Source organism: Aristolochia californica, unplaced genomic scaffold (assembly GCF_029961685.1).
Source record: "Aristolochia californica isolate CCGP_79_NKW_82.1479 unplaced genomic scaffold, dmAriCali1.0.hap1 SCAF_14, whole genome shotgun sequence".
Taxonomy (NCBI): domain Eukaryota; kingdom Viridiplantae; phylum Streptophyta; class Magnoliopsida; order Piperales; family Aristolochiaceae; genus Aristolochia; species Aristolochia californica.
The window spans coordinates 7,581,419-8,144,113 of NW_027181815.1; the positions used below are offsets into that span (position 1 = coordinate 7,581,419).

Consider the following 562,695-nt stretch of genomic DNA (forward strand, 5'->3'; position numbering starts at 1 on the left):
ATACCCAAGAGGCCAATGGCGGGTGTGTAATATTATATTTTTTTAATTCAACTAAATTCAAAGATATTAAAAGTTAGTGAGCTATGTTTAATTTAGATATTAAATAACCAAATATTAATTCATATATTAAATCTATAGTTTTTTTATTAAATAAAACACATGATGGTCTAAATTATAGATTAAATATTTATAAATTTATACACTAATTTATAAAAATACAACAACAAAAGTTGTACATGCGTGGAACTATTAGAAATTAAGTCCATAATTATGTTGTTTATATAAAATAATTTAAATACATTAGTTTAATATAAAATCTTTAACATAAATTTTTAAAAATTATAGAAACTTATATAATATATAAAAATATATAAAATATATAAGAAATGAAATAGTAAAATATTAGGCTTGAACAAAACCTAAAATAATCTGATCTCATAATTAATTTTTTTTCCAAAATACCCTTATTCAAGTGAATAATATTTTTTAATATATATATATATATATTTTAAAAATAATAATAATAATAATAAAAGGTAATTTTTTAATAATAATGGGTCCAATTGGAGAAACTTGCATAAGTGGTGGATTTTTTCGCTCACCCCTTCCCGCCACCCATAGAATGAGACATCAACCTCATTTCCTCCAAAATTAGGTTTAAGTTGGATTCTCTAGTGATCTCTACTTGTGCCCACTCCTAGATCAAGTCATTTTGGAAAATACCTAACACTCCTAACATCTTTTTATGTGTGTCGGTTATCTACATAAATGCTACCCAAAGAACACTTTTATCATGCTAGACAAGAGAACTCATGAAATGAAGAGTGCTTTGTGAGTTGGTCATGAACTCAATGGTCACATGGAGGTTTATCATATGAGGCATTGGGTTCAAGTCTCACTAGGGGTAAGGGTGTGTGTTTGGTGTCAACATCTTTAAAGTGAAATGAAGAGTGCCTTTGAGCATCAACATAATCCCTTATTCTAAGATGACATATATGAACCCTCAAAGAGGGGTTGTTAGTGTGACCACATTTTTTAGATGAATATGAAACAATAAATTTCCTTAAGTTTATATGAATTTTAAAATATATTATTAGTGAGAATATGATACGAGTTTACAAAAAAAACAATTAAAAAAATTTTCCTCTTCTTCTCTCCTTTATATATTTCCACTCCTTTCTCTCTATAAGAGAGGGCAAAAAGTGGGATGAAGGATGCAAGTGGAGGTTCTCCCATTTGTTGTGTATCCTTCCCTTATTGATTTGTGTTAAGATATTTATATCGGGTCAGTCATTGTTTAAGATCCGTGCGGTTGCTTTCATAAAAGGTTTAAGCCTTTTAGTGCACTGGTTTCAACATGGTATCAGAGCAAGTTGGTCCCGAGTTCGAATCCCGTTCCGCTGCATTTCCACGGTTGTCCCCGTGCGCTTTCTACGGGCCCCAAATTTCCATGGGTTTCCTCGTGCGGGAGAGTGTTGAGATATTTATATCGGGCCAATCCTTGTTTAAGATCCGTGCGGTTGCTTTCCTACAAGGTTCGAGCCTTTTAGCCCACTGGTTTCAACAATTTGAAAAAAAGGAGAGAGGGACAACCGGGGGGAGCTTCTCCTCTCTCTTACTCTCTAGTGTGAAGAAGAAGGCTCCACCTCTGTATAAAAATCAAAGCAAGAAACTTGAACTTGAATCTACATGGGTTATTGATGTTTAACCTTTCAAAGGTTAAAGCTCGTATTTAGCCAATTCCTTACATAAAATAATTGTCTAGGTTTTTAATTTTAAGTTAATTTTTATCATTATTAATCTTCAAGTTATTCGAATTTAATTGAAACCCCTGAATTTAAGAAAAAAAATTGTTTCATTTTCACCTATCTTCCAAGAATGAACATGTGTCCAGTTATCAACTTTTCACGTTCAACTAAATAGGAAAAAAATAGTAATTGGATATTGACATTGAAGGTGATAAAAAGGATATCTTATAAATGTGCACCTATTTTCATTGTTGGAAGACTCCAAAATTCATTAGATTATTAAGTTTTCTCATTATTTTGAATACTAGTTTTTAAGTTTCATTATTTAACTTATTTAAGCAAGTCATGTTTAATTTCAAGGAAAAGAGAAGGAAAATACCCTAATACGAAATGCAGTACCAAGACAAGTGGATGTAGTTCTAGTGAGAAATGGTCACGTTTCAATAATTTTTTTTGGAGATAAATTCATTCATTTAAATAGCAAAAAGATGAGAGTTCAAAGCATAATATTGTTGCAACCTATCAGTTTTAAGGATACATTAGCTTTGAATTTACTAATTTAAAGGCACAACTAGGGATAACATTCGACCAAAATTTACCCTCGAAATTTCTTGGGTTAACTTTAAATATTGTGTGAAATTAGTTATCTCCACATATTTGTTTTCTTAAAAAGAACATTTTTTGCAGTCTTCAATATGCTTGTGATACCATGGCTCCACAAATTTCTCATTCAAGCAGTTAATAATAAGATGAGTACAATGGTAGAACATGAATTTTCACCTATTCTAAACCAAGTAACAAATACAATCATCACCTTTTGCTACCTGTTATAAACCAAGTAACAAATACATTTAGTACTTATTGCCTCAATTTTATTATTAGATACTCTTTTTAATGAAACCAAAAAGCATGCAATTATACTCCCATTACTATCATATGATATGCATCTTTTAGCTCCACCAAAAGGAATAAAGCTTGTGCAAATCATGTTTTCAAAAGCAATCTCATACTATTGTTGGTCTGGGTGTTTCCAAACCATGTTTCTTTTATTACTTGGTGGTTCAATTTTTGTTGCTATTACCAAATTTTGCAAGTACATAGCCTTGCTTTTGATACCATTATTTTCTTATTTGCGGTAGTGGACTCTTTTTGAAGTTATAAATTTTAATGAAGGATGAACCTATTATTGTTTGTTTTGTAGAAGTTTAGTTAGCTTTGAGTCCTTAAAGATTTGGAAAGGGGTTCCTACTTTCTTTAATCACTCTGATCTTGTCCCAACCTAGGGTCATGATAGAGGACTTGCTTTACTGTAGTTTAGTTTGTTAGTCTCAACATCCCCAATGAGATAATTTTTATGATAACAAACACATAAGTTACTAATGATATATATATTAAGTATACTTTGCAACTCTAAAAAGGCTCAAAAGAATTTATAATAGTATACCATTTGAGTGGCCAAGAACCAACCAAATGACCTGTTAAAAAAATATACATAGTAGCTTATGCTAGAAAATACATCATTATATGGCCTAACAACACCGTTTGACTGATTAAGAGAGCTCAACAGAGTAGGCAAAGAAAGCCCATGTGACCAAATTAATCAAAGTCACTTGTTTGATTGATAAAAGAGAGAAAACTTTTTGTTGAGAATCATTCACCACAACATTTGAATGACTAGCCTAATGAGGCAAAAAGTGAAGGAGATGAAGACACAACCAAGATCTAAAGGCCATCTGATTGACTATTAGTCAATCGAATGATTGTAAAGAGAAAAACTTGGTCCAGAACTATTCACCCAAACGACCACACAAACAAGTGAATGAAGGCTTGCAGTGAAGAAGAAAGTCATGAAGGTCGAGCAACTAATCGTATTGGTTGATACGAGAGAGGAGAATTATTGGAAGCTTTCATTCAAATGACAAGGGTAAAGAAGTCATACACATAGAAGAAGATGAAGAGGCATTCGATAAAGATCTCTTAGAATGGCCCCTTCCTGGAAAATTATGATAAGAGAAAGAAGAGTTCAATTCAAGCAATATAAATCTTCAAATTTCTAAACCCTAAACCCTAAAGCAATATAATTAACAATTCATCATGAAAATTTTAAAATTTTTATTGAATTCCTCAAGTAGACAAAATGCTAGTCTCAAGATCCCCATTAAGGTAATTTTGATGATATACATGATTTACTATGATGTGGATTAAGTATGTTGTGTAGTAAAAAAAAATCTAAGGAAAATTTTCTAATAGCATGTTTTTTTCTAGTAGCCTATATGGCTAGGGTGGAAGGCAATTAAGCCTAGTTTGCTACTGTGAGCCATGCGACCTTGTGAAGGTAGACAATACTGCAAATCCCTTTGTTCTATGCTAGTATACCTAGTGAGTTTCTATAAAATCCATGTGTGGGTCTAGGCAAGAGTGTCTAGTTAGTTATTGAAAAATCTTCTGACGTTTGGATAACCTAACTATTGTTGTAATTCATATGTGATGGTGAGCTATTGAAAATTAGTTATTGTGATCCATAAAGTAGTCTTAGCTCCTGGGAGGGTAACATTATAATTAGCCTAAGAGGCAATTTGTTGTATGTATCATTTGACAACATGCACATAGTGAATTAACTTTGAGGTGTAAATACCTTAGGAGTGGGGTAAATATATGTTGAGAAGATTATGAACCATTATAAATCTTGCGTGTATTGCATGCTTGATTGCTTTCATTCTTATTTTAATTTATTGTGCTTAAACTCTGATTATAACATTCAAACTACACACCAAATTAAATGAATGAGTGAAGATACTTAAAACTAAGTTATAGAAATTCAAAACAGAGTGAATGCTAGTAGTAATGTTAACATGGTTCATTATCCATTTCTATAGTTAGAACTCCCTTTCATGTATCAATGCACTGGTCTCTCAACTGGATTAAAGGGAATGGGTATTGAATTATATCTATCTTAATCCTCATTGGAATTTTTAGGAAGTCAAATCTAATGGAGCTAGAGAGTATGACTAAGCAAATTCCCATCTCATGGGTAGTGATTGGTGACTTTAATTCAATATTGGAACCTAGTGAGTAGGGAAAAAGAGGTACAAACCTCAAGCGAATGTATGATCTTAAGTCACTTGCCTTTAGAAATAAACTTTGTGACATTGGATTCAAGGTCCAAAGTTCACCTGGTTGAATAGAGGAGAGGGGGTAGATAAAGGAACAATCAAACTATGCTTAAGTTCCTTGGGATGAAGGGAATGCATTCGGCAGGTAGAGTTATTATGTCTCTCATGATTTGGGTATGATCATTGCCCCCTTGCTTCTAAAGGGCAATAGATTTCAATGATGTGAATCGGGCACGAGAAATTTGATATCTTAGTTCAATTAACTTGGAAAGCCCTTGCTCACCCGCAATACAAGTTTTGTGTTTGCTACGATATTTTAGGAAAAACTCTTAAAAGTCTGCCTAGTTTTCCATAAGTGAAATAGAGAGGAATTTACACACGTTCAAAATTATATTAAAAAATAAAAGCCAAAATTCCAAATTCTTACCAACCTAGGAGATGCCAACTTAAGGCATATGGAGGAGAAAATCACAATTGATTTAAGCAAACTCTTTGAGAAAAAAAGAAATTTTTGGATTCAAAAGGCCTGAGTTAAATACCTCAAAGTTGGAGATACGAACACCAAGTTTTTCCATCGAATGGCTATAAGAAGATGAGAATTATTCTGAATACAAAGTTTAACCATTAAAGGAAAAACTTGTGACATTGAAGAGCTTATAAGAGGGTAAGTGATACACGGGTGCGTGGTCCATACACGCACAGTCCACGGGCCTATCCAGATGGTTGGCTGATGGGTTCAAAATTCAAAAATGAAGTTGGGGAGCCTATCTAGACGGATTTGGATAGGATTGTTGAGGTATTTTAGGCATGTGAGTAATGACTTGTTTGAATTTGAATAAATTTGAGATGTGTTTTATTTAGGTGATTATTTCTCATTGGTTAGAGTTTGAATGAGGGATAAGGGGGTTTATCCCTCATTAGTCTATAAATAGGATATTGTAAATCACTTATAAACATCTTCAAATTGGTGATTAGACTTTCTCATTTTTGTGAAATGTTCATTTCTCTTCATTTTGGCTTAGTTTCTTCTTAAAAGATAGACTAATTAGCTTACTTTTCACCCTAGTAAGTTAGGCCGCATGTTGAGGGATTAAGAGTTTTTTCTTGCTTAATCTAGCGGTATGACAGTAAGTTAATAACTTCTTTGAATCCTATATGAGTGACCATAGCTGGGTTGACTTGCAAAAATAGAATTTAACGCAAAGTATAACTTCAAAAATGACTTACGAAAAGATGAAAAATTAGGCAAATTGCAAAAGAAGAAGTCTAACATGCTCTAAAAGAAACGGACCCATATAGGCTCAATCTTCTACGAAAAATTATGGGAAGTGAAAGAAGCCGACTTCATTCAAGTTGTCTAGAGTTTTTAGTTACGGAGAATTTGATTCCGAAATGACCAAGACATATTATTTTCATTCGTATGTTTGAGGATTCACAAACAATTCAGGACTTTAGGCCAATTAGTTTTTGTAATGTAAGCTATCAATCTTTGCAAAAGTCCCGATTAATCGAGATTAATAAGAAATGAACAAGGATCCTTCATCCAAATTTTTTTTTGTGAAAATTTACCTCTTTATAATGGTTACATAAGGTTGTGGCCTTGTGACATTTTCCACCCTTTAGGCCCTTTATATTTTATTTAAAAAAACAGAAAAAAGAAAAAGAAAAAGTAAAAGGGCGTGCCCGAAACAAAAGCCATTGCCCGAGGAAACAAGTGGCCTCGCCAGGTGGAGGATGTCGGGCAATGTAGAAATAACTTTGTGGATGAAACCACACAGGTGTCGAAGATATTTTCGGGAGGAGAGTGGAGCAGGCGGTTAGGACTCCTATGATGTGACGTTTCCACCAATCAAGATTCAGCTCCGGATCTGTGCCGCTGGATCTCGCCAACGGCAACGTGGCTCGCCTTCCTGCGAGGAATATATCTCGTTCTGATCTTCTCACGTGGGTCCTAATCTCCAAAACGCGTATACCCATCCATTATGTTTCATGACAATGGCATGCATGGTATGTGATGTGCATAATGAAAATGAAGTCATCTTCAAGTAGTGGTCGGTGGCCCCGCAGCCGCACTTATGGCATCATGGGCGGTGTTTTGGCTCCTAGTGCTTTTACCTAGTGTCAACGCTGAATATAATAAACAATTATAATTACGAATCTAGCCTCCAGAAGACAAGGCACGAGTTTCGAGGTTACGAGGTGATAAGTCTCTAAGCGACTAATCTGGACCATTAATCAATGGGCCCACAGTTTTTGGCTGGTTATTTGGTCCAGTAAGATTTGCATAAGAGAGATAAGAAGGAATTAGTGGGAGTGGGTAACGAATGTCGGCTGCCACTTAGATTAATTAAACGCTTGAAATGCTTAGTTTAAGTTGGTAAAACGGTCGTGGATAGCAACGAGTTATGTGGCAGTCCATCAATGCAAAAGGAGAAGAAGACAGCGTGGGTCCGCATTTGTTTGTGCCTCGCGTCACGCCGTGGGAGAAGAGAATTAAACAAACCTTCGGCTCTATAAACTTTGCTGGCCTAACCATCGCGTCTTTTTCAGTTATTTGTTGTCCAAGTCTCATTGGTTGGAAGACTTTGATCACGTAATGTTGTACCTAGTGTTATGAAGACTTTTTTCATGCATTATTGCATTAGATTAACCTATGAAGTCCCTTGTATTATTCCATCTTTTATTGTGTGTGTGTGTGTGTGTGTGTGTGTGTGTGTGTGTGAAGCTCGACCCAGAAGCCCAATTTAAGCATTAAAGGTCTAGAAATGACTAGTAGCTCTTCTCAAGCTTTTGCGATCGGTACGTAAGTAAAAATAACATCCCCTATTTGATGGAACCAACTATTCTCATTGGAAATATAAAATAAAACACTTTTTCCTAGGTTATGAGTTTGCTATATGGGAGATCCCTACTCAAAGATCCTACATTCTCATGAAATGGGAAGGTGACAAAGAAATAAAAAAATTTACCAAGGGAACACACTATTGAGGAGAAAAAATGAGTGTCACTGAATTACAATGCCTTAAACTTGTTTTTGTGGTCTTTATGTGTCATGGAGCACTCTAGAGTTATTGGTGCAAATAGAGCCAAGGAACTTTGGAACAAACTCGAAGTAACCCATGAGGGTACTAATCAAGTTAAGGAAGCAAAAATAAACATTCTCATGAATGAGCATGAGAAGTTTAGAATGAAACGAAGTGAATCCATTAAAAATATGAGTAAAATATTAAATGAAATCCTTAGAAAATTAGTTGTTCTTGACACAACTTTTCACTACTTCTATTGACAAATATAAGGTAGACAAAATTCTAAGAAGCCTACCCAAGGAATGGATACCTAAAGTTATAACCATAAATGAAACTAGAGCAATAAAAGTTGTAACTATTGATGTGTTATTGGAAATCTTCACACATATGAAGTGAACCTTAAACGATTTAAGAAAAAATTAATAAGCAAAAGAAAATCAGTAAAGTATCATTGGTAAATGATGATGACTCTGATAATGAAACTGAATTGGATGATGAGGTTATTGCTCTTTTTGTTAGAAAGTTCAAAAGATTTTTGAAGTTCATAAAAAAAATGATAGCAAAAGAACAGTGGAGAAACAAGTCAAAAAGATAAGAGCAAATGCTTTAGATGTGATAGTAATGACTATTTTATTGTTGAAAGAAGGCCTTGCGACTTGAAACATAGGATGAAACTCTTTCATGCTGAAAAAATGAAAGAAAAGATCTAGAAGAAATTTTACTAACATAGCCCTTGACCTCTAAAGATGAGGAGTTCGATGAAAAAAATTATTGAAAATGTGAATATCTCTTAAAAAAAAAAAAGAGGTTGATCAAACTCCTCAATCTAGAAAAATTGGAAAAAGAAAAATTGAATGCAATTCACATTGAGGTTGTGTCTAAATGCCTTAAGTGAAGAACATGAGACCGCGGTTAAGTTGCATTATGAATGTGTAAGAAAAATGATCGACTTAATGAACATAATGGCTATGTAAAGTTTAGATGAATATGAGGCCTTGAAAGCCATGTATGTCTCTCTAGAGAATGAAAGAGATTGTCCTCTTAAATTCTCCTTGAGTCATAAGAGATAAAATAAATTTAGGCTATTATGAAAATGCTCATCTTGAAAACTTTGTAAGACCTAACACTACTGAAGTTTTTAACATTTGTGGGACCCAAATGAGGAATCTTGCACCGCAAAAAGTCAACAAAAAAGAGATTGCATACTTTCATCCAATCACAAAAAGTTGCCTAAAATAAAATAGGTTTAGGCTATTATGAAAATGTTCATCTTGAAAACTTGAATGATTACTTTGTAAGTCCTAACACTATTGAAGTTTTAGCATTGTGGGGGCCCAAATGAGGAATCTAGCACTGTAAAAAGTCAACAAAAAAATCAAAAGGCTATTAGGTGTCTTATGATCCTCAAGTTTCTGAAGACCTAGCAACTCCTCTCTAAGAATCCTAAAATGAACCTTGAAGGCCCTGAAGTTCAGTCCAAGGGTGATAAATCCACAAAGAACAAATCAATTATATGTTTTTATTGCAGAAAATATGACATGCCAACATAGATTATTGGTATATAAAAAACAGGAGCAAAATTAGCGCTCATAGAAAAAATGAAGTGCTCTATTGACCCACTCAAAGGGTACCACGCCAACCTAGATTTTTTGTAAATGCAGGACAAGAGGAAGAAATGTGTCTCAAAGGCCATTAAGAAAAGTGGAATATGGTTTCTAGACAGTGGATGTTTAAGACATGTGACCAGAGACAAGAGTCTATTCAACCACCTAGACCTCAAGAAAGGTGGAACAATCAAGTTTGGAACCGGGGAAGGCCATATCAAAGGTACAGGAACTGTAGGTGTGCTCCCCCTCTCTATTATACATTATGTTTTTTTTTTTTTTTTTTTGAAGGACTCAACGACAATTTTTTGAGCAAAAATCAATTATGTGACAAGAGATTCAAAGTTGAGTTTGGGCTGAATGGATGTAAAATAATTTCAGATTCCTCTTTGATATTTGAACCCAAAAGAAAAGGAAATATGTAAGTTCTTAAAATAGATGATTTGCTTAAAGAAAATATATCATTTATCATGGCTAGAAATGAAAACATATCCTTATGGCATAGAAGATTAGATCATGTTGGCATGAAATCCTTAAAGAAATTCTCAACAAAAAACATTGTTCAAGGTCTTCCAAAACTAAGTTTTGGAAACCAACTCTTATGTGATGCATGTATAAAATAAAAACATTTGAAAAATTTATCCAAACCCAAAAAATTATTTTTTCACCACAATGCGTCTACAACTTTTTCATATAGATTTGTAGGGGGGCATTGGAGTAATTAGTCTTAGTGGAAAACATTTTGAATTTCTGATAGTTGATAATTTTTCTCATTATACTTCATTGTTTCTTGCTAAAAAAAATGATGTGTTTAGAGAATTTGTGAAATGGTCTACTATGGTTGAGAAAGAGAAAAACAACAAAATTATTAGAATTAGAAGTGTTATAGGAGGTGAATTTATGGGAGACTTTGATAGATTTTGTTAAGAAAAAGGGTTATAAACATGAATATTTGGTTCCTAAAACACCTCAACAAAATGGGTAGCTAAAAGGAAAAGTAGGTCACTTCAAATAGAACTATGCTAAATTTACCCAAATACCTTTGGCTTGAAGCTATTAGATCAAGTTGCTACATTCTAAATAGAGTATACTTGAGTCCCAATTGGGGAAAAACACCTTACGAGCTTTGGAGTGGTAGAACACCCAATATTAGGTACTTGAAGGTGTTTGGATGTAGATGTTACATTCTACAAACCAAAGATCATTTAGACAAACTAGATTCAAAATCTTGTGAAGGAATTTTTCTAGGTTACTAAACCAAAAGCAAAGCCTATTGAGTATTCAATAAGAGAACTTTAGTTGTAGAAGAATTAGTTCATGTAAGATTTGATGAAAGTGAACCAAGAAAAATCTATCCCTATTCAAGAAAACAGTGAAGGAAACAAGTGAGATTCAAGAAAACTTCAAGAGGTTGATCTTGACAAAACCCTCAAATTTTGCAAATTCAAATGAAGGAACTAATTTAGAACTGCCAGGACCAAGAATTTGGATAGCTCTCTCTAAAAATTGTCCTTGATTTCGACAAAACCCTTAAGCAACCTAAAAAATTGTCAATTCAAATGAAAGAACTAATTTAGAACTGTCATGACCAAGAATTTGGATAGATCTCTCTAAAAATTTTCCTCAGCCAAACACAAGAGAAAAAGTGCATTAGTAGCCAAAGGCTTGGAAATATAAACTTGGTCCTCTCAATGAGCACATAATAGGTGAACTTAATGACCTAGACTCACTAGAAACCAACTTTAAAAAAAAAAAAAAGTGAATCAAGCATTTATTTCTCAAATGGAGCCTAACGATTTTACAAAAGCACTTAGAGATCTCCATTGGGTTGAAGCCATGCAACAAGAATTGAATCAATTCACTAGAAGTCAAGTATGGGACTTAGTCCCTTTACCAAATGATCAAAATATCATAGGGACTAAGTGGGTGTTTAGGGACAAATTTGATGAGTCAGGAAAGATAGTAAGAAACAAACCTGGATTAGTGGCACATGGATAATCTTAAGAAAAAATTAATTATGATGAGACTACTTTTGCTCCTGTTGTTAGGCTTGAAGACACTAGGCTCATATTAGCTTTCTCTTGCTATAAAAATATTAGACTCTACCAAATAGATGTGAAATCAACCTTCCTAAATGGTCTCATAGAAGAAGAAGTGTATGTAATCGAACCACCATGCTTTGAATAAGCACCAAGGGCTTGGTATGAGAGGTTGAGTCTATTCCAAATTGAGAATGACTTCACTAGGGAAAAGGTTGATATCACATTATGCATTAAAAATAGTAATGCAAGGAAAATTTGAAATGAACATGATGGGAGAGTTAAACTTTTTTTTTAGGACTACAAATAAAAAAAAAGGAAGATGAAATTTACATCTCTCAAAAAAAATACATTAGGGACTTTTTAAGAAATGCAAGATAAGGCTAGAAATAATCTCATGTGGCTGGAAAGAGTGTAGATCAAACTAAGTTTAGAGGTATGAGTAGAAGTTCTCTCTATTTAATTGCAAGTAGACCTAACATTCAATATGCAGTTTGTCTATGTGCTTGATTTCAATCAGATCCCAAAAAATATTATGTATTTTTTAACATTGGGAAACATGTAATAAATATATATGAAATTTGAACCAAACTTCAAGATTAACTTGCTCACACGAATTTCAAAGCTCCCAAGTGATTTCTCAAAGTGTTAGTGCCATCAAAAGCTAAGAAAAGGTGTTCTAAGAGATGTTTGTCATTGAGAATTCAATATTTATGTGCATTGAGTTTCATATATATATTAAATACTTGTTCTTTGACTTGAGGAAGGTGATTTTATTATAGATCTTGAATTTCATATCATTTGACCTGATTCTAAAAATACTTCCACATTACTGACCTTTTTAAAGAACTCAAGAGCATTAATTTTTAAAGAACTTATATTGTTGCTGAAATTGTTGGTGGATTCACCATAGGAGTGGTTTGATCAAAATTTACTCTATTTTTTATCTGCCTTACAAGAGGTATATCAATACATTGAAAGCAGGTAGCCCTTACAGAACCTTTAATTTCAATTGAGTAGTGTAAAATCCCTTAATTGGGGCCTAGGTGCTTGTACCTTGGAGTAGTTGACCACAAGTCCCAAGGTGTTTGGATTGTTATTGTAATTGAGCCTCCTAATACTCTAAGTTGTAGACAATGTTTGACCAATCTTAGTGGAATTGTCAACTCCAAAGGGCAAGAGCTCCCTAGGAATAGAGTAGCAATCTGGAATATTGATTATGAACTATTATAAAGTCCTTAGTGCCATGGTTGTTTTTGATTGCTACCAGTGCAAGTAATTTTTAAATTAGACATAAAATTTGATAAACCTATTCACACTCCCCCTCTGGGTTTATCCTAGTAGAACCTAACAGAGGAGCCCCATCTGCATAGTGGAAGAGGGGGAGAGGAGACAGATCCAATTGAAACTGGTTTTGTGTGGTTTGCCAATTGAAACAACAAAGATTGGTCATGTTGGCCATTAATTTTTACCTCTCGTATGGATTTCGAATTACCAGACTTGAACAAGGAGTCAAGTTTGATTAAATTGGATTCAAGTAGCATATTTGGTCCAGATTTTATAATATTTATCAAAATGCAAGCTTTGGAATCCCAATCAACCCTTTTTCTATTAAGATCCTAGAACAAGATCTATTGCAAACCCTAGATGGTAACCATATTAATTGTTTTCTTTTACGAGTCAAAACCTTTAAATTTTTGTAACTAAAGTTAGGCCTATCAAATCTAATAAGATGTTGCAATAGACGATTTCATTGTAATGTAGTTATGTTAATATCCTATCAAAATGTACATATTTAATTCATGTTGGTCCTGATTGATTTAAGATATCATCTATTGGATGTTACCCTCATAACTATTAATTATCCAACAAATAAAAATCATCCCCTTAACTCTCAAATTCACCTAGAGTTTCTATCTTTCTAATGACCAAGATGTCATGTAGACTTATGAGGCATATAACATCTTTGTTAGTCTGATGGGTGTAGTGGATTGTTTATAAATAGTAACCATCCATTTCTTTCCAAATTTTTTTGGGACTTCCTGAGTTCATTCTTCTAATTCATAGAGAGTTAGTTTAAATGTCAATTCTAAATTCTTCATATAGAAGTGTTGAATTATAGGGCCCACATAAATAATAACTATTTTAAACTAAGAACTATTAATAATGTTACTTCTTTTAGTCATTAAGACTCTCAATATAATTCCATGTTTCTTTCCTAAATGCCATATAAATTTATTGGTTCACTTGAAGACAAGACCCAATATTAAACCACTTAACATTAACCCTAACATTGTGTATCTCATCCTTATTTATCTACATCGATTTTTAATATGACTCAAAATTAATTGGCTCATATACATTAATTCCATTGATTCAAAGGGTAAGATCTTTGGCTGTTGTTTTCTCCTTGTGCTTTGCTTGTTCTTGGTGTTTGACTCATCTTGCAACTCGTTACACATCAAGAAGGTTCATTTTTTTAGCTCGGGTGACATTACTTGAGGTTTGATTTCTATAAAAGGCTATCCTAGAGATTAGAATCAAATGCTTCTTTAGGTATGAGGAGTAATTGAATAAAATTCTTATTAAAGAGTAGAGATCTTATGTTGGCTCACACTTGTGTTTCTTGAAAATAAACTTTTGAAACATATGCTAGGGGTCTACCAATTGGACTTCACTCTAGAAGAAATAAATTCCTTTTATAACATAATACAATCATATATTACACTTGATGTACATCACAAGATCTTAATAAAAATATACACAATGTATATTACACTATATAACGTATTGGTACCTGCAAAATCCAAAACGTATCGAAAGATACACAAGAAGATATATCACCAACATATGACCCTAGAGTGAGAAAGACCTATCCTAAAATTAAACATTTTCTCTAATCAGATGTGACTGTATAGAAGTTACGTCTAAGCGACTTACACCTACAAGCCTAACTGACCACATTTATACTACATGTTATTGATTTCATCAATGGGCATATAGTTGTCATTAACAAACTATTTGTGCCACCAATATACAAAATGATGGAAAGATTATTTTCTATTTGACTAATTTTCTCATTGAAAATTCTTTTATAAGAAAAATCTCATTTGATCTGTAATTCATCTTTTTGCCACCATAAAAAATAACGAGAAAATTTCTTATGGTGTTTCATGTGTTTATGCTAGAAATTAAATCATTTTTATAAATTATAAAAAAATCTAAATTAAGAAGTGATCTAGAACCATTTTAGTGCTTTTTAATTTATTTTCCATAGTTTCCTATAGAAGGAATAGGAAATTTATTTTTTATTTTTTAGTATTTTTTATGGCCAGACAAATTAAGAGGAATCAAGTGAATATTTTTCTCATTCCCAAGAATAACACAAATGCCAATGCTTCCTCCAATATGGTTAGTAATTTCAACCCTAAAAACAGTTTTTTCATATCTCTAAGCATTTCGTCCAATATGCCCTAAAAAAAGGGCCAGGTAACGTTCATTCATGCACATCCTTGAGGTGAAAATTGGTAATATTTCATGCAGGATCAAAGTGATAGAGATAAAGGATAATTTCAAATTGTACTTCGTATCCATACGACACTTAGCTGAAGTCAAATAAGAATTGTAAACTTCATGTGCTACATCGTTTTCTCTAAAACTAGAAATAACTTCATAACTCATCAATGACGTACGAACAGTGAAAATTATTTTCTTCTTTACTCTGAATTTCTATTTGGTATCAGAAATGCTGAGAGAGAGAGAGAGAGATAGCAAATATCGAAGATGAAAAGAAATTTCTTAAAACAATAGCAGTTACAGCTTCATTAGCAGCTCCTTTTACAGTTTTCAATATCACAAGTTACATCAGGACTTTGAACTTGAAATCACAGTGCATTCTTCAATACCACACCGTCTCCGACAAAACCGACATGAAGGAAGGCGGTAGCATCGTTCGTTTTCGTCTCTCTTGGTTTCCAATCCAACACTACCACACCAGAGAGTGACATATAGATATATACAAAGTAGAGAAGAAAAAGCCCGAATCGAAGCAACTCGGCCATTTCATGGCCGACTTTTTCAGGTTTTTATTAGTTTCGGAAGGGGACGAGAGAAGCTAAAGGAGTGAGGAGGCTGCACGCAGCGCGTCGGATTACCAGAAGAAGTTGATATGGAAGCCTGCTTGAGGGCTATCCAGATCGTCGCGTGAGGGCGAATGGACGTGCCTTCCTTCGTAGCTGGTGATCACCATGCGGGGGTCCTCCGCCAGCCGCTCCACCCTCTTCTTCACCCGGCAGTTGTCCTGCGTGCAACGATAGTAACTCCTGCAACCCCCAACAACTCACCGTCTTTTAAAAGAAATTTCATGTGTAGGATGCGATTGAACTGAAAAAGGGTTACACTCATTTTCGGCATCCAAACATTGGGCCTAAATTGACCTGGGTTTTCCCCATCTTTTTGAACTTCCCAGAACGCATCTCAAACGAAATCAGGATCATTCTTTTCTGTTTCATTCCGAGTTGTCGTTAAGATAATCCCCAGTTTAAGGAATTTAAGATCAACAGTTAAGAACTTACTTCATCATCATTTGCTTTTTGCATGTTAGTGTGATCCATAGGGTACCCTATGCATGAACTGTTTTCAAGAGTTTCCACTTTCTAGTTAAACCTTAATATGGCTACTTTATCATACAGCTTATAATTGCAGAAAGTTGATAGGCTTTTAGAGGTGTGAGAATCTCAATCATGGTAGTTTTTATGAAATGGGAAAACGGAAAAACAAAAGTGCTGTAAGCGTTAACTTTTCATGAGGACCAAAAAAAAATTCTTCAAATTCTTCAAATTGTTGGGAGACAAAAGGCATTGGAAATCTTCTCAGGCAGCCAAGCTTTGCTTAAAATATGACAAACGAGATAAAAATGGATGCTCAAATAAAGCAGATGGTAGCAAAAGCAACACAACGCGCACTGATCTAAATGATGGTTACTGATCGCTAAATGAACGAAAGAAAAGTACTTTTTTTAACTCAAGTAATTTTATGATCTTCAGCTGTCTTAGACATTGAATCTCTCAAGCTTAGGAAGAATGGTGGTTCTCCACTGTAGAATGCCTTGGAAAACACTGGTCCATTTGGCTTTTCCATGTAGTTTTATAGTTTTTTATTAGGGTTTAAAGCATTTATAGTAACTTGCTGTCTTGGTAAATCCTAGCCAGTTGGCGAAAACCCCATAAACCACTTTCGTTTTATTTCTTTGCTAACATTTTCACCTCTTGAATTCTATAAATTGGCTTATTTTCTTCACAGAGATGACTCATAATGTCCTTAGACATCTCACAATTGTCTATGCTATAAAGATCTTTCAGAGTTAGATTATTAAACTGCGTTGGTTTAGTATCTTAGTTCTGCTAGAAACAAACTAGTAAGATCGAACTGGCTGAACTAAATTTAAAAAAGAAAGAAATTGAAGCAGAAATGTCAGAATGGATCAGTCGGGATAAGTATTGTTGCTACCTTGGATGCTGTGTATTCTTCACCACCTTCTGACCGTACTTCCTCCACTTGTAACCATCATCCAGAACATCCACATCGCTCATGGTCTTAAAGCAGAATCTCGGCTCCCGCACCTTCCTCCTACCTTTCACCTTCTTCATCTTCACCGCAGCAATTGACAGATGATCTTCTGCGCTGCTTCTCTTTCTGCCCACTTCCGCCCACGGCCTGATTCATCCGTCAGAAAGGAACACAAACCCGTAAGGAAAACATACAAACAGAAAGATCGTTAGACTGGAGATATGATGGATGTATTTATATATACCATTGGAATGAAGATGCACCAAATTCGGCCATACCACCAGCAGCAACAGCGTCTGACCTGTGCTTCAGGACGAGAGAAGTAAGGGTTTCAGCCAACTGTGAAGTTGTATCTCCCGTTACCGACGACAAGCTTTGCAATGTTCTCAACTGCTGAAACCCTAATGGAGGGATATTGGTCCAGCTGGGAGGAGGGTAGGCGTCGAGGCTGTGGAAACCACCCACGTTAGATGATACCATGCTCTGGCTGACATGATCCACCATCAACCCCTGATTAAGCATTTCTTCTGAAGACGGCATTTCTTCTCTGTGTCGTCTGTTTCCCTTGCTCACCCTCACCCTTCCTCTCATAAATACAGATGGTTTCCGCCTTTCTGCAACCGGTAGCCTCTCCTAGATCACGAAAAAGAAAGACTATTTTATTCCGGGTCTTTTCATTATCAATTTATTTCATAAAGGAACTCAACCTGGAAGTCCAACCTCCCTCTCCAACTACTTGCCTTATTGGCTGTAGGCTTACTTAACCGGAGGCTAGAGGGATGGCAATACAAGCTAAAAATAGCGTTGGAAAGTGCCTTTCACCGCGTGACACATATATACATAAGTTAACCATAAAGATACTTTGCTTCTGAACCTTAGAGAAGAAGGCTCTGGGTGGCTTTTAAAATTAAATATATATATATATATATGGAAATGGCTTCCTGCATCATTCTTTTGGCTGTTTCATGAGGATGTATTCACTGTTAAAAAAGAAGCCTATCCCACTACTACAGCAGAGAGTCTTCTGTTACTAGTAAGTTGTTTAAGGACTTAGCAAAATCTTTCTGTTCTGTGTATCCTCTGAACCTCTTATTTGTCAAGTGCCTTCGTGTAAAAGAGTATCATTTGAAGAGACTCTAGTCTCTGTAGCAGTTGACGTGAGAGGAGGAGAGAAGTTGCATTGTCTGTGTAAACTGTAAAATAAAGCTACCCAGAATTTTGCTAGGAGAAAGGAAAAGAAAGAGAGAGAGAGAGGAGAAAAGAGAAGGTCATGAATGGTGGATTTCAGATGAGTACATAATAATGGACGAGACATACAAGGTGGTGTAGGGTTTCTTTTGCACAGCCTAAATATCACGGCAATGATGATGAATCTTGGGGGCAATCTCGCCCTCCTCTTCGGCGGTGAAGATATTATGATTCGATGAGAGCGCCTGTTTGACTTTGCTAAAGCCCCCAAAAAGACTATCGCCTTTTATTACTTATCTTTCCATCAACTTTTTTTTCCCTTCTTTTTCATCGATTTACTACTCCCTAATCAGTAATCACCCTCCGGATTATAATTTGTCTGGTACTAAGCTTAGATTTTCACGTAGACCCTCTTTTCAACATTCATATCGACTGCTGAACCAGCATCAGCCAATTATTTCAAACATCACTTCCTCTTTATATAAACGTCTGCAATCTTTCTAGTCATCATCTCTGGTTATACTTTTACTGCCTTCCTTGATTTATGGCCGAGCTAAGTCCTGAGCAGAAAACGATTAAGTCTTCTTTTTATGAGCAGAAGAGAGAGGTCTGTACTGGATATGGGTGAGTACTATTTCCTGCTGATCATGGAAGAAGAAGACTAGCTCACGATTTGTCGGCAACCATCACTTTTATGTATTTCATTAAACTAAATATAATTAATCGGCCATTTGCATATGCTTTAATATAGAGCCAACAGTACTGCTGCACACTACTGAAAGATCAAAGTAGCCAACAATAAGGGACATCAAACTACAGAAAACAAGCCCCCCCCCCCCCCCCCCCCCCCCCCCCCCCCCCCCCCCCCCTCCAAAGAAAACAGAAGAAGAAGAAAAAAACAGTTAAACTGGTTGTTCTAACGTTTCTGCTGATGCAGCTAAGCTGACACAGAGGCGTACTATTTTCAGCTCCTGTTTCCAGCTAGTTAGGCCAACAAGTTTTTCCAGTTAGAGCTAGTAGATGCTGCAACAAGAACAATAAAAATGTGTCTATATGTTAGAGTCGTAGAGTCTGAGCTCCCATTTATGGAGCAAAGCAAGTGGTGGGGTTCTCAGCATAATATCACCGGGTCCCTGTTTGCTATGCCACTGGCACAGACAAGGAAAAATGGGATTGCCAGGTTCATCTCAGGACACGACATATCATGTTCCTTCCTCAAAGCCCTGTTAAACCCAGAAGCAGAAAAACCAAAAAGATCAAGTTCAATCGAAAAAGATTACATATTACAGAAAGGAGAAACAAGAAAGAAAAAGAGCTTGATCGTTATGTACTTCTGGGTCCATCTTCTGCCTCTACAGTCCTCCCACTACACCCTTAGCCATCCCTGACATCCAAAGAAAAAAGAATTACAGAACAGAGAGAGAAAGAGAAAGGAGGAAACGTGAAATCCCGTTTCTTTTCTTTCAATCCAGAATTGCGTCAGAATAGCGTGGGTATGACATCGTGCGGCCTACGTACGGGAGAATAAGATTTTACATCAGCTACAGGGCAGCGCGGGGTTCATTCTAGTTTTGAATTGTTTATTTCATTTTTCTTTGGGAAAGTGAAGGTTGATAAGAACATGGATTGAGAAGAACAAGAGGTGGCAAACTGCATCATTTCTTTTTGTCTCTGCTTATTGATGCCTTCTGACCATTGTCAAGGAGACTAAAACTTTCCTTTTGTTCTTCATTCTTTTCTTTATAAAAACTTCTTTCTTTCATTTTTTACCAAGTTTACCGACACGCCTCTCCTCATTCATGCAAACATGAGAATTAGAATCCCTCACTGAAGGTTTTTATTTGAGTGAGAAAAAAACACTGTTTTGATAGATTGTCAATTCCCCTAAAGAAAACATTTTCAGCTTGAGTGCTCTTTTTACAGTTTCATGTCTTATTAACAGCTGGAAAAATGTCATAAACCCTAATTGAGGTTATTTTGGTGGGATCTTATCTTCATGATTAAAGACATTAAAAGGTGAATTAGCTGCGCATGAACTTGCTTTTTTTCATGGAAAATTGCATTATGATCAGCGCATGAAAAGATCCATGATCAAATTTGTCCCCCTTGTGTATACTTTTAAATGAAATTTACCCCTTCACCTTGTAATTACAGAGGAATCATCCCTTCAAAATTTTGTTGCTCACGAAAAGGGCAACATGGGTTTTGATGGGTGATAATCACTTTATCATGTTATGCTCCTCATTAAATGAAGCGCATAGGAGAGTACTTGCAGAGTTATTGAGGGCTGTTAACTCATTATTCTTTTTTCTTGTTTTTTAGGTGAGAATGAGAATTTAGAAGCAGTTAACATGGATTTGAACTTTGAAAGACTTTCCAGAGCATCGATCATCCCCAGTCCTTTGAATGATTACTCCACAGTCCACACCATCTTCCTCTCTCTCCTCTCTCTCTGTCAAAAACCATCTGCCGCGCGCTCAGACGTGCCATCTCCCTTCTGCTCTTGACAGAGTTCACTTCCTTTCTTATTTCTCTGTCAGCCACTCCATTCGTTCTCTCTCTTTTTCTCTCTCTCTCTCTCTCTCTCTCTCTCTTTCACGAGGTAGTTGAATGTACATATAATGATAAAGAATTTCACCAAATCATTAGTTGTTATATTCCATTTTTATTCTGTCTGCACTTGCAGACTCCAACTCGTGATTATTCTCCCTACACCTTTGATCCTTCTTTTTGTTTCAAATACCCTTTCCCCACCCTAACCAAGGAAAACAAGAGAGAGAGAGAGAGAGAGAGAGAGAGAGAGACTACAGGAAGTGGAAACTAAGATCTTCCATGGCGGCTGCGAGATCCTCCACACACAGTATCTCAATTCTTTTGAGAAGCACTGGGCGCTTAGAGACAGCTCCTATAATTGGAATGATCAAAACCATTTGTTTACACTTTGATTTGGGAAGAGAGATAACATAGTTTGTAAATTTTCTTTGGGGTTCAACTACAGTTTATGATGAAAGTTTTGATATGTGGGGTCTTAATGACACTTACCAAAACCCATTAATGTCAGGGTTATTATTACCATGTTTCGCCATTACTTATTGCAGTTTTTCACTTTAGTGAGAGAGCCATCAGTGGTTTCCTATAGTCTGCACTTTTCTCTATTATATTTGGTTAGTTTTTAAAGAAAAAACCCACCCTTCTTCTCCACATCCTTTTTGAGATTTGCACAAGTACCGAATACGACATTGAAGACCCACGCAGTCTCTCTGGATTCCTTCATTTTTTAAGCTTGTTTTTAACCCCACTGAGATGGGCTGAAACGCCGACAATATGTTTTTAAAATCTCATACACTGATTTATGGCTGATCGAGACCCATTCATTCTTAAGTCGTTTGGAGGACACTTGTATGCGGTAGTGTTACAGTCTTGATCATAAATGCTGGGTGGAAATATTTTGTTTCTGTAGCCGAAACAAAAAGGAAGAAAATCTTCCCAGAAAAAAAGTGACAGGGGCCATCGTTACATTCTATGATTTGTGATATGAACTCCAAAACAAAATGATTCCACCAACACATCTCATAATTATGATCTAAAACCGTCGTAGGTGTACAATTATTTTCGATGGGAATGGCAGCCTAATGTAAGAATTTTCCGTGCCAATTACCAATAATTTTGCTTTCTCTTTTAGGGGTGATAAATGCTCGTACTGACTTTGCATATGTTGATGATGATGGATTCCTGTAATTGTTAAAGGTGATGCAGTGGAAGCACTGCAGCTTAATGCAGAAGGATCAAACAAGGCTAAACATTGTTGCAGATCTGAGCATGGTTTTGCACCTTGAGCACAGGAGCATGGTTTACGATTTTCTTAATATTAAATCTTGTAAGACTATTTTAGTTCTTTCTCACGTTTTTGAAAGGAAGAAAAGAAAGAAAGTTTTTCGAAGCTTCTCCAAAGTCGTTTTTCTTTCATCCTTATTTTGGTGAAATCTCCATATCCGGTGATCTCTAACCTCTATTTATTTGGTTATCTCTAAATTAGTGTGAATGAGTTTGAATTAGAAACTTGTTTTCTCTCATGATATTTGTAAACCTCAAGTTTGGGCAAACTTGAGAGAAATTAATATTGTAAGCCCATATTTAATAGTGGAAGATTATTCGGATTTGCCCCATGGTTTTGTCCCTTCACACTGAAGGGTTTTTCCACGTAAATCTTGTGTTGTGGTTGTATGATTGAGTTTGGTTGTTAGAGCTTCCATTAAGAGCATTTGGTAGTTTGAGAATTTGCTTTGTGGTGCTTCCCATAACAAGTGGTATCAGAGCTTTTGGTTATTTGGGGTTTTTTTTATCCAATGGAGAGTTTAAATGCAGCTAATAGAATGGTTGGTTTGAATGGAGAAAATTGGATAATATGGAAAACAAAGATGAAAGACTATTTGTATTGCAAAGACTTGTATGCACCCATTGAAGGGGAAAAACCTGAAAATATTTCAGATGAAGAATGGAAGAAACTTGATAGAAAAGCAGTTGGACATATCCGACAGTGGGTGGATGATAGTATTTTTCACCATGTCTCAAGTGAAACTTCAGCCAAATCATTATGGAAAAAATTAGAGGATTTATATGAGAGAAAGACAGCTGGAAATAAAGCTTTCCTCATAAGGAAGCTTGTGAATTTGAAGTACAATGACAATAGTTCCATTGCACAACATCTCAATGAGATAAAGAGCATTGTAAATTAATTGACAGCCATGAAGATGGTTCTTGATGATGAGCTCCAAGCCCTTCTATTATTGAGTTCTCTACCAGATAGTTGGGAAACCTTAGTGGTGTCTTTGAGCAACTCCGCTCCGGATGGAATTGTGAGTATGAGTCTTGTCACTAGCAGCTTGTTGAATGAAGAGACAAGAAGAAAATCACTAGGTTATTCCCACTCTCAAGCATTGGTGTTTGAAAAGAGAGGTAGAAGCAAAAGTAGAAAACCTCAAGAGAGAGGAAAATCTAGAGGAAAGTCAAAGTCAAGAAGGGATCTTGAGTGCTACTATTGCCATAAGAAGGGACATATCAAGAGTGAGTGTCGGTTTCTCAAGAAAGCACAAAAGGAAGGAAAATATAGTGCCAAAGAAAAAGAGAATGAAAAAGATGAAAACACAATAGTGTTGGATAATGAAGTTGCCATTATGACTTGTGATGTAGATTCTCTTTTAGCAAGTGATTTTGAAACAAGTTGGATTGTTGATAGTGGTGCTTCCTTCCATGCTACTCCTCATGCAGAGTATTTTTCTATGTTTCAGTCAGGTGATTATGGAACAGTGAAAATGGGAAACACAGGTTTTTCGAAAGTTAAAGGAAAGGGGGACATAGTCATCAAAACTAACCTCGGGTGCAAGATGATTCTTCGAGATGTAAGGTATGTCCCAGATCTTCGCTTTAACATAATCTCTGCAAGCATATTAGATGAAGAGGGATTTGAGAGTCGTTTTGTTAATGGCAAGTGGAAGCTTTGCAAGGGATCACTTATACTAGCAAAAGGAATCAAGTCATGTACTCTTTACAAAACTGAAGTAGAAGTCATTAATGAAGGCTTGACTGCAACCCTAGAAGCAAACTCATCAAATTTATGGCATAAGAGACTTGGACATATGAGTGAGAAAGGGTTAGAGATTCTAGCAAAGAATGACCTTTTACCTAAAGGTATGAAAATTTCTCCTTGTGATGATTGTTTATTTGGTAAACAACATAGACTTACCTTTGCTAGAAATGCTCACAAGAAAGATACAAAGATTCTTGATCTTGTCTATTCTGATGTATGCTCCATGGATGTTAAGTCTCTTGGTGGTGCAGAGTATTTTGTTACTTTTATAGATGATGCTTCCAGGAAGGTTTGGGTCTACACTATGAAATTCAAATGGGAAGTTTTTGATATATTTCAAAGGTTTCATGCCATGGTTGAAAGGGAGACAGGTAAACAACTTAAATGCTTACGTAGTGATAATGGAGGTGAATATACTTCTAGAGCATTTAAAGATTATTGTTCAAAACATGGAATTAGGCATGAGTTGACAGTTCCAATGACCGCTCAACACAATGGTGTAGCTGAAATGATGAATCGCACCATTGTGGAAAGAGTAAGGTGTATGCTTTTTACAACTAAATTACCTAAATCCTATTGGGGGGAAGCTGTGAGGACTGCAGTTTATTTGATAAATTTGTCACCCTCTTACCCTTTGGGAGAGGATATTCCTCAGAGAGTATGGAAAGGAAAAGACATCTCTTATTCCCATTTGCATGTATTTGGTTGTAAAGCTTTTATGCATGTACCCAAAGAAAACAGGTCAAAGCTTGATGTGAAATCTATTCCATGTGTATTTGTTGGATATGGAGATGATGAATTCAGATACAGATTATGGGATCCTAAGAATAGGAAGTTGTATAGAAGTAGAGATGTGGTCTTTCATGAAGACAAAACCATTGAAGACCTTGAAAAAGTTGAGAAAAGTCAAAGTACTCCAGATATTACCTCATTTTTGCCTCCTATGTCCCTTCCTACACCAGTTATTGAAGAAAGTGTAGAATCTCATGAAGAGGATGATGTTATCCATGAAGATGTGACTCTTAATGATGCTGAATTGGGGGAGCAACTAAATGAACCCTCTCAAGAAGTTGAAGAAGAAGAAACTCCTATTGAACAACCGGTGGCTGAACTTGAATTAAGATGATCTCAAAGAGGTAGAATTCCTTCTCAGAAATATCCTTCTAATGAGTTTATTACTCTTACTGATGCAGGTGAACCTGAAAATTTCAAGAAGCTCTGAAAGATAAGAACAAGAATATGTGGTTGAAAGCTATGAAAGAGGAGATAAACTCTTTGCATAAGAACCACACCTTTGAGTTGGTGACACTGCCGAAGGGTAAGAAGACCTTGAAAAACAAATGGGTTTACAAACTGAAACAAGAAGGGAATAATCAAGTCAAGTACAAAGCAAGATTGGTTGTAAAAGGTTTTAGCCAAAAGAAAGGAGTTGATTTTGAAGAAATTTTTTCTCCTGTAGTGAAGATGCCATCAATTAGACTGATTCTTAGTCTAGCTGCTAGCCTAGACTTAGAGATTCAACAAATGGATGTCAAAACAGTATTTCTCCATGGTGACTTAGAAGAGGAGATATATATGGAACAACCAGAAGGGTTCAAAGAAAAAGGGAAAGAACATATGGTTTGTAAGTTGAAAAAGAGTCTCTATGGGTTGAAACAAGCCCCAAGACAGTGGTATAAAAAGTTTGACTCCTTTATGATGGGTCAAAGCTATAAGAGGACATCTACAGATCATTGTGTTTACTGTAAAAGGTTCCCAAATGGTTGTTTTATAATTCTTTTGTTGTATGTTGATGATATGCTAATTGTTGGGCAAGATATGAATTCAATTGACAGGTTGAAAAAGGATCTCAGCAAGTCCTTTGATATGAAGGACTTAGGTGTAGCCAAACAAATTTTGGGCATGAGGATTTCTCATGATAGAAAGAAGAAGAAAATTTGGTTGTCACAACATAAGTACATTGAGAAGATTCTTGAGAGGTTCAACATGAAAGATGCAAAACCGGTAAGTACACCACTTGCAAATCATTTCAAATTAAACTCCCAACAGTGTACTTCAAATGAGAAAGAAAAGGAAGTCATGGAGAAGATTCCCTACTCCTCAGCAGTAGGAAGTTTAATGTATGCTATGGTATGTACTAGACCAGACATTGCTTTTGCAGTTGGTGTTGTGAGTAGATTTCTTGCAAATCCAGGGAAAGAACATTGGGCTGCTGTTAAGTGGATTCTCAGGTACCTCAAAGGGTCTAGCAAATTGTGTTTGTGTTTTGGTGGTTCAAAACCTATATTAGAAGGTTTTACAGATGCAGATTGGGCAGGTGACATAGATGGGAGAAAGTCTACGTCAGGTTACTTGTTTACTTTTGCAGGGGGAGCCATCTCTTGGCAATCTAAACTTCAAAAATGCATTGCTCTCTCTACAACAGAGGCTGAATACATTGCAGCAACTGAAGCTAGTAAGGAAATGTTGTGGTTGAAGAGGTTGATGGGTGAGATAGGCTTCAAACAAAAGAGGTATGCAATTCATTGTGATAGTCAAAGTGCTTTGGACTTGAGTAAGAATGCTACTTTTCATAGTAGGACAAAACACATTGATTTGAGGTATCACTGGATTAGAGATGTGTTGGAAAATGATATGTTATCACTTGTGAAGATCTATACTGATAAAAACCCATCAGATATGATGACAAAAGTGGTGACCAAGGAAAAACATGAGTTGTGCACTAGTCTAGCCGGTATGGAAGATTGTGGTGAGCCCTCCTCATGGTCTGGAGGGGGAGATTGTTGTTTTTAGTGGGTGGGGTCCAGCCCATGAGTGGGCCCCACCACTAATCTCTTTCATGTGAAAGAGATAAAGTAAAAGAAAGAAAAAGGGGGTTTTTGGCCGAGCGATAGAAACAGAGAGCGAAGAAAAAAAAAAGAACCAGCGCAAGAGAGAAACAGTGCGCGAGAGAAACAGAAAGGGTTTTTCGCCGTGAGCGAAAAACAGTGCTGTCAGCGAGAAGAGAAAGGGGCTCGACCGAGAGGAGAAAGATAAGAGAAAGAAGAAGAGAGGAGAAAATAAAGGAAGAAAAGAAAGAAAGTTTTTTTGAAGCTTCTCCAAAGTCGTTTTTCTTTCATCCTTATTTTGGTGAAATCTCCATATCCGGTGATCTCTAACCTCTATTTATTTGGTTCTCTCTAAATTAGTGTGAATGAGTTTGAATTAGAAACTTGTTTTCTCTCATGATATTTGTAAACCTCAAGTTTGGGCAAACTTGAGAGAAATTGATATTGTAAGCCCATATTTAATAGTGGAAGATTATTCGGATTTGCCCCGTGGTTTTTTCCCTTCACACTGAAGGGTTTTTCCACGTAAATCTTGTGTTGTGGTTGTATGATTGAGCTTGGTTGTTAGAGCTTCCATTAAGAGCATTTGGTAGTTTGAGAATTTGCTTTGTGGTGCTTCCCATAACAGGTTTTGCACCTTGAGCACAGGAGCATGGTTTACGATTTTCTTAATATTAAATCTTGTAAGACTATTTTAGTTCTCTCTCACGTTTTTGGGTGGAATTTATATATACGAGAATTCAATTTAATACTATAATAAATTTAAACCTACTTGCTTGTTGCATAGCAAGGGAAAGGGTACATCAATGTCATCCATCTTCACCTATTGATCAATTGGGTGATATCATAAATATCGAAATTCAATAGATGAAGCTAGAAGATAGAAGAGTTATCGACATTTCAAATTTGAGGAAGTGATTGAAATTGGCTGTGAGGAAGAAACCGGTAACTCTGGGAAGGATGCCCCAACCAATTGTACCATGGAAGAACATGTTTTGATGAAGCATGCATTACTGAAATCAGGGCTAAATCGAAGAAATAAAGACCTCCTTTTTATTATCACCACCAATCAACCGTTTGGTCTACCTATCTTGGAAAACACAATAAGAAGTGTAAAAAAGTGACAAAATAATTTCATTTCTTGGTAGTTTGACTCACAAACATGAGTATCAATGAAAATTAAGACACAAATAAAACATCTGACAAAGGCAAATTTGGTGAAAGAGAGGAATAATCAATCCCTTAATTTTTATCTATGAACATCCACAATAGACACAAATTGGTGAGTAGTACATGGAGACAAAGAAAATAGATTACTTTACTTCCTAGTGAGATGTTCTGAAGCACCCAAATTAGTAATCCAAGAAAAAAAGTGGGAGTATGAAAAAAAAAACATATATACATGTATAAGTAGTGGCAATAGTGGATGGAGGGGGTATTAGAAGAGGCCAACATAATGTTGATTTTTTTAAGAGCTTCATAATTTTACTCAATAAAGGGCTTATAATTTGCAGGTGGGAAAAGGGCTAGTTTCTTTTTTTTTTGGAATGCCAACCACTTGACTCATTTGTGATTGTTTACCATGTAGCTTTAGATATCTCTTAACCCAATGATTGTTCGACTCACAGTAAGAACAAATTCGAGGAGTAGAAGGGTCTCTAGGGTTTGAAGAATCCCTTGAGGACTCGCCAAACCCTCTACCTCTACCTTTGCCTTTTCCAAAACCTCTGCATTATGCCCTTCCTTGACTTTGATTACCATGGCTGATGTCTTAGAAAGTTCAAATCTTCACTCAATCTACTTGACTAGAATCCAAAACATTGTAGCACAGATGTCATCCAATGGGGGCTTTGTAGATGAACTTAGATTTTGGGTTTTGGCAACATCCCGGTATAGTTGTAAATTATCAAGGCATATTGCTTCGACTAATTTCTTTCCTAATTTCTTTCCTTATCGTTCTTGAACAACAATGTCAATAGAGTAATGCTAGGTAAGCTTCTACTCTTGCAAGAATCCTCTAAAATAGGTAAAGTACTCATTGAGATTTTCTAATTGCTTCATATTAATCATGGCCTGAAAAAATATCATAGAGCCTTTCAAGGCTATCAGTACTAGAAAAAAGGTTGAAGCATGTATCCCATATATTTTTGGTTATTTTAAGGTAGACCATATTTTTAGCCACTTACTCTTTTTCATACTATTAATAAGCCAATTAATCACCATAGTGTCCTGTTTAAATCATTTTCTAACTAAAATCTTCTTCATTCGATGTATGAGGTGGCTTTGTGCGGTGCTAATCTAAGTACAAGTGATGGGAAATCTCTTGACGGATTGAAACTAGGTCAAATAACTTGAGACATATTTTAAAGGAATTGTAGGGATTCTTAAGAAATCAGATATCTCAAATTCATGTGAAGAGGATCAATATTCAACCATGAGTAATGTAACACTCAGAATTTTAAAAACTTCCAAGAACTCTATTCAATGCTAGAAGGTTAAGGTATCATAAGAGGGGCCTATTGCTAGAAAAAATAAACCGATACTTCATAAAATTCTTAGGTTTTCCCACGCTGCAAAGTAAATAATCTCATGTACGTTTTGGGATGGGGTGGAAAGACAAGTAGAACAACTGATGTCTATAGATCAAATGGCTTAGATATGTTTCTTGTTATTCCATTAAGTTGAAGTTTCAAGGAAACTGATTTTGCCAACTACCTCAAGGCTCAAACCTCCTTCTAAGACCATTGAGAGTTGCCCCTTTGTATTATGTATTCTATAGTATGCATCAAAGGGATCAACATGATATTTATATCATGTTATAATATTTTTTACTATAGGGGTTCACCCTTAGACCTATATGGGCATTTCATGTAAAATTTTAAGAGTCTTGATACAATACCCAATATCGACGACGATAGACGACTTTACTCAAACAATGACCATACATATCACAATGGACTAAATGGTGTGCATTACCTTGAGGCAGGAATTTGAATAAAGTTTAGCTTTGCTCAGGTCTAAAGCATATAAAAAAATGAGACTTGAGTGAATGACAAATCTCATCTTTAAGAATTGAAAGATAGACTAAGCTCTCCAACAGACATTTTAATTAGTTCCATATAAAAGTTCATTATTTACAAGTATGCCATTTATTTCTTTATATTTACACTAATACCATTATCTCCATTTTATTGTCAAAGATTGATAAAAACAAGAAAAATCTAAAAAAAAATCAACTTGAATGCATAAGATAAGAAATAAATAAAAATAGGAAGAAAACAATTTTGAAAAGTCATGGAATTCAATTTTGATAATAAAAAGGAAAATTTGGTGCACCTAAGCTTATACGGGTTTAGGTCCATACTCCTTTTTACCTAAAGTCATTACATGTTTGAAAATGTTTAGCCATGAAAAACATTTTTTCAGCCTTAGCATAGTAGAATTATGCTCAGTCAATTGTATAAATGAGAGAAATAAATGGTAGCTAGCCTTTTCGAGACCAATGACAGTTCAAGAACATGAATTTTTTTACCTAATTTGATTCATAGTTTGAAAATTTTCAGTTTAAAATAATTCTTTAATTAAATTTTATACTTTATTGCTTTGTATTTATACTACTGTAAGATACCTCTCCTACTGTATTCGATTTGTGTCGTAGACAATATAACACTTCGTATGATACATCAAGAGATAGCATCATTTTTTTTTTTGGAGATTTTCTAATTAATTATCATGTTTCATAAATTAAATGCTTAATAAATTATTTATGTGTTTTAAAAAAAATTAATGGTTACTTTAGGGCTTTTTTTATGATTAATGTATCTAATCCTTAATTGGTAGTTAAGTAATAAAAAAATTAGTATACTAGTAATAGGGCTAATAGATGATGAATGAAACAAGTCTCATTCACTCTCTCTTATGGGATTAGAAAGGATCAGCCCAATGCTAGTAAATACTTACTTAGGAGATAAAGCCTCAATGAGCTTTTATACCCTGACATTAATTCAAATATAATAACAGAGAAAATATGAAGAGAATAAAAACACAAAATGTCATCAAATAATAAAGATCAAGAAAACAATTACTTTTCATTTATACTACAGAAAATTATTTTGTTTTTGTTCACATCTTCTAGTACAAGATCGTCTTCATGTTCAGTATGTTGATCTAGAACCCAGAGCACCGATGACCTTTCCATCAAAGCTTGACAAACTGGAAGTGCTCTTAGAAGAGTTTACTCTGTATGATGAGGGATCAGAGGTGTCTGCGTAAGAATCCGAAAACTCGGCCATCATGTTGAAATTCTCCAGATGAATCTCTGGTGGAAGGGGTGGAAGAGTAGCATCACCCAAAAGAAACTGCACCACTCTTCTCATGCTAGGCCGATGATTGGGAAGAGGGTGTGAGCAGAGCAAGCCAAGATGCATCGTCAACTCCATTTCATCTGGGTCGTACTGATCCAGCCTTGGGTCTACTGCCTTCATGACCTCTCCTCTGCTGTACAACTCTTTCACCCAGTCAAGCAATACCAGCTCGAATGCGTTATTCTGGGGATCGATGGGTCTCCTCCCGCAGGCCATTTCCAGCGCCAGCGTTCCGTAACTGAAGACATCTGTGCTCGTGGTGGCTTTTCCAGTTCTTGTGAGCTCTGGTGCAAGATAGCCGAGTGTACCCACAATATGCGTTGTTTGAGGATGAATATCATGCTCGTAGATCCTGGCAAGCCCGAAGTCCCCAAGTTTTGCGTTGAAGTCTGCGTCTATGAGGATGTTGCTTGCCTTGATGTCTCTGTGTAACACTCTTTGGTCGCATTCTTCGTGGAGATACAGCAACGCCTGCGCGACCCCTTTCAGGATCTTGAATCTTTCGTCCCAGGCCAGCGGCTTTTTTGGGTTAAACAGGAGCTTGTCGAGGCTCCCATTTGGGACATAGTCGTAGACGAGAAGTAATTCGTCTTTTCTTCTACACCATCCATGTAACTGAACCAGGTTGCGATGCCTTAGTCTTCCCACACTGGTAATCTCGGCGACAAACTCCTTCATTCCCTGCCTCGAGTCGTGGGCAATCCTCTTGATTGCTACTTCGATTCTCGTGCTTGGGATCACTCCCTTGTAGACACTCCCGAATCCCCCAGAACCAATTAGATTTTTATCTCCAAATCCCCTTGTTGCAGCAGAGAGCTCAGAGTAGTCGTATCTGCGAGATCCATATTCAATTTCCCAGTCTTCTAACTCTTCGTCGCCGCTCTTCAGTCTTCGCACCATCTGATAGGACGCGAAAATTCCCAAGAAAACGAGGGTAGTACAGGCCAAAGCAATTCCTACGGCAAAACCCTTGCTGTTCACCACTTTGTGTGGTGGTGACAGGTTTGGCAGCTCTGAAGGATCTAAATCTTGGGCAGGCCCATCAGTCCTGAGGCTCCAGCCTAGTAAATTATGTTCAGCCGTCAGAAGACCTGTGGAAGCAGAAAACCCCACATACATATACTCCTCAAAGATTGTTGCGAGATTCACAGGGAATGATATCAAAGGCAAAGATGGCCTTGGTTCTCTCAGTGGAGATATAGTGACATTCAGTAACTTCTCCCTGCTGCTATACTCAACCCATGCTTGAACAGAAACTCCAGATTTCATGTCTATGACGTGTTTGTTATTGGGTCTGTTGCCAGTAAGATAAGCTGCTGTTTGAGAGACGATAGAGATTATAGAATCTATATCTATCCCAACATGGTTATCGTTTATGTCACCTAGCTCGAGATTCTGGACTATATCAAATTCAACAGCCAAAAAATGGTTAAGAAGGTTGCCGTTACTCGTTGTGTTTGGAAGGCCGAGATACTGATTTATCAGAGCTCCTTTTAGATCTGTGGAGGAAGAGAAGAGAAAAGCAAGGCCATGACCTCCAAGGTTAGGGTACTTGGGACTAAGGGAGAAGACAAAGTTGGTACTGAAAGAGAAAACATCTGCAGTTCTTGTGGAGTTATCTTTGAACTGTAGAGGTGAAGGGTAGAATGCATGACCCAGGATTCTGCTAGTATAGTTTGTGACTGCTAAGACGCCGTTAGCTTTGATGTAGGATCCACCGGAGAGGCTTAAGTCCGCATTGCGGAAGCCATTGAAGAGGAAGGAGCTGTCCTTAGCTGATATTGCAAAGTTGAAGAAGAGAAGATGTAGAAGGATTCGAAGTGGCATCATTCTGGAACTCGAAGGTGATCTTCAACTTAAAAGAGTTGCTTCTTCCACTTCCTGGTAGTAGTAGCAATCGGAAGGCAGAACTTCATGATACAAATGGTGTTGCATAATTCAGCTCTCTGTTTGACAGTTAATTACGCAGCGATGGAAGTAAAAACTTACCGGATAAGTGTAGCAGCGCAGACCTAGCTTGGTGACGGAAACGGAAAACCTGCTAGCAGTGGCTTCTGAGTTGTGAGTTTGAGAAGCAGCAGAAGCATCAAATTAAACTGTCAAAGAAAGAGAAGAGCAGGCAGTTTAATGAGTTAGTAAAAGGGAAATTTTCTAGAGAGATGTAACGGTCCGGCAAGGATCCAAGAGCTTGTTCGTGTGTAGGATCACAACAGGGATGCTCATTTTCAGGGATGCTAGCAAGATAATACTAACCATGCATCAGAATCAAAGACAGAGCTCATTTGATCGACTCATTTGGGCTATGCCTCCTCTCCCCAGGTTCCGCTCCGGCTGCTACTCTTCATGTACATGGAAATGGGGGGCAAGGAGCTGGAAGTGTCGAGATCTCTGCATTCCAGCCACAGTTTCTGATACAGATAATGACACTTTCCTAATCGAGAAATGGGAAATGTCGAGGCCTTGAGGTTAGTGGTTAGCTCACATTTACGAGGTAAAATCTGCTCTTAACCGCTGCAATGGCGAATATTTTTGACAATCGGGACCTTCTTTGCCGTCTATGAAAAGGTGAAACTTTGGTAATTGAATTAACTTTTATAGAGATTATCCCATTAATTTTCATGTGGTCGGCCAACTTGCCCACCTAAACAAAATAAAATTGTGAGGTTATAGCCGAATTCATCTGTTTATAACCCAAAAATCAATTAGAAATCTTTTATCTCACTAATATATGTGGGACTATGGCCCTCACGTGTGGTACGTAGATAATTTAAGTAGAATGCCCACATAATGAGTGATTGCTTTGATACCATGTTAAATTAGGTCCAAGTCTCATCCTTAAATGACTAGCCACTTAGGAAACCTCTTCTGCCATCTACTAAACTCAAGATCTTTTATCTCACTAATCCATGTGGGACTATTCCTTAACATTGTACAAAGAAAATTAAACTTTTATGTTTTCAAACTTTAGAGTTTACACTTAAAAAAAAAATTATGACTCATAGGTAGGGCTACAAATAGTGAAGGTTAGATCGACATGTGTAGGATCCACATGCAAAGATTATCAAAATTGTATTGGGTCAGGTGAACGAACTATTATTCAATATGTCAAATGGGTGTAGATTGGATCGTATCATTTCTAAAGCTTGGTCGATCTATAAGAACCACATTTGTACTCCAAAAATGGACATTATTGACAATGCCCCTATATATTCTATGTATTAAAAAATTATATTTGAATAAAGGGTTTATTTGTCTACAATACCCTTTGGTTTCTTTCTCATTTTTCACATATTTTAATCTTTCTAAAGATAAAGATTTCTCACTAAAAGAGTCCCTTTGTAAGTGAAAATGGTTATGACTAATCCATGTCATTATGATAATAGTAACCATGTAGACATCCATTTATCAATCAACATATTTGATGATATTTTAAATTTTAATTTCTCTATTTTAATTTATAATTTTATTTTTTGTAACACAAAAATATAAACTTATAATATTTATAGTAAATAAAACTTAATCTTATATTAATTAATTTAGTTTTGTGCATCAGAATCCAATCAGTTTGCCGCCCCACTAACCGGATAGACCAACTTCAAGTGTGGGCGCCTGACCCGCTTTTTCTGGTCCGGTTCGACCTAGTGCGAACTTGTTAGGTGCTTAGTGCATCGAGGAGAGTCGTTCTTCTCTTGTTTCCGACTTCCCGGCAGTAGGCGTTGAACTCCATAGTGGAGCGGGGGAGGGTCCTGTTCTCCGACAAACTTTGAAAAAATATTTCTTCTCTATTGGAGATGGAGCTTTTCTCAGTTCCACTTCTCCTTCTTGTCTTCTCCTTCTCCTCTTTCCCGATCTCTACGTACGCCAGAGGCGGAGAACAGCTCGCGACGCGCACAGGTTTTTTTCTTCAAACTTCGTCATGTCAATACGTTTCGTTTATTTTTCAATATATTCAGTGTGATCTTACTTTTCTTCTGTGACTGTACAAGGATCCGCTATTTACGAATTGAAGTTATATGCATCTGTTTTTTTCTTTTTTTTTGTTTCTCTTGAAGTGTTGGAATTTTCTCTGAGACATTTAATGGGATTGGTGTCTAGTTTCCGCCTCTATGAATTATGAACTATTATTGTGGTAACTAATGAAGTTGTAACGATTTATTTGGTGATTACTGGTTTGTGCTGACTTCCTCATTGATGCGTACTTGCAATTACTTAGGACTTGATTGTTCCAAATTCAAACTCAAACTTAACACTTTAGTTATTTATCTAATAATTTTAGGAATGTGACTCCGTCCTTCTAAGGTTGTAATCGCATTCTAGTCAAAAAAATGTTATAATGCATTTCAATAATATTTCTAGTAAGTTTATTGCTTCTCTCTTTTTCCTTTTCTTGGTATTTCGTGCACCATGGATTGACCTTTTGATATTCTAATGATTTTGTTCAAGTTTACAACGGTAATTCCAAGTTAATATTAAGTTTTGCTGCTATAGTTATTGCATTGGATGCTTTCTATGTTTTTTGTTTAATTTCTTTACTTTGAAAGTTTTTTTTTATTATTTAGATCAGTTTGTGGGAATTCCTACATGAGAATGCTTTATTACTCACTACTAAAATCCTGTTCATTGAGCAGGTTTTGCTGGTTACACTAGTAATGGATTTTTTTCACGTCATCTACTTGATGAAAACCAATTGAAGACAAAGTATGTGAGAAGCTTCTGCTTCAGATGTTTAGTATTATCATCACTATCATTTTTATTGTTGTTACCAAATCAGTAATGATAATAGCGATAATTTTTATTTGTGTTATTATTACTACTATACTATCATTGTTATGATAATCATCATCATCTACTTTTACACTGCTCGGGCGATTTATAAAAAAATATTGTCCTAAACTTTTGCTCCTTTGGTGGTCCCCCAGAAGAGTTGAGGTGGATGGCTACATGACTAATTCCGAATTGGAGAAGGCTGTCAAAGAATTTGGTCGCAGATGCCATAAAATTTCTAAAATATACAGGTGATTTTTTGTAAATAATGGAGACTGAGTTGTAAATTTTTAAGGATATATAGGTGTTATTTTCCTCCTTTTAAACATGCTGATAGAAAAGAATTTTTTTCTCCATTATCGACAATAGAAAAGGAAGAATAGCATGACAGAATTCACGTAAATTGCTATGCTGTGATGGAGGTGTAGCTATGTTCTTCTCATTTGGCCATTGAACATCATTGAATGTATTGTCCATGATCCATATGATGGAACATATTACTAGTTGATGTATCAAATTTGTTGGATTGAGCCCGGCTCCATCTCAAATTGACTAGTGACTTAGAAGACCTATGCTCAACCTTATGAACCAATAACACTTCTTAGCACCTGTCAATATGGGACTATTCCCACTCAACATGAATCATAGATATGTTTGTTACACCATGTTTCACTAGAGGGAGCAACAACATCTGATGAACTTATAAAATTTACTCTAAAATTTAAACTCCTACATAAAAGGGTTTTGTGCATGTCTACACATATTGATATGTGAGTCATAGTCATTGTTCTTTCCAAGTGTTTCAGATTTAGAAAGAGTTTCTAGGACCAAATAACTGGCTATAATCTGCTTATAATGGACAATCCGGTGTCCAGCCTATGGTTCCGTGTTAATATCTGCACAATGAAAATGCACATTCATTTGGTTGGTGATGATCGCTAGCCTTTATTTTTTCATTTTTATTTGTTTGTATGATAATGATTATGCTGATTTATATTTTGTTCTCTCTGAGGGATTCTTGAAATTCATAACCAGTATTGGCAAGAGCGTGAACCACATACCTTTGGTAACTGCCTTTCCCTGTCTTAATGCTATTTTCTGCCCTTTACTGTCTTAATCTTTTGCTAAACAACAAATTTGTGGCTTTACATGGGCTGCTGTCGTTCTCTACCTCGTAATTGTTTATATTTTTTTCTCTTTTAGTAACATCTGCTCAACTCCAAAATAAAAATAAAAAAATGAGGCTGCAGTTGGGTAGATTGATTCTTTTCATTTGATTAAAGAATTTTGTCATTTTGTCCTTATAGTGGGTGATAGAGATTGCAGACAAGGCAGGTCAAGAAGAAGCTGAACCTGCATTCAAGGTGATAATTATATGGTTTTTCAGGACGAAAGTCCTCTGTTTTCTTCTGTTTCTTAGATCCATTTTGGCCATCAATTCAAACTGTTGGGAAAATTCTCTCTCTCTGTCTCTCTCTCTGGTGTCTAACATAGAAGTGATTAATAACATTGTGTTTACAAGAGTGTTTCTTTATACTGTTCTTGACAGATATACATGTTTCATGTATGTAGTTTGTTGGTAATGTGCATGGAGATGAACCTGTTGGTCGTGAACTACTCATGCTTCTAGCAAATTGGCTGTGTGATAACTATAAAACGGATCCGCTGGTATTTACTTCATATTTTTTTGTTTTGCACAATTTTATTTTATTTATGCCTTTCCATTTACTTGTGATTTGGATATGTTTTACTTTGTTTTATTTTTCCCTGAGAAGTGGATATGCTTTATTTGTTACTGTCATGTTATTTCGGTAGAGCTATTTTGGTTGTTGAATTCTCCTGAAATGTTCATTTAATCTGATTTAGGTATGCTAGTGTTCTAGAATGTTCTTTAGGCGGCTAGAGCAGTTTGCTTGTGTAGATTCCTTTTTATTTGGTGGATGTCTCTCCCCTTCATGAACCTTTGTTTTCTAACTATGTTGGAACTGTGTGTTTAGATATTCTCTTCTACTTCAGGGGCTGAATATTTCAAATTGCTCTGCCATCTTTACAGGCTACACTGATAGTAAAAGGTGTCCACCTTCACATACTTCCTACAATGAATCCTGATGGTTTTTCTCTTAGACAACGTGGTAATGCTAACAATATTGATCTAAATCGTGATTTTCCTGACCAAGTGAGTCTATTCATATCTTTTTCTTTTCCTTTCTTTAATGTGAGGGTTCCCTTCTCATTTCTGCTAAGTTATTGTGAGAACAATTTTCAGCTAAATCCATTTTGTTTACCTTTGATTGTTCTTCTAAAATTGCATCAATGGTGCATATCAACTAACCTATGGTTTAACGTAGTTTTTTCCTAATAATGATGATGTGGACTTCCGACAACCTGAAACAAAAGCAATTATGAATTGGCTTAAAGAGCGTCATTTCACAGCATCTGCCAGCTTGCATGGGGTAATATTAACTAATTCCATCTCATTCCAATCATGTTTATATTTGATATTGACAATTTAAATCTGCAGGGTGCACTTGTTGCAAATTATCCTTGGGATGGTTCTCCAAATAGAAGGTACTTTCTACTTGTGATGTGTACAAATTCAAGCTGTTGTGTGATCATTTGGAAATTCTAATTCTTAAATTGATGGAGGTGATAATCTCACTCTCAATTATGCCATTCATATGCAGTTAGCCTTTTTTTTTCCTTGTGGGCTTGTCCCAACTGTAATGGGCTTGCATTTTCCAGTGAATTATGGGCATGCAGTTAGTCGAAGTGTTTTTCGTATCTTTTTTATTCCTTGATATTTTAATCTCTTTATTAGATCTGTGTTGTTTTATGAGATTTTTTTCTCTCCTCTAAGTAGGTTTGTTAAAATGTCAACCCAATGGATATTTGGGTAATTTCATATAGTATGTTTTTATCTTATATGATGTTTGTTAGGTAGGCAATGTCTTCATATGTCTATGGTTCAATTATAATTAATTTTAGATATGTATTTTAGGAGATATGTATGTTTATGTTTTGAGGGATATTTTTGTCTTTTATGTAAAAATCACTTAAAACCCTGATTAAAAGAAAAGGGGGCGTGCTTTTGAGGCACACGCTCCAAGGCAGCAGCTGCTACTCCTCTCCAACCTCTTCTTCTCTTATTTCTCCTCTTTTTCACCCAAATATCGGATTTTTCAAGGTTCATTCTTTCCATTCAACCTTGCAATATAGCTCTTTAACCCCATATTTTTATTAAAATGTAGTGCTGCACATTTTTAAAAGTTCTGTCTACAAATGAAAATCTGATAGATTTCTTATGCTATTAAAGTTTTATTTCAGTTTTCACTCAAAATTGGCTTTAGTTGCTTGATAATCATGCCTATCATCCTCATGTTTCTGTATCTGCTGTTGGTTCACCTCCCTCCAGACCTGTGAAGCCTACCATCATAAAATTTCTGTTAATTAACATACAACTTGTATAGCCGTTTAATTTCTTCTTGATTGATGTAGGAGGAGAACGTATGATGTAATTTGATACTTTTCCATTCATGTCTGATGGATAAATCTCCATATCATTTTGGAAATGCAGGAAGCAGTATTATGCATGTCCTGATGACAAAACATTTCAGTACATCGCAAGTGTGTATAGCAGCTCACACTATAACATGTCTCAAAGTGAGGAGTTTGATGGAGGGATTACTAATGGTGCCCTTTGGTATGATATTCATGTGAAATATTACTCAATTCTGAAATATAAAGAAAGTTTCTGTATGCTTTTTGAAATGTGGGTTAACTACACGCAAAGGCCTAATAAAATAAATGGAAACCTTCTGTTTCTTCACAATGTATCAAATTCTTCTATATTAGCTTATTGTTTGCTGAGGGTAGCCTTCTCTGTTTGTATTGATCTATGCTGATGTCAGCCATGTGACACATTGTGGAAATAGATGAAGAAAATTTTATCCTCAGTTTTAGCTTCTTTTAGAATTTGTGTTTTACGCAATTGTAATTGTGTAATTTTAAAGTTGGGTCCAAAGCCCATCCCAAAATGACTAGCCAACTTAAGAAGCCTTTTTCCCAACTAATAAACTCAAGATCTTTGTACTGACTAATCCATGTGGAACTATTCCTTAACAATTTCCCTCACGTGTAGGCCCTCTTTTGTGGCTCTACAAGTGGATAGTTTTAGTTGTAGGCCCTCCTTTGTGGCTTTACAAGTGGATAATTTAGGTGTAGGTCCACATATGAATACCTGCTCTGATACCACGTGAAGTTAGATCCAAGGCTCATTCCACTGCTTTGATACCATGTTAAGTTGGGTCCAAGGCCCATCCCAAAGTGACTAGCCAACTTAGGAAACCTCTTTCCTAACTAATAAACTCAAGATTTTTGTACTCACTAATCCATGTGGGACTATTCCTTAATTATAATTATTATATAATTATGCGCCAATCACTCATTTTTGTAGGTCATTCCTAGACTTAATCCATCTCCTACCCTAGTTTTATGAATTTGATTTTGATTCTTCCAGCTATCTATCTTTTCTATCTATTTAAATAGCAACTAGGCCCTGCATCTACAATTTATAACTGTTTTCTTCACTGAAGGCTCTTTGTCATTTTAATAAAGCTGCCATTCCATCATCCCTTTCTAGTTATAAATCTTGTGTGCAGGGCCTAGTTGTGTGACCAGGCCCAGGTTTCACAACTTAAAATTGGTGAGGACTTCTAAATGGCAATCCCTGTAGATATAAATAAACCCTGAAGTGAATGAATCGAACCAGGATCTGATTGTAAGACCAGGCCTGCACCTATGATTTCTAACTGGGACAAACAGTAGAATAATAGTCTTCTAAATATGAGGAATTGTTGCATGAATCTGTTATAAATCATAGGTCAAGGCATGCCTCTCTCTCCTCCTCCATATATATATTTATGTATGTATTTGTGTATGAAGGTATGTATATATTTAAGTTACATATGCACAAACACACTTGAGTCCTAGGATTTGGTAATGTGCTAACAGAAAGAACTGAATTAACTTGTACCTAGTTGAAACACATTATTAAATCATTTTCTATGATCTGCAACTTATTGATGCAAATGGAGAGGTTTAGGTACCCCATATATGGTGGCATGCAAGATTGGAACTACATACACAGAGGTTGTTTTGAATTGACTCTGGAAATTAGTGACAACAAGTGGCCTAATGCTGATGAGGTTGGTCTTTCCGTTGTTCTCTCATGCTTTCTTTGCAGGCTGACTTCATAAATTTTGTCGGCATAAAGTCACTAGTTGAGATTTCCAAATCTTTCTTAAATATGCAGCTTCCTATCCTTTGGGAGTACAACAAAATGAGTATGTTGAATCTTGTAGCAAGCCTTGTGAGGGTATGTTTCCATTCTGGAATCACAATGTGATGTTAGTCCTTGCAACATTGAAGAGTTGTCTTGTTGCTTCAATAGCTTTACTGACACTGATAAGTAAATAAAAATGCAGTTAATTTTTATGAGCTTTACTGAGCAGGGTGTCATCCAAAAAAAAGGTTTTACTGAGCATGGTTTGCCCAAGTCTTATTTCCATGACTATGCCAAGTAATTTATTTCGAGTAATGAACATTGCTTATTGGGGGGTTTCAAGTGTGAGGTTTTGGGTTTGCTTCACTAGGGCAATAGAGTTCAACATTATAAAAAAAACGAAAAAATGTTAATGACTTAGCTTTAACTTTTTATGTTATTTAATTAAATTTATGACAGTCAGACTTCAAGAAATCTAATATCTCTTTAGCTTCTCTTTATTGAAGTTCTCTTCATTCTAAAAAAATATAATAATAATAATAATAATAAATAAATAATAAAATACTAATATCTTTGTATTGCTGTCTCCTAATTTTTTTTATTAAATTGCTTCCTTTACTTTTATCATTTTTTGTCTTGTTTTTCTTGGGTTCATTGTTTTCATTTGCAAATTTATTTCTGTGCCAAAAGAATGTATTATGTATATGAGGCGAAGTTTTCTAGCACTTCTTGAGAAACATAAATGATTAGCAATTTAGGAGTTTATAAGCACATTTACTGACTAAATAGAATGATAGCAGTTTGGCATCTTTTAAAAATATACCAATAGTCAATGGAGAATTATTGTGCTTTTACATATAAAAAAAAGAATTATAGTTCTTTTGTGGACATTGGAAATCTTCATTTTCAGTAAACAGTACCTGAGGAAACTGAGGCTTCTGGTACTGAAAGGTTCTGAAGATTACATGTTTGTTTCTTTGTATCTGCTATATACACTTGAAAGTTTTCATATGCTTTCCAGGGAATATAGTTATTTTGCTTATTTGTATGTTTCTACCAACATCACTCTATTTTCTTTCAGTTTAGAACCTTCATCTCAATCCTTCTAATTTTTAGACAGGAGTGCATGGAAGAATTATGTCATCTCGCAGTGGTCGACCTTTGCCTGCCTCTGTCATGATCAAAGAAATCAATTATACAGTATGCTACCACTTATATTTCTTCAGTTTTGTGAGAAGTGTTTTATTTGCTTTCTACCAGGAACACGATATTGGGTAATTACCATTGTGCATTACAGGTAAGAGCTGGCAGTTTATTTGGTGACTACCATCGCGTGCTCGCTCCTGATGACAGCTATGAAGGTTATATCTAACCTATATTGGCTACTTTCTTTATCCAAAAGTTTTCTCTATCTTTTTAATGTTATAATAGCCCCACATAGATCCGGGACTAAAAGAATGCTATAATTATTACTTGGGAAGGGGCCTAGTAGCTTTGGTTAGTTATTTGAGATGGACTTGGACCAACTTTAACTAGGTATTAGCATGGGGACTGTACATGAATCTCCACAAAAAATTATTCTTGTGTATGAGATATAAACATGATGGGGAGGTTTAGTCTAGTGTCACATAAATTTTAGAATTGAAAGATCATTTGCTTATTACTTTGGAATGGACTAAGACCCAACTTTAACATGGTGTCTGAATTGGTACCTGGAGGTAGGCCTCTACCCAAAATTGTTTACTTATAGGGTCATTAAGAGGGCTCATTCGTGAGGAGTGTTAAAATAATTCCACATAGTTTGGTTATCAAAACGATTGTGTATTTATTTCTTAGGAAGCCTTCTAATTTTGGATAGTCATTTTAAGAATGGACCTTGACCCCCAACTTTAATATTACAATTTTACCTACTTACTATTCACTCGAAAGCCTTTTTCTCTGTTTTGTCTTATTAAAATTTTCTAACTCTTTTTCTCCTTTGAAGTTCTAATCTCCTTGTTGGCACTGTTTATTTGATATTTGATTTGGTTCACATAAAGAAAGGTTTCATTTTCTTAGACTTCTCACCACATTCTCAAAAAAGACTGCATGGACAAGTAATGATGCTGTGCCCTATTACTATGATTCGGAAAGTTAAATTACTTCCATCTTAGGATTTCCTAAGTATTTCTAATTATATTTGCTTAAATTACAAAAGGGGGAAGCTGCTGCGCCTTGTGCTTTGCTTAGAATTTGAATTTGTTCTGTGGCATGAGATGGGGCACAGATTGGATTAGAAAGGATCCACATGGGTCACTGAAATGAAACTATCTAATACTTTGTCGTAAGTATCCTCAATAGCTAAGGATACCTTTTATGGATAGCTTCATCCAGTTTGCTTGAAGTTACTGAGGAGGATCTGTGCACTTGTTGCAGTTGTGGCTACCATGCCTGGATATCGATCAAAATCCACACGTATTTTGTTGGGAGGTGACGCTATGACTGTAGACTTTGTTTTGGATCCAGAAGAAGATCAGCATCGACAGCTTAGTAGTATCTGTAAATGCGACTGTGAAAATGAGGACAAGCTTGAAATGATGGAATATCTACTAGGGAGCCACTTGGAGTTCTCTTTCCTGTGTCTTTCTATGCTTGGAGTTATATTGTTACTAGTGTTTTTCCTTTGGAAAAGGAAAATGACGTCAAGACAGATAATTAGGGTTAGGACATAAAAGGGTAAACGTAGGCCACTGCTTCGTATAAATATCTAATTCCAGTGGTGTTAGTTATTGGACAATGCCTGTTAGAGGTGTTATGTTCCTGTTCATTTATTTTTTTAAATCATAGTCCATGTAAAATAATAATAATAATACTATTACGTTTCCGGAATTCTAATATTCTATTTCTAAATGTAAGATGTCCTAATTCCAAAAATGGCGAAATTTCAAATACAGTCAAGGGGTAATTTTTTTTTATAAATATAAATAATATTTTAAAATGTTATAAAAAACCATAATGTGCCCACTTTAAAAGGGGAAAAGCACACGAACAGGAGACTTCTCCTTCATTGTGGTTCTGAATATTTCTCAATGGGCTGCTTGATGGTAAATACAAGATGGTATTACTTAAAATCTTGAAATCCCTGCAAAGAAATTGATTTTCATTTATTGAAGAGCAATAGGTCATTCTATTCTTTTGAGAACAAATCATGCATTGGGCACTACTTCGACCAGAGCTCTCTTGTTGTTTTTTGTTAAAACAGTAAGATGTCTAAAGTTTTATCGGTGTTGATGAGTTTGCACCATTGTTAGTTTGAGTAACGTTTTGTTATAATTTTAGATTGGGGTAATCAAGTCAAGAAGTATTTTTCAAATCAGGGATTAGTGTAGAAAGTGAAAATGAATTTTTTTTTGTGTTAGTGTACGCAATTAAAAGTGCACTGTAAAATATGTTTTTTTCTTTATGCACAATGAAAAGTATGGTGTAAAGTGCAGATAAAATTTTTATTAATAAAATATTCTGATTGTAAAATATGTTTTTTTCTTTATACACAATGAAAAGTATGGTGTAAAGTATATAAAATTTTTTTATTAATAAAATATTCTGATAGAAAGCCAAAAGATAGATTTTAACTTGCGATAAATTAATAAAAAAATTAAAATAAATTAAGATTAATTAATAAATTAAATATATAAGAATAAAATAATTAAACTAATGCTTAATTTTATAATATCAAAATATTTAATCAAATTGTTGTTTTCAATATCTAAATCCTCACTCCTAAACTAGTACTTAAATATAATATTAACCATCATTAATTCATATAAATATCATATTTTATTTTATAAAGTTAGTCTATTAACTCTTAATATGGTTGTACTTAGTTTTTTTTATTAATAAACTAAAATAGATTTTAACTTGTGATAAATTATAAATAATTAAAAAATAAATTAAGATAATTTAATTAAATAAATATATAAAAATAAAATAATTAAACAAATGCTTACTTTATAATTTCAAAATAGTTAATCAAAGGTTTATTAGTGGCTTCAAAATTTTAGAAATTTTAGTATATATGACATGTACAAACGACTATGAGATTTCTTCTACTTCTCATGTACCTCCTTCATCTTGATGTCATCAACAACATCAATCTGAACAACATCATATAAGATTTTATTATATTGGTTAAATTATTTAAAATGCACAAAACTCTGACAATTACACAACTACTATAAACTTGGTAACCATAGCTGTCAAACTATGGCTTCAACTAAATAGAAAAACTTCTCTTACAACAAACATAAGTAACAAGTTGTTCATATTTCTTGCATCATCTAATATTACATCGGCTAAATCTTAGAAAAAAAAAGTATCACAATTCATTAAGGTATTGAATGATGATCAAACAACTCTTGCCAAAAATTTATTCATTTTCCTGGTATGAAATCTTATAGATAAGTTTACTGAATTTCAATTAGTAAACAACAATGATTTCCCATTTTTGTCCTCCACTTCACTACCAGCTCTAACCAGCTTCCCCTAGTCCTGCAAAACTTATAATATTTCTCCATCTAGGCTATACTTTAGGATTCTTACATGGGGCCAGCCTTCTATATTGAGCAGATATTGCAGATTGAGCAAAAACTTCCTTAATTTTAGATAAACCACAAATGTACGTGTATATGTTGCGCCAAAAATGGATTACAACCCAGAAATCACACTTTTCATTGGTTCTAACATTGTTTGGGAACTCATGCAGGATGGCAAATGTCTCTAAGGTCCCGACCTTTTCTCCTTTTAATTAGTATCTGGTTAGCCTATGATTTAGAGGAAAATTAGTGTAGAAAATATTTCGATATTTGGTTTAATATAATTGTATGTCATTGTAGTTTAAGTACCATGGTAGAATTCCAAGCAGGGACAAAGTCGGATCATCTATTAACAAAACTATAGCCACCGAGTGCCATACTCTTAGTTCATTGTAGTTGAAGTTCATACAGAAATTTGATCACATTTACACAAATACAAGGGAGAACAACTATAAACAGTCCAATGAATAGGGAATAATAACAAAACAAAAAAAAAACTACTCTGATATGAGATTAAGATTTTCTATGATTTCAACTTTTTTTTGAACACTTAGAATTTATCACAGCAAGAGTTTCCCTTAGCATAGATGGCATAATTATTTAAGAAAGAATAGGAGTAGAGGGCATAAGGAAAGATATTCATAGCAAAGGGAACCTTCACAAAAGAGGACTTACAACCTAGTTGAAGTTTGAGACATTTTCAAAGTAGAGAGAAAACTTACAACAAAACAATGGTGTAGACAAGCATTATCTTTGCAACAGAGATCTTTTTTGACCAATCAAAAGCTTTAATGCATACATATGGCATAAGTACAAATTGTCACTACTCATCGAACAACTAGGAACAACAAAAGGAGTGCAACAGTCCAAAAATTCCGACAAGGAGGGCAAACTTCACTATCTTATTGATTCAACATATGCTATATTTTTTTAAACAATAAATATTGCCAAGATATTAAATCAGCACCTTACAGGTATTTTTTTTACTCTAAAATTACTAGAGTTTATTTTATGTATTAACTTAACAGTATTCAAGCTTCTAGGTAATAAATCATTTAGGTCATGAGTAAAGTCAACAAAGACAATTTTTTCTTCTTTCTTGCAAGGCCTACATGTTCTTTTTTTTTTCTTGGTTTGATGCTTTTACTTTCCAAAAATACATACTCATATACTCCAAAAACTAGATCGCCAAAATTTTATGAAAAAGTAGAATATTTGGAACTCATGTCATGCATGTCGTGCAAAGACATACAATAATACTCATCCATAAGGTCTGAAAAAGATGGAACATGGTCCAAACATAAAACCGATAATGGACAAAAATAGCTATTAGATTTATTTCTCAGTTTTAGTGTGTGAAGTTTGCAAAATACCAAAAGCGATTAGTTTGCATGATTTGCATAAACGATAGATTGAGCAGGCTGCAACAAAATGCTTTCAAACTTGCAAGCATACAACCTTGACAGTTGTCTATTATGGTATGAATAGACACAACACAACAACTCTTATGACTATTGGAACACATAAATACATATATATTATTGAAATAGGTTCACTGTGACACTAGAGAACCAAACAGTGAAAACATGAAAATCTTGCTTTACGAGGGAATCTATAAACCTTATATTTTTTCTGTAGTTAAGGTATCTATTGTCAGAGTGGTTTTGTCCACTGTTGTAGGCGGTAGCTTTCCGCACATAACAGACCGGTTTGTTGAGTTGTATTGGCTAGGCGTTTGACTCAAACCTCTGAAGTTAAGCAAGTTTGGGGAAGAGTAGTACTAGGATGGGTAACCTCTTGGGAAGTCCTATTGGCTAGGCGTTTGACATGGTATCAGAGTTAGGCACGCCACATCCCGCGTTCGAATCCCGTGAGAGGCAGCTCTAGAATGGGCGGGGTGGGTGTCAGAGTGGTTCCGTCCACTCTTGTAAGCGGTAGTTTTCTGCACCTGACAGGTCGGCCTTTTGGGTGTATTGGCTAAGTGTTTGACATGGTATCAGTGCTAGGCATACCACGTTCCGCCTTTTAGGTTGTATTGGCCATCCTTTTGACATTTATTGGACTATTAGCTCAAATTGTAGTAGAAGTTTACAATTTTTATTTTTATTTTTAAAAGTAGAGTTTACAAATTTATCATCAAAATGAAATAAGTTGTTGAAAGAAAACTCACCTCCTATGGTAGATTGTGTACTGCTAATCTGCTATCAATAAAATAGATATTCCCTACATTGTCTAAAGTCCATATCATTTGTGAACCATAGTGGGACACTTTTTGCTTTAGTGGTCAGTGATGTTGCAAACCCACGTTCTGGCCCTACCTTCATCAACCCAAAATATGTATCAGCAATATACAAGTCTCTTGTTTTCTTGTCAAAATGAAGACCCAGTGGACGCCCACATATATGCTCATTCTTCAAGTAGCTCAAAGGTGATGGTTTTGGATCACAAATCTTTGACCTAATCAGCAAACACATACCTTAGTCTAGACATGCATGCTATCAAAACCAATCAAGTGAATGCATGAGTTGGAGAGAGACATTAAACAGGATATCATGGATTTTTCAACTACAATAAATAAATACGTAAGAAGAAAGAAGCTCAATAGATGCATTTCCTGAGAATATCATAGCAAATATTAGCAATTGATAGACATTTGCAGACAATTTATTTCTTCAAGAAAACTAGAGGAACACACAAGAGTCTTTTTATTCCTTTTCTTTTGGGACTTCATGGCCCTCTTTGTCCTTTATATTTTGAAATTTGATATACAAACATCTTTAAGATTCTTACTACTGCAACTATGGGCTGTCAACCTGGACAGGAATCAAGTTAGCTCTTCAAGTTAGAAACTACTCACAAAAGAAGAAAACAGTAGCAGGATTGCAATAGCTTAGAACCATTGGTTCTGGGGGGAAGACCAACAACCCATGGATATCCAGACCATGTCAGTCCAGCTTTCAAAAGGAGAGAATTATATCCCTAGACCATTCTTTTTTTTACTAAGAATGGAATATGAAGCATATACTGGTATGGATATACTTGGCAGGATACAGAGAGAAGCTTGTGAATTTACTTTGGGTTTTTTATTTCATCTAAATCACAGGAAGTGGGAAATGACAGTTTAACTGACATAGTTATACAAAAGAAAGTGTTAAGTGATGTAACAAAGTCCAATTATTCTAGATGAAAAGGAAGAAAGGTCTCAAGGCAAGGACTCATTGTTGTTTTTCTCTCAATTTTTCAACACATGCCTGAGCAATCAACATACACAACAGCTTCGGCCTCCCAAGCGAGCCTTTCCATCCATTTGAGATCCCCATCCATTTGAACGGAGAGGAAGAAGCTACCCCAGCTTGTCTATCTTCTCCGCGACTCCACCTACTATAATGCCTTTCAATTCGCATAATCCCATTTCATCCTATACATACTTTAACATGAACAAGCAATAGGTCTCATTCAAATGGTTTGAATATTGATTGCTCCTTTCACTTTTAAAAATGGTAGGACTTAGAACCCAAAAACCTCCATGATAGACTTCTCGCCCTCCTTCCTTCCTTCCTCTTACCATGGTGTGATCAGATCATTCAACTTATATGGAATTTCAACCGATGTTAACTGTTAACCTCTAAAAAACGATCACCTCAAGCTTTAGTATTGACTTGATTACATTAGTCTTTATGGGTTATTGGGCACTACCTTTTTTTGTATGAAAATTTTCTAATTTGTTATCAGAATAAATCGGAGAAGAAAGCAATATCTTCGTCTCTCAAGGCTTCAATCAAGACCCACGGAAATGCAGAGGCAATATAGAGGCGGCGAAGCAGTAGGCAAGCGTTGTCTCCCCCTACCCAAAAACCAACATAGTAGAGGCTGGGAAATCGATGGGAAGCTATTTTTTCTCTGTGGCGTTGACATTCAAAGAAAATAAAAGGAAAATTCAAAATTCTCTTGCTCGTTTTCTCTTCTTTTTGTTTGTTTGGTCGATTTTTTCCACTTTTGACAGAAGCGGCTTTCATGAGTTCATTAGAATTTTACCCAGTTTATGGCTTTTTGGCATGGTAATCGTTCAAGGAGAAGGTAAACTATAGAGAAACAATATTTTCTTAAGGGATTTTACCCGCTTCTAATTACTTCTTAAGCTGCAATCCTTACAGACGGTCAGCCCTTGAAAAGGACTTTGGATTTGCAGTTTTTGTAGTTAATCACTCGCATGAAATTGATAAAAACAAACATCAGATACTTGCGGCTCCCTCTTCTTCTGCAACTAGTCCTTTGATCCTTTCTAACATCAGTTCAAAGTCTTCTTGACTTTTAGTGAGGCTTAGGCGGGCATACCTCCTGTCTGCTCCAAAGAAGCTACCCTTGTTCCCGAAGACACCAGCCGCTTTTAGGACCTCTTGACAGTCCGTCTCTTCTTCCCGCTCGCATTTGATCCACGCATACCCTGCCAGAGGGGCGAACAGGGAGATTCAGAAGAAACAGAGTCGAGATCCAACTATCATTATTTCTAATGCTAGCTTACACGAAGAAATCTAAATTAAAAAATATAAGAAAAATCACCTGGAGAAGGTTGTCTCATGGTGCGGAAATAAGTGCAATACTGAGGAGAGAGCTTCTGAAGCGAGAAGCGTTTTGATTGTGAAACTACTTCATTCAACCTCTGCCACTTATGCTGTAAAGTGGTGTGTCCAAACTGGAACAAATCTCTGCCACTTTTGCCTAAGATTGATTTGACAAGGATGAGAGCTCTCAGTTGGGTATCGTGGGAGATGCCGATCACATTCATCTCCACCTGATCCTTGAGTCTCCGGTATACAGCTTCGTCTTTCACAAGCGCCCAACTGTTAAATTCACAGAATTGCAGAAACACATAAGCCAGAGGTCTAGGCCAATTTGTCAAGGCAAATAATTAAGGTGAAAAGATGTCAAAGGAGCTGAAGATGGAATGTACCCGAATCTACTGCCGGCATGGCCAGTAACTTTCCCGAGAGAGAAGATCATCACGTCATCATCTGCGGGAGCTGGGATTGCTGTAAAATGAGGCCAGTAGTAGACGCGGTCATGAACAACTTTGGTATTGGGGCCTTTAAGAAGTGGCTCTCTTAGATGCCCATCTGGGTTGTTGGGAGATGTTACGAACTCGATGAATTTGGTTGAAGGATCACTGCAATTTTCCCACTGAGATGCATCTCCATGCCACTCAAAATCCCTTCCGTTGAAACTGTTCGCTTGAAGTCTGTAAGCCTGCCAAAATTTTCTTCTCAGTTTCAACCGAGTTTTCCTTTAGATCCAATCTTCAATGAAAGAAATCAAGTTCGGGAGAGGACTAACCGGATAATAAGGAACGTTGGATACAACTTTTGCCGGAGATCCAGCAGCATTGGAACCTGCAGAAAGGGCATAAACCGAAGAAATGAGTAGCTGCATAGCTCCCACGCCGAAGACTATGTATTTGCCGGTGGCATTTGCATTTCCAACGATGGCATGTAGCAGTCGGAGGTGCCTTTCGAGCTCATCTGAGAACATGTTTTCTCCGATCATGTAATAGCCCATACGGTGCCACCCAGACATCATTACTCCACCAAGTCTCTCGTTCTGCATCCAAAATTTCTCCAAGAAGAGGGGATCTCCGCTGCAACCAAACATTAGGAAGAATTGAAATATCATCAGGATCTCACACTCCATCAAACATATTGTCTCATGCTCAACTTCTGGACGGGAAATAAACCATACCTATCGACATGTACAGTGCAACCATCGGGCTGAAAATCGGAGCAATCAGCTCCTCTGTAGCATCCATAGCATTCGCAGACAGGTTGACCGTTATTGCGGAAGCCATCCAAGAAGGCACGGCCATGGCCTGAGCAGTTGACGGAGGCAACATTTTCCGCCTCCAAAGCGGGCCTTCTCGTCCATGTGAGATCACCGTCTGACCTCTCTAAGAAGAAGTAAAGGAGGAAGAGGTTGAGAAGAACCGAAAACGTGTAAAAAAGATACTTAAGACAATCTCCAGTTTTCTGCATGGCTTCTCGGAGCAGAGATAGACGGAGAAGGAGAAGCAGCCCCTGCCCATCTGTTTATAAGAGAAATTCATGCCGTAATGCCAAATAGATCCCGTGTTAGATTAAAATTATTGACATTTGATGCGCGTCAATACCGAAATCAACCCAACAAGAGAGGCTCCCAAATGGATAATATCAAATTTATTTATTTTTTGTTTCGTTCTAACATGATCACGTGAAGGCTACAGCAGCAGACAAATGGCATCGGGACTCACCCCTTTCTGGCTGGCGGAAGGAAGCTTCCTCTCCCCCTTCTACCTACATCAAAAATCAATTTCAAATTTTTTAAATTTCTTATTTTTTAATACTATATTTTGTTAGGGTATTTACATTATTAGACTAATCGTAATCTCTTATTATAAACTTAATTAAGAAGTGGGGCAAGGATTAAGCAACTTGACCTAGTTTTGATATTTTGGTCCCCCGCACGAGATCCACCTATAAATAAAAAAATCAATTACCCCAATTCGATCTAATATACAATTAGTGTGTGCACCAAATTTGAAATAGATCACATGTGGATTTTGTTCACTTTTGACTAACTAGATCGGCACTAACTATGTGATGCATAGGATGGGCTCACAAAAGACACGAAGGAAAAGGACTTAAATAAACTATAAAGCAACATAAAAAATAATTGAAGATAACGCCTGTGCTTCACGTGGGTTGCTTAACATAAACAAATGAAACATTAAAAATTTTAAAGCATTGCAGTGTTGCATGCTGAAGTCATTTAAGTTCATTTGTTCCTAAAATGATGCAAGAGGGAAATAATTGCCGGAAGATCGTATTTATAGAGACCATAAGGTATTTTTACTACTCTTTAGCAACAGTGATTGCAACATATCGATATTATGAGCAAATCACAGTTTGAGTTGTTGTTATTGATCAACAATATCACAAAAAAGTGAATTAATTGATTTAATATTATAAATTACAAAAGTATCTATGGGGTTGTTAGAGTGAATTTGATTATATTATGACTTGACTTAGTCCGCGCACCGGGTACCAGTTCAAGTGGATGAATAGGTTCATCCACTTGAACTCACCCATGACTAAAGTGGGTGAATTAGGATTCCCACCGAAATCCTGGTTCATCCACTTAAACTCCCTCTCCCATCTCGCTTTCGGCCCACAACAGCTTTGCGTCTCCCCCTCTGACCTTCTCCTTCGACTTTCCTGTGTTAGACCGAGGAAGAGGCTGACCTGTGGAATTTTGGCGACACTCGCACTGAGTTCAAAAAGTCGTTACCCAATTCATCAGTCCAGTTACTGCCATCCAATTTATGAATCTGCAACTTCTTCTTTGATTGTTTCATTTTATTTTATTTTGTTGAGGACATTTGATTTTGATTCGTATGATTACTCTTCTAAGTGCGGAAGTTTGTCTTTTGGCCGGTTCTGCCAGGAATGCTTACCACACCCAGTTCGGCATCCAACACTTATCATGAACAGAGCTCCGGAAAGTGTTGTTCGTCGCTAGGGCGGCACTCATCTTGCTCTCCATGGTCTTCTCCCTCTTGTTTCATTGCTCCCACACCAAGGCCAACACCTGCAAAAGCACATTTACAAGGGCGTCTCCATGAACCCTTACCCCTAGCCTGGTGAGTTTGGCAACGAAAATGCCCCAATCACCGATGTATTCTCCCTTCTTTACTTGTCTACCGCTTCGACCTTATGGAGCATACTAGCGAGAATTGTCTCTGTATAGAAATTACTTTAGTCCCAACATTAGACGATGCTTATATATCAATCTACTAGTTTTATGTGTCTACTGTGATGTGGAAGAAAATTTCCAATTTATTGGGTGAAGGAGAGGATTATAGCAATTATAACACGGTGAAAAATTCCTCAAAACAGTAAGCGCCCCAATTGTTCTTCAGTTGGTGGACTTCGCTCTGAATTCACTGACTCATTTGAGCAAACATTCTAGCCAAATCAGTAAGTTGAACAGAAATATAGCATTTCTGCCTTTTTCCTAATTTTGTTCTCAACTAGAACATATTATTTCTCAAAAATCAATCCAAAAATGAAAAGAAACGAACAATTTTTATAATTTTTGAATGGTTCATCCTAAAGAGCATTTTGTATTGATCGTATTATCTGTAGCCTACGTGAAACTAGAGATTGAAGTGGCTGGCATAAAATGAAAAATTGCAAAAGCCAATGATTAAAAGATGCTATTTTGAGTTGAATCGAACTTTCAAACTTTCGATTGCCAATTGCCAATTGCCTCGACGTTCTAACCAACCAATTTTGGTTCTTCTCTAGTTAACACAATTTTCATTTTGGGCATTAACACAAGAAAATGTTTTCCAGCGTACTTTACGTCTACCACACTAACACCAACAAGTGATTCACTTTCAGGTAAAGTGCACTAACCCCTTCCCTCATGTAAGGAAATTCTGATTTAGGATTAGATTCAAAATGTGTGTTTCTTCTTTGGTTATGAAAAATCCTTGCAGCATATGAACAATTTGAGTTGGAGTCTTCTCGAACTCAATCAACCATATCCTCCCCCAAATTTTTTTCTCTCGCTCTCTTCTTCCTCTCGTCTTCGCACTCCCTCTCCCTTCTCCCTCTTTCTTCTTCCTCTCGGCCTCCGTCGTAGAGCCGCCATCACCGAGCATCCGTCGTGGAGATCCAGTCTAAATGTCTCTATTGCAGGGCCTTCGACGTACTGTTATGGTCCTGGGGTTAAGTGTTTCATTTTCCGCTATGTACCAGGCTTATCTTTTGGGTAGTATTGCTTAGGTGCTTAACATTTGGTATCGGAGTTATACCGTAGTTGTGAGTTTGAATCCCAGAGTGGGTGACCTCGAGACCTGTGTAGTGCGAAAAGGGGGTCCGGGTCGCTAGAGTGGGTTGCCGTGGACGTCGGCTCATAACGGTGGGAATATTACTATGGTCCTGGAGTTAAGTGTTTACCTTTTCGCTACCTACCAGGTCGATCTTTTGGGTAGTATTGGCTAGGTGCTTAACATTTGGTATCAGAGTTATACCGCAGTTGTGAGTTCGAATCCCGGAGGGGTTGACTTAGAGACCTGTGTAGCGCAAAAAGGCAATTCGGGTCGCTAGACTGGGCTGCCGTGGACGTTGGCTCATAACGATGAGAGTATTGTTATGATCTTAGGGTTAAGTACTTAGTTTTCCGTTACCTACCAAGTCGGTCTTTTGGGTAGTATTAGCTAGGGGCTTAACATTTGGTATCAGAGTTATACCGGTGTTGCGAGTTCGAATCCGGGAGGGGGCGACCTAGAGGCCTGTGTCACTCAAAAAGGCAGTCCGGGTCGCTGGAGTGGACCGTCGTGGACTTCGGCTCATAAGAGTGGGAGTATTGTTATGATCCTAGGGTTAAATACTTGGTTTTTCGCTACCTACCAAGTCGATCTTTTGGATAGTATTGGCTATGTATTTAACATTTGGTATCAAGGCTATACCACAATTGCGAGTTCGAATCCTGAAGGCGGTCTGGGTCGCTAGAGTGGGTCACCATGGACGTCAACTCATAACGGTGGGAGTATTGTTATGGTCTTAGGTTAAGTGTTTGGTTTTTCGCTACATACCAAGCTGGTCTCCTTGCCATTATCGACGTTTGTCTCCTTGCTATTATCGGCATCGTGAGGGACGACGTTGTTGATTTAAAATTTAACTAGCGTTATTTATTCATTATATATATTTATTTTATATATATATAAATATATTTTACTATATTATATTAGTGATTTAATAGTGATTCTTTTGTTTACATCATATTTTTCATTTTAGGTACTTAAATTAAATTATTACCTTTAACTTTAAAATCTAACTTCAACTAAAACTTCCGTTTCTCATCTACAGCCTAAGTGACTCTACGATTAAGAATCCACACTCCCACTTACTTTTTATCGCGAAGCTTTTTCTTTTCTCGTGTTTTAAACTTCTATTCCATGAAAAGCATTGTCGAAAGATTCTTCTGTCTGTTTTCTTTTTCTTTTCCAAGTGTTGTCTCGACTAGTCCAAAACAATGGAGAGTGACTGGAGGGCCACTGCAATGGATTGCTTCTGCAGTTCTGCTTTACGCTTTCAAAAAACACATTTGAACGCCATCTGCCTCGAGCGTCTCGTGTTCACAAATCGTCAAGTCGCGTGGGCCGTATTACAAAATCGAAAATAAATGCTACCAAACAGATTCTGATTCATAAATGGAGATAACCTGACAGAAGATAAGTCTGGAATTTGAGATCACTTTAAATGTCCAGCACGGACAACTCTGACGCGGAATTGCACTTCACCAAAACTGCATTTTCTTCTTTGGGTTTTAAATATTTCGAGTGGTAACCCCAGATGAATCCTTCAGTGCTCCAAATTTGAACTTGTGATGATTTTCTTCTGGGTTTTCTTGGAACGCTTTGCATTATTTGTAGTGTTGAAGAATATATCCTCTCAGTCTTTAATATTGATAAGATATTTTTCGTATCTGATTTCTTTAGAAGATCGATATTCTCCAGGTGGACGGAGACCGGTCGGAGAAAAAAACCGTTGGTTTTCTCTCGGAGACGGGTTTTAGTAAATTTTAGTAGAACCCGACTCATCAATGAAACAGAGATATCAAAAAATAAGGTTGAGACAGATTTACGGCAATGGAGTAGGGAAAGGTTGAGACAGATTTACCGGAATCGAGTAGGGATGGGTGAGGTTTAAATTAGATTTATAGGAATGGGTCCAGGACGGGGTTACAGCCTACAGGGACAGTAATCAGATCGGGACGGCTTTGATAATTCGGGTTTCAAGGTCGGAGATAACGATGGGATTCCATTTTCAGGTTTTTGGAAACCCAACCCTTGCCTTTATCTATCTCTATTTTATTTTTAATGCCAAAGAGCTGCAGTTTGCTCGTGGCTGGAACAGAAAATAGAATATATGTGGGGGTTCTCATCGGATCAAATTCGGAACGATTAGAAAACGCAAGTACAAACGAGTTGCTTTGTATGAACCGAGTCAGGAACTGAAACGACAAAGAATCAGAGTCGGCTGCTTTGAGTCTCTAATGGTTTTCTTGCCTGGAGTTATCCCTATAATTTAGTTTTTTAGAAATTAACTAATATGGAATGGAAAAATGATTATGACAATGGTGGAAACGGAGGGGCTAAAGAGAAATCATATTGCACTCTCAAGCTGGATTATAAAGATCAAATGCTCTCCACTTAGTTAATAAATAAACAAAATCATTTTTATTCAAAGATTTCGTAAAAATTTCGCCAAGTTGCTCCAAAAACTTCATATATGGCGTAAATATCTTCCTATTTAACACGATTTATTTCAATATGTTCGTTCTTTTATGAAAATTGGATTGTTCACAAAAGAATAGCTACTTGAGTGTCACACCTCATCTGCATAAAAACTATAATTAATGAATAAAACTCTTTCATTAACAATTTTTTCACATAAATTTGTATGGTATGTTAGTCATCACCCTATATTCCACTTTTGTACTAGACCTTGCTACTAATAAGGTATACCCAATGCAACTGCTCTTCTGAGCCACTACCAATGTCACTGCTCTTCTCAGTCGCTACCGGTGTTGCTACTCTTTTGAGCCACTACCAGTGCCACTGCTCTTCCCAGCCGCTACCAGTGTCTCTGCACTTCTACATCTCTTCGTCGGATGATGCGTTCTCTTCAATTCCGTCTGTCCCAGCCACTATCAGTGTCACTGCTCTTCTACAACTCTTCACCAGATGATGCGATTCTGTCTGCCCCAACCGCCACCAGTGTCACTGCTCTTCCACATCTCTTCACCAAACGATACGATTTTGTCCTCCCCAGTCGTTGCTCTTCTACATCTCTTCACCAGATGATGCGATTTCGTCCCATCCCAACGCTACTAGTGTCGCTGCTCTTCCACATATCTCCATCAAACGATGCGATTTCGTTTGCCCCAACCGCTACCAGTATTGCTGCTCTTCTACATCTCTTCACCGAACGATGCAATTCCGTCTACCCCATCCGCTAGCAGTGCCACTGCTCTTCCACATCTCTTTACCGGATGATGTGTTATCTTCGATTTCGTCCGCCTCAACTGCTACTAGTGTCGTTGCTCTTCTACGTTTTTTTACGAGACGATGCAATTCCATCCATCCCACCCGCTACTAGTGTTGTTGCTCTTCCCGTCATTTTGCTTCCAAGAACCCTCAAAACAAATCTCATTACATAGCCAGTGCCAAGTTCACAGTTTCAGTTGCTACGAGACAAGATTGACCTCTTTAACAAGTGGCCTATCTTGAGGGAGTATGATAAGGGATAAAGCATAATCCCTTCAATTATTGGATAAGATCCCATTGGATTTATCCCTTCTCTTCAATATCTAACAACTACTAAAGTCTACTTTTTACTCATGTATGTTATCAAATTTCCTCTAACAAATATATAGAAACTACTAGTAGAAAGTTTGTCTACCTAAGACCTTGCATAGTTTGCTTCTGAAAACCATTTAACCGCAAGGTTTCAATGAGGCTTATACATTAATCCCTTCCTTGTGATTATTTCAAGTATCTCAAGAATTTATGGACTGTATCACAATCAAAAACAAAAAGTGACTCCATAAATTGATTATAAATGAAATATCCAATTGAGTTACTATAACATATAACAACTTGCCAACTAGTTTGCAATACTAAGTATTATCTCTCAATAGTAGGCTTGTCTCACAATACAAGTAAATTCTATTTTCCATTGAAATGTATACTCGTTTAGCTCCTAACAACCTAGTTTCCTCCAAGCCATTTCTCACACACTTCCATTGGGACAAAATTACCACATACCGACTCCAAACTACCTTAACACTCCTAGATCCTTCTTTTAAAAATATGTCTATAAACAGTGTTTTACTTCTTTTATACCCTGCATATTACTTCCTAACAAGAACATATCTCATCCACATACGCTAATAATACAACCATACTTGTCTTTTGTTTAAAAAGAACACCATGTGATCATAATGACTTCTTAAACAACCAAACTCCATGATAACCCTACAAAATTTCTCAAACCATGCCCCAAACTCTATTTGAGACCATAAATGGCTTTTTGAAGCTGACAAATCTTCCTTATCTTCCCTTGAGCAATATAGTCAAGTGATTGCTCCATGTTTACCTCTTTATACAAAATCACCATACCAGAATGTGTTTTTTTATATCCAATTGAAACAAGCGTTAATTCTAATCAACAACATAAATTACGATATGAACTGGATTAAGACATTTCATAAGAGAAAATGTTTGTGCATAATTCACATTATGTTTATGTATAACCCTTTGCAAAGAAACTGATAATAGTGCCACAAAATTATACTTTATAGTAAATAATTATCGGTACCTAACCTTTGGGTCACCAACAAACAAATCACACAACTCCCAAGTACCTCAAAAAAGTAATGCATCCGTCTCTTTATCCATTGCATGCTTCCACTCACTACAAATCAATACCTTCAATACAAACTTTGGGAAAGATATAGGAGACAAAGAAGAGGCAAAAACATGAAATTGAGGAGGCAAATGAGAAAAGATAAAAAACTCAGGTAAATGATACCAAGTACTCAACTTTGATCGTGTCAGCTTATACAAGGCAATAGGAGTATCAAAATCATCAAAGACAAGTATAGAACTTGCTGATGCATGTGAGGGTTGAGAGGGAGAGGTGATTGCTCCATGTTTACCTCTTTATACAAAATTATCTCAATGGAGATTTTTAGATGTACAAAATTATAATTTATTTGATCAATCAACCCAAATACTATATTGTATTTGATTGATCAATGAGAAACCGATGCCACTTTGATTGATCAACCAATCTGTGAAAATCTAAAATCTAAATTTAACTTCTTTCAAAATACCGAAATTTCACCTCAAACTTCTCCCTTCAACCTCCAACACAAGACATATCTAGTGTCTCACAAAACACACTTTTGGTGCATAATTTTGACTCAAAAAGCATTTAAGTAAGCTACCTTTAGAAAATAAGATTCTCTAATTTGGACTGAGCAAAACCTCGACCTTTAGAAACCTTCCCTTCCAATAAACTAGAACCATCTTCATATCAGACACACTATGGTACCCTATAGAAATTAAATAAATTGGAATAAAAGAAAGAAATCATTGAGGACCAAAGAGACAATGTCTTGTTAGGTATAAAAATTCTCTAAGTCATGTCACCCTTGAAGTCTTCATATGAGGCATCAACCTAGATGTGGTTGGAGTCATTCACTAAGGTGTTTTTGGCTTTATGATGATGTACTTTCCCCTAGATGTGATAGAAAGTAGCAACAAATATCTAATCATAGGACTCGTTGATTTCATCAATTAAGACAAGCCAAGAGGCGTAAGATTTGTCCAATATCTCTTTTTAAAACCCAAATGAAAGAAACTTGTCAACAGGAGTTTGCATTTTGCAAGATAAATTATACATGATTTTCCCTGTTCAATTTCCCTACAACTCGACGTGTAAGAAAAGGACAAAAAGAAAAAAGGAAAGAGTGTCCTGGAGATGAGAGAGAGAGAGAGAAACGGGATGGAGGATCTTCATTCATTTGTGCGCAAAATGGGATCGACGACCCTGTTCGAATCATTTTTGGCTTCACTTTTGACTGCTAGCCAAGGCAATTTAAATTTACATGATTCATATTCGACATCATAGTGTTTGTCCAGGTCTTAAATTCCAGCTGCTTTCCCATCTTTTCGTGGATCACTCACAGCAGTAAGTATTCCATGGTAGACTCCTCTCTGCCCCTTATTTGCAGCTTTACTCTTCTTTTCTGGCTTCTTCAGGTCATGCACGACAAGCTGGCAGCTGGCCCCGCTTGATAGAGACACCAGATGATGACCCCTTTCTTCCAAGAACAGCCCTGACTCCTGTTGGAGCTCTATATGATCCCCGTTAATGGCGGTGATGTTCTCATAAAACGCCAGGTTTGGTGTCAGCTGCAGTACCACACATAAAAATTTCAGTCAGTTCTTGATCCGAACTCGTGAGCATATATGAGAAAGTCAGGAAGCTTCCGAGATGCATGCCCGTGAACTTACCAGATGATAGACCCTTGGTTTCAGAATAGCATCCAGGGGTTCCATCCCCAGAATAAAATGGTTCAGAAAGACTTGAATCACCGCCGGAGTAATAAAAAGGCCACCACTACCGCCGAGAACTCCAGCCAGTTGATCGTCCTGAAACCCATAACTGAATCTCTTAAACACCACGCATAAACGTACATATACTATTACCAAGAAATGGAACTACGTATCGGCTGGCTCTTTCTCTGGAATTCTATACACCTTGAGGATCACTATGGGAGTCATGGAAGAGAGGGGCCTCTTGTTGGGTTGAATGAAGTTGGAAGGAGGTGGAGGAAGTCCATCCACGGTTTTTTCAGTGGGAATGGAGAAATCATCCATTTCGTTGTTGAGAAGAATCCCTGTGGAAGGTGAAACCATCTCGGCCCCGAAATAAGTATTTACTGTGGACGTCAGTGAGACCGCATTTCGATTACCATCCACGATACTAACATGGCTTGTTCCATGATCCCTTAGCTGACTCCATCTGCAGCCACAGAAGAAGGAAAGCAGGCCAGGAGATGGAATTAGCCGCGCGCCATGAAGAGAATGAAAGAGTAAGAAGATGAACCAGTGTCACTTGCTGGTTTCCCTTACTTGGGTCCATAATATTCGGCCGGGAAAGTTGTGTTATCGACTATCTCTCGCCGGATTTGTTGTGCGAATGAAGAAGAAAGCATGGCCATTACAGTGTCGGTGACATTGACAAAATTGGGATCTCCAAGGTCCATGCGGACGGCGAGCATATGCTTAAGTGATTCAATGAAACGATGAAGACCGAGGGGGCCCTTGATGGCATCTATGGAACCATAACTCTCTATAACCTTCAGGATGAGGGAAACGCCGACGGTTCCTGCGGAAGGAGGAGCCATGCCCACAATGGTGTAGCCCATGACATCCACCCTAATGGCCTCCGTCACTTCCACCTGGTACTGCCTCAAGTCGTCCATCGTCAAGATTCCACCTGCTGCTCGCACGTCGCTCGTCAAATTCTCACCCACGGAGCCGTTGTAGAAAGCACCGGGGCCTTGCTCCGCCACAACCTCTAAGGTGTCAGACAACTTAGTATTGTAACATACATCACCTGCTTCAAGCAGCTCGCCGCCGGGTGCAAACACTCGGCGTAAACCAGGGTCGGCCATGATCGCTTCGTTGCTGGACTTGAGAATACCAGCGAGACAAGGAGCGACGACGAAGCCGTCTCTGGCGAGCTTTATGGATGGTTTGAAGAGGGAACGCCATGGGATTCGACCGTGTTGGAGCCAAGCTGCATGGAGGCCCGCTATCTCACCAGGGACACACAGGGAGAGAGGACCGTGGTGCTTTGCTCGGGGATTCCTCTGGTAGAAATCCAGCGTTGCAGTCAAAGGCGCCGTCTCTCTGAAGTTGTAAGCCTCCGCCCTACCAGTCTGGCCATCGCGGACCACCATAAAGCCACCGCCGCCGATCCCACTCGACATGGAGTTCACAACGCCGAGGCAAAGCACCGTCGCAACTGCAGCATCCACGGCGTGACCACCTTCTTTAAGCACAGACACGCCAATGGCGGAGCACCGACTGTCATCCGCCGCCACCACACCGACCTCCGACTCCACCACATCGCCGGTCTCCGGCGGTTTCTTGCTTGTAATTTCTTCCCAACTGATCTCTCCAGCGAAGCCATGGCCATAGTAAGCGTAGCAGAGTGAGACTGCCGCAACGGCCCCGGCTATCGTCAAAGCTACTACGACGACTTCGAGCCTCGTCTTCCTCTCTGGCCTGTGTGAACCTAACAGAGGGTCTTGCAAATTAATTTGAGCCATGGAAGGGAGACAGAATTATAGAAGGGGAAAGCTTTTGGATTCCAGCAATTGCTTATGGGGATTTTATCGTGCCCATAAAGCAATCATACAATGGGGCCAAGCATTTTCACCCAAATCTCTAAATTCTTCAGTGCACGCCGCCAACTTTTCCCAATTAAATTATACATTTTTTTATTCTGAAACAAAGCAGAGAATTTATAAATGAGAAAAGTATTAATTTATATTAAATTAATAATTTAAACAGGGAAATTATCAATTTTAAAATAAAAAATATTTTTTAATATTTTCTAAGTAAAATTCAATATATATAATAAGAAACTAGCATAAATCTATTTTCTTGTAATGTAAAAATAGAGAATGATGTGCTTCTCGTGGTATGAGTCTCCCTGGACCGAATGGCAAACAAAAATAACCGACCACGTGACTCGTATCGAGTAGCATTTTATTTCGTAATATAAGACGCTCAGGACGCCCATCATCTGATCATCAACTGATTTGGAGTTTTGCTCTTTATTCTTGTCGGCACTCTCTCCGAGCCTTAACCACGGTGAGCATCTTCTTTTTCCTCCGACTATTATCTCTCGCTTCGTGCCTCTCTCGCGTCTGAAAAGAACAAGCTCCACTCCCGTGCATCTCCTGGTCTTCCTCCGAGTAGCGAATGGGAGTATCTCCTGCTCGTAGAATAGGATCCGCTGGGCATGGAGATTCAGCCAATCGCCTAACCTAACCAGGTACGAACGGAATTAAATCTCATCGTCAGTGGAGTCGTTCACTTTTGATCCAACAAATCTGATACTCGATTAAACTCTGATTCACATGGAAAACTAATTTCCACTTGCTTTCCTTGTTTAATTTGTTGGAATAGCGTCTGCAGGTATAACTCATCCACAAACGGCTTTAGGAAATGGAGATTGATTCTTGATTCTCTTCAAGAATCAGTGCTACCAAACACTAGAAAATGACTCTCCTGTTGAAACCATTGGGCTAAAAGGCTCGAACCTTTTAGGAAATCAACCCCACGGATCTTATACAAGGATTGGCCCGGTCGACACAAACATAAATTCCAACACTCCCCCACACGGGAAAACCCGTGGACAAATTCACTGGAAAACCCGGGACAAATTCACCAGAAATACCTGGGACAAATTCACCAGAAATACCTGGGACAAAATTCGGTGGGAGCGGGACTCGAACTCGGGACCAACCTGCTCTGATACCATGTTGAAACCATTGGGCTAAAAGGCTCGAACCTTTTAGGAAAGCAACCCCACGGATCTTATACAAGGACTGGCCCGGTCGACACAAACACAAATTCCAACATCTCCCTCTGTGTTTTATTTTCTTTTTTCTTTTTTATGGTTTTCAAACTTGCCTTCAAATTCTATAGGATATATCGGTCAATACGGTTATGACAGCTATCAGTTGAGTATTTGATAAGCCAAAATTAAATATATGATACATAGAGTTGACACACCCACTCATATGCCCCCAACCTTAGAAATAAAGTAAAATTATTTTCATGTAGGAGATATATAAATCTTTGAATATCTACCAGTTTTTTACTTTCCTAGTAGGAGAATTGAACAAAGAAGTAAAGATGCACAAATAGTCCAACGAACTTGAGCATCATCAATTCGTGATATTAAGATAGTGGGCAGTCTCATCAAAACTTACACCTATAATCATAGTTTGTTCTTGAGTTTCCTTGATTGACTCTGGCAATGCACGTTTCAAACAGGCTCGTTGTTGGACATAATATAACTCACAGCAACACCGAATAACACTTAATCCAAAATAAATTCTGATGTCGTACTTTTTTACCAAACCGCTTCACCAATCACATTAATAAATAAACAGATTAAGTAGTGCCTCGAATAGCTCTAAGACAGCTCCAAGACATGTATTTACTGTCTTCAAAAGATGTTTGCCTCCTAAAGTTTACTAGATGTTGGTAATCCCTCCTCACGATACAATAAACCTTTTTTGCTCTCATAGACATGCATAGAGTACTAAGATGGGTTCACGAACTCTAACTTTTTTTACTACTTGAATTGATAGAATATAGGATTTTTCCTCCTTTTATCTCGAGAACACTTGAGTTTTCCTCAAGAACGCGAAGAATATTTTCCTTCTTTTTATAACACTTTCAAAGTTCAAATATTTTTACTCGTGTCTCTCTCACGTTCTATTGCTCTACTTATAGAGCTTTCTAACCCTTCAAAAAAAAAAAAAATCCACCCCTTTTTTAAACTGTAAATCACACGAACAATCAACATAGACTACGACAAATCAATACAATAATTAATACCTAAATTAAAGTGAGTATAATGAGCATTTGAGTTTATTTAATTTATTTATTGATTAATGTAATTGGTGAGTACAATGGCCATTTATTTATAATATAAAAACACGTAGAATTCGATTACAATTTTAAACTACCCTTGCCCAGTAATACCCTATGTCAAATACTAAAAGACAAATCCTAAAATAATAAAACAACTGAACATAAATAGAATACTAATATAACTAAAACATTTTTAATTGTGCCTCTTTTGTGAAACTTTCTTCCCATGAGATTCCTCTTAATTTCATCATATTAATTCTTATTTTGTGAGGTTCCTTATTGTAACAGTCTCTCATATTCTCCAACATGTTCCTTCTAAATCTTTTGTTTAGGTTTATCAAGGTATTTTTTTGGGGTTTTCTTTGATTCTATCAAACTTGCTTTTCCACTAAATTCTTATGAATTTTCATTGCCTAAATTTTTATGTGTGTTGCTGATATGTTTTTTCTTCAATTTGGATTGAGACCAACACTTTGTCCAATGAAGGAAGATTTTTTTTATGCTTCATCTAAAGTTTGAAATCTGACCATGGTGGTGGAAGTTTTTCTATGAGAACAAATGCTTGAATTTAGTCATCTATAGGAATACCCTTGCCGACAATCTTAACAACAACATTTTGAATCTCGTGTGTTTGATCTAACTGATTTTTCACCATCATATAGGTTAAATACTCTTATATAGAAAAACTTCCATTCAGATACAATTTCTTGCATGTACTTTGTTTTTAAAGTTTTTCACAAACCTCTTGCAATTTTAGTATAAGAGTATATGTTATATAAACTATTGCTCGAAGCACTGAGAAATAACCCATAACACAAATAATTATGCTTATTATATTTGTGTCTAACTCATGATCTCCTTGTTCATGATCGTCAAAGTTACTTACGGGAGGTTCATTTACTATTACATAAAACAACTCTAAGGTTGTTAACTAGTATTTTATTATTTTCTATTATCTAAAAAAATACTTTCCATCAAACAATTCGGGTTTCAATGTTTTATTCAATGAGTTCTTTGACTTCTCATTCTAATATTTCAAAAGTTCAAATCTTTTTCCAAATTGTTGGAAATAATATAACTCACCACACTGAATATTACTTAATAAACTCAAATAAATCCTGATGTCCTTTTTGCTAAACTGCTTCACCAATTACATTAATCAATAAATTAAATAATACCTCAAATAAGTCCTATATGTGTATTTATTGTTTTCGAAAAAGATTCGCCTTCTATAATGCACAGGATGCTGGCGATCCCTCTCTAAGATACAACTGACCTTTTGCCCTATTAGATGTGCAATATATTAAAATGGGTTCATGAACTCCATAAGATTTTTCCTGATTACTTGTACCAGATTGAATGGAGGTTTTTTTTCTCATGTCCTCATGAAATTAAACTTTTCTCAAGAATGCAAATAACATTTTTCTTATTTTCAAAACACTTTCAGAGCTCAAAATTTCTTGTATGTGTCTTTCTCATGCTCTTTAGATCTATTCTTTGTATCTGTTAAAGGAAAATCTACACCTTAATCTCCAAACTGATCTGACTATGTAGATCTGTAACTATTTGATCTAACAGTTTAGATTATTAACCCTAAATAGGATGGTTTAAATATGTCATTGTATGATCTAACTTGTATGATCTAACCATTCAAATATACGACCACTCATTCTAATAGTTCAAATATATAACTTCATGATCTGATTGTTCAAATTTATAAATATCCATCAAATGGTTTGAATCTGCAATTATTTTCCTCCAATAGTTCTGCTCCTCATCCATCCCAAAGGTCTGCTCATTTTGATCCTATAGTAAAAGATCAATCTTTCTTGTCCCCACATATGTCACACATGTGATATGCGAGACCCACATGCATATGCGTGCATATGCCCGTTTGTATGAGCACCCCACACACAAGGGCAAGAGTCTCATATAAGGTCAAATGGAAGGAGGGTTGAGATTGTAAGCCTCAAAGTCCCCATTGCACTCAATAATATGGGACTAAATGACAGGGAAGGAAGGCACACGTGCGTGCGTGCCATTCGAGTAATAAAAATCATCTAATACTCAGGGTTGAGATTGGCTGAAACTTTGTTAATTCATGCTCTTGAACAGGCCTTGGAAGTGGACTCATGGGAACATCTAACACTGAATTATTAAAAGTTATGACTACTCTTGGGAAAAGGCAACCCGTTTGGACTACTCGACTTAGTGTCTGAAGCACTCGGGTTGGCTCATTTAACCCGGTTCAACCCGGTTCATTTCTCCCGCGATTATGTCCTTCGGGCAACTTGAAACCACGAATTATGCCCGGGACATTTTCAAGACATATCACTCGTCCATGTCTTGCGATCGTGATCATTACATGTGGCCCATGTGATCTAGTGGTAGTTTTGGTCTCACGGTGCGGTCGGACAGCTCCCGACGAACATTTGTGCTGCGCGGCGAACGTCCTGCAGTTGCTCCATGTTCGAGAGGATCTGCAACGAACCGAGGGCGATTTATCTCTGAGGGCTGCGAGTCCGTAACTGTTGGCAGGTGAAAGAGACCAATAGGAAGAGGTACTTTTTTTCTGGCGATTTTTTTTTGTTGAGATCGGAATCTCAATTTTCTTTTTTCCTGGGGGTAATTCGTGTATGCAGAGTATGCATCCAATTTCTTTTTCTTTTCCTTCTGTTATATTCATTTTCTTTTTGAGATTTTTTAGCTCGGTATTATTGTCTCGATTTTAGGTTCCTGAATATCCTAAATCCGGTAATCTGCTGAAGTTCCTGTGGCGATCTTTCGGGCTTCTGTTTTTCTTGTTAAGGTAAGGGTAGTTTGTTCTTTTTTGATTTATGTTTTTCTTCTATTAATTGGTTCCACTTGGATTAACTTTCACATCCGAAGTAGTATATGAGAGCTTTGGAAATCATAACTTTTATTTGCTACTCTCTAAATGGACATTACTCAAAGTATGATTTTAAGGTTTACCTCTTCTATTGTTTATTGGCTTGTTTCTGTTTCGTTACTGTATCTATTTCTACCTATTTGCTTTGACCGATTGTTGCTCATACTCTATGCGGCTGAATGTTGGAGATAACTCTACATTCTGAGGAAGTAATTCTGTATACGTAGATCATATTCTCATGGACAACCTACCATTATTTCATACGTTTTATGTTTCTCACTCTTTTCGTTTTTCAGTAATCATTAGGTACATGTCCGATCAATGGTTCTACCTAACAAGGGCGATTCTGGAGTCGGACCTGCTGTGTTACAGCTCCGAAAGTGGGCCCCGGCGTATCTGCATTCTGACATTTCAGAATATCGTGAAGCATTGCTCTCTCCTACGAGAGAGCTCTTGCTACTGCTTTCTCATCAATCTGAAGCCTTGCTGCTCCCTTTAAATGCTGGTGACTATTTCTGACTTCTTTGTACTTGGTGCCATCCTACTTTTCTGTGCTTTCTGTCCCGTTTTATCTCGCTATTCACATTCATTACTTCTCTCTTTTATATCTTTAGGAGAAGTGTTGTCTTCTACCAAGGTAGAAAGAGATGAATCTGATAACTTTCAGTTAGAAGAGTCCCGAAGATTGAATTCATTAGATAGCAGCCCGTCCACTTCTGCACCCAGTATTTTTTTTTCACATGGACCTACTTTCATTGCTGGTGTAAAATCCTTGGCATGGGGCTATGTTGGGGATAAGTGTAATCTGCACAAGGATTCTTCTCCTAAGGAACTTCTCATTTTATCTACTGATCATGGTGTTACAGTTCATTGTTTCCACTCCTTGGACTATAGAATACAGGTGGCCAACTCAGCACAAGAAGGAAGTGGTTTATTGCGAGGTAGGTGGGTGGAATGGGGCCCTACTGATGCTTCTGTTCATAGACAGGCAGATGAGCAGAGTAGTGGAAGAAAGAATATATATGGGCTTTCTTATCGCAGCAGTTGCACTTCAAAGAAATGGTTGAGTACCTTTCTTACTGAAGTTGAAATGATTGAAACCAATGGAGACTTTGTTACCAAGTTCCCCCCAAAGTCATCTTTTCCTGGTGATGCAGAGGTTGTTTCATTCTGCATCTCATTTACTGATTCAATATTTGTGGACTTCCTTTCTCGAGCTAATCTCGATGAGAAGGAAAATCAGATTCAGCAGACTAGAATTGATCCACTAAAGATAAACTCTAAATCTGAGGAAACAGTCCCACTGCTAGTGTGTTCCAGAGTGTTCTCTAGCCTGTCCCACCATATGGTTGGATTTGTTCTCACATTGACAGAACCTGTACTGGACAATACAAGTAAAATGAGGACACAATACTCTGGAAAGACTATAGTTGTTATTGCTATTTTATATTGGTGGGGGTTTCAGTGGGTTTGCTCAGTGATACTTGAGAATTTAGGCCCTAAAATTGAATGGATGGACTTTAACTTCTCGGACAAATTACTTGTTTGTCTTGGCAGTACAGGGTTAGTCTCTCTCTGGGATGCAACAACTGGGCTGTTTGTTGCTCAGCTTTGTGTTTCACACTGTTGTGGGCTAAGTTTGAAGAAACAGTATGTAGTGGAGCAGTCAAAGTTGGGTGTAGTTGCTGAGTTCACCCCTAGGAGTGAAAATTTTGGTCACTCTAACAGAATATTCAAGCGGATATTGGTCACTTTTAATTCCTCAATGTTGGGTATAATTGATGAATATGGAGTAGTTTATGTAATTTGTGCAGATGACTATGTTTCAGAAAGGCATTATTCATTCAGTAAGCTGGTTCCACATTTTCTTCACTGTGGGCTTGGAATATTGGGTGGCTGGGAAGCTGCAGGTTCTGAAATTGGTGATCAGAGGATATTTTCTGATATATCAAATTACAATGGGTTGACAGAAAATGGCAGCACATGCAGAGTTCATAGAGACGATCTTAAGCTCTGGAAAAAGCAGAAGTGGCTTGTCCAGGGCAAAGCAAGTCAGGATTCTAAATTATCTAGTTTTTCCAATCCATCACAGGGTAAAATTTGCAATATTTCTATGTCTGCAGGATCATCAACTCCCATCCGCAGAATATTTCTTCCTACCAATGCATGTGAAGAAGAAGGGTCCATATGTTTTTCTCCACTAGGAGTCACTCGACTGCTTCGTGGGTGCAAAGAAAAGGACAAGAAGGGGTTAAGAATTGTTCATACTTCCTTACATATTGGGTCTGTAATTTGTGATGACAGAGGCTTAGATGCTGGCCTGCAGCCAAGAAGCTACTGGCTCCTGGAGGAGGAGCATGCTTATGCTGGCAAAGCTGTCGGTTGCTCATTCCAGGGGTGTCTATATTTGGTGACCCAAGATGGGCTTTTTGTTGTTCTTCCTTCTGTCTCAGTCTCGTCAGATGGAATACCAGTAGAATCTATTGACAGTTGGCTGCCTGGTGTCAGTATACATGCTGGACATCTAAGGAAAAAGTCATCCACTATAGAGGAGTCAAAAAATTTATCCCAACCTTGGAAGATAGAGGTATTGGACAAAGTATTACTGCTTGAAGGCCCTGCTGAGGCAGATCGTTTGTGCTTACTAAATGGTGAGCTTACTTAATTCTCAAGCATTGTTTTTCTTAGTCAGATTATTTGATTTTCACATCTTTCACTTCATATTATGTGTTTAGTTTTACTCTTCGTTATGAGAAGATGGTTTGCTTTAAATAATGGTTGCTACGTTTCTTTTGGGAAGATGCTTTACCTTCACTAAAGATTTATAGAACGACCATGGATATCTGTTTGTATTCAGTGCTATTTAAAATTTGATAAATTCCTTATACCTTAAAGGCCCTTTACAATATAGAAGCTAAAAGTAGCTAATAGAAAAAAAAGGAAAAAAGTTGAAGTTGGAATAAAACTAGTGTTGAATTTCTGGAAAAGAGAAATAATTCCTGGACTTAATTATAATTGAGTGCAATGAGCCAAAAGTTATAATCGAGGAAACAAGTAGAATTAGATTACAATTAAACTACCCAGTCTCAGTTACACCCAAAGCCAAACACTTAAAGATAAGTCCTAGAATAATTAAATAACTGAACAAGAATAGAAGGTTAACATAACTAAAACACCTTTTAACTGAGACTATTCTGTGAAACTTCCATCGGTGGGACTCTTGTCTATATGTATTGTTGCTCTATGAGACTTCTTGACGTGAGAGTCATGTAAGACTCTTCTATACATGCTCTTCAACATTCCCCTTCAAGCTGGAGTTTATAACTTCAGCTTGTGAGGAAAAAGATTCTTGGTTTTCAATCTTCTTTGGTTGATTTTTTTTTTCATAAATGCAAAATCTTCATTTTTGTTCTCCCCTTTGATTATTCTGGTCACATAAAATAAAATACCTTTTTCTTTATACTTATTTTTCTACTTCTCCTCCTTAAGTTGGAAATAAAAAAGACATAAAATGATAAATTGAAGAAATACTACATGAACACAAGGATAGGCGCACATCATAATTTAGACGGAAGGAGACGACAATGCAACACTCTACTTCCAAAACTGACTCTAGAAACTTTAGATAGAATGAGACATCAATGCAACTCTCTACTTTAAATCGAGTTTCCAAAAAGAATAAGAAGGGCTTGCTTATCAAATTAATAATTAGTGTCTTTCTTTTTTTTTGTTAAAAAATTAGGGGATATTGTAACGATAGAACTGTAAAAATGACAAACAAGTTGGACCGTATATGACCTTAAATAAACTTTTGGGAGGTGAGCATAATTTTTTTGAGATGATGACAGAAGATATGCAACTGATGCGGACAAGCAAACCAACTAGAGAGGAGACCTTGAGCCAAGTCACCTTGTGTGATCTCCTCTCAAAACCAGAAATAATAATTTTATTAGGGATGAGTTTTTCATGACAATACAAGAAATGAACCAATTATGTTGGTCTGAAACAAATAAGTTCGACCCGAAATGGATACAAACAACCAAAGAATGTATATTCACAAGAGAGTGCTTGATTTACCAACAAGTTGCATCAACTTCATGGCAAGTTGAGAAAAGTTTGAACCACTAGTTGCTATATGAAGAAAGATAGTCCCTATTTCGGATTGGTTTGAGCAGGGAAAGAGATTTCTAGATGAGGATAATCATAGTTCTTAGCCTCCTTGTGAACAATATCTAGAGCCGAGTCAATCAGCTCTGGGCCCTCCGTGTAATGCTCCTTCACCCAGTTGTTTCCAGCACTTGGTTGCCCAAAAACGACGTTATCAGGCCTGAAAATCTGTCAATGGTTCCATGCTCCAAATCCATGAGAACAACAACAATTCTACACCAAGGACTCTCAAGAACTTCTTCAGAGACTCTCAGGGAGCCATTTTCTTATCATTCGTTGGCCATCTCGGCCTCGTTGATGCCACTGAGATAGAGCTCTCAGCACTTCTCCAAAGATTCTAGCTTTCACCAGCCACTTTAACGGTCCTCTCATTTTTTTTTATGGAATGTGTGAATATTTATAAAAAAGAAAGAAATACAACCTATAGAGAGGGCCATCCTCCACAATGGGGTTTTGGAGGGATGAACCCCTTTTACCATGGTAATCCAACAAGTGGTTGGCGGATCTGGAGGTGTGGGTCCATAATACAATTCATGAAAGACCAAATGTTAAAAATTTCAAAAAAAGTATCCTAGTGCCTCCAAGGGGGAGACGTTCGCTTAGCCCACCAGTTATGACAACCTTTGAGTCCCCTTCAATGATGAGGGGCCCAGAGAGACGATCTCGGATGATCTTGAGACCTTGGAGCAGCCCAGCATGCCTAGCGGCTATGGACTCGGAGATGCCCGAAGGACCGGCGAAAGAGTAACGAAAGCAACTATTTTCATCATGGATTACTCCACCAAACCCTGCGGGTCCTGGGCAGCCAAATCACTACCATCAAAATTAAGCTTGAAGTGGCTGAGGGGAGGAGACCACATTGTCATGTTCGGGGTGCGAGCGAGCCCGGCCATGGCAGCAGTCAAGTGACAGTTTCCTCGGAAATCCGAGCTACTCAGGTGGAGGAATTCCTTTTTCGTGAGGAGCCAGGGGGAGACCTGGCCATCAATGTTCCTAGCAAACACTTCGATTGGGGAGGATTTGAACTGGAATTTTCGTTTTTTTTTCTCTTTCCAGAGAGTCCAAGGGATGTGTCCCATGCAATTGGAGATGAGCATTTTTCTGAGCTTTGGGAGCCGAGAATTTGTGATGGAGTGGATCATAGATGACAAGTTGTGAGGAACACAATATTGTAGTCCAATTCTATTGAGGAGGTTGGTCCAGATGGCTTGGGCATTTGCAGTGGAGAAGGACATGGGTGGCGGATTCTGGAGAGTTGCTAGAAAGTGGCACATGAGTTCTTCTTCTGATGAGAGCATTCGGATGTGAGAATTTTGTGTTTGCATGGACACCAAAAAGTTGGCACGAGGACGGGCGAGCAGTGACCAGGCTAGGGTAGCAGGGTGGCGAGGCTGAGAGGTGTTGTGGCCATGCAGAAGATTGTAAGTAAAAGCCACAGTGAATGACCCTTTAATACAAGGGGTCGAGATAAGGACGTCCAGAATGTGGTCGTAGATTTTAATATTTGCAAGGCAACGAAGGAGGTTGGAGGCCAGCAAAACTTCAGAATCCGTGAGGGCTCTACGAAGATTTAGGTTCCATTCACCAGAATAGGACCATAGGTCTGCAATGGAAGCATTTGGAAGTCTAGAAAGGCTTGAGATGGAGCCGTAACTTTTATCCAATGGTTCGTCTCCCAACCACCAATTCGTCCAGAATTTAGTTAGGTATTCATTACCTATGTAGCACTTAATAGTCTCCGAGAAATTGGGGAGCAGGAGGGAGATTTTCCTCTAGATAGGAGAACAAATAATGGCGGCCATCGCTTGTTTGCCTTAGCAGCAACTAGAGCTCTCCAAATCAGATCAGGAGACGAGCTGAATCGCCAAATCCATTTGATGACGTACACAAAGTTGGTTTTTGCGATGTCTTTATACCAAGCCCTCCGAGATGCATTGACTGGCACACATTAGACCATTTAACGAGATGGTATTTCCTTTCCCTGTTGGGCTCACCCCGGAGAAAACGCAGCTTGAGGCCTTCTAATCGGTTTCTGACAGAAGCGGGACAGTGAAATAGGGAGAGAAAATAGTTGGGAATACCGTGCAGGCAAGATTTGATAAGGGTGAGTTTTCCAACCTTGGAGAGAAATTTACCTTGCCAGGTGGCCAGGCATCCCTCTAGGTGTTCTGTCACCAGGTGCCAACTATTCTTGGTGGGAGTGCCGTGAGTCAGCGACAGGCCAAGGTAGGTGCAGGGGGTATTAGCAATTTTACATCCTAAATAAACAACCATTTCCTCAAGGGCACTTTGGTTATGTTGAAACCACAAATGGATGCCTTGGCCCAACTCATTTTCTGTCTGGAGGAGAACTCGATTAGGTTAAGGAATGGTTTTAGGTGGGTTACTTGATCCATCATTCCTTTGCCAAAGAGGATAGTGTCATCCGCTTATTGGAGGATGGCAATCTCTTGGTTGGGGTAAGCGGAGATGGAGTTGAGCCACCTAATGCATTTTGCATGCCGGACCATAGCCGAAAGGTATTCAGTGATGAGGGTGAAGAGAAAAGGGAACAATGGGTGATCCTGTCTAATCCCTCGTATTTATTGTTTACTAGAAGGGAGAAGGAAACGCTGGAGATGCAACTGTGCATCCAAAAGTGCTGACGAGTACCAAATCCCAGTTGGCCAAATAGATAGTCAAGCAACTTCTAATTGACACGATCAAACGCCTTTTCAAAATCGAGCTTAATGATACTTCTTGGATGGGTGGCTCGTCTGAAGGAGTCAAGGAGTTTATGCACTGCCATTGCAGAATCCAAAATGTTGCGTCCTTTAGTGAAGGTGCTTTGGCAAGGGTGGATGACTTGCTGCAGGACCGCACAAAGGTGGTTGGCAAGGATTTGAGCGATGATCTTCGTATGAGCTGGTGGTGAGGCTGATTGGCCTGAAGTCGTTAGGGTAAACAATGTTGATCTTCTTGGGTATCAAGGCTATGAAGGAAGCACCAATGACGCGATGCGTGATTCCACAGTAGTGGATGAAGGCATAAACATCCTCTCTGATGGTCTCCCAATGGTGGCGGTAGAACTCCCCATTGAAGCCATCTGGGCCCGGGGCACAGTCCATCGGCATCCCAGGAGCGGCCTAGTCGATTTTTGTGGGTGCCAATGGGAGCTCTAGACGATCAACATTCTTACTAGCAATCCGGCGGTGCTGAAGTTGATGTAGGACAGGCGAGTGGGGCTGTAGATGCCTGTGAGGGCCCAAGAATGTGATTCGTTGGTGCTCCACTGCTGCTGAACCCTCTTGGAGACATTGGGCTCTTTTTCAATCAATTATGGACATTGTATCTTCATTTTATTGCTCTTGATCTCATGAATTTCGCTCAGCCAACTCTTTGGCTAACACTTTAGCTAATAGGGGTGCCTATCTTCAAGTCCTCCTTGTAGAGAGTGTGCCTCCTCCTGTTGTTGTATTGAAGTTTGGTTTTCCCTCTTAACAAATTTCTCATTTCCATAAAAAGGAAAAACAACAACAACAATTCTATACCAAGAGGCTGAGACAAAATTTATACAAACGTGATCAGCCAAATATCCAATTGCCACAGCACATCAGTGAATCACTGAAGAGCACAGAGCTGCTGATAGTCACACTTCCAGCAGTGGATGGTGTTGAAGAATTTGAGAACAGTGGTGATATTGCAGCTCTGTTAGAGTAGACCTCTTTGAAATGGAATCTCTGCTTCTTCTTTGCTTGTCCTCGTCCTCCCAATAACAAGAATCATTCTTTGATGATTTAGGTACTAGTTCCAGACACCAAAAAGATGAACTGTAAATAGCCATTATCGTTCTCTGATATATATGGGCCTGCTTTTAGTTTGGACGATGCAGTGGGTTTTGTTGCTGCCCTTCTTTCGGATGCGCCGCCCGAAGCTGCTTGCTGTTGTGTCCATGATAGATTGGCAGATTTGATGGTGCTACACAAGGGCATGAGACAATGCTTGTGGTCTTAGAAGAAGCTTCTGAATATGGAAGACTCAACAATGATGAAGACCAAGAAGTTTCAATTGTCACTGTTTGTTGGTTCTCTGGCAGATGAGCTGCTAAGGTAGGAAGGTTCCTTCACTGGAATGAGTTGGGACTCCTAAGTAGGCACATAGTGGGCCTGAGAATACGATGTAAGGGATCATCGTCTCATGCTTCTTAAGGAACTGTCTGAGCACCGATGCCAAACTCTTTTTCTTCCATGACAGTACTGTCCAAACTCCTAGCATCTCCTCTTCTTCTAGGAAGCTGTGACTCATTGAGCAATGGAATTGAGTCCTGAATAGGTCTCTGTGAGTCATATGTGCGCATGGCACCTGAAGTCATGGTATCGATCGTCTCACTTCATCATCTCCTTTCATGTGTTCAAAATCTCCTCTAGTTCATTGGTAGGCACAACTGGCTAATTCACTGGCAAGGAAGTTGACAAATTTTTTGGGCTCGATTTGATTTGGGGACAGTCGGATGACTGGTACAAGTTCAATCGGCAAAGACGTCGAGGGACAATGAAAGGAGTTTTTTCTCTATTCACGAATCTCTTGATCACATGTCGTCGCCATTTTCACCTCCATCCATCAAGATAAATAGCTTGCCAACGTGACCTGCTGCAACTGCAGGAATTCCTTTGATGCCATGCTGGAGAGTTTGTCACAGGTGTGTAGACTTCGATGATGCTTTCTGTTGTTCTTTTGCAGCAGCCCTTCCATTGGACTTATCTTTGTACTTCGATCTAGATGCTGGATACACGATGTGAAATTAAGAGTAGCAACAACAGCAATCTCCTTTCAAGTGCATGGCATCTGAAGTGATGCCTCTGCAAGTGCTGCTCAATTGCTTAGTCAGCCACAACAACCTCACTTTTAATTTTTCAGCCAACACTTTCTCCTTTAGTCTTCTGAAAAGTCTGCTATCCGGCGTGCTGCACAATGGTGGAATCAATGCAACTGACTTGATTGTGGAAAAAATGGGATTCGGCCCAAAATGGAGATTTTGGTTTAGGAGTTGTGTCGGTTCGGTTTCCTACTCTTTCATTCTTAATGACTCGCGTATGCGGTTATTTCAAAGGGACAAGAGGGATCAGACAGGGAGACCCGCTCTCTCCACTTCTTTTCAACATTATTGGGGAATTTCTTTCCTCTATGTTTTATTCGACGGTGAATCTCGGGTGGCTCCCCCCAACCAGCACTCAACAGGTTTTCAATATCCCCATTCTTCAATTTGCGGATGATACTATCATTTTTGGGAGCGGAAATATAGACGGCGCTAGAAGGATCAAAGTTGTCTTGGGCCTATTTGAACTTGCCTTGAGGCTCTTGGGGGAAAACTTCCGTTATGGGCTTCAATATCTGCCCTGCGTTACTAGAGGAGCTGGCGAACATCTTTGGTTGTAAAACCTCCACTATCCCATCAACCTACCTTGGTCTTCCTCTCTTCAATGACCGCATAAACCAAAGTCTATGGAATCCTGTGGTGGAAAAATTGGAGACCCGTCTGGCAACTTGGAAGGGCAGATTTCTTGGCAAAGCTGGCAGACTCGTTCTCTTGAAGTCTTGTATCACAGGTATTCCAAATTATGCTTTATCCTTTATGCCCTGTCCAGTTTCGATTTGCAATACCATGGATAGCTAACAAGAAGATTTCTATGGGGAGGATCGAGTGATACTTTTAAGTATCATTTGGTCAAACAGGAGGATGTCTGCATGCAAAAAATATGGGATGTTTAGGGATTCGGAAATCGAAGGAGATGAACCAAGTCATGCTCTTAAAATGGATTTGAAAGTTCAATAATGTTTCTTCTAATCTCTGGAAGGAAATGGTATCAGCGAAGCTTGGCTGTCCTTCTCCTTGGTGGATTTCAGGAGGCAATCAGAGATGTCTTTCTCCAATTTGGAGATCATTATATCTACTTATCCCCAAGTTTTCTTCAGTCGTCAAATTCTATGTTGGTAACGGTAGATCTTTAAAGTTTTGGGAGGACTGGTGGACGGGTCAAGAGCCTTTACAGTCAACTTATAGGAACCTCCTCCTCCTCCTATCTCTGCAAAAGGAAATATCGGTTGCTGATGCTTTTGAAGAGAATGGTTTGAACTTACACCCTAGAAGGGGTCTCTCTGATACCGCTCTGGAGGCAAGTAGGTTGATGGAATCTTTGCAATCCTGCAAACTGAGGCCTTTAACTGCTGACAAGATGATATGGTGGCCTGATCTTTTCACAGTGTCCTTTGCTTACAGCTTCATCAATGGTTGTCATACAAACCAAAGGGATCATGAGGTTCTTTTTTCACGGCGTCTTTACTCCCTACCAAAGATAAAAAAATTCTCATGGTAGACGTGTTCAGAAGAAGAGGACACCCGACAATTGGCCCTCTTTGCTCTCTATGCAACTCTGAGGTCGAATCAGTCAATCACATTTTGCTTCATTGCTCTTTTTCGGGGAAGGTATGGACTTCCATCCTCAATAAGACGGGGTTGCAATTCTGTATGTCAGTGGGTCTGATTTCTTTTAACAAAATGCTCATTGGTACTCCCCTCCCTGGGTTTGAAAAGCTTTTGATATCCGCATGCACCGATTTCATTCCATGGGGGCTTTGGAATGAACATAACCGGAGGCGTTTTGATGCTAGAAGTAATTCTGCGATAAGGGTGGCGGATTGTGTGTCTGGTCAGATCTCTACTTGGCTGCTTACAAAGAAGCTTTTCTCCTCCTTTGTTGGTTCATCTACCCGTGATAATTGGAGCATTATTGCAAAAATGCGGTGCGGAACCAAGACCCCGGTCATGCAAGAATGGACCCCTCCAAAGCTTGGTTTCCTAAAGTTAAATTTTGATGGTTCTTCTTAGGGTAATCCCGGAAAGGCTAGTTTTGGGGGTGTTATCATAGATTCCTCAGGAAATCAGTGTTTGTCATATGCTAGTCCGCTAGGCATTGCTGACTCAACGAAGGTTGAAATTCAAGGTATTCTCAATGGACTTCGCGTTTTCCGAGACCATTATAGTGGTCCTCTTCACATTGAGGGGGACTCGAAGGTGGTAATTGGTTGGTGTGCAAAAGCGTCCTCTCCATGGTGGCATTGGGATTCTTTGCGGAAAATTCCTAAAATTGCTTCTCAACTTGGTGGTAGATGTGCTTGCCAAGTCAGGAGCTTCCTTACAATCTTTTGTTGTTAGGGATTTGCTCCCCGTTTCTTTGTAATTCTTTGTTTTTTTGTTAATATATATATCCTTTTTTTTTTTTTTTAAAAACTGACTTGATTGTCAAAAGTTGTGTTAGATGAAGCAACGTCTACTAGTCATAGTTGACAGATTGCGAGTCTCTGTCATGCAATAGGGGGGCTCTTGGTCATAATATTCTAGAATGGTGGCCCAAGGGATCCCGGTGATTTCACCAACAAAAATGCCGCATCTAGGGACTTCTGCCTCTATTGCATCCAGGCTGAAACAAAATCTGCTATGTCTATCGAACGTCTTATAAAAAAATCGTCAATGTCTTCAATGATCTTCTTCGCTATGGAGGAGGTGGCAACATGAGCAATAGTACTAGTAAGAAAAAAGTTAAAAAATAAAGAATATACTGAGGTAAAGGTAGTGATATTATCCAAAGTAATACTAAGAACTAAAATGCAACTGAAAAATATTGAGTACTAAAAAGAAAGAAGAAAAAAAGGAAACATATATCAAATATAGTAAAACATTGTCTTTGCGGTTGATTGAGTCAACTCACAGAACCTGCTTTGATACCATGTTGAGTTTCTGGAAAAGAGAAATAATTGATTGACTTGATTATAACTGAGTACTATGAGCCTCTATTTATAATAGAGGAAATAAGTAGAATTAGATTACAATTCAACTAACCAAGTATCAGTTACACCCTAAGTCAAACACTTAAAGATAAGTCCTAGAGTAATTAAACAACTGAACAAGAATAAAAGGCTAACATAATTAAAACATCTTTCAATTGAGACTCTTCCATGAGACTTCCTTCGATGAGACTCTGTCAAGACTCCACCACATGAATTGTTGCTCTGTGAGACTTCTTGATGTGAGAGTCATGTAAGATTCTTCCATACTTGCTCTTCAACAAACGGAAAAAACACTTGTTATTTTTTTAATTTTTTGGATCACACTTGATTGATTGAGAGATAATGATGGGGTAAATTTGTTAACTATACCATGCTTTGTTCGATCACTATGACTCTGCCAAAGAAGAGATTTGTGCTCTTCTCCAAGGAGAATACCATCCTCAATTATTTGTCATTGTTTCTCGTTCTTTCGTATTGTTCCTTCTCTCCCTTGGATAGTCTTGTAGCCTTGCAGCATTTGTTTTTGTAACTGAGAATAATCCCACATAGGTTATAGTTAGAAAAAATCCTGTGGTTGCTAGTTGGAAAAAAACTTCCTAACTTTCGCTAGTCATTTTGTGATGGACTTGGATCCAATTTTGACATTTCTTTTTTTCTTAAAAGAATGTCACTTCTCGGTGTTTCAGGAAAGAAAAAGATTTTATTAAGAGCAGGAGAAAAAAAATGCACAAAGTCACAAATAAAGAATAAAGAAACTATAGTGCTTGGTATGATTGAAAAAAAACTATAGCGCTTGGTATGATTGAGATCAATTTAGTGTCTTAGGAGCAGCAAATGCCAAGGAAAGTGCAAAGGATCTGCGTTGTTGTTTTAAGTGTTATAATTCAAGCAAAATTTCTAAAAGCTTGAAAAAGGATGTGTTCTCATAAAATAATAACAAATTTCTAGATGCCGGAACCGTTGTGTTCTGATATGTTTTACTCTTAGTAGAATATGATTGGTGCAATAATGTCTTTATCAGTGGTACCGAATGTGAGCATTAACTTTTTCCTCGAGTGATCTATTATAAGCTATTCAAGTTGCTAAAGACTATAGCAAGCTTGTAAACCAAAAAGATTCTGCATGTAGAAACCTATGAGAAAGACTATATCATTTATGACTAGCGAATAAATGAGTCATAGAAATAGAAGACAAATCATAATATTTTATTTTTTAATTATATTTAACCTTACTTTAATTGGCAATCTGATTGCTTTTGGCTGCTAGATCAATAGGATCATGCATTTCACTAGGGCAACAATTATCTTATTTATTGTAAAAGATATTTATGCTACTTTATTGACATCTTACTGCTGCTTTTCTCGGCCCTCAATAAAATACTCTATTCTGAAAAAAAAATCTCTTCTTCTTTTAGCTGCTGGATTGAGGGGATTATGCATTTCACTAGGGCAAGAATCAATAACCCCACTGTAATTGGAAGCATATTCCTCAATTTGCAAATCATTTGGTAGATGTTTAGCCTAAGATGGGTATTTCACTCCAACACCTTGTTGTGGAGGAAAACCTGCCTTGTTAAGTTTTTGTGCCTAATCAACGCCCTACGTTGAGTTGGTATGCGGATCGATCTATGCGGTAAGGTTACCGTGGGGGTTCCTGCCCCCCCTCTCGGGGGTGTAGGGGCGAAATTCCCTCTCGGTTCACGATATATTAACTGTTGTTTCATTAAGGGTAGTTTGGGAATTTCACTCTTGTATCGTAGTTGTACTAATTTTCTCTTTATAATGTTGTTGTGGTGATGGTGGTGGTGGTGGTGGGGGGGAGGGGACACAACTATTAGGGTTTTATCGCATTAGTTGCGGCTGAGAGAGGTTATAGAAAAACAACACCTGTAAGTGTGTGCGATCTCTCTTGTAAACTATTTCATCTTCATAGTGGACTACAACAGCGGCGGAAGACAAGACGTAGTCTCACCTTGAGGCGAACCTGTATAAATCTTGTTTGTTCTTGTGCTTGCTTTTTCTTTCTTCCACGATTATTACTATTGCTCTTGTTAGTTTGGAATTAGGGCGTCTAATTCCTAACAAGTGGTATCAGAGTTTTGGTTCGTGATTGAGAGCAATGATTGGCGGAAAAGGATTGGCACTTGGAATCAACAAGTTCGATGGTATGAATTTTGCGTTCTGAAGGATGCAGATCGAAAACTTATCTTTACAGTAAAAAACTGGCTCCGTCCACCACTGATAGATTAGGTACTTGGCTTTCCGCACTTAACAGACCGGTCTTTTGGGTTGTATTGGCTAGGCGTTTGACATGGTATCAGAGCTAGGCACCACGTTCTACGTTCGAATCCCGGCGGAAGCGGTTACTATTAGGGTTTTATCATCCTCCAATGAGCATTAGTTGCGGCCGAGAGAGGTTATAGAAAAACAACACCTGTAAGTGTATGTGATCTCTCTTGTAAACTATTTCATCTTCATAGTGGAATACTGCAACGGCGGAAGACAAGACGTAGTCTCACCTTGAGGTGAACCTGTATAAATCTTGTTTGTTCTTGTGCTTGCTTTTTCTTTTTTCCGCGATTATTATTATTGCTCTTGTTAGTTTGGAATTAGGGCGTCTAATTCCTAACAAGTGGTATCAGAGTTTTGGTTCGTGATTGAGAGCAATGATTTGCGGAGAAGGATCGACACTTGGAATCAACAAGTTCGATGGTATGGATTTTGCATTCTGAAGGATGCAGATCGAAGACTATCTTTACAGTAAAAAACTGCATGCACCACTTCTAGATATGAAACCAGAAGCTATGAAAGATGATGAGTGAAATTTCCTTGATCGACTGGTATTGGGAGTAGTCCGGTTAACACTATCGAAGAAGGTTGCTCACAACATGGCGTCAGAGAAAACCATAGCGGGGATGATGAAGATTCTGTTTGACATGTATGAGAAGTCTTCCACAAATAATAAGGTACATCTCATGAAAAATACTCTTCAATTTAAAGATGACAGAAAATACATCAGTGGCATCACATTTGAATGAGTTTTGCACAATTATCAATCAATTGACCTCCGTTCAAATTAAATTTGATGATGAGGTTCGTGTTTTTTTGGCGTTTCTGCCAAATTGTTGGGAGCCTATGAGGGTTGCGTCAGGAACTCTGTAGGCAATGAGAAGTTGATTTTTAATAATGTTCGGGATACCATTCTTGCGGAGGAAGTTCGGAGAAAGGAACCCGGAGCATCGTCAACATCTAATTCTGTCAGAGCTAGGTGGCTCCGTCCACCTGGGTGGTTCCGTCCACCACTGATGGGTTAGGTACTTGGCTTTCCGCACTTAACAGACCGGTCTTTTGGGTTGTAGGCGTTTGACATAGTATCAGAGCTGGGCACCACGTTCTACGTTCGAATCCCGGCGGAAGCGGTAGGGAACAGGAATGGTGGGTGTCAGAGTTAGGTGGTTCCGTCCACCACTGATGGGTTAGGTACTTGGCTTTTCGCACTTAACAGACCGGTCTTTTGGGTTGTATTGGCTAGGCGTTTGACAAATTCTGCCTCAAGTGTCGATACTAGGGACAAGAACTTCGAAAGGAATTCCAACAAGGGCAATGGTAGAGGGAAGTCAAGGAATGGTATAAGCAAGTCCAAATTCGGAAGGAATGTAGAGTGCTGGAATTGTGAGAAGTCTGGTCACATAAAGAAGAACTGTAGAGCACCGAAGAAGGATGAAAAAAAAAGCGATGCTGCAAATTCGGTGATTGAAGAGGTACAATATGTTTTACTCTTGTCGGTTGATAGCCCTATTGACTCTTGGGTGTTAGATTCAGGAGCTTCATTTCATACCACCGCACATCGTGAGATCTTGTCGGTATTGGTAATGTCAATTTGAGGATGTCAAACGGGATAGTGTGGAAAATTTGCAAGGTAAGACATGTACCAAAACTGATGAGTAATCTGATCTCAATAAGGCAACTTAATGATGAAGGTCATAATGTGACTTTTAATGGTGTTGCCTGGAAAGTCACTAAGGGAGCCATGGTTGTTGCATGGGGAGTTAAAACTTGAACTCTTTACATCACTTCAAGTTGCAGAGACACGGTTGCAATTGCTGATGCTGTTATTGATTCTGATTTGTGGTATTATAGACTCGCTCACATGAGTGAGAAGGGAATAAAAGTACTTCAGTCCAACGGGAAGCTACCAGGGTTGAAAACTGTAAACAACAGTGTGTGAAGGCTGTATTTTTGGAAAACATAAAAGGGTTAGCTTTTCTAAGGTTGGAAAGGAGCAAAAGAAAAAAAAATTGGAGTTGGTTCACACAGATGTGTGTGGGCTTTCAATTATTACCTCCCTTGGTGGTTCTAACTACTATGTGACATTTATTGATGATGCAAGCAAAAAGGTATGGGCTTATTTCCTGAAAACGAAATCTGATATGAGGAGCCAGAGAGTTATGAGGAAGAAGTGCAAGCTGATGAATCGACCAAGTGGGATTTGGCCATGCGAGATGAGATGGATTCACCGTTATCCAATTAGACATGGCAGTTGACCGATTTACCAAAAAGAGAAGAAGGCATTGCAGAACAAATAGGTGTGTCGAATGAAAGACGAACATGATGGCAGCAAGAGGTACAAGGCAAGACTGGTGGTAAAGAGCTTTCAACAAAAAGAAGGCATAGACTATAGTGAGATTTTCTCTCTAGTAGTGAAATTGACTACTATTAGAACAATGCTTAGACTAGTGGCCAATGAAGACTTGCACTTAGAGGAGTTGGATATCAAGATAACCTTTCTTCATAGTGATTTGGAAGAAGAAATTTACATGATGCTGCCACAGGATTTCAAAGCAAAAGGCAAGGAAAAAATGGTGTGCAAACTTCAAAAGAGCTTGTATGATCTTAAACAAGCTCCAAGACAATGATATAAGAAGTTTGGCACTTTTATGAGTAGTAATGGTTTATTGAGGTGCCAGGCGGATTATTGTTATTATGTGAAGAAGCTTAATGACTTTTACATCATTCTACTGCCATATGTTGATGACATGTTGATAGTAAGTGCTTGCAAACAGGAAATAAATAAGTTGAAAAGGGAGTTGTCCAAGAAGTATGCAACGAAGGATTTGGGTGTTGCACAACAAATCCTTGGGATGAGGATTACTGGAGATATTGATATCTTGAAACTGTCACAAGAAGAATATGTGAAGAAGGTGCCGAGCAGATTCAACATGAATGATGCAAAACCATTGAGTACTCCTTTGGCTAGTCACTTTAGGTTATCTAAGGAGCAATCATTGCTTCTGCTATTGGCAGTCTCATGTATGCTATGGTGTGCACTAAACCAGACATAGCTCATGCAATGGAAGTTGTGGCAGATATATGAGTAATCCGGGTAAACAATATTGGGAAGCAGTGAAGTGGATTCTTAGGTATTTGAGAGGCACTGCAAACTCAACCTTATGTTTCAAAAAGTCGGACTTGGGATTACAAGGTTATGTAGATGCTGGCATGGCTGGAGACATTAATGGCAAGAAGAGTATCACTGGACATGTACACACATTGGGTGGTACATCAGTTGGTTGGGTCTCTAAGTTACAATAGATTATTGCTCTTTCCACTACTAAGGTAGAATATGTCGCCATGACCGAAGTCAACAAAAGATGGTATGGTTGCAGTCTTTCTGGGAAGAATTACTTCTCAAGCATGAGAATAATGTGTTGTATTGTGACAGTCAGAGTGCTATTCATTTAGCAAAGAATACTATTTATCATGCCAGAACAAAGCACATACAGGTGCGTTATCACTTCATCAGATCAGCTCTGGAGGATAAAGTCTTAGCACTTGAGAAGATTCAAGGAAGTTAGAATCCGACTGATATGTTGATAAAGACTGCTGCGATTTCAGTTGGACTTCTCTCTGAGGATTGAAAAGTTGTTGCCGCTGCAAAGGAGATAGTGATGATGGACTAGTCTCCAAGTGGGAGGTTGTTAAGTTGTGGAGCCTAATCAATGCCCTACGTTGAGTCGGTAGGTGGTAAGGTCGCCGTGAGGGTTGGAAGGGGGGCGGGAAGCCCTCCTCCAGGGGGTGTGGGGGCGGAACCCCCGCCCGGTCCACGATATATTAACTGTTGTTTCATTAAGGCAGTTTGAGAATTTCACTCTTGTATCATGGTTGCCCTAATTTTCTCTTTATATTGTGGGGGGGGGGGTGGGGGGGGGGGGGGGGGGGGGTGCTTGAGCTGGAGCACCAACTGATGACAATTTTGGAATCCCCTTCAATTAGCAGCTTCCTGTGGAGACGGTCATTGAAAATTTGCAGTCCATAGTGGAATGCATTCACTTCTGTAGTGTTGAAGTCAGCAATACCAATCGGCTAAGAGAGAATGATCTCTCCATTGTTGTCCCTGAAGACACCTCCCGCACTCGTCTTCCCGAGACATCCCAAAGCACTTCCGTTGAAGTTTAGCTTGATGCAGTCTCTAGGGGGAGGTTCCCAAACAACCATGGCTGACATTTTTTGGGGACCCGCCATATGAGCTAGCAAACTCCAATTCCTGCGAAGGGATATACCTGCCAGAGAGGCAAATTCCTTCTTGGTGTGCAACCAACTAGAAATCATGCCTACTGCATAAGAGGCGGTGCTATCTGGGGTGTTGGATTTGGAGTTGAATCTCCGGTTGTTGCGCTCTAGCCATATGCACCACGGAATATGAGCAAGGCAAGCTGAGAGGAGCAACTTGCCCATTCTAGGCAGGCGAGTCCCTAGCGCCATCTGGCAAGTGCCGAAAAGGTTCTAATGAAGCCCCACTTGAATACTAACTTTCTGAAAGATCACCATCCAAACTTGCCAAGAGAACCCTCAATGAAGAAGAATATGCTGAACGAACTCCTCACACACACCACATAGAGGGCAGGTGCGGTCAGGAGCTGTGAAACCACTCTTTTGGAGGTTGTCCGAAGTGAGGATATGCTCTCTAATGGCTGTCCATATGAAGAATTTGATCTTGCTAAGCGCAAAGAGCTTCTAGGCAAGGTTTGTGTTATGCTCAGGCAGGCTGGGATCACCTTCTCAGATGTGAGAATAAGCTGAGGTCACAAAGAAGATACCGTTGGTGCTAGTCATATTAGCTTATCTAGCACATGCTCTCAGATAGTGATGCTGTTGAGACTGGATAGAAGAGAGCAAAACTCTAGGGCTTCCTTATCATTCAACTCTCGACGGAATAGAAGACTCCATGACTGATTGCTCCATGTGTTGGCCACCGAGCAAGTAAGGTCCCTAGCGATCCTAGAAAGCCCTGAGTAGTCCTCCGAGAGGGAGCGAATATATCCTTCTTCGGAACTTAGCCTCTTTGATTGTTTTTTGTCTCACATCCCGAGATCAACTAATTTTGTGGCTGATGTTTTGGCTAACCAGGGAGTCTCCTTGCAATCCTCTTGTTGTTAGGGGAAAACTCTCCCCCCCCCCCCTCTCACTCTCTTTTTGTTTCCTTTGGTTCTCTCTCTTAATAAAATCCCCCCCTCCTCTCACTCTCTTTTTGTTTCCTTTGGTTCTCTCTCTTAATAAAATCACCTTTCATTCATTTGAAAATAAAATAAAATCACCTTTCATTCATTTGAAAAAAAAAAAATCACCTTTCATAAAAAAAAAGTTTTTGTTGTTACTTACAAGCATCAATAAGCTCATGAGCCGTCTAAAATCTGCCTATTATGGAGAATCTGTTCTATTTATTTTACAGCTTTTATTAACCATGCAACTTATTGTTAATTGTTATCATTTAGTGCAAACTTGTAGAAGTTTACATCTTCTGGTGAAATTGTTTATTTCACTCTTTCTTTCTTCATATGAAGGTCAATCTTTTTCAATGTTTTGCTGATATACTGCAGAATCATGGCAGATTGGAACTTGAAAGTTGTGCGGATGCGTCGTCTTCAGTTGGCAATGCACTACATGAGATTGGAACAGATAGAAGAGTGAGAACATTTGCTGTGCTTACTTGTTATTATTATTTGTTTATAAAATGTGTTTTAAAATTCACACATTCTGTCATTAAATTGGTAAGGCAACTCATTAGGGTCCTTAGTTGCAGATTTTGCATGTGATTTCTTGGTTAAGCTTTTTGGCTTGGCTTGTTTATATTGTTATGGTCTCTACGTTACTTTTTCAATGTTTGTTGTTGTACTCTTCTAAATACTGGTTTATTTTTTATTTTTAATCTGGAATATGAAATACTGACTTGTGTTACTCAAGCATATAATTTCTACCTTTTTTCTAATGGAATGAGCAGGTCCTTAGAATCACTTGTGGATGTGAATTTAGCTGAAGAAGGTGTCTTCAGGTTACTGTTTGCTGCTGTCTATCAGATATTTTCTGGAGTGGGTAGTGATAATGAGGTTGCACTTGCTTCCAGGTATTCATGTTTTATTATTTTTCTCATTCCAGTTATTTCCTGATGAAAAATACTAGTTTCTGTTCTCAAATATTAACTATTTATGATGTTTAAGCAACACAGCAAATCTTCAAGATATTGAAGCTTTCTGGCTGAAACACTAAAGGGCATGATAAAGAATAAAAATGCTAAAGACCTCTGCTGGAAATTTCTTCTTAATCAATGGAATTCCACATTACAACCGTAAATTGATACTTAAGCCAAAAATTCTTTTTTTTTGTTTGTGTCTTCGCTCTTTGCCTTTCTTTTCTGTTTCTGCCTTGGTCTTTTTTTTTTTTAAATAGTCTGCCTTTGGTCTTTAATAAACTGTGTCCTTTGTCAAAAAATAAATTAAAAAAATGCTTAGAAGGACCAAGAGTTTTCTAATTGCAATATTGTATGAACAGTCAAAGTGCCCAAAACCTATTTCTTAATTTTTTCTGAGAATGAAAGTTCCACTTAAGATGTGAAGAGTATCTAGAGTGCCCCAAGGGGTAACAGACAAAAAGCTATAGAAAATTGAACAAGAAGATAAAAAAAATACAAAGAATATATGAAAAAAAGAAAACGTCAACATACTATCAGAGAGTGTATAAGAATCACTAAACCAAGAATAAATAAAAAAAGGATATCCTAAATGCAATGGGCTTTTGTCTTCACTTCGTGTTCTTCTTCTGGGGTTTGGTTCTGTGAAATTCATAAGTGAGCTTGGGATTCTTTTCTATATCAGTCAATTTAATGAATTATGCACTTATATTTCTTTATTGTTCATACTTGATTGTCTTGATAGAATCCTGTCTTTAGCTACTCGCTTTGCAACCAAAATGGTTCGGAAGTATGGCATGCTAGAGCAGAAAGATAAAATCATGTTTCAGGCCATGGGAGGTTCAAGAATGCTTTATTTAGAATCCATGCCATCTAAAGGAAAGAATGGAATTGGTAATTCTGGAAGGCTTCAAGAGATGGCTCACTTCATGGAAATCATCAGGAATCTTCAGTGTCGCCTTAGTGCTAAGTGTAGAAGACCTCAAGGAGTGGTATGATGTTGTGTTTTTCTTAGAACAATAAATTTAATGAAGATCCTTGTGCAATAAAAACAGCCATTTCGTTGTCCTTTTTTTGCAGGTAGATGATAACACGGATGGATTTGGTTTGTTAGATACAAATGCTCTGCAAGATGACTCTTCTTTTTCTGAACCTAGTGTGGAGACTAATGAAGATGCTTCGGAAGCTCAGAGCCAGAGAAACGTGGCCTTCTCTTCATCTGACTTAGAATTTCCCACCAATGACAAGTTTGCTTTGTCAACTGTTGACTCTTCAGTGGCACCTAGGCCTCCCAACTTGGGAAGTAGCCATATAGTTGTTACCCATGAGTCTAGGGGTGGTATAATCCAGAAAAAGAAAGTACTTCCCTTGGAAAATCCTAAGGATATGATTTCACGTTGGAAGGTTGGTAATTTAGATCTAAAAACTGTAGTGAAAGATGCCTTGCAGTCAGATCGGCTCCCTTTGGCAGTTCTTCAGCTACACCTTCAACGATCAAAAGATTTGGCCTCTGAGAAAGATTATCATGATTCATTCAATGAAGTTCGTGATGTTGGAAGAGCAATTGCTTATGATTTGTTTTTAAAGGTATGACATGAAGGAGTTTAATATTTAGTCAATGAAATTTAAGTGCTAATATTGTGCGTCTGATAGGGTGAAACTGCGCTAGCTGTTACCACATTGCAAAGACTTGGAGAGGATATTGAAGTTAGCCTCAGACAGTTGTTATTTGGTACTGTAAGGAGATCTCTTCGAATTCAAATTGCCCAAGAGATGAAAACATGGGGTTACCTGGGGCTCAATGAGTGGAATGCACTGGAAAGACTCTCCCTTATAGAGGTAGGATTTATTCTGTTGTTTGGTGCACTGTTTTAGTTGTGTATCATGATGAACGACCATTTACCGGAAGGCTACAAAGGAAAAGATTCTATTGTGCTTCCTTGATCTATGCTATAAGACACCAATTGAAATTGAGAATACAAGTCAGGCTGGTGTAAGCCTGTTGCTAAATCTTTATCCTTTACTCTCAATTGACTTGGCTTTTTGTCTGTATGGAAGAGGGTGTATCCCAGCAGCACCTTCTGGGCCACATATCTCAGCAGGCAAAAGCAAACAAGTAAAGTGTCATCTCGTCCTGCAGTGCTTGAAAGAAATAAACTACAGTTTACTTGCTCATGGGCATGTGATGCTGTAATAGAATGTGGTGAGATCGATGGAGTTCTGTTGGGTTCTTGGACAAATCTTGATGAGAGCCATTCTCTTCCAGCACTTGAGGGAGATAATGTTGATGCTGGGTATTGGGCTGCTGCTGCTATCTGGTCTGATGCATGGGACCAGAAAACTGTTGATCGTGTAAGTCCTCTCTCTCTCCTACTCCCTCCCCCTCCCTCTACCATCCATAATGTGATAGAAGAGGGTTCAATACGATAATGTTTCATATAATAAAGTTCCTGTTTTGTTCTTATTCTCACCTCCTACTGTGCAGATTGTGCTTGATCAACCTTTTCTTATGGGAGTTCATGTACTATGGGAATCACAACTTGAATACTACGTATGCCATAATGATTGGGATGAAATCTTGAAACTCCTGAACATGGTTCCAGCAACTTTATTGTCTGATGGAAGCCTCCAAATTAGTTTGGATGAATTAGTCTCTTCTACTGCTGCTGGAGGCCACAAAAAAATTTCTGATCACGTGGACTATTTCTGCCCAATGGAAGAGTTAGATTCTGTGTGTATAAATGTCCCGAATGTTAAGCTTTTCAATTTATCTATTGACAAAATGTGCTCTTTGTGGTTAAGAACACTTATAGAGCAGGAGCTTGCCAAGAACTTTATTTTCATGAAAGATTACTGGGAAGGAACTGAAGAAATTGTAGCACTTTTGGCCCGTTCAGGCTTCATCACTGGAACATATGGTTTAACAGATTGTTCTAAATCTTCTGCCAAAACAACAGATCCACATTCCTCAAAATTGAGTGTATCACTATGCAAAGAGACCATGCAAGCTTTGTATAGGCTCATAATACATCACTGCTCACGATATAACTTGCCCAACCTTCTTGACCTATACCTAGACCATCATGAAATGGTCCTAGATGATTCCCTTGGTTCACTGCTGGACGCTGCTGTAAGTCTACTAACCCATTTATTGCCTGTGTTCTCTATACGAGATATTTGTTAGCTCCTTAGTTTGTATTTATTTAGTTGTTTATTGTTTCAGTAACTATTCCATTACTTATTCCTTGCACTAAAATGAGCTTCATAAGATGTGCTTGGTTCTTTTTTTTCTATTTGTATTTTTTTCCTTCTCTCTTCTATTTGGAAGAAATGCTTAAAATTTCTAGTGTTTGCTTATAATGACTCTCTGAAGACTATTTTTCTTCTTATTTTGTTGGTTTTGAATACTAATGGCACTTTGGTGGCCAGGGAGACTGCGAATGGGCAAGATGGTTACTCTTGTCACGAATAAAAGGACGAGAGTATGATGCTTCCTTTGCTAATGCTCGCTCAATTATATGTCATAACATAGTTCCTGGTAGCAAACTCAGTGTTCCAGAGATTGAGGACATAATTTGTACTGTTGATGACATTGCTGAAAGAGGAGGAGAAATGGCTGCATTGGCAACCCTAATTTATGCTCCAGTTCCTATTCAGAAATGCCTCTGCAGTGGAAGTGTCAATAGGCATTGCAGCTCTTCGGCACAATGCACTTTTGAGAATTTAAGGCCCTGTCTCCAACATTTTCCAACACTATGGCGTGCTTTGGTTTCTGCATGCTTTGGACATGACCCTTCTGAAAGTTCTTTGGGTTTTACTGCCAAAAATGGTTATTTTCTTACCTTACTGAACTTTTCAAGTTCAAATATGGGATTCACCAACTGAATGTGGGTGGGTCCCTCTTCCAGATCTTTTACGTTTTGCTTCCAAAACAAAGGTCTTTGCACAACTGTAACTATAACTTTTTTTTTTCTACAGCATTTGGTAAGTCTATGTTTTCAGGCTATTTGAATTGGCGGGAGAGTGTATTTTTTTCTTCTGGCAGCGACACCTCATTGGTCCAAATGCTTCCATGTTGGTTTTCAAAGTCTATTCGGAGATTAGTTCAAATTTTTGTCCAGGTAATTCCCCTCTTTTGATTTGATTCAATTTTTTCCCCTTCTTTTTTTATTTCGAAACAATATCAATTTTCTCATGCTTAGGTTTTAGTCTGAAAGACAGTCAAATAATGGGAATGAATTTTCTTTTCCCTTGTGTATTAAGAAATTTTTTTTGAAACTGTATTTTATTACTCTTTGATGCTAGGTGTGGGATTTATTTTTTTACTGAAAATTTGAAGGTAAATGAGCAAAGAGATTATTTTGTCGACTTAATAATAAGGGTGGATTATTCCTCTCAAAACTCGGTCTATGTAAGAAGAACAACCTCAAACCTTCCAAACTTGTGATACAATTGAAACTTTTGGAACTTTAGGTCATATTTGCATTTCTACATGTTTTACCAAAGCATATACACATTTCAAATATGTTAGAGTCACTTAGGATTACTTTTATTCATGCTTTAAAAATCAACTTAGTGAATTGACACTGGATTGATTGATCAACATCTGCCAATGATTGATCAACCAAAAGTGCATAGGCCAAAAATATAAAGCATGATCGATCAATTAGGGTCGATCGATTCATCAACCAGGAACGTGGTCAAACTGTGCTGTAAAGCATGATCAATCATTCCTAGTAGACTGATCGATCAATGTTGTCTAGGCTATGTAAAGAAAGCTTTTCCATGGGAAACTAGAGAACATTTCCTAATTGAAAAAAATATGCAAAAGAAAATTTGTGCTCTTTGAACAATGTTCTGGCAAATAGTGGGTACATGAGAACCTTAGTAAAACCCAATTTAGAGTGTTAGCACCCTTACTAGCACTGGACGGAAAGTATGGTAAACAATTAATTCTACGACATACTATAGGCTTTTATTAGCTCCTGAGGGTTTCTTGTCCAGGCTAATGGAGTAAATTTGTTTCCTTACCTGTTTTTATCATGGAATCAGGAAACTGTTTGGTTCTCTCACTCCTGGTTGGAAATCAATGAGATTTTATTTTCTCATTGGAAGTAGGACTACTTCATGAAAAGAACAAATTGAAGGGAAAAATCTGCCGAAACCAACTTCTCCTTTGTTTGGAATGCACTAAAAGTCCCTAACTCATTTTGATATTAAGAAACCTATTGAAGCTTCACTACCAGTACAGCGAGATTCTATTACTTAATTTCGTGTTCCTTTACTCCACGTAGCAGTTATCACCTTTAATATTCAAAAGATTCGATGTAAAAGGGACCAAACTCCAAGTTTAATAGCAGTTATGAAGATAGGGAAAATTTGGCTGAGATAAGCAATGAGAGACTAACCACCCAAGCAACTACTGATCGGTATATTTAACATTATGGTGGCCTGTCAACTGAAAATTTAGTTCATAGTGCACAAGATACCGACAGATGTCTATCTGAGGGCTTGCATACTTCATCAATTTCAAGTGTATCTGCCAGCTGCTGCAACAAAATTCGATGCTTTGAGAATGACTCTGATAGGTTAATGTCTCATCTTCTGTGGATAGTGAATTTCTACCACTGCCAATGGTTGTACAAATACGATTCATTTTGTTGAAGTACAGAGGACAGGTTCTAATTGAAATACATGTCAATCTGTCCTGTTTGTGTCTAGTTCTAATTTCAGTTTGAATAAACGAGCTATGTTGGGCTAGGTTTTATTATTTGCTTTTAGGTGCTGTTATTCCAAGCTTTACATCCATCTGACCTGAAATTTGTCATCTTTTGTGAGTATCTTATGAAGGAGGGGCTATGTAAATCCTTCATTCATCTGAAGGACGGATCTCGACCCAGCCTCTAAGGACGAGTTTGGAGTCCTAAAATTAGCCTTAGTTGTTATTTTATTTTGTTTTTTGCTTGGTAATATTTCTTATATTTTTCCATGCATTCTTTGCTGTTGTTGTGTATGCTTATCTGTCTTTGCCCACTCACTGGATGGATTTTTTTTTCATTTCCTATGAAACTTTTTTTTAATTATTATTTTGAGGATCCATATCATGGAGATGGAAGATCTTTGTCTCTTTAAATTTCCTTGGCCATTGTGAAGCTCTAGGATACATTTGGCTACTAAAAAAACTTTCTTTTACAACATTGAGACTGATTCTATTTCTCACTCTAGGGCCCACTGGGATGGCAATCTCTAACAGGTGGTGGAGAATCATCTGCCCGCAGAGACATCTATTTTGACTTTGCTGGTGATGAAAATACTCATCTCAGTGCCATATCTTGGGAAGCAGCTATTCAGAAGAACATCGAGAAAGAAGTTTATGCTTCCTCTCTAGAGGTAGGATGCTTTTTGTGCTTGGTTAATGGATAGGCTCCTTTCGAGTTCCCTACGGATGGGCTTGATGGAAACTTTATTTAGTTTCTTTTTGTCATGAAAGGCTCTCTCTCCCCCCCCCCCCCCCCCCCCCCCCCCATGACTTTTAAAGAGTTTTTATGTGTTGAAGACACATTGCTCAACCATTTTGATGGTTTCATATGCTTTCAGGCTACTGGATTTGGGATTGAGCACCACTTGCATCGTGGCCGTGCACTGGCAGCGTTCAGCAATATCCTTGGGGCTAGAGCTCAAAAACTAAAAACAACATATTCACTTCAGACTCCACATGGACCTATCATCCAGGGACAAGCTAGTATCCAATCTGATGTGCAAAAATTGCTTGCACCATTGACTCAGGATGAAGAATCTCTCCTGTCATCAGTAAGAATATCTCTTTTCTTTTAGATTTCTGTGATTTGAACTGTTGTTTACAGCTTTCAATAGTTTTTGTGTTAATCTTTGGATGCCATTTAGTCTATAGAAATAGTTACCAAAAAATTACAAAATTAAAAATTTTTGTGTTAATCTTTCCTCCCTTTTCTCACCTTCTACTTCATCAAAAAATAGTTACCACGATTTTACATATATAAAAAAAAAATAGTTACCATGATTTTCATTGGTAAGGGCCGAATGAGGTTTATAGTATGGAGATAAAGTGTGGATAAATTATCACCTCAGAAAACTTTTATAGTGAAAAATTAGGAGAAAGATCTATCATGTTCTTTGCTGGTTTAGAGATAGAATACTGGAAATTATTCAGTGAGTTGTAGAAGAAGGTATATCCAAGTGGATATATTGATATCGTGATGTATGAGTGTGTACAAAATAGTATAAGCATAATGTGCTTTGGGCATTTAACTAAATGGCCACTTGAGACAGAAGGGTGGGGGTGCTTAATTTTTTTTTTTTTTTTAAAGATGTATTTATATAAACAAGAGAAATTACAAAAGAGGGAGCAGATCCCTGACAACCAGCGATTGTAGGGTAGCTCCCTGCTTGGCAAACACATCTGTTGCCGAATTTACAAATCTCAGAATGTGAGACGAAATACAAGATAAAATTGAGGTAATTTCAAGAATCTCCCGAAACATGTCCCAATGGTACCACGGGGGAGGGGATGTATACTCACACCATCCAATGACCACCTTTGAGTCCCCTTCAATATGAAGGGGACCGTTGCACTTATCTCTGAAAACACGGAGCCTAGTGAGGAGGCCATGAAGCTCCGTTGACATAAAATCGGCGATTCCTCAAGGGCCGGCATATGAGAAAAGCTGGTTGCCAGAATGATCCAAAATAACCCCATCGAATCCAAAAATCCCGGGATTACTAAGAGAAGAGCCATCAAAGTTCAACTTAAGGTAACCGGGTTCAGGAGGGATCCATTCTTGCATAATTGGGACCTTTGTCCCAGAGTCCATCATAGCCAAATTTCTCTAGTTTTCATGGATAGGAGTACCCCACAAAGGAGGAGAAAGACTTCTTAGTCAGGAGCCAAGAAGAAATATGTCCCACCACTCAGTCCGCGATACGATCAGTTGCTTCACTTTTGCCATCAAACCTCCTTCGATTGCGTTCATTCCAAAGCCCCCACGGGATGAAACTAGCACAAGCAGAGAACATCACCTTTCCGAGGCCAGGAAGACAAGTACCAAGAAGCGACTTACTAAATGAGAGCATATCAGCCGCCATGCAGAATTGCAACCCCAACATGCTAAGAATCACCTTTAAGCCTTTACCTTTTGATCCATAATCAAGATATAGCTCCACAGAGTTTGTAGTTTGCATATGATATTTTAGTAGCAAAGAGATGGCATTAATAATAAACTAGAAGGACTGAGGTGGGCCCGCCTTCAATCTGAGAGCTTATCAACTGCTCTAAGACAGTATGGTAATGCTATTTTACTGCAACATAAACCAAGATCAAGGGCAAGGCATACTCCAAAATGGGTATCTCCATCTCCTAGGTTTGATTCTTCAAAAGGAAAGGAACACTTGGAGGTTGTGACATAGGATAGATATTTAATGGCTGACATGGAGAATGACAACGGCGGACCAGTACACATTTTTTTAAGACAGTGAAGACAATATTGTACAAATTTTTGGACTGTGACCTTTACAGATTGGAATGCTGAGAAATGAAGCATCCTCATCTACAGAGATAGCTATAGATGAGAATGCTGATGTGGATGTGCAACCAAAGTGGGTAAAACAATTAGAATGAATATTGTTGGTGATATTGGAAAAGGCTCATCATTTTGTAGCCATACATGTGTGCTCAACGGCTTAGGTTAGTTGTCTGAGTGAGAGTTGTTCTGGAATAGTAGTCCCACGTCTGTTTAGTTTTGATTTTCTTTTGTGCTTATTCACTGGGTAAAAGCCTTATAACTTTCACTTATCATTTTGGGGAATTGGTTTAACCTAACAGGCTATCAGAGCAAAGCTTGGGTTGTTTCTGTTATGAGACACAGCAGCCATCTGTATGTATGTTCTTTGTGGCAAGCGGTTATGTTATGGCCTCTATGTGTATATTTCTCCATGTCTTAAGAGTGGGTTTGTCTTTTTAGGCATTGGATGCAAGGGGGACTGTTGGTGAATGAAGGAACTCATGATCTCGTGGCTGTATGTTTGTGCTCCACATCTTAAGCTGGTTGCTTAAAAGGAAGACGTGTTATTGTAGGAGAGTAGTCTTATAATGTTTTTGAGGTGGAAGATCCTGAGCTTCCCAGCAGCTAGTTCTATACTGGCCCTTTAATTTAAATTTATTTTTTGATAAAGCTGGCCCTTTCTTTTGAGAAACGTCATTTCATTAACAGGCCATGAAGCAGGAGGAGAGGAAGGTTGGTCATAACAATGAGAGGTTGGTGATCGACTCCCTCCTTGATGAGACAATTTAACTATAAAATTAGCAGACTATTAACATGAAAACCCATTTAATTACGAAATTACAAGATCAATCACTAATTTCATGAAATGCATTCCAATGCGTCCAAGGTGGTTCTGTTGAGCTACTATACCAACTAATAACAGCTTTAAAATTTTACATCCTTTCATAAAAAAAAAAAAAAAAACAGCTTTAAAATCTCCATCTATAGATATGTGAACAGTGAAGTATGGCATGAAGCTCTGCAGAAACTGAATCAATGTGACATAAGTGACCAGCACAATGGGGAGCTACGAATCCATTTGGTCATTGAAAAGCACCCCCAAAGCCAACTGGTCCTGGGTTGCCCCATGAGGAACCATTTCATTGAACCCTGGTTAGGAGGGGACCAAGAAGAAAACAGCTGTTCTCAGAGGCTTGCAACTAGTTCTGAGCTGCTTCTGATCATCTCACCCAAACAGTTACTGAATTCCTTGAGATTAAGAACCCATGAGATGACATACTGAGAAGTGTTGTTAATGATTCTCTCCACAGAAGATCTGCTGCCGAAATGAGGCTTATTGCTCTCCAGCCAAAGCCTCCAAGGAACATTAGCAAGTAAAGCCTCCTATATCAGTCTATCAAGCTGGGAAAGGCTACTAAAAGCACCCTGGTGGATAAGCTGATTGAGAGATAAAGGGAAATGGCATTGGAGATCAAAACTTGATGGGAATTAGACAAAACCTGATGAGGGAGGCTGCAATGGATAAGGGCATGGTAGTCTCACAGTGAGCACTACAAAAGGTACAAAGGCTTCTAGGAACTGGCCATTGTAGCCAATATTTTAGAGAAATTAGAATCGTGCTGATAGAAGGGAAGTATACTTGTTTGAAATAGTTTGGATATGCTTTAAGGAGATCCGTGGTGCACTGGTTGGAAGGATTTTGTCCAGTTTTCACTGTATCTCTGCTGGCTAGTACCTGGAAATCCAATACCAATTGGATGGTATGGCCAACAAGAGGCTATATTAGCATGCGTGTATAAGTAGATAAAGCCCATACTGCCCTTCACTATATTGGAATGTATACGTCTTCCAAAAAAATCCCTATATTTGGTGTGTTTTAAGTAGACATAACCCATATTACCCCTCTAAGATTTGATATGACGAATGGACAACATGTGTAAGTGCTTCCAAAACATAACAAAAACATTTTATTAAGTAGATATTTTCCACCGATATTCATGTTAGGGTGTGCTTCCCTAGTTTGTTGTTTTTCTTCTTTGGTTAATAAAATTATGACTTTCTAAAAAAAAATAAAAAATTTTGGGATCTATTTGTGTTTTGATCTTAGTTCTTTGCTGAAAGACTCACAATTTTTTTGCGGATTTGTAGAAAACTTGATGCTATTTTTGACAATCTCGTAAAAAAATTGTCCTCGTGTCTTTGGGGACTTTGGAATCATCGAATAATTATATTTTTTATGTTTACTTTTTTTTTTGAAAAGGTTTCTATTTTTACTTGAAATCGTAAATTTTAATTTCTCAAAATTCTAAACTATTTCCAATCTTGTGTCCTTTGTGAAACACTTCAATTTTGTAATGGATAGCTAATAAAAAATAATCACTGAGATGCAAATACTACATATTGCTGTCTGCTTAATTCCTGGATTCATAGAATTAACTGCTTTTGATATAATCCAAGTTTTCATTTTCCTTTTCTGAGTTCAGGTCATGCCACTTGCCATCTTGCATTTTGAGGAGCCTATGTTGGTCGCTTCTTGTGCTTTTCTCTTGGAGCTTTGTGGCTTATCTGCAACTGTGGTTTCTGTTGATGTTGCTGCCTTGAGCCGAATTTCAGCTTACTACAAATCTATTGAGAATATGGAGCAGTACAATCATGTTACACAAAGGAGTTCGGCTTTTCATCCCATGCCCCATGAAGGTGACATTGCTGCTTTGCTTGCTCGGGCATTGGCAGATGATTATCTCCATCCTGTTAATCTTCAAACTATTGGGAAGAAGGATACTTCTCCTAGAGTTGAAGTTGGTCAGCGACCGTCCCAGGCCCTTACTTCAGTTCTACAACATTTGGAGAAAGCTAGTCTGCAATCCATGCCTGAAGGAAGAACTTGTGGATCTTGGCTTTTTAGTGGTGATGGGGATGGAACTGATTTACGATCTCAACAAAAGGCGTCTAGCCAACATTGGAGTCTTGTTACAGTCTTCTGTCAGATCCACCAGCTATCACTAAGCACAAAATATCTTTCAGTTCTTGCGCAAGATAATGATTGGGTACCTATTTTTATTCTTCCTTTGCTTCCACCAGCAATTTGTGCTCATAGCATCTAAGCCTGGAAATAACTTTATACTCTTTTGTTAGGTTGGGTTTCTAACAGAAGCTCAGTGTGGTGGCTTTCCATTTGATGTTGTTGTGAAAGTAGTAAGTGTTGTTTATATCTGCACTTTTTTTTGTTTTTATGGTTCATAATATATAAAAAGGCACTTGTTTGGTATTAAACTTTGTTTGCTTTAAAATTTTTTTCCAGGCATCAGAAGAATTTAGTGATCCACGTCTCAAGATGCACATATTAAATGTTCTAAGAAACATGCAGTCAGCAAGGAGAAAAGCTGGTAGTGCGTCAAGTTCGCTATCTATGGGAAGTAATGTCATTTCTTTGGCTGGCGAAAACTACATTATGTCTCCTACAGAACTATTTGGACTTCTTGCTGAGTGTGAGAAGCAGAAAAATCCTGGTGAGACCCTTCTAATGAGAGCCAGAGATCTGCGCTGGTCACTTTTGGCAATGGTTGCATCTTGCTTTGCTGATGCATCTCCTCTGGCATGCCTCACAGTGTGGCTGGAGATAACTGCAGCAAGGTAGTTAACTGTGTCTGTAGGCCCTCTATTAACTTCTTGCCATATTCCAATTTTTTTTAATTATATGGCTCTAAACTGTGACAGATGTATGGAGATCTTCAGGATTTCTGGATTCTATAGTTGTGCGAGTAGAGGTCTCTGATTTGAGTCTGGGCTTGACGCCTATTTATTTGTAATATTTTTCTCATATTTCTCAAAAACAAATAGTGCTGCTAGAGCCGAGTGAAAACCCCTTTTTATGTTAGTGGGCTTCTTATAGGCATGTTGGTCTGGAGGAGCCAACATCAGCATCATCCTGCTGGCAGAATGTGTAAGAACCCCTATATATCTTAGTATTTTGTAACTTGGGTACATACATGAGACTTGGTAAGAAACCAAAGTGCCTCTTCATTTATCTCAGGCTAATCTGGTCCAGGCTGCTATAAGGTACTATGTTGGCAATGGCCTAAAGATTTCCGGAATCCCTATTGGTTGGGAAATGCCCCTTTTGAAAGACACTTACCCTTCTCTGTTTGGCCTCGCCTTCAATTCTTCCATCTCTACTGCTGATTCTTGGCATGCCAAAGGTAACTGGGACCTTCAATTTCAAAGGGATTAAACGACATTGAAGTGCAAGCTGCTAGCAACCTATTATTGGCTTTGGGAAAGGTCAAGATCAGAGACCATATTCAGGACAGAATCATCTAGATGCATGACAATGAGTGGCTCATTTACTGTCTCTTCGTCTTCTAAGTACTTCAGCAGCTGGGAGTCTCCTTCAGAGCCTCACAGTGCTACCATTTCTTTGCGCCTTTCTGGCCCTCCTAAAGTTCGCTTCTTCTTGTGGAGTGCCCTTCTCAACAAAATCCTCACTGCTGACAATCTTAGAAGAGGAGGCCACTCAGCCCCCATTGCCCACTCTGTGACAGCGTTGGAGAAACAGTTTCACACCTTCTTCTCCAATGCCCTTTTTGCGTGGAGATCTGGTCTCATTTCTTCAACAAGATTGGTCTCCAGATATCCCTCCCTAATCTTAATACTATTACTGAGATGATCAGTGAAACACAAATTCCTGGTTTAGGCAAGGCCCTCCTTTTGGCATGCTTAGCTTTTATTTTTTGGGACTTATGGATTGAGAGAAATAATAGGAGGTTTAACAACAAATTCTTCTGTGGAGCAGGTTTCCATCCGTATCATTGGTGAAATTGCTACCTAGGTTTGGACTGGAAAGGAATTTGGCAGTTTACGTGAGGTTCCAATTCATGAAAACTAGCATATTATTTTGTAGATGTCTATTCGTTCATGCTTTGTCATTATTGCTGAATGAAAACCTCCTCTCCCAATATTGCATTGAAGCTCAATTTGGGTGGTAGTGCTCTTGGTAACCCAGGCAAAACTGGGTTTGGTGGAGTTATAAGAGATAGTGACGGTACAACCTTTATTATCTATTCCAGGCCTTTGGGGATTTCTGACTCCACTGCCAAGCTTCAAGTGCTGCTGCGTGGGCTAATCATCTTTAAGGATCATTTGGATGGTGATCTCCTCATTTAAGGGGATTCTATAGTTGTGATGGATGATGCTCATCACCGTCCACCCCTCCTTGGCGCCATTGGATGTGTATCATGAAATTGTAAAAAATGCTTCTTTGCTGAATTGTTTTTGGTTTCATATTCTTAGGTCTGCTAATTTTGTTGTTGATTCCCTAGCCAAGCAAGGAGCCTCTCTATAATTTCTCAATTGTATCTGGCTTGCTCCGTTGCTGGCTTAGGGATTTGTTTGTGTTTTCTTCTTAGCTTGCCTTATATAAAATTCGTTTTTCTAAAAAAAAAAAATTAGAAAAATATGGTCCGGTCTGCAACTTCTGGAGTTGGGTCGACACTAGGGGACCATTTGTGCTGCCATAGGAAAATTAGATAATGTGAAAATCATTTTTCCTTTAAATAATTTTCTTATTGGAAAAAAATTCCCTTAGACTACAACCCCGACAAGGCCGGGTTTGGTGGTGTCTTTTTTTACTCTGATGGTAACTAGATCATATCCTACTTTGGTCCTATGGGTGTCACTGACTCCACTTCAACGCCTCACAGTCTTTGGAGTTCATCTCTCTTACCAACTCCATATTGAGGGTGACTCTGTAGTGATTATTAGCTGGGTTTCTTCACCTTCCACTCTGCCGTGGTGACACTGGGATATATTTTATGCTATCATGGACATTTTACTCCACATCACTTGTATTTGATCTCATGTACCTAGATCTGCTAATTCTTTTTTTTGTTTTTGAGAAAGTGAGAATTTTATTAACCAAGTGAAGCAAACAACAAACTAGGGAAGCATACCCCTTACAACAAGGGATTGAAGGGAGATTTGGAAACATGGGACCAAATACAAGTAATGTGGGGGAGAAAATCCAAAACAGAGTAGTAAACATTCCAATGCCACCACAACGGGGTGGAGGGCGAAGAGAACCATCAAACAATCACCGCCAAGTCTCCCTCAATGTTGAGAGGGCCGGAGAGATGCTCATGGAAGATGGTGAGATCACTAAGGAGGGCCTAAAGCTCTGCAAAAATGGAATCTGAAATAACCATAGGCCCAAAGTATGACATGAGCTGATTGCCATCAGAATCACAACGACACCACCAAAGCCTGCCATGCCAGGATTGCCGAGGGAGCTACCATCGAAATTCAGTTTAGTGAAGCCCAGTTGAGGAGGCTGCCACTCTTGCATAGTGGGAGGTCTCGTCGGGGAGCCGATTTGAGCAATGGCACTCCAATTGTCCCTGAGCTAGTGACTCGAAAGATAGAAAAACTCCTTGTTAGAGTGAAGTCAAGAGGAGATGAGGCCAATGATGGAGGAGCTGACCCGCTCATGGGAGAGGTATTTTGCATTGAATCACCTATTATTGCGTTCCTTCCTGATGCCCCAGGGAATGAAGACAACACAAGCAAAAATGATCATGTTGCCCAATTTGGGGATAGAAATCCCAAGAACCAAACGACCGACCGAGAGGAGTTCATTAGGCAAACATAATTGAAGGCCAATTTGGCTGAGAGTGTTCATCCAAACCAATCAAGAGAAGGGGCAAGATATGAAAAGATGGTTGATAGTCTTCTCCTCAAGACCACAGGAGAGCAAGAGGCACACACATGGTGGTTACCACAGTGATGTAGGTTGTCAATAGTGAGGATTTTATTGAGCCTGACACTCCATAGGAAGAATTTAACCTTCGGTGTGTGTGTGTGTATCGGGGGGGGGGCAAATAAGAGCCACATCATGATCAAGAGGCTCCGCAGTCCATCCCTTGATGAGGGAGTGAGCAGAAGACATAGAAAAGGCATCACTAGACTTCGACCACTAAATCATTGAGTCAGCCAACGAATCTCTGGCCTAGAGGAGGATATCGCCTCCAAAAGGCAAGAAGCGGGCATCCGAATTGTCAAGACCACGGCAAAGGAGGAGGTCCCAAGTGTCGGATCCCCAAACATCAACAATCAAGAGACAACACTGGGTGGAGGTCTGCCAACTATTTCTAAACGAAGTCCTCAAAGGCCCAAAGTTGACCCACCAATCCTCCCAAAACCGAATCAAGCGACCGTTAACAATGTGGAATCAAATGCCCGAACAGAATAAAGAGACAAGAAGGTAGATAGCTCTTCGTATTGGAGAGAGGACATATCTCCTTCCTTCTGAGGTCCACCAGTGCTCCTGCCAGTTTGGCTTGGAGGTCACCATTGGTCTTCAAAGGTTGTCATCAGCATTGTTGAATTTCCAAATCCACTTGAGGAGAAGGGCCATGTTCATATCTTTGGTAAGCCAAATACCCAAACCTCCTCTAGATTTGGAAGTACATACATCCTTCCAACCCACAAGATGATACTTAAAGTCTGAAGAGGTACCATGCCAAAGAAATATTCTCATCAATCTGTCGATTTGCATGTAAATTGAAGCAGAACAATGCAGAAATGAGAGAAAATAATTGGGGATACCGGCCAAACAGGATTTTAGAAGAATAAGTCTTCCTGTCTTTGAAAGAAAACACCCCCTCCAGGTGGCCAGCCGAGTCTCCAACCTTTCAATAACCGGATTCCAAAGCTCCTTATTGATACGAGAGGTGAAAAGGGGAAGGCCGAGTTATGTGGTCGGTAGCGAGGATAGCGAGCATTCCAATATATCAGCCATGGAACGAAGATTTTCCTGGTTGATATTAGACCCCATCAGAGTGGTCTTCTTCCAATTGACTTTCTGACTCGAAGCAATTTCAAATAATTCCAGCAAAGCCTTGATCTTTATAATATAATCGAAGGATCCAACCCCAAAGATAAGAGTGTCATCTGCGTATTGGAGAAGGGGAACATCAAAAGCAGAAATACTGCTAATCGGCTCCAACTAGCCAACATCCTTAGCCTTGTAGATCATAGATGAGAGGAGCTCAACAACGATATTGAATAAGAGGGGATAACAGAACCCATTGTCTTATTCCCAGGGTCCCGCCACAAACAGTCCCATTAATAAGGAGGGAGGAGACCGAAGAGATGCATCTCCTAATCCATAATCGCCATCGGTCACCAAATCCCATTTGACCCAATAAGTCATCCAGAAGATCCCAATTTACTTTGTCAAAGGCCTTCTCAAGATCTAGCTTCAGAGCAAAGCTAGGGTGTTGGAGAAGTGATCAAATAGCTCATTAGCCGCCATGGAGGAGTTTAAAATATTTCTTTCCCCAAGTAAAGCACCTTGATCATGATGAATGACCAAGGGAAAGAAGGTCTTCAGGCAACGAGCCAGAAGCCGAGCAGTAATCTTGTAAGGGTTAGCGATGAGGCTAATGGGATAGAAGTACCCTGGCTGCTCAACATTAGCCTTCTTCGAAACCACAACTATAAAAGAGGCCCCCATGCTCCGAAATGTAATGCCCTCATGTGAAAGCCCTGAACCATGGCAGTAATGTCCTGCTTAATAATGGGCCTGCCCTACGATAGAAATCACCATTGAAACTATTGGGGCTAGGCGCATGATCCCAAGCCAAACCTAGATCAACCTTCTCAATCTCCATGTTAGAGAAAGGAAGCTCCAAGAAGGATGCTACAATGGTCGCGAAAAATACGGAGCCGTGGAGGAGAGCATGAAGCTCAGCGGTCGTAGAGTCAGTAATCCCCAAGGGGCCAACGAAGGAGATGATTTGGGAGCCAAAAGAGTCACAAAAGACACCACCGAAGCCGGCCTTGTCAGAATTACCAAGAGAACTTCCGTCGAAGTTGAGCTTGTGGAGTCCAGGTTGAGGAGGTTACCATTCTTGAATAGGGGGTCTAGAGGAAAAGTGTAACTGAGCAAGAGCACGCCAATTGTCACGAAGGGAGGATCCTAAAAAAGGGAGAATTCCTTCCTAGTATGCAGCCAGGAGGAAATAAAACTGGTGATAGAGCAAGAGACCCTCTCAATGGACTCGGCCTTTCCGTTAAAGTGTTTGTAGTTTCTTTCCTTCCAGAGGCCCTATGGGATGAATGCAGCCCGTCTTGGGAAAAGTAGTCCCAATGAGCAACTGACTGGCAGAGATGAGATCAACAGGCATGTAGAATTGAAGACCAATGCGGCTAAGGATGGAAGTCCACACCTGCCACGAGAAGGGGCAAAGAAGGAGAAGGTGACTAGCCGTTTCCTCCATAGTGCTGCAAAAAGGGAATAGAATTTCCACGGTGGGATTGCATCTCCTTCTAAGAATATCAGCATTGAGAATTTTGTTAAGGTAGGCACTCCATAGGAAGAATTTGACCTTAGGAGAGGTACAAAGGCACCAAGCGAAGGCTACACGTCATACTCTAAACCGGTGGGATTCCAACCCCGGAGGAAATAATTGGCTGAAAAGACCGAGAAAGAGCCGCTTTTGTCCAGCCACCAAATCAATTTGTCACTGGTCTGAGTACAAATCCTGGCCGTTTGGATGGTCTCCAATAAGCGGGAAGCGTCTAAGGCCTCAAAGTCAACGAGGCCTCAAAGAGCTCCTGCTGACTAGAGTCAACAAATCAATTTGTAGGTGTTCCTTACTACTACTTACTTTGATCCCTTGCATGTTGGTCACCACTTCTGGGGTTGAAGGTCTTGAGATAAGATTCCTTTTGAGATGAGTGCTGGCGGTCAATTCAAAGACCACCTTGTTAATTGACGTGAGAGATCTACTTGCGAAATCTCAAAGTTCTCTTGGATTTAAGCAATTAATGCATATTAAACATGCTCTTCTTGTTAAAGACTCTTAAAGATTTGACACTGGCATATTGCTTTTTTAGGGAACACCATTGTTATGATTTTACCTTAGGACTGTTGGAGCTCTTCTTAACCTTTTATCCCTCCCCGGCCTTATAGTTCCATAAATTAATTTGCAAATTTCTGGTTGTGAATGGCTCTTGTTTTCATTTTATGGATGGGGATTACTCTATTTTTGGCATGACAGATTGTTTGGTAATAGACCTTCTGTTCTTGCTGTTTCTTCTGTCTTAAGGATTACTGCCAACCCTCATATCATTGTTTCTGATGCCTATCTACATTCTAGGGCTAGGTTTGTAGGACCTCAGACTCAGATGAGACCTCTGTGACAAAGAGCTTCTTGAAGTTATTTACTTCTTTTGTATTCTTGATGGCCACTATAGCTGTTCTGAGGATATAATACTCATTTGGAAAGTTAACATCTTGATAATTTCTCAATATAATCTCTCTGTGCAATTCTAAGCAGTCTAGAAGCCTCTAGCTGTCTTCCTCCTTCCTTCTATGGAAATTCCTTGCCATATAAAAAAACGATACATTTCCTTTGGTGTATAATGGAAAGCACTATTGTCACCCTTGACCAACTTTGTATCCATGGGTACCAGATTCAAGCCAAACTTTTCACATTTTTGTCTTGATTATAGTCTATTCATCCACTGCTCTTGGCCTTCGATATTTAGAGAGCCATTTTCAAGATATTTGGCTTCAGCTGCTTTCTTCTGGCATCCTGTGAGATTTGATTCAGTAATTACTGTTTTGGCTTAGAATCAACTCTATGAATATCATTTGGCACCTCACCGTATCAGCTATACTAGGACTTTGGATTAAGTGTTACTGTAGAAGATTTGAGGGGAGAACTCATGCTCTCTGGGTCGCAGTGAAACTGATCTTTCACAATGTTTTTTTGTTGGGCCAGCAAGATCACTGGCATCCAATACCTTTTGATTGGCGTTGTCAAAGCCAATTGGAGGACCACGATTGCTTGCTCAACATTGAGACTTTGGAGTTCCATGAGTAAAATTCTCTTCAGAATGAGTGACTAAAGACCAAATTTTGCTAACAATAGTTCCACATGGATCTAGAATTTTAAAAAAAAAATTCTGTGCTTGTTACTTGGGAAGAAGCCTCTTAACTCATTTTGGAATGAACTTGGGACCTAGTTGTAACATGTCACGAGTGCTTGTATGTGGGCCTTTACTCAAAAGTTGTCCTCATGTAGGAGCCATAAAGAAAACCTAAGGGAATATTAACAATAGTTTCTATAGGAAAATACAGTCTGTGTACAGCTGTGAATACAGCATGTGAGAAAATATAATCTGTGTACAGCTGTGACTATTTGACTTTCTCTGGTGATTATAATTCCTGATTTGTGGGGATTAGATTAGATTTTGATTTCATTCTGATTTGTATTTCCAGGATTAGGTAATTACCTAATATAGTGACACTCTGCTGTACATGTAAATCATTGTAATTCGTTTCTCATTTAGTCTTCAATACAATTAGCAAGTTAGACATATTTTGTCAGTTCCAAATGGATCTAGGATTAGAAAAATCTTGCCTTTGTTACTTCTGACTTCTTAACTTCCACTAGTCATTTTGGGATGGACCTAGACCCAACTTTACAAGTTTGATAGTAGTTCTAGGGGCCCGAGCTTGCAGGAGGAAGTAGTGTCATTTCTGACTTTGTTGGAAGAATCAAATTAGTTTTCTATACCTTCTTTGGGCATTGGAATGTTCGGAGGTTGAGGAACGAGCCTGCTTACATGGATTGAGGCCATTTTCCGATTCCTTCTTAGGTCTGCTAATTGTAGAGGGTCACCCATTGGTGGTTATTTGGTGGGTTTGGAGGCACTTTTCTGCCTCCTCATGATTGCATCCCTATCCAGATTTTGTGAATTTATCTGCTCGGTTCACCATCATGTGGGCCATATCCCAAGGGATGCCAACCAGCCCTATTCTTGGGACTCCCTTTTACTCTTGTCTAGTTTGCCCCTGTTTAAGCTTGTTTTTTCCTTTGTGTTTTAATGGTGTCTTTCTTTTCCTTTTGTTGTCACACAGTTTCTTCCATCTAGAGCACTTCTTGTATCTTTCTTTTTCTGTTAGTGGATTTTCTTACTTGCCATTATTTAAAAAGAAGACATTCATTTTTAGCTATCTGCATTTGTTCTGTATTCTGTGTTCTTAATCTCCCAATCCTTTTGTATGATTGAACCTAGGTAATGGAAATCATCACTTTAGGGTGCCACTGGTCCCACAAAGTATTTGAGTTAGCTTTCTCTTGGATTTGTTGATTAAAGTTGAAGCTTGTGCCATTACCTCTAAGATTGACTAACTTTGGAAAATTAGATTGTAATGCCTGTCATATATCTCTATTCTTATATTCTTTCCATATTTTGCAGTTATATTCTATTGTTGGTTTGAAGTTTCTAAGCTTCTTAGATTCTTTATTTCTGATCGACCTGTGGTGTATTGATGTAATTGTTGATTTTTGCACTCTTTCTCTTTCCATTTTAATGAATTTTTTGATATCAGTGTCTGTTTGACCGAAGAATACCAAATAACTGTCTTTTAAGGGCATTTTATTCATCAATTCTAAGTGTGAGAAGGTGGCTTTGAGACTGGCTCATGCTGTAAGCTCACAAACTTAACAAATATTGTTTTGTGCCCCACCTGTTTTGGCACCATTAGTCTGTCCTCCTAAATATTTTTTGCTGTCCTTGGGGACATGCCATCTTCATAATGTAATCAAATCAACTGTTCAACTACTCCTCATGCACTTTCTCAAATTACTAATAGCTATGAAGTTCTTCTTCCTGCAATGTTCCAGGAGGATATCTATTTACTAGAATTTCTCTAGTGGTTACCTTCTCATTGAGAGAGAAGACTCAGCTTCCATCTTGCTTATAGCAAACAGCACGCTTCTTGGAGACTGTATTTTTTCCTTTTTCTCTTTATGCATTTTCTCTTATTCTTGCTTGCATTTTTTTTGTTAACAACATGTCAAAAGGTGGGGAAAAAGAATGCAATTAAAAGTATTATTGTCATACCCTATTCTATCATTGATCTCTTTTAGGACTTGAGAATACCTTATACGTGGTTGTATGAATTTTGAAATAATTTTAGTGTTAATGTTTTTGTAATTTGTTAGAATCCATAGGTTTGTGTTTCATTTGCCAGAAATCTACTTGAAATCTCAAGCATTAAAAATTTATTCCAGAGAGACCTCATCCATCAAGGTCAATGACATTTTCTCCAAAATTGCACAAAATGCTGGAGCTGCTGTCAAAGCAACAAATGAAGTGCCTGCCAGTGATAGAACTATTGCATTTCGATACAATCGAAGGAACCCAAAGCGGAGATGTCTCATGGAGCCTATGTCAGCAAATCCTTCAGGTGCTGTCCCATTCAAGATTTCCGCTACTTCCAGTGTCATTGACATTTCTGCTGTTCAAGAAATCACTGATGAGGAGTGCAGAAACGACAATCAGGGGCAACTAAAAATTATAAATGATCCTGATGAGACACTTGCCTATCTGTCCAAAATGGTTGCAGTGCTCTGTGAGCAACATCTGTTTCTTCCTTTGCTCAGAGCATTTGAAATGTTTCTTCCATCATGTTCTCTGTTACCGTTCATCCGTTTTCTTCAGGTAAATACCAGCCATGTAGTTTTTCTTTTTCTTTCTTTCCTTTTTTTTTTCTTTTTTAATTTCCTTCTTTCTTTCTTTTTGTATTGCGGACAGGCCTTTTACTATTGGCAGTTCTTACTAAGCTATGTTCGTTCCTATTTTAGATGTAGTTTGCTGGTTTTCTTCTTTCAGAAATAAAGAAAAAGATCTGGTTTTTTAGTTTCTAATCTTTTCTGTGTTTTAGGCATTTTCTCAAATGCGGCTGACAGATGCTGCCAATCACTTAAACCATTTCTCTGGCATATTCAGAGATGAGCGGCCTCACATGCATACAAACCTACACAGAGACTGCCAGATAGGTTCTGCATGGATAGGCTCTACTGCAGTGAAAGCTGCAGAGGCAATCCTGTCTACTTGTCCATCTCCATATGAAAAAAGATGTTTCCTACATCTTCTTTCTTCTGCTGATTTTGGGGATGGGGGTTCTGCTGCTGCTCATTTTCGGCAATTCTATTGGAAGATTAGTATAGCTGAACCTTCTCTTCGGAAAGATGATGGTTTGTATCTGGGTAAGGAAACTCTAGATGATGATGCTTCACTTTTGGCAGCACTAGAAAAGAATGGAGATTGGGAGCAGGCACGTAGTTGGGCAAGACAGTTGGAAGCAAGTGGTGGACAGTGGAAAAATGTTGTTCACCATGTGACTGAGACACAGGTACATTTTTTTTATTCTATGAAACTACTTTCTTTGGCATTTAGAATTACCTTGCAATACCGAGTGAAAGACAATATAGCAAGAGAAGAATTTTGAGGAGAATAAAATTTACATTAATGATTTTTTGCCCTATTTTAGAGCAAAAGTTTGATTAGTAATTCTACCAAGTTTTATCAAACCTGACCAAGTCTTAATTTTTTTTTTAAATAGTGTTGGATTATATTAAAGGCTCAAAAGAGCAAAATTGGCTGACAGCCAATGTCGCCACAGGGAGGAGGCCGTGTTGGAGCACCAACTAATGACAAATTTAGAATCCCCTTCAATAATCAACTTTTCTTGAAGACAGTCCTTGAAAATTTCTAACCCATGGAGAAGGGCAGTCGCTTCTGCAGTGTTATATTTGGCAATACCAACCGGCCCCGCATATGATAGAATAGTCTCTCCTCTGATTTCTGAAGACTAAACCCGCACCAGTTGGTCCTAGGCACCCCAAAAGACTTCCATCAAAATTTAACTTTATGCAAGTGCTAGGGGGAGGCTCCCATTTGGCCATGGCCGACACCTTTTGATGACTCACCATATGAGCCAGAAGACTCCAATTCCAGCGAAGGGGTATTCCCGCTTGAGGGGCAAATTCCTTCCTGGTATGCAACCAGCTGTAGATCATTCCCACTGCGCAAGAGATAGTTCTTTTTCAGGTTTCTAAATTTGAGGTTAAACCTCTGATTATTTCGCTTCAGCCAAAGACACCACGGAATGTGGGCAAGGCATGCAAATAGAAGCAACTTGCCAATTCTTGACAAACGTATCCCCAGTACCATCTGGAAAGTGCTGAAAAGGTCTTAGGCCCACCTGAACACCAATTGTTTTGGAAAATCGCCATCCATACTTGCCATGAGTACCTACAATGAAGGAGAATATGCTGAACACATTCGTCGCAAACACCACAGAGAAGGCAAGTCTAAGTTGACAGCTTAGAAAAGGATCCAACACAATTCAGTCCTGAAAAGTTAAATCCAATCTGCAAAAATTGTGATGCTTATGTTTAGTGCTTTACTATTTCTATTCTAATTACAAAAATATAACTAATAAAATTTTATAATGATGGTATGATGAACCTTTCCAACTTAAGTATGTGTCTTCTACATTTGTCACAATAATCAATTTTTTTTTTTTTTTTGAAATGGTGATGATTTTATTTCAAAAGAGAGCAAGAAAATAAAATAATCTTGTCTTTGATTAAACTTTCTTCTAACGCAATGACCAAGATCATGAGAAATGAATTGGTATTTTTTTTTGTTGAGAAAGTGATAATTTTATTAAGCGAGAGAACAATAAAACAAACTAGAGAGAAGCATATCCCTTACAACAAGGGATTGGAGGGAGACTTTTTTTTTTGGCAAAAGCATCAGTTACAGAATTAGCAGATCTAGGAACATGAGACCAAGTACATGAGATGTGGGAAAGGATGTCTAAAATAGAGTAGTAAGCATCTCAATGCCACCACAACGGGATGGAGGACGAGGAGAACCATCCGATGATCACCGCAGAGTTTCCCTCTGTAGAACTACTCACCACAAATGACTACAAATTCCTTAGAATCATTCATAATTCACACAAATTGTTGTCAACACGTTGATCCCTATGGTTTAGCGTATCAATAGTAAAGATTTTACTTTTAGCGACACACTAAGACAATGGGTAACCTAAAAGAGGGGTAGGTATTTTCCAAACATGCATCGTCCCTGGATGAGAAGAGATAGTAGACCCTAAAAGAGAGAAATAAAAAGAAGCATATATACACCAGATGGACCACATCAATTGGTAAACATCTTAATTACACATATAATGATTTTATAGAAGTGCAAGAAGATCGGTTGCTTCAATTTGAAGGACCAAATAATTATTTTTAAGTGATCGAAGCTAAAATTTATTTAAATACATATTCAATTTGAATACATAACAACTTATGGAGAGATATGGTTAGGTTCTACCTTTAGTTTTCAGGTGCCTGGTGGAGGGATGGTGGCATCACGAGCTTCTTATCCCCGATCTGGAAATCAATTCAAAAGCTCCTCCCAGTATTCAGAGATGCAACTTCTTTTCACACAGGCAATGGTAGGACCCTCCTTTTTTGGTCGGATGAATGGTGCGGCCCCCGCCCCCTCTCAGATGACTTCTCGGGGCTTTCTAGGGCGGTGAGGGACCTCTCTTGCTCAGTGGCTGATTCTTGGAGAGACCGTTCATGGAGTCTCACGTTTCATCGGGGATTAAATGATGAGGAAACTTCGTATTTTTGCTCTCCTCTCCAGACTCAGCAACATTATTATCCGTGAGCATGCAGTTGATAAACTGACATGGAAGCCGAGTATTAATGGTCGATTCACAGTTGCATCTGCCTACTCTCATATTAGAAAACAAGATTCCAGCATGCATGAGCATAAGGCAAACTTGACATGGAAGCTCTCAGCACCAAGTAAAATCAAAATTTTCTTCTGGACGACCATCAGGGAACAGATCCTCACCTTTGACAATCTCCACAATAGAGGCTACACAACCCGTGGTCGTACCTGTCCCATTTGTGGTGTGTGAGATGAGACAGTCTAGCATGTTCTCTTACATTGCGATTTCTCTTGGCAAGTTTGGATGAAGATTCTTCTGAAGATGGGGATCCAACTGGGGCTGCATCAGAGCCACTTTGGCACCTGAGATGATTATGGAGATCCGCCTTCCTAGGTTGGGCAAGTTAATTCTCTTGGCATACCTCGCGCATGTCTTTTGGTGCCTATGGCTAGAGCGAAACAGCCAGAGATTCAATTCCAAAGCTTGCACCCTAGAAAATATGGTTCCTCATGCAGTGGGCCTTATCTCGAGCTGGTTACATACCAGAAAGGAGTTTGCCTCTCTACCGGTGTCTCCCTTCAGGAAAATTGGGATTTGATTGTGCATATGGCGGCCCCTACAGGACTCAGGTTATGGCCACCTGGGATCCTCCCCCTTGTGACTGCATCAGACTCAATTTTGATGGCAATGCTTTAGGTTGTCCTGGGCCGGTTGGAGCAGGTGGTGTTTTCAGCGATAGTAGTGGAGACCCTATTCTATCTTATGCTGGACCGGTGGGCATTGCTGATTCAAATACTACTGAAGTGAGTGCTCTTTTATTTGGACTCTGAATTTTCAAAGAGCGTCTTCATGGCAAGCTACTTATTTAAAGAGACTCAAAGACTGTCATTAGCTGGTGTTCAAAAGATAACTCCCCCCTTGGCGTCACTGGCCTATCATTGATTGTATTGCTGACATTGTATCATCCATTCATTGTAGTTGGAACCTAGTTCCTAGAGCAGCCAATTTTTTGGCTGATAAATTAGCAAAATTCGGAACCTCCCAGCAATCTCTCATTGTTTGGAAAGGCTTCCCCCCCCCCCCCCCCCCCCCCTATAATCAGCTCGTTTGAGCTTTCTCTTATTAAAATCAGCATTATTTAAAAAAAAAATAAAAATTGATGGTGAAATGTTCAGATTTAAGGAAGAAATTGATTTGATCAAGAGATTGTGTGCTTATCAACTATTCAATTTTGCTTGTGATAATTTTACTAATGTAATTGATGAAAGTTATTAGGGATGGAATGAGTGCAGCTTAAATGGGGAATTTGCCTCGACCTTCCCCTGGAGAACACGGATGGTTTTATGCCTGACCACGTGGGCAAGTACAAGTTTTATATGACACCCCATTGTGGAGCCGGGTGGATGGGTTTTGTTACTGTTTTACCTTTTACATTTTACGTAATGACACTTGTTTAAAACACGAGAATCTTTTTTTTAAACAAGGGAGGAAGACTCTTCTGATAAAAATAATTTACTTACCTTTTTTATAGTCAAAATGCTTTATTATATAGAAAAATGAAATGGAAATTTCTTTGTTGTAGGATAAATATAATATCAATCTGCTGGACATATTTTCTATTATTTTTTTGCTTTTTTAGTGTTTCTTAACATGTCATGAAGTATTACCCGCAGCTTTTCCAAGACACTTTTTCTACCTTTCAATGCAAACCATAGTAGACATATGACATGGAGGTGGGGGTCAGCAATATGTGTTCATAAACCAAGCATGGAGAAAGAAGATTCTTATAGAATGATATCAGTAGCTATGATCTATGTTTTATTTAGGCCAATGGGTTGTCTCCATTCCTAGCTTGTTTTATACATTAGGAGTTAAGTCTTTTTTCCTTCTTGAGATGGCTTCAAGACGAAGTGTGCCTATTATTTTGAAAAATGAAAAGAGCTTGCCTATTGCAAATTACATTTGACACATTAGCTATCGTCCAAGGGTGTGCACAAAGCTAAATGTAGGTCTTGGAGCATAGTTTTATAAAGCTGGGTGGAGCTAGTTTTTAACCATGCGTTACTCATCCTCCACATCACAAAACTTCTAGCATATTTGACAACCTGACCACTACGAAAGAGTTGATCTATCCTGAGAATCTTACAGTGGAAATACTTTATCTTGGGTGTGGCTGAGCTGCTTATAAATATTATTTTTGTTAATATAGGTGTAAACAGAAACCCCATAGGCAACTTCTAAGTTTATCTATTTGTTTTTTTTTTAAATTGTTGACTTTATCTATTTTTTTATTTTTTATTTTTTTTATGAAGAGCAAGAAATGAAATTTTTTCCAATTTTGAACTTCCTTGTTTGTTTATTCTCTAGTGATTCCATTTTTTTCGTTCTTTTCATCAGTTTATAGATGGTATATCTTACAGGCTGAAGCCATGGTGGCAGAGTGGAAGGAGTTTTTGTGGGATGTGCCAGAGGAAAGAGCTGCTTTGTGGGGCCATTGTCAGACACTGTTCATCAGACATCACTTCCCTTCACTGCAGGTCTGGTCATGCTACATTAACTACATTTATTGAAACAATACTAATCTTTCTTAAAATATTCACTCACTAATTATATATGTTTTTCGTCAATGGCCTTCTTTATAACTTTCCTACTAGGCTGGACTCTTTTTCCTGAGACATGCAGAAACTGTAGAAAAAGATATTCCTGCAAGAGAGCTGCACGAAATGCTCCTACTAGCCCTTCAGTGGCTTAGCGGAAGTATAAATCAAATCAATCCGTAAGTAACTCTGCCACAAGTGTACATATGCTCAATCGCAGCTTTGATTGGATAACATGCATGAAAAATGCCTAAACCAGCTACCAGAAAGGATCTCAAGATGCTCCCCAGTCAATAGTATGTTTATAGGCATCCAAACCAGCCATAGTGGGAGGACGGGATCATTGTCAGCCATTATCCAAAGTCTCCTCTCTTGGATCTTGTGGCTATCTAATTTGTGCATTAGGGCTAATTGAAAGACTCTTACTTGAAATTTTAGTTGCTAAGGTTGTCCAAGCACTTGAATTTAGACCATGGCCTATCCAAGGCACCTTGAAAGTTGTGATGTTGAATTGCCTGCAAATCTTGCCTTGTAGGTCTCAATTGGACCTTCTATCTGATAAACTCTGCTATCATTTATCAGCTTGTTTGATTTGTTTTTGGTCTCACATCCTGAGATCAGCAAATTCTGTAGCCAATGTTTTGGCCAAGCATGGAGCTTCCTTGCAATCTCTTGTTGTTAGGGGATAGCTCCTCCCTTTTTTGGTTCTCTTAATAAAATCACTATTCATAAAAAAAAAAAAAAAAACTCTGCTATCATTTATACTGCACCCATATCTTCACTCAATGGGTTTTCCTTGTAATACAATTGGTTTAACTTTCTTTTGCAATTCTCAGAGTTTATCCCTTGCATCTTCTGAGGGAGATTGAGACCAGAGTGTGGCTCTTAGCAGTAGAATCAGAGGCTCAGGCAAAGACTGAAGGAGACTTTACTGTACCTGCACATATGCCACATGTAATAGATGGAAATAATGCTAACATTATAGAACAAACTGCAAGTGTCATTGGAAAAATGGATAACCATTTAAATCTGATGAGGGTGCAAGCTACAGAAAGAGGTGATTCAAGTAATGGGACCCATCTTCGCCACTCACTAGCCCCGGATGCTAACTCCCCGTCAACAACAGGGGGTAGCAGTTCAAAGATGAAACGAAGAGCCAAAGGATATCTGACTTCAAGGAGGTCAGTACCAGATACAGAAAGAACTAGTGAGCAAGACTCTATGTCTTCATCTCCCCTGAGTTTCAGAAACAATGATGAACTTCTCAGGAATCAAGAGGAAAATGTTAAAGTTGAAGCGTCAGTTTCTGGATGGGAGGAAAGAGTGGGTCCTGCTGAAATAGAGAGAGCTGTCCTTTCTCTTTTGGAATTTGGACAAGTAACGGCTGCCAAGCAGCTTCATTATAAACTCTCTCCAACTCATGTACCATCAGAGTTTCTACTTGTTGATGCTGCTTTAAAGCTTGCTTCTACTCTGTCTCCACGTAAGATTGGAGAAGTATCTCTTTCGATGTTTGATCTGGAACTCTGTTCTGTCCTTGAGTCGCACGGTATACTGAATGAACATCAGATGCGAGAACCATTACAGGTATCTCTCTTCGAAATATTTTTAATGGAGCACCTGGCATCTTTTCTGAATTGTTAATTGATTCAAAGAATAGCAGGAGAAGTTCTTTAGACATGTTTTTCATAACCATGATCTTATGCTGTTGTTATGATGATTGGTAGTCTTACCATTTGAAGAATGATGACCCATAGTCAATAATTTACAGGTTTTAGAGGCTATTGCAGTTAAGTGCACTGAAGGTTGTGGGCGTGGACTGTGCAAGAGAATTATAGCTGTTGTAAAAGCAGCAAATATGCTGGGTCTTTCTTTTTCTGAGGCATTCGAGAAAAGGCCCATTGAACTTCTACAGTTACTCTCTCTAAAAGCCCAAGAGTCATTTGAGGAAGCAAAAATCCTCGTGGAGACAAATTTCATGCCTCCAGCTAGCATTGCACAAATTCTTGCCGAGTCCTTTCTCAAGGCAAGCCAATTCCTATTACTTGTCTTGTAGGAATGATTCTGTTAAGTAATAGTATTAAATCTTGAGCAATATTCTGTAACAGGGTCTATTAGCTGCACATCGTGGAGGGTATATGGATTCACAAAAGGAGGAAGGCCCAGCTCCGCTACTTTGGAGGTTCTCTGACTTCCTAAAATGGGCAGAGCTATGCCCATCAGAACCAGAAATTGGGCATGCTCTGATGCGTTTAGTTATTACTGGACAAGAAATACCACATGCTTGTGAGGTGCTGTTTTTGCCCTATGATTTTTGTTATTGAGTAGATGGCTTTTGGTTGGACCAAAAAAATTGAGTTAGACTAGGGCCTTTGAGTTGGACTTGGCAATGGAACTTTGGAAGAGTAAAAATCAGTAAGAGATCAACTGTAGTGAAATATAGAAATTTGGCTGTGTATAGTAAGCCCAATATGGATCACAGCTGAGCCCAGGCTTTAACAACTGAGCAGATTAACTGCATTATTTGTGTGTGCAGTTTAATTAGATATTTACAAGCTGTTTTATAATTGTGTTTTTTTCTTCATTTGACACAAATGAAAATGATATTTCAGGTTGAGCTTCTTATTCTGTCACACCACTTCTACAAGTCCTCAGCATGCCTTGATGGAGTAGATGTTCTTGTAGCCCTTGCAGCAACTAGGGTAGAATCTTATGTTTCTGAAGGGGATTTTTCTTGTTTAGCTCGTTTGGTTACTGGAGTTAGCAATTTCCATTCCCTGAATTTCATTCTAGGCATTCTTATAGAGAATGGGCAATTGGAACTTCTGCTTCACAAGTATTCAGCAGCGGACCGGACCCCAGGTAGTGCTGAGGAGGTCAGAGGGTTTCGTATGGCTGTGCTTGCGTCACTCAAGCATTTTAATCCTCATGATCTTGATGCACTAGCAATGGTTTGTAATCTTTTTCACACTAATGCAATTTCTTTTAGTTATATATCTGAATATTTAGTAGTCAAAACAATGATTGGTTGGTCACCTATGGGTGGCATAAGCGGTTAGGTTGAGCTGAGAGATGCTCAATTTTACTAAACTGATCCAGTTGGCTTTTTTTATTTATCTGCAAATCTGTTCTCTACATGGTTGTTTTTTTATGAACTGTATCTTGTTATTATTTGAGATTGAAAGTTGAAAAAGAACTGAATCTTTGGGTTTATGTTGCGTGGAATAGAACCTGAAGTAGGGGAGTCTTAGCATGATTAAGGATATAGGTTTTTTTTTTTGTGATGCTATTATTTCTTTCGTTTAATTGTATTTTTTAATTATTTGACCGTACAACAAGAAGGGGACACTATGAATAAGTGCATGGTTTGTAATACTAATATTTCTTGTGTTTTTTTAACAAATGTACTCTTTATATTTCTTGTGTTCTTTAAAAAAATGTACTTTTTAATTTTTTTGATGGACGAACTAACCAGCTAAGTAGGAAGAAAATTCAAGCTGTGATACACATTGTACTGAATGCTAACTAAACTTCTGCTTGCTTCTCACTGGATAGGTCTATAATCATTTTGACATGAAACATGAGATGGCTTCTCTCTTAGAATTGCGAGCCACTCAATCCACGCAGCAGTGGTTCTTGCATTATGACAGGGATCAGAACGAGGACCTCTTGGACTCTATGCGATACTTCATTGAAGCTGCAGAGGTTCACTCCACCATTGATGCAGGCAACAAAACACACCGGACTTGTGCCCAAGCATCTCTCCTGTCCCTCCAGATCCGCATTCCTGACTTTGACTGGCTTAACCTCTCTGAAACAAATGCACGCCGAGTCCTAGTGGAGCAATCGCGATTCCAAGAAGCCTTGATTGTAGCTGAAGCCTACGGATTGAACCAGCCAAGCGAGTGGGCTCTCGTATTATGGAATCAAATGCTTAAGCCTGATCTGATTGAGCAATTTATTGCAGAGTTTGTGGCTGTTCTTCCTCTACAGCCTTCAATGCTTGCCGAATTGGCAAGGTTTTATAGGGCTGAGGTGGCAGCTAGAGGTGACCAATCCCACTTCTCTGTATGGCTATCACCTGGGGGATTGCCAGCTGAGTGGATTAGACATCTTGGGAAGTCATTCAGGAGCTTGTTGAAGAGAACGAGGGACTTGAGGTTGAGAGTGCAGTTGGCAACAATTGCAACAGGATTTGGCGATGTAATTGATGCGTGCGTAAATACTTTAGATAGGGTCCCAGAGACGGCAGGTCCACTAGTGCTACGGAGGGGGCATGGTGGGACCTACCTACCTCTCATGTGAAGGAGTTGTATTGCTGCTCAGCTGTTCCTGATTATGGTGCCGATATTTATACAGGAAGCTGGGAGCTGGTTTGTAAATTTTTTTCTCGTGTACAATTTTTAGGGTTTAGAAAGCTTCACGAAGAGGTTTGAGCCGAGACAGGCAGGGTTTTTTTTTTTTTTTTTTTTTGTTGAAACCTGTACGTAGTAAGGGCAGTTTTTAAAAGCCTTATTGTTCAGGGTAAATCCATTTTCATGTTGTGAGATTTATCTTTCTTGTTGGGCATTGATCTCTTTATTCTTTTAGTATGTACTGTATAGCTATGTTGATGTATTGAAAATAATGTCTATGAGATGTAGGATCCTTTTACGTAAAGAAGAAAGCATACGAGCAGCTCGAATATACCATTAACGTTTACTTCATCATGTTTCTTTTTGTGTGATTGATTCTCTTGTAGTAAACGTTGTTTTTGTTTGAGACATAGATTTTCTTGGAATTCTACAAAAGTCATACATGAAAATTATCTTTTTTAATTTGATTTTTGGACTGATTTTTTTTTTAAATGGTTAAGAATGGACAAATATATTATATTCATACGACTTACAATTTTAGCAGCTTAAGGTCTATTTGGATTAATGGAAGAGTATGATTTTTTTGGAAAGAATAATAGGAATAAGTGACAACTTTAATTTACAGTAAAATTCTATTACAATACCAGTGAATACTTGAGTAATGTATGTGTAATGTATATTCCTTTAAATATAGGATATTACTGTAATGGAAATTAAATTCAACATTATACTATTATCATTTAAATATAATATTAATATTAACTTTATATTTATTAATTTTTTTGGTTATCAATATTAATCTAAAAATTCTGAAATATAAAAAACTGAACACAAGGTGATACAACAATAACCCAATATGGGAACTAAAGTTTAAACTGGCATACAAGTATACAACGTATCATTGTGACGTATCAACATGCAAAACTTATAAAGTGAATGGCGAAAAAAATAAAGAGTTGCGAGATGATATTAAAAACAGATTTGGACGATTGATCATTTTGAAGAAAAATACAAGTTGAAAAGCTTAATAAAAAATGCTTTACCAGATCAAACTTTCAGTATCTAGTTCTCCTACGTCCAGCATGAACAATGACGAAACCAGAGATCAAAAACTTGAAATCTCTCGAGTAAAAAACCCGTCCAGAAAACCCAAGTTCGGGTTTTCGGTTTCACTCTGCAGGTTAGGCACGGGCTACCCCTAACCCAATCAGTGGGGACTCAACTCAGCCCCAGTAAAATCCAACTTGAGTTGGCTTTATCAGGTCAGGCAGCCAAGCCCAAAAGCAACTCAAAGCGTGTTGGTGAAACTCCCTGAAAGCAAAAAGAGCGAATGGTACCCACTCCCAAATTCGGGTTGAGTTGCCCCAGTTCAGGTGGACTCTAGGCAAATCGGCAGTACTCACACAGAACAAAAGGAGCAGGTCCAACCCACCAATCCCAAATCTGAGTACACCCAACTGTGTAATTGGTCGGTCTAACCATGTCCGGGACATGTTAAAGATGAGAATTTGGGATTCCTCTTCTCTGTATGTGCATCTCATTAAAGCTGGAGGATTGACATTTGAGGCTCGGCCTCATTCTCATCCTATATGGGAGTAGAGGAAGACTGCCTCTACCTATCCAGTTCCCACATCAAGTGTGGATGCTGTATATGAAAGTCGTAAGGCCATAGAATGAAATCCGGAAACAGAATAATTAGGCCATAGAATGAAATATATTAATGAAACATGAAAAGTACAAAAGCCAAGCTTGCTGGAGGAACCACCTAGTTGAAATTAACTTTCTTTTTTAATCTCTATTCCCATTTGCATTTGGCCTCACTCTTGCCTTCGGTGGCAAACGTCTAAAACAAAGCTATTTAATTTGTTGCCAAAGATTTTGGTTGAAAATACCTCGCTAACATGCTGCCGAGCTCTCTTACCCATGGTTTCTGCCATATCTGGGCTGCTTATGAGCTTTGCCATGGCCCCTGAGAATTCCTCAGGGGTGGGGTTGCATAGGAAGCCCGTGACCTCGCTTTTAACTGTTTCCACTGGACCCCCACTGTTGCATGCAATCACTGGCTTCTGAGCTGCCATAGCCTCCAGTGGAACAATGCCAAAGTGTTCATCCTGCAGTAGTGAACCACAACAAACATCTTAATTCCAACCATCTTTAGTTCACTATAGGCACAAAACAAGATTTGAAAAGGTAAAATCTTAAATTGTATCAGCACTATTACCTTAGGTGTATAAATAACACAGAGACATTCTGAAAGCAGCCGGTTCCTCTCAGCAGTTGAGCATGATGGGACAAAAGTAACTCGATCAGACACTCCTTCCCTTTCTGTTAACCTTTTAAGTTCCTCTAGGTACTCCACGTTTTCTTTAAGGCGTTCATCGAATCCACCTGAATAACAAGAGTCAACAGATGCCAAAGTCTAGCAACATAATTTGACATGGATATTTCAGTATGAGATAGACCAAGGTCACTCTTGGACCCAATTTAACAAATGCGAAAGAACATAAATGAGCAACATCAGCAAATATAGAACTGGAATGGAGAATACTTTCAGTTATGATTTCTAAGTCCTGAGATCTAAGATAACAGTAAACTGTTCCTGATGGCAAATACTTGTTTTATGGCTATTCTTAATAGCCATCAGCTGTAGGTGAGCTTCCTCAAACACCTGCTACATGCAGAAAGTGCAGTATATAGAATAACCTCAAATAAAGAAGAATCATCAGTTACCTGCAACAATTAATTCAACCTCTGACAAGTTATAACCTTCAAGTCCAACTCCTTCAAGGGATGAGAGCATTGCAAATGCAGAAATTGCTAAGCCTATATTCTTTTTCTTTTCAAAGCGATTGATGGAGAGAAACTTCAACCTAGATAAAATATGCAGTGCATGTTACAAACCTTAGCTAGAAAAAGTCAATGTAACAAAATACTGGTATATTATCAGCCAGTAAGATGTTTCAGCCCTAATTCAATCAAAATTTATGTTCAAGCATTCCCATTACTTATAAACACACGGCCCATCAAACTGTTCCACATTGACAGCAGGATAAAGAACATCTGGTTGAATATGTCGAGCATTCAGACGCTTAAATGTATTTGCAAAAGTGGCAGCAGTAAATTTGCTGTTAACCAGGACCAAATCTGCCATGCCTGCACATTCCAAGATGAATCCAATAAAAAATCTCAGCCTCTGCAATGGCCAGCATTACTAAATTATGAGAAAGAGCAGTGCACTTCACTATGTAAAAATGAACTATTTCACTCCTTGCCTTCTGCAGCTAACGGGGTGCACAAATGTCATGAGCAATGAGACATTGTGGGCCAAGTAGTAAACAGGGATCTCTGAGCAATTTTCCTCCTAAATGAACAATCTTAACCCACTAAAAAAGCAGGTATGCTTACAGGAGTAAGAAAAAATGCTTTTCACGGTTTCATTTTATCAATGGACCGTATCTCCACTTTGAGTGAGACTAGAGATCACACACTCTATTGCAATTAAAAATATATCTGCTTGCTGACCTTCTGAAGCCACCTCAATTGCAGGCAAAGGGGGATCAAAATATTTATTTGCATGTAGCCAGTTATCCCACCATCCCACCTCAATTGACAGAAAGATGAAAAATAATACTCATGGATGATAAGAGGAAAAGGAAAAATATGAACTATACCAGTAGTCATTTCTTCAATTGCATCAATTGGTCTGCGATATAATCTTCTAAGCATACTTGTGTGTTGTGCCAGTAACAAATCTGGAAAATGGCAATAGAATACTACCTGCAGAAAATAAACTTGCATAGATCAAACTTGCAACTCATTAGGACTCTTAAAACTCAGCTTATGCCGTGTAATAGAAAAAATTACCTTAGATGACTTTTTCATTTTCAACAGAGGAATGATTACCGAGACCTGGTCTGTCAGTACAACATCGAAGGAGGGCCACATGAGTAGCAAGCAAATAGCAACAAAGATGCATCTCAAGTATGCACAAACAGCATGCAAGCGGTAGAAAATGTGGCGAGGTAAGAAGCTACCATACACTGTAACAGGAAAATGACCTGGACAACACATCACAGAGAAATAATGTGAGCATCAATGTATTATGATTTTGGCTGAATTGTTGTCTCAAGTAAACTAAGATTTTTAGTTTAAGGGTGTCTAAGAGCTATGCCTTACAGCCTATGGCAGTGTCCACGACACCTTTGAGGATTTGGGAGTGCCAGATATAGTAAGAGTTACTGCCTTGCTCATAGACAGCTTCCACTAGGGAGATCACGTAAAATCTCATTGCCTTACTTTTAGGTGTGTTTTTAAAAAAAATCAAAAGAAACAAAATAATAAGGAACAATCTTGATCCCCCTAAATCCAGAAAAATGAGATAATAACAACACACCACCAAGGGTCTCCTCAAAGCATCGATTTTTATCATGGTATGCTGTGAAAACATGAACAGTGTGGCCATGGGATGCAAGTCCAACTGCTGCATCAACAATTAACCTTTCAGCTCCACCTGCACACATGGGGGGTTCCATGAAGACAATTAAAAGTCAATCAAAGTGGCTGGAATAATCTCAGAAGATGGTTTTGGTAGAAAACACATAAATAAAATCAAGACTAAATATTTGTCAGTAAAAATTCCCACAATTTTGTGGTTGAGCATGTATCCCGTATCTTCTTTTAGTCATTAAAGAGTAAGAGAAGGCGTTGTTGTTTTCTTGGGGGGACAGCCTCAAATTGGTTGGGTTTGGAAAGATCCTGAGTTAGTAGTTGGAATGAGACCTCATAAACTTTAAACAGACATTTTCAGAGGAACCCACCCAATAACATGTTACAACAGCAAACACAAGCCCCTCACCCCATGTCTAAAACTAGTTGTACGAATGTGAGAGAAGCTGTTAGAGGAAAGTAGTCCTACCTTGGTTTATGCCTGGAGATATCTTGTTTTATCACTTTGGAAAAAGTACCAAACTTCAGCTACTAATTTAGAGATGAACCAGAAAAACTTCAAAAGTACAAGGATCCACTGTAATTTATTATGGAAAAATTATTACCAAGAACAGAGCATACTATGTATACCTATAGTAAGATACGGTTCCAAAACACAAAAGAAACCCAAAAAAAAAAAAAAAAAACTGAAAGTTACACAATTGAACCAATTGATCACATAGCTATGGTAGATCTAGCTCATAACTAGCTCGACAAACACAACCTAAAGAAAAGAAATAAACATAAATAAGGTAAGACATATACCTATCCCAAGATCAGGATGAATGATAGCAATCTTCAACTTCTGGTTCCCCCCCATTCTTCTTTTTTTAGAAGTACTCCCCACTTAGATCTGAAGAATATTCTGCTTCTGTAAGGAGGGGAGGAGAGAGAGGTCAGTTAATGATTTAGAATACCTATTTCTGAACAAAAAGTAATAGACTCTCCAAATAATGATTAGAGGGTAGAAAAAAATAGAGCATCAATTAAAGGGTTAAATCTGGACTCTGGATGCATTTATGAAAAGAAAAATAACATTCAGGATAACATATTTTAAAACCAATAATTTGTGGAAAAGAAACTCTTCATATGCCTACCTAGCAGATAACCCATGCAAAACATGAGAGAAAAAATAAAGAATTGTTCCCACCTTGGTTCTTCGCCTTTAAATTATGTTTAAACTAACATCATAAAAATATGAGATATATCGACATAAAACATTTACAATAATTCATTACATGTGCCCTCGTATTGGTTGGTCATATGATATTTACTACTTTTTTCATGAATATAGTTTGTATTCTCTTTTAATTAGAGATCGTACGGCTGCAAATCTGTTTCATTATAGTTTAAATGTCTTTTTCCTTTTTACTCTTCAGATTTCTCTAGCGTACCTTCTACAACTCAGGTAGTTTTTGTTCAATCCATTTTGCAAAGATCTTTCAAATATTTCAATGAATTTATCCGCCATTACATGTTCACTAGTTTCTATATTATCAATTGGAAAGCCTTCCCACCCAAGCACTAAGAACTCGAAGATAACAAAAGAAAAATCAATATGTCCTGATGGTAGACCAGCAAATAGTTCTTTATTAAACTACTAAGGGCCAGAATCTCCAATTAATGTTTTGAGAATGTACAAAGCATCATTCTTTGTACAAAGCCAAAAAGCATCTTTTTGCAAATAATTTCTTTGTACTTGCTCTCTCAATCTTCTCTCAACCAGTCCAGTTTCTAGACATTTTCTATTGCCTAAAAGGAACTAAATTCTGCTACTAACCAATGTTATAAAAACCGATCCAGTCACCAACCCAGTTGGATGATTAGCTTCGGGTCAACCAGTTCAACCGGGTTGGACCGCTGATTGAACTGGTGCTGATCTCATAAGTGCGTTTTAATTTTTTTAAAATTAAAATATGTAAGAAAAACTTTAAAATACACATAAATTCAAAAAAATTCTAAAATGTTTAAAAAAATAGTTGCACATAAAAGATTTAAACTTGCATATAGAACTGGGTTTCAATTTTTATAATCCAATTTCAACCTAACAATAAAAATTCACAACCAATGCATTCATTCTCCATAACAAAAATTATGAAGTAAAACCCAGCACAAATCAAAGATGAGATAAAAGAAAAGGGAAACTACTACAAAGAGAAGATAAAATCAAAAACTTATGCAAAACAGAAACACAAAATTTACCTACTTGTGTCTATACAATGAACAAAAGTAACCAATCCTTACAAGTACAAAGCCATCCAATGCATGGTTTTTGCTAAATGGAAATTGACAATCAGAAAGATAATGAAGTTATAAGATGCAAAAGCAATATGAACCACCAATCTATTATTCTAGGTAAATGTCATTCATAAACAATGAAAAACAAAAAAGTGTTTGCACATCCAGCCACAGAGAAACACAGGCAGACTAGAGTAGAATAAATTTTTAAGAACAAACAAAAAAGTTTAAATGAAGAAGCACAAATATTTTCTATTCCTGTGGATAGGGGGCAAACTCATTGAATCAAGTTAAGAGTAACTGAGAAGAAGACTACATCAGTAAGTCAAATATCCAAGTGTATCCCATGCATAATTCAGTGCCAGTTTCTCAATTCTAGTCAGAGAATCTTTTTCCTCTTCCAAGTTTAAAAGAAGCGGCATCAAAGCAAACATTGTGGTGATGGTGTACAAGTTGGTATATATTTATTTTGAAGCCAATACTTGAAGCAGTCAGAAATCTAAAATCTTGTTGACAATCCCAACTTAATTCTGCATTTATTGTCAAACACGGAAACAAGATCAATGCAGACCCACAGCCATATGACTTCTGCTTGAGTTGTTTTGAGCATGAGAACTTCGAGATAAACCAGAATAATTTGGGTACAAGATAATATAGACCAGAATAATTTGGGTACAAGATAATAGCTGCCTTGCAGCTTTAGAACCTGAAGGCTACACCTTTCGGATTTCTCGGTTTTCTCCCTTTATAATAGGAGTCAATTAGCAACTCATAATTTAATAATTTCTGCCTGAGCGAGAGAGCGGGAAGTGCTCTACCTCAAAGTTGCATAGAAAAATGTTATCATTTACATGGAACATAGCCAGAGTCTTCCTCTATCCGTTGTTGGGGGTGAAAATCCCCCGCTCTATTCTCTTATTTCTTCTAAATTTCTAATAATAGTGAGATTAAAAAGAAATTAACGAGAAAAAGTGAAGAACTTACGTGAAATTGAACGGAAACTTCTCTGATGGGTCGTCACTCGTCGCAGGAACCACCGTAATCGTCACCGAAGTCCCTGTACTGGCCGACGATTTCAAATCTTGAGGGGTCTCGGTATTTGGATTGCTGACTTCGAGTCAGTAGTGCAAGATACTAGAAACTCATGAGCTGATAATTCAGAGATTTTTATTCCTTCTCCGATACGTAAAGTTTTGATTACCATTTACCATACTAAAGAATTCATGATTTTGTAACTCTTGGTTGGGTCTTTGGAGGAGGGCAGGTCGAGTCTACGGGTGAATCCCCGTGTAAATGGATTGAGTTTCTCTGATTGAATTGGGAGTTGAACTTCCGGAATTGGGAAACACGATCCAAATTAACCCAGATTTGGAGAACCACGAAACAGATGTTTCATATGTTACAATAGCGGTACAGTCTTGAAGACGTTTTTCTTTTCCCAGTTCGACGCTGTCTGCTGCGTCCCGCTGCTCGTCTCGACCTTCTCTCCCTCGGCTCTCTCTGCCCTCGCCGTCTCCCTTCCCCCTCTCGCAGTCTCAGCTCCTCTCTTTCTTCCCTCTCTCGCCTTCTCAACTTTCTCTCTTCCCCCCTCTCGCCGTCCGAACCTCTTCCCTCAATAAAAGTTTTTTTATTTTTTTATTTTTTATAATTAATTAAACTAATACACTAGAATCTATCTTGTGTTAATAAATAATACACTAAAATCTATCTTAATGTTGTAACAAATAATTATTTTATACAATACCATAAATAGATATCTTAATTAATATAAAATACCCTACTTAAGTTAACTACAATCTATCTTAATTTATTAATAAAATATCCTACTTAATTATTTATTATATTAATATATATTCATATATTATTAAATTATTAATTATAAAAGTAACCATGTCTAAGTTTATTATTAGTTTATATATATTAAAAATAACTCATTCTCTTGTTAAAATAAGAATTTGATCAAGTACTTAGACATTATAAAAATATAATTTTTGTTTAAGTATTTTATTTTTTATAAGTAATTAATACACCAATTTATTTTAAAAAGCAATTATTATATTAATTTAGACTAAACTATAATATATCTTAATTTATTAATAAAATATTTTTAAAATAATTATGATATTAATATATTTTAATATTACATATTAAATTATTTATTATAAAAGTAACCATATTTAATTAGAATTATTATCTGTTTAAGTATATTATAAAAAGTAACTTTTTGGAAACAATTTAACCCAATCGCAGGGGTGAAACCACATCCTGAACCCCAATGCCAAACCATCAGAATCGGGTACAGGAAGCAACGCATAGTCAGGTATCATTAACTACAAGGTTTCAGCAACTAATCAAGAACAAAAAAACCAGGAAAAAGAAAAACTAAAATTCCTTTCCGCAAAAGGAGATTAAGACATTTCTTTGATTTTCTCTAGGGTGAAACCTCAATAAGAATTAGCAGGACATTTAACAGTTTTTACTGCTCCACTTATAGTTTCCTATCCGAATCCCCTGTTCATAGCTATCTCCTCCTAACTATTTCACTTTACAGAAAGCAAACTTTTACAGAGTGCCAGATACAGGTTTTTGTTTTTCCATCAGAACAGAACTAATAGATGAGGAATAATGATGGAGGAGAAATTATTGAGAAAGGCAGGGGTCACTTTTGTTTGGATTGATGCAAGTCTTGGGTCATTGGACGCCGCTCCTGAAGAAACTGTTTTGTCCTCTCCAAGACACCAAAAAAAATTGAACCACCAATTCCGATCCATAGAACTCTTGGCCCTATTCCCTGTCAGAAAAGTTAAAAAGATGCATGTTAAATGCTAGGACTGTTCCTCATTTTATTCATAACCAAATATTTTATTCTATTCTCTAAAGATGAACTTAGCTATAAATATTTTTTTTTGCAGAATCTAACGAGTAAAGCTCAACAATGGAGACAGGTTACAACATTATCTAAACATGAAGCTTAGCTGAAAACAGAGCATTCTGTAATCTAAGAGCTATGCAGTTCTGGACCTCTGTTTGACAGTCAAAAGTCATGAACAGAGCAACTTTCTCACAGTCGTAGAGATGGAATCATTCAAAGTATTATTCCACCTAAATATCTAAACTCCAAAATAATAAGAAGATTAGCTTATAGTGACTGTTTTATAATTTATGTAACACCTATTTCTCGCTTTTCCATTAACTTATTCCATTTTTCTATTATTTAAATTCTTAGTTGCTAACCTAGCTAGGATATCACAACAAAAGTTACAGAGAAATTTGGGAAATGTAAGAGCAAAACATAATCCTAAACAGCAATATATTAATTCTATTATGTTACCTAAAGATGAAGCTTAGTTGCAAAGAATATAATCTGCGACCTAGGAGCAAAAATCATGTAGGGCAGTACGCAGGAGGGTGCAGCCATTCAAAGTGAGACATGTTACAAATGACTCCGTCAAGGCGGTAACTAGAATGTAAATAACATAACAGTGCTAACAAAAGTCGGTCTCCCATACTATTGGTTAATTACCTCATATAGAGTGTCTTCTAGTCTATTCAACACTAATGGACACGAAGAGAGTAGAGAGCATGATGGAGTCAAACCTTCAAGAGAGCTGTGGGTCCTTCTTCTCTGACAACATTTTGAACACAATCAAAGATCCCTTTGTACTGGTTTGCTGGGCCCTGTAAAACAGATCAAGGTGAAGGAATCAAGTCAACAACAACCTCAAAAGAACCCCCATTAGAACCCTTACAAGAGTTAGAGGACATTTGTTTCTGTAAGAAAATGACCTTCTCACATTATTAATGTCTTCTCAAGCCTTAGGTAGAGGTTTCTACATGTGAAATGGCATTTGGAAGTAGAACTATTTTTTCACACCAAAATATCCTGACACGAGAGGAAGATGATTCTGTCAAATGTACTTTTTCTTGTCTCTTACACCTTGACCTAGATTGAATTGATGGATCACACACCGCTGAAGAGTTTCCATCCATGTTCCTCACTGTCAAGTAACAAAGAGAACACCTAAAGAAGAGGAAGATCCTCTTCCCACCTCCTCAGCAAGATCTGGAAGTTGCCCATAATTCTCAGAGATAAAGAAGTGAGAACAGAATATGGGGAAGGATGTAGATCTATTTCAGTAGGGAACGGAGAGGAAGATGGAGAATCATGTGGGTGGGTGACATCAGGAAATGAGTGAGCTGAAGGGAGAATTAGCAAAGAATGACCAGATGAAATGGTGAAGAAAACAAGATGGATGAGATGGGATTTAAGGGGAATGCAAATGGGAGAATTAGCAAAAGGATGGCCAAGTGAAATGGAGAAGAAACCAAGATGGATGAGGTGGGATGTAAGGGGAATGCAAACGGAGGATAAGTGGACCTTAAATGGAGGCGAAGGGTCCTGCAGAGACGCTAATAGAACCCTAACTGGATCACCCAAAGCACGAATCTACTGGGAGAGTACCTGAGTCATTAGCCTTGTCTTAATCACATCAAGTGGAGTTGTAATTGCTCCAGTTATCGCACCTTAAAAAATACATTACATATGTAAAACAATGACAAAAAAACAATTCATAGTGGTGAAGCACCGCCTGACAAAATTTAACAAAACAAAGTTCTAGAAGAAAAGATATAAACCATCAAAAGGAAAGGGTGTGTACCAGCAAAGGCTCCAATTATAGCATTCTCAGGATCATTTAAATCTCTTCGTGCCTGAAGAGAAAACCAAGCATAACATATGTTTCTCGTCAAGTAGTTGCACAGCTAGACATCTTGCACATAAAGTAGTGAATAAAAATAAAGGCATTAAACACAAACCCATGGATCCTTTAATAAACCTTTTCTTTTGTACTCATAAAAAAATTGTGAGGAATGCAAATAGTAAATTTTATTCCTGAAAATATAATAAACTATATTCCATCCAAAAATGTATTGCACACTTAATGATAACTGGAAAAGATACATACTTTAGCCATAGACTCTTTTATTCAACATTATAAAGATAAATCTTTCTTTCGTTTCTGTCATTGGTTTCTTTTTAAGGTTTTCTGTGTCCTTATTACACCATTCCCCAATATTACCCACTGGAAAGCTAGAAAATACAAATATCTCTACCAAGTACATAATGGCTTATGTAATAAACTGATGTCACTTATCATAAGGCAAATTTGAGCTTACCGCAAGCTTGTATCCTAATCGAAGCTGCTCATAAATACAGAACTGCATGGCATCAAATGGCAAGTCTCGCAATAAAAAGGACCGATACCCCTAACTCCAAGAAGATAGAAAACAAGAATGAAGATAAGGTGCAGCAATAAGTCACAAGATATAATACCTAACAGCAATTATGTTATATCCAAGCCATAATTCAAATGAAGAAACCTATAGAAGACTAATAAAGAGATAAAACAAAGAGAACTTTGATAATTTAACAGTAAAATAGGTTCATGTCGATAAAACACACCGCATAAAGACCTTTGAAACCCTCTTTAGCAACAATAAGACGAACAGCATTGGGGGCAGAAGTGAACTGCCCAGTCTGCATTCTTTGCTTCACAACCTGAAACATAGACCTGCAGATGATTATCATTATCTGAAGGGAAAGTAATAAGTTCACAGAAATATAGTTTTCTGACCTCTGTAGGGACCCGAACAAGAGAGGAAGCAGCACCTCCAATGGCACCTGCTGTCTGCAGGAAAAATCAGTTTCAGCCAAAAATACAAGTAACTTCCATCTAAAACTAAACAAAAAACACTTAAAAATGCTTTGACTGAACTACCCCGACTTAATAAACAGACAACTTCTAGAATAAAAAGAATGAGGAAGAAGTCCCTTGTTGGGTTATCAAGTTCCACCCTTTGGAGCAGGAGTTAAATTCAATCTTCATGGGACACTGAAGTAACAGAAAAGATTGTACGTCCATTACTACATGGCCTCTTGCTGGTAAAAAATGTGTTCTTGTCTTTTTTTTCTTGTGTTAATTGAAAGAAAAGGTGCTTTTAGGGCCTAACAAGACAGCTGCATCACAATAAAAAGGATCTAAATAGGTAGATAGCTACAACTCCATGATAATAATCAGAAAACATAATAAGAGGTGTGATTAGTGGAACCATATTTTCATTCAACTTCCATAAGACAGATAATGGAAGAATCTTATAACCAATAGCATGAACTCATGATTGATAAACAGTGATTAGCTTATGACCAAAAGCACTATGATTCAACTCACCAGATGAGCGAGAGCACTAAGATTCTCTGGGAACATCTTTAACAGCTTTTGTTTTGTAGGTTCATATATGCCAACAAACAAGGCAGATGCCCTTCGTACATAAGAAAAACAACAGTCAACTGCAAAGGAATTCAGAAGAAGAGAATGATCCTAAGAAGGCTAATACAATCTAAGAAGCAGTAAATGCAAAGTACCTATACAAAATATTTGATCTAGACCACAACATTATTACCAAATTATAAAAGTGAGAACAGAACTATCATATGATCTTACAATACTATGGCATTCACAACATATCACAACTAGAACAAGGTACGCACGGATGCAACTTGGTAAAACAACAGAAGTCAGATACGAGCCTTTGAGCTCAGTGAACCCATGTTTATGAGGTGAGTTTCAGGTACTCACGGTAGAACTCCTACAAGGTTTCCACCCAGTCCAGAATACAAGCCCTTCAATAGTATTTTTCCTCCGCCACGAGCAGCCTGTGCTAATTGATAAAACTCATAAAATTTAGATGAGTGAACAAGAACATTTATCTCGGTATATCTTAAAGCAAATATTATTTGTGCATGCACAGACAGAAACAGAGAACAATGTTCATAAACATGGCCTAGCTGACAAGGATGGATAAACATGGCTTTTAGGCAACCAAGAAACATCATGACTTTCTATTTCTTCACAAGAGCTGTACTGCCAATGGGTAATAAAATGTATCAGTTTCTCTTTTCTTCCCTTTCAAGATATCATAATTTTTATAACCATAAAGCCATTGGACAATCAACCCCTGAAACAGCCCTCCTCCTTTATGTGGGCTCTGGACTAGTGTAAAACCTTCATCCTGGCCCATTTAGCCTAGCACGAAACCTAGGAATATGCTTTACGCAGCAGCACAAGGACAAAGGTTTAGAAGAAGAAGAAACAAATTAGAACAACATTTAAAAAAAGTTCCAATTACTGTAACCCATTGCTTTGCTTGTTTTAAATAATTTTGGCAGCATGTTGAATAAAAAGTCGTGAGCAATGACAATTTTGCCAATTACTTTCTTTACTTTGTTGTTTTCGAGACATTGATGCGGTTTAACTAATGCAAGAGCAGCTAGGATTTTAATCAACAAAACCAGAAACGATAAAGAATACTACTGTAGTAAACCTGCCTGCAACCGAGTCTTTATTGTATCTATGGGGTAGAGAGCTGTTTCAACCACAACACCTGCAGTACCACCAGCTATAACACCCTCTGCAGATCCAAAACAATGCTGTTTAGATATGATACATAAATCTTATAGTCAATTAAATTCAAGATGGCCCATACTGTATCCATTTTGCAGCAAGAATAAAAAGATGAGTCCCAGAAGTACTGACAACCAGCACAAACAATTCCAATTTTAGGTTTGACATAGAAAGCTGCAATGTTTCATGGGTTTTCATCAGGTATATCTATTTTTAGCGATGCAACTATTGAAGACATACCACATAAAACTCGGAAGAAATCAAATGGCTTCTCCTCTTGAACAGTGACCGATGCAAAAGGCATTGTTGCCTCTGTTCCATGGTAACGATGCTTAATTTTGAGAGCTTCTGCAAAAGGAAGTGAAACAGGTGCAATCATAAACAAGTAAATACTTTTCATAACATACTACCTAGCCCTATTTTCTCAGTGAACTTATGCAACTTGTATAAACCACGAACCAAGTCAATATCATGAAACAAAGTCTTCGAATAACCTAGTATTTGAATCATAAAAATAGGATTTTGCAAATTATCTACAAGTTCTGCTAGAGAGTGAAAAGAAGAGACACGCCCCACCAGAATGAGGAAGCAACACAAATTTTGACATTTATAAAGACTAAGCAAGAGTGACATTGCTCAAATATCAAGAGAAAAATATGCTCCACTGAAATGTTCAAAAGTATCCACAACGTAAGACAGCATTTATCATCCAACAAGGAAAATTCTCACTTTACATAAAATACAAGCTTGGTCAACAATAGAATGTCTTTTAAATTGTAGTAAGCAGCATTGGGGGCTAAAATCACAAGTTTAGTTCAGGCACTCCATTAAAAGAATGTACCTGATGACATTGGTAGAGAATTTTTGCCATCCACTGCGATGATTGGATGAACCATGGAGGTCCGATGATCTTCACCAAAGAAAAACAGAAAATTTAGTAAGATAATACCAAGCGGAAAGCGCTCATCACCTCCCGGTACGGGTAGAGATTAAGACATTCAACCCACTCCAGTACTTGAGGACGCGTAAAGCAAAAGAAAATCGCAGTAGAAGAAGAAAGAGAAGAAGACCTTGCGAGTTGTGAAGCCTGCGATGTGGTAGTGAGAAATTTCAGTGAGATGTCAGAGCTGGGGATAGAAAGGCCGGTCCAATGTTTTGTAGTTGCGGGTGACAGAAAGAGAGTTCAACCGTTGTAAGGCATTGGGCACAACATTAGACACGTGGATTTATCTGCCATCCTGGGCCATGACAAGATAGGTGCTTCTTGGTTTTTTGGACTTGTTACTCGTAATCTGTCAGTTACTTACCACGTGGGATACAAATTTGAGGTTTGTTTCGTAATAATTTCTCGACCACATACCTACCAATGATATTTTATTTTCTGTAGCTACTGCCGATACGTACAATGAGGGCACAAAGAGATTTTGGTGTGCGTCAGTAGCAGAGATTAATTACCCTTATTGTTGTACTATTCTTTCCTTAATGCCCTTGATTTAGATAATATATAAAAAACTATTAGAAATTTGATAAAGATATAGGTTAGAAGCTCAAAAATAATTGTAATTAGGATATTATCCGAATGTGATTAGGATTTGGTATATGTTCCAGATTTTGCTGTAAATCTCGTGGACATGGCTATTCGTAGTATCATGGATGTCGATACCACTCACGTTGCTATCAATTTTCATGCCATTCCCTTCTATCGGGACCAAATTAATCATGAGGTTTTCGTCTAATATTCAGCTAAAAAACAGAACAATTAAGAGACTGGTTATTCCATAAAAGCAGTTAATCCCTTTACAAAGGGTAACAATTACTACCAAGTCTCCATTGATTAGGCCTTGGCTTTTGCCACCAGTTCTTGAGCCACAGATTCAGTAGGAAGCGCAGGAATGGCTCCTTTCTGGGTTGTGCAAAGGGCTCCACATGCATTCGCTAGTTTCAAACGTTCTTTCAGTTTGGATTCGTTCTGTCAAATAGAAAATGAAAAAATAATTAAATTAACTCTTTTTATTAAGCACAAAAGTAAGCCAGACAGAAAAGAAATAAAGAAAAATTTCAAAACCTCAAGGATGGAAGAATCCTTAGCTATGGATGAGAGGAGGGACCCGACAAAAGCATCCCCTGCTCCAGTGGTGTCAATAGTCTTCACAGAGAACCCAGGAACGGAACCTTTGAAGCTCTATGCCAATAAAAATAATTGCATCACAAATTACTAATTTACCAGAAAATTTAGAAAGGTTATGATATCAGTGAAGACAAGAACCGAGTGGGTTAAAGACAAGGAGATCAACCTTTGTGAAATATCTACAGCCCTTCTCTCCATCAGTAACAATTAGCATTTTCAGCCCATCATACCAGAGTGACATAACAACCTTCTCCTCCGAAGGATTTCCGTTTGTAAGGAAAGCGACTTCATCATCACTAACCTGTTTATTGATCCAACCAATAAAGATTAAAAACAAAAAACCGATAAATGCAGCGGCAGCAAAGAACCATAGCTAGTTCATTAATTTTGAGTGTCAGATCTTCTCGATGGGTAATCTATCACAAAAAACAAAAAACAAAAAAAAAAAACCTTGATGAAATCTGCATGGTTCCAGATGCTCTTGATCCCTTCACGAGCAGCCTCGGGCGATGGCCACAGCGGCAATCTCACGTTGGGATCGTAGGAGAGGAGGAGACCCGCCTCCTTGGCCGCTTTCATGGCGGCCAAGTGAGCGGATCGAGAGGGCTCGGAGATCAAACTGATAGACCCGTAGTGGAAGATCTTCGCCTCCCGAATCAATTTCAAGTTCAGCTCCGATTCCTTCAACAGCATATCGGCACTAGGGTTGCGATAAAACATGAATTCTCGTTCTCCGTTCTTCTTCAGGGTCACGAATGCCAGAGCTGTTCTTGCATCCTTATCGAAGCACACACCGTCCACGTTCACTGTGTTCTGCTTCAAGATGTTAACCAACATGTGTCCGAACTCGTCGTCCCCGACCTGCTCATCTCACCACAACGTACGTGAAGATTTTGAAATTTCGAACACGAAATGATGATGATTATGATAATAATAATAATAAAGAAAAAAGTGATTGGAGGAGAATGTTGGATACTAAATATCACGCTCAAGCCTCACAGACGGACAAGATCTCACTTTCTCAATTCAAAATATCCCACTTCCATACGTACAAGACATCTGGATCATTCAAAAGAAGCGAAGAAAATGAAAAAATCCTCATGATCAGTCGAATAGAGCAAACTAAGTATCTCTAGCTGATGCTAACATCAACCGTTGGTGTTCGGTCATGCCGATAGCTATGGCCCAAAACAGTTATGAACCATCAGATCGAGTCAAATTTTGCAAGGCTTCTCCGTTGCGTGGATAGCTCAGATCCACCATCGATCTAAAATGTCGAAGGGGAAACTCTGCAAAATTAGATTGATTGCGCCAATCTTAACTCCGGAACCAGTCCTCTCATTGGCTCGGATCACGGTACCTGTCACTCGTGCATGCAGAAGAACAAAAGAATAGCCAAAAGACGGATATTTTTTTACAGTACTAACCTTTCCGATGAAAGCGGACTTCCCGCCGAGTTTGGAGATCGCAACGGCGACGTTGGCAGGAGCACCACCTGGAGCTTTCAGAAACCCCATCGACTCCGCGAGAGAAACGCCAGCAACGTCCGGCACGAAATCGATCAGCATCTCTCCAAAACACACAACTGACGCCATTTCCGGCGATTTGAGAGAAGGAAAAGGAAGCGAAGAGAGAGCTATGGGTGAAAGGAAACGTAAACTGGAAGTACAGAGAAATCAGAGGAAGACGAGTGAAGTATTTATAGGACGAAAAGATCGAGGAAATTCTGAAATCGTAATTAATTTACAGTTAACCAGATTCCAGAGTATTGGCTATCTTCCGGATATTTCGTGCCAAGTGGTCGAGTATCGTTAGAAACGGAATGCCGAGTAAATGAAGATTTGTTGTTCCTGTTACGATATTTTTTCTATTTAAATTCGCTTTGTTTCGGATTTTTTTCATTTCAGCTTAGTCTAATTTATCCACAATTTAAAATTCGAAATACCCTTTATTTTGTCTAGATCTATTTATAGGGGTAGATATGTAATAAACGTAGAAGAGGCAGAATGATTTATAATTATTACAAAATTCGGTGAGAGAAACAATTAGTAAGCATAATGAGCTTCAGCTCCTAACTCGCATTTACTTCAGTTACAAGTCATGACCAATCGAATTGTTTAAGATTAGTAGGTTCATTGCTGGTGGTCAAGGCCATGTAACTACCGGACTTTCATTAGGTCTATTGGCATTTTGCTCCTTCCCATTAAGAGTGGTTATCGGATCGAGTTTCACTAGGAATCCAACTCGATTCGACCCAAAAACATCAGGTTCAAGTTTTACCCCATGGGTCGGGGATGGATTTTTGGTTTGGGTTTAAGCCAAGTTTATGGGGATAAATTGACCTAACAAACACCTAACTTATCTTTAAAATAATTTAGTTGACTTTCACTAACCACCAACATCTATATTGCTTATGATTTTAGAAATCTAGATCTTTAAATCAAATCTCACTTGCTCTCCTCCTTGTTTTACACAAAGTTGCATTTAGTTTAATTTGAAGTTAGCTTTAGTTCACAAAAGAAAATTAATTATTATTTTCTTTACTAGTCCTAAATCACATAAGAAAACTAAGATATAATCTATTATCTTTTTACTTTCTGTTGGAATATGTTTATTTTCTGTTGGAATATGTTGGTGATTTGTGTTAAGTATATTGACTTTTCATACTTACAATTTCTTCTAATCTGTCTTTTTCTCTTTGCAACCAGAGTTTTTGTTACATTCTAAATGATATTTTTCTATTTATTTACTCCGGCTTGTCTTCCCCGTTCGAATATGGAAAACAGAGAGGAAGAGCAGAGACTGTACAAAGGAGAGAATGACCAGACCAACATTATGTTTTTCAACTAAAAAAGACCAGACCAGCTGAGAATTGGACAATACAGACAATTAAGTCCGAATATCGTTGCCCCTTCTTTGTTTTCTTTGATATTTGGGTTTCCTTTTACAGATGCAAGTGCACGATAGCCAAGAGTCTCCTTCTCCCTCCCGAAGCCGACGGCCATTCTTTCCTTCGATTCAACAACGCTCGTCTTTGATAGAGTCCTGCTCTACATGGATCTTGCCTCTTCTCTCATTGTTCCCAAATTCCTTTTGGGTCTGGTGATCCAAGCCTACAGATCTCACCTACAGTTTCGAGAACATCGGAAAAGATAAAGAAAGATAAGCAGAGCAACTTACAGCAGAGTCTAGCCGAGCTCGAGCTCTCTGTGCGAGATCAGAAGGGAAAGGGTGTAGAGATCAAGAACGGAGAATTACGCACCTTACGCAAGCGGGGACCCCGAGAGGACCTCCGGCCGGAGGGAGAAATCCTTCTGTGTCGTCTTCCCAGCTTTTTGTTCTCTTTCGTCTTCTTTGTTTAAGTTTTTAGATATCCATATTTTTTGTTCAATCTCTTGTGTATTGCCTATATTTGTCTCTGTAGACTGTCCCTGAATTTTAAATCATTTCTTAAAATCAGGGGTATCTATATAATTATGTTAAATTTCAGGGGTATGTGGGTAATTAAATCTAGATGTGATTTTCTCTTTCCTCTTTGTCTCCCCTCCCACGAACTCAAAACAGTGTTACAGAAATCATACGCCCTGATTTCCCCCGTTCTTCTCTAATGTTCATTCTTGTTCCTTATCTTGAACCTTATAACTCATTTGAAAAAGAGGATCATTTTGACCTATCCATTCTTTTTTCTTTTTTGATTTTCTTTTCGTCGTCTACTCCGATGCTGCTCGTTTGGTGTCGAGTTCAGCTCAATCAACTAAGAGAAAGGTTAATTCGACAATACTTACATTTTATTTATTATATTCATGCATTCGTTCTTTTCTTTTCTTTTATTTTTGTTTTTGTTTTCCTCCCAACATTTGCCCATTGTTTTAATTAGCATGGGTAGGTAAACGGGTTGGGAGTGAGGCAGGGACGGGTTTGGATTTAGGTTTTGGCTGGATCCATGCTAGTTTTCAGCCTACTTTCTGTCATCACTTAGAAACCTCCTTGCGCCATGTTTTGGCTCTCAAAGATGAAGTTCCCAGTTCTCAAGAACAAGTGTTCATATCTTTCTTAGATTATCTTCAGGTCAACTAGCATAAAACTTATGAAGAAATAAACAAAGTGAATTGTTATTACTTTAAAGTTTATTTTTATTATTCAAGAAACAATGTCCTTTCTCAAAAAAAAAAAAAAAAAAAAGAAAGAAACAATGTCAAAGCTTGTTCCAAGAAGGAATTTTTTTTTTTTAAAGAATGAGTATGTTTACTTCAGTAGCATTAGCGGCTCCATTGCCAAGTGAACCAATTCAGGATTACAGTGCCAGGTTGTCTCAAATGCCAATACCGCAAATACAGCTGGAACCTCATCCATTTTCTTTTCAGAAGATGGTTACAGAAAAACTATAAGAAATCCAAAAATATTAATGGCTTGTTAAAGAGTAAAAAGTGATTTTTTTTGTCAAATGTAAAATAAGAAGAGATCACAGTCTGCTTATCTGCCCTATTAGTGACCATGGTAGAAAGAAAAAGAGTTATGCTATAGATCGCAGGCTACGGATGAAAAGCATTGTTAGGTTGCTGTTCTAGAAACTACACTTCCCTAAGAAGCATAAGGGAGTTCCTGCCAATAGCATAAACTGTTAGTAATTTAGAGCTCATAGCTAGAAAAGGAACTTTTTTTAAACACAATGAAAAACAGGCTCATGCCTTAAATCAAAAGTAGTTCGAAGGATATTTGAAATAAGTGAATGAGTGTCAAAGGAGTACTTTAAGGATAATCAATGGATCACTACCCATTCTGAGGTCCTTTTGGTTGTTGGAACTCAGCAGCTATCTGAGGCTCCCAATTTACTAACCTGAGGATCTTCAAGAATCACTTAGTATCCCCTGGTTATGAAAGCTGGATGCTAATATTATTGAATGAGGAGAAATTGATTGGTAATGGGTGCATGGCTCAAGGGTTTGACAATGAAGTGGATAACTTACACTTGTCTTGTATAAGTAAAAACTAATCATTCTTAAAAAAAGACGGTTAACATGATCTGAAGGCATTAGAGCTGGAAGGCAAACTACAAAGGAAGACAGCTCTGGAACCTCAAAGTCAAATCACAAGTTACAAGTGCTAATTATGGAATAGGTGACCCTTTTCAGCTCTAGCTTAATGTAATGTAGTGGCATGGAGCAAATAAAAATAGTAAAGGTAAGAGAGAGATACAAACAAGGAGGTGTAATTTTCAAAATTATCTCATTGGACATAAAGTTTTATGACTTGTCATAGCCCCTTCTGTACATTTCCAGCATTTTTTAATGTTTGAACGTTGAGTATACACGCAGACTACACCTAATACCCTTAGTGAGACTTGAACCCATGACCTCACGCTAGACCCTACCCCCTTGCATGTGTCCATCAAGCCAAAGGCTCTATCCACTATATTTCCATCCAGATTCAAGTTGTTCAAATAATATTGATAGATAGAAGAATTTATGCTTTTAACAGTGAGGAAGATGTTACTTTGTATTGAGTCTGGTTGACTCTTGTTTTCAGCTAATAAATCCATAAGTAGTTGATTAGAAAAAGTGAGAAACATTGTAATGTAATTTCCTCACACTACACAATTGAAGTAAATAATAGAGATGGTTGAAATTTTACCTTTCCAAGTTGGTTGAGTACAGGAGTCTCTCTATTCTATTTGGCAAGAATAGGTGTGTCTAATCCAAAGTTTCAGTTAATTGGGGATTTGGTCAAATGGATTTCTGTGTACCATTGAAACACATCCACAGTATGGGTATTGAGAAGGAGAAATTTTACATGGGGAAAGGAACATCCCATGAATGAGTTTAATCAGTACATATAATCTAACCTCTAAAAATATCTAATAGATAATCAGTTAAACAAGCACCTGATAGCCACACACCCTCTTGACTAGTCTTTCCTTTGAGTACTTGACTAAAAAAAACTAAAATCATTGTGGAATGAGAAAACAAAACGGCATTGCTTCCAAATGGGCATGTCATGAATTTCTCATGGTTACAACAAATTTTTCCTTCATCCAAATGGTTGGCTAAGAAATTTATAACCTATCAAATATGATAAGTGAGCTGACAAACACCTTGTTTCGAGGAGGCAGAAGTAACGAAGACACAATTTTTTATTTTTTTTGAATATTAAATATTGTATTATTAAGACGGAATAGTTACATGATAATGTTAAACCCCTAGTCAGGGTTAGTATACAATCACCCAATCAACATTGATAAAAAATCCTATTCTGTACATTTTAGGGTTCTAAATTCGGTGGAAGAAATGTCTAGAACATGAAGACGTTGATAATATCTTCTCTCTTTTGCCAGAACATCTGCTACAGAATTTTTAGACTGGGGGACGTAATCCCATTGAATTAATAAATGTTCTGCTACATCCCACAGTTGCATAACTTGCTACTCAAATCTCCAAGGCAGTTGATGCGCATTATTTCCCCACTAGATGAATCTCCTTCAACTAGCATATTCTTTGTATGGAATTAACCCTTGTAACCAAGCAACAACCTCATTTACTCTGGAATCCTTTTCCCAAGTTGGCCCTAAGGATCTTAGAAGCATGGGGCCTTCATAATCCTCACTAAACACCAATTCTGACAGGCCCCGGGTTTCTCTTGGATCTTACATTAAAGCCAAAGATGTAAGCTTAGTCCTCCTGGGGGCCTTTGCATCATCCATGAACTTCCTTTGGGTGAAGATGTCAGAGATATCAAAGTGGTTTTGTGTTAAGCACCTACCCAATACTACCCAAAAGACCGGCCTGTTAGGAGCGTAAGACATAGGTACTTAACCCAGGACCATAACATCACACCCCGCCCACCCGAGCCGACGACCACGGCGGCATTAACACAGCAACGTGACCGGGTCAGGGGTCACGCCAGGGGCTTGCGGTCCACCTGCGCACGCGGCCGCTGGGACTCGAAGTCAGGACGTAGCGCCTGCTCTGATACCAAATGTTAAGCACCTAGCCAATACTACCCAAAAGACCGGCCTATTAGGAGCGTAAGACATAGGTACTTAACCCAGGACCATAACATTTTGATCTTCCATGAGTTACACATTGTAATCCTTCTCTCTCTTTTACTCAGTTTACAGATAACCTAAGAATTCCCATTATAGAAGAAAGAGAAACAGTGAAAGAGATGCAAATAGCATAGAGCCGCCACTGGGGAGTGCAAGAAGCTCAGTGCCGGAAAAGGTTCTTTCACTGTACTGGTTTGACACAATCTAATGCAAGACTGCTCAGCTAATTTTTTACTGGTTTGGGAGAATATCACCTGCTGGATCACCTGCTAAGAATGAAAGACAGTAAGCAAGTGCTAATTGACAAGGGAGAAGTGGAATCTTAATTGACGATTCATCTGCCTTTTATGTTTTGATTTTTTTTTAATGATCAGGAAAGTTCTAAGTGGTAGGTTTCAAATATGGTCCTCTTAGTTAGCGTAAGTCCTTGTCACTGTATTTCCAAATATGACCTGTTATGTTAAGGATGAGAAATTTCATCAATGAAAAAGACAGGCTGAAAGGCCCACAAATATGACCAAATTCTAATTGAAATATTCCAAAATTTAACACAGACTGTTGGGTGGGAACAAATTTGTTATTAGTTAATTTTTAAAACCAATTCGCTTCTTCAAAAAGTCAGACCCACCTCCTTTGAATTGGTACCCTTCTTTGCCATCATCGAGAGAGAATAGGGAGCTGGGCACACGGATGCTTGGATACTGGTATGGGAATGAGGGTCACCTTCTCTTGCCCCCCATCTACCCATTGTGGAAAAAGAGGGAAGGGATCCCATCCGTTCCCCCATATTTACCTGAGGCTAAAGAATCCGACAGAGAAGCATGGGGCATTGGCGGCCCTGTTCTGCCCCCTTCTCCTCAGACAGCTGCACCCTACATCCTATTTCTCCATGCACAAAAAAAAAATCATCCTTCTAATGCGTAAATGTTCCACACACGAAGCAGGGAGAAGGAAGGAGGACAGATAACCCCTTCCACCGCCTAGTTTTTTTTTTTTTTTTAAATTAAATTCTTTTTTGGGGGAATGTTGAAGCCATACTCTTGTGAAATTTGAACCTAAGACACCCCTTCCACCAACACACACACGGTCATTGTGCCAAAAGGCCCAATGAGATTGCTTTTTATGGCTGCTGGTCCACATTGATGTCAAACATGGTTAGCTGATCATATATCAGAAACTGTTTGAGGTTAGTGAGTCTAGTAGCTGTGTCACGTAGGTACATAATCATTCTAATGCAAGTACTAATATTTTGCTAAGAATATAGAGTTACATTAAGTATTTAACAATTTTAGAATTGCAGGTATTTATGAGCATTTAGTACAATGGAAGTAGGTGTGCATGAAGGTAACGAGTTAATGGAACCAGACATTGGGGGGGAAGATGATACTGCAGAAAGCTGTCTAGTTGAGCCTGCAGTGGTTGGCGATTCTATTGCTGTCAATGACAAGGAAATAGAGACAGTTGTACCCAAAGTGGATGTTATGGTTTTAGAACCATATGTGGGTTTAGAATTTGAATCTTTAGAAAGTGCAAGGTCATTCTATAGCTCATATGCCAAGCGTCTTGGTTTCGGAACCCGTGTCAGTTATTCCCATCGCTCAAGGCGTGATAGGAACATTACTGCACAACAATATGTTTGTAGTATGAAAGGATTTTCTCCTTCAAACAATGAAGGTCCAAGCAAGCATACTCAAGCAGGTATTAGTGTAGGTTGCCATGCACTAATGACTGTAAAAAGAGCAGGTCCTACTAAATGGGTGGTAAAGAGTTTTGAGAAATGCCATAACCATGATCTGGCAAATATAAATCAATTACAGATGGTCCAAGTTTTCAAGGATATGGATGGTGTTGGAGGTAATGTGTATGCATCAGTAGTATATGGAGGAGAGGATGAAAGACAGGAAGATGATGCTTGTCTAAGTGGGGACAATGCAGTGGCGGAAGATTTTAAAGGAAGGGACTTATTTGTAACTAAAAGAGATTCCAATTTGGAGCCATATGTTGGCATGGTGTTTGAGTCTGAAGTGGAAGCAAGAGCATACTATAATGCCTATGCTAGACGTGTGGGTTTTGGGATTCGCATTAATTATTCCCATCGATCAAGGAGGGACAGATCTATGATAGCTCAGCAGTATGTTTGTGACAAAGAAGGATTTCGTTTGAACAAGGAAGGCACAAAAAAACGTCACCGAGCTGACACAAGGGTAGGGTGTAAGGCACTGTTAAATGTGAGAAAAGTTGGTCCAGGGATATGGATTGTTAAAACATTTGAAAAGGAACATAATCATCCACTAGTCAGCCTAAGTCAAGTCCAGTTCTTGCGTTCTCACAGAGGCGCTCCTGATATACCTAGAAATCAGATCTCAAGTCTGCACAAAGGAGATACTCAGTCCATCCTTGATTACTTTAAGCACATGCAGAATGAGAATACATCCTTCTTTTATGCGATACAAGTTGGCAATGATAACCGAATGACTAATGCTTTTTGGCTTGATGCTACCTCAAGGATGAATTATAATTACTTTGGTGACATGGTTACCTTTGATACATCATACTTGATTAAAAAATATGGGGTTCCATTTGCTCCATTTATAGGAGTCAATCATCATAACCAGCCAGTCTTGTTTGGTTGTGCGTTACTAACTGACGAGTCTGAAACATCTTTTGTTTGGCTTTTTAAAGTATGGCTTTCTGCAATGTCAGGGAAGGCTCCAACTTCTATAGTTACTGACCAAGATAGGACCATTCAAGCTGCTGTTGCAAAGGTGTTCCCAGAGACCCAACATCGATATTGTATGTGGAATATTGAAAGAAAACTCCCAGAAAAAATTGGTGCCATATATCGTTCTCACAAAAACTTCAAAGAGGAATTTCAGAAATGTATTTATGAAACAGCAACCATCGATGAATTTAAGTCAAAGTGGGAGTCCCTTTTGGAAAAATTTGGTCTTAGAAAGAATGAGTGGCTTCAATTGTTATATGAAGATCGCAAATTTTGGGCACCTGTTTTATTAAAAGGCATGTTTTTTGCTGGAATGCCATCAAACCCTAGTAGTGAATGTATCAGCTCTTTCTTTGACGAGTACATCAGTGCAGGGGCCAGTTTAGAAGAATTTGTGCAGCAGTATGATAATACTCTGCACAATTTGCACCATAAGGAAGTTGAAGCAGATTATGAAACTCAGTACACCACACCAAATTTGAAGACATCATCTCCTATGGAAAAGCAAGCAGCATCTCTTTACACAAGAGAGATGTTTAAGCAATTTCAGGTTGAACTATTCGAATGTTTTGGTTATGTTGCTAAGAAAGTGACAGAAGATGGTGCTATCAAGACATACAAGGTTGCCAAGTTTGGTGAAGATCATAAGCATCACACTGTTGAATTTATTCCTGCTGAAATAAGAGCCACTTGTGATTGCCACATGTTTGAATTCATGGGGATTCTGTGTAGACATGTTTTGAATGTATTTAGGGTCGCCAATGTGTTTATGCTTCCTGATCACTACATCGTGAAAAGATGGACAAAAAATGCCAAGAGTAGGAATTTGTTAGCTGAAGGAAACCTTGAAATAAGAGATTATTGTCAGCAATCTATGATGCTCCGATATAATGATTTGTGTCGACGAGCCATGAAGATTGCAGAGGAAGGATCAAGAACAGCAGAAGGATATAGGATGGCAATGTGGGATCTACATGCTGCGTCAGAGCAGGTTGCTATTGTCAATGATAGTGTTATCGGATTCCCACAGCCAGGCCTTGTTGGTGGTAGTACCTTGTGATAATAGCATGCCTCGAGTCGCCCATAGAATAGTTTCAGTTGTATGGTATGTTGTGCTTCTGGAAAAAATTAAAGTTGTCTCCCTGGTACTTGTAGAAAAATGTCTAAATGGGTCAAATTGATTTTGTTGAAAAACTAAGACCTGATAAAGCAGTCCTCTGGCTTGGGGATCAGCTTTCTGCAGAATCTGACTTTTGATGTGGAGGCCGTTCTTCGGAGGAATTAAGAGTTCAATTGAAGATTTATTCGTGGACTTTTTTTGTACAAAATCAGGGAGATTGTACCGACTTCTATATCACATCGGATCATTCTTCAAATTTGGATCCTATATAATATTAAATTAAATAGTATGATGACATTATTCTACCGTGCAATGTGACTAATTATCTTTCTCAGATACAGACACGATTTCTCATGCACCAGGCTGACGACCATAATTGCTGTAATTTTTTTTTTTTTTGGTATGATTCTCAGTTGTCAAATAACAAAAAATAACTCTCCATTTTTCTTTTCTTTTTTGTGGGTTTCTAACAAGCCCTTAGCTGCAGTTGTGCTGCATTGGGAGGAACTTTTATAGTTGCCAGGGATGTTTGAGTGTAACAGCCCTTGGGAGCACATTTTAAATGGAATATTTACTGCAGTTCTAGTAGACAAAGAAATCGAACAGAAGCTATGAAAACAAAAACCTTCCTACTGGTGTGGTCTTCCCATAGGGAGCAGGGTTCGCTGTCTCCCCGATTAAATTTAAAATTTTAATTTCAAGAGAAAATTAAAGCAGATCAGGTTTGTAAGTCTTTTACAGTTCTTGAACGAAAGAAATAACAACGCAATTGGTCTAATTATTCCATCACTCTCATCCCACCTAATGGTCGGCGTATACACGCTACATTATGCGTAATATTTGATACTTGCTCAATGGTAGTTGTTATGAGCATTACGTAAATTGCAACATGCTACGTGTAATGCATTTGAGAAGCATTACTTATGTTATAATAAGATATTACGTGTATTACGTCTAATACGTAATTGAGTTTTTGGTAACTTAAAAACTTCTATCACATCCTTGTAACCACCCATGGTGCTGCCGTCTCTACAAGTAGAATCGGGTTTTTACAACATTTAATAGAATCGGTACTTTTAACATGTGTTTTTGCTACGAGGCGATGAGCAAGAATCTGATGCACTAAAAACTTTTCAAGGCAGTTGCAAAATGTGACGAAATCGCACTCTTCCTTGAAACTGATAAATATCACAACACGTGGCAGCCGTAGATTCCAACCTCCTCGTGCGTGTCTCCTCCAGAGCGACACCCACTCATCAAATACTTCATTCGAGATTAAGAGATGAGAGCAACGAGCAAAAGCTGATGTCAGCTATCTCTGTCGGTACTGCCCATTTTACAAAGTCGTAGTAGAGTGGGACCCATGTATTCTCAAGTCAAACACCTCTGACACACGCTTTTCTGAGATTGGATGACTCGTTCCTAATTCCTGTAAACTATTAAATATCGCAGATCTCTGCTCCTCGATTCTCCCTTCTTGCTTGGTCGATCGAACAGGAGAAGCGTATCTTTTCGATTGAAGCCGCTGGCATTCATTTTGGTGAGTCCGTGTTTTTTTATTTACTTTAGAGTTATGTTTTCCGATCGTTTGTGTATTTGTTAGGGTTTTGTTTTGTCCTGCCGGTGTTTCATCATGGATCGGAAGAATATTCTTCCGCCTTCGGTGAAGATTTTCTGAAAGTGGCAGGTCTGTCCGTTTATTTTCATTTTTTATATTGTTCTTTCGACTTTAGCCTTTTGCAGACTTGTGAATCCACCGGGGAGATCAAGAGAGGTTTTTCGACCTCGCTTACTTGCAGATGAAATGACCGAGAAGTCTCTCTCTTGTATCCGAATTCGTTCTTTCTGCTGCAGGATTAGACATTTCTTCAAGTCCAATATCTCAAAATAAGTTTATGTCTGATCTCGGAGTTTCTTTTCTTATCCTGATTCTGTTCTGTCCATTGGATTGCGGCTTTGATTTCTTAGGGGAGCCTTCACAGTTTTTTCTTCTTCCTTAAGTTTCGAAATGTTTCGAAAACGTGATGAAAGAACGCTGCCTACGAGCTGATGGTGATCGTAATTTGCATTCGTTTTATCAGATGTTCTTGTGGGTGAATTAGATCTATTGAGGCTCTCAGTCGTCCTCGTGGATATCTCTCTCGATTATGTTCACAGCTGATCACTTCTTTGTATTCTGTAATCAGTACCATTCACCTGAACTTCTCATGACGGCCCTGTTTTATGTCATGGCCGAATTTCCAGAAAATACCTGTCAGATAAGTTTGTTTTGAAGATCACCGAAAATGGGCGGTTAGTATGTCCTGGAAAGAGGGCTCCACTCCTTCAGGTAGCGTGCTGCGTGCAACTATGGCTGGTCAACTTTGAAGATTGATCGGCAGTTCAAGTGCCACGTCATACGCGTTAAACCAGTTGGACCAAACTCGGTCTGCTCTAGTCCACACGCATACGAATATAACACCTGCCGGCAGCTTTCTATTTGTTGCATGATGTTCCGTACTTGCTCGATTTGTTTCCTTATTTTACGGACCTTCATGCCTGCAAGCGAAATTGACGCCTCGCGGCCCAACTACAATCCGCAAGCAATTTCACACGTGGACTTTCCCCTCGGCTCGGCGAGTATTTCTGGATTTCCCACCCTACCGTTATAGTAAAAAAGGAGAGAAGTTTTTTGAGTTGAGAGTTTCCAGTCGTAATTATTCGTCTCTCTTTGTTAGGGTTTCCGAATGAATTTTCCTTTTTGACAAGAACCAAAGAGAAATTTCACCAAACTTCCATTTCTTGTAACTGTCAAATAATTTTATTGATATTGAATCGTTAACCATTTGGGTGCCCTTTTGATCGCAGGCAAAAAAGAAAACTCCTAGGCAACTTCTGAGAGATAGGAATTATCTGATTGACAAATTTATTTCGTCTCTTTGCGGGTAAGTAAAACAGGACTTTCTGGTGCCGTTCCGATTTTAAATCTTTTGTTTTCTCGGTCAATCCTTTGAGAGATCTGGCTTTTGAAAGTTATTCTGGAGGAGCTATTCCTTCGATTATAGTATCACTAATCGTTTGGTCGACCCTTTTGATCGCATGCAAAAAAGAAAAATCCTGGGCAACTTTTGAGACATAGGAGTAGATGGTTGACAAATTTATTTCCGTTCTCCGGATTTTTCTGCTCTTTGCGCTGAATAAACAGGACTTTCTGGTTCAGTGTCCGATTTTGAATCCTTGGTTTCTCGGTCAATCTATTGAGAGATCTGGCTTTTAAAAGGTTATTCTGGAGTATCATTCGATTGAAGTGGATTACATTTCGCCTGGAAAATTTTCTACTTTACTAACTTCTCCGCCATTACACTTCTCTAATCTCTGTTTTTTCTTTTATTTCATTGGAAGCAGTCGGCATATATTCTGAGGAGATTGGTGCATCCGTTTCTGCTTAGCAAAGACTCTTGCACAGCTTTCTGTTTTGCTGGAGGTTTTCATTATGGTTGCTGTTGAGATTGATAAGACTAACAATGATGGTAACAACAATGTCATCGAAAATAGTCAATGTCAGCTTCCAATAGAAGCTAAGAGAATTCTGCATTCTTTGGCATCAAATTGGAACAATGTCATCGATTCGAAGGCTATAGAGGTATTCCAACTGAAAGGTGCAATGACGAATCAGGTCTACCAGATCACTTGGCCAACAGATATAGGATCACAATCAAGGACGGTTCTGGTTAGGATTTATGGTGAGGGAGTGGAGGTTTTCTTTGATCGGGAGGTTGAGATTCGGACTTTTGAGTGCATGTCAAAGCATGGGCAGGGCCCCCGACTTCTGGGTCGTTTCCCAAGTGGGAGGGTTGAGGAGTTTATTCATGCTAGGGTAAGTGTCTTTTATCACTTTCAGTATCACTTGTTGGATATGTGCTTGTATAATATGCCATGTCAGAAGAGCTTTGAATTTATTGACTATTTGTAATTTTTATTCCTTTACAGAAATTGTTGGTATTGTTCTTTAATTGTTTCTCGACTTTATTGATATTGCATAATGCCTTCAAATTAGATTCGTGAGCCTTTCAAACTTTTATTGCTTGGTCTTAAATGTGCCTTGGTATTATGTTTTCTTTTCTAGTTCTCATTAGATGATTTCTGAGTTTGTCAATTTATTTTGTTCATTTGTGGGTTTGTCTATGTTATGGTTGTCAAAGAGTTCGGACTCTAAATTCTCTCCGCCCTCTGAATAATTGATAAATTTATTTCCGATCTGTATGATTTGACTTAAGGCTCCAGATAAAAATTTCAAATATTTGCTATAAAGAGTCAGCAGCATCAAGTTCACTCTGTTTCTTGCATACTTTTGGTTCAAGCATCATATGTATTCAGTGCTTGAAATGAACACCTTTTTTTTTTCTTTATAAAAGAGAAAGCAGTCATTCCATAGGAATACCTGATTTGGCTTCTAAATTTAAACTTCTGCACTACTTATTGATAAACTTTTATCATTTTAGTGGTCAATTGAATAAGTAGATGTCTCATGTATGTGTTTGGGAGGGGGGGTGGGTGTAGTGGAAGAAGAAAAAAGAATAAGTTAGCTCTTGCTTTTGTGATAAAGTATGGAAAACAGAGGACTGTGGACAAGGCTTCAAAGGGTTTGTTCTCAATGTTATACATATGGAAGTACTTTGAAGTTTCTCAAATGAATGAAAGAAGATTATTAAAGAAATTGAAGTTTCCTTCTTCCATTGAAAATTAAAGTTGTTTACTTTCTATCTTAACATGGTTGCAATTTAGACACTTTCGGCAGCTGACCTGCATGACATAGAAATATCTGCTGTTATAGCTGTGAAATTGAGGGAGTTCCATGATCTTGATATGCCTGGCCCAAAAGATGCTCACCTCTGGCAGCGGTTAAGGTATTGTTACTTTTTCATCTCAAGAAGTCTACAGAAAAAAATTCATAATTCTAAAGTTTTTGACAGAAAATTGTCTTGCTGCTCTTCCAGAAGTTGGCTTAAAGTGGCACAACAACTTTGCTCCCTTGAAGAAGCTAAACAGTTTCAATTGGATACCATGGAAGAGGAGATAGATACCCTGGAAAAGGAATTGTCACATGACAACCAGACCATAGGCTTTTGTCACAATGATCTTCAGTATGGAAACATAATGATTGATGAAGAGACCAGAACTGTGACAATAATAGTAAGTATGATTTATTAAGTACTATGTTTCTTATATTTGCTGCATCAAATGTCAAGTACCATCTCTCCTCGTACCTCAAATGTTCCCTAACTGATTGGGTAGATTAAGTTTGAGGGAAAGGAGGCTGGACTTGGCTTCACCCAACTTTTTCTTCTTGATATCAAATGAACATTAATGTGAATGTATGAGATGATAAATCAATATAGAATAAGAAGAAATTAATTTAATTTAATTTTGATGGTTAAATTGAAAATTGGTTGCACCTAAATTTATATGGACTTAGGTCCGTATTCCTTTTTTTGTTAAGTTTATTACATATATAGTTGCATTGATTCACAAATTTACTTCTTATTAGGATTATGAGTATGCTACTTTCAACCCTGTGGCATATGATATTGCAAATCACTTCTGCGAGATGGCTGCTGATTATCATACTGAAACACCTCATATTTTGGATTTCAGCAAATATCCAGGTCAGTGATGATTTTGGAATCAAACTTTCTTTAACTATTTTGTGATAGAAAACACTTAAAATAAAAACTCTTCATAAGTATCTAGTTACTTATTGTTCAATTCAACAACGAGTTAAACTCTATGTGGCTTCTGTCTATGTTTATGGTGATAGATATCGAGAAGCGCAAGCAGTTTGTCCAAAAGTATCTGAGCTCTACAGGTAAAGTTTTTTCACTACAATTTAGCAACTTCAAGCATCCAAAGGTTAAATAATAACTTGGCAAAATCAAAATCAAATAATTCATTCTTACTCTTTAAAGATTTGGGAAGGTAACAGTGAATGCTGTTCTGGTTTGTCTCATATATCAATTCAAGTATCCTTTCCTCTGCTGTAAATTTTACTATGTGTTATGGTTATTCAAGAACTCATGTAGTATGATAATTTAGTAGCTGTAATTTAAAAAGAGAAAAGAGGATCTCCCCATTTATTGTACTCAATTGTTTAGATTGGATTCTTTTAGTATTTGTGAAGGGGATCATTAGATAGAAATATGAAATAATTTATATGAGCTTAAAGAGTAAATAGGCCCATAACCTTTTCTTGATGTTTACTTGTCCTTGATAAAGAATTCCGTTCTCCTGTTGAGCATGCTGCCAGCTTGATAGGCACCTTTATTTTATTGTTTTATTGTTTTTGTCGTTCATTATATTCACTTCTCATAGTGAAAGTGTCTTCATTACCCTATTTCTTCTCTAAACAAAGTGCAGTCATAATTATCCATCAGAGCCTCAGATTATAGTTGGGATCATGCTAGTTTAATTTATATGAACCAAAAATAGGAAATAAGAGTTTTAATTAAATAGACATAAAAAATTTAGCATTGATTTAAATTGTGTTTAATTTCTCCCAGGTAGTGAACCTAGTGGTGACGATGTTGAGCAGCTGCTTCAGGATGTTGAGAAGTACACTCTTGCTACCCATCTAACTTGGTGTTTATGGGGAATAATCTCGGTATGCAACTGCAAGTAATATTTTCTATTTTCCTTTTCTTACTATAGTGATATGAATAGACCATGATGGTATTTTCATTACTTCACCTACAGGAGCATGTGAATGAAATTGACTTTGATTACATGGAGTATGCGAGGCAGAGGTTTCAACAATATTGGTTGAAAAAGCCTGTAATACTTGGTTCATCAGACTAGTAATGGGCAAGATTTTGCTATGAGTGCAATAACGATACCTTGTTATGTTTGGGCAGTTTTTTGTAAATCTTTGTCTACTCTTAAATTCCTTTTTGTTGATATTTTGGTAACTTGTAAATATTTCAAGTGTCTGAGGGAGATTTTCCTATGGGAAGTGTGTTGCAGTTATTTTGGGTTTTTTAGCACAATGATTGGTTAGGGGTAAAAATGTGGGGTTGTTTTTTCATCTTTGTATGATTAGGGTTGTGTGCATATATGTATGTGCTTGATACATTCACAAGACATTGTGTTACTTGCAATTACAATAACAGCTTGAATATCATAACCCAACTTTATCAGTGTATTTGAACTAACAAGTGTTCGTGAACATCGTTTCTTCCAACATAATATCATTCCCATTATTCAGTTTCAGCTTTGAATTGATTAAATTGCAACTTTTTTCTGACTATTGGTCACTACATTTTTCTATAAAGGTGCAGAAACCAAATGTATGACATCGATTAAGTTTGAAACCTAAGAATGCAGTCTAGCCAACTTTACCATGTTATCCGACTCGATTGAGTTTTAACGTTAGAATGGTTAAACCTATAGAGGGATTTTGATAGCAAATTAATCTCGAAATCTACACACAATTGGGATTTTCAACAACCAACTAAACTCAATAGTATAAAACGACGAATGGATTTCAGTAACACCTGCCCACACTTGGGATTTACAGTCAACAACAGCTAGATACTCTTACATAACCCATAAAAGGAATTTTCAGCAACACCATCCCACCCTTAGTTCCACGTCTTCATTGTTAAACAGCTAAAACGTTCATGATAAGCACTGTAAATGAGGTCATCTATAACAGAACGGGATCTTCAAACAACATCTGCAATCACCAGCCATGGATGTACCGCTTCGTTTGCAAATGCATCAGTAGTCAAAAAGTCTAGGATGCCTTAGGGGTAGGACAGGTGTTGTCCTCTACGGACGCAGAAAACAGGAGATTACTCATCAATAAAGTAGAAACATATATAATAGTTTTAAAATTTGAGTCCTAAATGTGCACCAGTGGTCTAGTGGTAGAATAGTACCCTGCCACGGTACAGACCCGGGTTCGATTCCCGGCTGGTGCATAGACTTTTTTTGTTTTTGCCCTTTCCCCCAAGTCCCCGTCCTTTCACCAGACGGCCTCACTCGACCCGGGTTCGGTTCGATTCCCCTGCTATCGCACCTCACACTTGCCCTCCAAATCCGTTCCCCTCTCTGTTCAACCTCTCGCCACCTCCCCTCTCAAAACTTTATGATGCCAGAAAATAACAAAAGGATGAAGGTTGTTTCATTTGCCTTCTTCCCGCCCGATCAATGCTGTTTAAGGAAGAAGATCCAACGTGATTGACGATAGTTACGTTGGCAAAATAGTTTTTTTTATTTTCACTTTTAATATACAAAAATCTTATTCTATTTTTAAATTATTTTGTTTCTTTTAAATTTCTTTACATGATTTTAACTTTAATTATTTACTTTGATAATAACATTTGGATGTTATCTATTTTTTATTTTTAAAATTTCTTATTTATTTATAGTTGTTATATAAATCACTTTTTAAGTTTACTTAAATTTTTTAATGTTCGTGTTTCTTTTAAATTTATTTACATGATTTAACTTTTAATAAAGCTAAATCTATCAATATTTTATTAATAGCTCATTCTCCACTTTCCATTACTTTTTCACCCACATGTGAGGTTTTTTCATATTCAAATATACCCTAACCCAAGTTTTCCTTCAAATCAAACGGCTCAAAATACATTTTGGATTTCCCAGACGCCCACCACTGGAGCCTGGGTGAATATTTAAAACTCGGGTATATTTGTTATTTTCCTAAAACGAAGTTAAGAATTAACTGTGCAGAGGATGAGTTATTTGCACTTTGTCGCGAGTGAAGAGACAGTAGAGACGATACCTATGGCAGCTCGCAGGCCGCCTCGAGCTGTTTTCATGGCGTTCGGGACAAATGGTGACGTTCACCCTCTAGTGGTATGTTCACTCCTGTATCTTCTTCGTTTCTTGCATTCGAATTTCTTCTGCAACTCTTGTAGTTTGGCCTGTTTATGTATGAACCTCAATGGTGGTGTCATTCATCTGTAAACACTGTAATCGGAGATGGTTTTGTTTAATGTTTAATTCCACAACTGGGACACTTTACTGAACATCAGGTTACTTCTTACATAGCCTTGACATCCCAATTCTTCAATTAGTTGATGACACATTGATTTCATCGAGGGCTTTCATGGATTGGATCCTCAACCTCAAGGCCATCCTTGCTATCTTCGAACTTAGCATTGGACAAAAAGTCAATTGGAGCAAGTCAACAATCTATGAGCATAATATAGATCAATCGAAAATTGATTCCATGGCTGATGCGCTTGGTTGCTTTGCCGGTACACTCTTGAATCTTATTGGGCTCCCCATGTTCTCCAAAAGGCCGGATAATGTGATTAAGGGTAGGCAGGGGTCGGGTCTGGAACGGGTTTCCCAAAACCCGAACCTGAACAACCCAATCCTCGAACCGGATCCCCGTCTCCAAAACAAACCTGAACGGGGTTGGGAAACCAACCCTGTTCCTGCCTCGTTCTCCTATAATTCTACCCCGTCCCCATCTCTGCCCCATTCCCCCATCCCCGACCCGTCCCCGACCCATCCCTGATCTGGCCCAAAAATAAGAGCCCAAGGACTTTGTTTTGAAGGCCAAAAGGGAATTTGTCAAACTGAAACATAAAAGAATTAAATAAATCTTACATATGGTTATATGATGATAGAAAGGGAATTTGTCAAATTGAAACATAAAAATATTAAATAAATCTTACATATGAAGGCCGAAAGAGAATTTGTCAAATTGAAACATAAAAAAATTAAATAAATCTTACATGTGAAGGCCGGAGGAAACAAAAAATTGTTTTATCTTATGTTCCAAAGGTCATTTGGAATGAAATAAGCTCGGGTTTTTTGTCGAACATAAAATAATCAAATAAACCATAATTTTTTGGATGCAGCCCAAGCACTAATCGAATAAACTGTAGTTTTATCATATATATCAAACATTCACATACTAACCGAAAAACATAAAAATTTAAAAGATAAAAAAATTGAAGCATACCTCTCGATAGGGGGATTCATCGGTGAAGATTGAAGAACTTGAAGATGAAAAAACGAAGGAGGGAAATGAATGAAGGAAACAAAAATGAATTTGGTTAGGTTATAAAAAAAATCAGAATCTCTTAGAGGAACATGTTTCTTGCCGTTTCTATGGTTGATTGTTGGCCCTGATGATTCGAGTGTTTTGGGAGACGGTGAGTAGACGACGACGATTGGCTTGATTCGAATTTCAGCGACCACGCTCGGGCATGAGATGATGGGAAAGAAGAATGGGAAAGGTTGAAGTCCAAACTAAAAGGGGGATTCAGGGGGGGGGGGGGGAATCGAGCTTTCTAGAAGCCCCATTTTTTGTATTTCATGATTGCCCTAACATAAAATTATTAATCCTTGTAAAGAGAAAGTCAATCAGAGTCTTTACTTTTAAAGTATAGGGTATAAACAACTAATCTGACACTTGGAACAACCAATCTTGGAATCTCCATTTTCGTAGAGGCTTAAATGACGAGGAAGCCGATGCCCTCTGCTTGCTCTTATCCAACCTCAACAACATTGTCTTGCGTGATCATATCCATAATAAGTTGATTTGGAAACCAAATGCCAATGGTCTCTTCTCAGTTGCCACCGCATATTACCACATTAGTGGATGGGAGCCCAACTCCTCGGAACACAATGCCTCTACTGCGTGGAAACTCTCAGCTCCTAACAAAATAAAATTCTTCATATGGACAGCCATTCAGGAGCAAATCCTTACTATTGACAACCTTCACAAGCGTAGAGGGTGGTGAATCCTTTGCGGCATTCGTGAAGAGTCAGTTCAGCACGTTCTTCTCCACTGCAGCTACTCTTGGGGTGTTTGGATGGCCATGTTTCAAAAAATTGGTATCCAGATGGGGCTCCACAAAGAGATCTCTTTGGCACTATCCAAATGGTCTTGGGGACATCTATACCTAAAATTGGCAAACTGCTCCTCTCTGCTTGCCTGGCTCATATTCCTTAATGTCTTTAGCTAGAACGCAACAACTGGTGCTTCGACCTCAAGTTCAGTAGTATTGAGAGCGTTGTTACTTCCATCATGGGCCTCATCTCTAGTTGGCTTCACACCAGAAAAGAATTTGCCCCCTAGGCAAGAATATTGCTTCAATGGAATTGGCGTCTCCTTGCGCATATGTCGGGTCCTCTTAAACCTCCCACCTTGGTTGAGTGGATCCCTCCACCCAATGATTGCATCAAAATGAATTTCGACGACAGTGTCTTGGGGTGCCCAGGCTCGGAGGGAGCCGGGGGTGTCTTATGAAATTGCCGAGACAGTTATTCTCTCCTATGCTGGTCCGGTTGGTGTTGCGGATTCGACCACCGTAGAGGTGACGGCCCTTCATTTTGGTGTTAAAGTTTTCATGGGCCGTCTTCAAGGAAAACTTCTTATTGAAGGTGATTCCAGAGTTGTCATCAGATGGTACTCGGGATCCGCCTCCCCCAATGGAGACATTGGCCCATCCTATCCTCTATCTCAGACATTGTATCTAGCATTTCATGTTCGTGGCATCATGTTTTTAGATCGGCTAACTCTTCAGCCGATTGATTAGCTAAACTTGGGACTTCCCTACAATCTCTCACTGTTTGGGACAGTCCCCCTAATATGTAATTTAGCTTTGTTGTAACTTTCTCTTTTAATAAAATCAGCACTATTTCAAAAAAAAATATATATATATATAGGGTATAAACGTCCAAGGGAAAAGTGTTAGCCTGTTAGGAATTTTCCCCTTAAATACCCCTATTGAAGTTAAAAAGTACTTTACGTTTTTATTAAACTGAATGTCATTTAAATATTTAATGTGGGGTATTACAGGTATAAATCCCCGCGGTCACGTTCGAGGAAATCCGTCCCCAACCCGAAACCCAACGGGGTTTTATTTCCATCTCTATCCCTGCCCCGCAAGGTAGAAATGGAAACCCAACCCAATGGCCCACCCTTAAAGGTGCTCTGAGACCCTGTTATTGAGAGGCTTGTATCTCGTCTCTCAGCATGGAATGGAAGACTATTGCCAAAAGCTAGATGACTCACTCTTATCAACTCGTATATTAGTAGAATTTCTTCCTACTTTCTCTCCTTACTCCATTGCCTTCCCAACATGGCTCAGAGGATTGAAAAGCTGATGAGAACTTTTCTTTTTAGAGGGGCAGAAACTGGGTTCATTCAATTACAATATTGTTAAATGGAATGATGTGTGCAGTTATAAAAAATTAGGTGGTCTTGGAATTAAGTCTATTAGATCTATCATCATGCTCTTCTAGCAAAATGGTGCTGGAAAGTCAACACCCATACAGGTCCATTTTGTTGCTCATAAGGCGAGACTTAGTGAAGTTGGCTGGTGGTTTGGTGAGGATATCTCCACGCTCTCACCCCTCTTATGTATCTATGCTCTTTCAAAAAATTTACTCTGCTATTATTCATACTGCACATTGGAAATACTGCTTCCTTCTGGCATGACTGTGGGCTTGGTAGTGAGCCCTACAACTCCCAATTTCCTGGCCTTTTCACCATTGTGTGCTGGCCTGATGTCCTACTCTCAGATTCAATTGTTTTTGGGGAGGGAAATTCTACTTGCTTGAACCTCAACTTCAGAAGAAATCTCTTTGATTTTGTGGCCATTATTGCCTCTAATATTCTCTAGCAACTAGGCAGCCTCTATCTTTGATATAAAACAGGGTAGGGATAGGTCGGGTTTGCAGGGATGGGAGGGGGGGATGTGTCGGGTTTAAATTGGGTTCATGGGGACGAGGCAAGGACGGTGATCAGGTCGGGTTTGGGTTTGGGTTTCGAGAAACCCGACTCTGACCTGACCCATGTCCACCCCTAAGCAACGATGTTTAGGTATTTGGATAATTAAATAAGTTTAGTTACATAGATTATTTATTGGAGGTAAAAGGTAGAAAATGTTTAATAGTTTTCTGAGATGAAAATTTTACTGATTTGTATTTGAGGTATTTTAGGCAGTTTTATCTTTTTTTTTTAAAGGGAATTTACTGGATTCCATTAAGAAATGGGGCAACAGAAATAGTTTTGTCATCTAGAGGGGCTTGTTGAAAAGAAATTTGGCCAACGAGTTTTTTGGATATAAAAATATTGTAGAAGGGTCTTAATCTTTTAGATGTTTTCACTTTACCCTCTATCCACTTTTAATGTACTTATTGTTATCATTAACAAGGTGAAATAATAATGTGACTCCAAGGCTGGGAACTTTGTTTTCTTATCTTGCCATCTATGGAGGAAAATTAAATTCATTGCATGTGGTCTGCCTGCATTAGTTCTCATTTGTCATTTTTTTTGAAACTGATGAGCTTTATTAAACAAAAGGAGCAAGCTACAAACAATCAGGAATAAGATCCCTTTTCAATGAGAGATTGGAGGGAAACACCATTCTTAGCAAGGCAGTCAGCCAAAGAATTGGCTGATCTTGGAACATGTGTCCATACACAAGAAAGAAAAGAAGATCTGTCCTTGATATTGTAAAAGGTATTCCATTAGTGCCAAGGGGGCTCGGAAAAGGGGCAGGAGTACCAGGAGATCACGACTTTGGAGTCGCCTTCAATGATGAGAGATCTCGCCATATCGTCCCGAAAGAAAATGAGACCCTGGAGAGGGGCTATGAACTCCGTAAAAGTAGAGTTTGATGTTCCCAAAGGTCGTGAAAGGAGAGGAGGTCAGTACCATCAGAATTGTGGATAGCCCCTCCGAAGCCAGCTTGTCCCGGATTGCCAAGAGCATTGCCACTTCCCATTCTTCATCTTTTGAAGCATATTGGTTTTCTTAGTACCTTTGCAATTAACCACAAAATCAGATTAAATTATTTGATCAAGCAATGGTCATTGTTTTTCAGGCTGTTGCAGCTGCTCTTGCCAGTGATCAATGCCAATACCAAGTTGTGATAATTACTCATGCTGCTCATGAGGTTTGAGTTATGTAAACCATTATTTCAGTTTCTTACTTGTGCTGAAATTATAGTTAGTGATATATTATTCTCAATGTTTCCCATGTACTGATGTTTTGCAGAACCTTATTGTGAATTTAGCAACACAAAATGTGTCTCTTATTCCAATTTCTACTCCACCTGTTATTTCAGGCATCAAGGATCATTGGAAATCAGGTTGCATACCCAATATTTGCTTAATTCCAGAGAAAAGAGATTCTTGCTTTTTTTAGTTGTCTTAACATTTTATCCAATTACCATTTATATGGTTTTGGAATACAGAAACTTTCTTTTCTTTTTTGAATGAAAGCTGCATTCTTGAAATACAAAAAACTGATAGTTTTTTTTTTCTTTTTTTCCTTTTCTTCTTTTCTTTTTCTTTTTCCAGGTACGGTTGAGTCTTCATCACGTGAAAACTTCATTGGTAAAGAGCACAGAAAAAAATGCTTAACGGCAATGCAAAAGGTTTTTGGAGATGGCCCAACAACGGATGGTGATTTTGTTGTGATAAACTTTTTTGCATTGGTGCGTGCACAGATATATGTTGATTCAATCAATTTCCGAATTTCTGGGAAAGTATATACATCCTTAGGAATACATTCATTTATATGCTTGGATGCATGGTGAGATCTAGGAAGGCTGGCATCTTGCTGAATTCTTCAGGGTTCGCTGTGTTGTTGCTGCTCCTTATGTCGTTCCGTACAGGTGCTTGGATCTTTCTTATAAGTTCAACATATGTTTTCTTATGTATTTATCTCTCGATTATCTAGTTTGTTTTTCATGTGTTTTGATATTTTATCCATATGGTAGCAATTACTTATACCAGGTTCTTTTGTTTAAACTTGCAAAACCAAATTTGCCTCTACATTTATGTGAAGTCATAAGATGGAGAAACTTGTGAATGCTTGCTTGATTCCACCATTGAGTGCTAAGTTTCCCCAAATCTTTTCTGATCCTACTTAAGATTAAGGCCGATACTTGAAAGAAAACTACAAAGAGTGCAGCAGTTTAACAGTGAAGATGTAAACTTTCTGAAAACTTTTGGTTTGCTGAATGTGATAAGAAAGAAAAGTAGAACCAACAGTGTTTGGACCGCTCAAAAGAAAAAAATAAAAATAAAAAATAGAAGATGCTCTGGGAACACCAAGTTCTTTCTTTTCTTCTCCACTCTAGTATTTGTTTTTTTATTTTTTTGTTTTTCTTAGAGCTGCTTCAGATGCCGATATTGCTGGAATCCACGTCTACTACATTTATTCCTCCTTTTTAATAATTTGTGTTTGCTCCCCTCTTCTATAGAGGTTTTCTTGAGAATTCCTATATTGAAAAGTTTTTCTCTGCGTTCCGAGCACATATCTGGGCTTACCTTTGACTCCGCTCCTGCCTACGAAAAACTTCTAGTTTCTGGTTGTTGAGCGGCTTGAGAAGCGTCTGGCTTCATGGAAAGGGAAATTTTTATCAAACGCTGGAAAATTGGTTCTTATCAAATCTTGCCTTCATGGTATCCCTTCTTATTTTTTATCTTTGTACCATTGTCCAACATCCCCAACGATAGCAAAACCTAATATATAAAAACTAAAAAGAGTTTACAATCACTAAAAATTATAGACACTATTTGGATTAATATCTCTCTACATTTGTGCATTGTGCATTTCCATTTTAGATATATACTTTTTTCTTATATAAAAACTTTGACTTTTCGCTCTCCCTTCATCCTGTAAACAAAAAAGGCAAATAGATCACAACAAAATGAAAATTTTATAGTTTATGTATGGAAAAAATTTAAAACTATAAGAAATATAAGTAAATCAAATTATTCACACACCACAAATAAACACAAAAGTTTTCTTATCCAAGTTTGGAAAATTCCACTAGTTCAACCCTAATAGCTTGGAATTTTATAAGAAAGAGATTTCTCTATTAGGGATAGAATTGAATTTTTGAAAAGAAGATTCCTATGGAATGGGCCAAATGTGGAAAAAAAGTTTAGTCTTGTAAAATGGATAGATGTTTGTAAATCACTTGTAAGGGGGGGCCTCGGAATTCGGGACATTGCTACCACAAACAAGGCTTTGCTCTTAAAGTGGATTTGGAAGTTCAACATGCAACCCAATCTGCTGTGGCGTTGAATGGTTGCAATAAAATCAGGAACAGACAATGGTTGGTGGACGGACAGGGGAAGATTTTACAAGTTATCCCCTATTTGGAAGAAAATTGCCAAACTCTTACCTACCTTCAAATCTGCCGTCAAATGCTACATTGGGAGCAGGATAGATACTCTATTCTGGACGGATTGGTGGATAGGGTCAAGTTGTTTAAAGGAAAGTCATCAACGTTTATATCAACTGTCAAGATCTCGTAGCACTATGGTTTCTGACTATGGGCAGTCTTCGGGCGGCTGAAATCTTCATCTCAGGCGAGCGTTGAATGACTCTGAAGCTGTTGAAGCCACTAGCCTGGTCAACTTGCTCTCTGATCTGACTTTAAAAAGTTTTACCGATACATCATCTGGACGCCGAACAAACAAGGTATGTTCTCTACTGCTTCTGCATACCATCATATGATTTCTTATCCGCCTCCTCACGCAGAACATCCTGCTGCCTTTGCATGGTCGCTCCCGATTCCTCCTTGAGTTAAGTTCTTCATCTGGGCGGTATGTCGTAAGAAAATCTTAACTTCTGACGCTTTGCAAAGACATGGCACTAATATTCCTAATCCAGAATGCCCTTTTTGCAACACATCCCCTGAAACAGCAGATCACACGCTTCTACATTGCGAATATGCTCATAAGATTTGGACCGAATTAATGGACAAAATCAGTTTATTATATTATCCATCTCAAGATTTACATAACACTATCTTAACTTTGGTTAGCTCGCATCTTCCAAAGTTGGGGAAAATTTTGATCTCTTGCTGTGTTGGGCACATTGTGTGGAATTTATGGAAAGAAAGAAACAATCGTAAATTCAATCATAAAGCTCTCCCTCGGAATATTCTTTGTGAGCAGATCATCGGTCAAGTTAGCTCTTGGGTTCTCCTTCGCAAAGAATTCTGTAACTTAAAAGCGGCAAACATGCGTGAAAATTGGCGTAATGTTGCAGGTATGTCTGTTCCATCGAAGGCCCCTGTGATGGTTGAACGGTCCAAACCTCCTCCTGGACATTTTAAACTAAATTTTGATGGAAGTGCTCTCGGGTGCCCGGGGCCAGCTGGGTTTGGCGGAGTAATTCACGATGATCAAGCGAATCTTCTCTTCACATACGCGGGTCCAATTAGAGTATCTGAATCTACTTGCGCGGAATTGCATGGGCTGTTCAACGAACTGAAACTTTTCAAGCAAAAAATGGAGGGTGCTCTTTTGGTTGAAGGGGATTCTGAAGTCATTATTAACTGGTGTTCGAAGCCATCAAAACCTCCTTGGCGTCATTGGGAGCTTTTTGATGAAATTTGTAATTTAATTGCTGTTTTACAATGCACTTGGAAACATGTTCCAAGATCTGCTAATCACTTAGCCGATGCTCAAGCGAAAAAAGGCGTTACCCTCCAACATCTTGTTGTGGAGGAAATGTCTTTTTTAGTTTCAAGGTATGTAATTTTTTCTTTCTTCAGTAATACATTCACACCTCTTCTCAAAAAAAAAAAAAGTTTTTCTCTGGAAAATCCTCTTTAGAAGAGGAATTGTAGTTCAGATACAACTATTCTCAAAGAGCCTAATAGATGCAAAAGCCATGGATTATGTTTCAAAAGCCTCTATAGAAGAGGAAGTGTAGTTTGGTTACAACTATTCTCATGAGTTGGACCTATTAATTTCATTTTTGTGAACCTGTCTTTTCTATACTCGGATAGCTCGTACCACTTGAAAATTTTGTCCATTTCAGGAATCCATGTGGAGAATACCTAGGGGTTTAAGCGACCATCAAATGTAGGGGCCTCGACCTTTATATATTTCAGCATTTTGTCTTCAGGCCCCTCATGGCGAGGGATATAGGGTGTGTGGTTTCTAGAAGGCGAGAATATATGAGGACGCGTACAAGCAAATTCCTCATCTTCAGTGTCATAACCCCTAGGAGACCTAACTTCTACAAGACTTTTCCCTTTTGAGAACCGAATTTCTAGGACATTGAGCCTATCATTTATGGTGCGTAATTGTTCTAGGATTTGCTTGAGTGTATCATCTGTTTTGTCTACAATAGAAGATGAAGCAACACCTGACATGATGCGACCACTATGCAAATGCATGTATCAGTGGATCCTAGCAAGTAAAGCCCAAACAAACTCAATGCACGTTTAGGATAATTATTTATTAGTTTGTTGGTGACTAGTCAAGATTCAAGTCAATGAAATTGCAAATTAAGAGTGCAAACACCACTAAAGTAAAGAAAGACTTAATCCTAAGAATGATGCAAATTGCACTGACGAACTGAGCTCTAAAATTAACACCAAAGATTGACAATACACAAGGTGCTTTAATCACCCAGATGAGTTTTTTTCTTTTCTTTTGGGCACATGTCTTGAGGTCAAATTTGGCTCAAATGGGCTCTAATAATGAAGAAGCTTGCTACCAACACAAAATAGATACTTGATTCAATTTAAGACAAATAGTGGAATACCAAGGAGGGGTAAGCATGGTGTCAACTTGTAAATTGATCTAGAACTGGTTGAGTCGACGTACGTAAAATAGGTAGTGAGTTGGAGCTAAGACAACGAGCAAGTAGTCTTCGAGCGCGAGCACTTTTTTTTCTTTCTGGTACCATTTTTTTGTTTTTTTTGTACCCCTTTTTTTCTTTTTTCTTTGCTTTTTTTTAAAACTTTTTTTTTTTTTTTGCATATGCGAAATTTGCACATGCGTCACTTTCGCTCACACGTGCAAATTTTGCATGTGTGGGTGCCTTCTCCTTTTTCGAGCTTCTGTTTAATTAGAAGCTCGATGGTCGAATGGAGATTGGGCATTGAGGTGAGGGATCCGACGATGATGACACTCGGAGGCTTGGCTTCAGCGACGGCGGCGGTGAGCTCTTCAGCGACTGCTGCAAGCGTCTTCTATTGCGCTACGACGGTTGGATGACGTCGGTGGGCTCTACGTGTTGCAGACTACGGGCTGGACGACAGAGGACTGGTCTTTGACAATGGTTATGGATGTCAACGACGGAAAGGAAGGGAGAAAGAAGAGGTAGGCTTGGCGACGATGTCTTGCGTGCCTAGACTCTCGAGAACGATGTCTTGCATACAAACTCTCGATGACGATGTCTTGTGTACCTAGACTCTCGGCAACTCTACCACAAAAAAGAAAAATACTTCTAGAAGGTTCTGATGGTTTTGTGTATGTGGTCCTTGGTGCTGAGAGTTTTGGTGACCTCACATAGTTCTGACTGAAGTTGCAATAATTGGTATAGTGAATGTTACATCTGTTAGGGAAGATGATCATCTCTGCTTGTGTTGCTTTCATCCCCTGGGGCATTTGGACGGAACACAATAATATGCGCTTCAACTCCAAGCATCTTTCTCGAGACCGAGTCATTTCCTCTATTACTAGCCACATCTCTGCCTGGCTCCACTCCAAGGAGTTTTCCACTCTTTTGGGGCTCTCGCTCAGGGAGAACTGGAGCGCTATTGCTCAAATGGGAGGCCCGTTGAAGTCTCCAGCGATGCAGGTATGGCAGCCCCCTGATCTGGGCTACATCAAGATAAACTTTGATGGCAATTCCCTCGAAAATCCTGGCTTGGCCGGATATGGTGGTGTCTTTCGTGATTCAGATAGAAGCCAACTTTTGTCCTATTCAGAACCTATGGGTATTGCTGACTCCACTGCTGCTAAGCTTCAGGTTCTCCTCAGAGGCCTCATCATCTTTCGTAAGCATTTCTCCGGTCCGCTCCACGTTGAGGGGGACTCTGTGGTGATTGTTGGATGGTTATCCTCCCCCTCTTCCCCATCGTGGCACCACTGGGATGTGTACTATTCCATTATGGATATTCTTCCTCATATTACTTGTATTTGGTCTCATGTCCCTAGATCTGCAAACTCTGTTGTAGACAGGTGTGCTAGCAGGGGGCCCTTCCTCCTTGCTCCTCTTGTTAGGGAGGGGCCTGCCTAATCTTGTTTGTTTGTTTCTGGTTTAATGAATTCATCACTTTATCAAAAAAAATGTTACATTTTATTCCTCAGTGGCAAAGGTCTTTTCTTTGTGCATGGCTGCCCTCTCTTGTTTCTCCATCTTGCTTAATAAAAATCCACCAGTAATTTCTAGAGTGTGTGTTTCTCCTCTCCTTTGGTAGTCGTTATAAGTTGTTTCTCTTTGGGTAAAGTTCCTCCATGGTGATTGTGTAATGTTTATGATGAGATCTTTGACATTTCCAACTCTTTTTAGGTCTGTTAGGTTTATGTTTTGTGGTGCACTAATGGAATGGCAGACTTCTTAGCTCCTTTTGGAGTTGATTTGCAGATTTTGCTCATTGGTGATTCTTTTCCATTTGATGTTACATGATGCTTTTAGTTTTTTTAGTTTTTCCTGATTTTTTCATTGTATTTGGGTATCGCTGGCATCTTATTATGTTGGTTTCTTTTTTTGTAATTCCCTTTTCCTCTCTTAATGAAATTCTCACAATTATCTTTTTTGATAAAGATGTATTATATTAACAAGAGAAAAAATTTACAAAGGAAGAGGGAGCAAATCCCTAACAACAAGAGATTGAAGGGACACTCCTTGCTTGGCAAGCACATCCGCTGCCGAATTTGTAGATCTCGGAATGTGAGACCAAATACAAGAAAGTAATGAGGTAATATCTAAAATCTTCTGAAAGATGTCCCAATGCCTCCACGGCGGAAGGGAAGCACACTGACACCAACCAATGATTACCTTTGTCCCCTTCAATGTGAATTGGACCACTGCAGTTGTTTCTGAACACACGGAACCCATTAAGAAGGCCATATAGAAATTCTCACAATTATCAAAAAATAAAAAGCTACCATTGGCCTCCCTTATGACTGTGCACCTAGACATGATGATTATAATGGAGAGGTTTATCGTTGCTATTGGTCTATCATTCAAGAGGACGTTTTAGCTATGGTTCAAGACTTCTATCACCGAGGAATAACATATCGAAGCATTGGGGTCTCTTTTATTGCCCTCGTCCTCAAGAAAACCAATGTTGAGCAACCCTCAGATTTCCGCCCAATCAATCTCACCACGACCACTTACAAGATCCTCGCCAACCGGTTCAAAGCTGTCCTGCTCTTTGTCATCCATCATGGGCAATGCGGTTTCATTAAAGGCTGAAATATCCTTGATTCTGCAATGTCGAGCCATGAACTTCTTCACTACTTTAAGACGATGAAACTCCCCTGGTTTGTGCTTAAATTGGACTTTGAAAAGCATTCAATAGGGTCAACTAGAAGTTTCTTGATAGCCTCCTCACCAAAATGGGTTATGGCAAAAAATGGTGCTTTTGGATCAAAAACTGCATATCCTTCGCCTCATATTCCCTTCTTATCAACGGTACTGTATGTGGTCTCTTCAAGGGGTCTTGTGGCATTCGGCAGGGCGACCCCCTATTTCCGCTGCTCTTCAATGTCATTGCTGAATACCTCTCTTCTTTGGGATGGCTGTTGCCAATTGCTGATCATGCTGAATTTGACGTCCCGATTCTTTATTTCGCAGATGACATGGTCTGTTTTGATGTTGGTACTATGGACCAGGTCAGAAAACTCCTTGCCCTTCTTGGATTATTTGAGATCTCTTTGGGGCAGCTGATTAACTAGTGGAAAACTACCCTCTTCGGATATGACATTGACTCAGAGACTTTGATGCTTATGGCTGATTTTCTGGGATGTTCGTTAGGCACCACTCCATCGACCTACCTCGGTCTCCCTCTCTTTGACAGCAAACCAAGTGCTAATCTTTACTCACCTCTGATTGAGAAGTTCGATCATCGATTGGCTAACTGGTATGGCAAACTCCTCTCCACCGCAGGCTGACTACTCTCTTGAAATCTTGTCTTGCTGGCCTTCCGAACTACTATCTCTCCTTCATGAGTTGCCCGGCCTCCGTATGCAAAAGAATTGATACCATCAGAAAGCGCTTCCTCTGGCGAGGATTGGAAGACATTCCGATATCATCTTGTCAATTGGAAGGATGTCTGCCTGCCTCGATTGTTGGGTGGACTTGGCGTCTGCCTCTCTAAAGAAATGAATCATGCTCTACTCCTCAAGTGGATATAGAACTTCAATGCCTAGCGTGCTTCTTGCTGGAAACCTATGGTGTCCTTTAAGCTGCAATGTTCAAGTCTTTGGTGGACTGAAAAGGGGAGATGCCGGCACCTATCCACACTTGTTTAAACTTGTTTAATGTTAACAACTGTTGTTATTTTCTGAGTGAATAATCTATTATCGTGTTTTTTTTTTAGGGAAATCTATTATCATGTTAACAACTATTGTTAACAACTAATATTTTCATTTTAATATGCAGTGCGCCTTCATCATTTGAGCATCGATTTGAAACAGAGCTTCCCCTCCTCTATAGTTATCTCCAAGAGGCTCCTGTTGGAAAGGTAAGATATGTCATTAGCCACCAAGGGAACATTTTTCCATGAGAATGAGTAACTTTGGATTATTTTTCTATTGGAAATCCTGTAAAAAACTGAAATAAGCACTGGAAAACTTTTCCAGTGCCTACACTGAATAAACTGATTTTTTTCATATATACAAAGAATCCCATGTTATTATATCTGTTTTTGCCAGTCTGATAATTGATTCTGTAGGTTAATATCATTCTAATAGTTGATCAAACAATAATCCCCAAGTGTTGTTGGATGGACCTCATGGAGTTTGTTTGATGGGTGAATTAGTTCATGTTGCTATTCGGAGGTTAGAGGTGGAAAAAATTATTTTGTTTAGACTTATTAAACTTGGGAAGGTTCCTTCCAAAGTCCGGAGACCTCCTTCCAACTAATAGCTACAGGGTTTTTCCTGACATTAACTTATATTGAATTATTTCTACTACCAATTTCCCTTATATTCAAGCTTAAAGAAACGAGTTACATGCATGAGATGGGGACAACATAAATGGGGCATAAACAAAATGGGGCACTATGTAGACCCAATATAACAAACACCTTACTCTGATGCCATGTAAAGTAAGTTATATCAAAATTGGGCTAGCACAAAAAGGACTAAAGTTAGGAAATCTCTTCTTAACTAATAACCATACGCATTTAAAAAAAAAAACTAATAACCATATGAGTTTTCTTGATATTAACCTATGGGGGACCATTCCCACTAACAAGTCTAATTCTTCTTTTACCCAAAGCTTTGTCTAGTGGAATCCCTACATGTGAAAAAAGTACTATTTTTTTATTTGATTCATTACTGGAGTCACAAATCACTAACAAAAGGTATTAATTCAAAAAATAGCATACTGTGAATTAAAACAACTAGAGGGGTGATTGTTTTAAGCTATAGGGGTAGAACTTGCTTGCCACTTAAACCTGACTTATGTAGTGTCTGAGTCAGTTTTTTTATTTTTTTATTTTTTTTATTTGAATGGTAATGGAATTTAATGAAAAAACCAAAAGGAGAACAAATAGCTAGGATGGGGAGGCAACATTCACAACTAGATGCTGAAGTCTCAATCCCTCATTTTTGAGCTTATAGGCAAGGTCATTGGCCGAATGGTGCACATGAGACCACTCAATACAAAAATAATCTGAAAAATCAAGAATTTGGTTGAATCTCCTCGGAACCCTCTTGGACTTCTTGCTTATCACCAGTGCAAAATCCCCTTCAACAAGCAAGTTACTGGAAGAGAGGTGCTGTGTGAAGTTTCTTAAGCCTGTCAGTAATGATTTGATCTCAGCCTCATGTGAATCTATGATCCTAGGGGCCTGAGTAGGTAGCAAGAATGATGCCATAAAAGTTGCAGAAAACACCCCTGCAACAGGGCAGTCATGGAGCTCTCATCAAAATTGAGCTTGATGAAACTGGGAGGATGGGCCAGGAGGTGACAACCATAGCTTGGAACTTGAGTTAGGGCAGTTTTTGTCACAGTGATTTATTTTTCTTAAGTAAATTAATAAGAGAAGGTTATGGATGAAATTATGACCCTGACCAGATTTACACAAAAGCTTCTCTCTCTGCTCCTCTCAGTTTTCTGATTTCTCTCTTAATTCAACTTTGTCATCATCTTCACCAGTTGTCTTGTTGATAACTGAGAGAAAATAGAGTTAAGGTTTTTTGTCTTCAGAATAAAGGATGGAGGGGGAGGAAAGTGAGGAGGGTTCGAAAATCCAGACCCTTGCTCTCTCCTTAATTAAGAAAAGTCAAATGATCAAACTGTCCTATTTGAGAAGATAAGGTTCCTATCGTGATATCATCCACAAAAAAAACAAAAAGAAAAAAAAAGAAAAAAAAGAAGAAGAAGAAGGGAATCAATGAGGTGAACTTGGTCCACAAAATATGATTGTAACAGATTTTTAGTGTGAAGATTCAATTTAGGAGGGGATCAATGTCTAGAATTGTTTCACTCAATATAGTTTTTTGAATCCTTATCAAAAGAATCCTGTTATTATTATTATTTTTTTTTAAGAATTGAAATTCTATCATTCGAATTAATATTATTAACTCCGGCCAGGTCTCTGAACTGGAAATGAAACCACATTCAGTTGAACCTGGTTCAACCAGGTTTGGCCACCGATTGACCTGCTTCTGATTTCATCAGACATCATAAACATTTTAAATAAAAATTATAAAATAAAATAACTATCTGGGGAGAGGGTGAGTCACCCCTCTGTGTGACTTCCCTGTTCCAAAGAGATCGGGAGAGAGGGATCTCGGCCTCTCCCCTCTTTTTCAGGAGGCAAGGGATGGAGCTCCACCCTCCCCGCCTGCCAAGAAAGGGCTCTTCTTTCCATTTGTCGGGGTGTGGGGGGAGGGATCCTCTTTCTCCCCTTGCTCTGTTGTTTGTTTCTAAGGAAGAGCCTCCCCCTCTCCCTAAACTCTGCTCTCCCTTGACAGTGTTGAAAGTGAGGGAAACTGGGGGCCCTCCCTCTCTTGTTGAGTCTAGCAGCGGATGGCCCACCCTATGCGACCCAGTCACTGCGTTGACCTGGTTGGGTCGGCTTGGTTAGTCGGTAACTAGTCAAAACCCAGTTGGTCAATTGGATTTTGACTTGTTCCATGTTTTTATTTGAGTAGAATTGGTGGTGGGACTGGGTCTAGTTGAACCTAAATCCAGTGGTCAGTCTGGTACTGGTCTGATAACATTGGCTGAAATACAACATTGTCATCTCACTGTTCAGAAAAAAAAAAAAAAACAAGAGAGTGAGATTTTGTTATGAGAAAAGAAATACATGGGGTGGTAGATGGAGATATACATGATGAGGAAAGGTGTAAACCTGAAAGGGAAGTGAGGATTATTTCAGATTAAATTATAATCCCACAAGATGTTGTTGAGAGACTTCAGTCATAGCCAAGGAATCAGCTTTGTGGTTCATGCTTGTAGAAGTGTGCACCGAAGATATGCTCTATGGTCTAGAGATTTGCCATTCTTAGAAGTACTTTGTGTTATAGTATTCTAATCATGTCATGTTAAACCTAGCATTCTCATATCTTTTATGTGTTGGTTCTGGTCTTGTCACTGAAGTCTTTTGTGTTATTCTGTATGATTTCAGTCTTTTGGTTATGCTGGTTACATGATATATATGTAGTAACATATTAAATAGATGTAAAAAGAGGGAATTTCTCACCATCCTCCTTGTTTAGGTTTGCTGGAAGGATGTCATACATTGGATGTGGCCACTTTTCACAGAAGAATGGGGATCCTGGAGAAGCGAATTTTTGAGTCTTAGTCCTTGTCCTTTCACGGTGTGTGGTTGAAAATTAGATGAAACCTGCCAATTTAAAGCCGTGTAAATCCTGGTGAAATTTATTTATTTATATATATATTTCAACTTTCCATGATATTATTTAATTTTAGATGTTCAGTAATAAACTTCAAGCCAGATGCCATTCATTGTTATTTGAGTTGATTGAACTGTTGAAAGCTAACGGGAATATAAGTCCCCGGAAATGACTTTTGCATTTAAGTAACAGAAGATAATTTTGTTTTGTTGATGTTAGCATTATAAGTTGATCAGTACTCAATGCAGGATCCAGTGACTGGTCTTCCAATGTGGCATGATCGGGAACAGTCACCTCTGTTGTTGTAAGATTCAACTGCTCTTACCTTTTTGGACAATATAACTCTGAAAAGTCATAATAATCTTAGGGCAAGAAGTGCGGAAAAAGTGAGGAGATATATAATGTTTTCTCTTTCTCGTTCTTTCTCTCTCTCAATGATGCATTTTGTTACGAAGTGAATGAGAAAGACCAACCAGCATCCCCAAAGGGTGACAGCTGCTAGGAAAGAGAAAACATTGCAAGATTGAGTGGTTTACAACAATGTCAATTGGACTGTACAAAATGCACCTGCTGCCTGATTAGCTAAAGGAGGGACGTGCTGCCAGCTGATTGGGAGACAGTGCTGAATGTTCTCTTTGTTTGGTTCTCTCTAGATGGGTTGGGTACTCCCAAAATAATTAACTAAAGATTAGAGGCCTTTTCTCAATTAGTAAACACCAAATCTTTTGAATCATAGACCAATGTTGGGTTATTTTCCCCTAACTACTCAAATAACTAGCTTGAGATCCCTAACAAGCGATAGCAGGGTTGTTCCCTGCTAGGCAAGGACATCTATTGCGCTGAATTTGCGGATCTCAGAATGAGAAACCAAATACAAGAAAATAAGGAGGCAATTTCTAGAATCTCCTGAAAGATGTCCCAATGGCGCCACGGGGGAGGGGATGCACACTCACACCAACCTATGACCACCTTCGAGTGCACTTGTCTCTGAAAACACAGAGCCCTTTGAGGAGACCATGTAGATCAGCTGACATAGAATCAGAGATGCCTAAAGGATCAGGTCACTCACTGCAGTCTTGCAAAGGTTCTGCTGCAGTAATCTCTGTAGTTATGCATTTTGTTGGCTCTTAAAAAATTTCACCCTACTCTGAAGCCTATTTGTTTTATTGTTTTTTTTCTTCTGCAAAGTGGCTAACATTATCAAAAAGGTAATTGAATGCAGTTGAAGACAAATATGCACATCTTTATGCATGTATGCTACTATTAGCATGCATATATGCTTTGTCCAGTTTTTTTCTCAGGGTGATTAGAAAGTTTAACTGTATCAAATTATCTGATTACACATTCCTAGATCAGTCAATTCCTTGGCTGATAAATTGGCTAAATTCGGAACCTTCCAACAGTCTCTTATTGTTTGGGAAGACTTCACCCCTTGTAATCTTGCTCCTTTGAACTTTTGATTGAATAAAATTCAGCATCATTTAAAAAAAAAAAATTGTCTGATTACACCTGATTGAACTTCTCTCTTTTCCGAAATTGTGTCATGAATAGGAGGCAGTTCCTTTCTCTTATCTTACTTTATTGCTTTATGTCTCAGCCTACCCACATGCATATGTGCATGAATAAAGTACTTTTATTAGTATGTATACAAAATATATTGTTCTTAATCGTTAAGAACTTCATAATTTCAATCTCTTGTTGTTAGGGAATTGCTCCCCGTCCCTCAGTAATTCTTTGTTCTTCTGTTAATATATGCATCTTTTTTCAAAAAAAAAAAAAAAAAACTTCACAATTTCAAGAGATAGCCAATCAGCAGTCACTTCTATTTTGAATTGATCTGGTTCAACTTCTCTTTTGCAAAAGCCTTAACTACTAGACCTGTGTCCATTATGGTTGACCATCTGTTTGTAGCCATGATCTAACTCTTTGTTGTATTTTTTGCAGCATCATAGAAATAGATTAAGCTTGAAGAAAATCTTAAACTGCTCTAACGTATGCTATGCTTGCACTAAATTTGCAAGTAAACTTCTGAAGCGGTTTTTTTCTTTCTTTCTTTTATTTTTTGAATAATAGGTATGGGTTCAGTAAGGAGGTTGTTGAATGTCCAGGTATGAGATTTTTGTTCTTCACATTAAAATATTCTTCAGACCCCATTTTCTCATCATTTACAAAAAATATAAATATACAAAAAAATTTTGTTAGCCCGATTTTTTTTATAGGTTCTCCATCAGAACCTTGTTCCAGCTATCTTCCCTGTAGAGATGTAGATGTCAAAATGTATATTTGAATTAGCCTTCGAAGTTTTATTCCATTCTAACTTTAGTAGAATAACAGCTTATTGGCCCCCCAGTGTTCATGTGTGTGGCTTTTGGTTTCTGCCACTGGAGTGGCAGTTTGAATGTTACAAGTGTAGAGAGCTTTCAGCTGCATATCGTTCAACACAGTTGGATAAAAAGGATGGGTTGTGTGTGGCTCATGCTGGCCTGCAACATTTTCTTGAGATTTCTGGTTCTGATTCATGGTCACCAATATTCATAGGTTTAAGCTCCAGTGGCAGGTAAGCTTCTCTGATGTTTCTTCCGAAATGTTTTTCTATTCTGCCCTTTTATTATGCGTTACTTTTACAGGAAATGCATGATGAAGCACAACAAGTAATCATTTTTTTATTATCCTTAATATGTTTTGGCTAGTATTCAACAACCTGACCCATCAATGTGATGTATGACAGAGCTGGGTGAATTGCCATGGATAAGCCTTGGGTATAACAATTGGTGGTTAAAATATATGTCTTATTTTTCATGATCTCCTTCTCATCCTTTTTTTTTGAAAAAAAACTTAGTTAAACTGGCTGACCAAACTGTAAAAAAATTGAGCATATTACATTGTTGGACATGATACGTTAGGTCTTTGTACTTGAAGATAGACTCAAAGAAGTGGAAATAGAAAGTGGGAGAAGCTCAAGGAAACAAAGCAGGTGGACAATAGTAGAGAAGGTCTGAACTGTTACTTTATGTGTTTATTCCCTTGTCTCACCATGGCCAACAAGACTGGTTTGTCTGTACTTGGACTCATATTCAGTAGCCTACATATATATTTTTTTTGAATGAAGATGTATAAGCTATTAAAAAAGAGTAAAGATTACAATACCTAGCTAAACAGGGCCTTCCTCCACAACAAGGTGTTGGAGCGAAACACCTAATTTAGCCTGAGTGTCAGCTAAATGATTAGCTGACCTAGGAATGTATTTCCAATTACAGTTTAAGACAGAAATTAAATTATATATATCATAAAACATGTCTCAGTGTCGCAATGGAGGAAGGACTAACTTCGCACACCAATTGATGACAATTTTAGAGTTGCCTTCAAGATGACTATTGAAGATCTGAAGCCCATTAAGTAAACCGGAGAGCTCAACTGTGGTTGAATCTGAGATACCAATTGGCCCAGCGAAAGAGAAAAGAAGAGTGCCATTACAATCATGAATAACGCCACCAAAACCCGCAAGGCCTGGGTATGTGCAAGCACTTCCGTCAAAATTCAATTTGTAGTGGCCCACTGTGGGGAGAGACCAAATTTCCATAATTGGGGGACGAGGTGGATATGACATGCCAACTATTACTCCTCGGTTTTCTTGAAAGTTGGATCCTTTTAGATTTCAGAATTTCTTACGCAGAAGGATCCACGTAGAAACTTAGCCAACAATTTTTTCCACTAGTGTATTGCTAGGGATAGATTTTAAATTGAATTTTTGGTTGTTTCTTTCTTTCCATATTGCCCAAATAATATAACCAACACCGCAAGAGATAAGTAATTTCCCGAGTTTTGGGAGGCTAGCGTTAGTAACTGAGAGGATGGTAGATGAGAGATTTTGAGAGGTGCAATACTGGAAACCGATTTTGTTGAGGCTAGTCCATACAAAGTGGGCAAAGTTGCAATGTAAGAGGACATGGGAGGCTGTTTCTGGGGAATTTTGGCAGAAGGGGCATAAGGGGTCTTGGATAGGGGTTCCTCGTCGGATGTGAGGATTTTATTCCTATAGGTGCAGCAGATAAAAAATTTAACATGAGGAGGGGCAAGTAAGGTCCATGCGATGGCAGCAGGATGATTGGTTTGTGAGGGGTTGGGGTAGTTCAAAAAATTATAAGCAGAGGAAGTGGAAAAGGTACCTTGAGTGCAGGGTGTCCAAATGAGAGTATCAGGCATATTTATGAGGCTTACCGAGGATAGATTAGTGATGAAGTTGGCTGCCACCAAAGCCTCTGAGTTCGAAAGCGCTCTCTGGAGATTTAAGTTCCATCCTCTAGAATCAGTTCGCTGGTCAGAGATAGAGGCTTCCATATTTCTGGCCAAATTTGAAACCAATCTAGTGGTCTACATATTAATACCATTCTTATCAAAGGCTTATCTAGATTGAACTTTTTGGTGATCGATCTATGTGATTGATATTCTCCTGCTTAATTTGAAGTCCAATAGAAATTGTCCCTACTCACTCACAACTAAGGTAGGTGATGTTGGTTATATTCTCTACTATCAACTTGATATAAGGTATTTAGTGGGATTTTTTTTCTATAGAGAATATGAGGAATTTGTGTAGCTATTCCATCTCAACACAAAAATTATGAATGAAAGAGGGTTTTTCTTTTTATTTATGAGATTATGAATGAAAGAGGTCGATCCGCGTACCGACTCAGCGTAGGGCGTTGATTAGGCTCCACAACTTAACATAATGCACCCAACACTTTTGTGCGCATGATGACACAGGTGCTTCGACCATTTCTTGGCTAGTTCTTGGTGGTCTATTTTGATGACATCCTCATTTATAGCCAGACCAAAGATCAACACCTAGAACACCTCTGCCTAGTCAGCCACACACTCCGAAAGAAAAGAAAAAATGCTAATCTCCATAAATGCTCCTTCCTGATTGATCAAGTAGTTTTCTTGGGCTTTGTAGTAACTTCTGCAGGCATCTTTGCAAACCCCTAGAAAGTGAAAGCCATCGTTGAGTGGCCGGAGCCATCTACTCTCCACGAGGTTTGTAGTTTCCATGGTCTTGCCACTTTCTATCGACGATTTATTAAGGGATTCGGCACCATCATGTCCCTGATCACGGATTGCATGAAGAAAGGAGAATTTTTGTGATCGAAAGCTGTCTCTCATGCTTTTCAAGAAATCAAGAAGCATATGACCAAGGCACCTGTCATGAGATTACCTCACTTGTTTAAGGTGTTTGAGGTACAATGTGATGTATCGGGCATAGTCATAGGAGGTGTACTTAGTCAGGAGCGACACCCCGTTGCGTATTTCAGTGAAAAACTTAATGTCGCCAAACAAAAGTACTCAACCTACGATAAGGAGTTTCACGCAGTCGTTCAAGCCTTACGTTGCTGGCATCACTACCTGCTTCCACAAGAATTTGTCCTATACTCTGACCACGAGGCCCTTCGCTATCTCAACTCCCAAAATAAACTTAATCATAGGCATGGTCGGATCAAGTACCTACAAGAATACTCTTTTGTTCTGAAGCATAAATCAGGTGGTGAAAATAAGGTCGTTGATGCTCTAAATTGTAGAACAAGCTTGTTGTCTATTATGAACATTCAGGTTATTGGATTTGAGAAGTTCATAGACGAGTATCCTTCATGTTCTGACTTTGAAAGCATTTATATAGACCTATGAGAGGGACCACATCGTACCTTTGGGGATTACCACATCCATGGTGATTATCTATTTCGGCTCAACAAGCTATGCATTCCCCACACGTCTATTCGAGACTTTTTAATTTGGGAAACTCATGCAGGGGGATTGGGGGGACATTTTGGGTGCAATAAGACATCGTGGAAGTCGAATGTCAATTTTACTGGCCTAGTTTAAAAAGGGATGTGGCCAAGCTAGTAAGATAGTGTAGGACATGTCAATTAGCCAAACACACTAAACAAAACACTAGGCTATATACTCCCCTACCAATCCCTACATGTCCTTGGCAAGACCTCGGCATAGACTTCCTTTTAGGCCTCCCGAGTACCTTTTGAAAGCACGACTCCATTTGCGTCGTGGTAGACCGTTTTTCCAAGGTAACACATTTTCTCCCTTGCACTAAAACGTCTGACACCTCGAATATCGCTCGACTTTTCTTTGACGAGATTGTCAAGCTATATGATCTTCCTCAGACCACCGTATTTGATAGGGATGTCCGTTTTATGAGCTATTTTTGGAAAACGCTCTGGCATTTGATGGGTACCAAATTAAAAATTTCCATTGCATACCACCCTCAAACAGATGGTCAAATTGAAATGTTTAATCCAAGCTTGGGAAATCTCCTTCGTAGCCTCGTAGGAGAGCACCACCACACTTGGGATCTAGTTCTCTCAACAACACAGTTTGCTTACAATCATTCACTCAAGAAGTCCATCGACATGAGCACATTCCAGGTTGTCTACGGTTATCAGTCTAGGAAACCTTTAGATCTCATACCTGTGTTACCTCAAGTTAGGGTTTCAAAGTCCGCTATAGAATCTGCATGTAGAATTCAAGACTTGCATGTTGAAATCGCTAAACGACTCCAAGCAAGTAATTCCCAATACAAACTTCAGGCTGATATGCATAAATGTCATAAACAATTTAACGTGGGTGACTATGTCATGATTCGGATTAGGCCTGAGCGGTTTCTTGCTGGACCCGCCTGAAAGTTCCAATCTTGTAGTGACCTTTTAAAATCCTATAAATGGCTGGTAAAAATGCTTATGTTGTGGATTTGCCATCAGACTCGGGCATTAGCTCCACTTTTAACATTGAAAATTTGATGGCATATAGGGGCAACCCCTCCATTCTAGATCACCCTTTTTCCCTACCTTTTGATTCCATCCCATCACTTGACACACTCCCTCCTTCCTCGCCTGATATCCCCTTGGCTCCATTACCCGTAGCACCAACACATAAAGATCATATTGATGCTATTTTAGATGAACAAGTGGTTTGTACCAAGATTGATGCAGTTCAGCGTATGGGATTTATCAGATAGGGGTTTATCCTTTTTTTCCTGATTTTACGAGATTCATTAGATAGGATTTATCTCTTTTATTTGAATTTTGAACTTCTGTTTCGTTTCTTATTTAAAGCGTTGTAATCGGATGAGTGAACGTCATTGAATGAATTGAAATTTCCTGCTCCCACTGCCTTGTTCTTCTTCTCTCTTCCTTTCTTTCTTCTTTTTCTTCTATTTTCGTCAATTTCCTTTCACTGCAACATCTCGATGTGCGTCCTGCACAGAACTTCATTATATTTTTGGTTTTAAATTGACAACCACTTCTATTTTCTTGTTTGAACCTTTTTATTACTTCCTTGGTTCAAATTTTTATTTTTAAAAGTACGATTCTCTTCTTTTTTGGATTTCATTAAATCCCTTATTTTGAGTTCTTGGGGTTGGTTTCTTTTTTATGTCTATGGGGTAGTTATTTATTGCTGGTTTTTAGTGGGATAAAATTACTCCATATTTTGTGCTCAGATTCCTTTATTTAGTTATTTTTTGTAACCATTATTCATTTATTTATTTCAAAATTTACTCTTTTTAGTTCTCCTCCCCTTCTTTTATAATTTATTGTTCTTCGGCATCGTTTAAAAAAATAAAAATTATTGTTCTTTCTACTTAGTGGTTTGCGAGTTCCTCTCTTCATCTTACTTTTTTTTTTAGCCTATTAGAACTTTAAATTGCCATAGGCTTTGTCGATTTGGATTTCTTGAGATGTTGTTGCCATTCAAGGGGAGAGTAAAGAAGTTATATATTCAATAGCAATTTGCAGTTTTGCAAATATGGTTCACTTATAGTTTCTGGTAAGTTGGGACTCCATGTGATGTTCTCTCTAGCTTCTTTTTGAAGATTTTTTTTTATTAGACAAGGTGCAAGGCAAAGTCATATCTATGCAACATGTTTCATCTTAAAATCAGTTTGAATTAACTGTAAATGTATTTAACACAACCTCAACATGATTTGTTAGCAGCTAGTTGGGCATCCAACTATGGCAAGGAGGGCATCTATGATATGTATGCAAGAACTTGAGGGGGAGCGTCAAAGTGTATTATGTATAGAGAGGTTTTCTATTTCAGTTAAAATTGATTCCATTGTAGTTTTTGTGTTTTCGATAGTAGATATTTTTATTTCCTATGTAGATTAGGAAAGTTTTATTCTAAAATTATAAATAAAGTAAGAGGGGTCAAATAGAGTCAGCTCAATCTCCAGTTCCTTTTTTGACTTCTTGTTGCCCTCTTTTTTCTTTGCATTTTTCCCCTTAAAAATTTATCCTTTCATGAAAAATGGGATAATTAGTTGTGAGCATAATTGCTTGATTATCTTGCACCATTTTCATAAAGTAGTACTTTACATAATATGTCTGACACACATTATTCACATGTAATATGAGCCATTCTCAGTATCCTGCCCTTGCTATAGATGTAATAACAACCATGTGTTTATGGGCTATTGTTAATATTCGGCCTTTGCATTTTATTTTTTTTGAAAATGGTGAGCTTTAATAAGCGAGAAAGAGAGGAAACAATCAGCCAAGGAGCATTGTCTTTACAAACTAAAGATTGGAGGGAGACTCCTTGTTTTGCAAGAGAATCAACTACAGAGTTTACCGATCTTAGTACATAAACCAAAAACAAGAAAAAAAGGGCAGGAAATATCCTTGATGTTATGAAAGGTTGGCCAATGGCGCCAAGGGGAGGCTTGGCAAAGGAGGTAGAGCACCTATTTATCACCACTTTGGAGTCGCTTTCAATGATAAGAGACCTAGATAGGTCATCACAAAAAACGATGAGTCCCTGGAGAAGCACCATGAACTCAACACAAGTGGAGTCAAAAGTCCCTGGTGGCCAATAGTATGAACTAAGAATGGAGCCAGCAGAATCTCAGATGACTCCTCCATAGCCGGCAAGTTTGGGTTTGCCAAGAGCGCTTCCGTCAAAATTGAGATTGAGGACACCAGAGGGTGGAGGTTGCCAATCTTGTAAGGTGGGGCCACGAGACGAAAGGAACAAAAATGTCTAGATGCCTTTGCACTTGATCTAGATGCAACATTTTTTTCTTACTCTTCCATGTTGATCAGTTTTCTTTGACAAAGGAACAAAGTCTAGTTGTATACTGTTGATCCACTTGAGACCCAACATAGTGTTAGAATATTCTGTGAATCCAAATGCTCGTGAGTTCTATGGACCAAACTTTTCCTTGTTGCACTTTCCTAATTTTTTGTTATACAACTTTTAATTGTAATGGCCTCAAATTTTCCACTACTATACTTCAACAAGAAATGAAATCTCTAGCCCACCTTTTTATCTAGTCTATGATTTTATTAATCCTTTTATCCAAAATACCTAGTTAGTTCTTTAGCTACCTTCAAAGTATTTCTTGAGTTAGTCTTTGGTTTCTCCAATTTCTGCCAAATCACTATGTGAGATAATAATATCATCTACACACACAGTTAAGACCACAATACTCTTTTCTGTTGAAGTACAAATCTTGAATAAACAAACTTACGCCTTTTAGATTATGTATGGCCTTCATTATTGACTCACTTTGCTTGTTTCCTCTTGAGCAGAAATTGAGCACGTGACTCCATGTAGCTCCTCAATTATATCACATAAATAATGGTGTTTTATACTTTTTAAGTGATAAAGAATTCTTTTTAATAGCTTATACATCTTCATTCAAAAATAAAAAAAGTGATAAAGAATTCTGTTATGAACATTGACCGTAGCCAAACTAAAACAAGCAAATAGGAGAAAAGGCTTAGTATATAGGTCTCATGAGCATTTGGATATCCTGATGTGGACGCTTCTAGATTTAAGTCAGATTGAAGGTCTAAATCAAGTCTTGTGCATTTGTCAGAGGATATCTTGTGACAAGGAAGAGTCAGAAATAAATAGCTTTCGCTAGACCTAGTTTAATGGCAGAATAGCAAGCATTGCCTTATATTGTATTTAGAAAATGATGATGGTCAAGTCTATGGTTACAGAGTTTATTTTCTCAGTTATCCCATATAAATGGTAGTAAAGTTGCGCAGGCTCATCCCAAGGTGGGTAAGTGAGGAGGCTCCTACACTTGGCAATCTTACTAATCAAGGATCCATGTTGGACTATTGTTAAATAATGTTATGTGATATCAAACAACTTTCTTCATTGCAAGTGATTGCCTTTTTTGCTAAAAGGCAAAGCACAATGAAGTGGATTGATATTTTAAGAGATGTATGAGTGGTGAAGTTGGTACTCTGTATATTCGGTTAGAGTATCAGTTAGAAGACATTTCCATTAAGGTGTTTGTGTTGAAGCAGTTTTCTTCAGCTTGTAACTAGCTGTGCATGCTAGATATGTATTATCCAGATTGGGAGGGAGTGCCACAATTGATGTGCTTTTAGAACAGATTTATTAGTGAAGTGCCAATCTGTTAAAAGTTCTATATTTTATGTTTCAATTTTAAGGGCCTCTGTGTAATTATATTGAATCATTTAAGTAGTTGGTGCATTGAAGGGGGAGATGCCTACTGAATTAGGTTCTTATGCTCTCAATAAACAGTGGTCGACCTGTCTCTTTATATTTTCTATTTATCCCTTTCTTTTTTTCCCCATTTTTCTTACATGGTAAGTGATTATTTTATTCAGCATGGGCTTTCTGCAGAACCCTCAAGCATTTCTTCGGGTTATCAGAGGAGTTCTTGAGAATACAGACTACAGAGTTTTGCTTTTTACTGCTAATTATGAACCTTTAATAGACGCCATCCAAGCCATTAATACAGAAACTTTTGGTTTTCAACAAAGCACAAAATCCAGCTGCAATGATGGAACTCTTCTCTTTGGCGGTCGACTCTTCTGTTTTTCTGGGTTAGAATATTTAAATCTGTCAGGAGATTTGGTTGTTACATTGAGAAATGCAATAATCCCTCTTTTATAGCAAGTAACATTTTCTTTTCTTTGTGATTCTATTCATTAGTACCGTACAATATAGATGGCTCTTTCAAAGATGTCAGGTTGTAGTTCATCATGGGGGTAGGTGAGTCTGTTCTTTGAGAAAATCTTCTGTTTACATTTCTTTTTTGCTTCATTTTCTCCATCCTGACAATCTTTGAGTTTGTACTGACTCGTGAGGGCTGATGCACACTTGGCCTTGACATGTAAAAAGTGGATCCACTGCTGCAGCTCTGTATGCTGGAACTCCTCAGGTTATTTTGAAGTTCTTAGTTCTTCAAGTTTTGCATAACTCACTTTTGGTTTTCAGATTCTTTAAAAGGTTTGGAGTGATAACCATGATAAATTCCATAACATATTCATAGTTTTCATTTGTTACCTTCATGTGTCCCTTATGCATGCTAATCAGTAATGTCTCTGAATCTATGTGCACTTGAGAACATAGCTTATAATTTTGACTGGAAGGATGCAGTATTTAGTTGTGATCTTCCTTTTTTGATGCATAGCTGCTTATTACTTCATGAATTTATATAATGATGAATGTTCATCTCTCGTTGGATAGCTTTGATTACTTCAATACTAATATAGGGTATATCTAGAGGCTCATGAGCCAAGGTACTTCTGCATGACCAGTATTGAGGCGGCAATACATCTATTCTCCTGTAACAAAGATACAGAAAACACACCTTGATGCAAAAACAAATAGATGCTGCATTTTCTGTTTTCTCCAGAAACTGTTTCTTTTTTGGTCAATCAATCATCCTTCTTTGGCCAGGAAAGTTAGTTCCAATCATTTAAAAAAAAAAAAAATCATTACAAAGAGATGCATACAGTTAGAATGCATCACTATGTCATATCTGTGATTGGAAACTAGCATGCTGCTTGCACATTAATAATTGTTCTTGATACTCTCTATAGTGATGGGTGTAGCAGTTGCGGATAGTGCTTATAGATCTAATCCAAAAATATTGTCAATGGCATACATATGAATTAAACAATCTTATTTATATCGTGGAGCTAATCGAAAAATGGTTTAGGTGATGGGAATATCAATAGGTTTCTGCTGTGAACAATTGGATATGGTTGACTTTACCATTTCTTAAGTTATCAAATGAAATAACACCTGAAGGAAAAGTCTTAAGAGTGTAACAGTAATTGTCTTAAAAAAACCAGTGGGATAATAACTAACATATCTATTAGTAATGGTTACCCCTTCCCCTTCTGACTCCCACAGGATGCATATAGAGAAAATCCTCTTGACATTTTGAAGAGGTAAAATGAGAAAGTTGCCCTGAAAAAATAAATTGTGGGGATGGTGTTTATCTAATTTTCATGTCATGAACTAAATTTGCTAACTCCACCTTGTGGTATTTTTTTTCCATGAAAGTACATCTAGAAATATCTAGCCTAAATGGAATGAAGGGAACTCTTATGAATGGTGTGCGAATTTTTCACCTATCTTTTATAAATGAACTTCCTAAAATGATAGAAGTTGTCAGAGTCCTATCATGCTAATGTAAGCAACATTGTATAAGAACACATAAAAACGCTCTCTAGCTTTGTTTGTTGACCTTTGTTAAATTTCTAGAAAAGAGAAATAATCCATTGACTTGATTCTAATTGCATACAAAAGCTTCTATTTCTAACAAAAGAAATAAGTATAATCAGATTACAATTAAACAATCCATATCCCAATTACAGTCAAAGTCAAACACTAAAAGACAAGTCCTAAAACAAATGAGCAGCCGAACATAACTAGAAGATTAACATAACCAAAACACCTTTAACTAAGACTCTTTTATGAGACCTCCTTCCCATGAAACTCCTCTTAGACTCCACCATATTAATTTTGGTTCTGTGAGACTTCTTGCTATGAGAGTCATGTAAGACTCTTCCATACCTGTTTCTTCAACACTTCCCTCAACTTGGAGCTTATGACTTCAACTTGTAATGAAAAAGATTCTTGGTCTTCAATCTTATTTGGTTTAAAATTTTTCATAGATGCAAAATCTTCATCTTTTGTTCTCCCCCTTGATTATTTTATATGAAATAAAATACCTTTTTCTTTGTACTTCTTCTACTTCTCCGCCTCAAGCTGGGCTGTATCAACTTGACCCCTGTTTGAAACAAAAAATGTAATAATTATCTCTTCCATCAAGGTTTCCCGATGATAAGTACTCTACTGGACATAGACTCTTAATAAAAAAGGATGGCTGATATATAAAAAAGTCGAAACTAACCTCATAGGATTTTGAACAAAATAGTGATAATAATCACTAAAAAGGGGTAATGCTTGTTACTCAAATGACAACAAAGGGTACCAATAAAAAGTCTCAATAAACTTAAAACTCCCATATATATATATAAAAAGAGGAACCAACTGAAGCAATGCATAAGAGATTGGCTCAAAGAGGTATGCGAGGATAAAAAGATGATGGTAGGAGAAAGGTAACTAAGTAAAAGGGTTATGGGGGGAAGGAAGAGAAAAATAACCACCATGGTAATAGGAGGTAGACTGTAACTGTAGAACTGAAATAACTTAACAAATTTGACCAAAATATAACCTCAAGGGAATTTCTGGAGGTTGACCAAAAATCTTCGAAGATGACGATGTGGAAGATATGCAACCAATGTAGACAAACAAACCAACACTAGAGAAGAGACCTTGAGCCAAATCGCCTCGTGTGATTTCCCTTTGAACCAAAAAATATAATTCTATTAATACTAGAGAAAGAGCATATACCAAGGCTATACAGGCCAAAAGGTTTCCATGCATATCTAGATGAGGAGCTTCTTTATGTACTTGGATAAAATAATTAACTGGCAGTAAGCCACAGCCACCTCCGATAAATCAGGAGAGATTTCAGCAAACCCTTCTTCAGGACTTGCTGTCATGATAATACTTTTTGCACAAGCAATAGATACCCTCGCCGATCTTGCTTCAAATGCCTCCAATATGACTAAACGATTCAACCAAATTGTCTTTGAACAACACTACATCTGACATCAATACAAACTGCTCAAGATAAGGCATTCGAAGAGCCTTAAAATCCAACATGTGCAGGAAACGAACATCAACTCCAAATCAGGTACAAAGTGTTTTAACCTCGGTTAACCTTGAAAGCCTTTTAGAGATTATCAATCCAGCAGCTTATGAATTCAGCTTGGAGATGGCAGCAGTAATAAAGTGTAGGTGTCAAGTTGAAAGCATGAGATGGCAGCTTGGAGGAGCTTGAAGCTAGGTGCTGCTCCACGTGGTGGTAGCCTTCCACAGCATCAAGTGAAGGAGCAGCTTAAATCTGAAGGGAAACTTCTAGCTTGAGCACTTCTCTTGCACCGAAGAAATTTCCTGCTTCCTCTTGCCACTGCATAAACAACCGCTGCTTCTCTGCATAACGACCTTGGATATCCTCCATATCAGTAATCAACAGGCAAAGAGGCTTGGCAATAATATGTTCTGGACTGGACTCCAGAAATCTCAACACTTGACTTTGCTGCCACCAGCAAAACCAGAGATAATCGTCTTCATTCTTCAGCAGAAACTGGGCCCGAGGTTTGATGTTCTTTTGCTGCTAAGTTTCCTCGTCCAACCAGGGAACTCATCACGCTTAATCTCATGAAAAACACCGTGAAAGGAAGAGCAACAACAACACTTTTTTTTTTTATGAAAGAGCAGCAACAACACTTGAATCTACTTATTTTGTTGCACATGGGCCTCACTAACATGCATCTGTTCATCCATTCCGACATGGTGCTTGTGATGAAAAAGATTATGGATTTCTAACATCTTGTATAAACCATCCTTAAAGTGGGTCACCACATGGACCCCACTCTTCTCCATCTTCTTCACCAGCAAGCTGATATAAATCTGCATATGAGAGGATCAGGAACTGCTTCTTGATTGGCTCCAGGAGTGCACCTATCAGTGGATTTCTCACCCACAGCAGCACGTTCTTCTAAGAGAAGCAAATCAGAGGTTGAAGCTGTAAGTTTTGGTTGGTGATGGCATTCTTTGCTGAAGCTCCTCCTGTTGATACGAAGGCCAGGGAAAAGATCCTCAAGACGAAGTACTGCTTGTGTTCCATTTTATCAGATGATCTGTTGGTGTTGCTGTCTTTAGCTCAGAGTCAAAATCTCAACAGGAATATGAGCTTCTTTGTATTGCTAATAAGGACATATCCATCCGCAGCAGCTTCTGTGCGATCTTTAGAAGCAAGATCTTGAGAGTAGGTTGAGTCTTACTCAAAGTAGAAATGCTACTGCAATAGTAATGAGCCGGAAAGGGACTCTTAATGCTGCTTCTCAAACAGCAGCCAACTTCTCACCAAAGTGAATTTGAAAACGGAACCATTGCCGTAAAAAAATGGATTCCAACCAGGAAAGATGGAACCTAGTTGGATTACAACTTCATCTCGGCAAGAATTAGTGGGAGTCTTCCTTAGCAGCTTAGACATGCTCTGGAGATGTTCCAATATGTCGACATTTGCTGTTGTTGTCAAGGAACTGCTGCAATTCTTTAAAACAAACAACTCCCGTATCAGAAGATAATGCAGCCTTTGACATGCAATACTTCTCAGCAGTGCCAGCCATGATCAAAGCAGCCCTGAAGATATGTTCAAAAAGCTGTTGCAAGAGCTTGATCTGAGGATGATGGCATATTCTGCTTCTGTAGTCCTTTGTTCGGCTCTTCAAGTGTATGAGGGGGAGTAGTTTTAACTCGACAAAGATTGTTCGGAGATCCACTCCAATTTCTGCCAACAACGGTGCCAAGAAGGGCCAGACGAAAGGAAACAAATGCCTAGATGATGGGATTTCTGCCTCCTTAGGCTCAGTCCTTTAGTGTTGGAAATTATAGGAAGAAAAAAGTTGGTGAGATTAGGACTGCAGCCCCCTCTTCCCTATTTGTACTCAAATGATATAAAAATTACAGTAATATCTTTGCTCCCTATAAACCCTATGGAACTACATTTTACAAGAAACAACTTTCCTAAAAAGTTAAGTAGCCTAATCAACCTAATTATACTTTCCAACACTCCTCCTCAAGCTAGAGCATATAGCTTCAGCTTGTTCCCCATGTTAAGCATAAAAATAAAATATAAATTTGGTCTTCTACACAAACTTGATCTTAAAAATTTTGCGGCCTATGTGGCTTCTAAAATCTTTAAAAATTTGTTGATTTTAAAATCTTTAAAATCTTTTTGAGCTTGTACTTAGCACTTACACACTTATGTTGCTTTTGAGCTTGCATTTATCACTTACACACTTGTGCTCTTTCTTCCCCTCAAGCTAGGGAGAACATACACATCAATCCCAACTTGAACAGAAGAAACTCAACATATAGTAACAGTCATCCTCTTCTACCTCTCCCTATAGACCATCTCAAGTCATCGAATTGGACAAAACTTAGAACAAAGGAGAGTAAAGACAAGTAGAGGGCAAAACCCAATGAAAGGGTAAAAAAATATTGGTGACATAAATAAGAAAATTCAAAACCATATTGATGATTTCGGACATAAAATGGTGATAACATCACTAAGCAAGAAAAACTGGTCACTAAAGGACGATAATAGAAAACTCACTTAAGGGCAATAACAAGTCACCAAGGACAAAATTACCCATATATACAAAAATAAGAAGATCAACCAAGGAACTTAAACAAAGGGGTTGACTTAATTCCTAAAACATGAATTTTTTTTTCTCAAGACAATTCAAACCCCACAAAGTAGTTAAAACGTCTGAACCAAAAACAAGGAGTTACAAAACAAATATACAGAATTGATGTTATCTCAAAAAAAAAAAAAAAAAAGATTGGGTCTACTTCACAATTTTGAGACGGCATGAGAGATAGTTAGAAGAAAATATTCAAAAAACTAAGGATACTAATGACATAAGCGCTAGATACATCAATAAGGGACTGCAGCGATAGAAATTATCAAAGCGAACCAGAAAATTGGGCAAAAAACCGACCATATATTGACTATCAAATGGACCACACAATTGACCAATAGATTTAAACAGAACAAAAAAAAAAAAGACTCAGGTCAATTAAGAAGAGAGGATTTGACATTTGGTTTTCTTGTTGGATGTGGAGAATAGACCAAGAATCCTCTTGGAGGCAGATGAGTTCAATTGATCAGTAGTAACAACTACATCTCCACTAAACCAGGGAACTTCAACAGCTACAATGGAGCTTCAGAGTGGAACACCCAAACCTTGTGGTAGTGCTTAAAATAGACATTCAAATGGGCAACAGCTATTAATTCAGAGAAAACCATGACTAGCCATGTAACTAGGAAGACCATGACTAACCATGACTAATCATGATTATTAATTCAGAGAAAACCATGATAAGCCATATACCAATCTTGTCAACATTTTTTTTTTTTTTTTTGGAAAAGGATGTATATATATTAACTAGAGAAAAATGACAAAGGAAGAGGGAGCAATTCCCTACTAACAAAAGATTGCAGGGTCGCTCCCTGCTTGGCAAGCACATCTGCTGCCGAATTTGCAGATCTCGGAATGTGAGACCAAATACAAGAAAAGAGTGAGGCAATTTCTAGAATCTCCTGAAAGATGTCCCAATGGCGCCACAGGGGAGGGGATGCACACTCACACCATCCAATGACCACCTTCGAATTCCCTTTAATGTGGAGGGGGCCACTGCAGTTGTCTCTGAAAACACGAATCCCATTGAGGATGCCGTGGAGCTCAGCCGACATTGAATCGGAAATGCCTAATGGGCTAGCATATGAGAAGCACTGATTGCCGGATGGATCCGAAATAACTCCCCCAAAGTTAGTAGTCCCGGGATTGCCGAGAGAAGAGCCATCAAAGTTCAATTTTAGGAAACCAGGTTTAGGAGGACTCTATTCCTGCATGACGTGGACCAATCTGCATCATTGCCAAGTTGCTCCAGTTTTCACGAATAGAGGTACCCACAAAGGATGAAAAGGGCTTCTTAGTCAGAAGCCAATGTCATGGTTAACAATTCAAACCAGAAGGTCTATGTTCTGTCTGTAATTTCACCATTCTGTATGTATTCCAACTGTACAAGTGATGTATGGATGAAACAATAATAGTGCTTCGGAATCATGTCAACCAGACACAAGTCACAATAAGAACAGAAATGACAAGATTCTAACCTGAACCTTAGACAGCGGCGGTCTAGCCCAGAAACTACAGTATTCCCAATCTGATGCGGTAGAAATACAGGCTGTCATGTGTTGCTAAACTTCATTGAAGATATGCTGGGACAAAATCAGGTGAAACTCTCAGCTGATATAGGTCTGCTGCTATTCCAGTAAGTGTTTCCTCTGGCAAGTGTTGCAAATAGGCTAATCATGAGGGCAACAGCTGTAGTTGTCGTCACAGCCAAAGGCAAATTCAAGTGGACAGCAACCCTACGCAAAGGAGGAGCCAGCTGTTGGATAGTATAGTAGCTGAGATCCCTAAAACCTCACCCAGCTTCTGGGTAGTGCCTTTGTCATGTGGATGAATCACACTCACCAACCTTAACCGGTACTTCGAATGAGAAAGCAGTAGCTCAGTTTCTAGTAACGAGAAATCAGCTACTTGGGCAGTGGCAGCAGCAACAGCAAAAGAGGAAATAAAATTCTTGAAGGAGGTGAAAGAAGAAGCTTTGTCTGACAACTGCTCTGTAGAGATGAAAATTGAGATGAAGACAAAAGAACAAAGACGAGGCAGAGACAAACATCTCAGAGAAAGAGGACTTGGTGAAAAGTACAGATGAAGCATAACCTGCCTGAAATAAAACTTATAAGAAAGAGACTTGTCTTCAGTAGAAACTGATCTTCTTTTTGAATTCAGACATAGGAGGCAACAGGTATGCTCATTAACACTTAAGGTGTCGGTTGGAAGTTCTGACCAATTAGCCTTGAGATAACACAGACCTCTTTGGTTAGGAGAAATTAAGGAAAAATACTATGGAGATATTGTTGGGTTCCCCATAAAGTGGTGTGGAGATGCTTTTGAACAGTCTGAAAAATATCAAGGTCCCAAGTAAGGATAAAGGCATAAATTTAAATGTCGAGGTAAGAGTGTTGGAGGTTTAACCATGGAGAGGAGAAGACAAAAAATAAAGACCTCTCAGAGAGCTTCCTGCGATGGATTAACTACTGAAAACATTAGAAACAAAGCAATAACAAGGCAGATTCAAACAATGAAGAACACATTATCTATGAGTTGACAAATCAACTCACATATGCTCCAGGATAACCTGCTTTAATACCATGTTGGAATTTATAGGAAAAAAAGAGATGGAGAGATTAAGGTCTATAGGCCCCCTCTCTCCTATATATACTTAAATAATATAGAATCTTACAGTCATGTCCTTGCTCCCCATATACCCTAGGAAACTAATTATACCTTCTAACACTATATTTGTACATATGTTTATGCATGTAAGTGTATTGTAACGTCTCAATTTGTAATGGCAGATAGTATGCCCCTTCATACTAGACCAATTTTACTGGGCAGAGAAGATGACGTGGCTTGGAGTTGCACCACCACCACTCAAACGGAGTGAGTTGCTTCCTGATGGTGATGATGAAGCGAGCATCCAGAATGCTGCAATTTCCCTATCAAATGCCATAAAAGAAGCTCTATCCCCAGAAGTAAGGGCACGTGCTTTTGAATTGGCTGCAAGAATTTCAGCAGAGGTACAGTGGTTAAGGAAAAAGCAATTGAGTTGGTTCTATCCTTTTTTTTTTTTCAGAAAAATGCACCCAATTTTGTTGTAGGCCTAAGTAATAACTTTTTGTTTGCTCACATAGGTGTGAGAAAGGATGATATTTTCTAACAGAACTACAGTAAAGACTAGAAAATTTTGCCTTCTTACTGGAACTGACAATTACATCCTTGTTTGTTTGTTAAATTCTTGCACCCTAAAAAATGATAACAAGTGTCTCTGTTGACTATGATGTTTATTCGTCCTCTATCTAGGAAATGTAGGAAAAAAACACCTAGGCATATGGTTTGGCAGCTTAATCATAAAACTGATAGAATTTCTTTCATTCTCATACCCCTTGGTCCATGATATCATCAGTCTAAAAATAATTTTCATTTAAGTTTGCTTCTTCCCTATTCAATTCTCTAAGTATGAAGATAGATATTAGGATTATAGTTTTGCATTGATCCATTATTTGCAGTTCAATTACATGTTTTTTAAATGTTGGAAGTATAAATACATAAGACCATTGTAAACTTCAGGATGGAATTGGAGAAGCTCTGAAGGTCCTCAAGCAACATATTATTTTTCAAAGCAAGCATGAAGAGTGAATTTAAAGGGTTGAACGGAAGATTTTCTCAGAGATGATTTCTGTAAGTTAGTTTGCATATGATCTTATTTTGGGATGTATCTGCATTTTAATTCTTATTTTGGACACCTGGATTTTGATTATTATTTTGGGATTATACCCCAACCACTAAAACATTTTTGCAACAAGATCTGAAAGCTTCAACTGGCATAGAGTAAACAAAGAGACTGATTTGCTGAAAGCATGCGAGAGACAATTTGCACAGAGTTAAAAAGAGAGAGAGAGAGAGAGAGCAAGAGGTACCTGTTGGGGAAAAAGGGAGGCTCCTTTGGCACTGCAAAGTGAGGGAGTCAAGCCTGCAAGAGGAAAGTTTCTCTGACTCGTAGGAGGGGGTAGCAGGTAGGGCAAAGTCTGAGAGAAAGAGAGGGGAGCCTAATAAAAATTTCTCCGTCTTTCTCTCTCCTCTTTTCTTTTTGAATTTAATAGTTCGTGAAGAGAAAATCCTACAACTAAGAGAGGAAGTACGTTACTCTCATATTTTCTTTCTATTTAGGATTCTGAATCTTTTCTTTTCTTTTCTTTTCTTTCTATTCTGTTTTTGTGCTGCCTAATACAGCCTTAGGGTCCATAGGCCAGAAAACTGAATCCAAATTGCCATCTCTATCCAGTGAATTTGGGTAGCTTCACCAATCTCCACCTCATTTAGAGCTTGCATCCAGTAATAGAGTGACCTTTTCTGACTAAGAAATCACAGAGGAACCAGAATCACAAGCCACTATGAATAAGTCCTCTACCGACCCTGATATCCTTCCAAAATCTTACTGATTCAAAATTGACATGAATATTTTTTAATGAATATAATCATTATTAGATTATAAGAAGTTCCAAATGAGGAAGTAAATGCCAGCCTTTCCAAACACATTAAACCTCCAAATAAACCCTAAACTCTAAAGCCTAACTGAGAAAATGCTGTTTCTGCTGGCTGTGCAACTGAACTGCCTGGAGAGATTGGTAAATTCCAGCTTTCATTATGCTTTCAGCCCAATAGGATTTTTGGTTTGTTGTCTGTAGCTCAGTATTTATAACTATTCCTTCATGATCTTTGCTCTTGTCAACGACAGAAATTTAACAAAGACAATGTTCATATACTTACTAATGGTATAGAAGATGTAAAGGATGTAACGATGCACCATGGATATAGAGGTTGCAGTACGTGGAACTGATCTCTTATTGAAGTCGATTGTGACTACCTGAGAATGCCTGCAGAGGTGCAACATAACAGGTTCCGTAAGGGGGACAGACCTGATTTTTAATTGACTCCACAGACTCTTCATCATTTACTGAGTGGGAAACACAAATACATGAAAAATTATCAGATATAGATATATACATTCAAATTTACATCTACTAGGAATGAATAAAATTGGTGAACTACTCGGTGGTTGAAGCTCCTGATTTTTAATTGGCCAGTTTGTCTTCCTCGACAGTTCAAGAGAATGCTATCGCTCCCAGTCTGGAAATTCCTGCAAGTGTAATGAACAAAACACGACCGAGGCTTATTTGGCAGCTGAATTTCTAACGAACATATTGCAGTCCAATGCCATAAACGGATATAAGGAATCAAATAGTTAACAAATAAGGTGCGGCACACGGGCTGTTGTAGGACCAACCTCTTCTCTTAAACGCTCCAAGCTAATATCAATACCCATATCTGATATGACGTCGCCATTTTCAATCTCTGCATCTGTAAAAGTGAGAGCTCTTTGAAGCTTTCTAGGAGAAAAGACTTCAACTTCCGCTATGAAAGTGGCGGCTACAGGCCGATGATCCGAAAGCCTCAGCTCTACTCTTCTATATTTTAAAAGCCTCATTCCCTTCCCAAATGAAAGAATTCGATCGCACCTGAATAAACAAATCGTTTGTTAAAACTTTACATGCTGAAAGGCCTCATGCATCCACTAACTACTGCTCCAACATCAATTCTTTCGTGCTTGTGGAGGTTTTGATGTCAGTCCCCCTACAAATCACTTCAATGGACGAATGATTCCTCATATAGGAAGCCCCCATTGTGTTCACACCCAGGTTAAGTGATTGGAAAGGTGTACTTTTCAATGTACTTTTCCATGTTTTATTTTGGTAGGAGTGCAGGTATCAGTCAGTTTTAAACTGAACGATCATTGATAAGTTGACAGTGGAATAAGCAAATTGTGATCAGCAAAGCTCACCATGCAGGTGTGCGTCTCCCAGCCTTTGGATCCTCTCCAAAATACTTCTCTGAATTAAACTCATATTTGTATGTTGGGGGAAAATCCAAAGTACCTTCAGACCACCCATCGAAAGCCCGGTCTTTCTTTAGCTCTCGAATCAGCTGCCACAAAATGCCGTAATATCTTCAGCATATCACAGATTTAGGAATAAATAGAGGATCAAAGGATAGCGATTCATACAAGTGCTAAAACGTCTGGCTTTGATTTCTATTCAAAATTTATGTTGCATGGGCAATGTTACCTGAGGGCCAGTCAAGAAGGCACTTAAAATATTGGTGGGCTTTCAGGAAATGAAACTTGTTCACTGTGAAAACTATATTATAAGAATTAGAAAGAGGTAAGGATAAGATTTTTTTTTTAAAAAAAAAACGAATTTTGCTATGCAAGAAAGTCATGTCCGCTCATACTTAAAACTTATTTTTAAAGATAAAAATTTCACTTTTTATTGGAATAGTTGTGATATTTCATAAGAAACAGAAATAATGAAACAGGACTAGCGAAGGCAACAGCCGAAACCAGCTCAAAAGACCTCCATTCCTCAGCTATTCTATTTTCTGCGTGCAACCAAAATCAATAAAAAAATTTGATCGGGAAAACCTAAAACCTTCGATACAAGTCTCTAGACACCAAACACGTGGAACATTTAACTAAAAATAAAAATAAAAAATATCGTAAGTGGTTCAGTATGAAAAGTGTTCATGCTCACTACAGAACTTAGGTAGTTCAATGAAAGAAATGAGTGACACACAAACTAAAACTTAACTAGGGGAAAATTTCCTGAATACCGGGCATTTAGTCAAGTACCTGATCCTTCTCAGCCAATTTTGACCACTCTCCCCTGGAGATGTATTCTCGGGCTTTTTCATACAATAAGTTGATACGGTAATTCAAATCTCCAAACCAGATAATTCTTCTGAAAAAGTGGGCACAGAATAACTATGATGTTAAATGACTACATTGGCTGAAGGACAATTAAACTCAATGAAAATTGATACTCAATTCACAGTTGTGGCTGGATCTTATACCCACTCACTCACTTTGAGAACTATGGGGTTTATACCCCATAAACTGAGTTTCCCACCTCAATAGAGTCCCGCCATGTAGATGAATTTGAAATTTCGAATAGTTTTGCTTACCCATCAATGATTTAGAAATTCAATAATTTATACTTAAGTCCTTTTATGTGGGCTTAAACATAAGGAGAAGAGGTTATACTTCAGCTACAACAAAAACAAATGTCTATAGAAATAAGAAAAATTGTTTTCTTAAGATTAAAGAAAAATTGTTTTCTTAAGGTTAAAGAAGTTGGGGACTTACTCATGATCACGTATGGATTTAGTGCTGAAGTGTGTTCTGCGATGTATTTCCAGCACATCAGCATTCCGTTTTAGTACATCTCCTTCCTTTTCACCTGATGTGAGGTGGGTGCATATAAAACAGAAAAGTGTTTGATGAATGGACATGCTGACTGATACTGATCCCTGATGTGCATATTAAAGAATGAAAGTCAGTGGATAACTTTGTACGACTCATGTAATATATTAGTGAAACTAATTGCTGAACCTAATAGATGGATTTGCTAAATTCAAACATGGGGTGAACTGACCTTGTTGCCTATGTAACCCATAACACCAACACCAACTGTAGATACCTTCAAATTTTGGATATGCCGGCGTAGGCTTCTCCTTACCCATATTGTCAGGAAAATCCCAACCATTTGCTTACTGACTATCCTTACAAAAGATGAGCTTTTCTTTGTCTTTAGGACTGAATCCAGATCAAGCTCTTCTAATAAAGGCGGACTCTTTAAACCCTTCCAGTCCTCACCTTGTGACAACTTGAATGAATTTGATGCTCTGAAAGACTTGAGAGATCTGAAAGAATTTGGTCTTTCCAACATACGTTGAGGAAGCAAATCCAGTGGCTGCTCAGGCCAGCTCAATCCTAGACGTTCTGAACTGCTTAATGTTTTACTTAGTTTGAAGTAAGAATGTGTAACCATATTCTCTGACTCTGGGTCATCGCCTGTTAACCTTGAGCAGTGTAATCTGTCAAATCTCTTCGGTGAAAGATCTGTTTTGCCGAAATCAGCATCTCCAGAGCTTTGCACTTCTTTTCCAAATCTAGATAGACTTCTCACATTGCAGTCATCTTTCTTAGTATTTAAAGTTAGAGGTTCTTCTTCTAGTGGATACATTTCTCCATCATTCTCACTATCAGTCTCAGATGACAAAGCATCGTCCATAATTGGGTCATCATCAGATGGTTTGAACCTTGAAGGAGAAGAAGGAGCACTGTAGCTTTTAAAGTTGGTCTTTGCAGGCTGAATCCTGTTTAAAGTTTCACGAATGAGATACTCCCACTTTGGAACTGGACGGTTGTCCTCAGCGCCAAAGATATTGCCAGCATTCAACGGAACAACCTCTTGAAGACTTAAGTTTAAAAGAAAAAAGAAAAAAGTTTATCAGTAACTGCTCATCAGAATGACACAAAATGGAGCATGATCAAATGGTAGAATGAAGCACAAGTCAAGCCACACAACCATCATTGCCAAACATCACAACTTTCTTTGTAATCATACGCCTATGCAACATAATAAGATGGTTATGGAGTTGGAATACCAAAGATCTTTAATCAGAAAAAAACTCAAATTTCATTCGGTGAGTGACAGCTAGGTCACAGCTGTTGCTATCATTTCCAGAAGCATAAAATTCACATGCAGAAACACGTATGAAAAATCAATCAGATCCTAAACTATGGCAACATCATAAACGTATATTTGTGAGTAATCTCTAATAGATAGTGACAGCATAAAGAGAACATTCCAAGGCACAAAGCCATATTAGCTGGATAATTTTTTTTTTAAATGGTGATAAGCTTAATTAAATACCAAAGGAAAAGAATGACATGATACAAAGAGTCAGAGACCCAAAATTACAACGGTAGAGAATTTCCCAGAGGAAAGTGCTCACAGGTAACCCCAATTTAGCTAGATGATCAGAAAGATGATTAGCTTCTCTAGGGATGTAACTCAATTGAACAAAAGATTTTATTAAGGAATAATCTCACATGGATTAGTGAAAACAAATATGTTGGGTTTATTAGTTGGGAAAGAAGTTTCTATTCTAAGATGGTTACTCATTTTGGGATAGGTCTTGGACCCAACTTCACATAGTATCAGAGTGGGTACTTTATGTAGGCCTCCACCCAAATTATCCACATGTAGAGCCACAAAAAAAGAGGGCTAATACGTGAGGGGAGTGTTAAGGAATAGTCCCACACGGATTAGTAAGTACAAAGATCTTGAGTTTATTAGTTGGGAAAGAGGTTTCCTAAGTTGGCTTAGTCATTTTGGGATGGGCTTTGGACCCAACTTCACATTTTTTTAGTTAAAACAGATATCACATTCAAAATTCACATAACATCCGACGACTGCCAAACATATTTCCCTTAAAAAAAAAAAAAAAAAAAAAAAAACTAAACCCAATTTGTAGCAGATTAAAAGTATTGGCTATTGAAACATAAATATTCTCAACAAAACTAACTTGCTCGTACACTTTTCGTTCGTAGCTTGTCTGCCCATACCTCTAACAAAACTAGCAGTCATCAATATCACATGAAATTCTCTTCAGTCGCCCTTCTTTCCGAAGGAACATCCCTCGATGAGTCTTGCACGACCCCCAGTTGGCTGACACAAAACTGTCTGGCAATTGCCGCAGACCACAACCATCTGAGAATGGTTGAACACAGTCGTTATGTTGAAGCATCCTTGACATTTCACATCCATGAAAAAGGAGTTCGAACTCTGCATGAGACGCTTTAGCTTATGCCTCTTTTTCTCAAGCTTAGCAGGAGGATTAAGCATATCGATGTCATTGGGATGGGCCTTGGACCCAACTTCACATGGTATCAAAGCAGGTACTTGTATGTGGGCCTTCACCCAAATTATCCACATGTAAGAGCCCAGAGGGCCTACACGTGCGGGGAAGTGTTAAGGAATAGTCCCACATGGATTAGTGAGAACAAGTATGTTGAGTTTATTAGTTAGGAAAGAGGTTTCCTAAGATGACTAGTCATTTTGTGATAGACCTTGAACCCAACTTCACAGATTTCATCAATGATGTACGCTAGCCACCAAGAGGGTCCTGCTTTTCTGGGTAGCCAGGATACAGCATTGGCTGAGTCCCCCTCAATGATCATTTCTGTAGAAAATCTTTGGGAGATAAATCTACCTCAAGAGCTGCTTTTGCTTCGGCTTCAGTTTAATCACAATGACCCCAAGATGCCTAAGAACATAAGGAGAGTGGATCAATTTCGGTTTCTAATACTACTTCCAATCCCCCACAGGTTTGGGATTACCAAAAGAGGAGCCATCAAAATTCAATTTTAGCCATCTAATGGGAGGAGGCTGCCAGCTGATTGTTCTTGGAGGAGAGAAATCTTGAAATGAGATATAATCCACTAATATCATTTGCAGATGATATTAGCCAGATTATATATCTCATCAATCTCTTTAATTACATAATGTAGGTGCTACCTCCCTTGAGAAAGTAAGTAAAAAGCATAGGGTTCCTATTTGAAAAACAAAAAAGAGCTAGATTTGCATTTAAACTCATTCAGATTGAGCTTAAAAAAATTACAGGAAATCAAGTTTCAGAACCAACTCAAGCCCCAGTGCATTATAAAACTTATATGGAAGCTTCTCAAGAAATTCAACAAAATGATTGCTTTCGAGAGTGGCTGTTTTGGACACTTCCGATGATTATTTTAAACATAAATACCTTAGGAATATTTTGCATCCAGTCAGGACAATGCCTCCAAATTGAAGTCCTTGCATAGACAGCATACTAATCTACTAGAAACTATTTCAGACGATAGAACCGAATAAACTGATGTTAAAAGACATGTATGTATCGCAAAAAAGACAATCTATTGAATATGTTCTGTTGAGTAGAGAAAGCATTTACCCCAGCACATAGATATCTGCAGGCTCTTCAATGTCCAACCAATCCTTTATGTCTAGGTCATCTGGTGGTAATTTCCCCCCAAGATTCCATGTCCCAACACAAACCCTGCAGTATAACTCATAGTCACACCTCACAAAGGGGCAAAAAGAATAGAGCAATGCCAAACAATCTACCATGTCAAATGTTGCTCAGCTGCTCTCAAAGAGCAGTGTTCTCCAGTTTACCAAGATTTAAGTTATTTACTTCTTTTATGTTTATTATCCTTTAAAAATTACATAGTTGGACTTTTGAGATCATTTTGTGAGGACATGGTCACTGAAGGTCTCTTGGGATTCTTACAATGAGGTTGTGGGTTGAAGTCTCATTTCACTGGTGTATCAGGTATTGGGATGTGCATATAATCAACATCCAAAATAGATGAATATGACCATGTTTTTTGGGGCTCTACTGCCAAGAAACAATCAGAATAAATTGGTCTATGATACTTCCACCAGAAACAATGTAAAGCAGATATGCTCTTTTTGGGAATGGTGAGAAGAGAGTAAATAAAGAGTATACTAGAGGGGCCTATACAGATTGAACAACTTTCGTATGTGAGGTTTACCCCACCAAAGTTTGAAACATGGGAAAATGGTAAGAGCTTGAACTGACGGTATAAATTAATCATAAGGAGAAAGGAATAGCTTGCCTGAGTTCCTTGGTGTTTATATACTGTGCCCTCAGAGTCTCAGAGTTGCATCTTTTGAGCTTACAAGAAAGAATCTCAGACGGGTTGCCTGCACATCAAGTCCATTATTGGAAAAGCAGCATAACCTTTCATACATTCTGGGATAAGTTCATCAGTATGAAAGTACTCCTAATTTTCCACAAGAGTTCCAAAAATTTAATGCCCAAGAGACAAATTTAATATCTTTCCAAAGGAGTAAATTTCAAGCAACAGATAGCTTCACATTACCAACCAGCCTGACTGGAGGGAAAGTAATCAGATATGAACATGGATTTGATGTAGTATAGATCTACGTCAACTGTTTTACTATTGTTATGTGATCAATAGGTTTCTTAACAGCAGCTATTTTATTTATGCATCTGCCAAACTAACAACCAGCTATACGTGAGATGAAATCGTACTTAAAGGTTCCTAGCAACCTAAGCCGTCCAAGGAAAGCAGTAGTGCAATTTTTTTTCGTACTAAATAGCCTAGAAGACTACCAAGTTGATAAACTAAGATCTAAAACGAATTAATTAGATATTTATTACCATTGTTACCGAACTGATATTCATCTGTATTCTTGCTTTCATTGCGCAATTCACGTTCCCAACCGCACATTTCTGCACAGGGAATAAAAATGAGTAGTGAATAAAAATCAGTAATTAGTTTCGCTGTCCAACACAAATATACAATTGTCCAAAATACTTCAGAAATTTAAAAGAATGGACAAAACAACATAGCATATGTCACCTTCATCATTAATATCGCTGTCGCTGTCTCCTTCATCGGCGCTGAAATCGGATTCTCTTGTTTCTCTGTTGAGCCATTTCCTCAAGACAACTCCTGGCCTGAATAACTGTAGGCATGTGCAACCCAAACAACAGAAATCAACCCAGTCCCACTGCAAATTTCCATTTTCAGAACCAGAAAAAGGGAAGGAAGCAATTCTCTACCAAGATCAAATAAGGTTTCATAGCAAGATTCGAAGGATATTATACCAGGGCTGTAAAGAAGTACCTGTTTGTGGTGAATTGGAGAGTTCTTCATTACGATTCAGTTAAAGAACAGTCGCAGAAGAGTCAACTCTGTCCTTCTCTCCTTCCTTAATTTTCCCCGCTAAACGTGAAAAAGGGAACGGTACCTTCCCGCGATCTAAGAATAACCGCTATGAAGAGAACATTATTATAAGAGGAGACCAGACTTGGAGTTGGGAGCCGTGTTTTGTGTTTGCCACAATTTGGAAAGTGAGCCGTTCATAGTTTCACTAACGCAGAAGCTGGAATGAACGGTTTATTGACAAAAACCCAATAGTGATCTGACTTTTTTCAATTTTCCTTTCGTCAGCGGCCTCTCTCGCCTTCCAGTTCCAGGAACGGGAATGGTCTCTGCTCAGAGCGAATCAGCTGAAGGAATCGATACACTATTCCATTACCATTACATCCAGCCTGGCATGTATCGTCAGTCAAGCCGACATTATGCCATTTCCTCAGTCAATCTTTGTATTCTTCATTATATAACCCAGACTTCCTTGATACTTTACTTTTGCATTATTGTGGTCTCACAATCTAAAGCATTAAGAACACTGAACTGCAGACTCGGCTAAGAGGGGAAAAAACAAACAGTTTTTGTATTTTAGTGAAGATTCAAAAAATCTATTCATTCTTTATCTAGGACACCGTTCTATTCCCGTATGCGCAAGTACTCCAGGTGGCTAGCGATGATTACCTGCAAGTGTCAGTTGGACAACCACTAGTTTCAATTCCCAAGTGGTTGCATTAAAAAGCTATTTCACGTCAAGCAATCAACGCGGAGGAGGCTATGCGATGCCCCTGAACAAATGGAAAACAGCTTTACAGCAGCTTCAAATGACGCATTCGTAACGGATCACCTTTACACCACTTTCAGGTTTACGTCACTATTTGCCCTTCCAGAAGATTCCTTCTCGACCAAACGGTCCTTGGGTACAAGCGGAATCTCGCGTTTTGCAGGCGAAGAGCAACAATTGGAACGAATTGATTCATCACTGTTGAGTCCTTTTGGCAAGATATCAAATGATCTGATGAATAATAGCCTTACCCATCCCTCGAACACGACGAGTCGGTCTTTGAATAGGGTACATGTGACCAGTGACCGAAGCAATGCGAACGCTATCATAGAAGTGCTACAGAGAACCACTTTCCACACTGTTTTGGTCTCATTTTTCGTCCCACATCACATGCTGCATATGTCTTACACATGAACCATCGACTCTTGACGTGCTACCGTATCTTTGGCTGCTCAGAAACTTTTTAGACAATCTGACTCGGAATCCGGAGCTCTAGACTCAGTATATAACCCCTAAAAGGATATGTTTGATCATACTCTCCCTCCACTCATTTTTTTTAATCTAAAAATAGAGGTCAGGCATCAGTGTGTATGAATTGTAGTACTAGATATGTCTGGGCAGGATTAATCTCCTCAATAATAATCAATTTTGTTTTACACTTTCATGTAATTCCATGAGATCAATGCTTCGTTGCTACAGGAAAGGTGATACGACAGTATGGTAGAAAGCATGGATGTGAGAATATCAAAACTATTCAGATATGAAGGGAAAAGAAAATCATCCAAGATTAAATACAGACGAGAAAAAGCAACAATGTGAAAACCCTCCAGATTTTAAGAGATACACAAGCACATATGCAATCAAACAAATAAAAATGACAAGAGAGCCTACCAGTGACTAACAGCAACCCAGAAGGAAGTTGTTTGAGGAAAACAACCTGCTTCCCCATAAATCGTCCACCGAAAGAATCAAAACAATCCCAGGAGTAATGCTTGCCCTAAATCATCAACAATATACAACCAAATAATAACATCAAATAATCATCAATAAAAGAGGAGACAAGGCTAAAACAAAACAAAAAAGGGAATAAAATGCAAAAGTTAAACCACCTGAGCTTGGTGAGCTTGTGCTTCATATTGTTACCTAAAGGCTTCTTCACATCGTCAATCAGGTAATACAGACAAGCCTTTTCCACAGGTTTTGGATCGTGTTTCAAGAAAACGCCGTCGTGTTTAGCCTTAATGGCCCAAAGCCCTCTCTTGTGATACATTTTCGATCTAGAGTACTTGTCGATTCCGCGGATGAGCTCCAGATTCCGACTGCTGACTCTGGGCCTCCGCTCCTTCGGCGCCATGGATTAAACTGCGAGAAAGTACACCCTCCTGGAAGAAGCTACGGAAACGAAGACGTTGAAAAGTGAAGACGCCGAAGAGCGAAGACGAAGATGGCAGAGAAATGGGGACACGGCAAGATCGTTCCGATTTTGTGGTGATTGTTGAGGAAAATCGATTGGGAGAACTCGTGTGGACGCCTCTGCTCTGTGAATGCCCGCCCGAAGAGTCTCGACGAACGCCTCTCTCGACCGGTCCCTACGGATCGCTCGTTTAATTAATCGAGCCGGGTCGCGAGTTTACGTGTCGAACCGCCACTCATTCGAGTTTGACCCATTCAAGGGGATAGTGCACAATGTACGTAGATGGGAGAAGTAGAAAGGAAAGTGAGAGAAAAAGTAAAGTACTTGTTTGTATTAGTATAAGCAATGGAAAGTGCAGTGTAAAGTATTTGTTTATATTAGTGTGAACAATGTAAAATACTTGTTTGTATTACTATAAGCAATGGAAAGTGCAATGTAAAGTACTTGTTTATATTAGTGTGAACAATGTAAAGTACTTGTTTGTGTTAGTGTGCACAATGGAAAATGTGGTGTAAAGTTTAGATAGATTATTTATTAAATAAAATATTTCAATATATCTAACTTTCAGAAAATTAAATTAATATTAGTTAATAAATAAAATATATTAAATATAATAATTAAAAAAATACTTATTTATATTATTAAAATTGTAATCAACTTTTAATTTTGTAATATCTAAATATGAAATAATTATACAAATATCGTACTACATAGTGTACTATACAAACATCGTAATAATAAAAATAAAAATAATACAAATATAACTTAATCACCTTTTTAATATAAAAAATTACATCTGTACATGAAAAAATACAATACAAAAAATATTTAGTGGTATTAAAACATAATAATCAATAATTTCGCCACACTCATTTTCACTGCAAATGAAGTATAAGTACTTATATAGTAAATAGAAGTTACCACAACGAAACTCCTTATTCCCTGTTCAGTCAAGCCAACCATGGACTTACAACCAAGTTATTGCAAATCAGAGACATACCCCCATACATGCTTAACTATGTAAAATATATTGCTTTTATTAAATACTAATAATAATTTTAATAGCTAATGCTCTAAACAAAGACCTACGAGACCAATTAACCATCGATGAATAGGAAGAAATTTTTATCCTACTTTCTTCTGAATCGAGCCGTAGAGGTTACAGAGAGGGAAAGTCGCTGACGGTCGTTAGTACTGGAGACGGCGAGAGGAAGAGAGTCAAGCACCGAGGAGAGGTCGCAGAGGGGGCGATTGAAATTGTTGATGGTCGAGACCCAGGGAGGAGTTGGAGAGGTTGCAGAGAGGGGAGAGATGTCGCTGAAGGTCGTCGGTGCTGGGGACGGCGAGAGGAAGTGAGTCGAGTGCCGGAGACAGGTCACACAAAGGGCGATTGACATCGCCGAAGGTCAGTCACAAGTGAGAGAAATATTTTTTTCTCCAAAACCTTTGTTCGATAGAGCATTCTTTCCCAACAGCCCGAGCCCGATGTAATTGAGGAAGGGAAAGTGAATTCAGAGCTCGCCCCCTCTGAATTCACTTTCCCTCCTATTATTCTTAAAACGGGGGAAAGTGAAATATATTTGTATTTTACTTTCCCCTGTCACTTACTTTGGGCACTAATGGCTTTTGGCTCCTTTTACCCAACGTATTTCACTTACATTGCGCACTAACAGGGCGGTTGTTTCTAATAGCTCAAGTTTGCTCAGTTCAGTTTCAAAATTTCCGATCTCGAGTTAGATGCCACCCTTACCTAGATCTTATTATCTTAGATGGGAGATTAAGTTCAGGGAGAAGTATAACATTACTGGCCAACTAAATCCCAAACCAGAATACCCCGAGGGAGAGTTGGACTTTGACAATATGATAGTTTTCCTGTTCCCAACAGCCTTTTCTGCAATTTCCTGACCCAAAAAAAACAACTTTTAAGCCACCCTTTACTGCCTTTCCCTGTCCTCGACCTCGACAACCTCTCGTGACAATGAGCAGTGCCTACCCTGATACTCTCCGAGAAATATATACATAACCCGCTGATCATCTTCCTAAGCATTTTTCATTAAACATTTTTATTAATTTTGCAGACCCAACGCTGCCACTTGTGTGTACTGATTTCAGAAGCAGAATAGATTGCTTACTGGTTGATTAGATTGGGAATTGGGTGCTGGCTGCTGGTGCGGTGTTTCATAGAGGGAGGGGAAGGAGATTTCTAACTGGTTGATCGGGAATTGGGTGCTGGCCCATGTGTTTTCTTCTTCTTCTCCTTCTTCCTTAAATCTGGGCTTTACAAGCACCTTAACGCTCAGCAATTGATGCAAAGCAAACGCCATTCAAATCAAGCTTTTCATACCCTACAAGAAATTGAATTTTTCATGCTTCATGAATGTAGAGATTGGGGACCATTAATTAGACTTCAAGAAACCAAGTGCCCGTGAAAAGCTGCAGCGTACCATAACAGTGTACGAGTTACATAAACTGCTTTCAATGCGAAATTTGACAAGGAAGAGAGAAAAACTTTTAATTCCATTACCTGCCACGCATAGGGTAGCAACTGCAGCAAGTACTGAGCTTTTCATTTCCACATTTACGTTGGTTTATTGACCTTCAGTTGTTTCCCAGTAAGGCCCCATGTCCACTATAGATTCATGAAACATGAACCAACGTTGTGAAGTCTAGGCAAAGTGGGTGAGGTCCTTTACTTACAAGCCATAATTATGGTCAAATAAATTGGAGAAAAGCATTAGTTTGAGATCACCTTCGTTGTTCTCAATTTTATTTGATGTTAACCTCCCATCAAAGCCACTTCACTAACTTTGGTAAAGAGCTACATCCACCTAAAACAAGGTATAAATGCTTACTTACCTTTGCATTTCATAACCCTAGGAAGTTAATTCCAATTATCTACTTTGAGTACCCAACTACTTGCATTTCAACAATAAGATTATGAGTTCTCTATTCACTGGATGGTCGAACGGGGAGATGTAGAAGACTCATTCGCTTAGGCCGTGTTTGGAACACAAAAAGTGGAGAGAAAAGAAAAAATGTTTTTTTTTTTCTTTGTCTGGAGAAATATAATTTTTTTTTGTTCTTAAGAAAGAAAGAGAAGAAAGTAAAAGTTACCTTCACAAATCACAGAAAACATTTTATTACGTTCACAAATCACAAGAAACATAGCTTCCTTTCCCGAAACAGAAAAGAAAAAATATCCTGTAACGCAGACAAGCTGTAGGACTGTAGGACTATCGGCTCTAAAAAAGACGAAGATAATCGTAAACTCAGTTTTCCATCCCCTCAATCTCTTGCCGATGGAGATGAAATCCTGAAACAAAACCATCAATCATCAAAGTGATCTCATCTTTTCATCTCCTGTTTCAGAGACGAAAAGATCCAAATAAAGATAAAAGAGAGAAGAAGAAAACGGAGATGGTGAATCTGCAATCGGTATTTATTTCTTCACACGCTGTCAAGCTTCTCTCTTTCTATCGTTCTTCGTGAATCCCCCCCGCCCTTTGGGTCTTTAATGTAGAAGGATCGTTTCTTTCTACCACGCTTTCAAAGGGTATCTGTGGATGCAGTCGTTCCAAGGGTTCTCTCCCTCGCTGCGAGAATCCTTCAGTGCCTTCCACACCAGACTACAGACTTTAAAGCCGGTGCCGAAAGCCAGCATCCACATCCTGTCTCCCTTCTCCACGCGCTCTTTTGCCTCAAAGTACGCCAGCTCGTAGAACACCAAGCTGCTCGACGTGTTTCCGAATCGGTGCAGCGTCATCCTAGCTGGTTCCGTCACCTCGTCACTGAGACGCAGAACCTTCCCCACCTGCTCGATCACCGCTTTCCCCCCGGTGTGGACGCACATGTGATCGAATGCCGTGGTGAAGTCGGGTACTTTCGCCTTCGTCTCCCCGCCGGAGATTTTGGAGGAGATTACTGAGTAAGCGTAAGCCAATAGCTGCGAGAGGGGCAGCACTCGTGGTGCCAGGGAGCGAATGTGCGTCCGCAGCCCCTCGGCTGCGACGCGGATGAGATCCTTCGTCAGGGCGACGCCCATGTTACCGTCGGCATCTTCCTCCTGAAAAGCGGCCTTGTAGGAGGCGTCGTTGGCGCCGTGGTGGGTACGTAGGGAGGTCAGGAGCTCCATCTTGGCAGACGAACGCCGGGCTGGATCGTTGGTCATCAAAACGGCAGCGGTTCCCACTCGGAAAATGCAGTTGGTCACGAGCATGGACCGGTTCTCGCCGAAGTACCAGTTCAAGCTGATGCTCTCCGTGATCACCACTAGTGCGTACCGAATTCTCCTGTCCCGACTCAGAAGCTTCGCCGCCAAGTCAATGGACATTACCCCGGAGCTGCAGCCCATTCCACCGAGGTTAAACGTCTGCACATCGGGCTTGAACTTGTAATGGTTAACGATCATGGAAGACAGAGACGGGGCAGGAGAAAACATGCCGCAAGTGGCTATAAGGATATCAATCTGACTTGGGTCAGTCTTGGTTGTCTGCAGAAGGGAGTCGACGGCGGAGAATATCCCTTCTTGGGCTTCCTGAACTGCAGACTTGAGCCTGGCCTCGTAGTCCGTCTGGAAGATGAAAGGGGGAGCGTAGGTCTCGTCCCCCAGCCCAGACTTGAGGTATATCCCCTTCATGAACTCCTCGCTAGCGGTGGTAAACCGGCGGGAGCGGCGGACGAAGTACTGGCCGGCTTCGTAGCTGCATTTGCGATCGAAGTCAGGCTTGAAGCAGGCATAGTCGACAAGGAGAACCGGGTGGCGGCGACGGGACAGGTACAAGAATAGAGAGAGCGCGAGACACCATGCACAAGACAACAGTATAACGGGGTTCTGCGAAACCAGGTGTAAAATGAGATGGTTGAGAGAGGTGTTGGTGGTGGAGAAGAGGAAGCGGAGAAGGATGGTGAGGGCGAACAGGCAGGCGAAGGAAGCCCGAAGGAATTGGATTTGGGTGAGAGACCGCATGGTGCTTGCTGAAAATCACGAGGAGAAAGAAAGGAAGAAAAGAGAAAGAATTATTTGAGTTTTGAAATGAAACAGTCGGGAAAGAAGTAGAATATATAATGCTCCTTCCGCCGGGTTTCGATGGTTTACAGCTTCTCTTCACTACTGTATATGGGAGGCTCAGTGAAAGGGGGGAAATGTTGATTCGGGAATAGAGAAATGAATGAGAGTTGGGAACCGTTGGGAAGTGAGCCATTAAAAGAGAAAAGCAGGCCGAAAGAAAGAAATGAGAATTACTAAACTCCTCGAAGAAGCAACGAGGAATTAACAAGGGAAGGTGGGAAAACAATCTCAAAGAAAATGCACCAGCTGCATCCGTCTGAACATTTCCTCCCAAATCCCAATAGACCATTACACTTTAACTCTCCTCGCACGGATAGTTGGACTCTCGGTCAGCATATTCTGCCTATGGCTAACCTTAGCTGAACCTATGTTCAAGTTGAGCTTGATTTAAATATTACAAACTCGATCTCCAGAGCCCAATAATTTTAACCGAATTCGAGCTAGAGCTTAAACCAAGTTCAAACTCTAACCTACATTTAAATTTTTGTATAAAATACAAGTTAAATAAATTGTATATAAAATTATGTATATATTTTATATAAATTTGGGTATAACCTCTACTTAAAATGAGACATAACCTCTATATATTAACCCTGCATAAAATTATCTATACACTATGTATAAATTTATCAAAAAGCAACAACAAAGGTAGCAGCTACCGAAACGACACCGGGATAAGGGAGTCTGCGACAAAGGCGGCCGATGAGCAGCTATCGACGACGACCATAGCAGCGGACGAGAGGGGCTCGACGACTACAGACGAGGGGAGGAAGAAATCAGAGAAGACAACTCCCAGTCGCGGTCCAGAGCCCTCGTTAAGTTAACGAGCAGGTTCACAATCTTTCGAACTGAACCATGGTTCAGTCAAGATCGGCTCGTTAACTCAAACGAGCCTTATCTGAATCTCGAACTCGATTTGAGATCCAAATAAATCGAATCAAACCGAGACGGAACTGAGCTGAGCTCGAGCCGCTTGCTAACTGGCTCGATTTGATGTCACCCCTACTTCTACCTTAGTTTATACTTTAACTAAACGAGTTTCTATCATACAACATAAAATTCAAACGTTTACCTCCAAACATGGCAATCAAATTCCAAAATTTGAAGAAGAGTATCTTCTATTCAAAAGTTCCTTGATGGAGAAATTACAAACTGACTCTACTAGACCAGATCCGAATTCTTTAAATTCGTCTTTTACCATCAAAAGAGAGAATAGTTCTACCCACTATCCCTACATCTAACGAAATAATTGGTCAATCCTGAAAAGTAGGAAACCGCTAACATAGACGGCTTCAAAGTGGACGGAAGTTTCATATAACATTTTTTTTTTTTTGCTTGTAGTAATTGCACTATAGTTTAATTTGTACTCACGTCAAGGAGAAAATACTAGGTGGGGCTGTGGTTTCTCTTCTCTCCTTGACTCGCAGCAACAATCCCTGCAACACAAATCATCTTCAAATCGATCGAGTTGAACAACTCATAGCATTCGGTTATTCATGCACCCTGATCATATTACAGCAAATTCGAAACTTGTTCGCCCTCTCTCAACCTCTGGACTGATCCCATATTACTTAATAGGATTAGCAAATTCTAGTTCATTTAAAATGGGTTTTACTAGGGAGAGTGAAGGGGACCAGAGTTGCATGTCCTTCACGATTTAAAGAGGTCACTGATATCATCTCATGTAAAAACGCATTGAACAGCTAAACTGTTTAATAGGCCAATTTTGTAGTGCATGATGGGGTGGACGTAGTAAAGAGTGCAACCATATTGGTGAAGAGTTATGATATGCAAAGTCGTCATAGAATTGCAAATCGGTAAGACTTATCATATACATATAATTGGTTCATAATCCAAGCCCCTTGTGTTAATAATTTAGTTATAATCTACCCTCTATATGGCCTGTGCAACCACACATTACCCATCATAGTTAGAGAATGTTCTATCATTTAAAACGAAATTGCTTTCCAACAACCCTTTGGACTTTTTTTCTTTCTTTTTAATTAACTATTGCTAAAATTGGATTTGGATCAATTATAAAATGCTAATGGAAGTTAGAAAAGTAGAATTTTTTTGGCAACTGGTGACTTTAACACATATAGTATTATTCTCATTAACACTCTCCTCGACTTTAGACATAGCACACAAACTATGTACCTTCAATGTGATTGTTTAGAAATAGTCCCTGCAAGCTCACATGTAACTACCATGATTCATAAATGTCCTCACATTTAAAATGGAAATAGCTTTGCAACTACCCATTTGTGCCTTCTTAATTTCTAACTATAATTAAAAATGGGTTTAGATTAATTCCGAAATGGCTAGTCTCTAGGTTAAAAAACGTTCTTTTTTATACTAGCTAATACGTCAGAAGTTGCAATGTTGATACAACACACAAAATTATGCCCTTAACTCATCTTATACTAGGTTAGCCCAACCTAGCATCCATACCCCATTTGGGTCCCATATGACCATAACAATCCACCACACTTTCGTGTCGGTATCCATGAACCCCCGGTCTATGATAGTTTTCACTCCATATTATATAGTTGTTTTTTACCTTTGTGACGGTTTTTACTTTGGCACCAAATAGGCACTTTTCATAAGTCACCCCTAACGTGTATTTTCTATACCAATATTAATCAGGTACAAAACTAATACGATAAAATTTTTAGAGTTGATGAAACACACAAAGCTAGGTCCTTAAACCTTTGTAAAACTAGGTTGGCCTACCTAACCCGATGTCCATACCCCAAGTTGGTCCCAAAATGTTCATAAAATTTTTGTTTACGTAGAATTATTATCACTAACACTCATTTTAGTGTTTAGGTCTAAACATATTGGATGATAAATGTGAGATTCCGAAGGAGAAGAAAGAATCTGTAGAGTTTGTTTGGGCTGTTTCTGCAGTTTACAAACGATGACGTGAAGGAGAAAAGGTCTGGAAATGGCGACCAGGCCGGTGGAGGAACTACCCTTTAATCTAACATCAAGACGATGCCCTGGTTTGGTTCTTAGTTCATGACACCGGCAAACTCAGTAATTCAATGCACCCATCCAAGTTGCTACTTGCATTTACTTTCTGTACTTGAACGCTCGTCAAGGAAGATGACATATTGAAGGAAAAAACTGAGTGAACAGAGGAGACGATGAAACGCAATGAAAGATGAATTGGGTGCATTTACTTCCAAGAGATGCTTTTCCTGTCAATCTAAAAAAAAAAACCATTGGCGTGCCCATAGACACATTAACAACTAATAAGACTTCTTCCCTTGTAACAATTTGCTTTGTTGAATTCCTTATTTGAACTGAACATTCTTTCAAATCTGATGTCGTGAAAGATGGCTCTCCCATATAAGTTTTTAACTTTTGAAATGTTAAGACAGAGTTGACAAATAAATGAAAGAGACAAGTGATGTAGATGAAAGGCCCTACTTGCTCAAGACTGGGAATAAATGAAAGTAAGAGTTGACAAATAATTGTTATTTACTGTCTGTTCTTAAATTTTATCTCACCACGGTTTCGTTTATATCTATAGAGAATTCTCTTCTCTTTTCTTCTACGTTGACATAAACGAGGGCAACTCTAATTTTAAAAAAATGGGAATTACCCATTTGAACCACCATCTACGTCGTCGTCTTTGTTATGACTCTTGGCCATGGCTGAAATAGACTCAGGGCCATCCTGTCATATTAATGAGCGAATCTGACTTGTCGTGGCTATAGGCTGTTCAGTTTTTTCTTGAGAGGACAGGCCAGTCCAGTCTAAATCGCATTTCTGCGAGGGATGAGAATTGAAAAGGTCAGCTTCCCTTGCATGGTTAAGACTTTCAGGCAAACGTCCATGTCCACCGGAGTGAACAGTTTCGTTGAGAGTGAGGCCATGATTTCTTATCGCTTCTTTTGCTCCAATCCTCTTCCGTCAAATCTCTACCAAACTAATCTACTTTACAACCACCGTCTGGGCTCGTTGAGATTTGACTAAACTCAACGAGCGAAGGAGACAAAGCTCTTACGACCAAATTTCAACGTCAAAACGAATTGCTCCTAAAGCCTAATCGTGTTTTTGTTTATTCCGTGCTACCATCTAATCTCAAACCTACGTATGTTAGAGTTTGGTTTAACCTGAATACTTAGAATTTGAACTTAGAGCTCAAAATTTTTAACAGAACTTGAGCTCGAACCATACTCAAATAAAAACTCAACTAAACCGAAGAAGCAACCAAGAGAGCCATGGATTCTCCAAAACCACTCTGTATTTTTCTTCTAATTCATGAGAAGGAGACAATTAATTCTGGGAGGGTCCGTTTGACGAAGGGTTAACATTTGATCGTGCAGAAGAATCCAGGTCTTCGTGTTTGGTACTCAGCGCTCGCGCAATTCAGTGTGGAATTAAAGCGAGGTCTCCTTCCATGGGAGATGTAAGAGAAATATAGCCAAAAGTCAATAGGCGACAGTTGGATCCAGATGGGGATTGGAGTGACGAAGGACTGGTCAAGCAGACAACGACATGGATTTCATCTAAATCTTCATTATCATTTGTACTCTCAGATGACTCAAAATTGGGTTGACTCGATCAGTTTGCACAAGTAGTAGGTCAGTTTCATTCATCCATAATCAAAAGTGATTGATCAGGGGTGGCTGTAACTTGGACCATGCCCACCCGATCCCATTTACACCCGAGTTTGTAATCAATTCTGTAAAAGATATTCTGGCTTTTGTTTTTCAACAACTTTCACTAGTCTTAGTCTGGGTTTTCCCAGAATCTTGATTCCAGTCAATCGATTTGGAAATGTCAAGTTCTTTAACTCGATTACACTCTAATTCTAAAATTAGTTTTTGACAAAGAAGTCCGATTCAATACGAAAAACCATTTGGTGCAAACAGGGTATCTCAACCGTCCGATCAACATCGGACTGCCATAGCTGTTTCACATGTTTCGCACCAAATAAATTTTCATTGTTTGACAAAGAAGATGATTTGCAAGCTTGATTCAAGTAGGAAAAAGTTGCAGCCCAAAATTTTACCCATTTTCACTTGAGATGAATACATTCACTCTGTTTATTTTTCACCTCAGGCCTAAGAGAAGTATTATTTAATTATTCAATTATTTTCTGTTTAATTGGTGAAGAAAAAGACTTAATTTGGATTTATTAAAATATTTGTTAAAGTTCTGTAAATTTGCTTTATATATTATTTTCAACACCATATTCATAGTTTGAATATGAATGTCTTAGTTTCTAACTCGAGCATATATTTTGAAATCACAATTGACAAGTTCATGTTCATCCTCTTCTTTATTTCTTTCATTTTCTATTATGTTTTACCTACTCAATGTTGCTAATTGTCTACTACAATTACTCTGTAAGGTGATTCGCTAAAACAAACCATAGGAGAAGCACTCCAATACAGTATTTGAAGGTGAAGTTTTTATAGGCTAAAATGCAACGTTGTTGTATAAAACTTTTAGGAATTAGTACCAAAGCATTCATTGTAGATGCAACCCAATTGCCCTACAATGTAAATTAGATTTTGTAATTTTTAAGTTTTTTATATCTTTTTCACTGCAATTCCAAACAACATTCCGCTTGCCCTTACATTGATTGATCCATCTACTTGAAAGATACTCTGAATTGCAGATAAATCATTCACAATGATTCGATATAATTTGTTTTAAAATAGAGAGGCAAAAAACACTCTCTGGGCGACAGGGTGCATATACATTCAAATGAAGACAAACAAAAATTCTGAAAGAGAAATTATTCCTGGGCATCACTTGCAGATTTGCGGAAAAAATGATCGATTCGACGAGTACCTGCTGGGAGAGGCTTATCCATAGTCGAAGATTCCGTCTGCGCTGTTGAAGGATGGGAAGATGACTTAGATGGGAGCGGGATGGAGTCGAAGAGAAAATCATTGGTCGGAGGGTGGTTCTTCACGGCGTCCCTGACATGCTCTAGTTTTATAATCTTCCTCTTCTTCTTGACCGCTGCCTCGGCGGATTTTCCGGCAAGGAATTGGAGAAAGAGTTGACTGGAGAGCGTGACAAGGAAAAGCGCTTCGGAGTTCACCTTCCTAATGTCTTTATCGATCTTCACGATTTTCTTTACTCTACCCAGCGGAAATGCGGGAAGGAGAACCTCGACGCTTTCTTCCTCCGTTCCTTTGATGTTCCCTTCCTCCATAGATCCGATGGTCAACAAACAGAAAAGCTCGCTCCTCCTCGAAAGAACTCCGATCAGACGAGAAACGCTTCAAAGAGGAAATGATCGCAGCCTGCGCCGAATCGCGGCTTCTCCCTGTTTCGAAATGTGGATTTCACAGGAGTTCCCGCCAAAACAATCAAAACACCGCAGAGCTCTGTCAGCTTTCCCGCCGAAGTATGGGCCTCAAGGAGTACGAAACCACATCATGGGCTTGGCTATCTTGGGCCTATGAAACAAACTCCCAATGAAGTTATTCAAGTAGCACAAAGTGAAGGAATAAACCGGTAAAAAATTGTTTCATGTTTTAGCTTCCCAAGCCCAACTCCTCTCAGCACCCAAACTCTACAGAAACATGAACAGAGAGAGCCTGCTTCCATAAACTGATAGGAAGAATATTACCTCCATAATAAATTAAAAGCATGATTAGCAATGTAAACCTTCCATTAGAGTAATTTCATCTCCAACAGCTTGGGTGTTTATGCAGTGATTTTAGTTTCTACTCAGCAATAGTAAAGAACTTCATACAAGTATGACTAAAAGGCCAATGCTTTTTAAATCATGTTGTGAGAAATCTGTCCAAGTCAACCTGTTCATATCTGAAATAATGTCTCTCAGGAAGAAGTTGAATCCAGTTATATGGCAAGCAATTCAAAACGCACTGGAGGCATTAAAGATATCTGATTTCAAACTTTGATCTTGTGATGCAAACTTGATCCTTCAGGAATCCCTAAAGATGGGTTAGAGCAACAACTATTGTCAACATCATACAATTCCCACTCCTTAATACCACATTTCTCCAAAGAAGAAATTAACTTTCCTCTTTCTTTCTCAGATGGGTAATTACCAGTTGGACTTACAAGCACTGCCCCAGTATAACTCTGCCCTGCCGCCCGTGCAGCTCCGCTGTAATGAAATAAGCCCCAGCTAAGATCATCACAAACATCAACAATTGTCCAAAACTCCCTCGAAACCACACCATTATCCAATACAGTGAAGTAGAAGGTCCCTGGAATCTTATCTCTCTTGACCCTGTATAGCCTCCTTCTCCATACCATTTTCCCATCAAGTGTTCTAACTTGGAACACTGGCTCATACCAAAAGGAAGCTTTAGCTTTCCCCCTGTAAAACAGTTGGTACTGGCATGGGAACTGATCATATGCAGGGTTTTGGCCTGCAATTACCCGCCAACTCCATTTTAATTTTCCCAACCAACCAACAAAGAGATCCTCAGCAACTTCATGAGTTAAATTCTCTCCTCTGAATAATGACATTGGATGCACATAAGGTTTGGTGGGTATCTCAGCATCCAGTCCAAGACAGTTATTCTTCTGTAATACACACAGAGAAAAGGCCGCTAAATTTGGACTCTCATATGAGGCAATACATCTGTAGTTGCAAACCTGGTCGGTGGGAGCACATTTGTTCAAGCATTGGAGAGCTTTCCTGCAATTAGGATCCAATAGGCAGTTCAGTATCTCTGACCCACAGTTCTTCACCATACAGTTAAGTGTAGAGAATCCTCTAGATCGCAGGTTTTTCAGTATAGGGACAGGTCTTACATAGGCATTGATGATTACCAGCAAACAGAACCTTATATCATCAGAATTATGGCGGTCCCAAGCCTCGGAAACTGTTCGAACCACTTCAGCGGATTCATCTTTTTTATTGCCTTGCAATGTACTAACTAGTTTTCCTACTATGTTTCTCTCTGATCTTGTTTGAAGTGTGGATCCTCCAAGTTTGTTGAGCAGAGTAGTAGATGAATCAAAACACACTACATTAGGGACGTTTTTGCTGTTCATCTCAATCCAATTAATGGAGTCTTGATTACTAACAGCCACAATTACCAGGAGATCCGCACGAACCAATTCTTTTTTGAGATGTTCTACACCAGGTTCGATGGACTGGAGGATCTTATCTCCGAATACATGCATTTCAATTCCTTCATCTACCCATTTGATTCTATTTGCCTGCGGGATGTGAAAGGAAAGAATACTCAGATCACTCAAATGGAATCACAAAGAACAATAAAAATGGAAAATGAAAAAGGTCCCTGAAACCAAACCGCACCAAACCCGAAAAGAAACGCAAAGAACTCAAACATCTCTTTAGTATGATGCACCAGGAAAACTCAAACATAGACAGAACGAAAACGATAACGTTGTAGATGACTAGATGCATGTAGGAATGCCTCAGAGAAAGGAAGAAGACAAGTGTTTCGATTCTAACACAAAATCAAGTGCACCAACATGATCCGACCATCTTCAAACTAAGATAAGAACGCATATTATGCCAAGCCCACATTCATCGTGGATCACTTAAGCTGGAATTAAAACCAAAAAGAGTAAAAAGTCGCTTACAGTGTGAAGCATAACCTCTTCCCACGGCGCTTTCTTTAAAAGGCTCCGACTTCCTTCCCCCACCAGCGCCACAATGTTGACCACAGAAGACACACCTGAGCTCCGTTCTTGCTCTAACACGGCTGATACGTGGTGCAAGCGACGCTCACGGATACCCCTTTTCTGTGAAAGAGACAAAACAGGAAAGTTAACAGTAAAGGTTGCAAGTCGATGACGAAGCCCGCAGACGGAAGTTCCGACAACGCTCCGAAACTGCGGGCTCGGAATTAAGGAGGTTCTTTCCAGAAGTGTGGTTTTGGCAGTCGCCATGACAGGACCTTGAGGAGACGAAGAGGTGAGAAAAATTAAGAATGAAGATATTCCTAGCCGGAGCTTTGAGGCTCTCAATCATATTTTCTCAGCAAACGTCAGCCCATGATTCCGATAACGTCAGCAGGTGTTTCCGGTGTCCTCCACTTTTCTGTACTCCGCGCCACTCAAATCAGGCAATCAACCGTCGCACCGAGTCCACGTTGGCAGCGGGAGGAAAGTAGGACCCACAACTCAATCACGAGAAATCGGGAATCTTCTGATTCAATCCATAAGAAGTCTCGAACTCAAAGAGTCGAAGACTCACCTCCCACCTCCGTGCTCGGCCCTCGGTAAATTAATGAACCGGTTTACAAATTTTCGAACAGAACCATAATTCGATGGCTCTAATTAGCTATGGTCGATGCTAGGGGTGACATCGAGCCGAGTCGAGCCTGAACCTACTTATGTTCAAGTTGAGCTTGATTTAAATATTTTGAGCCGAGCTTCGAGCCGAGCCTTGTCTCGAGCCTAAAATTGTTATTGAGTTCGAGCTCGAGCCTTAACATACATTTAAAACTTTTCAAAAAATATATATCAAATAAAATATATATAAAATTATACATACATTTTACATAAAATTGGGCATGACCTCTACATAAAATTGGGCATAACTTATATATATAATATGTGTATAAGATTGGGCATAACTTCTACTTAAAATTGAGCATAATCTATATATATAATACTTATATAAAATTCGGCATGACCTCTACTTAAAATTGGGCATAATCAATATACATAATACCTGCATAAACACTCCATAAACACTCCATAAAATTGTCTATACATTCCATAAACACTCCATGAAATTGTGTTATACACTCCATAAAATAATCTAAACACTCCATACACTACATAACATTATAAATAAACTCCATACAATAATCAAACACAACAAAATTAAATAAAATATCACTATCAATTTACAATCACCCAAATAAAAACTATAAATTCTTTAAATAAAATCCTATTACTATTACAGACTAACTAGAAAATTACAAGAAATATTTTAATTTTTTCTTAGGAAAGTTAAATGGACCTCTTATTGCCTTTTCTAAGGAAATAAATAAAAATTAATAATTAATCTAATATATTATTATACTTATTGATAAATTTTTAATCACATAAAATGTCAAACACAAATTTGCTATAAAAATTGCCTCATGCTCAAAGAATTATATCATCAACTGTCAAATATTTATTCAAAAATTTTCTATATGGTTTTCTAACCCATCTTGGCAAGAAAATCTTACTTGGAAAATTATATGATTTTTTAAAAAGAATTTATAATTAAAAAAATATTTTGAAAAAATATGAGGCACTAATGGTCCGTATATTTCTATTAAAAATGTCTTTTCAACATTTATTGAAAAAACCACTAATAGTCTCTAGAAACGTATTTCTACTCAAATATCTTTTCAATTTATTTAAGAGCCATGAGGAAGGGACAAATAATTTTTTTTTCCTTGTTTATGATCTCGCACGTAGGGGTGACTTTGAATAAATTATATATAAAATTATGCATATATTTTAAAAAAATATAATGATAGGGGAGGTTCAGGATTGAATTTCAATAATGGATTAAAATGCACCAATATTAATATTTTTTACTCCAATTGTTGTCTAGTTTGTTTTGTAATTTTTGAATCTGGCCATAATTTATTATGGCCTCCTTAGTGCCCCTAGATAAAAATTTATATTATAGGAAAAACTAAAAATATTTTTCCTATGATACATATTCCCAAAAAACCTTTAAATAAAATCTTATTACTATCAGTGACTTATTAGAAAATTACAAGAAATATTTTAAAATTTTCTTAGGAAAGTTAAATGGACCTTTTATTGTCTCTTATAGGGAAATAAATAAAAATTAATAATCAATCTAATATATTATTATAGTTATCGATAAATTTTTAATTAAATAAAATATCAACACAAAATTGCAATGAAAATTGCTTCATGCTAAAAGTATTACAACATCAATTGTTAAATACTTATTCAAACAAAATTTTATACAGTTTTCTACCCCATCTTGGTACGAAAAATCTTACTTAGAAAATTATATGATTTTTAATAAAAAATTTCAATTAGAAAATATTTAAAAAAACACGAGACACTAATAGTTTATAGAAAATTATTTCTATAAAATTTATTTTTAATTTTTTTCAAAGGAAAAAGTTTTTTTATTTTTATTTTATGATCACGTGCGAGATCATCTTCTTGCGAGGAAGGGGGAGATTATTTCTCCCCTGTTCTGGTTTTCCGTCGAGACGACGCGGAGGGAAGGGGATTACGGCGTCGGGGAGGACCTATCGTCGGGGATGACGGCCATGACAGGGTCGGCGGTGACGGAAGTGGCGGCGACGGCGAGGAGAGGAAGAAATCAAACGGACGGCCACAGAGGCGGCCAGCGAGCAGCTGCAACGGCGGTATAGACACCGGCGAACAGCTACGACGGTGGTAGAGGCGGCGACAACGACCGATGGGAGGGGTCGGCGGTGACGAGGGGGGAGGAAAAAAATTTCCCCCCCTCACTCTCGCTCCCGCTCCCGCTCCCGCTCGCTCGCTCGCTCGCGATCCGTTACCGATTCATACCGATCCGACTCATTTCGAGCCGACTCACAAGTCGACAAACCGAACCTAGCTTCGGTAGAACTCGGCTCGTTAAGGTAAACGAGCCGATTTCGGTGCTCGAGCTTGGTTCGAACTTGATAGATGACAAATCAAACCGAACCAAACTGAGTAGGCTCGCGAACCGGCTAGGTCCGAAGCCTCCCCTGGTCGATGCCACCCCGGGCTGGCTGTATATCCCTCTACCCGATGACTCTTGGCGGGCTATCTCGTATAAAACGCGAAATTCTGCCGCGAGTCTGTAGATGATGGATGGCGAGTTGGCGGGGAGTTTCGGTTTTAGCTTTCGTAAACACTAATAACAGGGGCTTATCGGTAATTAGACTAAAAGCCGCCTAAAGGGGGTAGATAAAAGGGCAATAAAGTAATAAGAAAACAAGTTCGATAAGCGGGAGAAAGAAGTTTAAAGGTCCCTGTGGCTTCTTTGCCATCTATCTGACAGGTCATTTCCAATCCTCTGCGGGGTTTTGAATCATTTCTTTCTTCTCTCGCTTCCCTTTCTCCACCAAATCCGAGCAACACTTTCTCCCAACGACGGAATTGGTCCCGAAATTGCAGAATCTGTGATGCAGGCACGTCTTTCAGTTCCTCCATTTTTTTTGTTCATCTTTTAGTTTTTTTTTTTTTTTTTTTTTTTTTTGTCTAGACTTGGTGTTTTAGTGTTTGTCATTAATTTCGTTGTTTTTTGCATTGGCTTCTCTCTCATTTACGCTAGTCTTTTAGCCTTTATATCCTCTTTCAGTGCATGCGCACAATTTTTCTTGGATAACTTGTTCTTTTGTGACCTGTTCTCATTTGCAATTTCCTGTTGCTTTTGATTTACCTGCCCGTTTGGAAATTGCACGTTTCTGTATTTCATATTTTCGTCTCTTCCTTTTTGCAATTTTTTTTATTCCCCTGTCCGTTTCAAGATTGCACGTTTCTGTATTTCATAGTTTCATCTATTCCTTTTTGCAATTTCTGTTCATCGTTCTTTTTAGTTTCTTCCTTTTTTTTTTTATCCGGCTACATTATCCGTGCGGAATTTCTTGTTGGTTTTGATCCCCCTTCCCGTTTCTCTTGGCTTCATTTAATCTTGGTTCGAAGTTGCGCGTTTTTGTATCTCATCTCTTCCTTTTTGCCATTTCATTTTCATCTTTCTTTTTATTTTCTTCCTTTTTTTTTTATCCGGCTACATTATACTTGCAGAATTTCTTGTTGGTTTTGATTCCCCTGCCCGTTTCTTTCTTGGCTTCATTTAATCTTGGTTCGAAGTTGCGCGTTTTTGTATTTCATCTCTTCCTTTTTGCCATTTCATTTTCATCTTTCTTTTGATTTTCTTCCTTTTTTTAATCCGTGCGGAATTTCTTTTTGGTTTTGATTTCCTTGCCCGTTTCTTGGCTTCATTTAATCTTGGTTCGAAGTTGCATGTTGTTGTATTTCATCTCTTCCTTTTTGCCTTTTCATTTTCATCTTTCTTATTTTCTTCATTATAAGCTCGTGCAAGGAATTGTATGAGATGGTTCAGCCACGTCTGATGGAGAATGACCACTGAGAAGGTTCTTTTTTTCCCTCTTTTGAAAAGCATAAGAGAGGACTAGGGACCGCGCTCGACATGTCAGGCTTTTGCAAGGAGTGGTTGATTTTCCCGTTGAAGGTTCTTCGGATCCTTTTATAAGCAAGGGAACGAATTCGACATGTCTGATCTTGGTGCTGGTCTTAGTGCCGAGGACAGGGAAGGACTCGTCAATGCGTTAAAGAATAAGCTACAGCGTCTTGCGGGACAACACTCGGATGTTCTCGAGACCCTAACCCCTAAATTCAGAAAGCGTGTTGAAGTTCTTCGTGACATTCAGAAACAACATGATGAACTTGAGACAAAAATTTTTGAGGAGAGAGCAGCTCTTGAAGCCAAGTACCAGAAACTTTATGAACCATTATATACAAAGAGGTATGAGATTGTAAATGCAGTTGTGGAAATTGAAGAATCTACAGAAGCCACTGAGGAAGCTTCTGGAGAGGAAAATGCAGTTGAAGAGAAAGGTGTTCCAAATTTCTGGCTTACGGCAATGAAAACTAATGAAGTGCTTGCAGAGGAGATTCAAGAACGTGATGAAGGGGCTCTTAAATATTTGAAAGACATCAAGTGGTCGAGGATTGATAATCCCAAGGGCTTCAAGCTGGAGTTCTTTTTTTATCCCAATCCATATTTTACAAACACTGTCTTGGTCAAAACTTATCACATGATTGATGAGGATGAACCTATTTTAGAGAAAGCAACAGGAACAGAGATTCAGTGGGTTCCAGGGAAGAGCTTGAACAAAGAACACCAAACCCATCACGAAAACGGAAAAATGTGAAAGTTTCTTTAATTTCTTTAGTCCTCCACAAATCCCTGATGATGATGATGATATTGATGAAGAGACTGCTGAACAGCTTCAGAATCAAATGGAGCAAGGTTATGATATTGGATCTACCATCAGAGACTGCTGAACAGCTTCAGAATCAAATGGAGCAAGATTATGATATTGGATCTACCATCAGAGACAAAATTATCCCACATGCTGTTTCATGGTTTACGGGAGAGGCTGTACAGAGTGATGAGTTTGATGACATAGAGGGAGATGAGGATGATGACGATGAAGATGTTGATGAAGATGAGGACGAAGATGAGGAGGAGGATGATGATGAAGATGAGGATGAAGAAGAGGATGATGAAGTTGAAGAGGACACTGCTGCCAAGAACAGGCCAAAGAAGGTATCTGCTGGACGAAAGAAGAGCGGAGTACCCCACGGGGAAGGTCAAGAGAGGCCTCCAGAGTGCAAGCAGCAGTAGAGCATTAAAGTGAGACAATGGTCCATGTGGTGGTGAAGAGGGCACGGTGTGGAGGCTTCTGTGTGTGGCCCTGCGTTAGCCCTGTTCGGGGCTCAATTTGAGTATCAACAGGATTGAGGGTGGGACGATTAGAGTTTTTGTGATTTATTTTTTATCCTTAGTAAGTTGTGATGTGGTCCTTTTCATTTCGGTTTTGGTTAGATGGGTGTATGAGGTCGTAGAGATGGTTTCTGGGAGAGTTTTTGAAGGTGGTTTCTCTTTGAAAAGAAAAAGGTCATGAATTCTCTCTCTCGTCTGTCCATGTTTTATATTAAAATTGCTCTCTGCTTTGTCCAGTGTAGTTATCTGATAGTATGTAGCATTATTTATGCGTATATGTAGCTGGGGGAGGTATAAATATACATTATACATATTATTTTCAAGGAATTTCTGTGGCTAATCAGTTTACCAACAATGTGGATTTGTGTGGTTGTTGACCACTGATAACTGACTGAAGGAAAAGAGTGCACATATAAAAAAAAAAAAAATGTTCGAGCCTTTTAGCCTAATGGTTTCAACACCTTTTACTGTGGAAAAGTTAGTGCCTTACCTACATCTTTGCCTTGTGATTCTTCACCATCTTTATTTTTAATAAATGTTCCATTCATTTAAACTCTATAATTCATTCGTTTAAACTCTAAAAATTATATGTTACTTTTTTTCTTTTTATCTGATGAACTGTTTAAAACCATCAAGTGGTCCGAATCATTGAATCGTATTACAACCATCTACCTTCTCTAGTTGGGTTCTTAAAAGAGTTGGGAATTACATGCTCTCGATAAAAATAAATGGACACAACTGAACTACAAACTTGGGAACTCTGGTTCTGGTGCTTGTTTTCCATTGGTTATCAATCTGCTTGGTGATAGATCCTACTCATTCAGAGGTGTTGGTACTAGCAACCAATCCAAACTAAAGATATTACATACACCATTGTTCGGCTGTCCTTAACAAGAAGGTGACATTTAAGAATATTGAGATGGAGACATAGAACATTAGGGGGAACAAAATTGGAGATGGATTGAACATGTTAGAAAACATTTAAGAGTTGTATCAACAAATGAGAAAACATTGTATGTGATAAGACGTGTCTGATGGAGGCCTATTAATATCCTCTTAGAAGTTTTTGTCAACGTGCATTCCTTGGAACTGCAAAAAATAAGGAAGGGTTAAATGACATGGATTACAGTGGATGTGAAAGACTTGAAGAAGGTTTGTTATTTAAATTCAACAGAAGCTGTAGTATCCATTCAAGTTTGTCTCAAGCAGTTAAACTTGGTTGGTAGTCTCTTTAATTGTTTAAATGAATGAGGTAACAAATTCTGTTGGGTTTAGCGAGTCATCTTTAGTTTTCTGTTCGAATTACGCTTTTGGTTAACATTTTTTAATAATGTCCATTTAGTCTTCTAAGTAACGTTCAATGTCTGCTTTGCTTCTCTACTTAGAAAAATTGATAACTGGCGTTGTTGGACTGTAGAAATTGGACTAGTTTCATGAAGAAAAAATATGAATTAGTTGTTCAGATGTTTTCTATATGAGTGAACCTATTTATATAACCACAAGTTACTTGTCCAAGTTAAATGTCAAATAATTTTGCTGTTTCTACCTTCCATAAATCCCAGCTTTATGCTTAGAGACTTGTCATGGACATTATATTGCGGCAGGATATAATTACTTTCTTCTTCTTATGGGTTACATTTACAGGTACCATTATAATTTGAATCTGCAGAGCATTGCTGTAAATGGATAAATATTGCCTATTGATTCAGAAGTTTTCGCAACAAGCAGCAGTCGGGGAGCCATTATTGATTCTGGGCCAACTTTGGCTTACCTTGCAGAAGAAGCTTTTGATCCCTTTGTTACTGCAGTAAGTTACATTGAGACTTTTGATTTCCGGGCTTGAGCGGACTATGATAGATTTATGAGATAGTTGTTTGTTTTCTATTTTGCAGATACTGGCATCTCTTTCCCTTTCTGTTCAACCACTCCCTGTTGCAGATGGCTCGCATGTTGTGGTTTATGTGTGCGAGCCAGAGCCTTATTTACTTTGTCCACGAGAACAAATGAAAGAAGGGTAGGTGGAGGTGTAAAGATATTAGTGCACAGTGTATATGCTATGTCATACTAACATAATTCTTTGCAGTTAGAGAAGCTACCCTTCTTTCATGACAATCCCAGCTTTATGCGTAGAGACTTGTCATGCACATGTGCAGACATTTATACATGAGAATGTCGTGGTTGGTCTTCCAATGTATGATAGGAAGCCTGAAAACCATTATCTTATAACCTGTCAGTGAATTATTTTTGTCTCTATGCTCTTTTAGGCTCGTTCTATGTTAATCAGGTGAGCGTGAGTGGTTCATTGTCATTAAAGGGTGAACATTTTTTTCTTGTTCGTGTACTCTTTATTTGGTATGTCGCATTTGTGAGATTCGTCAAGACATCATATTCTTTGTTCCAGTATGAGAATTTAGACATTCTGATTGATTCCCTGGTGCATATTCTGTTTCGCTGTAAATTTTGTTGTATAAGTGAACGATATGTAATTCTTATAAACTGGAAATTTGTTATATATAGTGAAAGAAACTCAAATTTGGTTTTGAGAAAAGAGCAGGTTGGATTTGGAGTTGGAAAGGTTTTGCTAGGAACAAGAAGAAAACAATTTGTTCGACTGAGTATTTATGAAATTGTTGCTTTGCAGGTCAATTACGGCTGAGCGAGGTTGATGCTGAGTGATCTCCTTTCGTGCCTGCACCGGTCTGGCTTTTATGTGGGTGATTTACTGAGTGATGTTTTCTACAGCCACCTTTTCAAAGCTCCTCCGACTTTTGTACCCTGGACTTTGTCAGAGTCCTAACAAGCAAGCAAGCAAGCAGCAGTTCTCCCCGAAGCTTCTTTGGCATTTCTCCGATCCTAAGTAGGTGATCCAGTGAACTACCGATGGTGCGTCCTGACAAGACAAATTCTGACAGAGTCGATGGTACCGATTTCGGAGAACGCTTAGAAAAGTGGATGTAGAAAATGCCAGGATGTAAATTCCCCACATAACCGGATGTTGGTGTCTGCACTCATGGACTATGAGGGAAGATAAAAAGGATCTACCTATTTTTATTTCCCAAATCTTAGCTTTCCATTTCGTTAGTTGGCTGATGGATTTCATTCGAAAGTCTTGTTTAAACCCTAGAAAAGAAAATAAGAATTTGATTATTATTATTCATAAAAATAAAATAATTATCAAAAGGAGTCTCTCTGGTGGGCGTTTAGTGGGTACCAGAAGAATGCAACCGACTCTTTATTAGACTCACTGCTAGATGAGGTGGTCTGAAAAGGGATGGCTGCACTGCTTCAGTCTTCGACCTTATCCTTCGACTTCTGTCAATCGTCACAAGTTCTTTATGGCTTTTCATCGAATGTCTCAGCTTCGTACTTCCGCAAAAGCTGCCTCTTGTTCTCCGCTCAAGCAACTAGCAAGAGGACCATTGGCCTCTCATCGGTCAGAGACGAAAGCCTCGTTCTATTCTCCTCCTCTATCGGTTACATACGCCAAGAAAAATTTCAAGCCTGTCGCTCAGCAAAGCCCAACGACGAAGTTGAGCTCGAATTGCTTGGAAAACCCTCACCAGTGACACCCCCATCTCCTAGTTCCACTATAGAAAGAGAGGTCACGGAATCTCAGAAGGCACAAGTAGATGTGGTTTTAGCTCCATTTCTGAAGTTTTTCAAAGCTAGAGATTCATTAGAAGCACAAGAGCACAAGGAATTAGAGGTTACTGACGAGAACAAAGAAAAAGAGCCGAAAGCAGTACAAAAATCGAAGTTGAAATACTATGATCCTAAACCTGGTGATTTTGTAATTGGGGTCGTTTTGTCAGGCAATGAGAACAAGTTTGATGTTAATGTTGGAGCCGACTTACTAGGTTCGATGCTCACAAAAGAAGCACTTCCTCTGTACGGCGAGGAGCTTCCATACCTTCAATGCGATTTGGACAAAGATGCCGAGGAGTTTATGATGCCAGGGAAGATTGGGATTGTTAAGGACGAGGAGGCTTTTACAAGAGAATTGGTGCCGGGAAGGCCAGTCGTTGAGGTGGGGACTGTTGTTTTTGCGGAGGTCCTGGGAAGAACGTTGAGTGGGAGACCTTTGTTGTCGACAAGAAGATTATTCCGGAGAGTTGCCTGGCATCGAGTGAGGCAGGTTCTCTTCTCGTCTGCATTAAATAACTTCGCCATGAGTCATTTCACTTCTAGCATGCAATGTTTTGAGGCCTTCCATATTTTCGCTCGAATTTTCTCTTCAATTTAATGTTCATAAAAACTGTTACAATCTGAACTGCCGAGTTACTTCTGCCTATTGATATTTTTATAGACAATCAATTTGATTTGCCGTTGTACATAATTTTTATTCCCAAGTACATGAACTCAGGCAGCGCATTGCTCCTTCATTGCCTGGATTTAGCTCCTTCCTGGGTGAAAACCCTTCTGTTGATCGGCACTAGTGAAACCATTCCCCAAAAGCTAAATACCTGGTTAAGGAGGAGAGAAACAAAGAGTTGAGGTCTGAAAACACGTGGTACTCATTAGCTTGATTTGCTGCAGATGTATCGGTCCTTGATTTTGAAGTGCGGGTTTGAGTAGCACAAGTGGAAGGAGGGAGACTGAGGTTGAGAGAATCATTCTCAATAACAAGTTCTCATTTCATTGCATACACTCATCCTTTAGTCAGAATTTATCCCTTCTCTTTGTGAACTTTACGGCATTAGCAGTTGCATTTCAGTTTTAACATGTTTAATTTTTTGATAAATGGACAAAAAGGAAGTAATCTCAGCATGAGAGGAACAGTAATCTGTCTCTTTGATTCGGTTTACTGTATGAGTTACTCTTGTATAGTGTGTAATGTCAAAGAGGAATGCTGCTGCATTGATAAATGGCTTGAATCAAATGAAGATCTTATTTGTGCATGTGCTTACTTGCAGAGAGTGATATAATATGTATTTTCTGAATATATATTTTATGGCTGTAGATAAAACAACACAATGAGCCTATTGAGGTTAAAATATCTGAGTGGAATACTGGTGGTCTTCTTACACGGATAGAGGTACATTTTTGCATTCCCCTATGGTTACTATCATTGTCACCTTTCTTCTTTCTAAAATGAATATTGGTTTTTACTTTTTTTATTTCTTTTGTATAGAATATTTCACATTTAAACATAGTATTTTTCAGGGTTTGCGAGCATTTCTCCCTAAAGCTGAGTTGGTGAACAGAGTCAACAGCTTTTCAGCATTGAAAGAAAATGTAATCATATCTGTCTGGAGAGTACATTTTATCCTTTCATTTTCACTAACACCAACTCTTTTGAATAGTTTTACTTCGAATTATGTAAACCTTCTTTTAGATTAATTTAAAAATAAATAAAATATGTCTATAAAAAGTTCTAATCTGTTCAGTAATATGGAATCTCATTGGTGTCATTCATTTTGATGCAGGTTGGTCGCAAAATGTTTGTTCTCATTAACAGAATTGATGAAGCTAAGAATGACTTGATAATTAGTGAACGAGAAGCATGGGTCAGTTGCTCAAATTTGATATTACCTAATTCTGCAAAAATGTGTTTTTATAATTTCATCATACACTTCCACAATGGAAGTTGGTAACGAATTCTTCAAAGAATGGTGTCTGCTGACACTGATGTTGCTGATTTGAATGCAGCTTAGGAGGTGCTAACGGTTGTGGAACCAATGGTTCTTCTATAGTTTTACCAACAGCTTTATACATGTATGAAGGGTGTAGCAAGTTTCCTACTGCTTTGTTTTGACTGTGGCTTTGAAGAAAAGTGTCCAGCTCAAAAGCTTAATCTTAAAGTAGAGAGGCCTGACCCTGTTCCTATATTAGGCTGTGGATCAATCTGCATCTGATATTGGACTATTCTTAGCACTTCCCTGGCTCCGATCAGATGGGTCATTCTGTGTGGAGACCAACTACAGATGCAGGCCCAGATACGCGCTCTATTATCTTGATATGTTGGACGCAGGTCCATCCCAAAATCAATAGCCATTAGGAGACTTATTATGTAACGTACGAGTCCTACAGGGTAATCAGGTTCAAGCTACAATAGTTTGACCATACCAATCCCAAAAAGAAACCCATCCATCCATTCCAGCCACCAAAACTTCATTCATCTCTATCTGCCTCCTTGCAACTCCTGGTGAACACTGTCTTCATCAAACCGACCCATGCAGATGGGCCTGCTGCTATCATCTCAGTTGGCACACGTATACTGGCATGATCCTCCAACTCAGAGTCTGTGATGGTGGATTTGGCAGAAGAAAATGACTCGAGTCTTTTGCATGCCTTGTTATGGGTAATTAGGAGTTTCCCTTATCAGCACTGAATCAGCGATTAATAAGATTGGCATACTGCATAATCATGTTCTTCTCCTGTTTTTTGACGGATGATACACTTTTAACGCTTTGAAATATGGTTTGTTGCACTGTCTAGCTTAATGATGAAGAGCTGAAGGAAAAGTTGGAGTGGAGACAAAATTGCTTTATTGTATGTGGAAAGTTGGTATGGAATTCACTTTGCTCAGGGAAAGAAGATCACTTCATTCCTTTACAAAATGATGGAATCTGAAATTCCACCTCTCACAAGTGGTATCCACTTTCCATCAAATGATTTCATATTTCCCCTTACGACGATAGGAGGGTGATGGCTGGGGGAGATCCTCCCCCCACCCCCCCCACCCTCGTCTCGTCTTCTTTGGTCTTTTGAGGGAGAAACCCTCCCTCTATGGAGGCTTCTCCACTTTGTTTTAAATTAATAATTAATCAATATAAAATCGAATTGGTTTAAATTACATATCATCTTTATTAACTTAAAAAATATGTTTGACAACAATAATTTTTAATTTTTAATAATTGAATATTTTAATTTAATTACTTAAACAAGGTAAATGTTGCATGAAATAATAAGATATCTAACTTAATAATTAGGCCATTAATTAATATATTTATTTAAATAATTATTATACATTCAGTTGATGATTATTTATAAAATAATTTTTTATTTTCTGAATTAATTCATTTGGAATATTTAAATGTTTGACACACTAATATAAAAAATTACTTCTTTAAAGTAAATAACCTTGGAATTCATATTCACATTCTCTTTCGCTAGGTGATCTACTTTCCAAGTGTAATAACCCCCCTTAGTTAACTAAAAAGTAGTTTGAAATTTCTTATTTCTCAAAAAAAAAAAAAAAAAACTCTTATAAATCCCACAGGACCGCAATTCTCAAGACAAAACTGATCTTAAACTTTTACACATGGTAACTTGTTTTATGGTTTTGGTTGATTAGTGTAGTCTTGGTTATGTGGAACGAATTTTTTGTTGAGTGTAGGATATTCACTAATACAATAAAATTCCAATGTGTCGGCAATATGTTAGTTTCAATTACTTGTGACATTTTGTTATTTGGAGCACTTAATGTCTTGCTTTCCTTTCATGCAATAAAATTTTTGGAGCTATGTGTGTTAGTAGTATCTTCTTTCTAGCTGTGGCCAATATTGTATATTGTGTTAAAGAACAACATTGGTTCTTCAAACTCTGGAGATTCATGTGTTATATGGCTGGAGTCTGATTCCTGCAATGTTTCTAAGATGCCCAACACAGTGTTACTATTAAAATGTTGGGTTGGAGGATTCTACTTTAAATTTTATACGATAACTATCCAAGGATTCTTATCATTGGGAACTTATTCTACCTAATAAGAGCTTATGGATTTTGGTGCCATAGTACATGTTGTGATCCCTTATATTTTGTTTGTTTGCTCAATATTGCAGGACATGTTGCATTTGCAAGAAGGAACTCTGCTAGATGGAACCATTCGCAACATTTTTCCTTATGGGGCACAAGTGAGGATAGGAGAGACTAACCGAAGGTGAGTTAACTGAGATTAGGTCAAGGTTGCTAACCTTTAATTTATTATAATGTAATTTCACCTGCTTGATGTTTGTGTGCTGATGTATTCTGACCCAAAATATCTTTGGTTGAACATAATGGCTCCATTGCTCAATTTATAGCACATTATATGACTGAAATATTAGATATGCTTTTGTCCAACAGCAATACATTTGATGAGTTCTTTGAGGAGGTAACTGTCTTGAGAAATTTGGATGATTTTGTGTTTTCTTAAGTTTCTGTGTGGAAGAATGGGCAGAAAAAGTGTTAATAATGTGGAAAGTGATGGATAAGTGCATCATCCAAGTTACTGACAACACAGAAGTCTAAATTTGGATTCATAGGACTAAAAGGCAGACAGAATGAGTTAGCATGGTTGATTTCTCAACCTCATGCATTGAGTCTACACTTTACAGTTCTTTAAATGAATACAAGAGAGCAACTAGAATACAAAAATTACTCAAAGCAGCAGGTAGATTGGAAGCAAGTAGATGTTGACTTTAAGTTGTTTGGGGTAAAAAATGCACTTGACTACAGAGGAGAAGGATGATAATAGGTGTACATCGACTTTTGTGGTTGGTGTTCAGATTTCAGACACCATTTCTTCCTCTTTCCAATTAACAAAAGGAAGATGATTATGCATGGCCTGGACTAAGTCGTCAGTGGCAAAATTCATGAGATGCAATTAATCCCTAGGAATGATGCTGAATATATTGTCAAAATGCATCATATGCAGCTAATACCTTTGAAATATTTGACTTTTTCTCGTAAGAGAAAATACAAGCAAATACTGGAAAAGGCTGGGCTATACTAAAGGCTTGAGTATCATTTTGAGCTGTTTGTGCCTTTTCATCCGCTGATTGATTGCATAATTTGTACGAGAAGTTTGCCTGCATGACTTCCTTCTTATCTGCAGACTGAAATGCTTCTATGTTTTGTGCATTGATAGCATGTTATTCCCAAACAATGCTGAAACAGAAATTTTATTTGTACTGCTTTTCGTGCAGTTTGAGAGTTAAACATGCTGTTTATATTTTGCCTTATGTGTGTCGTTGAAGATAAAATATACTATGGTACTTTTTGTGTTAATCATGAAAGAGAAGAGATGTTTATAGTGCTAGATGGGAATGAACAGGGCCTGGGCAGTCTCCCACCTATTTACTGATAGGAAAAAAGGTGTATGGACCTAAGTCCACATAAGCTTAGGTGCAGCCAATTTTAATTTTTACCATCTAATTTGAATTGAATAACTTAAATTGATTTCTTTTTATTCTTCATGTACTTATTGTCCTATGCATTTATGTTGATGTTCTTTTGAGCACATACAATAGTCCTGTAATTACAGCATTAAAAAAATTTGTTACTTCCATATTTATCAGATCTTTTTTATTCCTTTAAATGTTGTTTTTTGATGTTTTAATATCTTTTGGGTAATTTGCAGTGGGTTGTTGCATATCACTAATATAACTCGTGGCCGAATTAAATCTGTAAGTGACTTGTTCTCAGTTGATGAGAAGGTGAAAGTTCTTGTGGTGAAGTCAATGATTCCTGACAAGATATCTCTAAGGTAAGCATGTTATGAATACATTATCTTCTCTCTTTTTATAAGGAAGCAGTTACTTTCCCTTGCCATGTTCTTTATAATCCCTTCTCCTCGTGTAGTCTTTTCTTGTCATACATGAACCTGATGCATCTGCCTTAGAATAGGGCTAGTAAAAGTTTCTTTGAACTCTCTCTCTCTCTCTCTCTCTCTCTCTCAACCCTAAGCTATAAATAGAAGCTGGGGGACGTCCGGGTCACTCATCTCAGTTTCTTTTCTCAATTGCTCTTCTCCACGTTCTCTCCCTTTCATTCTCTCTTCACCCTTTTTTCTTCTTACTTTTTTCAGTATCATTTTTCAGTAAAAAACTGGGGAGAAATTTGAAGAAGAGCTGGTTTGCAACTAGGAAACTGGACCTGCTAGCTAGCTGTATTGCTTCGTTGAAATTGTTTTGCAATCTGATTAAATAATGACCTTGCATAGGTCTCTTGTAATTTGGTTTCAAGAACAAATGCTAAAGCAAAGAAAAAGACGACCAAGTTAATTAGATAGTGCAAGATAATCATGCACTTCTTTTGGATCTCCTAAAACAACAAATGCGAAGGCAAAGAAAGGCTATGCAGTTCAAGTCACTTGGAAAGAAGATTACATTCAGATTAAGGAGCTAGTCAGAACTCCACAAGATAATTGGGAACCTGTTCGCAAAATAGTTTTTAACTAAACAGTGTGCTGGCTGCATGGCCGAATAATTATATGCCTTGTAGTTTGGATCCAACATTGCATAATTGATTGAATTTGTAATTGGAGAAAAGGGATAACTGAATTTGTTTTACAATTTAAAATTAAAGAGTAGTTAAACTATATCAAGAAAATTAGTTAAAGGAGTATCAAAGGAAGCTTTTTGTGAATGCTTTTACGATTGGCTCCTTGGAAGTATCATTTACATCACAAGTACATAAATTTTTATGTTCTTGCCAAGCAGATGTTGAAAGTTCGTTTGCTTTCTATACCTTAACTGTCTTCTTTTTTCGGTTGTACCCTGTTACATTAAAATAATTCATGTGGTTAGACTTGACAAATAGTTTACAGTACACGACTAACGGTCAAACGAAATTTTAAGAAGTGGGCATTTTCTGTTATATTACAAGTGTTGGCTCTGACTGTTTTTTGTGGTATTCAGCATTGCAGATCTGGAGAGTGAGCCCGGCATGCTCATATCAAACAAAGAGGTGAATAAATCTTGCACTCATGTTTATTGTATATCATTTTCTTGCCCAGATCTTTGATCCGATTAAGCACACACATTGATTTCTATGATGAACTAATTTTTGCATTTATCTTCATTTTAGAAAGTGTTTTCTGAGGCTGGAAAAATGGCAAAAAAGTACAGGGAAAAACTGTCCACTCGGCCAGTAACTCGAAAATCTGATCCCATTTCTCTAGAAGTAATTCCGTTTGATGATGAAGCTAGATTGTATGCAAACTGGAGCTGGTTCACGTTTCCAGCAATCTGAAGCTTTTCTGTGATGATCCCAGCTTCATGCGCTGGTAGTATAGAGCCCCTTCCTGACACCCCCTGATTGAAGCACTTACCCATGTGTCTTAACTAATATTTGATCTGTTGTAAATTGCAGTTTTGGGCTCTAAGAAGTATACTATTTGTTGTTCTATTTGGCCATACTTGTGTCCACTCTTCTTTGCAGAGAAAGTTAATGAAAGAACAGGTTTTTTCATCTTTCACTCTAGTCCCCTTGCAAAGCTTAAATTTGCTAGGTGGAAGATAAATTAAAGCCTTACATTCAAGTGCAGAATTATTGTGAACACAATGCTAGTATAAAATAATAACCAACTAGGCATAATTTAAAATGCCAGAATGCCATCTCAATGATCTCCACATGAAATTAATATTTCTAGTAGTGTCTATACCCTAAGGTAGGCTTGCGGCTCCATGTAATAAAATAAATGAGGCCGAGAAAGAGTTCCAGCAGACCCAGAAAAGATGCTTACTGAAGGGAAAAAAAACGCCGTTGCCGGGGATCGAACCCGGGTCACCCGCGTGACAGGCCAGAATACTCACCCCTATACTACAACGACTTATTATTATTTTATAATAATTATTTATTTATTTTATTAATTATTAACTATATTCAAATAATCCTGAGTCCAAAGGTAGTTTGCTCGTGAGAAGTCAAAGCAAGGTTACTCACCACTAATCAAGCAAGAGAGTGGACCAAGAAAGAAGATGCCATGGAGGTCAGTAGCTCCGATTACTTGCCTAAGAGGCAAGATTCAGTGTCAGGTGGCACTGGTAATTCGTTTTAAGTAGTTCATCGATAATTCATTTTAGTGTGTGAGAAAAAGTGTTTTCCAACCTCGTTTGATATCTCTCATGGGATTAAAGCGGGTTTAGAGAAGATAAAAAAAGGTTCTTCCATCTGGATGAAGATAGGAGTCATCTTAAAGGGCTTAAAACCAGGGATGTCAAGTGCATCTATCTCCCTCTTCAGTTTCTATTTGTGTTTGCTGCCTCAGTTCTTGTTGGACTGATGACATCTCCAAACCCAGAAAGGTAGTCTTGATCCCAACCAGAAAGGTAGTCATTTTAGAGAAAGCTTGATCTCCAAAGCTGATCAGCAAAGTGATCATCCGAGGGATCACCAGTTGATACTGGTGCAGGCTCATCTGTAGGTAGATCAGCTGGTGCGGTGTCGGGCTCATCATAGTATGAACAATCATTAGTATTTATTGGCGAGTTTGTCTGTAGTTATGGTGCTGCTCGTGATGTTATAACGGGAGCAAGTCTGTTCCGGCGGCTGTATGGTTGATCAAAGGCTGACCATCGAGAGAAGATTGCGATGGTCCAATGCCCCGTGCTACGTCCGAATCAGTTGTACTCTTTTTCTCTTTCTCGTGATAGTGGATTCTGCATAAAACCCACGAATCAAATTACGCCTGTAACCAATTAATAAAATGATGATGCACCTGTAGCCAATTAATAAAATGATGATTAGTACCTAAGTAACATATAAATACAAAGCCAAATAGGTAACCCAGAATTATACGAAAAAACAAAATCAGTGCCACCTAAAGTTAAAATCCAAAGTTACCTTATTGCGTCCGTCATGAAAATGTTGTTCATCAGATATGTATTCGTGCATGATCCAATTAGTTTTAGTGGCTTTCTGGTGATTAGTCTCCCAGCAGTTGGTGGAAGACCAGCAACCGACTACATGACCCTGGTGAGTGATCTTTCGGCAGGAGCCAGTAGCCAGTAGCCTTCCAGTAACCGTTGTCTGCATTTCGATTTGGTCGGTTTCCATTAGGAGACTTGGCCTCTCTCGGAGTGAAAAAATGCGTAACAGGAGCATATGTTTCTGTCAATTATAACACGAGTTAGGATAAGAAGCATGGAAAACATAGACAAAAAAAATTCATTAGATAGAGATGGCAGGAACTTCGTTATATAGACATGGATGGTAGCTGAAAATAAGCTTGATGGGTTTGAAGAACGCGAGAGTGGTGGGGGTGAATGAGGATGCTTGGTGAGGGCTGGCGGATGAAAGATGGACCCTTAAAATTATAATCGTCCATTGATGGCAACTTGAACAAGCCGCGGTTGCTGAACGTGAGCTTGATAGCTTTGAAGAATCGCAGAGTGGAGGATGCTTGGTGGGGATAGACGGACCCTTGAAAATATAACTTGGATGGGTATCCAAGCATTTTCAGATGGTTCAAAGGCATGGATTAAGCTAGGTTGTGAATGTGGAAGCAATTTTGGAGACTCACGGACCAGTTCCTGCTCTCTTTCAGTTTCGATTCAATAAACTGAGTTTAGGTCAGGTCACGAAAACGGCGATTGCAAAAGTGTATGATTATAAATATGACGGTAGCATTTTACACCAGAATCGAATCGAATTGAAACTTAAAGCTTCTGGGTTGCACTGATCGAGCGTTGCTCATATTGATCAAAACTTAATCAGTGAACATAGACGATCGAATCGATGCATGGAAAGCATAGACGATAGAAATGGATCATTCGCTAATAAAGAATATGAGGAAGAAGAACAAAGCGTAAGAAAATAAGAAGAATGAGACAACACTGGCAGTCGTTTCTTTGTAAGAGAAAAACGAAAAATAGAGTTGAAATTATACCTTTGAGCTTCTGGGGATGGAAAACTTAAACGTTAACGTGGATGAAACCCTGAGGCACATTCTCCCATCGAAGCATCACCGTAACCAACTCGACGTCAGTGGGGTTGAATCTAAACCCCCATTGGCACAGAAAATGTCATCCGCGGCACCTGCAAATTAGTTTCCTCTTTCCATCTTGCAAATTACTTTTTTATCTCAGTTCATCTTCACTTTTATAATTTATTTTCTTACCGTGGTTTTGGATAAGCTAAAACATTTTCTTACCCTAGTTTACGGTATGGATAATATATGGTAAGGATGAAGCTTAGAAAACGTATCATTGGCCTCTCCCTCTACATCCCGTCTTAGCATGAGATATACATTGGGGTGGCTTCGAACCGAGCCGACTCACGAGCGGCTCGAGTTCGACTCGGTACCGGCTCGGCTCGACCAAAGCCAGGTTCGGTTCGTCGGCTCACGAGGTGGTTCGAGGTAAGTCGAATCGGTATCGGGATCGGGAGCGGGCGAGCGGGAGCGGGATCGAGAGCGAGGGGGGAAAAATTTTTCCTCCCCTCGTCACCATCGAGCCCCTCCCGTCGGCTGTTGTCGCCGCCTCTACCGCCATCGCAGTTGTTCGCCGACCGTCTCTACCGTTGTCGCAGCTGCTCGTCGGCCGCCTCTATGGCCGTCGCCTCTGTTTCTGTTGCCGCCGCCGTCGCAGCCATCATCCCCAACGACATGTCCTCCCCGGTGCCGTAACCCCCTTCCCTCCGCGTCATCTCGGCGGAAAACCATAACCGTTCAGGGGAGAAATAATCTCCCCCTCCCCCGCGCCAAGATGATCTTGCACGTGCGAGATCATAAAGTGAAAAAAAAAAAAAAAAACTTTTTCCTCTTGAAAAAATTAAAAATATATTTTATAGAAATAATTTTCTATAAACTATTAGTGTTTCATGTTTTTTTAAACATTTTTATAATTTAAATTTTTTATTAAAAATCATATAATTTTCTAAGTAAAATTTTCGTACCAAGATGGGGTAGAAAACTGTATAAAAAATTTTTGAACAAGTATTTAACAATTGATGCTGTAATACTTTTAGCATGAAGCAATTTTCATTGTAATTTTGTGTTTGATATTTTATTTAATTAAAATTTTATCGATAAGTATAATAATATATTAGATTGATTATTAATTTTTATTTATTTCCCTATAAGAGACAATAAAAGGTCTATTTAACTTTCCTAAGAAAATTTTAAATATTTCTTGTAATTTTATAATAAGTCACTAATAGTAATAAGATTTTATTTAAAGTTTTTTTTGGAATATATATCATAGGAAAAATATTTTTAGTTTTCCCTAGAATATAAATTTTCATCTAAGGGCACTAAGGAGGCCATAATAAATTATGGCCAGATTCAAAAATTACAAAACAAGCTAGACAACAATTGGAGTAAAAAAAAATAATATTGGTGTATTTTAATCCATTAATGAAATTCAATCCTAAACCTCCCCTATCATTATATTTTTTTAAAATATATGCATAATTTTATATATATAATTTATTCAAAGCCACCCCTACAGCCACCCCTACGTGCGAGATCATAAACAAAGGAGAAAAAAAAACTCTTTGTCCCTTCCTCATGGCTCTTAAAGAAATTGAAAAGATATTATAATAGAAATACGCTTCTAGAGACTATTAGTGGTTTTTTCAATAAATGTTTAAAAGACATTTTTAGTAGAAATATAGGGACCATTAGTGCCTCATGTTTTCTCAAAATATTTTTCTAATTATAAATTCTTTTTGAAAAATCATATAACTTTCTAAGTAAGATTTTCTTGCCAAGATGGGTTAAAAAACCATATAGAAAAATTTTGAATAAGTATTTGACAGTTAATGATATAATACTTTGAGCATGAGGCAATTTTCATGGCAATTTTGTGTTTGACATTTTATGTGATTAAAAATTTATTGATAAATATAATAATATATTAGATTAATTATTATTTTTTATTTATTTCATTAGAAAAGGCAATAAGAGGTCCATTTAACTTTCCTAAGAAAAATTTAAAATATTTCTTGTAATTTTCTAGTAAGTCTCTAATAGTAATAGGATTTATAGTTTTTATTTGGGTGATTGTAAATTGATAGTGATATTTCATTTAATTTTGTTGTGTTTGATTATTGTATAGAGTTTATTTATAATGTTATGCAGTGTATGGAGTTTTAGACTATTTTATGGAATGTATAAACAATTTCATGGAGTGTTTATGGAATGTATAGACAATTTTATAAAGTGTTTATGCAGGTATTATGTATATTGATTATGCCCAATTTTAAGTAGAGGTCATGCCGAATTTTATACAAGTATTATATATATATATATATATATATATATATATATATATATTATGCTCAATTTTAAGTAGAGGTTATGCCCAATCTTATACACGTATTATATATATAAATTATGCCCAATTTTATGTAAAATATATGTATAATTTTATATACATTTTATTTGATATATATTTTTTGAAAAATTTTAAATGTATGTTGAAGCTTGAGCTTGACTCGAAGCTGGGCTCGAACTTATTAGACTCGAGCTCGATAACAATTTTAGGCTCGAAGCGAGGCTCGTTTCGAACATAAGCAGGTTTGGGTTCGGGTTCGGCTCAATGCCACCCCTAGATATACATTTCCAAAGAAAGCTTCGATTATAAAAAATACTTATCCATAATAATACAAATTAGCATTTGTTTAAGTCTCGCACGGTGCTCTAAGACTCCGTCCACTGAGACGTAAGGAAGCTTTTCGAAAGGCCTCAAAATGGGCCCAGTCTATTCAAATTCTTTTAAATATTTCAATGAAATTTCTTTAGTTCTCATAGTCTAATCTTATTTATGTCAAAACCAAATTTTATTAATAGCAAAGATGTCACGTAATGCCGTTGATTCAAGGTGTCACGTAATGTGTATTAAGATGGAGTGAATTTCAAAAACCCAGCAAGAAACCCTAATCGTGACTCGAGGCCTCTTCCGTAGCATTTGGTGGGTTTATTATATAAACCAGGAGCTTCGGTTCCCGAAACGATCCCACGATTTCTTCCTCGATAATCACTCGCTTGCGCTTGATTGAAAAAGGAGAAGGCCTTGAAAGGCCCCTTTTTCCCAGAAATTTTTCCAAAACCCGGCATCAGTTGTCACGCCGGGACTCGGGAACCAAATTTTAAAAGAAGTGGTTGCTTACTCCAAGCCTTTTACTTTCACTACCTCCGACGCTGCTTCACTCCTATAGGAAGACACTCGTATATCTTATCATCAAATCTCCACTTCCCAATGCTCACCTCTGTTTCCCGCCGGCGGCTCCCCGGATTCTCACCCCCAATCCCTCTTCTTCCGACCAGAATGCCCTTCTACTTCTAACCGACCATGAAAAGCTATATACGAGAAAATCGACAGGTCCAGCTTAGAAGGGCAAATTTGGACATCAGAGAGCTGGGTCCTGGAGAGCCTAAAACCTACAGCTTCACGGTAAAAGATGAGTAGCGCCATTCATTAAAGCCTGTTCTGTTCTCTTTTAGTGAATGTGGGTGAAGTTCTAAGCATTTTCTGTTTTTCACTGCCTCTGCTGAGCGCTAATCTCTTCTTCTTGGCCAATGCACTTTTCCTCTCTTCTTCCATCATTTCCTTCTCTTTACAGCACGCTTCCTGTAAATTACTAACCCTGTCTCATCTTCGGAGGTAGATGTTCACCCCTAGGAATCCCCAAAATGACCTGGCGCCTATTGGATTTTCAAGTTGAAGATATATACCGCTTCCCACCACAAGAGCAGCGGCGGCGGTGTCTGTAGCAGTAGCGCCACCACCACCCAGTTGCTGAGAAGACGCACGTCCTACTGTCTTCAGCACCTCCATCACCAGTAGCTTTTGTTTCCTCACGTGCATGCATTCATGCTCTAGTGTGTACTTTAAGCATCACTCTCCACCATACTTCTCACATGGACCTTGTCGATTTGACTCCTAACTCGCATGCATCTTCTTTCCGTCGGCAGAACTCTTCGTTCTAAAATTGTTTCTTCAGTCTCAAAACCAGAGTATAGAGAGCGGGCGAGACGGAGAAATCCAGATGAAGAAACCCCATTTCTGTATCATCGAAACCAGTACTTCTCTCTTGTCAGTCTTCTTCTTCTATTTCGTTTTGTTGCAGTCTTCTTCGACTAGTTTGGTCTCTTGCCTTTCGCCAGATGGTCGGGCCCTTCTCTCTCTTCTCACCGAAGCCGACGTCGCATTGCCTTCTTCTTCGCTCCCTTCTTGGGACCCTTCGCATTCCACGCCGTGCCAATGGCAGGGCGTGACATGCTCTCCCCAAAACAGAGTAATCTCCCTCTCGCTCCCGAACACATTCCTTAACCTCTCTTCTCTTCCTCCGAGCCTCTCTTCTCTCACCTACCTGCAACTCCTTAACTTCTCGTCTGCTAATGTCTCCGGTCCAATACCACCGTCACTGGGCCAACTCGCCCAACTTCGCCTGCTCGACCTCTCCTCTAATGGACTCACGGGTTCTATTCCTTCACAACTCGGTGCACTCTCCTCCCTCCAATTTTTACTACTCAACTCAAACCGACTCTCCGGCCAGATCCCCCAACAGCTGGCTAACCTGTCTTCGCTTCAAGTCCTCTGCCTCCAAGACAATCTCTTTAATGGTTCAATCCCTTCACAGTTCGGTTCTTTATTCTCACTCCAACAGCTTCGTATTGGCGGAAACCCTTACATAGCCGGCGAAATTCCACCCCAACTTGGCTTGCTCACCAATCTCACTACTTTTGGCGCCGCAGCGAGTGGCCTCTCTGGTGCAATTCCACCCACATTTGGCAATCTGATAAATCTCCAAACACTGGCTCTCTACGGCACGGATATCTCTGGCCCAATTCCACCGGAGCTGGGTTCCTGCTTCGAGTTGCGAAACTTGTACTTGCATATGAACAAGATCACGGGTCCAATCCCAGCTGAATTGGGCAAGTTGCAGAAGCTGACGAGCTTGCTTCTTTGGGGTAATTCAATCACCGGACCCATCCCACCTGAACTTTCCAACTGTTCTTCTTTGGTCGTTTTTGATGTTTCTGCAAATAAGATTACGGGCGAAATTCCATCCGAGCTGGGGAAGTTAGATGTGCTGGAACAGCTCCATCTCTCGGATAATTCGATCACCGGTACGATTCCTTGGCAGTTGAGCAATTGCACGAGTTTAACTGCTCTTCAGTTAGACAAGAATCAATTATCTGGATCCATTCCTTGGCAGATTGGTGATTTGAAATACTTGCAGAGCTTCTTTCTTTGGGGTAATTCCATATCTGGAACCATACCTGCTGCCTTCGGGAATTGCAGCGAGTTATATGCTCTTGATCTTTCCAAAAACAAGCTTACTGGGTCAATCCCAGAAGAGATTTTTGGACTAAAGAAATTAAGCAAACTTTTGCTTTTGGGAAACTCTCTATCTGGTGGTTTGCCTAGAAGTGTTTCTAATTGCCAGTCTTTGGTGAGACTAAGACTTGGAGAGAATCAGCTCTCGGGTCAGATACCCAAAGACATTGGTCAGTTGCAGAATCTTGTGTTCTTGGACTTGTACACGAACCATTTCTCTGACTCTCTTCCAGCTGAGATAGCCAACATTTCAGTTCTGGAATTATTGGACGTGCACAACAATCACCTTACTGGAGAAGTCCCACCGCAGCTTGGTGAGCTGGTCAACCTAGAGCAGCTTGATCTAAGCCACAACAGCTTTACTGGTGAAATTCCTTCCTGTTTTGGCAATTTTACTTACTTGAACAAACTCATACTTAGTAACAATCTTCTGAGTGGGCCGCTGCCAAATTCTATAAAGTACTTGCAGAAACTGACCCTCCTTGATTTGAGCTATAACAGCTTCTCAGGGCCTATTCCTCTAGAGATAGGTTCAATAACAAGTCTGACAATTAGTCTGGATTTGAGTTGGAATGGGTTCACTGGTGAAATTCCTGAGGCTGTGTCAGGTTTGACGCAGTTGCAGTCATTAGACATTTCACATAATCACTTTTATGGTGGAATTGGAGTTTTAGGTCTTTTATCCAGTCTAACTTCGCTGAATATTTCATTCAATAATTTTTCGGGTCCAATACCTGTGACTCCTTTTTTTAGAACCCTATCAGCAAATTCATTCCTTGAGAACCCAAAACTCTGCCAATCTTTTGATGGGTCAACCTGTTCTTCAGCTTTAGCACACAGAACTGGGCTTAGGTCAGTTAAAGCGGTTGCTTTGATATGTGTCATAGTGGGTGCAATGACTATGCTAGTTTTTGCTGCTTGGATTTGGTTGAGCAGAAATAGAAGGCCTTTCTGTGAGAGATCATCTGATTCTTCATCTACCTCTGCTGGAATTAATGATTTCTCTTATCCTTGGACTTTCATTCCATTTCAAAAACTCAACTTCAACATAGACAATATCTTGGATTGCTTGAAAGATGAAAATGTCCTTGGCAAAGGATGTTCAGGGATTGTCTATAAGGCTGGGATGCCTAATGGAGAGATAATAGCAGTGAAGAAGTTGTGGAAGACGAAGAAGGAAGAAGAACCTGTGGATGCATTTGCTTCTGAAATCCAGATTCTTGGGCACATTCGACATAGGAACATTGTGAGGCTTTTGGGGTATTGCTCCAATAAGTGTGTGAAGCTGCTTCTGTACAACTACATCTCCAATGGTAATCTGCAGCAGCTGTTGCAAGAGAATAGGAACTTAGATTGGGAAACTAGATACAAGATAGCTGTTGGTTGCGCTCAAGGTCTAGCTTATCTCCATCATGATTGTGTCCCAGCAATTCTGCATAGAGATGTTAAGTGTAATAACATATTGTTGGATTCAAGATATGAAGCTTATTTGGCTGATTTTGGGTTAGCAAAGTTGATGAATTCCTCAAATTTCCATCATGCTATGTCCAGAGTTGCAGGCTCATATGGCTATATAGCACCAGGCAAGTATTTTATCAGTCTTTTTATCTACTGGTTCATCTTTTACAGTCTCAATCATATTTTTTCCCTTCTTACTAGTGAATTATAGCAGGTTTTAGGTTGGATTTCTCATGACTCGAAAACTTGTGTTGGCAGAGTACGGGTACACAATGAACATAACAGAGAAGAGTGATGTATACAGCTATGGCGTGGTTCTGCTGGAGGTCCTCAGTGGCCGCAGTGCTGTTGAACCACAGTTTGGTGATGGACTCCACATAGTTGAATGGGTGAGGAAGAAGATGGGAAGTTTTGAACCTGCCATTAATGTGTTGGACACCAAGCTCCAAGGATTGCCAGACCAGATGGTGCAAGAGATGCTTCAGACACTAGGCATTGCAATGTTTTGTGTCAATTCATCCCCAGCAGAGAGACCCACCATGAAAGAGGTGGTGGCATTATTAATGGAAGTAAAGAGCTCACCGGAGGAATGGGGGAAGACTTCCCAACCTCTCATAAAACCTGCAAATCAAACTCGATTTACTCTTTGTGAGTTCTGTAGTCAATAGATAGTCAATATTTTCCTTTGAACCTAAAGAAATGATAGCTAAATTGAGGGAACTGGAGGAAACTTAGGGTGGGTTCTCTGGGAGTTAGCTGGTGTTGGGGTCTGCTGTACAGTTTAGGCTATGTGGGCTGCTCCACGGATTCCTGTCTTTGAGATTGATATTGGTTTATAGCAGAGAATCATTTTAGTTAAATGAAAGCTTTGTTGTATCCTTGACTTCGAATGTTCTATGTTAAAGCATCACAGCTGGTTTGAAGCATTGTAATGAATAAAGCAAGAACTCATACGAGGGAATAACAATTAAGGACTCTCAAAACGGATTGGAGGTACTTTCGGGGACAATAGATAAAAGTCATATACCCCACATTAATTTCAGAAGAATCTGAAGGGAAATTCCTTAAGGTTTCTGATCACAAATGAACGAAGAGAAACAAAAAAATCCATTTCTGAAAAAGGGGCCAAGCTTTACAGTGATGGGGGGACAAATGGTAGCAGCCCCATGTCTTCCTCCCATTCTCCACATGCATGACAGAGGGCGGAGCCGTGCACGTCGTTCTCAGAGCAGAGCACCTGCTTTCGGCCAGGTGAACTTTTCCAGTTCAAATAGTGGAGTGAATCTCCTCCTGTACTTTTCCTCAGGAAAGAGAAGAGAGATCCTCCACATGAAATGTTACTTGCTGCAATCCCAGAAGTGATCTCGCTTTGGCCCGCTATAAATGCTGCCCCATATGTGTTGTCTCAGAGAATTCCAAACACCACAGATTCATCTGTTTTCTATCTGCAGATACTGACATAGCAAATAATTGTGAAAGAAAGCTACGATTCAGAGGACCTTGATCACGTTTGAGATCTTTAGCTTCTAATCCTGTCCCTCTCGGAGCTTCTCCCATCATCTTTACTCTGATTTGTTTCTAAGACGCTGCTCGGCCTCGAGACAATGGCCCCAATCCTTGTCGTTTATCAACAAAGATTATCTCGGACAGCAAAACATATTCGAGTATACGATGGCATACATATTTGTCGGCCTGAATGGTATGATAAATTTATTTTGAAATAATATATTTTAATATATTAAATATATAAAAATAATCTAAACATTATAAAATATAATATTCATGTATATAATATTGTTTAATGTTCATAAGCTACCTTAATTCATCTAACCAATTTAAAATTTTCTTCAATGCAAATGCAATGGGTGGTTTCAATTTAACCCGATTTGTGCAGGTTAATCGGAGGTTGTATGTTGTCTTGTCTACACCTGTTTACTGTCATATTTACTATCTTCTTCCTCGTGAATTTAAGATAGGTTGGAATACAAAGCTACACAAATGACGGGGGATCGTCGTCTCTGTACATCCATTCTGGTCAAATTTATTGCCGTGCGGGAAGCACTCATATTCCATTCACAATGGTGGTGATGGTGTTTCTAAATGAACCCAATTCGAATCTCTAACTTCTGCTGGGATAAGCTGTCCGGTTGTGCACAGACAAACATAAAAAATATCAAAACGGTGATGCCGTTCAATCACGGCCCAGTCGTGGACGCGATCGCCCTCACTGTAGACACAGTTGTTCTGTTAGTGGACGATCTTCTTCCACGAAACAAGGTTGCAGAAAACACAAGGTAGAATTAGGAAAAATTTCTTGTCACCATTAATTTGATGTCCTTGACTACCAGCTTGTTTTGGTTCCTCATCGACACTACTGACAGGACTAAATTGGAAATTGATCACATTTGGATCTTGAATCGAATAAGCGGTACTCGTTCAGCTATAATAAACTGAGAAGGTTCACAACGTCTATGCCAAAACTAATACCAGACAAAACCAGTACAGCACCCCAACGTCCGTGCGTCCACTAATACCAGACAAAACCAGTACTGCATCCCTACTGGCTTATTCTGAATGATTGAACTGTTTGATGATCATCGGGGACGAATTATATGCTTGTTGGGTTTCTCGCAAAGAAACGGGACAATCTATGAGACATATCCCACTGTGATGAATAAGCTTTGATATGCTTAGTTTGATTGCATTGCAAAACTACCAAATTTTTATACTAAAAATTGCAGATTTTGGCGGTGGTAAGTGCAGATATAAGCGAAGGTGAACAAACACAACAGAGGAACGTATCAGTCGAAGTGAAGAGGATTCGGCAGCAATATGAGTAAGAAATTGATTTGATGGCATTGATGTTCGATAGGTTTTTGACACATCAAGCCTAGGCAATGCAAATAATATACTTAGAATTCATCTTTGGCAAAAGCGTGTTCCAACAACGATCCATCTCCTTTAATGGTAAGACTGAAGAAATTCCCTAGGAAATACAAACAAAGGGAAAAAAAAACTAAACCTGACCGACCTCCTTCAATCATCCAATTGTTTGAGCTCTGCTTTCAGTTGCTCAATTTTAAGGCCCATCGATCTCTGCAATGCTGCTTTCTCGTCTTCCGGTAGTTTAGCCAAAAGGCCGTCAAACATATCCAAAACAGTTTTCGCCGCATCCCGAGCGCATTCCGCCTCTTCGTTAAAATAAACAGTTTCTTTTGATTCCAACGCCATCTCAATCTCCTCGCGAGCTTCCGCAAATTTCAGATTGATCTCGTCTATTTCTTTGCCGTGATCACGACCTGCGTCCAACTTGGTACTAAAATACTTAACTGTCGCATGATCCCTGAATTGGGTCAAGAGACTGGAGCCGCTAGAGAACAGAAAAGGACGAATTTTCGAAATGGATAAGGAAGACACGTTGAGGTTTGCGAGTGAAAGAGGTCCTGAAATGGTTCGCTTTTGTTGAAGGACAGGGTTTTCCATAAGAAAGGAAGATACGGGTTTCGAAGGTTGTCGAAAAGGGTAGCTGGAGATAAATTTGCAGAGGAAGCAAGGTCGAGTGGGAGGCATTATTGAGAGTTGATTGGAGAAACGGAAGAGATTTAGGTTTGTATGCTCCTCTTTCTTCTTAGCAATCGAGAGGCCGCCGCCTAGAAGACCGACCTGGCAACTGTGGTGAAAATACTCACAACCTAAACCATGGTTTTTTCAACTCGGACTCCGATCCGATTTGTGCTCCCAAAAATCCAAACCAGACCGAGCGAGTCCGATCAGGCCGCCTGAGTCTGGCATAAGAGACACCAACGAGTAGGCTTTAAAGAAAACATATTCAAGACTATTCTTATTTAGGGTTGTAAGAACACTTGTCTTCACTTATTTTTATTATGTATTATGCCTAGTTACATGTTTCGAGTTGATTTGTTACTATTCAAGAGTAGATGGAGGAAGGTGAAAATTGAAGAATTTAATGTTTTTATTATGTTCAAGCTAGGGATCATTAACATGTACACCCCAAGGGTACAAATTGTGCCGATACTAATGATGTTGAGTCCAAGAGTCAATCCTACACGAGCAAGCTAAAAAATCGACGATTACATAGAAGCCACTAGGAAATATATAACAATCGTTCGACTGGTCGGTTTGGTTCAGGTTTTATAACATTGCTTCTACTATATACAAATCAAAGAAATATAAATAAATAATTTTGTTTGAAGATAAAATTACTACATCACCCTCAACATAAAGGGGTAATCAAGTAATTGGATACAGAATAATGTTTACCTATATTTAAGAGATTTCTTTCCTTAATCAACATGATAATTAAAATGGTAGAAGAAATGGGGTAAAATCGTTAGCTTGCTTTTTAGGGTATGTTTAGAACCCCTAGAAAAGGAAAAAAAAAATTAACCATTATTTTTCCAAAAATAGTTAATAAAAATGAGATAATGATCAAATTCTCTTTTTCACTAACTATTTTTTAGAATAATAATAGTCAAATTCTTATTTTATTTTCTTTTCCATGGGGTTCCAAACAGACCCTCGAAGAAAGGTACAATGTAGTAAGTTGAAACGATTGACATTTGTAAACCAACTGGACAAGAGAGACATTTTAACTTGATATTTGGTGGCATCAAATCCAAGCTTTTAAAATTCATGATCCCGCAGTTAGATGGTTGGTACAAGGCTATCAAACGATGCCTGCAAGTTTCTATGTATTTAAAACCAACAAGGATGGAGTGCCTAAAGGCTGTAGAACTAACCAATGGGGCTCATTTCTACTTTTTGTATGAGAATTCACCATCAAACTCCTCTTGTAGTTGCTCCCTTGATTCAGTTTTTGCAGTCAATATGACATCATCAAGAAATCCTCTCTGTGGAAACTCTTGAGGAACAAAGCTCCTGTAATTCTCAAATTGCTCCTCTGCTTCCTTCTTTTTATCCAGTAAGCTGTAGATTATGCCCTACAATATAACATACAGTAATCATGTACATAATCAACCAAACTATCTCAGTAACATGTTGAAAAAGAGAGTAAGATTTGAGAAAGAAGAAGCAGTGACATTCCTTCTTTTTAAAAATAATAGAATTCTAATTGTTGGCAAAACTAATTTTACAATTATTTGATCGAAGCATCGAGTGAAATAAACATTATCATCTAAGGACCACATATGTCAGAAACTTCATTTAGGTCAATTAAAATCTCAGTACTAACTGAAGCATTGGCTTGGTTCATTCATAAGGAAGTTCCACATGTGGAAGCCATTGATGAAGCAGTTCAAATAAGACCGGTCCACCGGTCCATAATACAAGTAGCATTAGTTTAGCAATTATATGGCATATGTACAATTCAAATTCAAATTCAACTCCAAATCCACAAAGCTGTGCATCCAATGTTTTTTTCAAAATGAACAATCATTTGAACTAACATGAACCAAGCATAATTTATAGCAAATGGAACGACTTAAATCAGGTCCTTTGGTGGAGAGAATTATTGTACCATGAACCAAAACAAAACCAGAATAAATCATGAACTTCGTAACAACAATCGCAACCACAGAAAATAACTTCATTTTCAGGTCAAAAGTAACCTCTCTGCTGGGAACTTTTGTGAGACTTCTTATAGCAGCAAAACCCTGGGTCATGTTTACTTCCTTTCCATGCTTAGGTCCTTTTGTTTCTTTTAACAATAACTGTGTTTTTTCACACCACTTTTTCTCTACTACTCTCCAAAGAGTTGTCATTTTAAGCATTATAAAAGGGCTTAGCTAGAGCAAAATCAAGCATCCATTTTCGAGATTTCCCAGATTTCTGCTGAGCAACTATTGTTTACTCACTTGTCCATGACCACAAAAAAAAAAAACTAAATTTAGTGATCTATTAGAAGAAACAGATACGAAGTGAGAAAACTCATGAAGGATAAAGCTCACACCCAAGAAATTCAAACAGACATAAAGTTCAACATTTGAGATTTCAACTAGTAAAATTAGTGGGCAAGACCTGTATAAACACATTGAGCATTTTTTCCTTTTTGCATTTTCCTATGGATCTCTCTAAGACACCATTTACTTTATTTTCATGAAAGCCACAGAAAATGAAGAAAAGAACAAAACACAACCTTGTAAAAAGGTCTTTAGGGCTTCCTACAAATGGTTACCTGACAAAGATAGGGGCGAAAATCTCGCGGATCCTCATTAACCAAATCCTGGTATCTCTTCAAGCCCTCTTCAAAATCACCCTGCATATTGTGAAAATAATTTTCTTATTCATCTAAATATTTGAGAGCAATTAGTCCATTTTATTTTAGATACACTAATAGAATATAGAAGAATTCAGGGTCTTTCCACTGTGCAGCATAAAAGCTCCCATTTACTACCTTTACAACATGCATTTGTGCTATCAAAATTTTTATGTTACGCTCCTCAGTGACTCTTTTCTTACGACGTGAAAGTTCCAAAGCTTTATTCAGCATCTCAAAAACAGCTGCACCTTCATGATTTTTGTGCATTACCAGAGCCAATCCCTACAAAAAAACATATTGAAATGGCATTAAGTTACAGTAACATACAAGCTAGGAGCATAAAATGGGGAGCCATTTAAACAACAAACTTGGGCAAATTTAGAAAAAAATTGGTAGCAAAACAGAAGAAAGAAGATGTTTACTGACTTTTAAAACGATAGATAGAAGTATTAGAAAAGGCATAGCATTGGAATTAGCTAACCAGGTGAAACAAGGAATCCATAAGCCAACAAGAACCTAAGGATCTACCTAGTTTCTAAAATTAATATCAGACATTGTAGGATACCAATGTCCCCTACCCTATTTTCTGCTGTCAGTCTGTGACCCACTCTTCAATAAGTAGACAAAATTCTCTCCTCGTTTCGTTTCTTTTCTTCACACATAAGAAAAAGCTTTCATAATGTGAGGACCTGAGTTCACTTCTACAAGATGTTGGGGCATTTGGGGGTATGCATGTGTTCAGAATCATTATTCATAACAAAATAATGGTTCTTCTCTTCACTTGGTATATGGTTCTACTCACATCCAACCAATTTCAAGTGCACTGTCCACAGACTGCTAGCGGGCAGAGGATTTGTCTAAGAAACCGAATATTTCTTGAATAACTTGCAATGGATTTTTTGTGCTGTAAAGAAAATGTCAGATCACTCAAAAAGTTCTAAAAACCTTATAATTGTGCTTTACTTCGGTAAACAAGTGTTTACAAAGATCAGATATTTCCAAAAAGAGTCTTGTATCATTGAAGAAGCCTAGATCACTTTTAAGTAAGCTTATTTTTTTTCACTTTTCTGATGTGCTTTGGTACTCTACTGTAGTCAAGCCTGTTCATTCCACAATTAAATGCAGAAAGATATGAACACACGTTGCTAAGGAAAAAGACACCATAATTCAGCTTAAATTGTTCGGTAAGAAACGAAAACTATATTTTAGGAAACATTTTGCAAGGATGTAGGACTATAAGTTACCAAACATCTATAACCAATAATAACAGCATATCTGGAGAGGGAAGACCATACGTGCAACGCTCTCAGCAAGAGAGGCCTCTCCTCCAATACTTCTTTAAACAATCTTTTGGCTTTTGACAATTGTCCCATGAGTTCAAAGGAGAGAGCCTGCAACAGCCGCCACTCTACTTCGTCCGGCTCAATATCAATCAACCTTTCCACGTACTCAACAGCCTCCTTCGTTTTCCCTTTCCTCATTTTCCCGTACAAAACCACTTTCAGAGCCTCAACATCTCTGGGGTTCTTCTCTAATATCCTCAAATACAGGTCCTCATCTTCATCTATACCAATCTGAGTTTCTTCTCTCTTTTCTTCTAAAGGCGATGAAGAGGTGGTTGGGACATTTACAGACGCTAATGCAGGTCTGAATGAAAACCCCCCTAAGAAGAGAAGAGAACAAACCAGCGAGATTGCTAACTCCTCTGCGTGCCTAAGAAAATGATGGGTATCGGTTTGCGACTTTGCTTTAGCAGTTATACAGGTCAAAGAACTGAAAGAGGAAAAACAACGGGGAAGTTGGTGTTGTTGGAAAGACGGGGAAATAAACAATGCGTGTTGGTGCCAGACTTGGAATCTTGGGAACGAAGAACGTTGCGGGGTTCTAGTTAAGTTAGACCTATCTTTGAGAATAATGGAGCCATTGAGCTTGGACTGCTGAGAGCAGAGTACTAACCGAGGTAACAAGGAATCCATTTTTACGACTTCCAGTATGGAGCGCAATTCATTTCAGAATCTGAGACGTCGCGGATGCCGCAAGTGATTCTCGCAAGACGCGCAAAATGGTAAGCCGCTAGAGAGATTTATCAGAAGGGATGGGGAAGGGGCTGGGTGAAGGGAGCCCGACTCAAATATAGCCTTGCCATTTGCTATTAAATAGTTTGTTTTTTTAAAGTCGTATCATGTTATTTGAGTTAGCAATCCTTTTGTTTTTTACATAAATAAACGTTTTGTCATTAACCTTTTGTTCCACTTGGATGTTTTGGACGATCAGGGCATATTAAAAGAATTGTGAAATTTCATGTTAACTTGAAATGGGAGCGAGGTCTGCTACTTGGATCAACTTAAAGATAATCAGGAACTCACTAACAGAAATTCTTCCCTGTTCTGCAGAATTTACTGGATTTCATGTGAAACTAGGCATACGTTCTTAAAGAATCCAACTATGCATCATATGGCTCTTTTTGTAGATGAACTTCGTCCTCGGAACCCCACGACGCTTAACTTAGATCCTGTGGATTTCACAACACCGGGCTTCTTCCTTTCCCCTTTTGTTCTTGGGCTGGTAGGAGAAGAAGTTTTTACTGGCTTTGCAAGAGTTACAGGCTTCTTAGTCAACGATAATCTTCCCCTTTTGTCACCGACTGATTTCTTTTTGCCGTCAACCTTGTCATTTGATCTGGATGAATTTGCAGATGCAGCTGTTCCTTTTCTTTTTTGCTTTAAAGCATTTACCAAGCTCATACTTTTTCTCTTCGGATCACCCTGTCGTGCCTTCACCACATCTCTTTTAACTCTGTCAGCAGTTAGAGACTCTAAGCTTTCGTTCTTCTTTATTGCCTCTTCTATTCGGGTTGCCAACATCAAATCCTTCTTTGCAACTAGACTCGTAATTTTGCCTGTAACAAGAAGCAGGGATGATGTCCATACCTCTAAAAGAATTCATACACAACAATATTTTTCTTTTTGAAAGTTCATTCATGTCAATTTAACATTATGACGAATCAAAAGAACAACCAGCTACGTCCAAAAGTCAAAATTATCAGCAACTACTACCAATTCTACACAGCTTAAAGGCAAATTAGTTTTTTTGTCCAACAACTTGATAGATGAATTTCAAATATACCTTTTGCTCCCATGCGAGCAGTTCGTCCAGTGCGATGAAGATAGTCAATCTAAAAGATCATGACAAATAACAAGATAAAAGCTTTTTCCAAATATAATGGAGGTTGTTGAATCTAAACCAAATAGTTGTTCGGGTGGCAAGCTTACAGAGTTTGAGGGGAAGTCAAACATGATGACATGATCCACATCCAAGTCTAGCCCACGAGCAGCCAAATCAGTGCAAACCAAGGTTGGGCAATCTCCATTGTCACTTTTGAACTTCTTCAGGTTTTCAACTCTGAAAGATTGAATGACTTGAGATATTGCAGAGACAGTATATGAAACGAACTAGTTAGATCTTATTGAAGGAACTTGATAAACATATCTTAGTGTTGTCCATGGACTATAATACTAGTTACAAGTTGAATGGAAACATCAAACAGAAAATAGCAGTAAGTCACACATGGTATGCCACTCGGGACACTTTTGGCGAGGTTTCTAGTGGAGAAGAATCAATTTAATTCATTAGCAAGAAGATATGGTTCTGTTCTCACCTTGATACATGCCTAGTTGACAATCATTGGCGCTACTCAATATTGCATATTACCTATGTGAGTCTCTGATAACTCACCTATCATTTGGAACTAACAGTAGATTGATGGCATTGTAACATTTTAGATTCGAATTGATGCATTGAAAAATCCAAGCTTCATAGAAGGATTAGAGGGTTGGTGCCTTGGTGGAGAGAAGAACTTCAGGACTGCCACAATGGCAATCATGAGCAAGTTAAAATTCCCGAAGAAAATAAAAAGAAGGCTTAGGTAAAGGACAAGGTAGCCCAAAGAGAGGACTTGCCACTCTACTGCAGAATTCAACCAAAAGTAAAAAGAATTATACATCAAGCCGCTGGACCATCTGGAGAAGTCCTGATGCATCAGGTGTCTCTATTCTTATGAAAGTCTGGACAGGTCATATTCTCCACCCAACCCCCAATACACACCCCCACCCTCCACACACACACACACACACACAAAAAGAAAAAGAAAAGAAGTCACAAGCTCACCCCATACTTCCAGGTCATAAAGCACAGGACTCCACCTGCATCTGGTTGAATTATTTTTTTTGAAGGAAGGTGTGTGAATGAATTATGCAAAAGAATTGATTCTTTGTACAGGATTATTTAATTCTTTTCAATCTGGTTGCTTTTCCAAGGATAGATCTGTTAAAGCATGAAGTTGGCCTACATCACCTTCAAAAAATAAAATGTAGAGAGTACCTCAAATAAAAATGCAATGATTTTACATGTTCAAGGAAATCAGTCATATAGAGTCAACCTTCAAACTTTCCCATCCTCCATGTAAGGTCCACTTTAGACCAGCATAATGAGGGGAATTTAGATTCATTACATGGATATGGATATGGATATAAATACGTAATGTTACAACAATTTTTCACATTTGCAGGACCTGATTTTATTAACATATAAAAGGAACTATGAGATCAAATCAAAGAAAATACCAAAGCAGACATAACATAAATAATAAAAGCATATGAATTTAAAGCATACTAAAACATGATAATTTGAATTATAGAAAATAGTTGAATTTGCTACTAGGTCAAACCGAGACAGAGGTCACATTTTATATGACACAGAGTCCACTTCCATGCAGCAAAATAGAGGTAAGTATCTCACCGTTGTTGGGCCGGTACTTCTCCATGGTAATTCACAGTAGATATTTGATTTTCAGATAGAAAATGATCAGCTGCACGACTAGAATTCAATGTATTACAGAAGACCATCACTCGATTACCCTTTGCAAGACTTGGCTCAAGAACCTATCAGGCAAATGAAGCTTGATTATCAAATCCTAAAGCAACAAGCACTCAAAGATAGATCATTTCCAGCAAGAAATAGAAAAGATGCATTGAAAAGGAAACAAAAAAAAAAAATTGGTTATCCTTTCTAAAACCAAATGCAATGATGACCGGATAATTAGGACACCATAAGCATTCAATACACAATACATGACACAATAAACCGTCTGGCAAAGAATGTGAGAACCATAACTGATGTGACATGCATGCCAGATGGTGTGAGTTATAGCAAATGAAGATGGATGATCAGGGTACACCAAGACAACAAGTTTCCTTTAATTCAATGCAATTATGGCTGCACTTGATATCCAAGTTGCTTGTCACAATACAATAGCTTCAACCACCACCCAAGAGAAGCTGTACATCGGACCATCGACAAACCTGACAAGTAGCACATACAAAGAAGCAGAAAGGCTCAAAGAACTGCATGGAGCTAATACAGTGCTTTGAGGTCTCCAGTTCCACATTTGGGATTGCTCTCTGTTTCAATTGACTTCATCCTCTCAATAAAGACATTACTATTTAAAATAGGATCAACATGTGAAAGGAAGAGTGTAAAAGGGATTGGAAACAATGATAACAAAGAACAAACTCATATAGAAGCATTCACCATTTTAGGCTGCAGGAAGACATAATACAACTAATTTAGGAAGGCCACATCAACTAACCGGGATTTAAAACTGCTTACATGTTTCCAAATTCACATAATCTCATGAAACTTAGCTAAATATTTGTCCCACAAATAATTCCATATTCACTATTAGCAATGAAAAATAAAATGAGATAAAGAGATATATTGTTGGTTTAGTTTACATATTGTGCATGATTACTTTTTTTGTGTAACCGGAGACATAACATATATTTCATGGTTAATGAACACAAGAAATGTATGACAGAATCCCTCTAAAGTTAAAAACATTGAATAAGATGCAAGGTAGACCTGTAAGAGAGCTTCCAGCTTGTTCTCTGCACCTGAAAGTTTAATGAAGTCATGCCGAGCAGATGCAATCTTCTTGTGCAACGTTGATGTGCGTAAATGAGTTATCCCTTGAAATTCCTCATCAACCAACTTTTGCACAGCCTGCATAAAGTGGATGAAAAGATGCCAACTTCATAAGCCTATCTAGAATATTAAAAGGTTTAACACTCTTAATCATGTATTTTATGATTATAGTTCCAAAATTATAAACACTTCAATTGCTGGAAAGTCAACTTACCTTAGTCATAGTTGCACTGACCAAAACAGTTTGAAATCCAGGATCATCAGGTTTGGATGCACGATTCTTTAAAGGTCCAAGGAATTTACTGATGTCCGGTCCAAAGCCATGATCAAACATAGTGTCTGCCTCATCCAACACCTGCCACCTCTCAAATAAGATACAGCTTTTGGGTTCATGCATACATAGATACAGTAGTTCTTCGTGCAGAAACTCACCAAATACCTGATGTCACCATAGACCATATTCCCCTCTTCAATGTGCTGAAGCACTCTTCCTGGAGTCCCAACCACCATATCAATTGGAGCATTCAAGGAGTCCTCTTGAGGTCGCAGACGACCACCTCCACTCACCATAGTACAACGGAATCGTGCATGATGACATATAGATTTTGACACACGAAACACCTATGCAGACTTTGTGAAGTTAAATTCATCATTCAGAGAAAGCAACTTAAATTGACTGTAGTGTTTTTTTTTTTTTTTTTTGAGAAGAAGAAGAAGAAGAGATTAGTCAATACCTGCTCACATAGCTCCCTGGTCGGACATAGCACAACTGCTCGTGGACGCCTAGGTTTCATTACCATTCCAGACAAAGCTTCATCACGTCTCAAAAGCTACAGCATAGGTAAGCTTAAGTAAGTTCACTCGGCAAATAGCATGAAGAGTATTAACAGACCATTAAAAACTAATAACTCCACCAGTAAGGCACTAGATGTAGTCAAAATGATGTTACCAAAAAAAGATATAATCAACATAAAATCAGGTCACTAGATGTAACCAACATAAAGTTGCTCACTAACGTCAAACTGCTGTTATTAAAATTTCAAAAAGATGCTCAACAAGCAGCAAGTAAAGAAGCTCATCAAGCTGTAATCAAATGATTTCCAACACGATAAGGTTATAATTTCCAAAACCTGAACCAAAGGTAACATATACGCCAATGTCTTTCCAGAGCCGGTATGCGATCCCAAAACCACACTTTTCCCATCCAATATTGCCGGTACTCCGATACACTGAATCTCCGTCGGCACCGTAATTGCCATCTCATACACAACGCCCATCACCTCCTCTGTCAGACCCAACTCCTCGAAACTCGACGCAGTCTTCTTTGAATTTTTCCTCTTCGCATTTTCATCATTTTCCTTAGCCACAACGCCCTCGGGCTTTATCCTGTTGTTTGGGGTTTTTTTTGCAGCGTCTTTAAGGTGTCTCAATCGAAGCTTTTCTAGTAGCATAGAATGGCGAACTGGCTCCAACTGCGTCTCTGTGTCGACGGCTGTCGTGTCTGTCGATAAACAGCGAATTCTGAAACTCTGGAAATGCCCAAAAGAGGAGACGTTCAGAAGCGGGTAGCCCCTGGATTTACATAACCGAGAGCGTGAAAAGAGATTCGTGGAGAACGACAAGGTCAAGAGTGCTCTTCCCGTTCCTCCACCCATGGCTAGTGTGCGAAAGCTGCCTCAACTTTTCGGGAGAATGAATTTTGAAAAATAAACGCTGAAGTCTGTAAAATACAGTAAAGATAGTGAAGCATCCCTGCCGTCGGGTGGTATCAAGACGAACCGAACCGAACCGACTGTATATGTTCGAGCATAACCTGGTATCCGGCCTAAGATTATTATCCAACTAGAGCTCAAAAATATTTAACCGAGTTCTAACCGAGTTCGACCCGAGCAAGTTTGAGGCAGAGCTGAGCTTCAATATATATTTAAAATTTTTTAAAAAATATATATAAAATAAATTGTATATAAAATTATGTATATATTTTACATGAAATTGGACATAATTTCTACATAAAATTGGGCATAACCTATATATATAATACCAGTATAAATACTCCATAAACACTCCACAAAATTGTCTATACATTCTATAAACACTCTATGAAATTGTTTATACACTCCATACACTCCATAAAATAGTCTAAACACTTCATACACTGCATAACATTATGAATAAACTCTGTACAATAATCAAACGCAACAAAATTAAATGAAATATCAATATCAATTTACAATCACCCAAGTAAAGACTATAAATCCTTTAAATAAAATCTTATTACTATTAGTGACTTGTTAGAAAATTACAAGAAATATTTTAAATTTTTCTTAGGAAAGTTAAATGGACCTCTTATTGCTTATTCTAGGGAAATAAATAAAAATTAATAATCAATCTAATATATTATTATATTTATCGATACATTTTTAATCAAATAAAATGTCAAACACAAAATTGCAATGAAAATTGTTTCATGCTAAAAGTATTACATTATCAACTGTTAAATATTTATTCAAAAATTTTCTATACAGCTTTCTACCCCATCTTGGCAGGAAAATCTTACTTAGAAAATTATATGATCTTTTAATAAGAATTTTCAATTAGAAAAGTATTTACAAAAAACATGAGATAGTTCATCAAAACTTATTTCTATAAAATGTATTTTTAATTTGTTTAAGAGCTATGAGTAAGGAGAGTTTAAGGAGAATTTTTTGTATTTTTTTTACTTTATGATCTCGCTCGTGCGAAATTTTCTTCGCGCGGGGGAGGGGGAGATTATTTCTCCCTTAATTTCTCCGATGAACTTATTGGTTTTGGTTTTCCTCCGAGACAACGCAGAGGGAAGGGGGTTACGGCGCCGGGGAGGACCTATCGTTGAGGATGACGGTTGCGATGGCAACGACGACGGAATCAGCGGTGACGAAAGCAACGGCGGCGGAAATAGAGGTGACGGCAAGGAGAAGAAGAAATTGAATGGACGGCCACAGAGGCAGTCGACAAGCAGATGTCGATGACGATATAGGCGGCGACAACAGCCAACGGGAGGGGCTTGGTGGTGACGAGGGGAGGAAAAATCCCCCCCCCCCCCCCCTCACTTTCGCTCACGCTCCCGCTTCTGCTCTCGATCCCAATCCTGATCCCGATACCGATCCAGACTCACCTCGAGCCGACGAACTGAACCTGGCTTCGGTCGAGCTCGGCTCGTTAATTTAAACAAGCCGATTTCGAAGCTCGAGCTCAAGAGATAACGGTCGAGCTCTGCCTTTTCGGAAACAAAGGCGACGGTAAGGAGAGAAAGAAATTAAACGGACGGCCGGTGAGCAGCTGTCGACAGCAATAGACACAGCAACAACAGCCAACGGGAGGGGTTCAACGGTGACGAGGGGAGGAAAAATCCCCCCCCACCCTTACTCTCGCTCACGCTCCCGATCCCGATCCGACTCACCTCGAGCCGACGAACCAAACCTGGTTTTGGTCGAGCTCGCCTCATTAATTTAAACGAGCCGATTTCAAAGCTCGAGCTCGATAGATAACGAATCGAACTCAAGCTGCTCGCGAGCTGACTCGATTCGAAGCCACCCCTACCTGCCGACTTATTAGCGTAGCGAGTCATCTCGCCGTTGCCGTGGACTTGGTTTTGGAAACAATTTTCTACTTTATCAACTGAGTAGCAATTGAGTTTAGATTGCAAATACTAATGTTTTACTTACAACAAGTGAGTAAAATTTAATGCTAAAATAGTATTTCTACTCTAAGCAACGAGGGACCTTTTCAACTATGATTTAGTTCAATAATAATAATTAAATTATAATTAAATAATAAATAAAAAAATATTTGAAAATTTAGTTAACGAAATATTTGTTATTTGGAGAGTCCGTTACCCATTGCGATACTTATGTGAAACTGGACGTCGTTGAGCTAAGTAGCCCATTAGGCTCTCAAATGGGCCTTGCGCTGGCCGACGTAAAAAACAAAAAAAAAAATCTGGTTGGCGCCTTCGGCCAATTTTTATAGCAGAAATTCAAGTTCTACAACTCTGCGCCAAAATTCCTCGCTCCTGAACCTGGAATAAATCCTTGTGATCAATAGAAGGACTTCAGAAGCGGGCAATGTCAACCATCTTTGTCGCACTGCAATGCTGCCAATGTGCAACGATGCAGGCAATCTCTCTTCTAGCGTTTATTTCATTCTTTCTCTCTCTCCCTTTTCGCCGTGTCTTATATTTCGATCTCTTTGTAGGTGAAGCAGCAGAAGAAGAGCAGCAACAAATGGACGTGCGTCATCTGTAACCAGAAACAATCCGTCTGCAAGGTCTTCGCCCGTGGATTTCTGGCCAAGGACATCCGGAAGTTTGTTCAGGATTTTAACATGTCGCGGCAAATCGCCGATACACAATTGTCTGGCTCGCCTGATTGTGAGGAAACAATGCCCAAAGGACGTGAATCTGTCGAGTATCAGGAGAAGAGGACCGACTGGAAGGAGTATTTGGATGGTCCGGACAAGGAAAATGAAGGTATGTTGATAAAATTTTATCTTTGAAATGTTTCAACTTATTTAGGTTTTTAAATTTCAATGTTTCTTTGTGGAAATAAACTCTTCTTTTTCTTTTTTAATCACAGATCCGAGCTCCGACGGTGAAATCCAGATCGTCACGGAGCCTCCACGAGAGATGTTGAGAAAAGCTCGAGTTAGAGCGAAGTACTCTCCAGATTGCTGCGACACCAAAAGGACAGCTGGAGGAAGCGAAATCTTACAACCTAATTTCATGAAACGGAAGGGGAATAAGAAGTTTATCCAACTGAAAGGTGCACATCATTTTTACATTCTAGTTTCCAAGTTGCGGTTTCTATGTTTAAATTTGCTTGAACATCACATCCCACCTGCCATTTTTTAAAATAAAATAAAATTCAGTGGCCATTTCCATGGTACACACTGGGGATCCGAGAAACTGCTTGGAACCTCATTCTGAACAGTTAACAAACGATCAAGCAATGGGCTTTGCTTTCTGCTCTTGTTCATGTAAAAATTACATAATGAACTTGGTTATTTTTTGGAAATTTACATGGGCATGACCGGTTTCGTGTCTTGTCATACAAAATTTGCTAAAAAAAAAAAAAAGGGTCTGCGCATCTGAAATGCAGAGCCCACGGTTTGGTCTGTGAATGGAAATGGAGGCACGTATTATGTATTCTTTTTCTTTTATTACCAAAAATAAGTCTCGTCAACGTTTAGCATGTAGCACATAACTCACCAGAATGCTCAATTTTGCTGTCTGCCGTGCTTGATTCTTTGGACGGGCTCCTTCTGGTTGCCCAGACAGCGCTGATTCGAAGAAATGCAGACGCGTTACGACACAGGTTAATGCCTCGAAGTGGTGTGACTATTTGAACGAAGAGGAAATGGATATGCTCAGCAAAGATGAAGACTTCCCAAATGATTACATCCCATCGAATGGATTCAGAGACGAAAGAGTGGAGGAAGACGTCCACCCCGATTTCTTGTGATGTTTCTTGAGCAATATTGTATGATTTCCGATGTCGGACAAGTGATATAAATCTCTTTTGTGTTCTTAAAAACACAAAGGAAGGAAATCTTTCTCTTTTGTGTTTAAAAAATAATACTAACGGAAAGAATCTTTGTTCATCCATAATCACTTCAACGGTAGTATCCAATTGATACGCAGGGATGTTAGCGAGCATGGGGGAGGACTTGGAATTGCTAAGTAACTTTTGTACATAGATCGGGAGCCTATCTTTAAGGCTCCCCCATGGTGCATAGATATCACTAATGCCCAACTTGTCAAGATAATTGTTAAAAACTCGGTAGGACAATACCTTGGTTAGTACATCGGCAAGTTGATCTTCAGATTGAACATGAGGGACTTCAATGATTTTTGCTTCTAATTTTTTTTAATAAAGTGTCTATCAATTTCAATATGTTTAATTCTACCATGTTGGATTGGGTTGTGGGTTGCCTTATTGTCACAGTATAATTTCATATGTTTAATTCTATCATGTTAGATTTGGTTGTGGGCTACCTTATTGTCACAGTATAATTTCATAGGACTTGTCTGCTCAATATATAATTCTTGTATCAGATTTTTTATCCATAATAATTCACATATTGCCTTGGTCATTCCCTTGTATTTGGCTTCAACTGACGATCTAGTCATCACCTCTTGTTTCTTACTTCTTCTAGTGACCAAATTTCCACTTACAAATGTAAAGTATCCAGATGTAGACCGTCGATCATCTATTGACCCAGCTAGGGTGGCATCGAGCCGAGCCGAGCCCGAACCTGCTTATGTTCAAGTCGAGCTTGATTTAAATATTTTGAGCTGAGCCTCGAGCCGAGCCTTGTCTCGAGCCTAAATTTGTTATCGAGCTCGAGCCCAACGAGTTCGAGCTGAGCTTCGAGCCGAGCTCGAGCCTCAACATACATTTAAAACTTTTCAAAAAATATATATCGAATAAAATGTATATAAAATTATGCATACATTTTACATAAAATTGGGAATGACCTCTACATAAAATTGGACATAACTTATATATATATAATATGTGTATAAGATTGAGCATAATCTATATATATAATACTTATATAAAATTCGGCATGACCTCTACTTAAAATTGGGCATAATCAATATACATAATACCTGCATAAACACTCTATAAAATTGTCTATACATTCCATAAACACTTCATGAAATTGTTTATACACTCCATAAAATAATCTAAACACTCCATACACTGCATAACATTATAAATAAACTTCATACAATAATCAAACACAACAAAATTAAATAAAATATCACTATCAATTTACAATCACCCAAATAAAAACTATAAATTCTTTAAATAAAATCCTATTACTATTACAGACTTACTAGAAAATTACAAGAAATATTTTAAATTTTTCTTAGGAAAGTTAAATGGACCACTTATTGCCTTTTCTAAGGAAATAAATAAAAATTAATAATTAATCTAATATATTATTATACTTATCGATAAATTTTTAATCACATAAAATGTCAAACACAAAATTGCTATGAAAATTGCCTCATGCTCAAAGTATTATATCATCAACTGTCAAATGCTTATTCAAAATTTTTCTATATGGTTTTCTAACCCATCTTGGCAAGAAAATATTACTTGGAAAATTATATGATTTTTTAAAAAGAATTTATAATTAGAAAAATATTTTGAAAAAATATGAGGCACTAATGGTCCCTATATTTCTATTAAAATGTCTTTTCAATATTTATTTAAAAAACCACTAATAGTCTCTAAAAACGTATTTCTACTAAAATATCTTTCCAATTTATTTAAGAGCCATGAGGAAGGGGCAAAGAGTTTTTTTTCTTTTTTTATGATCTCGCACGTAGGGGTGGCTTTGAATAAATTATATATAAAATTATGCATACATTTTTAAAAAATATAATGATAGGGGAGGTTCAGGATTGAATTTCAATAATGGATTAAAATGCACTAATATTAATATTTTTTACTCCAATTGTTGTCTAGCTTATTTTGTAATTTTTGAATCTGTTATGGCCTCCTTACTGCCCCTAGATAAAAATTTATATTCTAGGAAAAACTAAAAATATTTTTCCTATGATACAATAAAAATTACAGGAAATAAAATCTTATTACTATTAGTGACTTATTAGAAAATTACAGGAAATATTTTAAAATTTTCTTAGGAAAGTTAAATGGACCTTTTATTGACTCTTCTAGGGAAATAAATAAAAATTAATAATCAATCTAATATATTATTATAATTATCGATAAATTTTTAATTAAATAAAATATCAAACACAAAATTGCTTCATGCTAAAAGTATTACAACATCAACTGTTAAATACTTATTCAAAAAAATTTTGTACAGTTTTCTACTCCATTTTGGTACGAATAATCTTACTTAGAAAATTATATGATTTTTAATAAAAAATTTCAATTAGAAAAATGTTTAAAAAAACATGAGACACTAATAGTTTATAGAAATTATTCTTTAAAATTTATTTTTAATTTTTTCCAGAGGAAAAAGTTTTTTTATTTTTTTATTTTATGATCTCACACGTGTGAGATCATCTTCTCGCAAGGAAGGGGGAGATTATTTCTCCCTTGTTCTGGTTTTCCGTCAAGACGACGCGGAGGGAAGGGGGTTACGGCGCCGGGGAGGACCTATCGTCGGGGATGACGGCCACGACGGAGTCGGCGGCGACGGAAACTGAAGCGACGACGAGGAGAGGAAGAAATCGAATGGACGGCCACAGAGGCGGCCGACGAGCAGTTGCGACGGCGGTATAGACGCCGACGAACAGCTACGACGGCGGTAGAGGCGGTGACAACGACCGATGGGAGGGGGGAGGAAAAATTTTTCCCCCCCTCGCTCTCGCTCCCGCTCCCGCTCGCTCACTCGCGATCCGTTACCGATTCATACCGATCCGACTCATTTCGAGCCGGCTCGCGAGCCGACGAACCAAACCTAGCTTCCGTCGAGCCGACGAGCCGATTTCGGTGCTCGAGCTCGATAAATGACGAATCGAACCGAGCCGATACTGAGCCGGCTCGGTTCGAAGCCACCCCTAGACCCAGCCCAATCGGCATCGGTATAACCTTCAATTTTCAAGTCACCTCCCTTTTTAAATAAGATTCCTTTCTTTGGAGATGATTTCAAGTAGCGCAAGATACATTTGACGTCATTCATATGTTCTTCACTTGGAGAGTGCATAAATTGACTAACCACACGTAGTACATAAGCTAAGTCTGGTTTGGTATGTGCAAGATACATTAACCTCCCAACTAGTCTCTGATAACGCTCCTTGTTAGCAGAGACTTGATATGAATGTGTTCCTAGTTTCAAATTTTCTTCCACAAGAGTACTGACTGGACTACATGTTGTCATACTAGTTTCCTTCAATAAATCGAAAACATATTTTCGTTGAGATAGAAAAATTCCTTCCTTGGATCTTAACACTTCAATACCAAGAAAATATTTTAAGTAGCCAAGATCTTTCATTACAAATTCTCTAGCAAGATGATTTTGCAATGATTTCTTTTCGTCTAGATCATTCCCAGTTACTATCATATCATTAACATTATAAGAGTTGTGAGGGCCTCCTTATTATATTTCAAGAAGAGAGTATGATCTGAGTTGTTTTGCTTGTGTCCGATAGATTTCATAAAATTTGTGAACCTTCCAAATCGCTCCCTCGGGGACTGTTTCAAACCATATAGGGATTTCCTCAGTTTACATACTTGTCTGCATCTTTTGTTTTGTATAATACATCAAGGAGGTAATTCCATATGTACTTCTTCTTGGAGATCTCCGCGCAAAAATACATTTTTAACATCAAATTGATATAAGGGCCAGTCAAGATTTATAGCCAAAGATAGTAGAATCTGAAAAGTTTTGATTTTGGCCACTAGTGCAAATGTCTCCAAATAATCGATCCCGTAGGTTTGAGTATATCCTTTGGCGACAAGTCTTGCTTTGAACCTTTCAATGGTGTCATAGATTTATATTTAATGGTAAATACCCACCTGCATCCAACTGGTGTCTTTCCTACAAGTAGGTCAACCACTTCCCATGTTGAATTCTTTTGGAGGGACCTCATTTTTTCATTTATGGCTTCTTTCCACTTAGGATATTTTAAGGCTTCCTACACACTATTAGGAATAGATATAACAGATAATTGATTCACAAATACTTCATTTGCCTTTGACAATCTATGATAAGACACAAAATTATGCATGGGATACTGAGATTTAGACGTGAGAAGAGGTTCATAATTGACTCTAGGTTTTCCTTTTGTGGTTCGATGAAGTAGCACTCTTAGTTGAGTTTCAGAACTTACCTGAGGCTCAGACATGGACTCGGACTCAGAAGGCAATTGATTCATTGGTACATTATGAAGGGGTGAAGATGTTGGTTGAGACTCTGGTTGCATCACTTCTATCTGGTCTTGTCTGTCTCCATCTTGTGAATCATGTTCATTTGTATCATTTTGATGCTCACTGATGTAATCTGAATACTTACGACTTGTAGTATCCAAGATATCCAAAAGATGATTAAGGGTTTGCAATTCAATCTTGTTCTCCCCCTGAATTGAAGATTTGAGAGTAAAATAATATATGTGATCTTCATGAAATACCACATTACGAGTGACATACAATTTGAGAGAGGGAGAATGATAACATCGATAACCTTTCTGATGTTGAGCATAACCAACGAAGACACACTTGAGAGCTCGGGGTTCCAATTTATTTCTCAATGGCTTATGGAGATGAACCAAGGCTACACACCCAAAAACTTTAGGTGGCAGATTCGGCATTGCAGGTGAACTTATAGCTTCATGAAGAACACTCAAGGGAGTCCTAAATTGTAACGCATTCGATAATATTCAGTTATAATTTGTTGTAGTGATGGTTTCACCCCAATAATTAGCCGACATATGAGCTTCAAACAAGGAAGTACGAGCAACCTCAAGAAGTTGGCGGTTCTTTCGCTCTACGACCCCATTTTGCTAAGGGGTGTACGGACAAGTAGTTTGATGACTAATACCATGATCATCTAGATATTCTTTCAAACTTTGATTAACAAATTCTCCACCCTTGTCACTACGGATCGTTTGTATTGTAGAATGGTATAGAGTGGCTATCCTTTTGTGAAATTGTTTGAACAATGAACTAACTTCACTTTTTTATTTCATTAAGCAAATCCAAGTCATCCGGGTGTGATCATTAATAAAGTAAATAAATTACCGTTTATCACTCAGAGAGGCTATATTTACTGGACCCCATACATCAAAGTGGATAATCATAAAAGGTGTTCGACTTCTATTCATGCTTATTTGAAATGGAACGCGATGACTTTTAGCAAATTCATATTCCTCAAACTTAAAATCTAAAGTAAATAATCTAGCAAATAGTTTTGGAAACAATTTCTTTAAATAACCAAAAGATGAGTGACCCAACCTTTTATGCCATAACCAAATTTCATTTTCTACATATTTATTCACGGAGAATGCTTGAGCTAGCTGATGAGAACTCTCAGGCTTCAGATTAAGGTAATAAAGTTTCCCCCTTCTAGTACTAGAACCAATTGTCTTCCGAGTTCGAATGTCTTTAAACACACAATAATTAGGCAAAAAAATCACAACACAATGCAAAGTGCGAGTTATTTTAGCCACTGATAATAAATTATGATTGAGGGTTTGAATAACTAATATAGAATCAAGACTCAGATTTTCAGTGAGTGTATTGGAACCTTCTCCAATAATGTGAGAGGGAGTACCATTTGCTGTAGATACGATATGTTGTTCAGATGGTTTCATACTTTCAACATGATGATTGTCAAAGGTCATATGATCAATAACACCAGAATTAATTATCCATTTACTATTTCTAATAGGAGTGGAAGTATTAAGAACCTTACCGAATGTAGCGGAGGTGGAGGGTTCTGCTACTGCAACGGAAGCATGATTATTTGGTTTAGTATTCCGTTTACGAGGCGCTTTAGTAGGATCCCACCATTCTAAATACCCAATAAGTACATAACATCTTGACTTTGTATGTCGAGTCTCACCATAGTGAGTACAAATACGCTCTGGTTTTGATTCATTCGTCATGATGCAAGAAGATCGGTGATGATCACCCAAAAAATACTGGTCTGGCGGTTCGCTTTCTGTTGGCTAGGTTGACCCGGTTTGGGTCTCTGATTTCGGTCTGATCAAAGAACTGGTCTGGTTCGCTTCTAAATAATTTTTTTTTGTCCGGTCCGAGAACTTGTCCTGTCCGGTCTGCCAATGAGTTGACCCTGGTTGGGTATCAGTTTTTGGTCCGGTCCAACAAATGGTCCAGGTCTCTGTTTCTGGTTCAGTTCAAGAAGTTGTCTGATTTGGTGACCCGCCAGAAAAAATAAAATCGGGAGCTAAGTTAACAGAAGCCAAAAAAAAATTTCCGCACCTTTGTCTTCTTTGTCACAACGTTACGTTTCTTCCTCTTCGTTGGCGCCGATTGGGCTGGCTGTTTGTTCGAGACGGTGCATCTCTTCCTCTTCGCCGGCGCCAATTGGGCTGGCAGTTTGCTAGCGTCGTGGGTGACGTTGAGAAGGTCCATCTTTGTCGAGACGCACGCGGTGAGGTTCGCTTTCTGATGGAAGGCCGAGCGGTGGCTTAGTTGCGGTCATCGGTAGCTGGCAGAACTTCCAAACAGCGTTGTTACAGCTCTGGTTTCTCCAGTGATTGAGATTATGGGACAAAGCTTTTGACTCTGTTCTTCGGTGACAAGAGACTACGGGATAGAGCGAAACAGAGCTTTCGCTCTGTTCTTCGACGACGAGAAGGAGAAGAGAAGGATTCTCCTGCTCTGATACCAAGTCGAAAATAATACTTCAATTTCAATCATGTTTTCTTATTCACATCATCGGCTTAAATAGCCGTTTTACAGAATATACATGGAAGAATTATGAGTGATTAACGGGATTACCCAATCACCGGATTTACAGAATATTTACATGATTTCTCCTTAAGAGAAGAAATATCAGAGTAAATTTTAACACTTTAAGGCTCCCCCATGGTTTTTCAATGGGGCATCTGAATCCAGGTTCACGGGAGGATCCTATTCTGGTATCCTACGAATCTTTCAAACAAATGGTAGGAGAGCCCTTCGCTACCATCTGTGAACTACTAAGAAATTCAATCCTTTTTAATCACACAAAAAGGGAGAGATATGAGTAACCCGAAGAGCATCACTCTGAACTTATTCTCTAATGAAGTGGTAATCCAAAGTTACATGTTTCATGAGCGAGTGAAAGACTGGATTGGAGCACAAATTCATCGCATCGATATTTTCACAATAAAACACCTATTGTGGCGGAAGAACACCAAGTTCTGTGTAAGAAGAGTATATCCAACGGATCTCAGTAGCAGTGGTTGCAACAGGTCGATATTCCACCTCAATAGAAGATTGAGCCATAGTTGATATTTCCCCTCCAAGAGATAAGATTGCAACCTAGGTAAATAAGATAGAAACCAATGGAAGTGAAATCATCATTGTTTCCTGCCCAATCAGTATCAGAGAATGCATGGAGACTTAAAAAAAATTATTGATGTATTATGATACCATGATCCAAAGTCCCACAAAGATTGCTCAACAACTGTTGACAACATCCTAGTGGCCAGTAGTAGGTCAATGCATAAATTGGGATAACTTATTCACCACATAAACAATGTCAAGACGAGTAAGTGACAAATATTCCGGACTACCAACTACAATATGATATTCAAATACATCAAAGAGTGTCGTGCCAAAAGAGGTGTAAATACATGTTTTGCATTTGTTATGTGTGTGCGAGCAAGTAGATTAAAGATACATAGGGCTTGAGACAGAAGTAAACCTTGAGAATGAAAAACAACTTCAATTTTGAGAAAGTAAGTCAAGGAGCCAAGATCCTTAAGTGAAAATCTCCGAGCAAGGTGGATGAACATTGTCATAGCTTGACCATTATTTTTTTAATAATAATGTCATCCACATAGACTAAAATATATAACACAACAATACCTTCGTGAGAGATAAATAGAGAGGAGTCTACATGAGAGATGGTAAAGTCAGAGGTGATGAGATATTGGAGCAACTCATGGTACCCAGCATGAGGAGCTTGCTAGAGATCGTAGATGGCCTTGCGAAATTTGCAAATATGTTGGGAATGATCATGATCAATGAAGCCCAATGGTTGTGCCATAAAGACATCATCAAATAGAGTACCTTAGAGAAAAGCATTATTGACATCAAGTTGTCAAAGCGACCAACCACAACTTACTGCAAGGTTAAGAACAATGTGAATAGTTGTAGGGTTGACAACAAGACTAAAGGATTCATGATAATCAACCCTAGGGGGCTGGTGAAACCCTTTGGAAACTAAACGAGCCTTGTATTTGTCAATAGAGCCCCCAAAGAGATATTTAGTACGAAAAATCCATTAACCAGATTCTGCATGGTATCTGAGGGAACAAGTTCTCATGTCCCATTTTGAACAAGAGCATCGTACTCATCGGACATAGTCTGACACCATTTTGGATCGGTGAGAGCTTGAGTCACGGTTGTTGGATCACGATTATCTCTATCATGTTGTAGATTAAGTTACAATAGTTGTTGTAATCTTATGAATATTGCATACCTGTTCAATGAAAATCATCAAGAAATTATTCATTCATTCCTCTTCTTCTTCTATATGGTATTAGAGCTCTTCATCGGCAATCCCACTTCCCTTAGCTGAAGACCCGATCAAGGCTCTCTCATGCCCGTCGCTGCAGCCTGTCTCTATTCCTGTTCACTCACCTTGGGAAGAATTGCATCTATGATTTTTTTTCGTTGTCCTACTCGGCCCGCAACCCAGAACCCCTTCTTCCTCTTCTACTTCGATCTTCCCTAAGCCATCACCACCGACGCTCTTGTCGTCGCCACCTATAATTGTCTAGCCACTGCCACCGAGAGCCATCAACAGAGCTATGTTGTTGCCACCATCAACAGAGTCGTGTCGCCATCGCCCCACTGCCACCGAGGTACTCTCTGAAAGCCACTGTCGACAGAGTTGCACCACCTCGGGCCGTCCCACCGCTACGGCTATCCCTGTCGGTGCCAGAGTTTTCTCTTCTCTCTTCTTCTTCCTGTTTTTCATATGACCTTTAGTTTAATTCGACGTTTTGATTAAAGAGAGTTCAGGAAGAAAAAGATTGTTGCACAAGTGACTCTCACACGTGCGACAATAAAAAAAATCTAGAAACCCCGATTGATTTTGTATTGATGGCTTCTAAAGAGACTCAAACCATTATTCCCAATTAAACCTCTTACGTGCTCAACATCTACAATTCTATCAGCTCTTATCTTTATCTCTATTACAATAGAGTTTACAATGCTTCAGAGTTAGAGTTTGAGACGATCTCAAATTCTAATAGCTGTTATCTTTATCTCTATCACCATCTTCCTATATATCATTTCAAACTATGACCGTAATAGTAATAAAGACTCTTTGAGCTCTCTCAGTCAACATAGACATGAAGACATGGCAGCAAACTCTACTCTTCGAGATTACCTGATGCGTTACTTCTCTCTTCTATCTCTGCCCTCTTTCATACTAAACTCTTAAATCCTAAAGCCTAAATCCCTTCCCCTTTCACACAAACTAGCAAGATCCACTTGATGTTGAACCCTGCATCTTCTATTCTATAAACATTCCAATATAAAACAGTCAGCTTTCACAAGATACATGAACTTGATTTTCCATGCTCCACTATTCTATATCAGGCTTACCAAGGACTAATGGATGCCTTGAAATCATTTAAAGAAGTGCTGAAACTTAGAGCAGAAGAGAGGGGAGCGTTACCAACACATTCACTGTATTTGATCCATTAATGAACTCGCAAACATAATATAAATACACTCTGCACGAAGAGTACTGTACATGCAAGTAATAAATAGTAACTGATATTCCTATATTTTCTCATAACAAAATTCATATCTGAAGAGAGAAGGAAATCCCAATCGCCAGGGTAACTTTGTAGATTCTTGGATCCTCACAGTCACCTGTAGAACAGTCCCTTCGAAGATTGAACTCATATTTCATCCAGCGTTGAAAGACGGCGGCTCTAACCCATTATAAATGGTGACAAATTCGTCTTTCTCTTATAAAGCTTATACAGACGCGAGCTCATTCTAATCCTTTTTTTTTTTTGGTTTACCAGTACCTGTTCAGAGTGATGCAACTGCTTCAAGAAGAAAGCCAGAGAATGATCTCCCCGACGGCTAACTTGAAGATTTCTTCCACCGATGCTGCCTCGAGCAAGTGATCAGAAACTCCGTTTGCCTGCTCAAAATTGAAGATCGAATTTGAGTATGATCTAAAGGGTTAATGAAATGTTTTTACCACTCTTTATTATTTCATATATTCCTGCACTTTGAAGCAGATAATTTGGACCAACTATGTCGCTCATCCTACCTTGGCAATTAAATTTATGGAAGCCAGATACTGCAGCGTTTTTTCTTAATAAACTCACTTGAGGGAAGAATTGATGGGAGAACCCATCGCACTTACACGAGCATGGATCATATACATGCATCTGAAATAGTCCGACGAGATGTGAGCAGTTATCACTTGCAGCCTATGCTTCTCCAGAATGTAGAAGATGGTGACCAAAAGCCCCGGTTTCCTGGAAGCACAGACACTGATATGTGCATCATCTCCAGTTACACTCAAGATCACATTAGGAGAAGACCACGTCTGGAAGCAATGGGGAAGGCGAGGAATGGAGACGGCGGGGGCTGAGTTCACCATGGCCCAGTTCTTGGACGATCCTTTATCCGCTAGATATGATTCCCTTGACTCGTAAGGGGCGGTTTGTGGGATCACCATTGCAGGCTCGAAGTCCATAGTTGCCCCTTGAATCATCTCGAGCCTTTGTTTTTGCAGTTTCTGAAGGGAATGTTGAAGAGTTTTGATGTAGTTCACTGCTTCGTCAACAATGGTCGACTTGTCAGCCTGCAAAATTATCCAGAAAATATGAATTGAAACACAGAACATCTGGCGTTGGAAACCATGTAGAGTGGAATGCTGGATTTTATTTTATATAAGAGTAGTGCCGAAGTTCTAAGTGCTAATCAAACGATAAGTTCGCAGCGTGGATTCCGAATTAATTCATATTATTTCCAAGTTCCAACTCCTAACTGATTGGTGACAGTTTTTCGATAGAAGCAGTACCCAGTAAATCCCCTTCCAAAACTTCCATCTTCAATAAACGCAAGTTCTCGAGAAGCAAACATGGTTGCTCAGATTGAGAAGTTTTCGCTTGGAAACTAAATATAGAAATTGAGCAAGTCATTAATCATTCATTAAGTAAAAGGAATCTATTGACAATGATCCTCTGCATGGTTCTCGTAAAAAACGAGTTAAATAAAAGTTAAGAACGCCTGTGTTTTAGTCAGAAATAAGGCGAACAGATATCTGTTTCCGCTACCCAAAAGAATGAGCAGAAAGAAGAAGAAGATGAAGAAGAAGAAGAGGAGAAAGGATATAAAAACGTGCATCATTTGAAAAGCCTTTTAGAATTAGATTGAAGATCGAGAGTTCTACATATTTTGGAGAACACAAAATTAAGTAAATTAAACTTCATCACTTTCATGAGAAAATAATTAAAAAGAAAAACTGATCAAACTTAGTTCAGGAGAAAAAGGGAGAAAGAGAAAGGTATGTACATGAGTTCTCTCCCATCGATGTGATATGATGGTATTTATGACTAACCTTGGCAGGCAGCTGAGGGAGCAGGGCATGAAGGCTAGAGAACATGTTTCTCATCTTCTTCCTTCTCTCTCTTTCCGTCCATATATGCATCTCATGATCAGATTCAGTACTCCCTTTGTTCTCCGTGTTCAACTCATCGGCCTTCCCATTCTTGGGCATCCCATTCAGCGACCGCTTGGGAGCGGCCGGGGTGGTCTCCACGGGGCTGCCGGACCTTGAACCAGGCGGTACTTTTTTGGTAAATTTCTGGTCACTGCCTCCAGGGGAGTTGTCGGAATTAGAAAACGCCCAGGAGGCCGTTTCCCAGGGTGGGTTGCTGCCATGGCGAAGGACACCTTGTTCAGACATGGCTATGGCGGGCGGTGGCATGGAGCGAAGAGAGGCGAGAGAGAGAGAGAGAGAGAGAGAGAAAGAGGCTTCGGGGAGACGTTTAAAAAGGTGGCGAAATTTAGGTGTGGAGACGATTCGCCTGCGGGAAAAGACCCAAAATACAATCATAAGCCAATGCCGTTATTGGCGTCGAAACAAAAACGGATACCAACGCGCGTACTACATAGATTTGTGGGACCTAGGACCCACCAAAGCCCAACGCCGTAACTTTCTTCTCCTTGTTCCCCTATTTACGTTACGTGCCACTCACTGTTGCTGGCTTGCTTCAATGGCGGGCTTCCGGCCTTGGATGTTTTCTTCTTTGGGGTGTGTGTGAAGAAGATAAAGCAATTTCAATTTTTTTTTTCTTATGAATATGAAATCGAATATCAAATTAAAAAGTTCGAAGGAATTATATGAAAGTGAAACATCAAGAAAATTCAAGATCATATGTCTGGTTCTTATTTCTGCTACTTAAAGACATGAATTCAAAAACGGTTGCGATCTGGTTGGGAAGAAAATATAAAAAAAAATGGCAAGGGTGGAGTGGAGTGGATGGGTTTGGCAAAACGGAAGTAATGGGGAGAAAAGAAAGAGAGTTTGGGAAGGAGAGAAGGGAATATGATTTGGCCGTTATTTTATCAAGAAATCTGGCACTCAAACTGCAGCAGTGGCCGTCTTGTCCATGCAATTTCTGTTCATCGATATGATAGCCTCCTCCAAACGACAATTCCACTATTTTTTAAATTATTCGTTTTCAGTTTCGGTTTCGGTTTTGGATTCTTAGAGCAGAGAAGGAGAAGCTTTTCTGCTTTATTTCTGCTTTCCCCCTTCCCCCCTCAGTCGTCATTCCCACGCCATACCCGACTCTCCCAGCTGCCAAAAGGCCTCCCTTCCTAATCATCATCGCAAGGCCCCACGGCCGCTTTCAATCCCTCTTCTCTTTCCGTTTCACCCACCTGTGTGTTGTTACTGTTAGGGGTGATGATGAGTGTAACTCTCCTCTCTGTAATAATTTTCTCTCTGCAGATTCCTTTTTCATGGCAGACTCACTCTCTGTTATTATGGTTTTCATCTCTCCAACTTGAAGCCTACTACCTTTCGTAAATCGCTTGGTTCTTACAGGTTTGGTGTTCTTGTCCAAAGAGGCTCCAGATCGAAATGGAAGTTAGAATTAAAGATGCAGAGATTGCCCAAAGTGGAAGTCAATGTTCGTATAAAGCTTCGGTCCTGACAACTCACGTGCGGTTTGATTTTTTGAAATGTGAAGCGATACCCAATAATCCCACATGGACAAAGATAATAATATAATTGTCCTTTATATTGTAGCTCTCCGTGGATGACGTCGCCGAGTTCAGTCACTTGAACTTATAACCCAAGTGGGGGCTATGAGGTGGTGCGGATGGTTGGTTGGGCGGACAGGGTTTGGGTTGGCTTGAACAATGCGACTCGCCCATTCCAAGCCGCGCAGTTAAACCGTGTTTCCCTGACTAAAGTTTGGGTGACTCTGTTATTAGATCGGAGGGCACAGCGTGAGGCTGGTTTCACAGAGCAGCGATAACCTCCATCTGTCGGCAGTGGAAGGATAACGAGTTGATGCGAGTCGGTCCATAATCGCCTTGTTCATCCGACTCACCCAGACCGCCACCTTTTTTGCATAAGTCTCAGTTAAAGCCAAAAGAAACGTGACAGTTGTGTAACATCGGTTATGTTTCGGTTTGGGGTAATGCGATCTTCTGCCATCAAACGATTCAAATTTGAAACCAATACTTTTTCTCGCATAAATAAATCTGGTTTTGAGTGGAATCCGTTCGACCGGTTCGTGACGCTGAGAAAAGCAATAGGTTTCACTAGAACCTGGCTCGAAAACCCCACGTTGGGTTTGGGGTTTCACTAGAACCTGGCTCGAAAACCCCACGTTGGGTTTGGGGTTTCACCCTGGTAGGGATGAGGCAGAAAAAAAAAAACCATTTGATTTGGGGTTGGAGACTGGTTTTCCCCAAACCCTACCCATGGGGTTGGGACGATATTGGATGGGGTTGATTTACGAGGATGGAGCAGAGATGGGTTGGTTTAAGTAAGGTTTATGGAGACAGGGTAGGCATGGGTCAGGTTTATGGGGACGGACGGGTTGCGAGGATGCTGGTCGGGTTTGACATTTCAGAGTTAGAGTCAGATTTTGGAAAACCCAACCCCGATCCGACCTATACCAACCCTTAAAGAAGAAATCGGGATGAAGGGAGTTAAACTTGTGATGAGCTAACAAGGTTTGACACTAAGCAAAATACAAAGCCCTATATCACACTGAAAAAACTACAAAAAGGACATCTCTTACCATATTTAGGGTTGTTTAAATGTTCCCACCAATTATAAGGTGCCACTAGGGCACATATGTTACACATTTTAGTTGGTTACATCAATACAACTCAACCAACTCCATGTCAATGTAATTCTTCCAGCATATCACATGGCTCGGCTCTTGCATGTCTTCCTTGTATACTTCAATATGCCTCATCTTCCTTGGCTTAGCTTGTGCACGTCTCACCAGCAAAATTATATTTATCTTTACATACCCACTCATAATCAACAATAATGGACTAAGTAGGTTGAGGTACAATGTCCCAAGTCTTTAAAATGGATAGATTAGGGTATGTAGATGTTAAGAGTAAATATGGAATGACTCTCATAATAAAAAGTCTTACACTAAGCAAAGTAAAACAAGTAAAGTTATAGTGGGATTCTGAACTAGTTCAATAGGATGAGAAGACAAATAGGGAATTTCAAGGGGTTAAAGAGGGTGTACTTGGCTCGGCTTTATTGGGGACATGTGCACTAGTAGTAGCTAGGGACTATGAGAAAGGAGTTGCATATGGAAATGGGTAGGTGTGTCTTTGGTTTGTGAACCGGGAAATGAATTGTTAAGCAAACTCGTTGTGGGTAGTGCCAGAATAGAGACATGCTAAATCAGTTATGAAGGTGCACATGAACTGGGCAAGGTGTCCTACAAACTATCTAAGGAGATTATACAAAAATTCATCAAATGTAACATGCCAAGATATAAATAATTTACAAAACTATGGATTAAAACATTTGTACCCTTTCTCGTAAAGAGGAATCAATGTGTGAAAGGCAATACAAATGAAACTTCATAAACGATGATAATTGGGCATTTTGTTTTGTACAAGCCCTCAAAGGGCAACTTGTTGCCCAAAGTGGGTGTGGGAAATCCATTTGTGTTGAGTATGATAATTGGGCATATGTTTTTGTACAAGCCCTCAAAGGACAACTTTGTGAAATGCTATAGACTATAAGAATCTATGCAACCAAGTAAAGAACATCATAAATAATATTTTTTTCTTAATAACACTATTTTGCTCACGAGTATAAGCACATAATGTTTGATAGAAAATTCCATTGCCAACCAAGTAAGTGTTAAATTGATTAGAACATATTCAACACAAGCATCACTTTGTTTAATGAAAATTATATTGCAAAATTTTTTTAGAAATATCACACAAAATTGTTGGGAAAAATTGAATACCTTAGACTTGTGATGCATGAAATACATTCATGAATAACATGTAAAGTTATCCATAAAAATGTATTTAACCAAATGAGGTAGTGGGCGATGATCTACAAACATTTGTGTGAATAAACATTTGTGTGAATGAGCTCTAAAGGGCGTGCAACAATCATATTGATAATAGAAAATTGAAACTTAGAATGTTAACCAAGTTAAAGCGAATGATATAGAGAAGGAACCTTGTCTTTATTCATAATAATCAAATTTTTTTGAGAAAGCAAATGCATAGTTTAAACTTAGCAATGTCCTAATCTATGATGCCACACTTCAAGACTTGCATTATGACTCGTATAAAGGAAAATCAACATAGAAAGGAAAATAATGTTGGATGCAACATACTAGTAGGTTGGGATACACACTTCTTAAACTTCTAGTTCCTTCTACATGGCAACGTTGCCTAATTTTATGGCCCCAGCTAGTATGTCGTTGGGTAACACACCCTTCAAGAAAACATGAGAGGATGTAAGAAATTGTTGAGTTCGGTGATTAGATGGCCATGTTTAACATTTGTGCAATGCCCCCAGGAGATGAACTTTCACATGTATGCTTGTAATGGTTATAGTAAGTGACAATAGTATGGCTAGTGTACTCATAAATTTGGCATTGAACTCTAATGGAGGAATTGGTTTTGGCAATGAACCGTCTCACTCAGCCTCACGATCTGTTGCCATGACATTCCCTACTTTCTCTATTTTGGTGCCTCTTGTAGCGGTAGGTTAAGCCAATGACACGTTGGAAGTCAGGTGATATGTAGGCGAACATGGCATAGGCGACACAACTGACACAAACGTCATAGGTGAATTCATATGCTACATAGACAAAAAGGGGTGCACCAATAATGTCACCAAAATGGAGTTTCCAAAGACGTATGATAGCCCCAAGTCATTAAAATGCCTTACTTCTTGTTACAATTGAGTATACATCATTTATCCCATTAATTAAGTACATAACGTTTTCTTTATTGGAAAAAAAATTCACCATGACAACTAGTTTGTCACACAATTGTGTCACATTAGTAAAACATTTCTTGACACTTTTGATTCCTTATTTCTTTGTCTGGAGGGTTTTTTTTTTAAATTTGAATAATTTCAGATTAGTCTTTGGAAATTGTGGCTTTAATCCATTATTAAATTTGAAACTCAACAACATCTCGGTCCTCATACTGTGGATTGACTTTGGTCATTGGAATGGGTGTCCCCTTCTCACTGTGACTGAATAAGTGACCATTTTGTGTGGAACAACCCCTATATCATGGATGTGGTGCATGAGCTTGTAACTCCTAAGTTGGTACTAAAATAAGGTCTACAATATTCATGTTTGTTATGGTGTTGTTGGAGGTACTCAAAGAAGGGTTGCAGTGTTCATGTTTGGTATGGTGTTGTTCGATGCCATGAGATGAAATAGTGTATGATTTATAGATCCCTTTGAATTCAATAATGAACTTTAAACAAGAAGGGGAATAAAATTAAACAAATCAAATGTAACGTCCAATCCTAAATTGAATAGAAACCTCCAAGAGATGTGAACAAAGTGTTGAAGTAACTCTGATCAAATTTCACATTGAATGACTAAGTTTAGCCTCCACTAATGACCGAAAGTTTTGGTCACACTTAGGGTTTTTGTCCAAGAAACATCTTCATTATGCCTTGTCTCAAATGGCAACTTGGATAGTTGATATTGTTAGGGTTCAAGAAAATGTACCCTACCAAATTAAAACCAAACAACCTTCGTTGTTGATCGTCAAGGCCATTTGTGATCCTCTCCTTCTTTCTAGATAAAAATAAAACTACTTCCACAAGAATATCTTATTATTGATGAAATGCTCCATTTTTCAATAGAGGTTTTAACGAGAAAAAGAGAATATATTCGCTATTTTTTTCTCCTTAGTCATTTTAGTAATGAAACATTATTTTGTCACTATAGCATGCTTAGTGACCAAAACGTTCATAACTTGGAAGAGGCAAGCACTTTATGTTAGGTATAAGTGAGCTTGTGACTTGAACCCACTTCAATGTGAATGAGTGACTCATTGGTAAAGCAAGAACCAACTTGTATTGGAAACTTTTGTGTAATTAGAACAATTACAAAATTATGAGATTGTGCCTAATGACTTTATTTGTTAACCTCTGTAATAGAGGAAGTGACTTCATTCGCAACCTGTAAAAAGATAATAAAAATATGTTAGCAAGAGTTGTATCCTGATAAATCAGAGGATTCAGATTTATAGTCTGAGAGAAATCAGAGGAAGATTTCCTCTGATTTATCGTCTGAAAATTATAAGAAAGAATCTTGTAATCTATGGATTCTCTTTTGTTGTATAAATATGTAAATCGAAGAGTGTATTCATTGAATTGAATATACAAAGAGTTTTTATTTACATGGTATCAGAGTTGGATTAACCAGTTCGACGACTACTGTCGGAGGAAAATTCCCATTCAGTGACGATGCAAGGAACTAGGAGGCGAGCGGTTTAAAACCCTCGTCTTCTTACGATGACTGCGGGAGAAGAATTCCCGTTCGGCAATGACACAGGGAACTGGGAGACGAGTGAACTGAAATCCACGTCTTCCTGCACCACAGTTGTAGAAGGCGAAGCAGTCTGAAATCTTTTTCGGCAAACCCACGTGCAGTGCCACTACTGGTGCTTCTATAGACCAAGCGAGAAACCTCAATCCGAGAGGTTTGATCTTTGCTAGTGCTCCGTTCCGGTCTTCCGTGAGGCTCACTCTCTGTCGGTGCTTCGATCCACTCTTCCGAGAGGCTCGCTCTGCCGCCGGTGGTCTTTAGCGACGAACGGTCCATCAAGACCTCCTGTCCTGACATTGAGGCCTCATCGAAGCCTCCTCCATTTTCGAGACCTTTGTTCCACACTGTTCAAAATCCAATGTCGCGGGGACGATGGCCGCGTGATTTAATTTCCTAACTTAGGAAACAACTGTGGCCATGACTAGACTGGACCCAATCGGACTTGCCTCAGATTAAGACTCTACTCAAATAGGACTCGTGTCTTTGTCCATGGCCGATGCAGACTTCTAGTCTAATGAATCTCCATCCTTCTCTACTCTAGTAGAGTTGACCACGAGAATGACTGAAGCTTTGAGCAAAGCTTCAGCTCTAACCCAGACCATCGATATTGCTACACTAATTAAAATCAAGTTGGATGGCACCAACTATGCACTATGGTCCCAGGTTGTTGAGATGTATATCTTAGGCAAAGACAAACTGGGGTATTTGAATAGCAATTTCCCTCGACCTCCTCAGACGGATCCTACGTTTCGACGATGGCGCACAGACAATGCTATTGTTAAATGATGGTTGATTAACTCTTTGGATTCTTCCCTCATCAGCAATTTCATTCGATTTTTGACAACCAAGATGGTTTGGGATGCTATTACTACTACATATTTTGATGGCAATGACACCTCTCAAGTGTATGATCTCCAAAGACATGTGACACATCTCAAATAATTTGGTGGTTCTCTTGAAAGTTTCTACAATAATCTCCAGGGCCTCTTGCGTGAAATAGACTTTCGTCGACCAATCTAATGGATCACTTGAACGGTACAAGGCAAGGCTAGTAGCAAAATGATACACACAAACATATGGCGTAGATAATCAAGAGACATTCTCACTAGTGGCCAAATTAAGTACGGTGAGGGTGTTGTTATCTCTTGCAGCTACCCTTGATTGGCCATTACACCAACTTGATGCTAAAATACTTTTCTCCGTAGAGATCTTAAAGAAGAAATCTACATAGATGTTCATTTGGGATATATGGCAAATTTGAAACCAAGAGTGTTGTGCAAGCTACAACGAACGTTGTATGGCTTGAAGCAATCTCCTATAGCTAGTTTGGGTGATTGAGTTTGACAATGAGGAAATATGGTTTTTGACAAAATAAATTCAGATCATTCGCTATTCTTAAAGCATCAACGGGGTAAGATAACAACTTTAATAGTTTATGTAGACGATAAGATCGTTATAGAAGATGACACAGAAAAAATAACAAGACTTCAAGAGCAACTGGCAACAAAAATTGAGATGAAAAATCTAGGAGGACTCAAATATTTTATGTAAATTGAAGTTACTAGATCTAAGCAAGGGATATTCCATTCACAACGAAAATATATCCTAGATTTATTATCTGAAGTTGGACAACTGGAGTGTAAGTCTGTAGATACCCCATTAATCCAAAATCATAAGCTAGGAGAATACCCAAACCAAGTGTCAACAGATAAAGGAAGGTACCAGACATTAGTTGGGAGACTTATGTATCTCTCCCATACACCACGTGACATCGCCTATGCAATAAGTGTAGTAAGCCAATTCATGCACTGTCCAAGTGAAGATCATATGAATTTGTGAATCAAAGTCTTCAGTACTTAAAGTCCTCCCCTACAAAAGGACTTACGTTCTCAAGAAATAACCACCCAAGGGTTGAAGGTTATACAAATACTGATTAGGCAGGGAATATTTCAGATAGAAGATCTACCTCAGGCTATTTTATTTTTGTTGGAGGGAACCTAGTTAGATGGAGAAGTAAGAAGCAAAAGGTGGTAGCATTATCAAGTGTTAAAGCCGATTTTCATGGGATGATTAAGGGTCTTTGTGAGCTTCTCAGACTTCGAAGACTATTAACCGAAATCGGCTTTGCCCCAAGCCATGAAATGAATTTATTCTATAATAACAAGGCAACTATTGCTATTTTGCATAATCAGGTTCAGCATTACCGGACTAAACACGTGGAAGTAGATCAACACTTTATCAAGCAAAACCTTGAGGCTCAGATAATTCAATTGTCATTTGTTAAATATGAAGACCAATTGGCAGACATACTTACAAAAGCAGTATACAAGAAGAATTTTTACAACTCACTTGGCAAGTTGGATATCGGAGATCTATATACACCAACTTGAGGGGGACTAATAGCAAGAGTTGTATTCCGATTTATCCTCTCCTGGTAAATCAGAGGATTTTGATTTATCGTTCGAGAGATTATAGGAAATAATCCTATAATCGATGGATTCTCTTTTGTTGTTATAAATATGTAAATCAAAGAGTGTATCAATTGAATTGAATATATGAAGAGTTTTTTCTTTATAGATTACATGTAAGCCTTATCATCTTATGAAAAGATAAGAAAACTACAAGTAGTAGCTAGAACTATACTATTATTTTTGAATAATTATGATTTGTGAAATTCATTTTTCTCATTTCCTGGCTTTCTATGTGTAGCATATTAGTTGAACCAGTTGACCTACTTTGCCTTAAGTTCCTTTAATGCACTTATCTTTCTATGGTCTTCTTAAATGAGAAAATTATGATATGAATAGCCTGGTTGGATCGAGTACAATCTAGTATTTTTTAAAAAGAAAAACAGTACAAACTGTACCTAGTACCAACTCCCTTTTTTATATCCAATTCAGTCAAACCTACGGCTATTGCTCGTTGCTTCGTTTGGAATTCTTTTCCAACTCGTCCTGGTCGTTAGAGAACCGAGCAAGACCGAGACGCGTCGCCATTCAAAAGAGCAACCCGCACGTGTACTTTCACCCGCGCATTCGCTTCCCCTGTCGCCACCTCCGCATCCCCTCGTGCCAACCCTGCTTTTTTTAAGCAGTTGCCGTGGCGTTACAGTCTCTTTCAAGAGACTCCTTCTCTCTTCCTTCTCTCCTTCCCCCCGTCCTCTGCAAAACCTAAAAATTAAGAAAAAGTTTATAAAATAAAATAAAAAATATCGACTCTCTACGTCCGTCTACCCCTTTGGATTCGCATTCTCTATCTTTTTTTCCTCTGTTTTATTTTATCTGGTTTCTGTTGATCGATAATGGCTACTCCTCCATCTCCTCCGCCTCAGCCGATCCAACAACAACAGCCGTCGCAGCAAGCGCAGTCTCAGCCGCAGGCGGGGTTTAACAATCCTTCTCTTTATGTTGGAGATCTCGACGCTTCGGTTACGGAGGCGCAGCTTTATGATCTCTTCAGCCAGGTTGCTCCCGTCGTTTCCATTAGGGTTTGCCGGGATCAGATCAGAAGAGTCTCTCTCGGATACGCTTATGTCAACTATAACAACCCGCAGGACGGTAAGACCGAGGAGACAAAACCTGCTTCTGTGTCTAATGTATGGAGTAACTGTTAGGGTTAGGGTTTTGGTGTTGCCTCTGCTCTGCATGTGCATTGTTTACTTTTCAGGTTTAAGTGTCGAGTTGGATGTTATAGATGTCTCGTTAAATTTTGACGCTAGGATTAATTTTTTTACATCTCTGTGTCACTGTGTTAACGATTCAGATGGTATTCGTGCGACTGTTTTAGCGATTTCTGTTTTTTAACGATCTATTATGCATTCACCAATTCCACTACCGGATTCTTTTGGTCCTCAATTGACAATGCAGTGTACCTATTCATGTTTGTCCTGTACGTTTGGTCATTATATCAGTAGTTTGTTTTTCTTTTCTAGTTGAATGTTTTCAGGCCTATATGGAGTTTTTCAGTGCAGTAGTAGTAAGAATACTGACATTTTCATTCATCTGTTTTGTTTTTCATTTAATTTGAAGGAATTATTTTTTCTTGTTGTCAGAGTATTGTCTTATTGTTGGCAGTTACTCCGGCAGTTGCTTACACGATGTGTACTCAGGAATATATTTGCAGCCTTAAGTGATAAATGTCTTTGTACTGTGCTAATTCCCTAGTTTCCACTAAGTCTCAAAAGTTTACCGTGTCTTCATAAACTTTCTCTTTGCATGCTTTGCTGATTGCTTAACAGGTAAATACTTGATGTACCTTTCTTTATTGGTTTTGAAATATACCATGTGATGAAACTTTTGGTCTCTCATGCTTATGTGTCAATAGTGCAATTTTTTTTGGTGACTGTGAATTAGAATTATCCTCTACTTCTGATGACTTGCTTGTTCAGTGTTTCCCTTTAAATCAGGAAATTCTACTCTCCTCATTAGGGATAGTAGGAAAGAGAGGTTTCTTTATCAATATCATTGATTATTTTACATGTCTGAACTGTTACTTGCAGCTGCTAATGCCATGGAGATTTTGAATTTTACTCCTCTTAATGGTAGACCAGTAAGGATCATGTTTTCTCATCGAGATCCTAGTATCAGAAAAAGTGGGTATGCTAATGTGTTTATCAAGAACCTGGACACATCCATAGATAACAAGGCCTTGCATGACACTTTTGCAGCCTTTGGCAGTGTTCTATCTTGCAAAGTGGCCACTGATAACAATGGCCAGTCAAAAGGTTATGGGTTTGTGCAGTTTGATCAGGAAGAGGCAGCACAACATGCCATTAAACAACTCAATGGCATGTTGATAAATGACAAACAAGTCTATGTTGGCCTTTTTGTTCGTCGCCAAGAACGAGAACGTGCAAATGGATCACCAAAGTTTACTAATCTATATGTGAAAAACCTATCCGAATCAACTACTGATGAGGACCTTAAGAAAATTTTTGCTAGTTATGGTCCCATTACAAGTGCAGTTGTTATGCGAGATGCTAATGGAAACTCGCGAGGCTTTGGATTTGTCAACTACCAGAACCCTGAAGATGCAGCTTCTGCAGTTGAGAATCTGAATGGAAACATTTTCAGTGATGATAAAGTTTGGTATGTCGGTAGGGCTCAGCGGAAATCAGAAAGAGAGGCAGAACTGAAAGTAAAATATGAGCAGGAAAGAAATGGCAGATTAGACAAATTACAAGGTGCTAATTTATATCTGAAAAATCTTGATGATTCTATTGATGATGAGAAACTCAAAGAGTTGTTTTCTGATTTTGGAAATATTACTTCCTGTAAGGTATGCAGTATGCTATCTCCGATTCTGAATGCTTTAAAAAACAAAAACCTTTTGGTGTGTATTAATTTAGTAATGGTCTTCTTCTTCTTGTCTTCCTTTTTTTTTCTGTTTTCTTTTCAGGTGATGCTTGATCCAAATGGACAGAGTAAAGGTTCTGGCTTTGTGGCGTTTTCTACTCCAGAGGAAGCTAGCAGAGCTGTAAGTGAAATTTGCTATCATTTGCATGTATCTTTTACTTGCTATTTTGTACCTATTCCTTTTGTTAACATATACCTCATGGATGTTGTCAGGTGAATGAAATGAACGGGAAAATGGTTGGTAGGAAACCTTTATATGTTGCTGTTGCACAACGGAAAGAAGAAAGAAAAGCAAGGCTGCAGGTATGTTATGTGGATCTCGGTCCCCTGCTAATATGAAATTTTCTTTTCTCATATAGTCAAGGTTTATAAATAAGTTGGAAGTTTCTAGAAAGTTAATGTGGCAGTAGTTGTTAGATTTTTTTTTTTTTTTAATTTGTTGAGATCCTACTAAATATAAATGCAATTTTATATTCCATGTCATATGTGCAATGGTGATTGTTACCATTGTGTGGCGTTTCTAATTGAGAAAAACTCATTATTCATGTTGGTATAATTTACATAATGGCTATAAAAGAAGAAACTTATGGGTCAATGCTATTGGCCTAAGCCATTGTAGAAAAGCGTTGGAGATTTATTTCTTGATATTTTTTCAGGCTTCAGTTGATATACTCCTGATTAGTAGAGTTCTCTTTGTAACTAGGGGTGGCACGGGTTGGATTGGTGACAGGTTTCCCAAAACTTGACACCGACTCTGAAACCCGAAGCCCAAAAAACCCTGAACAAACCAACTCTATTCACGGTCTGTTCCCCCTTTCTTCAACTTTGTCCCACCCCATCCCTGGCTCAACCTCGTCCCAACCCTCCTCCTCCCCCCAATACCGTCCTGATCCCGCATTATTGATCAATCCTAGCCCCATCCCCATCCAACCATAAGATAATGGCCCATTAAAAATTTTATAAACTTGTAAATATTATAATTTGTTTTTTTACAAGTCTCACTACACCATAAAAATACTATTACAAGTTTATACTCCTAAGAAACTTATAAAAATTATATGATTGTATCATAAAATATCTCAGTCATATATTTTTAAAAGGCACTACGGGTATAAAAACCCTGCGGGTCAGAGGTTTGGCACAGGTTGAGTTTGGGGAAAACCATCTGCAACCTGAAACCCGACGCCCTTTTTTTCCCTGCCCCCTTCCCGACCCGCTGGGTGAAATCTAAAACCCATCTCTGTGTTTTAGGGTCAGGTTGGGTTCCTTGCAAAACCATACCCGGTGCCCACCCCTATTTGTAACTTTTGTAGGAATAGAGTAGGGCTGCATTTGGCATGGCTCTTTGGAACCCATAAGCAGCCCTTTCAATCAAAGGGTTTCTTGTATTGCTCAAATGTGTGTTTGGCTAACTTCTTTTTTGAAAGAGCTTATCTTTCAAAGATGAAAAAGTCACCTCTTTGGTGAAGCTACAAGAAAAAAATTTAGAAATTTTTTTCTTTTGAAAATAAGAGAGAATAAATATTTGTTTTACAAATATGCCCATATGATTTTATCAAAATTCCATATTAATGGTAGATGTAATAGTAAACTCATCTTTTAACATGGGCCCATATAGTTTATGTGGGACCTTGTGAAACAAATCTTACCCAAAATGGGTTACCTAATGTAGTCTACACATATAAGGTGGGGCCCACTAATCCTTCAAATTGGTGGAACCATTATCTAGCCTTTAAATTGGTTAAGCCATCTGTTATTTGTCATAATAAAACTTTGGGTACAAATAAGGGCATTTTAGTAATTTACCTTTAAAAGTTATGTCGTATCGCCAAACAATACTTCCTTTTTTAAGCGAAGAATGCTTCAATAAAGTCATCTTTGAGCCTCCATAGAAGATGGGGTTCCAAAGGCAGTCTAGATGCTTTAATCAAGGTATCTTAAAAGTACTTACAATGTATTTTATTTTACACTGTGTAGGCTCATTTCGCTCAGATAAGAGCTCCAGCTGCAATGACTCCTGCTATGCCCTCAAGTTTGCCTGGATTCCATCCGGGTGCACCTAGGCTACCACCTCAGCAGTTGTATTTTGGTCAAGGGACACCTGGTCTCATTCCTCCTCAACCTGCTGGATATGGCTTCCAGCAGCAACTTCTACCAGGCATTCGACCTGGTGTACCCCCAAACTTTATAATGCCGTATCATCTCCAGAGGCAAGGACAAGCTGGACAGCGTATGGGTGTAAGACGTGGTGGAACCCCTCAGCAGATGCAGCAACAGCAGGTATATTAGCCCTTCTCTGTTCTCTTGTTAGATTTATCTTTTCCTTCTCAAGGTTGATGTTTATTTTTTGTTGTTTCCTTGAACTTGACCGGTATATAGTCTTTTCTTCCTCTGCAAATGTACTTTGTTGGATGGTTCTTATTTTCCTAGATGGACCAACAGGCTATCTTTGGTGTTATTGTGATATTATTTAATTTGCCATGGAGTAGGTCTTCTAATTATGGCAGATTGTGTCAAATTTCTTCTTCTGTGTTTTAAAGCTCAAAAAGAAACCTCTCTTAATAAAATTCAGCATCATTTCAAAAAAAAAAAAAGCTTAAAAATAAACTTTTTTACATCCTTCATAAAAAACAGAAGAAGCTTAAAACAACTTACCTTGGATGTTGGTTCAACTTCTCTTGGAATAAGCCATAGATGGTACTATTATCATGCGTGTTAAAATAGTTAAGAAATAAATTATTCTAGTTAGTTCCTCTTAACTTTCTCCTATTAATTGTCGATTAGGAGGTGTAATATCTCGTTTGCCTGTAAGATTGTGTTTTTTTTTTTTTTTTTTTTGCATAATCTTTATCGTTGCATTTATTGCAAACCATCTTTTTTTATGTTATCTTCTGATGAGAAGGATGTGGCTTTTGTCTGTACCTCCGAATTGTTAATGGTCATTTTTTTTTCTTTTATTCCTGCTCGATGGTCTTTTACAATTTCCAAATTATCAGTTGGTTCAGCGAAATGCAAATCAAGGTGGATTCAGATACATGCAAAATGCTCGTAACGGGGTTGATCCATCCATGGTGCCTCCTCAGGGTATGATGGGTCCCATGATGCCAATGCCCCTTGATGTTTCTGGAATGCCAGGAGCTCCAATGGACGCACCCAGGCCTGGGCCTATTCCAATAACAGCACTTGCCTCCGCTCTGGCTTCTGCAAGTCCTGACCATCAACGACTGGTATGTTTCTGCAAGGGTATGGTGGTTTTGTTTTTCTACATGATCTCAAGTTGTGTTTAACAGTGAGGCAATTTTCAGATGTTGGGAGAGCAACTGTTTCCTCTGGTGGAGCGTGTAGAGCAAGATCATGCTGGGAAAGTTACTGGAATGCTGTTGGAGATGGACCAAACGGAAGTTCTTCACCTAATAGAATCTCCTGATGCTCTGAAGAAGAAAGTTGCAGAAGCCATGGACGTTCTCCGGTTAGCTCAGGTCACAAGCACCGACTCTGCTGACCAGCTTGGTTCGTTGTCCCTGAACGACTGAGTGGTTTCTTGATACTTCCCTTAGACTGGATGCTGTTTTGGCCATATCGATGTGATAGGGAGCCCATTTTTTCATTCATTTAGCTGTTTGGGCTTGGTGGGTATTAGCTGGAAGAGTGGTGTGTGTCATTTGAGGGAGTCTTATTTTGTTGACTATTTTGCTTTTTCTTTAGATATTTGTTTTTTGGCGGTAGGTTATTTCGTATACCCAGCAGTTACGCTGCTGGAAATTTTTGGGCGTCGGCTTGTTGTGAGTATCTAGTAGAGATACCTTTTTGAAGGTGTTATTTGAACATTCAGGATTTAGATTATTATCTAGTGAGTCTAACGAATTATATTGGTTTTCTTTGCTCTTGTTTTGATGTTTGTCTGCCTCTCGTAAACCTCTCTGTTCTTTGTTCGTTCCAACGTTATGTCTTCGTGGTACTGTGGAAACCACATAGATGTGGGGGTGGTGGGTACACATCAACGATTAGCTTGGGTACCTACCCGATTCTGCTCATGGTCCATCTATTTGCATCTCTTTAGTTTTCTAAGAAATAATGGATGACCACTTTGTTTTTTGTTACGGCTATCTTTGTTCCGGAAATTGAAAACGAACATATTATACCTCCATTATTTAGGCCTTTTGTTTATATTTATCTTAAAAATAGATACTTCCCATAAGCTGATTCAAGTAAAAGGTGATCAAGGAATAATCAACGGATCATCAGGGAATTTTGTTAAAGTACCTATTTAAAAAAAATAACAAAAATAACAAATTTAATATAATATACCCAACTTTGACGGATTAATTGTATAGGTGTACAATCTTACTTAACATGTTAACTTTGACCGTTTATATAGTGCCATGTCACCACCTCAAGGAACCATGTCACTTGCCATTGTTAAGTTGTAGAATCTAATTAACGCCCTACGCTGAGTCGGTATGTAAATCGAACTTGACTATAGGGTCGTATTGGGGGCTGGAAGGGGGGACAGGGAGCCCTCTTCCTAGGTCCACGATATATTAATTGTTATTTCATTAAGGACAGTTTGAGAATTTTACTCTTGTATCACAGTTGCCCTAATTTTATCTTTATATTTGGGGCGCCGTTATTAGGGTTTGATCATCATCATCATGGGGGAGTTTGAGTTGTAGCTCGAAAGTGGTTAGATAAAACACCTGTAAGTGTGCGATTTCTCTTGTAAACTATTTCATCTTCATAGTGGATTACTACAGCGACGGAAGACAGGATGTAGTCTCACCTTGAGGCAAACCTGTATAAATCTTGTTGTTATTTTTCGTTGTTTGTTTTTCCTTCTTCCGTAATTATTATTATTACTCTCGTAAGTTTGGAATTAGGGCGTCTAATTCCTAACAAGTGGTATCAGAGTTTTGGTTCGTGATTGAGAGCAACAGTTGACAAAGAAGGATCGACACTTGGAATCAACAAGTTCGATGGTATAGATTTTGTATTTTGGAGGATGCAGCACACACCACTTCTGGATATGAAACCATAAGGAATGAAAGATGATGAGTGGAATCTCTTCGATAGACAGGTGTTGGGAGTAGTCCGGTTAACACTGTCGAAGAATGTTGCTCACAACGTGGCGTTGGAGAAAATCACAGCGGGGATGATGAAGGTTTTGTCCAACATGTATGAGAAACCTTCTACAAATAATAAGGTACATCTCATGAAAAAACTCTTCAATTTAAAGATGACAGAAAATACATCAGTGACATCGCATTTGAATGAGTTTAACACAATTGCCAATCAATTAACCTCTGTTCAAATTAAATTTGATGACGAGATTGTGTTTTAATTCTTTTGGCGTATTTGTCAAATTGTTGGGAGCCTATGAGGGTTGCGGTCAGCAACTCTGTAGGCAATAGGAAATTGATCTTTAATGATGTCCGGGATACAGTTCTGGCGGAGGAAGTTCGTAGAAAGAACTCCTGATAATCGTTGACATCTAATTCTGCCCTAAATATAGATACTAGGGGCAAGAACTTCGAGAGGAATTCCAATAAGGGCAATGGTAGAGGGAAGTCAATGAATGGTAGAAGTAAATCCAAATTCAGAAGGAATGTGGAATGCTGGAATTGTGGTAAGTCTTGTCACATAAATAAGAACTGCAGAGGACCAAAAAAATATGAAAAGAAAAGAGATGCTACAAATGCAGTGACTGAAGAGGTACAAGATGTTTTACTCTTGTTGGTTGATAGCCCTATTAACACTTGAGTGTTAGATTAAGGAAATGTCACATGAGTGAGAAGAGAATGAAAGTGTTTCACTCTAAAGGGGAGCTACAAGGGTTGAAAACTATAAACAATAGTTTGTGTGAAGGTTGTATTTTCGACAAACAGAGAAGGGTTAACTTCTCTAAGGTTGGAAATGAGCAAAATACAACAAAATTGAAGTTAGTTCACACATATGTGCTAGGGTCTTCAACTGTTACTTTCCTTGGTGGTTTTAATTATTATGTGACATTTATTGATAATGCAAGCGGAAATGTATGAGTTTATTTCCTTAAAAATAAATATGATGTCTTTGATACCTTTAAGAGATGGAGAACAATGGTTGAGAATGAGACAGATTTGAAGGTGAAGTGTCTACAGTCAGATAATAGGGGATAATACATAAATGATGATTTCAAGTGGTATTGTGCTGATAATAGAATCAAGATGAAGAAGACTATTCCTGGAAAACCTCAACAACATGGTGTGGCTGAGAGGATGAATAGAACTTTGAACGAGCGTGCTATGCTAGGAGCATGAGATTACATGCATGATTGCCAAAGATGTTTTGGTTTGAGGCTATTAGCACCGTTGCCTAAAAGGGAAGGGCATAAAATGTGTACCGATAAATAAGATTTTTAAAAACTAAAATATTTTAAAAATTTTAAAAGATCTTAAATTGATAATGGAAGTTTTTAATGACATTAGAAAAAGATTTTTAAATAATTAATATATGAAAATTATATTTTATTACAATAAATAGAGGGTAATGAAGCACGTATCGATAAAAAATACATTTAGAAACTAACATAATATTTTATTAATTATTTTAAATTAAAATATATCTTAAATCAACAATGAAAGGTGTTAAATAGGTTAAAATATGATTTCTAATTAATTAATATACAAAATTTATATTGTGTTATATAAAAAAGGTAATAAAACATGTGCCAACAAAAAAGACTTTTAAAAACGAAAATATTTTATTAAATTATTATATTTTCTTAAATCGATAATGTAAGATATTAATTACATTTTAAAATATATTTAATAATTCATATAAAAAATATTATTTATTATAATAAATAAAAGGTAATGAAATTTGTAAAAATAATTTAAAACCAAAAATTAATATTTTAAAAATACTTGTTAAATTAAAAATAACTTAAACCTATAATAAAAGAAAAAAATGTGAGAAAAAAATGCATGATGTGGCGTGGGTTGACGTACCATGATGACATGGTGATTCAATGGCGCTTGATGACATGGCATAACATAAGCGGTCAAGCTGATGTGTCAAGTTGGATTGTATACCTATGCAATTGATTTAAAGATGGGTATTTTTTAATTAAGTTTTTAAATAGGTAATTTAATAAAATTCCCTATTGAATATGTAGGAAGGATTTAGGAAGGATTTGGGGGTGAGGGAGGATCGGATGGTTGAGAAAACCGTTGATCATGATCGAATAGCTGAGATATTGTTTCACATATTTCATACCAAATGATTTTTTATTGGATAAAATTCACAAGGGTATTTGTGTATATTCACAAGGTAAACTAAACGTTATTTAATAGTAGGGGCATTATCTGAAATTCAGAAAATTTAGGGGTATGTGCATAATTATGCTATATTCTAGGGGTACCAATGCACTTGGCTTTTTTTTTTTTTTTTAATCCATCGAACTGTAAAAAATTATAAGGTAATTTCTAAGTACAACCTTTCTAGATTTTGTAACTTCGTAAGAGGTATTTGAAAATTATCCAACACTCTAAAGAGGATATTTCCGTCTTTTTACTCAAACGTGCCCTAAACCGACCAAGCCATAAGGAGTAAAGAACCGCGCTTTCCCCACTGAACCTCACAAAGAGCAAAGCGGGAGAGTTGCAAAAAGCCGGAAATCAGAAGCAGCAGCAGCAGCCATTGCGTTTTAGTTCCTTCACTCTGTAAGACGAAGCAAGCCACTTCAAAGAGAAAACATGAGGAAAAAGGTTGATGAGAGAATTAGAACTTTGATAGAAAACGGCGTGAAAACGAGACATCGGTCGATGTTCATCATAGTGGGTGATAAGTATCGCGATCAGGTTTGCCTCTGCACTGCTCATTGATGTTTGTATCATCTCTGTTTCAAAGTTCTCCGTTTAATTTATTTATTTTTCTTCTTCTGTAAATTCGAATATTTGCAGATAGTCAACCTATATTATATGCTCAGCAAGGCGGTTGTCAAATCGCGACCCACTGTTTTGTGGTGCTACAAGGACAAGCTCGATATTAGCAGGTACACATATACTACTGGTGTTCTGTTTTATATGAATCGAGAGAAAGCCTGTATTTTATTTCATCAGAAAATAGGTAACGAGGGAGTCTATTTGTGAGTTGTGACGTACTAATTTCGGACAACTTTTTTCTTCTTCTTTTCTTTTCGCTAAATTATTCAAAATGGCTGTTTGGCTGTCAAAGTGTGATCTTTAATGAAGAACAAAGGAGCCTCTCTAGTTTCTGATTATTTCTCTTGGAGCTCGCGACCAACTCAAGGGAGTTGTATCTCTTGTTTGTTTGCGTAAATCCATTTTCTAAAACTTTATTTTCCAAAAAAAAAGAAAATGTTGATCAGCTTGTAAAAACGGAAAACAGAAAGGAAGGAAAGAGTGGGAAGATCTGGTCTGAAGCTTAATCAGTTGAAAGCTGGATTCTGCTTTGTCGGGCTGCTCAACGTGACGTTATTTCCTGGGCACCTGGAGTCTCCTTTATCCTCGCAAGATAATTTTTTTTTTTGATAACAATGAGACTTGGAGAACTGCTTGTTGTTTGGCCAATTTACTCTTCTGATTTCGTTTTACTTTTGTGTGACTATTTAATTACAAGTTATAACCTTAATTTACTCATGAGTGCTTCTTAAACTGTTTAACTTTGCACCAAGAAATAATTTGGAAGTTAATATATTTGTGGGTTCTGATTGATCCAGTCACAAGAAAAAGCGACACAAACAGCTAAAAAAAAACATGATGAATGGAACGATGGATCCTGAGAAAGCAGACGCCTTTTCTCTTTTTCTGGAGAGTGTGGGATTTACATATTGTTTGTACAAAGATTCAGAAAGAATTCTTGGGAATACATTTGGAATGTGCATTTTGCAGGTCTGCTTTATTTCTTCAACTGTTTTAATGAACTGGACTTCATTTGGATCACATGCCTGATATCTGATGCACTAACTTCTCTCTATCTGTAGGATTTTGAGGCTCTGACACCTAATCTCCTTGCAAGAACCACTGAGACTGTAGAAGGTGGTGGATTAGTGTTATTGTTGCTTCGCTCTCTTGCTTCACTAACTAGCCTGTGCACGATGGTCATGGTCTGTATTTGTATTCAGTTGGCAAGAACTTTATTTTATCGTTAGTTTGATGGACGCTTACAATCAGTCACAATTCTGTGTTGATATTTAGCCTTTTACTGTGAAGAACATTTTTTATTTGTTTTTGGGAGCTCAATACCGACAATTTTCCACACCTTTAAACTTTGATTTCCTCTTTCTTTCTGTTTTGCTTTTAAGTTTAGAGCTTCAGGTTAGAAATTTAAGTTGAGAGGAAATGCTATGCCAAACAAATGCCCTTGCCTAAATCTCTAGGTGCTAGTAAGTTTGCCAGAAAATGTTGCGAACTAAATCTAAATCAGCATCTTGTTTGGCAGACAAAGCAGATAAGTCCACCACACTTATATCTTAGAGATACCAAAAGCTTGTTTATATTTTTTTCAGTATTATGCTTTATTTCTCTATTTTGATAAGCTTCTTGTGGAAGAATAGGAACATTAGTAGCTCCAAAGGTTAGCTACAGTTTCAAAGGTTACTTCCTGATATGATTCTCTTTTACATGAGAAGAATCTTTTAAAACATATCTTAGAAAGCATGTGAGCTAGTGTACTTCAGGTACTGATGCTTTTAAACTGGTGCTTTCTCTGCTTCAGTAAATGTATTAGAAACTTTTGGCAGTTTGTGCTCTCCTGCTCTCCATTTATTTTTTAACTTTTTTGTTGATAATATGTTTTCTACATTTTCAGGATGTCCATGAGAGGTTCCGGACTGAGTCCCATTCTGTGGCAACAGCACGGTTTAATGAACGCTTCCTATTATCTCTTGCGTCATGTAAAGCATGTATTGTCATGGATGATGAACTTAACATTTTACCTATTTCATCGCATATGAGGTCTATTCCGGTCAATGTATCTGAGGTAGCTTCTACTTCTGTGCTTGTGTTTTTCCTTTATTTTCTTTCTTTTCCTTTTGTGGGCTAAATGCATTATTTAGCTGAACCTGACATGGTTAGGGCAAAAGCCTGATGTTGACATGATGGAATGGGTTCTCCATCATTGTTTCTTAGATATTTGTCCGTTAAATATGTTATGTTACTTGGATCATGACATAATCTCCAGCCTTGCTACTATGCCATAACTCTGTGTTACTATCTTGTGTTTCTAGATATGTTCAAATTGATATTGTCAATGATTTGGCATTGTCTAGTTCAACAGAGCCATTTTTGTTCTAATCCAACTTAAATACTTATTTTTTGTTTCCCTTCTAATCCAAATTTGGGGAAAAGATCTTCTGCATGGTTTCTTACATAAAGTTTTTAAAGCATTTGAACCACCGAAAGAGTTCAAAGTGCACTTTGCAGTCATTATTTTTTTAAAATGATGCAATGCCTTCTTTATAAACTTGGCCTTTTTCGTTTAAATCCTTCTAGTTTCTTCATTAGATTCTCTTGCTAAAACCCACTGATTCCTTCCCTTTCGAAATTGTACTGGAACTCTTTACCTTGCATATTCTTCCTATATCTCTATGACATATATTCCAAGACTGCCATTTAAAAGAGGACATATAACTCAAAAGCAAAAGACTTATAAAGTTACTTTATACCTGGAACATCTCTTCAAGCTACCTATTTTATGGACATAAGGGTGTCAGAGTGGTTCTGTCCACTCTTGTAGGCGGTAGCTTTCCGCACCTAACAGATCAGTTTGTTGGGTTGTATTGGCTAGCCGTTGTCATGGTATCAAAGCTGGGCACGCCACGTCCCACGTTCGAATCCCTTGAGAGGCGGTAGAGAATGGGCGGGGTGGGTGTCAGAGTGGTTGTCCACTCTTGTAGGCGGTAGCTTTCCGCACCTAACAGATCGGTCTTTTGGGTGTATTGGCTAGCCGCTGTCATAGGGAGGATGATTTTTTTAGCAGTTATAGGCTGTCACACTACAAATTTTTTATCTGACATATGAGAGGATTATTTGAGATTTGAGTTATGATATTGCACTTTTCAGTTATAATGGATAAATCACTTGACCACCAGGTACTCTTTTTAATACTTGTTTAAACTCTTTATGTTAATTCTGAAGGACTCAGAAGGGTTGCCAGAGTCGGAACATGACTTGAAGAATCTAAAGGAGCAACTTCATGATGATTTCCCTGTTGGTCCTTTAATCGAGAAGTGTTGTACATTGGACCAGGTTAGCTGTGTTATGCATGCGAAGGCTTTTTACCATTTTTCCTGCAAAGCAGTTACCAGCCAAGTTATAGGGGTGACATTATGACTCGTTTGATGCTCTTATTCTGTATTGAAAAGGGAAAAGCTGTTATTACATTCCTGGACGCAATTTTAGACAAGTCCTTGAGTAGGACAGTTGCTGTGACCTCTGGTCGTGGACGTGGCAAATCAGCTGCTCTAGGTTTAGCTGTTGCTGGGGCTATTGCTGCAGGGTATTTGATGTTGATTGAACCATGATTTATTCAAGTTGTCGCTTTCTTATTCATTTTCTTTTTCTTCTTTTCTTTTTCTAAATGGAAACTTTGAGGAGAATGCAACTTTAATTCTTTGTACAGGTATTCCAACATTTTTGTCACTGCACCTAGCCCTGAAAATTTGAAGACCCTGTTTGATTTTGTTTGCAGAGGATTTGCTGCACTAAGTTATAAGGTTTGTTTGTTTGATTTTTTTTTTTTTTTTTTTGGGAAATTTGGTGTGTTTGGATAGGATCCATGTCAACTTGAAATGTATTTTGTTTAGTTTATTGGGATGAACATTGGTTGTCTACCTTTTTTACAATTGTGTTACCTCTTCAATTCTTCCTGAACAGTGGCTTCTGTCCACCTGCAATCTTTGACAAATTCACATTATTTTAATTTAAAATATTTGTTATCTTTTTTATTTTAATCTTTAATTCTCAATAATTTTTAGGTTTGCACACTCTGTATGCCCTGTAGCTATTATATGGCCTGTGTTTACTCTATACTTCGTGAACTTGGTTTAAAAAACTTATATGTTGAAGCTGTTAAATGTAGGAGCATACACATTATACTGTGCTTACACGTAACAATCCCGACTTCAAGAAGACAACGATGAGGTTAAATATTTACAAGCAGCACAGGCAAACTATTGAGGTGAACACAAATTAGTTTTTCTTTGATTTATTCTTCCTTTCTCTTTTCCCATATACTCTAGCTGGGCTCAAATGCATTGAAGAATGTTTCATTTATGAACTTTTTTTAATTATCTTAATCTTTTTTAGTTGCTATTCTTGTGGCTCTCATGCAGTTGAATGCAGTTTGTTTTCTTTTTGTCTTCAATGAAAGTTTTTGAGGTTCTAATTGAGGAACGAATTAGGATTTCTACAAGTCTTTTTCCCTGTTATACTTAAACACTACAATGTGGTTTCCCTTTTTATTTCAAGTAATATACTCTAACATCATGCAGTTGAACATTTTTTCTGCTATATTTTACTTCTTTTAATAAAATTTGTCATCACAGAATGAAGGAATGATTCATATGACTGAATCTATGTGTTTAAGACAAGATGATGATGTCACTTGGCCAGACCAATCACAGAACTAATGAAAACTGTGGAAATTTTGTGTGGTGTTTTATCATGATTTTCTTTCATTTATCACCTTTTTCTTGCAGCAATGATTTGGTTTTCTTTTCTTATCTATTTTTTCATATGATTGTGACCTCTTTCGTTTTCTTATGATTATTTTTTCTCTGGCAGTACATACAACCTCACGAGTATGAAAAACTATCACAAGCTGAACTTTTGGTTGTCGATGAGGCTGCAGCAATTCCTTTGCCTGTTGTAAAGTCACTGATTGGTCCTTACTTGGTGTTTTTGTCATCTACTGTTAATGGGTATGCAATCTTTTTTTTTTTTTAAATCATTTTCATACTTCATGTCTTATCTCCCTATGCCATGTATTTTGGTATTTATGTGCTGGTTTGGTCTTAATGTAAGATACCTTTCAAGTTAAATGGTCTCTTTTTATTTTATTTTATTTTATTTTTATTTTTTATGAAGCTATGAAGGCACTGGACGCTCTTTATCCTTGAAGCTTTTCCAACAGTTGGAAGAGCAGAGTCAAAGGACCAGTACAAGTGTGGATGCTGCTGCTTCTGGTACGAAAGTAGATGCTGCTTCCTCTGGTAAGTGTTATGTTTTCTGTTACTTTGATGATTAATGCTACTTGCTGTTCTGTTACTTAGTAATTAATGTAGCTACAGAACCTGTATTATATAGTTTTTTCCTGTTATCCTAACTGCTTTAGAAAGTTATTTGTAAGATCTGTTGGATCAAGGAAGGGACTGAGAAGAAAAAAAAACTCGAGTCACTGTTCTGCAAGGAGGATTTGGCCCCTTGAAGTGCCAAAACTTTCCACTTATTCTTTTCTGTTCATTACAGTTAATCGTGAAGTTTGACTTGATCTTTTCATATTTATCTTATGAAGGTCATGCGATCTTTATGATCTAAAAGCTGGAAATTAGAAATGCTTACACCTTGCAATTTAGTTTTTTATGAAAATTGTTGAGAATCAGGGGTATTCTAGCATTTGTTCTGATGCTGTCTCTGAAGGGTAGTCATTTCATTTTCTATGTAACATGAAATGAATAGCACCAGGTTAAAACTATTATACATATGAATAATATGTAGGTTGAGAAGGAACTAGAATTTCGTCACTGTTAAAGTGGGAGTTTAATCCATCCCAAAATGTCTCTAGCCAATGTAAGTAGGCTTTTCTGCAACTAATTTTAACTTAGGTGTGGATTGGGCTTTCCTCTCAATGGCCACATGAGGGAGTTTCTAGTGTGAGAGGTCTTGGTTTAAGTCTCACCTAGGGTTTTCGGTGTAGTCTACATATGTAATCAACATTAAAAAAGAAAAGAAAAAACCTTATGTAGGTATGGTTCACACTAATACTTCACCTAATATTCAGGCCTAAACAAACAGACGATTGGCCTGAACATGGACAACTTACAGTACATAAACTTGTACCTGACACAAATTAGGCCTTAAAAGAACAGACACCCTACTCTGACACGATGTTGAAGCCAAAATTGTGAGACTTTTTTGCTACTAATGATCATAGGATTTTCCAAACTCTTACCTTTGTGGGATTCTTCCCTCTCCATGTTTGTACTGTATATGCAAAATTTTGATGTTGCTGAACTACTCTGGTTTCTAAGGTTCATGTGCTATGATGAATTGACTTTTGCATACTTTGTTTTATAGGCAGGCGTTTCAAGAAGGTGGAATTAAGTGAATCCATTAGATATGCTTCAGGTGATCCTATCGAGTCCTGGCTTAATGGTTTACTTTGCTTGGATGCTACCAGTTTCATCCCTTATCTTAATGGGTGAGTTTTGAGATGTTTAAAAGACAGTGAGTCCTCTTTTAAACATTACTCTCCTTACTTGATGTATATAAGAATAAGCATGGGTGGACATTTTCTTCACCAGGCAAGGCCTTCAACATCTTTGACAATTATTTTCTTTCTATTTCTTTTACCAGGCTACCTCATCCAAGTGAGTGTGACCTCTATTATGTTAACCGGGACACACTGTTCTCTTATCACAAAGACAGTGAGATATTTTTACAGGTAAGACGGTAAATGCAGTCATGATTTGAACATAAAGAAAGAATTTCTTACGTTTTCTTTAAATCTAAGACTAGCTTTTGTTTGTGCTTTCTTCTCTTTGTAGAGGATGATGGCCCTTTATGTTGCTTCTCATTACAAAAACTCTCCAAATGACTTACAACTAATGGCTGATGCTCCTGCTCACCATTTATTTGTATTGCTTGGTAAAATTTTTTTTCTCAAAATAAAAAAAACTATCCTTTTAGGTGTGGGAAAATTTGGCTGCATTTTGTACCCCTTTGATAGGTATTATAGTCTCACAATTATCCTTGTTTCAGGTCCTGTTGATGAGTCAAAGAATCGGCTTCCAGATATTTTGTGTGCCCTTCAGGTTGGCATTTTTCTTATTTTTTTTTCTTTCCCTCTCCTTACACTCTTTCACAATGTACATGCTTCGCCTACAAAACAGTCACTATTCCTTTGCTCTATCATGTGAGTTCGTGGTTATAATTCTCACTGGTAGGTGGGAATATCATAAGGGTGTCTGTATGCATATATATATATATATAAAAGAAAGTATAATTTTTAGGATACTCCTTAAGTTTTATGCTTTTGCTATTTCATGTTCAGGTCTGCCTTGAAGGACAAATTTCTTGTGAATCTGTATTGAAAAGTTTAAGTGAAGGGCATCAACCTTATGGTGATCAAATACCATGGAAATTTAGTGAACAGTTTCAGGACAGTGTTTTTCCAAGTCTTTCTGGTGCTCGCATTGTTCGTATTGCTGTACATCCAAATGTTATGAAGGTAATTGCCTATAATCTGTGGGAGCACTTTTTTTTTTCATTTGCTTGTAATGAATTTGTACTCATCTTGAATTTTTCAGCTTGGATATGGTTCAGCTGCAGTAGAGCTTCTTAAAAGGTAATGTTTTGGTTCTTACTTTTTTCCTGTCTGTGAAACTTAGAATAATCCTATATATTTTTATGAAAAAATGAATAATTTTTTTATTTGTTTGGTTGGAAGGGGAGATGTTTGATAAGATATTTTTGGTTCTTACTTTTTCCTGTCTGTGAAACTGAGAATAATCCTATATATTTCTATGGAAAAAATGAGTAATTTTCTTTCTTTTGTGTGTGTGTGTGTGCGTGTGTGGGTGGGGTTAGATAAGAGGTGTTTCCCGTGTGCCTGGCCCCTAAAAGCCAGCAAGTGTTGGGGGGATGGATCATGTTATCAGCTAAAGAACACTTTCTGCTGGCTTTTATACAAGCATCAGCTTGTGAAGATGCTATCTGGGGATAGACCCTGTTATCAGCTAGGCTGGTTGGTTATCTTGTCATCAATCCATATAATTTGAAGGTGGAGGCATGCTCTGAGTGCTCTTATGAGGAGTTCAAATATTACACTTCTTGTCGTGACCTTTGGATGCATATGACCTACATAAGCTTCACTTTTTGCCTAAATCATCTGATTCATTTAGAATCTCTTCATCAATCCTAAATCCCTAAAAAGCCTGCGAAAAAGATAAAGAGGAATGTCTCTTTGGCCAAACCCTGAGCCTCTAGGATACACTAGAAACAATCTGCGCTAAGCTTCACCTGAACATGGTTTCGAGGGATACCTCCTGCTGGACATCTTTACTTTATGTCCTAAACTTCCCAGTATTTCTTAGATGTTGAGCACTGACACAATCCTGATCCATCTTTTTGTCAAAACCCATTCTATAGAGAACCTCAGACATTAAGCAATGTTGAATTTCTGAAAAAAAGAAACTTCACTAACTTGCTGTATTTGAATACAATGATCCTCTATTTATAATAGAGGAAACAAGTATAATCCAATTATAATTAAACTACACTTCTCCCAGTTACAACCAAAGTTAAATACTAAAAGATAAGTCTTAGAACAATTGAACAACTAAACATAAATAGAAGACTAATATAACTAAAACACCTTTAACTAAGACTCTTCTATGAAACCTTTTGTGAAACTCTTATAAGACTCCACTATAATAATTCTGGCTCTATGAGATTTCTTGCTGTGAGGGTCATATGAGACTCTTTTAGTGGAAAGTTGTATGTGACATTTTTTTTCTCATATAAAAATCTATCAGTAGCCAATCCAAGTTACTGGATGATTTCAAATTCTCAATCACCTTGGACAATTGCTGTTGAATAATAATGTACACCAAGCATATGGTATTGTAATTTCACATCATGTGTAGTTTTTTAATGCTACATTATATGTAGTTTAGGAATTTTATTTCTCTCATGTCTCCTCTCCTTAGATTAGGTTATTACATCATGAGATACTGAATTATGTACTTAGAAGTGAGTTATTTATGTGACTAGAGAGGGAGAGTTAATTGTGATTTTTCTATTATAATGGCATAAGTGATATTAGGATGAGTTAGGGGATGGCCTGACCCCGAACTTGAATCTCTTTGTTTCTGCAACAATACTTCTCTCTTCTATCTTTCTTTTTAACCTTCAATTTTTCACCATTAGTCATTTGATTTTGATTTTCTATTCTTACCTGGGCATTTATGCCAAATCAATTTTTAGTTGGAGGAACCTTCAGACTCCTGCACCAGTCACTTTAGACCCATCCACTCATACATTTTAGCTTCACTATGAGCTCCACGAGAGGGTTTAGTGTTTCTGAAATTGTATGAATATGACATGAATTCTCTAATCTCACTGTAGTTCTCTATCTTATTTTTCATGGGATACAAAATTCTAGGGTTAGTCTGCTCTTTGGTGCTTCTGTTCTCAGTGGACAATTTTCTTATTGAAATGTCTGCAGTATGTAGTTTTCTTGGATGGGTTACTTTACTTAAAAATTCTGAAATGCAAAATATAGAACAAAAAAGTTGTCACTCAACTCCCTTTCAATCAGCTTCATTTTGATTATTCTTGTCTTTGCGAGTGTGATTTTCTTGTCAAATTTTATACTTGCTTAATTGATCTGCAGATGCTTCACTTGCAGAAAACACTTGCAATTTGGTGTCCTTACTGTTTTAAGACATATATAATTGATTGGTTCTGAACAGCAAATCCAACTAATTGATAACTGCATTAACAGGTACTATGAAGGTCAGTTGACTCATATAACTGAGACAGAACCTGAAGAAACTGAGATTAAGCCACAACTAAAGGTCACAGAAGCTGCTGCTCAGGTTTGTTAGTTTGATTCTGGCTGTTGATTGTTTCCAATAGAGGTTTGCTGTGAATGTTTTGTACAAACTACAGAAGCAATGGGCATATCTCAGTCCTTTAACTGGCTTACTGCCAAGAGTTTATTTCCAAAGTGAATGCTTGCTCTCAATGTGCCACTGTGAGTACATGGAGTTCTGATTTGTGTAGTTTCTGCAGGTTTCTTTGCATGAAGAAACTATAAAGCCAAGAGCTAATCTTCCTCCTCTTCTTGTTCATCTTCGGGAGCGACAACCTGAAAAACTCCACTACATTGGTGTCTCCTTTGGACTAACCCTTGACCTTTTCCGTTTCTGGCGAAAACACAAGTTTGCTCCTTTTTACATTGGCCAGATTCCAGTTATGTCTTATTTTAACCATTTGACTATGTTATAATTTGCCATTTCTTTGATATTGGAGTATTGATTGATATAATCTTATGGTGTATCAGAGTGCTGTTACTGGTGAGCATACTTGCATGGTATTGAAGCCACTGAATAATATCGAAATTGAAGTTGAAGCATCTGGTGAATGGGGTTTCTTTGGTCCATTCTATCAAGGTAAGCCTGCACACCTGTGGGTAACTTAATCAGCACTAAAAATTCTCACCAGTGGCATTTTCTAGCTATCGAATCTGCATTAGGATGAAAACAAATGGGATTTCATCTTGTCTTGCAAAATAATTGATGAAAAATGTTGGTCAGTATTGGTAGGATACTTGGTGATGCTATTACTGTTACTGTTGTATGACTTAAATATTTAGAATTTGAATGATCTATGGACTCGTTAGCTGATCAGGTGGTGCTTCTTATGTGCCTCTCTGAACTTACAGTCCAGCATCATCTTCAGTGCACATGATTGCTCATTGTATGTCTGTCTTTGGGTTTTCCAGATTTTAGGCGAAGGTTTGCTCGCCTTTTAGGTTCTACCTTTCGATGCCTGGATGTTGGTCTGGCAATGAGGTTAGATTTTTGAATCCTTTACATTTTTGAATAAAATTTATGATGCATCTTGCATGCCTTATACTCCTCCATCTGTGCTTGTAGTATTTTGAATCCAAAGATCAACTTCACAGAGGAAGAATCAACTAGTTCCGTTGCAAATAGTACCTTTATGTCTCCAAAGGAAATATTGTCTCCATATGATATGAAACGACTTGAAGCATATACCAACAACCTTGCCGATTATCATATGGTAAGATATTGAAAATGATTTAATCTACATGCTATCTGAATGTGATTTTGTTTGGATGATAAATTATGACTGCTGTTTCTTTCTTCTAAGCATTTCTTTAAACAGCTCGTAGCATTTTGAATTGTCATTTGGTGTGCATGATATCTATGAAAAGGTTTCATTATTGTTATGAATATTCTTAATTTCTTGTGCTATCATTTGAATGATTGGTATTAAATCATGGAAACATTTGAAAAAATATAATAACAAAATATAGAACACAAAAAATTGGTGATAGATCAGTTTGTCTGAATCTGATTGTGTATGTAATGGTTTTGCTTTTCTGTCTTGTTTACTTTTTATGAAGAATTTTGTTCTTTATTCTTGTTTACTTCCCGAGAGACCTGGTAAACTGTTTGCACCTTTTGTAGATCCTTGACATTGCACCAATCCTCGCTCATCAGTATTTTCAAGGGAATATTCCAGTCACACTCACTCCTGTTCAGGCTTCCATTTTACTCTGTTTGGGTTTGCAAAATCAAGATCTCACCTATGTTGAGGTTGGTCTCTTTTTCTTGCAGAAGCGAGGAATGCCTAATCCACACGTATTTGGGAATTAAACATGTACTTTTGGATAATTTTTTCATATTTGAAGTGGACTTATCATAGTTCTTTTGTATCACAGGGGCAGATGAAGAAATTAGACAGGAAGATGATATTATCTGGGTTCATTAAAGTTATGAAGAAGTTCTACAAGTACCTATATAATCTTGCATCCAGTGAGATGGATGCAAGTCTACCTCGGCGTAGAGAAGTATGAGAATGCATAAGAACCTGTGAATTTTACATTTAGCTTTAATTGATTTGCACAAAATGCAAGTTCTGAATAGAGAATCTAGCTATAGCTTGGAACTAGCCCCTTTAGGCAGATGGACATCTTTCTTTTCTAATATGTGCAGTTTTCTGTTTTTTTTTTTTTTTTTTCCAATATTAGGTTGTTGTGGTGCCTCACCATGTATCTGTTGACGATGATCTTAATGAGGCTGCAAGGCAAGTTAAGGTGAGCTACGTAAGATTCCACAGTTTTGAGCTCTCGGGATATTGGAATTTGCTTGATAGTAGGAATGCTCTTTATGTGAAACTCATCTAGCATGTGATACAGGAGAAGATGAAACCAGTGACAGATAGTGTGCTGAATCCAGATATGCTGCAGCAGTACGCGATCGTGGATAGAGAAGCTGGTTTTGAGGAAGCTTTGCAAAATGGGACGGCAAAGGTATCTTCTAGTGGTATTATTAGTGTGAAGTCTACTAAGACGAAGGTGGAAAAACAAGGTAGACACAAGGAAATGCTTAAGAGTAACAAGAAGAGAGGCATTAATGGCCACGGCTCAAAATCAAACAAGAAGTCTAAATCTTGATTATAGTTTGGAAACAATCTTCAGAAATTGATGAGAGTAGTTTACTTAAATACTGTCGAAGTTCAGGATTAACCGCGTACTACCCATGACTGGCTTCTTATTTCACTAGAAGGAAAGCGCGAGCCAGAAGAGTTTTGTTGTATGTGTAATCAGAAGAAATTTTGCAGTTCAGGTATACATCTAGGGTTATTATTCTATCTTATCTTGAAGACGTGATATACCCTCCCTTAAAGGGATTATATGTAATTGCTATGTAATTAGCTTTTTTCTGATTTAATTTATTATTTCCTTTTACTTTGAACTAAGAAAGTGCCTCCCGTATGTGACACTGACTCAATCGTGCATATGGATCTAAAGTAAGAATTATGTTGTCATTTTCTTTTAGTTCTCGCAGAAAAAGGAATGTGAAGCCAGTAAGCTCAATCACTCTGAATTAGATGCCCGACGAGGCTGTGTTTATTAATGCGTTGCAGATTTTTGAAGTTAATCTTGAATCAATTTTTGATCAACTAAATATAATATCGGGAAGTACAGTGAATTTTTAGGCTAGTTATTTAAGGGAGTAGATATACTAGATATAGTATCAATAATATGACGTAGTTTAAGATTGAAAAGATCTTCTTAGTGAAAGTGAATGAATTAGTGTAGGTGAAAGTGAGAGTGAATCACTAGTTAAAAAAGAGGATTTCTAATTGAGATAATAAACGTCCAGCCTTTAACGAACACTTAAGTAACATTTATAAAATTTCTTCCGTTAAAAGAGACAGGAGAGAAATGGGGCTTACCATGCCCCTACGGGTGGCCATTGGATCGGGTTTTGTGAGAATCTGACCAATCATTAAATCCACTAACCTGCCAATCACAATTTTGATTTAATGAATTTTTTCTTTGTAGATGTCAAATTTTCTTTAAGAGTCCATTTTATAATTGATTTCTGTCTCCTGTCCAAAGGAATGGGTTCTGACTTGTATATCTTCAAGCAAGTCAGTAGATTGAATTTCTTGTAGAAGGTGTCCAGCCATTTCGAGAATCAGGGTATGCTATCTCAACCAACACGGAGAGGCAACGATTCTACTAAATTATTTCAAATACTCCACAGAAGACTGACGAGATACAAAATAGCTTTTTCTTGAGAATATATGTCCAATTTACAATCTAAAGACGGGGTTATATGGCCATCTGAACTTTTCTTTTATGTAAACAGTATCTGTTATATTTTTTCTTTTCACATTTCAGCAGTGAAGGATTTACCGCAGCCACAAGTTTGTGTTGCATTAGGATTCTTAAAAGAGAAGCCACCACCAATGAGGGCATCACTGAAATCCAACTGCATCCCGAACAAGAAGAGGAGACTCTTGGGATCACAAACTGCAGACAGAAACAAAAAGAAAACACAAGTTAGGCAGCTGGGCAGAAATCAACTGCAACACATCTCTTTATACAAGTCACAGACCAAGCGGAAATACATCCTTAAAATTGGCATTAAGCATGGATGTTCGTATTAGCTGTTATGGGATTCAAATGATACAACAATTATTTCTACTGCTTCGGATACTGAAGAAAGAAAGACAAGAAACAATGGAGAGATTTACCAATGGTGAATCCTTCATATTCAATGACAGAGTCATCAGGTCTTGAGTTGGAGCGGTCTTCAAAGTCCATTGTGTATGACATACCAGAGCACCCACCTTGTTTCACCCCAATTCTTAAGCATAGATCCTGATTCCTCTCTGACCTCATCCTATTCAAATGCTTAAGTGCATTGTTAGTCAATGAAATCACTGGTGCAATGCTCCCAGATGTAGTAGCTGAAGACAGAGAGGAGAATCATTACATTAAGAAAAGCAACAGAACATGAAAATGCTGCAAACTTCACACTTTATATGGATATCTTTGCTCTCCTGTTCCCAGAGGGAGGAAAACAACCAAAGGAGAAATTAGATTACCATAACTTGGAATCATTACCTTATAAACAATGAACCCATGGGATAGGATACGGGGGGTGGCTTCCATGCTAAGACACTCAATGAAAATTCAGTCAGGTCACTAAAATGACTGGAGTTCATATTTCTCACCAAAACTATTTTTTTGTTTTTTCCATTTCCAACACAAATTTAAAATGATGGGGTTTACACCACAAGGACTATATTTACATTGTAAATCACCAAATCTATACCCTAAAAAGCTTTTGCCATTATATAGATGGGACAAAAAAGAAGTATTATTGAAGCAAGTGCACATATATTTTTATATTTCCTAAGACATTGATGAAGACTTTAGTAGCAAAAGAACACCTTGCAATTTGCATCAAATATGCTATATGGGTAGGAAATCCCAAAGCTCACAAGAAATAACTCAGACGAACAAAGAGAATGATATCATCCACTGGAAGCTAACAATGCCCATATGGCTATATCCTCTTAGACACTCGACTCAAAGAGGAAGCATAAGGATCTTAACAGATCTAGCTCAAAGAGCAAATCTCTCTGAAAAACAAACAACAGTCTCTGAAGAAAATGCAAATCAAGGCTGCCCGCCATTTATCATACTTATATCCAAGTCCTCCCAGAGGATGAAACGTCTAAATAGCAAAGAGAGGCTTCTGTTTATCCATTGAAATAGGAAACCAGTGTCGGCCATTTTAAGACTGACACATAGAAGAACAAGTTTATACGTATTATTCCACTAAAAGCACATATTTCTAGATGGATGAAATTTATCCACACTTATCCTTTCATTCTTAATATTTTTCTAGATCTGTATATAATATGGGAGAAGTTCATGTTGTAGCACAGAAAGGAAACAAGACCACGAACATAGTCTTGAAGTGATTGTTGCCACATCAAGCTAATCCCAAAACTTAACAATTCCCTTAGCTGATTTTGTTCTTGGTTTAGATCTGAAAAGGCTTGCAAACATTAAAATTTTATGATTTTGTACCAGAAAAGTTGTCTTCATGAAAGAAAAGTCACTGGCGATTGGATACTGTTTTTGAAGTCAACAGCCCCAGACAGCAGCGGTAATCTATGCAGATATCAAGGCTAAGAATTTCTTATCCTCCATGGATTTACATGACATATTTGTCTTGACTAAGCATTAGGTGAAATCAAGTCCCTCGAAGGAACAGCGCGTGCTTGTTAAGCAGAAGTGCTCAGGAAGAATTACTCAAATAGCTTGATCAAGCTTCAATTTTGCCTAATTATAAAAAAACAAACCCCCAAGCCTCTGCAAAATGAAAAGCGTACCCAACAAATAATACTATCACAATATAGCCTAGTTTCATCACAACAGTATAAATTTGAGGCGTAATAGAGATCGGTAAACATGAAATGGAAAAATTTACAGAAGCGTTGATTACCAGAAATGGAGCTGGATCGAATTGAGACTAGTTTCCGGCGATTGGCAGTGGTGGGCCACGACCGGAAGGGGATGGAAGACGTGGAGGGGGGCGGAGTAATCGAATGTCTGAGCGATCGGCAAATTGGAAGAACGTGAGAAGATGCAGAGAGAGCCATAAGCGAGGATCAGAGGAAGGGCGGGCGAAACCGATTTTCAAAGAAGAGCTTCGGGTTGTAGACGAATCGCTCGCCAGAAACAATAATTTCGAGAGGTTCTGTCACGAGCTGGCTATTTATCGCCTTTACCCTGTTAATTTATGAAATAATTTTTTTTTATTGTTAGGTTTCTGAAAAATAATCTTAGAAAGGGGGGTGAATAGGTTTATCAACATTTATGATTAATATTGATTTAAATCAATGCAATTAACAAAAAATACACCAACAATTTTTGTAGTGATTCACAATTAATCTTGTCTTGAATTGTTAATTTACTCTTAAGGTGTTTGTTCTTCGAAACTATCTTCCAACTGCTATTCTACTCCCAAGATGTTTGCATGCCATAGTTAATTCACTTTGTTTATTAACCAAATAACCCCTAAATTTTTTTTTCGACAAAGTTACCAATTAACTTATCTAAGTTTTGATTGGTTTATATTATAACAAGAAATATTTATATTCAATTAAACTCAAAACCTCTTAATTCAAACAGATATTACAATAGTAGCAACTTAAAAGAATACGATCACTTCTACATGAATCTGTCACAAAAAATTAGCAGTTCAATTCAATCTCAAACAAATGATTTTAAGATATAAGCAAAGCGAGATTTGAAAAAACTCTTAAACTAGAGTTTGAAAAGTTGTGGTATTTACCTAGGGTGATAGTTTTTGAACAAAGCAAAATGATTCAAAATATGTTCGAGCTACGCTCAACTTAAAAAATACTTAGTATTTGAAGAGAATTTCAAATTATGGGCATAAATACTTATTTCTTGTGATGTACACCTATTTCTTTTGCTCTTTCCAAAATCTTGAATTGTATTAGGATACTGAGAGTGTGAGAGGATTTTGTTTCACTATAGCAATTGATGGTAAGCAATGTGGGACACAAAAGCCTTTTAAATAAACAATGTTAAACACTCCAAAAACTAGTTGTTTGAGAGTTATTTGTCTAGAAAATGACACTTTGTCATTTAGAAAAAGTTAGTGAGATGTAATAAACCTAGAGAAATTATCAAAAACCACGATCTGAGTTGTTAATGATAATGGTACGTTATTTACAAATTTTAGAGACCTATATTGGCCAAATCAAATATCTAAAAATTCTTCTTATGGAATTTTTAAATAAGTGCTTGGAGTACTAAACTCTGGTTGGACAACCTTTAAAAAGTGCTCCATTTTTCTTCAAATCGTTTGGTTGGTGGGGTGCAGGGTCACTTCTAGAAGTTTTTCTCTCACTAGTCTAATTAGACGATATTTGTTCGTTTGTTTGGTGGGGTAACAATTAATTCCATAAGTTTTTATCTCATTAGTCCGATAAAATGGTATTTGTCCAATCAGATAGACTTCTTTCGTTGTCATGGTGTCCTTTCTTTCTCTTTTGTTGTTCATTTGATAAATCAGTCGGATGGATGCTTGTGCGAGTGGATTGCAATGGTGTTTTCTCTCTCATGTCCATTTGGACAATAGAGTTCCAATCAATCTGCCCTAAAATGTGATCCTTCTCTTCTTTTCTTTGTAGTTTTAGCTGCTCGGATGGTTGGAAGAATAATCCTCTACAAGAACCATTTCTCTCCTAGTTGGTTGACTGTCTTTTGGGCGATTAGATAGTCTACGTTAACTTCTTAATAACTCTTCTGACTTTTTACATGGGCAAGTCAATCGCTTTATGATCAGTTGGATGGATAGTTTGCCTCGTTTTTTTTTGCCTTTTTTTATTATTCAAATTTCATAATTAATTCCTATTTATTTCTTATCATCAAAATTAACTTTATAGGGTTCTCCAAACCAACAATCTCCCCCTTTTTTGAAATGGAAAATACCCATGGGCAATTAAGAAATTTGTAATTAATTTGTCTAAAAATGCATAAATAGATGAAAAAACTCCCAAGAGTTTGTCACCTATGTTTTTACTCTACTCTCCCAAAGTGATGCATCATAAAAAAATTGAAGAGCCTTTTGTTCTTAGAGGCTCTATAGTCTAATTTATCTTTTTTCTTTAAAAGATTTTAAGTGCTTATTACCTTGGTGATTGTCTCCCCCTTTTAATATAATCAAATCTAGACCAGATACAAGTAATAAATTGCATACAAAATTGAAATGAGAAGAAATCTTTTTATTTGATTAAAGATTGTGAATTACATTTAAATACAAAAAAGATCAAATAGAAAGGGGTTAATTTCATCTAGGGATGCTAAATTCTTGGTCTTTATAGGCCATGTATCTAAAGAGATTTCATAGTATTGCTTGTACATGATTAAGAAATTAGAGGTCTCCTTGAGGAAAGGCTCATTTGAAGCTTGTGTTTTCTTTCTCTTCCCATTGGAAGTAGACATTTTTGGCGAGTTCACAACAAATTTGGAGGCAAATTCTAACATTTCCTCTTCTTCTCCTGGTAATATTGTAGTGATGATAACTATAGGCCTAAAGGGAATAACAACCTTGATAGGTCATTTGGCTCATGACTAGTTTTTGGTATTTTTTTTCTTCACTTTTCTCTCTTTCCTTTCCCCCTCAAGTATCACCGACTTGAGCTCTTGCCTCTCCCTGGCTATTAAGCTTACCAGGTCCTCACCAGTCAGACCTTACAAAGGCATTCACTACTTCCTCCACCTTTGTTGTTTCACTACCCATTTCATCCACCAACTTATGCTCTTCTCTCATTTTCGGAAGATGGTGGAACCTCTTCTCCTTGAGTCTTCTCCCCAAGTAGATGTTTCTTTCTTACTGCCTCTTTTTCTCCCTTTTAATGCCCATAGAACTACTAATGCCAAGCACTATGGTCCTATACAAACTTGGTCACCTTTTCAATTTCATAGTTGTCAAGTTTGAATCCATTCTTTGATACCAAATTAACAATGAACTGTCCATGAACAAGTTTCAAGTCCTTTTGTCAGTTTTGAAAGATGACATCATTTACATACACCCCCAAATCAAACTCAATTTCCATTTTGAGCATGTAGAGCAACACTTTGTCACTCACTAACATGTGTTTGGTCGTTTTACTACAAATTGAGTACTGAATGATTGACTATAATAACCTATCAATTTCATTTAATTTGGTTATTGGAGAATTTTTCTTCTTGCCACATTGATCCATGTTTAATGATTCCAAGATGAGCTTAAAAGGCTCATGATCCATACTAGTCTCCAAAGTACTATGACCCACCATTAGATCTTCTATATATTGCATTTACATCCTTGCCATCTAATCTTACATATTTTCCTTTATTTTTTAGTGAATAACTCTATTACTTGGTTGGAGTGAATTTTCCACCCACATACATGCATATAAATTTGTAACAACAATTTCACTAACTGAATATTTCTTCATATTATAGATAGAACTTGCTCAATCCTTAGTCATCTAGAGTTTTTTCTATGAGACTCAACAACTAAAGGTTTCTCAAGGGTTTACCAATCCCTACACTTTTTAATTGGATAGAGAAATTAAACACTTCCTTGAAAGGCATCAAGGCATAAGGAGGCTTATAAATAGTCCCTTCTTCTTGCAAAAGTTGGGAATCATGGCAATGATACTTGTCCATTTTTCCCATTTTCTTTTTTTTTGTCTCTTTTTCACAACCCTAGACGAATATTCAGGCTCTTGAGTGACTTACTTATTTGATTTTCCTATTTTAGAGAAATTTGGAAATAAGATTTGGAAGATTTTGAAAGGACTTAGGGTGAACACAGGTGTGTTAGTACCCTAGTCAATCAGATGGGGGGTTTTAAAAATTGTGTGGCACATGTTGACTATTTATAATCGAACACTATTTGATTAACAGGACTTGTCTGTTCATCCTAGTGTTTAAATCATAATTCTTAGTATGTGTTCCTTTGGTCATCCGTGTGAATAGCCTTGTTGACCTGCATATTCTTGAGACCTTTGTCTTACATAGTTTGACACTTTGCTCAAACGAACATATTTAGAATTGAGAGTTTACATGATTGTTTAGACAATTTGTTATAGCAACTTTTTTTTTTTTTTTTTGTCTGGAAATTTTTAAAGTCACTTTAATGGTGTATGAGCGACCAAACATCAATTTCTTGAGCATTTTCAATCTATCCAAATGTCACATCAATCGATCCTAATTGACTTCTAATTTTTTGCTAGTTGTTCATTTGTTGTCACAAATTATACTTTGATTAGACCTTTTTAAACATATTCTCTAAGAAAATGATGTTTAATCTCCATATGTTTTGTTCTATTGTGATGCATAGAGTTAACAAATAAATTAACTGCGAAAGTATTCTCACTTTGTGTATTAGGCTCTAGAACATAGTTATAAATATAACACACCACCTCTTAATGATCAACTAATCAAAGGGATGAATTTCATAGAATCAAATTATTCATGCAATAATTGGTAAGAAAAACGTTTTGAATAGAGAAGGGAAAACCTCCATTCAAACGGTCAGATGGTTGACCGAAGTGGAACGCCTTCAGACTGACCACGTGATTCCCCATGCCTCATTAGATTCCGTTTCAAGCGCTGCACGTGCCACTGTGGTGCGCGCTTTGGCAAGTCCGGACGGCAGAGCTACGCTACGCTGCTATTTACTGATTTTTACCTGGCTGTCGGCCCATCAGTATCTTATTCGTCTTTGGAACCAGGCGAGGGAGAAAGAGGCCAAAGTTCCTTTGAATCATCTTCTTCACTGCAAGTTGCTTTGCTCGGTATGCTGATCTACTCTTGAATGTTTTGTTTTGCTTTCTATTCTTTCCAGTTATTTGACTGTCTACCTCAGATCATGTCCGATCTGCATTTGCCGATCCAGTTTAAGTAGCGTCTTTCAACTTCTAGGGTTATCAATTTGTAGTCTGCTGTAGTTAACTTCGTTTTACCTTTTAGACATTTATAGGAATAATTTTGTGCTCTGGAGATGTCGACAAAAGTCAATAGTTGATTTGGTGCTTTTTTTTTTCATTTATCTGCTTGTGAATTTTGATAGTTCTTGTGAGGCGCTCGGATGAATCGAGTCGTTGAATTTATTTATTCAAAATTTGAACTATTTTCCTCCTGTGTGAGAGATGGTTCTAGAGTTATGCATGGATCTTTCAGTTCAACTACTGCGCTTTGCTTGGTTTGGATTCTATAATAAGGTTTACCTGTACTAAGGTTAAGTGAGCTAGTTAGATTGGAAGGGATGGAAAGTTAATTAAAGCTGTTAGTTTTCTAAATATCCGCTTAGTGTCTTAAAATTCAAATTTTAAATTTTAAAAAATGTCAAGTGACATTGGCTATTAGTCAATGGAAGGTTAGCAAAAGCTGTTAGTCATGCTAAATATCCACTTGGTGACTCAAATTCAAATTTTAAATTTTAAAAACACTTAAGGCATTGATTATTAGTCAACTTATTTTTACAGATAATAAAGAATTTAAATTTCTCTTTCTTGTTATGCGAAAAAAAAAAGGCAAACACCAAGCTTGTCAATTAGTTTCAAGGACTTGAGTGAACATTGACTCAATGCCAGTATAGTTTATATATTCTTTTTTAATATTTTTACATTTATCTAGCCATAGATGATTAACATTTCAGTATGAAGGAATATCTGTAAGCTTCTGTGTGAAGGTCAGGAGTAAAATATACATTTGACCTGCGTAATTTCCTTTATGATATGGGCTCCCTGACTTGAAACTGGGGAACCTGATTAGTACAAATTTTGCAATTTTTCACTCTTGACTTTGTGACGCTTGTAAAAAATTAAAAATAAAAGAAAAAACTTTGTGATGTATACTTCTATGCTAATGACACATAGATTTAAAGTCCATTCTCTTGATCCATATCTTTTGGTCCACTGTTCCATTTCATTTTACCATAGATCCAAACTCGAATAATTCTAGTAAAAAATGGACAAGTAAAAAATTAGTCTTGATAACTTTTAAGAAGTTTTGATAATTTTATATTTTATTTATCTTTCAGTTAAGCTGATGTTTAATTTCAGAGTTTTTCATTACAAGATCTTTCCTCAAGATAGAATTGGCTTTTATTTCTTCCTTTGTTCATTTTTCTATTTTAACTTGCTGTTTTTTTATTTTGTTGTAAATTATTCTGCAAATTTTGCCTAATATGTTTTTCATTACCAGATGTCTTGTAAAAAAAGACTTATATAATATGCTAAAGTCAATCCTTTGTATATAAATGCAAATGATTACGTGATCAATTTGACATCATTTGGGCACATTGAGTATTAAATTTCGTCATGTTTGCTAGGTCTCAGCCATGCACCATTGTGTGATATTGGCTCTTTTTGGATCACCTGTTTGGATGAGTAATAAATCTGTACTTTTTGGACTCAGAATTTTTCATTTGCATCATCTTTCTCTGATGACTTACTTAGATCACACAAATTAGAAAATCATTGGTTACAACCAAGAAGACATGTGGATAAAACACACATTCGGACATAGTAGGAAAAACACTGGGTGTCTGTTTATAGTGGAGGATTATTTTGTGAATGAAAATCAGCAAGAGGGACAAAAAAATGCTTGGACAATGAAGAAGTTTTCCTTGTGTTTACATGTGGAGCCATTTCCCTCCCTTCCTTTCTCTCTCTGTACATATTTGTGCATGTGATTCTTGACTAACTCCTGAACTGACACTTAAATGACTGTCTTAAGATAAAATATTACTTGACTCCCTCTTGCAAATCGATTATTCTATTAGGTCCCAATTGTTGCTCAACATTCAAACTGCCTAACTGATTACTGGCTTCTCTGTTGTATTCTAACTACACAAGTTGTTTAAAGATATCTTGTAATTGTTATATGGTAAGAAATCAAAAGAATAAGCATATCTTCAGAAAAACAAAAAAAAAAAAAACGAAATCAGTTCCTAAATTTCAGAACTCATGGGATTATCTGGTTATTTTGGACTGAAGCTGTATCTAGTTCAAAGTTTTAGACTTTTGTTTTAAGTTGCATACATTTTAGGTTTACAGGGAAAGTTTATAGTTAACAAATTCTTAAACTTTTGTAAATCTTTTCAAGAGTGCGTTGTCAGAATCTTCTGCTAGATTAACGTTATTATGAAGACGTAATATCACTCTTATTCTTTAATATCTGCAGAGGTATTGACCAGTTTTATTTTTTATTTTGAACTGCTATCTGAATGTCGAGTCCAAAATCCTAGTTTTTTTTTTTCCCTAGAAGGATTTGTAGCCTATTATGGTTAGATTTTTCAAGCTACTAACCTTGACCTAACAGTGAAGATCAAGTTTGGGGAAGTTTGTGCAGCAACTGTATAGGTTCTTCTTTCCTTTTTTTGAACGCTTCCTTCTCATCAATCATATTGGGGACTCAGGATTATGAATAATGGAAAGACTTTGATTTTGATGTACAATGTAACCGAAATTATTTTTGGTTTTGGCTGCAGGATTGCAGGTTAGTTTGTCGTCAATATGTCAGGCATAAAGGTTGATGATGACAAAGAGCTGGAACATTTGGAGAATGCCAATGGAGAGGGAGTTGATGAAGATTCACCCATGGAGGACTCAGAACATTCAAACACAAGTGAAGAAAACTCAATGCCGTCACCACAACAGGAGGTATTCTTAATGTTATTCTTATCATCATCATCATCATCATCATCATCATCATCATCTTATTGCTGTTATTGTTATTAGTATGATTCTTATTATTATGATGTCTTCAAGAAAAGAGGAATTGAGACTTTGGCTGCAGCTCAGTGGTCTTGTGGGGGGTTTGCTGTTGCGAGGTTTTGGGTCGGACCACCCTAGGTCTGGAGGGTCTGCAGACAAACCTATTGTAATAGAATGACCAAAAAAAGAAAAGAGGATGTATTATGCATAATCTGCAGTTACTTGATATCTGAGATGGTTGAATGGTCTATGTCCAGACTTGAAAATATAATTGAGTTTTTCTGCAAGGTCATATCTTTGTCACCCAGTTTATTGTCATTGTTAATAACAATTGCTGTCCTGTCTCATGTAGGAGGAAGTGCTAAAGAAAAAGTATGGTGGACTGATACCTAAGAAACCACCACTCATTTCTAAGGTAATAATTTCTCTCTTCATATTGAACTTACTTGTACTATAGACCATGTAACTAAGGGAGCAGTGCTCCTGGGAGGAGTTTATGCATTTGCCTGCTCATTGAGTGAACTTGAGATGTTTAATATGTTATTTTTAATTTTTGAATTTGTTTTCATGGCAGGACCATGAGCGAGCTTTCTTTGATTCTGCAGATTGGGCTCTTGGAAAGGTTTTGAAAATGTTTATGCTTTCTTTATTTTTGAGCATTGTGTGCTGTTTCAGCGTGACTAATAAGCTCTCTCCTGATTCTTTATATCTTTGGCAGCAAGGTGCACCTGTAGGTCATAAGCCCAAAGGACCACTTGAGGCACTTCGGCCAAAACTGCAGGTACCATTGCATGATTTTAAGTAAAGTATGTCTGGTTTCTTTTTCAAGAAAAGAGTTCAGTTTTCTTTTGTCTTTCAGTACATGTGCATTTTGGTGTTGGTTGTTTTTATTTTTATTTTAATTTTATGCAACCATTCCTTTAAAATTTTCAATTAGATTTCCCACTACCATTTACTGTTTTCTATTTGGGTTTGTTTGGAATCCCTACAAAAGAAAATAAGAATTTGACCATTATTATTGGTGAAAAAGAGATAATAATCAAATTCTACTTTTCACTAAATATATTTGGGAATAATAATAGTCAAATTCTTCTTTTCACTAAATATTCAATGGGGTTCCAAACAGACCCTTAAATATTTGTGCAATCAACTCTGTTTAGCACAGTTGTCTTGGTTAAATTAGGGGACTGCGTTAGAACGTGAGATGCATTTTGCTCTTACACATTTGAATTTAACATGGTAAATTTTTGTAAATATAATGCAACAAGTATCCGCTATTATTTTCAGCCTACACCACATCAGCAAGTACGCTCTAGGCGATCAGCGTATGCTCCAGCTGAAGGTGAAGGTATGCCTTCTGCTACTGGCAGCCATAATAATCTATTTCTGTTTTTTTAAGTTTACACAGGATAATATTCACACAAAATTAACCCGTATTATGATCTGTGCGTTATACCCCGTGCATCATAATATTATTATATAAAAATCTCATTTCTTCACCATTCTGTTTCTTCCTCGTTTTGCAGATGGGGTGACTACAACATCTGAGGATCCTGGGAGCAATGAGTAATGCTGGTGATTTTTTTCCTATATCACCAGTAAACCGTGATGATTGTTCTGATACGCGAGGAATGAACCTGATGAGCTGGTCTCTCCTTCCCACCCAATTCATGTACCAATAAGTGATACAGTTGCGTTTATGTACACATGTGAGTGGGAATCAGCTTTCTGCTGTATCATCTCACCGTGCCAAGGTTGCTTCTCTGTGATGCAGAAACTAATGAGTAATGACAGCGTATGAAGTATTCTATGTTACACATTACTTCTGTTAATATGTTCAGTGACGTTCGCATTTAAGGCGTATTAATAGCCTAGAAGAAGGGCATTAATATTATTCAACTGTTAAGATATGAATACCACAGTTACGCCTATTAAGCACCAGAGTTTATGAAAAAAACACTTAGAGGAATAGCTGTTTGAGAGTGTAAATAGCTGTTTATGATAGCGGTTGACAAGGAAAACCTGCATAGCCTTCATTCATTTTAGTGTAAGACAACCTGCCATAAAAAAAATGTTTGATATTGTAAGTCCACATTTTTACCAAAGAATATCATCAACTACAAGAGTAATATGCTCTAATTTGAAAAACTGTGAGTATGCCACAATGGAATTATATTTACACAAGTTATCAATTGCATATCTTATAGAGACTTCACTGGATCTGGGAGTTCCTACCTCCAGGGCCTTCTTCTTCTCCAACTCATGTTATGACTAAACTCAAACAACTTTCATACTTTATAAAATTATGAGTTATCAGGTCTCTGAAATTTTTGTCATTCTATCACAATAATAAATAAATGAGAAATGTAAAGTTTGTTCTCAGAATCAATTGGGAGGTTTTTGGATTGGAGCAATGCCCTCCAAATTTGGTAGAACAAAGGTTGATCAACTCGATGTTTATAAGGGTGAAAAGGATTCAACACTCTCCACATGAAACCAGTTTTTACTTTTTGAAACCACTTAATAGGAAATTTTGGAGTTGGAAGCATTGCAGGAGAAACACCAACGATGAGGCCCCCACTATGCTCCCTGTGAATTTGGGTCCAATGCCCATCCCAAAATGACTAACCAACTTAGGAAACCTCTTTCCCAACTAATAAACTCAAGATCTTTGTACTTCTTAATCCATGTGAGATTATTCCTTAACACTCCCAGCTTAAAGTTTTTGAACTGGTATTTAACATTTGAGAAACTAGTCAATTAATTGCATGACATGGGCTCAACTCATAATATACAACTAATCGTGCATTAAGAAGTATAATGATGCCACCAGTTACTAATGGGTGCATACTTCCATGAACACCCTGTGCAACCTATAAAGATCACATCAAATTCAATCATCATTTTCATCATCAGTGACCCTAATTGGGTGGACAGAACTGTCAATTCAATGGATTCATAAAAATAGAACGTAAATTATAGGTCAACAGACTAATGCACTTATGGTGTTGATTCGTACTTGCCTGCTGCTACCGTTCAACAGGACGTTGTATAATGGCTCTTGTGATGATAATTGAAATAGCTGAATAACAAAATAAGAACATGTGGCAATGCTGCATAGAAAGAAAAAGAACATCACCAAAAACCCTGAGGCAATAATATGTCCCATTTTAAACTAGAGATGAAACACAGTATAGTCTTGAAGGATTGACTACACATTGGTGATAGCATGGTCAAATCTTAACATAATTAATGTTTAAACTGTAAACAGATTGCTAACCTTCCAAAGCATACCAAGAGCACTATCCAAAAGAAAGCACTGATCCAACTTGCTTCCTTGTAAGCGATCCAAACCTTAGAAAGCATACACATGAGTAGCTTGATATATTTTATTTCAAGGGAAAACATCGAAAGGTCTAGCATCTTTTAAAACATCATAGAATACTAAGACAAAAAATTTTAGAAAAAAAAAAAGCAGAATCACTAGGAATAAAGTATCTGATGACAAATAATTTACTTGACCACTCTTAACGGCTTAAATATTATATTCTCATACCGCTATGGCCACAATATTAACATAGAAATCAACTAGAGTTGCTACCAGCCACCTGCAAAAAATTTCATGATATCAGCTGATGTTTATTTGAAAATGTGGATGCAGTCCAGAAAAAAGGAAAAAGGAACCACCAAAGAACTTAATAGACACCACTAAATAATCACAGAAACAAAAGCATAAGAAGAAAACAGAGATGAAATCTAACTCACGGTGTCAAAAGCTCTCTACTGAAAGGAGAACCATCAGTGAGGAGTGTGTAAAGCAAAGTCACCAACATCAAGCAACCCAATGCAGTGAACAGAATCCTAGCCGCAACAACAGAAGAGAAGTTCCACTCTTTTTGACTACCAGTCCTACAGACAATATTTCAACCAATAAGTGATTGGATTCTCAAAGAAAAAGAAAAAAGTAAACAATAGAAAAATTTAGAACTGCCAAGCAAAGAAAATATCAGATTACCAAATACTTGTTTGTTGAAATGTAGAGAAAAGAAATGATTTTGTTTTGGGTAGTAAAATGAAATTATAAATGGAAAAGAGCCATCCAAAAAGTATCTTGAAATAGCAAATAAACCTAGATGGTAAACACTGAGGAATAAAATGCAGCAAACAAGGCACTTCGTCTCTGCTTCGTCTCTGAATGTCGCTTCTTTGAAGGCAGGACTTTTATTGCTTTTCTTTTCAGAGTTGCCATCTTGAAGCAAAGATTCGATTAAATAAACAGAGACTTTTGAAATTCTTTAATACTTTAGCATGAGGATTTTGCTTTTAATATCTATGGAATGATTAACCTGACCGTTGAAATTCTTTAATACTTTAGCATGAGGATTCTTCTTTTAATATCTTTGGAATGATTAACCTGACCATTGCAAATAAGACAGGGGAAGTCGGAAACTATAAACATCAGCTCATGGAGTTTATGAGGGGAAGAGGTCGAATAATAATAAGATCAATATACCCAGTCTTCAAAAAAGACATCTCTCCAAAAGAGAGACCACAGTGAGTGGCATATGAAGTAATGTAACTCAAGCCCAAATAATGAAACATGAATATCAAATACAATTATTATGAGATAGTGGGAATAAGGAAGTAAATGAGTCACAAACAACAGCTCATCTAGGCCCATCGCCTTCTCTAGGAACTTGGATAGCACAGACAAACAAAATTCTAGTCTGTTACAATTGAGGAAATTGTGCAATTGCAGACCAATGTGTCAAGACATCTATTTTTTGTGCAAATTAGATTATAAATTACCTATAATAAATTCTTTGAAAGAAAAAAGAAACACTTGCCTGCTATGGGATCTCAGCAATACATGATAAAAAGGATCTTGCATCTGCTGTGATGAGAGCTTGAAAAGCTGAAAAATAATATAGGTGCATGTAGTAATGCTGAAAATAGAAAAGAAAGCAATTATTACCAATTCATTGAAACAAGTGTATGGGAAAATTGTAAAGATTCGTAAGACTTTCAATATAATAACTGTAAGCCCTTGTGGATTACTATAGTGGTTGGACCTCATCTTGTATCATTTTATGTGTTTCTTTGATAAGGCTCAGATGTATCCAGTCATTTCATCCATACTCATCTTCATAACATCTGCATTTAACCATTTATCAGATATACCAACCATCTAAGTGACTAAAAAATTCATGCAATTGGGTTTTGCATGATCGAGAACGTGATAGATCCTTCACAAACATCCAAAGAGGAACCTAGAATTGAATGAAATATTTCCAGTATATTATAATGAACTGATTTTTACACCTTTCAGCTAACTATTGATTGTTATAAAAGAAAAAAAAACGTATAAACTAAGTTGCTAGATCAGATATAAAAAAGATTGATTTCCTTTTGGAAATGATGGCTTCTGGACAACATATCTTTTGCATTACAAAGTTCTTATGTCTTCAAAAATATAGGTGGAGAAGATGGAAAACCTGTGACCTTGTGGAAGTTCAACTGTATTTCCAGGCTACTTTTGAGGATTATAGTTTTTACTCTCTATTTTCAACTTAGTTGTCTGCAGCTGCTGTTCAAAGATGGAAATAATATATCACAGGGACCAATTTGACATTATTGATAATGCAAGGGCAATTCATCCATTTTCAGCTTATCCCAACAAAACAATGGAATAGCTAAAAACCTAAGATAAGAACAAATGGATCATTTGGAACTTTACCTTCCAAAACATAGTAGAAGAACTATCCAGAATACAGTACTGATCCAGCTTGATTCTTTGTAAACAACCCAAACCTGGTAAACAATTGTGAGGTTACATGCTTTTCAGTTATCATTGAACCCTTCAGAAACTTAATTTCCCAAGGAGCTTTCTGGAATGTTTACTATAAAGCAAAGTTTTAAGAAATCTTGCCATAAAAAATACCGCCAGTAAATCAATTTAGCACTTTGTTACTGGAGATCCAAACCCTATGACTGTGGGTGCTAAAGCTGTGACATACCGCAATAGGAATGATGTCAATATAAAAGTCAACAAGGGTGGCCACCATCCATCTACAAAGAGTTCAAAATTGCTTAGGTTAGATCCTTTCCATAAGGGAGTGTGTAAGTCATTATGCTCCACTGCACTTCTCCAGATGGCAGAAGTAAACCAGTTTAGCTCAAAGATAATCATTTGAAGTTGCATGCATGTTTAGGAATATAATTGCATGCCTGGATGTATGCCTGAAATGTTCAATATTAGGTAGGCCTAGGGGCTGTCACCGCTAATGTCAGGCAAAAATTCAACATACTTTGAATTTAAGTATGAGAAAAGATGTAAAATAAAAGAAGAGTAGAGGAAAAAAGAAGAAAGAGAGCAAGGAGAAATAGAGCAGGTTGAATGGCACTCGATGGGGGTAAAAGTTAGACCCACTTCTCTTTTATTTCTCACTTAAGTGACTTAATATCCATTTACTAAATACCTCTCAAGACTCAAAGCTCTCTATCTCCCTAATTACACATCACAATAACATGTAATCTAGACCACCTATGTCTACCAAGCACCCAATCTCTCTGTCACTTTTACAGATTCATACAAAATATGTAAACTGATCAAAATACCCCTAGATATTTAACACCCCCCTTCAAGTTGGAGCATATATATCTAGAAGTCTCATCTTGTTGCAAAGTATTCCAAACTCGTGCTTACCCAAGGTTTTGGTAAATATGTCACCAAGTTGGTCACCTGACCTAACATAAGGGATAACAATTTCCTTCTTCAACACAACATCTCAAATAAAGTGCCAATTGACTTCTATATGTTTAGTTTACTTATGGAAAATTGGATTGCTTGCAATGAAAATAGCCGCTTCACACTCAACTTCTATATGTTTAGTTCACTTGTAGATGTGGATTGTTTGCAATGAATATAGCCATTTGGCAATCAACCTTTATATGTTTAATTCACTTATAGAAAATTGATTTGTTTGCAATGAAAATAACAATTTGGCAATTAACCTCTATATGTTTAGTTCACTCGTAGAACACTGACCTCTTGCTCTATATTCTGCTTTTGTACTTGAGAGGACCACGACATTTTGCTTCTTACTCTTCTAGCTAATTAAGTTTCCCCTTAAAAATACACAACACCTAGTAGTAGACTTTATATCTAGCTTGAACCCTGCATAATCAGCGTCTGAAAAATCATGTATCTACAAGCATGCTTTCCTAGGCAATCCTTCTAAGTACTTCAAGATTCTTTGAGTAACTTCCAAATGAACTTTATGTGGACAGTCCATGAACTGACTCACCACTCTTATAACAAATTATATATTGGGATGTATAGCTGTAGCATAAATCAACTTTCTAACCAACCTCCAAGACACTGTTTTATCTTTAAGTTGATCGCTGCTCTCCATCACGAAGATCATAACCAGCCTCCATCAATGTCTTTGTAGGTTTAGCTCTTAGCAAACCATACTCCTGTAGCATATTTGTAATATACTTCATTTGGGTTAAGACAACTCCTGCCTTTCAGCAACATCTATCCTAAGAAAGTACTTGAGTGAACCTAGATATTTGGTTTGAAAGTACTACCAAATGCTTCTTGACTTCTTCAATTCCCTTTCTATCATTTTTTGACAAAATAATATCATCTACATGCACAATTAACATTACAACTCTTGATGATCTTTTCATGACAAATAGTGAGTGATCACAATGGCTTCTATAAAAACCAAAGGACATTACTACTTGGTTGAACTTATTAAATCACGCCCTAGGACTACTTGAGTCAATAAGTTGCATGTTTTGATCTACACATTTTTCTGGTCTTCTCTTGAGCAACAAACCTAGGAGGTTGCTCCATATACATTTCTTCTTCTAGGTCACCATACAAAAAGACATTCTTGATGTCCAATTAAAACAAGGGTCATTTTGGATTCATTGCTAAAGATACAAGGATTGTGATTGAGGTCAATCTGGCTACAGGAGAGAAAGTCTCAAAACCTATACTCAAGTATACCCCTTGGCCACCATTCTGGCTTTATACTTGTCAATAAAACCATTTGCTTTATATTTCACAATATATATCTAGTGACACACAAAAACTGCAACATCAGGAGGTGGATTTCATATTTACCCATATACCTTGGTCATGTAGAGCCTCCATCTCAACATCCATAGTTTGCTTCCATTGAGGAGATACCAAGACTTCCTACACTAAAGAAGAAATGTATAGGAGGACAAAGACAACACAAACTTTTTGAATTGACCACAGAGAGAATCAAATGACACAAAATGGGAAAGAGGATGGCTAGTTGACATATGAACTCCTTTTCAAATTGCAATGGGAAGGTCTAAATCATTAACTACCTATAGCTAGTTGAAAAGGATTTTGGAATCGGTGGTGAAGAGAGAAGTTTAGTTGGTGTCATGAAAAACTTCCATCGTGGATAAACTTGTAGTGGCTATGGTGCTGCAATGCTAGGCATGTGGCTAGGAGCATCCTCCATTGGTCTAGGAGAAACAATACTCAACAGATACAAGGGATGGAGTAGACAACTTGTCTGGCCCAAAAACAGAATGGAAATCCTCAAAAAATGGTACATCAACTGATACAAATTGTCTTTCTAGTGGAGGGCAATAACAGGTAATAATAACCGAGAAATACACATTTAACAGCTTGCGAAGACAATTTATCAACAAAAGAACAAAAAATATATACAAAACTCACATCCAAAGGTACGAAGGCAAAGAGAACAGAAGTCAGCTTTAGATTTCAATATTTGGAAAGAAAATTTCCTCCAAGTACAAATGAAAGCCTCCTGTTTATTAAAAAATATGTAGTAAGTATCACATCACCCCAATAAGATTTTGGGAAATTCATATGAAATAGCATAGCACGAGCAACTTCTAGAAGATGGAGATTTTTTTTTTTCTAGCTACTCCATTTTATTGTGAAGTGAACGCACATGAAGATTGGTGAATTATACCATGAGTATGACAAAACGAATCGAATTTTTGATTCATAAATTCTAGCCTATTATTAGTGCAAAAAATACAAAGAAAAACATCAAACTGAGTTTTTATTTTATGATAAAAGTTCAGAAATATATTGAAAACTTCAAATATTTTTAATATAAGATACACTCAAATAAAACAACTGAAATCATCAATAAAGGAAATGAACCACTTATAAGTAAAAACACTAGGAATTGGACATGGTCCCCATACATCTGAATGTATTATCTTAAAAAGAAAACTACTCTTTGTTTTGACTCAATGGAAATGAAGTTGGTTAATGCTTTCAAAGTTGACACAACTCACTTTGAAACGATAAACTGGAGTGTAAATCTGAAAATAATTAAATCAACTTTACATGAGAAAGACACCCTAACCACAGATGCCATTGGAAAGGTGAGCCGCTGCTTATTATACTGAATGAGTGGAGAGTCTTACAAGTGATAAAGTCCTTCTCTCTCATGTCCTAAATCAATCCTCCTCCTAGTCTTTAGATCTTAAAACACACAATGAGTAGGATAAAACGTTATTAAGCAGTTCATAGATTTTGTGAGTTGACTGATTGACCAAAGGTTAATAGGAAATTTTGGAACAAATAGCATCGATTGTAATGACAAGGAGGATGTAGGCTAGATTTTTCCGACTCCATGGACTGGAGAAACAGACCCATTAGCAAGAGTAACTTGTTTAGAAGAAGAGGATGGATTGAAAAGAGAAGATATACTTGACATGTGTGACAAAAGAAACAAGACTAACATATAGGGTAGACATACCTGAGCTGGCAAACGTAGTTATAGGAAGTGTAGGTTGAGCTATAGATGTAGAGGAGGAGGCTAATGAAGTTTAACTATGGAATGCTAGCTAGCTGTTGAAGCTCATTAGGGGCACCAGGTACTATACTAATTGCTGATTGTAAGAGGTCTCAATGTGTCGATGTCACTGCTATCTCAGCAGACATTACATTATTAAATGCTTTAAAAAGTGATGAAACGTCATTTGAGGCAAGTAATTAAGCTTGAACTGCATCAAACTCAGGTCCCAAACCATCTAGGATTTTTGCTACGTGGATCTAACCTTGTTGTTGTCTAAGCTTTTTTTCATCTATGGGGAATGGATAAAAAATGCTAACTCCTACAAAATGCTCTGCAACTAACTATAGAAATCAGTTACAATCATTTCACCTCTCTTAAGGCTAAATAATCTTAAACACAATTCATAGACTCTAGAGAGATTGTTCTCTTGCACATATAAGCTTCAACAAACATCCATATGATCTAACTCCTCAACTTGGAATCCATGCTATTGAGTAACAGGTTCATGACTTAGCTATCCTCTCTTTCCAATTCATCTGTAGTAGATTTCCTTTTAGCCATGAGACAATTATGAACTAACTTTGACTAACTCAACTTATTTTGACTGTTCAGCATTTGATAATAATAATGTTTTTTACCTTTTGAACTAGATATTCTCTTATAGAAGTAATTATCTCACTAGAATCAGCCATATATTATGAAACAATCAACATAAAAATGATAGACAACAATGGCAACCGGATGGCAGCATAGTGTGGGCCCACTTCTACAATTAGGGTTTTCAATAAAAAAACTCTAATCCAAGCACAATCATTCAAATCCAATCTCAATAAGACCAACTAACACCATAAACGAGAGAAATTTCTCAAAAAATTGGCTGACATCAACCTTCCCGTAGATGATGCAGGCACTAGATACAAAATTAAGATCCTGGACACACTCCAACTAGGAAAATCCCAAGGCACAACCCTCTAGGGAGTAAGCATTAAACATATAACTATTCAATTGGAAGTACAAGCTATCAACCTTAGGGTTATGGCAAAAAGTAATTGGAAATTCACCATACAAAATACATGAGATTGCTGTCATACTTTTATTGAGATCCACGTCAACGTACAAAAAAATTTCAGCTCTTCCTGACAAGCTTTATCTGATGAAGTCCAACAGCTTATGTACACTCACCAATAGTCAATACATAAACATGACCTATTCTCAGAATGGCGAAAACGGTTTCTCACAAAATTATCCTATGATCATAAAGTTTTGAAATAAAGATTTAAAGCCTCAGCGGGGTCATCACTCTCAGCAAAAGCTCTACTGATAGTGTCCACGAAAAGCAGTTGGGTGTTTCCGCGCAACCGAAAAAAGTAGGAGCATGTCGGAGGTCACGGAAATGGGAGAGAGCATAGAGGTGTAAGACTTTAGCGGCGGTAATGGGATCGAGGATTCCGCCTGTCTTGATAGTATGAGCATGAATTTGCTGCAACTCTCTTATTTCAATGTAAGTGGAAGAAGAAGAAGGATGGCCAGCTCCTGGAGCCAGAGAGACGACGATGGGAAGTGAAGAATTTGAAAGTAGCATTGCATGGTAGTACCAAGATAAAAACTTAAAAAGGTAAAAATTAGTAAGTGATCCATATCAAAATTAAGTGAAGCTTACGGCGTCAGGAGCTCCTTGCGGAAGGGAAGACCATCAGTGACGAGAGTGTAGACGACAGAGGAGATTATCAAGCAATCCAACAGAATAAAGAGCGTTTTCAATACATCCACAGGTGTAGACGACATGATACGAGTCCCACAGAACAGAGTCACAGAACGAGAATTATACGACTCAGAAAGCAAAAAGGTGTTTAAGGAATCAACCAGAGAGTCCCAAGGAAGCTCTTGGGAGGTCCCGACAAGATGACATACATTTTCTCTTTACCATTTTTTAACATTTTAAAAAGGTTAGAACGAAAAAGATGTCGACTCACTTTTTCTGGCTAAGAAGAATACCTATTGATCTTATGGTTTTCAAGTCTTCACTTACTAGCAACCTTATTATATTTGTAAAAACTCAAAAGTAGATAAAATAATATGGATCATACTAAAGTTCATGAGATTCTTCTCTCACAGGATTACATCCCAAAATATACACAACCACCATTAGTACAAAACGAGCATATATACATAGTAGACCCTGATCGAGGCTGCACCTTATCAACAATAAAACAATTGTAGTTCTGCTCCCTTCAATTTGATTCAGACTTTCGAGTTTCTTCCTATAGAAACATCTGTCTTTCATTCAGCACCCCCAAGAATAAATTTTGTAATGTCCTGGATTGAAGTTAGTATACATGTAGGTGCACTGAAAAAAAATTGGCCACAAGGTGTTGAGAACAAAATGGAAACCCCAAGCATAGATTAGGCACACCGGACAATTCAAAGAACAGTAATTGCATCTGTTGCTTCCCTATAATCACAGAAGCTAGCATCAACAAGCACAACCTCCTCTTTGCTCAGTTTCTGAAATCGATTCTGGAATAGTCTGGAAATAGCTGCACAATGAACGGAAATTTAAGCTACTGCGGCCCAAGGACTACAGAAAGATAAAGATAAGATTTAACGTGGTTTTAAATGTACAAACATCACACGAAGTCATGGAAACAGAAAAGAGCAAATAATAAAAGCCACATCAATAGCAAAGTACAAGCTAATTACAAGAGAGTCTGATAGAGATTTGTATGCATTTACTTGGCTGGCAGAAAACACTCAAAACGCAAGGTGTCTTCGTAGACAACTTGCTAATCTTTACAATTTTTTACTCATGATGAATCAAGGGAGGGTACAAGTAATCAAAAGGTGGCATCAAAACATTCAGCAGCCAATCTTGCATAAACATGCTATAAGTGACACTTTCGTGGCCAAACACTGGGAATTGGATTAAGCAACCAAAAAAAAAAGAAAAAGGACAAAACCTTGCCCCTCAATATATACTTACATATCCTGCTCATATTCATTAGCCAGTGCAGTTTTTGCAACGCATAGAAAGGCAGTATCAACATTGTAATCCTCCTTCGCAGAGGTCTCAAAATAAGGTATATTTCCCCGGGAAGCACACCACTCCTTTGCTTTTTTCTCAGAGACCTGCATACTAGAGGTTAGAGGTAAAAAATGACGCTAACTAAAACAAAAAAATAAAGAACTTGAGGGATCTCTTGACCTTACCACTCTACTGTTCCCCCCATCTATGTCAACTTTGTTTCCAAGTAAGATAAATGGAAATGTCTTTGGATCTGATGGACTTGCCTGGAGTATAATTGAGAATTATATTACAAAAGAAGATTAGCAAAACTATTAACAAAAGAATCATGTATACTGATTATAGTGATACCATAAAAAGGATGAGAATCAACAAGGATCCAGAACAACCACACTACAGAAATTGCATGACTATTTTCTGAAGCAATATATTGAAGGCTAGATCATGTCTTTTCATGCCTAACAAACCAACTAGGATGGCCTTCACAATGTGCTAGCATAAATGATAGGTAATCAGCAGAAGATTTTTCAATGGAGTACATAGCCCAAAACCTTATCTACGTTGCACTGTCTAGATTCAAGTGCATGTAGTTTCCTGGTAGAAAGGTATGTTTAGATTACTCAAAAGCAGAAATATAGGGCCCCAAAGAAATCTCAAGCGAATGAGATTGACCATATCATGCCAAATATAAGAAAGGACATATGTAGGTAAACGATTCTATCATTTCTAGTGCTCAAATTTTTAACGAGTTAAAAAAAGTTTGGGGTGGATTCAAAAAATTCAAGAGAAGAAGCAATAATAAAAAAATATTAAAAAGAAAAAGCTTATAGGAACAAACAAGAAAAGAAAGACTTAAGATGCAGACAGTATATACCTGTTTAAGAAATTCATCATGCCAATTATCAAGGTTATCAAATGATTTTAGCACATTGACATCATATACAAGAACACAACAATCTGCTCCGCGATAAAATGCAACACCAAGACTTTGAAATCTTTCCTGCCCTGCCGTGTCCCAGATCTAGCACCAACACAGATAAATTCATAAAGATGACTAGAAAAAAAAAGAGAGAGAAAAAGAGTAACATATCTCATAAAAGAGAGCTCACTTGCAAAGTGATTAATTTATCATCAATTTGAACTTCCTTTGTAACAAAATCAGCACCGATTGTAGCTTTGTACTGTTGGCTGAACTTATTGTGCACATATCTAAATAAGCAGTTAAGGATAATCACTGCTTCTGCTCAAACAAGAATGCCGTATTGCAAGAAAAAAATAAAATATTAAGTATTGAAATTTCTACCCTAGCAACAACAGACGCTTAAAGCACGAGAAACAATTGTAATAGAAGTACAGCGTTACTTCGTTCCCCTGTCACATCCATGTACAGTATTCTACTTGCCAGCGTTATACTATAGAATCTCCGAACAGGTATTAAACCCCACGTTGTACCACCAACTCGTAAGGAGATGGGACCAGACTGAAAAGTAGATGTTTAAAATACAAGGTCATCGTCCTCATATTCAAAGGAGGATAAACACCCGCATAATCTTCGATTACTCAGGAAGCAACTGGATCCACTGATTACCATATAAGAGAAAAAAAAAATCCAGACACGAAGCCAAGAATTTGGCGAAAACTTAACAATATATATAATGCTTGGAGAACCAATGCCACATTCGACTGTAACAGTCATCAATCACCGCAATCTCGAAGTACGAACCTCACTGAAAACAAACAAATGAACCATTAACCAGCTGCAACAGATCCATTAGTCACACGAAGGATACTGATTCATCAAGGATGTTTTCCCCACCCTGCAAAATCGACAACAAAAAGGAAAACAATCAAACACTTCCAAATGCAGATAACAGAAACCCTACATTTCTACAAAACAAGGAATTAATGACGAGAAAGTCAAACAAAGCACGAGTAAACAAGCGCGAAATCAGAATAAAAAGGAGTAATCCGCGAAAATTAAACAGGAAAACAAAAACTCACCCGCTGTCACCGAGAACGATGATTTTAAGCAAGGTCCGCCTTCGCATTGACATTACGGAGAAGATCGAGGAAAACGAAACTGAAACTCCAAATAGGTCTTCTGTTTTTCCTGGGCTTCCGAGTTGAGCAACGGAAAGTACAAGAAACGAGAAGAAGAAAAAGGAGTCGGAGTTCTCGAAGCTTCGCTTTCTCTCCTGTGTTTCGGGCTTGCAGGCAGCTCAGGGACAGGGACATGCAAGCGAAGCAGGGAAAGCCTCAGGCTGGAACCGCTCGACTCGAAGCGAACGTTGTCGTCGATTGAAACGAACATATTTATTTCAGTAGCGATCAATAGGGACGGAGGGACGAAACAGAAAGACGGGGGTGCCAGCGAGGCCTCGAAAATAAAAACAGGAAGAAGACAGGTCAGGGTCGGACTCAGACAAAGCTCGTGCATTTTCCCGCTTTTTCTTTTTTTCTTTAAAATTCAAGTCATGGAACTCACACGTGCCGGCACGTCTTCTTCGTTTCGTTCTTGCGAGGTACTCTATTATTATTATTAGTATGTATTAGAGATTAGAAGATTGGCGGGTGGTGGTTAGGGTTATCCTTAACTTGAGACTCTGAAGACTCTGAAGACGATGATTGTGAAGAGCCGGTTAGGGTTGTCAATTGATCCATTACATATAATACTTTTATCTTCGGAAGAAAAAGTTACTTAAACCATTACAAAATGAACCCTGCAAAGTTTACAGTAATTGTAAAGAATGGCATCAGGTTTTGTTTCACTAATAAGCAACAATCAATCTACATTCTCAACGTCTGAAAACCAGGTGCATCCTCCAGGTAGATGAATCAGACGTTGATGTCTGCACGTCTTGATTTTGTATTGCCCATCTCCAGACAGGTATTCATGGTGATAAATCTTGGAAGATTACTTGTAGTATGCCCTTCAGATATGGAGGAAGACATGGGCTGTTGAGGGTAAAGAGTTGGAGGCGGAGTGAGATTTCGCTGGGCAGGAAGTGGAGGAAGTGCATTGGACTTGTAAAAATCACTGTTGCTGCTGCCAATATTGGAAAAAAAAAACAGGTTATGACATTGCTTGATAAGCTCACTCCGTTCCCAACTGAAAGGATTTAGTAGACATTTGAGTGGCTCAACGCTACATTTGAGACCTTTCTGAACAGTCCTTCCAATGATAACACAACGCCAGACGTGAAGAAAACTTGGTGCAAAGCTGCCAAAGAATATGGTCAAAGAGGGTATTTGACTGTAGCAGAAAAACTGCATCAGTCTGCTAGTTGTCGGAACTTGGAAGGAGTGGCAATCGAATGACTACCTGGTATATGAACCATAAACATTCTTGCAAAGCAAACAGATCTCTTTCAAATATTGCAGTAGTGGTCAGCATTTGTATAGCAAAGAATGCTTATTCAATAAATTAGGCAGTGAATCCATATTTTCTTTGAATCATTAGATATCACAACAACTCTTAGATGTTGTCCTCTGGTTTAGCCATTGGGACTGCACAGGATATGGGTGGGAGAGAGTAAATGCTACCTGTTAACCTAAGAGGTGTTAGCCTGCATGGAAAGTTTGATGAAATGATATGAGGTGGCATGATGTTATTCTCTATTTACATTAGATAAATATTACCTGTTTCAATTGTGCTTTCTATTCACACATATAGCATAGAAAGAAATGTTTTCTAGAGAAAATAGATGAACATAGATAAAATGAACTCACACTTTCTCTTACCCTCTTACCCTAGTCACTGTACATTCTCTATTCAGTAATTTCCTCTTCGATTACACTGTTATGGAAAAGTGAAAAAGAGAATTTGCATGGAGCATGTTATGAGACAACAACCCAGAACATCATAACTACAGAAACTGGGAACTAATATAAACCTAACTCGTCAGTAGAGGCACGAACCTTTGATTCTTGTGGAACTGATCATCATCATCATCAAGTAAATTGTCTGCTGACCGACGAATGGACCTCTGAATTGGCAGTGCAGACCATGAATTTGATGTTGACAATTCATCAGAGAAATATCTCCTCCTAATTAACTGCAAAACCATATGTTTTTTGTAATACTATATCAAAAACTAATTCATTGCCAATAATAGACAGTAATCAAGCAAGATTACAATAGTAACAAAGACGGACCAGCCTAAAAAATTTGATCATCGCTTCCTTGTCAAACCTGGCTTCTTTGGCAGCCTGTCAATTAATAAACCCAGAAGTAATTAATATTTTAAATAATTTAGATCAGTAAAATCTAAACAGTTCACTTAAAAAATTTTAATGGTTGGTATCCAAAATTTTTTATCATAAGCTTTCTTCCCTTGAAATTTCATGATGGTAGGAAAAAGCAAAGGAGAACGTGGGAGAAGAGAGAGAGAGAGAGAGGCAAAAGACACGGTACACGTTAAATTAAAAGAGGATTCTCCTAGGGCTCCCTCTTCTCTCCTATTTATAACATAAAATAATAATACAAAAGACGCTAACATCCCAACTCCCCTTACACCCTTAGAAATAAGAATTTTATGAGAAAATACTTTCATAGAAACCTAAGTAATTAGAAATTACATCTTCTAAAACTCCTCAAGCTGTAGTTTTATACTAGGGTCTTCAATGTCTTCAGCGAGCTCTCAATCCTCAACTTCAAATTGATCTTGCAATTGACAATTTCACAAAATCTGCATCTTCCATCTCTCCCTTACTTTGAGTATCCTGAAAAAACTTGACAGATCAGAAACTCTAATGGAAACTTCACCACCACTCTTGAAATTTTCACTATAGGTCCTAACCTCTTATCTTGCACTTCTCCCTCTACTTTTGCCCCTCAAACTAGGGATCTATGACACCAAAAGACCTTGCTTGGATACAACCAATATAAGAGATGAACCAATTACCCCTAGTCAAACGACATGACTCATACTCCAATCAAAGTAGAGGATCGATATCTGCCAAGCATTGACACAAGAACTGAAGCCCTAGTAGATTTCCTAACATGCCATTGCCTCTTGTAGTGACAAAAATCCAAGTCAAGGACAAAGTTCATGCACATCAACTCTATGTAGACGTATTCCTTCTAAAACAGTAAATCACACGTGTACACCCTTCAATTCTTCAAATAAGGCATGTTATGAAGTTCTACTATAGGTAATGGGCTTGTAGGCATTGTTCCAAAGTGAAGGGAAAATAAACTGATTGGACAAATACTAGTGGATTTCTGGAAGCCCAACACAAAAATTATGGTTGACCAGGTTGACTAGATTGACCAGCAAAGCAACTAAAATCAGATCATAAAATTACTACTACATATAAGAACAATGAACAATGAGAGAGTCGCTACAGAACATAAGGAAACAATCAAACTGATATTCAATCACCAAAAAACCAGATACGTGCACCAATATCTAAACTTAAGCAACATAAACCACAAAGCAACAGATTTGGAAGGAAGCAACAGAAACAAAAGCAATTAAACAGACGGCAGGTGAGAAGAACAGCACATGCTAAGATAGCTTCAAACAACAATGGTAGCGACAACCCAGATTTCTGTGCCAACTCAACTCCAACTCATCATGGAGAATCAACTCCAATTGATAAATCCAAAATCTTCTCAACTATTGCTGCTTCCATAGATCGGCTCCTCTTCAACTGGTTGCCCCCCTTTAGTCATGCTGAAAACGGAAAGTTGCTGCTGCTGGTTTCTGAGTCAGGTAAGACATGTAGGAGAGACCTAGAGAACTCGAATTGACAAATACTGCTAAAGGTGGCTCTCTCCAATGAGAAGAGATGTATAAAAGTGCAGGAGACAAACATGAAACACATACTTACAGCTGATATATCCAGCACCCAAAAAACCAGCAGAATAAAAGGCAACTTAGACGTAGGACAGAAAATCAAAAGAACTCAACTATCTGCTAGATCTATCACCCAAACAACCAGCAGAATAAAAGGCAACTTAGACATAGGAAAGAAAATCAAAGCAACTCAACTATCTTCCTCTGCAACAAGCCAGACTCCATGTTGCTGTGCTGGAGAAAGAATGGTAGCTCTGAATCGCAGCAGTAATTGGAGAGCTCTGATATTAATCAGATTATTGAAGACTTTAAACCAAGTTTGCTGCTGCGATACTCTCAACAAGACACCTCAGAACCTTGTTCCCCAATTCTTGATATTGACGACTTGGACTTAGTAAGCAACAGCAGCAAGACTTCCACAACTTGTTGAACTACCAAAGGATATTGATCTGGACGAATGGAAAAGGGACATCACTTGCTCGTCTTGTATCCATTCGACAGAAAAACAGAGAATAAACACCAAGTGTTCAAAGATTCAGGATATTGATTTCATGTGAAGATTTTGTGGACACAGAGATGAAATCAATGAAAGTCAACAGCACTTTATACCAAAAGCTGATATGCTAGTAGAGACACTTAACTCAGAAAACAAAGACATGACTCACGAAGGATAAGAAGAAACCAATGAAAAAGAACAATATGAGACACTTCTCCTTCTTCTGCTTCTTCTGCTTCTTCTTCTTCTTCTTCTTCTTCTTCTTGGAGAAGAGAAAGAGCTAAAAATGATACATGTTAAATTAGAAAAGGATTCTCTCTTCTCTCCTATTTATAATATAAAATAATAACAAAAAGGTACTAATATCTCTGCTCCCCTTACACCTTTGCAAATAAGATCCTATAAAAAAATACTTTCCTAGAAACCTAAATAATTATAGTTACAACTTCTAAGATATTACATACATGTCCCACCAGCCCGTAAATCCTAGGAAACTACTTTTTACAGGAAAACATTTTCCTAGAATAAGTAAACCTGATTATACCTTTCATCACTCCTCCTTAAACTGGAGCTTATAACTTCAACTTCTCAGTAAATTTGTCTCACAACCCCCATAAGCACAATATAGAACAAAAACATAACTAAAACACCTTTAACTGAGACTTTTCTATGAAACCTCCTCCTGTGAAACTCCTATAAGACTCCACCATATTAATTTTGGCTCTGTGAGATTTCGTACTGTGAGAGTCATGTAAAGACTCTTCCATATCTACTCTTCAATACTCCCCCTCAAGTTGGAGTTTATAACTTCAGCTTGCAATGAGAAGGATTTTTTATCTTCAATCTTCATTGGCTAAAAAATTTTCATCGATATTAAGTCTTCATCATTTTTTCTCCATTTTTAAATATTTTGGTCACATAAAAATTACCACAACATGTGGTACAAAATACCTCTTTGTTGTAGTATTACTTCTCCCCCTCAACCTGGGGATGAAAATGACATAAAGACCCAACTTGGACAAAACACGATGTAGGAGAAGAAAAACATTCCTAGCCGGATGACAAACCTTTATACACCAGTCAAAATAGTAATAGTCTAAAACACACTCCACTCAATTTTAAAGGCGAAAAATGGCCTAATTTTAGGGCTTAACATAGAGACTACTCACTTTTTAAGGGTAGCTCAAACACAAATCACCTTTTGGGTGAAGAATAAAAGACTTGACTCAAGTTAGATGTTGGACACACTCCTATACTTTTTAGGTAGTGGGTCTAGGCATTGCTCTGAAGTGATGAAAACACAAGAAGATAAACTGAAGAAATACTAGAGGAAAACAACTTTAACCGAAAGGAGGCGACTATGCAACACTCATATTTCCAAAAAAATCTAGAATATGATATTTTTTTAAAAAAAACTAGGGGAGACTATAACGGTAAAATTTAATAAATTTGGCCAAATACAACTTTTTTTTTTTTGGGGGGGGGGGGGGGGGGTGAGCACAATTTTCGGAGTTGACGATAAATAAAATACACAACCAAGTAACAAAAACGCAAAACTTGAAAACAATATCGAAGAGATTTTTGGCAAAACTATCCTTTAGTACTTCTGATATTAATATCTCGCACAAGATAGATCAGAATCACAAATCGTTTGTTTCTTAAGAAAATAGACTCAAAGAGCTTTAATTTGACACTTAATGTGATATAAAAAAAATTCATTCTTTAATCTTTTATGACCGCTTGATTTGCTTCGTTATGTACGTTGACCCCTTTTTTTTATAAAGAATGTAGGTTGACCCTTGCCAACTCTAATATGAATCTCCTTACATATAGATCAGATTGGCAGGAAATTTTCTCCTTCTGAAACTAGACGTTGATAACTTTCATTCAAGTATAATATTTCTTCATAAAATATACTTTTATTGAGAGAAAAAATATGAAAGATTTTAGACTCAGTAATCTAGCTGAACTGAGTACTCTTTCTTCTTTGTCCAGTATGACCATTGACTCTTCCGATATTGATATCTCCCTCTAAAAAATCAAATTGAGAATTGGTTTAATAGGTAAGAAAATAGGTTGACAGATCTATCTTTTGATATAAAATTAATCCATTTAAAGTCTCGTACTTGATGGCATAAAACGACTCAAAAGTTGAAGCTTCCAGCTGCTGCTCGAACCTCTCTTGCAATCTGACCTTTGCTGCTTCAAATATCGATTTCTCTTTGTAGGGAACTTCGATTGCCAAACTTCTTTTTGCATTGGAAAGTAGACTCAAAGATTTTTCAGTCAATATATAATTTACCATATGAAAAGTTCAGTATAGAGGTGTGAATGCCAAAAAAAAGGGGTACTGGGACCGAAAAGAAGAAAAATAAATACGAACCTAAACTACTAGAGATGATAGATCAAAAAAGGATCACATAATCGTTGTAGGTTGACCGAGTCAACTCACATAACTTGCTTTGAGGCCATGTTGAATTTTTGGAATAGAGAAAAACCTCGCTGACTTGTTGTAATTTGAGTACAATGGGTCTTTATTTATAATAGAGGAAACAAGTAGAACCCAATTACAATTAAATTACCCTTATCCTAATAATACTTAAAGTTGAACAGTAAAAGATAAGTCCTATAACAATTGAACAACTGAAGATAATCTTTCTAATCTTAAATCCATGTCAGATTATTCTTTATAGTAAATAAAAGAGTAACATGAATCAGAATATGTAGATTATTTCAAAGGGATATCTGAACACAATTTATATATATATATATATATATATTTATATCAACCAAAAAAGTGCTACTCTGTAAGTCTAGAGGACAACTTCAAACTTTTCAATTAGAACTCATTACAGTAACTAAAATTATGCCTGGACTAGATTTTAATTTCAAAAGAAAAATGCTGGGTAGGAAACAAACAAACTGTCACCAAACATTTTGACATAAAGATAATTATTGTGTGAAACATCCAAACGAAGTGTCAAGTTAAAAGAGGGAGCTTTTACCGCAATAAGTCCTCTACTGCTAGGAAAGGCTTCTGCAAGGGGAATTTCTTCACTAGATGGAAGCAAACCCTGCTTCTCAACCCATTGACGAGCAGCATCAACCAAATTTCCACTGCTTCCTCTAGTTCCTTCCTTGACCACAATATCTGCTTTGTTACCAATCACAATATAAGGAACTGGAAGACCACCAGGCCCACCTGATCCTAGGGGAGCAGAGAATGTTGCAGTCGCTGCAATCTCTGCTGCCCACTTCGACAAGTTTGTTTTTGTCTTCCTTTGAGAAAGGTCATGAACAAAGATTACACCTACACAACGAATACAGGGAAATATAATAGAAAACAAATAACAACTATCAATAAAGGGTATATTTGACAAGATGGTTATGGAACATGACAGGTGTGTAGAAGTACATTTTGATACCATTGATTTGAATGTAAAAAAGAGATCTGCAATCCTTGTACCGCTCGTGCCCAGAAACATCCCAAAGCTCAACAAAGAAGTCCCTTTCAGCATCACCTTTGCTAGTACTTGAAGAACTGCCAGAACTCCCATAAGTGGTATGCTGAACAAGAAGATAAAGAAACGGAGATTTTATTAAAGTTGCTCAAGCTCATCCAAGTGAAACAATTAGCTGGTAGGTAATCACCTTCACACTAACAGTACATCCTATTGTTTGATTAGGACGAGCAATTGCATAACCCTTATCAATAAGATGAACAAGGGATGTCTTCCCCACACCTGCAAATAGACAGAAGAGAATTTGAAGTGATCAAGCTGTATCATAGCAGAAAAATGAAGAAGCGAATTTCCATTAACACTAGCACTGAATATAGACAAATTTCAGATGGCTCAATGCTTGTCTTGTGCAAGATGCATGATTCAGCCCATATATTAGGTAAAAAAAGGGACGGTAAATGTGTGTGTAAGAGAGAGACATATGTGTCATGTTTTATGATATATACAAAATTGGGTTGTAAATGGGAATACATATAGAATGTAATAGTAATGGGAAGGTCTTCTTCATCTATATAAGTAACTAATTAGACAAACATCTAGCTACATTTATATTGATAAAAATCTTTCTCACTTCTGAAAATGATAGGTCAGGTAAATTCTCATCCCTTAATCAGATCCAATGTCAATGAATGCTCATTAGGATTTATTAAACAGTTTGCAGCAGTTTGCAAATATCTCCTCAGTTGTCATTTTCTGAAATTCTATGTCCATTAAGAAGTAAAGCACTCAAGGAAAGCTGCAGCATTATCTCTATTTATGGGCTATGAATCTTCCGCACACCTTCTTTGTCCCTCAATAATTAGAGAAGACAGGCCCTGAAGATCGCCCAATACTACAAGCTATCGTGTGATATGAATCAAATACCTGACAGTTTTGCCAGTCCCACATCCTCAAGAGGAGTGCTTGCTTGTAAAGGAATAGGCCATTCTCAAAACCAGAAAACCATAGACCACCTTATGTTGTTTAAATTCAGTGACCTGACTTAACATTAGAAGCTCAAGAGAGGACTTTATGGTCTGGAAGAGGGACACTTCTGGACTATATTCAGTTAACTCTCAATACCCTCTTCTTTGTGGCTATGACCTTCATTAGAAGATATTCTAAGAGTATCATCTGGAAGGTCTCAGCTCCTCCCAGAGTTAATCACTTTAGATGGTGAGTGACAAAAGGTAGAATTCCCACAGTAGACCAACTCTTCAGAAGGGAAAGTAATATTGAAGATCAAACTTGCAAGCTTTGTGGTATTCATCCTGAAACAGAGGACCACCTATTGCTCCACTGTTCTTTTCCAGGACAAATTTGAAGTGCTATTTTCACCAAGTTGGCCCTTCAATAGTACCTCCCCTCCACTTTCTATTCCCCCCTTGAACAATAGCCTTTCTGCCATGGGGAAAAACTAGGAAGGACCTGTGGCTTCTCTCTTTTGCTGCAACTATTGGAAAAATATGAATAAAGGAAACTGACGGATTTTTAAGGTTAAGCAAAAGTCCATTGGAGGCATCATTGAGGCATCCATTGTGTCCTTTTCTAGGCAAGCACAATAAAAGGTGTGACATCACATCTCCCCCAAGCATCCGCATCAAACAAAACCGGAAGCAGATCATCAATTCCTTGGACTGCACCATCCCAAACCTTGTTACCTGAAACCCTCCTAGGAATACACTAAAGCTTAACTTTGATGGGAGCTCCAGGGGCAACCTGGGTCCAGTTAAAGGGGGTGGCGTGATTAGAAGCTCCTCAAATACTATCCTTCTTGTTTATTTTGTTCCTTTCGGAATTGGAGATGCTAGGCGGAGGTAAGACCATTTTGGTGGGCATTAGAGTCCACATGAGCTCTTTCTCTACCCCCTATTTGTAGAAGGAGACTCTGCAGTGGTCATTAGTTGGGCCTGTAGGAAGAAAACCCCTCCAAGGGCTTCTTGATGTGTATAGATGAAGTAGAAGATTTATGCCACTGGATGTTTCTTGGCAGCATATCAAAAGTACTAATAGCATTGCTAATACCTTGGCTAGAGAAGGGGTTTCTAGATAGCAGCTCGTTGGAAGAAACTCTCTTTCTCTTTGACTTGCTTTTTTGTTTTCTGTTGTTTGAGATGTTTTTATTCCTCTCTCTCTCTCCCTAGGGAGATTTCTTAATGGAATCCTTTTTCTAATTGTTATAAAAAACAAAAAATTAGTTCATTCACAACCCAATTGGCAAAATAAAAAAGATAGCAATATATTTCCTAGGATACCAAGTTCATTAAAAACATCAGTGTCAACCTTTAAAGAGGGAAAATGTGCTGCAAAAGAGTTAAAAAAATGAAAAGAACTTAGACTTAGCTATAAACATTCCATGAAAGTAATACTAGCTCCAAGGTCGCAAAGCAATGTCGTGAACAGAGTGACAAGTTCTTGCTTAATACCACACCGATTTATTACAGATTCAGAGTTGAGGGACTAATAACTGGACAATGTCATAATCATCCGACTTAGTATAGACGAATCATTTGGTATTTAGCTAAGAATTGAGAAGTAATAATATAATATGCGTCTTGGTGTCGTATAATCAAAGTATGTTCTCATAACAAAATACACATATGATACTTATTTGAACTAAATTAAAGCAGCTAATACAAAAGGGAAAACAAAGAAACAGAATAGATTTCGACCGAATTCCAGGCGACTTTATAGCCTTCAAAATCAGTATTCGTTGATATCGTTTAGTTGATTCATGAAAAATGAAAAAAAAAAAAAAAAAAAACTTTATTGTTCGTTCCAGAACAGGGTTAGAAATAAATAATCGAAATCGAAGTACCTGAATCTCCGAGAACAAGGACACGGACCTGTCCGCAGGGAGGGTCGCCACTCTGCTCCTTGATCTCCCTTTCTCTTTCCCGCCAAAACATGATTGTTCAGATTACCACTTCAGTTATAATCACCTCCTAACCGCAAGAAGGTCTCAAGGATAAACCCCCTCAAAATTCCACAAAGAATGTGTCTTAGAGATTCCACTTTCAAATTCGTAACAGCCATCAAAGACCTGAGTACCTCGCCAGATCGAAAAAAATTCCAAGCTCACGGCAAACCTCTGGATGAATTCCGGCCACTAATCAACATTACGTTTGGGCCACTAATCCGTGGAGCTCTCGGACTCGATGTTCGATTCCAATATGCTGAAAGCTAGATCCGAAGAAGGGTGGAGAAGGAAGCCTGAATCGGTGCTATTCTCGACGATGTTTTTTTTTTTTTGGATGCCACAGTTGACGGCCGTCGGCAGCAATGCTGGATTACCGTTCTCGTATTGCTTGTCGCCGGGTTCCCGCAGAGCCGGAAATCAGGTCGGCGGTAACTTCTCAAAGGTACACCTTGGAAAGTAGATCACCCGCGAAATAGAATGTGCTGTTTTGTGTAAGTCTACCCTTATTATTGAAAAATATATAAGGAATTCATTAATAAACTCAATTTTGAATAAAAATTAAGAAAAATGGGTACTTATTATGTTATAAAATATTTTTCAATGAGATAAAATAAATTGAATATTTATATAAATTATCACAAATTTATAAAATTAGATAATTTAAGAAATTTGAATAATTACATAAAATTTAAATCGATAATAAATTTATAAAACAACCTTCTAATTAGATACATCAATTTAAATTTTTACATAATTATGAATTATGTGCCTACTTTTTTTATTTACTTAATTGTTAATGTAATCAACTAGGATAAATAATAATGAATTTCCTAAGTGAACTAATAAAACAATATAAGATTTGTTTTATAAAATATCAGAAAAAAATATATATAATTTATAGTTACTTGAAATAAATAATATATTTAATAAATGAATTTATTGATTTAAGTAATTAACTAGAAACTAATCCGTAAATAAAATAAATTACTAATTTATAAAAAATATTTCTAAGAGATATCATTGGTGTTTTGCACATCCATGCACATGTCACTTGAAAGTGTTCTCACCCTTTAGTTGCTCCCCCTAGCAATATATTAATATGTCATTTTATGCTTAGTGATTTTATTTAATTATTGGGTCTTGCATATTAAAAAATCATTCAAATTCAAATAGCAAACCTAAGAAATGTTTAATACACCAGTATAACGTTGTTTATGATAAGGGATAAATACCACCCTTGATCAATTGCAAAAAGTGTGGTTCAATTCTTCTTAATGTGGTCCAGGTATCCTCTAATGTGGTTCAGTTCAATATCGAACAATATATCAAAGCAGATCGATCTCCTTTGCCTTTCCACCCGTAATTCACTCTCTGCGACACCCTCCCAAGCTGAACAACTGGACGATGCGCTCTCAATTCTGTCTGCCTCTCCCTCTCCTCCTTCTCAACCGATATTAAGGAAAAAAAAAACTTCTCTTCCCATTCTCCGCCTCTCCCTCCCACCAGCTTTGAAACCCTTTGTTGTTCTTCCTTCTATCGAACCACCGAACGCAGCAACATTCTTCTCAGCCTTTCCAACCCTCGCTGGATTCACACCGATTTCGTCCATCTCATCCTTTCTCACCATTGTCCCTGGTCCGATTCCACTCTCGTTGCCCGATGCCACACATTTGTGCCACGTCGGGTAGGACTTTCCCCCAACCGAGCCATAGCATCTGTCACCACCATCACTGTTGACATTGTTGTCAGCCTTCGTTGGTTATCTGCATTGAGTGTCGTCGTTCCGTCTCACTAGCACCAACCCAGAATCCCTTCTTCCTCCTCTATTTTGACCTTCCCCGAGCCATCACTGCCATCTACCTTCGCAGACCCATCCACAACAACCATCATCATTCTTTCTCACCGTCGTCACCCCACGACCCCCCCTCGATGCCCCTGTCTTATGCAACATGCGAATTCCGCACCCGCAAGGAAAAAAAACTCATAGTCAACCACTGCTCTTCCACATCTCTTTCTGTATGCCCCAACCACTACTCTTCCACATTTCTTCATCGGATGATGCGCTCCCTCTGATTTCATCCGCCCTAGCCGCTACTTTTCTAGTCCTTTTGCTTCCAATAACGCTCAAAACAAATCTTCTTACATAGCCAGTGCCAAGTTCACAGTTTCAGTTGCTATGAGACAAGATTGATCTCTCTAACATTGGCCTATCTTGAAGGGGCATGATAAGGAATAAACATAATCCTTTAAGTTATCAGAAAAGATCTCATTGGATTTATCCCATGTTGTAATTATCTTCTCATGTAAAGTTTATTTTTTTCTATTTTAAATTGTATACATACCACTCTTAATCAATTGTAATTGTGTGGTTCAATTCATCCTCTAATGTGGTTCAGTTCAATATCTAACAATTTCCTACACCAACCACCCCAAAGTTATGTTCAATTTACTAATTGTTTTTTTGTCAAACAGAGTAAAGAGTAACCAAAGCAAGGATTCAAAGAATGATTTTTTTTCGATATCTTCTTATCTCAAATGGAAGCTATTTAACATACATTTACAACCTAAAATCACAGAAATGAATCAGGGAAATGTCTTCCCTGATACTGCCTTCATGAGCATATCCGCCAGCTAACTCTCAGATTGAATAAAAGGAAATTGTATAATTTTTGTATCGAGGTTCTCCTTGATGAAATGATGATCAACTTCAACATGTTTAATGCAATCATGTTGAACAGGATTTTGTGTAATTACAATGGCTGCCTTATTATCACAGTGGAGATTCATATGTTTAACATATTCAATCCCTATGTCCCTCAATATATTTCTTATCCATGACATCTTACATATACCATGAGTCATGCCTCTAAATTCAGCTTTAGCTCTTGATCTTGATACTACCTTTTATTTTTTTGCTTTTTCAAGTGACAAGATTTCTTTCCACAAAAGTAAAGTAACCAAACGTAGATCTCCTGGTTGTTTGATCACCTGCCCAATCAAAATCTGTATATCCTTCATTATTAGAAATACTTTTTTTTTAGAATAACAAACATTTTCTTGGAGCACTCTTTAAGTATCTCAAGATTTGATAGACCGCTTCCATATGTTCTTCACTTGGTGCATGCATGAACTGACTCACAACGCTCACTTCATATGCGACATCTGGCCTTGTGTGTGATAGGTAGATTAATCTTCCAATTAATCGCTGATAACAACCTTTTGTCTGCTAGGGTTTGATCTGGGAGAATTCCGAGCTTATGTTCTTTTATTGGTTTACAATCAAGCATTCCGGTTTCGGCAAGAAGATCCAACACATATTTTTGTAGTAAAAGGAAGATTCTATGTTTCGATCTTGCAACCTCAATTCCCAAAAACTATTTGAGTTATCTGAGATCCTTCATTTCGATTTAGTGGCTAAATACTCCTGCAAAGCTTGCATTTCACATGGGTCATCTCCTGTCAAGACCATATCATCAACATACACAATTAAAGTTGTTAATTTTCCTTCTTTGTGTTTTATAAATAAAGTATGATCTGAGTTACTTTAGGGTGACTCAGGACATGATCTTCATGCGCATTACGCAGTTCATATCCTGAGGTCGTTAGGGAACGCCAAAATTCATGTCATGTACATGAACATCCATGACTCAGGAGTTCATGTCCCAAGAGTAAACGGCGGAAAGTGCATTTCGCCCGATTTTGAGAATCATCTACATGACTCACGCGCGGGGCTGTCTCTCGGGGCTCTCTCTGCAGCACACCCTCTCTGCCATTTCATTCCTGCAGCCCTCTCTCGTTCCCACAACCCTCTGTAGGTGTTGCCCACCGCCGTCGTCGTTGCCTACTAGCCCATCCCTGTCGCCATCGTCGTTGCCCTCTGGCTCACAGCTGAGGAAGACGACGATGGTTTAATTTTTCCTAAGTTAGGAAAAATTAAACTATCGTCATAAAAATCATTAATTTATAATTTTTATTTATAAAATAATTATTTTTATTTATAAAATAATTATTTTTATTTGTTTAATATATTTATTTTACAATTACTATATTAAAATAGTGATTTAATAGTCATAATTAAAATATTTTTAAAATAAATATTTGATAAATTATTTTTGGCATAATTATCGGATTGCTATAGTTAATGAAACCAATAGTTTTAAATTTTGTGATAATATATTATTAATTAATAATACATAAAATATATTATGTACAAATATATAGTGTGTTAAAGTTATGATTAGATCAATTTTTTCTCTTAAATTATTCATTTTTAGGTTAAAGTATATCATATGTTATTAATAAATTAATAACTCAACGTATTACTTTCGTTTTTGTTATTTATAATGTTATTTATTTATTATTTGTAATTAATCATGTAGGTATTTCATTGGCTCATGTAATTACCATATTAATGCACAATAAAATATCTAATTCAATTAATAAATATATTAGTATATTTAATTATACATTAAATAAGTTATTCGTGTAGTAATAATGGTTGTTTTACCTAATTTGAGGTTTACGGATTATGTTGTAATTAAGTGCACTGTAAAGGTTTAGAGATTCTCTTATTTTTTATGTTTTTCTCATGTTGGGGCACTAACACTGGAAACTGTTTTCCAGTGCACATGAAGTCGTCAACACTAACACCAAGTGCGAAGATGATCTTCATGTACATGACTGACATGATCTTCATGTTGGACATGAACTTGATCTTCAAGAATCCATTTGGGGCACTAACCCCCCCTTAATGTAGTCGAGAATCTCCCAAACCATGCTCTAGGTGTCTGTTTCAACCCGTACAGTGACTTCTTCAATTTACAGACTTCACCTTGACACAAAGAACTACTTTTTACTCCGGGTGGTAGCTCCATGTAAACTTCTTCTTCTAAGTCTCCATTGAGAAAAATATTTTTAACATCAAATTGTTGCAGAGGCCTGTCTCGATTTGCTGCTATAGATATAAGAATGTGAATTGTATTGATCTTAGCTACTGGTGCAAAAGTATCCTGATAGTCTATCTCATACCTTTGTGTATATCCCTTTGCAACTAGCCGAACTTTATATCTTTCAATACTTCCATCCAATTTGAGTTTCACCGTGAACACCCATCGATATCCAATTGTCTTCACTCCTTTAGGTTGTGGAACAAGTTCCCAAGTGGCATTATTTTGTAGAGCCTCCATATCTTCGTTCATCGCCTTTTTCCATTTTGGATCAGCTAATGCATCCTACACATTACTAGGAATAGAAACCTTGGATAATTGATCAATAGTAAATGCATACGATTTAGTCAACCTATGGGAGGACACATAGTTGTTGATTGAGTATTTGGTCTTGGTTTAAAAATCAGGTTCATACTTTTTCTTTGGAACCCCCTATTAAATCTTTGTGGATATCTAGGAGTTATATTTTTTCTAGGAACACATATTTCATTAGACTCATCAAACACAGGATTCATATTTACTTGAGGAAGAACATTCTGGGTTCTTCAGGAGAAATTAATGATTCACTCTCGGCTTCATGGTTATGATCATAGTCTTTTGCACATGACGACCTGGTTGTTTAAAAAATTCTTTCGCCGCTTCTAATTCAATAAACTCAACCCCTCTGTTATTCTCTTGTTGAACTTTCTCTTCACTTGAGCTCTCCCCCTGAAGAGAATTCCGAAAGACTCCCCCTGAATAATAAGGCATTAATTCATGGGAAGAAGCATCTAGAGTCACATGGAGCTTTCGGGTATGTGGATCATAACACCGATATCCTTTTTGAAAATCAGAATAGCCAAAAAAAATACATCATTTGTCACATGGATCAAGTTTATTTTGCAATACTTTTGGGATATGTACATATACGGTACACCCAAAAGTTTTTGTTGAGGAGTTTGAAAGTCTATAACTCAAGAAGGTGTTCGATTGATAAGGTAGGCAACAAATTTGACAGCTTCGCCCCAATAAAACCGAAACATGCTCATGCCAAAGAGGGAGGCATGCACTACTTCCAAAAGTTATCTATTATTTCTCTTGCCAATCCATTTTGATGGAGAGTATAGATGCATGAGGTTTGATGACGAATTCTATGATTTTTCAGAAAATTATCGAGATAAGCATTAACAAACTTAATACCATTGTCAGATTGCAAAACACGAATCTGCTTTTGGTATTGAGTGTGTACCACGTGGTGAAATTTCTAAAAAACTAGACACACATCACTCTTTTGTCTAAGCAGGGATACCCAAGTCATTCTGGTGCATTCATCAATAAATGTCACAAAGTAACGAGCTCTAGAAATAGAGGGAACCTTTGCAGGACCCTAAACATCCGAATGAATAACCTCAAAAGGTTCGAAACTCTTATTCAAACTCAGTAATTAAGAGATATGGTGGCTCTTCGATAGTTCACAAGTGTCACAATGAAAATCCAAATTATTCAAACCTGAAAAAAGTTGCGGTCACAATTTCTTAAGATATCTAAAGGAAAGATGGACGAGTCTTCGGTGTCATAACCATATAGCTGCTTAAGCTTTGTCTTCACTGGTAGCTTGATTTGCCTGACTGATTTTCAATCCCTCATTCTCTGTCAACTCCAAATAGTAGAATTTACCCCGTCTAACACCATAACCAAGAATCTTCTGGGTTAGAATGTCTTGAAAGACACAAACTGAGGGCTAGAAAGTTACAGTACAAGCAAAAGTTAAATTAATTTGGCTAACAAACAAAAGATTGTATTTAAGAGATAGAACAACGAGGACAGTATCTAATGTAAGGTTATTCGACAAGATAACTGATCATTCCCCAGTAATAGGAGAGGTACTACCATCGGCGGTGGAAATAACGGATTGAGGAGAAAGTAGGACATATTTTAACTGACTGATATCCCTCGTCATGTGATCGGATGCACTTGTATCAATAATCCAAGTTTTATTCTTATAATATGCAGAGAATACTAATGTTTTACCGATAATACCTGGATGGGACACAATTTTTGTAGGCAGCAGATTTTCTTATGTGGATGTCATCATATCTTTCCTAGCAATCTTTTTACGAGTTTTTTTTAGAAGTCCCACCACTTCGGATAGCCAATAGTCTCGTAACAACATTGTTACGAATGATTTTTTCCCTGGTGTGAGTGCATACCTGGTTGTTAACTTTTCCAAAGATTGGACGATAGCTCCCCATTATCTGTCTCTCGATAGACTCGGATATTTTTTTCGGTCTGGTCTGGAAATTTGGTTTGATCCATTGGGTTGACCCGGTTTTGGGTTTGGTCCAGTTTGGCAATCCGGTTCGGTAGTTAGTCCGATTCGGTTTCTACTTACTGACTTGACCCGGTTTGAGCACGTGGTTCGGTCCGAGTCCGGGTCGATAGAATAATCAAATCGACCTAAGTTAAGAGAAATTTTTTTCCTCGCTTACCTCATCGTCTTCGTCTTCAGCGATGGCATGCTTGCTGGTTTTGTCGACGAGGGTATGGTTTACTGGGAGGCGAGTGGTGGCTCGGTCTTCTCTAACGGCAATTTTGTTCACAATGACAGTAAAGGAGGCTCTCCTTCTTCGCCAGGCTGGTGTAGCACTAGAAAGTCGAGTGGTGATTCGGCGGTGGTTCGACAGTGGTTTGGTGAGTTCCAACGGAGTTCGGGTGGCGGATTTCGGTGGTGTTATGGCTACGATAGAGAATCTTTGGCGACGACAGAGCATCTTCAATTTTGAGATGCAGTCGTTGGCGACGTTCGGGCTAGTGGTGCGGTCGTCGGTGTCATCGACGATCGACGAAAAAAAAGAAACGCACACCGTCTTCTACGTTCATGATGACAGTAGAGCAGACTTGGTCTGTTTTATTTTCTCCTCCGACGACGAAGTTGTTGCTCTAGTCTTCGGCTATAGGATAACTTCTTTGTCCACTGCGATGGCAGAAGCCTTCTCCTGTTCTGATACTTTGTCAAACAAAGTAAAGACTAACCAAAGCAAGGATTCAAAGAATGATTTTTTTCTCGATATCTTCTTCTCTCAAACGGAGGCTATTTAACATACATTTACAACCTAAAATCACCGAAGGAATTAGGTAAACAAATTGTTTCCTACAATTACGCTAATTATACAACTCATAATTTGACATTACAGTTTTGCACACAGTTTTCTCACATATCTCCATCAACTTGGATCTCAAACCCTTGCAGATGTTATCAACAACAATCCCACTCATGATAATAATTCTTACATGACAGATCCACTTTGTCACAACAAAGAATTTTTTGTCAAAGCAGAACCATTTCATCAGCTGATTGATCTCTCACAATTCGAAAGTCGTTCACCATTGCCCAATATTTTTTCTACGAAAGGCATGGAGGCTTACCGATGATGCGGCGATTGACATGGTGTAAGACTCTTCAAGTGGTGATGTGGCATGATGATGTGTCACCACGTAAACAGTCAATGCCAACATATCACATTTGATTGTACACATGTGTAATTGATCGGTCAAAATTGGATATTTGTGCAATTAAGTTCAAAAGTTGGTTATTTGGGTTATTATTTTAAAAAAATTGGGTAATATACTAAAATTCCTAAAAATATTTAACGTACCATATCATCGGTTCAATGCAACGTGTCCGTTGACTGATGACTTGTAGCATTGAAAACTTTACTATTGTTAAAATTGTTAATAAAATCAGGTTATTAATCTCATGATAGAGGTGTAAGGTGTAAATATTGTCCCGAAGCTTGTTAAAGCTAATATTTGCTAGCATGGAAAGAGCCCAAAAGTGATTAGTTAGGAAGTAACAATTCTACCTTACAAAGTGATTTCCTCTATTTTTACCAACTACGTAGAGAACCAAGTTAGCATGGCCAAACCCTAAAATCTAGATCCAGGAAGTTTCTTTGGAAACCCCAGTTCGATCATGACAGTAAAAGACTACTTTTTTAGCAAAGAAAATTTCGATTCAAGCAACTTGCGAAGGGGACCGATTTATTTCCTTTCTGTACTGTAAAAAACCAGATACAGCAGCAAAAGAGAACAAAGAAAATGTCAAAAAAAAAACGATAAAACAAGCAAAGCATCCGCTTGTGATGAATGAGACAGTGAACATGACAGTGGCAGCCTTGATGATATTACCCCGACAAATCTTCCTCAGAACAAACAAGAAAGTATCTTAAATTTGAACAGTCTAATATAAAATGGGTATTCACCCGAGTTTCATTCTCGAAAAGCTGATTTCTAGTCCCAAACATCACCAGGCCGTGTGTTTGAACCGATTTTCAAATAGTAGTTCAAATAGTAACCTCCATGAAAGGAATGATACGTAAATAGATGTACCAGGACCTGATTCTAGCTGCAAATGATCAATTCCTATATATAATATCCTTCGATACGTCCAGATGACGGAAGATCGAGCGACAAATTTTCCGAACTTCTGGTTTTCTGAGTAACTGATTTACATCCTATTGTCACCTACCATTTCTGCGTCGTCTTTCTGGGAACTAACTATATATGAGGACGGCTACATCGATCGCCTGCAAATTCCATGGGACCATCATTGGCTTGGTGAGGGGCGGCGGAAGCTCATGAAGGGGCTCTCGTGGTTGTGTACCCCTTCGTACGTAGTGAGGACGTAGCTCGAGTCGTCTCGGTCTCGTTCTACTCTCTTCTTCACTGAACACCCGCCACTGGAACATTTGTAGTAGTTCCTGTGAACAGCCGCACGGCGTGATCTATGTCAGATAAGTCTGTTTCTATAATCACCAGGAAAAAAAATACTAATGCTTCTCCGATCCGTTTTATTCCATTTTTCTATAAACAACTTCGCCTGCAACACAGCGAAAAGGAATTTTTCTGTGAGCAGTGCAGCAGACAATATTTTTCACATTATTCTCATCTTGGTTCATGACTAACAACAGCTGTTCGGCATGTGTGGGCGACATCGACGAAGACTCCAATTTTTTGGGTTTGTCATCTTCGGAAAGCTAGCATTAATAGGACTCAAACGGGAGGGAGAATCGAACTGGACTTTTGATCAGCCGTAGCAGTATCCAACGGCAATATACTTGACAGGTTGATTCACTCGCGCGCAGCCATTTTTACAGTTGCGCAAAATATAAGGGGAGGGTCTCACGAGTTATAAAAATAGCTGCAACAACTAAGCATGATAATCGAAATCGTGTTATTGTTATATGAATCAACTAACCTTGGGTTTGGGTTGTTCTTGACAGTCTTCTTCCCATACTTTCTCCACTTGAATCCATCGTCCAATATCTCGAGTTCAGATTTTGTTCTAAACGTAACTCTAAACCCAACTTCCATGTCAACTCTCCTCACCTGAGTTTCATCATTCCTGATGACATACATACAGGCAAAGCAAACGCCAAAATCAGGGAAAGATCAGGCGAACAAAAGAAAGAAGAGGGAGATTAATTGAACTGACCCATCAATAGAACAAGACGAGGAAAAAGAAAATTTTAAAAACCATAAAAATACACTTACAGGCTACTACTTGCGGAGACAGTCCCGGTACTGATCTGGCCATGATCATCGATATTAATATTATCCATGGAAAACGCCGGACTTTCTGAAAAACCCATCATGGCAGAAGAGAAATCCTCCTCAGAACCCTCCTCCAAGACGAGATCATCGGAACAATCGAGGGTTGGGTACTCCGGATTAGCAACCGGAAAATCACCACAGAAATGGGTACCAAACAACTGCTCTGATGAGTAAGGGAAGCTCGCCATTCCGCTCATATGTTCCTCGCTAGCTAGATTGATAGAGTAAAGCTCAGGAATTCCCCAAGATCGTCACTGCCCAATATCCAGCAAGTCCTAAGGTAGCAGGCGATGAGGTTACCCTCTATATATAAAACCATTTACCCATTCGCGATCGAACTGGGTTAAAAGACTTGGGATAGAGGTTCAGTGCACCTTCGCGGGTACTTTCGCCCAAGGAGAGGATGAAGCCTAATTAGTGCTGGCCGCCTAGTGTTATAAAGTCGTGACGTAACCATGAACGGGTTCTGCGTCAGCAACGTGACGTTGGTCTGTTACCAGTGGGAAGGAGAGAGAGAGAGAGAGAGAGTGATGGGACGACCCACCCATGAGAGGAGATAATGAGGAAGTGGTGCAGAGTCGGGATGACTTGGCAAGTCAACTTTTGTCCGATTGCTTCGTCTCTCTTGCCGCGCACGTGCACTTCATCTTTAGGTTTTTAAAACGTAATAGAGGTGCGATCCACTGAACCAAGTGGATCGATGTAGACCGCCCAGCTTAAACCGGATCTCCCCTTAATCATCGCATTACGCCGGGGAAGGGGCGTTTAGTGCATTTTGAAAATAAAATGGAAAGTGTGAAAATGAAAGTGAAAATAACAATAAATTATTATTTTTATTTTAGTGTGTATAATGAAAAATATAGTGGAAAGTGGAGAAATATTTTATTAATATAATACTCCTATAGATTTTATTTTTATAAGAAAGATATATTTAAATTTTTATTAATAAAATAAGATAGATTTTAGTTATTTCTAACTTAATAAAATAATTTAAATTTAAAATAAAAATATTAACTTATTTAAATATAAAAAATGTTCTTTTAAATGTCCAAATGCTTAATCAAATTTTTATTTTTATAATATTAAATTATCGCTCTTAAATTAGTAATTAAATATAATTTTAAAAAGAGTGAATTTATATAAATAAATAAAGAGGGTATTTTATTATATAAAAATAATTTCATATATTTAAAGTTTATAATATGGTTTTATTTAAATTTTTATTAATAAAAGAGGCTATATTTTAGCTTTGTCTAATCTAGTAAAATAATAAAAAATTTAAAATAAAATATTAGTTTAATTAAATATAAAAATAAATTCATAAACAAAAAAAAATTACTTTTATAATATCCATATGCTTAATCAAATTCTTACAGTTACAATATCTAAGTTATCACTCTTAAATTAGTAATTAGATATAATATTAAAAGTCGTGAATTTAAAATAAATAAAGAGGGTATTTTATTATATAAAAACACTTTGATAGAAGGTATTTTAGGTTAATACTCATAAATTCATGATAAATAATTTATTTGTAAAAATACTTAATCATGAATTGATTAGATTTGTAAAAATGTACAACTCACAATTAATTTACTACCAAAATTAATATTTTTAATTATTTATCTTGTGAACCCAATATAATGTCGGTTTCACTTATTTGAGTGTTGATAAAACTTGACAAAAACTTCATCATTATTTAAAATAATTATCCAATATATTTTTTAAATGGCATAGTAATAAAAAAACATTTAATATAAAAAACATCAAGTTAGTACCTATGAAATACAACCTAAATGTTCATATTTATTAAAATATAAAAATCAACAATTTTACCACATTTGAATTACTAATAAATCTTAAAAATATGATGCTCTGTAGACTTCTCTTGAGTATTTCTTTGTTGGTCTTCATTATTTACAAAATTATCACTATCTTCATCACCAGCCACACCATCACCCTCGTCATCTTCTCCACCAAACTCATTATTTGAATCATCTTTCTTCGTGTTCAAATACATCCATATAACTAATATTAGTTCTTTTCCCCCCTTTTGTAGGGATGTTAATGCTGTGATGTCATTGTTTAGGTCAGTGGGGTTCCTGTGTTTCTGATTTCGGGGTGATTTGAAGTCTCGGTTTATCGTTTTCATCTGACCGAGAGACTTGAGCAGAGACGATGTTTTCATCGACTCTGACCTTTTGGCAGAAGCTAAAATCAAAAGAAAAGACTCAATCACTTCTCTTCGGTCTCTCACATGGGTTTTTATTGAATGAAACCTTTGAATATACTGGTCGTGAGACTCATGACACAAAGGACGAGGGTGGGAATGGAAAGAATATTAAATATGATCATCGTTCTCAGTTCTCAGTTCTCACTTCTCACTTCTGGGGTCAAGATTTTGATTTTGTATTTACAGAAATTTGCCTTATACGAAATCTTCAATACATTATCTTTAAGAGTGAAATTTGTCTGGAAATGAGAGAAAAAAGGCCTGGAGCGGCTTCTTTCAATCTCTCATTCTGTCCAAAAAAATGAGATTTGCTGAAAATTCAAACTGATCTTCGACAAATTGGCCGACTCTGGACTTGTGCGGTCTCCTAATGCTATTCTAGAAGAAGCCAATCCCTCAGCCTCATTTTCTACAGGAGGACCCACGTAAAATAATGGGAGATTGCTCAGCGTTCCTGTCCCTTAGGTTCAATCGAAAGAACAGAAATCTTAATTCATCTTTTACCGAGTCATTTCTTAGGCAGGTTTTCTCGGCTGTTACCTGAAGGAGGTCCGTCCAACGCATCTCTTTTCGCTTGCAGTCTTTCTGAGTGAGATAACAGGGAAATGTTTGGCAACTGGCAAGCACAATTCGAGCAATATCCTGGAAGCCCACCGAGCATGATAAACCATCACGAGTACAGTGATTAGAAACTGCTCGGAAATGTCTTTCCAGTCTAAAAGAGATTTGACTTCAGCGGGGGTCTGAGGCATTGTATCGAACACCTATGTTACATGGAAGGAAGCTTCCTATCCCCAGAAGAAAAATTATAATATTGAAGCTGTATTCATCTCAAACAGAGTCTTTAGTCGTGGATTACGTAATTAAAGGTTGACTTGTAGTGGTTGATGGGAGTAAGCAAAGTCTATTCTTCTTGCCGATAAGTCCAGAGTCCTGATCGAGCTCAAGTCAACCTGGGCACCTTTGTTTTTGCCCAGATCAGAAGCAACTGAGCTGACACAGATTTGCTGCTTCGAGAAACTGTTATTCTCTTTTTTGAGAATATCAAGAAGAAGGGTTCACGCCCGCCACAGGCCTGGGATTTGGATTAAGAATTGATTAATGATTCCGCTCTGTTACTGCAATCAAGACATGAAAAATCAGGTTTACCCTTAAATCAAGCTTCTTTCGTTTGATCAGGTAACACGTCAGTCGTGTCTTTCTCCGATACCTGGCATCACGCCATGACTGTTGGCACAACCTTATCTGAAGTGAATAATTGGAGGTGGAGAACAATTGAAGTATTGACCTTAACCGGTCGTGGAAGTGAAAACGGGTTCACCGAACTGGCTGCCGACTGAGACAGCGAATGTGTCAATTCGAGACCCGCCATGTCTTAGTGAGCATCGCCATCGAAGCTACTTTTGGAATTCACGGTAAGCTCTTTCCTGAAACTTTCTTTTGTGTATTTTCCTGTTGTTTTTGTCAGGGAATAATTTCATGAATACAAAGATCTGTACCCATCTAATTATAGTCTCAGAGCAGTCTGGTGGGAATTAGAGGCCTGGCGCTGAAACTGGGTGTTTGAGCCATTTTTTTGTTTGGATAGCCCAGAAAACAAATCAATCATTAACTAGTTGGCTCATGTAATTAGATTTCTCTTAAGCATCTGTTAAGTAATTTAAGTTGAACCCATTTGATTGGATGGACTGACATGAATCATTAAATGAGGATGCACACCTGTTCCAGTCCCTGAAAACAAATACCATTTGATCCAAGTGGGGTGCAACAAAGAGAAGCATTATCCACTGAAAAAGTCATGACTGCTGGCCTTCCTACCATTGCATCTATCTTTCAAACTTGGCCAATTCAAGCCAGTCCATCATGTGACAGTTCGTGGAGCCCTTGAAACAGAGGCAACTCTGACACTGGCTCCATCAAAATTACACTCAGCCCTACAGGTAATCTTTTGTTTTTTTTCCATCAGTAACAGTCTTTAAAGATTTTGCTTCAAATTTATAATATTTTGGGCTACTTGAGAAGGCTGAGTCCTCAATATATGTGATCAAGACAAATCATTTGTCAGGAGCACAGAATTTTGCTTGCCATTAGATGAAGTTGAAATTGCTGATGTATTTCACTCTGTTGAAATTGCAAAAAGAAAATTTGGTGTACATGCATGGGGTCTTTCTGGTATCAAAATAATTTGTCAAAAATAATTATAGCTTAACAATGAAATTGTTTTACATCACTCACAAATCCCTTGTCATTTGCAATTTTTACAGGTTCAACTTTTATTGCTTAGGGCGTCAAACAGCTCGATCGATTTCTTCTCCTAACAATAAAATGAAAGGTAGAAGTTTATACAGCTATGAAGGATTCCCTGCAAACAAGAGGGATAACTTCAGTGTTTGTGTAATAATCAGTACACTTCAAAGTATTGAAAAGCCACCAACTAGAATTAAACTGAAAAAACTACTTATGATAACCAATCATTGTTTCATGAGCTCCACACCGTATAGATGGTTGTGACATCCATTCACCACCCATACTTTTTCAACAAATCCCTAGTTCTCTTCCTCATACGAGTAAACACTATGACCATACATGCAAGAACCCAAGGAGGGAATGTAACTCCACCTAAGAAATTTGCCTTCTTGAACCATTCAGGAGTTTCCTTTACAAAAATTGCAATTAAAATCACCAAAATTGTTAGACTGAAGATTGCCTTTGTTATCGGTCTGATCAAAGAATCCTGCAAAACAGAATGTGAATATCAGAGTCCTGCAATATAGGGATTCCAGCACTGAGAAGGAAAATGTAAGAGATTTGAAATAAAGTGACACAAAACGGAATTGCAGAGCTCAAACAGAAAATCCGGCAAACTTCTTGCCAAAGATAAAAAACAGTAGTCAAACCAATTATAGATAAAATGAAACATCAGAGACCCCATAAGTTTACCTTTAATGGAAATAACAACACTTTTAATGAAGAAGAAGAAAAGATAAGGATGCAGCCACTTTAACCAAGAGAGTAAGTACCTTGTGGAAGGGATGTTAGGACCCCACAAAAGTCATTTATGATAAAACTACTACCATCTTGGGTATTGTGGATTAAGGTGTGATGCTTTCAAGCATTGCATATAAGAAGAAGGTTTAACGGTGAAGTAGCAACAAGCAAAAGTTCACTTGTATAACCATCTATGAAAAACTATGTACACTCACTGGCCGAGGAACATCATACTCACTTAACCTACTCAAGGTGAAGTGATATTTGCCTAAACCAGAAGCCATATATGTTATGGTCCTAGGGTTAAGTACTTATGTCTTCCGCTCCTAATAGGCCGATCTTTTAAGATGTATTGGTTAGGTGCTTATCATTTGGCACCTAGCTAATACATCCCAAAAGACCGGCCTGTTAGGAGCGGAAGGCATATGTACTTAACCCCAGGACCATAACAGTACACCCACCCTCCCAAGCCGACGCCCACGGCGGCCGGGATTAACACAGGCAGCCGCCGGCCGGGATTAATCACACACAACTATCGGGACGCCCGAGATTAACACACGCAGATGTCCCGCGCGGGAATCGAACTCGGGACGTAGTACCCGCTCTGATACCAAATGATAAGTACCTAGCCAATACATCCCAAAAGACCGGCCTATTAGGAACAAAGGCATAGGTACTTAACCCCAGGCCCATAACAATAAGATATTTTTGCTTGAATAAATAGGTAAAATGCATCAGAAACACGTAAATCTTCTTCCCTCAAACTGTCAGAGTGGTTCCATCCACTCTTGTTAGAGTTTGTGGTCTGAGTTAGGTACTTGGCTTTCCGCACCTTAAATGGCTAGTCTTTTCGGGTTGTATTGGCTAGGTATCTGACTCAGAACTTTGTAGTTAAGCGAGTTTGGGCGAGAGTAATTCTAGGATGGGTGACCTCCTGGGAAGTACTCTTGCCTAGGACTTTGACATGGTATCAGAGCTAGGCACGCCACAGCCCGCATTCGTATCCCGTGAGAAGCGGCTCCAGAATGGGTGGGGTGGGTGTCAGAGTGGTTCCATCCACTCTTGTTAGAGTTTGTGGTCTGAGTTAGGTACTTGGCTTTCCGCACCTTAAATGGCTAGTCTTTTCGGGTTGTATTGGCTAGGTATCTGACTCAGAACTTCGTAGTTAAGCGAGCTTGGGCGAGAGTAATTCTAGGATGGGTGACCTCCTGGGAAGTACTCTTGCACTTTGACACAAACAACTTTCAGAGCAATGTTCAAGCCTCTAAACCATGTAAAAAGTCTTTTCTCTTGAATGAATCCAGTTTCTTCAAGCTTAAAAAGCATATGAATACATACCGAAACAGAACTATATAATCATGCGATCAATCACCTTCTCTCCACAGTGAGTCCACTGAAGCAAGTTAGTCCCTGTCTTTTTTAATATGAAATATGAGGTCATCAGGTGAATGGCAAGCCCAGTGTTTTTCCTAATTTCTAATTTGTCTCATTGCCCTGATCCATGGACACCCTTTTAGCTGCAATACAAAAGGTGTATTTGGGAGGAGATGAATAATTGGGTCTTTAGAAACACTCTTATGTGAGGACTGCCATTTAGAGGAGATATAGGCTGATCATCTTACTGATTACAACTACTAAGATTTCTTCTAGTGAGGACAAATTGCTCCACAGTTGTTTGGTCTTATTTATTTGTTGGGACCTGTCACATCTGAATTTTGATGTGTCCAAGCAGCTGAATATGGATCACCCCAAAATGATCATGGAAGCAATAGCAACCAATGGAGATGGAGGCCAAATTTCGCTCAATTCAAGGTGGACCTCGAATAATCTGAGTCTCTTATGGAGGAATCGAATTCCACAGACTTGAAACAAGTAGTCATTGTAATTTTGAAGTTTTTTACATTTAGAAATAAAATCAATTCAAGGTGGACCAATCTCCAACGCTGTTCAACTATTTGTTAGAAAAATTCTACTGTAATAGTGTCACATATCTCTTCTTCACACTTTTTAAAAGTGAATTTAGTTTTCTTTTCCTTTCAGGAACGAGTTATATGTAGTTTGAAACCTCAGAATGTGCGGTTATGAAGCTTAGATTCTTCAACAATTAGTGTTCAAAGTCCAAACGAGGAAAAAAAAAAAAAAGCTAGAACAACAATCACCTGAGCTGTGTATGCCATATCATCAGGAAATTACTTTAATTATTTTGAAAAATTCATTAGGAAAATATTTCATCTCCAGGATGGTCCAAATATTCAATATCAGAACTTACAAATTCCACCCGAGGTTTTGTTTAATCACTCCATCCAGAAACGAAAACAATCAGGTAACAGAGAGGAACATATCCAACACAAATCCTAAACCATATAAAATCATTAACAAATTGTACCTTTGGCTCTCCGTCAATATAAACAACGGATCCGTCAGCGTAAGTCAGCAACGACCTTCCGTTTTTGGGGTTGAAATGGACGGGAACGCCTCTTCCCGATTGGGTATTGAAGGCATAAAGGCATTTGAAGCCGTACTTGTCGAGAATGTCAAGCACCTCCATTTGATCTCGATCCCAACCTCCCAAAGTCGACTTAAAGACATCGATGGGTCCTTTTCCACGGCGAAAGAGATGAACTTCAATTTCTGGAACTTTGGTTTTTACCGATTTGGCGCACTGGTTAGGCGAAGGCTCCTCGTCTTTGACGAGCTGTATCTCTTCCTCGGCCTTCTCCATCCTGCTGTTGCCGTCTCCTACAGCGCGGAGATTGTTTTTAATCGGAAAGAATAACAAACAAAACGGAATCTGAATAAAAAAGGGCGACCTTGTGTCTTTCTGTAAAGACGGAGGACTATTTCCGTCCATGTTTTCTGACTTTTTCTGCGTGGCCCATTATCCACTAGGCCCATAAAAATTTCCAAAGGGTTGGATTTGAACAAATACCAGGTCCAAGTTCAATTTAAATCAGATTTACATTTTTTACCTTATTTTATTTAAATAATATTTTTAATCCATAAATTTTCTTTACATGAGGATACATAAAACAATATCCAGGAGTATTTTGGTCATTTTATTCTCAAAGGGTATTTTGGTCATTTTCTCCTCCATGGTTTAATTTTTATATATAATCTTGTTCTATGTGTTGATTTGTGTTAGTGGTTAAATTTTCATGTACATATGATACATAATTAGGAAGATATAAGGAGAATAAGCTTTGTTAAGTTTATAGGGGTATTCTTGTAATTCTCATCCTAAACTTATTATTTAAGAGAACTAGGGGTCATGCACGACGCCCAATGAAACTTCTTTGGTTCTTCTCACTTTCTCTCTATTTTCTCCTCTACTACTACCATTGTTGGGAGCATCCTATTGTAGCTTTTCATCAAATTTCGATTACTGATTCATAAAAGTTCAAGTTTTTTCCTCTTTTTTCTCTGTTATAACCTTAGGTTACTGGTTTCTATTAATCATTGAGAGATTCTTTATGATTTGATTGCCCTAATTGGGTTTCTATTCAATTATCTTGGGATGTGCATCGCCCATCCTAGTCCTATGCCTGTGTCATCACAAAATTGCTTATGTCAACCCTAATTGAGGAGTAATTTTCATGATTCTTGTTGAATTTGATTTATTCTACTGATTTTTTACTAGTTGAAGTACGCACATCCTGATTTTTTGCCCTAACCTTAATTCTATGAGTGAGACATACTTTGGTGATAAACTTCAAAATTGTTTGGAAGGATTAATTGGTTATTGTGTGCTTTTATATCACTAATATGGCCGAAATAGGAGAAGTTAACACTTTGTCAAATGAAAATTCTAGATTTGACAAAAAAAATACCTTTATTATGATTACATTTAAGAAATTGACAGGGTTTAATTATCTTAATTGGACTAAATTTTTCAAAATATATGTGAATGACAGAAAGAAATTGAAATTTATTAGAGATGATCCCCTGGTTCCTCCAGATGATGATTGGGAGGCATAAGACAACCAGGTTATGACCTAGATTGTCAATAGTATTGACTTTACATTGAGAAATCAAGCGATGAATTGTGGACAGTAAAGGCTATGTGGTTGTCCCTAGAGTCTTTATATACTTAGGAGAGTAATCTCTCTTAATTTTATGAGTTGTATAAAATTTTATTTGGGTTAAAAAGGGGAAATAAAACTATTACATAATACTACAGTGCATTTCTTGGTATATGGCAAGAGATTAATGTATATCACCCGTTTCCTACAGATGAAAACGATTTGAGGAAACAACAAAATCAATTGTTGGTTGCATAATTTCTTGATGGATTAGGCACTAAATTTGATGTTATTAAAGCCTGATATTAGCCTCATATGAGATTCTTACTCTCTCTACCAGTTTTAACAGTATTATGAGGGCTGAGAAGACTGTTGTACGTGGAGCAGGTAACATAAGATAATGGATGCTATTGCTCTTAATACTCAAATATTTTCAAATACTATATCAACCCCCATAGAATCCTTTAGGGGTAGAGGTAGAGGTTGCCGGTAGAGAGGGCTCATATTGAGGTAGAGGACATGGTGATGGTAAGTGAAAAAGGAAATGTGTTTATTGTGGAAAAAAATAATCATTATTTTGATAGGTGTTGGGTTAAATTTGGGAAACTGACATGGGCTAAACCCACAACTTCTGATAGTGAAAGTGGGAGTTTAGGCTCCTCTATATTTGTTTTACTAGGTGCTCCAGATGAGATACAACAATTGATACAATAGCAATAGTAGATTACCCAGTAGATAACTCGAATCTTTGTTGCCTCACCCTCTACATTTGTAGCTCATGCTTCCATCCCAATTTCTAGTTCTACTAGTATTGACTCAGGTATGCCACCTTATCATGTTCACTCATTACCATCCTGGGTTCTTGACTCAGGAGCCTCCAGGCATATGTCAGGTATGTCGTCATTGTTTTTTTATTTGCAGGAGTCTTGGTACATAAAATATGTTAGTTGATAGTTTTACCTCTTGTGTTCAAGGAGTAGGCATTGTTACTCCAACCGTTGTTTTTTTTTTTTTTTTGTCTCCTCAGTCAACACTCCTTATTCCCAAGTTTCCTTTAAATTTGTTGTTTGTTAGTTTGCTAACCAACTCTATGAATTGCTCCCTCACAATTTATCATACTCATTGCACTTTTTAGGATCTCGCGACGAGGAAGACGATTGGTTCTTCTTGTGAGAGAGATGGATTATATTATTTGGAGAACCATCGATAAAATAATATCCAGGTGTTACATGCCGCATATTCTCCTCTACAATGGCATTTGTGGCTAGGTCATCCATCTGGGTAAGCATCACATAAGTTCTTTTCCAATCTCATCTCACAAATCTAGATGTCTATTTGAGATTGTACACTCCGACATCTGGGATCCTTATCTTGTGACTAGTCAGTTTGGTCATAGGTATTTTATTTCTTTTATCGATGATTTTAGTAGTTGCACTTGGATTTACCTTCTTAAGGAAAAATTCGAGGCCTTTGATGTTCAAACTTTTCTTCAATGAAATAAAAAATCAGTTTGCTACCTCACTTCATATTTTACATACTAACAATAGCCTCAAATTCATGAGTCATAAATTTTAGATTTTTTGTTAGACTCAAGGAATTATTCATCAAACATCATGCGTCTTTTACCCCTCAGCAAAATGATATAGTTAAATGTAAGAATCGTCATTTACTAGAGGTTGTTCAGACAATGATGATACATATGAATATATTCAAGTCTTATTGAGGCGATGTTGTTCTTACTGCTAGTTTCTTGATTAATAGAATGCCTTCATTTGTCTTAGAAGGCAAAATTCCTATGTAGGTCCTTTTACAGTTAGCACCATTATTTCCTATCTCTCCCTGAGTATATGTAGATGTTAGAAAAATATTTGTGTTTGTAGATGTTACTTTCTTTGAGAAACCTCTATAGGTATATAAACACAGAAAGAAGTCTCATCTCAGACTCCAGATTCATCTCTCACACCAAATCATGACTCTAAATCATCTAGGGATCCTAGAGGTAGCGATTTACATTTTCCTATTGCATTCAAAAAATGTACCAAGAAAGGTACGTGGAATCCTTTGTCTCACTTTGTATCTTTAATTCCTTATCTGACACCTATAAAAAGTTTGTTTTGTCCATATCTACCAGCACTATTTCTTTTTCAGTGTAGGAGGTACTTTTATCTCCTCATTAGAAGCAAGCTATGGATGTTGAAATAGAGGTATTGGTACATCGAGGCACTTGGAAGCTATATGATTTACCATTAGGAGCAAGAGTTGCTAGTTGTACATGGGTTTATACCAATAAATATCATACAGACAATTCTATTGAGAGGTATAAAGCTAGGTTGGTTGTCAAAGTGTATACTCAAGCATTTGGCATTGATGTATTTGAAAAAAATTTGCATGTTGCTCGATTATCGTTTGTTTGTGTTTTTATCTTAGTTGCAGTGAATCAAGAGTTGCCCCTACATCAATTAGACATAAAAAATGTCTTCTTATATGGTGATCTAGAGGAAGAGGTGCATATGGAGCAACCTCCGGGGTATGCTGCTCAGGGGGAGACACATAAAATTTGTAAACTCAAGAAGGTGATTTATGGGCTAAAACAGTGTTCGCATGTTTGGTTTGAAAAATTCAGCCAAGCTGTGATATCTATGGGATTCTCGAGGAGTCATTGTGATCACTCATAATTTGAAATGAAGAAGTCCTACGAAATGGTAGTGTTATTGGTTTATGTAGATGACATTATCTTATATGGGAGTAATATTTCTAGTATAGAGGATACTAAGTCTTATTTTTTTGTACATTTTCAAACCAAGGATTTGGGGCCATTGAAATATTTCGTGGACATTGAAGTAGCGTAAAGAAGTTGTGATGACACAATAGAAATATGTAACTAATATGCTTCAGGAGTTTGGTTTGTTGGGAGCTTAACTAGCTGATACTTCAATGAAAGTGGGACATGATCTCCACGATGATTAGAATATTGCATTAAATGACAAAACACAATATTGGAGGTTAGTGGACAAGTTAATTTATGAAACAGTTACTAGACCTGTTATCTGTTTTGCACTAAGTATAGTGAGCCGGTTTATGGAACATCCTCACAAAATACACCTAGAAGTTGCAAAGAATTTTGAGGTATCTGGAATGAGCACCAAGAAAATGTATTTTCTTTATACCCAATAACCAGATGAAGATAAAGGCTTTCACTAATGCTGATTATGTTGGGTCCAAACTGGATAGGAAGTCAACCTTTGGGTATTGTGTCTTCTTAAGAGGCAACTTGGTTAGTTGGAAAAGTAAAAAGCAAAATATTGTGGCCCAATCTAGTGCAGAAGCTGAATATAGGGCAATGACCCATACAATGAGCGAGTTGATGTGGGTTAGATCAGTCTCACAGGAATTGGGTTGCAACCAGGATGGGTCAATGAGTATGTTTTGTGATAATCAGGCCACGATCTTTATTGAAAGTAATATAGTTATTTGAGATGTTGTGATGAAGAAGCAGGTTGTTACTGTATTTGTTCGATATGGAGATCAATTGGGAGATGTCTTCACAAAGGCCCTTGGCAAACAAAAGTTTCTATCATTTTATGACAAGCTGACACTCCTAGATATATATGCTCTAGATTGAGAGGGAGTGTTAGAAAATATAGGGGAATTTTGATCATTTTACCCTCAAAGGGTATTTTGGTCATTTCACCACAAGCCTTCTCTGACTCTTCTCCCTTTATGTCTCTTTTCTTCTCTTTCTTTCCCTTCCTCTTAATTTTCTCCTCTTCCACCACCAAAATCCTTACTTTTTTCATTATCTTTCCTCAAAAAATTTAAATGATTGAACATTGAACATCTTATATCAACAAGACTAAGACCAAATATATAAAGACAAAGATATGTTTCATCTATTATCCATCAACATGTACTTTGCTAAAGAGTAGGTAAGAAAAAGTTTAACTTGACTCTTACAACAAGAAGTTTCACAGAGACAAAATTAATTTAGTAAAGTTTTATAAGAGTCTCACATGAGAGTCTTATTTAAAGGAGTTTTAGTTATATTAGTTTTCTATTTATGTTCAATTGTTTAGTTATGCTATTACGTATTTTTAAGTGTTAGATTTTGGGTGTAATTGGGACATGGGTAGTTTAATTGTAATTGGATTCTACTTGTTTCCTCTATTATAAATAGAGACACCTTGTACTCGAATTACAATAAGTTAGTAAAATATTTCTCTTTTTTAGAAATTCAACATAGTATTAGAGTGGGTTTTGTGTGTTGACTCGGTCAACCCTTAGAGGTAATGTGATCCTTTTTTGGTTTATTATCTCTAGTAGTTTAAGTTTGTATTCTTCTTTTTTCTTTCTTTCCTATCCTAGTACCTGTTATTTCTTTGGCATTTGCACCTCCATACCGAACTTCTCATATTTCAAATTATATATTGACGAAAATATCTTTGAGTATACTTTCCAACTAAAAAAAAAAAAATCATTCATAATTTTTTAATAAGATAAATTTATATTTGAAGCAAAAAAATCAGACAATAAGAGAAGTTTGAGTAGGAGCAGTAAGTTTCAATTTTTTAGGCATTTTATGTGATCAAGAACAAGACTTTATATGGAGAATTATATGTAAAAAAAAAATCTATAAGTCTATTTTTTAACCTATCAAATCAATTCTCAATCTGAGTTTTTTAGAGGGAGATGTCAATATCGAAAGAGTCAATGGTCATGCTGGCCAAAGATAAAAGAGTATTCAATTCGGCCATATTGCAGAGTTCGAAATCTATCAGATTCTTTCTCTCAAAAGAAATATATTTCATGAAGGAATATTATACTTAAATGAAATATATCAAAGTCTAGTTTGAAAAGGAGTAAATTTCATGATAGAATATCTTAAAGAAACCGGCACTAGCGTACATGATAGGATAATCAGGCTTCGTAGCATCGGACACCACAAAAGTCTGTTGGAAAGCTGATAATGCTTCCTTCAGCTCCTTTGAAACTCTGGGAAGCCCTTTATCCTTCCCTGCCTCTGACTCTTCGGAGCTCCTCCCAGAATTACCTGACAGCGATGTGTTCAGAGATCAAACTTTCAAATTTCCTTCTATTAAATGTAAGAAGACCATAGTAACAAGGAAAATAGCACACTGAGAAAACTATTTGATGCACTAGATTCACCAAACTCGGCATTCGAATTGCAAGCTCTCCTTAAGGTTTGTGTGTAATTTGTAAAGGTCTATGTAGCAGAGGTAATGTAATGACCTGAATCTCTCCTTGACGTCCCTCCCTTGTTTGAATCTTCTCCAGACGTCCTCACTCTAACCCCTTGTAACTTTCCAGTCTCTACGTCGGTCTTCAGTACCAGACCCCATTCTGCAGCCCTCTGTGCAGCTTGGCCTACCTCCCCAGTCAACGGAGCTTCTTCTTTCTCGTTCTGTTTAGGAATACTAGGGCTGGCATCGTTCTTCTGGTCTTGGAAAATGGAGATAGTTTCCTTTGAGCGGCCATTCGTATCCTTGATGGCCATCCATGGAGGGATGATCTCCTCCGTCGCTCTCCCGGACTTAGAGAGGTTGGGAGCTTCCTGTGTTTCGGGAGCGCCATGCCCATCTTCCATATGCTGCCGTGTCGGAAACTGAGAGAACCTGGAAGTGGTGCCCGGTTTCGAAGAGAAGGTTGATGGGTTGAAGACCTCCAGTGAGCCACGGGAGTCCCTTGGCATTGGAGGGATGAGAGATGGTTTTGGAGACAAATTCGACGGCTCCATTCCTGCACATATGAGGACACGCAAGTTAATTTCTTTTTCTGAGCACCACTCTCGTAAAAGGAAATTAATATAGTTCAATGTCGGAAACTACCTGAGATTATAACAGTTTAACAGAAGTATTTAACGTGATAACTGGAGAAGAATAAAAGAGTTGGAAAATCCTGTTCAATTACAAAGGAGAAGTTCTTCCTCAGTAGAGCGTTTGCCTGCGTCCAGAAACTCGGTGGTCCATATCTCTCAATTTCTTCTCTCTGCTTTCCGCTACTCGCAGTGGGTTCTTCATTATCAAACATGAGTCTATTTAACAGTGTAACTCCCGCCAGATTCTGCTCATGAAGCGGTTCTCGTCCACGACCGTCGGCCAGTAATTTAAACTTTTACGAGATGTGCATGTGTACTCGACGTTCAAAAAAATAACCATTATTTTATTATAATTATTATCTTCCATTATATAATTAAAAAATAAAATATTTAAATAATTATTATCTTCCAAATAATAGAGGGTGTTTGGCTAAAAATTTGTATCCTAATAAATAAAAATTTAAATATTCAATTAAAAAAATTATTAACATCTAATTAAATTAGTCTACAGTTTTTATAATATGTTTAATAACTATTTACTATAACTCTTGTTTTTTAATATAAGTTAAAAAAATTTAAAAATTAAAATTAAAATAATATATGGTATATACTCTTATTATGATATAAGTATATAAAATATAACATCATATAAAATTTTATTAAATAAAAAAGTATATAATATATATATTTCAAGTTAAAAAAATAAAATACAATTTTTATAAATGTTATATATTTTAAATATATTTTATATTGCATTTCTTAAAAACCCAAAATTTGTTGTGATTGAGAGTGGTTTTCCATGTTGCCAAACCAACCTTGTTAGCCCTTTTTTGGATCAAAGTAGGGGGAAGCAAAGGGAATGAGCCTATAAAAAGAGGGAACAAAATGCTTTTGACTATGGGTCATTATCCTGGCTTTAAAGTCTCAGTTTTGTCAAGGTAGTCACCATTAAATGCATTTATTATACTGGTTTGGACAAAATACAACTAATTCTCTTTTCCAACAAAGCTAACTCAATATTTCAGTGACATTAAATCACTATTCCAAGTCCTTTTTCTTCAGCAAAAAATGACTTGAACTGTTCAAATGTTGTTGAGATGGTAGAGCGATGGTGATTGACTAGCGAACCTGCTTCCCTTCTTCAAGCTTTTTCTCCTCCCCCATCAAAGCTACTGCTAGACGCGACGAACCAAAAAAATCAAATAAACAAGTATGGAATGTGAAATTTGAGTAAGAAACTGGTCAGTTTCCTATACACCTACAACATATGAAAAAATTCTAAATATTTCAAAATACTAAAAGCGGCAATCTAGTAACCAGGGTTTAACATAATCTCAATCATGCAACTAATTTTGGTTTTGAATCTTACAAAATAAATTTAATGATAACCACATAAACACAAGTTAGTTTGTTATGAACAAAAAAATCACTTAATTTTTCTTGTCAACTTGGATCACCTGAGTTTAAATTGAGTTTCTAAAACTAGATGAGTTTGTAAAAGCTCATTTAGACCAGAGTTTTATAAAAAATTACTCAGTTTCTACTGATTCGAGTTGATTCAGGCGACTCAAAGTGACTCAGAAGGGTTTTAAAAATATGTGGGGTTTTCTGGTAAGGACCAAATATTTTTCTAATTCATCAGCACCTCCCCTGTTTCAATGCAACTTCTTGTATTCCCAAAGAATTTAAGGTTGAAACAAGTAGAACAAAACCAAAGCTATAAATGCGATGAATCTGATGAGACAAAGCAGGGAAGTTTAGAAAAAAAATGAGAAGGATTGAAGTCTGCTTGTTTGAAGCAGATTACTAGTATATAAACAACATCAAATAAAAGGGAACTGTAAAATATAATTCAAACTACTCAGATATTCACAATAAAACACCTTACCCTTCTCACGAGGAGTGGTGGGTGTCAATAAATAGACACAAAAAATATGACTACAACAGGGCCGTTTAGCATTGGACTGGTCCAAATATATGTAAAGGTTAGAATTAGAGATTAGAGTGCTTACCTTCATCTCAACGTTTGAGCTAGAAACTATTAGAACAAGAACAAAACCGACTCCTCCCTGAATAATTGCAGAATCCAATATCTTATATGGGTATTGACTCCCAAAATAAACAAATTATATCTCACTGTCAGAACATGGAGTATAACCAGCCCACTTGACATGCAACCCCAAAACCTCAACAGCACTATATATCTCTTCAGATCTCGGATGAGATGTATCCCTTACCAAGAAAGCATGCATCATATTGTCAACCTCTATCCAACTATTTGCAGCCGCTTTTTGCACTTTACGGTTCTTCATCGTGTTCCGTACCTCCAAGGCTTCTTCCCACCTCCCTAAACTAGCATATAGGTTGGAAAGAAGAACATAATTCCCAGAATTTTCTGGCTCTAGTATAATTAGTTTCTTAACTGCAACTACAGCAAGATCCATGTTTGAGTGAGTCCTGCAAGCACTCAACAAGGTGCCCCAGATAACAACATTAGGCTCCACGTCCATCTTGCAAGAAATGAACTCATGAGCCTCTTCCAGTCTCCCAGATCTACACAAAAGGTCCACAATACAGGCACAATGTTCAACCTTAGGGGTGATGTTGAAATCTGATTTCATGCTTTCAAAGAATTCATAACCTAATTGAATAAGTCCGGCATGTGTACAGGCAGTTAGTAGCCCAACGAAGGTGATCTCATTAGGTTTTACATTTGATTCCTTCATCTTAACAAACAGATCAATTGCTTCCTTATGCAACCCATTAAAGGCTAGCCCTCCGATCATTGAATTCCATGAAACAACATCTTTCTCAAGCATCTGATCAAATACTTGACGAGCTTTGCTAATGTTTCCACATTTAGCATACATGTCTAGTGATGCAGAACTCACGTAAACATTTGAAGCCAAGTTCTCACTCTCAATATAACTTCCTACAAGCTCACCAGTTTCTACAGAACCAAGTTGAGAGCAAGCAGACAAAACACTCACCAGGGTGACATCGTTTGGCTTGAAGTTGTCAATTTTCATTTGTTCAAAGAGTTCTAGAGCCTCATCACATCTCCCATTTTGTGCATAGCCAGCAATCATGGCACTCCATGCAACAACATCTCTTTGGAGCATTCTGTCAAACTCTTGACGTGCTTCATCGACTGCACCACATTTCACATACATTTCTAATATTGCAGTGGTGACTATCAAACTTCTGCAGAGGTTATTCTTAGCAATAAGCTGTTTAACTTTCAATCCCATAGCCAAGTCGCCCAGTTTAGCACACATAGAGAGAATTGTCACCAGTGTTATCTCATTAGGCTGAAAATTCTCGGTTTGCATTCTCTCAAATAACCGAAAACCTTCCGTCAGATCTCCTTTATGTGCATAGCACGAAATCATCGAGTTCCAAGAAACAATTGTTCTGTCAGGAATCCTGTCAAACAGCTGACGTGCCTCTAAAACCAAGCCAGCCTTTGAATACCCAGATATTAAACAATTATATGAGATAGTATCTTTAACAGCAATCTCATCGAAAGTACGCCTAGCAGCCCCCAAATCACCGGCCTTTCCATATAAATCAATAAATGCAGTCTGAATAAATAAATTGCTAACCAATCCACACCTTATAACAAGAGAATGCAATTGTTTACCTTCGTTAATTGCCAATAATGAAGCACACGATTTTATAACAGGCGGGAAATTGAAAAAAGCTATAGAATTTTCATTGTGGTGCATCAAAAAGAAGGTTTCTATAGCCTCCTTATGCATACACAATCTCGAGTAACTAGAAATGAGGGCATTATAGAGATTCTGGTCTGGTCGAGGAATTCCATCGAAGACTTTACGAGCATAATCTACGAACGAGAAATTCAATAGACGCTTCAGAAACAATGTGCTGAAGTCGAGATTTCCACAAACGATATGGGCGTGAATCTGCCTAAATTGGTTCAGGTGGAGAGTGGGAGAGAGAAGGAGAGTGATAAGATGTTGTTTCATTTACAAACAACTCCAGACATTGAAAGTAGCTTTTCTTTGGGTTAAGAGGTAGTGACTACTTACTAGCCGTTAGGACCTGATTAATCATTAATTCCTACATATGTTTCGTTAAGGAAGAATCCCGTGGATTAGTGATATAAAAAATTTTGAGTTATATTAATTGGAAAAGAGATTCCTTAACAGAATAAAATATATTGAGTTAATTAATTGGAAAAGAGATTCCTAAGGTGGTTAGTCACTTTTGGATAAGCATTGGACCCAATTTAACATGGTATCAGAGCAACCACTTAGTATATGGGGCATTCCACCCAAATTATCCATGTACATGAGGACCTCCACCCAAATTAACCATGTACCACACGTGAGAGATAAAACTTGAATTTTCAATTAACAAGTTAATGACTAGTTAATTGCTAAGGTCTTGGCCTTTGCACAGAGAGAACATGAACAACCAAGATTAAAAAAACATGGGCTTCCTGAGACTTAATGATAACCACCAATAACTAAGTTGAGGTGAAGTTAATATTTTTTTACGGTTCTATTGATATATGTATGCAAGGAAGACACTCTCTCTCCGATAATCGGTTTCTTCTTGAGTAAGGCTTCTCAAGCAAAAACATTTTTTTCTTACAAGAGAGAACATATTTTTTACCTATTATGTCCTCAAGATGAAACCTGCCAAGAAATGATGACGAACTTGCCATCTTCTCAGCTAAAAACAACAGGTCGTGCCATGTAAAGAGATAAACATCATTTTTTCGTCGTTGAACAATTGCTATGTTCCTTTGATTGTCCTCCTTGTTGAGATTTCTTCCCTTATATTGATTAGATATTCTTTCCTTTATCTAAATATCCTGTAATCTATGTAATCACTCTCAAACCTTCCATGTATAGATTATTACAATCGGTAAAATGGATATTTAAGCCAGATGATGTGAATAGCAATATAACACAAAATTGAAATCTTATTTCTTACTTGGTATCAGAGCTGGAGAATCCTTCTCCTTCTCTTTCTAGTTGATGAAGAACAAAGCAACAGTTCTTTGTTTTCTGCTATGTAACTACACTATTCAGTGCTTCCATATTCATCTCGGTCGTCACCGTGAGAAGCACCGCCGTCACCCTACTCTGGCGGAACTTTCGAAAGACGTCGACGACTGCAGCCAAGCCACCTCTTGGCCTTCCAGCAACCAACATCAACAATCCCGACGAAGAAGTTCTAGTCGCTGAAGAACAGAACAACAACTCCTTGTTTTCTGCTCTATAGTTGTAGTGAACAACACTATTCAGTGTTCCCATATTCATCTCGGTCGTCACCGTGAGAAGCACTGCCGTCACCGTACTCTAATGGAACTTCTAAAAGATGCTGACGACTACAACCAAGCCAACGCTCGGCCTTCTAGCAATTCGTATCAATGGTCACAACAAAGAAGAAGAAGGTATTTTAGTTTTTTTTTTCTTTCCTCTCGGTTGTCACAGTAAACAGAAGAGTCATCATCCGAATTACAGCAAGACTTCAAAAAGTCGCTGACGAACTACAGCCTAGCCACCGCTCGACCTTCCCATGACCTGCATCAGCATCCCAATGGAGAAGAAGAAGGTACACTCGCGATTTTATTTTATTTTTTTGATACCTTAGGTATTGTTTCGCTATTTTTTTGCCCTGCGATCGTAACTTGAACAGGACCAAAATTCAAACCGGGTCAACCGAACAGCAAATCGGACTAGTTCCCGAACAGGAGCAAAATTAGAGACCTAAAATTGGGTCAACCCATCGACAGGAAATAGACCGGACCAGTTCTCAGATCGAACCAAAATCAGAGACCCAAACCGGGTCAACCCAACTGTAGGAAGCAAACCACACCAATTCTTTGGGTGTTTTATTTTATTCTGATCACTGTCAATCTTCTTGCATCATGTCGAAGGAATCAACAAAGATTATTCATGTTCAATCCAAAAACTCGGGTTTTACAACTAGCGTCATTCTTACGGAAGTTAACTACGATGTATGGTCCTAGATCATGGAGATGCAAATTGCAGAATGTGAGAAGTTATGAATATATTATGGGAAAACACCAATCCTACAAGAAACTAATGCTTCTTATACGAAGTGGTAAGCTGAAAATCAAAAGGTTAAGGGGTGGTTGTTAACCTCTATGTCACCAGATATTATGAAGCGATATATTTAACTATGCACCACATGTAAAATCTGGAAGGCTCTAGTCAAAGCTTTCTACAATAGGTCAAATGAAGCACAACTTTTAATCAGAGAGCTTTCTCTACCAAACTGACTGATCGCCCTCTATTAACGTATTATGGTGAGCTTGTGGAAAATTTCCAAGAACTTGATCATCGTGACAGGATTATAATGAAATATCATGATGATGTCATCGCCTATAGAAAATTTGTTGAAAGATTGTGAGTACAACAAAATGTATTGAATGAAGAATTCAAACACATTCGAGGCAAGATTCTCATAAAAGACCCGATATTGGATCTTGAAGAAGCTTATGTTTACGTACGTCATGTCTCTGTTCACATAACTACTTTAAATGGTAAAGTTGATCGTGTTGAGTCATCTACAATGGTGGTACATCGAACTAAGCCTAAAACAGTTCGACCAACTGATCCTACCAGTGATCAAAATCAGGCATTAGGAGCTCAAAATCACAACTATAAGATTGGAGCAGCAAAGTCAGAGTGTATTTGTACTCACTGTGGTAAGACTAGACATACAAAGTTATGTTACTATGAACTTATTGGGTATCCAGAATGGTGGGATCCTACCAAAACACTTCACAAACGGAACTCTAAACCAAATAATCTTGTTTCAGTTGCAATAGCAGAACCCTCCACCTCCAACACGACTGAGGATGCATCAATTTTAATTGTTACATCTGGTAAGGTTCTTAATATTTCTGATCTAGTATAAATAATGAATGGATAATTGATTCTAGTACTACTGATCATATGACCTTTGACAATCATTATGTTCAATTTATAAAACCATCTTAACAGCATATTGTATCCACAACAAATGGTACTTTCTCTCATGTTATTGGAGAAGGTTCTATTACCCTCACTGAAAATTTGAGTATTGGTTCTGTATTAGTTGTTCCAACCCTCAATCATAATTTATTATCAGTGGCTCAAATAACTCTCACTCTGCATTATATTGTGATTTTTTCACTTAACCTGTGTGTGGTTTTAATGACATTTAAATCTGCAAATTTTGAAATTTGGTTTTAGCATAAACGGTTATGTCACTTTCTTTAGTTATTTAAAGAAATTATTTCCAAAACATTTTTCTCTATTATCCTAGAAAACTCATCCACGACTTCTTCCCATTTCTCATCTGTTCTGAAAGGGAGAGAATAGTTATCTCTCATCCAAACGACAGCAAGCTTTCCACGGTTGGCATCAGCGTTGTATCATCTCCTATTGCGACGGCTTTGTCTTCTCCGAAAGAGCGCTGCGATTACTCAATCGAAGAATTCAACGCTTATAATCGACTGGAAATTTCGCAAAATTGGAAGCCAAAACCGCGTCGAAGCGTGCGGCGGAGATTGCAAAATTTCGAGGGAAAGTCAAGCGTACCATAGAAACAACAACAAAAAAAAAAAACTCTGGAGAGTAATGAAACCTGAATATTATAATCGGGGAAACTACTGGGTAAGAGATCGCAATTCAACTCTGCAATTTGTGATTTGTGGAAAGAAGGATGGGGAGCTTCGTCTTTTTGCTCGACCGATCGCAGGTGTTTTTAAATTGCTCAGCCGTTACTTCGGACGTTATTGACTGTGCTTGTCTTTTATAGCAAGTACGTTATCGAGACTGAATGTTGGCACATGAGCTTCACTAAGTGGAGGGAGTAGCCAGTCAGCGTCGGGGTTCCTCGAGGACAGCACCGTCCGGCCGTACTTCTGTAAACCCAATATAGCCGGTTGGCTTAAAACTCCATAAATCCGACCTCGGCGCGAACTGACGCCAGGGAATATAAAACGGGACTTCGAAGACTTCGAACATCCCGAAGCGTTTTCTCTCTCTCTCTCTCTCTCTCTGTGGCTGGAATGGCGAGCTCGGAGTCTCAGTTGCAGACGGGATTACCTCTCTTTCGTCAGCAGTTTGGAGCTCTAACTAAGAAAAATTTTCTCCTCTCATGGCGGCAGAGGAGAACTACCTTTACTCAACTCTTCTCATCGCTTTTCTTCATCTTCCTCATTTTCTGTATCGACAAAGCTGTACAATCTCGTTACTCCACCACTACTTCGTACCAGAATGTCTTCGATCCGGAACCTCTGGTTTCTCCCCCCATACCTCTTTGCGAGGATAAGTTTTTTGTCAAATTGCCATGTTATGATTTTGCTTGGAGCGGTAATAGTAGCCCGAGAATCCAGTCGTTCGTGCGGAGAATTATGGCGAATAATCCTGGAAGAGAGATTCCTGACAGCAAGGTATTACCTTTTGAATTTAGAATTATGAAGTTACGATAAGAAGCTTTGGAAGGACTTGATGAAATTTCCGCTCCTTTGCTGAATGAATCAGTGAACGCGTGTGTTTGAAATTTCGACTTTCCCAAGTCTTTAGAAGAATATCGTTTTCCTGCTTTTATGGGTTTTAGTGAATTTTTTTTATTAGATCATACCTTTTTGTAATATGTATTTTATGTACGCAAGGAATCTGGAAGGTGTTCAGACTACCAAAGTAGAATTGGTTGAAATTTTCTGACAGGGAAAGTGGGTGGTAGGATTCAAATATGTAGACTGAGCTACTTTTTTATCTGTTTTCTGCAATGGGTAACGTTCACTTTCACGCGCACAGGTTATATCCTTTCGGACACCGGCTGAAGTAGATGCTTGGCTTGCAGCGAATCCTATGCACTGCCCAGGAGCCCTGCATTTTGTCGACAGAAACTCAACTGTCATAAGCTATGGGATCCAAACAAACTCAACCCCTGTAGCTAAGCGAGGGCTTTTTGAGGACCCCACCTTCAAGTTTCAAATACCTCTCCAGGTTGCTGCTGAGCGTGAAATTGCCAGGACCCTTATCGGAGGTCGAACAGACTTGTGATTCTCTTTATTTGCGACCATTAGAAATTTATGGGCTATTTTTTTTGTCTTTAATTACTTGTGGTTATGCAGGACATAAGATTGACACTTTCTGCTCCGCTCATTTTGTTCTAGAATTTCATACTTATGTATCCCGATTTCTTTCAATTATGTAGTCGTTTACCTATACTTCTTGTTTTTGTTTTTGTTTTTTATTATTCTAATAATATATTATGCTATTTGTTTTTAGCCGTTTTTCTTTTCCTTCCTGCCACTAACTCACCATAACCTGCTTCTACAGATACAAATTTTAGTTGGGTCGTTGGATTCAAAGAATTTGCACACCCGGCTATAGAAACATTCTCTGCTGTTGGGACTGCAGGACCAACCTTTTTCCTTGCGATTGCCATGTTTAATTTTGTTTTCCAGATTAGCTCTTTGGTTACAGAAAAAGAACTTAAACTTCGTCAGGTACATATTAAATGTCTTAGTTTTGTGTGACAAATTCACATTTTCATCATGGATTTTCCACCCCAGTTCAATCAGGTCTTCCCATATTTGTCTCAAGTGATTTATTCTAGACTCTAGCTGTATGGATGTTGAATGGATTGACTGGGAATTCTTGAATTTGCAGGCAATGTCTATAATGGGTCTCTATGATTCTGCCTACTGGCTATCTTGGCTTACATGGGAAACCTTTTTGGCACTCATATCATCACTGCTGTCTGTACTATTTGGGATGATGTTTCAGTTTGACTTCTTCCTCCATAACAGTTTTGTCATTCTTTTCCTAGTATTTTTCCTCTTCCAGTTCAATATGGTAAGTTTCTGCACTTTTTCTTGAGAGCATGAAATCAATTTGAATCTCATGAAAGTTCATTCTTATTTTCTGCATGACAAGGCTCCTTCTCAACATTTTTGCAGACCGGTTTTGCTTTCATGATTTCAGCTTTCATTAGCAAGTCAGCTTCTGCCACTACTGTTGGATTTTCAATTTTTATTATTGGCTTCTTGACACAGGTAAGTTTCTGCTGTTAATTTCTTCAATTTTTACCAAGGACTCTGAAATTATCTTTCCTCTTTGCAGCTTGTTACAACATTCGGATTTCCCTATCGTAATGATTTCTCAAAGACATATCATGCGATCTGGTCACTTTTTCCTCCTAATCTTCTTTCCAAAGCGCTTAGTTTGCTTGGGGATGCAACATCAACTCCTGAAAACCCAGGGATTAGCTGGACAAGACGGGCAGAATGTCCTTTCAATGATCCCAATTGTGTGCTTACTATTGTATGTTAAAAGAAACTATTGTCTAGACTGTCATTATATTTTCAGTATTGTGCACTACATATGTTATTTTTTGTTTTCAACTCTTTCAAAGAAACCTGAAATGAGTTACTTCAGTACCATTATTGATAGCTAGCCCCTGGTATAGTGATATGTTTTTGTAACAGGATGGTATTTATAGGTGGCTTATTTCAACATTCTTTCTTTGGTTTCTCTTGGCCATCTTCTTTGACAACATACTTCCAAATCCCAATGGTGTCAGAAAATCTTTGTTTTACTTTTTGAAGCCTTCATACTGGACAGGGAAAGGTGGAGACAAGGTTGAAGGTAATTGACTCTGAACTTCAAACTACCTGATAGACATTGTGAGACCTCTACTTGATTAGGGATCACGAGTCTTGTTCTCTTCATTATTTCAGAAGGAGGCCTATGCACTTGCATGAGTTCAATTCCTCCTTTAGATCATACAAGCGTAGATGATGAAGATGTTCTTGAAGAGGAAACAAGAGTAAAACAGCAAGAAACTGAAATTGAACTTGATCCAAATGTTGCTGTGCAAATACGTGGTCTTACAAAGATATATCCTGGCATGATAAAGATTGGCTGCTTTACATGCCATAGGACATCCCCCTACCATGCAATTAAGGTATAAACAACCTGTTCTATTTTTTAATTGCAATTGTTATAGCAGTATTATTTACGTTTTCAAGCTGAAAGTCATCTATCTCTTTCTGACTTTCACGGGGAGGGGAGTGGTACTGCCCTTCCCTTTCCTACCTCCTGATTATGGGGGGGAGGGGAGGAGGTCAACCCACATACTTGGTTTGTTTTCTTTTTGAAAGTTAATAAGATTAAAAAGGGTAAGTATGTCCTTTTTTATAAAAAAAAATTAAGCCAAGGATTTGAATGTAACAATTTTTTACATCCAGAGGAATCAATGTATTTTATGGTTCGTTAGAGGGTGAGAATAATTTTACCATTTCTATAGGTTTGACTGTAATAACCCATTAATGTTTTATTTTTTGATCATTAATTGTACATATCTCTAGGGGATATGGGTAAACTTTGCAAAGGATCAATTATTTTGCCTTCTTGGACCCAATGGAGCTGGAAAGACTACTGTTATTAATTGCTTGACTGGTATAACGCCAGTAACAGGGGGAGATGGTAAGGCTGGTATTCCATGTTCTTCATTTCTGTGATCTCATCTTATGTAAATATTGAGCAACGCTTTCATATCCAGCTTATGTAACACTTTACACTAACAGCATTAATCTATGGGTATTCCATCCGAAGTTCTGTTGGCATGTCAAACATCCGAAGGTTGATAGGAGTTTGCCCTCAGGTGCTCCTTATTATATACTTTTTATTTGGTATTCGTTACCGTATTATATAGACTCAAAATTTCCGGATTTTTTGGAAACTCGAATTTATAGTTGCCTTTTACTTTCTCAGTTTGACATTCTATGGGAAGCCCTATCAGGGCAAGAGCATCTTCATCTCTTTGCAAGTATTAAGGGCCTGCACCCGGTTTCAATCAAAATGGTACAACCTGGTGAACCTAATTGTTTTAGATTGATTCTCAGACTTGTGTTTTGTTGGAATAAGTTAGTCAACTTTTCCCTTAAACTGACTACTTTTGTTAGGCTTTACTTCTGAAAGTTTTTGTGGCTTGCCTTTCTATTTGTCTTTCACTTGAAAAAATATATCTCTTATGATTACAGGTGGCAGAAAAATCTTTAGCGGAAGTAAAACTCAATGATGCAGCCAAACTTCGAGCTGGGAGCTATAGTGGAGGAATGAAACGCCGTCTCAGTGTCGCGATAGCTCTTATTGGGGACCCTAAATTAGTTATTTTGGATGAGCCGGTAGAAAGATCATGGGATCAAGCATCTATCTTCTATCTTCCTTTCATATGTTTACCATTTTTTGAATTGATAAAAACACATTAGTTTGGTCTATTTTGCCCATGAATCTTTATGGCCAAATAATTGGTATTTTTATTCTCTTTCTTGATGTTCCTCTTCAATTTTCAGAAGCATTTAAACCTTTTTTTAATCATCAAAACTAGCTTAAATGAAACTAGTGATAGATATCCATTCAATAAATATTCTTCCCCGATTAGGAATAAACTTTCTTCTGTTTAGGTTTTCATTTCATTTGCTTCTCCAATAACTTCAGCATCTTGAATTTTTCTTTATTTGCAGACTACTGGCATGGATCCAATTACACGGAGACATGTGTGGGACATCATTGAAAATGCCAAAAAAGGGCGAGCCATTATATTGACAACTCATTCAATGGAAGAAGCCGATATACTAAGTGACAGGATAGCTATCATGGCAAAGGGAAGGTTTCGATGCATTGGGAACTCAATCCGATTAAAGTCACGGTTTGGGACTGGTTATATTACTAGCGTGAGTTTCTCTGGCAGTACTCCTGGGCAAACCCCCAGTGCTACTGCTGAAACAGGTGCAAGTGAATATCAACTGGAGTCTGTGAAACAGTTCTTCAAAAATGTATGCAGAAAAATCATATGGTCTTCTAGATCATTTTGCTAAGAATAGTAAAGAACAGGTTGGTGACTAACTTAAGAATTGATTTAATTGACAGCGTTTGGATGTGGTACCCAAAGAGGAAAACAGAAGTTTCTTGACATTTATCATCCCACATAAGAAAGAGGAACTGTTGACTGTAAGTTTTGTTTATGACTTATGACTGCATTTTAAGGACTTAAGTGCTGTGTTAATCCAAAAACATTTTTCTGCTACTTGTGCATTGAGAGGTCGGAAATAATGGTGAAATTGACCATTTCTAGTGCGTAAAGAGGCTGTATTCATTGATGACACCTATCTTTTGGCTGATAATTTCTAGTGATGTCCACCTGTAAACTTTTATTCTTTCTAGTGATCAGCTACATGAACTCTTTCTTCTGTATCATTGGCCTGTTCCATTGTTATATTTTCATTCAATTTCCTCAGAATTACATTCTTTTGCAGAGCTTTTTTGCTGAGCTCCAAGATAGGGAAGGAGAGTTTGGGATCTCGGATATCCAACTTGGTCTCACAACTCTGGAAGAAGTGTTTTTGAATATTGCAAAGAAGGCGGAGCTTGAAGATGCTTTGGCTGAAGGGAGATGGGTGCCTCTGACATTGGATTCTGGCAGGTCACTTGAGGTAAGTTTACTTGACCGTCCTGCTTTTTTTTTTTTTTCTTTTTGGAGGAAATACTTGACCGACTTGTTAATATTTATTTACTGTTAGGCACAGTGGCCTTTCTCATGGAAGACACAATTTCTTGTAAGAACACCTTAGAAGCTCAAATGCAATCATTAGCTAAGAACTTAGCAACTACACTTTCAAATTTTAAAACAATTCAACCTTTCACACAAACAACACTACAACATATCCATATAAGTACTGGATTAATGTTAAAATTCTTGGAGTGAGCTAGTTGTATTGAACTCAGTAGAAAAGACAAGTCTTTTTTTTTTGGACCGGTAACCTCCTGATGACTATTACCATCAGTTGGCATTCTCTAACAGAATGTAGGAGCACAAACTGTGACTCATACCTGTCTGAGGAGTGTTAGACTCAAACACCGTCAGATGTCTTTTACCACTGAACAACAAGAAGTAAATTATGGAGCCATCGTTCTAAGGGTTTGAATTACAAAATGATTTTGCTATGGACAAAATTAATATCTATACCCGGAATAGTTTCTTCTAAGAAAACCAATAATGATCTACTGAAGGACTCAATAAATAGATGTTGATTATACTTACGCCTCCGATAATTGCACAGATACCTAGAGGGGCCAGGTTTATCGGGATTCCAGGAACAGTTACCACAGAGAACCCACAAGGTCTTATGATAGAAGTCTACTGGGAGCATGATGAAGCTGGAGCACTCTGCATTTCAGGTCATTCATCTGAAACCCCTATTCCTCCAACTGTTCAACCGATTGCAGCTTCTTCCACGTCTCAACGTGGTTTCCTTGGTCGATCAAGACCTGTGCGGGGGTTTGTGATTGATCCAGATCAAATTCAAGTTCCTAATAGCAGGTAAGTGTCACGGTTTAAAGAATAGCATGTATGTTCCATCTCATGCCTTTTTGGGGCAAGATCCCAATCCATATTTTACCAAAAAGAATGGAGCAAAACATGCATATCTCTTGTGTAGATATATATGCGCAGAACCTTATTCGCGTCAATGTCGTCATTCTTTGTTTATTCGTGCCAATGCTACTGCCATAATTGTTCGTTTCATGTTCTCAGAATAAGGTGGAAATGAGAGTTTTATTGTTATGTGCTTCAACATAGAGAAAGAGAGAGAGATAAGAGTCATATTTTCAGAGCTAAATCCAGTACTCCGAAACCAATAACCTACTCCCTTCCATGAAAATGAATACGGTGGCAGATGGTGTTTGAGCTCTATTTTGTTTACTGTTTTAAGTAAGATCAATTTTCACATACAGTCAGTTTTTTTTTAAAATATCATTTACATCCTAATCAAACTAATTTGAACAAGTCTCTAAAGTCTATTTCAATCTTTGATATTCAAAATTTGACTTGAGAAAATGTCTGAGACTATATAGGCAGGGGAGGGAAAGGAGAAGAAATAAGATAGACTATTTGATATACCATTTTGGGGCTGAGCATTGCTGCTTGCTCCTCTTCTTCTGCTAAAGTGGGACTTACCTCCCCTTAGTCATGTGGAACTTCCACATGGCAAAGGAAAGACTATCTCTTCCTGTTGAGACTTCACTTTCCTTCTCCATTATGTTTCTAGGATAAGAGAAGGATCCCCACCATTGCATAATGGCAGACACCTTGTTGATATAAGGAAAAAGGAAAAGGGAAAAGGATGGGCAACCCTCTCACATCCTCATTTTCTTTTCCAAACTGGAGGCTAGTATTTCGACATATAAAATGGAGTGTCTATATCTTTTTGGTCTCTTAAGGACTAGCTGATTTGAAGTAGCTCCTTATCTAAAAACTTTACTGTTGTCTCCAGAAATGAAAAGCCTCGAAGGATTTAGCCCGGGTGGGACATGGCCTCTTCGGCTTCATTCCTGTCTACCCCTCCTAATGTCAGATTTTTTTATTTGGTTGTAACCTGTTGCCATTACAAGCAGTGGCCAAGGTTAGGATGGGAATGATTTGGCATCAGCTGATATTTCATGGGAATCAAGCTTTCAGAGAAATATAGGCACTTCAACATCTAATACAACTCAAGAGCAGAAAAAGTGTCATCTGCATAAGAGCAACTGTCGCTCCTTTTTCTCACTAAAACAAATAACGAAACTTTGACAGTGTTCAAAGACAAGAATACACAAGGCTCGAAGAAACAACTGAGTGCATCCACGATATGGCACACATTAAAATATCATAGGCCGCTGTTTCAAGTTTCAACAATTGAGTCAAAATACCATTTGCTGGATCACCCATACTTGATGGGCAGGTCCTCACCACTTGCATTGATCAAAATGAGAGAACAGATTAGATTCAAGCTCAAGCAAAATGAAATCAAACCTCACAACAGATTAAACATCTCTAAACGAGATACCTGAAACTCACAAATCTAGACAAATGAGGTCAATCATCTCGGCACATCACAACCCTGTTTGTTATTCATCAGTCGCACATTTATAGGTTTGACATCAGAATTTTACATTATAAACGAACCTATGCAAACAAAATACTACATACAAATCATAATAATTAACCCTTTAAACAACAGCTTCACCTGGACATCTTCCTTTTGGCTATAATCATCACCTTCTCCACTCTGTTATGATCTTCTCTGCAATTCGACAGTAAGTCAGAATTAGATCAAATCAAAGATTTATATGACACGGAAAAATTTGACAGTTTAATTAAATTGAGAACGCTGGTAAGCAGCTTTCCTGCAAACGAAACAAGCATTTCTTATACAACGGATGATGCTGTAGCTATATATGTAGTCGATAAAAATCATGACACTTGTTATAACCTTGTGTCTTTTTCATCAAATTGCATTTCCTCATCATAATATAGAGAAGAAGAATGTGATAGAAAAGCCAAAGAAGTTCAAGCAAAAACTCTTGCTTTTAAGTACTAAAAATATATATATATATATATATATTCTTAAAAAAAAAAAAGTATTAAAAAACAATAAAAAAAATACATATAAGCAGCCCAAAGCCCCAAATTAGCCTTTAAAATAAATAGCAAGCTTATTCTTTTCCTTTTATTTTTTGTCTCTTCTTTCTCGCCCCAGTAAGATCATCTTTGCCATGCAACTTGTGAAATACACAGAGCTAGAAATAACTACAGGAATATATACTCTTGACTGACACTAGTCAGGCACCCAAACAGCAAAAACCAGAAAGAAACAAGCAACATACCGCTGCCATCTCTAGAAGACAACATTGATCGGTCACTTCTGTTTCCCCCTTTGCCACTTGCTTGAACCAACTTCTGGGACCGCAATGATGGTGAATTCACATTGCCATTTGTAGAAGTTGGCAGAGAATATCTCCTTGTAAAACCATTCTTCTCAGTAGCATCTGAGACAAATCTTGGTGAACCTTGGCCTCGCAGTTTTGCCTTTGCAGATTCTGTTGCTGCCATATAGCTTGGAAGGGTAGGAGTACTTGGCAGACTATTCCCATCTGCCTTGGCAGGCAAAGATACCCTCCTCTTACTTGTTCTAATGCTTACTTGGCCATTTTGGTCCTCCTCTTTGGACTTTAGTTCTCCATTTGTCAAAGGCACACTTGCATCATTTCCTCTGTTTTCTGATGGAGCTAACTGGACTGCTGGTTGATCATCATGTAAAGCTTCCTTTGGCTCATCTTCGTCTGCAGTTGACTTCACGGCAGTACTTTCCACTTCAGGAGGTTTCACCGAAGGTACAGGAAGTTCTTTCTTCATCTTCTCTGCAGAATCTCCTACGGAATGGTCCAGAACATCAGATGGAGAGCTTGATGCCTTTCTCACATTGCGTTTTGGTCTCTCAGGTTCAAGTTCCTGCCTATCAGAAGAAGGTTCTAAGGTGGAAGTAGAAACCTTGCGCAAATTGCGCTTAACCTTTTCAAGCTCATTCTGTGGATTTTCTTGAATGGAATCCACAACAGGCGAACTTGACACTTTTTGCGGGTTGCGTTTTGGTTCAGAGGTCAAATGAGTTGAACCAGAGGAGTCAATGTTAGTTGAAATATTCCTTCGGACATTGCGCTTGGGTCTGCCAGGCTCTCCACCATGCAAGCCTTGTTTATTCTGAAATTTTGAATCCACAGCTACTTTCTTTGGCTGCAAAATTGGTCTCCAGAAACGGACCAAGGTCCAGCGCTCTAACCAATCCCATGCTGAATTTGCTTCTCCTTTAGCATAATGAATTGACAGGGGCAAGGCAGTAGGAGACGAAGGAAGAAGCTAACAGAAAGTACAGAAGAACTGAGAAAACGTGCAGCACGTAATGGAGACAGATGAGGAATAGAAACATTATATGCAATTTCTTAAAGTAAGTAGTGTTGGAGCCTAAGAATAATCATGACATGAATACGTGTGAACTATTGGAGATAACACAAAGAGTATGAGATTAACAGGTGATTACTTACTAATCAAATTTGTCATTCTGTTACCAAACTGAATGTAACTCATGAAGCTAAACTTACTTTACGAATAAATGCATTTGTCGACAACTTTTCCCTCCGAACTGATGCATCCAAAGTCTGGGCCACCTGACAACAAATGAAGCAACTATTCTCACAAAAAAGTAAGACAACCAAACTAACCAATAATCACTGAGAACAATGTTAACACAAGGAGCACAGACTAAGAACCAACAGCTAAAAAATGGTCACAAATTGACATATCTTTATCTTATTATACATACACACAAAATTACCTGAGCTCACCTGTCTAAATTTCTGCCGCATGGCTCCTTTTCCAGTATCAATCTCTTGGTTAAAGGGTTCCTATTTAAAAAAGATTCATCACATGGATCGAAAAGACCCAGGTTATGTGACCCAAATTCAGGACCTGACTTGGACCCCATAAAATACTGGTCCGGGAGCCCAAGTCACATCGATTCTCCCAAATCAAGAAGCCAGAGTCAGAGTGAGTCAGGGTGACTAACACGAGTACATGCGGCAAGACTGACCCCTAGACTCAAACCACACTCCTCCAAAAGCAGGTCCTCCATCAACCTGGCTGATTCACGGGTCCCCCCACCAATTCAGAGAAAAGACAAAGATTGGATGGTTTTGCTCCTTTTATAGCACATATCTCTTTACAACTAAACTCTTTATCAAAACTTGATTTTTACTACTCCTGACACAACTCTGAAATAACTATTTGCGAATGGCTCTCCACAAAGGAGAAATCTGAAAGGGCAGGCGATGAGATTTTGATGAATGGGTTCCTTGCTTGCCTTTTAAATAGATACACGGAACTATATCAATAGAGAACAGGAAAAATGTACTCATCCTTCTATTACTTGCAACAACTTTTTCTTAAGCATCATCTGTTTATTACTTGTGACAACTTTGTTTTAATCACTACAACCACTGGTAGCTCCAAAGGTTATCTCCATTAAGATATAAGCAAGCAGTATATTTTCTTTTATTTTTTGAAACAGAAGCAAGAAGTATAATAAAGATAAAGAACCAGAATGAATGGGGAGAGTGTTACCAAATTCTTTCCTTGATTCTTTTTTCTGTATGCTTCGAGAGTCAGATCAGAATGCCTCACTCTTCGACCTCGAACCAATGCCTGCAGTTTAACAATTCCCTGCACACAATAGAGAGTGGCAATAGCTTGTCTTCTCACCAAGTGACCATGAACTAAGGCTTGCAGCCTTATGATACCTCTTAGTGCCCGAAATGCCCTGCGAGCCTGTAAAATTACTTGCCCGAGTTAGCCTATACCGTAAAATTAGTTTCCAGAGAATGCACCAGCAGCAATAGAGTGGATGAACACACACACACGCACTAAAAAAAAAAAAAAAAAGATATTCAGTCTGTTCCAGATGTATGAAATCTACCAGATAACCTCTGAAAGCTGCCTGTGCTTTTATAGCAGCTTGCTCCTCTCTGAGCCTCTCTGGACCATGAGATACCACTAAACCAACAGGTCCTTGAGTTTCTCCGGCATGATTGACTCCAAGGGTTGGTACTATTAAAGGAACACCTGTTTCTAACTCCAAGATTCCACTTCTGTCAGTGGTTGCAGGAAGTGTATGTGAGATGGAAGGAGACTCTGAACGCACTTCAGCTGCTGGTCCCTTGCTTGAAATCCAAACCTTATTATCATTTCCAGGTTTCTTTACACATGAATAGCAAGATTGATTAGAAAGCCAGCATAGTATTTAATTTATACACAGTGCTCCACAACTCTTTAAGTTTTTATACAACAAGTAACACGTACTTAGACAGCCAAAAGCCAATTCACATGATACAACTTGCAGACAAGCTTTCTGATTCATTACAAGAGGGAACAGAAGAACCCATACATATAGTTGACTAAACAATTGGTTTTTTTTTTTTTTTTTTGTGTTCTTGACACAACAACAAAAAGATGTCATTAAGAATCAAATATAATGTAACCAAATAATCGAGCAGTTGAAACCAGCATATTGTCAGAGATTCAAAGTTGAAGACACACGATACATATACGTACAGATGATAGTTGGGTAAATGGAATAACCGGCAGTCTCACATGCCAATAGATAGATAAATGTAAATAAATGTCTTCAAGTTTTATGGACATTATGGTCAACGATAGCTTAAATTCCTCTTAGCCGAAAAGGTAATGCTTTCATCTTTTTGAGTCACCACTACATCCTGGTGATGGGTATCAAGAGAAGTAACATCCCAACACTATTCCTCACATGCAGCCCATGAGAAAATAGATATGCTATTTTCCTCCCAAGTGAAGGCAAATGAAGACTAACAGGAAATCTTTTATAATATTGTTAATACAAACCTATAAAGGATAAAATGTTAAACCTATAAAGAAGAAAACTAACATTTTCATAAAATTAAGATTTTAATGGATCTAGTTTCATCATTTTACAGTCAATAAATGAGAAAAAGTGTTGATATAGTGAACACGTTTATATCACAACGACAGACCCTAATCTCAGTGACTGTTCAATAGTGATATGTCTTAAAATCTAAAATTTCCAACTCAGACACAATAATCTCTTCCAAAACACACTCGGGTAAGAAATCAATACAAATTTGCTCAGAAACACAAACTCTCCGAAATTTTCACATCAAATATAATTATGCCAAAAACCAAAAGTTCAAAGAAACACAAATCACATGTAAAGGATAAGAAACTTGTTTAAGAATCTTGCTAAAAGACAGTTAATGATGGGTCATGACAAATGTTACTTTAGCAGTCTAAAGAGCACTAAATAATTCAAAAATCTCTATAAGATCAAGTAGAGGCTTTGATACCACATAAGATCAAACAAAAAATTCTTTTATTTACATATTTCACATTATTACAAGATCAAACAGACAATTCAACAATGTACATATCTGAAACTGCAGGTAGATCAATACTCTAAGGAAATCCACTTTTTCCTCAACACCCAATCCATGGTCTACTCCCATTATTGGACAACTGATAGAAACTAGCAAACAAAAACTCGGAATTGACACCATTAACTTCATAGTTAGAACATCAAAAAATGGATAAATTCAAACATGAAAATACAAATGCAATGGCAAATAAATCAAGCCACAAACTTTTCTGCAGTGCCTTAAGATTACAAGTCAGGAAAAAAAAAAAAAAAAGAACTAGAGGGGTTCCTTGCTCACTCTCCAACTATCCAAGTCATGGGACTGTTGGGATGACCAACACCTGTGGTACCATTTTTCCTAAGGATTAAGGTATAGACTACAGGGTTTTGGTTATTTTCCAAAGCAACACTCTGGCATGGTTTTTGCTACATAAAGTACTCAAACAGTTAATAATATCCTTAAAACATAGAAAAAAATAGAAAAATAATAATTAGAAGGAGTGGACTAAGTCAACAATAATCACACTATCCATACTTACACCTTCAAAATCAAACCTCAACTCAAGGCTAAAAACTTACCTGAGCTTCTCTTCCTTTTCCTGCAGTAGCCTTGGATGATTTCTTGCCAAAAAGTAATGTCTTAATCCATTTTCCTGGAGATTTCCCCATTGCAGGAAAAGCAAGACCCTTAAATCTCCAGAATCTAGACTCAAAACCTACAGGCCAGTAGAGATCAAACAAGATGTAAACAAAAAAAAAAAAAAATCCACTCAAAAATACATAGTGGTCAAGAGAAACCATTCACCATTTGAAGGATCTAAGAGAACGACTATTTGGTAATTAACTGGAAAACAACTAAACACTAGAGTAAGCAAGAAAGAGAAGCTTGGAACAATGGGTACCCCACAAGCCAGAACAATTTTTCGGGCCATGTAGCATCCAAAAATTTGCCAAAACTATAACGTGCAATAAGATAGTTCTCCCGGAAAAACGAAGAGGACAAAACAACTAACGGATTGGGATCCATAACCCAGCACAATGTACCCAAAATTGAACAAGTAAAGATCTTTAAGTAACTCACACCAAAACTTGAATATCAATGCTCAACTCTCACAGCAATAAAAACACAAAACCCTAACATCACATTCGGCATCCTCACCAAAAAAAAAAAAAAAACACTGAAACAAAAATAAATAAAAAATGTTAGAATTGGAATGCGTGACACGAAATAAAACCGGAAAGACGTGCGTGATCCATGCATAGAAGTATCTATTTCAAAATAAACAAAAAGGCCGTGAATCAAACAGATCTGACACTCACCGGACCAATGCCGTGCCTCTAGTCCCCCACTCCGTCATGCTTCCAACTACAAAACCAAAATCAAACAGTACTCACCCAAGTACAGAGATCCGAAGATCATATTCCAGACGAAAAACTAAAGGTAGTTGATTTAGGAAAAACATCGAAAAAAAAGGAAAATGTACCATCATTTCGTTTCAATTTCACTTCATGTCTCTTGTCTCAAATACCTACAGGAGCGAGCGAGCGAGCAGAGTCTGCACAAGAAAAAGCATAAAATGGAGAAACCATACCAGAAACAAACGAGTAACCAAAATTAAATTTGTTTAGAAAAAGGAGAGGTAAAAAAAAAAAAGCAGAAATCATACTGAGAAATACGGCGAAGTGGGTAAGCCAGGAGTGTGACTGTACACAAGACAGCTTTAGCCTTTATTCATCTTCTAACCGTTTAGGCAGTATTTAGTCTACGTGTCAGCAGAAGGCTCTGCCCTTTTAATAAAAAGGAATAGGAAATGACTACAGTACCCTTATTTTTAGGTAAATTTTACCGCAGTATTTATTACGCCTTTTACAATACCGGAAAGTGGCTGGCTGGTCCTTATCCCCATGCCGGTCCAGCCATTACTGTATTCTGAGCCCATTCTTCGTTTCGGTGGGACCCAACAAATTTACTGCGCAGTTAGCCCGCCCATTTCTTCGAAAAACTAGAAGGAATTTAAAAAGAAATTTCGCGGTAAATTAAAACCCTTAAGCGGGGTAATATAGTCATATTTATTTCACGAAAAGAGAGCGAGTCCGACGCGAAAAGATCTCCAGGGGTAGAATCGACACACGGGGGAATAATTTAATTGTTTATTTTATTGATTGATTATTTATTCTCTCAAATGCGTGACGTGAAAAACAATCAGACAGCGGACCGGGTTTCGGTCCTGTCGGAGATTGATCGAGTAACTAATTCATTTTTTTCTTATTTCTAACAAGTTTAAAATTATTAGGTTAAATGACACTACCGAAGATCTTATTTACGGGAAAGCCACCAGACAGAGAGGGGTTCCTTATGATTGCTGCGGCGGCGGCGGCGGCGGCGGCGGCGGATTATTATGTTCAAATCATGAGGCTTAATGTGACAGATTTTGTTCCTCCCCTCCACCGACATCGTAATGTCAATAAAGACTGAGCCGTGATCGGATGGTTTATTAGTATTAGATGGCGGGTTGGGGTCAGTAGGTGATGGTTCGGTCTCGTGGGAGGAGATGGCTGTGTGAGTTGTTGAGGCTTGTGCGTCTACTATGGTGAGAGAATTTGGATCAGGGTGGTTAGATGGGACATGCCAGCGTCCAAAAATAATGGACCTAATTGAAGTCAATTTTTGACCACCCCTGAATTAGAGCTAGCTTAGCTTGGTCTCCTAAGTCCTCACTCTTGTGTTACATGGGAGGACACAAAATAAGTAAATGAGAGTGAAACCCTAATTTCAAAACAAAGCTAAGGGTAGGGATGGAGTTTGTTTTTGTTAGAGTTGGATCTTCTTAAAAAACTTACCACAATCCAATAGGGCAAAAATGTGTTTTGAGGGCAAGGGAAAAGAGGTCGGGTCGGGGTTTAATTTCTTTAACTTTGTGTTTTTTTTTTAGGTCGGGTTTTAGGTCAAGTTTGGGGTGGGGTTGGGTTTTTGGGTGAGAACACGATTGAGTGAACGGGAAATAGGGTGGATCAAGTTTTTTTTTTTTTTTTTTTTTTTGTGAGTCAAAATTAAAGGTTCAATTTGGAGTTGAAGTTAGGAATCAAACACATCAATGACCATATGAGGCAAGGATGGGGTTGAGGGAAAGGGAATAAAGTGATAGGAATAGGATTGGTTTTCCAACCTTGGTTTTTTTGGTCAGGATAAAGGTCGAGGGTTAGGCTTAAGTTAAGTGTTTAAAACTGTGCCCACTCCTATAAAAAACCTAATATGAAACTTTTTTTGTTTTTCTTCCAGAGTATTGCACCGAGTTTATGCTAGTACTAATTGTCTTAAGTAGGTTTCACCTTTTTTGTGATTCATTTATTTTTAAAATTATTCTAATCCAAAAAAAATTATATATACCACCTTTCAAATTTTCTTTTTGTGTCTCTCTTGTTCTCTCCTTGGTCTCAAAGTTGTCTTTGTTTTTTGGCCTTTGTGATCTATTTTCTTTACAAATTTATACCTTGAACATTAGAAAAATCTTTGTTTGCTTGTATTTTGGCAACAAATTCTTACCCCCTCCCTCAATCACAAGTATTATTTAGAAAAGATTAGAGCTAGATATAAAATTAGAGCTATAACTAATCGTACGAGTAACATGTAAATTTATGGATAATATGAAAGCATAAGTCATAACACTGTGCATAACACATAAGATGCTCAGTCAAATTATAGTTAGGTAATTGGGGATATTGCTAGTCATTTTGCAATATTTGTCTTTCCGTAATATGAGTCTTTCATTCTTCATACGTAATAAATTCCCACAAGTATCTAATGTCTTGCGTTAACACTGTTAGAACAATGAAGTTGGATGTGATATGGGGGCTGTAGTTTGGGATATCTCCCATCTAGACTTAGGTTAATTTGTGGGTTTCTATATTTTGGTACCAAACATAAAATGGATAAGAGTTGGATAAAAATTGTTTGCAATAGGCCTTTAAACGAATAATCTAAGAAAGGGTAGAGACATTTATTCTTATGTTACACTAATCATGTGGTAGGACAAGACAATAAGATGTGTTATCAATGCTGAGTATGTGCTAATAATTTTTTTCAAGATGTACACCTGATAGATGATCACATGTAAATGATAGGGATGCTGCCTACCTGATGGACCTTATATTGTGAACAATTCGATACCTATAAAGAAACCTTATGAAAGCGAAATTCTACAACCTGGACCGACTGTCAAACAGGAAGTGAGGATGATATTCAGATCTCATCCATCCTATATAATTTGAATGGACCTTTATCAATGACAATCAAACAAAGTTCAGTAGCAATGTTGAAAACCCAGGAATTGGACCAAGTCGGTTTGATAAATTCACTCGCTTGTTAATGATTAATAGATCATTGTATTCTGGTTGTTAGAGCTTTTCTAAGTTGAAGTTTCTCATTTGTTTGTTGCATAGTAAAACAACTTCCGACATGAGTAATAAAACATTGAATAATACACTCTTTCTTCTCAAATAAGGATTTTCTCTTAAGGAGTGATTCCATTATGAAAATATACATGCACGTAAAAATGATTGTATTTTGTTTTAAAAAGAATATGAAAATGTGAACAAGTGTCCGCAATGTTACAATTAGTATATTATTAATTAATTCATAAACAATAGTAAGAAAATTCTTCTTAATTTTAATATTATATATATATATATATATTTCAGTGACTAACGTGGCTACAAACACGTGGCATTTTTGAATTTTGAAATTTAAATCGAAGGCTTTCGTGGCTGGCGCTGGTTAACGGCACGGCTTCAAACTTAAGCCAATTTGTTGACTTTTTTCTTTACCTATTTTAAATCATAATTAGAGACTTAATGGCTTTTCAGTTTGAATTCTCTAGATGCCTATTTTCCCGCTCGGACGCTCTACCATTTTTATGCGATTATATACCATTCCGGATACCTAACTTCCTCGCGCTTGACCTTACTGCCTCTTCGATCTCTTGCTCTTTCCATGTCATCCTCAAGCATGGATGCTGCGAAAGATCAATCCGCGGGTTCTGGTAGTTCTGTTATCTGTTTTTTCTTCGGCTTGTGTTGGTGATTTGTTTATTCCGTACTTCTGTTCGTGATTTGATCTTGTTTTGCCTTTTTTTTTTTTTTAAGCTACTTCGGTGCTATCATCCAAGTTGAGATATCCGCTACGATCTGGGAGTAAAGCCAAGGATGATAAGTCCGGTATCGCGGAGATACCGGCTTCTTCTTCCGCCAGAAGGTATTTGTTTTTGTCATGTTTTTTGGCCGTTAGTCTCTTCTCTTGAGTGATATTGTCAGTTTTTTTTTAATTCGTCTCTTCTCTATGATTCATTTATGACTGTTCGAATATAGGCGATGTGAACAAATTGGTGCCAGTTTTCAGATGAATTGGCAAAAAGGCAATGATAGTTGTCATCATCGATATTTTTAGAAAAGCAGCTGGCACTTCCTTCTCTGTTTTTCTTCCGGTTTTAGTTTAACTGGATATAGAGTGCAGTTTCAGATATTTTTGTTTATGAAATTTTAGAGAAATTTTGCTAGTTCCTTTTTCCGATTAGAAGTTCTGATTTTGAGTGGAGAAAATTCCTTTTTTAAACCGACTGAAGATGTTTTATTGGCATAATGATGTGATCTTCAATTTTTTTTTGCTTGCTACATTTAGTTGTTATCTTGATGGCAAATTTTAAGCCATTTGGGGACAAAAAGTCCACTAAAATCTGATGGTAAGTGACCTATGATTGGAGGAAGTGAATTACTGGGTGATCTACTAGCAAAAGTATTTTTTTGTGTTAGCCTGTGCAGTGGAAAGAGTAGGGAAAAGAGAGACGAGCACTGGGTGGGTGAGGGCAAGAAGACACGGGCTGCCGGAGAGAAAGTGAATTCACTAGGGGATGGGAAGAATTTCACTTTTGCTCGTTGTTATGAAAAACGAGAATAAAATGATTTTGCTAGGTAATTCATTATCGACCTAACATTCCCTGTATACTAACAAGTTTTTGTCACTTTCACTATCAATATTCATCAGGACCTGATCAGTTTTTGTTATGTTTGAAAAGAGTCGCACAAACAATAATTTATTTTCTTTAGTAGACGCAGTATGCCGTTTCCGGTTCTCTTGTATTTCCTTGGCTGCGCCAACTATTCTCTTTATTAAAACTTGACTGTTTTCTCGACTGGACAGCTATAGTATGCCCTCTTTGGTCTTCTCATGGGATGTAGATGAGGATTTTAAAATGCGAATGTATAGGGGGGATGTCTGTTAAAAAAGCAGCAATCACGGATTATAGAAATCATGCATTATCAAGTTCTACATTCTGGATCGAGTTGCATTCCGTTTGAAATTTCTTTTAGATTTAGATTGTTAGTAACTCATAGCTGTTGCTTATCCGTCCATCACAATTCAGCTATATTTGATGAAATTGTGCCGCAATCTGTTCCAGGGGAAGGGCTGCTTCTAGTGTGAGTAAAAGTGTGAGTGTACTTGAGCTTTCAGCCAAAGAGAAGTCTAACAAACCACCTCGTCGGCTTTCGATTCCTCCCAAACCTGCCATCAGTCCAGCTCCCAGACTGTCTAGCAGTTTTACGCCGATACCAGAAACTAGGCCTAACAGAAGAACAAGCGGTACAGACAAAAGTCACACACCAAAATCGGACGTCTCAATGTCAGCAAACAGGAGGAAATTCAACGTTCTTTCTTCAGCTTCTTATTGGCTGTCGCAGATTAAGTTGTCTGAATCAGCTGCCAAACACCCAATTGCGCTCGGATTCTTTAAGCTTGCTTTAGAGTCAGGGTGTGAGGTACATTTTTAAGTTTACTTTTTTTCTGCAGATTTTACTATCAACTTTCTGTTTTTGCTGGATTCTGATTTTCTCGTTTGGAAATACAGCCTCTGCAGCGACTGCAAGACGAATTAAAATCATATGTTCTTCGCTACAATTTACTGGAACTTGGAGAATCAACGAAGGAGTTACTTAAAAGTTATGACATAGTGGATGATTTGAGACAGGTCCAGCTTTCTGAGATTTGTTCACAGGGATCTGATTCATCTAATGAAGATAGCAATATATTTTCCTCAGCTGGTGGTGGGAATTTAAAACCCAAGTCCTTGCATTCAGAAAATATTCCTGCTTCGACGGATACTGAAATGGTTAAAAAAGAAAATCTACAAAGGAAACTTCCTGCTTCGAGGAACAAAGCGTCGGTTAGCAGAACTTCCGTAAACCGGAGTTCTGGTAAGGATAATAACCAAAATCTTCAGAGGAAACCTCAGAGGCTCACTAGGGGGCAGGATTCTAGTAAAGAACGGGGAAGGAAGAACAATTCCGAGAAGAAACATACTGTTGTGGAAGGTAATGGTGTTTTTGGACATTTGTTAGATAATTAGTTGCATAGAGACTAACGCATCAAGTATCGGATTCAGCTACCTTGAGAAATGGTGTACAGTTGGTTCCATATAAATTTCGTCAATTCCTTCTATCCCTTTTAATTATTTTCTCTGCATTTGAGTAATTTTCTCTGCAGATTCTACCGATGAGGTGGCTGAGGAGGAGATTCAGCAAGAAGACAAAGAAAACCTGGTATATCCCTAATCGTGGTTTACAGTTAAAAATTGATTCGAAACATGCAGTTTCATTGTAAGAATTTGGCATTTTGGTGTCTTTAGAATTGGTGGTTTTCCACCATTTTCATTTTTTGAGTATGTTTGTGGCAATAAAAACATATTACAGAAATGCAAATAGATTATTTTCATCAAAATTTCGAGTTGTTTATCTTTTACAGGAACTAAAAATTTTTCACCTGAATTTCTTTTGATCCAAAATTGTCAATAGAAATATTATAATAAAAAGATTTTTCTGATGAAAAGATAAGTCAGAGAAGAAGTAAGTTTTCATATGATATAACAAGAATGCCCAACTTTTGCTTCCAGATGAATAACTCATAGTTGAAATTCTGGTTTTTCTCTCTTTTGTTCTCCTTTTCCTTGTGCTAGGTTGTTCCACAGATTGGGGAGACTGGCGTAGCTGCTGAAGTTTAGATATGAACATATCTCATGTCAAAAGTTGATAGAAGTACATATTTTCTTTTTGTTGCTTTTTGGGTTGATGCCTTCTCTTGAAAATTTTGTGGAGAGAATGGGAAGTGTTTGAGCGTGGGTTTGAGCGTGAGTTTGAACATGGTGTGACAGTGAGAAGTGCTGTTGTCTTGCTACTATTTGTTGGTGTGCTGACTCATTGTATTGCTTATTCATGTTATTATACTTTGAACAGCGATTAATAGTTCTTGTAAATGTCCGGTGGCGACTCTTTGATCTGTGTTCAAATCATTTTAAATTCTTTGATCTGAGGTTCCCCAATGGACTGCATATTAAAATATTATAAAAATTCTAAAATAGAGGATGTGAATGCAATTAACGACATTTGAGTCCTTACAGATGAATCGTGAAGGATGAGTGCAATTAAGTCATTAGAAATTGCAGTTACTAAAAAAAGTCAATAAGAACTGTGAAATGGTATGACCGATCAATTTGATGATTAAATTAGGCTATCCCATAATCCTCGAATTAATGCTCCAAAGATTGAGAAACGCGTTTACGTCTCTCGTCTGATCTCAGCAAATCGAGCTGCAATTCCTCGCCAGCTTCATTGTTTCTGGGCAATCTTCCACAGTTCCTCAGCCAGCTGAATTGCTAAAACTGAACCTCCCCTTTCAATCTTGGGGTGCAGAGGTCCAGAAGTTGCCTGGGTTGTTTAATTCCCACACGCGGCACCTCCAAAATGATTACTTCATCATGACAGAACCTCTGAAATCTTAGCTCCGCTCGCGTCTCTCCGTGACAAATAAACCGACCTTAACGCTCCCTCGTAACGAATTTGGACCATGCACGACATCTCTGCTACTTCCCTGAAGCTCCTCTTCCAGAATCCTGCCCGTTCCATCGTAAACCTAACGTCTCGCTATTTGGAAACAACGAGACGCATTTCGTTGCGGGTCTCGATTATAATCTCCTCCCTTGTATCCGATCTGATGTCCGTTATGTAAAGCTTGGAGCATTGTTCGATTTTTTGCCACTTTCATTGTCTCAGTTCTTCATTTTTTTTGGATAAGTTATTGGACGGTGTTCGTTCGAGTGAGGTTAAGACTGAGAGGTTATGTGTTCGGAGTGAGCATTTTGTGGTAGTTTTCTTCGATTTGCGGGAGTTTATAGTAGCTTTTAGTTTTGAGAATGAGGCGGAGAGATGGCGTATTTCGACGGCAAGCGAGGAGGAGGTTCTCGGGGGGATTTTGGTGGATTTTGGTCGGTATGGCGGTTTTGCTGCTCATTGTTATTCTTAGTCGCGAGAGGAAGAGTAGATCTGAGCTGTTGGTCAATCAGGTGCGCCCTTTGCTTTTGGCTTTAATCAGTGCACGTCATTGTGATTTGTTTGCTTTGTTACGAAGTCAAGTTGGACATGCACTCTTCCTAACTTGCTGCTGGATCTTGTATCTGGTGGTGCAGAGTGTGGTATGAGATCTTAGATATCTTGCTGGCTAGGCAAAATATCTTGGCAAGATATGAACTTGTAAATGCAGGATCCTTTGAGAAGGACCCTTTTGTCTTGTCTTGTCGGACCCCCAGAAGTTTGAGATATCTTACCCAATCCTTTTAGCATGATCTCTGTCTAGGTTTTTGTTTTTATTTTTTCTGAAAATTGGCCAGGCATGCCAATGTCTGTCAAACATTGTTCACCATCCCTAATTTCAGTTGATCTTGAATGAATGTTTCAGAAATTATATATTTTTGATAACATTCCAGTTCAACTGAAAGTGACATTCATAGTTCTTTTGCTACACTCCTGTAACTTTAATTCTGTTGAAGTTACAATGGCAAACATTACAAATTAGTACTGTCTATCCATGAGGTCAACAATATTCACCTTGAGATAATTTTGGAAGGTTTCAGACACTGACAACTAGGAGGTCTGGTTGTTGAAAGAGAGAGCCTGGGAGATAAAAGTGGCAAATGTCTTTTACTACTCTCTATTGCTGTTATAAGGGTTCAATCTTGTAGTTCTACCTTCAAGAATGGCTCCTTTGGATGGTTTTCCTAATTGGAAACAACGTAAAGTTTGTCAACAATGCTTCTGGCCTACATTTTGCATTTAAAACCACCAGGATGTGTAATATCACAAACTACTAAGAAACAGGGGAATCCTTGGAACCTGTACTTGTCAACCAAAAGACTTGCCTCAATAAGGTTGGATTAGTTGTGTTGTATAAGAAATATTCTAGAAATGCATAGTAAAACTATTCTATTTATTCTTTTGGAATGCATTGCACGCATATTGGAGATCATCCATAAAATGGTTGGACTGTGTTAACAAAAACAAATATTAAAGTTTATAGGAAGGAAAACCTACTAAAATTTGCGAAAAATGCTCCCCTTATTTTTTATTTATTAATTGGACTTTTTTTTCTCATCAAAGGTGTTCACTTGGATTGTCTAACTAAATCAACTTGATGTGTAGTGGTCTTTAAATGACTAAATCATGCTTGACCTTTACATCTGTTTGAGTGCACCAACTACATGTTTTTGTTATTTTTGAAGGTTGAACTCCATACGCTGTTGAGATTTGATCCCAAGACCTCATGCTAGAAACCCCCCCCTCGTGACCCAATCCACTAATACAAGTTTTACTTGGACAAAACATAAAAAAAATGACTTTTTTATTTCTCTTATCTGAAAAGATTTTTATTATTATTTTAAAGGCCAATGTGCTACTAATTTCAAGAGTCACTGCATGTGAGAAAAGCTATGTTTAATATCGTCACAAAAGGCATTCTATTTTGTTGATTTCTCTGGCACCATTTACTGATCGGTTTTAAATGGCTTTCTTTATGTGTTTCTTTTCCTGTTCATGCCACTTTTTTTTACACATTCCACTCCATGCCTATTCAAGCTGACCTTGTTGGGTTCTGTACAATGAGCAAGGTCTGGGAGATAGTCATTGGGTTTACATTATGAACCTTGCTGGTATGTCACTATGGTGTTAATATGTTGTTGATGCAGTTGCGTTTATTGTCAGGAACTTTAGATTCTTAGACTTTATTAACACTGTCTCATTTTGTTTCTCTATGAAGAACATAGAACATTCTTGCTATGCTTGTATCAGAGACCATGAATCACCTTTATTTATTTGTTTTTCTTCATGAACCCCCTTGCTTGGTGGAAAGTACAGGGAGCCTGTACTTAAGCATATTCTTTTTTTTTTTTTTTTGAGTAAATTTGGTAGGACCATAATTTGTTTGGTGATAATTTTATTTGTTTTCTATGGTCCATTATTCAGATTGTCTGATCCAACCTCTGTTGCATGTAATAGTCTAGCTCACATCTCAGAAGCATATCAGAGTCCGATGGTTCGGAGTTACTTTTAATGTTGTTCACATAATCTTTTTAATGCTAACTTCAACTACATTTTGCTAATGGTTCACATAATCTTTTTAATGCTAACTTCAACTACATTTTGCTAATGATTTACCTTCTTACCGTGGGGTTTAAGCCTTGTCTATTTATGACCATAGAAAAACATTAAGGGGCATTATGAACAGAGTGTAGAAGTTTTATTTAAAGTTATTTATCTATTCTACTGTAGAAAAGGTAGCCCGTCTGTTTAATGTGGAGATAGGATTTGAGTAGCAGAAGTTGGGGGTCTCTCCCCAGCTAACAATTGCAGGATCTTTTTTAATCCTAACCAAAGTGATGTCATTTTCCCACTCACAACAATTGTCATTCTCAACCCACTAGCTTAAGACTTAGACCACTTCTACAACCATTAACTAATAGATATTTCACCCACTGATACTCTTCCTTAGTTCCGAGCCTAAACATAGAACCTACGTAAAGAACAAAGGCAGTGTTAAGTTGTGGAGCCTAATTAGCGCCCTATGCTGAGTTGGTTGCGGATGGACCTGTGCGGTCAGGTCGTTGCTATTAGGGTTTGATCATCTTAATCCGAGGAGCATCTCGAGTTGCAGCCTGAGAGGTTAGAGAGAAACACCTGTAAGTGTGCGATTTCTCTTGTAAACTATTTCATCTTCATAGTGGATTACTGTAGCGGCGGAAGACAAGACGTAGTCTCACCTTGAGGCGAACATATATAAATCTTGTTGTCTTTATTTCATGCTTGTTTTTCCCTTCTTCCGCGTTTATTATTATTGCTCTCGTTAGTTTGGAATTAGGGTGTTTAATTCTTAACAGGCAGAGCCCAAAACGTTTGCTCTAATAATATGTTTAAGGTGGGTTCACCTTCAACTAAAAATGTCTAGCCGAAATAATGAGGTCTTTTTCTTGCTAACATGCATAGGGTCTTTTTAAACCCAAGCTGAAATAATAAGTCTTATTCATTGATAACTAGATTGAAATGTGGGGGCATATGTAAAAATATAGACTGGTGAACTTTTGTGCCCTCCAAAGCATGTGTGAATACTTGTTTAAATTATTTTAAGGTCTTAGGGATTATACAACTCTAAACACAATTTCTCAACTTCTACTCTTCAACCTCAATGGCTTTTCTCAAACAATTTGTCATTAGGACAGTCTTACCTACTCAAGGCTTAACCCAATTGCAAAGCTTGCTTGCTTACAATATACCCTAATATAAGTTGCCTCTCAACAGGCAGATTTTAACAATCAAAGTGGAAACCAATAGGTATACCAATCCTAATTACCTACCCAATGTAATCAGTAACTTTAAAAAATCTTTAATGACTAGATCTGAAAATATAATCAGTTCAAAATAATTCTCAATGGATTGATTTGAAAATGTAAACTCTATGAAAATATGGGATTGGTTTTTTAAACTAGGGAATGCACACACAACAACTCAATGTAATGATTGATTTCAAAGCATAGCCCATGAATAGTGTTATGAACACTCGACGAAGTATGATTGGAATATCTCCCGGTATATACATGTAAATACTTGGGTTTGAAATTGTATTCCCAATTTCAATACTTAATAAAAACCCTGTCAAATATTCTGATAAAACAACATACACACCTATATTGATATGATTTGTAAATAGAAGAGGCTGCAAAACTGATTTCAAATGGTTGTCAATCACACAACTACTTATAATGCCATGACTGAATAAAATATGATCTTGAAATTACTTGTCATGCATTTAGCAAACTGAGATCTAAGTATTCTACAAGGATTTAAATGAACAAATACAAATACTTAGCTTAATAGGAAAACTACTCAATTTGGCTTCCTTTCAAGATTTGAAGGAGGCAAAAACTTCTCAAATCATGTGTGGGGGTGGGGGTTTGGATTTTACTATAAAGAGAGAGGGAGGGTGAGTTTGGTTCAAATAGCACAATTCCCCATGTTAAAAAAACTAGCCGTTATGAATGGATAAGTTTATTTTTGGTATTTAAAAAAAGGTGAAAATTAGGTCTAAGAATTTTGAAAAAATCAATCAATCCTGTTTTTGTTGTTGAATATGTTGGTAGGTTACTTAAAAAATTTGAAGATCTGCAACCTTTGGTTTTAGGTCTAACATTCAAAAACTTTGAATTTCTGCAGCATGAGGTCGAATCAAGTACCTGGGTTCGACTCCTCTTGCTTCTGTGCTTAACAGGTCGACTCCTTGTTCTGTTCCATAACTTTCTGTTAGGTGGAGTTGAATCCTTTTTCTTTATTTTCACACAGATCGGTCAAATCCTCCCATGAGTTTGACCCCTTGCTCTGATAGGTTCGAATCCTTCAATGGGTTTGACTCTTTTACTCAGATGGGTTCGAGTCCTGCCATGGGTTTGACTCCTAGTGGATTCTACTCTTCTTCTTTTGAAACTTCCTGTTTTTTTATGTGATTCCTTTACTGTCTTTGTCATGACAAGGTTTCAAATTCTTTCATAGGGTTGACTCTTTTTGTTCTTTTTTTACAATATGCTTGACTCTTTTTGTTTTTTCAAAAATGTGCGTGACTTCTATACATGGGCTTGACTCATTTGACCTTTGACACTTCAGTTCTATAGTTGAAGTGACTGACTTCTTCTTATGTGGTCATCTCTTTTACTTGTTTTACTCTTCTTGCCCTTTCTAAATTGGTTATTTGCAAAAATGATTCTTCTTTGTTCTAGTTCAGTCAAACAGTGCTATTGGGTTGATTTGATGGTGTGTTTTTTGGATTGAACTGTTTGCTTACCTTTTTTATGGACCATTGGGATGGGCCATTGCTGGTCAAACGGATATGTCAATTTTTTTTTCCTTTGAGAGCATTTTGATTACATAACATTCTCAATGCACATCATTAGTAATTCGATTGTTTGTTATCATCAAAATTATCTTAATGAAGATCTTGAGACTAACATATCAATGAGTTTAGGAGCCTGCTCTTTTTTAACCTGTGAATTCTTAAACATATAATAGGTGCAAAACGGACATTCATGCCCTTAATTTTATGAATGTTTGAAATTATAATTTCCTTGTGTAACTAATAGCTTGGTATCTCTTTTGCTTACATGTACAGTGATATTATTGTTGGAGATCTTCTTGAAATATCTCCTTTCGTTTTTCTCTCATATGTGATTCCCAAAAGTATGTTTGATGCTATCAAGGGCCTAGAGTAAAGACCCACTGAAATTATCTGTTGCATATGTTATGCATAAACTGGTACAAGAAAGAACAAACCCTTCTCATTAGATTTATTACTCTTATGTACCCATATTTTAACTTGAAAGCATCTTGTCATGTTTTCTTCCATACTGAATCTTGCTACTGCAGACAAGATAGATCCAGGAACCTATTCTTTTTAAATCTGCAGATTGTTAAATCGTAAACTTGATATTCAAAACCATAATCATATGGATGTGTGATATTATAATTTGTCTGCATACATAATGACTCATTTTACATGTGTACTACTATTTTAGGTAGAGGGCTTCTTGGAATATCTCCTGTTGTATTCTCTCATTAATGATTCCCAGAGTTTGTGAGTAAAAACCCTCTGTCAAAACTGTCCCACATATTATGTTTGACTCCTTTTGTATAGGGAGAATGGACATCCAAAGTCCTGAATGGATTCTTGGGATTTCTAGGTAGACTGATTTCTGACAGGCATAGGTCAGCACTTGTGTGCTACTCAAGTGTGAACCATTTTGGGTGTGTCATCTACTCTTGTCCTTAGGGTTTTTGTATGAAGCACTGACACAACCTGTGATGTTCTTTGAGACATCTTATAGGTACATTGGAATCTTGGAACTAACAGCATATGGAGCTAGTTGCTTAGTCTTTGACTTTTTTCTAGTTTAAATTTGTTGTTTTTGCCTCGGTATGTGCTCATTTCTCAGGTTGGATTCATGTTTTTTCATGTCAATAAACATAAAATTAACTCTTATTTTTTCCCCAAAAAACTTATACAGAGATCTTATAGGCACGAAAAGGTGATGGAAGGTTTTAACATAACTGAAGAAATGCTGAGCCCTCACTCTATGACCAGACAGATAGGAGATCAGATCTCTCTTGCCAAAGCACTTGTAGTAATAGCAAAAGAGAGCAATAACCTCCAGTTTGGTTGGGAGCTAAGTGCCCAGATACGCAATTCCCAAGTCCTCCTCTCCAGTGCTGCAACTAGAAGAGCTCCTCTATCTATTGAAGAATCTGAGACTGCGATGCGTGACATGGCATTGCTCATTTATCAAGCCCAGCAACTCCACTATGACAGTGCTACGATGATAATGAAATTCAAAGCCAGGATCCAATCTCTGGAAGAAGATGTGAGTGTTCTCTCAGATAAGAGCACCAAACATGGCCAAATCGCTGCTGAAGAAGTCCCAAAATGCCTTTATTGTCTGGGTGTCAGACTAACTCGCGAATGGTACAGAACCTCAACCCTCCAAAAAACGCTTCCAGAAGGGAAGGTTGCTGACAAGATCCAAGACAACAGTCTCTATCATTTCTGTGTTTTTTCAGACAACATTCTAGCAACTTCAGTAGTGGTGAACTCCACTGCATCCAATTCCAATCAGCCGGAGAAGATTGTTTTCCACCTGGTCACAGATGACGTAAATTATGGTCCAATGAAGGCTTGGTTCTCCATGAACAGTTTCCGAGGAGTAACAGTTGAAGTCCAGCAGATTGAGGACTTTAGCTGGCTTAATGCGTCATATGTTCCAGTTCTGAAGCAGCTGCAGGATGCGAATACCCAAAAGTACTACTTTTCCAACAACAATGATGATGGGACGACCCCAATCAAGTTTCGGAACCCAAAATATTTATCAATGCTAAACCACCTAAGATTCTACATTCCGGAAATTTACCCTGCATTGAAGAAGGTGGTATTTTTAGACGATGATGTGGTTGTTCAGAAGGAGCTGAGCCCGCTTTTCTCCATTAATCTCAACGGAAACGTGAATGGAGCAGTTGAGACATGCATGGAGACATTCCACAGGTACCACAAATACCTGAATTACTCGCACCCGTTAATACGAGCACACTTTGATCCGGATGCATGTGGGTGGGCTTTCGGGATGAACGTGTTTGATTTGGTGGAATGGAGGAAGAGAAATGTGACAGGGATTTACCATTACTGGCAAGAAAAGAACGTGGACCGAACACTATGGAAATTGGGGACTTTGCCTCCAGGGCTTTTGACATTTTATGGATTAACAGAAGCTTTGGATCCGAAGTGGCATGCGTTGGGACTGGGTTACACAAGTGTTGCTGCACAAACTATAGCAAATGGGGCGGTGGTGCACTTCAATGGTAATATGAAACCCTGGTTGAAGATTGGGATGGAGAAGTACAAGGGTTTGTGGGATAAGTATGTAGATTACTCGCATCCAATACTGCAACAATGTAATTTCCATTAATTACTCATGTAGGGGGTTATGGGATGTTGCTATTGTTTATGTTCATTGCCACTAATGGGGCCATTTTAACAGGCTTATTATGGCTGGAATTTTGTAACTAGAGCCTAGAGGGAAAAAGGTGTAAGATTTAGCATTCTCGTGTGATCGACTGGTGCTGTGTTTTTATATCGTGGCTTCGGGGGTTTATTGCCTCGTCAAAGCTTCCCAAGTGTATCCAAATACAGAGCATTTCATTTTGTCGTTTTAGCCCTCAATATCCGTTCCTCAAAACGAGCGAAAAGGAAATTCTGACTCGGTAGGTCTTCGCCATTAATATACCTTACTCACAAGAGAATGACTGGAACACACGCAGAAAACTCTTAACAGTTTCCAGGCGAACTTCGTCGCTAGCACATTAGTACAGGAAACAGAAAAAATTGACAGATGATCAGATTCACTGAAAGAAATGAAACCCACGATGAAACGGAGCTGAAGCATTAAGAGCATCATAAGTGTTTTGACAAAGACAATTGCTTAGTAAGAACAAACAAAAGCGGGTAGAGAAGATGACAAGGTTAGAGCATATAACGGTAGAGAGAAGTCAGGAACTGTTCACCATGGCAGTATGGCTCACATGCGAAGACTGTGAGAGCTCAATATCCTCCACTGTTCTCTTTGTCCCGTCTATACGACAAGATAATATGGGACAAGCTTCAAACTCGCACGGTAACAGTCGCTGAGATCCAAAGCTTTTTAGTTTATTCAGTACTACCATGTCAATCTGTGATCTTTAAGATCGGAAATCCAACCACTCCTACTGTATTACTACTGGACTGCTTGCTCACCTCCAATTATATGGAGAGAGGGAAGAAAATCGAATTCTACCTATCTTCGTTATGGTTGAAATTTACCCTGGAGCAGCTGGGGAGCTGTGTTTTTAATTTTCTGTTGGGGGTGGAGATTGCCAAAATATGAACTCACCCTAGCTAAATATTGAAGCTTTGGTCAACGCTTTTGATTCTGAAACACAGCAACGAGTATTTTAAACTAAAGCCATTGAACCAGTTTATAAACATTGATTACACCTTGTGACTTACATGGCCGTTCACAGTGTGGAATGGAAGCTGATCAACCGGTTCCAGGTAAGTACCCTCACATGCATCGTGAAAAATGTCAATGAAGGTTAGGCCGCTCCTCTTTTCCCAAAAAACGATGCGCCCAAGAACGGAAATCCCGTGACTGCATTGGTTTCATCCATCTTCCATTAATGACTACGTTAAGAGTTGGAAACACATCTGCTCTAAACAAAAAGCAAATTTAACGGAAGGGAACAGTTTTCGAGCTTACGACGACTTTCCCACGATTCAGTCAATTTGATCGACTCGTGCAACTCGTTCCTCCGTCTACAAGAAGGGAAGAAGGTGATAGAGCACTGATCTTGAAATTTAGATTTGAGAGTTGGGGAGTCAATCTCTTCTGAGTTGTGAGAAGAACTAGGAAAGAAAACGAAAGAAGATGAAGACTCAAGTATCCTTCAGTCGACAATAATATCCAGAAACTTCTCTCAAAGGATCGAATTACTGGAAAATGATCGATTCAGAAAGAGAGAGAGAGAGAGAGAGAGAGAGAGAGATTGCGAAATAATAAAGCAAAAGAGGAAGAAAAGGGTGAAAGGTAGAAAACATAATGGCGACTGATAGATTAGTCTGCATGAAATTACCACAGTCATGGGCCTGTGATAATAGATGTGGGCCCACATCAAGTCATTTTCTATCCAAAAAATTTTAGTAGCGGGCCCACATGTTTGCCTTCATTGAATCCGTGAAAGCGCGCATGTTCGCTGCAAATTGTTGGGCCCACCATTTTTATTGGGAGGGCTAAAATGGTAATTTCCTAGTGGCGACTGTACTTAGCGCCAATGCCGTTTCTGCATGTGAATCGGATACAATAAAATTAATCGAAACCTGTTGAATGAGAATGAGAACGAGAACGAGGACGAGGACGGCTCTCACCGGGATTTCCGACACTTTGCATGAAACGGATTGATTTACATTTTATTTTATTTTTTATTTTTCGTTTTTGGTTGCTGTTGGTGGAAGTGGATCTCCTTGGAGATCCAAAGCCTTTAGCTTTTTTTCCAGTTTCTTCGTGACGTTCATATTTCTGGCATTATCTTTCTGTGTGCTTTTCATGTGCTTCTTTCGTACTACTGAGATTCCACTCTGCCTCGCTATAGCTGGCTTTTCTTTTGTTCTAGTGTTTCTTCTTCTACCTCTGAAACAGCAGTGGTAGTCAGAGTCTTTTCTGGGTGGGGAAATCTTATCCTGGTTCTGCATTTTCCTTAGGAAAAATAGTCAGAAGGGAGTTTTTTCATTTTTGTGTTTCTATTTCTTCTAATCTCATTCTGTTTTGCACAAAAGTTCTTGGTTACCTCGGTCTTTACTGAGCGATGTTAATGCGTCGAATGTTCAGTTTGTCTCTGTGATAGAAAACTTGTTTTGGACCATATTGCCAGCTTGGTTCTAGACGATAAATGAAATGTCCTTCTCGTTTCTTCTACTTCTGGTTCTGAGAATTTCAATTTATTTTTTCCCGTGCTGAAATTTCATCCTGGTGATGGAGTAGGTCTGTTTCTCATCTTCTGTTGTGAAGTTTCTAAAAACATTTTGTACGTTGCGGGGAGAAGGAATTACGAGTTCTTGCAGCGTGTTTTCTAATATATTGGCGAAATTTTTTTGTTGATGTAGAGATTTTCATCAGTCTCTCTGCCACATCGAGTTATCTAATTGCGTGTCATTATGGATACCCGTCCTGAACTCTCTCTCTTTGTATCGATTCTTGTTGTTCTACTCTTTTCTCCATTTTCATCTGCACAATCAAGCTCTTCCGAAGCCCAAACCCTGTTCAGGTTTCGAAGTCAGTTAGAGTACCCCACTGTTATCAAAGCGTGGAACAGGTACACCGATTTCTGCTCCCTCCCTTCTTCTCCAGCTCTCACGATTGTCTGCACAGAGAACCGGATAACAGAATTAACTGTCACCGGTGACAAGGGGCCTCCTCCTTCTCTCGACTCGACAAAGTCCGCGCAGCCGTTTCACGTTTCTCAGCAATCCCTTTCGTCAAGTTTCTCCGTTGATTCTCTTTTCACCACTCTCTCAAAGCTCCACAGTTTGGAGGTTCTCTCTCTCGTTTCCTTGGGGTTGTGGGGACCCTTCCCTTCCAAAATCAGTCGGTTCTCATCACTTCGAGCGTTGAATCTAAGCTCGAATTTCATTTATGGGCAAATACCGCCACAGATTTCTTCCCTGTCCAACCTTTTGAGTCTTGTTTTAGACAATAATTTGCTGAACGGAACGGTTCCAGATTTTGGTGCGTTAAGAGATCTTCAGGAATTAGACTTGGGTAATAATCTTCTTGGACCAGGAATTCCCTCTTTGGGGAGCAAGCTTGTGAGTGTTATTCTCAAGAACAATAGGTTCCGCTCCGGCATTCCTGCCCAGTTGAAGAACTTTAACGACCTGCAGAAATTTGATGTCTCCTCCAACAAAATCGTGGGTCCTATCCCTCCTCCTCTGTTTTCTCTGCCACAGATTCAGTACCTGAACTTGGCCGGGAACCAATTGAGTGGTGCCCTTCCTTCGAATATAACTTGCAATAACGAACTCGGATTTGTAGATCTCTCCCACAATCTTCTCATTGGAAAGCTGCCTGCTTGCATCCGGTCAAATTTTTCAAACAGGGTTGTTTTCTATTCCTGGAATTGCTTGTCTTCGCTTGATTCTGTTCACCAGCATCCTCATTCGTCTTGCCATGAGGAAGCAATAGCGGCTGTAGCGCCTCCTATCACGAAGAAGACATCAAAGAACAAGTTGGCATTGGTGCTACTTATTTGTGGGGGAAGCCTAGGCTGTTTGATCATTCTGGGAATTTTAGGTTGGCTAATTTTGAGGAAAGTTGTGGCACAGAATTCAGATAAGTCTCTGGTTCGCAAATCTGTCACACAAAAAGCTGCAATTCAGGTTCCTTCAAGACTGGTTGCCGATAACAGTAAATTTTTCAACCTTTGTCACTGTGTTATTTGTTTCCGTCTACTAAAGAACATTCGTATCAAATCTCTGGTTACTCAAGACGAGAGAATTTCTTTGAGTTTACTGATCTGAATTCCCAGTTCTGTTTCTCTTTAGAAAATTTTAAATGTAGTCGGGAAATTCTTCCTTTGAATGTGGCTATTGTGAAAGAAGCTACTTTACAATGCGCAGGGGACATGTCCCAGGGAGTTAAATTGGATGCCATGGGGCTCCCACCTTATACTGTTCTAACTCTGGAGGAGCTTGAAGTAGCTACGAACAACTTTGATCCATCAAATTTGATCGGGGAGGAGTCTAAGGGACAACGGGTAAGAAAATGACCATCCTCAACCTCAAATCTCTTGTTCAAAAAAATATTACTGATATAGGGCCATTAAAAATCTAAAACAGGAATTGAAAAGAAATGCTTCAGTTAGTGCTGCTCTTAAACTGATTGATAAATGTAGTCTCAGAAAGTTGTTCTCATAAAACCCACCAAGCTTTTCATTTCTCTCTTTCTTCTTTTTCACTCTTGGAGTTATTCATTTATGACTCTAGTTCTTGGAATAAACTCATAGGCCTCTTGCTTGTTTTTCCCCATTAATTTGGTTGAAAGGAACTGGTATTGCAGATGTACCGAGGCTGGTTGAGAGATGGATCGGTGGTGAAGATAAGATGTTTAAAATTGCCAGAGAAGTGTTCACATCAGAACCTAATGCAGTACACTGAATTCATTTCGAAGCTAAGGCACAGACATGTAGTCAGCATTCTTGGCCACTACGTAGATGCTAACACTCTCTATTTGGTCTTTGAAAGTGTTTCTAATGGAACACTAAGAAGTCATCTTACAGGTACTGAGAAAAATCACTGGTATCACCATTCTGTATAATAGCTGCTTATGAGAGAGCTCTTTTTTCTGATTTTTTGTTTCTCAGAGCGGCAAAATCAAGAGATATTGAAATGGCCACAAAGAGTTTCCACTGTTATTGGTATTGCAAGGGGTATCCAATTCCTGCACACAGGGATGGTACCTGGGATTTTTGGGAATGATCTCAAGATTGATAATATAGTCCTGGATGAGAATCTCATAGCAAAAATCAGTGGATACAATCTTCCATTACCTTCTAAAGATAAGATTCCTAAGGTAACATGCCCAATTTGTCCAAATCTGTTCAAGTTCTTCAGTTATTGTTTCTGTAAAAATTTCAGGTACAAGTTTAAGAATTCATTTGAAACTGCTAGGTTGGGTCTGAAAGTCCTTACAGTGGTGGATCTGATAATATTGGCAGGTAAATCATCTTTGTTCACATGAAACTGATCATTTAGAAGAAGTATCCAAGAATATGCAAAAAATGGGTTCATGTTGCAGTAATTTTTCTTCTTCTTCCTAATGAGAATCCCTGGTTGCAGCAACCAAGATGGTGAGAAAGAAGATATCTATCAACTAGGTATCATTCTTATACAGATAGTCACTGGGAATCCCATCTCATCAAAAAAAGAAGTAGAAGGAGCGAAGCAAGAGGTGAGCACAAACAGAGAAACATGTTTTCTCATCCTCGAATCATTCTTAACAAATTCTTTTCAGGCAACTTACAATTATTTAAATTTTAATGTTGAACCACAGCTCGAGAGGAGCCTCGTAGATGGCCCCATGAAACTGCGAGCAGCAATAGATTCCTCCATGAGAGGCACATTTGCTTATGAATCAGTGAGGAATGCAGTTGAGATTGCATTAAACTGTCTATCTACAGATATTAGCAAGCGTCCGTCTGTGGAAGATATACTGTGGAATTTGCAGTACTGTATACAAATTCAAGATGGGTGGACTAGCAGTGAGAACCTTAGTGCACAGTCACAGAGATTTACTATGCAGTTTTCCTTCGATTAGTGATCGATGCATTCTGTTGTTGTCCATAATTGAGGATCAGTAATTGTAATCTGTTGAAGAAATATGTAAGAAAAATTGCCTATTATATGCTTCATTTACTTTGATTATAAGAGTAGTTTCATTTCTCCACTAGACAGTTTTATCACTTTGGTAGGAAATGATAATTGAGCTTGCTGTAACGATTGCAAGAGAATAATTCCTAACAAATAAATAACTGAATTGAGCAAAACTCCAATTCCTGGACAGCAAGATGTATCTTTTCCAAGCCATCAGCAGAGGCTGGTGCTTTTCCAAACAAAACCGATAGAAGACATTTATGTGCATCGAGCAGAAAAAAGGCAGCAAACAAAGAAACAGCAATAAAGAAAGAAACTACCGAAAACAAACAAAAGCCAAAAGGCAATCATCTTTCTTAATCAAGAAGTTGTAAGTACAAATGTTTTCTTCTTTAGTTTGGTGGCAACATCACTCAAGAAAACACATTCACAATTAAGAGACAAGGGGCAGCAATATCCAGAACATGTAGCACAAGGTTAGTCTGCAGTCCAGCTTTGCTCCACAATTTCACGTACTCTACGGTTGTATTCACGCTTGTTCTCACTGAACATTCGTGCCGCTTCTGAATTTGCAGGTGAATTTGGATTTGGATCACATAGCAAAGACTGCAAATGAAACATGGCCTAGATTGTTCAGTATCACACATAAACAAGGGAGAAACAGTAATAAATCCTTTTACTTCAGACCCAAACAAGTTTCTCTCCAAATAGTTGATGAAAATCAATTTAATTAAATCATCAATAAATTCATAGAGATGTAAGGCTCACATTGACATCGAACATTCAAAGAGCCAAACATTAGTTAAAACGTAAAACCTCACCCAAAATCTCAAGCTTAACTATCATGACTGTGAACTGATTGATTCTTCAATGAGCCACCTAGTAAGCTTCACTAGTACACAAATGAAAGGAAAGACCTGGAAAAAAGTCCTTAAATGTTTTTTTTTTTTTTTTTTGCATTTTGCCATATAAAATAGTGTTATTTCAGTATGTGACAGTTGAAGACAACTAGACACAGGAAAAGGTTCGTCTAGCAAGTTGCACAAGCCTTAATGACATATATGCATCAGAAGGTAAAAAAAATTAGAATTTCAGTATAGCATCTTGATTTGAGATAATAGGAGATGAAAGACTGAAATAACATGGACAACAATGGCCATGATAAAATCATTAATGCATAAAGCAAAACTTGGACTATGGGGCTTCTAAGGTATAGGAGATCATCAACTCCCTTCCGCAAAGTGCACACATAAGGTCCTACCACTTCATCGAGTAGGAAAAAGCATGGTTACCATCCCCTCAGCAGAACAACTTATTGCATAGTTAATACAAATCAAACATTCAATAAAAGCCAGAAATAATGTAACAGAGAAGATCAAAACGATGAAGCACAATCACATCCAGTTAAATGCCAAGATAATCTATTCAAGGTGGAAAGCCTGTATGGCAAAATGGAATGAAATTATAGAGGTTCTTTATTTCCCAATAACGTGATGATTTCAGTATTTATTTCTCAAAACATTCACTCCGGACAAATTGGTGAGGATGGATCTCCATGCAAGGCTTTGAATTAATTGGAACTAGTAGTCTAAGAAACTATAAAAATACCTATCATTAGTGAACCTGTATATCTCTCAAATGATGAAGGGCATATTTTACACTACCTGAATAGATGTAAGTATTGCAGCTACATCATATATGGGGCTCCACTGATTCTGTAAAATATCCAAACAAATACTCCCATCTGCATAGACTGAAAGAATTGAAAACAGCTGCATTAGAATTGAGAAGAATAAATAAAAAAGATAAAGCATTTCCGCCTACAAAGAAACAAGTTCAAATGATTGAACAGAGACGATCTGCTAAATATGCCTCATTAAAAAAATCTTGGCAACTCCATCCCAAATTTCCAATGCTTTTTGCCTTTCAGTGCTGCTTAAAAGATGGAGTTGCACATTCAACTTAATATCTAATGGCCACAGAATCCAGATCACCTGTTAAAACTTGCCTACCTTCCCTACACTCTAGAAGATCCCAACCTATCAATTTCCCAGTTATAATTATTTTACTTTGTTATTTTCTTCTTGCGCTTTTCAATTTTTTGATACCTTGTATTTTCCCCTCCCAGGAAGAAAAGTTCTTAGTGCAACAAGCCTCCTTTGATTTTATTTTTTTTTTAAAAAAGCCTCCCTTCTAAGCTTTTATTTTCCTTTTTACACTTTTTCAGCCTCCTGCTTTAAATCATGTGTTCCATCTTTGTTTACCAATATTTCTCTACTTAAAATTAAAACACCAGTACAATTGTTGAAGCTCAATAAAATGTGAAATGGGTAGAGATTATCCAGTTTGTCACGTACTATTAGGATGGAACATCCGAGAAACAAATCGAACAGTAGGCGGCTTATTTGGATAATCCTCAGAGAATTGGAGAGTCAACTTGAACGTACCTGAAACAGTCAAGATACTTTTAACTCATCAAAATAATGCACAAGACAGGCAGATCACAATAAAGGAGAATTCTGTGGTTCACAACATAGTTTACAAAAGTGATCAAGTCAGAATTGATTAGCAAAATAAATGCAGCACAGATAACATAAGGAAAGTTTACAAAAATGATCAAATCAGAATTGATTAGTAAAATAAATGCAGCACAAACAACATAAGGAAACAATTTTGACCAGATAAAATGCATTGAAGATACTATGTCCGGCATAATTTTCACATATGGCAATAAATTTTGGTCTAATTAGAATACGGCCATCAGTATATGCCTCTGTTAATAACCAAATGGAAAATATTTTGAACAGGATGGAAACATCACTTTTCATAATTTTTTCAAACCTTCTACAACAACTATGTTTTCAAACCCCCCCCCCCCCCCTCCCCATGCCTGTTTCATGAATAAGAATCCCACCGGCTATACTAATCTGATTTGGCAAGAAGCATATCGAACAGCTCTATCTAAATTTTCAGATTATGTTACTAGTTTTAAGATCATTTCAGTTTGCTTCTTATAGTAGCTGGCAAGAATAATATGGAAGGAAAAGGAGGAAGCACAGCTCTTACAACTTCAGTCAAATATACAGAAGTGACGAACTTATCAATCAGAAATAAAACAATATTCCATGTCGACAGGACATTAATTACAAGCATCCCTCCTTATTGATATTAAAAAGGAATCCATAGAAGACCAAGGCACCTTGGCATTAAAATGCAGTGCAAATTGGGAAGCTACATAACAGCCAGCTGTCAGCATAAAATCACAAAAAGAAAAGAAGAATGTTTAAGCATGGGTCCAGATCTAACCAAGAAGTCTCACATTCTCGGGTGCAATGCCTTTCATTTCAATACCTTGTAGGAAACAGGGGCCCTTGGAAGACCCCTAAACAGGACCATATCTCGCATCTTGAGCAAAATATCTCAGATCTTGTATCAAAGGAGATATTCACAGCTTGGGCAATATATCCCAGACCTTATATGAGGCTACCAATAATCTGGTCCAGTAACCACTACACAATGTGTGGAACCCCAGTATGGAAAACAACAAACATACTGGAACTTCAAACAAGTTTTCAACACTTGCATTCATGAATTTCTTTGCTAATGGACAGTGATGAAACTTAAATCCACAGATAACGGTTCCACTCTTTTTATATCGGCATGAGGACATTCGTTTGCTTATTTCTGATCAACCTTCACTAGATTAGGAGTTTAAAACGAAGGCAAGAAAGAAAAAACAGCATTTCTACGCAAAGACATCTCTTGAAGGACTGTGATGCAGTCTATTAGTAAATACCATATGCTCTGAATCCCATTATTGTGCATTCTTTATTGTCTACATAAGGACATGCTCCTTTTCTACAGCATATGTCAAGTTTTGAAGGAATATAGGAACTAAGGAACTAAGGACAAAACCATGAAAAATCATCACCTCCAAGAAATCTCCCAAACTCAGGTGCAGACACTCATACTGCACATCAGACGATAAGATAAAAAGACAAATTGAGAAATTCTCTCTCTATTATACATATAAACACATCTACAAATACAATATATATATATATAGTTCACATATGCACACACTCTCTCACTCCATTACACACAAGCCAACAAGGAAATTCGGAAACTCTCACATCAAAAACATGTGGACTAAACTATGTAAACAAAATGAATCAATTCATTAATTTGGCAGTATTTGACTTTTCACTGGTAATTAAGTCATTAATTTGGCAGTATTTGATTTTTCACTGGTAAGAAATAACATTGAGCCATCCAATCATAGGTAATTTTGCTCTTTGTACATATGTTGCCATAAGAAAAATAAGAAACTAAATTTGAATGATTTTACTCAAGCTCTATCATGCATCATTAATGAATGTCTGGAATGGTGCAGATTGACCGGGCCCTCCCAAAAAATACTTTCAGAAAAGTTTCTACAACTAACAGCATGACCAAAGACAGATAAGTTCAGTATTGACTAAAATCACCCCCCAGAATATCAATAAATATGCACTTTTTTCTATTGAGATAAAAAAGCAACAATTGAGCAGTACTTTTGTTCAATTAGAAATTTTTATTTTTTTAAGAAAGGAAAGAAACAACAGCCCACAACAGCAATAGAAGGGGGAGGAAGATGTGGGAGGGGTCAGTAGAGAAGGGAATACGAGATGGACCATTCATTTTCATTAAAAATATTTAATTAATATTAACTTAATGCTCATTTATCAAGATTTTTTGCATTTTTTGACAATGAGAGAGAGAGAGAGAGAGAAACAGAGAAAGAGAGCAATAAATTGTAACAGAAATTAAAACCAGGGGACTGGGTGAACACAACTTGTCAGGAGTGAACAGAATAAAGGTTGCCCGCCTCCTTTTTTTAGATAAAATTTTCTAATAAGATACAAGTTGATTCCAGAAAAATTGGGTAAGGGGTGAATGTAAGTATCTAAAACAAAGGGAGTCGGTGCAATTTTTCCTGGGAGTGTTTGTATATTTGCAAGTTCTCAGGGGATTAACTATATTTACTATAACATATATAATAAAATAAAAAGCTGAACTACTGGTGAAACTTTTTGTCATAGTTCAAGTTTAACATTTTAACTAATAATCACATGCAGTAAACACACAGTATCATGCCAATCTAACTCGCTCAATCAATAAAAAATAAAAATTTTAAACAAAAACCTCTATTCAATCAAACATGGCATTACTAATTAAACTTCTCAAACTAGTTCAAGTTGATTCTTTCAACTTATACTAGTGCATTCTTTGTTGTTTTACAGCTGACAAACAGATATGTGCATATTTCATCACCTTGTGCATAAGAGCCTGGCGCTTATGTTATTAACCCAGAGTTTTATGAGGTCCTCAAATCCAATACATGCAAACTCATATGCTTAGAACCTAATAAATACAAATATGCCTGCTCCTAAGTTTCATCTTCTACCCACAGTGAGTCTTCTTCCATCCAAACCTCTGTATCCAAAATGTTATCATTTGGGTATTTTAAATACAGGCAGAACATCTCTGAGATGTCAACTTCTTTTTCCTGGCTTGTTAAGGGAGCAGAATGGTTGCCTTGTTTACTGCTTAACCAATTAGTCCCCTAAATAAATACTTTCTTACTTTTTATTAATGGCTAAAGGATTAAGAAACACAGACAAGAAATACATATTCTTCTGGTATTTTTTCCGTCATGTTTACCCATTCTTATGGTGTTCTTTACATGTTTTTCCTTCAAATGAGGTCCAAAATTGAAGCAGTAATTAGATCCACCTATATTGTATACACCTGCCAAATAGACTATCAGGAGACTGTTGCTTCCTTACAAATGATACAGGTTATGAGTGATGATTTTGCTAACTACCTCAAAACAGTGGCAACACCGATCAAAGGTTACATAAACTCCCTTACTAACTTACCATAATCAACGTCAATCTAAACAGCATTTTTAACCATCCCATGGCTCATTAACTATATAATCTAGAAAAATATCAATATCTGGGGCAATTACTTTGCTCGTCCACTACAAGCATATTGAATTCTCAATTTAGCCAATGTGTCCAATGAAAACACTCTACATATGGATAGTTTCTTTCCTATGAAAACACCCTACATATGGATAGTTTCTTTCCTATTACCCATGTAAAGATCATGTTTTTCAGAATATGAAGAATCTTGGTTATTCATCATGAATTTCAGGACTCCCGATTTTCGTCTTATAGAATTTATGATGTCCAAACAATATGCAAATGTTCCCAAAAAAATGCTAATGTATGACAATTTTCTCAATGAAAAATGGTAAAGATAAGTTAACACCTGTTATTTTCTGAGGAAAAGTGACTTTATTAAGCATAAAGGCAAGAGAAACAACACACTAACATGGGGGCATCTCGATATGCTAAGATAAATAAGGTACCTCTTGATGGTTATCAGATTAATAATTAGCATACAGTTTTGCAAGCAGTTCCTGAGCTCATTTCTTTATCTTCATTCTTCTTCCAGTAGAAACAATTTCTTTAATTTTAATAAGGTGAACAATGAATGAGTACCAATTTACAGGTTGAAAATCCAAGTTCTCCCATTAAAAATGAAGTGTGTACAGTATTTATAGAGATATATATATATATATATATATAAGAATTTATTAAGAAAAATAATGATTAAACAAAACAGCCCAGGGAACACCTGTCAGCCAAAACTTTTACTGTTATTAGTGCATTTCGTCCATTCATCTTTACACTATTCAGAGACTGTTTTATTAGCATCCAAGGACAGTCAACTGGCAGCCCTTAAACCATGCAATCCAATAATTTGATAAGGCTCAAGGAAGGTATCAAACGGATAGTGAATTATGCAGAACCCTTAACACACAGCTAATTTACCATAAAAACATGATAGAAGTACCAAGTCAGACAGAATCAGCACACAGAGAAGCACATCATAACATAAAAGTACTAGCAAGAATTATTTGAAGTTTTAGCAACCCAGATATGATTAAAAAGTGTGACCAAACAGAACAATTGCAAAGTCATCTCCTTTCTGGCTCCTGCCTCATATTTTGATGCATGATATTGTAGCCTTTTTCTCCTTCAATGAGCTTAGTTTCTTATTATGTTCAAAATAATAATGGTAATAACGAAACCAAGTGTGATAAACTGTTGTGATCAAATAGAAACCATGAAAAAAAAAAAAAAACCTTGTGATAATATCAAGAAGTATAAATAGACATCCTACAGCCGAAACCAAAGAAGAGGAATCAACTAACCTCCATCCCAAGGAGTGTCATCAGGACTGCACACAAAACAGTAAGACTTCATTGAGGACAAAAACCATTTCAAAACCCTAATAAGTAACTGAAGTAGAAATTTTGAATCCAAAAAGTAATAAATTTGTACTCCTTACCCAAATATGACAGCATTCCAGAGCATGATATTGTTATCTTGGGGTGCGCCACTAATACCGGCGGGAGGATCCTGCTGCAGTCTCTTAAAATCTCGCATCAGCCTCTTCCTTGCTGGAGTAGACATCCTCACCTCCTATAATACTCCAAGCAACAAACTGAATAATAAGAATTATAACTCATGATAAATTCGTAGCATGTCTGACAAACAGACTCAACCAAACGAGGAGCACGGAAATTTTAGAACTTCAAGAAAAGAGTTCTGGTTATTAGGGTTTCTCACAAACAAACCAATTTAACACGGAACTCGACACAGATAGAGAAAACCAATAGGAAAAGTTCCGAATGCTGACATCAATAAAGTCATGCATGTCGAATTGTGAGAAACTAAAGATGGAAGTGATCCATAATTCTCTATAGACAATTGGAGACGATTCCGCTCTCACAACTCTAAGAGAAACCAACCGACAGCTCATACCAAAACCTAGAACTACCCCCAGAAAAACTCTTAATTTCTAGATGAGGCGCGGCTTCAAATTATAAAGCAAAGCACGTACGCCATAAAAACAGATTGAGAACAAGAAGCATCGAGCGAAGTAACGAAATCATTGTCAAACAAGTCATCACGAATAGAATGGATCACTCAGGCATGAGTGTTGGAGATCTTATCACCGTGAAGGTATATGAGTAACTTCGCCAGAGCCAAGAACAGTAAATTAATAAAAAATGATAAACAACTTCTCTCCCCAAAGATCTACTCCACGAAATATCTAATTCAAAAACCTCCCGAAAGTTTAAAACGAAAACATACGGAAAGAAACGAAAAAAGAAACCTAGAATTCGTCAGCAGATCTTACCGGATTGAAAGTAGAACAAAAGATTCGGCGATGAGAGAAAAAGGTGCCGCTGCAGCGTCGGGAGAGGAAGAGGGAGGGAGAGAGAGAACATATGCTAGTTTCAGCTTTTATGGCGCGTTCTGGTCAGCCGCCTCCGTCTCTCTCGTCTTTCTCCTTGCGAATCAACTCCTCCCCTGTTTCGGCTTTAAGTCCTTTTTAATTTGTCTACTTTAAAAGCGTAAAAGCCACTGACAACGCCAGCCACACGTACAGCTTCCCACCGAAATATTCTACGTTATCGTATGGGGTATGGGGAGAGGGGAGAAAGGAAAAGCGTGCATCGAAGAAGAGGTTTCCATGTTATATCCTTCCCAAGCCCATGAGATTGTTATTGTTTATGTACTAAAAAGCTACTTTGTAAGTCATCAATGTTAAGAGCATCCAAATCATTTGATTTTTCAATAGAACACATCACGTAATCATACTAGGGTGTCATAGATCTTGGAATCTTCTCGATGACTGCTACATCGTCCATCTTTCCCTCAGTGACTCTCAACTCGTTGACCACAATAACAGTACTAACAAAATACTTGTTCACAAGCTCTCCCAACTTCTGTTTCAATGAATCCCAAATGTTTTTGGTTGTATCCTTATTCAAGATGGTTTCTAGGATTGATCAATCTATGACTTAGAAGAGGTAATTATTCGCCTTCATATCCTTCAACTTTGCATCATCAATCACCTTCTTTTGTGTTTCAGTGAATTGAACTCTTTTTGTTGTTGCAAGAATTCCCATCTTCCACCACACTCCAATATTCTTTCGACCGCATGAAATTCTCCATGAGCATACACTAGTGATCGTAATACTCGTCGAATCTTGGGATCATTAGTTCTACAAATCCACTCTCAGTCACCATATTCTCGTCAATAGCTTTGATACCAAATAGTAAGAACTCTCTGTTTTGTTTAGTGAACACAAGCAAATTAGAAGCATGCCCTATATTGAATTAAACAGTAAGCTATATATAGTTTTACAAGAATAACAAAAAAAATAAAAAATTACAGTCCATGTTTTACATGCCTATTAACTTGGTAAGTGACTAGGAAACAAATAACTCCCCCCTGAATAATATGATTTATTCAAACTATTAAGCAACTAACAGAAGCGAATCCTAAAGACTCTATCAACACTAACAATTTCAACAAAGACTAATTCCGTCACGTGGCTTTGTCTTCTTTCAGCTTGTTTAGACCTTTCAGCATCAGAGGTTTGACAACAAATTCATTGTTTTATATTGAAAAGTAATGTAGAATTTGAAGCTTGGCACAACTTTTGTAGGTATGTGTTCCCAAGTGTGGTTCCCTTGTATTAACATATAAGTTTTAGTTTTAGTGACAAGAACATAACTACATGGAACTCCATCTCCAGTATGTTTTTGCCAAATGGAATTGAAGCTTTTAATTTCTTCAATAGGATGCAACCGAAGGGTTCAGTGGAACCGTCTTTAAAAACAGTCACCACCATTTTGCCTGCTTGCTCGACCCTCTAATTTGAAACATGGGAAAAAAATTCATCTTTATACGATGAGAATGGGTTACTATGATGATGAGTTTGTTTTAACTGCAATCATAGACATGTACATGAAATGCGTGTTCGATAGAAAGTGGAGAGGAGAATACTTTATTGTGTTAGTGTGCAAAATGGAAAATGTAGTTGAAACAATAGAATAAGTTACTTTTACGATATACCTAAATCAATAATAAATCTAAATAAACATGGTTACTTTTATAATATATAGATACTTAATCAAAAATGGTATTTTAATTAAATTCTTACTTTTACAATATCTTAATTATCACTCTTAAACTAGTAATTTAATAAAATTTCAAAATATTTTAATATAATAAATAATTAAATATGGTATTTTATTAATAAATTAAAATAGATTTTAGTTTAATCTAAATTAATATAATAATTAAAATTTAAATTAAATGATGAATTTAATTAATTATAAAATATAGAATACTTAAATAAAAATGTTTACTTTTATAATGTCTAGATACTTGATCAAAATTTTACTTTAATAATATCTTAATTATCACTCTTAAATTAGTAATTTAATATAGTATTAATAGTAATAAATATAATAAATAAATAGATAGATTTTAGTGTAGTATAAATTAATAAAATAATTACGAAGTAAAATAAAATAAATTAATTATAACAAATAAAAAATAAAATACTTAAACTAAGATGGTTATTTTTTTTAATTTATAAATAAATATCTTCATTATCTAAATTTTGACTTTTACAATGCGAAAGAGGGGGCGATGGAAGACAAATGCGAAAGGGGGAAATCGAAGAAAGAGAGGAGACGTGAGAATGCGGTTGGGGAAAATAGATAATGTGAGAGGGAAATCGAAGCCGAAATGGGGAAATCGAAGAAGAGGAAGAGAGGGCGAGGCCAAGCGAGAGAGAGCAACTGAGAGGAAGGCGTCGAAGGCCAGGGCGAGGCCGAGCGAGAGAGAAGCAGCATGGCAGTATGACGAGACGGTGAGAGGAAGTAGCACGGCAGCATAGCGAGACGACATAAAGCGTAATGTCGAGAGAGATGAGGGTTGGAAAATAAAGAGCGTAATGTCGAGAGAGAGGAACGCAGAGAGCATCGAGAGAGAGGAGGGATGCAAAGAACGTCGAGTGAGCGAGTTAAAGTGAATTCAGAGGATGAACCATCGATTTTACTTTCACTCATCTTTCCCTCGTCGACGCGCACTAATGATTTTGGGTAAGTGAGAATGAATTCGAATTGACATTCACCTTCCCTCGGGGTGCACTACCAGGACCGGGCCACTTTCCTTTCTATCATTTAGACTTCTGGAGGTCGTGGTCAGCTTGAGAAAGCGCAGGAGATGTTCAGGATTACGAATGGGGATCATGGACTCAATCCCTCTACCGAACATGTAAGTTGGGGCTGGAAGGCACGGTGAAGGTCGAAAACTTAGCAGGCAGGTTTCCAGTCCTTCCGCCTTCGTCTTTGCTTCCTTGCTTGGTTCTTGTAAAATTCATTCTCACATTGAACTCGGTGAAGAAATGACTAAAAGACTTCTCGAGTTAGATCGAGGAAGTGCAATTCCGTATGTGATTCTGGCGGTCATATATGTCCAGAATGGGATGTGGGCGGAGGCAGAGTGAGCGAGGCAGATCATGAAAGACAAGTAATTCCAGAAAGTCTCTGGTTAAACAGTTTGAAATGTGCAAAAGCCACCGTAAGTCTGCAACTTACTCTTGAATTCTTTTCAGATTGCATATTTTGAAGCAGAGTTTTAGCTACAGAGACAGGTTTAGTACTTGTCTAACATTTCTTTCATGGCAAAGCCAAAATAATTGTCAAAATGGTCAGGGGGTTCGTAGATAAAACATGAAATGACATCTCGGATTGTCACAACCCCAATTACTTCAGATTCCTTCCCTACTACGTAGATCCTGTGAATTCCCTTGAAAGCCAAAATTTGTATCACGTTCTCCAGCAGCTCATCGGGTTTGCATATTGTTGGTGGGGTTACATGGATTCTACCGCATTCTGAACTTGTTGCAAGGGTTTTCATGAATTCGATTACAGTCAGCTGCCTGCAGAAAAATAAAATGAGAGACAAGCTGGGTCACTAACACTCAAGGAGAGAACCAAAGGCCCGAGTCACTCTTTGCAGGTATTTGATTATTAATATCAACTTCCAGTGAGGGAATCAAAATTTTCTTCAGAGATTAAATCCTTAGCTGCTATGCAAACGAGTTTGGATTATGACCATAAGCAACTGTTTCAGCAAGTTTTCTTTCCATCTTTTCATGTTAGACATGGCATTTTCCTCCATTGTCAAAACTTCTTTGGTGCAAGTTTCATTCTTTCAAAGTGGAGTGCAGCCTAGATTAGGATTAGCAGAAACGTAATTTCTTCGTGACTCTGACTGGGTCCAGAACATGAACCTGTTCCAGAGGTAACTCTAGTATCTTTTTCAGCAAATCTCAACCCTCTATCCATGACCTGATCTAATAAAAAACTTCTGCACTTGACCACTAAGATGTGCTTGAAAATACAGAAAAGTTGATGCAAAAAGTTGTGGTTAATTGCCTTAAAAATGTTGATACAAAAAGTTATGGTTAAAGGCAGATACCTGAAATTGGAGAAAAGATCAGGTTTGAGCAACAAGAATCTGATGTCCCTTATGCTTACATTCCCCACAATTTTCCTTTTCTCGCCTTCCACAACTGGCAGTCCTCCAATTTTGTGGTCTTTCATGAGCTTGAATGCTTCCAGGATTAGATCATTGCTGTTGATGCAGATAACCTGAACCCATAGAGGACTTTCTTGAAAATACTTTTCCACATTATGCGAATAAAAACAAGAGAGAGACAAGGCAAATAGTATCTTGAACACTCGAAATTAGTTAACGAGGCCGACCAATTAGCAATGCTTTTGTATATCCAAAGTGCAGAGGTTAGTTGGCTATTTTATGAATTTAGTAGTGCATATAGCTGACACTTTAAACGAAAAATAGCAAATTTAGAGTCTAGAGAAAACATTTCAACAAGCAGTGAACCAATGCCTCTAATTGGCCTCTATCTTTATGTGATATGATTTTTGTATTTGGAGTCTGTACTGATTTACTGTTAATAGCCTAAAAGAATAGAACTCCAACATTACTATGGAAAGAGGATTGGAAGATATATAACAGGTGGAAATTTTACCTGATCAGGAGAAATGAAAGGAAGTCCAAGATCTGAAAGAGGACGTTTGGCTATGGAATCAAACCAATCTCTTCCCTTGCATTCTTCAAGGCCTTTTACAATCGCAGATTGAGTAATAAAATTCCTAATGGAAGGCTTTCCCACTTGGATTACTGGGACATTCCTCATTCTGTATTTTGAGAGCAACAATAGAACGCTGAGCATGGAACTATCCGTTGAAACAGGGATAAAAGGCCCCCACCTGTATGCCTTCAAGAGGGATTGCACCTGAAATGAAGAGAACAAAAATAGACATTACAAGTTACAACAGAAGAAAAGAGCAAGAAACAAAAATTGACTATGGGAGAGAACAATGATCTTACTGTGGTTGACTTGAAAGGTTCCTCTTTCAGCAGGATTTTGTAGAAGTCTTCTCCTAAATTATTGGCAGCAGTGGCAGCATCTTTCCCAATTCCTCTATCTACAGCCACTCCACCAGCTACCGCAGCACCAACAGCTGCAACAGTTAGCCCGGCAACTGCCACAGGGCCTGTAGCACCAAATGCTAGAGCTCCAAGAGCACCAAGAGCCCCAGCTCCTACACCAGCAGCTGTTGCTGAGCCTGCTGATAAAGCAACAGCTGCAAGTTCTGCATTCTCCAATACCCAGAGTATTATTGCTGAATAATCTATTATTCCCAAATAGCGATCTCGCCAATCAAGACTAGGCTTGGCCTCTGAATTTCTAACTGGAGCAGCTAGAATGTTTTTCTCAGATAGAATTCTGACGGCATCCGCTACTGATGTGTCAGCTGAGATTTCAACAACTGAGAACAAACGAAGGAGAGAAAATAAATAATTTCAAACAATAATCTTCTGCTACAAAGAAAGTTGTCTACAGAAGCAAAACTTATATAACCAACAAAATAGTAAGAACTTGACTGGTATGTAAGTTAATATTTGGAACGACCTTTCCCTCCTGGCACATCTGGAAAGGAAGAAACCGGAATTTTTGCAAATGCTGCTGTTAAAGATACTTGCAACTCGAATGGCAACTTTTTCCGTGTCTGAATTGACTCAAAGTAATCATCAAAGCGCGATATCCTTGCTCCACCTTGAGCTTTCTGTTCCTCATCCAGTGCGTATGGTGTCATGCTCTCTTCTTGCTGTGCCATATCTGAAAACTGAGAGTAAGCAACGTAAACACCCTTTGGAGAACAAAAGCTGCACAGACCACTGCCATCTTCCATAAGAAACAGACTGCAAGGAGAGTTTCAGAAAGAAGCAGCTAAACCAAGGCCTTCACAGACTGTTTCTTTTCCCGCATAAAGCTGTCTCATTCGTTTGGCACTTTTCATTTGGTACCCTGAATTGTTTGGGAAAGCACTGAATTCCGCTACTTAATATAAAAATCAAGGGAAAACTGCATGAACAACTTATGGAAACCATCCATGGAGTTCATCACTGTAACCAAAATGTTGCTTTTCCTCTTGGTAGTCGATGAATCAACCTACTCAATCTCAGAAACTTACATAAACTAAAAATTTCATTACAAGTATAAAATTTTGAAGTAGAAATCAATTTGTCATGAGAAAAATCTCCCGTGAGGCACCATCACTGTGTGCAATCATGGGGTAGCTTACCAAACATGTCCGGAGGCATTGGTAACTGGTTAACAAAATTTAGGTAGTGAAATGTCAAATGTTGAATCGTTTTAACTACCGATAGTGATCTAATTGCCAAAATTTTTTTACCAATCGTGATCCATATTGGCGTTCAGCCTGCTATGGTGGGATTAAGGCTACCAAATGTTTGTTCGGGAATTAAAAAAAGAGGTCATTTTGTCTATAACACCAACTCTGAGTATGGATTTTCGTTACTACCTTAATTCAAACAAGCACAACGACGAGACATTACTGCTGGGTTAACTGATCAGGCGAGACGGAAAGCAGAAGATGGCTCTGAGAAGGTGACTTGGACACAACATGCTTATCAGGGATTTGGAGTTCCAGTTCGGTAACAGAACAGCAGTCAAATGATTTTGGTAACGAATTCCTAAAGGCTTCAGCCACAGAGAATAATTCAAATTCGCAAATCCTCAATCATCTCGGGTCGATGAAATGCATTTACGGAAGCAAAAAAGGTAAAAACTTGTCGAGATCAGATGGTTTAAGCGGATTCGTCAACAACTAGTTCTCTGTGGAAGATCGATCGGTAAAGGAAAGAAAAACAGGAGAATGTCGATCCATACCTTTCTGGCTCGTCTGCACGGTCGCCCTCTACAGTGCTGAGTTGGTCGTGCCTTAAGCCATGTTTCCGCTGAAGAGGTGTCCATGCAGTCGGTACTTATTTCCAGCCTGAAAGGACACGTGGAGATGGAGAGCGAGTCGTGCGTTTTGACAACCCGCGTGTTCATAGTCCATGCAAGGAGAAGGGAACGGATTAGGGCGAGGATCCTGGTCAAGGGCAAAATAGTAAAAAAATAAATATAGATAAAAATTTAAAATAAAAAATACGTAAATAATTAAAAATATAATAAATAGTAACAATTGTTAATTTATTTAGATAAAAGAGTTAAGCAGAAAAATTTCTTCCATTTGTTTGTTGCTAGGAATAGTCCCACATGGATCAAATAGTAGAAAAAATTTACGTGACCCATAACTATATTGATCATTTTGGGATGTACCTTGACCTAATTTTAACATGTTTAAAGAATGAGTATCGTTACATGGGCTTCCGCCTAAAACCTAAAACTATCTGTGTACAAGCCAAAAAAAGGCCCACACATGAGGACAAGTGTTAAGAATAGTCCTAATGTTATTAGGGTAAAAGGATCATATGTGATGCTCATTAGTTAGCAAGAGTCATCATAACTTGGCTAATCATTTTGAGATGAACTTTACTCTAACTTTAACAATCACTTGATCGGGATGGGTTAGTTGACTCATGGATTGGTTCGACCCTCATTTGAACATTGTTCAACTAATTGGTATGGGTAATCAAACCGGTCCACTGATAGTTTCCTATAAAAGACCTAGTCATATTGAGAACAAAATAATAAGAAAATTGAATATTTGAATTATTATTTTTTTTTTACGTTGAGAGAATAATTCATCTTTTAACTAATACTCTTGCATTTGTGGCTACAAAAAAAAAAAATTAAAGATATTTCATAGCATTTAGAATATCACACAGAGAATAAATAGAAAAAATATCCTATAGATAATCATTTTAAATCGTGACAAATATAGCTGACATGCTTTTTAAAATAATATAAATGTTTAAAGTTTTATCACTTCATGTACCTCGAACATATTCCATTCGAGAGCTTTATACTTGGAGGCAACTGGTTGAACTGATAGAAATTTTAAACCTTACACTAAAAATTTGTGTTGCAGGGATCTGTTGCTGCGAGTCAAGTGTAGAAGAGAAACCACCGCCCCACCTAGTATTTTCTCCTTGACGTGAGTACAAATTAAAATAGGAAATTTGACAAAATTACCCATTTTTTAACAAATATTAACAGAAATAACCAACTTCCATACTTAATATAAAAAATACCCAACTTTATAAATTAACATACTTTCATGTAACGTAATTACCTTTACCTCTTGCACTGATTTCTCTCGTCTTTTTTATTTAGGGTATGTTTGGAACCCATGGAAAAGAAAAGAAAATGAGAAGTTAACCATTATTATTTCCTAAAAATAGTTAGCGAAAAGGAGAATTTAATCATTATCTCATTTTTACTAACTATTTTTGCGAATAATGTTGGTCAAATCTCATTTTCTTTTCTTTTCTAGGGGTTCCAAATAGACCCTTAATGACAACCTTACGTTATCATATCGTCGTTGTACTTTCCCCCTTGAAAATACTACAACTTACGTTTCAAAACTTTCAATATAATTTCAAGATGATGAAACAAGTAGACAATTAACGGAGGAATTTTTTGTCAAACCTATTCGGTGTCGTTTGAACATTGTATTATATAAAGAACTCATCTTCTACGTGCATGTAGCATCTAAACCACTGAGTGAAGGGGGGGGGGGGGGGGGGGGGGGGACCCCCTCAAGCACACCAAGGGCTATGGCTATCACAAGTGTACCTTGATTGTACGGCTCTATATGAAAACTGATAGTACTGAGGAAGATTCTTGGACCCTTAGCTTCCTTATTTCCACAACAGGAGCATATTATTTATTGGAGGATGACTTTTTGATAGTTTATACGAAGAATGATGTATACTGCCCTATGTTAGTTCCATATTGGATCTGGATTTTGAAAGCTTGTAGAATTGGTTGTCTTCTCTTTGGATTAAAAACTCTGAAGAATTTTGACTTGTTCATCGGTTAAGGGATGTCACCCCATGATCCCATCGAGCTGATTTCTTAAGGCAATATCTAATTTGTTGACTTTGAGATTATTAGATTGTGGCTTTTGCAAAGTGTTAAGAGTTCGTAATGACAGCTCTATTTGTGTTATATATATGTTAAGATATGGAAAACAATCTTCTTGGAGGCAGTTGTTGGTGATTCGAGCAGGGATTCTAAGGCTTCTTGCAGGTATTAATATCATTATTTCATTGTTAACTTCTTGTCATTGCACTCTACTTCAATTAGAATGATACACTTTCCAGTCTACAATGTAAAAAACCATGATCTGACTCTTAAGCATATTAATTAGCATCGATTTTCAGTGAAATTCTATGCTTAGGAACATGGTAGAGTTAATGTCAAAATGATTAAAAATGGTTATATGAATCCAACTTGTTGATTATGACTACAAAACCCCCTGGCAATTTGTCTTAGTAGAGACCAATCTCATTCAGGTAAGTGCCCATTGAAAGCAAATCTTAGTTGAAGTAATTTATAATGCATAAACAACTAGAAGTTGAAATCTATTCTTTTAATACTCAATTCAATGCCTGATAAAAAAAGCATTGACCTACTTGAATTGAATAATATCAATTGGGAAGTAATCTAGTAGAAAATGATAAAAGTCTAAGGGGTCTTGAGTTTCTTATTTCTCTTTTGCTTGTGGAGGCCCTCTGAATCCCATGCATGTGGGTTGCTATTTCCTTGTTTCAGTTGTCCCACTTATCATTTATAAACTACACCTGTATAGAAGAAAATATTTTCTTGAGGTAAGTTACTGTTAGGTCCAGTGAAGAATAAACCTTTAGGTGGGAGTGAACAGGTTTGTTAACTTTTGCTCATAATTTACCTCCCTTTTGTTTACTCCATGTATTTATACTTTCAATTAACCAGATGTGTTAGACCAATTTTATAATTTAGACATACTAGCCTAGGCCCTCTTACTTATAGTAGCAAATTAGGCATACAACCAAGATTTACAAATTGATTTTTTAGCAGCTAACTAGGTTATACGAGTCTAGACCCACAAAAAGATTTTAGCAATTTACTAGGCATACTAGCCTAGACCCTGCAAGGATTTTCAAATCCGCCTGCCTACATAAGGTCTTGGGGGTTTACAACTACTAATGCCACTTGTCAACTTCTACTCTTTAGCCACAACCACTTCACAACTTCTATATAGTTTCATCATAATAACTTCTTAGCTTCCACACTCAACTCAAACGACTTCTCTCAATTTGTAAGGTTTAATTGCTTACGATATAGCTTAACCTAAATTCTCTCAATAGGCATATTTAACAATCAATGTTCAAGCAAATAGGTACTCCAGTTCCTATGTATTTTTTTCAAGCAATCTATGTTAAAAAGAAGTCCTTATCTACTAGATTTGAAATACATGCACAATGTAACCCACTGGCTTGAGTTACTCTACTCTGAGTGTCCTTCACATGAAAACAATTTTGGTGAAACTCCAAATAACAATTATTATCTTTAGTAAATCTTGACATAGATTTTTTTTTTTAATTTGAGGCATTTATAAGGTATTATTGAGAGATAAAATGAACTAGTAGAAGATGATAATTATACCTACTCTTCAGTTGCAATAAGAAGAATATTATCATCTCCTACTCGTACTTTTTTATACCAACATAAGGAGAAAGTTTAGAGAACATATTTGGATTGTTTGTCATGTATAGCAACATCATTAGTGTAAGAAAACCATTGTGAGTCATCCATTGATTTAGAAAAAGAAAGAGTTGCTAGAGCATTAGAATATTTTTCGGATTGAAATTTTTGGTTGAAACGGTGCCAACATATTTCAACAATATGATTATGTTTGTGAAAAATTTGGCATCAAGGACAATTGGATAGAGGGGTGAATACCTGTTGCTTTTTGTTGCCAAAAGGAGTGGATATGTTGGTGCCTAATTGGCTGACATTTAAGTGCTAGAAGACTTGTCAGAGTTTTTATTGGACTATCGATTGTTATTCTTGATCCTTGACTTGTTGATAGGAAATTTGTTTGCCACCATGGCTGCGAAAGAATTACCAAGTGTCAAGTAGATCTGAAGCAGAGGACGAGCAAGTATCGTTGTGACCAAGGATTCATATAGGGCGTTTAGGCTATGAAAAAACCAAAACAATTTGTTGTCTTCTAAAATGGGACTTTGTATTACTTCCAAGGCATCACATACTCCTTTCAATGTGGTGGTATAATCATTTAATGTCTAATCATCGGTCTTCTTTATAGTTTAGAATGTTTGGCAAAGATGCATTTGACAGACCTTTGACCGGTTAGCACCTATGGTTTCACACATCTCTTGTAGGTTCTAGTCCAACCACATGACAAAGGGCCTCTTCAGCCATTTTGGCATTGAACCAACAAAAAAGAAAGAAAAATAAAAGGAATTAGGTTATACACCCTCGTTCTTCTTCTTCCCTTTTCACCCATCTTTTTGGTCAGATGCAAGATAGGTGTGGGGAAAGTTCCCCCTTTTGTCCCATTCATCTACTCAAAAGAAGCTTAGGGGATACCCCTCCCTCTGCCCACTAGAAATCTGTAACTTTAGATCATCTTTTCTTTGGTATTAGATTACATGTCGATATACAAAGAACAACTTCATCTCCTACCCCAAGTTGATGATTTGAGGAAAACGTTGAAACCTCAGCTTCACATCACCTGCTAAAAATTTATGTAAGGTCGTCGCTTACCCGCTGACTGTTTCTTCTTCTCCTCCATCGCAAACGTTAGAATAATCTCTCAACAACTTTGAACATCTGATGACTTCATTCACATCTACCAGACGGGGAAAAAGATGATCTCTTTCACAATTGTTCGGTGGAATCAAACGATCCTTTGACAACTAATCATCATATATTACCGGCCCTTTTAATTTATTTTTCAAGATCTTCCATATGTCTTCTTTTGTTTCTGTTTAGTTTTCCTCGTTTTTGTCTTCCTGGCATGCGTTTCTGGGTTGGAAGGAAGACTTTCTGGGTTAAAAAAAAAAAAAAAAAAACCTCGTATCATGTGGCAGTGCTGCAGAGTTTAAAGCGATCGAGCTAATACCAGAAATGGATGGAAATGGTAGTAAACTCGAGCATTGATGAATGAAGATATCCCTGCGAGAACATCAACGACGTTTGCATGGTGAATCTTGTCCACAAGAAAGGAATCAAGGCCTTTTAAAGCAAAAAGTCAATCTTGTCCACAAGAAAAAGAAATAGCGTTTGGACCGCCGACGAGTCGTAATCGGATACCAGTAAACCGTAAACGTCGTCCCAGTTCAACAGCCGCTTTTGATTCTTTCATAGTTTTGAACAAATTTTCTTGCTTATGCCTCACAAAACTTCAAACCGGTTTTCTGCAACACTCGACTCTTAATTTCTTCCTCTCCATGAAAACTGATAACACTTTCGCAAAACCCATTACAGCCTTCAGCATAAACTGATCCGGTTTTCTCTCTGATCAGAAAACGATGGATAGCCTCGGGAAGAATTAGCCACCAAGTGGGAAGCCGGAAGTCAACTTTCCGGTGCAATATTTAGCTGACAAAGAGGGATTGGGCGAGCAATTACTTAACAAATAACAAATCAGGCCAGTTTCGTCAGTCGAGAAAATTAAATATCTGGACCAGGAAAAATATTAAAAGAGGGAATCTAATCAATCTTCAATACACACTAGGAATCAATCGCTCGTAGATCTTTCAAATTTCAAATTCAAGTTTCAACGCTTCAGCCTTCAAGCGTTAAAGAAGTAGAGAAAGAAGCCCACATTGTTGGCTGAATCCAACCACCGGAGGTGGTCGGCGGGACTGAGAACAGGTCTTTCTAAGGGGTAGAGCTCCATATGTAAACGATACATTGTCCCATACGGCGAAAGAACTGCCCCAACTTCATTAACTAACCTGAACAAACAAGATGAGCTCGTAAGAAACACATTAAACAGCCTTGTAAACACGTATTAATCTTATCCTGAGTTTTAATTAGTTTAATGGATTAAAATCTAAGAGAGGTCGGCGAGAGGAGAGACTGAGATAGAGAAGGAAGAAGGAGACGGGGAAGAAGCAATACTCTAAGAAGTAGAACCGTTGACACCCATGGATTATAGTAATTTGACATGCGTAGGCCTTGTTGACGCTAATAAATAGTATAATACATCAACTGAAGAAGAGAAGTCGTTGTTATTGGGAGCTGGAAATCTGTAGGATCATGATCTCATCAACTAGAGTTAAAAACTCTTCATTGCTTCTGTTGGTCTGAAGAAATGATATCCTGCTCAAACTTCCATTTAGATAGGTAAATTTTTAATATAAAAAAAGAGTAATTTATCACTATTTTATTTCTACCTTCAAGCTTTTCTCTTTTTGAATAATTATGCGATTCGAAGTTCTAATGGGGTAACATGGATGATGGAAGAGTTATCGCGTATTTTCTCAAACATATGGATTCTCTCTCTCTCTTGATTTTTTCCGTCTTTTAATGGGTAATCAGACGCGGAAAGTTTTATTTTTCGAACATTGATGCGAAGAGTAATGACGACTAGCAACATTTTTATGCTACTCGGAGGAAATGATCAATTGTGAATTCTTTTGTTTTTTTAAGTAAGATCAATCAAACAACTCAAATCTCACTGATCGCAGAGTTGGATCAAGAGTAGGAGAAAAAGAAAAGAGAAGAAACAACTGGTTCCATGTCGATAACAGCGTAAATTGTAACCAAGGAACAGCTGTTTTTTAGTTGACATGATCTGATTTGATCTTTTCCCAATGAATGTCTTCGGTGAAAACTCCACCTTCGAACCTTTTTTCAGTCTCATGCAGAAACGACTGAGCGTTTCTGCATAGAATAAGAGAAGAAGAAATTAACTAACATGACAGCCATCGGAGATCGATTCGCAGGTTACTTTTACTTGCGCGGTGCTGATGGTCTTATGTGACCGGAGACTGAGAGGAGTCAAGTGAGCCACCGGCCATCGAATCCGACAGGTTGGTCGTCCAGCCGGTACGGTTTCGCATGTGATGTGGCGTTGACAATGAAGGTTAAGAGTTGAAAGAGTAGCAGAAAGAAACCGGGGAGTGCGGCTTAAAGCTAGGGTTATAATGCTGCTTAAAGCTAGGGTTATGAGGAAAAGAAAAACCCCATGTCGTCCCCGTTGAATTCTCTCTTTCTTTTGCTTCTTCTGCTGCCCTTCGCAGTTGACATTATTAACTTAAGCGTTCAGATAAGCACTTGCCTTTGAACTTGATTTAAATAAGTCAAAAACGGGAAGCTCCGTCTATAATAAGACGACCTCTGCTACAAAAGTGGCGTACAGGATACAAGAACGTAGAGGCAAGGTGCATATCTTAGTTGGTCATGGAGGTGATTCTGAAAAGACCTTTAATAGGAGCGGCTTGTAGCGATAAAGTAGACAAGAAGGTTCGTCTTGGTGGTGAGGATGAAGATGCTGGAGAAGATATAAGAAAGGTGGAGATCTCTCTCTTCTACATCATCTTTTCTTCTCTTTTTCGTTCCTCGTCGGAGTACATACGTAGGTTTCTGCGTCTGTGAGGAAGATTATGGAATGAATTTGTTGTTTCTGAAGGGAATTGTCTCTGAATTGCTGGGGTATTTCAGTTCAGACGAAAGAATGATTCTGTATCATTCTAGGCGAAGCTATGAGACAAATAGGTTTAATTTTCTGTTAGAATTATCATGTTACGTCTCTGAATTCGAGGTCGTTACTAGCTAATTTGCTGCAATTCTAGATGGATAGCTTCTTCTTCTTGTTATTGTTTCGGTAGAGACCCTTGAATAACTTGATATCCACCGTCAAAAAATTTCTGAATTGGAATCTACTGTTTATGAAGGTTGGAAGCAGAAAATCATCACCTGATCAAAGTGGTTCGAAACCGGCATCACCGAACCAGAGAGATTCGTCTCTCAGTAAAGAGGTAAAACTCCCATATACATATTACAGAATGAAAGATCAAATTATCAGGCGATAATTTAGGAGCTTGTTAAGATCAGATCCTCATTTTCTTATAATAGTTCAAGCAGCTGTCTTCGCGCGTTATGGCTTGTAGAGAATCATTGTGTGTAGAGATCAACCGAAAAACTGGATATGGATAATGTAATGCTAAACTCCCTATTAAATCAGTTTTTCTCGAGTTCCTTGTCAAGCACTGTTTCTACATCTTCCAAATGTTATAAATGCTTCTGTGCCAAACAGTTTTTAACAGTCTTGATTGTAAGATGACCCTTTTCACAATTTAATTTTCTTCAGATCGTAGCCATTTACAAAATTAAATATCGATCTTCAGTTCAATGCGTATTGTTTGCCTTCTTGCGTGCTTTGTTATTTTGCCGTCTTATTGAATCTTATAATCTTCTGCATGGTCAGATTTCAGCTGTAATGGTGAATGATAAACTCTCACCTGTAGATGCGCATTCAAGATCGTCTCCTTCAAACGGGAAGGACTTCGGCGCATCAAATAAAGTAAGCAAAAGTTCAGTGTTGTGTTGTCACTAGTAGCATCTGAGATTAAAGTAACCAATTGATTTAGATGTATTTTGATTTCGTATATGAAAAACAACACCATAGGCATCCTTCTAAGATCAATTCGCCGTCTTTCTTGCTCGGAGCCCAACAGAGGATGAGTAACTACTGTGATTTTCTGGAATAAGGTTATATAATTGGAAATTGTTTTTTTTCTATACAGGATCACCTTGAATCTGCTAGAGCCGAAATGGGGGAGGTGAGGGAAGAAAATGAACGATTAAAGATAACCTTGGCACGAATAGTGAAGGAGTACCAGTCCCTTCAACTGCAGTTCTACGACATCGTAAATCTAGAACAAGCTAAAAAATCAACAGAAAGTGCTTCAAATGATCAGGAGATAGAGGAACCAGAGCTAGTTTCTCTAAGCCTCGGAACAACTGCAAGTGGCTCCAAGAAAGAAGACAAGGGAGGAAATTCGAGCAAAAGTAAAGAGGATGAACAACTGAAAGAAGGCCTAACTCTTGGACTAGACTTCAAATTTGAAGAGTCGGATAGCGGTCCTGCTGGTGCTCCTTCAAATCGGAGCCCTGAAAACTGCTCTGAGGAAGGAAAGGGTGAAGAGATGGGCGAGCCATGGGAACCCAGTAAAATCCTCAAGAATGTGAGAAATGGAGATGATGAAGTGTCACAGCAGGCCCATGCCAAGAAGGCTAGGGTTTCTGTGAGGGCAAGATGTGAAGCACCAACGGTTAGTAGTTTCTCGTCACTTTATCTTCTAAGCTCCCCATAGACATCCTCGAATATCCCTGCTCCATTGTTATGTTGGTTTTAATAAATTAATTGCTTTGCTTTTTAAACATCAGATGAATGATGGATGCCAATGGAGGAAGTACGGGCAAAAGATCTCAAAAGGAAATCCTTGCCCAAGAGCGTACTATCGATGTACAGTTGCACAAGGATGCCCAGTAAGGAAGCAGGTATTCATTCATTCATCAGTGTCTTCATCTTTTTTGTTTCAACGTCTGTAAATTATTCAGAAGCATCAATACAATAGAGATGGTCTATCACTAGCATTTTGATTATTTACTATGGAATACGTTTTCTCAAAATAAAGGTTCAGAGATGTTATGAAGACATGTCCATATTGATCACAACCTATGAAGGGACTCACAACCATCCACTTCCGATTTCAGCCACTGCCATGGCTTCCACCACTTCTGCTGCCGCTTCTATGTTGATGTCTGGTTCCTCAAGTTCTCGGCAAACAATGGGTGGTGCTCCATCGATCTCGACAACTTCCGCGGATCTCCACGGCCTCAACTTCAATCTCTTGGACAGTTCAAGATCAAGGCCTTTCTACCTGTCAAGCCCTTCAATCTCTTCTTCACCTTCATACCCAACAATAACTCTAGACCTAACTGCACCTCCAACTTCGTCCGCATCCTCTCAGTTCAACAGATTCTCTTCGAACTTCCCATCCTCCCCCAGATTTTCTTCAACAAGTTTCAATTTCTCATCATCAGAATCCAGCACCCTGCCACTATGGGGCAGCAGTGCAAGTGGCTACCTAAGCTACGGGGCTCCGCCATACAACAAATCCTCAATAGGGTCTTTAAATCTGGGCACACAACCTCAAGAACACTTCTACCAGTCTTACTTGCAGAAGAGCAGCTCAACAGGGCCTCCTCAACAATCGCTAAGGGAGACAATTGCTGCAGCCACGAAGGCAATAACTTCAGATCCGAATTTCAGGTCGGCACTGGCAGCAGCAATCACGTCTATTGTAGGAAGTGGTGGAGTCAATGGAAACAACAGCGCAGGGGAGAGTTTTGGACATCATAGCTTGAAATGGGGGGAGCAGGTTCAGGCTGTTACGCCCTACTCAACTCCTCCCAATGGGAATAGCTGTTCACCGACCTACTTGAACAGATCAACGTCTTCTTCAAATCCTCAACAAGGGAACTTCATGTTTCTACCACCTGCACTGCCGTTTTCCTCCAAGACTGCCTCGGCTTCTCCAGTAGACAACAGAGATCATATAAGATGATGTAAAAATATTCAAAGGGGACTTTGGAAGTCAATTTCTATGTTGGGTATTAACAAATGTGCATGATTCCATACCTGTGCGATGCAATATATCTTTCAAATATTCACGTTTTCCTCCAAAAGGCAACTTAGGAGAATTGACCAAACTGATGCACAAGAATTTGTAGTGAAGAGAGGAGAATTGGAAACACTTAGAGGGCGATACTTCTAAGGATCCAAGGCCAAAGGAAGAGCACGATTGTATGCAATGAGCAACTAGCAGAGTTAAAGAAGAGACAAATAAACCTCACCAAGGTCCTAATCCTCAACTGTTATCCAAATTGACAGATATCCATTGAAAATCAAAACCTCCTTTGCTCTCGGGCAAGTCACTCTCTCCATCTGGAAGGGGAGAGTTTTTCCCATTTGGATTTGGGTGAAGAACACAAGTAGGCTATGAGCACAGTGCATAATTAAATTTACCAAAATGTCTTTAGTGTCAACATTAACATCTAAACTATTTATCTGAACATAATATTATCTCATTATATTAGATTCATTGTCCAATTTTTTTTTGAAATGGCAAAATAATAGCAATGAAATAACTCAAGTTTAATATGTTTAAATATTTAATATAAAATATCTCAAGTTAGTTTGTGCATAATACAACATATATGTTCAATTTCAATAAAATATAATAATCAATAATTTTACCATATTTGACATTGTAATAAATCTAAAAAATAAGTTGCTCTTGCAAATGTATTGTACACTCCCTTTGAGTATTTCTTTGTTGATCCTTGACATCGATAAAATTATCGTTGTTATCATTGTCTTCATCTTCACTTACGTCATTACCCAGATTACCTTCTCCACTACTCATCACTTGAATCATCATCATTATTTTCAAATATATACATATAATCCCGTTTTAGTATGTAATTATGCAAGAAATAGTAGACAATCACAATTTTTACTTTGAACATAAAAAACAAAAAAAGGGTCGTCTTTTAATATTTTAAAATGAGTTTTTAAAGCCTAAAAAATACACTCAATAATTGTCCTTAAAGATGAGTGCCTTCAATTGAACAATTCTCTTGGATTTGTAGGAGGGTTATCTCCAAACTCTTGTAAATTGCAATGAGTCCCTCGATATGGAGCCAAAAACCCTGGAAGATTTGCATATCCAATATCTAATAAATAATATTTACCTACAATAAAATTATATTCTACATGAGTTAATTGAAAATAATAAATATAAAAATAGAGTAAATAATATTTGTAATGAAATGCCATTTACCTTTAGAAACCCAACGTTTATGTTAATATTGACAAGTACACATGAATCAATTGTTGATCTCTCCCACCAAATAAGTACATAAGTAAATTGCATGTACAAGTTGTCATTATATTTTGTGAGAGAAAAAACCTTCCTATTATCGTATCTGGTTTGTTGATCAAATGGAATATATGCTTTAAATATGAGTACCATCAATAGCACCTATACGATCCTTGAAGTAAGGATAATACATGTCATTGTTCAAAATCTTTAAATGAGTAAGTCCTGAAGGCAATTTAATGTAATCAGATTGAAACTTGACATTAGCATCTAAAACCCTATTAAAACATTTATTGATGGTCCAATTTGGTCAATCAAACATCAACAAGGTAACATTGTATGATTCTTGTAAGACAAAAATATACAAATTGTTCTTCCACTAAGATAGTCCTTGTATAAAATAAAAATCTTCTACTCCTCAAAATCCTAGCCAATTTGAGAAAAATATCTTGATTTATTTTGTAAGCCTTTCAAAATTAACAAATTAGTTTTTTTCTCAAATATATAGGACCACCCATAACATAAGAGCACTGTGTTTACTCATAATGATGATGTAAATAATATCTTGTTGGAACAAGTGCAACTGTGTAAAAAGCATTCAGAATGGTAATCTTTGCATGATTATCCATGAGTACCTATAATGTTTCACATTCAGTAATAAAAAAAATACTCAAAGAAAAATTAATATCCATGTGTATCTCATATATTTTTATGATGTCTTAACCAAAAAAATACAACTTATTTCATTAAATAACTTTCACAATAAAACAACATTTATTCAAATCAGATCCAAGGTTTTACAGTGAGAGAAAATAACATTTATTTAAAATTAGACCTAAGAACACATAAAAAAAAAAACTATAAGTCTTATCCTATGTGAATCAAAGGCAATACGTTAAAGTTAAATATGAGTCATTCACGCCTCTCGTCGGATGTCATCTGAATAAATATTTTTTTCTCTATAGTGTCCAACAACTTAAGGGCACAAAATTTTCACTTCCTTAAGAAAGTTTGGACTTCTAGAAGAGCCAAGAAAGTTTGGACTTGAAGAAGAGCCACATACCATGCAAGTTTTGCATTGCTATCCTTGAGTTTAAAGATCTCCATAAGTGTTGATTTCATAGTATTAATAGCTTCAATCAACCTCTTAGAACAGTAAGGAGATCAATGAGATCTATTCATATGACGAGCAAAAGTTCCTCCACAGTTTCTATCATTTCGTTAATCTCCAATTTTGGACTCTATACTGCTACGAGGTGGCTTAGGAATTTCCCTAATTGAATTAACTTCCTCTATCTCTTGTACCTCTCCACACTATAGGAGGGAAGTCTTCATCAACTTCAAGGTTTGTTTGACTATCTTTTCTCCTGACTATGGAGTTTTCCACAACTAAGAGCAAGTTTTCACACTATTGGCATCCTTTGCACCTATATTTATCAACTTCTTTGTGTTATTGCAAAAAAAATATGTATCTTGGAGAAAACTTGTTTTCCTAATTGATTAAGTAACAAGTATACTTTCCTATATATTACTCTATTTGCTATGACTCTTTGTGTTATTGAATCTCATCCAGAGCACTAGTATTGAAACAACCTGTCACAATTTGATAAGATTTTTTTCAAGTCTTGGTATAGTTTTTCTGTTGATTACTTTTTTTTTTGGCTGCATCTGTCAGAGTGGTTTCGTCCACTCTTGTTAGAGTTTGTGGTCTGAGTTAAGTGTTGTGTTTTCCGCATCTAATAGACCGGTCTTTTGGGTTGTATTGGCTAGGCACTTGACTCAAAACTTCGTAGTTAAGCGAGCCTGGGCGAGAGTAATTCTAGGATGGGTGACCTCCTGGGAAGTACTCTTGCCTAGGACTTTGACAGCATCTTCATTAAACTTACTCACATAATCAACAAAAACATCATGTTTCCATACTCCATTGGATAACTGGTTGTACAAATTGATTTACTCAATGAGTAAATCAAGCATTTTATTATCTTTATCAATCGTCCATGGATCATAATTACTTCTTGAACCTTCCTCCAAGATACTTTTTCCTTTTTTCTTCCAGTCATCTAAAACTCATAAAAAAAATACCTAATTTTGATTATAAAATTATAAAATAAAATATTAACAATTAAATTAATTAAAAACCACAAGAAAAAGGAAACTAAATAATAAAATAAATACTTAATTTCATAATGAATTACAGAGGTAGCTAACAACCCTTAGGCTAATAAGGTGTAAATGGTTCAATATATAGCATATGCCCATGACATAATTGCAGCTATAAGATGTTTACCATCATTTTAGAATGTCACTAGTATCACTAAAAGAAAGAAATTTGAGAAAGAAAAACATATGCCCAAAACATTGCTTACCACCTATCTCATATACTTCATCCTTTCATGGTTTTGCTTCTATAATACCACATATTGAGCTAGTTGTTATAACTTAGGGAAGAAGCACCCTTATTATCCCACACTTACATGTGTAAACTTTATTTTACAAATGCCTGATCCTAGTTTCTCATTTCTTTCTGATTTTTTAGTATTTTCTTTGTCCTTAAAAAATACATTTCTCTTGCAATAGCTGTGCAATTAAACAATTAAGATAGTTGTAATTGGTTTTGAATTCCACATTTCATAGACTAGTATATAACAATCAATGGATCATTCTTCTTGATGTTTCCATTCTTTGTCAAGATGTTCATTTAATGGGTTGAGTGGCAACTCCTCTTTGATGAAATATTTGCACACACCAAGCTGAGTAAGATAATGGCCTGAATGCATGAAAGGCTTTTCTGCAGTTGAAAACAGTACTTGTATTTTACTAGTTTTGAAGAAAAAAACATTAGAGTAGAATACCTCAATTTGCATGTGAAATGGGGGCATTGCACAAGATGGGAGGTGAGCGAGAGGGTCTCAGTGTGACGAGCGAGAGGTTTCAGAGCAACAAGCGAGAGGGCTTCAGAGGGTTTTAGTGGGTTTCAAAGGATGAACGAGAGGGAGTTTCAGCTTGACGAGCTGCAACAAACGATGGAAAGTGAATTCGTATGCTAAATGATGGAATTTCACCTGCCATCGTTTCCTATGCTAAACGAGGTCTTCTTGATTCTCCAGGTGATTTGTTTTCTATCGTTACTTTTCTTGGACATTAATATTTTAAAGCCACTTTCAACAGAGAAAGTGATTTCTCCTACCACTTTCCCTACGTACGAACAAGGCCTTCTTGCTAGCAGAAGGAAGCTAGATGATTTGACCATTGGTCATGATCTTACTGTAAGCTATCTTCTTGTTATCTCTCACCATATCTGTTTTATAAGAGGGATCTTGTCCTTAATACCTTTTTTTTTTTATTTGGCATAGCTGGAGAAATTGCAAAAGTGTACAGAAGCTTATTCATCAAACTGCAGAACTGCTTAACAATTTGCACATACTACTATTTCGAAAATAAGTAACTGGTATAGTCCAATTTAATTTCTTGATTTTGAAGCCATACTCATCTTTTTCAGAAACTGCAAAGATGAGGTCCTACTAACTATAACTTGATTCATGAAACAATAACTTCTGATATTATTTAGTTGATTTTACTTAATACTTTGTGGTATGCATTTCCTTGCATAAATGTTTGTCCTTGGTCTAGTGACTGATTATCGTCAAGAACAGCTTCCGATGTTGTTGGATTGTGAATCCTTGCTCATCTGACAGTAGCAGTGGTTTCAAATGATATTTTGTTTCTACAGGTGGGATTGTGAATCCTTTCTCATTTGACAGTAGCACTGTTTGTCCTTGGTCGGTGAAAATGCTTCTATTTATGCACATCATCTGAAAAATGCATTGTGACAAACGATAGTCAAACAGTGCTATCTATTCTTCTCTTGCAGGAAGTTCTGGAGAAAATCAGTGAATGGGACAACGTATGCTGGTATAATGGGCACGAACAACAGGAGCCCCACAGAACCACAGGTAAGCATAAAGATGTTTCACATGATCTCTTGTTTCTCAGAAATGTGATTAAAATGGTGTCTTAGGTTTGGACCTGCAGGTGAGCCTAGAGGTGCAGGAATTGGTACACCAGAAGCAATAAAGCTAGTTTGGTCCGGCCATAGAGAGATCATATACGACATTCGTCCCTTGCCACAGCAGTGGGAGATCCCTTGTCTAATCCTTTTTGGAGAGACATTTAAGTCTCCCCTAGAGGATGGGATTAACTCAAACTTTCGGTGCAGGAAAACTTATATGGCACCAGTTGAATTGAAAATACGATTTGAGCAAGTCAAGCTGGGTGAAAATTGAATATTCATTCTGTGCAGTGTTCACTGAAAAAGGTGAAATGTAACATCTACCTTCATTTTCTGTTTCCTTTTCTCTTTTGGTATGATTAGGTGTTTATCTTTTTAGCGTGAAAAAAGGGATAAAAAGAAGCAACACCTTGATGCCTCCAGACAAGTTTACTGGACCAGTACCAGGAAGTGACTCCTGAGATTTCCTGAGCTGTTTTCTAATGTAAGATTAAATTAAGATATGTGATCCAGAGAGGGTACTAAGTTCTCATTGTCCTCTGTTCTTTTCTGGGTCTCTCGTGTACAATCACCCTTTGCAGCCCCATGACAAAGCACTACTGTAGGAAGAAAGCTTGTGCAACAAACATAATAATGGGTTTGAAAATTTGCTTTTCACCTTTTTTGTTTTTTCACATGACATGCAAGATCAGAGCAGCTCCTCCGCCCAGACAGGATTTACATTCACATAATAGCAACCTTGGGCAAGATTCAAACCTTTATGCTAAATGAGAGATTCACTTTGTCGGAACATTACTAGCACTCAAAATCTCAGTCAAGCATTTATTCAAACACCTAGACTCTTACAGGATTTACCAAACAGATCTAAAATTACTCATCTCCTCGGAAACAGCAAAGGCCCCAAACCAGCCTCTGCGTAGAATCATGCTTCATCCGTCCCCCATCCAAGGATTGTTTCCCAGTTCGGGAGTCCATTTTCAGACTTGGCAAGACGAAGAAAGGCATAAAGGAAGGAACAGAGAAAGAGGATATCATATAATGCTCCATGGGAGTGTCAGCGACGTCGACTCGTACGGCACCAAACGGGAAAGCGAGGATAAGGAGGAAGAGAGGTCGGATAAGATGATATAGACGTCGAATTCCATACCTTGAAGGATTCAACGGGAGAGAAGGATCTACGAAAGATGGATGGTGGGTTGGAAACTGGACTCAGCATATGGGACGTCGCGTTCACGCTTTAATGGAGTCAGCGAAACGACAGGTTCAAACAAACTTTTGCCAGGAGCCATTCTCTGGCGATGCCGCGCCCCCCCATTACATCAAAAGTTTGAGAAAAGGAACCGAAATTCTAACTTTTAGGTGAGATTGAGAATCCAATTCCATTTCTAAAATAACCAGAAAATCTTGGGTGGCGGGACCTCTTACCGAGAGGACTGTTGAATCATTGAATAAGAGGAGGACAAAGATTTCTTGCTCCAAAGTAAATAATAATGGTGGATGCTCATGATTCTCAATGACAAATAGTCTTTTTTTTCTTCATCATATTTACCCATTTTGAATAATTTAATCCATAATTTGATTGACCTGATAGCCTTATTTTGGTCGAATCAAATCTGATCATCTTTTGGAGTCAATAACCAGGTCAAGTCTAACAGGTTTACATAAAAATTTAATGGGGTCAGATGTATACCCTTGTTTCCCCTTGTTAATTATTTTTAATTTAATAGCATGCATTCGATCAAGAAACAAAACATTTCCACAATCAAGCAACGGTGAGTCAAGCAAAACCATGGCGGCTCTCTGGCAAATCTTCTCGGTAACCCATTAATGGAAGAACACAAAATAATTCAGAGACTCGATCAGTAACAGAAGGTTGGCAGAGTGTCATCCCCTTGAAGTAGGATGAATTCCATCACCTACGGAAGAGCGTGCCACTGCATGCCCACTCCACTTTGATCACATCACCCTTTTGTTATCCTAAAAGTCCAACTAGATGCAAACAGCAGGGACCCACGCCAGTTGCCCATGCTGGAGCAACCAAAACCATCCTGAGAGAAGAAAAATTGAAAAATCCATCCATATTTGACGACAATGGCAGGTGCAACTTGTCAAACACGATGAGGGGACGCCAGGAGAGAGGAGAAGTAGCGATAACGGAATGAAGAAGATGTGGGTAATGGGCGGTTACCGATACCTTTCCTGCTGGGAACGACACCGGCTTAATTTGGATTTTGGCGTGGACGGATTCTCTAGACTGGAGCTTTTTTGTATTCCGTCTCTGAATTCCGATGTTAAGGATGTCGTATTTGAATTGAATCGCAGTCGCCAGTCAGTATACCCATACGACAGTTTCTTTCATCACTCACACTAGGCCGCTCTACTGCTACTCTACCATATCGCCAACGGTCTGGGCTCCTTTCCGTTACTGTTCCGATTACATCATTCCCCGCTTTTTCTTCTTCCCCATCCTTATCCTGTCGAAAAGAATAAGAAATTCATTCAGGACTTGGGTAAGATGGCAAATGTGAAACGAGTGTAGAAGCTGTCAAAGGTCCAGAAATCCTGGTGAACGTGTCTCCTCTGTTTCCTCCTCTGTTTACTCATTTATTACGACTTGAGAGCAGTAACGGGGAAAGCTGATCCCTCTCTTATACGACTTGTTGTTGTATAAATACTAGAATCGGAAAGGAATTACTGATTTAATGGAGTAAATTTTTTATATTTTTTAAAAAAGAATGTCTTTTTAATCGGTTAATCCTGAAATTTAAACTTTTTTTGTTCGTTTGCGTGTTATTGATGTATGTATAAGTCATTGTCTTAATTTTTTTCCGAATGAAATTGAAACTTGTAATGGATCACCCATAAATTAAATAACGAATTCAACCAGTTCAATTCAAAAATCCGATTCAATTTCTTAGTGCGTGTTTGATATTTGTGTTTGTTTATTTTAAACTTTTAAGTCTGTAAATATGTATTGGGTATTTGTACTGGTATTTATTTGGAATTGACAATTGAGAAAGGGTGAGGAAGAGGGAACCCGGTGTTTGGTTTTGGAAGTTTGGAGTTTGGAGTTGATGGGATGAAATCCGCTGTTTGAGCAGCCCACGGAAAGGCGAAGAATGGCCCCTGGTTTTCACTTGCCTCGACTTATAATATTTCAGGTTATAATATTTCAGGTTATAATATTTCAGGAGATGATGGCCCCTGGTTTTCACTCCCTCCGTATTAATCTCTCTCTCTCCTTCCATTTTAAGCCTCATCCCCAACTTCGCCTTCACCCCAGCTACATATCTCTTCCACAGACCCATTTTTTTGTGGACGATACGGACAACAATTCATTCAAGAGCGCTCTTTATTTCCCCTGATACCCCTCTGTCTCGCCTTGTACCCGGAGAGAGAAAGACAAAGAAAGAGAGAGAGAGAGCGCGCGCGCGCGAAGGGAAGGATACTGCTTCTCCCTCTCTGTGTTTACCCTTTTTCTGCTTTCTGTCAACTGGGTCTGTCTCGAATTTAGGGTTTCTTATCATCTGGATGAGGATTGAAAGGGCAGCGTTGATCGAGAAGAGAGAACAAGAGGTGCGAGAATTGCCCAAGGAGAATAACCACCGCTCCAAGAAGAACAAGAGGCGACACAAGAAGTCCATGTCTTCTGTTGTGCAGAAACTGTTTGATACCTGTAAGGAAGTCTTCGCCCATGGTGGAGCAGGAATCATTCCCTCGGAGATGGATGTCGAGCGAATCAAATCGGTTCTTGGTACGTGCAAGGTTGATTAAAAGCCTTGGTTATTTGCGTGTTTTACTCGGGGTTTTGGCGTTTGAGTCTACTGGAATCCGTTAATTCCATGGCCCAGAGGTCCGCAAGTGCGTGTTGTAAGGTCCCGAATTGTTGGATTTGGAGAAAGATTTTTTTACTTTCCTGTCGTTTCTCATCATTAATCTGCGATCACGATGATGCGCTAATGATTTTGATCTCGTTTTCTGTCGAAATAACTTTTTTTTTTTTTTCTAGGATTTCTTTTGCTACTCTGATATCTTCCATACTTCTTTCGACAAGCACGAAGTTACTAGAGTTTTGGTGTTAGAACCTCTGGCATTTTCTGGAATTGGGTCTGTTGTGTCGTACATTGTGATGCTGAGGCAATTCTTCACTCTCTGGGTTGTCTGTGAGATGTTGCTGAATTCAATTTTTTTTTGTCACCATCTTTTTGCCTTACCTGAAACTGTTCCATAATGATCAAGCGTTTCAATCACTCGAAGTTTTCAGACAAGGAAAATATTGCGAGAGGATGTAGCATTCGTGTTACAACAGTTAAGGCATTCTCTGTTATCTAGCTGTTTCGACTTTTGGCCTCTCCGCCTCCCAACTTTCCAGAGAACTCTTTAGATTCGAGTACCTTTTGATTCAGCTAGTTTAAGCTCCTTTGACCTTTTAATGACACTCGGAAGTTTTGGCTTTAGTCAAGCTATTTCTGTTGCTTTTCTTGGGTGTTCTCAAGGTTCTCGATTTGAATATTTTTACTTGTTTCAATTGGTGTGGCTGGGTTGAACGATTCATGTAAACGTTGCACTCTTTTTGTTTTCAAGCATTACAAGTCCTTCTGCACATGGATTTCTACCAGACTCCACATATCAGACATTGCTCGTATATCACAGTTTCTTATAATCATATAGACACTCTGTGTTTAAATTTGTCATCTTATTTCTCTTTGACAGATAGTATGAGCCCATCAGACGTTGGGCTGAACGAGGAGATGCCATTTTTCAAGACACTTGAGACGGAAGGAGCTCCCCCCATAACATATCTACATCTTTACGAGTGTGACAAATTCTCGGTATAGTATATTCTGGAGACTCCACTAGTGAGTTTTGGAAAAAATTTCTGAAGTTACATCTGAGACTATTTATGTTTGGCTTACAGATGGGTATCTTTTGTTTGCCTCCAAGAGCAGTCATTCCACTCCATAATCACCCAGGAATGACTGTTTTCAGCAAGATATTATTGGGCTCCATGCACATCAGATCATTTGATTGGACTGATATTCCTCAAAATACCAGTGACCAACTCAATCCCACCCATTGTAAGCTCTCTGCTTCTTTGCCAATCTGTTGAGTGTTTGGCTTGTTTTGTGAATGAAATGGTCTATTTTCTTTCAATTTTACTTTTCCTTTTTTTTTTTAAAGGGATGATGTCTTCCCATAAATAGCACAAGAATAGGATCGTTACCAAAAGATGGTGGAGGTAACCTCTGGGGCCTACTGTTCCAGCAAACTTGGATAAATCTATGCGAAAATTTGAATTGTGAATACTCTGGGTATTGGAATCCCTTTTGTTTCCCCAATTTCTCAGACAAGAGGGAAGGGTATTATCTGAGATCCTATATTGTACCCATTGAGGTTCAATGCTTCCATCTATCGCATTACTAGGTCCTAAAGATGACTTCAGAAATCCTGAAATTTAAGATTACAACACCTTACTCGATGACTAGCCTTGATCTCATTTTCTTTACCTTGAAGTGTTCCCTTGATTGTTATAGCCCATTCCTTGTTGTTTAGGGTTTTAGCACTACACTGTTCTGAAATTTCTTAAAATGTCACAGTTCAGCCGGCTGGGGTTCGATTGGCGGAGTTGAAGAAAAATACAGTTTTCACTGCCCCGTGTGATACCTCACTACTTTACCCTGCAGCTGGTGGCAATCTGCACCGGTTTACCGCCGTCACAGCCTGTGCAGTATTGGATGTCCTAGGCCCACCCTACTGTGATTCAGAAGGCAGGCACTGCGCATATTACCAAGAGTTTCCTTATGCAAGCTTCTCTGGTGAGCCGGTTGACATATCTCTTTTTACTGGTTCTGTTAGGAAGGGTTACTGAGATTCAGCTTATGATTTACTGAGTTTTCACTGATTCATAACTATAATTTGACATAGGTTTCTTCTAATATGTTAAGATAATGCCATACATAATGACCTGTTCCAAACCTTTGTTTTTACTTCATAGAAAATGTTCAAGTTGGATCTTCTTTAATCTGCTTTACATTAAAATTATGTGTGATTAGAACAAATAGTACTTATCTTTAAAGGGTCACTGTGAAATGTGAATGGCAGGAACCAGAAAATCCATTGAATACCATGTCCTTGACCTTCTCTAAAAGCAAATTTGTACTTTGATGTGAACTCGACAAACAAAGAGCAGAATTGCTGTGAACTTGACAAACAAGAGCAAAATAATGGTGTTGCTGTGACTATGTTTCAGTATCCATGTTCTAGTTGTATCTCCAACACATAAAACCATTAATATAGAGTCCAGAGGAACTGTTTGAGTCAGTTCTTCTGTGGCAGTAGGCTATGTGACTTAGTTTCCACTTTCAGTGATAGAAGACAGAATTTGTTACTGTCTGATCACTAACGCAGGTTGTATCTCTATGCATATATTGACAGGTGATGACAGTGTAGCGCCTGTGGACAGTGAGAGATATGCCTGGTTGGAAGAGAAGGACAACCCTGATAATTTGTTTGTTGTAGGGGCCCCTTATCTAGGGCCCAGAATCACAGAAACAGAATGAGAGAAAAACAGGGGAAAAAATGAAACTTCTTCCCTTACTGTCTATTATGCATCAAGCCATCTTTGCTCTTTTCATGTACATACACAGAAAGAAGAAGAAAAAGCATGAGAAACAAAGGCAATTCTGTCTGAGTTTTTCCTTTTTTTTCTTTTTTATTTTTCTTTGTTAAAATTCTTGCTGCAGTGCGCAGTTTATACAGGTCTGTGTCTTTATTTTTGGCATGTAGAGAAGTTGCTGTACCATCAGATTTTTACTCCCATCACTAGCCTCTGATATTCTTCGACTTCAATGAGCAGAGCAGAAATGGATTTCTATGTACTAGATCTCAACATTCGGTTACGAATTCAGGGAAGGCGTCAGAAAGTTCAGCAATGCCCAGTAGAAAATCGACCAAGAAAGCTTTGCGCATTGTAATTAACGATGAGTGTGAAAATAAATTCCAGCCTGATTGAACAGAGAGAGCAAATGCAACATCTCTTCAACAGAGAGCTTTGAAGGCCTCTTACTTTCGAACCCTCCGGCTCTTAATATAGCCACAATCTTCTCTTTCAAGGACCCCGTATCCATAAAATCTCCACAATCTTCATCACCTTCACCTTCGTCATCGCCCTCATCTTCTCCATCGTAAGCATTATTAATTTCTCGTCTAGCACCCGGTGGCTCGTTACACAATCTTCGCGACAGCTCCTGCACCTTCCTTTTGAGCTTAAATATAGCCCCGAGAGTCTTGTTCTTTTTACTGAAACAAGTCCGGCTAAATGCTCGCCATTCCTCCAAATCAACGTCCGGAATCTCAGATTTAGGCCTGATTTTAACTACTGAAGAGTCGACTTTCGGACAAGGGACGAAGTCTCTCTTGCTCACGTCCATTACAAATTCCACCGTCGCAACCAATTGCACGTTCACGGCCAAGCGGTTGTACTCCGAGTCGCCAGGCTTTGCCAGTAGCCGGCGGGCAAATTCCTTTTGAAGTAGAAGAGTGGCACTTCGGAAGGAATGACCACCGAAAAGAAGTTTGACCACGAGGGGCGAGGATATGCCGTAAGGAATGTTGGCTATGCAGAGATCGAATTGGGGGAACTGGGTCTTCAAAGCGTCTTGAGAGATAACCTGGACGACACCAAGGATGTAAAAAATGTCACGCCCGGAGCAATCATTCTCGCACCGTAATAAAATCTTTCACAGAGAAATAAAAACAAACACATTGTGAGGTACAGTGAGGCGGTCGTCGAGCTTGCAATCGGTGACGCGATTGTGAAGAATTTCGACCATTCGTTTGTCGATCTCCACGGCAACCACCTTGTTGGCAGCCTCCAGCAGCTTGAGAGTGAGGTTTCCGGTGCCCGGACCAATCTCAAGAATGGTATCAGTAGGACGGATCTCCGCTTTACGGACGATGGAATCGAGAATTCGGGGATTGGTGAGAATATGTTGTCCTCGGCTTTTGTGAAGGTAAACGCGACCTCCATCTTTCTCTTCCGTTCGCTTTCGACCGGAGTCCTCATCTTCGACTGCGGCAAAACGGTTCGCTCCCCGGCTGTATGAAAGGAGAGTGTTCCATCTGAATCCTCTGCTGCAGCTGAACGTCAAAGATTTTGCACGGCATATCATAGTGGCATCAGAGGATGGAGGTCCGAAGTTCACTAATAAAGAGGTGACGGAATCCGTGAGAATATTCCCTTATAAATAGTAAGTGTAAACTTTTTATCAATGGATCATCAATCATCAATCTAACCATTAATATACTACAAACTACTTTATTTATTTACTTTGATATATTCTCCAATAACCAGATACTTAATGTCAATATGTTTATTACGACTTCAGGGTTTTTTCAATGTATGCCAGCATGGGTTGAGTCTCAAGCGGTTGGTCATTTCCTAGAAATGTATTTTCCCCGTCTAAACCCCTTCTTAAGCAAGAGAGCCGAAAGCATTACAATTTTCCCTTTTACATATCCCCATTCTCCGAAATCATACAAGCCCAATCTTATCCATAATCCCTACAACTACCAAGTAGGGCAATTACAAACGCATTACAATTAAAAGGGAAGTCTATGCCTAAAATTATATTGAAATCATCAATGTGAACAATAATAAAATCGAAAAAGCTTACCCACTTTCTAATGACAATTGGGGTGCGTTTCGCCAGCCAAGCACCACCTTAGCCGTTGAATTGACAACCTTCATACGACTATCATCGTACTCCCAATGTAGGTTTAATCGTTTCGCTTCTTCCATCGAAACGAAGTTGTGGGTAGTTTCGGTGTTGACCATAGCATGTGCTTTAATGTCATTAAGCAAAACATCTAAGTAGAGCAATTTTTGCATAGATCTTATCAACGGTTTTGTAGACTTCTCGATATGGGCTTCAATGGATTTAAGTAGCATCGTCGAACCCATTCTAAGTTCGTTACTTGGTTGCTCAATGGCTTCGTCCGTTTTGATGGCATCCAATAGCCTCTTCTTCGAACAATTCTGCACCATATGTTTGCCAGCACAAATAAAACATTTGATTTTTTTAGAAATACCTATCCATAGGGTTCTTCTTTTCTCCATTTTTGGAGTTTCGGTTCTCATTCTTGGAATTTCTGTTCTAAGATTGCTTCTTCTTGTTATTCTCTTTGTACCTGTACTTGTGACTTTTGTGGATTAGAGGTGCTTTTGTCAGATTTTCTCTCAAAATCTATTAGCTTTTCGATGGTGGCAAGAGCAATGGCTAACATCTTCACATCTCGCCGCCTTAATTCTTGCTTGGCCCATCGACGAAGTCACGCCATAAATGAAAATAACTGATCCTCATCGATCATATTAGGAATACTTAGCATCAAGAAAGTGAACGATTGAATGTTCTCGCTGATGATTCCCTTGTGATGCAATGAAGCCATGGCTGAAACGAACTTGTTGTGATACCACTTCGAGTGAAAAAGTAAGCTAGTAAGCCTTCCTTTCAAAGGGAAAACCAACCAAATGGTAGAGAAATAAACTCTAATAGAAATAAAAGTATTCTTTGCACAAATTTTAGATGAATCCACCAAGTTTACTTATAGGCAAATTAGGTATAAACCACCCTTATCCCTATAATACATTAGCCAATAAGAAAAAACAAATCCCATATTATTTAAATTGAAATGTGTCAAACTCCATGTGCCCTTATTTGTCTCAAACTACCCTATTTCAAAGCCATTTGGGTAGGAAAAACTCAAAATTTGAATTTGAGTCAAAACAACCACACAACCACATGGTGTTAGCAGAGCGCACTGGGCTGATCGCTCCCATCGCACCCTACCAGTCACTTGGGAGCGTGGACCTGGCTGTTTCGTGCCAGGTTCGTCTATTTGGACGCAAATGGAATTCTTGAGAGCTTGGGACAGTTGTACCAGTTTAAGAAGCCCTTTCTAATGGCAACGTACAAAGTGCAGGATTTTCTTTGCAATAGATTGCACACGGGCTTAATAGAGAGAGAAAAAGAAAAGGGAGTAAGGTTCACAAGATACACAAATTCAGGGTAATCTAATTTGTGGGCTGATCACCATCTTAAATCTGAAAAGATTGGAACACGTACACTTATCAGCATTTGCTATATCAAAGCAACACAAAAGAGAAATTCTGATCTTATCAAATTTTCACTTCAATTAATCACTCTATAAGCTATACAGTATAGCCAGATTCAGTATGGTTGAAAAGACAAGTACCTGCAAACTATTAACATTGGGAAGGCCTTTCAGTCCGTTTTCATGGAGCCACGACCCTTTCAAACCCTAACTTCAACTAGACAAGGAAAACAAGACCTGATGCATGCACTATTTACAAACATGAGCACCCCTTGACCAGAAAAAACTTTGCCATGGGCACATCCTTTAACATGATCAAACCTTGATCTGCAACCACAAACGTCTATGCAGCTCTTTTCATAATTTTTTCTCCTTTTGTCAACTCTACTACACTCCTGCAGTTACTTTTAACCCACCAACAAAGCTATCCGAAAGCAGCTTTATTATTCCCCAATATCTCACCTCCTCCGACGTTTATTGTCAACCTGAAAAACGAATAAAATTATGATCATCCCAAATATGATTCTGACAGAGACATCTCCAATGCAAGGTACAAGTTCCCAATCATCTAGAATTGGATCCACATCAAACAAAAAGACTTTCATAGACATTGTACAACCTGTAAAAATTAAAGTGAGAATAAGCTATTGTTTACCATGTGACTCTACACACACACACTCTCTGACTGAAAAAGAGAAAAAAGTACAAGAGCTTCCAGACACTTAAGCAAAAAACCAAAAACAGAAACCAAAAGGTCCATTCACCCAGCTGCACAAGAATTTTTTTTTCTCTTTATCCCGCATAACATTTTGATAAATAGAAAAAAGATAGTTCGGAAGTTCTTTTCCTGCCCAATATAGCAAGCCCTTGTGACATATATGATTGCTTAGCTACCGCATAAATATTTGAAATGAGAAACCAAGCTTTAAAAGGAAGGGCACCACAGATAGGTGGGGAGACCTCAACAGGCAAAAAGCAAGATCTACCCAAATCTACTACTGGAAAATCAAAATAGAAACCTCAAATAAGCTTTATTTTTTAAGAAGCATAGAGATGGATCCCTAGGCTAAACTCGTGTCTAACCATACTGTGTAGGAAAAGGATAATTACCAGAACTTTTTTTTTTTTTCTGAACTTTGCTCCCTATATAGCTGGTGAGACTGTTCTCCAAAAACCCCCATGTGACCATCACACCACCCCAATTCATGAGTACCACTCCAAATTTCGCCCCAAGGCCTATATTTCCAAAATAGCTAGATAAGGGATTTCATTGAATCTAAATTGTTATAGGCGGTGATAGGATGGTTATCCCTAATTTATCTCCAATAGTTACAAAAACAGAAAGAGGGAAAGACCAGATGTTCTCTCCATTATTCTTTCTCGCTCCATGATTCCCTCCTAATAGATGGTGTCCCTTCAACTTCACTACTCTCCACGTACCCCTTCATCAAGAACTCCACTGACTCCAGAACATTATTCACAAAGGCATCTTGAACCCCAAATGGAGAACGCCCACCCACTCCCTGCTGCAATACCTCTCCCCCTCCCCCTTCCCCTCCCTACTCCACCCCAAAAATAAAAAGTAATAAAAATTAAAAATTAAAAGTTGTGACCCATCAGACTCGTGCATACATTTTCCTTCTCTAAGAAGAAGTGTGCTAAAATATACTCTATTGTTCTTTTGGCTAGTCAAGATCAAGGTACAAAAACTTATGACTTTTCATTAATAGTTGGCTCCATTCAGCATGAAGCTTTGTTGCATTTTGATGATAGTATGAAAACTTGCATGTCTATAGAGCTGCACCTCGAGAAACAAAATGTATAAGACATCTTGAATAGCACAGATTTGATACCAGAAGAAGAAAAGGAATTTCTTAAGTCCAACTACCATGAATCTACCTTAGCCTCTGGCTGTCTTTGAGCATCGTCTGCCTTTTTCTCACCATGAGATGCACAAGCCTGACAGAAGAAATTTTCAAGCCTTTTTGCATCCTCTACTGTCATATTTATACAAGGTGGATGAAACCTGTAAAGTAAAACAAGAAAAGAACTGAGATCTTCAGCTCCTTTTTGCAATCATGATTGACAAGGTAAGCACTGAGAAACGACTAAAATCAATAATATCCCAAAAGAATAAAGTATAGATGCAGCAGATTACATGTAGTGAGATGTCCAGAACCACAAGGAGATCTTAGACTTGAATCTTTTCCAAGTACAAACATGCCATTATATTAATAAACCTTGAACTAGGCAGGCCTTGAATACTGCAGCTATGATTACTATAATCTAAAAGACCTAAAAAAAAAAGGACCTCCAACCCAAAGCATAGAAATGGTGGTATCCATCTAAACCGACTGCAATAGTAGGCAACAAACTTTGTGCAGTCTCCTAGAGCAACCTAAGGCAGCAGTAGCTCCTTCTGCAGTCCATCAAAGTTGGAAGCATTGAGAAGAGTGCATTCACATTAGAGTGAAGAGACAACAAGTAATTGCAGAATAGACCACAACCGTTATCTAAATAATGACTAACAAGAGGTCTGAAAGTACAAAATTGGAGCAAGGTAAAATGCTATTAACTTTAGTTACATTTTCAATAGAAAATTCTTCAGAGCTATAATTAGTTCTCTTAGTCACTACATTTCATTCAAACAAATGATGCTGGCCTCAAACAGGTGAACAAAATTTTGAATTTTCTGTTCAAATGTAAACCTTATATGCATATATGTTTTTAAATCTTATAAAAATACCAGTGACTAGAAATGGTAAAATGTGAAATAGAACAAGCAAATCAGAAATAAGGAAGGATTTGGAGGCTGGCATGAAAGGAAGAAGGCCTCTGAGAGTGATAGGACCTTGATGCTAACATCAATCGAAATCAACAAACACCCACTTTTTCAGAGGTTTCATCAAGTGGTTCTTCAAGAATTCATCCAATAATAACTCAAGAAAAACAATAGATTACACATACTCACTTTATGTGTATGGCCAAACCAAACAACCAACCACAGAACTTGGGACATACATATGTCACAACAGTTTGTGCCTTCTAATTTCTAACTCAAAAAAGAAGCTATTTAGTTCAAATTCCAGCTAAGAAACATTTTATTCATAGATCTTGCAAGACAACTGCCAAACATTCAGCAATCTATATTTATCTTGGAAAACATCTGTTAAGTTGTATGACATTTTCTTAGCGATTCTGTGTAAAATCAGAAACAGCTGAGTCCTTTTTGAATTAATCAACTGGTGGTCAAGACTCTCTAAGTAACACCTCCCACTGATAAGAACTAAGTGAATAATGTATAAAGGCACAAGGAAGAATATATGGATATCTCCTTCTCAGTTGATTACCATGCGTCTGAGATAAATATGGAATTGTCACTGAAAGTTTTACAAGAAGATTTGGACAGATTAAAAAAAGGGTAAAAGTGGAAACAGGCAGAGACATTTCCAACCACCCCGGTCAATTAAAAACCTGGTGAGGAAATTGCCTATCACATAGATGCCTCATGCCACTTGCATTTAATTTAAATAAATTCCCCACTATCATAATCAAGAAGTGCAGGTATGGTGATTGTTTCTCCTATCACACACCTTTTTGAGACATAATGTAGTCAGGAAAAGCCAGTTTAATCACCGATGCTACAAAATAGACAGGCATGACCACCAATTCAGTGAATTACAGTGATCTATTCCCTATGCGTGTTTCACTTGATGACAAAGAGTGTCCCAACTAAATTAGTTGGCATATCGAAAAACCATCTTAGAAGTTCATTATGGCCACCAGCATTCAAGAGTCATCAGACTTCCAATAAGCTAGTAGAGTTCAAGAAGCACTTATAAGACAAAAGTTTGGCAGAAAATTAGATAATTTTACAACTGAACTTAGAGAAAACTTGCCCCAAATCCAAATATTCTTGGTTCACATTCTCAAAATCAATTGATTGTAATAGGATACCAGTAGGCTGACAAACAAAAACAAGACTTACCAATCATTGCAGCCTTCACACTGAATCATTAGGTCATCGGGATTGTAAGGCATCTCACACTTACAATAGCTGCCACATATAATCAACCAGTAAGCAGCGAGGCCAATTATATATAAAAACATGATAACCCAATTTACCAATATAGTTAAGTAATTACGCATTCTTTAACATAAAAAGCACCCGAGCTTGACTAGAGCAAGTGAAAGAATTATCTGTTGAAAACAGCCAAAAAGAGCCTGATCAAACTTTTTAACAAGAAAAAAAAGAAAAAAACCATGTAGCATCCACAAGACCTCTCTCAGACACTGTATCACCCCTATACCAAGGTGGAGTAGGCTGAGTAGCTTTAAAACAATCTCATTACACTTCATTTCCTGAGAAATGGATATATATTTAAAATTACACAACAGCTTCCATCTATAGCAGCTGTACATAAGACAAGAAAACAATTAGAAAGAGGGTTTTACGTCCCCCAAACTAAAGCCTCGCAATAGCAATTGTACACCCAGGTTAGATCATGAGAAAACCATATTGAGATTTGTTTATAAGAATACAGGATATGTTTCATGTGCGGAAAAAAAAATCAGTGTAAATTGAAAAACTTTCAATAACACCCAAAGGACTACTGAAATCATGGACCAAAGTTTCTCCATCATCTTACCTAACATTCAAAACACAGTAGAAATGGGGAAAAAATAACTAGTAGGTCTCAGTAACTCTAAGCCTCTCACCCGCTTTTTCATTTCCCCATTACTGTCACAGCAACTAGGATGCATTTGAGCACGAAAATAGCAACTTTCACCTTGCCAGCAATTGGCAAGGGAAAGGATAAGGAAAGTAATGACTTTCATTTTCTGCATGAAGAGACGAACCCATTACAAGAAAGAAATTTCCGATACTTGCCCAATGAAAATGCTCGCACTTGCTCTTAAACACAACCAACCGAAGTGATATGGTAACGTTACACTTTTAATCTGGATGAGAAAAACAAAAGAAAACAGGAGGCAAGAGGAACTGCTCTACTCTACATAGAACCGCAAAAAAAATTTAGTTCAAAATATATATAAAGAAAAAGGGGAATTACTAACAAAGAAAACCCGAGGAAAGACAACTTACACGGCAACTCTATCTGGATTAAAGCTCCCCGTGGCGGATTTGTATTCGAAGCGGCAGAAGAAATCCTCATTTCCGACCGCGTCAAGTTTGATATAACTCTTGAAATTGTGAACAGTGCATTTTCCTTCGATGGTGTCAGCACTCTGAACGTCATAGTGATCGGAGAGGAACACCTCCTTGGCACCATGAAATTGACGACGCCCACCTGCCGACTCCTCGGGGCGATAATACCAGCGGACTCCGACCTGCACGTTGCCTCCACGACCGTTAGATTCAATTTTCTCGATCTTGGCGACGTACGGGGGCTTCGATGAGTCGGCGGCTCGCATCAAAACGCAGTCTCCGGCTGCGACAGAGGCATTGCGGGAAAGGAAGAGATGAATCGGGAAGGAAGAGAGAAGAATTTCTTTTGGGTTTTGGGATTTGAGAGGGTTACTCACCTTTGATGATCTTGTTTGTGCCTTTGATGGCATAAGTGTCTAAGGTTTTTCTCGGCAGTCGGGGCTTCGCCATATGAGAGAGAAGAAGAAGCGCAGCTACATCGGCCAATGACGGCTTTTATAAACGTCGAGTAGATGCGTCTGTCTACATACAGTCGAGCGCTACCGGAGCCGAGAAGATCTCCTCCTCCGATCATCCTCACTCTACACGTGTCCACATGTTCTATTTAGAAATCGCTTCCTATCCACTTTCCAAAAATAGCCAATTAAAATACTCTCATATTCACACCCGGGGCGGGGCCCCACTTATTTATAGACACACCTCGTATTTGGAGTGGACTAACAAACCTTTAGGATGGGTTTTATGTTTCACCTGGGGTCCGATATGAGGTCCACAAAATTTTCCTTTGGGGTTTTTTCAGGTTCGGATTTTGGGGTCAGGGTTTAGGGTCAAGTTTGGGTTGTATAAAACTCATTCTTGACTCTATGTAGGTTTTTTTTTTGGTAAAGTCTTATTTTCATCTCAAATTCATACATTTACATTCGTATTTATGTACAAAATTTTACAGTTAATTTTTCTTTGGTCTTTAGGATCATATCCACCACTAATGTTACGGAGGACTTTTTCCTTTGAGTTAACGGATTTGGAAGACAACTCAATGGAGGAAGAAGTCCTTCTCTGGAGGATCTCATGCCAACAATCCCCCTCGAGTTAGTATGAATAGATCTCTGATGCCCAACTTATCAAGTGAATTGTAGAAGTGTTTGCTGCATGTTGTTTTTGTAAGTATATCTTCTAATTGGTTTTCAGATTTAACAAATAAAAATTGATTTATCTTTGCCTCAAGGTTTTGCTTAATGCAGTGCCGATCTGCTTCCACATGTTTAGTCCGATCATGTTGAACTGGATTATGTGAAATATCAATAACCGCCTTATTATCGTATAATAAATCTATCTCACAGTTTGGGCCAAAGCCAATTTCAATTTACTAATCTCATAAGCTAGAGAAGATCACAAAGACCCTTAGCAATGTCAAGAAACTCAACTTCAACACTTGATAACGCTACCACCTTTTGGTTTTTTTGAGAACATAAGTCATTTCCTAGGAGAGGATTTTAGGTATCAAAGAATTTGATTCATAACATTCATATGATCTTCACTCGAACAATGCATGAATTGGCTTACTACACTTACTACATAGGCGACGTCAGGTCGTATATGGGAGAGATAAATAAGTTTCCCAACCTCTGGTATCTTCTTTTGTCTGTTGGCACTTGGTCTGCGTATTCTCCAAGCTTGTGATTTGGGATTATTGGAGTATCTGCATGCTTACACTTTAGTAGTCCAACTTCTGATAATAAATCTAGGATATATTTTCGTTGGGAAAGGAATATGCCTTGCTTGGACCTAACAACTTCGATTCCCACAAAATATTTAAGTCCTCCTAGATTTTTCATCTCAAATTTTGTTGTCAATTTCTCTTGAAATCATGTTATTTCTTCTAGATCATCTTCTATAATGATCATATCGTCTACATACACTATCAAATCTGTTAATTTACCCCGTCAATGTTTTAAGAATAGTGTATGATATGAATTACTTTGTTTAAAATTATATTTCCGTATTGCCAAACTCAATCTCTCAAACCACGCTCTAGGAGATTGATTCAAGTCATTTAGAGTTCATTGGAGTAAGACCTCCATGGAGAAAAATATTTTTAACGTCAAATTGGTGTTGTTGCCAATCAAGATTAGTTGCAAGAGATAACAAAAATCTAACAGTATTCAATTTGACTACATGTGAGAATGTCTCTTGATAATCTACGCTATATGTTTGTGTATATCCTTTTGCTACTAGCCTTGCCTTGTACCGTTCAACTGCTCCATCAAATTTGTACTTGATGAAGAATACCCATTTACACCCCACTATTATTTTACCTTCAGGTAAAAGAACAAAACTCGAGGTCTCATTTTTCATTAATGCCTCAATTTCTTCATTCATGGCGTGAACCCACCTAGGGTCTTTCAAAACATCACCAACACTTGTGGAATATGGTGTAAGGAGAGTTCATTTATAAACTTCTTGAGGGGTTCATACAATTCTTTTGTAGATACTTGGCAATAGGATATTTTGATCTTTGTTCCTTCACTTCAGGGAAATATCTGTTTGGTGGTTTGCCCCAGTTGAGCCTGACAGGTAACTCACAGCCAACAGGAGTAGCCATATCATTAAAATTTTGAGGTGTGATAGGAGTATTTACCTTAATGATATTTTCAGGAGATGGGTTATCAACAGAAGTATCCACATCATTAGAATTTTGAGGTGTGACAAAAGTACTTACTTCAATGATATTATCAGGAGATGAGTCATTGGATACTTAGGGGAGGTGGCGTACTGCTTCATCAACTTATGAAGATCTCTTATTTGGATTTGGTTCTACAATTGTTGCTATATCAGAGTCCTTGAATCAATCAAATATCAGCCAATTCAGCTCTTACTCTTTTATCTCCCCCCGAAGGAAAAAATTAGATGTAGTGAACAAGTAGAAAGTATCAGATTCAAGAAATGTGACCATCCATAGTTATATATGTGCAACGAGTAGTTGGATCGCAACAGTAGTACCCTTTTTGATGAACCATATATCCAAAAACAGACATAGAGTAGCACACAGATCAAACTTCTAGTGCTGGTTTTTGTGGAGATTAACAAGCACAACCCAACCAAAAATTTGAAGGGGGAGCATCAACACCGTGGGTAATGAAACATAGTTTAACAGTGCCTGTAGTGGAGTCTTAAACTCAAAAAATTTGGAAAACATGCGGTTAATGAGGTGGACGGCCGTAACAACAACATATGTCCAATGATGCCTAAACATTTGAGACCTAAATAAAAGAGCTCAAGTTGTTTCAAGAATGTGACATTTTTTCTGCTTTGTAATACCATTTTTTCATGAATCAGTCCATGGTGTTGGAAATAATCACGAAACTGATGATTCACATATTCTCCATCATAATCAGATCGAAGAATTCGAATGTTAGCTGAGAATTGGGTTTGGATCATCTTATGAAACAACAGAAAGGTATAAAAGACCTGATCCTTGTGTTTCAACAAGTAAAACCACCCCATTATTATGTACAACTTAACTATTTATTATTTACATAATGTTTTAAAATATAAATTAATTTATTTATTTATACAATTTATAAATATTCAATTAAATTTTACATACTTTTCATTTATGATTTATTAAGTATGACTTTATATTTTACAACTAAGTATTTAATGGATAAATACAACCTAATAAGTTGTTTAAATGTAACAATTAAACATTAACTTTTTATTATGCGTTTAAATAAAAGGATTTTAATTATTAAGATGAATAAATTTATTTTTTAAAAAATGGAAAGAAGACATGGTCTCAATATGGTTAAAGACCCTCTTATTACTTTCTTGCCCTTAAATTACTCAAAAAAACTCCTTTTCGTCTATTGCCAAAAGCTGCTTTGCTTGAAAGGTTAAATCAATGGTTGATATCATTCCACTCACACGTGTCATGATCGTCTCTCATCATTTTTTGGAGGGCAATTTCGTCATTATACTTGGAAACTGATTCCCTCCTCTTGAAACGCCTACTTGGATATTCTTTCAGAGAGAAGCGGAATTTTTCAGCTTCTGATTTTCGAATTGTTTCTTGGAATTAATTGGTGAGAGAAAAAGGGGGTGACAAATACGAATGGCGGTGGCGTCAGCAGCTGCGGCGGAAGGAGTTGTCATCGCTTGCCACACTGAAGAAGCGTGGAACCTGCAACTCCAGAAGGGCAACGAATCCAACAATCTGGTATATTTGCCGGATTCTTCTTCTCTTTTCATCGGTTACCTGATTCGCTTGCTTTTCGATTTTGTTGGTTCTTGTTTGTTGGCTCTGAGAAATGTTCGTTTTCCTTCCCCTGTTTCTGATTCAATTGCCTGTAAAAAGTTTCCGACGGGGTTTTCCTTTTATTCGATTGGATCACGAGAGACAATGATAAAACTTTAACTTTGTTTTTTAAGGCTTTTTAGAGACTTTGCATGCATGCAGCAGGGTCATTTCTGTTCAGTTATAATGTCTTCATTGTTCTTCTGTGAGGATTTTCTTTTTGATCTCTGTGTTTTTGTGGATGGTATATCAGAAACGTTAAAGTTCCTTCTGTTTGGCAGAAATTTAGATCAAGGAATCCAAATTTGAATTCGTAGCATGTAATCAAGCCTTTCCTAGTATCTCATGATTGAAATTTGGTGGATTAAATGTTAGATTGTCTCTCTGTATATGAACTGTTCGGGCCAGCGATCCAACGAAACAAACCGGAAGGCAAGGGATTGGTTTTTGTGATTATTCATTTATTTATTTTCTTGAGCGCCAAATCTTCAGGCGAAAAGAAATGAACGCTCGAGATCTTTAAGCTCTGAAGCGCCCCATTATTTTTTAGTTTTATCCTTGAGAAGCTGCTGTCATTGGCATTAGTATAATTGCAGTTGAGAAAAAAAGGTAGATAGTTTTTCTAGGGACCATGAGAGCAGAGACTTGGGATTTCTTTGTGAGTGGACTAAGCATTATGGACAGACCCTTCCAATCATTAAAAGGGGGTGAATAAGATCGATTTATATTAGGAAACAGATCTAATTCAACATCCCAATGTGATTGGAGAGAAGTAGCCTTAAGGTTAATCCATGGATTAGCAAACCCTAGTTTGCCTTTTAATTTTGTTTGGGTGAATGAGTCATGCTGCTCCGGTTGAATCAATCACCTCTGATATACACATGAAATTTTAACAAGACCAGTGGATGGTACAGGGTTTTTGTATTCTCAGACAACTATAAGACTTGCATCTCTAATGTTCATTTATCTCTGTTATCAGATAGTTGTTGATTTTACTGCTTCCTGGTGTGGACCATGTTGTTTCATTAGTCCGATTCTAACAGAGCTGGCTAAGAAGTTGCCTCATGTTACCTTTCTCAAGGTTGATGTAGATGAATTGAAGGTACTGCATTGCATTCAGTGGGTCACTTGAACTTATAAACTGGTTTTTTCCTCTTTCATGAAACTCGTTATTATAGATTTATCTAATTTTACCTATACATTCAAAATTTCCAGTCTGTTGCTATGGATTGGGCGATAGAGGCGATGCCAACGTTCATGTTTCTAAAAGAGGGAAAGATTGTGGACAAGGTTGTGGGTGCAAAGAAGGAAGAGCTACAAGAGAAGATTGCGAAGCACATGACTAATTGATCTCTCCTTGCTCTTTCAAAGCCAGTTCAATGCGTCTTATTTGACACTCATATGCACATAGAATTTTATGTGAAGTAACTATATATATGCACAGCTATATTAAAATTGAGATTTAAATGTCTCTATGAATGGTCCTACCTGCTACAAGAGAAGTATGAAATGCGATAGCACTTGAATGTGCCATGGTGGCACTCGTAATGAATGAAGGATTTGGCTGGTTTGAGAAGACGATGTTGTTAAGAAGGTATTGAATTGCTGCATTGATATCAACATATCTTCTTTGAGGCTTTGAGCAAAATCGTTGCTTTGAGCTTCAATTAGTGTCATCGAAGCTTTGATGTGCTCAAGGAGGTATGCCAAACTTCTCCCAACAACAATTAAAAAAGAACAATCCGGTTCTTTTAGTAAAACACAAACACCAATACATGAACTTCACAATTTCTCCTCTTCAACAATAATACAGGGAAGATTATCACTTTGATTTATTTAATGAAAGAAAAATGATAAACCAATCGACCCAAATGAGCATTACCCTGTATCTTCTTCCTCGCCCCATCTCTGGTGCTCATCCTTGCTTAAAACTCGGGCACCAGAACCTCACAGGCTTCTACACAGGACCCACATTTGGAACCTCACCTACACTATTTTACAGATGCGTTGTTCCCTGAGAAGAATGAATGCATGAAATCAAACTTTACGTCTACGTTGATCTGATACTCAGACGACATAACCACTCTCCTATATCCTATTTTCTTTCCTCTGCTTTTTTACAAATTAAGCAAACCAATCCAGTTGATTATTGAGAACTCTCTGATAACTCCAAAATGGTGTTAGCCTCTTGAATTTGGATCAATTGCATTGGAGCAAATTGCTTCCACAGCTACCCGCTTCATCACGCTAGGGCATGGATCCCCTCCAAAGTTGTTCATTGATATGGCTACAGAGCATCTCTCCTGTCCTACACACTTCTGTGAAACACAGATACGATGACTGAGTTTACTCCCTTCATGCATGTTGACTATGTTCACAAATCAGAACTGTAACCAAAATGATAGCATGAATGCAACTTCAAACGAATCTTTCTTAAGTGAATGAATTTCTCAACAGCTTATATGGATATAATAAACAAGCAAACATTGTTATGCATGGATGCACATGCGAATTGGCAAATAAGGAAGTCCATGTGAATAAGAGAGATGAGAGAGAAACCTTCTCCAACACCGTATATGAGTTAGGAGAATGACACATTCCCTGCTGGAAATTGCCACAAGTTCCTGAAGGAGTCCCAAAGCTAGCAAATTTGATGGAGGAGATGGTTTGTCCGGCAGAACAGTGCAAGTGAACCTTGGCATTGTGGACCTCTTCAGGTCTACCGTAGCTCTCGATATGCCAGTTCTTTAAAGTTGGATGAAATTCCGATACATCAGCACAAACAGTTGAAACTGATCTTTTTACTAGGGAAATTTGCGAAGCATCCCCACCCAGTTCCTCAAAAATAACCACAAGATTTCTACTTGGCTTCAACCAGGACCTTGGTACATGATACCTTAAAATAAAGCAAAAACATGTTAATAAGCAAAAAAAAAGCTGTTGATGTGTTTCAGCTTTGCCAATGGACAGGATCATTATTTACTCGTTGACAAAAAAATCTTAACAAGCCACTGCTCTTACCAGCGTTGAGTTGGTTTGCCACAGCCCAATTGGCACTTTGGTGCTCGGTAAGTACCAGCATAACTACAGCCATTACAATTACCGCTGGCCCATGCAGTCCAATATCTTCCAACACTTTGCCCATTGACCCATATTTGACCCTTGCCCATACCATTCATGTCCAAGGCCAATGGTTCATCTCCCTGAGGGGCATCCAAATATGCCTGAAGTGCCAGATAGAATGAGTGAGTGTTAATGCTAAAAACATTTAATAGCAGAAACTGGTAGTTGGGAGTATGCAGCAGATTACCTTGTACCATGTTAAAGGCTGCTGCTTTTGAGCAACCAATGACCCTTGCATCCACTCCACAGATGAAATGCCATCTGGAGAGACGAGATTCATGGCTTCCCCTTTCAGACCAACCTGGATGAAAAAACCGATGCAATTTCTCAATTATATCCACGGTTGCTCTTGACAAGGTAAAAATTAAGTTTTAAGTAGAAAATGAACCTGGTAGAACCATTTCTGCCATGTCAAATCCCTTTTCCCCTGGTCAAGACTGTGCAACACAACTGGACCTAGGACTCCTGTATTCCACGTCTCATAATGGGTTCCAACATTCTTCACCCAGCACAGGAACAACTAGAGAGTAAATTACTTGACATAAACTTCACGGGTTAATTAAAAGGGAAGAAATAGTTACCGACAATCCAACTGCAACACTCAGAAGTGCAATTCTATTGGTTCCTGCCCGCAGCTTAACATCACCAGTGTAAGTGAACCTTCGGTTCTCCCTACTACCATAGGCAGTCCCTATGATGACACATATGTAGCGAGGTTAGATATAAAATTCATCTGAGTAGCTTACGGATTCGACCAATAGCACTACTGATCAACAGGTTTGCATACCTGAAAGTTCTCCATTGATGAATACATGGAGAGCATGGCCTGCTGACTGTACAGTAAGTGAGGGATGCTTTCCCCCTCGCAAAAATGTTTCAGATGGATTTATGTCAACACTGGAGGACCATAAAGGAAACTTTTGAGTATCAAAACAATCTACGAACAAGAATTCTTTTAATGGGATTAGATGAGTTACCTGGTCATATACCAGAGGTAATCACTCGTGTCACGAGTCACATTTATTTGCTCCAAGAGACCGACGGCAGTTATCATAGAATTGTCTCCAAGTGAAGAGATATCCTCATCATATGTTTCCCATGAAAGCAGGTTTGAGTTGCCTATAGAAGTCATTTGCATCTGTGATGATTGGACTCCAACCTGTATTGGCCATAGCTAGTTATTTTTTTTTACATTTGTCTTATTATGATGCATGGCACATCACACATTATAGGCAAAACCCAGCAGTATCCAGATGTAACAGAGCTCATACTCATAAGGTTTACGGAAGGCTTTGGCGGAAAGTATGAGGAGCAACATAGGCAAAACAAAAATGAAAATGATGGGAGATGCATGGCTTATTTCACTTGCCTTGGCAGTGTTAAAGACTACATTTCTGCAATCCGGAAGAATGCTGATTGACCATGGGGGAAGGTTGTAGTGCATGTTATTGAACATAACTCTTGCAGCAGATTGTGAGTTCAAATTTGAAAGGAAAGCTGCACATCCTCCTGATCTAGAAGAGAAAACATGTGCCTGCCCAATCATTTTAATGAGTCAGTATAGCAAAGTCAAATCACTTAGCCATCAAGGTCAGAGGAAGACACTGGTTTAAAAGGATTAAGAGACCTGTTGATAAGCTCCTAGGGAAGTAACAATCGGGTCAGCAGAAACCAGAGCCTTCTCACAGAGCTTAATAGACTTATGAAGTTCCTTGAGATGCCCATATTTAGGTTGTCTGGGCAATCCTGCCAAGTTGACAAAGCAATTAGAAACACTTAGAACTGGGAATCCACATTAATTGAATATTGCAATGTATATTCTATTGTGAAAAATAAGAACATATACCATATTCATCAAGAGGGGCATCATAGTCATAGCTTGTTGTGATGAATGGCCCTCCAGCAGTGCGGCCAAAGTTGGTTCCACCATGGTACTGTTACAACAAATGGGCCATTGAACTTTTAATAATTGTTACACACAAATTCCCCTAAACCAAAAATCCGCTTGCAAAGATATTTTAGAAAATTGGAGAGCAGATCTCACCATGTAGTAGTTAACAAAGGATCCTCCCTTTTGTATAAAGCGTGCAACAGCAAATGCCAAGTCTTCAACTGGACGTTTGTGGATTGGACCACCAAATTCGTTGAACCTTCAATAGAAACGAAGAAACAAGATTAGCCCTCACCTTCAGCTCTAAAATGAAAGATATACACAGTTCCAGTACTTTCTATAAAAGATAAAGTGCATCCTAATATGAGTATTGAAATATCCGATTGAACTATTACAGGCTTCAATATTGACATGATAAACATCCAGAGTAAAAAGGCTAAATTTACCAGCCACTCCAAGCCTCAGTCCACATCAGAGGCTTATAAGGTTTGTTGGGAGTAAAACCATCACAGTAGAAACCGTTGCAGGCATTTATCTGCAAAAAAGATTTGGGGGAAAGAAACAGGCAATTATAATTCACTAGGTATACACTGGGGAATTGATAATATAAGAAGTTCCATAAGATTCTCGGGGAAACTACAAAGTTTAGGTGGTAAAACTTACCACAGGATCTGGGGCATCATCTTGTTTGCACATCACCCATGGGACCCCTGTATCCAACCCAACTGCCATCTTTGCAGCCCAATTCATATAAGTGTGGCCCGGACCTCCAAAAAGCTTTTCCTCTGCTCCGTATTCATTTTCAATCTGTGCACACAGAAGTGAAATATCCCATTGATCCAATTACGTGAGACAATTGAAGATTTCATGCTTTGAACTCCAGAAGGGTTTGGGTATGCACTGTTCCATACTTTTTAAAGGAGCAAAAGAGTAATCATTTTTCTGTCTCCCGCTTTTTGTTTTTTAGGGTGCACTGTTCCATACTTTTTAAAAGGACAAACTAGAAACTATTCTTAAGGGACCCTCGCATAATTTGACTGATTTAAGTACTAGTAAATCATGATAAACTAGAATCCCCGGATGGAAATGAATAACCAACCAATTTTCATACCTGAGAAAGAATGATAGGACCACCCTGGGTTTCAAAGAGCCTTTCATCCTTCAACATTTGCACAATCTTATGTGTAAAACCCTGCATTGCCATCTAAAAACGCACAAAACAGAAAGGTTGTATACAAGTGAGATTAAAATGTGAAAAAAAAAATCCAGGCATAAACTTTCTTTTCAATGCACATGCAAAGGTATCAGAAAGGAAGAAAGACCTTGAATGGCTCATTATCTGTTCTGAAGCTGATTCCTGGAACGTACTTCAGCCACACGGGAAAACCTCTACAGAAGATGGCAGTAAAACAAGGAAAAAAGCTCGTCAAATAACTATAAGCTTGCGAGTGAGCAGATCTAGAAATCTATGATTCAGGAAAATAAGATAAAAAGTACCCGAAGTTCCATTCTCCGCAAATATAAGGTCCAATGCGCAAGTGTACAAGGAGCCCCGCTTTCTGAGCTGTTTTGATGAACCGCACAAGGTCATATCTCCCCTCGAAATTATACTGAAAACAACCCCACGTATACTCAACATTAGATTACACTGCTAATACATGAAGAAGGAAGTAGGAAGCTTAAGACAGGATGAGAATTCGTAGTACATTGCCGGGAGAAGGCTCGTGAACGTTCCAGAAAACGTATGTCTGAATGACATCCAGTCCTCCATCCTTAGCCTTCTGCATAAGGCCTTCCCACATCTAGAAACCCCATTTTAAACAGGGTGAGTGAAATACAGAACATGCAGTCTGTAAAACTATGAACAAAAGAAAGAGAAAGGCAGAGAGAGTTAAGTACTTCAGTGGTGCTTCTGGGATAATGTATGGAACCCGAAATAAGAATTCTCCTATGTCCATTGATGATTATGGACTTCCTGTCATAAGTCACAGTGCATTCAATCACCTGGAAGAAGAAAAGCAAGAGGAAGAACAAAGAAGAGGGAGCAGAAATCTTGACACCCATCTTGCCCTTCGTCCTCCGTGGCGGGAAACTAGAACAGAAAATACAGAGTTGCAGAGAGGAAAGACCAAAATAATTGTAGCAGTTTCTGGGTGGCCGTCTCTCTCTGCTAGACTGCCAAGGGGTCCATCCCTCTTGACTCTTCTTTAGGCTTTAGCCTGCTAGTCCAACTGTCTTACACATATATATATAAAAAAAAAAAAAGGGAAACGCAAGGATTTAGAATCTGGTGAGTCGCTTTTAATTTGTTCTTTTCCTCTGCAACCGTTCACACTTTCCACTGTTAGCAGAACTTTGCAAAAAGCAACCCAAATTAACTCTGTGATCAGTAATCACTCTCACCGACTCCTTCAACTCCGTTCACGTGGCGACCTAACTTACTAAAAGGCTATATTCCCAATTAAAAACCAATTCACAAGTGCGATCAGTGTCAGTTACAACCAATTTAATAGCCGTCATTTACTGTTCTAAGAAATCAGCTCCACAGGCAGCAGCGAGGCAGCGACGACAGGGAAGAAAGAAAATGAAAGAGAGACCAAAAATGGGATTGGATATTTGTGTTGCTTTTATTGCCCATGTGAAGCCTTATCTTTTTAAATCCTCCCTTCTCCAAAATCCTTGCTTCTACGCTGCCACGGCTCCAATCTCACGAAGAACAGACATAAAATGCAACAACAAAGACAAGCTAAAGCATATATTAATTTGATATATTATGAAATTATTTTTATATAAAGCATGCAACCGTACAGAAACTGGTAGTGGGTGAATCATGGATTTGGTCAACCGGGCCCATTTATGTGTCCAATTCAAGGAGTTACGGCGAGATTGGTTGCGGCAGATCTGGAGTTCTTTTGCGCTTCTACTGGCACGAAACATGGGTTAGTAGGGAGGGCAATAGAGTAATTTCATGAGGTGTTTATACGGCATTTATTCTAAAATGAAATGAAAAGGATGGTTCATTAATTCTGAGCGCGAAGGAACCCTAAGAAAAAGGAACAAATGGCAGGAGTGTCGGTAGAGGCCGTAGAAGTGGGACCCATCATTATGATTGCATGTGGTAACTCGCGCGAGAGTACGGGATACACCCCCACCGGCCACCGCCCCGCTTTAGTAACTGTTTCTAGAAATCTAGCCACGTGGTTTTTTATTTTTATTTATTTTCTAACTCGCCCTAAAATTCTAAATTTTCACCGTCTCCGTTCCGTCCGGTGGCGGGAAATAACCGAGATTCGTCTCGTTTCCCAAATTTCCGTCTTCGCGCCATCGGCAGCTCTCTCATCTCTTCCGCTCCCCTCTCATTGAGCACAGCACAAAAGAAAAACGTACAGAAGGTGAGAGATGCGATGGGATTCAAAGGCCTGAAGGCGGAAGCTCATGGCTCCCGTTCGGATTGCCCAGTTACATACACGGGAATCCGCTGTATGCACTCCACCTTCCACCGACATGGGCATTTGTGAAGATTTCAAAGAAGCTAATTTGCAAACAAAAAAGGTTTTGAACTTTTGATTATAAGGTTGATGTTTGTTGATGAATGAGTGAATACTTGGTCTTCTTTAAGACACCGAATTTTATTCTGAAACAGACAGGTGCCGCTTCAAAATCTAGACGGAGAGTATGAGAGGGTCTGTAAGCAGAAGCAGTTGTGTTGGATCGCTGGAGTTCAGTTAGACAGATCCAACGAGCGGTCGGAGACTCTTTAATGGACGAGGTAAGCAGCTACCTAAAAAGTTAAAAAGTTTCACTTTAGGCTCCTCCTCTTTCTAGTAGTTGCATTAAGTAAATGATGTAACAGGGAGACTTCTAGGAATCTGCTTAATTCTAGATAGAGGAGGACATCAGACAGCAGAGGGACCTCTCAATAACTCATGACCGTTACCTCTTCTTTCCCGTCTTTCTGTCTAATCACTAATTGCAATTATTAAACCTCACACAGCTAACGCTGCTTTAATTATGCCATAACGGGACTCTTGCCGGTCATACGCACACTCCTGGTGAAAAGGATCGGAGGCTTGTATTTTAGTTTTGATTGAGGAATTTCTTCGAACAGAAAGAGAACGAATATAGAAAAGGGGAAATTAGTCTGCTGGAAGGAAACTATACAGAGAGGACCGAAACCATGATATCCACCAATCTTTTCGGTCGAATGGCCGGCGTTATACTCTAACAACAGGTATTAACACCCTTCACCTGAGTGAGATAAAGCAGACAATTCGGATGGGAGCAAACCATGGGAACCCATTATGGAGATGGAGAAGAGAAAAGCAAAAGGAGGGAATGGGAACCTCAGCGTGATGGGTGGCCTAAATCACAATCCCATGTGGACGTGACCTTCATTCTTCGATGCCCATTGCTTGTGTCCCCCACAAACAAAGACTCTTAGATAAGCTTCTGTCATCATCCCTTTTCTGCATCTCTTGTCTTTCCTACTACCCATATTAGCCTTGTCCTTCCCTGAGAATGGATGCCATGTTCGCCATCGATCAGTTTCGTCGGTGAAGAAAGAGAATTATTGACACTCAGAACCCATCTTTGCTTGATAAAGAGTATCTCTTGCCCATCTCCTCCTCTAATGGATCCAACCAGATCTCTGTTTCTGTGTTATTTTCTCTCTCAAAGTCTTAAGCAGTGAATGATATTATTGATGATTTCTGTCATTCTCATTCATCTACATCAGTTCACTAGGACCACTGTGCCCACCTTGCTTTTAAGTCTGAAGACTGACCCTCCCTGATGTCACTACTGGCCTATCCGTATCAATTATTAGTATTCTTCGTTTTTTCCTTTGTCATTTGCATCAATTCTGATATATTTGGTTTAGTTTCCTGTTTGCTCTCTACTCAGTTTTTCATGTGATAAAGTGTGGGCAGTTTGGAAATCCAATATACCCCATTGTAGCATTCAGTTTTCCTTAAAGGTAATTGACTGTTCGATAAGACACCCAGTCATGCATGTAACATTACCGTTATTTCCCTTTAGTGGTGGGTCAGTTGTGACTAACACTTATTCCACTGCCTTGGGTGTACGGCTTCAACTGTCAAAAGTCCCGGTTTGACAGAAAAGTGTAAGAGTTTATTAAAGATGGCTGGTCAATAACTAAAGAGTGCGGGATTAGTGGCTTTAGTGGGGGCATTAGAATGTTTTCTAGATCAGTGCATGTGGGGTGGGTGAGAATAGATGGTTTGAGCTTGGGCGAGGTGACTAGTGAGAGAGATATAAACAAAGGCTTCTTAACCTCTCTAGGATTAGTATAAAAAGGCTCCTTATTCCACATACGAGAGTTGTATAATAAATACTAATATAACAACACCACACCACATTTAGAGGTGTCGATTTTGTCGGTTTGTCTAATTTTTATGTACGATTTATTAAATGGAATGAAAAGGGAACAAAAAATCTTGTTTGATTAGGTATTCGAGTAATTTTAGGCTATGATATATTTATTGTTTATTGAATAGAATGACAACGGATGAGGTTATTTTGTACATGATTAATTGATTACCCAATTATATATAAGAGTATTTTGGTATTTTTTTTATTTAAATGAATCTATGTTTGAGATAGAACATGATGTAAGTGTATTTTTTGAAGGATTTTATAACACCATCTATTTGTAGATTAGATAATTTCATCCCTCATGTTGTTGCCTCATGGTTAAAAGAACAAACATTCCTATTCTATGATAATAGTCAATGTTCCATAGTCCTTACCACCTTCTAATCATAGAAAGGACCGACATCGATGAAGACATTCTACTTTGACGTCTTAAAATTTTAAGAGAAAATTTATATTCATTGATTATTATAGAATGAGTGCATTGATGCTTTATTTACAATAGAAAAATAATTAGAAGCGAACAAAAAACTAAGTTACCTAAGACCTAGTTACACCTTAAGTAAAACTCTTAAAGATAAGACAATATAAATACATAACCATTACATAAATAGATATTGGTAGCACTACAAGACCTCTTGTTTGAGACTTCTTTCCATGAGACTCATAAAAGACTTTGTCATATTAATTCCTTAATTGTAAGATTACTTGTCATGAAAGCATATTTACTTCTTTAACACTTTCCTCTTTATTGGAGTTTGTAATTTCAACTTGTAAAGAAATGTTTCTTGGTAACTTTCTTTAACTTTTAATCTTCGACATTTACTTTTTCAATACTTTGGGCCATAAAATCTTTCATAGATGCAAATTATTTACCTCCTATTCTCCCCTTGACTTGAATGCATTTTAAAATGTTGACATTGATCACCATTCAATATCTTTTACTATAGCTCGTGAAATTCTTTATTTTTCTTCTTCTACTTCTCACTTGCATTTCCAAGAGGTCAGACTTGCACAAAACAAATATGAGAGAAAAAATTATTTTTCCTAGCTAAATGACAACCATACACCAGTCTGAAAACTTCACACAATTTTCGAAAGTTAATAAGCTTAGTTTTAGGGCATTGAAAAGAGTTTGTTCACTATTTTAAGGTACCTAAAAAATCACCGCATGGGTGAAAACTAAAAGACCTGACTCAAGTTAGATGTTGGACACACTTTTATTCTTTGCAGGCAGTGGGTCTATAGGCATTACTCTGAAGTGATGATGAAATAGAAGGAAAATTGAAGAAACACTAGAGGTTTCACTACCTACACTTAAAGATACAAGTTACATGGATGACTTCTAAACCAAATTTCTAAATTTGAAAACATTAGAAATTAGAAGGTGCATACGAAATTAATCAATTAATGAGAGTGACTAATTTGGACACTAAGAAGGGGACAATGTGTTAAAAACATAACTAAATCATGACCAAAGTGCATAACCATATGAGGCATCAAGGATAGAAACAGCGTAGAAAAATTCAAATAATAGCCATCAATATCAATTAAACAAATTGAATACAAAAAGTACTTTGGAATGAGCAACAACCAAGGATGATGCAAAATTGACATGTTTATGCAAGCAACAAAGGATTGAAACCTATAACTTTATGTTATTCAACATGACGTAACGAAGGAGTTCAACAAAACTCATATTGATTAATGTTGCATCATTCGATACGTATTATTCAATCACACATAATTGATGAAGGTAGGCCCCATAAGAAAATTGAAGAAGCGCTCAACATAGGAGAGACTGATCACTAGGAGCACAAACATTCAAAGCTCATTGAATTGTAGAGACCTTAGAATGGATGCCATTGAAGTAGGAAACAAAGCGTAGTTCATTTTGTTTTGTAATTGATAGGAGAGATCTGCCATGGAAGGCAAACAACAAATTTGGAAAGAACAACTTGTAGAGATGACTTTTGTCCCTATTTGTCCAGACATCCATTCATGTTACAGGTTTGTTTGCCACCTCATCTTAAGTTACACTAATTGTTTAGTTGCCACGAATATGAGCATGATCTATTGCTTTGGCTGAAAGTAGCTTTATTTTTTTTTCTAGAAATTATAAAATTATAAAAAGTATATGAAGATGCTTGAGAGGATAATGCTAGGTGAGTGAATACTATTCTTAGAATAAGTGAAAATTTGGATCCAAGTTTTGATAGTATTAGCGTGGGTCAAGTATTTGATGACAACTATCAATTGCATTTCATTTTCGAAAATATTTGATTGAAAGGCATGTGAAATATAAAACTTTAAGATCTAGTACTAATGATTATAAAGTCAAATATGCTCATTATGGATGCGTTTGGAGAGTCTTCACATCCTATAGTTTAAAAAATTCATCGATTTAAGATAAGAACTTACGATGAGACCACACTTATTTTAATTCTACCATTTGTCATGATCATAAACAATGAACATTTTCATTTATTTGTAAGGTCATTATGCCAATGTTGGCAATAAAATTTATCTTAACTCCTGATGATATTGGACAAGTCATGAAGGATAAGTATTATATTTATATTAAGTATGAGAAAGCATAGAAAACTAAATGCAAAACTGAAAATAAAATAAAATTGGTGATTGGGATGACTCTTACAATTTGCTTCCAAATTTTTTAAATGCAATAAATGAGTCAAGTTCAAGTAATAAATATTTGTTATGTTGTGATGAAATTAGTAAAAAAAGGAGGTTTAAATGTGTATTTTGGGCATTTGGGCTATCGATTAAGGGGTCTCTTGAAGACTTTCTATTAGTATTGAAAGAACTCATTTATATGGGAATATCCTGAATGTTTGTTGGTTTTTACTGCTCTTGATGGGGACAATGATTTTCCTCTTGATTTTGTAATTGTTGAATAAAAAAATCAACGCAGTTGGGAGTGGTTTTTAGCTTTCTTAGATCATTTTGTTATTCGAGGAAGAAGACCAGTTACTCTCATTTCAAGTCACCAAAAGGGTTTGATTAAGGCAGTCTAAAAAGAATTTCTACCACTAGTATATTTTCATCAATTTTGTGTGCATCATAATTGCTAATTTCAAGAAGTTGTTCAAAAATGATATGCTAATTGGTTTCATATCGTTTCTACAAGGAAACAACCATAATGAAATTTGACTATACAATGGAGTTAATTAGATAACAAAGTGAGCAGACTAGGGGAATTTACTAATAGAGGGAGCTTTATATCTTGAATTTTGGTTACTAGCACATGATGCCAATATTTGATTTAGTGCTATGACCATAAACATATTTGAAAGCTCAAATAGTGTTATAAATGTACAATAAGCCTTCCTATTTAAGCATGTTGACTATAGATTGACTCCAATGTTCCTTTTGATAATAATAAAACTTTATTGATTTGACAATTTACTAAACCAAATATTTCAGATACTTCATCTTCATGAGTCAATACATTTCAAGATTTAAAGCTTTAAAACGATCAAACCTATACAAGGCCTTAAACATCATTGAAGGATGTCTCTTGAAGAAACATCTACAAAGAAGAAGACAATGAGAAGACTAGAGTTCAATGTAAAAGTCATATGTTTAAACTTACAATGTAAGTGAGTATTCTTAAATTCCTTTATTTAAGTATAATTGTGAATATGGATATTTAAGTCATAAATTGCTTATAGATATGTTTAGAAACATCATTAACGTCACTTATAATATGTTGGAACACTTGTTTTTTGGTTGCCTTACTTTTCTCGTAGCGTTCGGGGGGAGCCATTATTAGGGTGATTGATGAGAGAGAGGTAAGAGAAAAACACAAAGAGTTTGAGTGTGTGCGATTACTCTTGTAAACTTCTTCTTCATCATAGTGAATTATTACAGCGATGGAAAAACATGACGTAGTCTCACCTTTGACACAAACCTGTATAAATATTGTGTGTTCATGCTTGGTTATTTCTTCTTCTGCGATTATTATTGCTCTCGATAGCATTAAATTATGGTGTCTAATTCCTAACACTTTTGTTTCCTATGGTGTGTGCATGTTTTGATTTATATTGAAATTGTTTTTATGCATGATTTTTTATTACACGCACTACTTAATTAATTTGATCTTTTCAATTCATCCCTTCTTGAGAAACCACCTGAACTAACAAAACATTGGTGGTAACACCTTCTTATAGATTGAATGAATTTTTGTGAAAATGTAAGAAAATACGGAAGGATAAAATCTATTTGTATTCCTTCAATTGATTTGTTTTAATTATAATGTAAATAGAGCAAAAGATTTTTGGGTATCTTAGTACCATAATGGTATGCATGATGTGTATGTGTCACAAGAAAAATCTTATTAGGTTGATTTGTCGAATTTGACTTGTGCATGCAACTGTTTTTAGATAGAAAAATTCTTTATACTCATGCTATTGCAGTATAGGAGAATTAATTATGATTTGAATCAATTATGTGGGTATTGGTACACAAGAGAACATATAGACAAACATATATAATAAGTTTCTATCTTCCTAATGATAGACTTCGTTGGGTCGACATGAGTGTATGAGATATTCCTTCTATTACATGGAAACAACTTAGTTGACCATGTTATGTTTGTGTACATACAAAAATTGATAAAAAAAATGTGACAACTATTTTTGTAGTAGATGTAAACAGCCAGAGCATAATGCTAGAAAATATCAAAATTTGCAAGTTGACACCTCAATGAATAGTCAAAAAGATAGTAGTCAACCGATAATCACTTTTATTATTTGTATAATTTAATTATCAATATTATAAGATGTTTAATTTGTAGTGTCTATATTGTGTGTGTGTGTGTGTGTGTAAAGTTGTTTTGTTATCTTATTTTAGTCTTCTCAAAATTGAATCTCAAAATTTGACATCACCAAAAAGATGCACGTATCTTTGTACGTCTTGTTACGATATGTGAACATTTTGATTTTACACTATAGTGCTTGTTTTTTAGATTCTTTTTATTTGTGATATCTTATAGTAATTTGCATTTATGATTATAAGTAATGTAATTCTTTACTAGTTATGTCGTGATTGTTATTTGACTATCTTCGTTACTAATTTGGATGAGGTTCTAGCCAAATATTAGTTGGAGATTTTTGATATTGTCGAGGACATTGTTTGTCATGTTGTAAGGACTACTCAACAAGGACCGTTGTAAAATTTATAATTTATTCCATTTTAGTTTTTTATAGGATACTACTATAATCTTTTTTTATCTTTTTTCATCTTTTGCTTGTTCGGATCTCAAACATTGTATGAGGAGAAGCAAAAATGTGAAGAAAAAGTGATATTGTTCATGATGGATACAAGAAAGCATCACTTTATTTCCATTTTATATCACTTGGTGTATTTTTATTTTGTTTTTATAAAAAAAAACTATATATTATTTCTTTTTGTTAATTTAGTAAATGTAAACTAGAAGGGAAAAAGTTCATTATTTGACTCATGATGGACATAAGGAAACATGATATGTTTGATTTTTTAGAACTCAATGTGTTTTTATTTTATTTTATGTACAAAATTTCTTGTGATGTCGCATGTGTTGTGGTGATTTTTTTTATTATTTAAAGTATGTATCAGATTTGTTTCTTATAATTTGTTTGTTATCATCGAAAATTGGTGGGGTTGTATCAATGAAAAATTAGGGGAAACTTTTTTCATCCAACTTGTTTTCCCTTTGTTTAATGTTGATAGAGTTGTCTCTTTCTTACATTCATATTTGAAAAAGGTTGAATGACTTGTAAAAATTCAAGTTTGTAATATTTCTTGATTGACATCAATTATCCAAGGTGAAGTTAAATGTTTTTCTTGAGGTTGTTCAGTTAGATTATCTTATGCTTTTTTATGGGTGCATTAAAATCCAAATGCATAAAATAATAGACCGCAAGGGGTTGATAAACTATGTAGTTTCTCATATTTATAATGCAAAATATTTTCATAACTCAGATTAGTCGGTTCATGAATTAATGCGAGTTTTTTTTTTTTTTTTGTGTGTGTGTGTGCTTATTGTTGTATTCATAGTATTATGATGTAGAATTGGGACTAGCTTGGGTCCCTAAAATATTGAATTAGATCTCCCAAGTCAAATAAGGATTTGGTGAATTTGAGTGGAGTTGGAGGAGACTCATCTAAAATAGAAAGGGAAAGTTTGAACCTTGATTTGTTCCTTCCCAAAATTGAGTTAATGTGTCTTGTCAACCATCAAAATTGGTGCAAGGGATTGGGTTTTTGAAAACCAACTTGGACTTGGCTACTATTGGGTTTTATCACATTGGGTAAAAGATCGTTTATGATCATATTATACTTTTTTTTTTATCAATAATAGATATAGCGTAATGAAACTTATACTTAGAAATAAGATTTTTTAAAATAATTTTAACAATATTTTATAAAATATTTTCAAATTAGAATAGCAACATACTTATATTAGTTTAACTCAATCCGCTACTTTGCAGAGCCTCTGCAGCCAGCAGTCAAGATAGAAATTTGGGGAGGTTGCTAATGTTTGTATCTTTCTGCATTCATCAGAGAATGAACACATCGATACCCATAATCATGCAAAACAAGAGACTTGTGGGAGAAAAAGATTGGGGATTCTGATAGGTGGCATAAGGGAAAAATAGCCAAATAAGATGAGATCTGTAGAGGAAGGAACCAAGATAGAAATCGTTGAAAACGATCAGGGAAGTGCAAGGAGTAAGGATGAGATTTATCAAAGAAGAACCAGTAAAAACATTGATGAACAATGATCAAAAGAGACTATAAGTTGTCAAGTAAGTGGAGACATTTATGTAAGCAAGAGATGTAAAAAACAAAAATCTTTAGTTTTGTTGAATTGGTTAACAATGGGTTTTGGGTTTGTATTTGCAATAGCTCGTTGAAGATAGATATTTATAGGTCCCAATCAAGCAGTAGAAACAACTTTGAGGAATACTCACTTTCTTTGGGTGAATGATAAACCACAATTGTTTGTAAGAAAATTATACTTGTTTTATTCATTGCTAACATTCCAATAAGTAGAGTAAAGTTTAACAGATTTATTTCAACTCAGGAAACTAGTTAGCCTAAATTCAAGGAAATGAGTTGTAACAACTTTGAATGAGACAAAACAAATGCAAAAAATAAAATAAAAGGTTGGTTTAGAGTTGGTCTATCTCATGCTAAAAATTTGGGATTCTTCTTAGGGATTTGTTTAGATCTTCTCGGCATATCAATAATCCCCCCCTCAATTGGATCCTTGTCCTCAAGGTCCAGATAAGGAACCTGATTATGCAGCAATGTTGTGTCCTCCCATGTAGCATCTTCAGTAGACAATTGCTTTCACTTCACCAAGCTCTCTTCAATAAATTTATCGCCTTGTTTAATCCAGCACGTATCTTGGATTTTCTTTGGTTCTACGAAAGCTACACCTTCATCAATAATAGGTGGGAGCTCTAAGGTAACTTGTGGAGGACCCCCAACATATTTATTCAAAAGAGAGACATGAAAAAAAGGGTGGATCTTTGTGCCTATTGGTAATTGTAGTTGGTAAGCAACATTGTCAAACTTATTCTAGATTAGATAAGGGTCGTAGAACTTGCTGGAACGTTTTTGCTGAACTCGTTTGAAGGCGATTTGTTCGCGATAAGGATGTAGCTTAAGGAGGACCATATCACTTACTTGAAACTCCACATTTCGCCTCTTTTTGTCTGCCGTTTGTTTCATTCTATTAGTTGTCATGTCCAAATTCTTCTTCAAGTGTTGGAGCAATTCATCCCTGTGTAAGAGGCTTTGATCAACTTCGTTAACCCGAGATAACCTATGAAATAAAGCGGAATGGAAGGAGGAAGACGACCATACAAGGCTTGGAAAGGTGTCATCCCCGTTGAACTATGGTAGGTGGTGTTATACCAGAATTATGCCCAAGGTAAATAACTATATCATTTTCGTGGCCATTGATGGACGAAACAGTGGAGGTATTGTTCAACACAGCAGTTCACAACTTCTACGACCACCAAAAGACTATCTTTGTTGTGGGAGGATGAAAGGCCTTCAATAAATCCAAACTGATATCATCCCACACTTGACAGGGAATGGGAAGTGGTTGAAGTAATCCCGTTGGGGCAAAAGTTTCAGTTTTGGTTCTTTGGCAAACTTCACATTGCATAATAGTCTTAGATGGGCTAGTACATGGATGGCTAGTAAAATTGTTGAACTAACCTTTTGAATGTCCTCAATATTCTAGAATGCCCTCCCATTTTGTTGTCATGAAATTCTTTTAGCGGTTAGTTGCGGATAGTTTGTCGAACAACTACTCTCTTTTTGTAAAAACAAATACCATTTTGTATTGAGTATGGACCGGTAGGATTCATAGTTTATTGGCGGCTCACTTGCTGCATATACGGATCATCTTGTGTTGCCCTTCTCATATCATCCCAAAGAGTAACATGTGAGACAAACAAACGATTAGGGAGAGGGTTGTCAAGGCGGCGAGAGAGGGCATTAACTGCTGAAATTCCATGTCCTGGCCAATAAAGAACTTCGTAGTCGTAGCCCAAAAGCTTTGTTACCCACTTTTGTTGCTTGGGAGTTGCCACACGTTGATCTAGAAAGTATTTGAGACTCTTGTGATCGGTTTGAATAAAGAATTTCTTGCCCAAAAGATAGGGCCGCTAGGTTCGAATTGCTTCCACAATCGCGAACATTTCCTTGGTGTAGATGGACCATCCTTGTTTACTAATTCCCAAAGCGTGACTCATAAACACAATTGGTTGGCCCTGCTGAGTAAAGACTGCGCCGATTCTGTCACTGAAGCATCAATTTCAACAATAAAAGAGTCATTAAAATTTGGCATGGTTAATGACGGGGTAGTTGTCATGGCTTGCTTGAGCAACTTGAATGCAGCTGCTACTTCTTTAGTCCACCGAAAGCTTCCTTTTTTTAAGAGATTGGTAAGTGGGCGATCCAAAAGTCCATAGTCCCGAACAAATTTCTGATAATAACCTATCAAGCCTCAAAATCTGCGCAAGTCGGTAATATTAGCAGGTTGTGGCCAAGCTACCATGGCCTGAATTTTTTTGTTATCTACCTTTACCCCTTGATGGGACAATATGGCCCAAATACTCTAGTTCCTATTTTCCAAAATCACACTTGCTTGCTTTGATGAAAAACTGATGTTGTCTCAGGATATCTAATGTGGTTCTGACATGTTCTATATGTAATTCCCAAGTAGGACTATAAACAAGAATATCATAAAAAGAGACTAGTATGAACTTACGAAGATGAGGGTGGAATATTGAATTCATAATGGCTTGGAAGGTGGAAGGGGCATTGCATAAGCCAAAAGGCATAACTAGATACTCAAAATGGTCATTATGGATTCTAAAGGCAGTTTTTGGAATATCAGGAGCATATATTCGTACCTGATGATATCCAACTCGCAAGTCTAGTTTGGTGAAATATGTTGCCCCATACAACTCATCTAGCATATCATCTATCGTAGGGATGGGAAATCAGTGTTTGGTAGTGGCTACGTTTAGTGCTCGGTAGTTTGTACAAAATCGCCAAGTGCCATCTTTCTTCTTCACCAACAAAACAAGAGATGAGAATGGACTGGTGCTGGGTCAAATGACTCCCATGTTGAGCATCTCTTGGACCTGTTTTTCGATCTTTGCTTTTTGAAAATATGCATATCTATAGGGACATTGATGGGTTCAGTACCTTCTTTGAGGGGAATGTGATGGTCGATATTTCTTAAGGGTGGTATTGTGATTGGTTCCTTGAACACGTTTGCATAATCCTTCAATGTTTGCTGCATGTTAGGACTGGTGTCTGCCCTGGTGGACTTCTCGACAACATGTGGGTAAACGACAAATAGCATTTGGCCTTGGTGCATCTCTTTCGCAACCGACACCAATGATGTTGCTTGAATGGTTTGGTTAATTCTTTGTAATCTTCGTGCTCGGCTATCCTAGTGGAAGTACATGGTTAATTGTTTCCATTTGCAGTCCACGAAGCCTAGCATCTCTAGCCATTGGATGCCTAATACTATATTAAGTCCTGCTAGGGGTAGAGAATAGAGGGTGAGCGAAAAAAGTAATGTCTTGTAAATACACTTGTATCTTCTCAAGGCGATCCTGGCAGATTAGTCGTTTTCTATTTGTTACGCGGACAATAAACGATTTCGTTGGTACTACTGGAAGTCAAAGCAATTTGGCTACTTTCTCACTCGGGAAATTGTGAGTGGATCCACTACCAATCAACACCATCACGTGTTAAGACCCAATGGTAGCTGTTACTCGCACGACTCATGGAGATGTCCAGCCTATTAGTGCATGTATTGAGATTTTTGGTTCGGCTTGTGTTGAATTTATGGAAAAGAGAAATACTTCATTGACTTATTATAATTAGAGTACATGAACTTCTATTTATAATAGAGGAAAGTAGTAGAGTTCAATTACAATTAAACTACCAATGTCCCAATTACACCTAAACTCAATTGATGTAATAATAAGATCTTCCATCACGGTGTCCCAACTCGGGCATCGACTCTCATAGATAGAAATTAACGGGTAACATAGATATAGTAATAAACTCCTCCATCACGGTGTCCCAACCCGGGCACCGACTCTCACAGGTAGAAATGGGTGAGAAGTGGGTAATGCCTGTCATTTACATGATACCGATAAAAGACCCACGTGTATATATATATATATATAAGTTTCAATGGTCTTAAAACACCCATATGTATACGTGATGGACTTAAATTCTTAACCGATATGTGTGTGAGTCAAATAAAGGATGGTATGAGAAAGGATACTAAGGCTACCACTTCTTCAATAATAATATCTCATCCAAAGAGATACAATAACAACAGTTGAAATGGGTTTGGGCCCATATAACACGAACTAAAATAATAAACCTTGTAAAAGAACCCATGAAATAATTTGATGCAATATGTTGACAAAGGAATGTGTTGTGAATACCTCAAAATAATAATCCAAACGGAGAAATAAAATCGAGTTACACCGAGTCAAATAGTAGACCAACATAGCCGAATCGGGACAGAAATATATGTAAAACTTGGGACTTGGACCAATATAATCGAGGCAGAAAATAAGTGGGCTGAGTCAGGTTGACCCATACCCAAGTTGACTTGGACCAGGTTGACTCAGTTGGAACAGAACCAAGTGATCGTCGGGTCACTGGTTCGTTGGCAAGTCCGATCTAAGTTTTTGCAAGCGCAGAACCGACGCTTAATTAAATTTTCTTAACTTAGGAAAAATTTAATCCCAACAGTCTTCTTCTTCTTCTTCAGCAACAGCGCCAAACAGAGCAGACTCAGAACCAAATTAAACTTTCTTTCTCCCCCTCAGAGGAAACTGTAATGGGTAACAACTCAGTAACTTAGTGGAGGTTGGGGTCATCGTCTCCGGCAACAGGGATGGAACGGTCGCAATGGAAAAAATAAGTAACCAGAAATAGTATGCGAAGCCAATAGATTGATTCGTCGTTCAGAAATGGCAATAATCAGACGGTGATTGACAACAACGAATAACTTCCAATATTGCAACAGATTAAAATCAATCTTGGTTGATAAATTGGCAGGAATTGAAGTCGTCGTCTTCAACCTCCATAAAAGGAAACCCAGATGACAACAAAAATTCTACAGGATGGTAAGGTCGCTCGGCGGATTATACAAAACTAAACATCTCTTCCCCACAACACTCGCTTTCGAATAGAGTGGGAAAGTTGTATAGATTTTCAAAAACAAATATACATCAGCGAACAGAACGACGACGATGCTTAATCCGAGCATAGTCAGAATAGTTCTCAGAACAGTGATGGCAGAGAGGGATCGTCGTGCTCGACGGTAATGAACCAAAAACTCCCATAAATAGAATAATAGTATAAAGGTGAAAAACGTAAAGCATATAATGGGTATAGGGACCGAAAAAAATACGAAACTAAATAGCTAGAAATAATAAATCAGAAAATATCACATTACCTCTATGGGTTGATCGAGTCAACTAACAGAATCTGGTCTGATACCATGTTGAATTTATGGAAAAGAGAAATACTCCATTAACTTATTATAATTTGAGTACATGAACCTCTATTTATAATAGAGGAAAGTAGTATAATCCAATTACAAGTAAACTACTTTTGTCCCAATTATCCCCAAACTCTAACACTTAAAAGATAAGTTCTAGAATAATAAAATAACCTAATATAAATAGAAGATTAACATGACTAAAACACATTTAAACCGAAACTCTTCTATGAGTCCATATCTTATGGGTTTGGGCTATCTTCCAACACTCTTAGATATGTGGGACTTCCTTGGTCGTGTGGGGTTGGGCCCATCTTCCAACAGCCTAATCTCCTAGAGTGTTTTCCATTTGCAACTATTCGTCCTCCACCTCATATTCTTTGGTTTGGTTGCTGGTTTGGCACTCAAGGAGTAGTTGAGGTCCCTGGCACTTGTGTCCTGGGGTAAATCTGTCGTTGCAGTTGAAACAAAGCCCTTGTGCTCTTCGTTTTTGTATTTCATCCCAACTCAATCTCTTGGGTGTCGTTGTTGGGGTAGAATGATTCATTGGAGTGATGGTGGTAGGTACACGGTTCGGTAGTGGAGGTCGTCTTCGTTCTTGCGATTTGTTCATCCCTCATTTTTACTAAACTGATGGCTTCCTTCAATGTTTTGGGCTTGAACATTCGAATTCCATCGGCAATCTCGGGTTTCAATCCTCCCATGAAAGTGCCAACAAGAGCCTTCTATGTCCAACCGTGAACTCAATTGCCTAAACTCTTTTTGGTAATCACGAAGGGATCTGACCTATCGAACTTTGGATAGAGCTTCATCAAAATCTTCACACTTTGTCGGTCCAAAATGAGCCCACAATTCCTCTTCAAAGAACTCTCAGGTCACCAAGGGGCCTTCTTCTTGGTAAGCTCATTGATAAGTTTCTCCTTCAAGGTGGAAAGATGCTAGAGTTACCTTCTAATTGCCCGTTGTACCTTGAAATTCAAAGAATTGAGCTATTTTGCTAAGCCATTCAGTTGGATCTTCTCTAGAATATTTTGGAAATTCCAACTTCGCCATGTTTGAAGAGAAAATTTGTCTGCCACCGTTGTTCTCCTCTCGATGCAAACAGAAAGATCCTTCTTGCCCATTGTTGCTATTGCTAGAGGTTTCTTTGGTTGATTGGAAAATTTCCAATAACTTGTTGATGGATTCCTCTAATCATAGTATTCCATCTTGAACTCCATCGAACCCAACCTCCAAAGCTTCGATCCGCTCTTTGTTGGACGCCACCGTAGCGAAGCTCTGATACCAATGATAGGTCCCGATCAAGCAACATAAACAACTTTTGAGGAATACTCACTTTCTTTGGGTGAAAGATAAACCACAATTGTTTGTAAGAAAATTATATTTGCTTTATTCATTGTTAACGTTCCAATAATAGAGTAAAACTAAACAAATCAGCTTCAATTCAGGAAATTAGCTAGCCTAAACTAAAGGAAATGAGTGTAACAACTTTGAATGTTAACCTAAACTCAAGGAAATGAGTTGTAACAACTTTGATGCTAGCCTAAACTCAAGGAAATGAGTTGTACAACTTTGAATAAGACAAAACAATGACATAAAATAAAATAAATGGGTGGTTTAGACTTCTATCTCAAGCTAAAAACTTGGGATTCTTCTTAGGGATTCGTTCAGATCTTCTTGACCTATCAGATATGGTTGAAAGATAGGCCCAAGCCCACACGACCAAGGAAGACCCACATATCTAAGAGTATGGTAAGATGGGTCACACAACCAAGGAAGACCCACATATCTAAGAGTATTATAAGATATGCCCAAACCCAAAAGAAGTAAAACCCACCATGATTACCACGAGTTAACATCCTTATCACATAAGTTGGAAGATCAAGTGGGATTCATAAAAATAACCACAAGCTGGTTGAAAGATTAAGGACTCACAAACATAGCCACGAGCTAACATCTTTATCTTAGGGGGGTTAGTCCACAATGAACTTGAATTGAAGTGAAGAATGGTATTGAACTTAAATTAATTGATTCAACATCAACTCATCTTTGGGTGTTAGTGTAGATGAGTTCAAGTGCACTGGAAAACGGATTCCAGTGTTAGTGCCCCCAAATGAAAAGTATGATATAAACAAGAATGAGTAACTTTTTATAATATACTTAAATAGAACATATACCTAAAGAGATAATTAACCAAAATAAACATGGTTACTATACTTATAAGTGATTTAACGTGTAGTATTAAAATATGTTAATATCCTAATTAATGAAAAACTATATTATATTACTTAATGATTATAGTTTATTATAAATTAATACAATAATTACGTGTGACTAGAATAAATGATTAAAAATTAATAAAAAATGTAAAAAATAACATAAGCGCATATAATAAATAATTAAATTATTTTGTAATAACATAAGAAATATTTTAACATTAAAACTCACTAATTTAATATAATAATATTAAAATAAATATAATAAATAAATAAATATATTTATCAATAACATAATATATATTTTTATGTATTAATAATTAATAATAGTCAAAAAATTTAAAACCATTGGTTTAATTAATTATAGCAATGGGATAATTAAACCAAAACAATTTATCAAATATTTATTTTAAAAATATTTTAATTATGACTATTAAATCACTAATTTAATATAGTAATTATAAAATAAATATATTAAATAAATAAAAATAATTATTTTATAAATAAAAAATATAAATTATTATTCTTATTACGATGGTTTAATTTTTCCTTAACTTAGGAAAAATTAAACCATCTTCTCCCTCACAGCGCACGTCGTCTTCCTCAGCGGCAGGCCACAACGACGAAGGTGGCGCTCTGATGGTACGCCAAAAGTTAGAAGAGAGGGAGGCCAAGAGAGAAGAGAAGCCAGGAGGCTCAGGAGAGGAGAGGGAGGAAGGCGACCCGGGGGGAGGGAAGAGAGTGAGACGAAGGCTGAGGGAGAGGGAGAGGAGAATAACGAATGATGATAAAATTTTCCTTTCAAGGGGGGAAGGATCGGGCATGGTTGATTCGCAAAATAGGTATGAATCAATTTTCCCTAATTTTTGCATGAGCGAATAAATGGTGTAATCTCACTTCAATTCAATTTTTTCTACACTAACGACATTATTTGATTAACTAGGTAATGCGGAGAGAATTCATTCCACTTCATTGTGGACTAACCCTCCCCCTTATGGTCATGTTTTCATAAAAAAAATCTAGTTTGAATTATATTATCTTCTATTTATATTAAGTTATTTAATTATACTTTAATTTATCTTTTAAGTGTTAGAATTTCGGTGTAAGTGAGACAAAGATAGTTTTATTATAATTAAAATTTATTACCTTCCTCTATTATAAATAGAGGTCGAGTTCGTGATCCTTAGACGGAGAGAACGGGCAGGATAATATCACATTGACGAAGGAAAAGTCCAACCAATGTTTTGGAAACTTGTGTTGTGTTTGCTTTAAAGGGCAACAGGCTTGATCAATCTCTCTTCTTCACTAGAAAATGGGCTTAAGATGTAATCCTAGAGTGTTATGTGAGTAAATCGATTTCTATCTTGTTCTTCACATGGCATGTTTGACTTGAAATAGATGGAGTGATAAAAAGATGAAGCGAGCTGTGGATTAGACATACATAAAATAATCGCTTAATGATCCAATTAATTGAGTAGCAAATCTGGGTGAAAAACATCTGAAAAGCTATCTTAGTAAGAGTATATCTTGTGGCGGTTGCGGACATCTGTTAACAGTAAAGACGAGGGTAGCTCTAGAGATTGCCCAGTGCAAAACCCTCCAAAGAGCAATTTTTTTCTTCTATGTTTATCATTGATGTATTCTGGTTCTTCCTTTATCTCACAATGCAGGATTCTATTATCGGTTCTTCTGTTGGCTTTCTCAAATCTGTGAAACTTCTCCTGGTTTATGGAAGGAGGGGAAAGAAGAAGAATGGTAAGAGAGATAGGAGGGTGAGAAGATCCGTTGGCCCGTGGCGAGAATTCCCTTTGGATCGAACTCCATCTTCCTCTTCAGAAAGGTGGCCCATTTAGGGCCGAAGTGATCTTCCCACTCGCGTTGGGTTGTGTAGTGTGGGAGGTACTGTTTCACATGGATGCCGGCCTTGTTGCAGAAGGCGAGGATCTCCTGGTTTTGACGGCTGAGATAATCTAGGGTCTGACTTTCGTCCCCGGAGGATAAGGCTGATCGAAGCAGAGCCACAAGGTAGAAGATATCATCGTCGGGTGTAACAGCCGAGCTTCTCACGTCCCACCTGCCATAACCAACAAAATGACGACAATATCTTAGATTCGTTTCTTTCCATTTTTGTAGGAAAGCTGCGAGGCCCCACTCGGTTCTGCTCGTAACAACATCATGAATGATTTCAGGCTATATCTTGTCTTTTCTGCTTTTGTCCCTGCTTACATGTGATCAAGTCGTGGACACTTCCATGGTGGATTCCATTCCACCACCATGGATGATTTCACGCTACTTGGATTTTCATCATATTCTTGTTTCTTCGTCCTTTTTTATAAGAAAAAAAAAAAAAAAAAAAACCAGGTCTACTATGATTTCCTCCCTTCAGTGAGTGAAAGAATCCATCACAGAAATCATCCAGGGAAAGCACGGGAAGGTTAATATCTTCTTACTTGTTTTTGTTCATGGGGTAGATGAGGATGGGTCCGCTGGTCTTGTTTCCCAGAATGCCTTTGAAAACTCCGGCGTCGAAATCAGCGATTCTCGACTTGGGAACGAAGAGGTTGAGCCATGGGTGAGGAACATCCCACAGCCCCTTGGCCCGGAGCTTTAGTTCGGCGCTGTGAACCCGGTCCAGGAAATCCACGTAGGGAAGATCCGTGGTGAAAACTGAAGCCGGAATGAAGTTCAGTTTCTTGAGCAACGCCTCCACCTCCTGCAAAGCAGAGAAATTCCCATTTTTTTAATCGTCAGCTTCATAGTATTTCAAGAACTCTTTTAAGGTTGCCCAACACGAAAGTATGCTTCCACTTTTAAATTAAGGTGCGGGATCCTATCTGCCTAACTACTGCGACCGTTTTTATTAGTAACGCCATTTATTTTAATGGTGGACGGCATTAATCTAGTGGAATCTGTTCTTCCAGAATAGAATGAAATGAGGAGCATATTTCCATCTTCCCCATGTGATGCCTGGTGTCATGTATTTCCAGAGCAGTTGCTCTTTTTATTACCCATACTAAAAGAGAATGATTTGGGTATAAGAAAGAGAATATAATCCGAATGCGAAACAGTGGTTTTCTTTTTCCAAAAATGAAAACAAAAGGCAGACCTGATCGACGGTTTTTGCCGAGGCATCGTTGTAATTTTTGGTGATTTCCAGGCAGTAGAGAACGCCGGTGCCAGTGGCTCCAAGAGAACCGACCTTAACAGGATTGCGAGGGGAGAAGAAAGACGACCTCCAGTTGTTGATGAGGCCTTGCTCGACGATCACAAAGCCTTCAACGTAATCGAATTTGTTGCTGGCGGGCTCATCTTGCAAGGAGATGAGATACTCTTGGTCTCTAGTAAACGTGGAGAAATCTGAGTACAGTACCCGGATCCATCTAACCTGCGTCAAAAGAAAACCGCAATGGAAGAAGACCCACGCTCATTAGAAAGAGAACGACGTATCAAACCCAAAAAGCCTGCAGTGAAAAGCTGATGGACCCAGGTGGTGTTAGACAAATCGGGTCGAATAATCGTCCCGTGTCCTATTCTGCTGGGTCTACTTCAAACAGTTCTTTCTGAGTGAGAGATTATCAATGCCGGCGAAAATTTCAACACAGGGCAAAGATATGCTCCCATCCAAGAAGGAAGATGGTATATAATTAACCTCGCTTCTCGCTTGTTTTTTTTTCCCTCTTACTGGGAACTGAACAAATGGAGGTAGATGAGAACAAAATAGAAAAAGTTCTACCGTACCCTTTCCGGAGCCGGTTCCAGAGCGATTCTGGCGCGAGTTATAATCCCAAACTGTCCTAATCCACCAAGAACAGCATGGAAAAGCTCTCCGTTTTGATCTTTTGAGCATGTCTTTAGCTCACCTTTGCCTGCAAATGTAGAAGAAATGAGAAAGCAGCAGTAGAAAGGCTAATGTAGGAGACTTCGTTGTAAAAAAATAACCTGTAACAACATCAAGTTCGTGGAGATTGCTGATCTGAGGACCATGGTTGAAAGCCTGGCCGCTGATTCCTGCATTAGAGAGAGTCCCACCCACCGAGAGGTATAGATAATCGGTCCAAGATTTTGGCGCAAGTCCATGTTCAAGAGTAGACTTCAACACGTCTATCCACAGCTCACCTCCCCAGACGTCCGCGTAGAATTCCTTGTCCCGTTTCGAAGATGCCGCCGGCATCGCGCCGACGGTGACGTGGCGGTTTTCTTTCTTCATGCGGCTCATCTCGATGACGACACCATTGCCGGTCTGAGCCTGGCCGTTAATTGAATGGCCGTGGCCCCTAGCCGAGACCGTAAAGCCGCGATCCGAGCCGTAAGCTGACCGCACCAATGTCACCAAGTCTTGTACAGAAGCCGGATGGAGGACGGCGAGTGGCTTAGTCCGGGTGAGGCCACCGAAATCAAGAGAGGCGGCCTCGACGTCGGTGGAGTCAATGGTGAGGTGGCCCTGCACACCCAGCTGTGGAAGCTCGGACGGCAGTCCGACAGTGGAGAGGAGACGACAGATTGCTAAGACGACAAGGAGATGCTGAGAAGCCATGTATGCTGAAGAAGCCTGAAAGGATGGCTCTCTCAACCGAGATATTAATGTATTTATAGGCGAAGCAGGGTTAATTGAAACCAAAACGAAAACCGGAAATTAAGGGAGAGAGACGACGGAATAGATCAGAGAAGTCGAAAGCAGCGGATCTTCTGTAAAACTTCTCGGGCGAAACAAAATCTTGTGGCAGCAGCGTGGGGACTCGTGGCGCTAACGTAAGCTGGATTGCGCTTTAAAGATCTGCTACGCAACATGAACAGATTCGTCCGCTCTGTTTTTTCACTTTCCGCCCAGCCAAAAAGATTTCCCAGAGATAGAGAGAACTCAGAATTAGAGAAGATACATATATCTCCGTCTACCAACACGGTGTAAGGTTCGGTCGCTCGAATTCGAGCCAGAGAGAAAGAGAGATCAAAAGAAGGAAAAAGACGGGATTGTGGCTGGAAAGTTTATGAAAAGACGGAACACAAGGAGAGAGACAGAGGCGGAGCAGTGGCGAGAGAGAGAGAGAGAGAGAGAGAGGCGGAGCAGTGGCGACGACGGTCTGTTCTCTGTCTAGGATTTCCAGTACAGCTTGGTTCGAAATTTATAGGACAAAGGTCTCTTGATGCCACACGTGTGCTAAGTGTTAAGTGGGCTTGACACGTGTTAGGTGGGGGACAACAAAATAGGTGGAACCCGCTGGACGATACGGCGAATCGATATGGGGACGCGAGCTAGCTGGAGGAAGGTTCACGTGGGTGCCTTGTCATGGCAGGAAAACCCGAAGAGGATCCCAAAGCCTCTCTCTTCCCCTCCACAGATTCTCTCCGTTCACCATTCCTCCTCTCCTCGGCGTAATCAAACCGCAATCTTCTCCTTAAACCCAGTAAAAATGGGATTTTCGTCTGTCTCTCCTTTTGAGCTAAAAAGAGGCTCTGTGACTCGTTTTTTGATAATCAAACCTCAAAAGCTAAAGGGGCCTAATCCCATGTCATGCAAAATAATTTACAGTAGTCTCTCGTCGTTTTTCATGCTTTTTGACAGTGCAAGCTACTAGACCTTTCTTCTACTAACAAGAAGTTAAACACATTTTATTTTTACGGAAGCTTCGTTCATGGCGCCAACCGCCGTTCAGTTCCAGCATATATTATTCTTCTCTGCTTTTTAATCTATAGATTGAAATGTGTCTCACCTTTGATTATTTTTTTACTTGTACGCTTAATGATTATCACACGTAGATCACAGTATCTTGATTATCCTTTTTTTTCAGGCTTGGATTCGTTGAGTCACCTGAGGTTTGCCCAATAGAACTGCGGTGACAGGAGTCCACGCGAGCCTCCTGTTTGATTTTTTGTCTGAGAAATTATAAAGTAAGTGGGATATTGAATTCAAAGTAGAAATTAATAATGACATGTTGTTGAAATATTTGATCTGAGAAATCCGGTGCCCGAGGGTGATAGGAGCGAGCTGGTTATATTGTATTCCATCATCAAATCTTTTACTGTTGTTGCATGAAGATGATGGGAAACTCCAAGCATGCACGGGGACCTAACTCTGACTAGAATAAAAAGTGCACATAAAACATAACTAAATTAAAGCAAATCCTTCCTTTCTTCTTCATGAAACTCTGATTGGTCAGGGTAAGTCGGCGAAGATCTGGAAGGATCCAATTTTTCTTTTTGCTGTTTAAGTTATGGTTAAACTGTTGGAGTAGAGGCATCTGTGATTCATTTTCTTTCATTATTTTTTAATCTTGACTTGTAAAGCAGCTTGGGACCAGGAAAATGACACAAAACAACAGAGAGCCATGTTGGCAGGAGTTGTAGCGGGAAAAGGACCAGGTGAAGTGAAAGGAGCATTTCATCGAGTAATTCATGTCTTACCCTTCAGTTGTTTCCACAGTCTCTCTCTCTCTCTCTCTCTCTCTTTTTAGAGTAACTTGGTGAAAGTGGTCAAACGAAGCTGGCAAATCATCTGAGTCGTGGAAAGCGATTTTGGGTTGGGATGAAAGATGAGAACAAGGCAAGTTGACAAGAGGAAGTAATTCCAAATTGAAAAGTTGTGTTTGTTACAGGGAGAACAAATTTGGATGAAGTGATGAATTCCTGTCTGATACTAGGAAAAAAGAGCTCTGTAACTGTTGGAGTAAAATGTTGAGCAATCGGTGGGAAGTGGGAATCAATGTGGTCCCAAAGCGCGCTCTGGTCTATAAACATTTGAAAAACAATTTCAGGTGAGACTTCCAAGCAAACATTATTGATTGAGTTAGCAGTCATGCATTTTCTTTTGTCCAATTTAAGTGTTCTTGGTAGATGAAGTAGTTATTCTAAGTCTACTGCTTTCCAGTGAGTTTAGGTAATTGGTTTGAACAACAATAATGTAGAGAACTCTGTCGAGAACGCTTCCAAACAGAGAACATTGACAAAGTGACAATGTGTTCTCTTTTTTCAATTCTTCAAGGAAAAAGCTGAATAATGGTTTACACTAGCCGATAAGTATAATCATCAAGTGAGAAAAGTTATTACTTTCCAAAGCCAATCCAAATAAAACCATATATTTTATATTAAACTGGACATGATTATGTTTTTAGACCTAACCTAGCTAGGGTGTGGTGTATCGGTATCGGTATCGATATCATATTGGGAAAGTACTTGAAATGGACATGGTTAGTCCAATACGAATAGTAAAGGTTCTACAACACGTCTTCCTTCTGAGTTTTTGAAAGAAAATAGTGCAAAATTGAATAGTAAGTTCAATTAATTCATGACTGGTAGTTAGAAATGCATGTGGAGATACTATTGATGTCACTGAGTGTTTCTTGTTGTGATAAACATTGTAAACTTGGTATGCAATAAAAAAAACTTTTTATATAATACCTTTCTAAGTGCAAGGAAAGAAAGCTCATGTCCCTTCATATAATTGAGGTGCTAAAATGCTATTTCCAGATTGAACTACAATCGGCCAGAAGATGATAAGAGCACTTTTTCCAGATTCATTCCTTCCAAGATAATTAGAGTAGCTTCTTGTAATTATCCCTTAAAATTTTTAAATATTTAGGAAAGTTTTCCCATTATTAATCTTGACCTGGTTTTTATAGGTTCATCTTCAGAAGTTTATATTTTAGGTGTATGGTTACTGTCATGTTCCATAAATATCAGATGTACTCGTGAAGACTGGGAAGCTGCAGGTGAGCTCTTAGGTAAACTCCATCTCATCCTAAAATGTGGATCAGAAAACCTCCCATCAGTAGTAAGTGTTTTATAAGCATATCATTGCAAAAGTAATAATCATGAAAACTACATATATATATCTAGCTGCAAATAGTACTGAAGACATAATCAACAAAATAAGTAACAACGGAAACAAATGACTCGGCCTAATACCAATCCATGAATGTGTTTATTAACATTCAAATGCAGTAATTAGTATTAGAAATTAGTTTACGAGTGACTGATAATATGGTTCTAAGCTGAATTACATCAGAAAAGTTCCATGGATTTAACTGTGATTGCATCTGTTTTTCTCAGTTTGCTACTAGTGATAAAAGTACTGATTCCCCCAAGTTCTTCATTCCTAGTCATTTTCATAACATCTCCAAAAGTTATTACAGCTTCTTCTGGGAAATCCCTCCTTTCATTCATTTAATGTATTGAGATATGATTAACATTCTGAAACTTTGGATGCCAAGGGTGATAATTCAGCAACGCATGTGAATGGAATCAACTTTCTTTTGGCAGGGCCCCCTACAGATGGATTGTTTATCTCTTCAGCAGGCAAAGAGAAGATTGGATAAAATTAATGACTGCAATATTTATAGGTGAAACAGTAAAGAATGAGGGACCACTGAAAGTAGTATTACACCAGTTGTCCATAAGTGAACTTTTGGGAGGAAAGGCACTCCGAAAGGTCTTTTTAACCAAAAGGAAACTTTCTCTATTTTCCTCAATGGTGAAAGATTTAAAGCCCTGAAACAAAAGAGGGATACAAAGAAAGAAAAAGAACTGGATTGCAAAAGCTTGCAGCTTGTGCCTTTGCTTTCCGTTTCATCATCATTACACTTAGAATCCCCACTTGTGATCACTTCCCACTCCATTGCTGTCCACTTCTCTCCCCTTCTTGTCTTTCCTTTACGTGAAGTCGCCACAGCAAGTGAGCCCACCGAACCCCATCTTTAGAGACAAAACTCCAAACCAAAATGGACCATCTTGTCATCCCAATTAGTCTATGCTGCAAGACTTGGGGTTAATACTTTTTTCACTCCCAGATAAGGTGCTTGGGTTTAATAATAATTGCTGTACAGCTTCTCAGTCTATTTTATCGGTAATCGTAGCTGGCAAGTCGCACGGAAGTTGGAAAAAAAGTAAAAGCAGAAGAGAAACGAAGTAAACAAATGTTTTTATATATTCTTCGTGTTTATGTTAATGGAATTCGTGAAACAGGAGGAGACGTGCTGGTATTGGACTATTTGACGAACAGAAACTGCTCATGATTATTAGGTACAGACAAGACAACGTCAAATAGAAGCTTGGTTCTCCATACGGTGGCTGGAGACACAGATGTCGTCGACATAATTTTAAATTTGCAGTAGATGACCTGTTGCCCATTACTGCAATGAATCAGAGAGGTTAGCAAGGTGAGATGCATCAGCTAGTTTCAGCCTTTCAGTCTTTGTCTTGGATCGATTAGACTCGATGCCTTGTCAATTATGTTCTTATATATGGAAATGTTTGCTTGGTAGACAGTTCTCTTTCAGGCTTTCTTCATCTGTCAAGTTAAAACGTATTTTTAGTTTGATGCATGGGGGGGGGGGATAGGAGTTGTTCATTACGGACAGTTATTGATTCCATTTAGCAAGTTAGTTCAGTGGTGGGTGAGGGGCTTAAGATTAAGTAGGATGGATCACTTATTATAGAGATGCCATGGGCAATCTTAATGAACAAGTTTATCTAAATCACAGATTAAATAAAAAGGGGTCTGCAAGGTGAGGCAGATTGGTATCTATTATTGGGTGAGAAGCAGATCAGTGTGGGCCTGTGTGGTGACAAAGGTGGCTTGTCACGATCAGGACGAGGATTGGAGTTTTACAAGATATCCCAAACCATCCATCATGTCACCAAATCTAATGCACCGACCCTAATTATTCAGTCCATTTGCAGACACAGGTTAATAATGGAGAACTCCTAGTCTTATCTCTTCTCCCCTCATTGCCTTATAGACATGGTTGTTGTGTTAAAAGCTGTCTCACATGTATCCACCATTAGAAAGATTCTGAACTTAAAACTACCTACTTTTGTAAAAAATTTATATGACTTGAACTAACTTTAACACAAAATACATATATGGGGGAGAATTAAGAAAACTCAAAAATGAGGATAAAAATAGAGTCTTGAACCTAATTTCAATATGGTATCAGAGTAAGTGCATGTACATGGACCTCCGCCTAAATTGTGAGTGTATGACCCATGGTTAGTCGTTTCGGATGAAACTTTAATAATCCTAGATTAGAAAGGCGACGACTATATGTTTAAATACTTTAATAAGATGACATGTAGCGGATGATGTGAGAGATAAAAGATGATGGTGAGCCATTTGATGACCGACCGACCAAGAGTGTACATTGTCTCATGTCATGACTACTTTGCAGTTTCATCTATAGGATGAGCCCTGTGTGAATGTTGTCACAAATACTAGCGAAGCATAAGAAATCATTATTCTTTGGATCTTCCCGTGTGATGTATATTTTATTTTGATGTATTGTATGCTTTTTACTTAGATTTTTTGTTTATAACTTTAGTACTTCTATGTTTTTATTTTTACATTTTTTATAATTAAATCATTTTGAATGAATTTTTATTTTTTTATTTTATTTTCAAGTTTTAAAATATTTTAATATTTATTTATTTTTGTATAATAATGGTAGGAAAGGGCAGGCCATCAATAATGGTGCTCCCACCGAATAATAGGAAATGATTTTATGCCCCAAAATGAAAAGACACCCACTTGGTTTCCACCCTGGGTACCATTTAAGAAGCTGCTTGTATGAAAAGAAACGGGAATATATGGGTACAGTGGGACCCCAAAAGAGTTAAGGCATCGTTTGGCTTCTCTACAGGTGAGATCTTGGAAGGCTTTTCAACTTTGAAGTGAGTTAGGAGGTAGGACAAAGTGAACCACTGCTTCACTTTCTATCCTGCAATTCTAAAGCACAAAAGAGAGCAAAAGAGAACAAAACCTTGGCCTGCTCTACAGTGGTTCCGGATTTTCTACCTTTTCTGAGATCTTCTGGCTTGGTTTGCGAGACATGTGGAACCCTTCATGGGTATTAAAGAGCAAAGAGCCAAAGAGAGATGTTTCATGGTTATCTTTACCTGCCTCCAAGATTCATGACCAGCAGCTGAAGTAAGATACAACTTCTCAAGTTTTTAATGTTTTCTTCACTTCATATCTACGAACTGGTTAGTGGATTCTCGTTCCTTTCCATTTTCTGAATGAATACATCACTGTCCAACGAAGGAAAGATATGATCAAAACATGACTTATTGCTTCATTCTTTCAGTTTAGGGGAGACTACTTTGATGGTGACACTTGGAGAGATTAAAAAGGGGAGGTTAAACGAGAGGGATGAGAGCTTAGATGAATGTCTGGTCTATTCGCCAGCCGATGAACTTTATGAGGTGGGACTCTTCTGTCTGTGTTGGGAACACGGGTTGTTTTCGACGCATGAAATATGTTTTGCAGATGCTAAAGGCCATTCAAGGCTTGACCACATGCAAGTTGTTCCACGAAATCGAATCTCATATACTCTTTGTTTTTATGCCTATGTGAGGTTATAACTTATTAACAACTAATGGCCTAATCCATCTCTAGTTGTCCAATTATATTGTCTTATCGGTTTCCCACCATTTCCCAGATCAAGAGAGTGAAAGGAAACACAATAGGAGGGATGTAGGAGAAGAAATAAGTGAACCAGAAGGAGAAACGTGGATGCTAAAGGCCATTCAAGGCTCGACCTCCGGCTGGCCATCAAAGTTGTTCCACGAAATCGAATCTCATATGTTGCTTGTCTTTATGCCAGTGTGAGGTTAAAACTTGCATAATCCATCTCTAGCTGTCTAATTTTACTGTCTTATCAGTTTCCCATCATTTCCGAGATCAACTGAGTGAAAGGAAACACAATAGGAGGCATGTAGGAGAAGAAAGGAGACGAACCAGAAGGAGAAACGTGAATGCTCAAGGCCATTCAAGGCTCGACCACTGGCAAGCCATGCAAGTTGTTCCACGAAATCGAATCTCATATGTTGTTTGTCTTTATGCCAATGTGAGGTAATAACTTATAAACTACTAATGGCTTAATCCATCTCTAGTTGTCCAATTATATTGTCTTATCGATTTCCCACCGTTTCCCAAATCAAGAGAGTGAAAGGAAACACAATAGGAGGGATGTAGGAGAAGAAAGGAGCGAACTAGAAGGAGAAACGCGATTGCTAAAGGTCATTCAAGGCTTGACCACCGGCAGGCCTTCAATGTTGTTCCACAAAATCGAATCTCAAATGTTGTTTGTCTTTATGCCAATGTGAGGTTACAACTTGCATAATCCATCTCTATCTAACCCATTTTATTGTTTTATCGGTTTCCCACTGTTTCCCAGATCAAGAGAGTGAAAGGAAACACAATTGGAGGGATGCACGAGAAGAAAGGAGACGAACCAAAGGAGAAACCCGCATGCTCTAGTGTGTTCAATTTTAACTGGTTGGTTCAGCTGAGTTTTTGTTTTTCCCTTATGCTAACATTTTGCAAATCTATCACATAAAGATTTCTTAGTAACACACTAATAGATTGGCTCACCCTAATGAATGTGAAGTTAGGTTTAAGACCCATCCTAAAATGATTAGCCAATAGGAAGTTTCCTTTCCGACTAATAAACCCCAAGTGTTTGTACTAATCACTAGTCTATATAGGCCTATTCTTTTACTCTCTCCCTTATGTGTATCCCCTCAAAAAAAAAAAAAAAACATAAGAGAACATACACTAACTTTCATAATTACAATTCAATATCATCTGTATAGAAGTCTCGAGTTAAATTAAACTTAGCACAAAGTCTATCATACTTCATAATCGTGCAAGATAAGAACAGGTATTCAAGAAAACCGCAGGAAAGCAAACAAGTCAGGTCTACCCAAAAAATTTGGAAATCCTTGTCTTGGTAGTTTTGCCTTCCCCTAACCAGTGTTGCATGTGGACTCCAATGGCGTCCAAATACAGGCTACACCTCCCATGGAATCCAACTACCTTTCCCTGAGTCGTCGTTGAAGTGAAGAAGGTGCCTCTCTCCTCTCCGAATGGCCCGTACTTTCCTCTGCTTGTGTAGAATGTTAGAGACTTGATTACTTTCTGCGTCTCCACTCTATCCACAGATCCGTAATAGCCACAGATGCAGTTAAGGATCTCATTTGGGTACTCGAATCTGATCTGCAATAATCACAAAAAACCAGAGTTTTGGGTATTGTTCAGGAAGACGTAACGACGAAAAAAAAAAAAAATTGAAATGGTTACCCTATGCGTCGTCTCTCCTGTGCCGCTTCCATGCATTGTAGACTTGACAAATTGCCCAATTTTTTCATACTCTATCTGTATTGATGTTATCCCTTCACTTGATCTTGTCAAGAAAATCTGTCTCACCCCATTATAGACTCCGTCGTCCCAAGGTCTCCCTCCTGATCCACCCCATGGTCCTGGTCCAGACGGAACTGGTTCCGTCATCACACCATGACTGATCTGAAAAGCATGAAAAAACGATCATGTACAGTCACAAGGCAGACCGATTGAAGGTAGCAAGCATTGGATCGATTGGGTTTTGTCTGTCTGGATATATTCACCTCAGCTAGTGTGGCATCAGCCCAGGAGACTGGTGAATTAGGAGGAGGCTGTGGGAGGGTTAGTTTTCCTTCGAGAACGTGAACTCCGATGCTGTCTATATACCATCCTTTCCTCCCATGGAACCCCACGATCATCCCTTCGCATTTGCTGGAAGAGAAGAAAGTTCCCTGTTCCTCTCCATATGGCCCATACTTCTTCTTCGTGGTGTGAAATGTCAGGCTTTTCACTGCAATCGGCCCCATGAAGAGTGTAGTTCCGTAATAGCCTGTTATGTGTGTCAAGATCTCGTAAGGGTAATCGAACACTATCTGCAACAAGAAATCATCTTAGTTTCTGAAGAAGATGATGCTCAGAAGAAGAAGACGCAACAGAGGCGTCGATCAGAGTCCGCTAACCTTGTCTGTTTTAATACCACCTCCCCCGCCATGTTTGCTGCCTCCTAACGCTATCCCATTCTTGTCATACACCACTTTAATGGAGGTGATACCAGCATTTCGGGTTAGAATGATCTGCCGAATGCCTGTGTAGGCTCCATCGTCGAACACCGATCCTCCACTGCCTCCCCAGGGTCCATATTTAACAGGACCTCCATCATTTGAGTTCGTAGGGTAATTTGTTTCGGCCGGCTTCTGTAACACCTGCAATTTTCCGATCCTTGAACGCATGGCAAAAGATACGAATGAACGCTTCGTTCATAGGCCGAGTAAGAACAACTCCTTACCTTGGCTTTTGACTCAGAATCGCTCAGGATTTCACTGTCAGAAGAAGAAGAAGAAGAAGAGGACGCTTGCCTTGACAAGCCCCTCGGACGAAACTTTTTGGTATTCTCCTTCTCTCTTACGGCGACCACTATGTCGTAGCCTTTGCCGGCAGATCCTCGGACGATGTTGTAGCCCATCTTGTTCATCGCCACAGACGGGACTATTGAGCTTGGGTCGTTGAGAGGCTTTATGTGAACTCCAAGGCTGTCGAGATACCAGCCGCAGCGGCCATGAAATCCGACAATCATTCCTCCGGTCACCGGAAGCGAGAAATACGATCCTTGTTGGAAACCAAATGGTCCATACTTTCTCTTGTTGCTTTCAAAGGTGAGTGATCGAACCACGAAGGGGCCTCCGGTTGTTATTGAACCGTAGAACCCATTGATCGAAAGGAGTATCTCGTCTGGGTAGTCAAGCGTAACCTGCTTCAAGGTGAATCCGAGATCCGTGAAATCGATTTCATGAACTTAATCACTTGCAGGGAACAAAGGCAATGGGCTAACCTTATCGGTTCTGGCACCACCAGTGCCGCCATGCCGCTCGGACCAGACGGAGGCGCCTTTCTTGCCTTGGTACTCGATCCGCAATGAGTCAATGGCTGCTCCATGAGATACCACCAGTTGCTTGATCGTCGTGTAGAAACCATCGTCGAACGGACTTCCGCCGCCACCTCCCCAAGGCCCGACCATCACGGGCTTCTTATCATTTCCACGGAAGCTCTGTTACACATTTAATTCGTCAATATTTTCAACCCAAAAACAGACGTAAACGTATCTGGATTAAAAACAAAAAGTACTTGTAGAACAGTGATTAATGTAGCTACCATTTTTGCAGCAAAATAAGGTAGAGAAAACGAAGACTAAGAAGCTCGAGAAAAATAAAACTCCTGAAAAGAAGTGAGAGACATCAAGAGGCCTTTAAAGGAGTCCGTGCGAGAGGAGAGAACGCTGGAGAATCCATCGAAGGGGGCAGTGGGGGAATTAGATTCTATATGAACTTTCCCAAAAGCTATTCTCCCTTTTCCTTTGTCATCAATAGATACAGATGAAGGCAGAAATTCCATTTTACGGATCCAGACCATTCATGGAAAATACGGAGCGTCCATACAAACTGGAAATGGCATCTGCTGTCTTCGAAAACCAGTCAGGTTCCAAAAAAATTCTGGAAGATTAGGAGGTTCTCCGGTATTGAGAGGACAACACATGATTCTCTGGTAAAATGGATTGTGCGTAATCTATATCTATACATAATTGTTGCAGAAAACCTAAGAATACGTGAGAAACGTCTCTTAGAGATAAGATTCGAGTGATCATATGGTGTCAGTCTAACAGCATGATCGAATTGCTTTCTGAAAGTTGTTTTTCGATTTCATTACAGAACTTTCTTTTCTAGTTTGATATTGAAAGCTTCTGTTTCTTTAGCTGCTAGGGCTATCAATCTTTCAATCTTCATGGGATCTCATTGCTTTCTCTTCCACCATCCAAGATCAACAAAATAACCATCAAAATGAACAAATTGAAATTGAAGGGACAAGTAACAAATCAAACATAGTTTATGGTGAAAAACTCCCACAAAGACAAAAGATTCCTTACCAAAAACCAAATACAGTAATCATACAATAAAAAAGGGAAAAGACTAAAGAATAAATATAAAATATGAGAAATTTTTATGAAAAAATTAAATTGAAGATGAAAAGAACAAAATGCACAAACCAATTTTACGTGGTTCAGCCCTAAGAGACTACCGCCTACAAAAGTGGACGGAACCACTCTGATACCCACCCCGCCAATTCTTGACTGCCACGAGACATGGCATGCCCAACTTTGATACCATGACAATGGTTAGCCAATACTATCCAACAGACCTATCTGTAAGGTGCAGAAAGTTACCGCCTACAAGAGTGGACGGAACCACTCTGACACCCACCCCGCCCATTCTGGAGCCGCCTCTCATGGGATTCGAACGTGGGACGTGGCGTGCCTGACTCTGATACCATGACAACGGCTAGCTAATACACCCCTAATAGACCGATTCGTTAGGTACGAAAAGCTACCGCCTACAAGAGTGGATGAAACCACTCTGACAATACAAGCCAATTTATAGACTAAAGAATAATTATTTAATTCATAAATTGAGGATTCAAATTTTCTTAATTTAAGAAATAAAAAAATAATCAAGATTTTCTCTTGATTTTAGGAAATCATGACAAATCAATCTCTTGATTGATTTACCATTAATTTCCTAAATTACTACATAATTTAATTCCAAAATTTTAATTTCTCTCTTAACAAAATAAGAATTAAAAAAATCCAACAAGGTTACCTTAGAAAGTAAATTTGTCTTTCCATGTAAAATAAATTTTGAATTCTTCAAAATAAACTAGATCAGAAGAGAGCAACCAAAATATATTGCGACATAATTGATCACTATATCTAGAAGAATTTGAGAAAATGATGCATTCCAATCATACAATAAAAAAGGGAAAAACTAAAGGATAAAGAGTAAAGACAAAAAGTACAATAAGATCAAACTTCTCAAATGTTTAAAATATGAAGATTTGGTCAAAGGATCGATCAAAAGTCAAAATTGGGGTTTCGATCATATTCAGAGTTAATTACAGAGATCAAGGCCCGAGCGACGATCAAGAAGAAGGGGATTGTGCAGGGTATGATCAAGATGAAATAAAAAGAGAATGCCACCTAAATATCACCTAAGCACTATATAAGCAACAAGGTGACACAAAAATTGACAGATGGTGGTGAAACATGGGTGACATGTGGCATTAAAGGAGAATGCAACATAAGGTAAGGTGTTATATCCTCATGAAATGAATAAATGAATTGTACCATGTGACCTTCTCTCTTGTAGGAGAAGGAGAATATTAGGAAGAGAAAAAGGTGGGACGATGGAACCAACTTTACCACCCTATAAATAGATGCCCATCTTATAAATAGACATCCATTATAAACTTTAGTCCAAAGCCCCATCATATTCGTAGCAATAAGCAATTTCTTTGAGTCTGTGTTCCCTACACCTTCAATTTCAAATTAGTCCAAAGCCCCATCGTATTCGTAGGATTGTCGTAACTGTGTTGCAATGCTTGAAGTCACTACATGTAGTGAAAGGCTAGCAATGGCTAAAGTCATGGCTAGTCATGGTTGCAGGATCAGCATATTCTGTTTCAAATAAACCCACGTGCCCCGCCCCCCGGGTTAGTTTCCGGATAAGCATACTGCCACATGGCCACCACGCAAGCCACGGAGACCCCACCTTGGGCCCCGTTTCTGATTTTCTCCCGTCCACCTCTTCACTCCCTCAATCCTTCCTTCTTCGCTCCGGCTCCAAAAGAAATCCTGTCTGACAGTAAACAACAGTTCTCCTTGCTCATCTTCTCCTATCCACAAATTTTCCTCTCCCGTCCTTAGTCACTCCCCTGCAATCACTCCGCCCGAGAAACGAGTTTCTCTATTTAGATTATTTTGTGTCTCTCTCTCTTTCTTTTTCTGAATTATGGTATTTTTCTTGTCGATTCTTCGCTCTTCCTCGCTGAATTGTAGGCGCTATGGTCTCTGAGCTTCCCATCATCTGTGGGAACATGGCGCTCCCTCAGGTTACCCATTCTCCTTTCAGATGCAAAACCCCTCTCTTAAGCCCTCGTAGCCCCAAAAGAGTACTCTACATCAGATCAACTCCCAAAACCCTAATCCCTCGTACCCCCAAAAGGTCCGTCTTACTCCTGCGCTGCTCCGCCTCTTTCCCCTCCGAGCGCCACCATGCCGGCCCGCACGAGTCTAAAGATACTGTCGAGCTCCCGCTTTTCCCGCTCCCCCTTGTTCTCTTCCCGGGCGCTATCCTTCCTCTCCAAATCTTTGAATTCCGCTATCGTATCATGATGCACACACTCCTCCAGACGGACCTGCGCTTCGGCGTAATCTACTCGGACAGCTCCACCGGAACCGCCGACGTCGGATGCGTTGGTGAGGTCGTCAAGCATGAGCGTCTCGTCGACGATCGTTTCTTCCTCATATGCAAAGGCCAGGAGCGGTTCCAGGTACTCGACATTGTCCGCACTAAACCCTATTTGGTGGCCGAGGTTGCCTGGCTCGAGGACCGCCCTTCGCCTGACTCCGACGGAAACCTGAACACGCTTGCCAACGAAGTCGAGACCCACATGAAGGACGTCATTAGGCTTTCCAACAGATTGAACGGGAAGCCCGCAAAAGAGGCACAAGATTTGAGGAGGAATCTGTTTCCGACCCCCTTCTCCTTCTTTGTTGGGAGTACCTTCGAAGGGGCTCCTAGGGAGCAGCAGGCACTGTTGGAATTGGAGGATACCGCCACAAGGTTGAAGAGAGAGAAGGAGACTTTGCGGAACACTCTCAATTATTTGACAGCTGCATCCGCGGTTAAAGATGTTTTCCCCTCTTCTTGATCGGATTGGGAAAGGGAATAATTTGCTAGAAATCTTCTTCTATGAACGGTGAGCGGGCAAGATTTAATGGAGAGATATGAGAAAGGTGAAATCAAAAGATGGAGAGTCATGAATTAGAAGGTGCAAGAGATGGTAACTTTATTTGCCATTGTTATTGATAATTGGCCCCTTTGTACAGTATTTGTATGTGCTTTTCCTTTTTTCTGTTTTGGCTTTTCTGGTTGAAGCTGCTCTATGTTCATGTATTGTTATTAGGCATATCTGTCTACACCTGAGACAACAGCATAGACACCAAATGGTTCACACTTTTTAGTATTACTTTTTGGGTTCTATTCATGGTTAAATGAAGTCTTCCCAATGAAGTTGTTGATTTTTGTTCATTCTCACTACCCTATTTGCTCTAAGAGTATGCAAGCAGTAAATGATATGTTTGAGTAGTATATTACCTTCCGGGGTGCTCATGGGAATTTTTGGTGGAATCTACATTTAGCCAAAGAAAAATGAATCTCCATGTTTATTCATCAAATGAGAGAAGGTGATATTCCATCCTAGGGGGTAGGATTTTAAATACACTAGAGAAAGTTTATGCAGGATGAGTCCACATAATATCGTCCTCCATGTCAACCTATATTTGAGATCGAAATTTAAGGGTCCCCAAGCCCTCCAGTGCATTTTCCACTTAAACACTAAATAAAAAAGCATGTTCTCTAGAGAAAGGAGATCAGTTTGAAATGTTCTCACTCTTTCTTCTGCTCATCTATTACCTCTATGCACTATCATTCTCCCCTTCCCCCCTCCCCTTTTACTATTTTGCTAAAGAAAAAGTAAATTTCTCTAAACTTCTTAACCCTACTTTTTTTTTTTGGAACATTTGATAGTAAACCCAGACAAGCGTCTGACATATAGTTGTTGGTAGTAGATGTCTTCCTGTCTGTGTTTTCTTTTATCATGAGGGATGTGAAAAAGAACTGAGATCCTATTATGAGGATCTTACCAGCATTTTTATGAGCTGTTTTAGCACACTTCAGTGCCAGCTGGCCCTTGTTTTGAAAAGCTTTAGGTTTACTAATCTTATGGTTTAGGGTTTAGGGTTTAGGGTTCAGAGCAGTTGCCAAAAGTTCCTGAGTCTTTATACTCCTGAGTTGGCATTTGCAATGATGTTGACCTGGAGCCCTTATTATTCAGTTTGTTTTTTGTTTCAATTTTTTAATTATTTGGTACTTTTGTAGAGCAAATCATGTAGCTGAAGCAGGGCATCTAAAGTAGCAAAAGGTAATCCTAGAGGTTTCCTATCTCACTTCTTAGATACTTTACGTTTTAAAGCAATAAACTTATTCTCAGCACTTACTGATTCCTCCCATACTTGTGAAGTAAGTTATAATGTCCCGTATAGTTTAGTCATTTATGTGCTTCACCAGTCTTAACGTTAAATTTATTGCTAGACATAGTCTAACTTCCTTGAAAGAGTGACATATATGACAGAGTCATTAGCTTCTCCAAGACATCGATGGAAAGCCCAAGTAAAAGAACCACACGATATAATGAGGGATCTCTTTCCCATCCAATTCTTTTTTTTGTAGAGTATGTCTGCAGGACCCCATAGGAGCTGCAGGGACTCCTGGTATTCGAAAAAAACCTGGACTAGGTTGAAGGGAGCAAAGGAGACTTCCTAGGAACTCTTTCTGTCAAATGATGAATTTATCAGTTATTCATGATTGGTTTGAGAAAGAGAATTGTGATTTGATATTTTCAATGAAGGGTAAGGGGATGAGAAATGGCAAAGTTGGAGAGAAATGAATAGGGTTATGCATAGTATGATAACTTTAAGCTTTGGACAAATAAATTCTTGCAGACTACTTGATTTATGTTTATTGCCATCTCTTTTTGTTTGAAGAGTGTGTCACTAGTTTTAAAACCCACTACTATTCTGATGCTATTTGTTCTCGTGTTTTTGGTTAATATGCTTTATGTGTCAATGAGCTTGAATTTCCCTTATTATCTTTTGTCAGGTGAAACTTACAATTCTTGGTGGTGATCCTTTTGTAAAATTAAGTTAGTATAACCAATGTGATGCTACTTGCCTAACTTATAACTTGTACTGTAGGTTGGCCACATAGCCACATAACAGCCTACTGCACATCTCTGTCTGGCTTCTGGACCGGTGGCTTCCATTGGGATTCAAGCATTTACCATTGTGATGGCTTTTACTTTGGTAACCCTTTCTTTACGCTGTGCTTTTAACTACTTCTAATCCTCCTAAATTACATACCTGAAATAAAATCTATTGTTTGTTCCCAAATGAAGCGACTATCCTCATAACTTATTCTTCAAATTAGAAAAAGATACAAATTCTTCCATTCGAAGTATCATTGTGCATGTAGTTAGCAAAAAATGGGGTTGATCATAATCTCTTGTTCTTTTGATCAACCCCATTAGTTCTTGTACTGCTTTGTTTTCCTTGCCTTTTGGCTTTTAATGTTTTGTTCTTTAAACAAATATTTAGTGCTTGAAATACAAAATAAACAAAGTGGGAGAAGAGGGACTTTCAGGTTGGGAGGCCTTAGTTACTTGCTATACATTATGTGATTCTATTTTATTTAATGACAACCTCCAAATTATGGTCTATAAAGTTGAAATTCTACCAAAAGTCATACCTGATTAACCTATTTGTTAGATGCATGGTTCGGCGACTTGACAGGTTGGCTTATGATTATGGTGAGTTGCTGTGGACTTTAGTCGTAGTGGATAGGGATGACATCGAGTCGAGCTAGAACTTGTATATGTTCGAGTTGAGTTTGATTTGAATACTTCAAACTTGAGTCTAAATTGGAATCGAGTTTGAGTCCAATAATTTTAACAGTTTTTAAGCTCGAACTTGAATTGGGTTCAAGTTCCAACCTATATTCAAAGCTTTGCATAAAATATATGTTAAATAAATTGCAAATAAAATTATGCATAAATTGTACTTAAAATTGGAAATGATCAATGAAAAATGTACATAAAATACTATACATAATCCTTGTAAAAAATTGTTTATACTGACACTACATTAAATTGTTCGTAAACATTACATAATATTATGCATAAACTTTATTCAATAATCAAACACCAAAATTTAAATGAAATATCAATATCAAATTTACAAACAATGAATCCAGTATAAATTTATAAATTCCAACTCTTTACTTTCATGTTAAAAAATAATATGGTAAGTTTTCGTCTACGTGAGCAAAATCTCCACTTATGATAAAAACAAAAGAGGAAAAATTATTATTGTCTGATAAAAAATACTCTTCCACTAATTACTTAATGTAGTGAAAAATATTAAAATTACCAAGATGAAAAATCAACTGATATCATTATCTCCATAAGCATCTTCTCATGTTGCAATCATAAAACAAAAAATTAAATAAGACTAAAAAATTCACTAAAAAATATCATAATAAATAATTATTTAAAAGTAGTTCACCTTTTGGTTTTCTTGATGTGGTGAAGAGTCCTAATCCAATCATCGCCATAAATCAAACTTGAACTATATTCGGCACCAAGGAAGAACGATATAGGTTTATTACTCTACCACCATTATTAAAGGTAGACTCTGAGGTTACTGTATATATGAGAATTGCAAGGATGTTTATTGTCATCTTAGATAATACTTAAAATTTTAAATTATTCACTTGCTACAATTCTAAAATATTAAAATCATATTGTGAAATTTCTTCACAAATATACACACCTTCAAGATAATTTTTCAATTTTGACTTTGGTGAATTCACTAATTCCACTTGTTTCACACAAGTCATTAACTTTGACCAATTTGAACTAGATGGAGAATGTGACCTACGACTTGTAGAAACACTCATAGAGTTAATACTTGAAACAATATTTTTAATATTATACATGGCTATATAATCATCATAAATCTCAAATAAGGTCCATCAAACTAAGTTGGTATTCATTCCAACTTCCACCTCAGAATATATTTTTGAAAAATAGGTGTCAATCAATCTTAATTTGACCCTTGGCTCCAAAATTAAAGCAATAACCATCAACAAATTGTATTCACCCTGTACTTTTCAATTTTCTATTTCATTTTACTAATTATCGTCTTAATGAAAATATTTTTATTTGTATAATGAAAATTCAAAACTTATTTTACCTTATATATATCACGAGGTACAAATTATAAGTAGGGTAGTCACTTATTGATTACATTAAAGATTTTTAAAATTTCACACACCATTTCATCCTTTTTTCATTCATCAAGACTTGGCAAGCAATCATAAATTGGTTCTCTATCTTGAAATATAGGAAATACATATTTGAATTTTAATACAGAACATAACATGTCTTTAAGTAGACTTCCAATGATTTGGACAATCAACAACCAACCTTTTTGCTCCTAATTGTAGTTGATGCACAAATTCAAAATAAGTGGAAAGTCTAGTCTCAAATTGATTAATGAATTTGACACCCTCATGTACATTCTCAACGATATCTTTAATTTCAATAAGACCATCTTGGACTAATAAGTTTAGAATATGAGTTTAACAACACACATTGAATAATTTCCCACCAAAATCGATTTTCTATTTCTTGATAAATCATTTTTTAAAACTCTCATACAAAAATCTTTATATGCAATATATCAACTAAGAAACTAAATACTTTATTTTTAATTTTCTAATCTTTCAAACATTTGTAAATAACATATGTTATGTTAATACCACGACAAAGAGGAGGAACATATACAAAACTCACAACCCATTTTTGTAGCTTTTAATTACTATCAACGAAATATCCAGTAATAATCATGTATTCAACTTTTTGATTTTGGGACTTCCAAATATATGTAGTAAGACTAATCTTATTAATCTCTTTCAATAAAGTTTTTAATTTTTTTCTTTGCCACATACACTTCCAGACAATCCTTAATGATCTTATGACATGTTTTTTTCTACATAATTCACATTTGACATCTTCATTACAAATTTAAATCCCTCCTCTTCTACTATCATGAGCGGATACTTATACATAAGAATCCAATGGGCAATAAACCTTCTTATTTTAACTTGATCATGTTTGTTTCCAAAATCCATAAAATGATGGTCAGATGAACTATTATCAACAATAGACCCCATTGGTTGAAAATTCATGTTTTTTTTTTGCTTTCGTAATGTTATTTATCTACTAGGATAACCACTCATATGTGAAATCACTCCACTACTAATAATACTACTTTGGATTTACAATGAAAACATTGAACCTTTTTTGTACCATTTAGAAGTGAAATTTCTAAATTTTATCCACACATGATACCTTTTTATGTCTTTTTTTACTCTGGATAGAGTCGACTTCTTCCTCGATTTGGGTACTTTCATCTAGGCTCCTTTTAATTGCATTAGTAGTTTGAGAAGGACAATGCTTTGGAAGAATTGAGTCATTATCTATAAATGTCACATGAGCAGAAAATGTTGACATTCCTATTAGTTACTTCTATAAAAATAAAATAAAAAGAAAAAATAAAAATAAAAATAGCAATCCAAACAATAAAGACAATTCCATATTATGTTGTCTTTTCTTTGTCTATTCCATACAAACACTATTTACTGAAACCATGCATGTCAAAATAGATAGCTTCCTAGTATTTCTTGTTAGACCTCTAGATCCTTGTACATCCCTAGAATTTCCCAAATGATTAAAATGTTCCTATGTGATAATGTACCCTAAATGTTTTGCATTTCTAACTACAGTCAAAGTATGGGTTGTTCATAATCTGTGTTAACCAATGTTTATGAAGTATATGCATAACCTTTGTATTTCTAACTTCTTTAGCTATTTTCATTCTAACTAGTTCATCTGCTACTAACTAGTTCTCTAGGTGCTAGGTTTTTCAATCAGATATGTGAAATCCAATATTTGGAGGCCGCAGGCAGCAACCATAGCTAGATACGAACAACAAGATGTTCATGAGTTTTTCATTTCAATGCTCCATCTTGGAACCCAGGTAATCTCTACGCCAAGTAAATTTGGTTGACAGAGAAGCCACAGGAATCGTCTGATGGTGATGGTCATCTCAGAAGAGAAAAGAAATAGCAGAGTTTAGAGGAGATGTAGTCTTGGAACTGATAGGGTAAGAAGTCACGGGCGGTTGTCCGCAGGAGCATAACAGAGGCAGCGACGGACGCTGGCAATCGATAACACGGATTTAGTTGAGGCCATTGATGGTGAGCAGAACACAAACGGGCTATGACGATTGATCCAAGTGAGAGGCAATGAGGACGCGACCGTGGATTGGTCTTGATAGAAATAATTCAGAGTAGAAGGGACGGAAGGAGGTGCTCCTCCTGCAAGCTTTGCAAAGAGTAGTGCAGAAGCTTGAGATCTTGTCTCCCTCCACTCGGCAGCTTCTGTACCCATCTTCCATAGAGAAGTCAAATCTACAAACATGCTCTTGGAGAGTAACTACACAGCAAATGTATCAGATTTTGGACCATTAGACTGGTTCTGACAGAAAAAACTCCAATCACTATCCTAGTGCGAGGGACTTTGGGTTATTTGGATCCTGGGTGCATTCAGACAGGCCAGTTAACTGATAAGAGTGATGTCTGTGGTGCTTGTCGAGCTGCTAACAGGGAGAGATGCCACTCTGTTTCAAGAGGTCCCAAGAAGAGAGAAGTCTTTCGAAGTACTTCCCTTTCTGCCATGAAAAATGACCAGCCCTTTCAAATTGTTGGGTCCAGGGCTTTAGAGGAAGGAGAAACATCCGGTGGACAAGAATAAAAGCACATCTAGCATAAAGAGATTCATAAACACGTCTCACAGGTGAGGTTTAGCTATAATGACAAAATATGAGTGGGAGATTTAAACATATAGCCTCCTACATTGGTAAAATATGTCAGTTGTTTCTAGCCAAGCAGTTGAGTTTGCAAATGGAAAACTATGTAAGGTCGTTTTTGTTGCAAAATGTATAACCCACGCTTTAAGGCAACATTTTTTTTTTTCAATTTGGAGTAGGGAATTTCCAAGAACACTCAGTAGCAAACATATCAGTTAAATATTTTTGGTAATCTAAACAGGAAAGAGTGCATATAAAGCTTTGTTATGGCAGAAAATACCATGACAGAACAGTAGACGAAGCTCAAAAACTTCTTAGACCATGTTACTGCAAACATGAATATCTGATAAAATAGATACAAACGAACCAGCGCTTAGACAAGCACATTTGGCAGCATTGACCAATAGCTCACTGGCGAAAATGGTCTTCAGTCCTAGCCTTTGACACATGTTCAAAGCTTCCCAACTATTCACTACCACCCACAACAAGAACCTTCATCGTGCAGCAATTCAAGTGCATTCCATGGTAATTTCCAGCCAAATGATTCTGATCATTTGTATGCAAATATCATCTTTGAACAACATTTTTAGCTCTTTAGGAAAGCCTTCAGAGAAAAAGGGGGAGGTGCATCCTGCCAGTCATGATTAAAAGGTAAGAACTCCAGTTTAGTTCAGAGCAACAACCTTTACGATCCTCAACAAGATTCTCTTTATGAAGCTGGTCAAGCTCGCAAACATGCAGATGAGAAGGAATTTATAAAACATGTGAATGACATTTAACTGTAAGGTTTTTCCAGCAATGGAAGAAAACAATTGCCTGATAAAAAGAAGGAATGGAATGAACAACAAAAGAATGCAGCTTTTGATGCCCCCAGATGACAAAGAAGATGGTCAACTAAAACAATAGTCTTAAGTTCATGAACGATAAAAAGAAAAGCAATCAAATTATTAACCTTGCCAATCTCTTGATGCAAGTATTGCCTGACCAATGTGGCTTGCTGAATCAATCTTTCCATGGATGAATAATTTGGCAGATTTGCATGTGCTGTCAACAATCACATAAATGGAGCAGAGGAAAAGCATCGAAGATGAGATTTTATATGTGAAAAGATCAGGGACGGATTAGAATGGTTAAACTTGGAAAAGAACATTCTGTGACAGTAAAAAACGAAAACTTACAAAGAATTGCTCTATTCAAACTATCCGCTACATTTTGGCGATACTCCAGGCTTAGCAAATGAAACATTGGGGACTTTTCTGGCTCTTCGTAAGCTAACAGAGCCATAAAATCCTGAGAGTGCAGAACATGTTGGTTAGTTACCTCCAACTTTTCCAAATTGACCAAAAACTTTGCCCATGCCAAAAAAAAAAAAAGCATATAACTAATTCATGTGCTAGTCAGCGGTCTGAAGACATGCACTCTTTGGCATAATTTCTCTTTCTTCTTTCATACGTACAGAAAAAAAGGTTCACACAAATTTCATCAATAAGCATCAAATAATGAATAAAACATATGCAACAACAACATGTAACATGCCAATACAACGAAACAGGCAGGCAAGCAAGTACCTCATGTACTGATTCACAATTATAACTAAAAAAAAAAAGAAAATACTTCAAAGCACTCATCAGATATACCTCAAGCTTCTCAACATATTTCTGCACTTTCCCAAACGGTGTCAGCTTGTTCTGAGCAAACTCCAGAGCTTCTGTGCTGTCATGAAGGTATTAATCATATCAATTAAAGAGCATGCATTCAAAAACTAAAGATAGCAACAAAATTATATACCAATAACCAAAACAAGTTAAGAAAGGGTCCAATAATTTGCTCACCATTTCCTAGAGCAGACAAGCTCAACAAAATGTAGACTCAAAAGATCAAAATGCAAATCCTTGTTATCTTCAAGCAAGTTGTGTGCTAGTTGTTCTGTCAGCTCTATGGCCTTGAGAGCATTGCCCTCCAGTGCAAAATGGAAAATTGCTGATAGATAATCCAGTAAAGAATGTTATCAGACACATGTTGATGGGAAACCTCACTTTCATTTATGAAAGAACTGATGACTGATAGAACGGTTATGACAGTGAATAAAGTAAGCTTCAGGATCACTGCTTGTGCCAAACTTTTGCCAAAAAAATAAAGTTTCAAAGTGGCCATTGAATTATTTTTGGGACATCAATTCCACTTTTACCTTTGCCAGTGAATATGATCTTTGTTCTAAAAAAAGAAAAAACCTCTGGTGTTCCAATTTACACACTCATTAGGTACTGTTGCTCAATCTCAGAGAACAAACAATTGTTTTCCAAGAAAAGTCACAAACTCCTCAAAGGAAATCTGATACCATGAAAGGACATGGAATCACCATGAACTTCTAAAACCATTACATACAAAAAAAGCATCCTATATAAGTATGGATCAGAAGATTGTCATAGGATTCACCCACGTTTTCTTTTCTCCATATCTACAGGATAATCAGGAGGCTGCTTCATCCCTGTAGAACCAATGAATGTCTCTGCAGTCTCTTTGAAACAATTGTGCACAAGATAAGACAGGACTATGTTCCGGACATCATTGTCATTGATTGCCTGTCAATAATGTAAATCATAGATGTCTTTAGTCTTACGAAACAGAAATACCAGCTGAACGTCTAGACCATATCAAACCAAGTAAGCCTACATTAGACCAGTCTAACCATATAAGCAGAACATAATAGAGATGAAGAATATGATAGTTTATGATAGTTTTTAGCGCCAAAGCAAGATAAACTAAAGAATCTGAGTCAATGTACCTAAGCTAAGCCACTTTTGATCCAAACCCAACCTTGGATCACAGTGTGAACACTGATACATAAAAAGATGTAGTGTTGGGCTTTTAAGCAATATTATGTCAGATCCGTATATGATTAGAAACCTTGATATTTTTCCAAGTTTCATTGAACTAATATATTCACGTAGTTATATAGAACATGGATATGCTGGCCCCAAAATCTTAATAAAAAACTTATTATAAGAACATAATCTGTCAAACATAAAATCCGTCGTGGTAACACCATAAAAGAATATAAATAAATAAGCTATCTATAAAACTGCTATAATCTATGAAAAAACTAAGGGGAAGTGAGTTCAATTTTGGTGTTTGGCTAATCTGCTCCATATAGAGCTGCAAGAATGTGTCTAATGCAGTTTCCTAGTTGGGAGAGATAGTTAGCAATGTTAAGACCTAGCTAATAAATCACAAAGATCTAGGTGGGAACTTCCTTTGTTATAGTATTAGTCAAATGTCATTTAGGAACAAAATGCTCTCTACATGTTAACTTAAACCAATTCATTCTGAATGAATGTTGAGAGTTGATCAGTTCCATTTTAAATAATTATTGACAGCTCTCGTATGGAAATTCATTTATTCCTAATGCAACCGCAACTAATAAGAGCAAATCTACTGGAGAGAAAAAAATAAAAACCAAAAAGCAAAACTTTTTTTTTTTTTTTTTGGTTTGTCAAAGTTGCCATTTGCCAACGCCTCCTTGCTGTATTAAACCATGCATTCAAATTAATGTAGGCAGCAAATGATCAAGACCAAAACGACGAAACAAAAAAATAATAAAATCATCCAGGGTGTTGAAATTCAAGCAGAACAACTAGTCAGCTAAGCGAATTCCCACAACATCAGAACCTAAAATGTGTTTTCTCCATCAGCAATGTCCATTTCACATACAGAACTACCAGCGCGAAGGCAACTATTACGCGAGCTTCAAACCAAACTTAAGGAAGCGGCGAAGCCCAAATACAACCTAATAATAAAGCAATTTCTGAAAGACGAGGATTTATTCAAAATCAAACAAACAGAAGCTCCGATAAACAACTTTGCATAGGAATATCGATATAACATAGGTGATGATAAATCGCATACTTGAAATATTTTCAAAATAATGAATAAAAGGCGAGGAGTAAACCGGTTAGAATTAATTGCAGAAAAATGACGAAAATGAGATGTTTAACAATTCTGGTACAAAGTAGAAGTTTTACCACGTGGTCGTACTGCCGAGGATCCAAATCCATCATTTGGAAGACACCCGGTACACACAAAAAAACCTTAATTGCGGTAGGCTATCTGCAGAGACAAAATCGGTATCCGATTTCTGTTTTTTTCCCAAATCAAAGTGGAGTCATGCTATTACTTCTTCGAATTGGAGGCGAGGCCCCATTTTCCGTCATCCGACAAATCAGCAAAAACAAGAGGTATTCACAGCCTTGTGCCCTCTTTTTTCTCTTTCTCAGATTGGCAACGGCACGATTCCTTGGTGAACATCAACGAAGTGTGTCCCTTCCTACCTTTGAAGCTTTCGATAGGGTGTAGCCTTCATATGTAGGATTGTCGGATGCTCGTGTTCGCACAATTGTTTGAATTCTGATTTCTCAGCAGCACTGACCGGAACTTACCGGATTAAAGCATCGCCGTTCGCCATAACATTAATCAAGTACTATAAAGTTGGATTTTCATATAATAAAAAATACAAAATCAGTAATCAATATTTAATGGAGATTAACCTGCGCGAAAAAAAAGTGTTTCAACCTTCAGGATTTGAGATCAATCTGCTACAGAGAAGTTCAGTCGGACCAGTTCACACCAATGGAGAAGACTTTAAGTTGGGGGTCATGACTCATGTGTAAACCAGAATAGTGGATTTTACAGGAAGGTTGTCTTAGTTTAATATATTTACTATAATACCACTGTCTCTATTTTCTTATTAAAAATGAATATATGAGTAATAAAATAAATATAAAATAAGAATAAATTTAAATATAATCCTTAATTGAGATTAATGATGAGTACGAATCTGGGTTTTCTTATCCACCTAAACATTTTCCATGATTAATTAAATATTCCCTTAATCATGATTATGCTTCGTAATAGAGTCCTAACAAATTGGGAAACCTCCATTTGACCTTTCCCTACTTCCTGTCCTCACAATCGACCAGACCACGCAGGCTGCACGTGGGACGACGAAGCCCAACCAACGTTCCAGAGTCCGCCTTGGCGCCCTGCCGTTTGGAGAGTCGCCACTGTCTCGGGCTCTCCTTTCTTTTCGAGCATCTGTCTCTGGTCAATTTGTCCGCTGATTATACTGATTCACTGTAATAATGGCTCACCTCTTCTCGTCCCTTCCCACTCTCGCTTTCTTCTTTTTCTTCTGTTTCCTTCCTCCACTAGCGCTTTCTTACTCGGAACTTTTTGAGTCCTGGTGTAAGCAACATGGGAAATTTTATCCTTTGGAAGAAGAGAAGCTCCGGAGATTTCGGATATTTCAGGATAATCTGGAATTCATTAACCAGCACAACAGCATGGGTAATTTCACCTTCACTCTTGCGCTTAATGACTTTGCGGATCTCTCCCACGATGAATTCAAGGCTACCCGATTGCGCCTTGCCGTTCACCCCTCCCCGTTTCTCCGATCACCTCGAGTGCTTTCCCTCAAGGATATTCCGGCTTCAATAGATTGGAGGGAGAAAGGTGCTGTCACGGGTGTCAAGGACCAGGGAAGCTGTGGTATGTGCTTTTTTTCTTTTTTTGTTTATTATAGTGGAGAATTTGGGCCTTTTTTTTTTTTTTTTTTTGTTGAAATCGTCTACCTCGTTCTTCTTTTCGCGACAGTTCGTCAGGTACTAGTTGTTTACGTTTATCTTGGTTCAAATGGGTGTGTGATGATGATGTTTGAATTTAAACAAGCACGGCATCTTTTTGCCTCCTAACTGTTTAACTGATTTAAGTGATTATGAAAAAAAAAAAATATATATATATATATATACTTTTTGACATTCATACACCAAAAATATATTTGTTCATCTATGACTATGTATTTGACAGCCCCAAATGCTTGTCTTTTCCAGTTGTAATTAATTCAATGGAAGCTATGAAAGTTTATGTGGGTAACTGATTACTGGAATCAGCTTTTTTGCACATTTTGGAATTTTTTTTCTTTTAGGAATGGATAACATCGTCTGTCTTGTCGAGGAAAAAGGTTAAAATTGGTCTTCTGCACGCTAATAGCTTTCGCTAAGGTTTCCGTGAGCTTCTCATCCGAGCAAATAAAAGCTCTTCAGTACTACTTTTCTTACCAAACCAATGAAATGCACTATTACAAATTAGTTAAAACTAGACTTAATACTGTACCTCAGTCTTCCAGTCGTACCTAGTCTTTGAAGTGGGAACCCATGTGAAATTTGCTCTTATTTAATGAGTTGATTTTGAGTTTAGGTTACAGACCTGTCGAACACTTGTTAATAATTTTGTCCTTCCTAAGTTTCTCATCCTTCTTTCATTGATAAAATGTTGTAAACTCTTGATAGACCTTTGCAAGCTGAGAGAAGTCCTAATTGGTTCTGATGAACAAGGCTCAGGACACAGTGCAAGGTTTCATACATATGAAGAAGAAATATACCAGAGATAAAATTGATAGAAGGGAATGGAGAGCTCTAGCATGTTTATATCTATCAACAGTGATCTGTTCCCTTGCAACTATTGACATTTACGGAGCACCTTTAGATGCAAAGTACTTGAAGATCTGCATAGCGCACCAATCCTAGCTAACCACCATGTTGTTCTGGTCTGACAGTTTTCTTATTACTTAGTTATCATGTGCTGATCAACTTCCATTTTTTGTTTAAGGTGATTGCTGGGCTTTCTCAGCCACGGGTGCCATGGAAGGCATAAACCAGATCTTCACTGGATCCCTTATTAGCCTATCTGAACAGGAGTTATGTGACTGTGATAAAACTTACAATATGGGCTGTAATGGAGGGCTTATGGATTATGCCTTTCAGTGGGTTATTAAAAATGGTGGAATTGATACTGAGGAAGATTACCCATATCTAGCTGCTGATAAGCCTTGTGACTGGGAGAAGGTTAATCATCTAAAGCTCATTGTAATAATGAGTTTATCCATTTCTTTCTGTGAGGATTTGATTCAACTAATATTTCCTTTCTCATAAATGTTTTAGGTAAGCCGGCAGATTGTAATCATTGATGGGTATGTTGATGTGCCTCCAAATGACGAGGACCAGTTACTCCAAGCAGTTGCTAAACAACCAGTGAGTGTGGGGCTGTGTGGCAGTGAGAGAGCATTCCAATTATACTCAAAGGTGTGTATCCTTATTGCATTGTGTGCCTTGATATTTTTTAAAATTTTACTTTGCTTGGTAATCTTTCAAAAATTTTTCTAAATTGATCGCTTAAACTTTTGATGCTATTATTGGTGTTAGAATTTCATGGAAAGCAGAAAAGATAATGAAATTAATTAAGGATGATTGTGATGGTCTACATTCATTGTTTTGTCAGGGAATATTCAGTGGACCCTGCTCAACTTCTTTGAACCATGCTGGACTAATTGTTGGGTATGGCTCAGAAAATGGTGTTGATTATTGGATTATGAAAAACTCCTGGGGAACTCAATGGGGAACAAAAGGCTATGTTCATTTGCTCCGAAACAGTGGAATTAAACAAGGGATTTGTGCATATACCAGCTAGCTTCTTACCCTACGAAGAAAAATCCAAATCCTTCTCCTCCTCCACCTGCCCCAGGTCCCACCAAATGTAGCCTTACCACCCATTGTCCTCCTGGAAACACCTGTTGCTGCACTTGGCGTGTCCTTGGGTTCTGCTTGTCTTGGGGATGTTGTGGAATGGATTCTGCAGTTTGTTGTAAGGACCACCATTACTGTTGCCCACATGATTATCCAATCTGTGAGTCCAGAACAAAACAGTGCTTAAAGGTACACGTCATTCTCTAATAGATACATGTTTTTACTGTTTCCTGTTTGTTTATGATATCCATTTCTCTCTTTATTCTTCTTTCTCTATTAATGTTCATATATAATTAAGTATAAATCTTCTGTAGAGTTCGAAAATGTGTTTTTTCTCCTTGCAATATTAAAGTTATGGAAGTTTTTTCCTCTCGCTACGTACTGGCAACTGACACCTAAGATCAAGTTCAGCCGGATGGTTTGAATGAGGTTGTTTTTGGTGTAAATTGAACTCTTTTTGAATCATTCATAAAAACACATTCCAAAATTTAGGAAGAAGAGGAACAAAAATCCAGAATGATTGGGAAAAGGTGGTGTGTGTGCAATTCAGGTTTGTTATTTCTTGGATGCATCTTTTCTTACCTTACCGACAATGCCTTGATGTCTGCAGTCTATGAAGAATTCGACACTAGTGACAGGAACGGAAAGTAAAGATCCTACCGCAAGTTTCAGAAGCTGGAGGTCCTTATATGAGGCTTGGGTTTTATAATTCTCTGGTCATAATATACTCTATCGGAAGACATTTTTTTCTTCATACCATTGTTCATGGAGAATTTTGTCTCATATATGTATCGGTGAATCTTGTCCTGCCCTTGTGAAACTAGTTTTGGGGGGACTTTAAGTGCAATTGTCGAATTCTATTTGTATTATGGATTGCTTGATTAAGCTCTACAGCACATTATTTTTGTTTCCTTATTACCACAGATCTTTTATTTATGTATGACATTTTCAGCAAAGAGAAATCTGTCTTATAAGGCTTATACTTTTCTTTCTAAAAAAAAGAAATATAAAAAAGTCACTGCTTCAGATTTTTTTTTTTAAATTTTTAATCATTTACTCTTCCTTCTGGTTGCAAGAAATTTTACTTCAGCTTACTCTCATGTTTACTAAGTAACAGCTTTTATAGCATGCAGGAAAAAGTAACAGCTTTGTCTATTCATCAGGGATTAAAACTTTATTAAATATGGTTGTAAGGTGATCTACTTAATTTTATTTGGCCTGATGTTACATTTGCAATTGGACTGCCAGTAATTTTATGAGAATCCCAGAAAAGGAAAATTTATAGGTCTGTTGGATTGTAAATACTTGATGAGTGCTCTAGGAATAGTTTATGGAATCTTAGGGATTGTAGGTTATTCAGCTGTGGATTATGTAAGGACTTTGATAAATAGGAGCTTATGACGAGGTTTTATATGTTGTTTAGGGGAAAGCTTTGTGACATGAAAAAAAGCTAATTTCATTTTCCTGAAAAATTACTAAAATATTCTCATTCCTTGGAATATTCAAAGTTAATCTGGTGTTCCTAGTTGTAAGTTCAGCAACTCTCAAAATCTTAAATTATTTTTTTATAAAGATATTTTAACATTTTAATGAATTTTTATTTTCTAAAAAAAATACAAAGTTTCAACTTTTCAGAGAAAAGAGAGAGCTTCCTTGCCTCCTAAGGTTGAGAGAAGAGAGCATGGGAAAGAGCATTCTTTCCTAGATTATACAGACCCCCTTTAATGAGGCTACCTTGCTCTACCCCTCATCAAAATAAGAGGGAGAACAAGAGGGAGGAGGAGGGGTCTCTTGTTCCCTCATGTCCTTCTTAGTTGGAGAGGGTGGCTATTGAAAGAAGTAACCCGAGTATAGTAGCAATTATGTAAATCATCTTTATTTTTTATCTTTTTTCTCCCTTCTTAGGGTAATGATTGTGGAATGATGGATATTATTAGTCAAAGTCATGCTCGGTTATTGATGATTTCAGGAGATTATGATGTTATTCATGAGGCTATGCATGCATGATTAAAAGCTATCAATGCTCATTGCTTAGTGATAAGCTGATGAGTTGAAGAAGACAATTTACTTACCCAAAAGATTCAAGAAAAAAAAGGCAGCAAAGGCTGGTTTTTGGTTTGGTCGTTGGTACCCAAATATTAGAAGGAAAGTTTCCTTCTTAAAGGATCTCCAACTTATCTGAGATACTCTTCTTTGGCATGATTACTAATTGTCTTGCTTAATTCTCTCCTTGCTTAAAATATTTAAGGCAAGTCAAAGATTGAGATTGTTTTGGTAAAGTCACGCCTAAGACATTAAAAGGAAGGTTTCCTTTTTTTTTTTTGGTAAATCGTTGATTGGAGGAAGATCTTCCATGATTTGATTTCTTGCTTAGATATTATTTCTTAAGTGAGAAAGACATTATTGGCTTACCTATTTCTGATCTCGACCAGCATGTGGTCTCCTTATTTAGTGCATGATTAGTTGATGTAAGTATTACTTTTGGGTTATCAAACGTTTGGGTTAGCTCTCTTCTCTTTCCTGAGTTGGTTATCAATTTGCATATGTTCAACTCGTTTGGTTCGGGTTGGTTCTCTCTTATTGGCTTGTTTCAAGGTGCTTCATTTACTCATATCAGAGGTGCATTAACGCATGGTTCAAGCTTGCAAAGTCTTATAAGTCTTATTCAGTTATTGATCCTTGAGTTACATCTCTCTTCTTATTGTGTAAGTGAAGTGTTCTGGTTTCATTCTTGATGGTTGAAGATCACATGGATTGTCTAATTACTTGAGTTGGTTACAATCCAATTAGAAGGTTTCTCATTACACGAGACCTCTTAGGACATCTAGCCAAACCAACTCCACCTATTAATGAGAAAGACAACTCCTATATTAAGTGGTTGAAGAATGATATATTGGTGATTAGCTAGCTGATAAATAGCATGGAGGAATATGTGGCCAATAATATGGTCAACCATGAAACAACCAAACAAATATGGGACACTTGTATCAAGTTGCAAACAAACACAGAGAACCTACATAAATTGTATGTTGTTCAAAACATATTCAATACAAACAAGTGGACAACGTATATAAGTTCTTGGCACGTTTTTGGGGGTTGATTCAGGAGTGAAAAATTGCTCAACCCTACTCCACTGATATATCGATTCAAGAAAAGTAGTGGGAAGCCTTAGCAGCTGCCATCTGTTTAGAAAATATTAATATCATGGTTACCTCAACATGGAAAGATTTGCAGATACAGATTGGGTTGAATCACTTGATGATAAGAAGACCACTTCTTGGTATTGTGATGATAACCCATACAATATTTATTTACTTTGTTTTTCAACCTCACAAAATCGTTTTGGCCCATATATGTCAAAGCATGTCAATTTTTATGGACCATAAGCTGAAAACCATTTGTGGTCCAAGGAAGTTCTATGAAAACCTCTCTCTTATAAATGTATCAAAGATCTACACACCAATTAGCACAAACAGACATCAATATGATTGCCCAATGACTTCAACCGAGGAATTAATAGGCTCATTATAAAATAATGATAACAAATTATACAATATCAATTCCATTGGCATCTTACCAAATGGGTATAAACCATCACTAGTAAGGCTTAGACATGCATTCCATAAGTCTGCAACAAACCACATATACACTTTGCCAAATTCAGGCTGGAGTTCCATATCTATCATATATCTACTTAATTGACCTAATCACAGTAGTGGATTACATAGACACGTTTTTCCCATGTCGGCTATTTGTGTGGAGATATATAAACATGTGGTACAGTTTTCGGATAGGATCAGGAATCAGTGTCCACCTCGCTATCTTACTCGTGGGTAAATTGGATAACACGTGGAATTATTGGAAGTCTCCAATTTCGCTCGAGACGATCGAAAGCAAACACATGTACGTCTACCATCGGCTACAAAAGGCGAGACATCCATCGTCTCTCCCAAAACCTACAGCCGATCAACTTTCTCAATCGCTAATTTATTTCCTTCATTCCTTAATGGCTCTCGAATCGGCTCCCGTTCTCCTCAGCAAGGCCGAGGCCGACGGAGACGAGTTTGGCCTCAATTTGCCCTTCCTCAGTTGGCCCGACCGCCGAGAAGAGAATGTCCGGCACAATCCTCAGGGAGGCACCTCCTTCCTCAAAACTTGTTTTAACGTTGTCAACGCACTTTCGGGTCTGTCTTCGTCTTTATCTCCTTCTCACTGTTTTTTTTTTTTTTACTGTTCGCTGCCATGTGCAACTGGTTTACCTTATCTCAGTCACCTTCTTGTGGTTGTCATGACGATGAAGGAAAACCGAAAGAAAAGGAAAGAAGTTAGCAAATGCCAAGGAAAGTAATAACGATTTTTTATAAAAAGAACAGATTTCCGAAAAATACTAACGGAAGTGGGAATTACGTTATTTTCCATTTGTCTTGTTGTAATTTTTTTTTTTTTTTTTTTTATGTTGCAGGGATTGGAATACTGTCAATGCCCCATGCGCTCTCTGAAGGAGGATGGATGAGCTTGATACTTCTTTTAGCAGTCGCGATCATCTGTTGCTACACAGCAGTGCTATTGCAGAAATGCATGGCGGCCAATCCGCTTGCCAAAACTTATCCTGACATTGGTGAGGTGGCTTTTGGCTACAAAGGAAGAGTAATAGTATCCACTTTAATGTATCTTGAGCTGTATTTAGTCGCAGTGGAGTTTTTGATATTAGAAGGTGATAACTTTGAGAAGTTATTTCCAAACATTGGATTTGAGGCATTTGGTATAAGAATAGATGGCAAACAAGAGTATATTTTGCTTGCAGCTCTCGTAATTCTGCCGACAACCTGGCTGAGGAGCTTGGACCTTCTCTCTTTTTTGTCAGTAGGTGGGGTTATGGTTTCTGTCGTTCTAGTAGGATCTGTTCTTTGGGCGGGTGCCATGGATGGTGTTGGCTTCCATGAAAGAGGAAAGATCTTCGATTTGAAAGGAATCCCTACTGTTTTTAGCTTATATGCCTTCTGCTTTTGCGGTCATCCTGTATTCCCCTCCATTTATGCTTCTACGAAGGATGGAAAGCGGTTCCCTACTGTAAGTAATACTATGACTTCCTTTGGTTGGGTTTTCCACCCAAGACCTAACACTTATATTTTAACCTTTTTATTTTGTTCTATCTTGCAGGTTTTGATAATGTGTTTTATTTTGTGTACGTTGGCTTACGGATCGATGGGTGTGTTGGGCTATCTCATGTATGGGCAAGATGTAAAACCAGAGGTGACACTAAATCTTCCCATCGGAAAGATAAATTCGAAACTCGCAATTTACACCACCCTGATCAATCCATTCACCAAATACGCGTTGATGATCACTCCAATTGCGACGGCGATCGAGGACATTTCCCCCATTTTCAACATGAAAGGAGCTAACATAGTTTTCATTAGAACTCTACTTGTTGTCAGTACTGTTATTGTAGCTTTAACAATTCCATTTTTCGGTAATGTTATGGCATTAACTGGTTCGTTTCTGAGTAGTTCTGCATCAATGCTACTGCCATGTATTTGTTACCTCAAAATTTGCCCAGTTTCTCGAAGTTCTAGACTTGAGTTGATGATTATTGGAGGCATTTTAGCAATTGGGTCTTCTTTTGCAATGCTGGGTACTGTTTCCTCTCTACGAGGGATCATAAACCAAATGTAAGCATTGCATGTGTATTATTCAGTTATAGATCTATACATTTATCTTAAACTGCCTCCATGTAACTCTTTTTCACGGGTCTACTACCTCTGCTTGCAATCTGCCAATCCTTATGCGGACTTGTAAAATGACCAAACTTAAGGAATTCTAAGTTCGTAAAAACGTGTATTTGTTCTCAATGAATTTATTTTTGTTGACGGAATCTTCCAACAAAGGGCTTTTTACCAAAATAATCAATTTAAAAAGGATATTTTGAAAAATACTCAACTTTGATCGGTCTACTATACATGTGTACAGTCAAAGGTAACACGTAAGCTTTGACTGCTTATGTGTTGCCACGACATCAGTACAATATGAGTAGACGGACACGTCAACTGCCACATCACTATTTTGACACTTCATCTACCTGGTTAGATGCCACATCATATGCCTTGTCATCTTGCGCCACATAAACCCTCACTTCTTATATTTTTTCACTCTCTCCGCTCATCTTTCTCCTCTCCTCTCCTCTCGCCCCCTCTCCTCTCGTCGCTCGGCCTCAGCCTCCTCTCCTCTCTTCTCGCCTCCACTCCTCTCACCTCGCCCTCTCGCAGTGCCTACTGTCGTCGTTCCCCTGTTGTTGCCGCTCCCCACTGCTCCCCTGTTGCAGCCTCTTGGCCTCCTCTCCTCTCGCCCCCTCTCCTCTAGCTTTCTCGTAGTGATTGTTGCAGTCACTCCCCTGCTGCCGCCACTCAGGCTTGGCCTCCTCTCCTCTAGCCCAGTGCTTGCTGCTGCAGCTCGGCCTCGGCCTCCTCTCCTCTCCTCTCGCCCTCTCGCAGTGCCTGCTGCTGCCGCTCCCCACTGCTCGGCCTCGCCCTCGGCCTCGACACCCCCTTCTCCAATTAAAAAATATTTTAAATCAATAATAAAATGTGTTAAATAAGTAAGAGTAAGATTTTTTAATTAATTAGTATATTTATTTTATTTTTAATTATTTTAAATAGAAGGTAATAAAAAGTCTATCGATAAATTTGAAAAAAATGTATTGATAAATTTGAATTTTAAACTAAAAACTAAAATTTTCAAAAAAATTAATTAAAATATTATTAAATCGATACTAAAAAGGTGTTAAATAGGTTAGAGTAAGATTTTTTTATAACTTATTATTTTAAATATAAGGTAATAAAAAGTGTACCGATATATTTATTTTTTAAACTCAAATAAAAATTTTATATTTTTTTAGTTAATAAATATTTTAAATCAATAATAAAAGGTGTTGTAAGATTTTTAATTAACTAATATATTTTTTAAATAATTTTTATTTTTTAAATAAGGTAATAAAAGGTATACAAATAAATTTTATTTTTAAACTCTAAAATAACTTTTTTGTATAATGTTTTAATTTATAAATATTTTAAATCGATAATAAATGGGTAAGACTTAAGAGTAAGATTTTTCAATTTATAAATATTTTAAATCCATAATAAATGCGTAAGTATAAGATTCTTTTTATTTCTAAATATTTTAAATTGATAATAGTTTTGTAAATTTTTTAATTAATTAGTATTTATTTTATTTTTTATTTTTTAATTGATAATAAATGGTGTTAAATAAGTAAGAGTTAATTTTTTACTTTTTATTACATTAATTATTAATTTAGATATAAGATAACAAAAAGTATATTCATAAATTTGATTTTTAAAATAAATTTTTTTTTTCAAATTTTAATCGTTTAATGATGTGGCAGATGACATGTTGAAATAGTGACGTGGCAGTCGATATGTTTATATATTCGCGTAGAGCAGATGACAGTCAAAACTTACGTTTTACCTTTGATTGTACACATATACAGTGGACCGGTTAAAGTTGGGTATTTTTTAAAATAAGTTCATGGCCTTGTTGTTTTTCACAATATGTTTTTAAAATTAGTTATTTTGGTAAAAACCCCAATTTTAAATTCATGGGCAGAGAACGAATTTTTAGAATTCCTTTGGGAGTGAGCTTCCAATTTTTTTCCCAGATGTTGCAGTAAAAACTTGTTTTTTTCTCTATGAATTTAAAATTTTACTAAGAAATTTTATTTTTCGTTTCCTTAAATAAAATACTTTTAGACAATAAAAGAAAGAAAAATATTAAATAAAATAAGTTTTCCTACGGCTACGGCGGTATCTGGAGGTGGCGCAGGCGAGAGAAGGAGGAGACGACAACGGAGAGACTGAAGACACGCTATCCTGGTGTGAGGGTGTGCCCAGAAAGGACAAATACCAGTGCTGGTCCTGTCGTGTCGGCATCTTTGCATCTGTAGTGAGAGCGACGCGCGGTTGGGAGTCTGTCCCCTCTGCTTGTCACCCAAGACCGCTAACAGTAAAAGTTCACGTGTCCCCTCTGTAGTGAATGCTTGTCACTACTTCCTTGTTCATTTCTTGAATAGAACATGTTTTTTTCACTTTCCTTCTGTGATTTATGAAATCATAAAAGTGAATTTCATTTTTTTTTCTTTCATTGTTGCAAATTTTTTTTTTTTTTACTACATCACAGAGATTAAGAAGATGTGGCCAGAGAGAAGTTCTACTCTCATTAATCTCGGTGAAAGAAAGTTTAACAAATTCACTCTTGAATCTCGGTAGAAAGAAAGTTCAACAAATTCTCAAAACCAAAGCAGAAACTGGTTTTTGTAGCTAGTATGTACTGTATAACTTGTAAGAAGGAGATCACGAGATGGATGTTATTACTTGAGAGCGTCTCAGGAGATGAGATCAATGCCCTGAATCAAGAGAGCATCAGACAAAAACTTGTTTGTGGCCTCAGAGGGATGGAAGCCGTCCCAGAACACGTACTCTGTCGCATTTGAACATGTTCCTGGCGATTTGGCGTTGCACAGAAGCGACGTCTCGAAGGTCCCTGTTCCGCAGCAAGCTTTCCTGGCCTCGAAAAACCCTGATGATCGTAACAAACAAGAGAAGCCGAAGCAACGTTAGAGAGAGAAAAATACCATTAAATCATGTCTCTCGCAAGAGACTTGAAGACACTCTTGTAATAAGTACCATTATCGGAGGGTTTGTGGATGAGATCCATGAGAGGCTGATAGATATCAAATACCACAATTGTAATGTTAGCCAGGTTCTTGGTCAAGGCTACAGCAGATGCATTTAACTTGTTGTTGAAATTCACAGTGTCTCTGTTCATTCTGTCAACACACTCGTTGCTCCCTGACCCAAACAGAGTGATCGATGCTGGCAAGCACCCCAAAGGTGGCAGAGAAGACACTCCGATCTTCCTCGCGCCCAATGTGTAGAGGTTCTGTTGGAAGTGATTTAATCAACATTGATAGTCTAGTTCGTTTCATCTCCATTCTTTCTTTCTTTCTTCTGAATAATAAGATTTTCGTTTGCTTACCTGAACGAACGAGGAAAATGATTCGATGAGAATGTCCGAAAACTGTTCAGGTGTGTTGAATCTGTAGAGGAGAGGATTAATGTAGTAGTTCTGAACAAAGTCGCTGCTTCCAGCGCTAAGAAGATGAAAACCACCGGAAAAAATGGCCGTCGCGTTCGCTGTTCCCACCAGGTTCACCACCCTTGCTTGGTATTCTTTGTAGTACTGAAGCTGCTTAGTCAAAGAGATGGCACACTACCGGGCCGGAGGATCGACATAATTTGTTCAACGAGACACATCAAAAAGGCGTCCAAAATGAACAATTTAAGCAAGAAAAAATTAAGAACAGCCAGGAAGAGAGACTGTACGTACAGAGAGTGATGCAGTCATGTCGTATAATCCGGAAGCGGCCGAGCCGAAGTTAACTCCTGTCAAGAGGTTATTTCCTGTTGCTTCAGGGCTGAGGTAAGCTGGTGGGTAGGACGTGAAGCCAAGGTTCTCGGCTGCAACCAGCAAACGCATTAATGGATTCATTAGTTAAAACCCCGGCCATGGATGATTGAACAGAGCACGAGACGAATACTGCAATTCAAAGTGTAAATCAAGCAAGATTTGTGTGGATATACCAGTGAAATCCGAGGCAAGTTTGCCGTTACAAAATCTTCCAGTAGGCTTATGCGAGACAAAATCTCTGCCATAAGGAAGAAAATTTGCTTTCACGATGGTAAGAAGGTAGTTATTGTTGCCCACGTCCACGATGGAGTCTCCAAAGATAATAAGAGCTGGAACAAGAGCATTCCCAAAAGCAGCAACAACCGAAGCCAAGATACAAGCTACACCAAGAAGAGCTCTACAAAAACCCATCTCGGAAAACAGACAATGAAGTGACGAGAAAGAGATCGAGAGAGAAAAGAGAAGGAAGATCGAAAGGGGGGGGGGGGGGGGAAGAGAGCAGGAAGAGTGGGAATTTAAAGAGGGAGGGATATGAAGAGTTGGTTAAAAGTGAAATAAGAGAAGAAAGAGGTCTGGCTCCAAGAAACCTCCTCATTTCCAGCTATGGCGGCGTTCCGGGCACCTGTATTTTTCTGCTAATTTGCTGCGGGGGTTTGGCGAGAGCATACTTTTGGAGAGAAAATTAAGGGAAAGAGAAAGGTGGTGGGTATGTTTAGCGTCCAGGCACGTTACATGGTGTGCAAACCTTGTTCATAGGGGTTGAGCCCATCAGGCAATAGGATTCAAATCCCGAACACAGAAGAACATGAAAGAAGAGAGGATTGGACCCCTCAAGGTACATGAGTCAAACCCCTACGGTAAGCAATAAAAGAAAAAGGGTTGAACCCTAGTCACAAAAAACTTTTGGAATAAAAAGTGGAATCTACCCTATAGTAAAGATCATGAGTTTATTAGTGAGGGAAAAAACTTTCAAAGTTGACTTATTATTTTGGAATTGGCCTTGGACCTAATTTTACATATTATTAGAGTAAGTACTCATGTGTCTCTACCCAAACTAACTATCCACACGAGGGGAAGTGTTAAATAATAGTCATGCGTGGATTAAAGAATACATGGATCTTGGGTTTATTAGTTGAACAATAGGTTTCTTAAATTGGCTTAGTCATTTTGGATAGGTCTTAAACTCAATTTCACATGGTATCAGAGAGGTGCTTATACATAGGCCTACACCCTGAGGAGTTTGGGTGGAAACCTACGCATGGGCGCTTACTCTAATACCTTGTGAAGTCGGGTTCAAGGCCCATCCCGAAATGACAACTCAAGTTAGGAAGTATGTTTTTCTAACTAATAAACTCAAAATCTTTGTACTAACCAATTCAAGTGTAACTATGATGTAACAGTCTCTCTCACATGTAGGCCCTATTTTGTAACTCTACGAGTGGACAATTTGGGAGGAGGCCCACAAATGAGCATCTACTCTTATAACATGTGAAATTGGGTTCAAGGCTCATCCCAAAATAACTTGCCAAGTGTTGAAGCCTCTTTTCTAACTAATTAACTTAATATTTGTATACTCACTCATCCGTATGAGATTACTCTTTAACACTCCCTCTCTTTAACTTACATTAGTTCTTGAAAATTGGAAATCAATTGTTTGTACTTAGTTTTTCTTTCTTGAACTCATGCTCCTATACATTGAAATTGTTTGAATTTAGGCTTGAGTTATTGATTCTTAACTTTCTTTTGAGAAAGTATCATACCAGTTTTCAAAATCCTTAATCTCTCTAACTTTGAAATCATTTATGAAATTATTGAGCTACCGTTATCTTAGTAGAATCACCTACAGGTAATTGTATTCAATTTTGATCCTTTATTATAATATGAGCCTATAAAAGAGTCAAACTTGAGTTATATCTGTGAAGCAAACAATCTTTGCATTGTAAATCTATTAAACTAGCTTGAAGAAGGTGGTTGGAAGCTTAAATCCCTTTTGTGCGTTTTGGTACATGTTCCTAGTTATTTCATACTATAAGTCCTAATTGTGGGCAATGATATTTCGTCGTAGATGTTGTTTAGCTAAAGAACATAGTGAATTGACTCTGAGGTGTAAACACCTTGAAAATGGGTTAGTAATCTGAATTTGGATTATAAACCACTATAAATTCAAATACATTTTGGTAAAATCAATTTTTAGATTTTGATAAACCTTATCATCTCTACTTTAGGTTTATCCATATGGACATAACTGGTGATCAAAATAAAGATATTGTTCTAATTAAACAAAAATAATACAAACGCAAAATAACTCTGGCAACAAGGAAAACATTTTCCTACTTGTGTTTTCTTATTGATTCTTACCAGCAAAAACATACCTAAGGGCTTGTTAGTTCGCCTCTAGGTCAAGTGAGAGTGAATTAGATTATACTATCACTTGACCCGGATGCGTTAGTGCATGCATCGGGTGCCAGTTCATCCACTTGAACTTGCCCACGAGTAAAGTGGGTGAATCAGGACTCCCACCAAAATCCTAATTCATCCACTTGAACTCACGCATCGGCTCGCGAAAATGGATCTCGCTCTCCTCTCGGCACTCATTATTAATTCGATTCATTATCAAGTATTTTTGTTTAATTATTCTATTTTTATAATTAATTAAAGTAATAATTTTTAATTTATGGAAATATATTATTAATTTATACTACGTAAAAATCTATCTTAGGTTATTAATAAAATATTTTATTTATTTATTTATTATATTCATTATTTTTATTACTATATTAAATTAGTGATTTAAGAGTGGTAATTAAAATATTTTTTAAAGTAAGTAATTGATCAAGTATTTTTGTTTAATTATTCTATTTTTTATCATTAATTAAACTAATTATTTTTATTTTTTAAGAAATATATTATTAATTTATACTACTAAAAATCTTTCTTATGTTTTTAATAAGATAACATAATTATTGTATTAGTTTAAACTAAACTACAATCTATCTTAATTTATTAATAAAATATCTTATTTAATTAATTACTATATTAATATATTTTAATATTACATTAAATTACTTATTAGGGTAGTAACCATTTTAGTTTTAGTTAATTATTTTTTTAGGTATATTATAAAAATTAACTCATTCTCTTTACACTACATTTTTTCATTTTGGGCACTAACACAAGAAAGTATTTTCCGGTACACTTTAAGTCGACTACACTTACCTACCAGTGATTCACTTTTACTTTCACTTGTTTTACACCCTCCCTAATACCAACAAGTGATTCTCTTTTTTCTGGATTTTCTTGTCTTCAAGGTAACAGTTTTCTTCTTCCGGGGGTAAGAGATCTGGACAGCAGAAATTTCTAGCCTTCTATTCAGCATACCCAATGGAGCTAAATAATCCTATCTCTACCAAATGAGGGATTCTAATGAAAATTTTTGGGCATTGGGCAGAGTTTCTGTGCTCCAACTTATTTATATTTACATGTTTTATATGTAAAACAGATTACAGACTGAATGACCCTGAACAGGCCTATGGATGTACTGTGGCCAGATCTTTTATCCAAGCTTCAAATGATCAAAATTGAATCACCATCAGATAGAAATTTCTTGTGTTCTTACTTAATAACTCATTCTCTTTACACTACATTTTTTCATTTTGGGCACTAACACAAGAAAGTATTTTCCGGTACACTTTAAGTCGACTACACTTACCTACCAGTGATTCACTTTTACTTTCACTTGTTTTACACCCTCCCTAATACCAACAAGTGATTCTCTTTTTTCTGGATTTTCTTGTCTTCAAGGTAACAGTTTTCTTCTTCCGGGGGTAAGAGATCTGGACAGCAGAAATTTCTAGCCTTCTATTCAGCATACCCAATGGAGCTAAATAATCCTATCTCTACCAAATGAGGGATTCTAATGAAAATTTTTGGGCATTGGGCAGAGTTTCTGTGCTCCAACTTATTTATATTTACATGTTTTATATGTAAAACAGATTACAGACTGAATGACCCTGAACAGGCCTATGGATGTACTGTGGCCAGATCTTTTATCCAAGCTTCAAATGATCAAAATTGAATCACCATCAGATAGAAATTTCTTGTGTTCTTACTTAATAGTTATCTGAACAAATGTACAAGCTGTGAATTCCAGACAAATTTTGAAAAGCTGTTGGTGTGACTGTTCCTAACACGAGTTCCTAGCTGGATCTGCCATGGCTGCATCGTCAAGAGACTGCCTTCCAGCACACTTGCAGTGGTCCTCCACATCAGATACTGCTGCTGCTCGCTTGCATCCCTCCTTCTTCACCCATTTTTTCAGCCGCTGAAACAGTATAGGCTTCGTCGAGCCGGGATGTCGACCACCTGCAACCTCCATGGCGGTCCCATCACCGGTTCCTGTCGCCGGAGAAGACGACTCGGAATCATAGCCCGTTGTATCATAGGCTCCCCTCGATTCGTGTTCTTCGAATTGTGTGATTGGGGGTCTTCTTGTTGCTTCCTGCTCTGGTGATTTTTGTTGTTCTTGTGTTCTCCATAGCTCGTATCTTAGGCAGGCGTTAGCCCAACGCAGATGAATTAGTTCCTCGAGGTTGGTTAATCGATCGTTTTGAGGCTGTTCTATTTGGCTCAGGAGTTTCTCATCGTCGACTGTTTTGCAGGGTTCCTCCCTACCTCCGTCTTCTCTGCTCTACAAATAGCAAAGTTCGATAGCATCAGATCAAGTAAGTCGAAAAAGAAAAGAACCCTTTACTCAATTCTCAACAAATGTTCGTTAATCTGATAACCCAACATTAGATTAACAACCAGAACCAGAGATGATGACCATTTATGTTGTCTCCCATAGATAATTGTTAGAGAATAAATAAATATGAGGAGAAGAAGAAACCTGAGCAATTGATTGAGTTGACGTTTCTTGAAGCTCTAACGTTTCCATCAATTCTCGTTTCTCTGACTCTAACAGGTTGATTTTTTGCAGTAGACCCACAATTGTATCCTCTAACCCCTGTTTCTCTTCCGTCCTCTTAGCTTCCAGTAGTCGCAGACCAGCAGCTTGTTGATGCAGAGCACGCAATCCTCGTCTGTTAGCTCTCCCAAGTTTTCTCGTCTTCCTTTTTAGAATCTCAACCTCCGATCTGGCTGCCTCGAGTTGAGATACGACACTAAGATATTCAGCTAGCCTCCGGCATTCCGCTTCCATGAACTCCACCTTTAAAACAAGAGCGTCGACCTGCGCAACCTCCAACTCTAAGGCATTTTGGCCCTCTTTCAGAGCATATTCATGGTCTTTCATGCTAATGTAACGAAGAACCCGCGCCTCCAGCTCCTGTTCCATGTCTTGAAGAACATTAAGATGGTTCAGTAAGCCTGTTATCTTTTGCCTTGGACAGTACCTATTTTCGAAATCCTCCATTTCCACTTGTGCGCAGCTTCTTTCTGAACATGACGGAGTACTTTCCGAGTCATTGGAGCTTTGGGTAGGACAAAGCGGCCGAGATTGCTCTTCTTCTTGAAGATCAACAGGACAGTGATCTTTATCTCTTCTTGATCTCCTCGCCATCAATATTGAGAGAGCAATACCAGCTACGGAGACAACCAAAGGGAAAGCACCTTTGATGAGAATGAGCTTGATATGATCATGTTTCATCTTGCAAGGGACGAATGATTTGATCTGCTATAACTGGGTTGCTTTTATATCTCTTGTATTAAACAAGTTAAGAATGGAGTGAGAATAAGAATGATTTCTGAAAGGAGGAGGCTTAGTTGCCTCCATTTAGGACCCTCCTTAGAGGCAAAGACACCTTATTCGAATCTGCTTTTGCACTTTTGGTGGGTGAAGACGATGAGTAAAGCTGATGAAACCGCCATGTTGTGATTCTGCATTTGAGGATTTCTTTAAAACAGAAATGGCGTCTTTCAAAAGGATACTTTACGTTGGCTCTTCAATTTTAAGTACTTGTCCAATTTAAGTTCGAGCTCCGCGTCTGGCCTAAAATTGGCATAGAACTCGAGCCCAAAAATTTTAATCGAGTTTAAGTTCGAGCCGGGTTCAAGAAGGCGCACTCTGCCCGTTACTGAACCAGTAACCACAAACATTCAGCGTCTTCCTGCTCCCACACCCGAGACTGTGAGGCGAATGCCATCTTATATTAGAGAGAGAAGCCATATTGGCAAAATATGAGAGCGCGATATGCAAGAACGGAAAATGAAGCAAAAATCAAAAGCAGTTAAATGACCACCAATACGGTTCTATCCTCTTCTCCGCTCTCTTGTCTCCCCTCAACTCTGTCCTACCGAAATTGCACCCGTCCTCCTCACTTTTCTCTGCCCGCTCAACTCCTGCACAACCGTGTTCTTCTTCAGCACCCAACGGTGCTACGCTTCGAATTTCAAGAAAATGACGGCCTTTATCATCACTCCGCTGAACATGCACGTCTCTTGCGCCAACGCTGCCACAGCATTGGGCTTACTGGAGCCCCCCATATGCGTGGCAATAGTCTCATCTCCTCGTACATTAGGCTTGGTGCCATTGACGATGCTCGCAAAACTTTTGACAGTCTACCGTCTCCAGATATCGTCTCCTACTGTTCTCTCATTTCTGCCTATGCCAAAACAAACAAAGAAGCCGAGGCTATCTATCTTTTCATCCAAATGTGCCGGTTGGGAATTGAACCCAACGAATTTGCAATTGTGGCAGTTTTGACTGCATCTATTCGACTCTCCTCGATTCAGCTTGGTGTTCAACTTCATGGTTTGGCAGTCAAAACGAGTTTTCTTTGCTGCGTGTATGTGTCAAATGCCATCATGGCTATGTATATAAAATGCAGACGGTTGCTGGCTGCTCTCCAATTGTTTGGTGAAATTTCTCAAAGAGACGCGGTTTCTTTTAATACCGTTATCTCGGGTTTAATTCAGAACTGTGAGTATTGCCAAGCATTTGACTTGTTTCGTGATCTGCAAGTGAATGGTTTCAAGGCGGACCAATTCTCAACCTCGGGTCTTCTGTCTGCTGCTGCCGAGCTTTACTTGCCTATGCTGGGGGAGGAAATCCATGCTCATTCTCTTAGACTAGGTCTTGTGTCAAACTTAAGTGTCAATAATGCTCTTATCAGGTTCTACACAAATTGTGGAACTGTCGAAGATGTGGTTAGTATCTTTGAGAGAATGTCAACGAGGGATGTGATAACATGGACAGAGATGGTTGCTGCTTATATGGAATTTGGGTTGGTGGAAGCAGCTGTCAGAACCTTTAAGCAAATGCCAGAAAAGAACTGTGTTTCATACAATGCTCTCCTAACTGGTTTTTGCAAAAATGGCGATGGGTTGCAAGCTTTGGAATTTTTCTGCAAAATGTTGGAAGATGGAGTAGAACTGTCAGACTTCACTCTGACTATCGCGGTTAATGCATGTGCAATGCTTTCAGCTGTTGGAAAGAGTAAACAGATTCATGGTTTTGTGGTTAAAGTTGGGTTGTTATCAAATTCATGGGTTGAAGCTGCATTGCTGGATATGTGTACAAAATGTGGAAGGATGGATGATGCTAAGAAGATGTTCAATGGGTGGGCCCATGAATGCAGCCGTTCTATTGCATGTACAACTATGATTTGTGGGTATGCCCAAAATGGGCAGCCTGAACAGGCAATGGCTCTGTTTTGTGCAGAAGAAGAGTTGGTTTTGGATGATGTTGCATTGGCCACCGTACTTGGTGTTTGTGGGAACTTAGGGTTTGTTAACAAGGGGAAGCAACTCCATTCCTATGCTCTTAAATCTGGTTTATTATCTGATTTAACTGTAGGCAATGCTGCCGTCAGCATGTATTCAAAATGCGGTAACTTGGGGGATGCAGTCAAGCTTTTTGAGCTATTACCTTATCGTGATACAGTGTCATGGAATACTTTGATTTCAGGCTATCTTCTTCACAGAGAAGGAGAAAATGCTTTGCATGTTTGGAGAAAGATGGAGAAGATGAGCATAAGACCTGACTCCATCTCTTTTGTACTGATCCTTTCAGCTTGTAGATATATTTGTAAGTCAGATTCAGTTAATATCTGCCGTAGATTGTTTCTCTCTATGAGAAGTTGTTACGGAATTGAGCCAACTTCGGAGCATTATGCATCCATGATCCATGTTTTGGGCTGCTGGGACCATTTTGATGAAGCAGAGGAATTGATCAACAACATGCCCTCCAACCCTGATGCATCAGTTTGGCGAGCTTTGCTTGATAGCTGTAGGTTGCGATCAAATGTGAGTCTAGGAAAGAAAGCAGCCCAGCATCTTCTGGCCACAGAACCACAGAATGCATCCATGTATATACTCATATCTAATCTTTATTCAGCCTCTGGAAGATGGCATTGTTCTGAAAGGGTCAGAGAGGATATGAAAAATAGAGGATTGCAAAAGCATCCTGCTAGAAGTTGGACAATTCATGACAATAAAATCCATTCCTTCTATGCAAGAGATAGATCTCATTCACAAGCAAAGGATATTTACAGTGGTTTGGAGATACTCATTTTGGAGAATATGAAAGTTGGGTATGCTCCAGATACAAGCTTTGTGTTACATGAAGTTGAAGAATATCAGAAAAAGGATTTCCTTGTGTACCATGGTGCAAAATTGGCTGTGACTTGTGGGCTTCTAATGACTAAACCAGGGAAACCTGTGCGTGTGATGAAGAATATACATCTTTGTGGGGACTGCCATGAGTTCTTAAAGTGTACATCAATTACCACTAAAAGAGAGATTTATGTCAGGGATGCTACTGGGTTTCACTGTTTCACCGGCGGCAAGTGCACATGCGGAGATTACTGGTGAACATAAAAAAGTTTGCTGAAAAGATTCACGTTGTTTTTACAGAAATTTTCTCTCACTGTTCGTTCCATGGTATTTTTATGTTTCTTGTATTTAGAGATTGGCACTATGCTTTGTAACATAATTTTTGTAACACTATTTCATTATCAAGATCAAGTATACAAAATTCAGTATTTGATAAAATGTAGGAGACCTTATTTTATCTCTTTTATCTGGTCTTGTTCCACTATATTTTACCAAAAGTCAGCAATTTCTTGGGGTTGTGTATCAGTGATTCTTTTTGTTGTTGCACTTCATTGAAAACCAGTGAAGGTTTGCAAGTATGATGCAGGGAAAAGAGAAGACAAACAAGATGCAACTTGGCATTTCCGTGGTTAAGATGATTGAAGCGGTGTTGTTCCAGAAAACTTGGGCGAGATTTTTCTATGTAGACTGCAGGCCTCCGGCGAGGAAGGTGCAACACGGCGTGATCCCACAGTTGCAATGGTCAACTCGATGGGGGCCCCACCAGCTGGAGGTTTCCATGTAGCGGTGGCAGAGGCGGTGCAGTTGAGCGGATAAATGAGCAGGCGAGGGGAGAAGTTGAAGAGGAAGACGGTGTTAGAATCGGTGACGTTGAAAGGCAGCGTCCGGTTCAACCAAAGACCCTGGCTCACGGCCAAATGTCGTGTGACACAAGTTCCTGACAGCCATGACGACGGCTGCACCGCCTGGCGCGTCCACAAGGCCTCATGCGGATGACCCGATAAGAGCTCTGGTTGAGGGTCATCCGTGCTTAGAGGGTACAGGACCTCCATGGAGCCGCAATCAGAACAGGTCTTCTGAGAAGAAGAGAAGTGAAACAGGAAGAAAAGGAAGGATATACAAAGAGGAAGAAGCTGTGCAGTGGTTGTCATGTTTGCAAACACGACAGAACAGGAAGGCGGTTGCTGTAACTGACTCCAGTACAAGGACGAGGAAGGGCAACGAAAGCCTGAGAGGCGAAGGGAAGAAGTGAGTAACATTAAAATTTCATATGAATGGAAGAATCTTCACTGATCATTGAGGACTTTTCTGGATGATTCTTTCTTGTTTTAGCTAATGGTAAACTAAAGATAATAACACCTCTTTGACTGATTTATCTTCCTGAAACCTGTACCTCACAGAAATGTCTGTTTAGAATTCCCCGTCAGTTGTACTGCTGTGATCTGGAGAGTTTCTGTACATTAACTTACATTTGTTGATCAACTTACATTTGTTGATCACAGAGGAACCTAAACTCGCATTCACCCGTTAGTAAGGAATTATCAAATGAAATTTCCACTACCAAAGATCATGATTTCAGAGTTTATAAGATTATGTGCAGAGCAAGATCTTTTCCAGGAAAGGATTTGGAATCTCCTCAGCAAAGTGCCTTATAGCGCTAAAAAGACTAGGCTCTAAGCAAACTGATTGAAGGCCAAGCAGATCAATGGGTTTTGTTTCCCACTAGAACTGATCAACCACGGGCATGAAATTTCTTCTTTCAGAAGCTTAGCAGCAGAAATAAATGCCTGCAAGCATGAATTTATACAGTTGTGAACAGGGACAAGCATGTTCAGTCATATACAAAGGCTAGAAAAATGCAGATGCCATGAATTGATGAAAAAGTGATCGCGAAGCTTTGAAGAAGCCATCATCCTTCAACGATTTTTACAGGTGTCCTGTAATTGTAACAAATAAGCAATCAGAGATTGAGTCACTTTGCAATGACCATTAATTTTGGCAGAAAGGGGAATAGATAAAAGCACAAGTGTTTCAAGGAATTAGATGGTAGTTTTACATACCCAAAGGGGCTTTGCTTGATCGACAGTAGTTCTACATCCAGCTGCAGGTTCAAGGACAAAACCAGTGAAGTGGGTCCAAACAGAATAAGAAAAGCTAATGAAAGACGAACTTTATTAAGGGAAATCATGGCTTCATATGACATGCTATCAAAGAGAATGTGCAACAGTGGTTAGTGTTAAAAGTCAAACAATGGTCACCACTAGACGATTCAAAAACTTTGATGGCAGGAAATCTAGTGAATAGTGGAGAAGAGGGACCATAAACCGGTGCAGGCTCAGAAGAAAGGATAGATGATCCAAAGCTAGCAACAGGTTATTCAAACATGCTCAGACACATACACCTTTGCAGATTGTACCTCGATCGTTGCATTAGGAGGGATCTCTTGGACACCTTTACTTCCATAAGCAAGCTCTGGAGGAACAATCAACAACCTCTGCACAACACATTACCAGAAAATTAGATTAAACGAATAACTTTTGTATTAGTAGTTGAAAAGCTTATGTCATTGAGAATTCCAACATTATGTAAGACAAACGTGCAATAAGTATAAAAAATTCCACTGGACTCAAATAATAAAATTCATTGAACATTGGGATGAGTACATGCATGATTCTTTATTATGTTATATTCAGTTTCTCCTGCCAATTTGATTTAACAACATACTCTATCAGCACCTCTGCAATATCATAATAATTAAAACATTTGAGATCTCAATTGTTTATTATGAAAAAGTGTGAATTTGTGTTTTCAGGTCAGGTGTCACACACCCTAAGTCAAGCATTTTCCCCCACTGACAGCACAAATCAGTGAAATTGATCATTCATTCTGATTAATGAACATCAATGCATAAATTCCCATGAAGAATCAGAGAATGTTATTGACCACAAATTAAAAACAAAACAACATCTGACCTGTCCTCCCACACGCATGCCTTCAACTCCAAGATCTAAGCCTTTAAGAACATTTCCCTTCTCAGATTGTCCAACATCAAAGCCATAAGGCTGCAAATTAACCAATACAAATCCACTAAACCAATCAGTGAAAAAAATTAAAAGGAGAAAGTAAAAGTTACATTGCTTTGAACATCACCTAGAAGTCAAGTTGACTTGTATGTAGAGTTTTATGAAACAAAAAGAAAACTTATTGTTGGGCTTTTGGTGACAAAAAGGAGATAAATAATATGGCTGCAGGCAGAAGAAGAAATAGTCACATAAAATAGATCAATCTGGGGCTTACTGTTCCACCCCCCACTCCAAGTCCTTGCCTACTCGTCATGAATGTTATGCCTCTCCACTTGGCAACATAATGAATCTGCAAATCACGTAAGAATGTGATAGGAAGAAAACTTTCAGCTTTCAATCCTACATATTTCCTTCACCTAAATTGAATGTGGTTTAGACATTTGTATCAAGAAGGAAGAGTAGAGGTCTGGATGTATGCAAATGGACATGGGAGTCCTAAGTCTAATTAGTATTACCATCTGCAAGATAACTATAACATTTAGGAGAAAAGGTTAAAAATCCTTTGCTAGAACATATTTCAAAGCATAGAATTAACTCAATTGGGTTCACAACCATACTGCAACCCTTGATCCTTTTACAGCTTTAATCCCACCTCCAACCTTCAAATCGTAATACCTAGTCAGCAAAATATCTTCATCAGAACTATGATTTATAGTCTAAATTCGCGAAGAATTCTCAATTACAGAGAAGCCTGAGGAAAGTGAAGCACATCCAAAACTTTCTCAAGCTTACATATTCAACCGGAGATTGTACCCCAATAACCACCAATAAATGAGGCATCAGTCTCAAGCAGAAGTAAAAGCGACAGCAATATTTCTTCGTTTATTTCTTATGATCTCTACAAATCATCAATTAACTAATTTTTAACAGAAAATAAATAAGATAGTGACCATCACTTTTTCCCATTAGTCAAATATTACTCAGCATAAAGTGGAGCCTCAAGGGACAGGAAGTACTAGGTTTTCATTTATACTCTACCCAAAGGATTTTCCCCAAGCCATTTCTGTAAGGGGGAAATGTATGATTGCCAAAGTACTCAGATATCAGGAGATGTTTATGTTGTACTTATGTAACATGACACTAATGATTCTTACAGTAGTTATTCCGAAAACTTTGTTCATGTGAAGGCATACCAATACTGTTCAGGGTTGATCAACTGGAATATTTCAACAACAGATCATTTGGGAAGTAGTAATTTTCTCTGAGACTGATCTTTGTTGATTAATTGGTGAATATGTATAGGGACCAAAGAAAGATGAGATGACAAAACATTTGAAAAATGAAGTCTATTCTTCCTTAAAAAGACATGAAGAATTACTGAAATTGAGTTCCATTTAATTGTGAGCATTGCTTGATAGAGTGATCAACATACATTCACATTGGTAACACCTATATCATGCAAAACATAAAACTCATGGTAATGTTGTGTGGTAAGGTATGAATATAAATCTCAAGAATCTAGCAATTTTTTTATGGCAAAACATATAGCTGAAAATTAAATTAAAAGAATAAGAAAACCGATTGTAGGTTACTAACTTCAACCCATTTGGAAGGGTAGTATATTCACTTTCAGGTATCTTTGCACCTCTAAGCTGCAAGAGAACAGTAACAGCAAGGTCAAAAAGAGCTCTTATTCTTTAAATTAACAGCGCTTGATCGAATACAAAAAGTATAAAAAAAATTAAAATTCATATTGCATAAACATATCTTACAGCTCTTCTGCTTGTAGAAACAGCACTAGCAACACCACACATGTACCCTCCGGCAACTGATTCAGAGAAAAGAAAAAGGGGGTTTGGTTAGAGCAAGTAAACCTGGGGTATGCAGACGACGCGATGCTCATTTAGGTGTTGTTAAAATTACCCATAAATTAAGAAAATCAAATCGAGGAACAATCGCAGCCACAGCGAAAGCAACTGCAGAATTCGTTAGAAACCGGGGCCGACGAAGTTGTAACGTTTTAGAGAAAACTAGATGATTCTAGTTTCTATCCAACATTTCTACCAGATAACCCATGATAGACTGCTTGAGGTAATAGAACAAATTTTTCGTAATTGGAAAAATGGAAACGGGGGAAGCAGAAGGGGCAGTATCATGCTAACCTCCAGCAAGTAGTAAACTAATCAAGCTTCTTCTCCCGGAAGACTGCAATGTAGAGGCTGTCAGTGTCGGAGATTCACTGAAATAGCTACACCGTACTGGCAATGTCTTGCTAGATAGCCTTCTCCCTGCAGGGATACTTTTCCTTAGACAAGCCACAGAGAGAGAGAGAGAGAGAGAGAGAGAGAGAGCATTTACGTGGAGTGACACAGGGAGACTTGACGGGCACTGAATGGAGAAGGGAAAGTCCCATCTTCTGGTGCGACTGCTGCGGCAAAGGCAAATGACAATGGGGACGGTTTTGTTAGTTTCAGAATAGATACTGCGAAAGAAAATCAGTGCTTATCTTTTTATCATTTTCGCTCATCTCACCTGGTTTACTGTATTAATTGATGCTCCTCCGTGTAACCGTGTGCCGAGCTTACTTGAGATGCCCATCGTACTTCCCACGGCACGATGTTCATAGAATGGAGATGATCCTGTTACATTCTGTAAAAAACTACCTCTATATAAACTTTTAATTCAAATACTAGTATATCAATATTATCCTTACGTTTTCTGTTAGTGGGCCAGAAGGAATTTCGTCCACGAATCACTTGATAGGCTGAGAATCAATATCATCTCCGAAGAACCTTTCTTCACGGTAAACAGTGTAATGAGTACCTTTCATCCGGTTTTCATTTGAAGTGATGTCAAATTAAAGACAAGTAATGTGTTTAGTCTTCGGAACAGAGATGGACAGCAGAAGAAATTCCTGTAGGTGAAACAAGCATATTTTGTTTCAGCGGGAGATGAAACATGGCTTCTGTCTCTCACCAATCTGCCTTAAATCTGCTCCAACGCTCTCCGACTCCTCTGCATTCTCCAGAACCAGCTTCGTTTATCTTCTTCTTCCCTGAAAGGTCGTATCAAGTTTCCCCGGTGTCCTTGCTGAAAACCACCCACAACCATTGCGTCCTCCCCATCACAGTAAAGGCAAAGGGGGAAACCAAGGGAGAGTTGATCGACCAACCCACTGAAGATTCCCCACCGAATTCCCTGAGGTTAAACGACTCCATCTCTCTCGGAATCAAGGAACCCATTTACGAGGTTTTAGCTTGTGCTCCAATCTTACTTGTGTATGGGTTTGTCAAGTTAATTTTATCGGCGCACGAAACCATAAACAATGGAAATCTTTAGCCATGTTTCTTTTTTCTCCTTCTCTGTCATTAGATGTAGTTTCTCTCTTCTCACATCATGCATAAACTCTAGGCCTGCAAATGTTGTGCTCTGGTTACAAATGATCGCACATTGTACCTCTTGATGGATATCTTCAGGTGATTGAAATGAGGTCAGATGGGATAATGTCTACCAAGAAAATTAACCGCAGGCAATTGTTGAAGTCAAGCGGTATATATATATCAAGGCTTGTGGAAGTGATATTGTCCTGTTCTTATATGAATAACATCCTGATGCCTACGTGCTTTCTTCTTTCAATAGGCCTCCGCCTTCGAGATATTAGGACTGTTGACCCATCTCTATGGTTGACAAATTCTGCACCTTCTTTGCTGGTATGCCACCACTTATTCTCTTTATTATCTCTGGTATTTGTTCTTCACCCTCTTTTGAATGGTAATGGAAGAAGAAACAAACTGGCAAAGTATTCCAAAACTAAAATCTTTTGTAAATTTGAATCATGTAGTAGGCCTCAATTAAGCAATTATTTCCTGCATATGGATACAATTGTTTAATTTGTAACATTAATGGGGTGTACAGGAAATTGCTTTCAGGAGAAAAAAACTTCAAACAAGAATTAATTGCATCATTCTTGAATAGACGAATAAGAGCTAATGCCACCCCCCTTAATCAGATTGGAGATGATGATTCTTGGATTTTAATTTTCTTCTTTTAATAGGTCAATGATCAAGCGATTCTACTGAACCTTGGCTCGTTGCATGCAATAGTCATGCATGAGTGTGTCCTTATATTTGACTATAACCGGTAATGTGTCTTCTTTCGAGTGATTTCAAAGTTTTTCAAGTGTATTTGAACTCCTTAGTATTTCTTAGGTGTATGTTTGTACTTGTTGGAAGATACATAAACTTATAAAATCAATGATACCCTAATTACAGCATATATTCCAATAGCTCTTAACGTATTTATTAAATACTGGCAGAAGAGGTGGCAAAGACTTTTTGGAGTTATTGATGCCTTGCCTGAACCCCAAGAATTATAATGAAGGACCATGCATGCCTTTTGAACTTGAGGTAGAATTTTCCATTTTGGCACTCAAATTTTCAATAGCAATGAACCTTATCCAGCTAGTTCTAGCTTTTTCAGAAGATTAGTTGATCATTCTATGGTTAAGAACCTCATACTCCTAATACTAGGCTAATCCTTAAACACTAACTACTTGTTAATGTGGACCTCAACATTTATCCTTGTTTAACCTTGTTTTCCTAAAATAATAGTTATTATTCAAGACATTAATAATGTTAAATATGGTACATATCAGGTGTTGAAGCTGCATTGCTTTCTAGAATTCAATGTTATGAGCAAAGGTTAATGGAAGTGGAACCACGTGTGAGTATGGGACACAATGAGTATATGCTATGTTATTTTGGTTGACCATACTATTGATTTCTGAAGATCATTCAGTTGCTTCTAGCAAATATTATCTCCCTTGTACTTTTTGTACTTTCTACTGAAAGGAATTGAGCTAGGAAAGGTTCTTGATGTGCTAGGATAGATTCATCGCATCACTTCTAGTTGATTTTCAAAATGTTAAGTTGTGGAGTCTAATTAACACCTTACACATAGTCAGTACGTGGATCACGTCTAGGTCCACAATATATTGATTGTTGTTTCATTAAGTATAGTTTGGGAATTTTATACTTATACTTCGGTTGCACTAGTTTTCTCTTTATATTTGGGGGCGTTGTTATTAGGGTTATCATCGACGATCATGAGTTGAAAGAGATAGAGAAGTTAGAGAAAAACACTTTAGTGTGTGCGATTTCTCTTGTAAACTACTTCATCATCATAGTGAATTATTGCAGCGACGGAAGACAGGACATAGTCTCACCTTGAGGTGAACCTGTATAAATATTGTGTTTTTGTGCTTGATTATTTCTTCTTTTCCGATTATTATTACTCTCGTTAGTATTGAATTAGGGTGTCTAATTTCTAATACAAAAGTCATTCAATTTCTTTCAGGTTGTTGCATTACTTGAGGTTTTGCCCAATCAACTAACAGCTAATATATTGGAGCAACTGCGTATCAGTAAACAAACCTTGGTACCAAGAGATTGAAAATTCCTTTATTATAGGTTTTTCATTATCATACAATCCATGGCATTTTTTGTAACAAAACTATTGTTGCTTCTCTTGAAACCTAAGGTTGAATTGGGTTCACGAGTTGGAGCTTTGAGACAGATGCTTCTTGATCTTCTTGATGATACTGATGAAATCAGACATATATGCATCATGGGAAGAAATTGTACCCTTCTTAAAGGAAATGATGTTGAATGTGATGTCCCCTTAGAAAAGCCAATTGTTGAAGGTAATGTCAGCACTATACGCTTACAAGTGCATTTATCAATTTGTAGTTATTTGAATCGATTTATCTAGAGATATTTTGGACTTGGAAGTTCCACCATTACATGAAGTATTAAGAAAGTATAGATAGATGCAGTCATTGGAGCAAACTGGTCCTTGTGACAATGATGCCCAAATTATTTGATTTTGAACATTTAGGTTTAATTTTTTTAATTATACTTTGTCATTTGCAGAAGAGGAAGAAGAAATCGAAATGCTCTTGGAAAATTATCTCCAAAGGTATGGTGGGCATGCATGTGACATAGAAAGAACAAACCCCTGTTTTACTTATTGTTCCTGCTGTATTTGGGAGACAACTGGCTTATTATTCTTGCTTTTGCTATAACTAAGCTTTCGGTATGAATGTTTTAACTATTATAGTTTTGAGTCTTCAGAATGCTACAAAGTAAAACAGACATTTTTAATTTCTGAAGGTGTGAATCTTGTCATGGCCAAGCTGAGAGACTTCTTGATTTTGCTAAGGAAATGGAAGACTCAATAGTTGTCAATCTAAGGTTATTCAATCTTGTACTTTATTGATTCTTAGCACTTATTTAGACATCCCATCTAATATATTTTTGTTAAGTTATTATTTCGATGTATCATATTTCATGTTGAAATTGATTGATATTTATTTGAATAGATGTCACTTCATTGTAAATAGAACATGAATGTCAAAAGATTTTTTATCCATTTACTTTAATCCTCGTGAAGTTCTTTTGTAAGTGTTTATTTAGCTCTTGTTTATCATTTCTTTGTATCTCTAGCTCACGGAGACTTGAAGTAAGCCAAGTGGAGCTACTTCTTCAAGTTGGGACATTTTGTGTTTCAATCGGAGCTTTAGTCACCGGTATGTGCATGTACTACATTCATTCCTCTTGCTTACTCTTGAGTCTACAACTCTAACTGTACTGATTATTGTTGGAACTTAGGATTCCATGATGTATAATCACAGTAGAAGAAGATTAAGGAGTGAGAAGAAGAATAAGAGTTGTGGAGAAAAGGTTTTAGAAGGAGAAGAGGAAGAGTGACGAATTTGGAGAAAATAGGAGGAAGATTAGGGTAATAGACTTGTCCAAATCCTCCCCCTTAAGTTGTATTTATAGATATAAAAAATATTAATATTACAAGAATATCCTTTACCCTTGTAAGAGTGAATAAGAGACATAAATCATAAACTAATTACATGAGTGACATCTTTATGAGATGACTCTTTATTTACCATCATGCCACCACTATGTGGGCCTTCTCCTTGGTCTGTGGGCTTGAGTCCATCTTTTACACACATGGACGTGTGGGTCTTCCTTGATCATGTGGGTTTGGGCCCATCTACCATCTTGAATTCTTATAAAAAAATTAAGCGGAAAGGCTTTCTTTGATTGTTCCAACATCGTCCATATGTTTAGCTATATTTGGGATGAATTTGAAGTCATATCTTGAGCATCAAGCGGTATAAGGCTCAACTCATTTGTCTTTGAGTCACTTAAACCTTTTCTATCAACAATGTTTTTTAATATTAATCATATCTCTTTGATTTTTTTGCAGTATGCATTTTGGCTCACTACAAGTGGAATAGTAGCTGGTGGTGTAATAGCATTTTTTATCTTATACTTCTATCTGAGGAATAGGAGAATATTATAGGCTTTAGGAGTTGTTAAGAATTGGTAATCCTATTTGCGTAGTTTAGTCAGCAATTCGTGTTACAAATTTAGATTTTTTCTGTCGAAATGATGACAGTCGCATGTAGAGATGTTGTTAAAATAGAAACCCTGGGTAATGCTGTAAAATTGTGTAATATAATTGTTGAAGATAAAATATAGAAAACTCTTACATGACTCTTACAGTAAAAAGTCTCACAGAACCAGAATTAATATGATAGTCTTATAGGAGTCTCACATAAGAGTCTCAGTTTAAAAGTGTTTTAGTTATGTTAGTCTTTTATTTATGTTCAGTTGTTTAATTATGTTATCTTTTAATTGTTAGACTTTTGGTGTAATTGAGACAAAGGTGGTTTAATTGTAATTGAATTCTACTACTTTCCTCTAATATAAATTATAATAAGTTAGTGAAGTTTTTCTCTTTTCAAAAAATTCAGTAATAATCCTCTTACGGCTCTTACGGCTAAAAACTTTTCTCTTTTATTCAAGAAATTAAACGTATTTAAAAACCGAAAGCAAATTTTAATAGTTTCTTTTTCCCCCCCGTTCTTTAATTTCTTTAATGGTTTTCTAATTTAATCCTCTGACGGCTCTGCCTCTCTAAATTTTAAAAAACTGAGACTTTGAAAGCATTAAAATCTTTCACGATCCCAAAAACGTGAAAATAATAATAAAAGCCGAAAGCAAGTCTCGCTTTAGCTTTCTTTTTACTTGTCCGTATAACGACTCCCCAATCTAATGCTTGAAAACTATTTCAGTCATGTTCCAGTCAATGCCGCAGACTCAGAAAAAAGGAATTATTAGGATTGAATGATGAAAACATCTGTAACTTACCTTCAGGCGACCATATATCTTTCATATGATCTTTATTTGTACCCTTTTTACACAAATATGAGTGAAAACGTCTGCACCAGTTGAAATGTTCTCCATTAAATCGTTCTGGGTCGGCAGCCGGAAGTTGCAGGTCCCCTGGTTGATAATCACCGACGGTGTCAAAGCCCACCAACAAGGCTTTTTCCCCATCTCATGAAGTCATTTCATAATTGATTACATTTGAATCTTTTTAGCTAAATTTATCACGAATAATGACAATTATTTGAATGAATTTTCTCCGGTCATTGACAGCAAAACCGGAACAGGGAGGACATGAGAACGAACCCGGATTTCTCCTGCAAAGCCCCTTCACCCAGATGAGTTGCCAGATTTGCAAAGATGCAGCCAGACAGGCCGTTCATAGTAGCGAGTATAAAATAGTAGGAGCATCTAAGTATGCCAGAATACAGAGTTATATGGAGTTACGGAGCCAGAATATGCAAGTTATATGATCCGCTTGATAAAGAAAAAAATTAATTAGGAATGAATACAGATAAGTTCCAAATATAAGAAACTGTACTCTCGTTATCTGTGAAATATAACTGTGGTAGTGATTCTGGTCGAAGCCAGAAAGTGATTGGTGGGAGATAATAACTACGCAGGACAGATGGATAGAGCGCACGGGTCCTTGAAAAATCAGAGGATCACATATGGAATCATCTCCATACGACGATGTAGAAGGACCTCAGAAAATGACACAACGATTTTGAGTTGGGGAAGCATAGCAATATCAGCCGATGGATCGACTGATTTGCGTCTTGCAGGTTTGAGCTAATGGAGATGATGAACGTACATGTAACATCCGCCGACGGTGGCTCTCCGTCAACAGACATTGAGGCTCCACCGGTGTCAGTTCATCTTTAAGAGTTTGGTAAAACAGAGATGAATTATTCAGTCATATTAAATTCATGACCGACTTTTTGCATTTCGCAACTAATCTGAGAAAACCCACTTCGTTAATCCCTATTTCTTCTACCATGAAACCCAGAAATGTATCATCGTGATATTGAAAAGGTTTATAAAGGCTCAAAGAAAAGAGCTTCTGTAACTCTTCTAGCTTCAAAAAACGATGGTGAAGCCAAACAGGGTCCTCATTGCGGCAATTTTGGTCGTTCTCTCCATCTTCGTCTCTCTCTTCAATCACCAGCCAAAGGCTTGTAACAGTCTTCAGAACCCCGAGTTGCTTCTGCTCCCTCATGGTGCCAAAGGACCGGAGAGTCTTGCCTTTGATAGAGATGGTCAAGGCCCTTACGTGAGTGCCTACGATGGTAGAATCCTGAAATGGCAGAGCAAAGAGCAGGGGTGGACGGAATTTGCAGTCACCAGACCACCGAGGTAGGTCTTCCGTGTGAATGAAACTGCAGTCACAGTAGCAATAAGACCACGAATCGTTCGTGCTTCAAAGAGCTTACTGACAAGATGATAAGATTTACCTGTTTGATCAGGACCCTTTTGAAGCTTCTGGTAGTTAAATTTCAATTTATCATTCTTTTCTGGTAGTCCTTGCTTTAGACATGATGCAACTGATGCAAATGCTCTGTACCATCCTAATCTAAGCAACCAAATGCTCTGTAGTATCCTCATCATAACACCCAACTACTTGCAGGACTCAAATATGAGATGTCTTCAGGTCCTCTGTTTGGTCAGAGAAAGACAGAAGATTGTAAACAAGAAACTTCATGTGAATTCTTTTATTTTATTTTTTTCTGACCGAACTGGGCAATGGTTACCCAAGCTATGAACTGAGTTGTCTAATCTATTACTAAATTCATCAAATCCCTGTTGATTTCATGGTCTTTGGTCATTTGAACTGGGTTTGAGGTGGAAATATAGTGGCATATAAAACCCAGTCTCAGACCCATGTCAAGAAAGTGTTTGAGAAAACTACCTATTCTAACATCTCACTGTTGGCCAGAAAGGAGTGTGAAGAATCCCATGGCCCTGAATTGGAGCACATCTGTGGCCGCCCTCTGGGGCTGAGATTCAATCAGAAAACAGGGGATCTCTACATTGCAGACGCCTATTTTGGCCTACTCAAGGTCGGTCCTGAAGGCGGTCTAGCTATGCCCTTAGTGACTCAAGCTCAAGACAGACCATTCAAATTCACCAATGACATCGATATAGACCAGGAGACAGGAGTGATTTATTTTACAGATAGTAGCTCAAATTACCCCAGAAGGTATGGCTCCCTCTTCCTCATCATTGTTCACCATTTCAAGGCAACCTTGCTTGAAAGTTTCTATCTCTGTTATCATAAGTAAAAGGAGTCCTGGTTTCTGAAATTTAATTGAACTGCCTTCTTTTCTTTCTCTGTGAATATCAAATTACTTGGTTTTTATATTCCTTTGCCATGTCTGCGTTTGTATAGGAAGTTCTTGTCCTTGGTTATGAGTGGAGATAAAACGGGGAGAGTCCTGAAATATGACCCAAGTAGCAAAGAAACAACAGTTCTGGTAAACAACATGTCCATGCCCAATGGGGTGGCATTAGGCAAAGATGGCTCATTCCTCCTGTTCACAGAGACAACTACTTGCAGAATAATAAAACTCTGGCTCAAAACCCACAAAGCTGGTTCTTCCGAGGTCCTCATGGAGTTACCAGGATTCCCAGACAACATAAGGAGAAGTCCAGGAGGAGATTTCTGGGTGTCAGTATTTTCCAGGAGAGCAAAGTTTACGAAGTGGTTTCTGTCCTACTCTCAGCTGGGAAGGCTCCTCCTTAGAGTAGTCCCCTTTAGTGTGGAGAAGTGGTACAGTTACATGGTTGAACGGCTGGGTTCTAATGCATTGGCGATGAAGATCAGTGGGGAAGGAAAGGTTTTGGAGAGTTTGGAGGATAAAGAAGGCAAGACATTGAAGTTTACTTCTGAGGTAGATGAAATGCAGGGAAGACTCTGGTTTGCATCCCTAGTGATGCCATATGTTGCTGTTTACAAGCTTTAAATTGATTTTTAAAAGATAACTACACCATTTACCCCTCAAATAAGGTCAAGATTATGAGAAAAAACTAGCATTAGTGAGTATTACATGAAGTTACATGTATTTGTCATATGACTTTGACAAAATTAGGTGGTTCTCATGTTGTTTCCAAGTAATAATTTCTTAAGCCAACTTCAACCTTTTGTAATTGGAATAGAGATCCTTATATGTAACCTTTCCTTTGGATGAAACTCTACTGGCTTTCATGGAAATCTGTGGGATATTATGATCAAAGTCATTTTTTTATCAAGAGAAGAATGGATTGGTCTCTTGAGTTGGAGTATTAACCAAAGCAATTCTAAGACCTGTTCATTCTTCCTAGAATGGCATATTAGAACACAGTAGTTTTGAGGGGTATCAGCTTAAAAAGAAAACCCCCATCTGGTTAATAAAAAATACATTTTAAAAAATTAAACATAATAGTTATTGTAGTTATTATGTTTATAGGTTAACATATTATTAAATATGTTACAATAATAATAAATATTATTTTCACTCACTGAGTTTTATTTTTATTTAAATATTTTTTAAATTATTTCTGATATGGTATAACTTAATCATTTTTTTAAATAGTTATATAAATTATATATGTCAAATTTTGAAATTTATAATTATGAAACTAAAATAAGTTAAATGAATGTGCTAATTTAAATATAATCAAATATATATAAAAAATAGTGAACATATAATTTTTAAATATTTAATTTAATAACATAGCATTATATTTTTAAAATATTTTTTTTATTATAATTCAAGAAGAACCAAATTTATCTTTTCTTGATTTTCTTCCCTCTATAGAATTCTATTTCAGTTCTTAGAGAATTGAATTAGAATTCCATAATTATTGGAAAAGTTAGGGCTTCTAAAAAATTATAACTAATTAGACTCACATTAACTTTAAAATTAATGTTGATCTAGAATTGAATCCCAATTCAAAAGAAATTTCAAACACACTAACCTCCCTTATATTCAAACACCCGACACCATTAGTGCCTATCTGGCACATGTATACGAAACATGAGACATTGAAATATGTCCATTTATATTTCTTTCAGCTATGCCATTTTGCTAAGGTGTGTAGACACATCAAGCTTGTTGAGTACTCTTTAACATTATGAGAACAAAGAATGACAACCGATAGCCCAAACTAATTTTAAATTTTGGTGTAATAACATATATCTATCTATCTATCTATCTATCTATCTATCTATCTATCTATCTATCTATCTATCTATCTATCTATCTATCTATATCTATATATATATATATATATATATATATATATATATAGAGAGAGAGAGAGAGAGAGAGAGAGAGAGAGAGAGAGAGAGAGAGAGAGAGAGAGAGAGAGAGAGAGAGAGAGAGAAGCATGATTGGGTATTAAACCCGATTTCGTGCAAAAAATACAAAACCCAATTCATGGTCATTCAATCTTGATCAATGGCGGAGGCAAAATATTCTCGCTTGCAACTCGGTCTTCATTCTTTCCTTCTCTTCTCATTTTGCCTAACCCATTGCTCGCCTAATTCAGTTATGTGAACTACATATTGAATCACTCATAAGCTTACATTAAAATTTTAATACCAACAAATAAGAGTAATCTTAGGGGTGTTAGTCAACTTGAAGGACGAGATGATCTTCAACCGCATAACGCCCTTCAACACTTGAAGTCGTTAGTGGAGCACAGATGAAGCTTCATCTCAATGCAAGGGATGAAGGGGTCCTTCATCTCCACTGTTTAATTTCGATCATGTGGAAGAAGGCCCTTTTTTTTATCTTCTTTGAATTGAAGGACGGGCGACGCTCGCATTTTCCTCTCTCTCTCCTTGCACCCACCCCCCCCATCGCGCGTCGTCATTTATCATTTTTTCTTCCTCTCTCCCGCACTCCCTTCCCTCTCTCGTTTCCCTGCGCCCCCGACGTCGATCTCGTCCTTCGTCTCCGGCCACCGTCTCAGTTCCCTCTCATCTTTGGCCTCATCTCTCGGTCTTCTCTCGGCCTCGCCCTCTCTCTCGCACCCCCTCTCTCGTCTTCGTGACTCCCTCTCTTCTCTCGGACTCGCTCTCTCTCGCTTCTCTCTCTATATTCCCTCCCGACCTCCCTTTCTTCTCTATCTTCTCCCTCTCTTCTCCCTTTCGGCCTCCCACTCCCTTCTCTCACTGGCTAGTCTCCTTTCCCCCGAAAATACCTTTTGATTTCGTTAGATTTCCCCATTTCCATTTCTATTTTCTTCGATTTTGGACATTTGGGCATCGATTGCTTAATATCTACTTCGATTAGGCATCAATTTCACCCTTCGGCTTCGGATTTCCCCAAATTTTAGAAGGTATGCCTAAACCCTAATTTTTTTCCATTAAATTAGTGTTTTATTTGATTTATTTTTATTTTCAGTGCGTAATTGGGGGTTATTTGTGCATTATTTTGGGATTTAGGGTTACGGTTTATAGTTTAAATTCTTGATTCATGTATGGATTATTTTTAGGGTTTGCTGCTCGGTATTTAAGGGTCCAGTAATTAGGGTTTAGGGTTTATGGTTAAGGATTTAGGGTATTTTAGGGATTAGGGTTTTTAAGGTTTAGGGGGTTTAGGGTTTTTAAGCTATAAGGTTTTTTGGGTTTAGGGTTTGGAATTAGGGTGTAGGGTTTAGGGTTTAGGGTTTAGGGCTTTTAATGTATTAAGTCCTGGAATTAGTGTTTAGGGTTTAGAGTTTAGTAGGTGATAGGGTTTAGGGTTTGATGGTTTAGGTTTTTTTTTTATGGTTTGTGTTTCGGGTTTAGGGTTAAGGGTTTAGGGTTTAGGTTAAGGGTTTAGGGTATTTTAGGGATTAGGATTTTTAAGGTTTAGGGGGTTTATGGTTTTTAAGGTTTTGGGGATTTTGTGTTTTTAAGCTCTGGGTTTTTTAGGCTTAGGGTTTGGAATTAGGGTTTAAGGTTTTGGACTTTTAAGGTATTAAATTATGAAATTAGTGTTTAGGGGTTTTTAGTCCAATTCAAACAAGGTTGAGTCGCCTACACGGGCGTCCATTAGCCAACGAAACCCGACCCCATCACTGACGAGGTACAGTTCATAGTGACTGCAAAGTTATATGGGGCTCTACCAGGGGTCTTCGGTGAATTTGGACTTGATGTGTGTGTGTTTTCATTGTTTAATGCATATGCGTTAGTGAAAATAATTTAATTAATTTTGAAATGTGTGAAAATGTTGTTGAGAATTTTTGAAGTGCTATGGAATGTTTTTGCCATGTGGTGAGGAGATTCGGGTATTATACATATCCACCATATGGTATTTTTTTTATGGTTTGTGTTGGTATTTTTTTTGTATGGTTTGTGTTTCTGTGATGAGTAAAGGTTGTCTGATAAAGTTTTTTCTGTGAGGACCGTCTCGGATTTAGATTATACATGGCTGCAAGAAGACAACCAAGTGGCCGAACATATGATATTTGGACATTCGATGTTGATAGCAAAATGCTCGATCTCTTGGTCGAGCAGGTCAATCTAGGGAACAAGTTGCCTAACAGGGTGTTGAAGCATGAGGTATATATGGACTGTGTAAATAAGTTCAATGAAGACACAGTCATGAAAAAAACTGTTGAGCAGGTGAAGAATCGAACAAGAGCATGGAAGAAAACATACCAAACGGTAACGAGTTGTATCAACACTCGTGGGTTTGGTTGGGATGCAACCACACAACAAGTTACTGCATGTAATTCTGTATGGCTTGATTACATAACGGTCAGTAAATCTGTATGGCTCGACTACATGATGTACTATAAAATATTTTTTATGTTTTCCGCATTAGTATAACTCTATTCCAAGACGTCTAAATGATGTTTTATTCTTGTAGGAGCATAAAGATGCTGAGAAGTACAGACGTGAAGGTTGCCCCCTGTACGACAAATTAGCTGTGGTGGTGGGAAACACAATAGCGGTAGGGTCAGGAGCTGCAACCTTTGTAGATCAGGGAGAAGAGGTGATCCGTGAATCAGAACATGTCTCGATGGATGAGCCAGAGGATGTTGATATAGTTAGGGATACTCCATCACCATTATTAAGCATGGATGAGTCTCTAGGTAATCAATTTGAAAGAAGTAAACGGTCATCTTCAAGTCGTCGTAGAAAGAGAACCGAAATGCCCGATAATGACACTAGTAGAAGAATCTTTGATGCAATAGATCGAATTGCTAAGACATTTGAGAATTTCATGTTGAAAGACGATATTGTAAGAGATTGCGTCAAAGCCCTCAGGGAAATCCCGGACTTGCCTACAGAATTGAAGTATCGCGCTCCTTCATGGTTGGATACACCAACTAAGAAGGTCATGTTTATGGAAATGATAGTGGAAGAGCGGGTCGAGTGGCTTAAATTTTGTTTTGAAAACTAATTGTAATGCGTTATAAATACACTATTTTTTTGGAATATTATTATGTAGTAGACGTGATATTTGAATTATGACGTTGCAAGACTTATTAGTATGGTTTGTATTTAAATTTGATATGTTGTTGTGTTTATATATTGCATAGATAAATATGGTGTTTTGAGTATGGATGTGGAATATGGATGAATGTAGGATGTGATTGAATGTAGGATGTGGAAGGTGGATGAATGTAGGATGTGATTGAATGTAGGATGTGGAAGGTGGATGAATCTAGGATGTGATTGAATGTAGGATGTGGGAATGTGGATGAATGTAGGATGTGATTGAATGTAGGATGTGGAATGTGGATGAATGTAGGATGTGATTGAATGTAGAGTGTGGGATGTCGATGAATGTAGGATGTGATTGAATGTAGGATGTGGGAATGTGGATGAATGTAGGATGTGGGAATGTGGATGAATATGGTTGTTTATAGGTGTGATTGCAAATAGGTTATGATTGGAGATTGATGTTTACTTGTGTTTATGAATTTTAGGCGATTGAATTTGTGGATTTCCATGGATACTATGACAAACGATGAAAAGGTTGCAACTATGGTTGCATTCACAACTTTGTTGATCGCCATGGAAAGATACTATCTGTACCATTGCAACAGACGTGTACCACGTTCTTGTGGGATGAATGGTCCATTGTATTTGCAAAAGGCACTAGACAAATCTCTAGTTAAATTTCGAAAAGTGTACAGGATGAACCAACTGGTATTTCACAAATTCGCAGATATACTTACTAGTAAAGGGTTTTTATCAGCCACAAAGACCATCTCAGTTGAAGAACAACTTGCATATTTCCTCCTAACTGTTAGTCAAGGACAAGTGTATAGTATCACAACAGAGATGTTTGATAGATCAAATTGGACGATAAGTAAGTATTTCAACAAGGTGTTGGATGCAATCCTCAAACTTCACTTTGATTACGTCAAACGGCCTTCGGAACGCACACACTCGAAGATTTTAACAAATTCAATGTTTTATCCCTACTTCAAGGTAACATCACTTCCTATAACTAAATAATTTTAAATTAATATACAAAGTTAGTAAATATTAATTAAAAATATATAATTAGGATTGTATTGGAGCTATTGATGGAACTCATATCAAAGCCAACATTCCACTTGAAGATCAACCAAGGTTTTGGAATAGAAAAGTTTATCTCTCACAAAATGTGATGGCAGCATGTTCATTTGATATGCAATTCACTTATGTACTTGCTAGATGGGAGGGGTCAGCAGCCAATTCCCGTGTACTGAAAGATGCATTGACTCGTCGAGATAAAATCTTTGTACCTAAAGGTAAGTAATATATTTTTATGCAGTAATTTTTTATCTATTTTATCTTCAATTATTTTATGTGGTATATAATTTTTATTATAGGAAAATATTATCTAGTCGATGCTGGTTATGCAAATCTTCCAGGATTTTTGGCTCCATATCGAGGAACCCGATATCATCTGCAAGAATTTGGAGATAATATTCCTAGAAATGAAAAATAATTATTCAACCGAAGACATTCATCTTTACGGAATATTATTGAGCGAACTTTTGGTGCTTTAAAAGCTCGATTTCAAATGTTAAAAGACACTCCTCCATTTTCTTTTAAGATCCAGGTGAAAATTGTACATGCTTGTTGCATATTGCACAATTATATACGTGCAGAAGATTATGATGATATATTTGAAGATGAAGATGATGATTCGGGTGGCAAGCTCGATGGAGGAGGTGATGCGGTTCAATTAGGTGCAATGGATGATACAAACAGTGACGATTGCGATGATCTTGAGGATGTGGGTAGCTAAGTAACAAGCATTCGGAGACAGAGTGCATTAGAATCCACAAGAGCCGAACAATTTCGAGATGCCATATCGACATCCATGTGGAACGATAAATGATGGTTTACTCTTATTACTTTTGAACATGCGTAATTTATATGTACTAAACTTGTAACTCGTTGATTGTAATATTAAAGGCACGAACTCGTTATTTGAATAATTTTTTTTAGGTTATTTTCAAAGTTGTATATGTATTTATTTATTATTTTTTTAATTTTATTACTATTTTAAACTTCATATTTAAGTCTCTGGTAAATAAAATATAATTAAAGTATGCATTTGATTAATTAATTAATTTTAATTTTGTCAAAATATATTATTACTTAATACAATGCAAATCTATCTTATGTTATTAATATAATATTTTTTATTCATTAATCATAATTTTTTTTATTTACTCTATTGTATTAGTGATTTAATAGTGGTAATTAAAATATTGTTAACTCAAACACTTGGTTTAATTAGCTCATTTTTATAATTAATAAAATCAATGATTTTAAATTTCTAAGATGAAGATAAAGATGAAATTATCCACACTAACACCCTATTTCAAAGATTTCGAAGATGAAGTTGTCCACACTAACACCCATTTCGAAGATGAAGATCATGTAGATGCTTAAGATGAAGATGAAGATGAAGATGTTAATGTTTTAACACCTTAACTTGCTAGAACTAGAATTAAGGAATACAACTTAAGAAAGAATTGTCAGTATTAGTTTAAAATGTAAGGAGAAGTACATAAATCATTATCAATACTTAAGGGGGGGTTAGTCAACAAACATAAAATTTGATCTTCATCTTCATCTTCATTTCATGCATCTACATGAACTTCACATTCGAAATGGGTGTTAGTGTGGACAAGTTCATGTCCACTGGAAAGCAATTTCCAGTATTAGTGCCCCCAAATGAGGAAAACGCAGAAAATAAGAGAATTAGTAACTTGTAAAGTATACTTAATTAAAATATAATACTTAAACATTAAATTATGTAAAATAAACATTATTACTACTCGCATAACTAATTGAATGTATAACTAAAATATGTTAATGTACTAATTAATTTAATTATATATTATATTAGTTAAAGATTACTGTTTATTGTACATTAATACAATAATTACGTGAGTCAATTAACTGTGCACATGATTAATCATAAAAAATAAATAAATAACGTTAAAAATAACATAAACGAATATAATACATTTAGTTATTAATTTATTGATAATATATGGTATTCTTTAACATAAAAATATCATGATTAAACCGAAAAAATCTATCAAATACTAACTTTAACACACTATATATGTTTACATATTATTAATTAAAATATTTTTTCATTAAATTTAAAACCATTGATTTTATTAATTATAAAAATAAGTTAATTAAACCAAGTGTTTGAGTTAACAATATTTGTAGTTATAACTAAAGATATGTGATTATCACCAGCACCTTTCAATAGGAATGCCCCTAGATATTATAACTTACGAAAAGTAAAAAAATTCTTGATTCCTTAAGCTTCATTTCGTCACTGTATCAAATGAGATTGAACAAGTTGAGCCAATTACTGTTAGTAGCAAACATAAGAAAATGTATACAAGAGTAATGATGCCATTAATTCTAGAACAACCAGTCATAGGGTTGCGGAAATAATTTTTTGTCAATATTGGTGGCCTACATGAAAGCCCAAAAGACTAAGACAGAGACAATTACAAAGAGTTCATGTAAACAAACAAATGTACCGCGACAACTCCCCCGAACCCAAATCAACTGTTTTACTTGTAAAAATTGAAATCTGTGTCAGGCTTCTTCATGTTGGTTCTGTAACCTTTCTCAAAATCCTTGGGAAGAATTACGTAATGGTTCTTCCAGACTGCTTGCATTCCCGCTTCTTGACAGATTGTTGCAATCTGCAGACATTTTACAAGAGCAACAAAATATATGTTAAACCATCAAGAAATTTGAAGAGTTACCAAAGTTCAAAAGTAAAAATAAATACACTTACCTCTGTAGCACTGATTTTTTCAGGTCGAGAAACGTAGTCTTCTAAATCAACCTCATCACCCAAGTTCATTTTAGCAGTGCAGACTTGTTGTCAAAACACATACAACAGAATAAATAAATAATAAATTATTAAAAATGCAAGAATTTGGTACAACAAAATTTAACACCAGAACCACCCCAAAAAAATGTACAAACAATTTCTTTCCTAGCAAGTTGGGAATAATAAACATGAAACCGATATTTTGCTAGGCCAAGAGCCAACTGAAACAATTGTGCTTTTAGTAAGGAACCAACTAAAGATATGTGATTATCACCAGCACTTTGCCAGCGGCTATAAACCAAAGACTAAACAGTTATAACTACAAATTTTAAAGATATGTACTTGAGTTATAACTAAAGATAAGTGATTATCTCCAACACTTTGCCAGTGGCTATAAACAAAAAGAGAATTTTGACCTGCTTGACCAAGAGATCAAGTATTTTGCTGTCATCTTTGAAGGTCCAAATGTCATATGGTCGAGCAGTTGGTTGTCTTCTTACAACCATTTATAATCTAAATCTGAGATGGTCCTCATGGAAAAAACTTTATCAAACAACATTTACCCGTCAAACACAAACCATAAAAAATAGAATACCATGTGGTAGATATGTATAACACCCGAATCTCCTCACCACATGGCAAAAACATTCCATAGTAGTTCAAAAATTCTCAACAACATTCTAAAACATTTCAAAATTAATCAAACTATTCCACTACTGTATATGCACTAAACAATGCAAAAACACACACATCAAGTCCAAATTCACCGAACACCCTAGGTAGAGCCCCATATGACTTTGCAGTCACAACGAACTGTACCTCGTCAGTGATGGGGGTCGGGTTTCGTTCGCTAATGGACGCTCGTGTAGGCGATTCAGCCTTGTTTGAATTGGACTAAAAAACCCCTAATAAAACTTAAAACCTAAAGTCCCTAAACACTAAACACTATCACCTACTAAACTCTAAACCCTAAACACTAATTCCGGAACTTAATACCCTAAACCCTAAACCCTACACCCTAATTCTAAACCCAAAACCTAAAAAACCCTAGACCTTAAAAACACAAAACC

At 37.8% G+C, this 562,695-nt stretch overlaps 60 protein-coding genes, 1 long non-coding RNA gene, 1 other non-coding gene and 1 pseudogene across 90 annotated transcripts; 26 read left to right on the top strand and 37 right to left on the bottom strand.

The window, feature by feature from the left end:
• Positions 1-15,307: 15,307 nt before the first annotated feature.
• Positions 15,308-17,755, bottom strand: LOC137950810 (probable WRKY transcription factor 56). Its single transcript, XM_068797437.1, has 3 exons — positions 17,343-17,755; positions 17,039-17,245; positions 15,308-15,852 (listed from the first exon to the last, which is right to left on the bottom strand). The coding sequence occupies exons 1-3, from the start codon at positions 17,687-17,689 to the stop codon at positions 15,681-15,683; spliced, it is 726 nt and encodes a 241-aa protein (XP_068653538.1). The 5' UTR covers positions 17,690-17,755; the 3' UTR covers positions 15,308-15,680.
• A 13,100-nt stretch (positions 17,756-30,855) lies between these two features.
• LOC137949345 (L-type lectin-domain containing receptor kinase SIT1-like) lies at positions 30,856-32,892 on the bottom strand. Its single transcript, XM_068795419.1, has one exon. The coding sequence runs from the start codon at positions 32,890-32,892 to the stop codon at positions 30,856-30,858; it is 2,037 nt and encodes a 678-aa protein (XP_068651520.1).
• A 1,883-nt stretch (positions 32,893-34,775) lies between these two features.
• On the top strand, positions 34,776-43,993 carry LOC137949921 (carboxypeptidase SOL1-like). Its single transcript, XM_068796166.1, has 15 exons — positions 34,776-34,959; positions 35,694-35,763; positions 35,985-36,080; positions 36,865-36,895; positions 37,137-37,193; positions 37,402-37,497; positions 37,883-38,005; positions 38,178-38,282; positions 38,351-38,397; positions 39,404-39,529; positions 40,931-41,033; positions 41,141-41,203; positions 42,227-42,310; positions 42,408-42,471; positions 43,526-43,993. Exons 1-15 carry the CDS (start codon positions 34,857-34,859, stop codon positions 43,819-43,821), a joined length of 1,464 nt encoding a protein of 487 aa, XP_068652267.1. The 5' UTR covers positions 34,776-34,856; the 3' UTR covers positions 43,822-43,993.
• Positions 43,994-49,764: 5,771 nt separating this feature from the next.
• LOC137950854 (tryptophan aminotransferase-related protein 3-like) lies at positions 49,765-51,732 on the bottom strand. Its single transcript, XM_068797501.1, has 5 exons — positions 51,415-51,732; positions 51,013-51,313; positions 50,633-50,925; positions 50,242-50,522; positions 49,765-50,125 (listed from the first exon to the last, which is right to left on the bottom strand). Exons 1-5 carry the CDS (start codon positions 51,702-51,704, stop codon positions 49,914-49,916), a joined length of 1,377 nt encoding a protein of 458 aa, XP_068653602.1. The 5' UTR covers positions 51,705-51,732; the 3' UTR covers positions 49,765-49,913.
• An 8,544-nt stretch (positions 51,733-60,276) lies between these two features.
• Positions 60,277-62,646, bottom strand: LOC137949955 (glutathione hydrolase 3-like). The gene is made up of 4 exons (XM_068796238.1): positions 61,424-62,646; positions 61,049-61,313; positions 60,803-60,940; positions 60,277-60,700 (listed from the first exon to the last, which is right to left on the bottom strand). Exons 1-4 carry the CDS (start codon positions 62,626-62,628, stop codon positions 60,431-60,433), a joined length of 1,878 nt encoding a protein of 625 aa, XP_068652339.1. The 5' UTR covers positions 62,629-62,646; the 3' UTR covers positions 60,277-60,430.
• Positions 62,647-67,393: 4,747 nt separating this feature from the next.
• Positions 67,394-120,685, top strand: LOC137950927 (uncharacterized). Of its 3 annotated transcripts, XM_068797592.1 has the most exons (28): positions 67,394-67,533; positions 67,705-67,781; positions 68,159-68,367; positions 68,477-70,513; positions 87,741-87,816; positions 88,131-88,253; positions 89,062-89,308; positions 89,397-89,903; positions 89,970-90,155; positions 90,375-90,432; positions 90,514-90,668; positions 90,802-91,446; positions 91,746-92,145; positions 92,295-92,437; positions 94,542-94,706; positions 94,914-95,126; positions 99,337-99,900; positions 99,989-100,048; positions 100,155-100,486; positions 109,939-110,368; positions 110,592-111,062; positions 115,826-115,942; positions 116,060-116,181; positions 116,839-117,589; positions 117,774-118,028; positions 118,111-118,293; positions 118,615-118,953; positions 119,558-120,685. In XM_068797592.1, exons 3-28 carry the CDS (start codon positions 68,184-68,186, stop codon positions 120,305-120,307), a joined length of 9,513 nt encoding a protein of 3,170 aa, XP_068653693.1. In that variant the 5' UTR covers positions 67,394-67,533; positions 67,705-67,781; positions 68,159-68,183; the 3' UTR covers positions 120,308-120,685. The 3 variants fall into 3 exon arrangements, with proteins under 3 accessions (XP_068653693.1, XP_068653692.1, XP_068653694.1); XM_068797591.1 differs by having other exon boundaries at positions 90,375-90,668; XM_068797593.1 differs by lacking the exons at positions 67,394-67,533; positions 67,705-67,781; positions 68,159-68,367 and having other exon boundaries at positions 70,447-70,513; positions 87,730-87,816; positions 90,375-90,668.
• A 1,359-nt stretch (positions 120,686-122,044) lies between these two features.
• On the bottom strand, positions 122,045-128,661 carry LOC137949843 (uncharacterized). Of its 2 annotated transcripts, none has more exons than XM_068796052.1 (9): positions 128,065-128,661; positions 125,608-125,713; positions 124,751-124,867; positions 124,222-124,271; positions 124,029-124,134; positions 123,363-123,510; positions 123,088-123,227; positions 122,579-122,745; positions 122,045-122,468 (listed from the first exon to the last, which is right to left on the bottom strand). In XM_068796052.1, exons 2-9 carry the CDS (start codon positions 125,660-125,662, stop codon positions 122,175-122,177), a joined length of 1,077 nt encoding a protein of 358 aa, XP_068652153.1. In that variant the 5' UTR covers positions 125,663-125,713; positions 128,065-128,661; the 3' UTR covers positions 122,045-122,174. The 2 variants fall into 2 exon arrangements, with proteins under 2 accessions (XP_068652153.1, XP_068652152.1); XM_068796051.1 differs by having other exon boundaries at positions 124,222-124,415.
• A 791-nt stretch (positions 128,662-129,452) lies between these two features.
• On the bottom strand, positions 129,453-135,697 carry LOC137949845 (S-adenosylmethionine carrier 1, chloroplastic/mitochondrial). Its single transcript, XM_068796053.1, has 13 exons — positions 135,611-135,697; positions 135,382-135,450; positions 134,781-134,888; positions 134,465-134,547; positions 133,716-133,792; positions 133,308-133,398; positions 132,714-132,767; positions 132,542-132,637; positions 132,256-132,345; positions 131,739-131,790; positions 131,543-131,604; positions 130,678-130,758; positions 129,453-129,871 (listed from the first exon to the last, which is right to left on the bottom strand). Exons 2-13 carry the CDS (start codon positions 135,434-135,436, stop codon positions 129,740-129,742), a joined length of 981 nt encoding a protein of 326 aa, XP_068652154.1. The 5' UTR covers positions 135,437-135,450; positions 135,611-135,697; the 3' UTR covers positions 129,453-129,739.
• A 459-nt stretch (positions 135,698-136,156) lies between these two features.
• Positions 136,157-138,346, bottom strand: LOC137949639 (fructokinase-2-like). Its single transcript, XM_068795751.1, has 5 exons — positions 138,096-138,346; positions 137,119-137,529; positions 136,835-136,969; positions 136,606-136,722; positions 136,157-136,509 (listed from the first exon to the last, which is right to left on the bottom strand). The coding sequence occupies exons 1-5, from the start codon at positions 138,261-138,263 to the stop codon at positions 136,375-136,377; spliced, it is 966 nt and encodes a 321-aa protein (XP_068651852.1). The 5' UTR covers positions 138,264-138,346; the 3' UTR covers positions 136,157-136,374.
• A 1,630-nt stretch (positions 138,347-139,976) lies between these two features.
• LOC137949638 (protein FAR1-RELATED SEQUENCE 9-like) lies at positions 139,977-147,898 on the top strand. Its single transcript, XM_068795750.1, has 2 exons — positions 139,977-140,433; positions 145,011-147,898. Exon 2 carries the CDS (start codon positions 145,033-145,035, stop codon positions 147,490-147,492), a length of 2,460 nt encoding a protein of 819 aa, XP_068651851.1. The 5' UTR covers positions 139,977-140,433; positions 145,011-145,032; the 3' UTR covers positions 147,493-147,898.
• A 1,123-nt stretch (positions 147,899-149,021) lies between these two features.
• LOC137949926 (probable choline kinase 2) lies at positions 149,022-154,710 on the top strand. 5 transcript variants are annotated; one of them, XM_068796174.1, is made up of 9 exons: positions 149,022-149,092; positions 150,400-150,476; positions 150,937-151,408; positions 152,317-152,438; positions 152,529-152,724; positions 153,080-153,197; positions 153,350-153,397; positions 154,089-154,189; positions 154,282-154,709. In XM_068796174.1, exons 3-9 carry the CDS (start codon positions 151,025-151,027, stop codon positions 154,381-154,383), a joined length of 1,071 nt encoding a protein of 356 aa, XP_068652275.1. In that variant the 5' UTR covers positions 149,022-149,092; positions 150,400-150,476; positions 150,937-151,024; the 3' UTR covers positions 154,384-154,709. The 5 variants fall into 5 exon arrangements, with proteins under 5 accessions (XP_068652275.1, XP_068652277.1, XP_068652274.1 ...); XM_068796173.1 differs by lacking the exon at positions 149,022-149,092 and adding an exon at positions 149,907-150,244; XM_068796175.1 differs by lacking the exon at positions 149,022-149,092 and adding an exon at positions 149,907-150,171.
• Positions 154,711-155,436: 726 nt separating this feature from the next.
• TRNAG-GCC (transfer RNA glycine (anticodon GCC)) lies at positions 155,437-155,507 on the top strand. The gene has a single exon. It is a non-coding gene; the product is annotated as a tRNA-Gly (tRNA).
• Positions 155,508-156,208: 701 nt separating this feature from the next.
• On the top strand, positions 156,209-193,756 carry LOC137949495 (sterol 3-beta-glucosyltransferase UGT80A2). 2 transcript variants are annotated; one of them, XM_068795540.1, is made up of 15 exons: positions 156,209-156,408; positions 161,406-161,477; positions 161,579-161,672; positions 161,884-162,020; positions 162,130-162,200; positions 169,955-170,036; positions 173,245-173,346; positions 173,631-173,686; positions 175,456-175,490; positions 175,717-175,939; positions 184,032-184,250; positions 184,360-184,419; positions 184,549-184,588; positions 192,794-193,015; positions 193,566-193,756. In XM_068795540.1, exons 1-15 carry the CDS (start codon positions 156,286-156,288, stop codon positions 193,632-193,634), a joined length of 1,605 nt encoding a protein of 534 aa, XP_068651641.1. In that variant the 5' UTR covers positions 156,209-156,285; the 3' UTR covers positions 193,635-193,756. The 2 variants fall into 2 exon arrangements, with proteins under 2 accessions (XP_068651641.1, XP_068651642.1); XM_068795541.1 differs by lacking the exon at positions 184,032-184,250.
• LOC137949496 (type I inositol polyphosphate 5-phosphatase 1-like) lies at positions 191,919-203,033 on the bottom strand. Its single transcript, XM_068795542.1, has 13 exons — positions 202,573-203,033; positions 202,306-202,456; positions 202,104-202,175; positions 201,535-201,622; positions 200,847-200,951; positions 197,486-198,311; positions 197,197-197,360; positions 196,684-196,792; positions 195,838-195,980; positions 195,283-195,514; positions 194,766-195,135; positions 193,916-194,023; positions 191,919-192,995 (listed from the first exon to the last, which is right to left on the bottom strand). Exons 1-11 carry the CDS (start codon positions 202,600-202,602, stop codon positions 195,112-195,114), a joined length of 1,944 nt encoding a protein of 647 aa, XP_068651643.1. The 5' UTR covers positions 202,603-203,033; the 3' UTR covers positions 191,919-192,995; positions 193,916-194,023; positions 194,766-195,111.
• On the bottom strand, positions 199,508-200,079 carry LOC137950108 (small ribosomal subunit protein eS27y-like). Its single transcript, XM_068796490.1, has 2 exons — positions 199,969-200,079; positions 199,508-199,813 (listed from the first exon to the last, which is right to left on the bottom strand). The coding sequence occupies exons 1-2, from the start codon at positions 200,077-200,079 to the stop codon at positions 199,508-199,510; spliced, it is 417 nt and encodes a 138-aa protein (XP_068652591.1).
• Positions 203,034-204,114: 1,081 nt separating the features above from the next.
• LOC137950870 (uncharacterized) lies at positions 204,115-204,939 on the bottom strand. The gene is made up of 2 exons (XR_011112011.1): positions 204,490-204,939; positions 204,115-204,377 (listed from the first exon to the last, which is right to left on the bottom strand). It is a non-coding gene; the product is annotated as an uncharacterized lncRNA (long non-coding RNA).
• Positions 204,940-207,904: 2,965 nt separating this feature from the next.
• Positions 207,905-209,838, bottom strand: LOC137950702 (3-ketoacyl-CoA synthase 1-like). The gene has a single exon (XM_068797302.1). It carries the CDS (start codon positions 209,758-209,760, stop codon positions 208,330-208,332), a length of 1,431 nt encoding a protein of 476 aa, XP_068653403.1. The 5' UTR covers positions 209,761-209,838; the 3' UTR covers positions 207,905-208,329.
• A 5,656-nt stretch (positions 209,839-215,494) lies between these two features.
• Positions 215,495-216,279, bottom strand: LOC137950405 (DNA polymerase II subunit B3-1-like). The gene has a single exon (XM_068796852.1). The coding sequence runs from the start codon at positions 216,044-216,046 to the stop codon at positions 215,621-215,623; it is 426 nt and encodes a 141-aa protein (XP_068652953.1). The 5' UTR covers positions 216,047-216,279; the 3' UTR covers positions 215,495-215,620.
• Positions 216,280-216,418: 139 nt separating this feature from the next.
• On the bottom strand, positions 216,419-218,716 carry LOC137950404 (violaxanthin de-epoxidase, chloroplastic). Its single transcript, XM_068796850.1, has 2 exons — positions 218,428-218,716; positions 216,419-218,037 (listed from the first exon to the last, which is right to left on the bottom strand). Exons 1-2 carry the CDS (start codon positions 218,437-218,439, stop codon positions 216,751-216,753), a joined length of 1,299 nt encoding a protein of 432 aa, XP_068652951.1. The 5' UTR covers positions 218,440-218,716; the 3' UTR covers positions 216,419-216,750.
• A 4,189-nt stretch (positions 218,717-222,905) lies between these two features.
• LOC137949917 (nucleosome assembly protein 1;2-like) lies at positions 222,906-224,519 on the top strand (annotated as a pseudogene).
• Positions 224,520-227,553: 3,034 nt separating this feature from the next.
• LOC137949915 (protein PIGMENT DEFECTIVE 338, chloroplastic-like) lies at positions 227,554-235,478 on the top strand. Of its 2 annotated transcripts, XM_068796160.1 has the most exons (9): positions 227,554-228,458; positions 229,284-229,358; positions 229,487-229,558; positions 229,750-229,830; positions 232,105-232,202; positions 233,664-233,789; positions 234,943-234,991; positions 235,112-235,310; positions 235,397-235,453. In XM_068796160.1, the coding sequence occupies exons 1-8, from the start codon at positions 227,595-227,597 to the stop codon at positions 235,274-235,276; spliced, it is 1,530 nt and encodes a 509-aa protein (XP_068652261.1). In that variant the 5' UTR covers positions 227,554-227,594; the 3' UTR covers positions 235,277-235,310; positions 235,397-235,453. The 2 variants fall into 2 exon arrangements, with proteins under 2 accessions (XP_068652261.1, XP_068652260.1); XM_068796159.1 differs by having other exon boundaries at positions 235,112-235,478.
• A 6,539-nt stretch (positions 235,479-242,017) lies between these two features.
• Positions 242,018-245,608, top strand: LOC137949346 (LRR receptor-like serine/threonine-protein kinase RGI5). Its single transcript, XM_068795420.1, has 2 exons — positions 242,018-244,895; positions 245,029-245,608. Exons 1-2 carry the CDS (start codon positions 242,018-242,020, stop codon positions 245,436-245,438), a joined length of 3,288 nt encoding a protein of 1,095 aa, XP_068651521.1. The 3' UTR covers positions 245,439-245,608.
• Positions 245,609-247,806: 2,198 nt separating this feature from the next.
• LOC137949347 (embryogenesis-like protein) lies at positions 247,807-248,340 on the bottom strand. The gene has a single exon (XM_068795421.1). The coding sequence runs from the start codon at positions 248,338-248,340 to the stop codon at positions 247,807-247,809; it is 534 nt and encodes a 177-aa protein (XP_068651522.1).
• Positions 248,341-249,390: 1,050 nt separating this feature from the next.
• On the bottom strand, positions 249,391-253,113 carry LOC137950554 (protein SLOW GREEN 1, chloroplastic). The gene is made up of 4 exons (XM_068797096.1): positions 252,304-253,113; positions 251,144-251,290; positions 250,925-251,005; positions 249,391-249,731 (listed from the first exon to the last, which is right to left on the bottom strand). The coding sequence occupies exons 1-4, from the start codon at positions 252,982-252,984 to the stop codon at positions 249,546-249,548; spliced, it is 1,095 nt and encodes a 364-aa protein (XP_068653197.1). The 5' UTR covers positions 252,985-253,113; the 3' UTR covers positions 249,391-249,545.
• A 204-nt stretch (positions 253,114-253,317) lies between these two features.
• Positions 253,318-258,670, bottom strand: LOC137949832 (DEAD-box ATP-dependent RNA helicase 39). Its single transcript, XM_068796029.1, has 9 exons — positions 258,121-258,670; positions 257,725-257,820; positions 257,423-257,611; positions 257,205-257,345; positions 256,928-257,068; positions 255,806-255,948; positions 254,281-254,410; positions 254,135-254,183; positions 253,318-253,907 (listed from the first exon to the last, which is right to left on the bottom strand). The coding sequence occupies exons 1-9, from the start codon at positions 258,643-258,645 to the stop codon at positions 253,459-253,461; spliced, it is 1,863 nt and encodes a 620-aa protein (XP_068652130.1). The 5' UTR covers positions 258,646-258,670; the 3' UTR covers positions 253,318-253,458.
• A 2,385-nt stretch (positions 258,671-261,055) lies between these two features.
• LOC137950891 (uncharacterized) lies at positions 261,056-262,594 on the top strand. Its single transcript, XM_068797554.1, has 4 exons — positions 261,056-261,144; positions 261,224-261,497; positions 261,604-261,789; positions 262,301-262,594. The coding sequence occupies exons 1-4, from the start codon at positions 261,094-261,096 to the stop codon at positions 262,486-262,488; spliced, it is 699 nt and encodes a 232-aa protein (XP_068653655.1). The 5' UTR covers positions 261,056-261,093; the 3' UTR covers positions 262,489-262,594.
• Positions 262,595-272,755: 10,161 nt separating this feature from the next.
• LOC137949348 (transcription factor bHLH95-like) lies at positions 272,756-274,630 on the bottom strand. Its single transcript, XM_068795422.1, has 3 exons — positions 274,283-274,630; positions 273,080-273,523; positions 272,756-272,851 (listed from the first exon to the last, which is right to left on the bottom strand). Exons 1-3 carry the CDS (start codon positions 274,628-274,630, stop codon positions 272,756-272,758), a joined length of 888 nt encoding a protein of 295 aa, XP_068651523.1.
• Positions 274,631-283,897: 9,267 nt separating this feature from the next.
• On the top strand, positions 283,898-289,969 carry LOC137949709 (polyadenylate-binding protein 2). The gene is made up of 7 exons (XM_068795861.1): positions 283,898-284,317; positions 285,259-286,037; positions 286,158-286,235; positions 286,328-286,417; positions 288,092-288,394; positions 289,111-289,341; positions 289,420-289,969. Exons 1-7 carry the CDS (start codon positions 284,062-284,064, stop codon positions 289,645-289,647), a joined length of 1,965 nt encoding a protein of 654 aa, XP_068651962.1. The 5' UTR covers positions 283,898-284,061; the 3' UTR covers positions 289,648-289,969.
• A 3,766-nt stretch (positions 289,970-293,735) lies between these two features.
• Positions 293,736-306,913, top strand: LOC137949655 (RNA cytidine acetyltransferase 1-like). Its single transcript, XM_068795775.1, has 26 exons — positions 293,736-293,949; positions 294,052-294,143; positions 294,831-295,002; positions 295,095-295,217; positions 295,922-296,092; positions 297,250-297,360; positions 297,477-297,610; positions 297,734-297,827; positions 298,193-298,291; positions 298,897-299,033; positions 299,200-299,324; positions 300,409-300,532; positions 300,688-300,775; positions 300,879-300,978; positions 301,093-301,145; positions 301,385-301,561; positions 301,641-301,678; positions 303,839-303,932; positions 304,129-304,308; positions 304,400-304,508; positions 304,841-304,910; positions 304,995-305,142; positions 305,553-305,681; positions 305,807-305,935; positions 306,116-306,181; positions 306,284-306,913. The coding sequence occupies exons 1-26, from the start codon at positions 293,845-293,847 to the stop codon at positions 306,539-306,541; spliced, it is 3,126 nt and encodes a 1,041-aa protein (XP_068651876.1). The 5' UTR covers positions 293,736-293,844; the 3' UTR covers positions 306,542-306,913.
• Positions 306,914-307,598: 685 nt separating this feature from the next.
• LOC137950800 (iron-sulfur assembly protein IscA, chloroplastic-like) lies at positions 307,599-310,131 on the bottom strand. Its single transcript, XM_068797425.1, has 3 exons — positions 309,900-310,131; positions 308,134-308,349; positions 307,599-307,909 (listed from the first exon to the last, which is right to left on the bottom strand). Exons 1-3 carry the CDS (start codon positions 310,054-310,056, stop codon positions 307,767-307,769), a joined length of 516 nt encoding a protein of 171 aa, XP_068653526.1. The 5' UTR covers positions 310,057-310,131; the 3' UTR covers positions 307,599-307,766.
• A 4,532-nt stretch (positions 310,132-314,663) lies between these two features.
• Positions 314,664-319,518, top strand: LOC137950104 (uncharacterized). The gene is made up of 7 exons (XM_068796486.1): positions 314,664-314,778; positions 317,478-317,649; positions 318,056-318,118; positions 318,278-318,325; positions 318,422-318,484; positions 318,991-319,051; positions 319,230-319,518. The coding sequence occupies exons 2-7, from the start codon at positions 317,503-317,505 to the stop codon at positions 319,271-319,273; spliced, it is 426 nt and encodes a 141-aa protein (XP_068652587.1). The 5' UTR covers positions 314,664-314,778; positions 317,478-317,502; the 3' UTR covers positions 319,274-319,518.
• Positions 319,519-319,526: 8 nt separating this feature from the next.
• Positions 319,527-329,376, bottom strand: LOC137950103 (uncharacterized). Of its 4 annotated transcripts, none has more exons than XM_068796481.1 (9): positions 329,194-329,376; positions 323,721-323,772; positions 323,441-323,514; positions 322,551-322,649; positions 321,469-321,612; positions 321,260-321,311; positions 320,984-321,057; positions 320,727-320,816; positions 319,527-319,760 (listed from the first exon to the last, which is right to left on the bottom strand). In XM_068796481.1, exons 1-9 carry the CDS (start codon positions 329,316-329,318, stop codon positions 319,700-319,702), a joined length of 771 nt encoding a protein of 256 aa, XP_068652582.1. In that variant the 5' UTR covers positions 329,319-329,376; the 3' UTR covers positions 319,527-319,699. The 4 variants fall into 4 exon arrangements, with proteins under 4 accessions (XP_068652582.1, XP_068652584.1, XP_068652586.1 ...); XM_068796483.1 differs by having other exon boundaries at positions 320,723-320,816; XM_068796485.1 differs by lacking the exon at positions 329,194-329,376 and adding an exon at positions 328,625-328,759.
• Positions 329,377-329,624: 248 nt separating this feature from the next.
• LOC137949901 (ras-related protein Rab7-like) lies at positions 329,625-332,882 on the bottom strand. Its single transcript, XM_068796143.1, has 7 exons — positions 332,557-332,882; positions 332,346-332,372; positions 331,665-331,764; positions 331,430-331,576; positions 330,741-330,821; positions 330,514-330,659; positions 329,625-330,070 (listed from the first exon to the last, which is right to left on the bottom strand). The coding sequence occupies exons 1-7, from the start codon at positions 332,607-332,609 to the stop codon at positions 330,007-330,009; spliced, it is 618 nt and encodes a 205-aa protein (XP_068652244.1). The 5' UTR covers positions 332,610-332,882; the 3' UTR covers positions 329,625-330,006.
• A 317-nt stretch (positions 332,883-333,199) lies between these two features.
• LOC137950081 (small GTPase LIP1-like) lies at positions 333,200-343,731 on the bottom strand. Of its 3 annotated transcripts, none has more exons than XM_068796447.1 (7): positions 343,171-343,731; positions 340,504-340,595; positions 340,278-340,419; positions 339,858-340,162; positions 334,711-334,764; positions 334,474-334,610; positions 333,200-333,598 (listed from the first exon to the last, which is right to left on the bottom strand). In XM_068796447.1, exons 1-7 carry the CDS (start codon positions 343,259-343,261, stop codon positions 333,391-333,393), a joined length of 1,029 nt encoding a protein of 342 aa, XP_068652548.1. In that variant the 5' UTR covers positions 343,262-343,731; the 3' UTR covers positions 333,200-333,390. The 3 variants fall into 3 exon arrangements, with proteins under 3 accessions (XP_068652548.1, XP_068652547.1, XP_068652549.1); XM_068796446.1 differs by having other exon boundaries at positions 333,200-333,601; XM_068796448.1 differs by lacking the exon at positions 343,171-343,731 and having other exon boundaries at positions 333,200-333,601; positions 340,268-340,419; positions 340,504-340,593.
• An 8,507-nt stretch (positions 343,732-352,238) lies between these two features.
• On the bottom strand, positions 352,239-353,998 carry LOC137949349 (probable WRKY transcription factor 50). The gene is made up of 3 exons (XM_068795423.1): positions 353,751-353,998; positions 353,455-353,601; positions 352,239-352,254 (listed from the first exon to the last, which is right to left on the bottom strand). Exons 1-3 carry the CDS (start codon positions 353,996-353,998, stop codon positions 352,239-352,241), a joined length of 411 nt encoding a protein of 136 aa, XP_068651524.1.
• Positions 353,999-358,276: 4,278 nt separating this feature from the next.
• LOC137950822 (uncharacterized) lies at positions 358,277-361,785 on the bottom strand. Of its 2 annotated transcripts, XM_068797449.1 has the most exons (3): positions 361,418-361,785; positions 358,663-358,777; positions 358,277-358,405 (listed from the first exon to the last, which is right to left on the bottom strand). In XM_068797449.1, the coding sequence occupies exons 1-3, from the start codon at positions 361,751-361,753 to the stop codon at positions 358,392-358,394; spliced, it is 465 nt and encodes a 154-aa protein (XP_068653550.1). In that variant the 5' UTR covers positions 361,754-361,785; the 3' UTR covers positions 358,277-358,391. The 2 variants fall into 2 exon arrangements, with proteins under 2 accessions (XP_068653550.1, XP_068653549.1); XM_068797448.1 differs by lacking the exon at positions 358,277-358,405 and having other exon boundaries at positions 358,412-358,777.
• A 6,106-nt stretch (positions 361,786-367,891) lies between these two features.
• On the bottom strand, positions 367,892-368,802 carry LOC137949350 (phototropin-1-like). Its single transcript, XM_068795424.1, has 2 exons — positions 368,298-368,802; positions 367,892-368,097 (listed from the first exon to the last, which is right to left on the bottom strand). The coding sequence occupies exons 1-2, from the start codon at positions 368,800-368,802 to the stop codon at positions 367,892-367,894; spliced, it is 711 nt and encodes a 236-aa protein (XP_068651525.1).
• A 2,146-nt stretch (positions 368,803-370,948) lies between these two features.
• On the bottom strand, positions 370,949-372,872 carry LOC137950795 (pentatricopeptide repeat-containing protein At1g08070, chloroplastic-like). Its single transcript, XM_068797417.1, has one exon. It carries the CDS (start codon positions 372,870-372,872, stop codon positions 371,010-371,012), a length of 1,863 nt encoding a protein of 620 aa, XP_068653518.1. The 3' UTR covers positions 370,949-371,009.
• Positions 372,873-377,252: 4,380 nt separating this feature from the next.
• LOC137949919 (ABC transporter A family member 2-like) lies at positions 377,253-383,485 on the top strand. Its single transcript, XM_068796164.1, has 16 exons — positions 377,253-377,326; positions 377,694-377,925; positions 378,222-378,391; positions 378,555-378,740; positions 378,845-378,940; positions 379,008-379,208; positions 379,373-379,532; positions 379,625-379,851; positions 380,255-380,372; positions 380,474-380,550; positions 380,661-380,750; positions 380,930-381,073; positions 381,413-381,724; positions 381,819-381,899; positions 382,205-382,381; positions 383,009-383,485. Exons 1-16 carry the CDS (start codon positions 377,288-377,290, stop codon positions 383,270-383,272), a joined length of 2,574 nt encoding a protein of 857 aa, XP_068652265.1. The 5' UTR covers positions 377,253-377,287; the 3' UTR covers positions 383,273-383,485.
• A 1,333-nt stretch (positions 383,486-384,818) lies between these two features.
• Positions 384,819-391,457, bottom strand: LOC137949723 (protein IQ-DOMAIN 31-like). The gene is made up of 9 exons (XM_068795878.1): positions 391,390-391,457; positions 391,207-391,278; positions 391,043-391,088; positions 390,302-390,438; positions 388,235-388,513; positions 387,883-388,086; positions 386,865-386,930; positions 385,593-386,622; positions 384,819-385,009 (listed from the first exon to the last, which is right to left on the bottom strand). The coding sequence occupies exons 4-9, from the start codon at positions 390,389-390,391 to the stop codon at positions 384,981-384,983; spliced, it is 1,698 nt and encodes a 565-aa protein (XP_068651979.1). The 5' UTR covers positions 390,392-390,438; positions 391,043-391,088; positions 391,207-391,278; positions 391,390-391,457; the 3' UTR covers positions 384,819-384,980.
• Positions 391,458-394,645: 3,188 nt separating this feature from the next.
• On the top strand, positions 394,646-398,027 carry LOC137950417 (uncharacterized). Its single transcript, XM_068796868.1, has 6 exons — positions 394,646-394,761; positions 394,865-394,973; positions 396,175-396,532; positions 396,622-397,084; positions 397,257-397,312; positions 397,726-398,027. The coding sequence occupies exons 1-6, from the start codon at positions 394,713-394,715 to the stop codon at positions 397,768-397,770; spliced, it is 1,080 nt and encodes a 359-aa protein (XP_068652969.1). The 5' UTR covers positions 394,646-394,712; the 3' UTR covers positions 397,771-398,027.
• Positions 398,028-398,452: 425 nt separating this feature from the next.
• LOC137949998 (probable galacturonosyltransferase 10) lies at positions 398,453-406,626 on the top strand. Its single transcript, XM_068796319.1, has 2 exons — positions 398,453-399,108; positions 405,139-406,626. Exons 1-2 carry the CDS (start codon positions 398,959-398,961, stop codon positions 406,585-406,587), a joined length of 1,599 nt encoding a protein of 532 aa, XP_068652420.1. The 5' UTR covers positions 398,453-398,958; the 3' UTR covers positions 406,588-406,626.
• A 1,942-nt stretch (positions 406,627-408,568) lies between these two features.
• LOC137950102 (probable LRR receptor-like serine/threonine-protein kinase At1g14390) lies at positions 408,569-412,619 on the top strand. Its single transcript, XM_068796480.1, has 7 exons — positions 408,569-410,613; positions 410,826-410,962; positions 411,265-411,484; positions 411,569-411,777; positions 411,876-411,922; positions 412,044-412,155; positions 412,258-412,619. The coding sequence occupies exons 1-7, from the start codon at positions 409,365-409,367 to the stop codon at positions 412,519-412,521; spliced, it is 2,238 nt and encodes a 745-aa protein (XP_068652581.1). The 5' UTR covers positions 408,569-409,364; the 3' UTR covers positions 412,522-412,619.
• Positions 412,620-412,900: 281 nt separating this feature from the next.
• On the bottom strand, positions 412,901-421,012 carry LOC137949770 (ubiquitin-conjugating enzyme E2 2). The gene is made up of 6 exons (XM_068795951.1): positions 420,837-421,012; positions 419,982-420,115; positions 419,845-419,870; positions 414,935-415,024; positions 414,242-414,330; positions 412,901-413,183 (listed from the first exon to the last, which is right to left on the bottom strand). The coding sequence occupies exons 2-6, from the start codon at positions 420,104-420,106 to the stop codon at positions 413,055-413,057; spliced, it is 459 nt and encodes a 152-aa protein (XP_068652052.1). The 5' UTR covers positions 420,107-420,115; positions 420,837-421,012; the 3' UTR covers positions 412,901-413,054.
• Positions 421,013-424,157: 3,145 nt separating this feature from the next.
• On the bottom strand, positions 424,158-426,712 carry LOC137949351 (SNF1-related protein kinase regulatory subunit gamma-1-like). Its single transcript, XM_068795425.1, has 5 exons — positions 426,508-426,712; positions 425,922-426,364; positions 425,560-425,826; positions 424,986-425,158; positions 424,158-424,443 (listed from the first exon to the last, which is right to left on the bottom strand). Exons 1-5 carry the CDS (start codon positions 426,710-426,712, stop codon positions 424,158-424,160), a joined length of 1,374 nt encoding a protein of 457 aa, XP_068651526.1.
• A 9,097-nt stretch (positions 426,713-435,809) lies between these two features.
• Positions 435,810-438,440, top strand: LOC137950846 (WRKY transcription factor 72A-like). Its single transcript, XM_068797492.1, has 4 exons — positions 435,810-435,845; positions 436,614-437,141; positions 437,257-437,370; positions 437,508-438,440. The coding sequence occupies exons 2-4, from the start codon at positions 436,641-436,643 to the stop codon at positions 438,438-438,440; spliced, it is 1,548 nt and encodes a 515-aa protein (XP_068653593.1). The 5' UTR covers positions 435,810-435,845; positions 436,614-436,640.
• An 8,540-nt stretch (positions 438,441-446,980) lies between these two features.
• On the top strand, positions 446,981-450,547 carry LOC137949626 (plant cysteine oxidase 1-like). Its single transcript, XM_068795732.1, has 5 exons — positions 446,981-447,520; positions 448,480-448,598; positions 448,685-448,844; positions 449,364-449,582; positions 450,202-450,547. The coding sequence occupies exons 1-5, from the start codon at positions 447,298-447,300 to the stop codon at positions 450,324-450,326; spliced, it is 846 nt and encodes a 281-aa protein (XP_068651833.1). The 5' UTR covers positions 446,981-447,297; the 3' UTR covers positions 450,327-450,547.
• A 98-nt stretch (positions 450,548-450,645) lies between these two features.
• On the bottom strand, positions 450,646-451,998 carry LOC137949624 (ribosomal RNA small subunit methyltransferase, mitochondrial). Of its 2 annotated transcripts, none has more exons than XM_068795731.1 (2): positions 451,542-451,998; positions 450,646-451,436 (listed from the first exon to the last, which is right to left on the bottom strand). In XM_068795731.1, the coding sequence occupies exons 1-2, from the start codon at positions 451,935-451,937 to the stop codon at positions 450,741-450,743; spliced, it is 1,092 nt and encodes a 363-aa protein (XP_068651832.1). In that variant the 5' UTR covers positions 451,938-451,998; the 3' UTR covers positions 450,646-450,740. The 2 variants fall into 2 exon arrangements, with proteins under 2 accessions (XP_068651832.1, XP_068651831.1); XM_068795730.1 differs by having other exon boundaries at positions 451,530-451,998.
• Positions 451,999-453,816: 1,818 nt separating this feature from the next.
• Positions 453,817-459,524, bottom strand: LOC137949627 (chromatin remodeling protein EBS-like). The gene is made up of 5 exons (XM_068795733.1): positions 459,424-459,524; positions 458,984-459,329; positions 457,868-457,936; positions 455,779-455,905; positions 453,817-454,364 (listed from the first exon to the last, which is right to left on the bottom strand). The coding sequence occupies exons 1-5, from the start codon at positions 459,494-459,496 to the stop codon at positions 454,338-454,340; spliced, it is 642 nt and encodes a 213-aa protein (XP_068651834.1). The 5' UTR covers positions 459,497-459,524; the 3' UTR covers positions 453,817-454,337.
• Positions 459,525-463,102: 3,578 nt separating this feature from the next.
• LOC137950799 (thioredoxin H1-like) lies at positions 463,103-464,891 on the top strand. Its single transcript, XM_068797424.1, has 3 exons — positions 463,103-463,262; positions 464,320-464,442; positions 464,556-464,891. Exons 1-3 carry the CDS (start codon positions 463,158-463,160, stop codon positions 464,688-464,690), a joined length of 363 nt encoding a protein of 120 aa, XP_068653525.1. The 5' UTR covers positions 463,103-463,157; the 3' UTR covers positions 464,691-464,891.
• Positions 464,892-465,067: 176 nt separating this feature from the next.
• LOC137950516 (beta-galactosidase 5-like) lies at positions 465,068-470,555 on the bottom strand. The gene is made up of 19 exons (XM_068797026.1): positions 470,254-470,555; positions 470,061-470,156; positions 469,852-469,964; positions 469,677-469,743; positions 469,466-469,558; positions 469,018-469,161; positions 468,801-468,889; positions 468,508-468,613; positions 468,310-468,397; positions 468,091-468,209; positions 467,833-467,997; positions 467,441-467,622; positions 467,251-467,360; positions 467,045-467,154; positions 466,852-466,962; positions 466,651-466,764; positions 466,362-466,564; positions 465,900-466,236; positions 465,068-465,658 (listed from the first exon to the last, which is right to left on the bottom strand). The coding sequence occupies exons 1-19, from the start codon at positions 470,416-470,418 to the stop codon at positions 465,521-465,523; spliced, it is 2,550 nt and encodes an 849-aa protein (XP_068653127.1). The 5' UTR covers positions 470,419-470,555; the 3' UTR covers positions 465,068-465,520.
• An 18,911-nt stretch (positions 470,556-489,466) lies between these two features.
• On the bottom strand, positions 489,467-493,103 carry LOC137950125 (cytokinin dehydrogenase 5-like). Its single transcript, XM_068796505.1, has 5 exons — positions 491,968-493,103; positions 491,767-491,894; positions 491,135-491,413; positions 490,479-490,741; positions 489,467-490,102 (listed from the first exon to the last, which is right to left on the bottom strand). Exons 1-5 carry the CDS (start codon positions 492,560-492,562, stop codon positions 489,730-489,732), a joined length of 1,638 nt encoding a protein of 545 aa, XP_068652606.1. The 5' UTR covers positions 492,563-493,103; the 3' UTR covers positions 489,467-489,729.
• Positions 493,104-500,614: 7,511 nt separating this feature from the next.
• LOC137950116 (jacalin-related lectin 3) lies at positions 500,615-503,115 on the bottom strand. 2 transcript variants are annotated; one of them, XM_068796495.1, is made up of 7 exons: positions 503,006-503,115; positions 502,686-502,901; positions 502,143-502,604; positions 501,817-502,050; positions 501,421-501,729; positions 501,098-501,319; positions 500,615-501,013 (listed from the first exon to the last, which is right to left on the bottom strand). In XM_068796495.1, exons 1-7 carry the CDS (start codon positions 503,006-503,008, stop codon positions 500,717-500,719), a joined length of 1,743 nt encoding a protein of 580 aa, XP_068652596.1. In that variant the 5' UTR covers positions 503,009-503,115; the 3' UTR covers positions 500,615-500,716. The 2 variants fall into 2 exon arrangements, with proteins under 2 accessions (XP_068652596.1, XP_068652595.1); XM_068796494.1 differs by having other exon boundaries at positions 501,817-502,059.
• Positions 503,116-505,534: 2,419 nt separating this feature from the next.
• LOC137949946 (uncharacterized) lies at positions 505,535-513,704 on the top strand. Of its 6 annotated transcripts, XM_068796211.1 has the most exons (5): positions 505,535-506,746; positions 507,844-507,886; positions 508,719-508,826; positions 512,488-512,621; positions 512,695-513,704. In XM_068796211.1, the coding sequence occupies exon 1, from the start codon at positions 505,745-505,747 to the stop codon at positions 506,612-506,614; it is 870 nt and encodes a 289-aa protein (XP_068652312.1). In that variant the 5' UTR covers positions 505,535-505,744; the 3' UTR covers positions 506,615-506,746; positions 507,844-507,886; positions 508,719-508,826; positions 512,488-512,621; positions 512,695-513,704. The 6 variants fall into 6 exon arrangements, 5 of the variants coding, with proteins under 5 accessions (XP_068652312.1, XP_068652309.1, XP_068652310.1 ...); XM_068796208.1 differs by having other exon boundaries at positions 512,488-513,704; XM_068796209.1 differs by having other exon boundaries at positions 512,547-513,704.
• Positions 513,705-513,745: 41 nt separating this feature from the next.
• On the bottom strand, positions 513,746-518,060 carry LOC137949947 (uncharacterized). Of its 5 annotated transcripts, none has more exons than XM_068796216.1 (8): positions 517,997-518,060; positions 517,475-517,883; positions 515,893-516,034; positions 515,285-515,432; positions 515,090-515,165; positions 514,631-514,742; positions 514,405-514,496; positions 513,746-514,083 (listed from the first exon to the last, which is right to left on the bottom strand). In XM_068796216.1, the coding sequence occupies exons 2-8, from the start codon at positions 517,508-517,510 to the stop codon at positions 514,039-514,041; spliced, it is 651 nt and encodes a 216-aa protein (XP_068652317.1). In that variant the 5' UTR covers positions 517,511-517,883; positions 517,997-518,060; the 3' UTR covers positions 513,746-514,038. The 5 variants fall into 5 exon arrangements, with proteins under 5 accessions (XP_068652317.1, XP_068652316.1, XP_068652318.1 ...); XM_068796215.1 differs by having other exon boundaries at positions 517,475-517,929; positions 518,022-518,055; XM_068796217.1 differs by having other exon boundaries at positions 518,022-518,035.
• A 390-nt stretch (positions 518,061-518,450) lies between these two features.
• On the top strand, positions 518,451-521,967 carry LOC137950409 (low-temperature-induced cysteine proteinase). The gene is given in 6 exon segments (XM_068796856.1): positions 518,451-518,996; positions 520,116-520,351; positions 520,448-520,588; positions 520,785-520,956; positions 520,959-521,218; positions 521,640-521,967. Coding segments are annotated over 6 exon segments (1,314 nt in total). The 5' UTR covers positions 518,451-518,590; the 3' UTR covers positions 521,739-521,967.
• Positions 521,968-525,005: 3,038 nt separating this feature from the next.
• On the top strand, positions 525,006-526,705 carry LOC137950855 (amino acid transporter AVT1I-like). Its single transcript, XM_068797502.1, has 3 exons — positions 525,006-525,213; positions 525,492-526,099; positions 526,190-526,705. The coding sequence occupies exons 1-3, from the start codon at positions 525,036-525,038 to the stop codon at positions 526,703-526,705; spliced, it is 1,302 nt and encodes a 433-aa protein (XP_068653603.1). The 5' UTR covers positions 525,006-525,035.
• Positions 526,706-529,233: 2,528 nt separating this feature from the next.
• On the bottom strand, positions 529,234-531,101 carry LOC137950360 (GDSL esterase/lipase At5g03810-like). Its single transcript, XM_068796777.1, has 5 exons — positions 530,683-531,101; positions 530,429-530,559; positions 530,078-530,311; positions 529,726-529,981; positions 529,234-529,618 (listed from the first exon to the last, which is right to left on the bottom strand). Exons 1-5 carry the CDS (start codon positions 530,918-530,920, stop codon positions 529,425-529,427), a joined length of 1,053 nt encoding a protein of 350 aa, XP_068652878.1. The 5' UTR covers positions 530,921-531,101; the 3' UTR covers positions 529,234-529,424.
• Positions 531,102-534,692: 3,591 nt separating this feature from the next.
• On the bottom strand, positions 534,693-536,153 carry LOC137949352 (protein CHUP1, chloroplastic-like). Its single transcript, XM_068795426.1, has 2 exons — positions 535,395-536,153; positions 534,693-535,196 (listed from the first exon to the last, which is right to left on the bottom strand). Exons 1-2 carry the CDS (start codon positions 536,151-536,153, stop codon positions 534,693-534,695), a joined length of 1,263 nt encoding a protein of 420 aa, XP_068651527.1.
• Positions 536,154-536,705: 552 nt separating this feature from the next.
• LOC137950690 (pentatricopeptide repeat-containing protein At5g03800) lies at positions 536,706-539,416 on the top strand. Its single transcript, XM_068797286.1, has one exon. The coding sequence runs from the start codon at positions 536,738-536,740 to the stop codon at positions 539,315-539,317; it is 2,580 nt and encodes an 859-aa protein (XP_068653387.1). The 5' UTR covers positions 536,706-536,737; the 3' UTR covers positions 539,318-539,416.
• A 1,360-nt stretch (positions 539,417-540,776) lies between these two features.
• Positions 540,777-544,707, bottom strand: LOC137950748 (peptidyl-prolyl cis-trans isomerase FKBP16-4, chloroplastic). Of its 2 annotated transcripts, none has more exons than XM_068797357.1 (11): positions 544,615-544,707; positions 544,441-544,507; positions 544,245-544,370; positions 543,855-543,910; positions 543,679-543,734; positions 542,700-542,757; positions 542,357-542,431; positions 542,032-542,121; positions 541,459-541,553; positions 541,120-541,160; positions 540,777-540,996 (listed from the first exon to the last, which is right to left on the bottom strand). In XM_068797357.1, the coding sequence occupies exons 1-10, from the start codon at positions 544,678-544,680 to the stop codon at positions 541,151-541,153; spliced, it is 699 nt and encodes a 232-aa protein (XP_068653458.1). In that variant the 5' UTR covers positions 544,681-544,707; the 3' UTR covers positions 540,777-540,996; positions 541,120-541,150. The 2 variants fall into 2 exon arrangements, with proteins under 2 accessions (XP_068653458.1, XP_068653457.1); XM_068797356.1 differs by having other exon boundaries at positions 540,778-540,996; positions 541,476-541,553.
• A 285-nt stretch (positions 544,708-544,992) lies between these two features.
• Positions 544,993-549,608, top strand: LOC137950646 (magnesium transporter MRS2-11, chloroplastic-like). Of its 2 annotated transcripts, none has more exons than XM_068797223.1 (9): positions 544,993-545,331; positions 545,559-545,631; positions 545,722-545,792; positions 547,438-547,518; positions 547,621-547,783; positions 548,013-548,058; positions 548,253-548,333; positions 548,586-548,668; positions 549,364-549,608. In XM_068797223.1, the coding sequence occupies exons 1-9, from the start codon at positions 545,041-545,043 to the stop codon at positions 549,444-549,446; spliced, it is 972 nt and encodes a 323-aa protein (XP_068653324.1). In that variant the 5' UTR covers positions 544,993-545,040; the 3' UTR covers positions 549,447-549,608. The 2 variants fall into 2 exon arrangements, with proteins under 2 accessions (XP_068653324.1, XP_068653325.1); XM_068797224.1 differs by lacking the exon at positions 549,364-549,608 and adding an exon at positions 548,751-548,835.
• A 1,609-nt stretch (positions 549,609-551,217) lies between these two features.
• LOC137950545 (protein STRICTOSIDINE SYNTHASE-LIKE 10-like) lies at positions 551,218-553,543 on the top strand. The gene is made up of 3 exons (XM_068797078.1): positions 551,218-551,684; positions 552,265-552,528; positions 552,718-553,543. The coding sequence occupies exons 1-3, from the start codon at positions 551,419-551,421 to the stop codon at positions 553,289-553,291; spliced, it is 1,104 nt and encodes a 367-aa protein (XP_068653179.1). The 5' UTR covers positions 551,218-551,418; the 3' UTR covers positions 553,292-553,543.
• Positions 553,544-562,695: the final 9,152 nt, after the last annotated feature.

Bases quoted from the DNA above. Each gene is read 5' to 3' on its own strand.
- LOC137950360 (XM_068796777.1), bottom strand. From the start codon at position 530,920: ATGGGTTTTTGTAGAGCTCTTCTTGGTGTAGCTTGTATCTTGGCTTCG. The intron at 529,982-530,077 runs GTAAGCAAACGA...CACTTCCAACAG, and splicing joins CATTTTCCTCGTTCGTTCAG to AACCTCTACACATTGGGCGC. The intron at 529,619-529,725 runs GTACTTATTACA...TACGATCATCAG, and splicing joins CCACAAACCCTCCGATAATG to GGTTTTTCGAGGCCAGGAAA.
- LOC137949638 (XM_068795750.1), top strand. From the start codon at position 145,033: ATGGAAGTAGGTGTGCATGAAGGTAACGAGTTAATGGAACCAGACATT.
- LOC137950810 (XM_068797437.1), bottom strand. From the start codon at position 17,689: ATGAGAGGAAGGGTGAGGGTGAGCAAGGGAAACAGACGACACAGAGAA. The intron at 17,246-17,342 runs GTATATATAAAT...CGGATGAATCAG, and splicing joins GGTGCATCTTCATTCCAATG to GCCGTGGGCGGAAGTGGGCA. The intron at 15,853-17,038 runs GTAGCAACAATA...TGGGGGTTGCAG, and splicing joins AAGAATACACAGCATCCAAG to GAGTTACTATCGTTGCACGC.
- LOC137950646 (XM_068797223.1), top strand. From the start codon at position 545,041: ATGGCTTCTGTCTCTCACCAATCTGCCTTAAATCTGCTCCAACGCTCT. The intron at 545,632-545,721 runs GTATATATATAT...TTCTTTCAATAG, and splicing joins GCAATTGTTGAAGTCAAGCG to GCCTCCGCCTTCGAGATATT. The intron at 545,793-547,437 runs GTATGCCACCAC...AATTTCTTTCAG, and splicing joins ATTCTGCACCTTCTTTGCTG to GTTGTTGCATTACTTGAGGT.
- LOC137949345 (XM_068795419.1), bottom strand. From the start codon at position 32,892: ATGCCACTTCGAATCCTTCTACATCTTCTCTTCTTCAACTTTGCAATA.
- LOC137949843 (XM_068796051.1), bottom strand. From the start codon at position 125,662: ATGGGGGGGAACCAGAAGTTGAAGATTGCTATCATTCATCCTGATCTT. The intron at 124,868-125,607 runs GTATATGTCTTA...CCATGTGTGCAG, and splicing joins TCATCCTGATCTTGGGATAG to GTGGAGCTGAAAGGTTAATT. The intron at 124,416-124,750 runs GTGTGTTGTTAT...TGTGTTGTCCAG, and splicing joins CTTTGAGGAGACCCTTGGTG to GTCATTTTCCTGTTACAGTG.
- LOC137950795 (XM_068797417.1), bottom strand. From the start codon at position 372,872: ATGAAACAACATCTTATCACTCTCCTTCTCTCTCCCACTCTCCACCTG.
- LOC137950554 (XM_068797096.1), bottom strand. From the start codon at position 252,984: ATGGATTCCTTGTTACCTCGGTTAGTACTCTGCTCTCAGCAGTCCAAG. The intron at 251,006-251,143 runs GTAGTAAATGGG...CACAATATGCAG, and splicing joins CACAAATGCATGTTGTAAAG to GGTGATTTTGAAGAGGGCTT. The intron at 249,732-250,924 runs GTAACCATTTGT...GTTATATTGTAG, and splicing joins TTCGCCCCTATCTTTGTCAG to GGCATAATCTACAGCTTACT.
- LOC137950081 (XM_068796446.1), bottom strand. From the start codon at position 343,261: ATGTTTTGGCGGGAAAGAGAAAGGGAGATCAAGGAGCAGAGTGGCGAC. The intron at 340,596-343,170 runs GTACTTCGATTT...GTCTATTTGCAG, and splicing joins CCTTGTTCTCGGAGATTCAG to GTGTGGGGAAGACATCCCTT. The intron at 340,420-340,503 runs GTGATTACCTAC...CTTCTTGTTCAG, and splicing joins GATGTACTGTTAGTGTGAAG to CATACCACTTATGGGAGTTC.
- LOC137950702 (XM_068797302.1), bottom strand. From the start codon at position 209,760: ATGCGGTCTCTCACCCAAATCCAATTCCTTCGGGCTTCCTTCGCCTGC.
- LOC137949639 (XM_068795751.1), bottom strand. From the start codon at position 138,263: ATGGCGTCAGTTGTGTGTTTTGGAGAGATGCTGATCGATTTCGTGCCG. The intron at 136,970-137,118 runs GTTTTTTTTTTT...ATCAATAAACAG, and splicing joins ACCATGCAGATTTCATCAAG to GTTAGTGATGATGAAGTCGC. The intron at 136,510-136,605 runs GTTTTGAAATTT...TCTATTTGACAG, and splicing joins AGGATTCTTCCATCCTTGAG to AACGAATCCAAACTGAAAGA.
- LOC137949955 (XM_068796238.1), bottom strand. From the start codon at position 62,628: ATGGCTCAAATTAATTTGCAAGACCCTCTGTTAGGTTCACACAGGCCA. The intron at 61,314-61,423 runs GTAAGGGAAACC...CTGTGGCTGCAG, and splicing joins GCCGAATATTATGGACCCAA to ATGGAGTCAGCTAAGGGATC. The intron at 60,701-60,802 runs GTAAGTTCACGG...GTGGTACTGCAG, and splicing joins AACCAAGGGTCTATCATCTG to CTGACACCAAACCTGGCGTT.
- LOC137949350 (XM_068795424.1), bottom strand. From the start codon at position 368,802: ATGGAGCCGTCGAATTTGTCTCCAAAACCATCTCTCATCCCTCCAATG. The intron at 368,098-368,297 runs GTCATTACATTA...CATCGCTGTCAG, and splicing joins GACGTCAAGGAGAGATTCAG to GTAATTCTGGGAGGAGCTCC.
- LOC137949947 (XM_068796216.1), bottom strand. From the start codon at position 517,510: ATGATGGATTTGGATCCTCGGCAGTACGACCACGTG. The intron at 516,035-517,474 runs GTAAAACTTCTA...CATTATTGACAG, and splicing joins CTCGGCAGTACGACCACGTG to GCAATCAATGACAATGATGT. The intron at 514,743-515,089 runs GTATATCTGATG...CTGCACTCTCAG, and splicing joins AATATGTTGAGAAGCTTGAG to GATTTTATGGCTCTGTTAGC.
- LOC137949723 (XM_068795878.1), bottom strand. From the start codon at position 390,391: ATGGGGAAATCTCCAGGAAAATGGATTAAGACATTACTTTTTGGCAAG. The intron at 388,087-388,234 runs GTAGATTTCATA...GTAATTTTACAG, and splicing joins CAGCTTTCAGAGGTTATCTG to GCTCGCAGGGCATTTCGGGC. The intron at 386,623-386,864 runs GTAAGTTTAGCT...ACTTTCTGTTAG, and splicing joins CAAATGCATTTATTCGTAAA to CTTCTTCCTTCGTCTCCTAC.
- LOC137949921 (XM_068796166.1), top strand. From the start codon at position 34,857: ATGGAGCTTTTCTCAGTTCCACTTCTCCTTCTTGTCTTCTCCTTCTCC. The intron at 39,530-40,930 runs GTATGATATTCA...GGAGAGGTTTAG, and splicing joins ATTACTAATGGTGCCCTTTG to GTACCCCATATATGGTGGCA. The intron at 42,311-42,407 runs GTATGCTACCAC...TGTGCATTACAG, and splicing joins TCAAAGAAATCAATTATACA to GTAAGAGCTGGCAGTTTATT.
- LOC137950891 (XM_068797554.1), top strand. From the start codon at position 261,094: ATGTCAACCATCTTTGTCGCACTGCAATGCTGCCAATGTGCAACGATG. The intron at 261,498-261,603 runs GTATGTTGATAA...TTTTAATCACAG, and splicing joins TCCGGACAAGGAAAATGAAG to ATCCGAGCTCCGACGGTGAA. The intron at 261,790-262,300 runs GTGCACATCATT...CTGGTTGCCCAG, and splicing joins GAAGTTTATCCAACTGAAAG to ACAGCGCTGATTCGAAGAAA.
- LOC137949915 (XM_068796159.1), top strand. From the start codon at position 227,595: ATGGCTGCACTGCTTCAGTCTTCGACCTTATCCTTCGACTTCTGTCAA. The intron at 228,459-229,283 runs GTTCTCTTCTCG...TTATGGCTGTAG, and splicing joins CCTGGCATCGAGTGAGGCAG to ATAAAACAACACAATGAGCC. The intron at 234,992-235,111 runs GTGAATAAATCT...TCTTCATTTTAG, and splicing joins TGCTCATATCAAACAAAGAG to AAAGTGTTTTCTGAGGCTGG.
- LOC137949845 (XM_068796053.1), bottom strand. From the start codon at position 135,436: ATGGTTCATCCAATCATCGCAGTGGATGGCAAAAATTCTCTACCAATG. The intron at 134,548-134,780 runs GTATGTCTTCAA...TTGGATCTGCAG, and splicing joins TTTCTTCCGAGTTTTATGTG to AGGGTGTTATAGCTGGTGGT. The intron at 132,768-133,307 runs GTGAGTTGAATC...TTTTTCCTGCAG, and splicing joins TTAGTGCTCTCGCTCATCTG to ACAGCAGGTGCCATTGGAGG.
- LOC137949627 (XM_068795733.1), bottom strand. From the start codon at position 459,496: ATGGCGAAGCCCCGACTGCCGAGAAAAACCTTAGACACTTATGCCATC. The intron at 457,937-458,983 runs GTAAGTTGTCTT...TATATGTGGCAG, and splicing joins AATCCAGATAGAGTTGCCGT to CTATTGTAAGTGTGAGATGC. The intron at 455,906-457,867 runs GTAAGTCTTGTT...TTTACTTTACAG, and splicing joins TGTGAAGGCTGCAATGATTG to GTTTCATCCACCTTGTATAA.
- LOC137949901 (XM_068796143.1), bottom strand. From the start codon at position 332,609: ATGTCAATGCGAAGGCGGACCTTGCTTAAAATCATCGTTCTCGGTGAC. The intron at 331,765-332,345 runs GTATCCTTCGTG...CTGCTTATTTAG, and splicing joins AAAACATCCTTGATGAATCA to ATATGTGCACAATAAGTTCA. The intron at 331,577-331,664 runs GTGAGCTCTCTT...TGTTGGTGCTAG, and splicing joins ATAAATTAATCACTTTGCAA to ATCTGGGACACGGCAGGGCA.
- LOC137949351 (XM_068795425.1), bottom strand. From the start codon at position 426,712: ATGGCACAGCAAGAAGAGAGCATGACACCATACGCACTGGATGAGGAA. The intron at 426,365-426,507 runs GTCGTTCCAAAT...GTTTGTTCTCAG, and splicing joins AGATGTGCCAGGAGGGAAAG to TTGTTGAAATCTCAGCTGAC. The intron at 424,444-424,985 runs GTATCTGCCTTT...ATTTTTCTGCAG, and splicing joins GATCTTTTCTCCAATTTCAG to GCAGCTGACTGTAATCGAAT.
- LOC137949349 (XM_068795423.1), bottom strand. From the start codon at position 353,998: ATGGCGAGCTTCCCTTACTCATCAGAGCAGTTGTTTGGTACCCATTTC. The intron at 353,602-353,750 runs GTAAGTGTATTT...GTATGTCATCAG, and splicing joins GTCTCCGCAAGTAGTAGCCT to GAATGATGAAACTCAGGTGA.
- LOC137950690 (XM_068797286.1), top strand. From the start codon at position 536,738: ATGACCACCAATACGGTTCTATCCTCTTCTCCGCTCTCTTGTCTCCCC.
- LOC137950116 (XM_068796494.1), bottom strand. The intron at 502,060-502,142 runs GTAAGGAGTTGT...GGAAAATTGCAG, and splicing joins ATTCTGAGTCAAAAGCCAAG to GTGTTACAGAAGCCGGCCGA. The intron at 501,730-501,816 runs GTTAGCGGACTC...TTCTTGTTGCAG, and splicing joins GTGGTATTAAAACAGACAAG to ATAGTGTTCGATTACCCTTA.
- LOC137950125 (XM_068796505.1), bottom strand. From the start codon at position 492,562: ATGGCTTCTCAGCATCTCCTTGTCGTCTTAGCAATCTGTCGTCTCCTC. The intron at 490,742-491,134 runs GTCTGCCTTTTG...TCTGCTTTGCAG, and splicing joins CGGCAAAAACCGTCGATCAG to GAGGTGGAGGCGTTGCTCAA. The intron at 490,103-490,478 runs GTAAGAAGATAT...TGGTTATGGCAG, and splicing joins TACCCCATGAACAAAAACAA to GTGGGACGTGAGAAGCTCGG.
- LOC137949919 (XM_068796164.1), top strand. From the start codon at position 377,288: ATGGCGAATAATCCTGGAAGAGAGATTCCTGACAGCAAG. The intron at 377,926-378,221 runs GTCGAACAGACT...CTGCTTCTACAG, and splicing joins TGCCAGGACCCTTATCGGAG to ATACAAATTTTAGTTGGGTC. The intron at 382,382-383,008 runs GTAAGTTTACTT...ATAATTGCACAG, and splicing joins ATTCTGGCAGGTCACTTGAG to ATACCTAGAGGGGCCAGGTT.
- LOC137950822 (XM_068797448.1), bottom strand. From the start codon at position 361,753: ATGGAGAAGGCCGAGGAAGAGATACAGCTCGTCAAAGACGAGGAGCCT. The intron at 358,778-361,417 runs GTACAATTTGTT...TCTGTTTTGCAG, and splicing joins ATATTGACGGAGAGCCAAAG to GATTCTTTGATCAGACCGAT.
- LOC137950103 (XM_068796481.1), bottom strand. From the start codon at position 329,318: ATGTCGTCTACACCTGTGGATGTATTGAAAACGCTCTTTATTCTGTTG. The intron at 320,817-320,983 runs GTTAGCAATCTG...CTTTCTATGCAG, and splicing joins CTCTTGGTATGCTTTGGAAG to CATTGCCACATGTTCTTATT. The intron at 319,761-320,726 runs GCAAGTACGAAT...TTTTTATGGCAG, and splicing joins CTGTTGAACGGTAGCAGCAG to GTTGTCTTACACTAAAATGA.
- LOC137950799 (XM_068797424.1), top strand. From the start codon at position 463,158: ATGGCGGTGGCGTCAGCAGCTGCGGCGGAAGGAGTTGTCATCGCTTGC. The intron at 463,263-464,319 runs GTATATTTGCCG...CTCTGTTATCAG, and splicing joins GCAACGAATCCAACAATCTG to ATAGTTGTTGATTTTACTGC. The intron at 464,443-464,555 runs GTACTGCATTGC...CAAAATTTCCAG, and splicing joins TTGATGTAGATGAATTGAAG to TCTGTTGCTATGGATTGGGC.
- LOC137950405 (XM_068796852.1), bottom strand. From the start codon at position 216,046: ATGGAGGAAGGGAACATCAAAGGAACGGAGGAAGAAAGCGTCGAGGTT.
- LOC137949348 (XM_068795422.1), bottom strand. From the start codon at position 274,630: ATGTCTGAACAAGGTGTCCTTCGCCATGGCAGCAACCCACCCTGGGAA. The intron at 273,524-274,282 runs GTTAGTCATAAA...ATAATTTTGCAG, and splicing joins TCCCTCAGCTGCCTGCCAAG to GCTGACAAGTCGACCATTGT. The intron at 272,852-273,079 runs GTAAGTGCGATG...AATTTTGAGCAG, and splicing joins TGTATATGATCCATGCTCGT to GCAAACGGAGTTTCTGATCA.
- LOC137950104 (XM_068796486.1), top strand. From the start codon at position 317,503: ATGTCAGGCATAAAGGTTGATGATGACAAAGAGCTGGAACATTTGGAG. The intron at 318,485-318,990 runs GTACCATTGCAT...TATTATTTTCAG, and splicing joins CACTTCGGCCAAAACTGCAG to CCTACACCACATCAGCAAGT. The intron at 319,052-319,229 runs GTATGCCTTCTG...CTCGTTTTGCAG, and splicing joins TGCTCCAGCTGAAGGTGAAG to ATGGGGTGACTACAACATCT.
- LOC137950854 (XM_068797501.1), bottom strand. From the start codon at position 51,704: ATGCAGAAAACTGGAGATTGTCTTAAGTATCTTTTTTACACGTTTTCG. The intron at 50,523-50,632 runs GTACATTCCATC...TGAATTTAACAG, and splicing joins CATGCCGGCAGTAGATTCGG to TTGGGCGCTTGTGAAAGACG. The intron at 50,126-50,241 runs GTGATTTTTCTT...CCCCTCTGGCAG, and splicing joins CATGAGACAACCTTCTCCAG to GGTATGCGTGGATCAAATGC.
- LOC137950102 (XM_068796480.1), top strand. From the start codon at position 409,365: ATGGATACCCGTCCTGAACTCTCTCTCTTTGTATCGATTCTTGTTGTT. The intron at 410,963-411,264 runs GTAAGAAAATGA...CTGGTATTGCAG, and splicing joins AGGAGTCTAAGGGACAACGG to ATGTACCGAGGCTGGTTGAG. The intron at 411,778-411,875 runs GTAACATGCCCA...TGAAACTGCTAG, and splicing joins CTAAAGATAAGATTCCTAAG to GTTGGGTCTGAAAGTCCTTA.
- LOC137950846 (XM_068797492.1), top strand. From the start codon at position 436,641: ATGGGGGAGGTGAGGGAAGAAAATGAACGATTAAAGATAACCTTGGCA. The intron at 437,142-437,256 runs GTTAGTAGTTTC...TTTAAACATCAG, and splicing joins CAAGATGTGAAGCACCAACG to ATGAATGATGGATGCCAATG. The intron at 437,371-437,507 runs GTATTCATTCAT...CTCAAAATAAAG, and splicing joins GATGCCCAGTAAGGAAGCAG to GTTCAGAGATGTTATGAAGA.
- LOC137950545 (XM_068797078.1), top strand. From the start codon at position 551,419: ATGGTGAAGCCAAACAGGGTCCTCATTGCGGCAATTTTGGTCGTTCTC. The intron at 551,685-552,264 runs GTAGGTCTTCCG...ACTGTTGGCCAG, and splicing joins GCAGTCACCAGACCACCGAG to AAAGGAGTGTGAAGAATCCC. The intron at 552,529-552,717 runs GTATGGCTCCCT...GCGTTTGTATAG, and splicing joins AGCTCAAATTACCCCAGAAG to GAAGTTCTTGTCCTTGGTTA.
- LOC137950855 (XM_068797502.1), top strand. From the start codon at position 525,036: ATGGCTCTCGAATCGGCTCCCGTTCTCCTCAGCAAGGCCGAGGCCGAC. The intron at 525,214-525,491 runs GTCTGTCTTCGT...TTTATGTTGCAG, and splicing joins CGTTGTCAACGCACTTTCGG to GGATTGGAATACTGTCAATG. The intron at 526,100-526,189 runs GTAAGTAATACT...TCTATCTTGCAG, and splicing joins ATGGAAAGCGGTTCCCTACT to GTTTTGATAATGTGTTTTAT.
- LOC137949352 (XM_068795426.1), bottom strand. From the start codon at position 536,153: ATGAAACATGATCATATCAAGCTCATTCTCATCAAAGGTGCTTTCCCT. The intron at 535,197-535,394 runs GTTTCTTCTTCT...TGCTATTTGTAG, and splicing joins CAACTCAATCAATTGCTCAG to AGCAGAGAAGACGGAGGTAG.
- LOC137949346 (XM_068795420.1), top strand. From the start codon at position 242,018: ATGAAGAAACCCCATTTCTGTATCATCGAAACCAGTACTTCTCTCTTG. The intron at 244,896-245,028 runs GCAAGTATTTTA...TTGTGTTGGCAG, and splicing joins ATATGGCTATATAGCACCAG to AGTACGGGTACACAATGAAC.
- LOC137950927 (XM_068797591.1), top strand. From the start codon at position 68,184: ATGGTTCTACCTAACAAGGGCGATTCTGGAGTCGGACCTGCTGTGTTA. The intron at 116,182-116,838 runs GTAAGTAACTCT...TGCAATTCTCAG, and splicing joins AGTATAAATCAAATCAATCC to AGTTTATCCCTTGCATCTTC. The intron at 117,590-117,773 runs GTATCTCTCTTC...AATAATTTACAG, and splicing joins AGATGCGAGAACCATTACAG to GTTTTAGAGGCTATTGCAGT.
- LOC137949624 (XM_068795730.1), bottom strand. From the start codon at position 451,937: ATGATATGCCGTGCAAAATCTTTGACGTTCAGCTGCAGCAGAGGATTC. The intron at 451,437-451,529 runs GTGTTTGTTTTT...GGTGTCGTCCAG, and splicing joins GCCTCACTGTACCTCACAAT to GTTATCTCTCAAGACGCTTT.
- LOC137949926 (XM_068796174.1), top strand. From the start codon at position 151,025: ATGGTTGCTGTTGAGATTGATAAGACTAACAATGATGGTAACAACAAT. The intron at 153,398-154,088 runs GTAAAGTTTTTT...AATTTCTCCCAG, and splicing joins AAAGTATCTGAGCTCTACAG to GTAGTGAACCTAGTGGTGAC. The intron at 154,190-154,281 runs GTATGCAACTGC...CTTCACCTACAG, and splicing joins GTTTATGGGGAATAATCTCG to GAGCATGTGAATGAAATTGA.
- LOC137949495 (XM_068795540.1), top strand. From the start codon at position 156,286: ATGAGTTATTTGCACTTTGTCGCGAGTGAAGAGACAGTAGAGACGATA. The intron at 173,687-175,455 runs GTAAGATTCAAC...TTTGAATAATAG, and splicing joins GAACAGTCACCTCTGTTGTT to GTATGGGTTCAGTAAGGAGG. The intron at 184,589-192,793 runs GTTATTTTGAAG...TTGTAATGGCAG, and splicing joins TGTATGCTGGAACTCCTCAG to ATAGTATGCCCCTTCATACT.
- LOC137950417 (XM_068796868.1), top strand. From the start codon at position 394,713: ATGTCATCCTCAAGCATGGATGCTGCGAAAGATCAATCCGCGGGTTCT. The intron at 394,762-394,864 runs GTAGTTCTGTTA...TTTTTTTTTAAG, and splicing joins AGATCAATCCGCGGGTTCTG to CTACTTCGGTGCTATCATCC. The intron at 397,313-397,725 runs GTATATCCCTAA...TCCTTGTGCTAG, and splicing joins AAGAAGACAAAGAAAACCTG to GTTGTTCCACAGATTGGGGA.
- LOC137949655 (XM_068795775.1), top strand. From the start codon at position 293,845: ATGAGGAAAAAGGTTGATGAGAGAATTAGAACTTTGATAGAAAACGGC. The intron at 296,093-297,249 runs GTAGCTTCTACT...TTAATTCTGAAG, and splicing joins TTCCGGTCAATGTATCTGAG to GACTCAGAAGGGTTGCCAGA. The intron at 303,933-304,128 runs GTTTGTTAGTTT...TAGTTTCTGCAG, and splicing joins TCACAGAAGCTGCTGCTCAG to GTTTCTTTGCATGAAGAAAC.
- LOC137950748 (XM_068797356.1), bottom strand. From the start codon at position 544,680: ATGGGCATCTCAAGTAAGCTCGGCACACGGTTACACGGAGGAGCATCA. The intron at 543,735-543,854 runs GTAAGATATGTT...GTTCTCTTGCAG, and splicing joins TTTCTACAAGCAGAAGAGCT to CTTAGAGGTGCAAAGATACC. The intron at 542,432-542,699 runs GTATGGTTGTGA...CGTGATTTGCAG, and splicing joins TAAAAGGATCAAGGGTTGCA to ATTCATTATGTTGCCAAGTG.
- LOC137950516 (XM_068797026.1), bottom strand. From the start codon at position 470,418: ATGGGTGTCAAGATTTCTGCTCCCTCTTCTTTGTTCTTCCTCTTGCTT. The intron at 468,614-468,800 runs GTAAATTTAGCC...TTTCTATTGAAG, and splicing joins ACTGAGGCTTGGAGTGGCTG to GTTCAACGAATTTGGTGGTC. The intron at 466,565-466,650 runs GTAATCTGCTGC...CTGGCACTTCAG, and splicing joins AGCCTTTAACATGGTACAAG to GCATATTTGGATGCCCCTCA.
- LOC137949709 (XM_068795861.1), top strand. From the start codon at position 284,062: ATGGCTACTCCTCCATCTCCTCCGCCTCAGCCGATCCAACAACAACAG. The intron at 286,418-288,091 runs GTATGTTATGTG...TACACTGTGTAG, and splicing joins AAAGAAAAGCAAGGCTGCAG to GCTCATTTCGCTCAGATAAG. The intron at 288,395-289,110 runs GTATATTAGCCC...CCAAATTATCAG, and splicing joins AGCAGATGCAGCAACAGCAG to TTGGTTCAGCGAAATGCAAA.
- LOC137950800 (XM_068797425.1), bottom strand. From the start codon at position 310,056: ATGGCTCTCTCTGCATCTTCTCACGTTCTTCCAATTTGCCGATCGCTC. The intron at 308,350-309,899 runs GTAATCAACGCT...CTCTGTCTTCAG, and splicing joins TCGATCCAGCTCCATTTCTG to CTACTACATCTGGGAGCATT. The intron at 307,910-308,133 runs GTAAATCTCTCC...TTCTGTCTGCAG, and splicing joins ATATGAAGGATTCACCATTG to TTTGTGATCCCAAGAGTCTC.
- LOC137949946 (XM_068796208.1), top strand. From the start codon at position 505,745: ATGGTCTCTGAGCTTCCCATCATCTGTGGGAACATGGCGCTCCCTCAG.
- LOC137949626 (XM_068795732.1), top strand. From the start codon at position 447,298: ATGAGGATTGAAAGGGCAGCGTTGATCGAGAAGAGAGAACAAGAGGTG. The intron at 448,599-448,684 runs GTATAGTATATT...TTTGGCTTACAG, and splicing joins ACGAGTGTGACAAATTCTCG to ATGGGTATCTTTTGTTTGCC. The intron at 449,583-450,201 runs GTGAGCCGGTTG...ATATATTGACAG, and splicing joins TCCTTATGCAAGCTTCTCTG to GTGATGACAGTGTAGCGCCT.
- LOC137949998 (XM_068796319.1), top strand. From the start codon at position 398,959: ATGAGGCGGAGAGATGGCGTATTTCGACGGCAAGCGAGGAGGAGGTTC. The intron at 399,109-405,138 runs GTGCGCCCTTTG...AAACTTATACAG, and splicing joins CTGAGCTGTTGGTCAATCAG to AGATCTTATAGGCACGAAAA.
- LOC137949832 (XM_068796029.1), bottom strand. From the start codon at position 258,645: ATGGGTGGAGGAACGGGAAGAGCACTCTTGACCTTGTCGTTCTCCACG. The intron at 257,069-257,204 runs GTAAGTTGACTT...CACTTTATGCAG, and splicing joins TCAGTGCAACTATGACTAAG to GCTGTGCAAAAGTTGGTTGA. The intron at 255,949-256,927 runs GTCTACCTTGCA...TTTGCCTGATAG, and splicing joins AGCTGGAAGCTCTCTTACAG to GTTCTTGAGCCAAGTCTTGC.
- LOC137949496 (XM_068795542.1), bottom strand. From the start codon at position 202,602: ATGAAGAACTCTCCAATTCACCACAAACAG. The intron at 198,312-200,846 runs GTAAATGCTTTC...TTTAAACTTAAG, and splicing joins GCAGATATCTATGTGCTGGG to TCTTCAAGAGGTTGTTCCGT. The intron at 195,515-195,837 runs GTGAGCTTTGCT...TTGTTTATTCAG, and splicing joins GGGAGACGCACACCTGCATG to GTGCGATCGAATTCTTTCAT.
- LOC137949770 (XM_068795951.1), bottom strand. From the start codon at position 420,106: ATGTCTACTCCAGCAAGGAAGAGGCTGATGCGAGATTTTAAGAGACTG. The intron at 415,025-419,844 runs GTTAGTTGATTC...TGACTGTTTCAG, and splicing joins TGACACTCCTTGGGATGGAG to GTACGTTCAAGTTGACTCTC. The intron at 413,184-414,241 runs GTAGTGTAAAAT...TTTCATTTGCAG, and splicing joins CAATACTTACATCTATTCAG to TCTTTGCTATGTGATCCAAA.
- LOC137950108 (XM_068796490.1), bottom strand. From the start codon at position 200,079: ATGATCATTGAGGGGGACTCAGCCAATGCTGTATCCTGGCTACCCAGA. The intron at 199,814-199,968 runs GTCTATCACAAA...ATTTGGGTGAAG, and splicing joins TCTGTGAAGTTGGGTTCAAG to GCCCACATACAAGTACCTGC.
- LOC137949347 (XM_068795421.1), bottom strand. From the start codon at position 248,340: ATGCCTCCCACTCGACCTTGCTTCCTCTGCAAATTTATCTCCAGCTAC.